The sequence below is a fragment of the Vicugna pacos genome, chromosome 6 (assembly GCF_048564905.1).
Source record: "Vicugna pacos chromosome 6, VicPac4, whole genome shotgun sequence".
Classification (NCBI taxonomy): Eukaryota; Metazoa; Chordata; class Mammalia; order Artiodactyla; family Camelidae; genus Vicugna; species Vicugna pacos.
The window spans coordinates 77,778,291-78,355,006 of NC_132992.1; the positions used below are offsets into that span (position 1 = coordinate 77,778,291).

The 576,716-nt window shown below is 35.6% G+C and overlaps 1 long non-coding RNA gene and 2 pseudogenes across 2 annotated transcripts; 1 reads left to right on the forward strand and 2 right to left on the reverse strand.

The window, feature by feature from the left end:
- Nucleotides 1-7,030: 7,030 nt before the first annotated feature.
- LOC140696987 (uncharacterized) lies at nucleotides 7,031-251,946 on the forward strand. 2 transcript variants are annotated; one of them, XR_012073782.1, is made up of 8 exons: nucleotides 7,031-7,117; nucleotides 31,579-31,687; nucleotides 65,424-65,503; nucleotides 122,137-122,239; nucleotides 178,031-178,275; nucleotides 186,799-186,896; nucleotides 249,726-249,823; nucleotides 251,637-251,946. It is a non-coding gene; the product is annotated as an uncharacterized lncRNA (long non-coding RNA). The 2 variants fall into 2 exon arrangements; XR_012073781.1 differs by lacking the exon at nucleotides 65,424-65,503.
- LOC102527662 (large ribosomal subunit protein eL20 pseudogene) lies at nucleotides 241,579-249,572 on the reverse strand (annotated as a pseudogene).
- Nucleotides 251,947-563,436: 311,490 nt separating the features above from the next.
- Nucleotides 563,437-571,396, reverse strand: LOC102527926 (tyrosine-protein kinase CSK pseudogene; annotated as a pseudogene).
- Between the last annotated feature and the right edge of the window lie 5,320 nt (nucleotides 571,397-576,716).

Below are 576,716 nucleotides of genomic sequence, written 5' to 3' on the forward strand. Positions count from 1 at the left end.
GTAATGTGGGAGGTTGGGAGTAGAGAGAGCTCCTATGTCTGCTGGGGTATGATAAGAATCAGAAAAGGCTGTAGAGATCAAAAGTCATTTGAGCTATGACTTGAAAACTGGGCAGAGTCCTGCCAGGTGGAGAAGGGGAGTGTACTAGGGTCCAGAGAACAGAACCAGCAGGATATTAAATACACATAAATATATATTTATTATATACATATTAAAGTGCACACACATTTTATATATATACAGTGAGAGAAAGAGAGATAAAAAGAGATTTACTATAGGAACTGGCTCAGGTGGTTAAGAAGCCAGAGAAGTCCCACAATTTCCTCAAATTGCTAAGTGTGGATCTCTTTATTCAGTCTATGAATCAAATGCTAATCTTTCCCAGAAACACCCTCACAGACATACCCATAAACAACATTTTCCCAGCTATTCTGGAAGTCCCTTAGGTGAGTCACATTGACACATAAAATTAACCAGGGAAGAAAAAAAATCAAGGCAAAGGGACAACACTTGCAAATCTCTGAGCCCTAAAAGATCTAGTCTATGTAAAAAGTCGTGAGAGGCTCCGAGTGGGTGCCATGAGGCAGAAGAGCCCAGGGCTTAAGAATGTGGCCCTGGTCTCTGATTCCTTGGGTTCAAATCCTGACCCCACAATTCATTATCTGCACCTCACTGGGCGAGTGATTTAACCTCTCTGTACCCCAGCCTCCTCAACTATAAAATGAAAATAACTTTCTCATAGGGTTATTGTGAGGGACCCATGAATTAATATCTGTATTGTGCTTAGAATACTGAAATGTGTCTGGTACTGAGTAACTCAGCAAGAAGTGAGCATGACATATGTTTCTGCATGATCTGCAATAGGGTGAACTACTGCCTTTTATATAAGTGGAGCATTTGGTTTCATATATGTGTGTGGGCATAGTGTAACAGAGGGAGAGAGAAGATATATAATAAATTGTGTATATTTATAGAGGGAATGCATATGTTTGGACATATATATATGTATGTGTGTGTGTGTGTGTGTGTGTGTGTGTGTGTGTGTGTAGGAGGGGTACAGGGAGAGACATAGAGAAAAGATACTGATATAATTTTGCAGACAAAACCCCTACTTATTAGATGATGGCTTTGAAACAGCTAAACTACAGAAATTCTTTAATATTTTTTAAAGATGGACTTTTTAAACTAACTGCATATTAGAAAGGGTTTTCAAGAGAGAATAAAATGGCTTTTCAGTTAACTGGATTAATTCAATTAAAACCACTAGGTAAGACCATGGCCTCAAAGGATCATAAAGATAGAATCAAATTCTAGCTCTCTGCCTCCTATCCCTCTTTCTTGCCTCCTTTCTCTGTTCCATCACAGATCCCTCCAACTCCATGCCCCACACACCAAAACTACACATATCCCATTTTGCTTGTTCATTTCATGTTCTGACAATGGAGTAGAGATGAAAGACATCCTTAGCATCTGTGTTTTGTTACTTATTGGCCTGGCTTCCTGATGCCTTAAAACTGCTCTCACTCACATCACTTTCTTTGGCCTCTCCACCATTTGTTCTACTCCTTTCCTGAGAGGTTACAATAATCAATGTATATCCCAGAGAAAGGTGTGTGTAGCTACTTACCTATTCTCTTAGAACAACATGCTATGAATGACATCACTCTGACACATAAAGAGTGGATAATAGCTTAGCATCTAACTATAGCCTCGTATATTTACTTTTTCACTTTCTTTATTCTACCTGAGCAAATTCTTAAGCCTGGACGCATCTTTTCTGATCGATGGGAGAGATCTTCTAAAATCATGCTTGTCCATGGACTCCTAGGAGTAAGACTAGCCAGGCTACATGATCTTTCCTTAATGTCAAATTTTAGTGGTTTAAGTCAGGCAGTTCCCTTAGAAACGTATCACTGAATTTAATGCTGCTGCTTCCACTCACTGGGTTGAATTCAAATCTTGCCCTAAATCTTAACAGAGTTAACCTTCAATTGGGATTGGGCAGGGTTGAGAGGATTGATTTCTTTTATCCTTTTTGGTATCTTAGTTTGAAAATCATATTTCTCTTTAAAAATTTTTTCTTGAAAGAATAGAGTTATGCAGATCACAAGGGATACCAGTGTTTTTCCACTTAGTGTTTTTCTTTTTTATTATCACTGCTTTTTCCCATTCTTTTAAATCTTATTATAATTAGTCCCCTCTGATGCTACTCTGTATCCTTCAAAAACCTGATTATCTTTTTTGTTCCTCAAAACAAGAAGGGCATTGACTGGATGGATGCTTGAACAGCTTATAATGTTGCAGTTTTCTTAGTAAGAGAACCTCATGTCTATGAATATCCACAGACAGTCTTGGTGTTTTCATTCAGACTAGGATCGAGGGGCCCATTTGCTATGCTTTTTGGTTCTTTGCCATTTTAGGCGGGTAGAGGGGAAAAGCACAAGGGCTGGAGAGACTAACAGTACCAAGATGATGCTTAGAGTTTGAAGCATTACAAACTTCACTCATGCCTGTAATTTTAAAGACGTTTTAACTTCCTTTGATGGTTTAACTCAACTCAATAAGCATTCAGTGAGAAATTAGTATACTGTCAGACACTGGGGGAAGCACAATATCTGGACAGGAAACCTCCTTTAAGGACATAAGAAGAAGGCTCCGTATATTTGAGAGAACACTCTTCAACAAAATGGGAACACACTATCAGATCTTTGGTCTGTAAGTGCTTGTACGGTCAGGAATATGGCTGATTTGAGGATTCCATTTGGTTTTTAGTGATCACACAGTCCCAGGCCTGTCATTAACACTCAGACTCCACCTGTCTCAATTTCTTTGTCTGTAAATGAAACAGTTACACTAAATTGACTCTATAATCTTTTCTTCTTTTATATAGTCCAGGATTCTTGAAATAAGAGTTATACAAAACCATAAGCCACAGAGTACCAAATCAAATGTAATATAGAGCCTTTGGAGGTGAAAGACAATTCTGTGTATGATCAGGAAATGGGGAAACAAGCAACTGCAATGACTGAAAAGTCCTGACAGAGGATGCAAAAACTGACCAGTCTTGAACTTGGGCAGAGGGTGGATGGCCAGAGAAGAAACAATGGAATTAATATATACTCTATCAAATGTATGATGTCACTGATTATAAGACACATTATTATCTTATGCATGACTAAAAGGGAAAATGGCACCAATTAAACTATAACCACGTGCTCTGTTATCTCTTTGATTTTTTAACTTTACGTTTATTTAAAAAGCTTCTTTATACTTACTTGGCTGTAAAAGAAGATAACGGGTACATGAAAAGGTGCTCAACGTCACTAATCATCAGGTAAAGGCAAATCAAGCCACAAAGAGCTATCACTTCACATCTGTTAGAATAGTTATTCTCAAAAAGACAAGAAATAACAAGTGTTGGTGAGGATGTGGAAAAAAGGGGACACTTGCAACTTGTTAGGAATATAAATTGGTATAGCCGCTATGGAAAACAATATAGACATCCCTCAAAAAATTAAAAATACAACTATGATGTGATTCAGCAATTCTACTAACTTGAAAAGATACTTGCACACCCATGTTCACTAGTGTTATTTACAATAGCCAAAATGTAAAAACAACCTATTGATGAATGAATGGATAGAGAAAAAAGAATGTGTGGGTGTGTATACTATACATATGTACATATTTTCAGCCATAAAAAAGACAACATTTGTAACAGCATGGATAGAGCTTGAGAGCATCATGTTAAGTGAAATAAGTCAGACAGAGAAAGGTAAAGTGGACAAAATGGGTGAAGGGGGTCAAAAGGTACAACTTCTAGTAATAAAATACAGAATTCCTGGGGATATAATGTACAGCATGGTGACTAGTTAACAATATTGTATTGTATATTTAAAAATTGCTAAGAGAAGACCTTAAAACTTCTTACTGTAGTGATCATTTTGCAATGTATACATATATAAAGTCATTATGTTATATATCTGAAACTAATATAACATTATATGTCAATTATATCACAATTAAAAAAAAGCCCCATTATGTTCATTTGGATATAAAAGACCACATGGACAGCTATGACCCTGTGACCAAGTTTACTTAAAAGAGTCAATGATAATTACACCCTAAATGCCACTTGGCCAACAGAAATGATAGGGTGCTATTGACTGAAAGACAGCCAATTTTTAGAGTTGTTAAAATGTGGCAAAATAAATATGCATCTAAAAAGATCAGCACTCATTTTATGGGTGAGACTATGGGATATTCAGGGGCTAGCATGGTAAATGGCTTGTGTGGATGTCTGGACATTGCTTGGAGGAAAAATCCCAAGGCCCAGAGCTGAAAAAATGGGGAGCAGGACATGTAAAAGAAGATATAACACTTAGGACTATGGCAGATCCAAAGAAATTCTGTTAAAGTGTATACATGTATGAATTAAAAAATTCTCAATGCCTTTTTTTAATCAGAGAACTTGCCAAATGTGAAACGAGCTTCTGAAAGACTCATTATAAACTAAATAACACTGCCAGTTTAATAACTGAATATCAAATGACCCAGATTTATACAAAAGTAGTGCTTAATTACATGTTATATGCTTTCATTTTAGTTCTCAGGAAGAGAAATAAAGGACTTTATTTTTTAAAATACCCTCTGGTTCACAGAGTGAAGGAAAAAAAGGACATTTCTCTCTGTTTTCTTACTGAAATAGCTCTGAGTCGTTTTGAATTTCACTTAAATCTTCCAAGTGAAGGTACTTATAAAAATCTCCTCCAGAAAATAGCCAAATGTCTGCAAGCAAAGTGAAAAAGAACAAGCCAAAAAGAGTATGGTTCCTCAGTTTGGAATAGTATTTAAGATTCTTACTTCCCACCATCTCTACCAGATAGACTACTCTTCAGTAGCGATTGGGGAGTGGATTTCATTACTAAACCTAAGGTCACAGGTGGTTTTTCACTGAAGTATAATTAGATTGTGCAGAAAGAATTAAAATGGTTTAGCAAATAAGGTCTCCTCATTCAGACTGAATAGGACAGATAGAATGCATTGCCATGTTCAGGCTACAACCAGGCAGTATTCACGCCCAGGGAGATTAATCTGGAGAGCAATCACTTGATGATCCCTGACTATGAATACTTAGTTGAAATTATTCCTCAGTCACCCTGGGATGGGAAAAGCAATCACTCATAATTAACTTTTTTGTAGGAATATTAATGCAGGGCACAGAGAAGATGGTATAAGAGAAAACCCCTCTTGTTTAGGGAAGAATTGATATGTGTGCTTGGGATGAACATGATGATCAAAAACTATTAAAGAGAAAAAGAACTTATTAAGGATGGAGAGGTCTACTTAATTGTATATTTCCATGTGTGAATTTAGGGGGTGGGGGGAATAAAAAAATACCACTGTTGGGAAATAGGTAGCAAAGTGGTGAGAAAAGCTTTTCTCGTTTTGAGAGAAATCAGTTTTCTCCAGCTAGGCTTTGAGGAAAGACACAAATAAGCACATTTGATACTGATTTGTTCCTCAAAGAAATATGATTTTTTTTTGCATTTAGGATCTACATATAGAGATAATTCTATGCCCCCAGACTGCAAAAAACTATACATATATCCCCAGTTTAGTCATGATGTGTCATTTAAACCGTTTCTGCATTACCCCAGTTAGGTACCTGTCCAGTCAAGGAATTAGAATCTTCAAAGTTACCAGCTAAAGCAGAACTCTTTTTTTTTTCCCTAGACAATGCTTTCAGAACAGATTACATAATATTGATTTATAACAATATTTTATATGCATTGTGTATATGCTTGGAATGCACGTGTGTGTTTGTATATGTGTGTAGTATAATCGTCAAGTAAATCCATCAGCAAGTGGGAGAGACCAGTTATAATTTTTGACTAGTATACCAGAAATACTTGAATATAATGATTTGCATGATTATTCATCAAGCAGGTCTTTTAAAAGACTCAGGCCACCAACTGGATTAATTAGATCATTGAATTCTAAATTTTTCCATAGATACATAAATTATACTACTGCTTAGCTGCTAGTCAGAAGCAAAGCTTAAAATAGCTATTAATTAATTAATTTTTAAAAATACATGTTGTTCTGGTAAGTACAAACCTAAATTTTTAATATTATTTTATTGTCTCCTGCCTAATTCAAACACCTTATTTCAGGTCCTTATCTAGTAAGTGATGTAAGGTAGGTTTTGGGCAACACAATCAGATTCAACGAATTTATATTCACATGAATTGCTGATAATAATTTAGCTATGCAAGAAATATGTAAAATTTAAGATGGAGTCAAATTAACCTAAAATATGTCAGGCAAAGCAATAACCACAGGTAGTTTGAAAATATTCAAGAGACACGGGTGTATTTCGAAATTGAAACTACTTTTGATTATAGTCCATTCTTTGCCTTTTTGACTAGCTGTCTTTACCTATTATTACTTTTCCCAGCTTCCCTCTTTCTCTATATACATATATTTACAGTGTTTTTTGTTTGTTTTTCATTATAAAAATACTGCATCTGTGTTCATACATCTATCTGCATGCCCATTCAATCTAACCAACTAAATAGGATTAGTCAGAAGGACGTCCTCTGCAAGGGTGAATCTCAGACTGTCATACCTTATGTAGTGAAAATTATAAATAAGCGGAAGCTACTTTCCAGTTTGCCTGATCAGACAGCCCCAGTTCATACCTGCTGTCCCAGTTTCCAGTCCAGTTTAGTATTTGCGCCTATTTTTTCATTTTAAAATGTCATTCAGTTGTGATTCAAATCATTTTCTCCCGAAAGACCTTCAAGAACTGGGTCTAGGCAGGGCCAGGGAGGTCCGCGGCAGGCTGCTCCTCCCCTCCTTGACGTCGCGCTGGCTCCCCTTTGCGCATTTATCCTATTCCTGAATCTAGCCGGTCCTCCAAATCACCATCGAGCGGCGGTAAAGCGCCTTGTCGCGCCGATGTGACGTCACGCACGTAGCTTTCCCCGCCCACCGCGACTGCGCTCCCGCTTCCGGGACCGTCTGAGCAGAGGGCGCTGTCGCCTTCACCGGAGTCCAGAGAAGCTCGATGTGGGAAGGACGCACCCGCAGTGGAGTTGGTGTCAGAATCCCGGTGGGTGAGCAGAACTGTATCGTTTCTAATAGTTGCGCTGCAGTAAGTGGTAATGAGTTTGGTCGACCTCTAGTTACATTTTTCCTCTAGCATTGTGCGTAATGCTTGCCGCGAAAACAAATTCCCTACTGGAACATATGGTAATGTATGAAAGACAAGGAGAGGAGACTCATATCGTTCTCTGAACCCTTTCCACCTACATATATGTGCCCACCTATAAATCTATCCTCCACTTCTCTTTCAGGGACCAATACAGTTCATTTGTTAATTAAACCAAGTGCCCTTGGAAACAAGTGGCTGGTGACATCAGTACTGCTCTTCTCCAGTCGCTAATGCTAGCTTTGGCTGCCAACTTTGCCTTAAACTGTGTGCACCATAACCTTTAGCTACAAGCAGGACTTTAGTCTTTGGTTACTGAAGGCAAGTTTGTGTGCCAGCCATGCTGTGAGGCCAAATAAACTGAAACTTGAATTTGGAGCAGTGAAAGGTTTATTGCAGGCCTGAGCAAGGAGGATGGGGTGGCTCATGCTGAGAAAAGCCGGAACTGCTCTAAGTGTTTCGGCAAAGCATATTTAAAAGCCAGGTAAGGGAGTGGGGTTGCAGGATACCTGATCAGCTCCTGCACAGTTTTCTGTTTGGTTGATGCCTAGGGAACAGGGCAGTCAACACTATCAACTGTAGGCACCAGAAGGTCCAGGGACTATGTGCTCTCAGTCATCAAGTAGTTCATTTCTTCCCTTTGGTGATGGTTTTAAGCATTTGAAAAACTCAGGAAATATACATGGGATACTTTTATCTGGGTACTTCAGAGAGGAGCCACAGCAGAGGATATGGGGGAGGGGAATCTGACCCTGGAAGGCCCCACAGGGTCCTGCTCGGTTAGTTTTAGTGGGAATCAGGGAAATTACAGGATAGTTTTACATTAAATATGTTTGGGAAATAGAGGTGAAACAGTAGTGCCATAGTTTGTATAGTGAATAGGTGAATGTTCCTGCTAGCTGATTTTGTCATTTATTTTAAGGTATAAATCTATAATATTTATATTTTTGTTCAGTAACTTATTTTAAGACTTTTTCCATAAATCCTTTCAACAATGCCTTTTTGAAAGAGCATATTTAGTAAAAATATATGTATTGTATTTCATTTCTCAAGGAAGTTTAGGTAAATGTGTAAATTGCACATAATGTTTGTTGATGTTTACTATCCACTATGGAGGATATGGTGAAATCACTGACAATATAAAAACTAAGACAGTAGCAGCTACATTAAAAACTAGTTGGATTCAAATTGTGTCACTACAAAAACAACATTTAAAAATCGTTATGTTAAAGATGGTATTTCATCTAGATCAAATGCTTGTTCTTCTCAATTAATTTCTCTTATTTTCAATTTCTTTAATTTTCTTATGCAATTTTAGCTGTTAAAGTGTTGGCTCCACTATTAAAGGAATTTTAAAAACAATAGATTATGTCAGTTTGATATTATTAGTATCAGATTCATCAAAGAGAAAGTCAGTGTTATTAATACCAACAATGGGTAGATATTTTTTCATTCAGTTTATTAAATCAAAGCAAAACTTTTCAATGTTCCTACTGTTGAAAGTAAAGTATATGATACTAGTATTAGTTCTAATGTAAAGTCAGTTTAAGAATTTAACACTGAAGTCATATGTATCAATTTTGTATTAATAATGCAAATATAAATTTGCTAGAATATACATTGTGATAAAAACTTTTTTTACTAAATTAATAAGCTTACATAACAGATATAAATTTGGACTTGATTGTGGTACAAGCACACTTTATAATTGAATACAAGCAAACCACAGCATTCTCCAATTTAAAGAGAAGTTGTAATTGTCAAAGTTTACATAGATAAATGATAGATAGTAAATAAATGACTTTCTTTGTAATGAAGGCAATGTGGAATACAAAATTTACTTAAGCATGACAGTCCACACTGCTTTCTACCCATCATCAACCAGAGGTTAGAAATGCCTGAGCTTTTAAAAATCAACTGACGTTTCCCTTAAAATTACTGAATATCTTTTGAAATGAGTTTTCTCAATTATAGTGGTATATTGTTCAGGATAAGTTGGAATATTTAATTAAAATAATTAACTAATGGCATGCAGAAACTTCAGATTTTCAAGCTTTTAGTAATTGCAATTAATGAAAAAAAAAAGCATATAAACCGGAAGTCATTGACAAGTACCCCTGCAAAATACATGGATAGCTAACAAATTAAGGACACACATGATATATAAGATTTAAGGCTGAAGTTCTATAAAGTCTCTAGATTATTTCAGCCTAGAGATAAAACTTTTAGTTTGACTTTCTTTTATTAATTGGATGCCTTTACATTTCATTGAAAAGGCCTGAAACTTCTAAATTTCATGAAATATATTTTTAAAAGTCACAAATAAAAACAACTGATAGAAAAAAGAAGTAGAGCAGTACCTGTAAATGCAGTTAAAGAAATATTTACACGTATTAAAATGAATAGATGCAAAGAAGCAGTAGCTGTAAAGATATTTTGACTGAAATATTCACTCATGACAGCATAAACACTGGTAAAATTTAGAATATTCTCTACTCACCAGAGTTTTATCTAAGTTTATTAGTTACGTCAGAACCTGAAGGATCATTTTCTCAATTCAAAAATATTGAATATTATGAACTATAGGAAATAATCAAAAGTTTTAAAATTATAAGTTTATTATCCACAAGATGGAACTTTGAAGGATATTACAGGCTATTTTGTGATAAAAAATAAAACTGTGTTGAAAACAGTTTTCATAAAAATACAGATAGAGCTAAGAAGCTGGTTAAATTATGTAAGTATGTAATAAAAATACATTGCTTTTACTTTTAGAAATAATTTTATTCTTGAAAATACATTTGAATAGGACTGTATATATGTAAGTGATATACAGTCAATAGAATATAAGATAAAAATAATAAATAAACCCCCAAGTATTAATTTTTTAATATTTTTTTGTACTCTAAGGTTTTTTTTAAAGTTTGAATTATAATTTATAGAAGTCTCCATGTATAAACCCCATACTAGTAACAATCAAGAATACTAACCAAATAAACAGCCCTTACTAGGATCAAAGAAGGCCTGATTACTCACATCCCCTGAATTATTGTTTTTTTGTTAGTTATATGTTTACTATAGGTATTTATTTGGTACGTCCCTAGGGAGTTTACAATGAGTTTTGCCTCCAAATGGCCCCCGTTGCCAGTAGCTCAATTTTGGGGGCCAGACTGATAGATCAGTGTTCTGCCAAATGTATACACAGACAATATATTTTGTTACCATTTTTCAAACATGCACATACAAATAACATGTATGTAGTCATTTCTCAGCTATGAATTACGTTGTATTGCTTTTACCTCTGTTTAGTTGCATATACACATTTCATTCCCAGTTCTGGATTTTGTTTGATATCTTTGAAACAAGGCGAATAGACCCTGAATTTGCACATTGCATGTGCATGTTTGAAAAAGTATGCACTCAATAGTAAATTTGGAAGAACAAAGCAAAATAAACATCTTCTTGCCCTGCTAATTCATTCATTTACCTCTTCATGTGCCAGCTAGAAACAATTTCTTTCTCCCTCTCTCCGTCCCTCCCTCTTTCTTCCTTTCTTTTTTTTTCTTTTTTTCTTTTCCTTTTTTCCCTTTCCCCCCCTTTTTCCCCTTTTTTCTTTCTTTTTTCTTTTTTTTTCTTTCTTTCTTCCTAGTAAACTTTATTTTTTAGAGCAGTTTTAGGTTCACAGCAAAACTGCACAGATAAGGAGATTCCCTGTATACTCCCTGCTCTTACACACGCACAGCCTCCCCCACTATCAACATCCACCACCAGAGTGAAAACAGCTATTTTTGATCTATGCTTTAAGATACATTTAGCCTAACTGTTAAGAGTAGAACTATTGTACTCTTTTTTGCCTTTTCCATTAAAATCTTCTTAGCTGACTTTCTCCCCACTCTCCCGTGGAGTTCAGCTAGCAAGTCCGTTTAGAGCAAAGGTTTGGTGAGCGAGGCTTATTCTAGCTTTATTCCTTGGCAGAGTGTTTACACTGCCCAAGGCACCTCAGCCTCTGCTAACTACTGATTTTAATGGATTTGGTTGGCCATTCCTAGTCCATCTGTCTGCAATAAAACAAAGATCCCTTCAACCCCTATAGGAATTTCAGAGCTATGAAAACTCAGAAAATGCCACCTGGGAGATTACCTCCCTCTTTGGCAAAGATTAAAGTGTTCTTCTGGGATTGATTTGTGCTCATCCGAGCTTTTGAATAGCTACTTTTCTCACAGCTCTGTAAAAAAGTTTCCTTTCCAGTGAAATACCCCCTCTCACAAACCCAGCAATGCTGTGATAGCAATATTCAAATACTTGAACTAGCAAACATCTTTCTAAGGAGAACTATTGTGATAGGGCCGAATTTACTCCTAAAAATCTGTGAGACAACATCCCTGCATCTCTTTTTCACTTGCTGTGAAAACTCCTGGAAGATAGAGGGGGATGTTTCATTCTGAATTACCGTGGAGACTTCCAAAGTCTTTGGGCAGATTATCCCAGGACAAAAACAGTGACAGCCTGAAAGTTTAGAAACAGGTGTAAATAGATTTCAATTCTTCTGTGAAGACTGAGACTCTGAAAAAAATTTCAGGCTCTCACTCTCTCACTTAGATCTTTAATTCTTAACCTCTTACAGCTCAATGGGGGCAAAGTTGACTCCTGGCTCCAGAGCTGAAAGCTTTCAGTTTCCAGAAAACTTGTGGATTTAAGCTTAAGGAAAACAAATGCCAAGATGCGGTAGCCTCCATGATTTATATCTCTAGTCATTATCGTTAATATTTTCCTTCTCTATTATAAATGCCTAGAAACTGTCACATGAAATCTAAGGAATGTTATTGCTCAAACAACAAAGAGAATAGAGCAACTTAATGCATTTTATCATTTTATAGGAGGCAAACTAAAGTGAATAAGTACCATGAATCATAAAAGGAACCGTATTTTTAAAAAGCCTAACAGAGAGGTGCTAATAAAAACGAAAGCTTTCCTATTTCACTCAGTCCCCTGCAGAGAAAGAAAAGGCAAGCATTGAAGCTGAGGGGCTTGGCACTCTGAGCCAGGGATCATGCACAGTTGTCTAGGCACTGTTTTCAGCCTTCCCATCTAAGGTCATGAGGGAAACATGTCTGTGTGGGACAGCTGAGACCTTCGTAACTATCTGGAGGATTATGTCAACCTGCAAGAGGATGAGTAAAAGGCACTTGGGGCTGGATATCTTGATCACCGAAGGTCTGTTGCCTTTGCTGTCAGAGCTTGTCCCCAGCCTGGTAATCTCAGTTTGCTTTGCTAGAGCAGCCATTGTCTGTGACTGTTGCCGTTAGAAACACTTGCAAGGTCCAGACAGGGATTCTCCTTCTAGCTGCTGCTCAGTGAAGGAGTAGTTGGGCATGCGTAGTTCACTGAGAGTGGCTGCAGAGAAGGCACTGGCTTCTGTCTGGAGGGAATTTCCAGTTGCCCTACCTTGGTGACACACAGGAGATGCTCTGCCCCATATGGAATGAAGCCAAGACCATCGGACTCCTCTGACTGAGGACTGTGAACTGGGATTCCTACAGAGATTTCAAAAGAACAGGGTCCAGACTTTAGTTTGAAGTCATTCAGCACTCCTTTTTCTTCAGCTGCAGATTTCCCTCAGATTCCTCTTTAAAGTTAGGGCACCTATGGGTTTGTGCTTGTAAAAGAAAAAGACACAGAGGTTTTCCTTAATGCTCTGAGTGCAGAGTTGACAGGTCAGCTCATCATATTCTGCTTATTTGAAAACATGGTATAGATTTTTTTGTTTTTAGGAAAAAAAAACCTCCATAGTAGTTCACTGAATATTTTAAATTAATGATTTTCATGAGAGAATACTCTAATTAAATAGTGAAATAAATTCATGTGTGTTGCTGCTCACCTCCAACCCAGCAGAGGTAAGAAGTAAAAGTAGACAGTTGAAAGAAGCTGAGGACGGGAAATATGTCTGAAGAGGGAAGATGTGGAATGCTGTACCTGTGATGAAACCAAAGGGAGTTCATTTGGATTTCATGTGGAAAAGATTTTCTCCTATCTTTTCCTAAGGGAGTGCAATAGAAAATATTTTCCACCAAAAATAAAACGTGGAATGTATTGAATGGGACTGTGCATTTATTTGTCTGTTGGAGGCTGGCATTGAGAAATAAAAGGGTGTATATATGAAAAAAAATTTTAGTAAGTCTTCTTCATTGGAAAAAGTGATACATTTTGGAGAAAAAATGAGGTATTCTCTGGATTAATGAGCTCAATTTCCAGCTTTAAAAATGCAGTTTCATATTTAGCCAGCAGAAGGTACACTGCACCAAGGGCTGAATTACAAACTAGTCTGGTACAGTGGGCTCATAAATCAGTTTGGGTAGTAGGTTGAGTTATGTTCTTAATCATGGAAGGATACTTTCGCTTGAAACTATTCTTTCTCATATTTCTAGTAGTCTCTCTTATTTATGGGCATGCTGGAATCTGGCCAAAGCTTTTCCCTTAGGTAAAATGACAACATCTTAATTAGGAATGTTTGGTCTATGGAACAAGTTGCCGAAGAGCGATCCCATTGTTCTAATGCACTGACATCCATCATCAGCCTGCTCCCTATGCCCCTAGGTAGAAACACAGGGCTAGAAGACATCTGAATCATTTTTTTGATTCCAGGACTGTCTAGTTATATATTGTTTAAAAAGGCAAATCATATTCTCTGGAGCTCAGCCTTATCGTCTTTCAAGTGTCTGTCCCAATTCCTAGTAGACTTGTGAAAATTAAATAAATTTAAATCAAAGAAATGACTTTCCCCGAAAGGCGTAAGATAAACAAATACCGGATAATGTTGATAGTACTCTTATCTAGAGCCAAGTGTTATAATTCTCAGGTGAGCAAAACGTGCTATATTATGATTTTAGCTATTAATTCCTTAGCAATATAATAGAAAATCTGAATTTCTTGTGTAGCTTGCAGTTTGCTCACCTGAAAAGCTGCAGAGAATACATGTCATATGCTCAAGAAATATTTGTGAATGCAAAGGAGGAGACATCACAGCAAAATAAAAACAAGCAAGAAAGCTAACTAGAATCCTGCTCTCTGAGAAAACTCAAAATACCCATGAGAGGTGCGTGGGAGAGGAAAACTTTCCCTTTGAGTATCTGAACATTACCTTGTAGCTTATAAGAAAATGAGCAAGGATCTAAGGAAGATCTCTATGTAATTTCCAACATCCCAAGTATAAAGGAACAAAATTTCTTCTTGTTTGTTATATATCTCCTAAGTATTTCTTTGGACTTTGAAGGAAACTTAAAATGATGTGTGTGTGTCTCTGTGTGTGTCTGTGTGTGTGTGCGTGCGTATGGTGTTTCATGTAGGATTGTGTATGTGTCGTCATAGATGGGATGAGTTCACAGTTCAGGACAAGTGTGAAAAAGTGCTGATCTGTATCAAGTTTTAGTGATTTCAGAAATAAGGAAAATTCCAACTTTCTGAAACACTAAACTACACATCTTATGACAAAATATTTTGTTATTATGAAAATTGGCACTTGTCAAACCTTATTCAAGAGTATTTTAATCTTCAAGCCTGCTACCCTTATCAAACCCTTTAGAAGTGCAAAGCAAGTCTTTCTTAAGAAAGACCTGAGCAAATGTGAAGACCTGCTCTGCTACATCGAGGTAAGAATGTTGAATTCTGAAAGAGCTGTCAAATCATGCCCTGAGTCACAATAAAAAATGATGCAAAGATCAGAAACATTAAGATCTGTTTTAGATTAAGAACACCAACTCCTTATTAGCAGTGTTGTCAAATCTGGTACCACTTACTGAGGTGGCAATAACTAATGAAATGCAAGTGGTATTTTGTTAAATCTAAAACATTTGAAAGTTTAAAAAAAAAGTAAAAGAGGGATGTCACTTCTGCTGTTCTTCACTGATTGCTGTTGCTCATTGTTTTCAAAGACTAAATAACTGGCCACTCTTGCCTTTCTCAGAGAATCTATTTTTCTTCTTAAAATGATAGCCTAAGTGGTCTTTATTTTTTTAACGCTTGTTATTTTGAAATAGGTTAAGACTCACAAGAAGTTGCACAAATAGTGTGGAGAATTCCTATATACTGTTCACCCAGCTTTCCCCAATGATAACATCTTACATAAACATAATACATTGTCAAAACCAGGAAATTGACATTGGTACAATTATATTAACTCAACTACAGACCTTATTCAGATTTCACTAGCTTTGCTATGCACTCCTTTTTCTCCCCCTTCTGGGAATCTTTGAGTTGCTTAAATCTCTAACTGGTTATCAATTATAATTATTATGTGATACAGAAACAAATGATTGACCAGGGTGACACTTAAAATGAGCAATGCTAAACCATAAGTCCCATCTGTTTTCACTTACTTTGGAAAGTTCCTGTCTTTAGCCTACTTAATCATTGCTACCCCCTTTCTTCTTCAAACTTCCCTCCCAGTACTAGTATTCAGATAACAGCTGCCTAAAATAAGGTTTGACATTTTTGAGTGTTTTATCTTTGATAAGCTCAAGGGGGTCATTTCCATAAATTCTACAGATGCTTTCTGACATTAATACTGACAAATTAAAGAAATGAACACAATTTGTAAATCTAAGAGCTTGTCAAGGATAGAGGACTTTTGTTTATTTCTACCTGGTGAACACCTGGGTTCAGCCTGCTAAGGAACAGTGAACACCATTGTTTGGAATAGAAAAGCCAGTCTCAAGGAGACTCCCCTACTGCTAAATGGGCACCAAGGCAGTACTTTGGTACTCTTTAGGGTAATATACTTTAAGTGTGTCATATTTAAAAAAAAAATAGAGAAAGAGAGGGAGAGATCATGGCCGTTTGTGATCATTAAATATACATGTCCTTGTGGTTGAATTGTTAAGCATCATTGCTATTCAGTATGTCATCAGAAGGCTTTAAAAAGGTTTATGTAAAGGGATAATGGGCTGTACAGATATCAGTGCATAGGTGAGAAAATCATCACTGTTGTGCACAAATGGAGGAAAAATTGACCTAGTTAACTAATATTACGTGAACTAGATCGATAGTTTATTAAACAAAAGATGGCCATGGCCATCTCTCTAATTATTTTCAATGGAAAAGCAGGAAACCAGGGCCACTTTTAATCAGCCATCAGCCCAGTGACTTAGATAAAACTTGGTAGTCCAAACAGTGAACATCTAATTTTTTTAAACTCCAGAACACTAAAGCACCTTTTTCGGAGACATATAACCTCCTCTAACTACTGCTTATGTACCCGACTAATAGAGGTGGTTTAAAAGAGATTGTAATAAATCACTCTACTTTCTCATACTACTTTCAGTTCTCAAGTTCAGACCAGACTAGCTAATAACGTATATTTTCACATCATTGTTTCTTCCATAAATGAAGGCAAATGCTCTTGGGCTCTGGCAAGCCTGGGTGGGAAATGATGGCTGGGGAGGGGCAACGTGAAGTTAGTGGACCTACAAGGTTAGGCTTGTGAGTATGGGACACTTAAGTTGTTTCAAGAGTGCATATTTGAAGGAGTTCCCAAGTAACAAAAGAGAATGAATAGCTTGGTAGAGAGATTTTTTTTTGCCTGCATTATAGTTTTATTTTTCTTTTTCCCTAAATAGTATTTATGATGGGATATGAAAGCAATCTTGTCAATCCCAGGCATCTGGGACATTGAAATAGAAGAATGGTTGGGCATCTTAACAGCGAAAGGAGATTTACAGAGCACTGTTACCCACCTGGGCCTCTCTCTGTCCACTGAGGGAACTTCAGAGTCTGCAGAGTTACAGATTAGGCCTTCTGTCACCTCACACTCCCTCTCACAGGAATTTATCCAGCTAGTTTTACTGGGCTATAGCTGTGAGGGGGTGGGATCAAGAGGTCTTTATTTCAGGCTCTATAATTCAATTGTGAAATGGAAGGTCTTGTCGAAAGTTGTCGGAAGTCTAACGATTAGCTACTGACAATCATTGTTGGCTGGCCAGCTGTGACTGTGATAGCCTTCAGCTTTGTACTTGTCAAAATTCATGTATGTAGGTTCCTTCTATGAGGATACATTTATCATTTTTAAGTCATTAAGTTAATGATAATGAACATATCAATTATGCGATACAAAAAAATCAGATACTGAAAATAAACAATTCTATATATGCCAGAGTTTGCAGTCTGAGTTTAGATAGGCAAGAAAACACGCAGAATTCAGTACAAATGATAATACAGGATGCCCTGGGAGCACACAGGCTACTGACCCCGGGGGGAGAGAAAGGAAGGGAGGGCCTTCCGGGGCTCTTGATGTTCGGATGCTCATCACATGCATGTAAAATGAAACCCACTCTCAAAGCTTTGGTCAAAATTATCTCTTTTCTCTGATCCCAGAGCAGTGGTTGTTTGTAGCTTTCATGAAGCATTTCATTATGTTATCTCTTCATGTTTATTATTCTGTCATCCTTGTTATGTGGGGAGTCCTTTGAAGGCAGAGACCTGCTCCCCAGGCCTTACCAGCTGTGAGTACAAATGGGGTCATGCGAGCAACAAATTTCAATGTCCCACCTGTGTAGTAGCAGAGACTTTGGTATGTAGCTAAAATTCTTAAATGGTGGTTTCTGAATGTTCTTGGATAGTTTTTCTGATTAAAAACTCACATCCAGTTCTCTCATGTAATCCCCTACATTTTTACCCTCTGTCAGCTCTCTACAGTGTCCTTCCAACATGGGTGGTGCCCACCTGCCAATGACACACCAGCACCAAGGGTGCTGCCTCTTTGCGTTGCCCCTGCCACAGGGGTCCTGCTCCCAGGTTTCCCTTGGCTCCTTGAGCGCTGATGCTGATCCCATCATGGCCCTTGTGTCTCTGTGTCTCAAGTGAAATAGCTCCGTATCTTTGCATCCACTCCCTTCAAGTGCTTAGCTCTTGAGGAAGGGCCTGGAGACTTCCACCATACTTTCTTCTTCCACTCCCTGCCTATTCCTCAAAATCATGACCGCTGCTGAATCCAGCCTCTTTCCTCCCAGTTCATGCAAATTGACATCTGAGGGCCACTCTATGCACGACTTTTTTAGGCACACTCCTTAGGCTCAGCCATGTCATCACTGCTCATGGTCTTCTGAATCATCTACTCCCAGTCAAAAGAAGTGTTTACTAATTGGTTCATAACCACATCCATTATGAGACAGCACCACCTAACATCAGGCAGCTGGAAAGAAAAAAAAAAAAGAACTTTTTCCTGTTCCAGAAACCAAAGCAAATATGGGTGGCATGAAGAAAAAAAAAATGTAGCCCACTGTGCCACAAGACTGACAATACGGCAGTAATATGTCTGGCAAACTGCCTTCTCCACAAATTGATTTTTCATTTCATCTTTAGATTTACTGTCACACTTCGACTGGGAGTACAGTTATGACTGAATTGAGATTCATTTATACTCATTCCTTATGCTACAATATAATAAATATTTTTATCACCAAAGTTTTCTTGCATGTATTATTATCAATCATAGAATTTGTCTCATAGTTGATTGTATGAAATCAAAAGAAGTAACATTCTTTAGAGTGCAGGGTACCTGAAGGAGGTTCACGTAAAAAATCCACATGGATGTATTAAATGCCATCAAACATGGGGACACACACACACACGCACGCGCACACACACGTGCACACACACACACACACTGGATCAGTCTCTAGTGCTTTGTAAGTGAAAGTGGTTCCAGAGCCTGGTTTAGAGTCTATCTCAAAGTTTACCTAAAATAACTTAGTTATCCTTCATTAAAAAGTTTCTATTAGCTGCTTTTTCTTAATGGCCTTTATTATTTTTTTAAATTGAAATATAGTGGGTTTACAATGTTGTATTCATTTCTAGTGTGCAGCATAATGTTTCAGTTATACATATACATATATTCCTTTTCATATTCTTTTCCATTATAGGTTACTAGAAGATATTGAATATAGTTCCCTGTGCTATACAGTAGGACCTTATTGTTTATCTATTTTATATATAGTAGTTAGTATCTGGAAATCTCCAAATCCCAATTTATCCCTCCACCCCCTCTCCCCACCTGGTAACTGTAAGTTTTTTTTCTATGTCTGAGTCTGTTTCTGTTTTGTAAATAAATTCATTTGTACCATTTTTTTTTTTTTAGATTCCACATATAGGTGATATCATATGGTATTTTCCTGTCTCTTTTTGGGTTACTTCACTTAGTTTGACAATCTCCAGTTTCATCCATGTTGCTGCAAATGGCATTATTTTATTCTTTTTTTATGACTGAGTAGTATTCATATATATACCACAACTAATTTATTAATTCATCTATCAGCAGACATTTAAGTTGCTTCCATGTCTTAGCTATTGTAAATAGTACTACAAACATTGGGGTGCATGTATCTTTCAAATTAGAGGGACCCTCCTACACTGTTGGTGGGAATGTAGTTTGGTGCAGCTATTATGGAAAACAGTATGGAGATTCCTTAAAAAACTAAAAATAGACTTACCATATGATCCAGCAGTCCCACTCCTGGGCATATATCCATAGGAAACTCTAACTCTAATCCATTAGCTGTTGATATTTGTTGGAATAAGGAACAGAATATTGGCCCCCATTTACTGAGGGACTTGGCATTTGTACATGAGGGTGTTGAATATAATGTCATAGTATAAAGATAAGGCTAATGCTTAAAGTAATATATGGGAATTCTTGTACAATATCCATGCAAGTAGATTAGTATTGATGGAGAGTGTGACGGATTAAATTAGTGATTTTTTTTCCTCAGAGTGATGACAGAAGTAAAAAAAAAAAAATACACAAGAAACGCATAATACTTCTTAAGGCCTGGGCTCAAAATTCAGCACTGTCATTCCTGCTTCATCCCTTGGCCCAACACAAGTTTAAGTGGCCAAGCTCAAAAGCAAGGGATGGAGAAATATACTCTGCCTGTGATGATGCCTTGGCAAATGTATGGAACAGGGAAGAATGAAGAATTTAGCTCAATAGATCAGTCAGTCACATCATAATTTCATGTCATGTTTCTATTTCTAGTCTGCTTTTCTGATGAACAAACATGATTAGAAAACTCAGTGTTTTATTCAAAGTTATATTTAAGAGTGATGGAAAGATGCCTACTGCAGTGACACCCCAAGTATCACATAAGGTCTGCTGATGGGCTGCATGGAGCCTCTTGAAAAATGGCAGGCACATCCACAATCTCAAGTTCTTTTTTTTTCTTTTTAAGTATTTTCTGGAATGTAACTACAACTCTATAAACTTTAATTTTGAATAATACTAAGAGAGCACATATTGGTAAGCCATCAGATGGGTTATTAAACGTTAATAAAAGTCTAAGTCTTCCAAAACAATGTGGTACATGGCTCAGGTTTTAAGTTCAGTGCTTAAAGTCTGTCATACCATATTAGCCTTGTGAAGCTCCTAACACAGGCTGCAAAGGGAAAATAGGAATCCCCACCATCTGGGGCAGGGATACGCTGATGTCAGTAATGTTTTGAACTGAAAATAATTTTAAATGGCTGCTTTCCTTACTTTTCATTTATAAATGTGCTGATACATCTTAATCATCATTAATTTTATTTGTTGTATGCTTACCATTAGTAAACTTGTTTATAGCGATAGTATTTTAGACTTTTTAAAGACTATTTTAAGGCACATAGATGTTGTGTTTAAAAATAACGATCACTTATAATTTTATTTTATTGTAATTCTCCACATGTGCACACATGCCACACACCTCCCCTTCAGAAGATAAGGTGCAAAATGGAAATTTTCATGGTAAAGTAACTTTTCTGATGGGAAGCAGAAGTGGATTGATTAGAATAGGATGCCATAGAATTGCCTGTGCAGCCTAATGGGACATGGTTTCCAAGCTGTTATTCTAGATCAAAGTACCTTATATTTTTAGGGCTAAGTTAGGGAAGGTTGTGGATGAAGTGCACCATCTGAGACTGCCTCTATTTCTCTCTACAAAGTGGCCCTAATTTGACCTCTCTAGTCTCGGGTACTGTAGGCAGCATTCCTGATTACATATTTAATATTCTAGTAACTTGGTAGTGTGTAGCATTAGAGGGTGCTATTTATGCAGTTCCTAAATTATCAGAGAATATCTAATCATTTGATCAATCGTCCAGATTTCCTAATCACACAGAGTTTGATACAAGTGGTTGAATTTTTCACTTTTGACCCAGGTGTTTTGGTGCTAATTAGTGGTAGTTGTTACTATGAATCTGATTTTTCCCAAGTGCTGTGGTATGTAGTCTAGGGAATCCCATGTCTTTCTCTTCCTTCTTTTATTTCAAGGATAGGACACCCACAAAGATTTAAAAGGGTAAAGTGAGATTTGTAAAGTTTCTTGACAAAGGCAAAGAATGATGCTAACAGTGTACAATAGCTTGGAATTTATTTACCTTTACATTTTATTACTAGATAGTACACAGTGTACTTTGAACTGACTTGGTAAAAAAATCGCTTTGAGTTTCTACCTTAATTCAAGTCTTTTAAAACTTGTGTGGCCTGGTAAGTTACAAGCATAAGATTTGCCATGTTGAAGCCTCAAGGCATCAAATCATGTATTAGTATAGTCGAGTATAATGAAAAACAAATAAACAAAAAAGCCCAGGGTTTGGAGACAGGGAGAAATTGTTCAAATGTTGGTTTAAGAATTACGTATTGTGTCATGTGGGCAAGTCACTTAGCTTTAGTAAAACGTAGCTTCTTCACAGATGACATGGGAAAAATGTCTACCTTGTAAGATGGTTGTAAATATTTATGGTGTTAGTTTAACAATGATTTGTATTCATTCCCCTTAATAAACAACTGCTTAAAATTGATTACTTTTACTTCCTTAAATTGAGAAATGATTAGATGCTGCACAGGAAGTCACCACCTCACTTCCATGAATAAAAGAATGGTGGAATTCTTGTATTAGAATGGCTCCTTCTCCATGTTTGCCCCCTGCATGGCTTTCAGATCTCAGTCTTGTAACAGTTAGTCCAGAAAATGTCATAATGATGACAGCTGGATTATACTAAAGAGAAATAAAAATATAATAGGAGAAGAGAATGAAGTTGGATATGTAAGCAGTCAGTCATAACTGGAAGGGGAAATTTTGAGGTTTCCATTGTAAAATCAGTGGAGTCTAGTAAAGACTCTCTTTTCATTCCCAGAAAATCATAAGTTAATTCTCAGCACCTTGGGGATGATTGATCACCAAAAGACTAATATTATTTCCACAAATGTGTTGAATTACCTGTAAAAACTAGTTTACAACTGGAGAGAGTTTAAACAAAAGGCTAACATAGAACTCTATCTTTTTGCAAAAGAAATACTTTAAAAATTCCTTTTATGTGAAAAAAGATGATTTGATGTTGATTTTCAACTTTAATTTCAACTTAAAATTTTAATGTTTTGCTGAGTGAGAAAATATAATACAGTGGGTCATGCGGGATAACTTATGGTGATTGTATCAGTGTTTTTGAACTTTGCTTTCTGTAATTTCACAAACAGTAAAACTAAGAGTAAAAATTATCCCACCATTATTTTAAAAGTGTGCTGAGATACTGTAGTCATTGATACAATATCAGTGTAATTGATGAAATGGATTTGAATCAACTGACAGACTTATAATGGGTTATTAATGAGTAAATGAAGTTAATCAGGTTTGGACCCAGCCTTTGTGTTCTTCATAATATTTTTCTAATTATATACACACATTCATATATGCATATGTACTCATGTACATTTATAAATACCCATAAATAGTATTTATGAAATATAAATGCATGTATTTATTATATATGCCTGTTTTCCTTCAATGATTTATTCATTCAGCTGATATATCCAGTGAGTTGTGACTTTACTTGATTTCCTAGAGTATGATTCTTGTTTCAGTTTTCCATTGCCATGTTTGTTACAACACACTCCAGAACTTACTGGTTTAAGTAACAAGCATGATTTGTTCATGATTGTTCAGTCTGAGCTCGGCTGCTGCTTTATCTTGCAGACATTTGATGATAAGAAGGGGAAACAGTACATGCATGCACACTCCCACACAAATGTTTGTTTTAGAGTGGGGTGGAGGGAGCCTGGAGACATAGCACTCAGTAATTTATAGTAATTCTGAAATTCAGCCAAGCATATAGCAGCACCCCCTACCCTCTATTCTCTTTATTCTGGAGTGGGGAGTGTAAGTTGATTGGGACCCACTTCTGTTCCACTTCACTTAAGAGTAGTTCCCTTCTTTGCTTGATTTTGAAATCTGGACCTTTGATTTTTAATGATTAAATTTCCCTAAGAAATGGTTAATGTTTGCATCTGGCTAGTTTTCTCAAGTCGGCTTCCTCACATTAGAAGTTTTGGAATCCAGAGGTTCTTTTGCATTTTGTACTGTGCCTGTACCTTTTAGACCAAACTGTTGCAATTCCTGTAAAAACTTTGAGGATCTTTTAAGATTTAAATTGAAGTTCACTTCATTAGACAAAAGCCATGCTCACAAATCTCTCTAATTAGGCCCAACTCCACTTGGACATAGAGTCAGGAAGCCCTACAACAATAAACAGCCTTTGCAGAAGCTCTTCTTTCTAGAAGAGCGTGTCTATGAGGCATGTTTTTTTTTTTTTAAACTGAAGTATAGTCAGGCTACAATGTATCAGTTTCTTGATACAGCGTGTTTTAGTCATACATATGCATGCATACATTCCTTTTCATATTCTTTTTAATTATAGGTTACTACAAGATATTGAATATAGTTCCCTGTGCTATGCATATTCAGTAGGACCTTGTTGTTTACCTACTTAATATATACGAGTTAGTATCTGCAAATCTTGGCATGCTTTTAAGGCCATTAGGAGCCCCTTTTTCTGTCTGAAATGGTCTGAGGAGCTCTGCTATAAGACCTTTTGAGGTCTTTGGAAAAGTCTTACAGTCACATCTTTGACTTGATTTTACTCCTAAGTCCACATTTGGTTTTTGTCTTGAATTTGATTTTTGCCCTGGGGCCACTTCTATTTTGAGAACCTTTTGCTGGATGCAGATGCTATGAATTAAAAGTTTTTATTTTCCAACCCAGCAAGTCCAGATTGGAAATGTTTCCTGTAGATTCTGTTCAAAAAGGAAACAGTTTCTTCAGTTTATTTCTATCTGTAATTTCTCATAAAAAAGCAAAGGCACCAGTAAACACTTGCAGAATTCTCCCTAGAAATCCGCATAGCAAAATCCTTAAGTTTATTAGGAAAATTTTCTAATTAGCATAGGTGACAGTTCCTCTAATTATTCTGTTAGTAAATAATTCAAATCTCCTTTCCTCAACCTCAAGTGAGAGTTCCTTATTGCTTTTCAAGCCTGCAATAACACTTTCCTTGGAGTTGTTTGTAAGGAGCAGAACTTAACCACCCCAAAAAATGTCTCTGGGATAAGGATTATTTTAGGCTGGCTGTTTTTTTAAAAAGAGCAGACCTGGGAAGAGCTCTAAAAGCCAAGTAGAAATCACCCTTTTTAAAGAGATGTTTACATGTCAAAGCAAAATTTTCATTTGTAAGGGTGTCTTTCTTGCTATATTGGCATACCTATTGGGGCATATTGGGACATATTGCTGGTTTGGTTCCAGACCATCACAATAAAGCAAATATCACAATAAAAAAGTAACTCACATGAATTTTTTAGTTTCCCAGTGCATATAAAGTGCATATAAAGTTGTCTTTACACAACACTGTAGTCTATTGAGTGTGCAATGGAATTATGTCTAAAAAATGTACATACTTTAATTAAAAATACTTGGTTGCTAAAAAAATTCTATCATCTGAGCCTTCAGTGAGTTATAGTTGTTTTGCTAGTAAGGGTGTTGCCTTGATGTGAATGGCTTGCTGACTGATCAGGGTGGTGGTTTCTGAAGGTTGGGGTGACTGTGGCAATTTCTTAAAATAAGACAACAATGAAATTTGCTGCATTGATTGACTCTTCCATTCATGAACAATATCTCTGTAGCACGCAATGCTGTTTGATAGCATTTTGCCTACAGTGGAAATACATATACAAATATCATGGACATAAGAATAAGCACAAGAACAATTTTATCATTTTGTCCAGTTAAAAAATATATACTAATGTTTTCAGCATCCCCAACAATAAAAATAACAGCTGGCAATGCCATTGCATTTTGAACAGGATCATTAGTACAGGCAAAATTTCATAAATAGATCACCATTATTCAGCAGTAGAGAATAGGCCTATGTCAGCCAAAATGGGTATCATTTATTTTGAGAAGATTGATTAAAAAAGGAAAAAGTGATGTATTGTTTAAAAAGTCTGCAGTGAACACTTTTTGAGAAGTTGCAATATGCTAAGCACTGTGCATGAAGGATATATTTCATTACTCCACTTTACAGATGAGATTTATGGATCATAAGAAATTAGACAAAAATCAGAGAATTACTGCCAGATCTGAATTTAATGCCTGTGCACTTAACTCCAAGGTTGCTTTTTTTCGAATTATTTGAAGAAAGGAATGAAGATATGTTACCACAAAAGGGTATCTATGTTATGAGGAATTTAGAGCATTTGTATTAGAATGTAGATTCCAAAAGAGAAAGAACCCCTGTGTGTTTATTTTTGCTTTCTCATAGCTTATTTTATTATACCTTTTACAGACAGAATGGTTGATAAGTGTTTGTGCAAGTGAGGAAGTCCCTTTGGTTTTATTTAAAAAATTCTATTACTCTATAACATTTCAAGAATTCACGTAAGGAGTGAGGCTGAAGGGAAGCAAAATTTGTCACTCCCAAATATGCCACTTTGGCATAAGGATTATTTTGAAGTAAAGGCAATCAAAACTCATAGGATTCAGGAAAAGCTCTTTAGCCTCCCCCTGAACTGCCAAAATTTACATTGGAAAGGGGGTGTATGCTAGGAAGGGAGCTATTACGAGAGATATCTTTTAACCTAAGTGTAACGTTTGCTGTCTAAACATCTCTGTGTTCCTGTGAATGGCTTTGCTCTCCTTAGTATCCTTAGTATCCTCTCCTCAACTCTGGGTGTGAGGATGTTATGTAAGTCTGACCTTTATGGGGCTCCAGTATGTACATGATTTTGTTTGCTTTTCTCCTGATAATCTTTTTTTTAATGAAAATAAGCTTTATTACGTAAGTAATAAATACATACAAAGATACAGAGTTGCATTTTCTTCCAGATGTTTGAATCAACTCACAGGAAAGGCAGAACTAAAATCTACATACAGTCTTAGGAAAAATTTTGGGGACCCTTGTTAGGTTTGGTTTGGGAGGTTGTTATTTCTTCTGTATTTATAACTTGTGCATTTTTAAAATAGACTTCAAAGCACTATTAGTCATGCAAATGCTTAAGCAATAAAGAAGTTACATTAACTTATGTCAATTTAATTGTTAGACCAGCCAAAGAATGTAAAGGAAAGAAGGAAAAAATTTTCCACCCCTACAAGGCATATTTCAAAAACGTGTACTTTTTTTTTACATTCCAGATATTTCACAATGTCTTTCTAAACACATATTAAGTTATTAAACTATTGAACTTATTTTACAAGCATTGTGTAAGGATCATAGTTCAAATGTCTTGTTCCTCGATTCTTATTAACTTGGGTAGGAATTTGTACCTGAGGTGACTGTCAGCTCCCCTGTATTTCTGGACATTTTTCTGTGCCAGTTTAATGTTTATAACATCTCTCTGTAGTAATTTTTCTTTTCACATATTGAATCACATATTATGGAAAGGGTGAAAACTGTCAGTGTATTAACTGAAATAAAGTCTGACAATTCCTAGGCCAGACCTCAGGAGTTGTCTCTATCCATACAGTTTCTCATCCCACATTCTGAAAGACTCCTCTTACCAGTTGGTCTAAAAGATATTGATAGATGCAGAATTTATGATTGTTTCATGAACCTGCTCCCAAAGCCCAAGATTACATCTAGTTGCGCACTTTTTAATCAACTTCAGCACATATTCCTTTGTCAAAAGGTTAGGCAGTAAAATAGAAATGAGCACCAGGCAGGGGGAGAGGAAGGGGAAAGGAGCAACCCAGAAAATAATAATATACTTGTGCTCAGGATAAGGGGCTCCAAAAACTTAACTTTCTCTAAGTGAGGGCCAGTAAAGAAGCTGGCTAGGATTGAATGCTGCAGCTGTGCAATAGAGAGAAGGACCCAGCTTAACCTGACCCAATGCTCATTATAATGTAATTAACATTGCAGTTTGAGCGCCCTCTTGTAGGTTTCTCTGTGTGCATCATGGGTAAGAACCTGCACAAATGGGATGGGCATACCTGAGCACAAAGAACTGTGCCATCAATCAATCAATCAATCACAAAAATGCCCCTAAGTCAGGCTATAAAAAACAGGAAAAACAAAGAAGCGGCACTCTCTCCTCTCTTGGATTGCCCGTTCCTAATTCTCAGGAGTGTATTATATTTTACTACCTTTTTACTTTATTAATAAAATCTTGTTTATATCACATTTTTTGTCTCTTGTTAAAAATTGATTTTTTTTGAATGACTAAGAACCGCGGTAACTTTTATTCTCCTCTTGCACCTCAATCCTTTGGTGGTCTTCCCTCTTAATACAATCCCTCTCTCTAGCGGTGAGATCAGACTTAGTCTGTGGCATAGACTGTGGCACCAAAATGATTTACTCTTCTGGACATGTGGCTAGATTACATTTCCCAGAATCCTTATGGGTAAGGGTGGCCATATGTAGAGTTCCAGCTAATAATGCAAAGTGAGTGGAAGGAACGTATGCCAATTCCAGGCCTGGCTTATAAATACCTCCCTGTGTGAGCTTTCTTCTGTCCTCAGATGCTGGCTAGTTGGCAACAACTGGGGAACCTAGGAAGGTGCATGATGAAGCTGGCAAAACTTCTGGCAGCTTTGGATACTAAATGACTGCAACTGCATGGAATAGGAGAACACCATGCTTGAATGCATTTAACATGAGTGAGGAATAAACCTCTATGTATTAAATATGGTGTTTTGTTTTTCTGAGGTTAAAATAAGCATTACTTTAATTTATTCAGAGTCTTAAGACAGATTTTACCAAACTAAGATTTTTTTTCCTTTAATAAAAGTTAAGGGAGATATTAATTGATAAACCCTAATTGCTAAATTAATCAGATGTACACATGAATAAATAATGAGTCCTATCCTGATTTATGTTGCTTCTCAATTTGGTTTATTATTGAAGTATTAAACATAAAATTTATAGAGATAAATAGTACATTTTGCTGGGAAACAAGCTGCTGGAAAATAAGCAGCTAGAAAACAAGCTGCACCTAAATTTCCATGAGCTAAAAATTTTATATTCACACTTGCTTGCTTAAAACGCACATGCTTGCTTTGTTTTAATGTATTACGCAGTAGATGACCTATGGCACGTATTATGCTAAAGAAAATTTGGGGTGAGCAATCCTGAGATTGACCATAAGGGCACGAAGGAGGGCAGATATTTCCTTAGGGTGAAACAATAGATGGTCCTGGAAAGCCAGATCATCCATTAACAGAACTTTGTTCTGGCATGAAAGCATGAAGTTAAGCCCAGGGGAAATATTTTCTATCTCAAGATGTCCCGGAGGCAATAACAGAATAGATTAGAAATTTTGCATACCCCAAGGAGGGTGATTGTTCCTGGAAGGGATAGGCCTGAAATTAATCAGTTAATCAGCAAGCAGAATTTAGTGCTTATTGCATGGAATATCTAAAGCCCCGTCTCTTTGATCACATTTTTTCAGAGCTGTATACTCCTAATAAATATGATGTTGACCAGGCTTTTAGGACTCTGGATACATGAGATCTTGAGTCCTCTGGTCCCATCTTTGCTCTTTACTTTGTCTCCTTGTTTCTTAAGTCTTGATTCGCCTGTCCTCAGACACGGTCTTGAACTGTGCTGAATGCAGCACATTTAATACTTCTAACTTGATCAAATAGTTTTATAATATATGTGACAAATATATAAAATAAGTATATGTTATGTTATAAATGTGAAAATGTATATAAATAGCAAATGTATTCTTTGAACTAATACATTGAGCTTCTGTGCCAGGCACTGTCCAAGGTGCTGGAAATATAACAATACTCCACTCAGAAAAAGTTATGCCTTTGTGGGCCTTACATTCTAGTGGTGAAAAAAGAAAATTATTTTAATAATCAAAGAAATATTTAGTATTATTTAAACTACTCAAGTAATTGTTTTAATATCTTTATATAGTTACATTCTTAGATCTCATTCATCATACTTATAAATTTCAGCCTACAACAAATATTCTTTAATAATGCATAATATATCTCAACTCTTAAGAACAACATTCACAGTTTAACAATTATATTTTAAATAAATCACATTTATTTACTTCCTCTAAAGCTGTATTGAGAATATATGGTATTTGTTGTGCCTTTATATACTATTGAATTAAGTTTGTTGAAGTAAATAATAATTTTCACAGATAAATTTTAAATAAAATTCTCTTATATGGAGAATGGGATGTATCTAGAAGGTTATTCAACAGATAACAAAGGAATTGACTAATTCTCTATGCCTGCCCATCTTCACACGTAACAGGTATTTGTGATTTTATCAAGATCATATATTCTAAATAAATATCATTTTGAAATGACTTCTGCAATTGTTTCTGTCTCTTGCTTTGCTGTTGAAATCTAGTATAGGCTAAAAGTCCCAACACAAGCTATGTTCTTCTTTGTGAGGTTTTCCTTACTGACCTCTTTCTTTTGAATTTTTGTTATCCACTGCTCTCACTGCTTAGCCATCAATATTTGTTTTCATTTCCAGTTATGACAAACAGTTTTGAGGCTTCTTATGCTACTAAAATTTTATCCAAGAAGCAAAATTTTAAACTTAAATATTTGGCAATAATTAGGGCAGATAAGTGCTTCATATCTCCAAATATATTAATGGAAAAAAATAAAGATTATTTGGTTAATTTAAATAATTTTAAAGGTACTTAGATATCTTGCCAAGAAATACTTTAGGAATACTAATAACTTTAGGAAGTTATCTGTACTTAAGAAGAAAGTACAATAAAAGAGTACAATATACCAGGAGACACTTTAAGGCATTCTTACCATTCTTACCATTCTTAACCATGAAAACTTCATTCTCAAGCAAAAAAAAAAAAAAAGAAAAAAAAGCAGAAGAAATTGTCAGGGAGGAAGAAAACTTCCCTCTATCCTTTATGTTCTTCTGGCTAGTCTAAGAATTAAATTAAAATGAGATTAACAAAAGAAAATCAAATTTAATTTTGTATATACTAGAATTCCATATACATGAGAGATTCAGAGACAGGAAGGTAAAATGAGATATGTACACCATCGTGAACTAAGGAATGGGTTAAGGGCCTGGAGCTTCCAAGGACTGGAGGATTATTCGCAGGATGTTAAGAAGGGCAAACAGTTGGCAATTAGATATTTGCCCTGCTGTATATATGGGGCCACTTAGATAAAAAGTTTATCTCCAGTAATAACTCTTTTCTGGGAAAAATCCCCAATTTAAATTCTTCTAGATAGTTGAGGAGGGGCTGTAGTTTTTCTTCAACCTGCAGTGTCTTGATTGCCTTTAGTTCAAAATAATCCTCATGCAAAAGTGACATATTTGGGAAGGCTCCTTCTGAACCCCTGCAAAGTCAACAGAATAAATTTTCACTAAGGGGATGAGATTTCCTGATCCTCCTTAGTGGAATTCATAGTAGGCAACCTCATTTGTTTTTCTAGTTTGTGTGGGGTTTTCTTCAGTTGATCAGAGCCAATAGGCATTTTTCAGCATGTCTTAGAGTAGATGTCTTTAACATTTCAGCTTAAAGAGAAAACATTTCTTAAGAATGTGTAAGTAAATTTTAAAAAGGCATCGTGTTCTTTATTTTATTCCCAGTTTTTAGGATCTTAATCACACAAATGTATTTATTCTCTTTTTGCATATAAATGTGAGTGCATAGTAATGCTCTGAAATATGTTAACGTCATATAGTCTTACTCCAACTTTTCACCCATCCACACAACCCTCTGAATAAGATAATCTATGTAGCTGGTTGCCTTATAGTGACTTGTATCTTCTTTCATAAAGAATCATAATTTACTAGGTTTTTTAAAAAAATATATTTTGAAATAGTCTGTGTGAAGTCTCTTATACATTACAGAGTTCTATGTAATAATGTAAATGGAAGCGATGGTATATTTCTGGTCAGTTAATTTTATTTTATTTTTTATTGAAGTATAGTCAGTTTACAATGTTGTGTCAATTTCTGGTGTATAGCACAATACTTCAGCCATACAGGAACATACATATATTCACCATGTTAATTTTAAATAACAAGTGTATTCCCTGACATCTTTCCATTTCTGCTTACAGTATGAAGAGGATGACAAAGTCCTAGAGGATAATGAAACCATGAAATGGAAAAAGCCTAGTCCCTAGAAAAGCACTTGGTGAAAAGCTGACATCTGATGAGAAATAACATGTGAGTGAAAAATTCCTTCGAGTATTTGAGCTATTACACACAGCTTGTATTATTCCTCTGACTAATATGACACTTAGAGCTCTAGTTCATTCATTTTATTGCTCCATTTCAAGTACAAATATACCAAAATTATTTATTCTTCTGTTAATATACATTTTGGGTTTCCCCCCTAATTTTTCATTCTTATGAAAAATGCTGCAATAAATAATGTCATGTACATCTCCTTGGGCACAAGGCAAGATTTTTACAAGGGTGGGTATATATATATATGTGTGTGTGTGTATAAATATATGTGTGTATATATATATACATATATATGTACATATATATGATTGGAATATTGGTTGAAACTAAATTCTACTACATCTTCAAATTTACTGAGTTTTGTCAAAGTTGATCTCCATAGTGCTTTGACATCTTAAATCCCATTGGCTGTTTTTAACTTTTTAGGGATGTTTGGACTCAGAAAAAAACCTTAATTTCTCTCTGAAGTATAGGTTTTAATTTTTATGTCTTATTATCACTAATGCTTCATTGACTGTGAAGTGGGATAAAGAGGAAACATTGATTAATAAATTATCATTCATTAGTCATTTATCCTTGCATATCATCTGCTATTCTCATCAATTCTGGAAGGTAATAAGGAGATGATAAAAAAATTTGTCTCAACAAAAAAAAGGTAAAGTCATCCAGGATGCTAAGTCAGAGATTAAACGTGGAATAGTGAACAGAGCAAATAATACAATATGGATATGCATATTCACTATATAAAATGATGATCGTATGTAATTTATCTAAATATAGAACACAGCATTGAATCATTATGCCAATCAACCACAAGTCAGTAGGGGGTCTCTTGTATTTCTAATACTCCAGAATTTTGTGTTTTTAATTACTATTTTAAGAGGAAAAGTAATAATTAATATAAGAATTTGTCAATTTAGTAGATTTATGCTACCTATGAATGGTATTCATTGAAGGAATAGGAATATATTTTTAACTTTAAAACTATAAAAAAGTCAATTTAGTAGGTCATTCTTAGCATTTTCAAAGAAGTAAATAATAAGAAAAAATAAGTATATGTAACACACATACTTGGCAAATATCACTTTATAAAACATTTATTTCAGAATTATCATAAAAGAAAAGCTCTACAGATTTGATTGTTAAGTTTAAATGTTTCTTCAGAGGAACAGATATTCAAAACTAAGTCAAGAAACAAATCAGAAAATTAGAAAACAAATTAAACATCTGTGAGAAATAATGAATGTATTGCTGTTAGTAATGTACTAATGATTTCCATAAATTGATGATAAAAAGATAAATAACTAAATAAAACTGGGCAAAGAATAAAAACAGATCATTCACAGAAAAAAGACTAGGCAAATTTAAGTTGAACAGATAGAAATATCCTAATCTCACTGATAGGTTTTAAACAATGAACAAATAACTATTTACTACTATATTTATTTCACTCAAATTAAATAATCTTTAAAGTATGTATGTTCAGGAAGAATTACGGGAAAATAGAATCCTCATAATTGCTTGAAATTGTTCAGAATATTTTTATTAGGTTACATGGGAATACTTTAAAAATGGTTACATTTTTGGAAGAAGGACTTATTTTCTTATAAGAAATACTTAGTTTCATCATATACTCTTTGTTCACTGAATCATTTTTATTATGCACAAGTATTAATTTTTGAATTTTGTAATTTGATGCTTGAGTTTTCACTTAATAGCAAAAAATGAAACATATTGGCTTAATATTGTTGCATAACAAAGTACCATAATGGCATAAAACAAAACATATTTATTGTGTAAACATTTTTTTGTAAATCAGGAGTCCAGATAAAGCTTAACTGGATCCTCTGCTCTTATTCTCACAAGGATATGATCAAGGTGGTGTTTGGGCTGTGTTTTTATAGTGAGGCTTCACTAGAGAAAAATCTGCTTCCAAGCTCCCTCAGGTTGTTGGCAGAATTAATTTTCTTGAGGTGGTAGGGCTGGGGACCCCAACTTCTTACTGTTAGTTGAAGGTCAGCCACCCCCAGCTCCTAAAGGCCACTCCCATTTCCTTGCCACATGGGTTTCTTCAACATGGTTGGTTACTTTGTCGAGTCATAAAGAAGAATCTCTAGATTGAGTTTGAGTCTTTAGACAAAGATGGCTAGCAAGTTGACATTTTATATGATATAATCACAGGGATGACATTTAGTCATCTGCCATATTTCACTGGTTAGAAGCAAGTCACAGGTCTCACCCATATTCAATGGGAGGAGAATAACACCAGAAGTAATACCAGGAGGTGGGTATTATGGAGGGGCCTAGAGTTGATCTACCACATGAAGGGAATATTTGATATTTAATAGAAGGAAATATAATCAATGGCTGGCATAATAACTATTCTAAAACAAGTCATAACTAAATACACAAAACCCCTAAACAATATACATTTCTTATATGCAATAATCTTACATATAGTAATCCAAATTAAATGTGTTATATGCTTTAGAGAAGTTATTTCTTCATTTTTCAAGATTGTCTAAAATATCTATCTACAAGATAGAGTCAAAATTTTAAGTAGGATATTCCAGATATTTGAAGACCATTCATCAGATATTCATGAAAAATTTAAATAAATTCCTAATTGCTTCCCTTTTAATCAGTCACATAACTCTTGGATACTACAGAAAGACAGATAAAGATTTTTTTTGAATTTAAGTTGTGCTGAGATATATTCCAAGTAAACAGGAGACATAACTCAGAGAGATTATGTAAATAATTAACCTTTGGAAATAACACTTGTTAAGGGAACGTCCATATCAATAAAAATAATTACCAGATTTTATCATCTTTAGCCAAAGATTACAGTGGGTAATTAAAAAAAATTTTCAAGTGTTTCCATACCATTCAGAATGTTACCTTTCCTCTGGTTCTCAGTTTTAATAGGTCAGGTCAGCAAAGGTTTTGTATGTATGTAAAAGGGGGCACAGTGATTCTTTGATTAACAAGCAGAAACAGCCCTTTCATCAGAAAAACAATATTGGGCTCTATTTGTAGAAGTTTTAAGACAATAAGCTGATTTTATAAGATGTCAGTGTTAGTCCTTAAATGATAAAAGGAATTTTCCAAAAAATATCTGACAAGGAGGAAAATGCATTCCTGTAAGAATAGAAGATTTGTCATGAGTTTATTTGTTTGTCAGTATGAGGTCTTCACAAAATGTAAAACAGGAATATTAACAGCAACTTTTTTTGGCTGAGAAGCATTCAAATGGCCCTTTAAATATCCAGTCTGTTTTAGGCACTATTGAAATTTTCTTAGCTTTCTTTATTCTTTCTCTAGTAGATTTAAAATAACCTTTATCTTCACCCACTTGAATATATGTTAAATGAGATTATGATACTTCCATTGTTAAGAAAGGTCTCCATTTTCCATGACTGAAGAATATCATAATGCTCTTTTGTTATAAGAAGGCATCCACCAAAGTTCCCTATGGGTTCCTTTTGAGATTTTGACAGTCAATTTTATATCTAAAGATTTCATACTCCTGATCTATTTTATTTTCATTGCAATTGGATATTTAGGGGAAATTATGTTTACTCTAATATCACATATTAGTTAAATGATACATTGAAGGAAGGGAGAAAAGTTACCCCTTTGTGATGTAGGTATTGATTTTGTTTTCCATTCTCATCTCCAATCTATCCTCCTCTCCACTCCAGTCTCACCACTCTCTAGTCTCACCCTTTGTTATTCTTCCTTCAGGAATGGATGCTGTATTTTGATTAAATACATAATTCTCTCTGTCAGATACCCTATATGAGATGGGATGTGTTAGATCCCCATTTCTCTGGAACCTGCTACTCCCATAACCACCTGTTCTAAATCTGGGTTTCCTGCCTAGACAGATGATTCTTACCAGGAGGCTTACATGATAATAAATGATAAGTGGAATTACATATATATATATGTATATATATATATATATATATATATATACATATATATAGACAATACAAATAGCTTCTTATCTTATAAATACCACCCCAAATAATTCATGTGTATATTTTATTGAAATATTCTAACAAGAATGACATGTTATCTGCATATTAATAAAATGGTGAATAATGATGTCAACGATAAAACTTTTTGAGTGTGCCCTGTTTGCTACATCCTGGGTGCTGGGTCTGGGTGCTTCTCACCTGATAAGAGCATGGGCTTCTGTGTGAGAGTCAAGACAACACATATTTGTCAAATACCTACTATGTACCAGAAACAGTGATTGAAGCTCTGAAATACAGGGAATAGAGAGGTGATTTTTTTGTTGTTGTTGTTGTTGTGATACACTTGTTCTCCATATTTCACTGTCTCAGCTCATGGGGCTTTTTCTGGTTTACTTGTCTTTCTGACTTCCTGATTCTTAGTTGTCTTGAATACTAATTATCTGCATGTCCTTTGGTCACCCAGATTTCTTGCTTTGTCATAATCTCTGGTGTTTTCTTCTTTTGATTCCTTTTTGTACACAGACTCAAATCCATTCTTGTCCTTCTGTGCTGACCAGTGTGTATCCTCTATGTCACTGGTACCAGCTCCTTACTTGGTCTTAACATAATGCTGGATATACTGGTTTATTAATCAATATTTACTGTTTGGGAAGGAGGAAGGAAGAGTATTCTTATTGCTTTTTTCCATGAGTTTGCAGACAAATTACATTTCCCTCTGAGAATTCCCCCAGCTTCCTTCTCCTGAGCACAGTCCAGGAGACAGATAAGCAGAGCAGTTTGCATTCCCCTGCTGAAGCCCACAGCAGATCTTTCCAGCAAGTCTTATTGACGGGATATAAAGGAAAACATTAGCTTAGAAAAGTCAATAACAGTATGTAAAACGAGCGTCAATTTTTCATTCTTTTTTTAAGGTAATGAGAGTAAATTTAGGCCAAATGTGTCCGTGCTGTCTGGTTTATTTTAGGGCAATTTAAGTAATAATTCTCTACTGTAAGGCTCATGTTCAACTTTGAAATCATCAGTTTACAATGGTGAGCTGTTACCTGCAAGTTAATTCAGATTCAATTTCAGTGGTTAAAAATACAAAGTAACCCAAACTGCCATCTTCCTGGTTCACAGATGATTCTGGGAAAATTAGAACCTAGATGGCAGGAGAAAATTTTTTCTAAAGCTAATTTAAATTAACAGATTCAATTTTGTATGTGTTATGAGCTACCTGAATTTCCAGATGGGGACTAGTAACATTTAAACAGAAATCCCACCCAGAAGTTATTCCCTGCACTGGCAGACAATCTTGGTAAAATTATCTCTTAGAAACACGTCAACACAGGTGCACTGGAATATAATCAGCATAATTTTCCATGACAGACGTAACTTTGCTAGGAATGCAAAAAGAAAAGAAAGTCATTCCTGAAGATTTCAGAGGTACTGTAATTCAAGCAGATTTATTTTGGATGAGAGCAATATTTGATAATAGTGCTATTGGATGAAATCAAATAAATGTATTACTAGACAGGACTAAAGCCAGAAATTCAATGTGTAATAAAGAACGTCAAAAAATCACTGAAGTATTTATAAATAGTACTTAATATATAGCTTTCGAAGAGCTTTTTAAGTCTCCTTTTACAACTATGTTATGGCTTGAACATAGCAACTTTTAAAAATATTAGAATTGGGTATTTCTACATTTGAAAATATTTGATTATTTTGTAATAATTGAGATAAGATTTGAGTGATGGTAATTAAGAGGGAAAAATACTATTTACATAAAATATACACCATGGTTAAGGATTACATGTGTTTTAAGACACATACATCCACTCACAAACATGATGTGGGTCTCTATATCTTAGGTTGTGCCAACTGAAAATTGGCACTTGTCATCTGCTTCTATAAGGACTGAATCATGTTGGCACTTGCCATCTCCCTTTGCTTGGATTAAATCACAAGTCGCTGACCTTCAACACTCCCTGAAAGGAGTTCAGGATGGAGGTCCGGAATGAGACGCTCTGTGCTCTCGGAGAACTGGCAGAATAGGACTTCAGATAGGTAGATATTTTCAGAAGATTTTATGAGCCCAAATTCTTCATCTCCCCGTACTAGAAAAGCACCAAAATCATTAATGATCACATCTGCTCGTTGTGACTAGCAGCAAGCCTCTGCCTAGATGGGTGCTTGACTGCGTGCACCCCCTTCACTAAAATCATATAATACTGAGTCCCTCCTGCCTCTTCAGAGCAGTTCCTCAGAGCTGTCTGAAGTGCTGTCTTCCGGCTGTAGTCCTCATTTTGCCCCAAATAAAACTTAACTCACAACCCTCATGTTGTGTGATTTTATTTCAGTTGACAGTTGTAATATAAGCTATATTTTATCTTTAAGATAAATTAGATCACATGTGAATCTGATAATCAGACTGTAGCATTGGAAAATTAAAAATAAGATTGCCATTTGAACATCCATTGTGTGCCAATTTCATATGTGTTTTCAAATCAAATTCCAAATTGATATTTAGTCAGTGACATCTTTGAAACAGCAAGTCATAATATGTAAAGCCTGCCCTTAATCTTACAAATAATTTATAATTTATTTTTCGAAGTCATTTCCTTTAAACATATTCATGCAGAATATTCTTTTTATTCTGGCTCTTCTTTGTGTATGTCAGTATCTTACTGCATGGTAGTTCAGTAGAAAAGTAATGCACCAAAAGGGCTGTATGTATATTGCTGAACTCTTTCTGACCTATACTCTCTAACTTCTAATCTCCCCGCCACCGGACACCTATGTTATCATTTCAGCTAATGGCATGTTTTGTTACTACCCTCAGGCATCTATATGGTAAACAAGCCAATAGACCACCACTCACTGCAATTCTCATGAGTGGTTTCTATCTATGAATTTCCCACAAAATCTTCTAGCATCTTTAATGCATTGGTAAAAGCATTTATAGTAGGATGGCCATCAGATGAATCATTCTTCCCAGTATTTCTGTCCTCCTGTGCTTTCTCCTTCTTGAATCTGGGTTGTCCCTTGAATTCTGAATTAAGAAAATAGATTGTTGCGATGTTTGAGGATTTCCAAGGCCAAGTCAGAAGAAGGCTTGACGTTTACAGCTGGATCCCTTTGAATTGTTCTTCTTGAGGTTATCGCTCTTGGAAACCAGCCTCTCTGCTGTGAGCAGTCAAGGCCACATGCAGGGGCCAAGTGCAAGTGCTCTGGTTAATATTTCTAGCTGAACACCCAGCTAACAGCCAATCTTCCACCAACCATGTGACTGAGCCATCCTGGACATCCAGCTCAGCCAAGCATCTGACTGTAACCATGTAAGAAATCCCACATGAAAACTGCCTGACTGAGCCAGGTCTAGCCACATATCTGTGAGAGATTAAAAATCAATTGTTTATTAAGACAGTAAGTAAAGTATCAAGGTAGTTTGTACCAAACAAATAAACACAACATCATGTAAGAAAGATAACAGTTTTAATATTTATACTATTTTAATTATCCAAAAATCTAACAAAGCAATAAACAAATAAACATGCATTTCGCTACTAACACTGAAAGTCAATTATTTTGCCTTAAAACGTTTATTCAGATAATTCAGAAAATTGTTTCAGTTCTTTCTACCAGCTCCTTTGCCAAAGAGACGATGAAATCAACAATCTCTAATAAAGGCAAAGCAAGTACAAGAAATTAAATAAATTAATAAATATTGAGAGAAGTATACTCCATGAGTTGTTATTGAATAAATTAACTATATCTATATGTAACAATGTCAGAATTGGGCAAGTAAGTAACAGTAATTTAAATTGACCATTAACCATTATTTATATCAAATAGTGTGTTTGTTTGTGTCCTTTTAGCATATTTGAGCTACTTCCCACTAAACTTAGTTGAAAGAGTACAGTTAAATGTTATTTAAATGATGTGCCTGAGTGCTCATCCTCACTACAGCTCAGTGGTATCTCGTCACAGCCCTTATGATGCTACTGTTTAAAATTTGCATGTGTGCGCACGTGCATACACACACATCCATGCCATCTACAGTTTCTGTTCTGTTTTATTACGTTTACGGCACTTACCATTTTCTAGAATTATTTTATTTATTTCCTTGCTTATTGTTGTCCCCAACACATTGGAATGTAAGTTCCATGAGAGGTGGGGTTTGGTGTCTCTTATTATCCCTAAGATAAATATCCCACTATCTTCCCTAAGGCTTGAATGCTGCTGGGACAGTCGAGGCCCTCAAAAATACTTGTTAGTACAGTAGTGAATGTCAGTACAGTAAGAAATGCTTTATGTTTGGGCCTCTATATTGCAAGCAGGAAAAAACAAAACAAAACTCTCTTACACTAAATAAATGTTTTTTCCCTCTTGCTCTGCTAATTTATTAAATCTATTTCTTTAAAATATTACTCTCTTCAGTATTTTTCCTAAAAGTTTAGTTATTTGATGGAAAAAATGCCTAGAGAAATATAGGATCTGGGTCCTGGTTGGAGGTTTCTGACATATGTTGGGCCTATGGTCAAATCAAGTGGTAGCAGTTTGCTACATTTTAGTATTTTCATCATTGTAATATGTAAAGTTATACCTGGCATTGTCCCCAGTGTTGTTCTGAACATCTAATAAAAGAGTTTATATGGGTACTTTGAAAAGTTAAAAATATGATAGAAAAGTAAGGTAAAATTATTGCTAACTTTTTAATATTATCCTTAAGTCAAACTTGAAATATGTCTTTATTACCTTTTCAATGTTTGAGGTAATTGCAGTTGGTTTTATATACATATATATACATATACTTGTGTTCATAGCTGTATGTTTTTCAAAAAGAAATAGCTCCATTTTCCAATGCACTAGCATTTGACATGACAGAACTTAAATCCATGCACATGCGAGCATGCACACAAATGAATATACATTTATACATATATATATATCATTATATATTCATAACAACATGTGAGAAAATCCAACTGACAGACTCTTAAAATATTTAAAGTTATGTATTTTTTATTTATGTTTTCAAGTCTTACTAGGTGCTTACTATGCACTGTTCTAGTTGTATGATATAACTTCCACCAACAAAACAGAAACTTACACTTTTCCTTAAGAATATATATTCTGGTTTGATTTTAAAAGTCTATGCAGGTAATGAATTATGCACACTATTTTCATTTTTATCAGCAAATAACTTAGATGCTGTTAAAAGTCTCTTCCTAGAAATGTCATATTCAGCCATCTATGTATTCATTTAACAGATTTTATTATTGTGCTACATTTTGGAAAACATACGTGACTAAGACACTGTCTGGAATTGTAAGATTCTCACAGTCGACAGGAGGTGGGTGGGGTGGAGCAGAGACAAGAACACAGGTGTTGTAATGAGTTGATATTTGTCTTCATAGACTATTCCAAGTAGCTTTGGAACAAACAATTGTGCTAACCAACAGAAAGATGACCTGTTCCTGCTGATAGATTGCTAGTATATGATTAGTATTCCTCTTATTACTTACATTTGCATAGTTAGAAACTTGTCTGAATGGTAAGACAAGGTAGCCAGCTTGTGGGGAGTCCTATCATTCCCACTGTCCTGACAAAATATAATTCAGATGGAGGTAGCCCTGACCAGAGTACCTTGCCAGCACATGCATAACTCTTTCTGCAAATGCTTTCTTTAATATATAGCCACTTTGACTTTTTTAAAAAGCTCCAGTTAAAAGTGTAAAGTGTTGTCCCCATGATCAACCTTAATATCTTGTGAGATTATCATATTCACACAGTAGAATCAGTTAAAACGCTGTAAGTTTTGGGCTCTAAAAAAGTTTATTAATAGCTTCAGAGAGAATGAGGCATGAAGAAATTTTCACGTGGTGACTGTAGTAAAATGAAAATCCATTAAAATCAGGTACTTCTATGGACACTGAACAGAGCATCAGCTGAAATCTTGGGTAGCGGAAGGGTGTAGAGGACAAATGTCTAAAAGGAAGGCTAGAACAGTGGAGAAAGATGTGGAAAGTAACTAATAGTTGCTCTATACATGTCTGTTTCCCTTTGCTCTACTTTATAGTTTTGATTGAAGTCAGCAACAAGCAAGATCAACATCTTTTATATACTTGCACTAGGAAGGGTTCATGAAAATCAATGAAGAAATCCTTGAAAAATGAATATTGCTTCATAATACTAGTAATATGGTGTAAGTCAGGACTACAGTGTCCTTGGAGTCAACATTATATACTCAGGTTCATCTTATCTTGCTGCGTTCTACATATTCATAGTCCTTTTGGTACATACTTACCACTGACAGCTCAACTCATTATAGCAATCCAAGGCAGACAGAAAACATAGTGCAAACATATATCTCAGGCCCTGCACTGTCAGTGAAGGACAAAGTAATAACATAGGGAAATTTCTTCTTGCTCAAGTTGGGTAATATTCAGCCCAATGTGTCCAATTCTGTTTTAAGTTACACATCAGGATATTAGCATTCTGAAATTTGGAATCCAAAATTAAAATAATCTTATATAACACATAAGAATGAATAGAAAGAAAAGGTCAAATGGAAGGATATAAAAGGCAAAAAGAATTATTAGTTTAAAAAGGAATCTAAAGTAATTAGTGTGGCAAAATACAAAAAATAGGAGGCTGTCACTAAGATATAACTAATAATAATAGCTAATGGAATTTAATAATAAGTTCAATTAATATATTCTTTATGGCTCACAATTAGCATATTAGCAGTTAGCTCACAAGGGGCAATAGACTCACACCAAAGTATTGTCAAACACTCAAATTGAAAATAGTATTTCTTGAGGGGAAAATGAACACACTAATAAGCAGAGAAGCAGCAGAATAGACATGGAATCCAAGCTTCCAGTATAACATGGAAAGATATGCTTACGCTTGGCAAAGCCAGACCACAAGTGCCATGGCCAGGATTCCTGTAGAAACCACATCTGTATTTTTAAGGATGCAAGCAAGAAATGGGTGTGACTCTGAAATAGTGGAAATTAACTAATCAAGGTTGTGGAGGACGTGGCCTTGTTAGAAAGGGAGGTGTTTGAAGCTCACTGAACTAACTGACCTCATTATTTCTACTGATGAAACTGAGATGAGACTTCAGATTGTGATTTGTCAATCCTCAGTACGTTTTATAAGCACTTTTACAGATGACAGTATAGATACTCTGAGGTTAAGTGACTTACCCAAAATAATATAGGTATTTAATGACAGAATTGAAGTACTAATAGAAGATGGGCCTATAATTTTGCTTTATTCATTTTTTTTTCATTTAATGAATTGGGAAGCTTTCTTTGGTATCTTCTGAAATCCTTTGAGTAAGATATGAATTTTCAGTTTCTTACGAGTTTTGTAAAATTCATATAAGGAAACAATTGGGAGTTTTTTGTTTTTTTCTTTTTTTTTCAGTTTTGGTGGACTAACAATTCAGTTTATTTGTTATTGCTTAGTTTAGGTTTTCTATTTCTTCATGAATTAATTTTCATAAGTCATTTTTTTCTAGAGAAATTTCCATTTTAATTATGTTTTCATTGGTATTATTTAAGAGTTGTTTTTATAATTAAAAAAAACTCTTCTGATCTGTATCTGTGTGCATTTTTCTTTCCTTATATGGTTTGTTTTAATCTTACTTTTTTTTCTTTTTAAAATTTCTTTTGTTTATTTTGTGGGGAAGGTAATTAGGTTTTTATTCGTTTATTTATTTTAATGAAGATACTGAGAATTGAACCCAGGACCTTGTGTATGCTAAGCATGTGCTCTACCACTGAACTGTAACTATACCCTCCCTCAGTAATCTAACTTTTTCTTGATAAACCTTCAAACAAATTTGTATCTATTTTATATATCTTCCAGTTTTGTCCTCATTATGATTTCTTTATATCTTTTTAAAAACATTTTTTATTGAGTTATAATCATTTTACAATGCTGTGTCAAATTCCAGTGTAGAGCACAATTTTTCAGTCGTACATGAACATCTATATTCATTGTCACATTTTCTTCTCTGTGAGCTACCATAAGGTCTTGTATATATTTCCCTGTGCTATACAGTATAATCCCGTCCATCTATTCTACATTTTGAAATCCCAGTCTGTCCCTTCCCAGCCCCCCGTGATTTCTTTAAATCTTAAACATACTTATAATTGCAGTTTATAACTGTTTTAAAGTTCTTTCCTGCTCAGTCCATCATCTTTGCTGTTTCTGGGTGTATTTCTATTGGCCAATTTTTCTACTAAGTTTGAGTTATATTTGCTGCTGCTTCACATGCCCAGTAATTTTTTAGTGGGTTTCTGTTGTAACAAATGATTCATGCTTGAGTGTATGGGATTTGTTATCTTCCTTTAAAAAGTGTTGGAGTTTCTTTTGGCATGGTTGATCCTTTCGAGACTTGATTTTAAGTTTCTTTGGGGGCAAAATTAAAATGCTAAGACCAGTCTAATTTTTCTGTCTAAGTTGATTCTTATGTAGTTTCTACTGAATGTCCCGAACGTTGAATGAGATTTCTACAGTCTAACTGCTTGGAATCTGGATGTGACATCTGGAAGTTACTCACTTGCAGCTCCCTGCATTTGTCATTTGCCTAGCTTCATAGAGTTTCTACTTTACATTCACATATTGGCATGAAGTCAAAAACTCAAGGGGATCCAATAAAGATTTCAGGAGTTAAGTCTCTGCCCTGCAAATTCCCTCTGCCTTAGCCTCCTTGAATCGTGTTAAATATGCCTCTTCAAATCAGTAACCCATAATTTTTCTGCTTGCCTTCCTCATTTCTAAAGCTTGGTCCAGAAATTGCCTCCAGACAGAGAGCCAAAGCAATTGTAAAGCTCACTTTGTTTCTGTTCTCTTGAGGGTCATAGTTCTGTTCTGCCTATTGTCCCAATGTTTCTTGTACTTTGACCACTTTTCTAGTCTACAGAGGTAAGGAAAGTTCTCTTTTAGTTATTCCTTCATGATTGAGAGTAGCCCTGCTTCTCACTAGTTTGATAGGTCTTGTGCATTTTTGTGGTTTAATCTTTAATGTCATGTAATTTTCAGTATGTTTTAATGTATAACTATTCAGAAGTGGGATTTTTTTAGTTTTCAACAATATATTTGTTTTTTGAAAGTTTATCCTTGTTATTGCATAGTAAATGGCTTTCTTATTGGCATTTGGTCCTAGTCCTTTTGAGATAGCATTCAAAATATGGATGAAATAATGTATTTTACTTAACTAGGTTTAAAGGTTCTATATATATTAATTAAATACATTACTATGAAATAATTTAACCTGCAAAGATTTGGGTTGTTTATTCTATCAATTTCAGATTGAGGAATATAATAGTCTTCCAATATGATTATTTGATATGTTTATTTCTCCTCTATATAAATTTTGCTCTGTAGTAAGGTACATTTAAGTTCAGAATTTTTATATCTTTCTGCTGTATTAATTGCCTTCAGGCAATTAATTTTTCCCTTTATTTTTATATTACTCCAGGCGTCTCTTTATTTTCACCCTAAATTTAAAAAAATGGAATTAAAGAGAGGCTAATACAGTTTCTCTTCCCTATTGTTTTTACATAGAAAGTCTTCATACTATTTAAAAGATGTTCATTTACTTCCTGAAAGAACTTACAACAATAACATTAACACATCACTATTCAGACTTACAGCCTTCCACTATTTACATAACAGGTGACAGCAGGTGAGCAACACAATTTCAAGATCTCCCACTCAGAAATTAGTCAGTTAAATTCTCTACTGAGAAAATGTGTACAACTTGGCTTCACTATTATTTTAGTTATATATTTGTCTCTTTTCCCCCTGCAATTTCCAGTGCTAATATTAAGAGAGTTCAAAGAAAAAGTAAAGGAATATATGAACTGAAGGGAATACTGTGGGATTTTTGCAAACTGATTGCTACATAATTTTACCTGTTATTTTTATTATCATAGCACCATAGGCAAAATTCAGTGGGAAAGCTGGAATAACAAAAGCTGAAGATAATAACTTAAAATTCTGCTTAAGATCATAGAGTAATAATAGCATTTCAGTATTTTATTTATATGTTCAACCAAAATTTGCAATTAATTCGTATTTAGAGATTTTACTAAAAATAACATTCCCATTCTAGGAAGATGATTTTATATTTTACTCTTGCTCTCAGATGTAGTTTTAAATAGAAAAAACAGTGGAAAAGCAAGTAAGACAGCCTTGCGGTATAACGGGTCAGGAGGAATAAAATTTTACCTGGGAGTATGCCATTAAAACAAAACAACTTTCAACATCTTATAGTAACTTTTGGTTAAAAAGAATATGAAAACCAATATATATGTTCCTATATGACTGAAGTATTGTGCTGTACACTAGAAAATTGACACAACATTGTAAGCTAACTATACTTCAATAAAAATATATTTAAAACAAAAATCTTACCACAGTGTTCGAAGCACAAAGTAAAAGCGTAAAGTCACGTTTAGTCATTTATTCATTCATTTAATGCAAAATATGCCTGCCCTCATGGAGCTTACATTCCAGTGGGAGTCAATACAAATAAAAATACAAGAGGGAAATAATATATGTTATATAGGGAGACATGGTATTAAAAATAAGATAGTTGCAAAGAAACACCAAATGGAGTTGAAATTTCATTTTAGTTGTCCAGAGAAGCCTCACTGAGATGTTTTAGGAATCATCTGAAAAAAGTGCTTAAATGAGCCTTCTAAATATTTGAGGGATGAACGTTTAGAAGAGCAGGTGAAAAAGCTCTGAGACAGGAAGACACCCACTGCACTCACAAAACAGCTTGGAGACCGGCGAGGCATTGTGTCAGAAAGCAATTGGGGCAAAGGAAGGGACAAATGATACAGAGCACTGTAGATTTTAATAGGAAATTTGAGTTTTCCTGTGGGTGATACAGGAACCATTGGAGGGACTTGACCAGAGAACTGACATAATCTGACTCCTTTTTAAAGGGATGTTTGGATGTTGCGTGAAGTATAGACTGTGAGGGAAAAGGTGGAAGCTGGAAAACGGGTCAAGAGTCTTGCAAAAATCCATAAGGTGGGCGCTTGGACTCTGGTGACAGTAGTAGAGAGGGTATGAAGAAATCAGATGATTTTGAAGAGTGTGTTGGCTGCATTTGCTGATACGTTGGAAGTAGTATGTGAGAGTCATAAAAGAATGAAGATTTTGAGCTGAGCAGTTAGAAATTATTTCTCTAAAAAGCTTAACCTAGATATATAATAATTCAAATAATTCAAGCCAAAAATTAATGTGTGGGGTTGGAATTACAGTAGTTATTGCCAAACCTAGTTGGACAACTGAGTCACTGGGGACTATAAAAAATACAGATTCTTGGCTCTGTTTCTAGAGGATCAGATTCATTATGTCTGAGGTAGACATATATATATATATATATGTATAAATATATATATATACACATACATATATTTAATAAAGCAACTAAGTTGACAAAAGAATAAAAGTAATATAAATGGTGTCTTATTTTGCATACCCAGATATAGAGGTATTCACTAAATTCGTGATGGGCAAACGTCTGCTTAAAGGCCAGCTATGTAGTTTGTCAAATAAAGATTTTTGGGGAACACACCCATACTTGTCTTTGTATTGTCTGTGACTGCTTTCATGCTACAGTAGCAGTTTTAAGTGAAACCATATGGCTTACACGCCTAAGATTTTTATCTGCTCCTTTTAAAAAAGCTTACTGACCTCTATCCTAAAAAATGGTAAAAGAGCTGGTGCATTTACATGGTAAAGAAATGATTTGATGGATTAGATTGAATTTTCATAACTAGAGAAGAAAATCTGAAGCTGGATAGTAGATTTTACTGTCTGATTTAGTTCAATTAAATGCAGTTCTATAAATAGCCATTGATCACTTACTTTGAGCTTGTGTTCTGTTTGTTGGTCTAATCTCATAGACAACGTGATTACCATCAAGACCTCCATGGATGTACGGCCATTTAGATTGTGCACTGAACAACTCTGGGGGCTATTTACATGGTAGATTATGATGTAATTCATATTCCTTTGTTTTGTGTAATGTGGTGCCTCTGATTGTCTTCTATTCCTCAAGTATTCCTCCCTTAATTCAGTGTCGCAGCCTCCACATTTGAAAGATAAACTTGAATTTCTGGATAATCTCTAAATGAAAACTTCTTTACCACTAATCAGGAACTTTGATGAAATATCATCCTCTGGGTCTATGATGTGTGAGAAACTTCTATCAAGATCTTTTCTCAGGACTTCCAGAATGAGCTTGCATTAAAATGACTTTGTGACCTAGAAAATTCCAGACTGTAGTGTTTTGCTTGGTCTACTTTTACATAATGGGAAAATAAACACTTTGGCAGGAAATATATCAGAAAATAGTCATTTTTCCTCAACATAATCTGACTACTTCAAGTGGTTCACCAAAACATTTTGTCTTACAGAAGAAAATTGCAAAAAGAAATAATAAAAACACTAATGAATAATCTGTGTCTCTCAAAATTATTTATGTAATGCTTGTAAATAAAACATTTTAGATGCAAACAATTCATATTCGGTTGTTGGCCAGCCAGTATCCATGCTAGATGAGTTAAGGAGAGTAGGTTTAAAGAGATAACTTGATTGAGAGTGGGCTGTACCAAAGGCTCCTTGGTTCTGTGAGCTGTGCAAACAAATAATGTGTCAAGGTCTAAAATCTTACGCATATCATGAAACCAGTTAATGCAAAGGAAAACAATTTTTTTTTAGCACAAACTCACAAACTCTGAAGAGTTTATTTACTTTCCCATTGTTTAGGCACGCACACCTGAAATACACAATATTTATAAGCACCCTACCCTTTGGATGAATGGATTTTTCATCAAAAGAATGTAAAAAGGCAAGCTAACAGCTCACCTGGAAATTCTGATTACCTTCCCGCCACTCAGGACCCCTAGAACCACAGAATGTGCCTCAGTCAAGGTTCCTGCAGGGAAAGGATTCAGGCTCAGATGGTATGAAAGACTTTTTCTGAAGGTCTCAACAAGAAAGAGGGAGGCAAGGCTCTTAAAGACTAGCAGTAGCAGAAAGCAGTGACCCCTCCTGGGCTGAAGGCCAAGAGGAAGAAATGGAAGTATCAGAGGGGTTGCCTTCAGAAGCTACACCCTGGAGGACACAGCAACTGCCATCAACTCGATGCCGAGTCACAAGGGACCCAGGGAAAGCATATTGGACCTCTCTCACTCTTTATCCCCTGAAAACTTCGTAGTGCCTCACATTTGGCAAAGCCAACCAGAGATCAGATTAAGGGACCCCTAGGAGGGTGAAGTCCAGGGCAGAAAGTGAGGAGATCAGTGGAGAAGGGATTGAGAGTGATGAGTGTGTGAAATAAATGTAGAATAATCAGCACATCACAGGGAAAAACTACTGGGGCCACACTTCTTCAGTTGAGTGTTTTCTTCTGTGTAACTTTTTATTTTGCATTTTTTTCCTGTTTTTTTTTTGTTGTTGTTCTAATATGTACGCTGTAAAATTTTGAGGGAAAGTTAATGTAGTAACACTAGAAATTCATTTAGTTTCTTATAGGGCATGCACATTTAAAAGATATCAACAAATGTGACATAACATTTACAAGTCACTATACTCTACCTACAGAACATCAGGAAGCCTGCAAAATGAAATGAAAAGTGCCTTGAGTCGAGCCTAATAAATCTTAAACTAGGAGACAGTTGAAATAGGAAGACCGGCTGAGCACTGATGTGGGAGAGAGTCCAATCCACTGGATAAATTGTCCCACGAAGAACTCATCCTTGTGAAAATATATTATCCTTAGGACAATACCGAGGCCATCGTCCAAGGCAGTTATCGGCTGTGCAAATGCCAGTAACAAAAGTGAAATACACCAGGAGACTGAAGGTGGAGAAAGAAATAGGTGATCAAATACAAAATACAGAGAGAAGGAAACGCCCGCATCCATCCTGCCAGTTATGATAGTCCTGTGATCTGCCTTAGCCGGCATCACCACACACTGTGTTCAGATATATTTAACACAGAACTTCAGAGAATTTCATCTATGTAAGTTAATACTGTATCTCGGGATAAATCAACTCAGGGGTCATAAGAGGTCTTAAAAGAAATGACAGTGGCAAAAAAAATACTGATAAAGATCAGAGGACAGAGTTTATCATAGTCTTGGAGAGGAAATCTTCTTGCCCTTTGCTTCATTTGGTGAATGGCTTTAAAAAATTACTTTATTAAAACACTTTATAAAATCTTGATTTACTTGAGTTGCTCCCATTTATATATAGTGAAATATAAGCCAATTTAATATTCTGGGTGACTCAAGCAAAAGAAACCTAAAGAAAACAATTTTGCTTTTGGTGAGAAAGGGTTGCTTCAGACAGAATCAAGAGACCTATAATTATTGACTCATCTAAATAATCTTCCTTTCATCAACACAGATAACAGTTTTAGAACATGTACTTTGGCAAAACAAGGGGATGAATAATCTCGTATTAAGTTGAAAATGGGGGTAACTCTGGATATCTTCAGTGAAAATATCCACAAAGCAAGTAGTTGGGGCTGTTTAACTGGATGTTGTATTTGTATTTGTAAAAACTTGTAAACTGGTCCCCAATATCTGATGAACATGTTTCATTTGAAGACAGTGAAAACAGACTTTTCCACCTTGAGAGATTGCTCAGTTTCCTGTCTTGGAGACACTGTCAGTGATGTGGCTTTTTAAATTCTGTAATAGTCTCAATTTTACATTCATTAGCCTCTGTATTCTAAATCATCCTTGTCATCTTTCACGGCATTTTTGTACAATAGAATAAGATGGTGGTAAAAATGGCACTATTTAACCCTGGGTCTGATCCCAATTCTGTCACTCTATGACATATCTATGTCTTGTCTATGACATCTTGTTTCACCAGTTTGTGCTTCATTTTATTTATTTGTATTTGATTTATTTGTATTTCATTGCTGGTAAGGTTCTGTGGTAATACTCTAGTAAAAATCAAAGGGTATTTTTATATAGACTGAATAATTGGTATTAAGAATAGTCAAAATTTTAAAAAATCTTTGGTTAATATTTACTTTTTAAGATAATACTAATTTTAATTTTTTTAACTAAATAACATACTCAAAAAATTTTTTAAAGTAATAAATGTTCCTTAAAGGTGATCGGTAAAGTATAAAAATATGGGGAGAAAATGAAACTTCCTCACATCTATGAATACATAGTCTGGTAGATTTAGTTTCTTTCTAGACGCACACATTCTCTTACACAGAGGAGATACATATATTAATAGAATAAAATGACGTTATTTTGGATAACACTGTCACGTGCATTTTCCAACAGTAAGACTTTTTAAAGCATGTAGATACAGAGAACAGAGTAGCGGTTAGGTACCAGAGGGGAAGGAGTGGAGGGGAAGGTGAAATGGGTAAAGGGGATCAACTGTATGGTGATGGATGGAAACAAAATTTTCAATGATGAGCATGCTGTAGGGTATACAGAAGTAGAAATATAATGGTGTACAGATGAAACATATATTATAAACCAATGTTGCCTTAACAAAAAATAAATTTAAAAAATCTGTCATGTGCAATGGTACACTTGTACAGTTTACTGTATATCAATTCCCCTCAATAAAACTGTTCAAAAATTCATAACAGAGTACATTGCAGATTTTAGGAAAATCATGTGAAGATCTAGACAAAATGGATAGTTTTCTAAGCAAATAACAGATTATCAAAATTAGCCCCCATTATAAATAGAAAGCCAAATAGACCATTTTTGTAGAAGAAATAGAAAAAACGTTACCAAGGAATGATCCCACAAAATGTACCCAGCCCGTATGGCTTTGTATCAGAATTCAGCTTTCAAAGACCAGTTAATTTCAATGCTTTATCAGTTGTTCTAGAGCGTTAAAAATGAACAGAAACTTCATCTTTTTTATGATGCAAGTAAAATCAAAACCTAAATCTGAAAAATACAGAAAAAAATTACAGACCAGTTTAACATAAATACTGAATAAAAATGTACCAAATAAAATATTAGCAAGTAGAACCCATAAAAACATTAAGAAAACACCATGACTAAGTGGAATTTATACCACGAATGCAAGGTTGGTTCAATATCAGGAAATCCTTTCATGTAATAAAAAATAATAATAAGGAAAAAGATAACATGAATTCTATAGATGCTGAAAAAGTATTTTATGGAATGCAATCCATCTTTTAAAATAGTGATTGTAATACCTATTAAGAGAATTTAGGGATATAAAGCAGAAATAAACTGAGAATTGTAAAACAATAGTCGCAAAGTTTTGAAATCTGTGATACCTATATTTAGTGAGCTACTATAAAATCCATAAGCCTCATTCTCATAGAGATTGAGCTACACTGCGAATTACTGAAGAAGAACTTGTAAAGATTCTTTCCTGTTTTAGCCTGTGGAGTTTAGAACTGCAAATAATAATAAGCAAATTACTTAAAGTATTAACTTTCATGATATTATATTATGTGTTATCTGTAAAGGAAAAATACTTCTATCACTATCTGTCTTAAAAAAAATGAACCAAATCTGGGAAATATATACTCTCTGAATGACACTTACATGGCTTTGTGTTGGAGAACACAGAGGCAGTGCCAAATTTAGGAAAAGTATCCAACAATTCAATGATCTAGTTCATTATGTTTACTGAAACTTTATAAATGTCATTTTTGTGTCCTGGGGTACTCAAAGAAGTCTATTTAGTCCATATATATAAATATATATATATATATATTTATATTTACAACAAACAGTAGATACTATTGTCTACTCTTGTTGGATGAATTTAAGATATGAGATTAGAGTGGGCATGGGAAAATAACATGCTCCAATACACAGATAATCATCTCAGAGACAGTATCACAAGTCCAGGGATGCAGGGAAACATCTTAATTTCAAAAGTCTTAGTTGCTTACATTTATAGACTCCTTTGGAAAGCAAAAAGAACTTCTGACTTTTCCTTTTCTTGACTTGAGACATTCATTGAATGTTCTTAGTAGCTAAAATGGTAATTTAAGATATCCATTCCACATATGTCTTGCCCATTTACATTACTTATATTAATTTTCCAAAATTGCGGAAACTTTGTTGTTGAGGCTTGATGTCTGCCTACACAACTTCCCACAATCTTCTCATTTATAAAAACCTCTCTGATACAGACTCGCTGATGTTTGCTAAGGTCTCACCTCTGTCTGAAGAGTTTTCCACACCCATCACATGGTCAGGATTTTTCTTTAGTGCGCATTCTCCAATGCTGAATAATGCTGGTGATTCCATGGAAAACATTTCTACATTCATGCCGTTTATAAAGTCTGTCTCCTGTGTAGATTCTCTAGTGCAGTCAGTCCTGACTCTTGGGTGCAGGCCTTCCTTCCTACTTCACATAAGGTCCCATAAGGTATCCATGCTACATGAAGGCCTCCTTTCAGTAATCACATTTATGTAGTCTCTTGCTCGTATGGATTTTCTGATGACAAATAAGACTGCTATGGCTGAAAGCTTTCCCTCATTCCTTATACAGATAGCTTTTTGCTTTGTGATGGGTTTCCCAGGGGCTTGTGCTTTAATCTGTCTCTTCAACTTCTCCAGCAGAATTGATGCCTCTTCTCCACGTTCTGGATGATGTTATCCTCCCTGGGTCTGCATCTCCCCAGGCAGAGCTCAGGACCTGCTTCAGCACCTGCTCCTTAGCCTGTATTTCTGATCTCAGCAACTGTAAGCAGAGCTCCCTGAGTCTTCTGACAGCCCTGTGAGGTCCAGGGCCCAAGTATCTATCTACTGGTAGTAACGACTTAAAAACTGAAGAAAAAAAATTAGCCAGCCTTATTCTTCTTCTCAGGCACGGCCCTCTTCTCTACCGTCAGTCACTGTTAGAGATCTTCCTGCAAGAGGTCGCCCCGCTTTCAGTCATCGCTGCCTGCTCAGTGCTCTAACAGTCCTTCTCTCAAAGCTCACTCCTGACTGTGGAACTGCCAGGCTTAGCTTTCTGAAGCTGCACATGACTGCAAAAAAGAATTTCATGTCCTCTGCCTGGAATTTAATGTCTTTTTCCCTTAAGGATTCAACTTTTTAGCCGCACTTTTCCTCTTACCATCTTCCCTGCCCCTGTATGTCCACTCATGTGTATCTTATCCTTCATTAGCAACAGATTATTTACTATTCTCTCAGCATTGCCATTATAAATTCATGCAGTCTGATCTGAAATACACATTTCCTTTGTTTGTTCCAAGTGGCAAATCCATATTTCTAAGTCAATTTAAAAAACCAGTTTCTACACAAAGATACCCCCTAGTAACGATTAATCTCTCCTTTTGGCTAGAGTCCAAATTCAGTGCAGTGTTTTTCCTTTGAAAAATCTCCTCCGTTGGTTTCTTTCAGTGTATGCATTATCTTGCCTATCTTTCCTGTCAGACTGTGAGAACCAGAAGCTTCGAGCTGATTCATCTTAGCTTCCCTCCTTAGCACCTCACAGAATGTTAGGCACATTCAGCCACTCCATAAATGCATGTTGGATTTAATTGAATTCCACTGAAACTTTAATCAATGAACACTCTGTAGGACAGTGATGATGGCACAGCGGACCACTTCCTGTCAGCAGCCAGGCCTTGAGGCACATTTTCTAGGTCACACCTGGATGATAGCAGCCCAGAGAGAAGTCAGTGAAAGGAACCACAGGGCTTTCCTAAGTGGCAGGAGCAGCAGGCAGAGGGCAAACAAGTGTCCTCTGGGTGTGCTCACTGCCCGGAGCCGCTTCTCCAGAGCCTGAGAGGGGATGGCAGGTGTAGAATTACCAGCACTTGAGTCATCGAGCATGCTGGGCTGGTGCCTGCTTTGGGACCTGGCTGCTCTGATGTTTTTCCCTCCATTCACTTAAGGCTCCTTGAAGGAGATACTCACAAACGCTAAGTGCAGTCAGCAAGTCCAAGATGAAGACTGCGCCAGCCCTTGGACACTGCCTTATGTCGACTTGATTTCTGGATTTTGAAATTTAGATTAGGTAGCCAACAGGCAATGACAAAAGTAACAGACAGTGCACAGAGAGAAACTTGTAGTTAGCAAACCACTTTTGTGTACATGGTTTCACGTAACTTTCGCCACTGCCTTGGGAGACTGACAGGGCATAGAGTTTTATGTTTTTGTAGTGTGCTTCTTAGTTGTGAAGTTTGTGGATTTTAGAGTCAAATGATCATAGATTTAAAGTTCACCTTTGCCAGTTACTAGGATGTCCCTTTGGACATATTACTGTATATCTGTGATAGTTAATGTGTCAACTTGACTGGATCAGGAGATGCCTGGATATCTGGTTAACCATTATTTGTCTGTGTGTCTGTGAGGATGATTCCAGATGAGATTAGCATCTGAATCAGCGGGCTCTGTAAAGTAGGTGGCCCTCCCCAGTGTGGGTGGGCATGGTCCCGTCCACTGAAGATCTGAATAGAACAAAAAGGTGGAGGAAGGAGGCATTCTTTTCTTTTTCTGCCTCATTGCTTGAGCTGAGATATCTCCGCTCATCTTTTCTGGCCCTTAAACTGGGATTTGCATCGTTGTCTTTCCTGGTTCTCAGGCATTAGGGCTCTACTGAATTAACACCACTTGTTTTCCTGGGTCTCCATTTTTCAGGTAACAGATCATGGGATTTCTTAGCCTCCATAATTAGTATGAGGCAGGCTCTCACAATACATTTCCTTTTGTATCCTATTAATTTGGTTTCTTTGAAGAACCCTAATACAACATCCTCAGTCTCTTTCTCTCTATCTCATTCTCTAGAAAATGGATACCAACAGCATTAGTTGTCCATAAGGATGTCTAGAGGATTAAATGACAAAAGATATTTTGTAAAGTTCACTTGGATTATTTCCAGATAGGTTGAGGGAGTTGGGGATTATTCGTGACTCTGTGGAAACTTGGGTACGTCACAGACCATTCTGACTTGCATTTTCATTATTTGCAAAATTGGGGCTGGTCCCTGCTGTCATGGCTTATGTGAAGATTAAATGATGTAATAAATTTGAAAATCTACTATCTGGTAGGAAGCTGTGCTTGCAGGATTCATTCAATAAATAACAGATTCCTTCATCTTTCAATAGGTCTCCTTTTATTTTTCATCTGTAAAATGGAGATAAATAATACCTTGCCTGTCAGTCTCATGGATTTATTTTTGAGATCAAATTAGATAATGGATATGCTTTAATAAAACTTTAAAGTGCTTAGTTTATATTAGGTTTTGATACTTCTTTGATCAGGTTTTTACTCATCTATCAATACGTCCGTTAGGGAATCTTGACGGGTTTCAAAATATGCCAAGGGTCTGGCCACTTTTTACTGTCCTCACTGCTCCCATGCTGTCCAGATCTCTGCCATCTTTCACCTGGTTGGCTGCTTCCATTGATACCTCCCACAACCTCTCATCTCTGTAGTGGGGGTGAGCCTTAGGTTTTATTGTGCATGTCCTGTCATACCTCTGTTCAAACTCCTGAAAGATTCTGCTTTTCACTCAGAGGAAGAAAGAAACTTACAGTGCAATGCTTTAAGTGATCTGGCCCCCACAATCAATGATTTCATTATATTTCTGGTTTCATTAACTATAGTTCTCCTCCTCACTCATTCCATTTTATTTATATCTGCCTTGTTGCTATTCTTTATGTCCAGCTACACTCCTGGTTTGGACCTTTTATAAGGGCTACTCCCATTACTCAGGGCTCTGTTCCTTCAGATATCAGCATGGTTAAGTCCCTCACCTCCTTAAGTCTTTACTGAAATATCACCACTTCAGTTAAGACCATCTTGACCACGTTATTTAAAATTATATCCCCATTCACTCTTGGTCCCCTTAATTCTCTACATCTTCTTCCATCATACTTATCAACTTTTACAACTTATTTATTTGAAATATTTTATTGTCTGTCTTATCCTATGGGAATATAAGTTCCACTAGAGATTTAATTTTTGTTCACTGGTGAATTCCAAGCTTCTAGAACAAGCCATTAGTAATATTTGTTGAATTGAAATGAATTGATCGAGACAGAGGTACCATTTTTTTAAATTCAATTTGCAGATTATTATTAAAGGACTCAGTGCCTTACACAGCATTATGCACACAAGGAACCATGATCAGACCATGATCACTTACATCTGCTGCATTAATTTTTGGTCCTTACAACCTCTCCCTCCTGTAGCTGGAGCTGCTGTCCACAATTGCATTGACATCTCTTGAGAGAAATATAGAAACATGGAGCCAACTTTTCAGAGTTCTAATAAAAAAATGCATTGCTCCATGGCTGAGTGCACTTAATTTTCTTATATATGAGAAGCTAATGCTTGCATCTCACATAAAAGTAAAAACCATATGCCAAGTAGTTATATATCCCTGAATGGTCCCCCAAATTGTAAGCTAGTTTGCAGTAAGGATGCTAAGTTATTGAATTCTACTGTCGGAAAAGTATTGAATATTTTTTTTTAAAGGAAACAAACACAGTAAATTCTCAATAGGAAAGTAGCCTGCTATGGTGCCGTTTTTAATACTTAAAAATCAGGCATATCTTTAGCTATACTTTGTAATTTGTATTAGTGATGATAGTGAAGGACTTCTGTCTCAAAATACATGCAGTTTTGCCATATCTGGATATTGAGTCTACCCTGAGGTGCTTAGAGTGAAAATAATATAAAATAAATGGTGCTGACAGAGAAAATTAGGAGATTCTCTTTTAGCCATGAAGCTCTTTTGTAGGGTGAAAATGTCAGAAGAAGCACATTATGAGACACTAAACTACTGAGGCTAGAAAGAACAAGACAGAGGATGAGGACATGGACACTGGAAGGTGTTAAATACAGGAATCAGTGATGGCATATGGAACCAGCTGAAGGTTTTTTTCTCATCCACATCTCATGGTGATACTTTTATACTATTTGTCCTCTCCTCTCCCCTTTGTTCTGATCCATTTTTTGTCCATTTTTGAGGTAGTGTGAGTTTGTGCTAATGTGTGCACATGTGTGTAGGGGTGGGAGTGGTGGTGGGAGTGGTGGTAATGATCAAGGTTGAAGACAGGTAAGAAGAGGAAGTAATGACAGTGGTTTATGAAATTGTGACAATATTTTTAATTAATACATCTTGATTCCCTCATCTACCTCTCCTTTTCCCTTCTTCTTCTCTTATTTCCATATTCTCAAGGCCGATCTGAATTTTCTTCTTATTGGTATGACAGTATGTCATTTCTTCCTCTCCCAAAAAGCAATAATTCTAGTGAATAATTTTCAGATATCTTTGGAGGAAGAACTTATTTTGATTTCTTATATCTTTTTGGGCCAGAATTGTTTCAGAAGAAAGATTTAGTCAGACATAATAGGAAAAGTAAACCACCATTTTTTTATCCTTTGTATCAGGTTAAAACAGATCCTTAAGCCAGTTTCAGATTTAACCATAGGCATCAGGGAAAACTGTTATCCTCAGAAGCCATAGGCCATTTAGTTGATGTGTTAAAACAATAGCAGTGGAAGAGGGGTTATAAATGCAGGTGGGTGTTACTGTTGACATTCTTTTTGGAGGGTGAAGCCCAGAGAGCTCTGGAGTTGCCTCACTGAGGCCAGCAGCACTACAGCACTGTTAGTATGACATACATGGGTCTCTACATAGACATGAACAGGAGGTGGAGGTCAGCTTTGCCATGGGACTTGTCTTACCATTGGCAAGATGCCTCTGATAATATCCATAGATAGATTGTTTTAATCATCTGAAATGAAACTTTGTTTCATGTTACTCATTTTTCTGCAGACATTTAGAGAGAAGGGGAAAAAAAAGGAAACAGGCAAGACAGGGACAAAGAACAAATACAAACATGCCCTTAGTCAAACAAGATTCCGATTAGACATTTTGATTAAAGAAGTAATAAACGGATGGTGGAATCCATCTTTTGGAGAATTCTCAAATCTATGACCAACAGTTCAAGTGACTGTAGGGCATGTATTTATGAAGCAATATAGAAAATATTGCTAAATATCATCTTTCCTAAATAGAAGGCGCAGCATTCTCATTGCCATGGCAATTTAAAAAGGGTGGAAATAGAGAAAAGAAAACTAGCTTGTGTATTAGAGGTCTTGATTACCAAGATGAGAGGCCTGAGATGAGTTACCCGAATCTCCGTGAGAAAAAACTTCTAAGAATGAGATTTGTGGGATTGTGGAAAGACATGCTGTTGAGTCGATGGCAGCTAGGTATTTTTCAACTCTTCTTGTTAAGATAATTAAACCATGTGTATTTGCAGATTAAGGTGATATAGTGCAAGTAAAATGCAGTCTTGACAAATCTATATTTCAAAACATAATTAGAGGACTGTCAATATACAGTGCAAAATGCAAAGCATGATACATTGCTCTGAATGTTTCACTCTGAAGATCTGAAAAATCTTAACAACTGAGGACAGCATTTCAAATAAGTAAGATGGAACTTCACTTAAATAGATATACAATAAAATATCTATGAAAATTTAATGGGAGCTTATTCCCTCTGAGTGCCTCATACATCACTACAAATTCTTCCCACCCAGAGAATCTGTTTTATTGAGGAGGAGGAATTCAGTTCTGTGGCTTATTTATAAATTCTGAGAAGAAAGCCAATAACAATGAAAAAAAAATCTTTAGTATTTTATTGCACTTTTTTTTTCTATATTTATGAGATTACATTACTACTAGTTCTTTAAGCCAATCAGTAACTTGTGAAGTAATGATCCAACTTTAAGAAGATCATGAAGGATTTAACCATTAGATGCCAAAACTCAATTACACCACCTGCTTTTCATATATACGTGTGTGTATACATGTGTAATAGTTTTTTTCTTCACATAGTCACAGTACATTTATGAACCATTTAATCTTAATATTAGCTCATAGAGATCATGACAGTGAGATCAAGATTAAGATAATGGCTTTGACTGTAGTTTAGACCAGTAAAATAAATCATCTTCCACAGTCACTTAAACTGCTATCTTTTCTTAGTGCATCTATACCTGTTTATACCTACTATAGCTATTGAGCATACACTCCATGCCAGGTGCTTAGTATGACTTACATGCATTATCATTAAACTGAGTCACATTTCTGTACTGAGTGTAATCTAAGTTTTTCACATAAGGAAACTGAAATCTCTGAAAATGAATACTCAATCTCTTTTAGCTAATAGTTGGCAGAACAAGATATCTAACACAAGCCTTATTATTATTATCAGTATTTTTCCTGCAAAGCCTGTACTAGACCACATTGTCTCTCATAAGTGTTGGTCATACATAAGACAGTACTAAATTTAGAATTAAGCAAAAACTATTTTTAAATCTCTTCAATAAGTAAAATGAAATTCAGAACCTATGTGTTAGATGTAGATTTCAGGAGACTGGCCAAACTCTTTAGAGAAGTCTAGGTCTGCAAGGATGTGAATTGGTGTTTCGGAGTAAAGGGCTGAGGTCTCTAGTCTAAACAGGTGAAAAAAAGAGGAAAAAAGTAAAGGGTGGGTAAAGAAAATGAGAGAAAATTTGAGCCGATGATTAATCAAGGATATCTGACTATTGGAGTCTTACCAAGAGAGAATAAAGAAATGGGAGTGAGACAACAATAAAACTGATGATTATAGGTATTTAACAGAGATAATGAGCACATAAATTATATATATATTCCCATCAAATGCCACGTCAGATGAATGGGGAAATACTTCAAGACTTCTGAATAGAATTAAGGAATGGAGGAAAGACCTAAACGTTTACAGAGAGAAAAATAATTTTATACAAAGGAATAAAAGTCACGAGCTTCACGTTTTTTGTTTGTTTGGTTTTGGTTTTTACTCTTTGTTTGCTTGCTTGTTTTTTGTTTTTATCAGCAAGAGTAGATGCTGGGAAGAAAATAAGGAAATGCCCTTAAAGTTGTAAGGACATGTAATTTTGAATTTAGGTTCTATACTAAGCTAGAAAAACAATCAAGGGTTATGACAAAGCAAATGTTTTCAGATGTGCAAAGACATAATCTTGGATTTAATACGTGTATTTTGAGTTACTACTGTGTGCCAGGGATTCTTGTAGGCACTGAAGGTAACATAGTGAATATAGGCAGACAGGGTTCCAGCTGAATACATCCTACGTTTGAGAGGTAAGAGATGGGGGGAAAAAAAGTCAACAGGAAATGGTGATGGAGAAAAGAGAAAGCAACACCTCAAGTTTTCTATCGATAAAAATATCAATACCAAAGACCTTGCCTGAAATCATGATTCCATTTATAACTGACACCAAATAAGTCAAAACTTCTCTGGCAAGTTTACAGTACCCTTGGAAGTGATTTGTGTATCTCTCTTTCTCTCTCTCCTTTTTTCTCTCTCCCTTTCCTTTGCTTCTTTTTCATGTTCAATTTCTCTGAATCTGTGACAGTTAAAAGTTCTATATAGTCTCTCTTAAATTAGCTTCTCATTTTGTGTACATTAAGCACCTGTTCTAGACTCTTTGCTACTGTTCTTTCTGAACAAGTCCTAGGGTAACAGCTGACTTTATAACTAAACCATTTTGTGTTACCATTTCTCTCCCTAAATTTAACTTTGTTACTTTAACTATGAGATTTTTCTTTAACTCATTATTTCGTTCTTAACCTAGTTTGTGGTCTATTATTCTCTTTTTAAAATTAGCCTTTTTTTAACTCCCTGTAAGTAATTCTCTCCCATCTTAGGGTCTGTTTGCTGTTTTGGGCAATGCATGCCCTTCTGTTCCCTGCTGAGATTCATAAGTGTTACTTGGCGGATGAATCCTGGCATGCCTAATCATTACTCTGAACTTTCCACTAGTCCAATTAGCAAGCAGCGGTAGTGCAGGGAGTGCTTCTCAAGCAAACCTCAGAGCCTTCCTCCTTGAGTTCTCAAATTTGCAGTGACTCACTATAATTATAGTTTTTTTTATAATTATAAATCATTTGTGTCTACGGAAGCTTTAATCATAATATTACATTATACCTCTGAGCATAGATGAGGCCAGTGCTTACTAGGGAGCACTGACCTAACTCAGTAAATATTTGCCAGAGAGTAGTTGATGGAATTCTTAATATTCCAAGGAAAGGCATCATTAATTCAATGAAGATGGAAACAACAGAGGGCTAAAACTTACCCAAAACCTTGGCAAATTATAACTTAGTAGAAAGTAATTTACTAAATGAAGAATACAACAAGAAAGGTTATCAGCTCTAATTTTCTCTTCCCTACATCACCCTGCTATCGATGTGTGAGAAGTTCTACTTCAAAAGTAACAATCCTGTGTAATGTATCCTTCTCAGATTATCCTGAGGATTGATTTTACAAGTATGGCTGACCTATTTTGTGTAGTTTAATTTCTCTGTATCAAGATGCACTCTTCACTCCTGATGCTTTTATCTGGCAGGGATACAGTGGGGTATAGTGTAAAGTCATAGGCAAGGATGTGGAGAAACCCATGTGGGCTTCCTACTGTGACATTGATAGTTGTGCATTTAACTATTGAGCAAATTGCTATTATAAATCAGCTGCAGGTACCCAATATTGGAGTAATGGTGTTTGCCTGGCAGAGTCTTTATCAAGGTTGAAGATGTGATCAAAGCTCAATGACATTGCTATGTAGTCCACAGCTGGCAGTTTATTGTTGGAAACTTGTTAGAAAACAGAGGTTCAAAGATAAAGAAGGAGGGATTTATTAAGGTTTTAGATTATTTCTATTTTACTTGACAGTAATAAAACTCTCAAAGAGTTAAAGAATTTAAGAAACTAGATTATTGTGTGTATGAAAGCAACATGGTGTTTCACTGTGTCCCATGAAAAGTTACTGCTCTAAACTTGGGACTAAACTTGTTTAAACTTTCACAGAGATGATAACAGCTATTTGATATTTGATAATTATCCATTAAGAGATATTAGGATAGATTCAGTGCAGTCCCAATCAATATCCCTTAAGTAAGTTATTTTGTGGCTATTGGTGAACTGATCTAAGGTTTACATGGGTAAGCAGAAGACCCAGGATAGCCGAAACAATATTCAAGGAGAAGAACAAAGTCGGAAGACTGGCACTATCTGACTTCAAGATTTACTATAAAGCTACAGTGATCAAGCCAGTTTGGTTTTTGTAAAAGAATAAATAGCTCAATGGAAAAAATAGAGAGCCCAGAAACAGACTCACCCAAATGTAGTCAAGTGATCTTTAACAAAGGAGCAAAAGCACTACAATGGAGCAAAGATAGCCTCTTCAATAAATAAATATCACCATGCCAAAAAAAAAAAAGTTGAAGCTAGATACAGACTTTACACCATTCACAAAAATTAACTGAAAATCTATTATATACCCAAATGTAAAGCACAAACTATTAAACTCCTAGAATATGACACAGGAGAAAACCTAGATGGCCTTGAGTATGCAGTGATTTTTTAGGTACAACACAGAAGGTGTGATCCATGAAATAGATAATAAATAGGTGGGACTTCATTAAAATGAAAAGCTTTTTCTCTGTGAAGGACAATGTCAAGGAAATGAGAAGAGAGGCCATAGAACAGGAGAAAAATTTGCAAAAGACATATCTGATAAAGGACTGTTATCCAAAATACACAATATATCTTAAAACTCAACCATTATAAAGCAACTCAATTGAAAAATGGGCCAGAGACTTTAACAGATGCCTCATCAAAAAAAATATGTAGAGGATAGATAAATATACAGAAAGATTCTCCACATCATATGTCTTTAGGAAAATGCAAATTAAAACAACAATTAAATACTACTGCATGCTTATCAATATGGCTAAAGTCTGGAACACTGACAGTAACAAATGCTGACAAGGATGTGGAGCAGCAGGAACCCTCATTCACTGTTGGTAAGAATGCAAAATGGTACGCGGATTCGGAAATCAGTTCGGCAGTTTCTTACGTAACTAGACGTTCTCTTACCATAAGATCCAGTATTCACACTCCTTGGTATTTACTCAAAGGAGCAGAAAGCTTATAACCCATCAAAAATCTACACATAAAAGTTTATAGTAGCCTTATTCATAGCTGCCAAAACTCAGAGGCAACCAAGATGTCCTTTAGTAGGTGAATGAATAAATAAATTGTGGTACATCCAGACAATGGAATATATTATTCAGTGCTAAAAATAAATGATCTATCAAGTCATGAAAGACATAGGGGAACCTTAAGTGCATATTACTATGTGAAAGAAGCCAGTCTGAAAAGGCTACACTCTATAGGCATACTTCAAAGGTATTGCAGATTTGGTTCCAGACCACTGCAATGAGCAAATCTAGCAATACAGTGAGTCACATAAAGTTTTTGTTTTTCCAGGGCATATGAAAGTTATGTTTACACTATACTATAGCCTATTACGTATGCAAAAGCATTATTTCAGAAAATTTACATACTTTAAAAAAGAAAGAAAACTTACAATGGTAACATCAAAGGTCACTGATCACAGATCACCCTAGCAAATAGAATATAATGAAAAAGTTTGAAATACTGTGAAAATTACCAAAATGTGACAGTGATACAAAGTGATCAAACACTGTTGAAAAAATGGTACTGGTAGACTTACTTGATGAAGGGTTGCCCCAAGCCTTCAGTCTGTAAAAAACTCAATATTTGTGCAGCAGAATGAAGTGCAATAAAATGAGGTATGCATGTGTAACACATTTAATTTGGTGTCCAAGTAAGTGAAAGGTGCTGAACAATGTATACATATTTTTGACATGTTATTCCAAATTTTATGTGTTTCATAAACCAGTCATGAGTTTCTTCAAGCTACATTGTTAATAATTACTTTCCAAGTTAAGTAAGGCAATATTGACACAATGTCAGAATGAATGATTATGGAGAAAAGTAAAAAACAAACAAACAAACAAAAAAAAAGAGTTAAATACTATAGTTGTCCTAAGAGATTCTGTATCTATAGAAATATTTAAAATGAGTAAGTAAATATTTTATTTTCATTTATTGAATTCATACTCATTAGTTTGTATGTGTGCATATGACTGGGCTGCTGTAATGATAAAACTGATGATCATTTGTGTGTGTACAGTGTGTGCCAGACACTGGGATCAACAGTTTACATGCCTTAACTCATTCAACCTTATGGTAACCTATGAGTTAGGTAAAATTACTATCTTCCTTATATAGATGAGAAAACTGAGACTTTATATATTCCTCCTTTCCTTCATAAGCATTCAGTTTTATCATCTAATTAGTTTTCTCCCTCTAACTGAGATGTAAGTATCATGCCTGAGAGCAGGTGCCATATTCATTTTTACTATTCATTGTATTTCTGGCACATATCACAGAGCCACAGATATAGTATATGTTCAAGACACATCTTATAAATTATTTATATATTTCATAGTTATTGTTAACAATTTTAGTTATGAATTCCCTGGAATCGATGACTTAATATTACTGTTCAAAACATAATCACCTTCTCCCAAAACCTTAAACAAAAGGTTGGTGATTTTGGAAGCTAGGTTAAGTTTTTATGGTGACCAGCTACCGTCTATTGGCTTGAACAAGTTATTTAATTAAGGAGCTCACAGCTTACTCTTATAACCCTTAATGGTTTTCACTGTGATTTTTCATATTTTGATCTATTTCATATACTGTGTCTCTGGCATTAAATCTGTGAAAAATACTTAATGCACCAAAGGACCTGTGTGATTTTGTATTGAACCTTAGAATAAACACGCATCATGCTTCCGTGAGGAGAGCCGAACAATCAGAAAGCCTGGGGAGAACAGAAGTTCATCTTGTTTACAGTGAGTCTTGCCCCCTTTCTCAGAGGTACATGGGATTATACAGTGTACTGATGACAATCCAGTGTCCTTGGACTGCTTCCAGTGCGAGGCTCAAGCAACGTTGATCTTTAGGACATATTGCCCTCAAGCCCAATTAACGGTGCCTGCAGTGCCTGTCCTCATTGTAAACCAGTTGGTCCCTGAGATTCAGAAGTGGGGCCACCATACTATGTAACTTCAGCTACCATCAATGAGTGCGAGACCAAAGTAGATCATTACAAGGAAAGAGAAAATCAGGGGCTGGGCAGGAGTGGGGTGGTGGTGGGCATGTGTCGGGGAGAAGAGGGGTAGAAAAGAAAGGCATAGATAATCACATCAGGAACCTTGATTTCCCTTCTCTAAGTATCTGTAACGTTGTATTAACCCTTTAGTGAAGAAAGGGCCAGTATGTAGAAAAGAAATCGAAGTCCCGGGAATGCCTCTTTGACACGCTGTCTTATTATCTTCAACTAGCATTTCTTAACTGTTCACCCTAGCAGCATTTTAAGTGTCCAGTATGTCCCTTACATTATAATTAACCTCAGACTTTTTAAAAGTCAGAGTGTTTGGAAGGAAAGTTAAATACTAGAGAACTTTCTAAGGTTAATTGCCAATTACAGAGAATGCGCTTAGAAAAAAAATCAAAAAGCATTCTATTTCTCATTTATGGAGCTGTTTGAACACAGCTCAGGCAGGTCAGGATCTGCTGACCTAAATTCAGGATATTCTCTGAAGACAGAACCAATGGCAGCCACCCTGCAGAGAAGAAATCAAGAGAAATGTCACATTTCAAAGGAGAAAATGAGTTGTGTCTTTCCACTCAGTTGATTGCTAGAATTTTGGCTGTGGTTAGTTGGAAGAAGCAAACTTTGCTATTGAATATATATCTAATATTCTTTGCCAATGATCCATATTCTAAATGCCTCAAATGCCTAGTCACTATTTATATTTCATGTTTTTAAATGACTTGTCTCAAACCGCTGTTAACATTTTCTTGCGTTTCTTTCTGGAAATGTTTTCTGAATATATAGGTACACATATATGAGAGCAGATAGTACACAATCATTTTCACTTTTCTTTTTGCACTTAACAAAATATAGTCCCTATAAATCTCATTCTACAAATTCAGATTTTCATGAAATGTAGCTTTATTTGTTAACATGTCTACTCATGTCTTATTTAAAACATCTATTTTGCTTTGTTGCAGAAACATAACAACATATAGAAACACATATAGAAACAGTGTATAGTTTCTGTATAAGTATAGGAATGTATAGAAACAGCATACAGAAAAGGAATTGAAGCCCTGGTAAAGTCTTGGTAAACTTAGGGACTCTTCATTGTTTCCCCTGAGGTCCCCTGTCTCAGGGACGGAGGAAGTGTTCAGCCTGAGAGGTGGGAAGGGAGTAGGCACTGGACTTTCTTCATTCTGTGTGTGCTACAATGCTGCCTGCCACATGAGACATTATCATCTCCACAGGTGACTACTAAGCCATCTCACTGCTATCTGCCAAGCCTCTTTGAGTCTGGCTCTGGGTATCTCCTAAGGGCACTGGAAGCATTTTCTGATTTTCCATGCTACTTTAGTGTGGACAGTGATCACTGATGTTATCTAAGGTGATTTTCTCTTCTTTGCTACACTTGCACTCACCAGACATTATTCCACTGATCCCTGGGCCATGCTGGGGCTCGCAAAGGTTTGCCTTTACAACATCTGCCCAGAGATGTCAGGCAGCCATTCTTCCTACCAGCTCCTTGGTCACCCCAGAGAGCATATGTGGTAATGGAATGGAGAGGCTGAAACTAATGTTTTTCCAGCTTCACCTGGGAACTAGGACTCAGATCTTGCATCTTCTTGGTTAACCCCAGCTATCTTGGGGTTTTGCTTTTCCATAACTGATGGGTAGTGTATAAGAGTAGAGGAGTGAGGATCTTTTTAACTCAAAATAATTTGCATCTCTTGTTACTCTCATTTTTGAAGGGAGAAGGAGGTTATAGGTCTTGTCATTTTAATTGACTTCTTGGTTTCTTTTGTTCTTCCTTACCTGGAATTATGAAGATAGAATGCCTTATAATCTAAATCTTGAGAAAGTGGGGGACATAAGAAATTTGGGGTGGGGAAGGTGGTGCTACATGGGTAAATATAATAAAGAACATATGTCCACAAATGTATGTTGGAGACCTTTTCAGAGATAGACTATTTCAAAGTAGTTGATGGTATTTTAATAATTGTGTATACTGTATTTCATGTATTTAATCATTTGTCTATTGAAAGACATTTATTTTTGTCAATATCAACACCATAAAAAAGCTTTGTACATTAATCTTTCCCCATATATCTAAATATATCATTCAAGTTAAACTTCTAAAAATGGAATTCCTGTATCACTAGATGAATGCATTTTACATTTTAAAAGTAATTGCTAAATGATAAGACTAACAAGAGCTTTATTTCCAGAATACACAAATAGCTCATATAACTTTGTAACAAAAAACAAAGACTCCAATCCCAAAATGGGCAAAAGAACTAAACAAGCAATTCTCCAGTGAAGACATACAAATGGCCAATAGGCACATGAATAAAGTCCTCAATATCATTATCAGAGAAATGCAAATCAAAATTACAATGAGGTATCACCTCACACCACTCAGAATGGCCATCGTTAAAAAGTCCACAAACAATAAATGGAGAGTGAAGAAGTGAAAGCAACCTAACTGTCCATAAGTAGGTGATGGCTAAAGAAAATGTGGTGTGTGTGTGTGTGTTTCACCATCACATACCAATCATCTTTTGGCAAATAATAATTTTGTATTAAAGTTGATTTATTTCTGATATCACTATCATTTGTTTAGCTTTCTATTGCTTAATATGTACTTAGTCTATCTCTTTAATCTTTTTAATTTTTTAAAATTAAAGTATACTTTATTTACAATATTGTATGTGTGCAACCAAGTGACAATGTTTTTATAGACCTTACTCCATCCAAAAATTATTATAAAATAATAGCTGTATTTCCCTGAGCTGTACAATATATCTTTATTGCTTATTTTTCTTACACATAGTAGTTTGTATCTCTCAGTCCCCTACTGCTATACTTCCCCTCCTCTCTCTCCTCTCCCCACTGGTAACCACTAGTTTGTCCTCTGTGTCTGTGAGTCTGCTTCTCTTTTGTTTTATTCACTAGTTTGTTTTATTTTTTTGGATTCCACAAATAAGTGTTATCATGCAGTGTTTGTCTTTCCCTGTCTGGCATATTTAACTAAGAATAACACCATCTAGATACATCAATGTTGTTGCAGATGACAAAATTTTATTCCTTTTTATGGGTGAATAATATTCCAACACACACACACACACACACACACACACACACACACACACACACACACACACACACACAGAGTACATATTAAGCAATAAAAACCTAGGCGAATGATAGTGATATCACAAACAAATCAACTTTAATACAAAATCATTATTGTCCAAAAGATGATTGTTGTATGATGACAGAAATTTCAACATATCAGGCAGATATAAAATTCTAAACTTGTATTATCTATCTAAACAATCTTAAATAAAAAGCCAATACTTTTTTCTCAGAATTACTAAGAAAAATTGGCAAATTGTCAAGTATAGTGGAGAATTTTATTATCTCTCAGTGATCAGAAGGAAAAATAGAAAAAATATAGTAAAGCTATTGAATATTTGAACAAGATAATTAAGAATTTTAACCTTAAACCAATGGGTCCTTCAACACCAAGCAAGTATAGATTATATATTTTACTGAACTATGCTTTGGAAACTTTACAAAAATTAACCTAGTATATAATATAGGAATTCTCAACAAATATGAAAAAATTGATATTATATGTTCTCTGCATGTAATTCATTCATTGTTAAATTTAATATAAAAATTAACAAGGAAAACACCATATGTATATGGGTATTTAGAAATCCTTTTACTTTTCAGATAATGCAGTATATTTTAAAATTCTATCATTTGATGCATTGTTGTTTTGGAATAAAGTTAGACAACTGAACAAAGGAAACAGAACAGAAAGCCCAGGAACAGACCATGCATATGTGAATTTTTGAAATATGACAAATAGGACATTTTAAATTAGTAGGGAAAGAAAAACCTATTCAACATGGGGATGAGACAACTGTTTATCCATATGATAAATAAGCAGAGAAACAGCCAAAAAGATTCTTGTGTTATCATAAATAAAAATCACTTCTAGATGAATTAAAGGCATAAATCTGAAGTGAAAATTTTATGCTTTTAGTGGAAAACAGGAAATTATCTTTATGGTCTTTTGTTAGATATGGAATTCTTACACAAGAAGAACAAGGGAAATGAATGCAAGTTAATAAATATTACTATATCAGCATTTAAAACATCAGTATGAAAAATGTTAACATAAAAAAGGGAAGGAAGATGTGGTAGACTGGGAAAAGAAACTGTCAACTTGTATAAACAAAAATGCCTTATTTTTACAATGTATTAATAACTCCTACAAATCAATAAGAAAAGAGAAACAACTACAAAAAATACATTTTAACAAAGCAGACATTATATATGAAAATAAATTTAAATGGGAATAAACACACATTGGCACATTTCAGTATCATAGATGCTCAGAATAATGTGAATTAAAACAGCCGAGTAATATCATTTCACCCATAAGACTGTCAAAAATTCAACACACACATACCAGCACCATGTAGAAGAATATTCTTTTCAGTATTATTTATGATAATAAAACATTGAAGAAAATCAATAGTAGAATGGGCATAAAACCTTTTTATGAGTGTTGATATGTATCAAAGACTGGATCAATCAATTTGGAGGACTAGTACACAAAGTGTACATATCTAAAGTTCTAAAGGTACTAGACAGTAAGTTTGTTAAGTTGTGAAATGTACATATGGTCAGTTCAGGCTTTATAGAATACTAAGATTTATACAATGTCATTTGAATCTTTAAAACTTTAAAAATGAAGTACTTATTATGTCCTTGGATTGTTTACAAGATTAATGCTTTTTCCTAATGTAGGTGATTAAGAAAAATTAATCAAATGTCCCATCAATAATTCAAGTCCTGTGGAGTTAAAAAGAATGATAGAGGCCCAATTTCCAATCAAAGCAGAGTTCTAAAAGGCTTTTTTGCTTTTCTCCTATTCATCTCACGTAACAGATAGAATTTCTGTAGGACTTGGAACACCTCTCCACACTTTTCTATCATTAAAAACATTTCATAGGTTTATCCCAGAAATTTAACCTTCAAGAGTCATCATTAGGGAGATTGTGATAATCATGTTTACCTTGCTAATGTGCCCTAATCTTTTTTGCAGCCAACTGAACATTTTATTTATGGTTCATAAAATTTCCATTTAATAATTTTTAATGATTTAAAATATAGCTTTATGTAACACTTGTGAGAGAATGTTATGATATTAAAGTATTCTGAAGATTCTGAAGTGGTTAAAAGTAGTCTGGTAAATCTATCTGTTATCCACCTCTTTATTCTCCTTCCAAGAATGCTAAGAAAAATGAATTATTTTTATAAATTTTTGTCTTAAGTAGGTTTAATGAACCAAGTATAGAATAATTGTACTTACTAGGCAATGAAATTAGAAGACTTCAAAAAAAAGAAGAATAATCCAGAGTGTAACAGAGGATGAAAGGCTGTTTTAAGTGTATAATCCTGATAACATGAAGTAGACATGTTTGGGGCTATGCTCACAGCTCAGTATCCCTCTTGGAACTAATCTTACCTTTATCTCCTTCTACAAACCATCAAGATGTACCACTGGCAAAAGTGTGTTCTCTGTGTGAGCTGACCCTTGCCTTGTTGGCCTGAGGTATCAACAGCTAACTCAGGCAGGGCCAGTCATATCAGTTCTTCAGGAATTTAGAATTAAGTCAAAAGAGACACCATGTCACATTCTCCATGTGGTACAGACTAGAAGTTACAGAGTAGCTATCTTATGGCTTTGTTTCTTAATGGAGTCTTCCAGTGAATCTCAGAGTGCTAACCTAGAAAAATAAGAGTAAAGAATTAATGCAAAGTAAAACTGAAGTGAATGTAAAGTTAATTGATGAAGTTGTACACTTGTTTTGTGTGATTTTCTACAAGAATATTTTGTTTAATGATACAAATTTATAAATCAGTAAATAAAAGCACTTTTATAACATCCGTAAGTTTGAACATTTAGATGAAATAAATTATTAGCAAAACACAACTTATAAACACAAAAATAAAAATAGATAGAAATTCTGAATATATCTAGTAAAAAGAAAACATCTAAAATAAAATCCTTTCCAAAGGTAAAAAGTCCAACACCCTGATGATTTCACCAGTGAATTCAGTCAATCATTTTTTGTAATAGAAAAGTTTTTTAATGAAAAAAACGATTCTTTAAATTCTGTAGTGCTTTGCAGTTTTCAAAAGTTTTACACAGATGATTTTATGTAATCCCCTAATAACCCTCTTTTTTTCCCCCATCTCTGTTATTACCCCTTCCCTCTTACGTCTCCCCACTGTCAACCGCTAGTTTGTTCTCTGTATCTATGAGTCTGTTACTTTTTAATTTTATTCACTAGTTTGTTGGATTTTTTAGATTCTACATATAAGTAATATAATACAGTATTTGTCTTTCTCTGTCTTATTTCACTTAGCATAATGTCCTCCATGATGTTGCAGATGTGAAGTTTCATACTTTTTTGTGGCCAAGTAGTATTCTGTTTTATACACACACACACACCGCCACACCCACACACCCACATCTTTATTCATTTGTCTCTTGATGGTCACTTAGGTTGCTTCCATACTTTAGCAATTATAAATAATGTTGATATGAACACTGGGGTGGATGTATCTTTTTGAATTATGGTTTTTGGATTTTTTTGTTTGTTGTTGTTGTTGTTTTTGTTTTTTTGATGTTTACCCAGGAGTAGAATTGCTGGATCATAAGATAGTTCTATTTTCAGTTCTTTGAGAAACCTCCATGATGTTTTCCACAGTGGCTATACCAATTTACCTTCCCACCAATAGTGTAGGAGGGTTATCTTTTCTCCATGTTCTTGCCAACATCAACATTTGTTATTTGTGTTCTTTTTGGTGATAGCCATGTATAAGGTGCTATCTCATTGTGGTTTTGATGATTACTGATGTTGAGCATGTTTTCATGTGCCTGTTGACCATCTGCATTTCCTCTTTGGAAAAATGTTTATTCAGTTCTTGTGCACATTTTAAAAACCAGGCTGTTTTTTTTATTTTGATGTTGAGTTGTGTGAGCTGTTTATATATGTTGGATATTAAGCCCTTATTGGTTATATCATTTGCAAATACTGTCTCCCATTCAGTAGGTTGTCTTTTTGTTTTGTTGATGGTTTCCTTCACTGTGCAAAAGCTTTTAAGTTTAATTAGGTCCCATTTGTTTATTTTTGCTATTGTTTCCTTTGTTTTAGGTGACAGATCCTGAAAAATTTTTTGCTGCAATTTATGTCAAAGGCTTTTTTGCCTATGTTCTCCCCTAGGAGTTTTATACTATCTGGTCTTACATTTAGGTCTTTAATACATTTTCAGTTTATTTTTGTATATGGTGTTAGAGAATGTTCTAATTTCATTCTTTTACATGTCACTCTCCAGTTTCCCGAGCACCACTATTGAAGAGACTGTCTTTAATTCAATGTATATTCTCGCCTCTTGTGTCATAGATTAATTGACCATACGTGTGTGGTTTTATTTCTGGGCTCTCTATTCTGTTCCATAGACCTATGTGTTTGTTTTGTGCCAGTACCATACTGTTTTTATTATTGTATCAAAATCAGTAAAAATTATAGTAGTCTCAAGTCAGGGAGTGTGATTCTTCCAGCTCTGTTCTTCTTTCTCAAGATTGTTTTGGCTATCAGTCATTTAAGGAAGAAATAAAGATACTCTTCAAAAATTTCTAGAGTTAAAAGAGAGAGAATAGTATTCAACATTTTATATGGCCTACCTAACCTTGATAGCAAAATAAAAATAGTATTACAGAAAAGAAAAAAAATACAGGCCAACTTCTCTTCTAAACATAGATGCAAACAAAATTAATCTATTCATAACTATGGCAGACCAAAATCAGTAATACTTAAAAAAAGAACATATTTTGTGTATTCTGTGAAGGACAGAATGAAAGTTTAACAGTCAAAAGTCAGTATCAAAAAATTAATATATTTAAAAATCATCAAAATAACAGAATGAAAAGTTATAATTGATAGTTAATCCCAACTGATTGTTTATTGATAATATAATTTATGAAATAGAATTTTATAATTTTTCAATTTTTAAAATTGAAGTATAGTTGATTTACAGTATCTTATTAGTTTGAGGTTTATAACATCTTGATCTCCATCCCAGTTAACCTTAATTTATTTCATAAATTTTAATTCCCATTTGATTAAATCAAAAATCTCTTACCAAGGAAGAAGTAGATGGAAACTTTCTCAGTCTAAAAAAAAGGTTTTACCAAAAGAACAAGAAAATAATAATGTTGAAATATCAGAGGCTTTATTTCTGAAGCCAGAATAGGATCAGAATGCCCAGTTTTATTATTTCTCTTCAGCATTGCCCTGGAAATTCTAGTCAGTGGAATATAGTAAGAAAAATAAATATATTTATTCTTAAAGATTGGAAATTAAGAAAAAGAACTGCTGCTAAGTACATGTAACATGGTTGTAAATATAAAATTTTTAAATCTATATATTATTAAAATTTTTTAATGAATTTATGAATGATAAAAACAACCATGACTTAAAAATTGATTATATTTCTGTATATCAGTAACACACAATTAGAAATGGAAAAATATTAACTGATTCCATTTTAATAGTATAGAAATACAAAATTCTTAGATAAAAATTTTCAAAAGAGCAACACCTTTCCACAGGTATTTATTAACTGTTACTGAAAAAATATTATAAGTCCTAAATAACTGAGGAATACACCATGTTCTCAGTTTGGAAAGCAAATTGAAGAAGTGTCAATCCTCCTAAAATTATTCTATGGAGTTCTTGTAATCCCAACTGAAAAATCCCAGAAGCTTTTCCTTCCTTTACAATGAGTAATTTTATGTGTCAACTTGACTAGGCCGCAAGATGCCCAGATAGCTGGTAAAACGTTATTTCTGGTTATGTACATGAGAATGTTTCTTGAAGAGATTTGCCTTTAAGTCAGTAGACTAAAGATGATCATTACCAATGTGGATAGATATCTAATACATTGAGGGCTGAATAGAACAAAAAGTTGGAGGAAGAGCAAATTTATTCTCTGCTTGAATTTGAGCATCCATCTTCCCCTGCCCTTTGATATCAACACTCCTAGTTCTCAGGCCTTCAGACTTGACTATGACTTACAACATTGGATCCCTTGGTTCTTGAACCTTTGGGTTTAGTCTGGAAATACACCACTGGTTTTCATGGGCATTTAGCTTGCAGGTGGCCGATCCTGGGACTTTTCAGTCATCAATAATTATGCGAGCCAGCCACTCATAATAAATCTCCTTCTGTATGTCCATAAATATTCTATTGGATCTGTTTCTCTGGAGAACCTTAACTATTACATTCTTCTTTGTTGGGAATTGAAAAGCTTATTCTGAAATTTAGGTAGAAGTGCAAAGGGTTCATATATTCTTAGTGATAAAGAGCAAAGATGGGAATACTTCCACTTCCACATAGAAAGTGCTTTCTAAGCTTCATACAATGGAGTACTATACAGCAATGAAAAAGAATAACTACCATTACATGCAGCTGCACGGATAAGCCCCACAAGTATAATGTGGAATGAAAAAAGCCAGGCATATTGTGTGACTATGTAGTGAAAATTTGATTGAAAAATATGTACTTTTCAATGTATGTGATTCCATTTACATTTTCATATATATATATATATATATATTTCCATTTACATAACTTTGGAAAAAAGAAAACTAATATTTGGTGTCAGACATCAGGTTCATGGTTATGTTAGGAGAGGATAGAGAGTGTAGTAACTGAGAGAGAGCATGAAGGTAGTTTCTGGAACTAGTAATGTTCCATTTCTTCAACAATATAATAGGTATGTTATTTGTGATCACTTGGTGATTTATAATTTGCCCATTTTTCCGTGTGTTTTGTTTCAATTAAGAAAATTAAAAAAGTCATATTTCCCTAGTCCCCTTTGTCTTAAAATCTTCATTCATAAGCAAAAATATGAATACCATGTAACACTGCAATAATTATGGGTGCATAGACACATTATACCCTAAATATATATAGTTTAATATATACCCTTGTTTGGGAGTCAGGATCTAAAGAGTGCTTACGCAGAAACATGACCACAAGCGAAGGGAAATGTATCCCTTATGGGCTGAGTTATGTGACTGCTTTGTCTTTGGTAGAACTCTTTTCCCTGCCAGTCTCTACAAGTGAAAAGTAGCAAAGCTGGTAGTGAAAATAGACTCTTTCATACTCAAATCCCAATGAATTTAAATAGCCTCACAGGTCATCAAATCATTAGATTTTGGGGACGTATATCAGAATCCTTTTGTCTATTATTTCTGCGTAATCAGGAATAAGAGAAGAGTTTCACCAGTCCCAGGAGGACCAGCCCCTCTAACCTCTTGATTCCTATCACACCAGCTGTAAATATTAGCCATCCAATCTATCACATCGACGTTTTCGTTAATTTATTTTTGTTGTTTTATTGTGTTTGTCTTGGGAGCATTGCTGACTGCCAGGAGACCCTGGATGTCCTGTCAGGACTTTGAGTCAAGGTTTCAGTTCTGGGAAAAGTGTGCTGATTTTACAGAAATGAGATAAAGAGGCTTACAGAGTTAAAATGAAATAATCTGTCAAGTAAATAGTTTCCCTTTACACAAGATAAACAAAGTAAAATCGAATAAAATGTGCCCCTTCTCAATTACTCAGGAGATGCAGGCATGTCCACATTTGGAACAGGTGTTTCAGAACCCTGCCATCTGTTTTTCATGTGATGCTACAAGGGAGAAAGGGACGAAAGTGGACACTGATTTATTCATGAAGTTCTAACTTTCCATCCATATACTTAAAATGAAGGAAAGCATTCTTTAATGCTTTTGCAATTAAAGAGAAAACACAAGCATTCTCAAGAGGGTTTTTTGTCTCTTTGTTTATTTGTTTTTAATATTAGGTCACAAGAAGTATATCTGAGAACTGAATCACAAGGGGAGATTAAAAATGTGTCCATATCCAAGCCTTAAACTTACCCGGTGTTTGGCAAGGATCAGGTGCTTATCCAACTAATTTTAAAAACAAAATTAAAACAGTCTCTATAAATATTACGATTTACTTTGTTGGGGATATAACAAGCAAAACTGGAATCAGTTTTAACTTAACAATCAGTGTCATGAAGAATAATGCAACATGTTGTTTCTCAGTAATGCATCATCTTACTTAAGTCTTGAAATCATCTTTGATTCTTTCTACACCTCACTTCTGAGTACTACTTTATTGTCAAATCCTATCCGTTTGGATTTCAAACATGTTTCATTTTTAATGAAGCCATCATTGTTCGAATCCTCTCATGATTATTATGAGAGCACTCTAATTTCGTACCTTTCTTTAGGGCTCTTCTTTAATCCATTACACCAGCCAGAGTAATATTTGTGATCAGGTCACTCCACACATAATAGGTAGAATTGATTTGGAAATTATTGTATTACAGACATTGAAATGTTTATTAAAAATATCATTTACTCCACAGTCACTTCAAAGTTGGTACATTTTAGTGCTACCATTTTATAAGATTATTAAAATTGGGTTTAGATTGGTTAAGTATGCTCGGACTCAGGCCATTTGGCTTCAAGGAGCATGATCTTAATTCCGCCTTGCAGTGCCTCTCCACCATCTTGCAAAAGGATGATATAACAAACTCCCATATATCCATCACGAGCTTTAAATATTATCAGATCATGGCCAATCTGATTTTATCTGTAACTCCAACCACTTTTCTTTGTTCACACTATTTTATAGCAAATACCAGACATCCTTTAATTTCATCTGAAAATATTATATATATAATATATAATGAATCTTTTTTCAACAAAAGTACAAAACCATTTTGACAAAAATTTCTAAATATCAGCAAATATTTAATTTTTATTACATCAGGATTCAAATAAAGTCCATAAATTTCAATAGGTTAACATTTGTCTTGCCTCTTTTGTTTGTAGAATCCCCTTGTGTATTACTTTTCTCTCTTCCCTAACTCTAATTTTTGATTATTTTTCAAGTATTTCTTCTGTCATCTTCTTCCATCTCCTTTAATTTCATGGCTGCAGTTATATATATATATATATATATATAATTAGATAATTTGAAGTTGTTCCATTGCTCACTGAGGCTCTTTTAATGTTACTGAATTTTTATTTTGTACCTCCTGTTAGTATGTCTTTAAGTTCATTAATACTTACTTTTGTAATACCTAATTGTTCATTAATTCCATCCATTGTGCTTTTACCTTAGACATTGTGGTTTTCATCTCTAGAATTTTTATTTGTGTAGTTATTACATCTTCTATGTTATAATAACTTACCTGTATCATAACAACTGTATAAATTCCTTGTCTGCTAATTCTAACATATGTCAGTTTTGGGTTTTAATTGATTTATTTTTCTCAATAGGGATCAAGTTTTCTTTCTTTTCATTCCTCATAATCTTTGATTAGATAACAGACATTGCAAGTTTGTTGGGTGCTGAATATTTTGGAATTACTACAGTATTTTTTTCTGAGTCACTGTTAAATTACTTATAAATAGTTTGATCCTTTCATCCTTGCTTTAAAAAATGAAATCAGAGCTGTGTTTGATCTAGGGCTAATTATTTTCCATTACTAGGCAAAATCCTTCTAAGTACTCTGCTGGCTGTGTCATTTTTGAGGTTTCCTGTCTGGCTGGTGGGGGACATGACTATTGCCCTGTGTGTATGTATCTATTAAAGGGTACAGTTCCCTTTAATCCTTTCAGAAGGTCTTCCCAGACCTTGACTATCTCCCCCACATGTATCTACCGATCAGTATTCTATTGAATACTCACATGGAATCCTCTGAAGATTTCTGGACTTATTTATGTAATGTTCTCTTCTCCAGTAGTCTATCCTCTGAACTCTTACTGCCTTGATCTCTGTCTTAATTTCCTTGGGCCACTATAACAAATTACTAAAATTTGGTGGCTTACAGTAACAGATATTTATTCTTTAGAGTTCAGTTCTGGAAGCCAGCAGTCTAAAATCAAAGTATCAGTGGTATCAGTCCCTTCTAAAGGCTCTGAGGGACAGTACATTCCACGCCTCTCTTTTAGTTTCTGGTCTTTGCCTGGCAATCTTTTGCATTCTTTGCCTTGAAGTTGTGTCACTTCAACTCTGTCCCTGTGTGTATATCATCTTCTCTCCTGTGTCTTTGTATGTCTTTTCTGCCTCTTATGAGACCAGTAAGATCTCATCTCCATCCTTACCTTACTTATCTATGTGAAGACTATATCTTCAAATAAGGTCACGTTTAGAAATTCTAGATGGACGTAAATTGTGGGGTGGCATTACTCATCCCATTATAATCTCCCTGGATTCTTAGCTCTGTCTTCTGAACTCATGGATTCTTTAGGTCTTTGCCTGGGTTCTCACATCTTACACCTCTGCCTGGTATCTCTCTCAAGATGGTAAACTGGAACAGTATTTGGGTTCACAATGTTTCCTGTTTCTTGCTGATTGCAATTCTTCATTGAGTGATTTCTAGTGTCTTGAATATTTTGTCTTATTTTTGGGGAGGAGAATGTTTTAGGTTGGAAGGTAAATATATTCCCTATTACTCCATCTTGGTCAAAACCTGAACGTTTTCTGTTTCGTTTTGGTTTGGTTTTAGATTTAATTTATTTGTGTGCACAGTAATGTGACCATGTACTTTTTTTTTTAAAGGCACCTGCATAATGTGCATTAACTAAATTCAGGTGATATTTCTTAATTTTGACTTTGTTAAAGTCAATGGATATTGAATAGTTCTTATGATATTTTAATAGACAAATATTCTGTATCAGAAGAGGTATTGACAGAGACTAAAAAAGAAGGAAAATAGAAAAAAAGAAGTTTCCTGTGTCCATAAGGCAACAACAAAGAAATGAAATGACATTGTATACGTGTACATATGTATTTAAATTTTAAAAGTTATATATATATTTAAACAAAAGCTATTAAAAAGGATTTGGTGCTGAAAGAAAAAAACCTTATAACCAGTAAAGATATCATTTAGAATTAAAGGAAAAATGGAGTTTTTCAGAGAAGCAAAAGTTAAAGGAGTTCATGATTATTAAACTGACCTTACAAGAAATATTAAAGGGATTTCTTTAAGCTGGATAGACAGAGCACTAATTAGTAGCAAGAACACATATAAAAGAATAAATCTCACTGGAAAGGTAAATATGTAGTAAATGTAGTGGATTAATAAGTTACAAAGCTAGCATGTAGGTTAAAATATTAAAATAGTTAAAGTAACTATGACTACAACAGTTAGTTAAGGGTCACACAAGATAAAAAGATGTAAAATGGGGCATCAAAAACATAAAGTATGACTATGGAGAGTAATAGTGTTGAACTTTATAATGGAATTAAAGTTTTATCAACTTAAAATAGACTGTTACAGATATAAGGTGTTATATGTAAGCCTCATGATCACCATAAAGCAAAAACCTATAAAAGATACACAAAATATAAAGAAAAAGGAATGTAAGTATAGCACTAAAGAAAATCATCAAACCATAAAGGAAAAGAATAAGAGAAGAGGAAAGAAACAAAGACAAACTACAAAAACAGCCAGAAGACAATGAACAAAATGGCAATAAATGCATGCCTATCAGTACTTACTTTAAGTATAAATGGACTAAATTTGCCATTGAAAAGGCATGGGGTAGCTGAATGGATTAAAAAAAAAGACCCATCTATATTTTGCCTGTAAGAGATTCAGTTTAGATTTAAGGACACACAAGCTGAGAGTGAAGGGATGGAAAAAGATATCCTATGCAAATGGAAAATGAGAAATCTGAAGTAGCTATACTTATATCAGACAAAATGGACTTTAAAACAAAGACTGTAATAAGAGACAAAAAAGGATGTTACATAATGATAAAGGAGTCAACTCAACAAGAAGATATAACATTTATAAATATTTATGCACCCAACTAGCAGCACCTAAATATATAAAGCAAATATAACATACTTAAAGGAAGAAAAAGGCAGCAATACAACAGTAGCGGGGGATTTTAATACCCCATTTGCATCAATGGATGTATCATTCAGACAGAAAATCAATAAAGAAACTTTGGTCTTAAATGACACATTAGACCAAATGGACTTAATAAATATTTACAGGACATTCTATCCAAACAACAGAATACACATTTTTATTAAGTGAACATGGAACATTTTTCAAGATAGGTCATATGTTAGGCCACAAAACAAATCCTGGTAAATTTAAGAGGATTGACATATCAAACATCTTTTCTAACCACAACTGGAAATTGATTATACAAAGAAAACAGGAGAATTCACAAATATGTGGAGATTAAATAAAATGCTACTTAGCAACCAGTGGGTCAAAGAAAAAAACCAAAAGAGAAATTAAAAAATACCATAAGACAAATGAAAATGGAAATGGAATATAACAAAATGTATGGTATGCAGCAAAATAAGTTCTGAGAGAAGTCTGTAGTGATAAAATGCCTACCCCAGTAAACAAGAAAAGTCTCAAGTAAACAACACAGATTTATACCTTGAGGATCTAGAAGAAGAGAACAAAGACCAAAATTAGTAGAAAGGAAGGAAATAACAAAGATTAGAACAGAAATAAATGAAATCAAGACTAAAAAGATGATATAAAAGAGTAATGAAATGAAGAGCCGTTTCTTTGGAAAGACAAAACTGGCAAACCTTTAGCTAGACTCCCAAAGGTAAAGGAGGGGACTCAAATAAGATTAAAAAAAAATTAAAGAGATGTTACAACTGATACCACAGAAATACAGAGGATCATGAGAGACTACTGTGGACACTAATGAACGCAGTAATATATGTATACTAACAAGAATACACTAATAAACATACAATAACAAATTGGACAACCTAGAAAAAGTGAATAAAGTCCTAGAAGCATGCAATCTACAAAGACTGAATCATGATGCAATAGAAAATTTGCCCAGACTGCTTACTAATAGATTGAATCAGTAATCAAAAACCTCCCAACAAACAAAAATCTAGGACCAGACAGCTTCACTGTTCCACTAAACATTCAAAGAAGGATTAATACCAATACTTCTTAAGATCTTCCGAAAAAACAGAAGAAAAGGAAACTCTTCCAAACTTATTTTAGAAGGCCAGTATTATCCTGATACCAATCAGACAAAGATGTCGCAAGCAAAGAAAATTATATGCCAATATCCCCAATGAACATAGGTGTAGAAATCTCTTAATGAAATATTAGCAAACCAAATTCAACAATACATTTAAAGAATCCTACACATCATTTCACCATTCATTGGTAAGAATAGTACTTGTCTACCCACTTTAAAATCTTATTGTGTGTCATTTATCCAATGCTGTCTCACTCTACCGTATATCTAAATTATCATGGAATTTATTATTCTATTTTGAAATCATTTGTTCATAATACTCTCTGTATTGTTGAACCCCATTCCTTAGACTAAGTTCTTTAAAAGCAGGACCTTTATGTTTTTATTTGTGTCCTCAGCACCTGAAACATTACATAAACATGTGTAAAGTCCTGAGAAAACACACTACTTCTCCAGAAATTTGTCTTGTAATTCACCAGTAATGGAACTGATTTTAACATAGCAGGGTCTGTCTCTTTAAAGTAGAATCACGGACACACCTTCAATATTTCTCATCCTCATTCTCAATATTTCTCATTTATTTGCTTTTTTAAATATTGGAAATCATAAAAAAATGTTTCTAAGATAACTTAATTACAAATGGGGAATTAAAAATAGAGAAAATCAATGACAGCACTGTTCAAGTTCATGTACAGTAGCCAAGTGTTCTCTTCTCCTCTCCTTCAGTGAAACAAAACAAAACAAAAATGACAAACACAGGAACTCCAGTTTCTAACTGCATCAAGCAGAAACACTAATGTTATACAATATTTCTTAAAAACCAGGTATGAGATGCTTCAGTTGGATCTTATGAATCAGGGAGAATTTCTGTATTAACTTAGTGGGGGACTAAACTGCAAAAGAAGTGGAAAAAAAAAGATCTTACACATGTGGCGTTATTTTCCCCCTGTATTAATAGGCATTTTGACTACAAGGGTATTAATTAATAGGTTTTGTAAAAATATGAATGCACACATCAGCAGTGATACAATTGGTCTTTGAAAATTAAGAAGTTCACCTTATTCCCCATTAGAATGGAAATCTGCATGCCATCATAACACACATAAAGCTGAATGTATAAAATCAGGTCACAGACTCTAACAGTAAACCTTTCTTTGTATAATACTTAAAGAAGATAAAATTAAGCTTTTTCACTACGGGTGAGATCAGAGTACAGTTGCACTGCTCCATTCCATTGCAGAAAACCTTTGAAGGTTCAGCCGACTTTCATAATGGCAGATTTGGTTTCCCATTAGAGTATGAGAACTAGACATCTGTGGATTTTGATAGATGGACTTGCAGAAATAAATACATATTTATTATTTACTTGATTTTCTAAGAAATATCCAAATGGAACACAACTGAATGCAACTTTGTTGATAATTCAAAACAGGGAAGGGCTAGTTGAACTATATATATGATAAGAACTTCTACCATGTCCTACACCAGCTGTATAGGGTGTGGCTAGAATCAAACCTGTAAGTTTTAATGTTCCTAAATTCAAAAGAGTTGTTTTACATTTTTCGTTTCTAAGTAGTCGGAATAGCATTTACACGTAAGGAGAATGGAATATTTTAACTTCCCAGTTCTAATCAGCTTCAGGAGAGGTCAGGAAAATGCTCCCTTTTCAGTTTGCCCCTCCTCTCCTTGAGACACTTCTTTTGATCTGATTCATAGGTCAGGGTCACTATTATTTTGAGGGACATTCTGAATCTAAATACCAGTGACATAGACCAAACTAATTTGGAACAATGTTAAAAAAAAAAAAAGTCCCTGTAACACAAATAAAAGAAAGGGCCGTAGGGCATGGAAGTGCTTTTTATTCATGCTTTTGCATAATTTTTCTGCGTAATTGGCAATTAACCTTTGTTATTCCTCAAATTTTTTACCTTCAAACTGGTTTCCTTTTTGAAGGGGGTAGGGGGACACTGATTTTTTTTTTTCCCAAGTGCTTCCATTTTTGGCCTTTTTAAACTTTGCCCAGTGAGAATAATTAGTTTTTCCACTGAAGAACTTGCATTAGGAATTCATTCATACTAATTTGTATCTAGAAGAAGCCACTTGGGTAAAAATCAATTTACTAGAAGGTATACAGGCTGCGTCATGACTTCCGCTTTAGGATATTCATTGGAAGTATTTTTAAAGAGGGACAGCTATGAGGTTGCCGGAGGTACTTTTTAGAATTGTGGATATTTAGAGAGATAGCTAGACTCTTCATCTTCTTGTCTACCTTTATTTATTTGGATATTTTGCTTCTAGTAAACTCAACACTACGTGACAAATAAGTACATCAAAGTTTTTTGAAAATCCTATAGAATTACTTTATTTCTTTGGTCTTCCCTTGGAAGCTCAGCAAATCTGGTTTAGTATATAGATATTTTAAATGAGCTTAAAAGCTTGGAGGAGTAATCTTTAGTTATCTCAATAATGCATATATGGGGTTAATCCCATTTCCAAGTGATTCTTGAAATGATTACTTAATCTGTGTTTTTGAACTGCTCTGGCAAACAGAAATACAACTTCTAGGCACATGGTAACTCAGAAACCTCTTACTAATAATACAGCTTGTTGTGTTAGGTCTTTTTTTTTTTTTCTTTTCTAGGCTTTCTCATGACTAAAGCAGTACTTCTAAACAGTCACTGCACATCAAACCACTTGATTACTAGTATTTTTTAAACACTGCCAATGCCTAGTCTGTACCCCATACCAATTAAATAAGAAATTCTGCAGATAAGGCTAGCTATTAGTATTCTTTAAAAGCTTCCCAGAAGCTCCTAATGTGGAAACAGGGTTTATAATCGTTGGAATAAAACAAATGACTTTGACATGCATATACACAATGGAAAATCACCTTATTATCTATATGTCCACTTTCAGGTAATGCTTTTATCAAAGATATCTGTAACATTTTATGAAATATATTAACTCGGTGAATCCAGGAAGACATTGGGAGAAGATAACGGTTTTTTTATGCAGCAGTTTTTTTTTTTTAATGCAGCCATAAGAGTGAAGTAAGTCAAGAATAGAGTTGGGGGCTCAGATGCCTGAGTTATGAGAATCCTTTCTCAGTGTTACCCAAATACAATGACATGATAAATAAAACTAGCTTCAGTTCAGTACGTCTAACTTGGTGGTCTCCCGCCTGCGACCCACACACTTCTGAAAGTACAGGAAGACTTTCCAACAGTTTTTAGAAAATAATTTCCCAGACTCCCAGCTTCCACATGTTCTCTTCCCTAAAGTGTGTCTTCCAGAGAATGGCTTCGGCACTCTGCTGCTTCCCCTTTCACACCTCTTCTCTTACTTTCTTAAAGGCAGTCAACATCCCAACACATCTTGAATCTTGCTTTCACAGGGCATTGACCTGGTGTATAAAATACCAAGTGTCAAAAAAAAAAAAGTGCTATTCAAGAATGCAGAGCTTCAGAGTGAGAATTCCTGGAAGTAAAGTAAGGAGAGATTATGCAAAAATAGTAACTGATTTTATACGAGAAACACTCATGGCAAGATTGTGTCTAATTATTCTTATTTATTTATCTATCCATCCATCTGTTCAATTTATATTTTAGAAGTGAAATAACTGTCATATGGAACTGTACTAACTCATTTATTTGAACTGGGGAAAAAAAAACTCATAAGGGTGTATCTCCTACAGAAAGTTTGATCTGACTGATGGCTTAACAGTGAGATCTAACTTATTGTTGGAATTATGTGGCAGTAGGCATTCTCCTTAAACTGAATTAATTAAATCAGCCCCTTCGTGTTTATGCTTAAATTATATACACAAACAATTCATGGGAAAGTACATAGTTTATTAATATTAATCTTATGTAATTGATAAAATGCCAACCTAAAGATGTGCTGAGGAATACACAGTTTTACAAAAAAATGTTTGAAGACCACTGGTCCAGCTCATGGTACCTTGGGTGACTGATTGAGATGGAATTTGGGGGTGTTAATAAAACGTATACATAAATCCACATGAGATGGACTTTTGCTAAAAGCAAGGGATTTTTTTTGTTTTTAAGCTTTGAGCTGGCTAAAAAATGCCTAGCTGATCTCCTCGGACTAGGGCAGGGAAAATTAATGAAATGCTTATCAATCAGTATAGCCTGTCTCTTCTAGTTAGTTGCATCTGCAAGGAAGGAGATACCAGAGCTCACTTTTCTGAGTGAATGCAGTTAAGAATAGGTTTGAGGCAGACTGCTGGGCAGCAGTGTTGCTTTATTGAAGCAGGTGACACTTCAGCTTCCACTGGGTACTTTGCTCCTGCTGGAATCTGCTACCTCTTGCTCAACAGTTTTGCACAGATCTTAAGTGCCTGTGCTTGGAGTTTAGCTCAGAAGTGGGGCAACTTTCTCTCTCTCCTTTATGTTAATACTATTGAAACTGTTTCTGGCTATTTGCATAATTTTAGAGAAAAAGTATTTTTCTTTTATTTACTCTTTCCCTTTCAGTAGGCTGTGGAGCTGGGCCAGGATACACATTTGAGAAATAAATACTAAGCTTTATTCAGAATCATCACTGCTCCGAGGAGTCCTTAAGAATGAGTTCTCCTGTTGTAGCTTCCTTAATCCTTCCTGCAAATTGACTAACATTAAGGCTTGGCTGCTGGAAGATTGTTAGACACAAATCTCTGAATCTCAGTGCTAGACACAAAGTATAAATGGTGAGCCCCATGACATACGTAAAGAATCTAGAATAGTTGACGGCACATAGCACAGACTCAGAAAATTGGGTTTCTTTCCTTTATCGCTTCACTGTTGTACTGCAAATTCAAAAATACTTTAGGAAAAAACTTTCAAAATGAAGTACACATATAACAGCATCCTAACAGCAAACATCAAACATGCAACAACAAACATCAAAAATATTCAACCACAACTGAATGGTTAATTTTGGTAAGACCTAACATAATTTTATCCTTTGAAGTGAGGTACACTCACATTTTTAATGATAGGAAAATACATAGGCTATAATTATGAGTCATAAATGAAATTGCTGAATGACAAACATGTTACAGTATCAAATACATGTCTAAAGAAAAGCCTAGATGGAAACATGCTTCAGTTAGTAATAAGCTTTCAGTGGTTAGTGTAATTTTGCATGGGTACTGTTAGCTACTTTGTAGTACTTGAGAATATCTTCCAAAAGGAAGGTGTATTATTTTTATATTGGAGAATGAATAATTTGATTAAACAGACATCCCAAAAGCAGCCTATTTGCCAATGTTCTCCAGAAGGAGGGATTTTCCTGATGATAAGGCCTTAGGAAATCTTTCGCTGAAATATTCACCTTTCTGCCAACTCCTCAGCTATCTTTAGGACAAGCATAGTGGATATATTATTTTAAAAGTCCTCCTTCCCTTAGTCTGTGCCTAATTTGGAAGAAGGAGCTTCTTTTCAGGCTGCTCAAAATCTTGCTTCAGCTAATAAGCTGTTTTTCTATAGGACTTTCTATTCCTTTTTTCATGATGAGTGGTCTTATTTGATTCCTTGATATCTCATTATTATTTCTAAACAAATCACTTCACTGAGGTACACAATTTTTTTGCAATCAGGGCTTGCTTACTTTAACCTTTTTTTTTTTTTTTGCAGTAATCCTCATTCAAGGACATTTGAACTATTCACTAATTATACCCTCTTGTGAAAGGCAGCTGCTTCTCATTTTGAAATCCAGCTCCTGAATCTAATAAATTCTGCCTCTTCCTCAATAAGTAATTGACAGCTATAGTTGGAGAGAGAGACGTTTCACTGATCTTGGTCAAACAGCAGATTTAAACTTGGCTGCCAAATGTGATCAATGCAGGCCTGCCTGCCGAGGTACAATCAAAGACTCATGGTAGGCTGCATGCTTTGCTGAGCCCATCCTCACTTCCCAAGTGGATGTAGGCAAGTCTCTACTTCTTTCTTCTCTTTTATCCTGCCATTTAGAAATCCATCTATTTATAATAAATCTTAAATCATTATGAATTTATCTAGGAAGTTCTCAGTGTCTGAGGTTTAGAAACAAACTAATTTCCTGCCAAGAAAACCATACTGCATAATAATGGCTTTTGGTTAACAAAACAGTTTTTGTAGTCAGCGTTCCAAAATGTTTAAACACAGTCACCAACTAAACTAACAAATGGCATCAATTTATAAATAATGTTCCATAACCAAGAATTACCATGTTTAATGAGAGATAAAAATATATATTAGTTTGTAGGTCAACTGGGTCTAAATAACATAATGTCTCAGTTGAATGAAGACATATATTTTTGAGCATTTTACAGGTTATTAGTCGAGAATGGAAGGTAGAAAGACCTTAAGTGGATTCTGCTGGGTTTTTGAAACTCAAGTTACATATCAATATGAGGGATTTACTTATGGTCTATGGAGTGGAAATTTTATGTGGCTGCCTGGGGAGAAAAGGCAGAGGAGACACAGTGAAGTGGAGTACAGTATAAATACCGTTTTTTAGCCCAACTGCAAGAAATTGAACTGATTCCTCACAGGAAGAAAGATGCTTCTGGAATAAGTGTAAGAGGTCTCCATTCTCTAGAATCCATTTAAGACTCAGAGAAAAAAGCAATATTGCTTTGAGACAGAGGTAAATGAGACAACACATTGCTTGCTGGAGAGAGCGACTCTGCTCATTTATGCATGAGATTCAGCATTACAGTGAAAGTGGAAATTAGCCCTGTAGCATTTAACAGCTATGGCATTGCAGCTTTGGTGGCACTGGAATCAGCTCTCTAGATAGGGAGACAAATAGTGTTCCCTTGGAAAGTATACTGTGCCAGCAAGAGAAAGGATACGGGCCAATGTAGTTGGCCCCAGGCGTGTGTGAGATAAGCCTGGGCTTCTCAGGAGTACCTGGTGAGGCTTCATCTTAATGGATATGTGAAAGCTTGTGGTATTTACAGAAAACCTCATTCTTAGAGATCCCTGAACTGATAGACATTAATTTTCCACAGATATCTGGTGAAAACTTGATTGTTTTCAGTCTCCACAGTCCCATAATGAATGCAGTACCATTCTCATGTTAAGCCATATGATTTATATCTCAGAGAGAACAATAAATGGCCCATTCTCACCCAGCCAGCAGATGGTTTCAAACCCAGCCCTTTAATTGTAGATCCCAAATGTTTTTACTACACATACTACATCTTTAAAGTTTTTTCTGACTGAAAAACAAAGATGCTGTATCTTCATATTTTAGGATTATTTCTAGGATTAATTCAGGTCTAGTCCTTCTTTTGTATGAGTAAGTCCTTCATTCTCCCTGACGGGATTGGTGATGATGGTTGTAAAGCAGGCAAGTAAGACATCCATACATTTTCGAGGTCAAAACAAGCAACCGATTTAAATGGAGGGAGCTGAGAAATTACATGTGCAGTTTAGCTCAAACATAAGACTCTTGCCAGTCACTCCTGTTTCCACTGGGATCATGACCCATGAGATTGGACTATCCTCTGGCTCATCATGGCACCTATGATTTTCAGGACCTGGTGCACTCCTCTGAGATTGAATCTCTAGGGAACCGCTGAAGCCAAATCTCTCACTTTCCACAAATGTGGGAATTTCACATATTATAAAAAGTAGAACACTCCCTCACACCGTACACAAAAATAAACTCAAAATGACTTAAAAACTTACAAGACAAAATACTATAAACCTCCTAGAAGAAAACATAGGTAAAACATTCTTTGACATAAATCTTAGCAGTGTTCTCCTAGAGCAGTTTACCCAGTCAATGGAAATAAAAGCAAAAATAAACAAATAGGACCTAATTAAACTTACAAGCTTTTGCACAGCAAAGGAAACTATAAGCAAACCAAAGCAACAACCTGCGGAATGGGGGAAAATAGTTGCAAATGATGCAAATGACAAAGGTTTAATTTCTAGAATATATAAACAGCTCATCCAACTTAATAACAACAACAACAAAAAATAAACAACCTAACCCCAAAATGGGCAAAAGACCTAAACAAGCAGTTCTCCAATGAAGACATACAAATGGCCAATAGGCACACGAAGAAATGCTCAGTATCGCTAATTATCAGAGAAATGCAGGTCAAAACTACAGTGAAGTATCACCTCACACCAGTCAGAATAGTCATCATTAATAAGTTCATGAAAGATAAATGCTGGGGAGGGTGTGGAGAAAAGGGAGCCCTTCTACACCGCTGGTGGGAATGCAGTTTCGTGCAGCTGTTACGGAAAACAGTATGGAGATTCCTCAAAAAACTAAAAATAGACTTACCATGTGATCCAGCAATCCCACTCCTGGGCATATATCTGGAGGGAACTCTAATTCAAAAAGATACTTGTACCGCAGTGTTCATAGCAGCACTATATACAATAGCCAAGACAGGGAAGCAACCTAAATGTCCATCAACGGATGACTGGATAAAGAAACCGTGGTATTTTATACAATGAGATACTTCAGACATAAAAAAGACTAAAATGCTATGTGCAGCAACGCGGATGGACCTAGAGATCGTCATTCTAAGTGAAGTAAGCCAGAAAGAGAAAGAAAAATACCATATGATATCACTCATATGTGGATTCTAAAATAAGAGAAAAAAAAAAAAGAGGACGCTAATGAACTCATCTACAATACAGAAACAGACTTGCAGACATAGCAAACAATTTAATGGCCACCAGGGGAAAGGGGGTGAGAAGAGATATATTTGGGAGTTTGGTATTTGCAAATGTTAACTACTATATGTATAAAAATATAAAAAAAAACAAATTTCTTCTGTATAGCACAGGGAACTATATTCAGTATCCTGTAATAACCTTTAATGAAAAAGAAGATGAAAACAAATACATGTGTATATATATATATATATATACACATGACTGGGACATTATGCTGTGCACCAGAAATTGACACGTTGTAACTGACTATACTTCAATTCAAAAAAAAAAGTACAATCATATTATTCTGAGCCAGAGCCAGAAATAATTGATCTGATTAATGTATAACCAAAGAAGCTGAGTCTGAAATATGAAGAGTTTGGCACAAAACCATGCAGCCAGCAAGAGGCAGAGTTGGCAATATATCTCAAGATCTCATCACAGCCTTCTGTATCTTCTTGTTCAGCAACATTCAACCTATTCATCTGGGCAGAGAAAAGAAATGCATTCAGGGAAATTCTTTCTGTATCCTATTAAGTCATTTGGTTAAGGAGTCTTTATTAGCAATGTCAGGGCAACTCATACCCCCAAGAGCTTCTTGACTTACAGCAGTCCTCTTTCTCTAAGATGCAAAGTCCAAGAATTGTGTCATGGTCTTCTGATTCTTTCTATACACAGAAAAGTTAGCAGTCTTAGTTATACGCTGCTTCTTCACTTTTTTGTGTGTTTGTAAACACGTAAGTGCAAGGTTGATATTTTCCTGGAGAATATTGCAAGGTTCATTTAATTGAGAAACAAGGCATTAACTGTGATGATCTCCTAGTGGCTTGATAGGGTCAGTAAAGTTCCTTGATGAGGTAAAATGATGGTTCATAGTAACCTATATTATTTGTTTTGTTTTTAGATCCTCATCAATTTGTAGGGAGAGGGGCTGTTAGAGAAATATAGTATAGTAAATGTTTGTGCTTAGCATTCCCAACATGCATTGTAACACCTTCTAGCAAAGAGTCTCAGTTTTCACTTGAGAATTCTGTCCGCTTCCACTGTTAACTCATACTGTCTAAGTGGACCTTCATCCCATGTGACATGACCTCAGTCAAGTCAGGAAGTGCATTGTATTTTCCTGGCCACAGTGATTGGCTCAGGTATGGCAGCAACATATCCTGATTCTATCAGAATGACTGGGAATTTTGTGGGCTAGTCTTGAAAACAGGACTATTTTTTGCTGCAGATATTAAATATGAGATGATGTAAGACTGGGGCTGTTATAGACATATTGTTACCAAGAAACAATAGTTTGTGTCACTGGGGAACCACCAAAGGAAGCCTGAGAATGAAGCCAGTACAGACAAGGCAGATTCATGGGAGAACCTAAGTCCTAATGGCTTTGTTTGAGACCTGAACAAAGATGCTTTGATTTTTACTTACTTGAATTAGGACTTTTTCCCCCTGATCATCAAGAGTGTGTAGTGTGTGTGGTGTATGTCCTTGTTTGAAATAAGCAGTCTTACTCATAAAATAAGGAAACTAAAATTATTACAGGTTGGATGAATGTGTACTTATCCATCAAGACAAATTTCATCATACCTGATGGTTCTTCCTCCTCTGAAAAAAGTATTTTAATTTTTGAATATTTTCGGTAAGTTGTCATTCTGAGCTAATCTCATCTTGTTCTTCCATTTCTGGTTGTCTGGTTTGGAACAGACAAATTATAATTTTTAAAAGATTTTATTTCTCAGTTTTATTAATTGTGGACCAGTTTGTTAAAGGTATCATCAGCAATTTTCAGAACATTTGAAGAAATAGTTTAATTTTTTATAAAAATTCTATAGTAATAGTAATAGTAACTTATATTTGCCAAACATTTATAAAGAATTCTCATGAGAAAACATTTGTCTTAATTCAAAGAGTAAACAACCATAAGTAGACAATTTTAGACTCTGCCAAGCTAGATATTTAGTAGGCATTGTTTATATTTATAAATTCATGGAATATATTCGGTTGAAGAGACTGTTTATAGATTCTTAGTGGAAAATCACTACTTGAGTTTTAGGAATTCTAGATGAATATAAAGGAACACAAGGGAATTTGGTACAATTCAGTTATTTTGGTACAATTCAGGCTATTTTCTATAAATGGCTATTGTGAAATCTGTGCCCATGTGGAGATTGACTGCTGCACTCATTGCCGCTTCAGTCCTGGGAACCACAGTATAATCAGAGCTCAGCCATCTTCACAAAAGGTCACGTGAAATTAACTGACTTGTTTTCCTATGTTTGAAATTGGAGTACGATGGGATTCTAAAGGAAACACGAGTTCTGTGCAACACAAACACCCTGCAGGTGGAATGTACCCAACATAATCAGTATGACTCTAAAAGAAACAGGAATCTTAAGGTAATTCTCTTGAAAAGAAAGGAAACATCTCTCCTTGCCCCTTGGAAAACTCTAGGAGCTGGACAATTTGGCACAGCCTCAGGGCTGCCCTTTCAGGTCTCCTGTTACTAGAGCTTCTTTAATTCCTTCCCCTTTTCTGTGACTCAGGTTAAACATTGATGCTTCAGCAGTTTCAGTAATTTCCAAAGCTTTTCTTAATACAAAGTACAAGAACCACAGGGATATATTACATTCTTTAGGTTGAAGCAGCAGAGTGCCGGGATCTACCCGAGACATTGAGCTGTCACCACGTTAATTGTGCAATAGAAATTTTCTGAATTTAAAAGCATGTGAAAAATTCCTTTAAAAACCTTCAAGTGTAATTACTAAGTGTTCACAGATCCAAGATAAATTAATGCCCTTGGAAATGTGAACAATCTTTATAACTTGAAATATATTTTTGTGACTAATAATAAAAATATGACTTATTCCTTATATGTACTTTCTTAATTTCTAACACAATAAATGGTCTTTGAAAACACTGAAAGGCTCCAAATGAAAAAAAAATTTGTAGTCTCATCACCTAGAGGGAAATATTTATAACGTTTTCTCGTTTATCTTCAGTCTTTTTCTTGTTGTACCTCCATGTAAGTGAGCTTCACTATGTAATGGCTTGTATGTAAGAAAACTGAACTGATACATATTGTGTGTGTTGTTTTGTATTCTATTTTTCTTATATACATGAGAAGGTCCAGGTTAATGAGTATCAGTTGATTACATGATTTTTGATAGGTACTTAATATACACACACTTAAACAATCATATATTCTTGTTACCTTTAGACATTTCCAGAATTCTCCATAATGAGGTAAACTGTATTAAGCATCATTCCTTTTTCTGATACTGAAATTCTTTTTTATAAATTTTAAATTTGAATCTTATAGCAAGTCAAGTAGAGGTCAGTGATATTGAATTCCTGTAATCCTTAGAATATTTTCATCATTGATTTGTTGATCAGTTTGCTTTTTTCTATTAGTATCTACACAGATTATTTGCCTCTCTCCTTCACTAGGCTGTAAGCTTCTAGTAGGTGAGCACTATGTGTTTTTTCAGCTGACCATCATATCAGAAGTATCTCTTACAGTGTATGGCACATTGCAACAGCTCAATACTTATTATTGAAAAAGTGAGAAAAACATAGACTAAGTTTTCTTAAACTATAAGAAATAAGATAATAAGAATGTTTCAGTGGTAAAAATGTCACGTTGAGACCTATTTTTCAGATGCTACAGTGTTTTAAATACAGTGTTGTATTTAACACAAGTCAATGATATATTACAATTCATTTTAAAGATGAAGAAATATTATCAAGCAAGTTAAGTAACTTGTTTAAGTTTACAGAGACACTAAGTGGCAGATTCATGATGCAGCATGCAGTTTGTCTGTTGCAAAGTCCATGTTCTAAATGACTGTGTGGTACTAATGGTTGCAATTGTATTAGCATACTTATTCCCAGACTGCATCAAAGTACCTTAAAAGATCTAACTGATGTTGCTCATGAAAAGTTTCTGTATGCAAATAATTTTTCCAAACAACTAATTAAATGAAGTCAGACAAGTTTTTCTCTCAGAGAACCCTGAAAGCATTTCCTACTGTGCATAGTAAACTATCATCCCTCCTGTTTCTGCACCTATACTCCTGGTTCCCCAGATCCTTCCTTTTCAAGATGTGCTGTAGTGGTGCCATTACATATCGTACTAAATCGACGTTCCTTGGGAGATGTGTTCTTGTTTCTGAAAGGCTGAAGAGTTAACAGAAATGAAATGCTATCTTTCTTTGTCTTTGTTGCATTTTTTTCTCTCTCTATATATAATCTTCTTAAAGCCTTTTTCATTAGAGCATAAGGATATATAATTTAAGACTAACTCCAGTTCTGACCACAGGTGAGGTCTGCCTCCAATCCCACTGAGAGTCTCTACCGTTTTTCATCTAGTGTGAACATACTAGGTTTGTCAAATTTATGTAATCATAACATCTACAGCCAAATGGATGGAATTAATAGAAACAGCAAGTGCTTGAATCACATCAAATCAACATATTTGGGTTTTGCTTATTATTTGTACATAAAGGGTGAACAGTGACACCTCTAGAAAACCTAGTCACAGGTGGGAATTTCCCACTGTGCCATGTGAGATCCATGAGCTTCAATGTCTTGTGCTACCCGCCCCCACAGCAGGCCTTTAGGTTGCCTCTGCACTTTCTTTATGTTTCAAGGTTGACTGTGATGAATCCTCTGGATTTTTCTCTGACACGAGCTTTTGGCAAGAAGATCCAATCAGCAGTATTGGCCCAGGAGGTTTCTTGGTAAAGAAAAATTATCCATAAATGCAAGGTGACCAGTAGGCCTAGCCAAGGCAACCAATGGACCACTGCAAGCACATACCTTGAGATTAAAAGACTATGGCCATTTATCCTTACCCTAATCCCCAAATAATGTGTGTGTGTGTGTGTGTGTGTGTGTGTGTGTGTAGGGGGGGGGGCGTATTAATAAAAGCTTTAATCAAGACATATTGAATGATTTTATATTGGATAAAGTTTAAGAGTCCTATAAAAAATAAGTTATTTGAACAAATTGCCTGTGATTGGTTTTCATATATTACTTCAAAGCCAATGAAGTGAATCCAACATGGTTCACTGCCAGTTCCTAGATCTCTGTGGTTTCACTTTAATACGCCTGCTGATCCAGAAAGCCCTGGTTAAGGCAATTCTGGGACTGAAGTCTCCTCCTCTCTGGAGGGCCTCAGTATTCTGTAAATGGACTAGGCATTTTGAGAGACTGCCTTCACCTTCCCTCAGGGGAGGGCTTCAGTTACATGGCTCCCACTGGCCCCTCTAAGCAACCGGGTAACATTTCTGTCGCTGGGAATCATATTTGTCTCTTCCCACAGACTAGCAAGATCTACACCTGATTTAACTCACATTGCAAAGTAAAAAGCCATTATGCTGGTGGTTTCAGCGTTGTGGGAAACATTGTATTGCGACACTCAGAATCTCATTTTGGGACTGAAGCACTCATTTCCACAGCCTCTGAGAGAGTTGGTGACTGCAAGCTTGCATCCAGGTCCAGAGAGTCTCCTTCTGGAGATTCTCTGAGTTTGAGAGAGCCATCTTGCCCAAGGTCACGCCCCCTTCCTAGAGTCAGGCCTCATCCAACGACTGGTTGATATGCGGATGAGGACCCAGTGTCCTCACACCAATTAGGGCAACTCTGTAGAGCCATCCAAATTCACTACTCTGACTGGTCCCCTTCTCAGAGTCTGCTTCCTAGGGAATCAAACATGCCTCAAAGACACAGGAGAAAAAGAAGACACTAGGCTGCCTTGGGTTCTACAAAACAAGCCATCTCTCAGTTAGTCAAAAAAACTTCTCTAATTTGGCCAGTGTACATGGGAAGAGACTTATGTTGGGATCTGCATCCAAATCCTCAGAGTTATGCATAGAATTTATTCACTAGTGAATGTTCACTGCACACATATTTTCCCGATAGATATCATGAGAAAAAGTAGCTGAAAAGGAGAGAATAGAGAACTTCTGGATATCATAGCAATGATGGGAAACTTTAATGTTGCCTGTAGTATGTGCAGTCACCCACACACACACACACACACTCACCATTCCAGCAAAAGGTACTATTGCAACAATTCATTCTTTCTCTCCAACGTTGTACATTCTGTCCCATCTCTCATCCTCCACGTCTCACTCCATCTGTCCTTTACAATCTGTCAGTTGTGACCCCTTTTAAGATGGTTTTGATGCTCTGCCCTGATATTCCCAAAGCATCATTACTTCATAGCCTTAACATAAGTGTGTTGTTACACCTGTTTACCGTGTCGCCTCCAGTAGACTATGGTGTTGTCAGCACATCTGTTTCTAGCACCTGATACAGTGCCTGACACTAAGCATGCGCTCTTTTGAGATCGGTTTTTTGTGAGAGTCCCATCTGCATCTCCTTTTATATCCCCTGTGGATACTGTGAATTCTGCAGGTGATGTTTACTAAGTAGCATCAGAGAGCTCTAAATATCTAAAAATGTAACACTATGCAGTGTATTCTCCAGCTAAGCTTCCCAAGTATCAGTTGCTTATTATTAAAATATTATCATGCTTTTCTATCCTGTGTTTTCAACCACATCATTGAACTCCTAATTATAAACTGCTGTTTTCTTGCTGTACCTTGTTTTTCAAAATAGACTGTAAGCTTTTTATGGGCTGGGTCAGGAACTTATACCCCAGTTTCTTCCTCAAATTGACTAGTGCCACATTAAGTCCATAGCAGAATTTTCATTTGGCAGTTGATTATTTGACCGGATGTATGTAATGGAATATCTTTAATTTTCTTTCATAAATATAAGTATCATCCAAATTGTCCATACTTTTAGAATAACTAAGAATCTTTTATTTTTGTTATTAGCAAAGGGAAAGTGGCTTTGGTATAAACATTTGTCTTAAGTTTCTAAAATCTCCATTTATTTCACCAGGATAAAATAGTCATAGGTAAAAGCTTTTTTTTAACTAAAATCTGCTTAATTATTTCTTGCAGCAAGAATATTGCTAATTGTCTTAGTTTTTATGCAAAAATCTTATTAGTAACAATTTTATTTTACAATTTACCTAGAAATCTATCTGTGAAGATTGAAATGTGAAGGCTTTAATATTCTTGCCACTTGCTTCCCTGATTATAGTAAATATCATTAGCTGTGATTTCGCATACTCAGACCTTTAAGATAATTACATGTGAGCTAGTCTGATGTTTATTTTGGTATTGTGTGTAAGGAATCAGTGTGGTGAGGAAAATGTAAACAGGTTGTAGATGGGACTTTAGACACTATACTGATATAAAAGAACAAGTGTTTTAAGAGACTCACGGTTTTCAGTTACACTTTACATATATACATACAAAAAGCCCAAGAACCTGGATGAAAGCAAAAACAGACTCTGAGCAGCCAAATGAGAAGTCACATATTTTCACATTTTTCACATATTTTCACTTTAAGACAATCATCCCAAGTCTAGTCACATAATTTAAAAAGCCCTGTTGCTTAGGGTCCCGGTCACCCAAAATAGAGGGCACCACAGTGCAATGAGTAGAAGTTACCACTAGAAGCAGCTGAAGCAACAGGAAAAAAAAATCCCAACTGGCAGGTAGATCCCAAATTGGGGGATCATAAGTAAGAAAAGGGCAGGTGTAGGTACATGAATCCAAGATGAGCCATTTAGTACTACTAGTGCGGGGAAAACAAATCTAGAAACATAACCGGTTCTTTATTTGATGAAATGCCATATATTTGCCTAATGGTAACAAACAATTACTAAGAATAGAATTTTACATTTCAAAAAGCGATTTTAGTATATACTGAGAGCTGCTGGTCAGCATCCATTCGAATTGGATATTGCTATTTCCCCACCAGTTTTTGGAAAGTCTTTAGTATTATCACTGTTTGCAATAAGCATTTTAACCTTTAAGTAAACTCTACTGCAGTTGTGACAGGTTACTTTCTGTTGCAAATAGAAACATATCACAAGCAGATTATCTTGGTCCTCAGGGTTCTTATTACTTCAACTGTCACATTGTGTGACAGGGTAAATTCTAATCCAAGAAGGGGTAGTATGTCTCGCATGTGTCATGTGATGTTTGGTAGATGTTCTCCAAAGACTTGGGCTGCCATAACATTCGGAGAATGTTTGCTAGGGAATGGCCACTCAGTCAAGGACTTTGTCCCCCTCTCCCTGCTTTCACTGTGTCCCCCTTCCCCCACTCGACTCCCCTCCTATGTCGCACCCTCATTTCTGTTACTTCCAGACTGAAGAGTAAGCAAGGATGCCTGTTCCACATCACCATACTGCCATTTCCTGCCCACATGCCTAGCTACACAGTAGAAGCACTAGTGAACACCTGAGACACAGGTAGAAAGAGTCTGGATACCTGAATCTCCATGTGGAAAACCAACTGCCACCCAGAACTGGAAGCATTTTACTACAGCATGTGAACATGTAATATGTCGTATTCTGTCAAAGCAGTTAGCTTGGAATTTATCCCATATAGTTTGGGATTTATTGCTTAAAGTAGCTGTGTTTAATACTTATTGTATTTAATTAGAGGGTACATCATTTTTCAAAATCGGCTAGTGGAATTCTTGTAAGCAATTTTCAAAGACAGGGGTACATGCCCATGCCCATGCCCATAGGAAAGTAAACAGGATTATAGATTTAAAACTCATTTGTTTAGCACCAAAAAACAGGATAGAGATAACTCGTTTATAACATTCAGTGCAGCTTCTCAACCTTCAGTATTAAGTCTGGTCTATCCTTGTCCTTGTGGATAGAATAACCAACCCAGTAGAGTCCAAACCCATGTTGCAGCCTGTTCTAGGTTTTGATTATCCTGCACAGCGTTTCCCCAGTTGCAATCACTAGAAACGTGAGAATAAGCTGTAGAACATCTTCTTCACATTAACCTTTCTTTTCCCGCAGACCTTATAAAATCAACCCTGAGTTTTCTGACTTTCACAAGTTCAATTTTTTTTTATTTGACAATTTCAGATATTGTTCCAAATCTGTCATTGTCTAGCTCTGACTTTATGAATATGTTATTAAAGTTCTCAGGCTTTTGTTCTTACCTATAAAATAAGAGAATTTGGTCCAGTTAACTCTAAGTTGTCTTCCAAATATAAGCAGTACAGAGTATGTCTTTTATGTATACAGCAAATATATAAAATATCAATATCCTTTCCCTTTGTGTCATATTGATAAAAGCCATCTAGCTCCATAGTAGGGACACTTTGTGCTCTAAGCATTCCTGGATAATTGTGTAGTTGGTTCTAATTTCGTTTTTCTTTTCTCTTTCTCTGTACTCCAACCATAACCGAAGCCATTTGTTGAAATATCACGGCATTTACATGTGCATTTCTAACAACGTCAAGTGCTGATCAAGGTTAAAAACAATATTGTAAGCCTACACACATGTTTATACGCCCCACCCTTCACAGACTCAGAGATTCATTGGGAGTGTGTACTCTTTCTCTTCTACCTTAGAGTAGAACATTTTAAGAAGGACTAAATAAAGTTATTTAACTTTCTTTGTCATAGAAAGAATAAATTATGTTAAACTTCACACAGAAAATTAAATTAACCTAACCACTGTGTTCCCCGAGCAACAAAATGCTTTTTTTTAAAAAAAAAAAAAATTGTAATTGGTTTTCAGGTAATACGTGGACCTGTTTACACAGGGCTCTCCAGAAACATGCTGCATTGGTTAAATGGCTCAAGCCAATAAAGTTGTGCTGCTGAATTCCTGAGAAAATGAAATGCTTAGTACTTAAAAATAGCGTACCAGTGTTTTCTAAGAACGGAAAGCTTTGAACTACTGAGACAAGCGCAATTAAGCTTTGTGTTTCATGTATAACTCAGCTGAAACTGAAATGAAGGAGCCACCCAAAGTAAACCATTGTTAGAGTCAAGGAATAGTGCAAGATAGTTTCAGTCAACAAGTTCTCAGTGAAAACTCAGAGCAAGGAGAGAGAGTAAATTAAAGAGAGAAGCATGAAGTGGTATGAACTGGTTGAGAATTTTCTCTTGACTATTAAAAATGCTACATTATTTGATAGCTTCTCTTACGTGGTTGATTGAAATGACATTATAACATTCTACTAGCCAGTGAAGTTTGCAGACATTAAATTTGGGAGGCATGAAGGGGGCCATCTCTTTGAGAAAACTGTGCAGATTGCTCCCATTTAAAATTGGGATTGAGCTTTGTTGAGTGGAATATGTTAATTGTGAAAAAGACAGGTAATATGCCAGCAAATTTAGAAAGTGAACATCATTGCTATTCCTTGATGATTTTTAAATCCTCATCATCCCACAGTGAGCACATAGTAAAAAATGTTATTAGCAAGTTAAACTATCAAGAGTAAACTTTACACAATGAAAAATAGACAGAAAAACATAACATGTTACGACTTATCATCTGGCGATTTCAATGTTTGCACATGTACAAGTCAATTTTTTTTATACTTCTCTTGGCTCAGCTGAAATATATAGTTTTGATTAGTGATTTTAATACTTGGAGGCAGCAGAAGGAAAGTGAGAGCTGCCTTGCAATCTCACCTCTACCTGCACTGAGATCGTGGGTCATGATAACAAAGCTAAATTTTATATTAAATAGTTGGCACATCCCAGAAACTATTCTAATCACTGTAATCATATTGTCTTAACACTCACCACAATTTTATGCAGCAATTAACTACTACTACCCACTTTAAAGATGAGAAACGTAGCCTAGAGAGATTGTCATTAGTTTCTCCAGGATAAAAACTTAACAAAAAAAAAAAATGGGGAATGCAGTAAAGAAGTGGGTATCAAATTGCCTTCATGTCATCATTCAGTGTCACTCTGACAAAAGGACTTCCACCTATATAATATTTAAATAAGTCTTCCCCCTTCTATAGTTACTTATATCCCTTTACTGTGCTCTATTTTCTTTTATTACACTTAGTATCATCTCCTGTTTAATGGTTGGCTCTTCTCACTATAAAAACATAAACTAAATGTGTGCAGCTGTCTTACTAGTTTTCTATTTTTTTTTCCCTTTGAGCCTGGAGTAGTGCATTCATAATAAGATCTCAATAAATATTTATTAAGCAAAGCAGTGTATTTTCTGGTTTACCAAGTAATCAAATAAAAGTAATCAAACTACGTAATCCATCACTATAAAATAGCAGTGTTGACCATAAATGTTAGTAATGAAGGGTTAAGAAAGGCTTGAGGAAACGTTGGGAGGTTATGGAAATGTTAACTATCTTGCTTTTGGCGATGATAAGCGTAAGTGTAGGTATGTCATCATTTATCCTTTATTGTATGTCAGTTTTTCCTCAACAACGCTGTTGTAAATAAGGGTAGAGAACATCGTAGAACAAAAGCTAGAATGAATTAATTAAGTTTACTTTAGGAAATTATCACCAAATGTTTCTTATTTTAGGTTTCTCTCATTTACCAATCAAAACATTCTAACTGACTGGCATATGGGGTCCAGTGGATAAATACCAGAGGCCCTGTAATGCTGATTAATCCAGGGACTTCTGCTTCAATATCAGCGAGCAAATGGCATTGCTCCCTATTTATTAGTAAAATATCTCACCTTACATGCTTGAATTTCATCTTATATGAAGTAGATTATACTAAAGAATATGAAGTTGAAATTGCCCTAAATTTTAACTCCTGTCCATGTTCTGAATTTTTAGGAATTCATATACATTGTGACACTAATGCTTTAATACATACATCTTAAAACAAATAGTAGCACTTTGTAATAAAAGTGTAAACAAGATCTTATATATGAATTTGCACTTGTTATTCCCTGCTGTGTTTGAACATCAAGTTTACAACCCATAATTATCATTGTCATTTATTATTGTAATTGTAGTTGTGTGCGGGATAGATAATCCCAAACAGAATAATATAAAATCCACTCATATTTGATTTTAGACCACTGTGGAAGCAAGGGAAATAAGTTTAGATTAAAAATGGAAATCTATATGAAGATAATCTGAATTTGCTGTGTGTCTAAGCTACCATAGAATTCCTAACCTAATGTTGGACTTACTGAGTTAACTAATGAAGCTTCAATGAAGGAGTCTTAGGGTATCAAAAGCATCTTTATGATTTTATTATATAGACCCAAGAACTGAAAAAAAAAGGCACAATTTTCCATATTTCTAGATTCTCTAAATATAACTTTGATATGGCTAATGAAAAGCACTCCCACAAGTCAAATCATTCAGCAAGTTTCAAATAAAGAATAAATGATAGTTGTATTTTATTTTAAATGTTTAATTATTTCATATACAATATTAGGCCCTGGGAATGCAAAATTGAGTAGTATGTGCTTCCTGCCCCAGTCGCCTGGTTGAGCATTGGTGATGATAGTATTCAAGACAGGACAATAATTTAGTGCAAATTAAATTATCTTTCTATCATGAAATATAAATTTTTATATAACTAAGGATGTTTGTGTTTATTAGGTAGGGCACTTAGCAACTGAATGCTATTTGAATTAACTAGCTTCTTAGTGTGAAATTCATGGCCCTTAGTATTTACTTATAATTGTTAGGGCAGCAGACTTTAATGTTACAGGACTCCTGTTAAAGATGAAACCCATGTTTAATTTCATTGGCATGGCAGAATAGAAGGATGACAGAAATATAATTGTTGGGTATGCTAATAGATTTTCTTACCCTTTAAAATCATTGATTAGGTAACACTTGGTTCAAAAGCAGAAACAAGAGACAGGCATACAAATGATAGGCCTTGCATACAGTAGTTACTATCTGCAAGTCTGGAACTCCCAGTTTATCCCTGCAGATACTAACTACTATATGTGAAATAGATAAACAACAAGGTCCTGCTATATAGTACAGGGAACTATATTCAGTATCTTGTAATAGTGGACGGAATAATGTAATAGCCTATAATGAAAAAGAATATGAAAAGGAATATATATGTATAACTAAATTACTATGCTGTACATCAGAAATGAACACAACATTGTAAAACGACTATACTTCAACAAAAAAAAAAATAAAATAAAATAAATGATAGGTCTTGCACCATCCTCCATCTGCTGCCCCCACCCCAACACACATACAGACGCTCTTTCTCCCTCTCCCTCTCTCTTCATGTAACCATTCATTGTTTTTGTAAACTGATCCAAACATTGTTTATGACAATATAAGCAACTAGCACACATGTATTTACTTTATACAAAAGAAATTCAGTGAACTTTGTTAAAGTTTTGTATATGAGTGATTTCTTGGCTGTGAAGAAATATTTATAGGGAAGATACGCAGTGATACCTTGCTAAATTGCCCTCTCTACATTCCGTGTGGATTTGAACCACCATCTGAAATATAGGGAGCTGATTCGTCCTAGGATGTATGGTTGAACAGAGTGTGTTTTTAAACCTGGGTCTTTGCCAGTCTCCTAGGTGAAACAGGTACCATAATGTAGTTTTAATTTGCGTTTTTTTCCTCACAATGAAAGACATGGATCTTTCTTTCATAAAGAGCCATTTGTATTTTCCTTTCTGTGAACTCCATGTTCAATAAGTTGTCACTCTGTTTCTTTTGAGTTGTTTATCTTTTTCTTATATATGTATTTTTTAGAATCACTTTATGTATCAGGGATATTCTACTATGAAATGTGTTGCATATATTTTTTGTAATATAACTTTTTCTTTTGATTTTGCTTATGGTATTACTATGCAATGTAGATCTTTCATGTTATTTATATAATTATGTGTCAGCATTTTCTTTAGTTTTCTCAATATTGAGATGTATTAAAGATATTCTTATATAAAACACATAAAGGAATATTACTATGGTGTTTTGTTGTTTACATATTATATTTTAATTTTTTACATAAACATTTTTACATATTTATGATATTTGAAGTATTATGGAATTCATCCTGATGTACCGTATAGAGCCTTGACTTCTTTTTTCAGATGGCAACTCAATTTTCCAACATCATTTAGTAAAAAGTTCTTCCATCAGCTGGTTTAACATGCAACATTTATCATAAAGTGAATTACCCTATATGTTTGTGTCCACTTGCACACCAAGGAGGAGGCATGTAACATAAATAGGTGAAATGGATTTTTCCAGCTTGCCAGAAATACCGAACAGAACCAGGAGCAGGAGGAATGGCCAGAGGGAAGGGATGGTTGGAATCATCACTTCTAGGGTTGGTCCCTAGACAGAAACTGTAACTCTTGTAACTCTACTTTTAGTACCAAGACCATCTATAACTCTCTCTCCCATGCTTTCTAAACCCATTTGTGTTCCTATCTTATTATCCTGTGAATTTCCTTTGTCCTTCAAATAAGATACCCTCTTTAGATTAATTCAGCCAGAATTGGTTTCTTTACTATGCAAAGATTAAATAACACCCTAGTTCACACAGCTGAGAAGTGTTCACACTCTATCATTAAACAACAAAACCTAAGTTTAAACTGATGGGATCATAACTTGAGGTTTTAAAGAGGTGACTTGGAAGTAAATCACTTCTTTCGGTATCTCCTACAGGAAACTGCTCTGAACCCAAGGTCTCTAATTCTGCTACAGGTCTTGCTTCAATTCCATTTTATTGAATACTCTTGAAGGACATCACTGTAACTATTTGTGTTAAGAAACTGTTGCTCAGAAATATCGTACTGAAAACCTTCCAAGCAAATTTCATCCATTTCCATTGTTGTTGGGTTCTGGTAAAATATTAAAACATTTGACTGGAGTTGGTCATCATTAGCGGTTTTAACTTTGCTTTTTTTCCTTTTTTGCCATATCTTCATCTGCCATTTCCAGCATGACCATTCAGTATGCCCAATTATTGGTACTCTACAATGAAGTCAGAGTCCCATTAATTTGCTAATGAACTGAACTGACTTTATTTTCTGCAAGCAGGTGATGCCTCAGAAGGCAGTTACCTCATTTTCAAAATGAGCCCTGATGAATTTCCTCTGCTGCAAAAATTGAAAAAAAAATCAATTAAAAATCTAATTGGCTTAATAATACCTGGTTTTAAATTACTAGTCTGGCTTGAGGCCAAGTGCTCCTGATTCCCAAGAGATCTGATTTTGTGCTTCCCTCCACATAAGACCCCTCCTGGTGCAGGTGAATGAGACCCGGGAGGAAACACGACTCCCTATTGAAGGAGCAGTTAGCAGTGGGTTCCAAGCACCGCCTCAGATCATTGGGTTTTGATGCTATAGTACAATTCAATTATGTAAATATTTTGGAAAGCCTACTAAATAAAATTGTGAGGAAATAGCTGAGTAATTTTCCCCCCAAACCTTGGCTGATTTCTCATGTGGGTAGTCAGACAAATTATCTAGATAACCATAGTCCTGTTGGCTTCTCTCAGAGAGGCCCTTTTCTCAGCCACCTAACATTTAATCACTGTCAGGTGTGTAACTGGTGAAGCAAGAAAGTTAAAAAGGACAGAACAGAAAGAAGGCCAATCATCAACCTATAGAAGTTATTTCAGTTTTACTTCTGCTACATGCATATTTGAGGATTCCTTGTGGCAATTCTTTAAGTCAACCCTTTTCCTAAAGTGCCACCTGGGGCTATGGCAGGTGATGTTTGTAGTGAAGATCAGAATTACCAGGGGCCAAGTTAAATTCTAAACAGAAATATGCTATTTACGTTTGACACTGGGGCTTAGGACCAGCTTCATCCACTTCTGAAAGCTTTCCAGGTGAGTTCTCTGCCTAGCTCTGACTGAAGAAGTACCTGTTAGCAAAGAGAACAATTTAATACTCCCTGCAATGATAACTAGAGGGCAGGTCAAATCAAAACCCAGGCATAAAGCCCTACAGAAGCCAAGTCAATCAGAGCTGACAAATTAATAATTGTTACCTTAATTCTTACAAGCCTCCATTTTCTCATTTGTAAAGTGGACAAGTAAGCTTTACTTTGGAGGATGTTTTTAAGGATTAAGTGAAACGTTTGTAAAGTGCCTAAAATTTTATCTGATGCTTAGATGTGCTTGTAGATATTTTTTCCACATAGTCTCACAATTTAACAAAAAAGGAAATAGAAAACTATGGTAAATATTTTAGCCATACTAAAATAGGTCCTGTCGTTAATATTCCTAAAATTTTAAATCTTTGACTGAGGATAGTCTTTCCATGCTAAAATTTTAAAAGACCACCAGTGCCAGCCACTTACAGAATTAAAATGTAGTAGAGCCCTCTGAAGATACACAGGTAGATGAAGGTCCAGGATAGGGGAGTGCTAATGGGATCTGACAAGTAGATTACTGACTTGTCAATCTTCTTTAAAAATAATAATACGTGTATATATTGTTGACTGGTCAGATACAACTTTTTCTGAGCAAATAGTTTACAATTTGGTTGTAAAGTAGAAATGAGTCTGCAAACTCCTGCTTTGCTTTTCTACTAAAGTTGGATTTAGAAGACATGATTTGAATTATTCAGTGCCACCAGTGTCCTCAGAGATTCACAATTGTTAAAACCTCAAGTGTCAAACAGAGTGAAAATGAGACCTCAGGCCCCATAGAAATTACAAAGATAAGTTACAAATCTGTAATGGACAGATAACAGGAAAAGAGCTGGATGAACATGTGATAGCTGGCATGTGGCAAGACAGAATCTGAAAAATGAGTTCCATCAAAATGAAAAATGTGATCCATTTTGGAGTTACCTATTTTTGCTTTGAAGATTGGATGGGGACAAATACCATCTTCTTGGTTATGTTACCATGCAGTAAATAGATACTCATCTGTAAGTTGATTCAACAATTCCTTTAGCAATGATAATGAAATGCTGCTGACTAGTAGCAAAGAATACAAGTTCTTGAATGGGAAAAAAAAAGCTGTGTTTAAAGGTGTTTCTTCACTTTCTGGCTGTTTGACATTAGGTAAACATGACTATTACTTTATTTGTTTTGGTTTTCTTACCTGTAAATTGAGGATGCCTACCTCATATGGAAACCACCCTCTTATAATGGAAACAAAATGATAGCAAAACATTTAAAGTGTTTAGTCCAGTTCCTGGTATACAGTATGAGCTCAATAAGTAATTAAATAATTGTTACAGTTTATTGAGCTTCTACTATGTAGGTGCCTTGTCTAACATCGTATATGACTTATGTAATTTAGCTTTTACATTTTTGGTTTGGTAGAAAACATGTGGTCTTCTTTTGAAGATAAGGAACACTAAGACTGAGAGAACTTACATAATTTGTCCAAATTCACCCAAAAAGTGATAGATCCTTGAACGGAACTCATAACTTTCTGAGCTTCAGATTTTAATACTAGCGTTTTTTTTTCTTTTGCCTGTGACCTTGCTACTATTCTATCCTGAATCTCTCATTTTAAAGACCTAATTGCCTTCCCCGCAACCATTATTACAAAGGATTTAAAACTGCTTTATCGAATTGTTCCCTAGAGTTTTCTACATGTTTGTCTTCTCCTACAGACACCTCACTGATTTCCCTAAAGAAAGAAAATAGGTCGTAAACTATTTACATTGCCATTTCACTGAGGACAGAACCAACAGGTGCATTATTACAGCTGCTAAATAAATAGCAAAGTAATACAGCTTAGTCTATATTTTGCTACATTTAATTCACTTTAGGATTTACATTTAGTGCATCTTTCAATCTTCAGCATTCTAGACTACCTAAATTAATGAAGAAACAATTCCAATTTAGCAAATTGAGCAACTGGCCCCAAAAGATTACTTTATTCTGAGACTTTCCAATGAAAAAATTGTTTATAAAATGTCTCACTCCCATTTGAAATTTCCTAATTTTTTTCAATAATTGACATCTAACTATCTTTATATAACCAAAACTTCTGGAAATGGAAAAAGAATCCTTGTGTCAGACAATACTTACTCTTGTGCAGGTACATTAATTTTGACTTACAGGAAGATTGCTTAATTTATGTTGTAGTTTTTCTCCCTACATTGGAGTTGATTTATATGAAGTTTTTGCAATGAAAATAGAGCCAGCAGGGCTTTTGACCCATACAACTCAGTTTCAGATTTAGGTTCCACCACTTGTGTTATGTTGTCCTTTCTCATAGAGAACTGTCAGAATGATCAGACTCTTATTTTGAAGAGAGCTAGATGCCTCGATCACCTATACTGGCAAAGAACCACAGTAGAAATACATATATCCAAACTTTGTGTATGCGTGTGTGTGTGTGTGTGTGTGTGTGTGTGTGAAAAATTCTCTTTAGTTACTTTCCAATCAATTAATCAGTAAATATTTATTTATCATATGCTGTAAACCAAGCATTGCTAAATACTATTGGAGATATAGACAGATATAAACATGGTTCTTGCAATATAAATTTACACTCAAGATACTAAAACTTGAATTAAAATATATAAAAACATAAAAAAAGTATTACGATTTTTAACTTAGGGCTATAGCATTTAGCATGATTATTTCCTGATATAGCGATACCAGCAATAACGGGTGACAATATATGTTCAGAAAAATAGAGACCGCTTTTGGCAAGGGGTTTTATGGAGAACGCCTGAGTTTTTTGCTCCCTTTCTTGGCCATAGCCACTTCTTGCTAGTGGTGGCGTGATCACTTCAGGCGCTGTTTTCCTAACAAACCTGCTTCACAAGAACTCTTCTAATCTCCCATTGTCTCATTTTTTGGTCTTTCCGTTCTTCACTGCCTCTCACCATGAATTGCATACCTTGGACCTCTTCTAGCTCTCCAGCACTGGGGCCACCACTGGTAGCTCAGCTAGTTGTGCTCTGCACACTGCCTACTCTGTACCGTGATCGTGGGCTTAGCCCAGGTGGATGCTTTCTCTGTCTCTTGCTCAAAATTACATGTTTCCCTTTGAGAATGAAATGATTCACTGTCTCTGGGTTAAACAGATCTAGGATGAGATATATGTCCCTGGTCATGTCTTAAACCATATTTTGGCCAAGAAAAACTAACTTAGCTGGTTGATCCAAGAAGTACCTGCATCTGTAAGATTAGACTGAGTTCACTAACTCTTGGTCATTTAAGAATTATGACTAACAACTTTTTCATCAAACTGCCCTTCAAGACTCTTATCCTGTTTTGCCTACCAGTGAATCTTACTCAGTCTCAACCATTTCCCCATTTTCCAAGGCATACATTAAAAATCATTCAGCTCAGATTTGAAAACCTTATAACTACCCTTCCCTAATTTTTTTCACTTTTGGGATACTAACAAGGCTCTGCCAATTTGGTGTTCTCCATTACTACAGTAGACTTAATAAACTTAGCTTTTTTGAAGAGTCAGTAGTCAATACCTTCTAAACGTGGCTTCCTTGCTAATGCTGTACCCTCTGTAGTCTGATTTGATCTCATATGGCATTATAACCAAACAATTTAAGCAGTAGAAATTCTAATGATTACATCCTAAATGGCAATATAGAAGAAAGAGAAAGAACAATGGTAGGAAATTCTGAAACTCATAAGTGACTGTACATTCTGGTTTTAGGAATGGATTCTTTAGTTTTGAGTCTGCAGTTGCAAGATTCCATAGGAACATTAACAGTATTTCTTCATTAATTTAATACTTAAATTTATTACTAAGCTATGTACCAGGCATGAATCTAAAGGTCTTACACATACTATTTTATTTTTATCTTTGCAACACATGCTTTTTTTTAAAATTTGTCTCCATATTACTAAGAAAACTAAGTTACAGAAAGATGAAGTAACTTGTCTTTAGGCACAAAGTTATTAACTGGTATAGACAGAAATGAAATTCACGTGATATCACAACAGAACTGAAACTTTATGCCAGAAGTGGTGTACTACCTTCTTGAAATATAAAAGTTCTGGTTTGTTTTAAAGTGTTGTGTTGACACATTGATTGTGACCACATTTGAAACATTCACAAGATGGGTGATTCGTCTTATATTATAAATTTAAACATAGTCTAATAGCTCTCACTGTTATCAATTGTGCATGATAATTTGTTGTATATTAATTTTATGTAAGATGCATGAGCATTTTTGTTTGAAAATCCTGAATATCTTCATATATTAACACCATTTTACATTTTGTTTTTATATTTCCATGTCAAATTTGTGTGGTTTAAGATAAAATAATACATAATATTTAAATTTAAAAACTCTTGATTATAGTGGTGACTATAGAATGCTTAGTTATTTCTGAAAACAAGGATAGATTATTTAATAAAAATTACTAGAATGGATATAGCAAAAAATTTTTTGTCACTGTGTCCACATTTCCAAGGTCACCCTCCCTGATGTTATGGTTTTAATTGTCTTTATGTTCATATTACTAGATGTGATGGATTAAGAAAATAAATCATAGTTATGCTTTAAGTTTGAGAGTATGTACAAAAGTTGCTTATATTTAGTATTACTAACTTGAAAATATATATTCAATATGGTTAACATTTAATATACAGAATTGCACCTCTGAAGTATGAATATTTTACGATATTTTTAAAATGTTTGAATAGTAATTTATATTTCAACTGACGTTAAATGTTTGGTAGGAGCAATATAATCCATTTCTGGAGCAATAACGTAACCTGTGCTCTGAAGACAATGCTCATGCTTTCTTCTCTGTATCTTTAATAATATTTTCTAACTAATTTCCTTGTCTCTAGTTCTTCTGAATTTCTCTGCTGACAAACTGATTTTCTTAAAATGTAAGAATAATCTTAAATGTGTTATTAAAATCATCCACTGACAAAAAAGTAGGATTTAAATTTTCTTGCATGACTTTCAATGTTTCTGCAACTGGACAATAACTACCTGATATTCAAATCATTCAGGATTGTTTTCTTTCTCTAAATCAACTTATTTATCTGATCCCTTTGTGCTTTGCTCCTGTTGTTCCTTTAGCCTGACATATGCTTTACTCTTCAGTCTGCTAATATCTTTTATCTTCAAGTTCTACAACATTGAAATTGGGAAGATACCTACCTAGTTAAAATTAGGTGTTTGGGCTTCCTCTGATGTTTTTATATTTCTTCATTGAGGGTGATTTTCTTTTCTGTCTTATTGACCTAGGATATTGTTTAAATGATCACTTTTTACCTTTGAAAGTAGGAAAATATTTAATCTGACATCCAAGACAGGTAACTTACCACAGTGCCTTCAAAAATTAAGTTTTTTTTTTATTGTACTGAATGATGGAATCTCATTTATTAATTTTGTCTCAGGATTTTATGTGAATAGCATGGCATATACTATTTTCTAAAGAATGTCTAATCCTAAAAGATTTTTAAATGTACTATGAAAAAAGATATTAAGACTAAAATGGATTATTTAAGTTGGATAAAACATGAGAGAAACTAAAACACAGTTTCTAAAGTAAATATAGAAGGAAAAATCATGAAATACTTTAAAATAAATATCTTAATGTGAGAAATAGAATGTGGAAAGTTTCAGAATGTATTATAATTCTAGTAAAGAAGGCCAAAAGTTAGAATACTTACTTTTAGGACAAATAAAAAAACAGTACTACTATGCTAAAGAAATAAGCATGTAGCATAGATGACATTGCAGCTAGAATATGTGCAAGTTCTAGAAAGATTTAGACAAAAGTTATGGATCATGAATTCATGAGTATTCAGAAAATTTAGAAATTAAATAAGAAAGTGTATTTTAAATAATTTTGATGATATTAAGGATATGTACAAAAGTAATGTATCACTGAAAGAAGCCATAATAATAGTATTGGTATTAGTATATAGAAATTAAATCCAAATTTCTAGTAATCAGTATCATAAATGGGGTAACTTTCAGGGACCCCAAAACAATGGCAACAGAATAAGTCCATGCTTCCCAATATTCTTCAAAAATAAAACAATATCAGAAAAACACACAGAACTACCCCCAAAAATGCTTTCAGCATAACTAGAAAACAAGAAATGTCCAAACTTTAAGTTGTCTGCACATTAAAAAAATAAATAAAAAGGAAAACCAAGTGAAAAAATAAAAAGAAAACATCAAATCCCATCAAGCAGCCTTGCACACTCTCGGAACCGCTGTTGTTGTGAACAAGGGAGTTTTTGGCAGATGGAAGGGAATGTATAAATAGGTGTCATTTTGAAATTAAATAGTTAAAAGTAAAAGAAGAAAATATGGAAATTTTAGGACACTGGAAAGAAATTTTTTAAAAGAACAAAAGAAAATGGAGTAAATGAAACTCCTCTCTCCAGTACCAATTAAAGTAACATCAGCTAAACAAACGGGACTTTCCTGTACTGACAGAAAAGAGTATTACTGACTTAAGAATCTTTTGTTGAACCTCAAGACCACAGAATGAATAGATGAAAACTAAATAACAGAAAACAAAACAAAACAAGACAAAACAAAAAAAAACCTTAAAAGAAATCAGAAAATAAGGAATGATACACATTAGCTGATAAAGTTCACCAACCCAAACTGAATTAAATTTACTCAAACTTATTTAATATACTAAAAAAGTGTTTAGGGAAATTAGAAACCTTTTTTAATTACAAATTCAAAAGTTGAAAAAACAAATTAAAAAAAATGATTTAATAAAGGTTAGTTAGAAGAAAAGAACATAATCATCTCCAATATGAAGAATAAATTATAGGACACCCAATAATAGACTAAACAGTAGAAGAGATTAAAATGAAAATTATTTAATAAGAGACACTGAAGAAAGTTAAACATGCAGCCATGAAAATAAAATGAGATAAAAAAGGAAGTGAAACAAGTCAGAGATAAAGTGGCCAAAATAGAAGGCTAATTAATTAATTATAACAACATGCATACTTAGAGGCCCTGAAAAAGAAAAACAAAACAATGAAACAGAATTGTTTTTTAAATCTGTAATCTGAGACCATTTTCCAGATAGTGGAGGTACTGAGTGAACCATACTGAAAGGGCATGTAAATGTGAAAATTTAACCAAGAGAGATCAACTCTAACAAATACGTTAATAAAGTTATTTAATTTCAACAATAAAATGAAAGTGTTCAAGCGTTCTGGGCAAAATATCTAATAACTTACAGGGACGAAGCTATTCGAATGTCACCTGTAACCAGTGAGCTCACCTAACTCCAGGATTTTGTCCTCTAAATGTCCATTCTCCATAAAAAAAAAAAAAACCGGGGCTCCTGGAGAAATGGCTGACTTTGCTGGGGAAAACAAAGTACAGAATGAGCCTGGATGATCCTGTAGTTCCAGAAAAGAAAGAACTGCTCAAAAAATAGTGGGTAAGTGTCAAAGAGACATACGAAATGCTTTTGCTTCTGGCCAGTGGAAGTATCAAGCAACTGGATTTAACTTCCTATGTTAAACAATAATAACAAAACATAATCTATGAAATAATGTTTTCAGGACATTAGACATGAGGAAATGAATGACAGTGACCCTGGATAAATGGGAAACGAGGCGAGTACTACAATTGCTCCAGCTTACTACCTTGAGATAATTTCCAGGGCATGGCTGAGGGAGAGAAACCTAGACACAGCTCACCATCCTCCTAGAGTTAAGGATATGCTGCTTACTGTCTAGGGCAGTTAAGATGGCTAGAGTTTACAGGACAGAGTATTGCTGATGGATCTGTTTGAGGGTTAGGAATTCAATGTGCCGGCAGTATACAGTGCTCCCTAGCTTTGTCTTTCTGCTGAGTTCTCCTCTGGTCTTTGCTCTTCTTCATGGTCTCACGTTCAGCCAAGGGTGTGTGGATAGCACTCCCCAGTGTATCCCAAGGGTGTGTGCAACCTTGCTCATGACCACAGTCACCCAGACCACTACAGTTACAGTTGTACGTGAGCTTTTCAAAGTACACCGTGCCTGTCTCATTCCCCAGAATTCCCTGATCAACTTTGAACTAATTTGCCAGTTTCCTGCTTTTCCCAGTCAAGATTGCAATCTGAGGTTACCTGCAGCATTGGCCTTTTCCATTCATTTTCCATTTGTATTGCTTTGGTTTCTAATACCCAGGGGCATGGAGTTTTTCTGCACCACTCTGATTTCAAACAGCTCCTTCCTACAACAAACTCTGGTTTTCAACCACTACCTTGCCAACGTGGAGGTTGGTAGGGAGGGTTAAGGGAGAGTGTGGAATAGCCATAGGCTAAAACTTTACAGACTCTCAACATTCTTAACTGCATTTCAGTCATTTGTCTCGAATAAATGCTTCTCAATTTGTTGTTTGCCTCCAGACCTGTGTTTTATAATTTCATTGCTTTGTGAAGAGGGTCATTTGTGTGTGTGTTTCTCTCTCTTATATTATGTAATTCTTTTTATCAGAGTCACTATTCTCTATTTCCAGATTGATTGGCTGAGAAGGTCACAGAGAACCTCCCTGGCTGCCATTTTCAGTCAGCATTCATAATAAAATAATGCTGGGAAAACCTGAGATTCCCTTAATTAGGAGACATCCAACCATCAAGTTATTTATAATAAAGGCTTTATGTGTACAGATTGAGAGGCATCCTATTAACCTATATAGGTGGTTGTTTTTTAAGTCCCAGCTCAGCTCCAAAAATTGTGTGTGGCATAGGCCATTCACTTTTTATCTCCAAATCTCAATTTCCTCATATAGAATAAGGGTATTTGCCCCGACCTTTTGAAAGTTTCTTTCATTTCTGTGGTCCTGTGAGAAAATAGCTAGGATATCAATTTCACAAGCAATATCTGGGGAGACTAAAATAAATGTGACTAATTACGGAACTGTCCCTAACCTAGGGAGGCAGTAAATTGAGTTGAATACTTATTGCTATATGTGAATATTAATATTGCAATCAATGTTTAATTTGAGATATATGTTGTTATACATAACTAGCCCTAGATGTCAATCACAAAGAAGGCTGTACTTGCCAAGAATCTTTTTATTCAAGATATTTTAAAAGAAGTGGGAGACTGTGTGGAAAGATCCTGGGATTATATGTTAGATGTAATGACATTGAACTGGCAGGAGCAAGGCTAATGTATCTTTTGGATGTCAAAACTCAGTGCTCCCCAGACTGAATATTATGAGCCTTGAATATCATTAAGTTGAACAATTTTCCTTCAAAATTTTTCTTAAATGAATTTAATTTTCTTAATTAAAGGGACTAAGTAGACAATCATATGATGGCAAAGAGGTCAAATTCTTTCTCCATTTTAAGAAGTATAAACCTAGTCAAATTGAATGATTTATTATAAAGGAAATTAAATTCAATTACTCATTTGAGGAAACTGCAAAGATTGTCTTTGATATCTGTAGGCACTCTTAAATACTGGCACTTGATACAGAAATTGCCCTAGCATTGGTCTCTGGACTGTGACACCGTGTGATACATGATCGTGATTTTTGTTAGATGCCCAAGACTGGAAAGAGGTCAAAGCTTCCTAAGTCAGACTCCAAGGTGGTTATGTTGAGAAATAAATAATATTTACATGTATTTATATTCTCCATTAATTCTCCAAGCACTGCTTTCCATAATAAAGAGGAAACATGTTATGGTATAAAAATGTAACATAAGCATAAAATACACAAAAGATCAATGTAAGTCGATGGATAAAGCAAACAGATAACTTAACAAGCTTTTTCAGTAGATGCAATTATTATTTGGGTTCCTAACACATATTTAGTATTGGGCAAGTTTCTACATACCGTTGATAAGAAGTAAATAATGCAATGTTAAACTATTTAAATATAATATATTATATATAATATATAATATAATATAATATATTATATATTATATATAATATAAACTATTTATAATTTTGTTCAAGTCAATTTAGGATTGTTTAGTTTGTGTTTTCTATCCATTGATTTTAGTGTGTATATTAATTATCTGAGGATTTGTTAAAATGCAATTCTAATTTAGTAGATCTGGGGTAGGTTCTCAGATGTAGCATTTCCAGCAAGCCTCCAGGTGATACTAATGCTGTTTGTTCCGCAAACCAGACTTTGAGGAACAAAAGCTAAAGAACGGCAAAGACAAAATTTCTCAAGTGGTCAGTGTTAGAATACACGAATTGATGATCATATCTGTGTGGAAATTTTCTCTCCTCCACCATATTCTTAATGAATGATTGTTTTAGTGAGACAAGAAAGGAAACAATTAGCAATAAATTAGCCTTCCATATACTTTAATTTTTTATTGCTCAATGTAAGTATGTGGCCTTTCCATCTGAAAATGCATTTTACTTTCTTATTGTATTATATATGTATTTTTTATTTTCCGAATAACTAACCTACTGTTTTATAAATAAGCATTCTTTGAAAAGGTTGAATACCAACCAGATGCAGAGGTGTTCCCTTTGCCAAAACAGGCATGAGAAATCTAACTTAGATCTAGAAATGTTGGAAGGGAAATTAAGTAAGCCAAGTTCAAAGTTATTTTTGTGCCAAAAATAAATCAATCTAGTCATTAAGAATAAATCATCAAGAAAATTTAAAAATACAGCATTTTTCTGATTTGAAATTAAAAAGCTTTAAAGATATTGGCCACATATCCCCTTTAATGTTTGTCACATTAGTTTCTTATATTAAGGTTGGCGTTTCTGTTGAGCACTACTTTGTCTTTGCTTGGACAGCTTTTTTTCTTCTACTCTTGAGAACATTTTAATAATCATCTGAATCCAGTCAGTATTGGCTTTCACCTTTAACTCCCACCTCTTCTCTTCCCTGCTTTCTGGCTTGGGCACTTGCCTACAGTGTTCTAAATCCTATATATCACCAGGCCATCCATGAACACACTCTCCTCTTAGATTTCATCTTGGTATGAAATATTAGGATAGCAGAGACACTGAAGAAAAGAAAAAAGTCAAATGAAAATCAAAACTTCATTAGAGTTAGTTGTCTCTGGGGATTGATAATCACTTCAAAATTTGTAATCATTGCAAATCACTAAAGATGTTACTCTTAAACAAGTTGATTATAAACAACAGGAAGTCATGGGGCAGCTTCCCTAATGAATGAGTTCACCTTATCTCCCAGCCAACCGCAAGTCAGAGGAGCTGTGGGCACGGCATCACTTTCCCGACTGATTTAAAGGCTGACTTTATACTTAATCCCCCCTGAAAGATTTCAGTAAGAGAAGCAGGGGGAGGGCTTCAGAATGCAAAATATCACAGTATGGAGTTGAGTAATGGGTACTGAGAGAAACAGATCTTCTTTGGGAAAAAGGTAGAGGACAATTGTTTGAAAATAAATACAGTTTTACAACATTCAATACTGACATTACTTATGTTTTCAATGGCATCCCACTAATTCAGATGCATGCAGTAAAAATGTTTGCCCTCCAATATGCAAGATGAAGGACACGTGAGGAAAATGTTAAGCCAGAGGATAAGACACTCAGGTCAGAAGGGAAGAAAACCTTATATTGGGATGGAAATTTGTTCCCGCAGGCAAAGGAACATTTTTCATTGTTTATACAGATCTAACAAGGCATTGAAATGCATGGTTATATGAAAACTTTGCTTGGTTAATAAAGTTGTAACACATACTAATAAAGGGGCATATACAGAGAGAAATTATTCTGTGAATCATCAAAAAACATAATGCTATTATATTTTTTAAATGGAAACAGAAGAGCAAGAATTGAGATTGGAGTGAGCAATTTGTGTTACTGTTTATGCAATAAATGACAAGGGTTATAAGAAAAAAAATGTAACTGATATTTCAGGCAAAAGCAATGTGCTTTCTTCCTCTAAGCCAAAAGTCCACATGGAGGTTAGGCCAATCTGACAGAATTAGGTGGTCAGCAACTGGCTTGACTCAAATGTCTGCAGGGTCATTCAGGAAACATTAACCAGTAAAGCGGCCCAAATATGGGAAGGCTTTGTTCACATATGAAAATATCTGCATGGATGTTATTCACTTCTATACTACTCATTGTCTTTTGGGAGTAGGCAGAATTCTGATTTGGTGCACAATATTCCCACCTTTGCACGTGTCCTGTATAATCTCCTCCGCTTGAGTGTGGGCAGAGCTGTGAATATGATGGATTTCATATACGTTATTAGACTACATTTTATGTCATAGTGAAGAGATTTTGCAGGTGTAATTTTGGTCCTAATTCAATTGACTTTAAATTATTCAAAACTGAGATTATCTAGGTGGGCCATTCCTAATCAGTTGAGCCCTTTGACAAGACTAGCCTCTTCTTAAACTCAGAGACATTTGAAACATGAAAGAAATTCTCCTGCTGGCTTTGAAAAAAACAAATAAGTTGTGAGAGGGTCTATAGAAGAAGTTATGTGGCAAGGACCTGTGAGCAGTATCTTGGAGCTGAGAGTGGCCCCCAACCAACAACAAACAAGCAAAATGGAACTTCTGTCCTACAACTGCAAAGGATCAAATTCTGCCAGCAAACTAAATGAGCATCATGAGAACACTGAGCCTCAGATGAGATCCTATCCCAGCCAGCATATTGATTCAGCCCTGTGAGTCCCTGAGCAAGAACCCAGCTAACACAAGCCAGACTCCTGATCTCCACAACCTATGAGATAACAAATGGGTCCTTTTTTAAGCTTCAAAATAGTACCATCATTTTGGAAGACAGTTTAGCAGTGTCTTAAAAGCTGGATGTAGTCTTATCATACAGTCTGGCAACTGTGCTCCTTCATGTTTACCTAATTATTTAGAAATTTGTGTCCGCACAAAAGCTTATATACAAATGTTCATAGCATATTTATCCATAATTGCTAAAAAGTGGAAGCAACGAACAAGTTCTTCCATGGGCGAATGAATAAACAAACTGTGGTGCATCCGTATGTGATAGACCATTATTCAACAATAAGAAGAAACAAGCCATGAAAAGATATGAAGGAAATTTAAGTGCATATTCCTTAATGAAAGAAGACAATCTGAAGTCTAAATAATGTATGAATCCAAATACATGCAATTTGGGGGAAAAATAACAGTCTAGAGATAGTAAAAAGATCAGTGGTCGTCAGGGGAGGGGAGGAGAGTTGAAGAGGTGAAGCGCGAGGGATTCTTAGGATTGTGAAACTATTCTGTGTTACTGTAATGACAGAAACATGACATTGTGCATTTGTTAAAACTTAGAAACATAGGCCTGAAGAATACAAAAAAGAACCTTAACTTAACCTCTAGATATTAGGTAATAATATTATCTAAATATTGATTCACCTGTTGTAATAAATGTTCCACACCAATGCAACATATTAATAATAGGGGAAATTTTGTACATAAGGAGGGGTTTTTGAGAACTGTAATTTCTGTACTACCTGCTCATTTTTTTCTGTATAATCTAAAACTGTTCTAAAAACAGAGTCTATTCATTTTAAATGAAAAGTAGCATCTCAAATATAACTGAATTTTGAGTACGTGGCAATCTTTCTCTAAAGAGGGTTTCGGCTACTCATCTTTGGGATTTTTGCCATACAGGAAAATGAGACCAATATCTCAAGATAGTCTTATTTCTCAGGAAAAGCAAGAAACAATGGATTTCTAAGTACAATATTCTGATTTTGAAAAGTTGGAAATAAATTCAATTAAAAGTTTTAAAAGCATTATTTTGGAGCTAGATTCAGATCCAAACCAAATAACTTCTACTTTTGATTGTAGAAAATTCACTGGTTTGTAAAATGGCAGAAAAATTAACAAATGACTGTGGCAGATTTCATTTTGTTTGGTGCTTTCTATAAGTGAAAATTCAGTAGTAAAATAAATCAACATATTGTGTGTCAGTGTCTTGTCTTACACAAGCCAATTCTCTGTAAAGTGACCACCTTTGAAACAGTGATCCAAGAGTGCTGTCTGGGTATTTTTGCGGGGAGAGGTGGGGGGGAAGGATTGTTCAAAAAATCTAATTTAGTGGTAATGAGCCTCTTCCCTGAGTGTAAGAAGTGCCCTTCCTCTCACAAGTGACAGATTATATAATTAAAAAGGATATGTCGTAACTGTGTTAGCCAAATGATGGGTATAGTACAGACTACGGAGATATTTCCTGAATGTGCTGTGGCATTTAAATCCCTCATTGTGCACCATTGCATGTGTTAAGCAATAGTACTATAGTGTGGCCTTACTCTGCTATTGTATTTTTCTGGCTACAGAACTAATAAAAGAGAAGTCCAGTTTGAATTAATGAAGAATCCAAATTTCAGACTATTTTCAAGTAAATGAAATTTTACTTCCAAGTACAAAAAGGAATTGCAAGCAGTAAAGCAAAGCAGTGCATAAGTGAGATTCTTAGCCCATTAGCTGTGGTTGACAGCTGAACATGAATCATAGGAAGCCATGCACTGACATTTGTCAGTTATAATAGATGATTCTTAAATTTTAAAAATATATGGTACTTGTTTGCACCTTAAATATGTACTTATGTAAATACAAGTAATTCTAAATTAATAAACCCCTTAACAGCAATCTTAAAAATGCTTATAATTTGATATCTAAACAAATGTTTACTGAACACTTACTGTGAAAAATAATTGGGTGAGATTTTTTGGTAATGTGACAATAAGACTTGGTACCTTTTATTAAGGAACTTACATTTTACAAAAGGGACAGGTATGTGCACAGTTATGTCAGGACAGAAGATGAGGAGGAAACATGCTTCGGGGACCCCAAAGGTGGAGGGACTCGTTCTAAAGGGAGTTGTGGGAGAAGGCTTTCTCAGGAAGAGTCAACATTTGAGATTCAGTAAAAATGGGTGGGCACCTGGGAAGTAAACACATGTAACACATGAGACGGGGAGAACACAAATAATGATACAGAGTTTGGAAAATACAGACAAAGTCTGTGTCCTAGACAGATAATGTGTCTGGTGAAGGCAAGAAGATGCAATCAGAGAGGACACTGGAATTTATGTTGTTTCAAGGTAGCCCTCTGTTATAAAATAAAGTCCAATTCTTTAGCATAAAATTATAGTGTCATTCCTGATACCTACCAGATCTTGGGCATTTAGTGTAAAAAATATATCTAGGTCTCAGTTTCAGGGATACAAGTGAACTACAGGTTACATGTTCTTATATGACCTTTATATGTCTCATCTTCCCAATTACATTATTATTTTTCTCTGTCCCTTTACAGCGGTTATCTCAAGCTTTTATTCCTTGCCATTCATTTGATTTTTCATCATGTCTAATTAGTTCTTTGTTTTTTCCAGTGTATTTAATAGCTTATTGTATGTTCAATGCATTTCTTTAGTCTGCCTTTTAAAAAAAAATCTCATTTTTTTATAAATAAATTTTTTGTACACATATTTTACTGAATTCAAATTATCACCAAATTCTAATCAAATTCTACTCTCTCAGGGAGCTCTTTTGCAGAATTTGTTTCTCTTCCTTTGGTTATGTCTTGTCAGACTAGGTTTGAAGAGTTGCCAGCTCATTTATTTTTCCTCTTGTTTTTAATGTGGGCTGCCGAGTTCAGGTTCACTGTACGTTCTGACATAGTTTGGACAATGGTTTTTGACTCCTTATCTAGCTAATCGGACTAGAACAATAAGTACATTTCATCTTTTCCAAGTTTGTGAGAAAATGCCACTCTTTTTTTATTAGATTGTTGCTGATGCAATTCCATGGTTTTTAAAATATTTTAACTTTTTTTCTCTACTTCATTGTGAATTGAAGAAAGAACTGTCTGTGAGTGAGTCAGCTTTTTTTTTTTTATCTTTCTCCAGAATCTACAAGGCCATAGAATTAAAGGGCAGTTATCAGGATAATATTTTCTAAGACAAGATCTCAAGAGAAGAGAGAACAAGCAGATACATCTTATATGTGAAGGTAAGTTAACTAAACTTAAGGGAGAGAAACAAATCTTTAAAGAACTTTAAAGAACAAGTTCTTTAAAAAGACCTTGGTATGGAGAATTTATGCAGTTTATCTGGATGTATTCTGCAGACTTTAAAAAACGATGGTAAATGACCGACTAAGTGGTCACTGTGATGATGAATCTTGATGGATTATATTTCTGCCTATGAACTGACAAGCATACATAAATAAGAAAGAAACGTTTGCTTGATAAACTACATGTGGAAAATTCAAACACATTTTATGCATGAAAGTGTATATACGCTAATAATACATAATAAACTATATGAGCATTATCTTGAGGATATGGCCTTAATTATTAAAAGAAATGACATTCATGAACTATGTAAATTGATATCCAATTAACTTACTGCAGCTATCTTATTAAATGCCAATTAAGTGTATTAACATTCTTTACAATTTCATGTATTAATACAAATTTAACTGTACTTTTATTGCCATTGTAATTTTGAGTTAATTGCATAGCTAGACAATTTGTCTTTTGCATAATTATTAAGCCTCACCCTCTGTTCTTCAAAAAAAAAAAACTGATGGCTTTATAAACTCCGAAGATAAGTCTTCAAAGTATCACTAATTTCCTGGCATTGTACAAATCTTTGTTTTAAAACAAAATGAAGATTTCACATGGTTTATAGCAGCTGGATAGTGATTTGAATTCTTTGTTTGAAATAAAATGTGAAGGGACTACATAATACACCAGAAAGATATTGTTAGGTCTTTAAAATTCTTTTCTTTTCTATTATGATTTTCGTTAATGTCTGTCTATTTATGGAAAGATTTTCTGACAACGGAGGTTTCTTAATAGAATAAGAAGTAGCCTAATAGAACACAAATATTTTAGATCCTTTTGGTGAGATATGCTTTATGTTTTCCTTTACTGAGATATGTCTTCCTTTGCTTCAACAGTCCCCTGAATATCTAGCATGGTAACAGGCATTTACCAAATTTGAAGTAGTTGAAAAGCTCATGTGCTTTGTAGTCAGATGATTTGGAGTTCAGTATCTCTCCTAGTTTCTCTTTCTTTGGTTATAGAAGTTGATGACATTTATGGCATTTAGCCAATTTGCTCATTAGTAAAATGTGGATAGTAACTACTTCTGTGTACATACATAGAAACACAATAATGTGTACGTACATGGAAACACAATACTATGAGTGATTTGCATGGAAGTCCATACTCAGTAAAAACTAGCTTTTATTCCTTTCGTATCTATATTTTTTATTTTTGAACCGATTTCATTGATTTGTATATAACCTACTGCCAAATAATTGTATGTATGATTTATGAACAGGATGGATCTCAGGGCTTCTATTAGTTTTGAAACAGAGAAGTAAAGAATTCATTCATATGAAAGACAATTTGGTTATTCAAATCTGGCTCTATATAGGACTATTGCCTTATTCCATTAGCCTTATTAAAATAAAATTGTAATGTTTAATGGTCAACTCTATATTTACACAAAGAGGACTTCGTTCAAGAGTCAATGTGTTGCTGAATCTAAATACGAATTGTTGAGAGCCGGGATGCCAGAAAATCAATCCTGATTCCGTGCTGACGTGACCGTCTTGTGGAGGCATGCAGATAGTTTGGCTGTGGCACCCTTTGCTTTTCTTCTTTAGTTTCACACAGTTCAGTGTTCTTAGCCGATGTGGCCTGTTCATCACTGCATTGTTGTGTGATATTCAGATGTAAGTTTCAAGTGGAAAGGAATAACTTTTTCTGTGGACTTTCCCATGAACTCTGCCCAGCGCCCATTCCCTCATCTTGGCCCTCACATTTCCTGCGTGTGGAAAGGCTGATAAGTGGAAGCCTCACTCCCTCCGTTTCTTCTTCTTTTCTTGCCTAAACAGTGATCACATCCCTGCTTAGAATTGCCACTTGTTTCTTTGTTCATCTGTGCCTGTTTAAGTCTTCTATAAAAGCTCCAGTAAAATCACCTATAAAGCCATGAGGTGTCAGGTACAATAATAAATGTCTGTGGAAACAAAATCACCCTAATGAAATGGAAGGAAATCTAAAATCGTTGTCCATGTGCTTCCAATTAAAAGTGTTTCCCCTAGCTTGCCATTATTTATAGCACTGTTAATGATGGAGTGCACACTGAAATAAATGTCTTTCTTGTTGGTGATTATTCATGAGGCCCATGTGCATATGAGTACCTCAAACAGAACATTCTATATGGTGCTTTGAGGCTGAAGGTCACTGGGAACTGATGTACAGGGCTGAGAAACGATTTCTCCTGTAGCTTCGCAACAGTTCAGTTGAGCTCTCGGTCTGATAAGGATGAACAGTTGTGACCACCAGAGGGAAGTTATGGAAGTCAGTTGAACCATTTGGGTGTGGCTCTGGAATATCAAAATTGCAGTTTCTACATATGGTGACCCTTTCGTCAACTAAGCAATGAAAATAAAGCTGCTGCCACTTGTCGGAAAACCGGTATTTGAGTGAAAAGTTCCCTTAGCAGCCTTAGCCCACACGGCAGGCACAAGCTTGAGCAGAAAGCGGCTCTGTTTTCTTCTCTTGGATTTGCTAGCCTACTGTCATTGTTTTATTTCTCCCCAGAGTTCTTCATTTGGACAGGAATCTTAAGGCCTTATCTCTCCCTTTTTCGTAACTGCAAAAGACACCCGTGAAAGGAGAAGGATATGATTCGTCCCGATGGTAGCTTTCATCCATTGACCCCCTTCAGGCATTTTACGTATTCATAGTTCACAAAACAGCACTGCACTGGAGGCATTTTTTACAGTGATTTTATATGTGAGCAAACTATACCTGAGAGACTAATCACTGAGTAAGCTATTATCCAAACAGACCCATTTATCCCTTGAGCTCATATTCCTTGAGCTACAGCATTCTGCTCATGAGTTGATAACCTATGAGTTCATCTTTCCACATCATCACAGATCTCATTCCTACTAACGTATATCCCAAACTCCCACAATTTTCTTACATAATTACTTTAATACCTTCTCCTGGAAGAGTCTGTAGAAGTTTAGTCACTCAAAAGCATCTCCTCCTGTGTTGTCAGGAGTATTTTGTTGTTGTTTTTACAATCTGTGTGTCCTCTAATTATCTGGTTTTGAAGGATTCTGCCTGGTAACTTAATTCTACTAGATTTGATGTGGAATGCTGTGGTGATTTAACCTAATCCTCTCTGACAGTGTGTGCAGGATATGGAGTGATGAGGTAAACAGCCACTCTCTCAAGTGCTTTGTTCTTCTGTTCCTGTATTTAAAAATGTTTCTTGAGCTGAAACTTCCATGCATTCTGCACACGTTTTTTACACATTTTCTTTTGCATTTTCCCCCATGGAGAGCACAGACGTATGTGAATAACCAGCCTTCTAAACTCTTGATATATTGAGAAACAATTATAATAATGGTGATTGTACCAGCAAGAAGTTTTAATTTAGGTAACTATTCTATTAAGTCAGTCTCTTTTATTTCGTTCAAACATCCCTGAAAACACTGTTTAAGTATCTCTCTTTTTTAAAATCAATGCTGTTCCCTTGTGGTTTCTAAAACTTGCTCAATTTATGCTTCAGGATCTATTCAAATTTTCAACATTGCCGCTCTCTCTTTTTTTTTTTTTTAGAGCTCTAAAATATTTTTTTTGCCGCTCTCTCATTTCTTATTATTTGTGAAATTTTATATAGTATTTCAAGTTGTAAAGTCCTTGAATATTTTTTGAAATTTTATTAAATAGTATTTAGTGGCATGTTTCAAATTTCCCAATAATTCTAAGTGTATCTATACTAATAAGAGGCCAGTATCTAGGGTTTCTTACACTGCAGGAACCACATAAAGTTCCTGAGTACCTTGCCACATCAGTAACAAATTCTTTACTTTTCTTCTATCAAAACTGTTATCTACTGCAAGAAACACTGCCCATCTTATGGGGTGGCTTAAAGGAATTTGCTTTGTTTAGTATAAGGCCACCTCTTCTCTTTTCTAAAAGTTGTTTCCTGGCCCCATGGAAGGATCCAATCATATCTGTCCTTTGTTTGCTATTATGGTGCCTTCCTGGATTCCAGTATTCCCACCTTTATAGACGTACAATACAGAGACAGGAAACTAAGTCCAGGAGACAAGTTTGTCAACAGAGTGAAGATGACTGGTAACATCTCCTCACCCACGTTTCCTGTAGACTAGGGAGACATTTTGTAGTTTTAATCAGAGTCTTAAGGGGGGTTGTGAACTAAAATAGGCCAAAATGATCTCTTATGCAGATATTTAGGTATGTTATGAATAGTCGCTTAATATTTAAAAGTGGAAATAATTAATTTCTCAGAAGAGAGTGTTAGAGAATATTGTCATGATTTGGCATGGTCAGATATTTCTTAAATTTCTTAAAGAGAACTATTCAAAAAAATTAAATGTTTCCTAAATTTGATGTCATTAGAATTCAGAACTTGATTTCATCAAAAGATACCATAAAGAGAAAGAAAATGAAAAGTAGGATGGTTGCAATACATACATCAGACAAAGGACTTGTATTTAAAATAAATAAAAAATCCTAGCAAAGCAAGAAGAAAAGGACAAATACTAAATACTTTAGAGAAAAAAAATAACAAAAAAGTTCAGCTCACAAAATAATTTGTTCAAATGATCAGTAAATATACTTAAAATCTGATAAAATCATTCTTTATTAGGGAAGCACAAATTAAAATCTTAATGAGATCAATGATACATCACTTAGGCTCATCATAATAGCTGAAATAAAAAATTAAATATCTGACAATGCCAAGTGCTAACTAGTATGTTGAACAAATGCAAATTTAATTACTAATGGTAATATTAATTGTTAAAAACAGCTCACAAAGTTTGTTTGCTGTACCTATTACAATAACACATGTATAGTAATATTCTATACACACACACACACACACACAGATGCTGGATTATAGTGTTTGTATATGTGCATGTGTGAATGAAAAGACATGTCCATGTTTGTGCATCAAAGGAAATGAACAAGAGCGTGTCTAGTAGCATTGTTCCCAGCAGTTTTTAAACTGAGTTAGAAGCTTCCAATGTTTATCACCAATAGATTGGATAAACTATAGTCATACAATAGATACTGTACATTAATGAAAACAACAAAGTGCTATTACTTGCAGACAGAGATGCATCACACAAACATGATTATTAAAGAAGCTACTTACAAAAGGGTACATGCTGACGATATCGATATATATTGTCATAAAACAAAAAAATTAATATGCAGTGGTGAAAGTCCCGGTAGTGGTTACGTTCCTGCAGATGGGTAATGACCATGAGAGGGAACGAGGTGGTCTGCTGGGCTGCCGGTAATGTTCTACCTCTTAATCTGGGTGAAAGTTACCTGAGTTCATCTGTATGTGTACATTTTGTGAAAATTAATCAAGCTGTACAAGAGATATTTGTGTACTTTATGTGTTAAACTTTCATAAAGTGAACAAATACCAAAAACTGGACACATAAAGACCTTATACCTAACAAGGAGGATAGGAAATTACCCAAGGAAAGACTTTTTTTTTAGTTTTATAATTGCTTTCTAGACATAGCCAGATAAATAAGACCAAAGAAAGGCTTCTATTTACAACTTGTAAATCTCATTTTAAGAAAAACAAACATATTCAAGTGGCTTATTTTGCTATGTACTTACTTACTGATTAGTGTTAAGTTTCCTTATCAGGAAATTTGTCTAATATCTTGTATAGAATTATTTAGGAGATTTAATAGAATAATACAATAAAAGTTCCTGTCACAGTGTGTGGTACATAACACTTGCATATGATAGATATTCTTGTTATAGGCACTCAGTTGATTTTGCCCAATATAAGTTTTAAAGTTATATTTTTAAATTTAAAAAAATTATATAATTTTCTTGACCTTTCCCATATTTATTACAAATTTCCTTTTAAATATATGAGGAGAAATCATTAGAAAATTATGTTTTGTTCTGTAAAGCATAATTAAAATTAATTAAAATACCATAACTTCTTTTTGTAAAATACACACATACTTCTTATCAGCAAAACAGCTATATTTTAAAATTAGTTCCTCTAAAAATGCAAACATCCTTGGATCAACCAACTGCTTAGAATAACCCAGCAATTACAGTACTGTTACCTATTTGGAACATTTTTTCTTAATGTCATGAAAACCAGTTATACTCTGTGAGCCTATTTTGTTTATACTAGTGCCCACATTTAAGAGAAAACTGAAACAATGATTCTCCTGTAGTAATATAATTCATCTGTAGTGCCTGGATGTTTTGAGAATCATTTGTGTTTTGTCAAATGGTATGGTCTTTGGACTTCAAATTTGTACCCTTTCTTAGAAGGTGGATTTTTAGGATTGCAATAACAGTAAAGATTATAATATAATGGTTATTCCTCATGTCACAGAGGAAAAACTTGAGGTCCAGAGATGCTAAGAGCTTGCTTTGGGTCACTCACTGTGGGACAGAGACAACTAGAACCTAGGTGTCCTGACTTTTGGTTCCTTTCGTTACTTTGTGCTGTCGTGCAACCACCCTGAGATTGCAATAACAAGACAAAGAATTCAAACAGTAAAATGGAAGGGATCTCTCAATAGGCTGCCTGCTTTGAAACAAACTATCAACTCACAGAGTCCCGTTCTTAGCAAGCTGTGGTCACAACGCACATTTGCAGGCTGAAATTATTATATTCCTTCCACTCTTGCTTTAGATCGTGAATTAGCCTACGGCAATGTAAATATTAGTTTTGTTAACCACGGACGTAGCCCCATCACCTCCTCTTACGAGGGCCTCTGATTGTCACAAGGTTTTGCTGGTGACAATTAGGATGATGACTTTCTTTCTGGGTGAAACTCAAAGGCACTGAAAGAGACCGTTTCATATGATTTCCCGAGCTTTGTGTTTGTGTTATTTCTCTGCTAGAGGAGGCAGAATAAATCTTCAAAATAAATACATTATGCAGTGGGCAATGAAGGGGTAAAGCCACTTTCTTCTGTAATCACAGTTCTTTCTAAAGTCATATAGTCCCTACAAATGAGATAATAAAGTAACTCCACATTGGTTCCTTCAGTTCCCTGGAGTTTAAAGTGTATTAATGGCTATTGGATTCAGAATAAATAAACTGGATGGAAAAATCATTATGCGAGTTCTATTTTCCAAATATCAATTTGGTTTCTAAGCACTCCAATAACTTACCCTTAATTTTCAGCTTGAAGCTTCTCAGAAAAAAAATAGTTGAAATTTGGGGCATCATTTATTTTCCCCTTCTTACAATAATGGGATGTGAATTCAGTGGCTGAGTTTATTGAATTTGGCATTAGAAGTTGATTCATCTTTTAAAAAAAACACATATTTTACACATCGAATTTCATCCTTTGGGGAATAGCAAACAATAAAAAATGCATTGGAAAAATTAGTTAGAATAACTGGATGAATAGACCCTTTCTTTCTTCTCTTTATTGAATTTAGTAGTATCGTGTGGACCCCAGTTCTCTCTACTAGGATTTAACATTGAGAATTACTGAGCAGAGCTGTTAAACAAAATTATATCTTTTCTGGGATAAATATTTAAATGTCCTTGTTTGCAGTTTGCATACCCTGGGACCTTTATATTTCGCAATGACAGAAATCGGAAAGGTCAGAAATATCTGGTCACAATAACAGGATACCTAGTGCATTGTTTGTGATCTGCATGCATGCAAGTGCGTGGGTCTTTGGTGTGATCTGCTGACCAAAATTCATTGTTATCACTAAGTCTCCTTTCCATAGAAATGGAAGCAATTAATTGGCAATAATGACAAAAATATAAACTGCAGCACACAACCATCACAGACCAATAATTCATACTCACAGTGCAGGGTCTTGTGAATTGGTCAAAACAGTCACGGAAGTGTAAGTTTCTAAATCCAACAAGCAGTCATTGGACTCCTACTGTACTCCTACCACTGGTGCAGCTTTCTCTTGTAGTTTATTTTCTTCCCCCAAATCTCCTCTTTTTCCACTTGGCAAATCATGAAAAATTTACTCTTTTGACTGTCTTCTGCTTTTTTTCTTTAAACTTCAGTTTATTTCAATTGGAAAAAAAATTCTGGAAGAGAAGCTGCAGAATATATATACACTTAAAGCATTTTTACTTTCTAATTGACAAACGTGGTGACTGTTTCCTTCCCTCCTTCGTCTCCACCTCTCTGCCTGCCTTCCTCCCCTTTCCTCCCTTCCCTTCCTTCTCTGAATTTTGTAATTGCCTAACTGTTGAAAAGCTAGAACTACTGAGTACCTATAACCTCCTGAAGGCAATAACATATAATATTTTGATATAGTTACTTCCCCAACTTTCTGTATATTTTGAAATGCTTGTTGAGTCTAGAAATATAAAGGTACGTAATAGTTAAGATCATAACTTATATAAATTCAGTGACATTTTCTTTTAGTAAATGTGGTTTTAGATTATATATAAATGATTTCTAGAAGCTGAATTATTTTGTCAATTCCAAAAAATGGGAATATGGATTTACTGATGTTCCAAGTGACTCCTCAGGTATTTTCCCTCGTTTTGAATCTAAGATGAGATTTATAAACCCATGTTAGTTACACAAATACATACATTAACCACTGCATATTGTTCCATAAATGTTGATTTGACTCACTTGATAATCTTGAGCTGCTAACTAAATTAAAAATGGATTTTACAGTAATTCAGGTGGAGTATCTATTTCTCCTACTGCTACCGTATCTTTTGAGGCCAGTTTCTAAGTGGTTTCTCCCTCCATCTTCTATACAAGTCCCAGCTCTGTTTTCTGAAACACAGATCTGACATAAGCCTTCCATAGATGCCTCAAGTTCTTTTCAAATTGGAGCATACAAACATTGTGTTGTTTGTTTTCACAGTTTTAAGTTTTCTCTGGCGGCTGTTTCTTGCCGTTTGGATACTTCTTAAAGAAAAAGGAAAATTACCTTTAACTTCCAGTCACATAAGGCTACTCAAGATTTCCTAACCTTGCCAGGTATTTTCACATCACCATATTTTTCTTGATTTCAGACTGATAACAACAAGAACAAAAACCTGTGCTCTCCTCTAACTTTCTGTTCCGTACCCACATACAAGTACACACTGACATACAAACTTATTTTCCTATTTCCTATGGAATGTACTCAGCCGTTCGTCAGAGCCCAGACTCTGTATGACTTCATCAGAGATGGCTGTCTTGCCCAAATGCCCAGACAGTAGGAGTAGCTCTCATCTTTGGGCATATGATATTATCTGACATTCATCACTACAGGTTTTGTGACCACCTAATTTATATGCTTTGGGAGGGCAAGAACTGTGCCTTACTTATTATTATCTATCAGGCATTTCAATAGGACTTAGAGCTTTTATTAAATGAGTGAGTAAATTATTGTGATCAATGTTCATATTTAAGACACAGAACAAAAGCCTTTTACCTCTATATGAGGCAAGAGAATTGCTCTAGATGGACAAAATAATGAAAAACATCAAACTAGACTAAGCTGAAAGAAAATAAAGGACAATTATTTGATTAATTTGGAAACAATTTAGTTTACTCATTGAAATCTGTAAGTGAGCAATAAACAGTGACTTTCTTGTATAAGGGGAAGGATCAGGGAAGTGGCGAATGTGCTGGTTACTATGAGGTTAATGAAAAATCATGACTTACAGTTAAGGGGCCATAATCCAGCTCATGTCAGAATGTATCTAAACACCCCAAATTCTGCAGGCTTTACTACTCATTCTTTTAGCAAATTACATTTTATCAACAGGCAGCATTCATTAGAGCCCAGAGACTTAATGGTGATACTAGGTATTTTTAAAAATAAATACTCACTTTAAAAAGTAAGACATTGAATTAGAATATTTGTCTCCCCAGAACTGGTACTTTTTCAGTTTTCAAAATGTTTGTGATCACTTTCTTAGAAAAAAAAAAGGTACATTTAAGCAGAAATGAATAAAACTGAACAGAAGAAAAATAGCCACAAGGTTAAAAAGTTAGGAAAAAGCTGAAGGGAAACCAACACAGCTGCCCAGAACCATGGAAAAAAAGCCTTTTGGGGATCCATAATAAATGAACACAGGTGATTAAATTTAATTCAGTAGTTGATGGTTCCCAGGGGCCAAGCCTGCCTCTCAGTATATAAAATATATAACTCTATATTGGCTTAAACCTCCGCTGCCAGGCTATGGGAAACACACTTAATTCTGCCTCTAACCATCTTTCACTTGAGAGGTAATTTATTAAAGATCTTGCCCTTCCCTTTGGGGTCCGGTTCAGATTATCTGTTTCTTTTCTATCATCATTGTATTATTTCCCCCGGAAATGGTGGTTTTTGTCAGGGTAATTTCCACGGGCAGGGGAGGAGGCAGCTTGCTTCATCATCCTTTCATTATTGTGGCCTCCTAGTGGACTAAGAAAGGCCTTTTGCATATAAGTTAAAATTACATAAAAATAAGAAATGCCATTCTTTCTTTCAACCAACATGTTTGGAGCTCCTGTTATGTGCTAGGCCATAGGTCAGAGGGCTGAATAAGATAGCAGCTGTACTTTAGGCAAGCTGACATTCCAAAGAGAAGAGTGAAGTTAAAAAAAAAAAGAGAGAGAGAGAAAAAAAAACAACTATGATATAAAAGAAGTTCTTTCTTCTCCTGCTGCCAGATTCTGAGCAACCATCCATAAGAGTGCCCAGAGACCAGTGTGTTTGTTTAGCTTCATTTTGTGTTTGTGTTCATATTTGTCTTTATACAGATTAATGGTGAGAAATGGTTAAAGGGTTTACACCACCCGGGTAGTCTGGGAACCTAAATTCAAAAGCTATAGCCAGCTACTGTCATTGAGAGATAAGGATGCTTACCATACTATTGATTTTCATGCTATGAAGAGACAGGCAGTGCTTCACCATAACATGGTCTACGGAGTCACGCCTAATTTCATGGAATTGAAAGTTTCCAAAGATGGCAGGTATTCTCCTTGCAGATAATAATTGGCTGATTGATGATTGCTCAAAACACTTGCCCATATACCTCAACACTGAATCATCTTTTTATTTTTAAGAATTAGGGTCAGAATTTCCAAACTGAATTGTGGATTTACAATTAATGTTTCACAAACAGTCATGGAAACTGCCATATATGATTGCAAATATCTGAATATAAAATGAGCTTAGTTCATCTGCATGTATCAAGATGGCTCTGCATGTTTGAAATTGCATAGATTAAATTACCCTTCCCCTTGGCTTATGGCCATTTATTTGTAGATACAACTTAAATTTCCATTGACTCTCATGCATTTTGGCAATATTATACATTCATATTAGAAAAGCAAATTTTGGCTCTGAGAACCTACAATATCAGCCTTTATCTACAGTGTCTCCATTTATACGTCAAGTATAAATTATTATTTTTAAGATGTACTTTAACAGTATAAATATCCATAGATTTTGTATACTGAAAAGTGATTATATCAAAACTTTAAAAATCATCTCAGGATGTTAATTTTAAGCATTGCTATCAAGTCATTTAATTTCTCACCCAAGGGTCTCTACAGAGCAGTAAATCACATTTTTATATTTATTCATATAATTGTCACATCAATCTAATTATTTTAGTTCAATGCTATCTAATATTCCTGTTGCATGGCTAGTTCTGTTTCATAAATTCTCATCTCTTGTTCTACCTTTGTAACAGGATAAAGGGTAGAACATAAATGTCCTTCAATACTGATTCAATATTTTATCTTAAAATTTTTTTTGTCAGCTCTTTCTCTCCTTGACACCTCTATTAATTCCATCACCCAATTTTGGATTTACAAAAAATACCAATACACTTGCTTTTGTCATAGAAAAAAAATGAGTCTCACTGTTGAGTGATGAGCGGAAAATTTTATCACCTTGCAGCGCACCCAGTGCAGAAGTGAGTTAAGGCTCTGGGGAATGAGGTCGAAAGGAAGAAAGACTTTGAACTGTCCCTGTCCCATATTAGGAAAGCAAATTCTCTGAGTGTTGCTGATTGGCTAGCAATAGCTAGGCCTATTCATAGTAAGCACTGAGCTATCTGCAGGTGGTCTGATGTACATATGATGGATATATGCTGCATATGTGAATTGTAGCATCCAGTTGCCTAAGTCGAGATTATGATGCCCAGTTAGTTATGCACTGCTGACAGGCTAGGTTGGTCTATCTTTCATATGAATTGAATAAAATCAAGTGTTTAACTGACCATGTAATTTTCCTTGTTGCTCCTAACACTTCATGTATTCATTCTATGAGCAAAGAAAGAGATTCATTACCATAATTATAAACATTTGAGAAGTGATTGATTTTAATACATAACTCTCTTAGCTCAAATGTGTAACAATCTGTTTGTAAGCTACTTGAAAACTATCTTTTTAAGTCCACAATCTTGAGAGCAGAAAAAAATGAGATGTTGCTTTAGTCCCCACCATCCCCTTTGAAATTGTGACCCTTAGAACCCTTTACTGCTCGGGCACCAGGATTTCTCAAGCTCAACACAATTGAAAATTTGGGCCAGTAATTTTCTTCTGTTATGGTTTCTGTGCATGGTAGGATATCACAGCATCCTTATTCTCTACCCGCTAGATGCTAGTAGCAATGCCTCACCCCTAGTTGTCACAATAAAAAAAAAAGCCTCCAGACATTGCCAGATGTACCCTGGGAAGCAAAATCACTTTCATTTGAGAACTACTGTGCTAGACTGGTAGAAATATCAATTCTCCATCACTATTTGATGTTCCTTCTACTTCCTGAGGGTTATAGAAAGGTCTTAGAAACTTATGAGAGTAAACCATTTGGAAAGGTAACCATAGTCTTAGGTGGCTTATCATGAAGACATTTGCATAACCCCCTTAAAGTCCAGTGACTCGCTTTTGGACCATGATGGGGACCGAGCAAGCCCTGCTGAAGCGGAGAGCCCCCATGTCTAGGATCATTCTCCCCAGTCCTGCCCTATCGCCGTTACCCTCTGACTCCTGTGCCCTCTCAGGTCTGCGCCACAATACAGTAAAGGGATCTGCTAGTTAAGGAAACAGCCAACCCGCTCATCTACGAAAATTTCTCCCTTTTCTCTCTGCTAATTTTTTCAGATCTGACCCTCCTTCTCTCTTTCCTCTTTCTGAATGGTTTGCTAGCCTAATCCTGGCAATCGTCATACATTTAAAAATGAGGGGTAAGCCCAGTTGAAAGTAAGCATCTTCCTCTTATAAAGTGCTAAAGTTCTGAAAGCAAAAATTGTAAAAAGACATTTTCAATGCTCTAGAATGGGAGGGAGAGAAAAACACAGAGAACAAAATATATGTAATCTGTAAAATTTGGAGCGGGAATAGAAATCTGTGGCTCAGAAGGAAACGTGATCCCAAGGAAGCTGAGTTTCATACACTTGAATAATGTCTTGATCTCTCTCCTTGGACACAAGCTTCTTTCTTCCATCCAGGCAGTGGGGTTTTAAGAAAGACAAGTTTCTTATACCAGCCCGTTGAGCAGGATGAAGATAGAGAATTCCTCAGTCTAGGCAGATGTTGTATTTTTAAGATGTGAAACAGATATTGAAAAGTCTGATGTTAATGACACAAGAAAGCTGCACGCTTGGTTGGATATATGCTTCGGAGCTAGCCTGCCAGGTTTCCATGTCCAGTTCTGCCTCTCATGCAACTTAGTTAATTTCTCTGTGGTTCAGTTTCCTCCATTAGGCTAATAAAACTTCTTCCTTTTTAAGGTGGTTTGACAGTTAAATAAGTTAATACATGGAAATTTTAGAAAGGCTTCTGACCTGCAATCAGTACTCTATAAGTATATGTTATTAACAATTATTTTCTTGTTAAAAAGGATTATGGCTTCTTAAAATGAGTCAGGGCATCAGAAGGGACTAGAGAAAAAGCAATCCAGGAAACATCACCCAAATGACATGGAAGAATGTCTTCGGAGACTGGAATCTATCCATGCCTCTGCCCAAACATCTCCCTGGCTCATTTAGTCAAAGCCTGGGTTATACCTGCGTCTGATCCACTGCTCTGACTGCCCATAGCCACTGCACATAGAAGCAAAATGTACCTTATTTGCCACATCAAGCTTAGCTTTACTGTGGGCTGACCTCAGATAATCCCAATATCCGCTTCTTCCTGACCTCAGCTCAACCAAATGTCGACACCAGCTGTTCCTTGGGCCTTCAGGCCAGTAGCCAGGAAGTTAGGAACAACAAATGCTCAGGACCTAGTGAGAGATGCTTTGGTGTAAAGAATCCTTTTAAACTTCATTTCACTCAGGTTTTTCAAACCCTATTTCACCAGTGAATTATTTTTGCATTTTTCATCAAGGGACTAGCAACGCCTTGTGGAATTGTGGTTCTGAGGCATAGTTAGGGACGTATGGTTCTAATGTCCCCATTCATACTGATTAATACTTGCTCTGTTCTCTGGTCATTTTTGTGAATCTATGGGTTACTCTTTTGTTAGCTTTTTGCCAGTCTGTGCTTATTATGGTTTTATCTCACCACACATTCATTAAATTGTCTCCACTGGTTCCATTGATTATAATTATGTCCAGTCTTATTCACTGCTTTTCCAGGTAAGCATCCTAACTCAGGGCAAGGCCACCTACCTGCCACACAGACACGATCTTCCTTTAGCTAATTGTGAGCATCTCCCCCTCTCGCTTGTATCTACTCCGGAGACAGAGGACGTTTGGAGATAATTAGTGCTTCCAGTATTTAATCACTTTGGCTTTAATAATGATTGACCAAGAGAGGTTCATATTAAATTACAAATAAATACTAATGTGCTTTTCTGAAGCTAATGAGCCACTTGTGTCTCAAGAGAAGAAAGTGAAAATCCTACTGGTTTTGTCGAAGTGTTCAGCACTTTCAGCATTTTATACTTATTTATGGGTCAGATAGAAATAGCTCAAATGTATTCGTTCTTGAGCTATTTCAGGATGCATGTTTTTTGGTCGCTCTCTTCTAGCCTAAGTCCATTTGACTTGGATTGGGGTCAGCCATTTGGGCATATAACCTGGACTGCCAAGTCAGAGCACCAGACCTACCTAATCACACCAGAGTGTTTGGGGATGTTACATAGAATGGGAGCCAAAGCAGTGAAACCCAGCTTTGGGGTTCTCCTGGGGACAGTTTCAACATTAATGGCCCATTTTGCCAGAGTTCCTCAATTGATATGTGTAAGTAACAGACTTCCGGCTTGAACCTATTCCATGAGAGAGCTTGCGTCAATGTGAATCCAATCTTGGGTGGAGGGCATAGCCAAAATATATAATGAGACGAGGTTTTAAAGACACAGTTTGAACCTCTGTATGAAGCCATTCCTCACAAGATCTATTGCCTGGACGGGTCCAGTTAAGTTTCCAACTGGCTTCAACTAGTTTATGTCATTTTTTTGTCACTTGCAAATAAAAGCAACTGGTTCTGCAGATTCTAATGTGCAGAGTTTATCATAAAGCCACCTCTAGAAATACAAGGAACAGAACGATGAAAACTTGTAAGAACAGAAAACTTGCAACATTTACATGTAAAAGCACCTTCTAAAAGAAAAACTTTTGTCACTTACATCTTGTCCTGTATCACGCATCATCGTATCCATGCCATAAGTTCTGATATGCAAAGATTGTCGTCTGTCTTTGAGGCCCCCTTATTGCATAAAAATTATTGTACTACAGAAGGAAAATGAGCTTTTATAAATGAATAATGACATGATTAAGTCATAGGAGTTTTTCAATTGAAATTATTATTTTGAATGAGTGTTAAAGAGGGTAATCTTCATTTAATGAACAATTGTTTTCCAAAAGTGAAACCGTTAGAATTGTATGTTTCTGAGCATTGTGTTCAAATTGAGGTTGATACATTTCTATTTGTTCCTCTTTGCATTATTTTGTCATCATCTACATATTTTATTAAATTCTTATTGTATTTTTCTAATAAAATATTACTATCAGTCCTTCTATAAAACTTCTACTGCTACCAAGCACATGACTCCACAGCCATTAAATAAATTCTGTTCCTGAAAAGGTTATTTTACTGTACTTCGTCGTCTTCTGAAGGAAAATGCCTATTATCACCCAAGTGTGCAGCACTATCTGCCTCATTATTTTAGAGTCCAGCTCGCCAACCCTCCTTGTGCACATGGGCTACTGATGTCATGCGTGTATGTTGTCTCTTCTACATAGGAATTTCTGATTATAAAGAATATGTTGACCAAACAGAAGATCTAGTTATAATGAGTCACAAAATACCGGAGAAATGTTTGGGGAAGAGTAAGGAAGTAGGCAATAACAGTGGAAATTATTATTTAGGAGATATCTTACTGAAATTATACTAAAAATGAAGAATGCAAATTAAAAAACATATCATAGAGCTATAGAAAACTAGGCAGAGCCACAAAAAGATGATAGCAAAGAGATATTCTCACAGACATACACACACATCCCTACAAGTGAACAAAAATCACATTTCATCTTGGTTTTTTAAATTTTACCCTACATGTTTATTCCTGCTCATTTTTGTACTCTTACAGAAAAATATACTGAAATAGGTATGGTAATCCAATTCCTATTTGCAATTACACACACACACACACACACACAAATTTTCTTGAAAAATAGTAAGAGAAAAGCACCTAACCATAAAGAGAGTTCAAGACAGAGGAGTGGCATTGCAGTCTTCACCCCACCATCATTGTCATCATCATCATCAATTATCATTAGTCATCTTTCTCGATGAGTATGTATATGACCACATGACAAATGTCAGATGCTCAAAGCTTCTGTATGGCAGTAAAAATGCTGCAAGGTAAATGGAGTACAGAAGCATTTTTCAATTAATTAACTTTAGCTAATATTATCCCCAAAGAAAATATGACAATGAACATCATGGGCTTGGGCTTTGTCAGACATTAAGAAGGCATCACTTGTGGAGTCTCTCTGATAATGTTGTTTTATCAGATTCACACTCATATACATAATAATTATCCAATAGTTACATGCATAAGGTTTCTCCCTTTCTAATAATCAAATGCATATAAAAAGCATTACAATAATATTTTTTCTTAGTCTGCAAAGATCAAGCAAACTGATAGCAGTGTTGAAGAGGTTTGATGGAAATACAGCCTTATATACTATTGGTAGAAGAATGAATGTCTGCTTTTGTACTCCTTTTTATGGACAGCAACCTGGAATTTTTATCAGTTTTAAAATAGGAATACTTACTGATAAAGCCATTTAACTTCTAAAAACAGACAAGAATATAATGTGTATTTGCAAGAAATTTATTGCAGCATTGTTTAAAATTACAAAAAAGGGAAATAAAATAATTTCTGTTACTAAATTCAAAGAATATCATCATATGCTCACAATATTTGACTCCTCAGAAGGACTGACACTGTTCGATTTACAACCTTGAAAGTCTGGCTCTAATTGTGTGCTGTTATCCCTTCCCCTTTGGCTATTGCTTCTGCCTCCTTTCCAGGATTATCTTTATCCAGTTGAGAGGCTCTGGTGCCAGACTCTTCCACTCTCTAGACACATGACCTTGGGGAAAACACTCTTGCTCCTCTGCAGACTCAGTTTGGTTATTGCTAAAATGCACAGCAGTGTACACAGTGTCTGCCTTAATAAATATAAGCTACATTATTATGTTAATGTCAAAATTGTTGAAATTGTCCAACACTTTACTTCTTAGAAGATGTTGTAATGTCTGTGGATACAGTTTCGGTAATGGATCCATTTTAAATGAAGAGGTCACAGACTGTGGTAGTGCAGTTCCCCAGGCCTCGGATGCCATCCCTAGGTCTGACGGGGGAAACAGGGAGGAGCATGTACCAGACCCAGAAGGAGGGAAGGGGAGTGGGAAGCCCAGTAAGTGTTGTAACTTCTAGGTGAGTGATCCAGCCAGATCATAATGGCAGGAAATGGAAAATGAATATTCTGACCTCACTTTCTTCCCTCCCATCTCTTACTGGTGCTCCCCTTTGGTTAAATCCAAGTCAGAACCAGAGGCCAGGAGAATCCCCTTCTGAAATCTATACAGATCGGCTTCTAGGAGCACAAGGCAAGGAGAGAGAGGGCAGAGATTGGATCTAGAAAGAACGATGGAAGATTCTCAACCCAACCCCTTTGTAGCTCTACTTGTTGGTACCCTTTCTGAAATATCCTATTTGAATGAGTAAATGAAGAAGCACACTTCCCGTGGATATTTAAAAAAAAAAATCAACGCTACATCCTTTATCCTTTGTTCAATCTGACAAAGGAATTATTGCAGAAGCTTCTCAATTAGACTTCTGCTTTTCTGTACATACTCCAGTTTCATTCCTTTCTCCTCTCTCTCCTGTCCTCTCCCCTCTCCTCCCTTCCCCTCCTACCTCCCCTCCTCCCTAAAGGAGGAAATTTTCAAAATGCAAATCAAATTTTGACACTTCGTTACCTAATAACTTCCCTTTTATGTTAATTTTCTATTTCTGTGTAATTACCAGAAATGTAATGACAAAACAATGCACACTTATTACCTCACAGTCCTATGAGTCAGTAGTCCCGGTGGACTCAGCTGGGTTCGCTGCTCAGTGTCTCACAAGGTCAAAATCAAGATGTCGTCTAGCTGGCATCTTATCTGGTGATTCTGGGAAACAGTTCACTTCCAAGCTCATTCCTGTTATGGGCAGAATTCAGTGTCTTGAATTCTCAAGCCTCATCTCACTTCATGTTCTGTGTTTTCTATGTGTACAGGCCACATGTGTCCCTCTCAGGATCTCTACTGGGTCTCTGTCCCTCACACAGCAGTTCTGTAGGGCAGCCTTTTGTAATGCCTCTCTATTCTCCAGTGCCCCAGCCAACAACCACCCATCCCCACGCAGTTCACAGTCAGCTGTGCTTTGGGGTATGTATTTGTGTTTGCACATAGGAAATGGTTTAGAAGAATATACTCTAAGATAATAGAGCTTATCTGTGCGGTGGATTTGTTGATAATTTTCAGTTGTTAGTACAAAGTTTCTACATGTCTGTTCTGTTTTGTAAGTATAAATTACGTTTATAATCAGTTAAATGCTCATTTTATTTTAAAGTATTTAACAAAAACCCTACATATACTAAATGCCTCAAAAATACTGTTAACATTTGTGAATCAGCAATAGTTAGATGTATGATATGACTTTAATATTATTATTTATATATATCTAGCTACCAGCAAGTTCAATGATACGCATATAGTAAAATTAATAGGTTAATGTTGATTAAACCATCAGAATGCCAGTCATTCTAATACTAGAGGTTTTTCTTTCCCCTACAATCTTAACTACAAGAACATGCCTTTGATTTTAAACTTCTGTTTTCATAATGCAGATAAGTAGACAGTGATCTTCAGTAAGCTCAACTCTAGTATCTTAGAACTTTTTTAAAACATAAACAAGTTGATGTTTTTGGAGTTTCATTGAGCTTTATACCATGGTTTTATGTAACCATGTAGGCTTATTATAGATAATATGAGTATTAGTTGACACAGAGAGTTTCAAAATTAAATAAAATTTGTAGAGATACAGTCATATCACATTAGATTTAACAGTTTTCTGACCATTAAAAATGTTTCCTTCATGTTCCCAAATATTATAAAGATAGATACCTTTTTTCTTTGTGTAATTATATAATAGACAGAAAGTTCCTATAGATCTTCCTGAAAGGATTAGAGAAAAGAATGGGGGTGAGGAGAAAGCTATAATTTTAGTTTTTCATTTCTTTGTCAGTCTTATTACATATCCGTAATAGAAAACTGCAGCAGAAGCAAAATACAGTTCAATTGCTGAATCTAATGAGAAAGAGCTAATGGTGAAAAAAATAGAAATCTTAAATACACAGTGAAATTTGATGTATTCCTGACATCTCTGACATGTGCTTATTTATAGAATCGGAATGAAGTTTGAAAAATGTTTAAATTTGAAAGGACACTAAATTTTTACTACTTTATATTATGTCCCTGTATAACGCTCTCTACCCCAACCCTCCCCAACACACTCTCTTTCTCTCTCTCTCTTTTGTACACAGACACACACACACACAGATACACACACACACACACACACACACACAAACTACAGGATAACTTTCCTTAATGTCTTGTACTCAGATTTCTATTAAGAACGTTTATCTGGGGTCTCCAGTGTGCTAGATAATGGGCTGCTTCCCAGATACGCCGTGGTGATTGATCCCAATGCACATAAAGTTTATAAACTCACGCTCAGCACTTGCATATACGTAGTCTTATTTACGCATCATAGCAGCCCTGTCAGATAGGTGTACTTCCTGTTCCATGGATGACTAGTTCAAGGTGACTTCAACAATTCAGTGGCAGTGGTCTTCCAACTCAAATATTTCTAGGGGTACAACAAGTTTCAAGGTTCTCTTGTTTCCTTTGATTTATCTACCATCTCATGTAATTAACTTAAAGAGAAAACCATTTTCAAAACCTAAAGTTTGTTGTGTTGGTTCAGTTCTTTAAATTCTTTGTATAGAAAATATTTTATCTATATGTCAAAACATGCATTTGCTTTTTTCATTCATTTGTTCATTCACTTATTTACTCTACTTTTATTAAGCACTTACCCAGGACAGATTTTATAGCAAGATAAAAGACATCATAAGTTGCTAAACTTTAGATGCTTACTGTACAGAAAGTAGAGAAGTAAATGAAATATGCATAACCCCGATGTCAGTCACTGCCACCCTGCTCTTAAAATCTAAATCAAGATAGACTCTGTTTAAACCTTATAATGGAAAATTGCTGTATTTTACTTTATTTTATTTTATTGGCCATAAAGCATTGATAATCATTATTTAGACAATAGTATCTCAATTTCTTCTCAGAATTCATCCTTTGCCAGTTGTTTCAACATGTTTCAACATGACTCTATCTCTGGTTCCAGCTATGAGTACACAACTCAAGTCTGGCCAATCAGAACATTTTATTTCTGTATGTATTGTCTGGTTCAAGGATAATAAAAATGTAATTCAACTAAAACCAAAGCAGTTCAATGAAACTTCTCTAAAGCTGTTGTAAGAGAATGGATAAGCTTTCCTGCTCAATTTAAATGTGAAAAAATGCAACAAAAGGAGATGCCCTGGCCATTTTGCAACCCGGAGGACGGGAAGTTCTGGGGAAATGGGAAGAGAAATCAGGCCCTGGTGATATTGTTTGCAGCCCTAATTTTAGCTGTGCTGCGATCAGGACTGCACATGACTTTTTAATTATCCCCTTAATCCAGCCTTTGCTTTTCTTTTTTTCCTCTATAATTTCCTTTATGTTAACCCTTCACCCCATCAAACCACTTTCATAACTAAGCTTTAGGTAGTGGATGTTCAGTGGAGTTTGGGCTGTAACTGAGAAGTGATATATATATTATGGCACCGTAGAGCAATTCGTTTAAAATTTCACAGATTTCATGTTTTAAAAAAAATTCTGTGTTCGATATGGCCTACAGCCATGTCGCATGTCTTCTCTTTCCTCTTGTTCAACAACGCTCATCTCTACTTTTTCCTACCCAAATTTTAATCCAGGCAGAGTTGCCAGAGAAATACAGGACGCCAAGTCAAATCTGACTTTTAAATAAACAACCAATAATTTCTTTTGGTTAAATTATGTCTAAGTTATTGTGTGGGACATAATTGTGTTAATTATATTTATTTATTTGAAATTCAGATTTAATTTAGAACCCTGTAGTTTTATTCCTTTAATAGGGCAGCTCTAATTCTAGGGCCTTTTGTTTTCATCCAGCTCTTCCTCTGAGAGCCTCCCTTGTCAAAGTACTTTTCCAAATTCTTGTTTTTCTCTTTTATAGAATGAAATAAATATTAAAATACCCCATTTAATTACAGAAGTAAGGCTTTTGCATTGCATGTATGTTAATTTTGTATTTCCCTTTGTTTTCAGGTACACAAAAAACTTCTTGTGAAGTGGGGAAGTAGGCGAAGCATCCATCTAATTTCCTTTTTTCTATTTTTCCACTTCGCTGGACTCCTTACCCTCTTCTCTTCCCCAGCTCACCCAACACCCCAACATACAACACACACTGTAACTCTTTCATTCAGCCAGTGCGTCCAGTGCTTTTCCAACCTCTCTCTCCTTTGATCTATCAAAAATTGTTCTCAGAGACAAGAAGTTGTTAAACTCTCTTCAATCAAAATGGGGCCCATTTCCATTCTTACACCTGAAATTTCTCGAAAAGACATTCATATCTTATAATATGAATGACTTTTCCCCAAACCTGAGGATTGTTATCTGCTATTTTTCATTGGTCCAGAAGTCTGAACATTTTCTTTCAGGCTAGTTTGGATTGATGGTGGAGCAATCAACGACTTTTATCACCTTTGCCTTTTCTAGTGGTAGAATTTGCTGGCCTCCTTTTTCTGATACCTCACACATAGAAAACTTACTTACCTATACATCTTTTGTGCTCGCTTCTAAATCTCATCCTCCTCTGCAATCAGCTTAAAAAACAAATAAGCAATCAAAAACACACACAAACATTTTCTGACCCATCGTCTCTCAAGTATTTCATTTTTTTTTTGTTTGTTTGTTTTGGGTTCTTATTCTGTGACTGTCTGCAAGTTAAGCTTTTAGCTGAGAATTAGATCCAGCATATTCCACCTGTATACTGAGGAGTGCTCTGTGAGATATTAATGAAAGTTCTCAGAAAGCAATGTTTGCAATCTCTCCCACAGCGCAATTCAGGGAACAGCATTTCACTTAAAGAGAGTGGCTTTCATGCCTCACACTTGTCTAACGCCTTTCTTTTGATGTCCTTGGAGAGATTTACAGGTTTCTTTCTTAACAGCTAAATATCCCTAAGAGCCAGGTAGAATACAGATACTAAAGACTGATACCTGTCTTAAAGAAAGGCTTTCGAATTTTTAAGAGAGACACTCATTCAGTAAGTCTTTATATGATCATACATTTTTAGGTGAATAGATGTGTCTGGAAAATGTGTGACAATTGCAGGGGCTTAGCTAACTTGTGTTTCCTGTGGACATTTTTTCCATAAGCTTTTAAAACATTTCCCCCTGCCTAAATCTCAAATCTGTTGGGTTAAGCTTGTTTTAAGGCTTTTACATTTTGTTCCTTTCTGGTGACTTAAGACTGGAAGTGGATCTGGCAGCATAACAATAACTCATCCTTTGGCGTGGGCTCGCCAATAAAATGGCCACTGAGTGTGCACAGGGTTATAATCCTCTCCTGGAGACTTCATGGAGGATGGTTCTCTGTGTCAGAAACGAGACAGTTTGTTCTAAAAATGAGGTACTATCATCTCTGTGGACTTTGGGTGATCTGTTATTATTAAAGGCCAGATTATCTGGATTCCTTTTGAATATTCTAGGAGCTCAAAAGTGGATGTCTCTGGGGTTTGTGAATGTAAAGAGGAGGTTTGTGGCATCAGGTAGTTAAGCCTGATTCTAGGAAGCAACTTTGATTGACAATATTTTCATGATTCTTAGCAATATATGTATATACACATACACACACATATGTATACATATATATATAGCCTAGTTTCAATGTGGTTTCTAGTGTTATAATTGTTTCTTCTTTATTTATTTATTTATTTATTTATTTATTTTTATTGAAGTATATAGTCCATTACAATGTGTCAATTTCTGGTATATAGCATAATGTTTCAGTCATACATATACATACATATATTTGTTTTCATACTCTTTTTCATTATAGATTACTGCAAGATATTGAATACAGCTCCCTGTGCTATACAAAAGAAATTTTAACCTATTTTATATACAGTAGTCAGTATTTGCATCTCACACTCCCAATTTATCCCTTCTACCCCCTTTCCCACTGGTTACCATAAGTTTGTTTACCATGTGAGTCTGTCTCTTTTTTTTATTTTTATTTTTTTTAAGATTCCACATATGAGTGATATCATGGCATTTTTCTCTCTTTCTGGCTTACTTCACTTAGAATGACAATCTCCAGATCCATCCTTGCTGCTGCAAATGGCATTATTTTATTATTTTTTATGACTGAGTAGTATTCCATTGTGTAAGTATACTACAACTTCTTTATCCGGTCATCTGTCGATGGACATTTAGGTTGTTTTCACGTCTTGGCTGTTGTATATAGTGCTGCTATGAACATTGGGATGCATGTATCTTTTCAAATTATAGTTCTCTCCAGCTATATGGCCAGAAGTGGGATTGCTGGATCATATGGTAAGTCTATGTTTAGTTTTTTGAGGAATCTCCATACAGTTTTCCATAATGGCTGCACCAAACTGCATTCCCACCAACAGTGTAGGAGGGTTTTTCTTTTCTCCACGCCTTTTCCAGCAGTTATTGTTTGTGGACTTTTTAATGATGGCCATTCTGACCGGTGTGAGGTAATAAAACCTCATTGTAGTTTTGATTTGCCTTTCTCTGATAATTAGCGACATTAAGTATTTTTTCATGTGCATATGTGCCGTTTGTATGTCTTCATTGGAGAATTGCTTGTTTAGATCTTCTGCCTATTTTGGACTAGGTTGCTTTTGTTTTTGTTGTTGTTATTATTAAGTTATATGAATTGTTTATATATTCTGGAAATTAAACCTTTGCAAAAACCAGTCGCATCATTTGCAAATATTTTCTCTCATTCTGTAGGTTGTTGCTTTATTTTGCTTGTAATTTCCTTTGCTGTGCAAAAGCTTATAAATTTAATTAGTTCCCATTTGTTTATTTTTGCTTTTATTTCCATTGCCTGGATAGACTGCCCTTGGAGAACATTGCTAAGATTGTTGTTTGTTTTAAAGCCTTTTCACACCTGGTTAAATTGATACGTAAATACCAATACCAGTCATCTGAGATTTAATTTTGTAAAAACATCCTATATTATCCCAAAGTAGGCAAGACTGACTGTCAAAGAATGTAGCATATAGAACCCTCTTTCTTCCCCTCTTCTACCCAATTCACACTTCTTTGCCAATTTTAAAAGCCACAAGATTTTATATACTTCCACTTACCAAAAACTACTCTTTGAACAGCATTCTAGGAACATACTTAATTAATGTCATGGTCATTTATTAAGCATCTACTATGTGAGAGTTGTAGGGGAAAATATGTCTTGTATTTGAAAGAAGAAAACTTAAAAGATTGTATTTTCTGTGACAACTTGCACTTCAGTAGACCCAAAGACCTAATTTGGTTTACGTCAAAGCAACAGTGTTCAAGTTGCTGCATCTTAGGCATTGACACACCATGTAGAAAAGTGTTTTGTGTGACAAGGACTCTCTTTGCTGATAACTGAGGAATCATGAGTGGTAGATTGGAAACGAGTCTACAGATGCACTAGGGCAGCATTAGGATGCACTCGTGTGAGGTCAGCCCAGGGAAGCTCCACTTGTACCCACATCTCTGTACTTGTCCAAACCCAGATGAAGAGGTACACAGTTTTCCCACATTCTTTTTTGTCCACCCATCCTCAGAGAAATGCCCATGTTTTGATAATATTAATCACTACCCATTCTCTCCTCATGGTTTAAGCTCCAATTAGATCATCTCCCTAGTTATCATTGAAAGAGATTAAATAAAAATAAAATAAATTTTATTTGAACACTTATCAGAACAAAATTTTATAGAAATTATTTCCTTCCTTTTTGACTTATTCATATGTTCAACAAATATTTGTTAACTTTGTACCATGTCAGGTGCCAGGCACTCCTCTAAGGCCTGAGACTAGGAAGAAGACAAAGTCCCTGCCTCTTGGTAGAATCTTTCTTCAGGAGGAGTCAGACAATAAAGAAGGATTTACACAGATTTTACTTTTGCAATATAATAGATACAATAAGAAAAATAAATCAAGTTTATAATTTTAGTGATCATGTATCTATTAAGGATACCTTACTTTAGGCTCTGTTCCACACCCAAAGGCTAAGAATGGTCTATTTAAATCTTCCATGTCTAGCATATGTACTAGAACCTATAGGCATCCAACTAATACCTTATGAAATAAATTTCATGAGTTTGCAAGAAAGGAAAAGGGTTATTTTGCCTCATTGGTTGAGGGATGGCTTCTTTTATCAAGTACAGAGCACTTGTATATTCATTTATTAAGTCATTCATAAAAAATTTTAAAGACTCAGTGTTTAGGAAAGGAGTGGTCAACTGTTTCAGATGCTACTGAGGGAGCTAAAGATTGAAAAGGATCCATGAGATATGACATTTTAGGGGTTTAAGGTGATCCTTACAAGAATAAATTCAGTGGTTTTGTGGAGACCAGAACCATGTTGGAATGAAACATGTTTTAGGGAACAATAGGAGATCATCTCATATTCAGCAGATGGATAAAAACACAGAGAGTGAAACAAAACCAAATACTGAAGAGGATGTAGAGACACTAAAATTTCCTTACCCTGATATCAGGGGTATAAATTGGTGCATAATTTCAGACTATGTAATATAGTTCAGGCCATGCACATATTTCAAATCCCGGTATTCCACATCAAGAGTATAAGCCCTAGAAATTTTTTTAAGATGTACACAAGGAAAATATATAAATATTTCTTGGAGAACCATTAGTATAAAATGTTAACAAAAATACATCTTGAAATATGCTATTTAGCAAAAAATAAGTTGCAGAGTTGTATCATTTATATAGAATTTTAAAATATACATAATAGACACATACATAGTAACAGGGTACAAACAGGCATACATGCAGTAGCATCAGTCTTAGAATAGTTTCTACCAGAGTGAATAAAGAGATAGGATTATAGGAGAACAAGAGACTTCACTGTATGTGAAATGTTCTATTTCTAAAAAAAGAAGAAAGGAAGGATGGAAAGAAGGAAGGAGGGGGAGGGAAGTAGGGAAAGGCAGAAAGAAAAGAAGAAAAAAAAGAAGAAAAAGAGAAGTGACATTGATAAAATGTTAAGATCTGTTAAAACTAGTTAGTTGAGTACATGAGTTGAAGATAAATATATACGTACACACGTCATTCTATTACATACATTCAAATATATGTCATTCTAATATATATATATAGTATCTTTTATACATATGTGCTATTCTGTTATTCTCTAACTTTACTGTATATTTGAAATATTTTATCACAAAAAGAATGGCGATAAAAAATCAGACACAACATGTATAGATAGTAACTTCTAGGCCCCTTGGACTTGGGGCCCAGTGACTGATTGACCAGAGAAGATGATGAGGAAGATAGAGCAGTAAAGCAGCAAGACTCCAGCATCAAAATGTAGGGGATTAGTCCTCTGGAGTGGGTTTGTGGGAAAGTATCTCCGCCTTCTCCTGGTCATGAGGTACGTAAACTGTAGGAAGAAAATGTGGTCTGCTCCATGAGGAAATGCTATTTTCAGGGGATGGCTGTTTCAGGTAAAGCAAAGATGTAGATCAAGCATTTAGAGAAGGTACTGAGGACATGGGATAGGTGACATGTGGATAATTAACATATTTTCTGAGAATTTAGCCATTGTAATCGTTCAAGGCAGATTTGTTCGCAAAACACATTTGGCAGGAAAAACTGCCTGAGAAAATGGGCGAAAGGCAAAGCAAAGCAAAACAGCAAACCAAATACACACCAGGTCAGGACGGTTATTTTTTTTATAACATAATTTTGAATATTAGAATTGAAATAAAGGATAGGAAATGTTCTTAGAAAACTATAGACCCAGTCAGCAGAGAGCAGGACCAGCTCTCTTTAGCACGCATCTGGTCACTGTTATCGGACCACTAGGTGTGACCCTTACAGTCTTTGTCCTCGTTTCTCCTATTGGAAGAGGAAAACACACCATGTAAAGTTCAATTTAAGTAAAAGCTGAAACAACCTACATGAATATCAAATGCATAGCACTTTCCCATGACTAAAATTTGAACATGAAACAACACATATGCAGACAGTAAGCAAAATAATATGGCTGCTAGTCTGGGCATTTTGATCATTAAAAGTAGTCTGTTTGACTGAACTGTTTTGATAGGATTTGATACTTTGGTAGCCTTAGCTATTTGATCATAATTCTTTAATTCCTAAGCTCAGTTGTGCCTCTAGGAAAGTCTACTCTCCAAATATTCACAAGCAGATACTAATGGAAATCTATGTGTCCTGGAGAGCCACTGGCCTAGATGTCCACAGTGTCTCATGAACTGGAATTACTGTAATTATTTCACAAATTAAGTGGAGATAATAGTAACATGTTACTTGCTATAATGTATTGACTGCTATGCTAAACACGCATTATCTTATTGAATCCTTATAAACTTACCAGTTATATACAATTCTTCCAATTCATAAAGGAGGCAAAAAATAGATAAGAGCACATTCCCGAAATGGCAGAGCTAGTAAGACTCTGAGTTGGGAATTGAACACATGTCTTTCTAACGCTAAACCCAAGCTCAATGCTATTCTACATTTATTTTTTCAGTCTCTGAAGCAAGATGAGTAAAGGAAAACTATTTAACATTTTATACAAATAGTTAAGTAAAATTCCTGGGAACAATTTTTACTGACCATTGCAACAATCAGAGGCAAAGTTATTGACATTGCTAGATATGTTGATGAAATTCCTGATAGCTCTGCAAGGCAAATGAGAATACATAATCTTAAAAGGAAGTGCCGTCCCTGGCTCAACTTTCTTCTTTACAATTGATTTTGACATTGTTTTTATAAGTATGCCTTGTTCTGTAAGTACTGCAGCCATCATTGGCTGAAAGTAATACAAATATGACTGGACCTCTGATTAGAAGATGGTAATATTCCCAAAATTAAGGGAACTTTTCCAGAGGGGCCAACCAGCTATGAAGACAGTCTCTCAATGGACATAGTTAAAAGCCAATTAAAAACAGTAAGCGAAATTTAAAATAAGCCACTATCTCTATGCATATGAATTGGCAGTTGATGAGGTGATTTGTTTCTTCCCAATTTGTGTAATGTGATAATGCCAGCACAGTCGTGGCATGACTAAAAGAAATCGGATGGCACACCTACTTAGCTCCCCTACAAACCCACTGCAAGGTTTTCGTAGGGCTTAATTTTCACATAACACTGCTTAACATGTAATGTACGCCATGCTCTTTATTTAGGCCCTGGCAGGTAGAGTCTGTGTTGAGAAGGCAGAAGAGTTAAAAGCATGACAGAAGGTGTTACTAGGCATATCTAAATTCATGCCTTATACACAAAGTCCGCAGAATGCTCAAATTAGAAAACAAACAAACAAAAAAACTCATCTAGCAAGAAAGAACATTATAACCATGCCCAGATACTTCACGTGTGAGAACCTGGAGAAAGAAGACAATTTTATTCAAAGTAACAGAGTGCAAAAATAAGCTCAAGAGCTTGAGTTCCTGATAACAGACCTCCCCTAAGTAGATTCCAGGTGTCAGTCACTGTAACTCAGTCACGGCTGAAGGCAATGAATCTCTTAAAAAGAGTGAGTCCTGAACAATCCTTTATACCTGAAAACAGACACACAATAGATCCTTTATAACAGCAGTAGCAGTTAGAGTGGTTGTAACATTAGTAATAGTAATGACATGCATCCATGATGCTTTTAGTTGGAAAGTGTGTATGTCAGATGCAAAAATATTATCTTTAATAACTGAAATCTTCTGGGATTAGACAGGGATACTCAAAAATGCATGAGTCTGTAGCCTGGGGATTTACTATTGATTATGCTTTTTAATCTTCTCTGGCCCATGTTCTTCAGAGTATTCTATCTGTGCCTAAAATTTAGACCCTAGAGTGTTATAAATGTTGTGAAGGGAGTACTTTATTTGATTTGGGAAAAATAGAAAGCATTGCTCTTCTTTTGATTTGTAAGCATTAATTTTTACTGCTTAGTTGGGAGAATGATTCAGTTTTTGGGTTGATTTATCTATTTTATGGGCTGCTATAATGGGGGATGTGTTTTCTGGTTGGAGATATCTTTATAGTGAGTTAACCTTCTTCTAAAGTGTATGCTGAGATACTGTTCTAGTCTTGAACTAGTATCTGAGTCCATAAATTTGCTCAATGAGATAACAGTAAAGGGAGGGCAATGAAGTGGCAAAATATAGCAAAAACTATGCCTAAATAAAAATAATATTTTGGCATAAACTTCAATTGTTTACCAATTTTGTAGTTCTATATTTGCCTGATGATTAATTTCCCAAGGACATGAATGTTCTGTTAAGGATAGTATTTGTGCCCCCCCTGAAATCCCAGTGTTGAAGCCATAACCATCAATATTATGGTATTTGGAGACGGGGCTTTTGAGAGGTAATATGGGTTACATGAGGTCATGAGGATGGAGACCTCAGGACAGGATTAGTACCTCACATTGTATATTAGTGCCATCTGCAAGTTCGGAAGCTCTCACCAGAACCCAGCCATGTTGGCACCCTGATCTCAGGCTTTCAGCCTCTAGAATTTTGAGAAAATAAATTTTTATTTTTAAGCCACCCAGTATATGGCCATTTTTTATGACAGCTCAGGCAGACTAAGGTATGTCCTTAAGTGGATAAAAAGAGTTAACTAGTAAACAACATGGTCACATTTGTGGCTAGCAGAGCATCTCAACTGAGTTTACTTGTTGGTGGCTCCTTAGAGTTTATCTGTTGCCACCAAAACCTCACCATCCCCTCACCCTGACTGCTTCCCCATACCACAGCTGAGGTTTCTGGTTTCCGAAAATCTTTTTTTCGAGTCTCAGAGGTTTTGGCCTTCATAAATTTAAGTAACCTTCATAGTGAGGTAATTAAGATGTGCTTTTGTAGATTCAGCATAAAAAGTTTATGTAATCAGAGGAACTACTCACATTGTAGCCATCATAAAACTGTATGCATTGCCTAGTAAATATTATAGAGTATATCTGACTGTTGAATACTCACCCTGAAAATCTGGACTGTAAACGTGTGCCTACTACTTTGAAATATACCTCTGAGCCTCTGCTAATGGCTTCTAAGAACACATCTCAACTAAATAAAGGAAGATATCACAGCACACAATCCATAAGGAATCTTAGCTGCTGGATGAATTCAGTAATTTGTCCTTAAGAAGGAAAAATAAGATCCAGTTGCCAAAGTCGAAAAGTGGCCATTTAAGTAACAAGATGTGAGCAAAAAAACCTATATAAATAAGGATGAAAGTTGAAGATAGTTTCTTTTAAAAAGTTAAGAAAGAAGAGCTATTTCTGAATGCGTGTGTCTGATGTAAATGTATCCTTACTAAGGACATTTCAAAGAGCAGTCATAGTGAGGTACTTTACCTGAGCCCCCATCACTTCCTAATAGTAGAATTTGTAGGCACTTGAGGAATTTATGATCAAAATAGTAATGAATTTGAATTGGACTCAAAGTGAAGGATCACAAAGTCATTATCCACTAGTAAATGTAAAATGGTGTTTCTACTAAGAATCAGAACAACAGAGCAACTCAATTTTAATAATGAGTATTGAAAAACATGTTTATTATAATAAAATCAAATAGTACAGTTACTGGAATAAAATTGATTTTAAACATTAATTTCATTCTAGCCTAATCTGTGGTCAGAGAGTAGCCAATATAATTTTATTTAAGCAGAGAGAAACTGATCTAAGGCATAATCAATAATGTTGACTTTGTGAACAATAATAGAACACGTTGAAAAATAATACTTGGATGATTGTTACAAAACAGTAATTTTAATAAGATATATTTAGCCAGTGGTGTTATCGATGGTATTATCAATAGCAGTTGTGTAGCTGTTGGATAATTTTATTTCTGTTCCATCTTATAAAGAACAGAAGAAGGCATTTCTTATTGGAGTATTTATTTAAATATGATCCATTTCTTTTGACATTACAGGGAATTGGATTGCCTTTTTGAAAAATAGGATTAACAAATGAATCATTTAATAATCATTTATCGTTTATGTATAAAACATTAAATAATTAACTGAACTTGAGATGACTTCTTTACAAATAAAATTGACATTAAAATTGATGAATGGCTGCAATAGGAAATGTGTACCTTATTTATGAAATCTTACAAAGGACAAGAAGAGTATGAAGTATATTTGAAATTATTATGTTAATTATTTAGTGAAAGTTGACATAGGATACTGTGTTATCAGTACAGTGTAAGACAGCCAATTCCTTGGGATTTCTTTACAGTAGGTAATCTATGCATGACAAGCGTAAATGGACAATAACTGTTATTAGCTGCATGAACACTCACCAAGGTGATAATCAACTCCTGTAGTTACGGTTTTACAGTCATTTGCATACTAGACTCATCTTGATATAAAAATTATAGATGAAACAGGCTGAATTTAGTGTATTTCCTTAAACTTGATTGTTTTGGGATGATCTTTAAGATTTTGTCCAAGCATATTTTATGTAACCTCCACAATAAGTCTATCATTTCTTAAGATAGTTTACTTGATGTCATAGATTTCATGGATAGTAATTCCTTTCTATAGTAATTTAGTCTAATGAGTTTTAATATCCTCTGCAGTTATATGTTAGGATTAAGACAAAATTGGCCCTTTAATTTTTACATTTTGTGATGATATCTGTTTTCTACATATATGTTATCAGCAGTAAATAATTTATTTTGGTTCTTCAGGGACAAAATAAGACATTTAACCCACATATATAATTTCCTTCTCTGTGATTCCAAAGAAAAAGTTCTCAAGGATGACATACAGAGCAGAATAAAATAACTAGAAATTATTATAAAAAGGATAAACGATGACATGCTCGTTTTATCTTGTAGTTTATTTTAATCTATTTTATATTTTAATTTATAAATTTATAAGTATGATATATTTATTTGTAATATCTGTATATTTTAATTCTAAAATTGTTTAACTTGAAAAATAAGTATTTTTGAACATGAAAATTGAAACTTTACTTGGTCAAAATAATTTGTATTGCACACCACTTTAGGGAGGAGATAGTATAATTTCTTAGTTTCACAAATAGAAAAACTTAGCTTCTTAGTCACTGTTCATCTTTTTAATATTTTTGTAAACATTGCCCATTCTGGAAAATATAAACCCACTAATCAGTGGGAAAATCACTTTTCCGGTAAAAAGTGCTGGAAATTCAGCCTGCAGTGAAAACGGCACAAAATGTTTAAGCTGTAAAAGTTAAGATGCTACAGCCAGAGGGGTATTTAAGTTATAGAGAAAGATGTCCATGTTGACCCAATAGGAAATCATTTTTAGTGCACATATACTATCCTATGTATTTAATCAAGCAGAAAGTAAACTCCCAGACACAGAGTGAAACACAAGTGGTATGCAAATACAAGCTATTATAGCATAAGAAATTAGAGGTGGGTGTTTAATAGCGAACACTGGGAGAAGAATCCCCTTTATATAGGACATGTTTTTAAAAATGTATTTAAAAATTGGAAATCTGGGCATCAGGTTCAAGATGGTAGAGTGACACAGACAAATGGCTTTTTTTGCTCCCAACTGAAATCACAGCAAATATATATTAAATAGAATATATCCAATGTTATGCACAGAATGAACAGTAGAAACCACTAGCAGAATAGGAATAGAATTTCAATAAATGACAACCTACTGAATAGAGAAAATCACAGCCCAGAAAATGTTTGGAAATTTTCTTCACTGTCCAAAAAAGTCCTGCTAAGCTTCAAACCTATGTTCTTGTGTTGCCAGGGGTGGAGAACAGCTATATACATCATTCAACATTATTATAAATAAAATATATTATAAAGAATGTACTCATTAGCTGTTGAGTTGATTATGATTTCCAGGAAACAGCTGGGTTAGTCGACTCTCCTCAGTGCACTTGTAGATCTGCCTAATGGTTACAGTCTTTTTTGGCCTAAGCTAAACATGTACTCATATCATAAAGATACTGAAATGATTAGGGCTGGAATTTTCTTTTCTTTTCTTTTCCTTTTTTTTTTTGGTCTAAGAAGACACAAAAACCTTCATGCCTACATTTTTTTCCACAAATCTGAAAGTGAGGACTGATGGCATTGAAACAAAATCTCTACCATAATCAACCAAATTCCTCAAAATTGTATTGGACAAATATTTGAGAACACCAATAAAACAAGGGTAAAGGGCGATGATAAACAATAGGATAACCAATCATAGTGACCAAAAGTTATCAAGCAACTAGAAGATACTTTTTTAAAAAACTCTAATAAATATCCTAAGAGAGATTCAAACTGATGTTTTATTCTACTAAAGAAGCACTCTGCCATGAAAGGTGATAAAATAAAACAGTACGTTTTGGGGAATTAAAACTACATGTGTAAATAAAAAATTCATTTAAGGGTTAAATAAGATATGGTTCAGAAATAGTCCAAATTATATTTTACAAATTAAAGGAATTTTCTTTTCCAAGCATGGTGGAATAATGGGAAGAGATTTGATGCTGAGCAAAAAGACCTGAGACATGGAAGCTGAGTGATTCCTAGCTCACACAGGGTATCAAGGCATTAAATTCTAGGCAGTCCAAGTGAAAAGTCCTCACTGATCACTCAGAGCATTTAGCAGAGACCCTAGAAGGGTGACACCTTAGTAGTGGGGTTCAGCTATGTTCTGCTAGATCTGCTGTAAGGTATGCAAGATCTGGCCAACAAAGCTTAAAAGTAAACTTCAAAAGGAAAAAAATTGAACCACAAGTTTTGTGGACTGAATGTTTGGGTTCCCTCAAAATTGATATGCTGAAGTCTAATCCCCAGTGTGATAGTATTTCGTTGTGGATCCTTTGGGAGGCCATTCTATCATGAGGATGGAACCTTCATGAATGAAATTAGTGCCCTTATTAGAAGAGATGAGAGAGCTAACTGGCGTGCTTTCCACCATGTGAAGATACAGCAAGAAGACAGCCATCTGCAAGCAGGAGGAGCGCTCTCTTCAGACACTGACACCTTGATCTTGGACTTCCCAGCTTTTGGAATTGTGAGAAATGAATGTACATTGTTGATAAGCCACTAGATTTATGGTATTTTGTTTTAGCAGTTCAAACTGACTAAGAAAAAAATAACAAACTATCAAAAAAAAGTTCAATTTTCTTTAAAGAGACAGAAGAATATTCAGCACCTAACAACATAAAGTTCACAATGTTGAACGTCCAGTAAAACAAGGGGAAAGTCAATTGTTAAAACCAGTTCCAAAAATGACTGGCTGATAGCATAAATAGACAGGATATTGAAACTGTTATTACCACATTCACATATTTAAAGGAAAAGATGAACAACTAGTGAAGTAAAAGTTAAAAAACTAAAAGAACTTCTAGACATGAAAATTTAAATATTATTTAAAAATTAATTGGATGAGATTAGTAACAGATTAGGCAGTGCAATAGAGTGGGAAACTTGAAGACATAGCAATATATATTAGCTGATGAGAAGCACAGGGAAAATTTTAAAAATGAAGATATTTATGAGCCAATATAAAGCATTTTAACATATCTGAAATAGGAGTTGCCAGAGGTGAAGACTTAGGAAATATACATACATACATACCTATGTATACATTTGTAAAAATTAAGACACTGTTTTCTGAACTTTGATGAAAACAATAAACCCACATATCTAAGAAGCTTAAAGAAGGCAAGTAGACAAAAACAAACAAAAACCCTGTAAGACAGTTTCTAATTAAACTCCTAATAACCAACAAGGAAAAATATTAAAGATAAAATAAAATCTTAAAAAAATCCAAAGAAAGCAGGGAAAAGAACATAAAATAATAAATTGAACGGAAAATTATTGATTGATGTGAACATAAAATTCTGGCTTTTTTTTTTTTTAACTTGGACGTTTCCCAGGAACTGGCTGGAGCTTGGATAGCAGAGCCTCTGTTCTTGAGGGACTTGAAATACACTAAAATACTGGGTTTAATTTAAGGCTCTGGGGTTTAAAATAAAGTGTGAGACTCTTAGAGTGAGGGAGCTTCTCAGCATGAGCCAAATTTAGTAATAATTTAGAAAGGATGAACCACAAAGGGTTCCAAAGCTTTGTGTAAATAAGCAAACATGATCTCTGATACTTATTCTAACTTCTTTATTTTGGAAATTTCCCAAGAACAGCCTCTTCTGGGAGACTACTAGCATTTACTAACTCAGTGGTGGTGAGAAAAATCATGAGCATCTGATTGCCATGTGACCTGCTTAGCTATTAGCCCAAATTGTCATCACCACAAAGTTTTCCAGTGTTTTCAGTTCACGGTAACTCAGGTTTCAAGTTTGTTGAAAATAATTCAAGTCTTCTTTGTAAATTTATTTTCTACTAATATGATGTGTCTTAAACTATTTTCCTTTTTACTGTGCCTGCTTTCTCAGTAGGAACTGTTCTGTGAGACTTCCAACAAAATCATTTTTTAATCACATTTGTAATGCCTTTCTGGAGTTGGGGAATAGCAGACATTGAACAGATTGACTTCAAGGTGAAGGGGAAAACCAAGGCTCTGCTTCCCTTATAGCAACCACGGGGTACATTCCTTCCATAATGATATTTTCAGATTTTCTGCACTTATAAGTAATACTGGCTCACACCAGGCATTCGCACTGGGGTAGTCTTTCTCCAACCGATGGAGCACATTCTTCTCCACGTGGTATTCAATAATCCAGCACTTAATTATTTATTTCTACTAGTAAATTATAACTCAGATTTAATAGTGTCTGTGAGTAAAAAAAAAAAAAAGTCGAGCTTCAATTAGTCCCTTCATAAAGGATAACTTTGGTAGTATAAATAATATGTAACATTTGTGTTAGATGCATGATATAAACAACAGTTTAAGGAATGAACTCATTTTATATGCTAGCTTAAATTAAGAAATATGAGAGTGAGATATAGGTAGATAAAAAGATAGATAGATGGATAGATAGAGTATAAACATGAAACTGAACTGGCAAGTTTTGACTCTGTGAAATGTAACGTATCATGAAAGACGAACTAAGTAAAAGCAAACTCAAAATTTTAACTCTTGTTAAAAAAAATTCATTGACACTGAGACTTTACTGACATTACTATATTCTGATATCTGTGAAAGAGAACTAATGGTTTTGGAAGACTGACTCTACCTTGGACATGGTGAGAAAGGAAGGGGTTGAGAGGCAGATTAGATCAAAGGAGGAGGATTGGAAGTTCTGGAAACACTGACTCTTAGGAAATCAAGAACCTCAGTGAGGAGACAAACTCTAAAGTCCATGACGTGGGGAGTAAATTATATTCATGGTTGTTATTATTTTTTTACAACATTCTGATACTAAAAATTTGAAGAGTATTGAGGTTCATAAATGAGCAATTACTTGAAGTTTACAGCAAAGGAAAATGCAGTCCTGTTACCTAAATTTATGAATGAGGAAATTCCAAAAGTTATAATTCTAGACATACATTAGAGTAAAAAGAATTTTTTAAATTAAGAAATGTTAACAGAACTAGTAAAGGGGAATACAGGCAGTATATAGACAGAACTGATACTTCTGGTTTAATTTTTTTAATAGTGTTTTGAATAAATGGCATAATTGCTCTATCTCCTTTTGTACTTAAAGGCAGTAATATATGGGGGAAAATTAAATACTTTACCTTGTCTCTTTCAGTGTTTTATAAACTCCTTGTGATCAGAGATCATTTGATATGAATTTGATTACTTTCATCGTAGGCCAAGCAGGTACTATCTTCTGTCTTGTGGGATATGGGTTGTCATATAGGCGGTTAAGAAATGATAAACCAAACAGTAAGTGATAGTTTCTAACCTCTTCATAGGACTCACACAGTAGTGGCAAAAAACAAACAAACAAACAAACAAACAAACATAAACTAGCCATAACACAATGCAGGATCAAATACCTACTAATAGATGTACTTGTTCATCTTTAAAATGTGCTAAGGCAATACCGATACAGGACCCGTGAATTCTGAAATGAAGCAGTGGGTAGGGACAGGGGAGGTTTTACCAACAGGTGTGAGGGAACTTACGTACATACAGGCATGAGCTCTGAGGTTCTCACACAGTAAGGGCTCAAGTCAATTCCTGCAGCCTTGGGATAGCTCTTGGAGCTACCTCTTCTCCTAGGCAGCTGTCAGTCTCTTTTGGTTCTTACCTTACGCATTTCTAAGGGGTCGCTGAGTAGAGAAAGCTAATGCTTAAGTTCAAGTAGGGTGTTCTTCATTAGCTGGACTTTGGAATAGGAGACAGCGAAAGAGCTGAAGTCACGTACTTCAAACCAATTCCTTAAATCATGTGGGCACAAAATATTCCAGAGATCATAGCAGTTCAAACTACACACAGCAGTAACTCACCGAGTCAGGTTTTTAATTACCTCAGAAACTTGAATCAACATTGAGTGCTATCAAAAGCAAAATGAATGTACATTAATCAAAGAATATTTTAGTCACATGACATCTTTCATCCCGGGCAAGTTCACAACCCCTGAGTCTGTTTCTCATCACACCTAAACTGAGGAAACAGGATAGCAAGTAGCTTTGAAGAGATTTAATGGAAGAAGGCTGGTATTTAATTTAGACAGATCTACACAATAGTTGCAGAAAGCAAGCACTTTCTCTTATTGGATCTCATTTCTAGAAGTGCTGTATTATTTTATCCCCAGTGATGAAAAAGTGGACAATAGCTCATTTATATGTTCATTGATATCCTGGGCTAAAAATAAGTCTTGATAGGAACTTCTAATACCCACCTAAGAGGGGACTCACTTTTGGAAAGTGTGATAGTTTTTATAATGAAAAATGTATGAATATGTTTATTATTATAGAATAATTGGTTTATTCATATCCCTGGCAAATGGGAAAGCAAGCACACAGAACTATGTTTCACCTTTGGTATTGATATTTTAGACTAAACAGACCAGAACCTTTTCCTGCTCTTCAAGGATATTGGTAAAATATCCTTTTCCTCTTCCTGTCCCTTTGGAAAAGTGGACCAAGGAAGAACCGAAGCCATAACAGAAAAATGGTGATTTCCTGAAGCATCAATTTTCTATCAATAACTATTATAAAATAAACTTCTTACATGAAAATAGCAATTTTCCCTGGACCCTGGTACTCTTGAAGATTTATTCTAATAAGCCTTCTGCAAATAATGAATTATTTTCCTTTAAAGAATCAGATTCAGAGGAGTTTCTGAAATACGTTCATCACTTTTATATGTTGGGAGCTATTTTTAAGATTTCATTATAAAAAAGACATCTACTAAATAAGTTTTAAGATTATTTTATTAAAAGAAAGATGTATGTGACTTTGGAAAAAAGAAAGGATAAATTAATTTGACATTTATAGATAAAATGAGATTTGAAATAAATTGTGTGCTTAATAAATTATCTCCAGGATAAATAACCTACTCTTTTTTACCTTTTATCATTCTGAGTGAGACTTTGTTTGAACCTATTGTTTCTTGTCTAAAAACAGGGTAAAAACTATGATTCTATAGTAAATTCAGGAACCAAACAGAAGATTTATTTATTCATTCTGAAATATTTAAGGGACTTTAACTCTGATCTAGGCTTCATCCTATGCCAGGATTGGCTCTGTATCTGGTTTCTAGTGGATCTCTGGCTATAGAGAGAGGTGTGAATACAAATGCAGTGGTGACATTCTCTGGCCAGTCACTCAGGCACAATGAAATGTAAGTTTCTGATTTGAAGTCAAACTCAATTGATTTTTATTTCAGATCCTTGTTCAGATCCTTGTAGAAGTGGTACCTTCGCAGTGCTAACTTGCCTTTCCCCACCAGGCAGCAGCTTTACCTGAGCTTCTGTCTCGTTTTGGTAACTCACACACTGCCAAAGTACTGGGGAGTGGGCAGGTCCATCAGTTACCCGATGTTTTATCCATCCATACAGGCAATTTAAGAAACATCTATTCCTTATACTGTGAGAATTTTTCCACATAGGTTTTATTGAATTGTCCCTTTTTGCTGTTCCCGAAGGCTCATTTGACAAAGCAGCTTTCTCTACTCACTATGTGTCCCTCTTGGGTGCATTCAAGGTTCAGTTTATGATACTCAAAAACCAGAAAACCTGCTATTAATTAAGGTTAAAGGTTAAAGGGCAGGGCCAGGGAATAAAAGTAAGTAACAGGTGAAGTAAGTAGCAATTGGCTAATGAATTTTATTATCCGGATACAAGGAATTGCAATCAAGTGAGGCAAGAGCTAAAAAACAAAACAGCACAAGAGTGACATGAAAACGAAAAATCAGCATTCATGGGGGCAGAGGAGTCTTCCTAGAGGCGAACTAAATGCCTGTTCATGTCAACTTATTCCGTGACTCCTGGTCTGGCTTTATTCCTCTTGGTTTGATGTCCCTGCATCCTACGTGCTTGCCCAGAAGAGAAGTTTGTCCTTAAGAGGAAGTTTTACTAAGCTTATTAGTCTGCCCAATATAGGAAGTCTGAAATATTACCATATCTTCTTGAAAAATATTCTCAGCAATTATTGTATTGCTGTGGCAATGTGTAGCTAGAAGGACTGGGCTTTGGAGTCAGGCATGAAAGGTGAGTTGAAATCTTAAATAACTGTTGTTCAGTAACTGAAGAATCTAACATAAGTTAATTAATTTTCCTGAGATAAAACTTTCTCACCTATAAAATTTGGATAAGAATAAAAAATGGTAAGGTAGTTGTTAGGACTCTATATAAAAAACTGACTACCTTGCCTAATACAGTACTAAAAAAATTGCAGTTTAATATTATGGATAGTAATGATGCTATGAAAAATACCTCCCCCCCATCAGAAGATACTCCATGAATGTGAACCACATCGGGTATTATAAATTTTTAAAGAAACCACAATCAATCAAATGATTTTATGGGCTCATATAATCATAAAATTGGAGAGTATCCAAATATCTCACCTTAGAAGTAATTCTAATAATTAATAGGCTTTTTTTCCCCCATACCTCAGAGTAATCCAAAATTTTAAGTGCAGAATGAATTAACTATTTTTCACTTTTGGAAAGTTGACATTTAGCCTTTTAGCTGAATGATCAGTAAAAATGTAATTATGTTGAATTTAGAGGAAAAAATAGTTTCCTGTTTCTGGATTATAACATTGTTAAGCAGTTCTACTCAGAAATTTTTAAATCATAGATAGACTAGGTATTTAATAAAAAATACAAAATTAATTTGTCAATATTGTACATAAAATTTTTGTTGCTTCTTTTCTCTAAGTAGTCTAATTTATGAAACAGACAAAAATGCCAGTATTTTTTATTTTATGTATGTTAAATTCTATAATTATCTCGATCAGTTCCTAGTGTAAAACTTAAACACCATGACCTTATTATAGATGGCTGTAATTAATCTCAAATTAAACACTTTATAATGGATAGGGCCATAGAACACCACCTTAGAAGAAGAGAATAATCTAAAGGGCTCTAATTATTCACATTGTAACCTCAGGCTGATAGGTAGAAAAAGACTGAGAAATCTTCTAGTTTGACTCTGTTTTTTTTTTTAATATTCCAACCATTGATGATTTTTAAAAAATGAGTCCAGACACCAGAAGTAGCAATTGTAAATAAATAAATAAGATAAAAATATTGAAAATAAAGGGCTATGAAGAAATTCAATTCAAAGCCCTGTACTCAAGATGGAAGAGAGCCATACTCATACACCACAATTCATTCTCTAATCATGGTCTTGTTATAAGGGAACTATTTTTTGTGTTTTATTTTATTGGTGAGTTTGCATTTCTTTTAGCATTTTTACTGATGTTAATCCTGCAGGGAGGAAAGCAAGATGAAAGCCTTCTAAAAAGAGGTGGGTGAGTTCAATGTATGGAAAATGTTTTCCAGAATGAAGAAACTGTGTAAAGTTTGCCCCTCAGTCCCAGTGGACTGTGGTAAGGAAAAGTGGTATAGGTTAAGGAAACAACTATGAGGCACGTTTCTCTAGATTTCACTTCTCTGGGCTCAAACTGAAGAAGAGTGTTGTGTAGGTACATTATTCATCAGGAAAACTATCATATGATCCAGCAATTCTACTTCTGGGTATTTATCTAAAGAAAATGAAAACACTAACTTGAAAAGATAGATGTACCCCATGTTTATTGCAGCATTATTTACAATAGCCAAGATATGGAAACAACATAAGTGTCCATCTGTGTTTCATTGATAAAGAACATGTGAGGTGTACACACACACACACACAGGAACATCATTCAGCCATAAAAAAGAATGAAATCTTGTCATTTGCAAAAACCATGGATGGACCATAATGGCATTATTCTAAGTGAAGTAAGTCAGACAGAGAAAGAGAAATACCATATGATCTCAATTACATATGGAATCTAAAAAACAAGGAAAACAAAAAAACTATTTCATAGATACAGAGAATGGATTGATGGTTGCCAGATGGCAGGGGTGGATGTAGGCAAAATGGTATTGGGGGTCAAAAGGTAAAAATTCTAGTTTATAAAATAAGTAGATCATGGGCATGTAATGTACAGCATGATAACTATAGTTAAAATACTGTATTGAGTCTTCATCACAAGAAAAAAAGATTCTGTAACTGTGTGTGGTGATGGATGTTAACTGGACTTATTGTGGTGATTATTTCACAATATATGGAAATATTAAATCATCATGTTGTGTCTTTAGTATATTAATATAATGTTATATGTCATTTATACCTCAATAAAAAAGAAGAGTGTATGTGCTATATATATTGTATATAAATCATGAGAAAGTTTGATCTGACGTCGATTTTCCACTCTGAAGAGAATTCCAGTCTAGAGAAGACTTCCTGGCAACCTGGGGTCACAGAGAGTGCCAGGCATGGTTGAGCAGAGACAGCCTGCCCTTCTTGCCCCATCCCTGATTCCTATGTATCATGAAAGGAGATCGCAAGATCCACATTTCCTGTGGGGAAAGTATAAAGTAACTGACTTATTGAAGAGTTGCCAGAATGAGTGTTCACATATAGGCAGAGTGCGTATTTGTCCTAGAGCTATAGAATGAGCCATCAAGTCTTGAAACTTAATGAGAATCGTAGTCAGATCTTGGAGTAATACAGTGCCAAAGACAGCTGAGTTAAATCAGTCAGCTAGGGCAGATGGTCAACTTACTGTGTTGTGCGCCATGCTGAGAGAACAGACTCCAAGTTGAATCCTACCAGGAGCAAAGACCAGTGTAGATACCAGCAAAGAACCTGGAGAGAAACCCTGGACAGTATCATTTAATTACACGTAAGGATCAGAAGAGTCAGGAGTCCCATTGAAGAGCTGACTGGCTCACTTAAGGACCAGGTGCAGATCAAGACCCTTCTTCCACCCTATACTCTCTGCCCTCCAAAGACTTATACTTTCTCTTGTAACAGGAATTCATCTTGGGGAGGAAAATGGGAAAAGGAAAATAGTCCCATTAAAGACCTTGTGTCTGAAGTGATTACATACTTATTCAAATGATACTATGCAATCAGAGAAGTCTGATACACCATTAATTGACTCTTTTAAATAGCATTTCATCCTGTCCCCTCCTGCAGCTCAGAAGATTAAATTACTGGGGGTAAAGATGCCATGTTTTACTAATCTGAGTTTTGTGAGTAAATTTGCTATTCAGCTAAATTGTAATGTTTGTTTTCCAATTTAAATGTAGGCTTTGTAAGAACAGACAGTGCATCTTTTTGAATTGCATTTGTACAGGCCTGTAGCACAATATTATTTTGGCTATTTCCCTATATGTTTATGTATCCAATAAATACTGAATTGGGAATAACATATTTTAATGGTCAAGATTGCTACTGAGTACACAGATGGCTTAAATATTTTAATATTTAACTAAGAAAATAAGAAAATACATGTGAAAATGTAAAAATAGAGTAAAAAATTACAATAACAAGAAAACAAGAAAATCAGCAAATGCAGAAACCACAGACTCCACAATTTTTTCCCTTAATAAACTTTATCAATTTTTTTCTACAATATTATAGAAACATTCTGAAAATTTCAGTAAAGATAATTAGATATTTTTTGAAAATAGATTACTAAATTTATCATTACAATTAGAGCAAATTAAAATTATGAATAGACTTATTTATTTCTTTTGTCTTTTTGCCCTGTACTTTGAAGACTTCACAGGACAACAATTAACTAATGAATTAATTTATCCAATAGTTTTTAGACATCTACTGTGAGCCTAGAAGGCTGTTGGGTCAGTCATTAATACCAAATCACAAGGTTGAAAAGAATTCAAACCTATCATATGAAGGGCTGGCACTCTGGAGGGGAAACAAGGCATGCTAGTGAATAATTAAAGCAATGTGGGAAGATAATATGAAGACCCATACAGAGAAGCTCAATGGAACAGACAGGCGAAAGCCCTTGACTTGCAGTGTCAGGGAAATTTTTAGGAAGAAATATGAGTTTGAACTTCAAAGGCAAATCAAATTCCTCTTGCACCAACTTCAGAGCACCTGAATGTACAAAGCATGTATTAACAGATCTGAAAGGAAAAATAGACAGCAAGACGAGTCCTTCTTCAACCATACCAAAAAATAGAAGGTAACACTTTCAAACTCATTTTACAAGGCCAGCATCACCCTGATGATACCAAAGCCAGACGAGGATACTACAAGAAAAGAAAACACAAGCCAATATACCTGGTGATCATAGACGAAAAATTCTCAACAAAATATTAACAAACTAAGTTCAACAGTACATTAAAAAAGTACATTCTCTAACACAAAAAAAAGGTAAAACGTGAAGTGATGAATGTGTTAACTCGATTGTGGGAATCCTTTGACAATGTCTGTGTATATCTAATCATCATGTTGTACACTTTAAATATGTTACAATTTTACTTGTCAGTATACCTCGATAAAACTCAAAAATTAAGTTCCTCATGAAAATTATGGTAGGAAAGACACACCAGGAAGAAGCCTAGTTTGAACAAAAAGAAAAATTTTAAGAATATTTTAAATATTTTAAATAAAATTCTTTAGAGTTCATCTTCTAAATGAGCCAGTTATTCATGATGTATAATTGTTTTCCAAAACATTCCTAAATTATACTTTCATCTTTGTGTTTTCTTTTTTCATGACTGATAAATTGGATTTGACATTCTTCAAATCAGTTACAGTTTTGTATGGTTTAGTTTTCTTGGTCAAATGACATTATAATCTATTTACTATTATAATCAATTTTCTGGCTGAATGATGAAAACTTAAAAAATATAAACTAGTCTTTTCCAGTAGTAAAAGCCTATGTTTTCAATGAGACCATGCTATTTGCAATTGTTTTTCAGTTATATTTTGGAAAGTCAACTAATGTTTCATCCTTTCATTTTTTTTCACGTCTGCTCCAGGCAGATTTTCTTCTCACCAAATTCCCCAGAGTCATCTTTATTAATAATTGTGGTGTCTACATGTTGCCAAGCCTGATGACCCAGTGACCAAATCTATCATAATACTTGATGTTTCTCCAGCAGTTAATCATGCTATCTTTCTTCAAATACTTTTTTTTTTTTAATTTGAGTTTTAGGTCACTATACTCAGCTCTCTTTCTATCTCACTGACCACTATGTTAGTCTTCTTTGCAGGAATCCTCCTTCTTTTTGGAATCTTTAAATGTTGCAATGCTTAAGGGCTTAGACCTTGAACATCTTTTTGTCCCTTTATAGTCATTTTCCCTGGGATGTGTAGTGTTAAAAACATCAAAAATGTCTAAATTTAACCCCGTGCTTGAACTTCCATATTTACCTATCTAAACCTCTCCTTGATATGACCATTTAGATCTAGCAGGCATCTTAATCTTACTATGGCTTTAGCTCAACATTTGATTATTGCACTCAGACCTATTCTTTTCCAGGTATTTTCAATTTTATAAAATGATGCTGCATTGAAATATATCCCAAGTCTATTTTAATCACTTTCACTGCTGTTATGCAACCAACCTAGCAACCACAGTCTCTTGCCTTGATTGTGCTTGTCTCCTAATTTGTCTCACTTCTGCTATTTTTGTTCCTACCCATGGTATATTCTTTCATACAGTAGTCACTGTGACTATTTTAATATACAAGTCTTACTTACAAGTCTCTTAAATTATTCCAATTCCTTTCGATGAACTACTCTCCTCTAGATGGTCTGGTTCCTGCTTCACTCAAATACCATCCCTTATTTTTTTTTTTTCCTTTTGCCCATTATAGTTTAAACACTTGACTTTTTATTTTGTTTTTCTGTTTCTCAAACATGCTAAGCATGTTTCCAGCTCTTCTTAAAAACCTCTTTCCCTGGATAAAAAGAAGTCTTACCTTCTTCCCTCTTGTCTGCCTCTGCACAAATAGTAACTTCTTCCCTTTTCCACTTGTTCTGAAATAGTCACGCCTATTTATTCTCCATTTGTGCAAGGATACTATTTACCTGTCAGTACATGACATTATCTTATTTATATACTCACTTTTGACTTTTTATTTTTTTTATCATGTCTTCCTTACTAAAATATAAAGTCTAAGAAGGAAAAAGACCAAATCCAAATCACATATTCAGTCTAGCTCCCATGTATCTAGAATGACTATATAAGTATTGTCCACTTTAGCAAGAAAGATTACTAGAAAATGTATTGCCCCAAGATAGGATGGCCACTGTAAAGAAAAACTTAGCGAGATAAGATGGACCAATAGAAATTTTAAGACTTTAGATTTAAAACAAATGTTAGTTACTGTTTTCCTGGAACACTGAGGAGTATTTTATAAGTGTTAACTTCTGTGCTAAATACAAGTATCTGAAGAAGTTTCCACATTCAAGCAGCTTTCAAGGACTATTATGCTTAGCATGAATGAACTGCCATAGAATATGTTTATCATGTTACTAGTAAAGGAATCTTCAATATTACCCTGAAAATATTACTCAAAATTAAATACCTGATGGGTGTTAAGTTCCATGTATACAGAATTCACCTGGAGAAACATGAAAATATCTGGTTAGCACTGTCTGTGAAATTGACCTTAGAGAGAGTAACAAGATAGTTTCTAAACAACATTATCAATTAAAATGAGGAATTAGGCAAATTAAATGAAATCCTGTATGTTTTAAAGTTCCAGGAAGCAGAAACAAACAAAGATTTCTTATACGATCTGACTTAAATATGCAAAGATAATCAGACTTCTTTTCCTATAATTTCCTGAGAAGAGTATCTGCAAATTTCATTCATTCTGCAAAAGTTAGCACTGTTGATTCTTTATCAGTGACACTATTTGAAACTCTGGACTTTACATGTCCTCATTCACTGTCAGACCTAGGATCACAGCTCTTACTATGTAAAGACCTAAAACAGTGTTGCAGCTTGATTCCTTGACTTCACATATTAATGTGCAAAAAGACTAGCATATTCCAAAATTTATACATGCACTTGAGGTCATCTTAATTACCACTCATCTTTTTTTTCTGCCTAATTACAAGGTTATCATATCCACAAAGAAATAAATCTTTAAGTTAACTAGCTCATCAAGGAGGTTTTGACATGCCAAAAACCATATTATGGCTACAGCGAAATACCTGAATAAATCTCTTGAAAAAAAATCTTTCTTCTTTTCTTTCACATGTGTTTCATCTTTTCTAGATGATTCAAGACTAAATAAAGCCTGTCTTTTATGTAATCTAATTAAATACAGTATGGGGTAAACTCGGCAGAAATTCTCTGATGAAGAAATTCTCAGATGCTCAGTTAGGAGATTGCATTTCTAAAATGTACAACTGTCCTGTAGAAATGCAGAGCTTGCATAGGACTAGTAGTGGAATCCTCTGACCACCTTCTGCTAACTGATATAAAATATGGAAATCCTAGCATCTAGATGTTAGCAAGGGCCTTAGGAGTACTCTAGGCTGAAACCATGGAGTGCTATGTGAGTATAGATAGCAGTTTTATAACATCTGCCTTTGATCAGTAGTGGCTGATAAAATGCAAGTCTACAGTTCATTTTAACTGTTTCCAGGTTTTTAAAAATAAAATATTTATTCTGAATATAATATGCCATTATAAATGTATTCAGATATAGGACATTTTCATTTTCATTTAATGAGGAATTCATTTCTGAGCTGATGTGCCTTTTATTTGTGGAAGCTCATCAAGGGATTGCTCATTTCCTTGTATAATGCAGTTTACTTTGCACAACCAGGCAGCTTTCACTGGCTGATTACACTAATTTCTTTTTCCTAGCTACCCTTGGAAGTCTTTGATACTGTAGAATCATACCGACTGTTGCCATAGGGGAAACTTTTGTGAATCTCTGATATAAAATGTTCTATTTTGAATAAAAAGGATTCCCCAGAAGTGGATTTTAAATCCCTTTTAGACATTTTCTGCTGGCTGTTAACTCTGTATTCATTATTATGTCCATGACTGTTATGTGTGATATACTTCAATAGAAGTTTTATGGATGATTTTTAATATCTGCACCTTCATAGATTAACACACTTTCCTGATTATTAGATCTGCATTTTCATGGTTTGCTTGCTAGTGTTTTATATTGGTTTGTACTGATTCACTTAAATTCATGCCCCAGTTTACTCTTTTTTTTTAACAATTATGAATTGTAACCTGATATGCAAAACACACCATGTCTGTTGTTGGGCATCTGGCAATGGATAAAGTATGTCTGACCCTGTACCTTTTATTTCTACTGTACATGAGACTAAACACTAAAAAATGATCAATTTAATTGACTATTTAAATATAAGTATTATAAAAATGATAAAGAGGCAATTCCATTTTATAATTTCTTTTGTAAATAATGACATACATTGCTTGTCATGGTCAAAGAAGACTACTATAGTTCACTGAGAAGAGTAGAATTAATATTACTGATCTCTAAAAATTGGTCGTTTAAGGGTAGGGCTTTGCTGCAAATAAATGAGTTGGCCTCAGGTGAAGAAAAACAGTATCTATACTGTAGTAAACATGATATGGAGAACATTTTGTGCAGTGATTTTTCACTTCAGTGGATTTTTTGGATCAATTAAAGGTAGCATAATAAATTATGAGACACTTAGCTCCTTAAGATTGAAACCACAATAAAATGATTAACTAGATTCTAACATTATTGGCTACCAGCTTTAGGTTGAAGTTGATGGAAGTTTAATGCACACTAAACTAATTTCATTTTGTCAGTTTTTGTTTGTTTATATGTTTTCATCATTTTCCATACTTTTATTTTCCTCAGTACAACTGTAATCTCTGTCAGCATTCCAGTGAATATTGGATGCTTCTTATTTTAATTTATTCTGTAAATGACATATAAAAAGAACATATTTTCTGGTACTATCAGAAAGTTCAATCAATGAAGAAATTGTATTAATTTTTAATAACTGTGGGCATATTTAGTCTTTGGCAAGATTTACCTAGTTGCTTAGGTGGAAAATTTTAAATGTAAAAAAATGAAATGTAAAAAGAATCTTGTTTTAATGATATTCACCATTTTAAAAATATCAACATTCTAATTTGAACCTGTGTAAACATAACTTAAGTGAATCTTTTTAACAGAATTTTTCTTTAAGACATTAAAATGTGCCAACTATCCACCAATGAGTAAGTACAGAAAAACCGACAGATGCCCAGGAACCCCTGTCTACCTTCCACCATTCAGTTCTGTTGCAAATACACACAGTAGATAACTGGCTTCAGCAGTTGTGGTTTGTGGTGCCTTCTGTTGCTGAACGCTCTTCATTCAGACTTGGGGATACAGCAGATAAAGAATAATTTGTTATCCTTTTTTTTTTTGCATGCATTTTTAGCCTTGAACTAGAACAATAATTGTAATATCTCAACTGATTTATTAAAATGGGTTTTGTTAAAATGAGAACTAATCCATTGAGCAATAAAAAGGGTCGAGGTAAGACAAATGAATTTCATATGTAAATGACTTTAACCAGCTGAATTGAAATATGTTTGAATTATCTTTCACTTGTAGTTATTGTGTTACCAGTAAATTGGATTCATAAACTTTTATGCAAAAAGAGATTTTATAAGAAATAATGCTTCCTACGTGTTATACTATTATTTATATGATTATAAGCAGACATCACCATCATTGCTACTCTTTAATAGAGAACAAACTTCAGCCGAATTTTATAAATGTAAAAACATACAATTTTAAGTATTGATTATTATTTAGGCAGTTATTTAGGATGGAAGATTTTAGAGGAATGTGTGAGATGTCTACTATCTGTGATCTCTGACAAGTCACTATATCTCAATAAGCCTCAAGGTCATGTCTGTAAATAGGGATAGTAACATTGTCCCTGCAGCTTCCTTAAGGATTAAGAGACATAATATATGGATAACAGTGAGTAAGGCATCTCACCTTCAGTAAGTACTCAGTAAATAGATGTTATTTTCCAAAACAGCAAGAAAAATTGCTTAGATGAGGAATGGCTACTTTAGTTAAATTTGCCATGTAGTCTACAATTTTACAATTCTTTAATGCTTTCATTTATAAAGCTTGAATATTCTATTATCCAGCAGGATTGAAGAAATAGGAGGTAAAAGATATGATGTATAGCCATAGCACATATGTAACTATTTATGAAATAATTAGAAAAGAATGAAACAGAATAAAAAGTGTTCCAGGGGAACACTTCTGATATAGAAAATCTAAGACACAGATGAAGTTAAAACAAAAACAAAAACAAGAAACAAACAAAAAACAGTTCTACAAATGCACATTTGACCTAGTGAAAAAGCAAGCGAAATAAAAGTCGTAAGGTTGTAAGAAACGAAGACAGAAAAACTGTCCATGGGACACCCATGAGGCTTTCTCATGTTATCTGTCAATCTCTGGTGGAACAGACCTCGTTTTCAATGAGTTAACAATGGAAATAAGAGAAAAAGGCTTGGATCTGAGCCAGATGAAAGTTGAGATTGTGATTTTTTTTTTCTATAAAGCTGGAAACCCTAAAAACCTCTTACTACAGTGGGTACCCTAGGAAAAACATGCCTTGAGAATTACATCTACTGGGAATTACTGTCAACATGGAACTTTGGAAACTGTGTTCATACCAGTTTTAGAGCTCAAAAACATCTGAGCAAAATACCTTCTTTGACGTACTCCTGAATGTTACTGCCAGTAGACACTTAGCAGGAAAATCACAGATATTCTCTATAGGCCATGGTTTAAACACAGATATTAAAAAATCCTCATGCAAAAAGTTCTAAAAAACATGAGTTCACAAAGAGGACTCAGAAAATTTACAAAGAAACAAGCCACAGGGAGCCAGAGTAATCAGAAACAAGCAGCAGAATCAGACCTACGTGAACTACAGACATTTGAATGTCCAGATAGAGACTCTTAAGTGAGTCTGTTTAGTATGCTTAAAGAACATTTTAAGAATCATATATAATATACAATATTGCTATGAGCTAAATTGTGCCCTTCTAAAATTCATATTTTGATGCCCTAACCCCTGGTCCCTCAGAGTGTGACTCTATTTGGAAACAGGGCCTGTAAAGAGGTAATTAAGTTAAAATGTGGCCATGGGGTGGGTCCTGATCCACTCTGAATGTGTCCTTAGAAGAAGAGAAAACTTGGACCCACAAAGAGACATCAGGGATGCAGGCACACAGAGAAAATACCATGTGAGAACACAGCAAGTAGGTGGCCGTCTGCAAACTAAGAACAGAGGCCTCAAAAGAAACCATATTGGCCAGGCTTCTTGCACTTCCGTCTTGCAGTACTATGAGAAAATAAATTTTTGTTTAAACCATCCAGTTTGTGCTATTTTGTTATGACAGTCCTAGCAAAATAATATGCTATAAAAATGAGCAGACATATTCAAAAAATAAATAGATGTTCAGTAAGAAAGCACATTACTTGAAACCAGATACTTAGTTGACATTAGCAGATGAATTAACCAAAACACTCTTGAAGAGGAAGAATGAGGAGCACCAATTTGCCTTATCTCAAGACTTATCTGACAGCCTTACTAATTCAGACAAAGTGGAATGCCTGCAAGCATAGACAAATGGACTGCAGTAGTGGTATACAGAGTTATGACCCCGGAGTAGGATAGCCACTCATCCTAGTCTTCTGAGCGCAGTTTAGTTTACACCAGTTTTCTTGATGTCTCACTTAGTTTAGCATAATTAGCACCCCTCAAAACTCTGCCTTTGAATCAATATCATATCACCTGATCTCCACACTGTGGATCTTTGAGGAAAGGGCAAACTAGTTAAAAAGTGTTACTGGCAAAACCAGTTCACCCTAAAAGAAAAATGAAATTAGATGCCTGTTCACACCAAATTACAAATTCAGTTGGTACAAGCCTTGTGAAAATAGTTTAGCATTGCATACAGAGGGCTGAAACGGAGCAAATGATCCTGCACCCGAGCATTGCGCGCTCTCTCAAGCTAGAGAAGGACTGTCTTTCTCTAATGGTCTGTTGGAAAGCACACTGTATTCTAATTGACCTGTCAAGTGGGGGACATCTTTTGCAATTCGACCTTCCTAGAAAAGCACTTTTTTTTTTTGAACTCTCACAGAAGGTCCTAATATGCTAGCACTGGCCCTGCCTGTCTGGACTTTAGTTCTAAGTAGTTATTATGTGAGATCACTTTAATTTTTGATGATACAATTCTCATTATTGACTCACATTTTATTCACTGTTGTCTAGAGTCCTAAATCATTTTCATGTGTGCTGTTACCTAACCATTATCTCCATCTCGTGTGAATACTCCTGACTCGTCTTGTAGGCCAAAGTGCGTGCTCTTAGGAGGATGATATTGTACAAAAAATAAAGTGGGAAATTCTGAAGTCATAACTGCATTCAAAGCCTGAATTGTGACTTTGAGAGAGGTGCTCAATCTTTTGGAACTTTGACTTCCAAATCTATAAAACCTGGAGAATAATAATACTCCATAGGACCGTGGTGATAATTAAATGAGATAACTCAGGTAAAAAGCATTCAGTACAGTTTCTCACACATAATAGCACTTAATGAATGCTGATTCTTGGAGTTATATTATTTACTTTTATTAAATTTAATTTATTACAATCTTTTCTTAACTTCCATCCTCAAATGTAGTGGGTTTTTTTTTTAATTTTGCCATCTATAATTATATTACCTATGCATTCATGAATTTAAAGGAGTTTCAATGACATTGTCCTAATAATTGCACCAAATTATCTAATAGTAAGAGGTCAAAAACCAAACAGTGCTCATGGCATCTCACAGCATTCTATATCCTTGGTAAATATCTATCAATTTGCATTGGAGGTAGTTATTTGACAAATAACTATTATATTTATTTTACTTGAATTTAGTGTATATTTTAATCACTATATCCCATGATTATTATATTGCTATTACCCTATCCAAAAACAGCTGAAAAAAGGTTTAAGAAAAACTTTGTATTGAATTAAAAAAAAACAGAGAAGAAGAAACTCTAAGCACCATAGTAGAAAAACAATATAAAATACAGTATAAATGTCATGTGGCATTGATACTAAAAATGCTTATATCTTGAATATAATGTTAAATCAAGATTACATCTGGTAACCTAGTACTTAAAGACATTGTTTCTCCTACGTCTACATTTTTCAATGTGTTCATTTGAAGCTCCAGAGAAAACCTGAATTTTCTCTTCTTCACATTGGCAATTAGAAAATATAGAAGGTATTCGATTAATAAAACATTCTTTATTTTTAAAATATTCAACTATAAATCTGCATACATGTGTAAGAACAATGTTTGAAGGGATATGCCTCTGGCATAATTTACTTCTTCAAAGAGCCCCTGAGATCTGAACAATGGGCTAAACCCTTGTCGCCTGCCTCTGCGTGCTACAATTATGTTCAACTTTGTCTGAAAGTAACAAATACACAGAAAAAAAAAAAGTTCCATAACACACAGAGTGAGTAAATTTGTTAACTCTATAGACTGGATTCAAATTCTGTCAGTCTTTCAAAAATTAGAGAAATATAGAAATGCTGAAGCCAAATTGGGGTAACTTATAGGAACATATCAAAATTCTCTAAGCAAAATGAAGTACTTCAAAACGAAACTCCAAGGTTGCTAATGCAGATTGGTCAACAAGTTTCTCCCTAGTGAAGAATTTAGAAAAACTATTTACCTTTATAGGATGTTGTTGGTTCCTTTTAAAGTAAGCAAGGTTAAGGGGAAACCAAGCAATTTGCCAGTTTCAAAACTGATTGTTTCTGTTGAGTCTTATTGTGGTAAAAGTCTAAACTATGGAGGCAAAGATATGAGATCAAACCAAAACTATTTGCTGTAGAAAGCTGGATTGTTAAAAGTTGATCTTTTTTTTTTTTAAATTGATCTTCTAAACATAACCAGATCAGTTACTGCTTCCCGTTATTTTTTTCCTTATATAATAGACATGTTTCTAAAAACAGTATACCCTTTATGTTAAAAATAATTTTAGAAATAGAATATAAAATTGTTTATAATATTATCATCTAATAAGATGATTTTTATTTGTTCACATTTCTCTTATAGTCTACCAATGTGAAAATGTATTTTCTATAGTCAAAATGATACTAAAAATATTATTTGATGTGCTAAAATTTTAATCTAATGGTCTTTCATGTAATTTCCTAATAATGTTAGCTGCCACATCTTATTTTATCACATATTATTATATTATGACATATTTTGCTGTATATATATATATATAATATAATAATCTGTTGCGATGAAAGATAATTATAAAAGAAAGACATTACCTTATTTTTATATATTTAACGTAGAATCATTTGTTTTGCTAGTTTAGGCACTGAAACAGTAAATAAATTTTTGGAGAAAAATACTTTTCTTCTATTACATTTTCCTCTTTAGGATTATTAGTATAAATGTCACCTTTTGGGCTCTTCATATATTTTTTCCAAAGGAAAAATGCCAAAATTAAAAACTTCTGGAAAGTGAGCACTTAATAATGTGCAAGGGACTGGGGCTACAACACTCATCAGTTCAGATGAGGTTCTCCTTCCCATGGTGTTTACATTCTAGTACTGGAGACAGACCATAAATTATAAAATTTAAAAATGTGTGTTATTGTTTCAGATAATAAAAAGATCTATGAAGGCAATTAAACAAACTAATGGAATAAAGTGAGGGGGTGGAATGGAATTTGAGAGGGGGTAAGAATAGCAAATTTAGCTGCGGAAGGCCATGGAGGGTCTTTCTGAGTGAGATGTGAATAATGGGAAGGAGGCAAAGAGGTCCCAGGGAGAGCACCCCCAAGGAGAGAGAAGACAAGAACAAGAGAGAGAGCTCCCTTATTCAAGGACTAGAAAGGCCAGCCAGGGTGAAATAGGATAAGAGATTAGAGAGATCATAAAGGTCTAGAACACGGAAGGCGTTGTTACTCATGTAAAAGTCATTAACAGGATTTAACAGGGAAGCGACGTGATCGTAATGTGCCTTCTCTAAAGCTCATTCTGGCTATCATGTGGGCAATGGGTGTTTGCAGGTAAGGAAAAACAGAGAGCCCAGAATGAAGCCATCACAGCATTCCTGTGAGAGAGAATGGTGATCTGTACTAGGACATGGAGAGTAGACATAAAGAGAAGCGGATGGATTAGGGTTACACTCTGCAGATAAAGTCGGCAGGGCTCAGTGATAAACTATAACTGACGCATGAAAGAAAGAGAAGATGCTAAAGTAGTAGGAGTCAGCTTGGTCAGTCTCAAGAACTCAAGGGTATTTCACCAATCACTAAGAAATTATCCTTGTTAATTAAAAAGAAAGAAAGAAAAAAAAAACTTAAAACAAACAAAAAAGACAACATTTTGCCAATCAGTTTCTTCTCATACTTCTTATACTTCGTACTTTAATTTTTTTCAGAAAAGCAAGAAACAAAATGTGTATTTTTAAGAATCATCTACTGCCTCGAGGCAGCAGTAAGGAACAACTTTAATTATTCTACTGTGTGGTGGAAAGCAACATTGAAACCTGCCTAAATCCTCTTACAATACCTTTAAAGACCTATTGATTATGATTCAAACTCACTCAAGGTGATGGAGCGGTGCCCCTCAATACCGCTTCTGCCTTATGTCGACAATTTGAGATGTTGTCAGCCATTTCAAAAGGTAAGAATTTAGAACTTTTATTAGACTCCCTCAGAAAAAGATATACTTAACACTGTGTGTGTTTGTGTGTGCGTGTATACATGCACATATACATGTGTTTGCGTAACACATACATAAGTATATGGATACACATAATATGAACCTTTTCAACTTTAATTTGTTTGAAGTTCACTACATCACTTGGAGATGAAGAGTCATGGAGAGTGGAAGTATGACTACAAGAGATAAGAATTTACTCAAACATTTTCAGAGGAAATTCATTAAAAATGGGCTTGTTTAGTTACCCTGAGTTTATTATCTAGGCGCCTCACTGCCCCATAAGTGCTGTCCATCATCCAGTCCAGGTCCCAAGGAAGAAAGGTAAGAGGCAAAATTAGGAAAATATAGATATTCTCTATGAACTTAGTGGGTTTTACTACAAAATTTAGCTTAATCTTCTATCGGATTAAGATTATCTGATATTATAAAGGCTCTTTTTTGGTTATGGATTGATCTATATACTATATGAACAGCAATCTCGGTATTTTTATCTTAAGCTTATACTCTCATCTTGGACCTTTAGCTTTGGTTTGCATGTCCACACTGAAGAAATTACTCATACTTCTCCTATACTGTTGTAATTGATGCCATTATTAAAGCATGATCCATCAGAGACATTCAGGTGTCTCTTTCAGAAGAAAAGAAGTAATAAGGAATCATTGCAGTTATATTATTCCATTAATATCAATGTTAGAAAAAGCAATGAGCCAGGCTAATAGGAACTTGACTTTAAAAAATATCTTTCTCAGTAATCAAGAGAAGCATTCAGATCTTCATAATCCATCAGAAATCAATAATTAAAATTACCCATTTCCAAATAGCCCCAAATACTGGCCTTTTATTTGGAAAGATCATCTTTTTCTCCCCACCTTCTTTCCTCAGAAGGAACAATAATTTGATGCTTATGTTCTGTTCAAATCACTTATTCAGTTTTTAATGGAATGCTTTGATGTTCCAAATAAAGCTCATTATACTGTGGATCAAAGAGGACAATGCCTTTCACCAAAGGAGTACAGTACACCAATTAGCATTTCAGCTACGGGGAGTTACACATATATTTTTCCCCTCAGTGAGTCCTATTGGTACTTGCAGTGTGCCCAGAATACATGATACAACTAAGTAGGTATGTTTCTAGTGATAGGTGAATAGACCTGAGAAAGGTAAAAATGTGCCGAGCACAAAAAGTGTTAAAATTTTATCATTATCATAAAAATGCTTTGTATCATTAATAAGAACACAAATAACTATTATTAAATAGCTACTTTATTCCACAAGGTCTTCCTCTTGAAAGTATATCATAGACTAAGTTAAAATGTTAAAATCGTTGAACGAATTATAGAGGGAACTATTCTGTTCCTTTCATAAATGGGACTGGAAATCTTAAGTCTAAATGATTTGATTTCATCTTAGGAAAGGAGCACAGCTGTTATGCTTGACTTGAGGTTGTCTAAAGAGAGCACCTGCTGGATGCTGTCGGGAGTGCCTCAGTAACCTTCCCTCTGTAGGAAGATTCTGACCATGTTTGCTTGTTGGAACTGTGTGCACAATTTACAGAGCCGAATGCCACTCCCTAAGCACTGGGAGTTGGCTTCAGCCTCCCAGGCTTTTCAGTTGAGTTCTGATGGAAGTTTCCTTCTCGTGAATATATGATCTGCCTCGATGTCCAAGTCATGACTGTGAGTCTTAACTTCAGTTCTAATGTCCTCTGGGAGACATAATTCTTTGGGATACTAGAAGAATGTTTAAAATTGATTCTTGCCCACATTCTCCTATGTTGTCTCTTAAAGGGGCTGCACTGCTTCCCCCCAAATTCCATCTGATACTCCAATGATGACTACATGGCACACCCCCAGTTCCTTTCTTAGATAAGTTGTACACGTTATTGCTGCTTGAAAACTTCTGCTGGATTCATGGAAACTGATCTGTTGTGTGATATAGCTCTCAAAATGATTTGCATATGATTCCTTCTTATACTTTAAAAAGAGGCAGAGAACTTGGGTGAGATTTCTGTGTGCATGTTTTAGAGTCGTAGCGTATTAGTTACTATAAAACAGATTACCATAGCATTTACTTGCTTAAAATAATAAATATTTATTGTGTCACGTTTTCTGTGGGTCAGAAATTCCAGGGTAGATTTGTTGCATGATTCTGGCGCAGGTTTTCTTACAACATTGCAATCAACTGGTTGGCCTGGGCTGCCGTCATCTGAAGGCTTGACTGAGACCAGGTGACTTGCTTCCAAAATGGTCCTCTGACACGGCTGTTGGCAGGAAGCCTCAGTTCCTTGCTGGCTGTTGGCAGGAGGGTTCAGTTCTTTGCCACGTGAACCTTTCATCAGAGCTGCCTGAGGGCCCTCGGGACATGGCACGGACTGTGCCCAGAGCCAGTGATGTAAGGAAGGGAACAGGAAAAGGCAATGTCTTTTATGGTCTGGTCTCAGAAGTCCCACCCGCAGTCAGCTCCACCATGTTCTATTTATTAGAAACGAGCCACTGAGTGTAGTTTCTGTTCCAGGTGAAGGGAATCAGGCTCCACTTTAGAGGACAGGAATATTGGATAATTTGTGGACCTATTTCAGAAGCACTGCATGATAGAAAGAGCTGGCTTTCCTCTGGAACTGAGTTGTGTAAGATCCTTGTAACCTCGAAAAGCTCCTTCTCTCTCTGCCTGAGTATTCAAAGTAGAACATTTACACACCACGACAGGAAATTTAAATGCATGAGACTTATAAATGTTTGAATTTAATAGAATCAGTGCACAATATTCAGTAGAGAAATAAAGTCGAGTACATAACGGTCTATTTTGTACTATTTCCGGCACCAATAATACGTAGTTTAAGAGGCACTTATCTTAGTGTTGAAGGCGGAAATTTAAATATGTACAGCGTCCTCCCAAGTTGGGAGACCTTAGGCACGTTACATAATCATTTTGCATGTCAGTTGCTTCATTTACTTAAATGAATTCTCACAATAACTCTGTGAGGTGTATAATATTAGCCTCATTTTGTAGAAGACAAAATTGAAGCTCAGCATTATTGCAACTAGAAAGTGGCAGAGTCAATATTACAATGCAAGTTTTGTTGATTGATGCCAAAAATGCTTTTCTCTCTCCTGTACCTTCTGGGGAAGAGAGAAAATTTACAAATTATTCAGTGATGTAGTATATAGGATGGTGTTTATTAGTATTTTATTTTTAATAAAGTTAGCATCCATACAAAATAATAGAGTCTCATAAATACAGGATATCCTGTTGAGAAAGAATAATTATATGCTTATATTAATGAACAGAATTTTAAATATCAGCGGTTTCTAAAGATGTTCTTTAACTTAAAACTTTCAGTTAGAGTAAGCAGTCAAACAAAGCCCATTACAATTATCCAACCCTGTGTATCACCTTGCTCCATGATTTCTCATCAAAGGCTGAAGCGGTATCGAGGGTCGTGATTCATACCTTAGTTCTAGTGACGCTCCCCAAGCAAATGCCAGATGAGCGATGCTCTTGGATAGCTTATATCTGCCTTCTTTCTTCAAAACCCAGAGTCATCAAGTATCTTGATTATGCTATAGACAGAAAAAGGAACGTAGGAAAGGTCACCTTTATATACAGATGCCCTGTATTTGCTCACTATGTACTGCTTTGGACCAAGTATTGAATACTACAGTTGAATAGCCTTAAATGAAGCTATTCAAATCAAGATATATTCTTAAAACTTAGATGGACACTTGATAATTTAAAAACCATTAATTCTGCTTTGAACACTGCAGGTGTACCCCAAAAGTTGAATGTATTGAATATTTTAGTTGCTAAATTTTCTTCAACTTTTATGCATCTAGATTGGAAGTCTCAGTTATAGAATTAAACGTTGTCACTGGAAGGGCATTGGCCAAATAAAGCATAAAGATAGATGCTATTACCATGAATGCTGGCCTGTTTCCTCCAGGCTGCAGTGAGCTTATTTTGAAGTTTAACAAGTTACAGAACTATTGAGTATTTAATCTGACTGTAATTTATCACATGACAACATATTGAGGCTGAAAAAAGTGATCAATTTTAAAGTTCTCCCTTAATATGTAAGAAGGAGGTTGTACACCGGGCAAGTATGAATCAAAAGGTAATAAATGCCCTAGAAGATTTTAACAAGTGTAAATTGCTATATAAATATTAAATAAATTACACAATATTTTTAGGTTCTGAAACATCGAATCACTTTGCGAAGGACTAAATGTCAAATAAATAATGCATGTTTATACATATTTCTTCTATGGACCATTATTACAACTCTAGCAACACTGTTTGCTTTTAAAATTTTATATCCAGTGCATATTCGCTTTTGGAACTTACAACAGACAGCCTGATTTTGTTTCAAGCACCAACCTTCACTTCTCCAGGGAACAGTTTGAAGCTTGAAGCTTCTGTAGTAACTGGTCACTTCCCTGCTTGGAGATACTGCTAAAGGAGTTGAGGGCCTTCCTGGAGGGTGAGGGTCTGGGAAAATAGCACCCCTCAATATTTGTGTGTAGAAGGAATTTGGTTGAACTGAAGTTCAAAGGCAGCCTTAGAGATTAAAAATTCATATACTGACAATCTCTGTCCTGAGGGGGATATGTGGAAAGAAATGTGGAAGGAGGAAGATTGTCTTAGTAGGAAAGAGATTTTAGGCTGATAACGATACAAAGATTATACCAGTAGTAGTTATTATTATCATTATCACTGAAATTTTGCATATTTACATTGTGACAAGTCTTAGAATAAATTATTTTATTTTTAAACCTCACCCTCAGTGAGGTAGGTTTCTTCCCTCATGTTTATAGATGAGGAATTTGTCACTCAGAGCAGTGACACGGGGACATCACTGACTGACTACAATCACGTAGCAGGTGACTAGCAGGGGCTTTATGGTAACTCCCCACCCTCTCTCCTGAATGCTGGCCTGTGCCATGGCTTTTGAAACAGCCTGCCTTTCTGAATATTTTCAATGCCATAGATCTTGAGTGTCTTCCCCTGGTGCGCCCCCTGGAGTACACAGGAGGTTACTTCACTTACAGAGTCGCTGATGGGCACAGGGTGGCTGTTGGTCACTCAAGATACACTGGGATTATTTTTCTTTGCACCACTCTGGCTGAGCAAGCAATATGTTGCTACATTTCCAGGCTCGGATGTAGAGAGAGAGTGTTTGTTTCAGCTCGATCTGAGTGAACAACAGGGATAGGACCAGGTCTCTGCTAGTGTTGAGAATGAATGGACCTCAGAGAGCAGGGGCTTCAGAATGAGAAATGTCTTGAGAAAATGACCTGTTATCAGGAATGTGACTTTTTAGCAGGCACGAGGAAAGAATTCAGACTGGAAGCTAAAATGAATATCATGAAGGGAGAACGCGCATTTTCAAAATTTGTCAAAGGAAAATCATCAGAGATGTTCCTGAGGATGCACTAAAGGACTGGCTAGGATTTATACTCGAATTATCTAAGCCCCTAAGAAGACTAGCAAAACAAGACAGATCTGAGCAGGAAACCAAGTCAAGGTCTACTTGATTATTAAAGCTTCAGTCCACAGAGGACATTTCTGATGAATAGAAATTATTTGAAGAGTCAATAAGGAATCATTTAAGTGGCCAGTTTCTAGAATTAGAGCATAGAGTCAAATTGCTTTGCTGCCCAGAAGCCCATATTCTGCATTTGGCAGCCTTGTTATAGAATTGAGCAAGAGGAAGTTCTTTATCCCCAGCTGGAGACTAGAAAGGGACTAAGTGATTTAGCTTTAGTGTAACAGGCGTCAGAGAGAGGCAGTTATGTCATTAAACATCTTGATGATAAATGAACTCAATTTCTTATTTTGGCATTCAGTAATCTGCAGATGCAAGCTCTTTGTCAATAATACCTCTGAAATTTATGAACATTGTTTATAATTTTTATTACTAAATGGTCGTTTAGATGTTTGAATTTAAAGCCCTATTGGTAAATTTCACATGTAAAATCAAAAATAAAATGATTATTTCTATTATAAATCCTTTATTGTCAGGTTTTTGTCTTGCATTCTAAAACATAGTGTTTTTTTTTATATCTTGGCCTATTCTATCTCCATAACTAAATAATTAGTAATGTGAATTAGTAAAGTATGATAATGTTAATAGAATGACAATAGCTCTCATTTGAGGATTTGATGAGAATGACAATAGCTATCATTTGAGGATTTGATGAATGTGATGAAAAGTGCCTCATATGATGCCATACCTAAGCCCCACAACAGTCTGTCTGGACAGTTGGCTTTATTAGTCCCTGGAGAGACTCAGTAAACTTGTCCATGGTTGTAGGTGAGAAGAAAGCATACTAAGATGCAAACCTAGGCTGTGTGACTCAAAAGGCTCAGTCTTAACTGCTCGCAATATTACAAAATATAGATACATATCCTACCAATATAAAGTTCCTCATTGTCTTCTATTTCATTATGCAATAGTATGGAAAAAGTGAAGTGTTCCCTGGAGTTAGAGGGAAGACACTTCTGATTGCCAAGCTGTCTTGTCCTACCTACTCACAAAGACAATCTAAACTTTAGTTAAAATATTCCCATTATCTCAGATAAAAAAAGAGGTAATCCATGGGTTTTTAACTCACTGTTTTTCATTTTGACATTTTGAATAAAAATGTCTTGCATTTTTTAAATTTCTATTTTTCTTTTTACTTGCAATTATGTTGAGTCTGCTCATAGGGTCTATCAAGATAATCTCCCATCTAAAGGTCCTTAACTTAATTTCTGCAAAGTTCCTTTGCCATATAAAATAACATATTCACAGGTTCTGGGGATTAGAATGTGTTCATCTTGCAATGAAGTGGGGAGGTAAGCATTATTCAGCCTACCCTGATCTACTGTGAATTTAATCTTACTCTAGCTATGCTTCGTGGATTTCACAAGTACTGATGTTTAAAGTTTGTTCATTTTCCTGCTATAGCCTCTGTTGGCCCTTCCAGCTACAACACTACTGTGAATGAGTGATAGGATTTATTATGACAGGAATTCTTTGGTAAAAGGTCAACACTAATCCTGCAAACCATTGTGTTACCTCAATTCATTGTTAACAGTCAGAATATGCCCATGAAATGAGACATTTGAGCCTTCATGCTTTCTCTCCTTAGAAGTTAATCACTTCAGTAGTTTGATAACTCCTCTCCATATTCCAAAGTCATACAAAAGTTTATGTTAACTAAACCAGGCAGCAAATTAGTAGGTGAAAGTGATCATTAATTTTAATTAACATACAAATGGCCAATAGGCACATGAGAAAATGCTCAATATCACTAATTATCAGAGAAATGCAAATCAAAACTACAATGAGGTATCACCTCACACCAGTCAGAATGGTCATCATTCAAAAGTCCACAAATAATAAATGCTGGAAAGGGTGTGGAGAAAAGGGAGCCCTCCTGCACTGCTGGTTGGAATGTAGTTTGGTGCAGCCATTATGGAAAACAGCATGGGGATTCCTCAATAAACTAAAAATAGACTTATCATATGATCCAGCAGTCCCACTCCTGAGCATATATCTGGAGGGAACTCTACTTTGAAAAGACACGTGAACCCCAATGTTCATAGCAGCACTATTTACAATAGCCAAGATATGGAAACAACCGAAATGTCCAGTGACAGATGACTGGATAAAGAAGTTGTAGTATATTTATACAATGGAATACTACTCAGCCATGAAAAAGAATAAAATTATTCCATTTGCAGCAACATGATAGGCCTGGATACATTATTTTAAGTGAAGTAAGCCAGAAAGAGAAAAGAAAATACCATATGATATCACTCATATATGGAATCTGAATAAAAAAAAAGACACAAATGAACTTATTTACAAAACAGAAACAGACACACAGATATATAAAAAATAAGCTTATGGTTACCAGGGAGGAAAGGGGGCAGGAAGGGATAAATTGGAAGTTTGAGATTTGCAGATACTAACTACTATATATAAAATAGATATACAAGTTTCTTCTGTATAGCACAAGGGAACTATATTCAATATCTTGTAGTAAACTACAATGAAAAAGCATATGAAAACAAATACATGTATGTATATGTGTGGCTGAAACATTATGCTGTGTACCAGAAATTGACACAACATTGTTAACTGACTATACTTCCATTAAGAAAAGAGAATAAAAAAAAACAACTTAGGATATGCATTACATTCCGTAACAAAATGTCTTTGAATACATATATTTCATGTACAGATTTTATTTCTAGAGAAGCATTAGTACCATTTGCTTTTCACTGTTTTTAATGCTCTTCATTTGCTGCACTTATGTATATACAAGTCTAGCATATGAGAAGTATAGATGTTTGTACTATTTTGGGGAGTGTTTGGCTATTTAATAGAGATGTTTTAACACAGAGAACACTTGTTGATTACATTTAGAGTTATGTTTTCTTAAAACAATATGAAATAATATATTTATAAGTGTGTCCTGTGGGAATTTGTTGTTACAGGTTGCCTACATGCATAAAGCTGTATGAAAGATATTGCGAGAAGAGGGTCTTCAAAAGTAAGTGGAAGCTTGTCACACGCATCCTTCTCTCCTTAAAAAGTAAGTTCCTCAGTGAGGGGGAGGATGAAGCAAAACTGGGATTACACAGACTACACTGAATTAGAGCATTGCAGTAACATTTAAAGTTACCTCTAAGTGTGTGTTAATGATAGAGCTTTCCTTACCTGAGGACACCATTATAGGATAGCAGGAAAGTCAAGTGTCCTTAAACCCCATCCAATCAGCATATTTGATGGTAGACTATACTTTGCCGAGAATAGAGTCATTCAGTTTGACTTATTTTCAAGGCACTAAAAGCCCAAGGAGGAACAAAATGCAGAGTGGTAAAACAAGACAAAACTTGTTTTATCAAAATGGGTCATAATTTTAAGTCAGAGTAAGGAATATCAAAACATAGATAAAGTCATTACTGAAGCTATATTTGTGGATAGTTTTTCCATTAAAGTGATCTGCACAGTTCTCAAGTTTAAGAGTCACTGATCTATGCAGTCAGAAGAGCAGAGAGTGGTCGGGGGATGGCAGGTGGTCCTGTCATCTTGATAGACTAGTAGAACTAAATTCCATGACTTCTCCCTTCTACGTTTTAAAGCAACATGGACTGCTGTCGCCGTGTGACCTGTACAATACCATATGCCAGCCTGTGGCAATCCCTGCGACACTGTGTGTGTGTGGTCCGATTTAGCTGTGCTTAGTCCGTTGTCTTGCTGCATTTGGACATGAGCTGTGTGAAATGGATAATTGCTACAATTCTTCACACAACTCAGATGGGAAGCTCCTCTCAATAAATCCTTTGGTAACAAAGAAGGGGTTATTTTATGCCTGAGTTGACTGCCTGAATGTAAACTGACTGAACAATTTGGGTTTTCCAGGAGATTCCTAATTTCCTGCAAGATTTTATTCAACAATTCAAAAGACTAATGGTGTGAATCTACATGCTAGGTGGGCCCTAAGATCTGGTGACACCAAGTTGAATACAGCATGGCCCTTACACGTGATAAGTCTATATTCTGATTGGGAGAATAAATATTTTTAATAAAGGTGATTTGCTAATTGTGTAATGAATAATGGCTTGATTTTATAAGATTACATTTATAAGATTTAATAAGATTAAATATTAAATACAATTTGTAAGATCTTATAAATATTTCACACGGAATAAATTTTTCAACCATATGTCCCAATTTGTGTTCAAAAAACAATTTTATCATACCAATCTTAAAATGGGTATGTACTTTTTAGGAAAAAAATAATCAGTGCACTTAAGTGTTGGTTTCTTTAATTCCCAGCATAAATCTCTTTGTTTTTTGTTTTGTTTTGTTTTCAAACTACTGTGATTGACTTTTGAATACTCTCATGGTCCCTCTAGTATCATTAATACCTTTCTTAGTTCCAGAAACTAATTATATAGAAGGAATTAAAAAAAAATTTAGCCCAAATTATACAGTGGACTTTGGAGAAGGATATGTAATAATCCAAATCACAGATAATTGTTCAAAAAAATCTACATTTCATTCTGTCTGTGTTGCTTCAGCTTCAAAGCCTGGAAAGGAACCAAATTTTGATCCAGTCCAAATAAAGTTTTGCCAAACTCTAACCAGTTGGGAAAGCCAAGCTTCCACATTTGTTTTTCTTGGGTCCTGTATAAATGTTTTCAAATTATGTTATTACTCATTGCTAATGAGCTAATTTTTCATTAGTACAGCTCCCCTTTCTTAATATAACACTTATTCAGATATTATCCTGCTCAATTTTATTTTCCGAAGGCAGTTACTAACACACCATATAATTAAATAGATCCTAGTTTATTATTCTTAATAGGTTTACATGTGCAGCTTTTTAACTGCTGGGTTCTTGACTATTTCTAGGGAAGTTAGCAGAAAGTTAAGAGTTTGACTGTTATAGCTATTTTCATGTCTTGGGTATAAAGAGACTATTTTGGAAATGACTTGAGATTTTGTTGAGATTTTGGCACAAGGTACTTAATGGAATCATATATGATTTCAATAATTCCTTCCCAAATTAGAAGGACATTTCTTCCTCCATCCAGGTCTCTTACCTTAAATTCAATTTGGTTACAGATTTTTTTATGTTATTCATTTTGCCTCTCTCTCTCTATCAGAAGCATGATGAATATATTTAGGTAAGTCTTGGTTTTTGAATTTTGGGACATAGTTATACAGATTTTGTAACTAACTTCCTTTAAGACAGTTTCTTGCTAAAGAATATTGAAAACATGTATTTCTTAATGTAAGATTTTTCAATTACACCCAACTTTCACTTGAATTGTTATGATACCTGGGTGTTACAGAAATAATTCAGTTCACCAGCTAACATTATGAAAGTCACTTAAGTTCCTAGAGAAGTTATTAACACTATGTAGGTTAAAAATATGATTTAAGTTTAAAATATCCCAAATTATTTCAAAATGCATTCCCTATTTTCAGGGTCTGGTATATAATAGTATCTGATAAATGCCTGTTTAATGAATGAGTATGTGTGGCAGAACCACTGAATACAAGAGATAAAGGTGTTAAGGATTAACCATCACTACATTCAGAATGTGAACCCAGAAAGCAACTTCCTCTTTTGTGGGCATTTTCCCCCTTCTCTGCTTAAAATGAACCTGTACCTATTAGATGACAGTTTCTCTCCATGCCTGCAAAGTGGGAGAGTATGAAGATTTCAAGAGCGGTTACTAGTATTACTTGCTCTGCCATGTGGAAAATAGTCTTCTGTGATTCAGTCACTTCACTCATCAAATTCCTAGCTTTGATTCCCTTGGACACTTGAAGGAATGGGATATAGGATATCCACACCTGGGAAAGGGCAGAGCAGTGTAACAGACAGAGCTTCTCTTTCATTCCTCCAGGATATCTGTCCACTGGTAGACAGTTTCTAGGTACAGGGGAAAGGGATAACAGTAAACAAACAAACAAACAGCTACTTAAGGAAGTGTCTGCAAAAAGGCAGACAGGAAAAGAGGATTCTAGGGGAGTGGCCATGACTCAAGACTGTTACCAGTCAAAAAGGAAGGACATTGGAAGTTACACATACAATATAACCAGGAAAACAAGGAAAGGATAAGATATTTCTGATGCTAAAAATGTTGCTCCACGAAGACCAAATAGGGTCCCAGGATTTATTCCTGTCATAGGAGATACTATGTTTTGTTGTCAGAAAGTTTCTCTTCTTTTATTTCTTTATTATCATCATCATCATCATTATTATTGTCCTAGGAGCTAAATTTTATTAAATTTCTATATGACAGGCACTGTGCTTAATTAATTTAATATATTCATACATGGCATCCTCAGAATGACTCTCTACATTATACTGTTATCCAAACATTACATATATATACACAAATAATGCAGATACATGCATATATTTGTTTTAAATTACTCAGTTATATAACACAGCCATAATAACAACAGCCCAAATTTGGCCCTAGGTATATCCAAATCTATCCAAAGTTTGTCTTAACTAATACAAAAATTGGGAGTAAACTGAATCTTCCATCAGAAACTTTTATTATATTAATAATGTCGACTTATATTTCCTTAAACTAGCTGTTCCAAAATACAGTCTATAATGAAAACAAAACAAAACAAAAAGATACAAAAAGATTATTCAAATAAGCTTAGAAAAACCTGCATAAATATATTTCTTTTGGAGATTTATAATGCATTTTTATATACTAATGGTTATGAGAAATTTTGTAGTAAACTAGTTTCACATTCTTTAATCCTTTTGTTGTGGTTATGTGGTCTTCCAACCTCTTGTGCCAAGTTCTGTAGTAAACAAACTTTTTAAATCTTCTTCAGTTTCTTTGTTAAGTCCAAATAGCCTTTAAACCTCTTGTGCCAAGTAACATCACAGACAAATTTCTTGGGAAACTCTTTAGGAATTTTACAGTAGTACCTAACACAATTTCCAGACATAGTTTTCAAAACATGTTTATTGACTCAGTGAATGAATGAATAGTTCAGTTTTAGGAAATTATGGAAAAGCAATAGCTTTCCAGGAGAAAGCAAAAGTAAGTGTCTCTCTCTCTCACTTCCTCTCTTGCTTATGTTTTCTGGCCATAGTTTTCATAGTTCGCTTCAGTTCTAGTCCTCTTCTACAAACGTGTGTTGATGGATTACCTTGGACAGCCTCACTTTCTTGACCCTCATGAGTAGTCCTATAAAAATGGACTCCACATGGGGATTGTAATTTGACACTCATTAGAATAGGAAATGAAAAAAAAGGTAAAGCCTAGTAAGAAACTTGAAATTGTTCTAGCAAAATAAATCAAATGAGTGGAGTAGCCTTCTTTCCTTGATGCACCATATGGAGGGGAGGACCCTGTCATCACCTAAGTGCCTTGTCAGAGCACAGGAGCCTGGCTCTGGGCCATTCCACCATGAACTACTTACAAATGGTGTAATTAAAATTCATGAACAAAGTGTTGCACTGCCTCCATATCCTGAAGCAATCAAAACTAAAATTTACTTTCTTATCACACCTTCTAGTAAAGCTGATTTTAAAGAAGCATTCCATTGAGAGTTATAAAGAGTGACTACTAAAGAGATAGACTTGAGTTAATTTATGGTAGGGTAACTTTTTTCTGATGGATTTTTTTTAATTGAAATGTTTGTCTTAATAACATGGTTAATATTTTCTACAATTAAGAAGCTCATGTCTTTAAGACACTCAGCCCAAATGCTATTTGTCCATTCTGATGCATTAAGAGGGCAGAAGACAGCTTTCCACCTCTCCACTTTCAGTTAGGTTCTATTCAGAACCAAAACAAAGCAAAACAAAATAAAATTCTGTGGTACAGAACAGATAAAGGATAGTTCTATGATCTATTTTAAGGAACAAAATGATTCTTGCTCAGTTTGTAAGCTAACTATTAAAATTTTGCATTCAAAATTACTTCTCTCTAGTAAACATTCAGAAACTTTAATACAGTTCTTATATTTAGATAAGATCTTGTATGCACTTAATATTTAATAATATAGCTTTACTGATTACAAGACAAGGGGAACTAATTATGTTATTTGAAATTCCTGAGTCCCTACAAATAATTTCTAAAAATATTGCCTCACCTCCTCACCATCCAACTGAGATCTGTACTGAATTTTTTTCTTTTAATTTTTTCATATAATTGTACATTTAACAGATTATATAAACCATTGCTCTTTTAAAAATAAAAAAAATCAAACATCTATATACTTTCAACATAGCTTTACCAGAAATTTCCAGGTGCCAAAGGTAACAGACCTTAGTCCCCTGACTTTCCCGCCATTGCACACTTTTTCTATATCCTCAACATTATCTAGTTGGGTGTACTTTTGACATTTATAGATCAGAACTATACTTGATACACTTATTCTAAGACCTCTTTTATTTCAGTTTTACATATGAACTATTCACTCAAGTCACCATGTAGTACTCCAATGCCAATCAATTGGTTTTCTTTGGTTTTTCACTATTACAAATAGTACTGTCATACACATTTTTGTAAACATCTTCTGGTACACATGTGCAAGCATTTCTCTAGGGAGTACACCTGGAAGTGGAATTGTCCAGATATTGGTTATGGATATCTTCAGATGTGCTAATAATTCCAGATTTTCTTCCAAAGTGTTTGTAACAATTTGCACACAAACGAGAATGTTTTAAGTTTTGCCTATAACTTTTATGTTTTTATTTCCTCCTGGAATGAGTTACTTTGTAGAGGGTAAGGTAAGAATCCAGTTTTGTATACTTCTCGTGAATAACAAATTGTTTCAAAATCACTTACTGATAATTCTTTACTCTTCCCACTGATTTGAAAACTTAATGCTATGATACATCAAGTTTAGTTACGTGACTGCTCCTGTTCTAGGCTCTTAATCCTGTCTGATTTTTCTTTTAGTTTATCTATGCACATATACTATCAGTTACTTATTGAGATATAATTTGCATAGCATGCAGTTCATTCATACAGAGTATAAAAGCCAGTGATTTTTAGCTTATTCATAGGATCATGAAACCATTGCCGTGATCTATGAAATTATTAATTTACTTTGTGTAAATTTCCCTTTTGCCTGCATTTCATATCAACGGAATCATAATATGTGGTCTTTTATGACAGGCTTCTTGCACTTAGGATAGGGTATTCAAGGTTGATCCATGTGTTAGCATTCATTTTATTGCTGAATAATAATAATGTGCATGTATTGCCTTTTATTTATTCATTCATCAATTGGTAGACATTTGTGTTGTTTCTCTTTCTGGTGACCCTGAATAATTCTGCAGTGAACATTCATTTACAAGTTTTTGTGTGGACATTTATCTTGGATACATAACTAGGAATTGAATTCCTAAGTCACAGGGCAATTCTATGTTTAACTTTTTAAAGAATCTCCAAACTGTGTTTCCAAAATGACTGTTCTGCTTTGCTCACCAGCAGGGTATGATGGTACTGTTTTCTCTAATTACTGTAATTTCATGATGTACTTTGTTTTTCTGGCAGCAAAATCCTCCCAGATTGTTCTTCTTTAGAATTACCTTGGCAATTCTTGAAATTTTGCTGTTAAACCTAAGTTTTAGAATTAGCTTTACAGGTCCCACTAGAATTCTCACAGACATTTTGACTAGAATTGGGTTAGAGGTTATTTTGGTAGGAGGAACATCATTATCATATTAAATTTTCAAATTCTTAAAGATACTGTATCTCTTAGGGTGTTTGTTCTTTAGTTACCATAGAGTTCTACAGATGTTTCAGTGGTTAATTTGTGTCTATTGTGGGATTCATTCCTAATGCATTTTACTATATTTTATTTAAGTGATTTATTTTTAAATTATGTTTGTATATTTGACAAATCTACAAACAGTACTTATATTGTACCAGGCACTGTTCTAAGTGGCGAACCAACATATGAATATGCGTGTGTGTGTGTGTGTGTGTGTGGTGCATGGTGTCCCATCTATGGATTTCACTTGGGATCGTATTCAGTCTTTTCACTGGTGCTATTTTCCGTGTTAATCTTGATGACTTTAAAATAGGTACTAAGAAAACTGTGGCTCAGGAAAGGGAACATAGTTGATCAAAGCGAGCAAATGGGAGAGATGAGACTGACACAAATGACTCCGACTAAAGAACTCACTCCTATTATTTCAGTTTAAAGTTATCGTATTTGTACTTCCAAGTATTACTCTGTTACTTTGACGCTAAAATAAACTCCTCGTATGCTTTGCTTTTCATGCCTTTTTGAGGATGAAGGTCATTTTCTTGGGGATGTGTATTTTCGTTTTCACCCAAAGTCATTTTGATGCCTACTTACTACAATTAACCATCCTTGTTAATATGACATTGGTTAATGTCATGGGGTACAAACTTATGGAGATTGGAACATTGAGTACTCCTGAGTATTTTATATCACATGCTTAGAGATTTAAATGATTGATTTTGATTTTTTAAATACATCTGGTTTAGGAAAAAGAAAAAAATACCCAAAAAAAAGGTACAATAAAGAAAAAGACAAAACAATAGAAAATACAAAACACATCTGTATTTGTTTCCTGAGGCTGTCATAACAAATTATCTAAAATTTAGTGGTTAAAAACAAAAGAAATGTATTCTTTTACAGTTATGAGGCCAAACATCCAAAATCAGCAGGGCTGTGCTCGTGTAAGGGGCACTAGGAGAGAATCTGTTTCTTGCTTCTCATAGCTTCTGGTGGCTGCCACCAGTCTTGAGTGTGACAGTTAATTTTATGTCACCTTGACTGGGCCATGATGTCCAGATGTGGTCAAACATTTTTCCAGATGTTTCAGTGAGAGTGTTTCTGGATGAGAGTTACACTTAGAGAGATGGACTTGAGTAAAACAGTTGCTCTCAGTAAGGTGAGTGGCCCTTATCCAATCACGTTGAGGGCTTGAGTAGAATTTCCCTTGAGTCAGAGGAAATTCTGCCTGCGGACTTTATCTGTAATACAGGATTTTTTTCGTTCTCCAGCCTCCCCCGTTAGATTTTGGATGTGCCCAGCCTCTACAAGCACAACAGCCAATTCCTTAAAATAAATCTCTTTCTATATACACATCCTGTTGGTTCCGTTTCTCTAGAGAGTGCTAATACACTGGGCCATGGCCTCACCCCTACAATCTCAGCCTCCCTCTTCCTAATACTTTCTCCCCTGTGTCTGGTCTCCCTCTGCCTCTCTCTTATAACGATGTTTGTGATGGCCTTTAGGGTCTACCCAGATATCCCAGGGTAATCTCTTCATCTCAGTATTCTTAATTTAATTTTATCTGCCAAGATCCTTGTTCTGAATAAGGCAGTACTTACACATTCCTGAGATTAGGGCTTGATATCTTTGGTTGGCTACTGTTAAGTGTTCTGTAAGTATTAAGCAATGGAAGCCTATACTATAAAAAAGTTTAAAGGCCAACATTTTGAAAGGTCAGACTACTGTCTGTTGCTAGGACTCACTACAGGTTTTGGACTTAACTTTGTCAGATTCTTTTTTGTTTTTGTTTTTGTTTTTCTGAATAGTTACTATCTTCCAGGTACAGGGTATATGTTCTTTTGTTTTTTCTCAGAACAAGTTAAGTCATAGTAGAAGAATCATACTTTCTGATTTTTACAAAGTAGTTCATTCAGGCGGCTGGGCATAGTGGAAGATGCCTTGGATGGGAAAACAAAGACTTGCATGCTAGGCTGACTGTACACTAGCCAGCCGTGTGATTTTGGGTAAGTCATTCACTTGACCTCATTATCCTCTATAAAATGTGTCGATTTGCTTGTATAGTCTTTGTGGTACTTTATCATTCTAAACTTTTATGAACTTGTGTCTATAACCCTCTCTCTTTTATGGTGATGTCTCTTGATGGCAGAATAGCTGATCCAGCTGTTTCTTGTTATCCATCTCACCTACAACCCAGGTTGTCTGAGTGAATTACTGGAATATTCTAAAAATGACTCAACAATTTGACATTTTAAAGGGGACAAATCATTTTGAAATACAACCAACATATGTTAAACAATTGTAACCCATTTAACATAACACTTTGTGTCGAACTGAAACAGTATATGTCTTAGGTCATTATTAAAGTATCAAACCACAGATGATAAATTCTTCACGCTGGATGTATTATAATTTGCAAGTAAAATAATCAGATTGTGTATTAACAATATGACAAAAGTTTAGTTTTTTTTTTCTTATCAGCTGTTGTACACAAAAGTAAGTTTTCAAAAAGACATACATAAATATCATGAATCTTTTCAAAATTTCTACAGTTAGCCATATCTGTTGCCTAATTTGCATGATGAGAATTTAGAAGTCAAATGCTGTTCTTTATTTTACACAAGTGTCAGGTGCAAACAGCCAGTCATTAAACGATGTTGATGGTAAGAGTATGGATGATGACTACAGTGCTGAAAACTAGGAAGTTAACATTATTTTGTGATGATGTTAAAATTATCCAGATTTTAATAGTCTTAATGATGTGTCTGAAATTGTAGTGGTGCGTTGATAAAGGATAATCCCTCAGAGCTATTTTAAGTGTTTGCTTTTGAGGCCACCCAAAAACTAATTCAGAAAACTTGACGAAATACTTGAAGTTTTCATGAACAGCATTTCAAGAAGAGATTCTGAGGGCATAGGATATAGCTTTATCTTATTCAAATATCCCTTGAATGTTTCCTTAGTATGTACTGTTGTTTTCAATAGGTGGCAGTCAGGTTATGAAGAATTGAGTTTAAAAATCAGTAATGATAAAATAACTTTTGTTTTTAGGAAAACATTTTAAATGTATCTTGTACTGTTTTTCCACACCGTACACTTTTGTTTGTTCTTATTTTGAGTACTGATGACCTGCAAGTGTGTTTGCCGCTCATGCTTCTTAAGGGTGGTCTCTACCAGAATACGTGAGATTCAGTTGCTTAGTGTAGATGTTTTAGATGGGCACATTGTCAGTATAATCAAACCAGTTTATGAAGATCTAGAATATGTGAACGACAGGAATGTACATGTGAGGAAAGGAGATCAAACTTTCAAAATAGTCTGTAAAGTAAGAGAGATCTGTGTTTTCCTTGACTCCTTTCAGAAAGTCAGTAATGTGTGATGTTTACGAGTGGAAGTGAGGAAGGCTTCAGATAATCTCAGCATTGCAGCTGATGCCAAGTGGAGCTGAGAGGACCTCTCTTTGCCAAAGCCTGCTAAAATGCAGATTAATTAATAAAATAATTGTTGCTATTGTTTTAAGCCACATATTTTGTGATAATTTCTTATATAGCCTTAGTAATTGGAATAGTAGGCAACACAGATAAATTGTAAATTTAAAAGTGCTTACAAAAATATAAGGGAATGTGATGGTTAATTTTATGTGTCAACTTGACTGGGTTCAAGGATGGTCAGATAGCAAAATGCTATTTGTGGGTGTGTCTGCGGAAGTGTTTCTGGAAGAGATTAGTATTTAGGACTGAATAAAGATCTATCACACCAGTGCAGGAGGGCATCATGCATCCCATCAAGGGCTTGAACAGAACAAAAAGGCAGAGGAAGGCGAACTTACTCTCTTGGCTTGAGCTGGGACGTTGACCTTCTTTTGCCTTTGAGCATCAGTGTTCCTGGTTCTTGAGCCTTCAGACTCAGACTGCACTTGCATCATTGACTTCCTTGCTTCTCAGGACTTTGACTTTGGACTGGAGTTAGACCTCAGCTCCCCTGGTTCTCTGGCCTTCAGACTTGGGTCTCCAGCTCGCAGACGGCCAGTCATGGGACTTCTTGGCCTCCGTAACTGTGTGAGCCAGTTCCTAAAATAGTTCTCCTTTTAAAAATCCTCTGTATATCCCGTTGGTTCTGTTTCTCTGGAGAACCCTGACTAATACAGGGAGTAATGCATAAGTCTACCCAGGCCTAGGTAATGACGGGTTTTAAAGAAAGATGTGAAAACTGGTGGGCACCTGCACTTAAATCAGCAGGAGAGAGCTCAAGTTTGGGACTCTGGCATCTCTAGTTTTAAATTTTAGCTCCATTCTTACCTTAACAGGTAATTGTGTGTACATTGTCTTTCTTTGCTTTGCTTGAATTTCCTTGGGCAAGGGGTCTGGCATAGAAATAGAAAATACCTCCTAGAATTGATGAGGATAGAAACAGGTAATAGAACAGAGTAAAGCCTTGATAAATGCCAGCTATTATTCTAATTCACTCACTGCAAATGTTTAGCAAGTGTGCTCTATGTTTCAGGTACTTCAGGTGGCCATGAAATACACTGGCAGGCGTAGCCCCTGCCCTGTGGACCTTAGGCTGTCCGCACAAAGACCTGTTGTTCTGCTTGGTTGTTTGTGTCAATTCTAGCCTGGTATTAGCTTATATTATTTGGGTTTTTTTTCTAATTATCTAAATCTTGTTTAACCTTCCCCTTGTTACCTTCTTCCTATGTCCCCTTAACGATAATGATCTGTTCAGAAGGCAGGTCTGAGTGTATATTTTAAGTCTTTAGCCACTCCCCTCCCATAAACTTCAGTAAACATCTATGTATAACTCTTTCTGATCTTGTTTCTACAAGATCCTTTCATTCTTTTTTCCATTCATGCATTTAGGAAACATTGCTGAGCTTCTATCAAACATTGTGGCACTGTGGACATGCTGGGAATCATTGCTGAGCAAGACAGCATAGCTCCTGCCTTCATGGCACTTACACTCTATCAGGGACAACTGAAGGATAATAATTCTCTTATGATTAAAATGATCTGGGAGGACAAAAATCAGTGTTTCTGGGGAAAAGATGTTCATTTTGAGATTCAAGGATCAGTACACGTTACATGTCGTTGTCGTCTGCTAATATTAACCTGCCTTGGTCCCTTCAGTCTGCTATAACAAAATTCTCCAGACAAGGGGGAATTACCCTAGAAATTTATTTATAACCAACAGAAATTTATTTCTCACAGTTCTGGAAGCTGGAAGTCCAAGATCAGTGTGTCAACGTGGTTGTGTGAGCACCCTCTCCCTGGTGCAGAGCCAGCACCTGCTCACTGTGCCCTCACATGCTGGCAAAGGCTGCCTGTCTCTCTGGAGCCTCTTACATAAGGCATAAATCTCATTCATAAGTGTTCCACCCTGATGACCTAAGTATCTCCCAAAGGTCCCACCTACTAATATCAAGATTCCAACATACGAATTTTGGAGGAACACAAACATTCAGACCATAGTATAACTATCTTATCAACTTCTCCCCAGCAAGGCCAGAGAGCTTGCAGCATTGAGCTAACTCAAGACCCTGAGTTACTTCATGGCTCACTCTTCTCCTTGTAATTCAGCCTCTCTCTATTTTATTCTGACCAATGTCTACTCTTTCGATTCTGCATTCACCTTGGGCAGCTAACTTCAGATGTCTTCTACTTGACCTTGCACACATTACAGTAATAAGCACATCACATATTACCACATGGGCTGGGATGAGTCACATTTATCTCTCCATTATTCCATTGTCTGTTCCTGAAGGATAGGCTCTTTGTTTTAAATTTCTTTGTGTTCTCGGTACTGTCTCTGGAACGCAGTATGTTCTCATTAGAAGTTTTTTTTTTTTAAGTGAATAAATGCTTAATTCTCCACAGTTAAATTTAATGCTGAATAGCAAATTGAGTTTGTCTTTCTCATAAATTATTCACTTACTCAAGTTCCCTATAGAATGGAACAATTATAGAGAAACACTTGACGACATCCTTTATAACACAGAACTACATTAACTCATATACTCAGAGGCAGTAATTTATAATCTGTTTTCTTTTCATATGAAATATGGTGAAAGTAACCTTCTAAAGCAAAATAATGTCAAACATTTGGTTTTGGAATGAAACATGTATAAAGGAAATTGACTATCTGGAAAAACTGGTATTTCACTGATTGTGCTGCCTTTTCTGAGGGGACTGGGAGCGGGGAAAGGAAATCATTTTTCCTTAATATGGTCTTGTCAGGATTTTCTGTAAGTGTTATGCATGTTTTATCAGTTTAAGATGGCAGGGGAGTGGGGAGTGGGGAAGGGAAGGTCAAAATCACAAAATCTGCTACAATTTGATTTGCAGCTATTTTTTTTAAATTTGCCAACTGTTCACATTTTTCTATGAACTTTTTTATAAAAGAAAAATACAGTTTTTCACAGCTGTCATTGGATAATTTGATTTATTAGTGCCGCTGAATAATAAGCAACCAGATTCACACTGAGCATTCTACTGCAATTAGTATTTTAGTGAAAATGGCTTGTGTCTGGGTCTCTGACACCCCACTGCCTACTGACATGTCCATTTCAAGATATTCAGGGTTGGCTGTGATTTGCTCTTTTCCAAGGGTATTTTTTTTAAAGACTTTACTTCTTTAGAGCAGTTTTGGATCCACAGAAAAAATTGACAGGATGGTACAGAATTTCCTGTATACTTCCTGCCCCTGCATATGCACAGCCTCCCCATTTATCCCCCATCTGAATGGTACATTTATTACAATTGATGAGCCTACATTGACACATCATTACCATCCAAATACATTAGGTTCACTCTTGGTGTTGTACATTCTATGGGTTTGCACAAATGTATAATTACATGTATCCATTATTATGACATCATACAGAGTAGTTTCACTGCCTTAAAAATCCTCTGTGCTCCATCTGTTCATCCCTCCCCCATAACTCTGGGAACCTCTGATCTTTTTACTATCTTCTTAATTTCACTTTTTTGAGAATGTCATGTAGCTGGAATCATACATAGAATATATAGCCTTTCCAAGTTGGCTTTTCTCACTTAGTAATAAACACTTAAGTTTCCTCCATGTATTTTCATAGCTTAGTAGCTCATTTGCTTTTAGCGCTGAATAATATTTCATTAGATGTAGCATAGTTTATTTATCCATTCATCTACTGAAGAACATCCTGGTTGCTTCCAGGTTTTGAGAGTTATGAATAAACCTGGTATAAATATCCATATGATGGATTTTGTGTAGATGCAAGTTTTCAGCTCCTTTGATATCAAAGAGCATAGTTGCAGGCTCATAAGGTAAGAGTATATCTAGAAACCCCAAAACTGTCTTCAAAATTGGCTGCATAATACATAAAAATACATTTTTGCACTCTCCCAACAATGAATGAGAGTGCTTCTTGCTTCACATCCTTACCATGATTTCGTGTTGTCAGTGTTCAGGATTTTGGCCATTTTTATCAATGTGTAGTGGTATTTCACTGCTATTTTACTTCACATGTCCCCAGTAAAATGAAAATGAAATTGTACACTGGCTGTAAAATTCATAATGGAAATAATATAATAATTACAAAAGATTATTTTAATACAGAAACAGTTGGGGGTTTGAATTAATGCTTGTCAACCTAAATGATCAAGTTGACAATAGATACGTGCATGAATCACCCTCATCCCTTTTTTAACCTGAGGAAACTTACACCTGAAGAAGTTATTTAACTTGACCCATGATTATAGTTATTAAGGTGACAAAACCGAGATTTGAAACTCTTTCTGACTCTAGATCTTGATCATTGAAACCGTTAACCTCTGTCCCATATAGAATCTTCAAGGACAGTGGTTATTTCCATTTTTTACTTTATACAATCAACGTCTAATTTAGAGTTTGGCATACTTATGTAGAGAAAAGCTCAGTAAACTCTTATTGAGCTAAATCACATTTTAAAATGTGAAAAGAAAAAATGCATTTCTTTCTTTCCAATTCTTATATTTTTTGCTCTTATTGTTTTTTTTCCCTATTATATATTTAAACTTCAGTAAAATTTTGAATAATCCTGAAGCATTAAGTGTAAATCCTTGCTTTGTGGATTACTCTTAAGGCAATGCTTCTAATACTCCATCTCTAAGTAGGAAATTTGCTATATGTTTTTGCTGGAAGTCTTTTATTGGTGTAAGAAAGTTACCTTTAATAAATATTTTATAGGAATTGTGTTTGTTTCAGTCATAAATGAGTGCTAAATCATAAAACAGGTCTCTGTATCTATTAAAATGACTCTGTAGCTATTAGTTTTCTCTTAAGTGTGTTAATACCATTAAGTCCATTGATATATTACCTAACATTTAACAAACTTTGCATCATTGGTATAGTTCTAAGTGGAATGGGAGCAGATTCTGCTCTTTGGCAGTCTCAGCTAAGTAATTGCAGAGAATTGACCTCCATTCATCCCCCCTTTCAAATGTTCCTTCCCCCTCCAGTACCCTTGGGAAAACTTGAGTGTGGAAGATGTGCTCCCTAACACCTGGGGCCTTTCCCTGCACAAGCATTGCTGCTCTCCTTCAGCATTCAGATCCCACCACTGACATCCTTGGTGTGGTTTCAGAGCCATTTTAGCCCCAGTGGACTGTCAGGGCTATGCTGGCTTTCTACTGTCCCTGGTGCCTGCACACTCAGGGCTTCCTCTCCCCATATTCCTTGGTCCCAGGCACCCAATGACCCTTTACAACATTACATTTCATTTACCGTTGTCACTTGCCTGCACCATCAGGGCTTTTCCTCCCTTGATGCTCTTTATGGGCCAGTCAGGATGCCCACAGCCGCCAAACAATGCTTCCTAATCCTCTCAAACAAGGTCTTGACTGTTCTCCATTGATAGAGAAATAGCTTCCCCTTCTCTGTGCTTTGGTCTTTGGATGGAACGCCACCCAGAAAACATCTTAGATTCCCAAGAATTAAAGGTCTTTTACCGGTTCCCTCTCTGTAGGATATGTAAAACTCTTCAGGGCCTCTGGGTCATTGGTGGGTTCAAGGAATTTCCTCAAACATCATGTACTCTTGTTTAGTCTTATTTATGGATTGTCCCCTCTACCCTGCCTCTCTGTGATTTGCTTCTGTCACTCAGCTTTACCCACACAAGACGTGTATTAATACTAAGTGTGTAAAGAGTACATGATCTTTCCAAGGGGGTCTGCTTGTCTATATGAATTTTTGTATACCAGTAAGTGCTTCCTGGAAGAGGAAAAGGAAAGAGTTATCTAAGTTAACTTGCCAGGCATATGTGAATTGATATTCTACTCAGTTAGGGTGTATATCAGTGAGGTGTGAGTGTGTGTGTGAGAGAGAGAGAAAGAGACGAAATGCATGGCAGCATACAACACGATCTAGTATATATGTGTGTGTATATATAAATATTTTAATGTTAATTCTCTAAGTCATAAGTCCTCAAATGGAGATGATTTTTACCTGCCCTTCCGCTACCAAGGGGATATTTAGCAATTATTTGGAGACATTTTTAAATCCGTGACTAGAAGAGGGTGCTGTATCAGCAGGTGGAGGCCTCTAGCAGGCAGAGTAAGAGATACTGTTGAACATCCTCTGAAACACAGGCTTGTCCCCTCTTCCCAGGTCAAAGTACCATCCAGTCCAAAATGCCAATCACAGCAAGGCTGAACACTTATTCTGAGTGAGCTGCAGGTTTTCTCACACATCTTTAGAGTTTTGTAATCCTCAAATATATACTGAGCATTAGCAACATACTAAAATGTACACGTGGCTCCTTCTCTGATGGAGTTAATTGTCTGGAATGAGACGGAGCCCTCAGTCACTCAGTGGGGTTTAGAATAATGGGGCTGCAATGCAGTGGGATACAGTATTCACTGGAAAAATGGAGGAAATATTCAAGAGTCCTAAACAAGTTAAAGAGCACTTTTTCATTTGTTCTTTAAATCATTATTTTATAGCAAAACCTCATTAAGGCAGTGTTGTTTTATCCTAAATAGCATGATTCAAAGAAAATTGTACTCCTTAGCCAACTAAATGTAACACTGTTAGATAATAAATAGATGTGATAAGCCAAACCAGCTCCCCTCCCCATTCATCCTCCTTCTGCTCTTACACCATCTTATGCATTTGTCCTTAAAGTTTGGAATGAGTTTTTAGTCTTAATTCAGAGGAAATAAACACATTTTGGTTTTAGTTTGGAAAATATACTTCTTGTAAATCTAAGTTATAAGATTTTTCTGTTATTCATTTTTTCTCGTTTATGTTCAGGGAAATTCTCTGTCTCTGTCTCTCTGTCTCTCTGTCTCTCTTACAATGACATTAACATCTTTTTACATTGACAATAAATAACAGGCATCTGCAGGGATGAAGATACACTGATATGTTTTCAAACTTCTTGACTTTTCTCCTAGTATTTGATCTGCATAATGTGCACTTTCTGCTATGATCCAATTAATCTCAAACACGATACCAGGCATGTTGACTGTTTGGTTTTAATTTAGTAGGTTGTAACTAGTGGTATTTTCTCCTTCAGTACTGCTCTGCACCCATAAATTATTTGGTAGCAATTATCCTTTAAAATGCATCCAAATGCTTTGCGCTTGCTTCTTGAATTCCAAGTAAGCCTTCGGTTAAGAGACTCCTAAGAACTTATTCTAATGTTCTTTTTGTCCCTTCCTCTAACAGAAAGCTCTGTGGATGAATTTTTGTTTTTGGCTTTGCAGTGCATGTAATTTGAGGAGTGCTACAAGCTGGTCTCACCAAAAAGAACTCCATCTGTGTACAGTTCCATACCTTCATCCTTTGCAAATTAAAAATGTATATTTATGGTCTTAAAATTCAAAACTCCCTGATAACATTTAGTTTATCAGGTAAGCTAATCCATTGAAATTTAAAAGAATCAAAATTGAGGATTGTTGGAAACCTGGTTAGGTGCTGTAAGTCTTTGATGTGTGGGCCATAGACAATACTGTTTATATAAATGGATGAACCTATAAAAAAGTCAATGGGATGAAATAGGAAGAATGAAAGGGAGTTTCATCAACAGTCTTGTCTTTGAATCTTCAGTGTGTCTCATAAATTGCATTGCTGTAGCTCCCTCACCTCTCTGATCATGAAGGTCCTTCCTTGCAAAAGGGGTGATATTCTTACCTTGAAGGGTTGTCAGTTTTGTGCTGATGAAAAGTAAAGTAATAATAATTTTGCTACAACTTTTCTGAGCTCGTTACTTGCACTATCTCATTTAATTCTCACAAGCTATTAATATATACAAGAAATGAAACTACAGAGAGATTAGGTAATTTGCCTCTCGTCTGCACAGCCATTAAGAGGTAGCGTAGAGCAAATCCAAGCAGTGTGGGTCAGAGCCTGTGTTTACAACTACCGGATGTATAACAGACATTAAGTAAATGTTACACACAATTACTGAGAGAAAGTAGCATATATATTTAAGTTATGTGTTTAAAATTTATAGTGGGAAGATTATTTAGTATAACCTCACAGCCTGAAATACTGCAGTCAACTTAATTTCTTCTTTTTTTTTTCCTTGCACGTTATGGCCAAATATACTAGAAAATCCTGGCCTAGGTGCCCCATCCACTGCAACTGCTATTAACTATAGAAGTAAGTTGATAGTTAAACCTGTGTTAGAATGGATGACTAAAGTGAGTCTTGTGCCAGTGTTCCTCTGAGCACTGGCTTCAGCATTGGTTCCCAAACTAAATTTGCTTTCCCTAACTATCCGAATCAGTTGTGTGAATGGCACCATATCTTCACAATAATAGCACAACTTTGCTCTTGATTTTAATTAGCTAAGCATAAAGTAGCTGGCATGGCAATCAAACAGATGGAAAATTGATACCACACTGGCCCAACTGTTAAAGACCATCACGCAGAGATTACTCCTGTTTTCCCCTCTCCTCTTGAAAATAAAAATATTTCTTCATGAAATGCTCAGCGGACCTCGTTGATCTTCTCTGATTTCAAGTAGTGCATGAACAATAGCACTGAGGCAAGCCTGTAGTGGTCTATATAACACCTGCTCACAAGCTTGGTAACACAACATGCCTGTCATCTCAAGAAATTTCAGAGTTGTGTGTTTTCACATAGCTAATGAGCCTTGTAATATTTCTGTAAATAGTGTAATTGAAAAATGGTAAATTAAAAAAAAATTACCATAAAAGGCATCATTGGATGGTGCAGAATAAGTCTATACACAGTATTCCAAGGAGCCTTACTGGATGGAACTCATTAAGTTTGTAAATCTACCAAGAACCAGGCTCTGGCCCTCATATTTGTAATGTCAGTAATTTTATATTTTAGCACTGAAGTTTATTGTACAGGGAAGAATTAAACTAATCAATATCACATGGGTAATATGGTGATTTATTAATGTACAGTGAAAGACCTACAGGAAACTGTAGACTCTAATACAGGGGTCGGCAAATTTTTCCATAAAGGCTCAGATAGCTAGTAAATGTTTTAGGGTTTGTGATTCCAGTCATCTCTGTTGCAGTTCCTCAACCCTGCTCTTGTAGTAGGGAAGTAGGCATAAGCAATACATAAAGCAATGATCCAAGCTGAGTTTCTATACAGTTTATTTATGGACACAGAAATTTGAATGCTATGTAATTTTCACATGGTGTGAAATATAATTCTTATTTTGTTTCTGTTTTCCAACCATTTAAAAAGGTAAAAATGATTCTTAGCTCATGGACTATATAAAAAAAAGAAGTAGGCCTTCCTTAGTCAGCTGACCCCTTCTCTAATGTAAGTCAACCAATTCACCTACTAATGTGGTGACTACAGAATTTACTGTTTAAAACGGGACACTTTAGAGTGACAGGATGCTCTAAAATAAAATCATATGTGCTTTGAAATATGTTATTAATTACTGTTTTTCAGTAATGCTGTTTTATTACAGTAATACTGCTTGTGTTACTGTTTATATAGTATTACAAACCGTTTCATTGTAGTCGTACTATGATAGAGCTACACCTTTCTCCAGTACAACATTATTTCCAGAACAAATGGAAAGGTGACAAAATAAATAACAAATAAACAAACATTATCTTTCTTTTGATTGGCTGGCAAGTAAAATATAATTTATGTTGAGTAAATATTCTTGGTGTGTAGTCCTGATGTCGTAACTCTGAAGTGGAAGCTACTATTATGTTCAGTTTATCAGCTAGGAAACCAAGATGCAGAGAGTCTAAATAGCTTTTCACATAGCTAGTAGGTGGCACAGCAGGATTTGGACCTAGCCATCTGACTCCAGGGCTTGTGTTCAATGACATCAGTATCGTGTTGTTTCTATGTCACCACTGGGACTATTACCTTTAGGATCTCATATGTTTATGTCATAAGTTTAATGACATCAGCTTGTTTGTCTCTGTGTCACTGCTGGAACAGCTACCTTCAGGCTCTCCTGGCCAGTTACTCATGCCTTCCTTCACTCATGCTTGCTCAGTTGCCTCCTCGAGCTCACTAGGGCTGCTCTTGTCCCAGGTCCTTTCACACATTGTACCCTCAGCCTGGAGACTCTCCACTGAGATATTTGCAGGGCTCACTCTCTCACCTTCTTCAGACCTTGCTCAAATCACCAATCTTCTATGAGCACTTTCCTGGTTAGGTTAAAACAGATTCTTCCCCCAAACTACCTGTTCCTTTTCCCTGCTTAGTTTTTCTCCATAGTATTCACCATCATCTACCATATTACATACATTTTACATACATGTTGTTTATTGTTTGACAACCACCATTAGAAGGAAAGCCTCATGAAAGCAGAAAATGCTGTCTATTTTGTTGACTGCTGTATCTCTAGCATCTTGAATGATGGGTGGCAAATGGTAATCTGCAATAAATGTTCATTGAGTGAATAACTTCCAGTTACCCCTCCTAAGGGGACAGGATTACTGGTTGTCAAACACTCCTCTCTGTTGGCCACTACTTGAAGAAACACTGTCAATGTTTGCCATTATTTTACTTTTGTGGACAACCCAGTCTGATTTTTTTTTTTACTGCTGCCATCATTTACCAAGTATCTTATACAGTTGTTAAGCATTTACATGTTTTCTCAAATAATTCCAACTCCTCTTGTAAAATAATTATTATAATACCCATTTTACAGAAAAAACAAGAACAAAAACAAAAACCTCAGGTGATGAGACTGTAAAGTAACTTACTTAAAGCCACTTGGCTAGTAGGTGCTAGAATTGATCTATTCAGTCTAGCCACAGTCAAACTTTATAGGTCTATGAGGTATTTTTAAATTTCTAAGTGACTTCACATTGAGAGTGTATCAATTCAATATTTTTTTCTGCAAATAATGGCAAACTCAACTCCAACTGGTTTAAATAATAAAAGTTATTTATTGTTCCATGTAATTAAAAATTATAGGTACCCGTTCAGGGTTTATTCCTCAGGTTTATGATGTCTTCTGGAATATAGCTATATTTCTCTGCAGTTCTCTGGCTCGGTCCTATTCTGCGTCTACTGTATCCCCAGCTGGCTTTTCTTATGGTCAAAAGATTGGCACCACTATATCCCTAGTGTTGTCTATTCCATCTTTACAGATTTTTTCCCCCTTTACTTCTCCACTAAATTTCAGGTCTTCCCTCTGATTGAAATGCTTGAGAATCAATAGTCTGATTGACTAAAAAAATCAAGACTTACCTATCAAACTGGAAATGAAGTTGTTTATCCATATTATCCAGTGATGGCATGTGGCGTACATATTGTGCAGGCAACCACGATATCCAATATGTAATATAGTTTGAGTATAGTTTGTGCCTCATATTTTCTATGCTTTATCTGAAAATCTTGCCTGGGAGCCATACGTATAATGACAATATGATAGACGGTGGAAGAGACCTCTTTCATAAACACTACTATATTAAGAATTACCTTTAAACTTTATTAATAGTCAACGAAAGTAGAAGAATGGGGACTTACAAGGACATAAAAGAGAAAACAAGTGAAGAAAGAGGCAAGGGAAGAGACATACCTAGCTTTTTAGAAGAGAGGCAACAGGAAAGAAGAAGCAAGCCTCAACAGAAGACATAAAAATATTTAAGACAAATCTTGATTTGGTGATAGTTTTATTTAGATGCCTATCTCAGGGAGATGTTATCTGTTACTTGGTGATGAAACACAGCGTAAAATGTTTAACACAAAAGAAACAGGGCATTCTAATTTTCATCAAAGGAACCAAACTAAAAACTTGTCGCTGCATAATATTAGGAGTGACACCATAACTGAGGTGCCCTCCACAACTGGAACGGTATCTGTTGAGCATAACGCTTCAGTTTATTCAGATAAATAATCCATGAAATCTCAGAAACAGAGTGTTTTTCAAATGACAACTGAAAGGTAACTGACAGCCCTAGAGATGGAATCCCTCCATTAGTTGACAGAAAAGTGATCTCGTATATGTTGTTCTAACAACAATATTGTCTCAAGCAGTTGACGCGGCACTGAGCTTAGTGATTTACATTAAATGACAGAAAATATTTTTTCTTATTCTGGCTGTTTATAATCTAGGAGGACTCTGAAATATACACATATATATTCTCATTCACAGCCTGCCAGAATAAGCGAGGAAACTTGAGCGGTGTGTGTGGGTGGGTGAGTGGGTGAGTGGGTGGATGCGTACAGTGTTTAATTTGGCAATTTCAGTGTTTGGCAATTTGAGTTATAATTTTAAAAGTGTGGCAAATTTGCTTAAAAAAATCTGATCTCTGATTTTGCTTGAAAAAAATTAAAAGATCTGAGAACAGTGGGTCCACCTGCACACATGATAATTGGTAGAAGCTGAACTGTGGCTCTCTTTAAATGAGTATCTTTTCTCCCATTTGCCATTTTACACTATGTATGGAATCCCAGTTTTATTAATTCACTGCCCCCTATGTAGCCATCATGTCCTATTGCAAAGCAAAGATAAGTAGCACCCAGTAATTATTAAAGGCAGCACGACAGCTTTTATTCAGACGAATGCAATAGGGGAGAGAGATTCCAGTATAAACTGAGTCCAGCTCCAACTAAGACAAAGGTGCCCGATGTGTTTAAAGGCAGAACAGAGATGGAACAATAGGGAGCTTTGGGTAAGTGGGAAAGCCGGAGCAAAAAGGAGCTAGGGAGACTATGGGGAAATGGAAAATCACAGAAGGGAAATGAATGGAAAATCCCTGAAAATGGTTAGGCATTGTGAATTGAGATAAGGTATGTCTCATGGTTTGTCAGTATTGTGTTTTCTCTAGCAAGGACTCGGCACAGGGTCATCAGTCTCCTTTAGTGGCACAGCCTAGTACAAGTAGAAGCTGGGTTACAATGTGGACAAGTCCCTTAGTTCAGTGTTCTGGCGTGATTGTTAATTTTACATGTCAACTTGACTGTGTAAAAGTACGCCCAGAAAGCTAGTAAAACATGATTTCTGGGTGTGTCTGTAAGGATCTTTTGAGAAGAGATTAGCATTTGAATTGGTGAGCTGAGTAAAGCAGATGGCCCTGCCCACTGTGGGTGGATATCATCCAATCTGTTGAGGGCCCAAATAGAACAAAAAGGCAGAAGAAGGGCAAATTCACGCTCTCCTTGCTTGTGCTGAGACATTCATCTTCTCCCTTCGGTCAGTGGCACTCCCAGTCCTCGAGCTTTCCAACTCAGATTAGGATTGACATCATACCTGATTCCTTAGACTCAGATTGGAACTATATACCACTGGCTTTCCTGGGTCTCCAGCTTGCCGATGGCAGACTGTGGGACTTCTTGGCCTCCATAACTGCGTGAGCCCACTCCTAGAATAAATCTCCTCTTCCATATACCTGTATATTTGTATCTTGTTGGTTTTGTTTCTTGGAGAACCCTGACTAATACATCCGACAAGTCTTTTTTGCCACATGGGTGTTCGCAGTTCACACTTATAACTCAACTCCCGCATTAAAATTGAGACACAAAGCAGTTGAGCAACATGGAGGCAAGGAGAGGAAGGGAAGCAGGGGAAGGGCAGCCCAGTCTGCAAATCTTCTGTATGAAGTGTCCGTATCCACTGCGGGGAAAGGGGTGTTAGCAGGAGGTACTTGAAACCACAGGATAAACATGGCCCATTGCTCTTAATAATTTTACTGAATAAACTGATCATTCTGAACACATCTGAAATACCTCAGAGTCCACACGTCCCATGGCAGCACAGGGTTTATCTGTTCTGCTCATTGTTGTTACTGTAGACTCTACCATCATGTCAGATTCGCATTGTTTCGCCTCCTTCTCCTCCTCCTCCTCTCTTCCTGTCACTCTGCTTCTTCATTCTTCTTCATCATTTCTTTTTTTTCTTCTTTGAATCTTAAAGTAGATTATATAAAAAGATATTCAGGAAATTGACAGTAAAGATTTCAGTCTCTCTATACAAAATAGATGAACAACAAGGACCTACTGTATAGCACAGGAAATTATATTAAATTTCTTATAAGCTATAATAGAAAAGACTGAGACTTTTATATATATATATACATATATATATAAAAAAGTGAACTGCTTTGCTATACATGGGAAACTGACATTATAAATCAACTAAATTTCAATAAAAAATAAAATTAAAAAAATTAAAAATAAATAAAAAGATTTCAGTTTGTATTTCTGCACTATTAAGAATATAAATCTTTTCAAGTCCCTATATTCAGCAATAGATTTTATGGAGACAGACACAGAGCAAGACAGAGAGAGAGGGAGATTGACTTGAAAAAGAGAGATCCTGGAGCCAAAATAGTTCAAAAGATGATAATTCCTGTGTGTAAATTACCATTTTGAGATTTTCTGCGTGGGCTCAATCTTTTGTTTCACTTTGCTTTTTGAAAAAAGTATTTATGATCTAATTTTAATGTAGAGAAATTCAATAATTAAAAAGAACAGTGCTGAATGTTAACACATGAAAGTCAAGGTGTCAAATAGTCATTTGGGAACATTAAAAAATTGGGTTTAGGTTAAATCACTCTCTATAAGGTGTTTGGTGTAGGCTTTATAATTTATTCAGAGTTTTCTGGTCTCCCAAATTTAGCTTGAAAACATGCCGGAAGGGATATAATTTTTCCCCATAACTTTCTGCTCCCATTTGGAATGCAGATTTTTTCAGAGTAACATCTTACATGGTTTGATACCTCTTTCACTTCCGCCTACCGAACTGCAGAGAATACGAACCCCTGTCACTAATATTTGCTAACTTTTTCTAATGTTTGCGATGAAGTGGATTTCAAGTGGACCAGTGCAAAATAGCAGGAGCATAGGGGTGGCTGTCTGAATTTCCGTTTCTTGAGTTTGCTTGCTGATCCTCCAATTTTATTACTTCTCTTCCTTCTTCATGGAGCAGCTGGTTGAGTGACAGGCCTGCATCAGATGTGCATCTCGTAACTTACAAGCTGTCACTTCCCTTTTCTAAGCAGAACCTTTGGTTAGGGACGATGAAACAAATCCCTCAGAGGTTTGATTATTTTTTTTTTATTTCAAAATATTTATGGGAGTGAAGGGTTCCCATAGTTACAGCTATTGTTATCAATTTTTTTTTCTTTAATGCCAGTTTTCCTGTGGTAAAGTGTTTATTTCTTGGGATGATAGTCAAGAGGTCAGTATCACAGTCTGTCACTATGCAGTAAACTTAGCCTATTCTTTATTAAAAAGCAGAAAGAGATTCCTTTCCTGGCTATTGAATTGTTTTAAGAAAGCACTGTACATTTTTCAGCTCTTCCTGGTTGGATAACCTCTTTCCTCTCCAGCTACCCAGTGCCTAGCGACCCCAATCAAAAGAGACGTTCACTGGTATAAGAGCAGCATTTATTAAGACTATTGCTTTTAATGAGATAGATAAAAAAGATCATGATTACTTGAAGAGAGAAATTTACTTTTACTTCAAATTTAGGAAAAAGAAATCTCAGGCAATTAGTTACTAATGATAAAGCCTTACTGAGCACTAAACATCTGTCAGTTACCAGGCTAAGGTTGGAAGACCTGTAAATAAATGTATCTCATCTTCTATCCTCAAGGAGTTAAGAAGTAGAGGAAACAAACATTTAAACACTGACTAAAAAACTGTACATGCAATAAAAAGTGTCTAGACAAAGATTAATAGGAATACATATGAGAAGGAATCTAGTTCTTTTTTAGGGCTGTGTTGAGAAAAATCTGAGGCAAAAAAAGGTAGTAAATGGGTTGAGCCTTGAAGTGTATGTAGGAGTTCACTAGACCCACCAGAGACAAAGAGGAAAAAATGAAAGAGAGGAGATGGTGACATGTCGGGTTGTTGTCCTCGTAGCATGGCCCATGGCACAGGCAAGCATAATGTGAAACAGCATGGGTTTGTCACGCCAGGGTACAGACAGAAGAGTTGAGACATGAGATTAGAAGGGCTAATTTTCCCGGGGGGCATGTCCTAAAGGGCCGGGCAGAGCATAAGCAGATTCTTGATCAACGTATAACCTAGGGAAAGGACAAGAAGGCGTCCCATGCTGTATAGGGAGAAGACATTTCTCTCTTTTCAGAATAAAAGACCCAGGAGGCTAGATTTGAACAGAGACCTTACTGAAGACAGTGGAGAAAAGAAGCTCAGAAGGTGGCAAATGCAGTAATTAAGGAGCAACAGCTTCATCTGTTGGGGAGTGGGAGGGGTCAGTGGCAGGCATTAAAGGGGAGGAAGGACATATGCAAAGCCCACTTGTGAGAAGAGTGTGATGGCTCGCAGGCTTCCGCAGAAGTAGGCCAGTGTCTGGGAACAAGTTACCAGTTCAAAGCGAAAGTGATAAAGACTGCGATGAGGATGGTGTCAGGGAAAGTGAGGTCACACAGCGGCCCTGAGAAACGCCCTGGCACATCGAGTGTCGCTTCCTATTCTCCAGCTCCTCGCCTAAGCCTCGCTGCCCGCTCTGCGCTGGGAGGGCGAGACCAGGCTGGTCCTCAGACATGGCCTGCAATTATTTGCATCACCCTGTCTGCCGTTCCTTTTTCCAGCGCAGATTTCCACCAGCTCTTCTGTTTCGAAGAGTGAAATAGAAGCGACCAGGAGGAACAGCTTGTTCAACCTACGGTCGCTATGAAGGAGATGGTAAACATTTCCACGTTTGCTTACTTTGGCTGTGGGGACTCTTCCTCCGTTTCACCTGCTCCTTGCCTGGAGCATCAAGTCAGGAGAGAGCAGATGACTGGAGCTGCAAAGCCTCTGATTTGCCACCAGAGGCATTAAACGCAGGCCCTTGTTTCATGAAATTCTGCCCCAGAAAAATAGAATCCTTCTGCGTGGCCTCAGCTTTCTCTGCTCCACTCGGATGCAGTTCTAAGGAGGAGAAAACAGCAGGGGGTGAAGGGGAGAAGCAGGCCTGATATTCTGTGCACCGTGGGGGACAATACTGCTGAATAATTCACTGATAATGCAAACAGGCTCCAACTGGCAGACAATTCCCTTTCATCCAAATGATTTATCTGAAAATTAAAAAGTCAAACTGAAATCAAAATAGCAGTATTAATTTACAGAACTCAGAGTGTGAATTAGAGGAAAACATTTAATATGTATACCAGGAGAGCATTATGGGAATGGGACTAAAATAGTACGATTTTAAACTTTTTTTTAAATCTGTGGGCAACTATCATTTACATTCAGTTCAGCCTGGAAATTAGATTGCAATGATACATAGATGCTATTAAGGTGTAGATAGTGGGGCTATATTCTGATCCCCAAGAGCCGCTAATTGAATTGTTTCTATGATAATGGATAAATGTTGAATTGCTCTGTGCAGAAACTAAAAAAAAAATATTTCCTGTGATCCATTTTATACTCAAGCCATAGGCAAAGCCAACTAATGACATTCAGCATTTATTCAGTCTAAGTCCCCATTCTAAAGGTAACATTTCAACCACTTCTCTAAACGATGATAAATATGTGAAGCCAAGATATCCTAAGGATGGAATTATTTTATCAAAGTTAATTCCTCCACAGAATCACGACCTTAAAGTTTTCCATCAAAGGTGAGTGGCCAAAGTAGAATTGAATTATGTTACCGAGGCAAGAGAAGGAAAAGAGAAGATAATGTGTGGAAGATTTGAAGCCATATCTAATAGGTTTTTTTTTTTCTTTGCAACACAGTTGGTTTATCTGTTTTCCAGTAATCAGCTAGAAAGTTGTGTGTGAGAGAGAAAGCTCACACACATAGGCTGCATGCAGAACATACCATAAAATCATTTAAGATTTTTTTAAATTAAGATAATTAGAGTTTCTTAAAGTCTAGTTGCCCACCTGGTTTACCATGGAGCTGAGAATAATAAGTAAATGGTAATGCAAATTTATATGATATGTGTGTAGCAGTGAAGTAAATTTAAATGGGCTCAAGGTTTCATTTGAGTGCCCGTATGAAAATTCAGTAGCTTTCCTGAAGCCTTTCCCATCTTTTCTGAATGCAAATTTGGCTCTAGAATTCTCATGCGAAGCAGGCTCCCAAGTGATATTCTTGGCACTTAACACATCTAACACCTAATAGAATCCAAAAGTGAGATGGCACATGAAAATGAGAAAGTATAGTAAAACTGGTTCAAATAATGGGCACGTAAATGAAAATTATGAAAGTTGAGCCTTATGCTGAAATTGAGGGTTGGGGAAGTACTTGTCTATTTTATAGAAAAGATTATGATTTTTATAACTAAAACCATTCTCCTTTCTTCTTCTCTTTGTATCTCTCATCATCACAGAAAATCAGCAAATTCTATTGCCCTGAAGGGGTTACGTATAGACCCGCCTGTATCATTGATCTTTGTTCATATGCACAGTGAGGTTTGAGCAGCCTTGAAACGGCCTGTTCTGTCTGCTTCCCCCAGTCACCTGCTTCTTCACTCTGAGCCCTTCTCCTGTACTTTGCTCACATGTCACTTTCACAGTTCAGCCAATCATCATCCCCATCCATTGGCCAGAAGGCGTGGCCTGCTTTATTTTTCCACAATCATTATCTAGTATGTATTTCTTCACTCATAATTTTGCATTTTTTCTTTGATATCTCCCTCCCCAAAGATAATCTCTACAAGGAATGGTATTTAGAATTGTTTCTTGCACGTAGTAGATATTAAATAAATACCTTGTTACATGAACTACTTTTCTAAGGAAGAACTGACCCCTGGAAGTTTTCGTAGTCTTTGTTAACGATTAGCAAAAATGTCAGCTCTAGCTGCTAATGAACCTGGGAATTAACTACAGCAACATAAGTCAGGAGGGAGTGATAAAAAGTTGAATTTTCTAACTTTGTGAAGTCTCTAATTTTAAAGGAAAAAAAACAAGGCAAAGTGTGTAATTCATTATAATCTAAAATTTGAGGGACCCTACAGAATTCTATTGCATCAGTTACAGGTTAACTATCTTCATTTTGATGGGAACTATTTTAGCGATAAATTTCAAGGCCTTGCATAAGAAACCGACAGAAATGAAATCATAAGTATTGTTTTTAATTTTGAATCTATGACTTTGAAAAAAACAGGGAGATTTGGAAAGAAACAGTGTGGATAGTGTCCTCTTTATGAGTTACATCTGTGGACTATGATTTTGATTCACAAGGACAAAGCATTCCTGACCAGGTAAAAGTGATTACAGCATTTTCAAGTTGTTAATGGCCAGGGAATACTAGCATTAATATGACAAGGCATAGCATATTTTCTCTCTCTTCCTCAAAACACACATAGGCACGCGCGCGTGCATACACACACACACACACACACACACACAAGCCCATGGATGAGCACTCAAAATGGTAAAAACATAGATGGGTAAAAACATAGATGAATAAAAACTGAAAGATGAAATGTTAATTTAAAAGATTTTTTAAAACATTTTCATCGTTATCTAGATATGATAAGAAGGAGGTTTAATTCCCGTTGTTTCACTCATTCAGTAAATGTAAGTGTCCCCTTTGTCTACTGCCAGGCCATATCTTAAATGCTGTAGGTAAAAAATGCACATGACAAACACAGCCTCTGCCCTCGTGACACTGACATTCCTGTGAGAAGCAGTAGGGTCGAATGGATTGCATTAGGACTGATGTATAAAATTATGGGGAAGAATCATTTAGCTTAACTGGGGAATGTGATCTTCAGAAATAAAATCTATTTCTCATGAAGTACTGAGTTCTTTATTCCTGGGAATATCTGAGTGGAATCTCATCAGTGACTTTAAAGGGGTTCTCTAGAAAAGCTTAACGGATCAGAGGGAGGACATGTTAGACAACTCCGAAGGTCATTTCCAGCTCATAAATCCTCTGATTCAGTATTCAAGGGGCTCAGTATTCACAATAGGAGTATTTAGTTATATTAAGTGTATTATAAAGCTTTGGGAGAAATTTACAGTCAAATTAATTGCCTCACACCTAGAAACTCTGCAGCACAGTCTCGCTTCTATTATTATAACAGAATGGATAATATAATCTGCACATTGGAAGTTCTGGGTTTCAGTTGGCTTTGCAGCAGTTTAGTCAGTAACCTGCAATTTTTTAACGTAACTGTAATTGCCCAAAAAATCAGCAAGAAAGTTTTTCACTGGTTTCATAAAAATATTGGAATTGAGTGGTTTGTGGAAATCATCCGAGACTATGGCTTTGGAAGTATTATGCTTAACTATTAGTCGTAATTCAGAATTTTTATTGGAGCCTTTTTGATACGATCTCTGATTTACACTGTGCTTGTGAATCCACTTAATTGAGGCTCCTGACAAATGACACCCTGCTTTATTTGTGACAATCGCCGGAGGGATAGTCTGCACAATGCATTTTGATAGCTCTTAATAACTGACAAATGTGGTGCTGAGTTGAGTTTACATATCACACCTGGCGCAGCAACCCACACAGCTGTTAACAGGTGTGAACACTTGTTTACCTGTGGTACTGGCGTTTGCTCATTTGAGTCAGCTTCCCAGGTTTTCTGCTGCTGCTAAATGAGTCAGACTTATCCCCATAGCAGTGTTCACGTGCTTTCCAGCACTGCTGAGTTAAGAAGAAAGTAGTATGATTGAAGTGTCCTTCTTGCAGTTCATCTCGGTTTGACCTTCCCAAGATTGGGAGCTTGGTTTCCTGGGCACATACCTGTTTGCTCTGGGGTTTCTGCCAAAGAAGAGAGTCTGCCATCCCAGCAGTGCATTTACAATGATCAGACGTTGCTGGAGGGAGATATTCATGAATTGGAAAACTGCCTGAATTCATCCAGGAAGAACGTTCAGAGAATGGAAACAAAGGGGACTTTTTTCCTGGGAGCATTTTTGAGCATGCTATGGTTTAGACTCTTCTGGCAAGGTTCAAAATCAATAGTCTCTCCCTGGGTAAGTCTTTTCTTTGCAACCGCCCTACCTCTACACCCTGGAGGATCAGGATTTCATGTTGGTTATAAGTTAAACTTAACCTAAGCTTTTAGGGAAAAAATATACTCAAAGTGCTTTTGATACTAATTCCTGTAGCTGTGCTAAAATGTTGTAGGCATTGAGACGATTTGACAGTATTTGGGTTCTCTTTGACAACCGACACAGCCAGTATATGCTTCTCTTCTATTGCTAAAGAGGTTTTCCAAGGCTTGAATGTGACTTGTAGTTGGTAAAGATTTCAGTGTACAAAGATGGAATGCTGATACTAAACTGATCTGTCCTCATTTGCAGGGAGGATCCACAATGGGCTCAAATGGAATTAGGTTTGTGAAGTTGAGAGGGATGAAGGGGTCAGGGGAGCAGAGTGCAACCTGTTCATTAAGGCATAATTGAGGAGCAAGGAGCAGGGCAGAGTGAAAACACGTGGCTGAGGACACACACCCTGCACATGACAATCTTCTGTACATTACATTTAATCATATAGGTTTCACTAAGGCCAAAGAATGTTTCCCCATCAAGCAAAAAAATATATAAAATAATTTTATCCATATGACTAAGGATAATTGTTATGAACAATTGAATCAGATGATGATTTGGCAAACTGGAGATGTCTTCTATTGCAAAAAAAAAAAAAAACATAAAAAGTTGGCTACATGAAGAGGGAGACCCTGATAGGGAACCAGATTTTCTTAACCAAATTATATCAAGGCTAATTCTTTCTGAGGAATGTTTACTAATCCTTTATGCAGTGTTATTTTCCAGTGTTATTAGACCACCATAGATGATTAAGAGGATCAAATGTTAGAACTGATTTTTTAAAAGAACAGTCATTTGCTTTTGTTCTGAAGCCAAATTTAGCATCCTTTCATGTTCTTTATAATTAGTTTCTTGGCTCAGATTATAGCATCCTCTCCCCTGAATGTGTCAGATGCTGGTGTCACTGTGAAAGAGACAGGCAGGCCTCCGCTTGAACAAACTATACTTGGTGATGGCAGGCTTCTAGGAAAGAAGCCACATTGTAGGTTGACTCTATTAATTGCAAAATTCCTTACAAAGTTATTTCTCCTTTGTCTCTCAGTTAATGTTGGAGTTACGGTATAAACCAGTCTCACTTATTACATTGTCAACAGAGCACCCTGTTTTTTTCTTAAATTGACTACATTTTCGGTGAGTAGTTGAGCAATGTCTGACACCCCAGTGTGGCTTTTCCAGGTACTAATTAATCCTTGTTGGAACGCAACTTAGAAAGATCCCAGGGGTGTTGGTTTAGATTCTGTTTAGCACCTGAAAATTAGATTGGTTTGTAGAAATATAGAACTTTCAAGCCACAGAACACCTGTATATTGCACAGTATGTGCATTTGTTGTGTTGATTTGCCAATATATATCTTTCTGAATCTTCCACTGAATTTTTTCCCTTGTTATCGAAGGAAGAATAATGGTAGAATTTAAGCATATTTCTCTAGTTTAATCTAGAATTTAGGAACCAAAATATAGAATACACCTGAATACATAAAAGAAAACCTTTGATGTTAAAGAAAATTTTACATATGTATGTACATATACATGTATGTGTGTATGTGTGTGTGTGTGTGTGTGTGTGTATATATATATATATATATATATATATATTATGTTTCCTCTGGTTTCAAAAGAGAAAGATCATTTATATTAAAGTAAAATGCAGAGTTGGATAAGGTTTTACCCACTAAGAGAATAAGAAGGGTGAGTCCCTATGGCACTTACCTTTCCATAAGAGTTCACTCAGTTTAACTTCAGTCACTAACGCTGCGCTTGCCTCTTCTTACTTCTGTTTAAACATCAACCTAATTATTCTTACCAACTTCTTTTTAAATCATCTGATGAAGCCAAGATTTCAGCAAAACTCTCATCTTGTTATCACCTAATATGGGTTCCCATCCTTCAAGATTCTATTTATCATACTTCTTGCTTCCTGGGGACAGATCGCTGACTGTTCTGGACCCAGACACAAAGAGTGCGAGGAAGCCCATTGAGTTTCGGTGTGCATCTGCTCCCTCCAGTTCTAGATCAATTTCCAGCTGAGGAAAAGATCTCATCTGCATTGTACTGGGAATAAAGAAAATTAATAAATCGTCTCTTGAGCTGAGATGGCTGGCCCCTAAAAATGAGGGAAGTAAATTTATTAGAGAACTTTTTCATTACGGCACTACTTCAATCATAAAATAAGCATAAAGGAATTATGCAGATGTGTCAAAATAATATCATGCATGCAAGCATTCAGTCAATTCCAGGTCCCTCTGAAGAGAACATGAGATCGGACTCATAGGAAGAAAACATAAAGAAAGACATTTAGAATTAATGTATAGAAGCTAGACTGATTACCCGATTTATGGCCGCATTAAGTAAGCACAATCCTAGCCAACTTTAAATTAGATCATTCTTAAGGGAGGACTTAGCTGAACTGTCTGATAGAACATGAACAAACAATTTGGAAAATATGTATTTTATCTGTAAACATTACTCATTTATTAAGAGATTACTACATATCAGACAAAATTCTAATCATTTATGTGTATTATCCTAATTTTATTTACTTAATAACCTTGTAAGAGAGATCCTATTATTATTCCCATTTTACAGATCAAGAAACTTAATTACAAAAAGGTTAGTCAGTTTGTCCCAGATTACGAAGCTGTTAAGAGCACATGTTTTTAATATTAAAGATTTTCAGAATATCAAGCCTAGGACATATTTTAGACTTTATTTTTCCACATTACTCAAACTTCTACAAATTACACAAAACTGAGCCTCACATGTTAATGACTTGCCCATGGTCAAATAAGACTCTGCCTTCCGGCTCCTAGCTCAAAGTGACATCTTCCCAACTTGACTTTACTAATTTACCTGTCCACCTGGGTCAATGTTGTGATATTTCACAGTTTGGATTATCCCTTATTGAGACACATACATTCTCTCTCCTCCCAAAGTCAAGTTTATAATGGTATTTTCTATGGATATTTTTAGAAAAGATAATTCTATGACTAATAATCTTTTCTTCCAATTTGAGCAAATGAACCTCATTATGTGAATGAGTCACAGTTTGCAAGGACTAACACTGCTTGAAACTCTAACTCCTGTTTCTCTTGAAATTTTCATGCAAAAGAATTAAGACCTTAAATGACCGCTCTGTATTAGCCTGGCCCTTCTCCTCACTTCACCCATAAAATCTCCAGCATTTGAACCTTTCTCTTCCAAATGTCTGCAGGTTTCAGACAGGCCTGCCTTAGTAATGGCTTACAATCAGATACAATAAATTAAATATTACTAACTGATGAATAAAAAGGCCCAGGATATCAGTATTATCTTTTGCCCACTTGAAGTTAAAATTTCAGTAACACTTTTCCTCTTAGACTAAATGGAAGGAAAAAATGCTTGAGCAAGTATTCTCCAAAGTTAATATGAGTAGTATTTTACTGCATCCTTATTATTTCCCTTTTACTTAATCCTTCCACTAAGAAATCTCAGAGCTTTCAAATAAATTTTATGTTTGATGTATGATGTCATCTACTGATGATTATGAGAAATATGTATCTTTCTTAACATCATATATACTTATTCAGAACTAATGAAATCAATTACTTACTAATTTAATAACTAAATGATTCATTTTTTTTCTTTCTCACAGGATACTGTATTAGTCAGGAAGGGTTGGATTTTGCTGATGTAACAAATTAACCCCCAAATCTCATTATATTCTTACCACAAATCTAAAGCATGTTTTGGGAGTGGAGAGTGGCTCTGTTCCATACAGACACTCAGGAACTTGGGCTGATGGGAAGTTTACCATCTAGGCTACCACCAGCATGTGGCTTCTAGAATTGCTACAGCAGGAGAAGAGAAAATGAGGGAAATGCTCACCCACTGTAAATGAGCTCAGGCTGAAAGCAACGTACAGTACTTCTACTCACAGCCCATTGGCTAGAGTGACTCACGTGGTCTCAAGATACCTACGAGGAAGACTGAAGGGTAGGGAGAAGTATATGAGCTATTTAGCACACAGCAGAGTCATTTCCATTGGTGATTCCACTGGTAATGGCCAAAGTATGGACTTTGCAGCCTGACCTATTTAGTTAGAGTGTTATCAGAGCTCTGCTGTTTACCTACCTGGGTAAATTTCATAACCCACATGTCTCATACTCAAAAATGAATAATCATTTTATGTACTTCATAGGGCTTCTGTGATCTTTAATGGAATGATGCACATAGGGTGGTTATTGCAGAATCTGTCACAGAATAAGAGCTCAGTAATATTAATTAATTAAAAAAGTCACTTGACAAGTATTTATGACCAACCACTAGGGAGTTAAGGACTTGGGGAGGAAAACAAAGGAAACATGGCACCTGCCTTCTTGGAAATCTTGGTATATGAGAGAAGAAAGACATTTCTAGAGATTTAAAACTTGTATTTGAGTACTCATTTTGCTCCAGTAACATCTGAAGTTTTCCTATCAGAAGAACAAGAAGAAAATGTGAGCCTGCTTCAAAGGGAGAAAATAACAAACCAAAACAAAAGCTCCTTAAGCAGATTTAAGAGAACAACAGGCTCTGAAATGAGGATTCTCATTCTCAGAAAAAAATCATAAGTAAATTTCATAAAATTGAAGATATGAAAGGTTCCCCCCTTTCTGTAACAGAAATAGGTTTATGTGGGGAATGTGAGTGTCAGGTGGTATTCATGGGTACACTTTATAACAAAGAGCTATCTCATTTGTAGAATTGTCAAATATGTTTATCTCACATGCTAATAAATTGCATAGTAATTCATAATAAAATTTAGTACCTTTAGAGATCTGGTTATAATCATGGGGTGTGTTTTTCTCATTATATTTCAAGGCTGATCTGTTGACCCTGAGCTAAACACCCCATCCTAAAAAAGTTAACCAAAACAAGAACATAATAATAATGAGCAAAAATACAGTGAAAGAAAGAACAAGAGCTCTGAAACTGATGTTTTCGAAGGCTATAGATTGAGTTATATCAACTTTATAATTAGCCTTTAGAAGAAAATCCAGGTCAAAATTTAGTTCGATTAACCTCTTGAGTGTCTCATTAATCAAAACTTGCTTAAAGTGATTTTCTTAATTCTCAGCACAATGTGATGTGAAATACTCTATGTTTATAAATCTCCACTGTTTGCTATAATGGTGTTATAGCAGATTTTTGTTTGTTTCTGCCTTCATTTCTATTTATGTGGTTGGTTGTGGTTTTGTTTATCTCTTTGCTTTATCTTTCAAAATGTTTATGAGGAAAGAGTCACCTGCCCACTTCATGGTGTATACCTTTCCGTTTACTAGTCCACTGCTTTAGGAAATATGAGATACATACAAAAAGTGAAGTTAGTTTAAATGTAAAATGTGTAAGTCATGGCAGACAAGCAGCTCAGAGATTTTATCAATGCTATTACAGTCACTGACAGATTTGAGAAAGGAAAAAAAAAAAATCAGATCTGGGCAGTTGGAATCTGCCCACCATTCTCCCCTAACATATATTCAGTTAGATATGACTGAAACAGTAATTGCAGAACTTTCTCAATCTGTCCATCACTTTACTCAACAGTAGCCACAAGGATAAAAATGACACATCTATAGGTCATGATAATTTTAAAGGAAAATGTGTTACGGTGCATTGTGGGTAAAATATGCAAATTATCAAGACAGCAGAGATAATTAAATTTTCTCAAATCAGAATAAAATGACCTTCTTTGATTGAACCCCCTTTTCGGTGGAGACACAAATTCACTGAACTCATTGTCATAAGAGCATGCCTTGTAATAAAGTCAAGCTTGACAGATGTGGAGATTAAGAAACCTGAGGATTTATAATAAGAAAAAAATGAACAAATAAATTGAGGCAAAGAAGATGCTAGATTCATGATATATGCCACCTTTTCCTCTATATTACTACAGTTGTTTTGGTAATTCATTGATGCTGTTAATTAAATCTAGCACAGTATAAAAGTAAGCAAAATTGGTCCGAAGAAACAATAATGCTTATTAACCAGAGGTGGACGTGTGATAATATGTACACTTTTAATGAAAATAGATGAGCATTTTTTTTTATTTGCAATTTACATTTTCACTGTGAACTGACACCTAGCAAAATGTCTGGAAATTCAGAAGGACTCAATTAATAGTTGTAGAATCAATGACTAATTAAAAAAATAAAAATGAATTATTATTATATATTGATTTTATTTCTCATTCCAGACTCAATGTAAACATGTATGCAGTATTAGTACCAACTAGTGCCATCCAAATTCGTATTTTTCTTTAAACTAGATAGATTTGTCAGTAAATAATTGTGCTTGGATGGATCTTTAAAGATTTGAAATCTTACTTGGTCACATGTGCATACTAAATATTTTAAAGTCAGTCATCTGCATACCTTGTCTGTTGTACTGATTTCTCTTGAAGTTATACCTAGAGGTGGTATGTGTGTTTGTGTGTCTGTGTGTGTGTGCATTCACATGCTTATATGAATGCATCATTTTCCTGACTGGACGTCTTTTGACTTGACAAACCTTGTTTTGTCAGCTGGGCAATCCAACCTGAACTGTAATCAGTTAATTAATTTAGCTTTTAATGTTAGCAATATGACTATGAAATGAGCTTTGGGTTATAAATCAGTGTTCAGAATTACCAATTAGAGGATCTGTGACTAGGAGACATGGCCCTTGTTTTTCTTGTCAAAAATAAGGACGGCATCTATATTTACCCTCAGTACTATCCACAGCTATTCTGAGATGCAAAGACACTTTAGGCTCGAAAGGGTTGTAAGATATATGAGAAATTCTCTATATTAGCCATTAAGATTTCATTGAGCTTATCTGAAAAACAATTCTACTGGACCTAAGAAAATGTCTAGTTCTATATCCAGTGCTTTGCCAGTGAAGATATAGAGGAAAGGCACTGTAATGGCTGCAGTACAGAGAGGAGGGTCTTCCTCTGTCCCCCACATTTGGTGAATAGCCGCGACTTGCCAAACCTCTTTTTCCTTTTGGCCACCTCTTCCCAAAAGTATATATTCTAGGTAACTCTTCCTAAATTTAAAAAAGGAAATTCTAGGGGAGAAAAAACCCTCAAAACTCAATAATGCAAATTAAATGTCAAGACAAACCAAGAAATGACCAGGAGACGAGTCTGCTTACTATTGTTTTGTTTGTTTGTTTTGTACACACTTTCATTTCCTTTTCTACAGATACTATGGCTTTGAAGCTGTGGTCCTGAGTAGTTTATCTCTATGTGCACTGTGCGCTCCCACTTTATTTTAGCCTCAAAGAGCTCACTTTTCTCTAGACTCAGTCCTCAGCCCCTTGGCCAGGAGTTAACACTAAATTTCATAGTCGGTAGAATTCCAGTTTAGCTGGAAATCCCTTGACATGGTACACAGACATCATTAGAATTAGCCTTTTCCTAGTTTTCCAACGTAACAACGTGCTAAATACCTCCTCCCTGTACATCTTTAGTATGTTCCTCACTTTCTCATGGACATGCCCTTCTCTTAGGCTAGTTTCTTTTTCCTTCTCCAGACTCCATCATATGATGCTTAGTTAACATTTCTTATTGAAACTGCATTTCATTTTTGTCCTGCTCTCCTTTTAATTCACTCTAATGTACCCACTTTGCCCCAATCATATTTTATCCTAATTTCCTGTCCCTTTCTACTGATCTGTGTTGCAAATTCCCAACTATTTCCTGCCTGAGTGCAGCCTAATTTAATTCAGTTCTGTCTGATTTGATTTTGAGCTTCAGTGTATTCTTTTGATGAAGTTTATGACATTGTATTATAAAGAAAAGGAACTACCTAATGTGCGAATTAGTACAAAGAAACTAATTCCATTTCTTTCTTTTTAAGGTGTTAACACACAGCTAGTCCTGGATAGTATTTTTATAAAGGTATTTTAATGAGTGTAAATTAGATACCTATTTTTACCTTTGATATTGGTAATTTAAAAATACATATAATTTCTTGAGGGCAAAGACCACATATTATCTTTATAGCCTCAATAATGTAAATTAATTAGATGATCAGACAATTCTTATATTCCATCTTTAACATATCTTGGATAATTGGATCTATCTTCTTTGCTTAGCTGAGTCATGATGATTTTATAAACTTATCAATCTTGATAAACAATGGATTCTACCTAATCAATTCCATTATTTATGCATTCTCTTATGCCAGGCATTTTTCTAAGCTCTTGTATAAAAATGATCAGTTGTTTACCATTTTCCTGTTCTGTTTGACTTCTACATTCCCCACCTAACCTTACCATGTGACTAACTTACAGCAATTAGAATGTTGTTGAAAGTGATAGACCCATTGCTAAGACCCTGCCCTTAAAAGTCTCCAGTTCAGTTCTCCATATTACTCTTTCTCCTCATTTTTATCGGTGATATTCAGAATAAGGGGTGAACCTTAAGACCTGAGTGATGGCAGAATCATTAAATGGAAGGGACCTGGATCCCCGGATGACTGTATAGAGCAGATTCACCCCACTTCCCTACCTGCATTGGACTATACTGTGAATGAGAAGTAAACCTGTCCTGTGTTAAGCCACTGAGATGTCTGGGTGATTTGTAAGAGCAGTCGGTTACTCTAAACACAGCACTTAACTATATTAAACCGTTTAACTATCACAGCAAGACTATGAGGGAGGATTAGATTTCGGGAAAGCTGAGGAATCCTGAGGGGACTTGAGTGGACTAACGTTAAATAGAAGCAAGTGAAGCATCCACACTGTAGAGGGACTGGTATCTCCTTCCGCATTTCTGGACTATGCCATTTATGAATCACAGAAGGCGTGACCAAAAAAAGTTGAAACTCTATAAAGTAGCCCTGTAGTGGGGAAAGAGTCCCAGGTTTGCCGTCAGAAAGACCTCGGGTTAAACATGGACTCTCTTACTTCTTAATCCTGTGATTTTTTGAGAGTTACTTAATCTCTCTCATTTGTAAAAGCATAACAACTTTGACCCATAAAGACTGTTGTATTAAAGAAAAAATTTTATATACACACCTGCACCTTGCGCAACACAGGTTTGAACTATGTGCAGGTACCCTCGAGCGTAGATCTTTTTCAGTAGTAAACACTGCATCACTGCATCATCCATGGTTGGTTGAATGGGCCGATACAGAGGGCTGACTCTAAGTTACACTCGGATTTTTAACTTTGAGGGGGGTCAGCACACCTAAACCCTGCATTGTTCAAGGGTAAACTGTACATGAAAAAAATGTCTCACGCCACCTGTCACATGGAAACACCCAACAAATGATCTTAGCTTTAAAGTGCTAGGTGTTAAGATACCTTAGGATGAAAATACTGGCTGAACATTAATGGTGAACTGAGGTCAGGCTATGCATTCTTTTTGAGAGACTAATGTGGGTAAAATTGTGCCCTCCTCCCCATTCATATGTTGAAGTACTTACTAACTCCCAGTACCTCTGACTGTGACCTTATTTGAAGAGAGGTATACATTACAAATGCAATATGTTATATAAATTGTCTGTACTTTATATTAATACTTTGCAAGTCTTTACTATCTTAATTCTTTTGTTCAACCATTACATTTATAAGCCCCATTCATACCACTGCATGTGTTTGTAGATTGCTCATTCCCAGTGCTGTATGATACTCCCCTACACATGTATATCGTATTTGATTGATCTGTTTCACTCTTGATGGAGATTTAGGTAGTCTCCTCCTTGGAGTTTTTTAAAAGTAATAATGCTGCTATAAACATTCTAGTCCACTATTTGTGGAAACATATGTGAACATTTCTGAAGGCAGGCTGGACTTTCCATAATTTTAATTCTTCTAGATAATTCAAAGGAATTTCCAAATATGGAAAATAAAATAAAATCTATCTTGACTACATATTTTCCCTATATCTATGCCTCATTCCTCTACCCCCATTATCAGAAGATATCTTAGAGAAAGTTATTTATACCCTTTTATTTTTTTCTTGAATCCTCTTCTAGCTTAAACAAAGGATTGGGTTGTCAAATTGAACTTACACAGGTTTTTCACTATGTCAAGCATCATATAATAATTTCAAGGATACAAGCAGTCAAGTAACACAGGTGAAGCAGAATGTCTCCCTATGTTCTTCGTTGTAACATTAGTTGTTCTCCCTGGCCCCAAAGAAGTGGTCTCTAATTGAAATAGACAGTTATCTCACACAACAGGAAAGATTTAGGTAATGAAACGTTTCCATTCTATACTCAGATAGTGACTGAGCTTACATAATATTTTCCAGGAACCCAGGCCTCATAAATCTGTAAATCAATGATACTTGACTAGAATAATTCAATGGATAAGGACTCTCCTTCAATACCATAGGTTTATTTGCTATGAGGCTCTTAACGAATGTGATATAAGGAACAAAAACTGGAGTCACCTGTGTTTATTCTTCCCTGGAAATGTTACCTAGATGAAGGCAGACGAACCAACCACAAGCCAGCTACTCAGTATCTCTCTTTCCATACTGCAAGGAGGTATTTATCCACATCTGTTTATTAAGGCCATCAATGACATCCATATTTTTTTTTTAAGTTCAGTGGTCAGTTCTCAGTCCTTCTCCCACTTATTCAACAGCCGTTGACATAGATGATCCTCTAATTTACTCTGCTCACTTGGCTTCCACAGCCACATTTGTCTTTCTCTCACTGGCCATTCCTTTTTCTACTTTATGATTCCTTCTTATGTGTCGGCTGCCTTAAAATGAGAGTACACCAGAAGGCATCATCTTTGGAAATCTCTTTGGAAGATTCCCTTTTAATCTCACACAATCTCATGACTTTAAATCCCATCTATATGATGAAGACTCCAAATTTACATCTTTCTTCTGGTAAAATTTATAAATACTATTGTATATTAATTAATTAATATTGTATACTTAAAGTGTATAACATGATGATCCAACATGCATACACATTCTGAGATTACATTGTTCTTTCCCTGGATCTCCAGACTCATATATCCAGCTGCCTTTCTTGTCATCTCTCTTTGTACCTCAGTGACCGATGGAAGTTTAATATGTCCAAAACTGAATTTCTCTTCCTATTTTCAAATGGTCTCCTCTCATTGTCTTCGCCATCTGAAAAGATGACAACTCGGTTCTTCCAGCAACTCAGGCTAAAACTATGGTGCTTCCTTTGTCTTCTTTCCTTCCCTTACACCCACACTCAGTCAGTCATCCTGTCCTCTTTAATCTATCATCAGCCTTTATAGAGACTCAGACTACTTCTCCCATCTCCACTTTCAAAAGTAGACTTAACTTAAAAATAATAAAACTTAAACTTCATGGCCCCTCCTTTGTGCAGGACCTTTCTGTCCATCTGGGGATTCAGCAGACAGTAATCCAGCCGTGTGCTAGAAGCATAGAGTGCAGACTGCACTATAATACACTCCAGAGGTGGACCTGAGACTAGGAATAAGGGGCAACATGTTGGCAGCACTACCTCTATAATTACCAAATCCAGAGCAACCTCTGCTTCTGGTTGACCTTGCTATCACTCATACCCAGGGGAAGGATCTGACAGCACCATGGTTCTTTTATCTGCTGGATGACCACTCTGACCCAGGCTTATCCAGCCCTAAGAGACTAGCCCTGTGGTAGCAAAGGTGGTTGGAAGTAAGGAACCCCAGGAGGCAGAGATTAAGCCCGGATGAATGAGTGTTTGGGACAGTGGTTTTCTCCAGGGGTTGAGGGCAGGAGATTAAATAGGGCTGGAACTTCAGAGGGCTTCCATCCATGAGCAGGCACAGCCTCAGCATGAACCACAGAGGAAGCTGTGAAATTGAAAGCTATTATTTACACTGTCAAAAATGAAAGACAAATTTTGTTCTAATTTTTGATTTTTCAGTGAGAGAATGATCTTTCTGGTCTCTCTACCATAAAATTGTTACATGAAGAGGTGATCAAGGAAAATGCTTTTAGACATGTAGAGAAAAAGCATCATAGAAGTATATCAAGCAGCTAATAATAATAATGATGATGATGATTTATAAATTCTAAGACTTTGAAGATGCCTGTGTTATTTATCAGCTTTTAAACATTTGTAACGTCTTATTGTGTGAGAGGGCCCCACAACACCCACATCTACTCCTAGGCATTGCTGACACCTTATTCCAGATGTCCATCAACCTCTAAACTGGATCAACTCAGGAGCCTCTGAGCCTCCCCGATTCGCCCCCTCTCCAGTTAATTCACAAAACAGCAGTCAGAGTGCTTGTTTTACACTGCAGTCCAGGCCATGGCCCTCTTCTGCTTGAAAACTGCCAACCACTTCCTGTCTCTCAGAGTCAAGGCCAAAGTCCTTCCAACTGGCCTAAGTCGTGTCCCATTTAACTCTCTGATGTTGTCTGCCCTCTCTCTCCTCTTGCTCCTTCCACTTCACTCAGGTTGGTCTCTTTTCTGCTCTGAGAATGAGACACTTTCCCGCCCTGAGAACTTGTTACGTGAATCCCTCTTCCTGGGAGACTCTCCCTAGTATCTCCCTCCATTCAGCCTCCCCTGGTCTCTCTAGGCTGCTTGTAAACAGCAGTGTCCCAGGGAGAACTCCCTGATCATCCTATTTAGAGTTGAGTCTTCACCTTACATAGGGACAGCTTCGCCTTCTCTGCTCTGTTTTTCTGCACACCAGTATCATCTTCGAAAACACTCTAAAGTCAACTTACTTATTTCTTCGTTGTTCTTCTCCTCTCATTGCTCCATAAAGGCAGGGATTTTTATCTGCTATGTTTACTACTATTCTCTCTTCCAGTATCTAGGCAATGCCTGGCACATAGTTGGCCCTCAGTAAGTGTTTTATTCATTCATGAATGAATAAATGATTGAATGAATAATTTATGTTTCCTGTATTCTTGCAGCTCACAATTTAGAGACAGAAATATCTCTCCAATTATTGTGTTGGTCCTAAGTGTAATAGTCATTAAAGATTTGTGACTGGGTGAGTAACATCATGACACCTTTGTTTATAGAAGATGGTTATAGAGAAGTTACTGAAGATGACATGTTTGGAGTCAGACTAGAGACAAGCAGACCAATTATTTAGGAATAATGCAATAATGGTTTGCACTAAGATAACAGAAATGGATGCTACAGTGCTTGGCACTGCAAATTGATCCTGAAAATTTAATGAATGATTTTCTGGGTTTTTTTTTTTCTGTCTTTTCTGTTTTTAATCCAGACATTTGACTTTGTGTAGGCAAATCCTAAATTTAAAACTGAATAACCAAAGGGTATCTGATGACACCCAAATAATTTAAAACTAGCATTGGTGGGGTGACAGGCCTTCAGGATTTTTCTTCCAGATATGAAAAATTTAATAAATAAATACCAGTTTGTTACCAAAATTTTAACCTTTGAGGAATACCTACGGAGAACACCACCTTAGCATTCATCATTAAAGCACACCCATCAATTCCATCTATTGTAAAACAGCAGAGCATCTTATTACATGGGGAAGAAAAGAGGGGCAGTAGGAACAGTATTATATTTCTTTATCCTTGGTTCCTAATGTTTGTGGGCATCCCCTCCCCTCAAACTGAAGACAGCAAATTGCTCTTCACAGATAAAATCACACAAGAAGCCAGAGAAAAGGGGAAACAGATGGAGAGGGAGAAGGAGGGGGTGGAAAGAAACGGAAGGGAAACAAGCTGACACCTGTTTTCCAGCACAATGATCATTAAAGTTATCGCATGTTATGCCAGAAGCTTTATTTTAAATACCCTGTCTGCTACCTTCTGGGTTAAATAAATAGTTTTGAATATGCATCTCATTCAAATTACTTTCCATCACAGTCAGTGACTGCAGTTAAAGTTACAGTACTAAGAATCTGTGAGTTCTTCCAGAAAAACAGTGAAGAAGTTTTCCTTTTAAGAATGCTATCCCCATCTTGTTAATCCTGGAACATCCCTTGTTCCTGCATATAAAGTCGTTATATTTGGTACTTTAATAAATGCTCCCTGATAGGGCAAATTGTTAGTATTCCAAAACCAACGTCATCATCAGCATCCATCGTGATCATCATCACCATCTTTACATAAGGAAGCGAAGCATTGGTTAGGATAGACAATAATTTGATAGAGTAGCACTGGTACCAAGAAGATTTGTCACCATGAGACTAGAGATTAATCTTCAAATGGAAATTGCTGGATATATAAGCCATACTTACATCAACTAAAATTTTTAAACAAACAAACAAATTAGTGTATTGTGCTGATTCAGCTATTTCTAGAAATATGTATCAGTCCTGGTAATTACAAAGTCCATTTATATATAGCAAGGGTTTTTTTGCAATTAGTTTGTATTGATTAGTAAATATTCATATGCTTTGCTGTTATTACAGTAGCTGTTATATGAATGTAATAATTGTTGCTGAGCACTGCAGTCAGATTCTATTTTCTCTTGACATTTGTATGTTTGTTGCAATAAACATACTGATGATCTGGAAATGTTAAGTTCTTACTGTGCTAACACTTGTTTCTAAACTAAATAGTTTGTTGCTATAATCGGTAGCTATAGAATTTATTATAGATTCTTAGTATAACTGTTCATTTTTAGGATATTGATAAATGTACATTTAATTTAAAAAAGCATATTCTCAGGTGAAAATGAACAATACTGTAAGAGTATGTTACTATGATATAAAGACCTGTAGTCAACCCCATTCCTATTTCTTATTAACTGTACAAATTTACTTAATTGAGTTAACACCAGTGTCCTCACATACATAATGGGAATAATGTTTTGGTAATTACATAATTACTATCCACCCACCCCCTCCTGTGTAAAGAAAACAATTATAAAATCTGGACATAATACCAAAAACAGTACACTGGCCAGTGATCAGCAGCAGACAGACGCTGGTGGGGAGCACCTGCACTGGGAGAAGGAGAGTCATATAAACAGAATTCCTGTGATTTCGGACTGGGGCCAAGGATACTTAGCATGGTAGGAGCAGAATGTGCGCTGGTGGTGGTAGACTAACTGAGGTATTTTGACCTAGAAGATGAGAAAAGTGAAGCCAGGGAAGCTATGGCTACTGAGAGAGCAGGGTATTCCTGGAAGGTGATCATACACTCTATCATGGACCCCTGAACCTCACATACCTGGTGCACACTCAGAGCATCTGAACTAAAGACAAAAGACTGGGTCTGAGATGGGCTTCCACCCAGGAAACAGAGTTTAGACTTGAAGTCTATCTAATAATGGCCTGTTAAAGCAGGAGAAGCAATACTCGTCAGAGAAAATAACAGATTCTTCACAGAGTGCAGTTAGAAATTACCGAATATGTAAGAGAAATCAGGAAAATGGAACGCTTTTCAAGAGAAAACTGACTCTGAAATGACCTAGATGTTGGAACTAGTAAACAAGAGTTTTAAAGTGGCTATTACAGTTCACCTCGAAGAAGTAAAGCAGGTATACTCACATTAATGAAAAATACAGGCAGTCTCAGCAGAGTATAGTGGCAATATAATATAAAAGAAATAAGTGGAAATTCTACAACCATAAAAGACATACATGAAATTAAAATTTTACTGAGTGGATTTAACAACTGAATGGAAATGGTAGATAAAAGATTTCAGTGAACTTGAAGATAAAATTTTTAAAAATTATCTAATGTGAAGAAAAGAAAAATAAAGATTGTAAAAAAAGAACTAATGGAGCTTCAAAGACCTTTTAGTTATATCAAATAGTTTAACATGCATGTCTTTGGAGTCCTAGAAGGAAAGGAGAAATAGAATGAACCAAAAGAAAAATGAAGAATTAATAGTTGAGGATTTCCTAAATTTGATCAAAGACAGAAATTTCCACATACATTTAAAAAAGGCAGAAAAACACCAAAAAAGTTGTGCCTCATCACATCACAGCAAAACTGTTGAAAGTTCCTCTCCCCAACCCCGCCCAAAAAGGCCAAATCTTGAAGTCAGCAAGAGAAGTGGCACATTACATAAAGTGCATAAATGGGATTGATGATTTGATTAATAACTGGCTTCTCATCAGAAATATGTATATTAATAAATATGTATACATAACCACTGCGTCATAAATAATGAGGAACATAAACCTACATGGTTGCAAGTTTTGCATACTTTACATGAAATGGTACATGTAATCCCTGGTGCAAACAGTAAAATGCATAAGAGAAGCAGAGCTAAATGTTAACAGGGAGATTAAAATGATATTCTAAAGAAAATGTCAAATAATTTTAAAAAGGCAGAAAAAGAGTAACAAAAATGGGGAGACAGAAAAAAAGTAGTAAAAGAGTAGGGCTGCTCCCAAACATTTACATTAAACATTCACAGGCAAAAGCTGCAATTAAAATGTAGGAATTGTCAGTATGCAGTAGAGAACAAAAAACAAGATCTGAAAACATGCTTTCTATAAGAAAACCACTTTACAGGTGGGCCAGGGTGGCAGAGTAGGAAGGCCCTGTGCTCACAACTTCCCACAGGCACATAAAAATTGAACCTATTTACAGAGCAATTTTCTATGAGAATGACCTGAAGACAAGTGGAAAAGATTTTCCACAACTAAAGATATAAAGAAGGAATCACAGTGAATTGACTAGGAGGGGTGGAGATGTGGTATAGTCAAGACTAACACCCCCGGGAAAGCAGCTCACAAACAGAAGGAAAATTGCAGAGATATTCCTCAAAGAGCAAGGGGTTCATGGCCCATATCAGGCTCCCCAGCCTGGGGATCCTGTAACTAGGAAGATAAACTCTGGGAACATCTGGCTTTGAAGGCCAGAAGAGCTTACATATGGGAGAGGCTGTAAGAAACAGAGACTCTGCTCTTAGAGGGCGCACACAAAATCTCACACACTGCATGTCCCAGCATGGGGGAGTAATGTGGAAGAGCCTGGGTCAGACCCACTTGCTGATTTGGACAGCCTCCCAAAGAGGCAGGAAGCAACTGGGACTCTCCCAGTGACATAGACACTGGCAGTAGCCATTTGGGGGAGCTCATTCTACCATGAAGACTCTGGTGCTGGCAGGCAGCATTCTGGAGTCCTCTCCCTAGCTTATTAGCACCAGGGCCTTACCTGACACCAGCCCTGGGATCCCCCTGGCCACACAGTCAATGGTACCAGGACCCAGCTCTATGCACCAGAAGACCAGCAGCCACCACATGAGTCAAGGTTCTGCATCCAGCTGGGTGAAGATCAGCCCCACCTACCAGTGTACCCATAGTAGTCAGCCTGGCCACAAGAGGAGGGCCCATGTAACCCACATTGGGGGCACCCCTATAACATATAGCTCTGGTGACCAGAATGAAATATACTCCTGGGCCCCATAGGATGTCTCCTACATAAGGCCACTTTCCCCAGATCACAAAACATAACCAGCCTACCTAATACATAGAAATAAAAACAAAGAATTAAACAAAATGAGGAGACAGAGGATTATGTTCCAAATGAAGGAAAAAGACAAAACCCCAGAAGAAAATTAAGTGAAGTGGAGATAAATAGTCTACTTGATAAATAGTTCAAGGTAATGATCATAAAGATGCTCAACAAACTCAAGAGAAGAATGGATGAACACAGTGGGAAATTTAACAAAGAGAAGACATAAACAAGGACCAAACAGAGCTGAAAAATATAATACCTGAAATAATAAAAACACCAGAAGGACTCAACAGTAGGCTAGACGTTACAGAGGAGAAAATCCGTCAACTGGAATACAGAGTAGTGGAAATCACCCAAACTGAACAGAAGAGAGGAAAATAATAATTTAAAAAAAGAGGATAATGTAAGAGACCTCTGGGACAACACCAGAGAACACAGACTGGGTAAGGGCACAGAGAGAAGGGAACTGAGTGGGAAGCCTTTATTGTGTTTTTCTGGGAGGGAGTAGGCCAGGCAGGCTAAGTAGGCCAAGCAGGATTAGAATTGGCTAGTTTGAATAATTTCAGAGGGCTCAGGGAAACTGTGGTATCTCCTAGTTGTTTGCTATCAGGCCCTGGGGTGATAAGGGCAGAGGAATAGTGGCCTGGAGTCTGTCTAATAAAGGAGGCTGTTGGGTAGTGGGCTCAGGATTGTTTAGTCTGCACTTGAAAAGCTTGCTCAGAGGCAAGTCATTGGCTCTCTCTAGAATCTGCTAACACTGGCAGAGGCAGTCCCTCCCAGGTCAGTGAGGTTCTGGATGTCAAAGCATCAAATTCAGAATCTAGCAAACATGATTAGTGTATATTGTTTATATAAAATCCTAAAGAACTTAAAAAAAAACCCTACTAGAATTAATACATTAATTTAATAAGATTATAGAGTAAAAGTGCAAGGTACAAAAACCAGTTGTGTGTGTGTGAACAAGAAGCAAGTAGAACATTAAATAAAACTGCAATTTCACTTAAAATAGCAAAATATATATAAGAAATACTTTAATAAATGGTATACAAGATATTGAAAATTTAGTGGATTACAAAGGGAAACTAAAGAAGACCTTAACAAATGGAGAGATGTACAGTGTTTATGAATCGATACATCCCGTGTTATTAACACTGCAATTCTCCTCAAATTGATATATAGATGCAGTGTAATCTAAGTCAAAATTGTAACAGACTTGCATTTTCAAGAAATTCACATGTTGATTCTAAAATAACTGTCTAATGACATAGGTCTAAAAAGCCAAAACAATTTTAAAAAGGGAAAATATAAAAAAACATACTACCTGATTTCAAGGTTTGCTGTGAAACTATAGTAAGTCAGATTGTGTAGTGTTAGCATACAGATAGACATCTAGCTCATGTGAGCAGAATACAGTAGACCTACTTACATAGAGATAATTGATTTTCAATTAAATCCCCAAGTAATTAAATGAGAAGACATAGTCCTTTCAACAAATGATGCTAGAACAATTGAAAATCAATAAGAATTTTTAAAAAGACAAAGAAGCTCTCTACTTTTACCTAACACCATACATAATTAGAAACTGCAAAAGTACACTTACTGAAGTATTTCAGTGGTTGCATGGGACGAGGAGCCCTAGGAGAAGGCTGACTACAGAGGGACTCAAGGGAAGTTTTTAGGGTGATGGAAATTTTCTGTATCTTGATGATATTGGTATTATTCAAAAAATTTCATCCAAATTTTACACTTTAAATGAGTAAACATTATTGTATATGAATTATATCTCAATAAAGATGGATAAAAATGGAAATAATCATGTCTTAGAATACTTCTACAATTCACAAATTAAATAATGCACATAAAAGTCCTTAAATTATAAATTACAAGTTCAAGGTGCTCTTATTACTATATCAAAATATTGACTCCTTAATTAGGGAGAAGTATCATCACATAAATTGAATGCATTCTTTGTCATGTAGTTTACATACATTATCATATATTCTTGAAATGTCCATTGATTATTATACCATTTCTTACAAACAAATTTACACAGTATAAAAGATAGTGAAAAATCAAATGGGCAGTAAACTGCAGAACTAGAATTGAAACATGTCTTTTTACTGTGAAGCTAAAAATCTTTTCTACTTTGTTGTTGTGCCTTTTGTATTCAAAGTTTATCAGTTAGCTTGAACAAAATTTATACAAGTTTAGGCATTAAAGTTTTCATTTAGGTTTAAATTTATGCCATAATAATTGAAAGCTAATCTGATAAAGAGCGGTTTCTGTATCTTCTATAAATTTTTGTGGTTTTTAATAGTTCACTCAATAATACATAAAATGATACAAAACAATTTCCTTCTTGAATTTAGAACAGAAATAGACTTGATGATCAGAAAAACATGTTTTTAATTTTAATCTGGGAATTAAATAATGCTTATGGGGAGGATTTTGCCATTTAAAGCATATATGTAGCTATATCTTTAATATATTTTAAATGTTATCATTGTCATTTTACCCCATGTGTTTTCTATTTTTAACTTGGCTGACAGGAAATTTAAAACAAAGGTTAACATTCAGTTTTAACAACTCTTTAGTCCTAATTTAATGACACACAATTCATCCACATTACCTAATTACGTACACATTTAATATTTGTCTTATATGTGATTTAACATTTTATGCCAATGCCAATACTTTTGAGGCAGTGAACTACAAACAATAGTAAAGTGAAAAAGAAAGTTAAAAAAAGTTTATAAAAAAAAGGTTCGTGTGTTTTTAGCTATTAAGTTTTGCTCTTAAAAATCAGCATTCATGCTTCACCCTGTGTACACTAGAAACTGACACAACATTGTAAACTGACTATACTTCAATTTAAAAATAAATCAGCATTCATTTTTTAGGTCAGTATCCCAAATCAGGCATCTGGCCGCAACTGCTTGTCATAAGATCTATTAAAATGAAAATGCCTATTAGGAATAACAGTAATCGTTGAGAGTCTCTTCTGATACTGTATAGCAAAACAATGTACTTGTCTACACACATACAACCTTCCCCACGAACACTTGTGCAAACAATTTCAACCAAGTGAATCGTTGAAATCTTATTCATTCTATGTATTTAATTCAACTACTTAACATATGTATATTATATAAGAAGCACACAAATCAAATTTCATGAAATGTAAAAAGAAGAGGCATATAGGTACTAGCTATGGTCATGCTGTGACTTACTGACATTAGTTTCTAAGTAAAATATTTAGAGAAATGCGTGGAATTCTTCCCTATTTTATAGTTTTGAAATAAAAGTATAAAATTAAATATTGCGATACTAGAATAACTTCCTGAGCAGAAATTTAATATATATTTCATCTACACATGATCATATACATGGAGATTATTGCTAATTTCATTGATACTATGGGTCATTTTCCCAAAGAATCAGCCAGTATGTATTCATTTGTATGGCATTGGTAAACTCATACACTAGATACTCTGATTAAAAGAGAATATATGTACACACATAGCTGATTTGGATTATGTATTTATTATCAAGTAGTTGAGTAGAACTAATTCTTGACTATCTTCTGTTCTACGCATTGTCTTTCTTTTTGTTTGTTTGTTTTGAATTTTTGTTTGTTTTTTATTGAAGTATAGTCAGTTACAATGTGTTAGTTTCTGGTGTAGAGCATAATGCCCCAGTCATGTGTCCCACACATATATTTGTTTTCATATTATTTTTCATTAAAAGTTATTACAAGATATTGAATATAGTTCCCTGTGCTATACAGAAGAAATTTGTTTTTTAAGCTGTTTTTATATATAGTGGTTAATATTTGCAAATCCCAAACTCTTTAATTTAAATATTCTCATATCATACTCATGGGCCTAGCTAGAATTTCAAACATTATTTTTCAGATTTCAAAGCAAACATTTTGAGAACAAATAAAATATTTTTCTCTAAAATTGCACTGAGACGAATTTGATATTTTCCTGGTTATACAGAATTGCAATTATGCACCATAGAATCATCATTAACACTTGTCATTTCAGTGATGAAAACCAAAGTGAGGAAAAATAGAGTGTTCCCAGTAAAAAAACAGCCAAACAAATCAGTTTTCACCTCTGCTCTGATGGAAATGTACTTATTGGTACTGACATCATTTGAGTGTTCTCAGGTCAAGCTCATGGATTTCTGGGGTGACCAATAGCATGAAGTTGTGCAGTGCACTCTGCGTGTGGGTAATCATGACGTCATGAACCTCTCTGGAGAGATTACGGGTTGATGATGTATTTGGTCTTCTCTTGTGTGGCTTGCCATGGTATGTTCCCAGTCTGCTCAGGGAAATCTGTTATCACTGTAGAAGCTAATAATTCATGCCATAACCTATACCCTTTTGTGTAGAAATTATTGTTTGATGTGAAATTCGCTCGACAGTTTTCAGGTTGGCCATCTGACTGGTGATTGTTTACAGCGCTGAACGTGGAGTGCTGCTGACATGGTCTGAATGTGTTCCTGAAAAACTGATGTTGAATCCTAACCCCTAAAGGTGGTGTTATTAGGAGGTGGGGCCTTTGGGACATTCTTAACTCATGAGGGTGTTACCCTCACAGATGGAATTGGTGCCTTTGTAAAAGGGACTCCAGAGTCACTCCTCCCCTTTCTGCCGTGTGAGGACACAGCTAGAAGTCTATGACCTAGAAGAGGGCGCCCACCCAACCATGCTTGCACCCTGGTATTGGACTCTGAGCCCCCAGAACTGTGGGAGAGAAGTTTCTGTTTTTCATAAGCACCCAATCTGTGACATTTTGTTAGCGCAACTCAAATGAACAACAGTTGTTATCTTGACCAGTTTGAACTGATGGAAAGATGAACCTAGAATCTTCAAGTGCGACCATAAAGATGCGAGTGTTGAAAAGTTACCTTTCTGTCTCCGGGCTCTGGGCCTGAGGGTCAACAGGAGAATAAAAAGGTTTTACCTTCTCTCTAAAACTCCTGAACACATTTGCCTCTTTTCAGAATCCGAGGGTGTGAGGCTGAGATAGGCCAGGCCTCTTGGACGAATATCCTAATCCTACCCCTGAGCCGGACTCATTACAAGGGGTCTGTTGTTGAGAGTTCAAGTGAGGCTGGGAAAGAGAGCTGTTGCCAAGCCCTGCTCTCTAGGAAGCCCAACTAAGACCATGGGAAAACAAAACCATTTCCAAGGATCACAGGCTTTGAATTAAGGGAACCCAAAGAAAAACAGAGAGTGGTGTGAAAGTTATGAACTGAGATGGCTCCACTGGCTTCATCTGGGTAGCGTGAGCTGGTCCAACTGGCACATTCCACACACGCCGGCCAAACACCTTCTTCCCCATTAAGAAGTGCGGCCATCCAGGGTTCTAACACAGTTGGCTTTTTCAGCTATGTGTTAACCACTCTTTACCAGCAAAGTAGGAAGGCAGAGGAAAACTTTGAAGGTGAGAAATTCTCCAATGATGTTAACTTTTAAAACACGATTAATGACACTCATTTGAAGTCAACCTGTTTTTTACTTATTGATGTTTCTGTGGTCCTGACCCTACAGATTTCAGTCGCTCTGTAAACACATTCCTCTAGATTTGGCCTCAGAATCCCTGGGGGCTAGAAACTGCTCGATGGAATTTCTAATTAAAAAAAAAAAGAAAGAGTTCCCAGCAATTTAACCCCAAGTTCCCTCGTCAAACATTTACCCTCACACTCCCTCTTATAAGTGTCCCTGTTGTCTCTTATTCATATTGACAACTCCTACTTGACAGCACCCATGAAAGAACTGACAGCCTTCCTCCAAAAGCAACACCGTTCATACTGAAGCTGCTTCAACGCCTTGAAATTTACCTTTCAGACTGAAAGGTTTCATACATGGTGATTAATACAATTCACAAAGGATCTATTTATAAGAGGATTCCTTGTGCACTTGGGTGATAGTTGCTAAAGTAATTTTCTTTTGCTTTGGGTCAAGGTTGAAGAGAATTTTGACTTCATAGAATCTCACGTATTTATACAGGTGTGGGGCCCACGTCTATTTTACACACACACATTTCTTGGCCTCTCTGTGGGTTCATTTTGTGTCTTCTTCTCTGTCTTTGCCTGTATCCCTCTCTTAAATCCTCACTCTCTCTTTATTAAGAAAGTAAGTTATTTTAATGTTGGTGAAAGTTCTGAGCAGCACACATTGGAAACTACTTTACAATTACAATTCTCAGTAAATTTTCTTTTCCTTTTTTTTTTTTTTTTTGGTTTCCCCAAAGAGTTTATTTGGGCAGAAGGGGAACAGGAAGGCCCTGCATCTAAAAGAAGGTGTTGGGCCTCTTGGTGGTGAAGTGTGGCTTGTGCTGGCGCCGCAGGACCCGGTGGGGCAGCGGGAACTGGATCTTGGAGTCGTGGAACTGCTTGACCGCTGGTCGGCGGCACTTGCTGGCCGCGATCTCCTCCAGCTTCATGATCCGGGTGGGGTGGGCCCGGGCGCGGTGCCAGGCGCCCAGGTCTCGGTAGCACTGAGTGACGCTGCCTGCTGTGTCAGGTCCCGGTACTGCCGGTTCATGTTGTGGGTGCCGCTGCGGGAGTCAGAGCGCAGCCAGATGCCCAAGTTCTTCACCCGCAGGGGAGATTTCTCGAACACCTGTCCACAGTAGACCATCTCCCCGGACGACTTCATTTTTTTCAGCTGAGACACGAAGTACCAGAATCGGGACTTGGCAACAACGTGATTAGGTGCAAAGATGCGCATGCGATAGAGAGGCGGTGAGCGGCATTTGGGGGTGGGCGGGCAGCGCCCCACCACCTTGTACTCTCGCAGCGTGCCCGAAGCCTTCTGAGCGCCCTATCCGCACCCGCCGCCACCCACGAAAAGGCTCAGTAAATTTTCTGATCCGAGAGTCCTCTTGCCAAGGTGACTGGTGTTAAAATGGCTTTATTACGTCTATTGACAAGTTGATCCATCAAGGCATTTTGGGGCTGATGTAGAATGTCTCACAGGTAACTAATAAGAGAAAGTAAAAATGATATCTTTCAATGTCATCTTTATAATTTGGTTTTGATGCTTACACAGAGCCAGAGGAATTTTATACCCAAATCACAATTCTCTGCATGGTGGAATTCTCTTATTTTTTTTTCTGTCTCTGATTTCCAGTAATAAATATACTCATTATATTCTTAAGAGAATAGAATACTTGGAGAACTGCTCAATAAATGAAATATTACTGTTTACGTATAGTTTGAATTCACTCTAGGAAACTACGTCACTGATCGTTTTGTTGGAAACAATCAGATGTATTTTTATTTCCATTTTTGTTAACTTAGAAAATAAAACTTCATGTAGACAAAACTCAAAAAAGAGCAGCTCCCTTTGTTCCCTACCAAGATATTTCCTTCATATCCAAGGTGGAGGGAAATATCCTTTCTGTAGCCTGCTGGTGAGCTGATGCACTAAAATAGGGAGTAAAGAAGCCATGAGGTGCCATAGTATGTGCGGGCTTTAAAAGTAAGTTAAAAGCATTCTAATTATTCCTGAGGGGTAGTGAAACTTTAAGAAGAGATATTATAGCCATAAAACTAAGGAAGGCCTAATTTTATACTAATAGTTCACTCTTTAGATGGGTCTGATTTTTCCTTGGTTTCTTTCTACTGCTGTTAAAATAATTCCTGTTGCCACCTGTTCTTTCTGCTGTAGGCCTTTTAGACATTGAACACATAAAGAAGTCTGTGCCAGTTAGGAGCTGCTGTGCACAGGCTATTTTATTAACAGAGAATCCCAGTTGCAATGTGTGTCTTTTATTCTGTTTAAGTATTATTGCAAATTACAGTAATGAGGATTGACCTTTTGTAAATTTCAGGTACGTACTAAGTGTTAATTTTCCCCAATAAGTCGTAAGTTGTTTTCTTGACTTAGAAGGAGATTCTAAAGCTTAGTCATTACAATTGTAGGGGAACCAAATTTGCCATCCCAAAATGTCTCTTGGGCATGGGGACTGATTTGAGCTGAAACCAATCCAGGCTCAAAAGACTTAAGAAGAAACCTTGACCTTCCCGCTAACTGCCTGAAGGATGTACGTAAGAAATGTGTTCCAGGAAGGGAGTCATCACCACAGATAGTGAGAGCATGAACTAGGTAGGGGGGCCCGAGCGAAGTCTAAGATTCCTCTCTGCGTCTTGTCTCTGCGTGGCCCAGCAAACGTGTGTTTACCAAACATTTGCTTTTCCATCTCCAAGTCAATTGCCTTCTTCCCCTTCGAGGTCCCAAACCACTACCCACTCCTTTGTCTTCAGCTGGAAATGATATTTAAGGAGAGGGTTTCAGCCATTTTGGTGAGTTACTCAGCTTTCCTGCGTCTCTCCCATGTGTACATAATAGTAAACTTTTGTTTGATTTTCTCCTGTTAATCTGTCTCATGTCAATTTAATCTTTAGATCAACCAGAAAACCTAGAAGGGTAGAAGAAAATTTTTTCCTCCCCAACACAATTTAAGAAGTGACTTATGCCTAAATAGTCTCTCAGTCATAGGTAAAGGATTCTCAAATAGAAGATTGTAATTATGTTTTTTTCATTTTCTTTGGATAGAGGTCTAAATCTTTGGGATTATTGATTACCAACGATAAAAGGACCTTGATAAGATTTTTTTTTAAATGCAGCTGAATGGGCCCTGATTTCTTAAATACACGAAGCAAGTAGAAATGTTTAAACTTCCTCAGTGGATATAGCCTAATAAAATCAGCAAAGCTTTAAGAGAGAACTAATTTATGAATTAACCAGCCATATATATTCTAGGAAAAGAATTTTCTTGACCTTTTGTGTTTGGTATTTTGTATATTTCTGGATCAATTTGAACAGATTTGGCTTTATGTTTCTCTCACCCTAATCTTCCTTCCCAGAATAATCCAAACAGGAAAAAAAAAATGTCCTTGATACCTTATATGACTCTGGCTTTTTTAAGTGGAAATTTATCTGTAGCAGCTGAGGGATAAAAAATGGTGGACCACTGGTGAATTTTAACTATTCTTTGTATATTTTGAAATGCAACTAATAAATATAATAAATAGCTTAAAGAAAGAGGGTAAACCCCTTAGTTTTTTTTTAATTGATGTGTAGCAATGTATCTCAGTATAATCTATTTCTATATATTGTTTCCATTATTATATATTATTTCCATATTGTTTCCACATTCCATTATTATTATATTTTGTGTCCATTCTATTATTAGGCAATATGAGGAATTTTCACTTGATTATTTTATATATGTATGTATTATTCAGTTTGGATAATCTTTAGTTTCTGGGGATTCTTACAAATGTAGAACAGAAATAGCAGATTTCAAAATGCCATAATTTTGAAAGATTGTCATCGTATTTGATGCCAAACATCATGACATAAATTGGGAAACAGTGTATTTGCAGGCTTACCTGGACCCAGGGTAGGCAAGGAGTTTGAGAACCAATAACCTATTTGTTCCAAAACTATTTTTATTCAAGGGAAATCCACCCAACCTGATAGAATTAGTATGCTCTGTACCTAGAGAATCCCCAGATCCAAGAAAGAGTTCTGGATCCACGAAGTTGAACACCCACTAAACTAATGTGCATTCCAAACAGTTCCAAATATTAAACAGAAAGGTGTAGACTGGCTTTGAATCTATAGACATATGTTTGGATTCCGGTCCATCGGCTTAATCTTGCTAAGCCATGTTTTTCTTCATGCATAAAATGATGATAATTAACACCCCATAAAACTGAAGTAAAACATAAATGAAGTAATGATTTGAAAATATTTTGCAAAGTGCCTGACAATTGGTAATGCTCATATAAAAAGGGAATCCTTTTCATTTCCTTCTCCTTCTTGAACATGTGTAGAGAAACTACTATGTACAGAACTCTCTATAAAATATATAAAAATTTTATAAATTATTTATGAACTAAAGGGTGAAATACAAGAATATGAAAAATACAAATTGTGTTTTGTATTCAGAGGAGTTCTCTAATTGAGATAGTACAGAGTATGAATATATTGAAATAATAGAACATAGGTTGGGGCTAGTATCCCATGAAAAGTGTTAAATGCTAGATTAAGGAGTTTAGATCAAATTTTTTTAGGTGATAGAAGCACTAAATGCTTCTGAGCAAAAGAAGGGAGCAGTCAAAACTCATTCCAACTGACTGCATTGCATACTACTAGCAGACTAGCTACTATATTGTATCTATATTATGTGTGTATACTGTACTGTAGCAGACTGGATGGGAGACCTGAACTAAAGAAATGGGGGAAAATAAAAGTCAGGGTGCAAGTATGGGAAGAATTTCAATGACATAATCAGTAGAGTTTATAGAGTGATTGCATGGAAGGTGATGGAGTTTAAAATTATTCTGAAATGACCAAATATGTGGAAGTGGGAAACAGGCTGGCTTTGCAAGGTTGATGATAAATTCTGATTCTGACATAATGACTGGTTGGGGTTCAAGAATAATATTGAAATGGAAGTACTTAGTGGCCAATAGGAAAAGCAACAGTAAAGCTGGCAAATAAGATGGAAAATAGAGACAGAAGACTGACAGCCATCAAAGTATGCGGTAAATTGTATTCTGTAATTGCCAGGGAGGATCCCCACTGAGAACAGGGTTGGCCTCAAAACTTGCTTTACTGATGATGAAATGTGAGAAGGAGTAATGTGCCATTTCTGGGAGGTCCTCTGAGAGCCATGGTCAGCTTGGTCACAGTCTCTTGCTTCTCTACACTAGCTGGCGATACTCCCTCTGACTCCTCCAGCGCAGACATTTACACTGAAGAGCGCCCCCTACCTTCTCCTCCCCCCACCTTTATCCCCCCCAACCACCACAAGGACTACTGCTGCAGACTCTCTCTTATAGAGCAGGTTTTGTGAGGGAAATAAACTTTTGTTGTTACAGACCATGATCATTTTGGCTGGTTTATTTCCATAGTACAACTTGGTATATTTTGACTGATACAAAAAAAGTAACCAAAGAACTTGGGGTTGATCCTTCTCCTTTTTGAAGTTAGGCAGGGTATGTATTTTTTAAAAAATATGATTGTAGAATGTTAGCACTATATGAGATCTTAGAAACAATTTAATATAATCCCCTTGATTAATAGATAAGGAAATTAAGAAACAGGAATGAAGAGTTTTGCCTGGAGAAACATTTTCAACAATGCCAGAGGGTTTCTAAAAATGAGAGCGCTTCAGGTGCAAATTTAATTACTTTTCCATTAAATTGCACTCATTTTGTCTGCTATAGATCAGCATCGATTGCAAATTGCATGAAATCCAGAGTGATGATACAATGAATAACGCAGATACCATCTTTACCTGCCAGTTAATTATTTTCAAAAAATATCCATTGACCACCTACACTGTCCCAGGCATTTTATGTATATTACCTCCACTGAGTTATCTAAGAGCCCTTCAAGCTAAGTCTGATACTCTCATGCTGAGGAAACTGAAGGCAGAGATTTCAAGTAGGATTGGTAAGGGTCAGAAGGAAAATGAGATTGAAATATGGATGATCTGTTGAGATTCAGGCTCCATGGATATTTAACTAAAACAGACACACTATACAAACAGAAGCTGCTCCTATTTCTTTATCCATACAAACATTTGATCTATGTTGAGCAGTAAGTGGGAGACCTGGAAAGAACATAATAGTAAGAAAATGAAAAATTAAAATATAAAGGTAAAACCTGTCATTTAAAGGTCATTGGTGGAAAAACTAGACAGTCATCAGTTATCTATCAGCTACTATATTTCTGATGCTCTTCCCCAACTGCTCTGAAACGTATTTATTCCCATTTCAGACATCTGAAAATGGAAGCTTTCAACTCAATTCCATATTTCACTCCACTGTGGAATCTTGGGCTGTTTGCCATTTGAACACAATTCAACAGTTGGTTGAACTTCAAAAGGCGAGGGTGGGGAAAGGCTGTCTGGATTTCAAGTGGAAGGTATGCTGAGAAACAGCGTTAAGACAGGAAAGATAAGCAGAATACTTGTGATGAAAAGCTTCCAGCGCCAGGCTGAAGGGTTTATCCTTAATTCATCAGGCACGACCAAGGCATGGAGGGCTTTAGAACTCTATCAAGTCTAGGCATAAGGAAGATTGATCTGGCGGGGGCAGACATTGGATCTGGCGTTGGTAGATTTGTTGGATCCAGGAGGAACTGGACATGGAGAGATGAATCAGAGGGTTATTTCAATATTTTAAGAAGTAGTAGTAGTAGTAAAGATAATAATAGTAATAATAGTAATAATAGTAATAATAGTAATAATAATAATAATAATAATAATAATAATAATAATAATACTCATATTAAAGTGCTGGCAGTGAAGCTAGAAAAAAGTGAACAAGCACTTTCCATAACAGGCATTAATGCACCTGAGATAAAATTTGAACCGCAGTGTAGCTAAATATATGCTATCACTATGTGCATTTTAATGTTGTTCTACATCCAATGGCTGAATATAATCAGTCTGAAAATAGTAAGGGAAGTATTCATTTGTTTCCTGTAATCACATAACTGCGATATGTAAAGGTATGCCAAACACATGGGTAGTTAAATTATCTTTTGCCAGAACCTGCCAAACACGTTGAAAAAGTTGCAAAACACGTTTGGAAGCACCATGTGGGTGCTGTTGGAAGTCCATGTATATTTATTATCAAGCCAATAGCTGCTATGACACATAAGTCACACCAGTGTGTGTTTTAAAGTTTGATCACCCTACCACCGATTCCCTTTCACACCACACAGTTTTAATGGAGAACAAATTTTGCCTAGAGGTCCCTTCTCAGTTCATCTACATGACAACTAGCATCCATCAGTGTCCTGCTCCTCGTGCACCAATGCTGATGACTGCACTGTTTGTGATCTGGGAAGTCTGGGGGAGAAAAGGGGTCAAATATTTATTAGTTTCTGAAGGTGTCCATAAACAAATTTTCTACAGTTATACTCAAAACCTTTTTTTTTCCTCTCCTAACATGTTTCTGCTTCTTCAGTAGAGATTTAATAAATCATTATCTTTCCCTTATTTCCCTTTATTCAACATTTGCTTCTTCGGTCGGCTTCAGAGCCACGCTCTGCTAGAACTCTCTGTAGAACTCTCTGTGCCACATGTGAACTGGCTGCTCCACAGACACACACCTTGGATCCCCTTCCCCCCTCCCTCCCCCCCCCCCCCCCGTACTGCAGTTTTATTCCCCTTTTAATCATGGAGTTGAAAGTGAAGAGACAACAGTTGGGGTTTTATTATGCCAGTTCCAAGATGTTTTCATAAGAGACCACGTGGAAAACAGGGGGGTGCAGAAAGGAGGCATGTGGAGAGGGGAGCACAAATATTTCTGGACTTCAAAGCGAAGGGAAAAGGATAAATAAGTCATTCTGTAGCCAGCAACTCCATATATTTATTACCTTTTAAAAAATGGCCGGAGGTACTGAAATATAAATGGAAGGAACTATTTGGAAGTCTGACACTTTTCCTCCCCCTCTGAACGATACGAAAATGCACTTACTCTGAGAACAGTGCACTCTTTTCTTTTAATCTTTTTTATTTCAGTTAAACAAGAAAAACATGTTTGCTTTAACAAATTCAAACAATGTATAAGTGTGTATAGTAAAAAGCGTAAGTCCTTCTCGGCCTTCTTTGCCCTTCACTGTTCTCTGTTTCTCATTCTTGGAGAATTTTTTTCTGTGCATAGAAATATGAGCCTTACATGTTCAACAACAATTTTGTTCTGGTCTTTTAGGCAAATTGGGATCAGAGTCTTCATTTCCTTCCGTATAATAGCTTGCTATTTTATTTAACAATATGCAGTGGGTGTTTTTCTAAGTCAGAATCAAATTCAGTTCTTTTAATGGCAGCACAGTTTCCCATTTGTGTGTAATTCCTCTCTCTCTCTTAATTACTTTTCTTCTTTTTCTAACACTAGCAATGTTGCCGTGAGCTTACTTATGCATATATTTGTATATATGTGTTCAAATATTTTGGTGAAAAGATTCGTATATGTTATTTGACACTTTGAACATATTTTTTCCTCCTCATATAATGAATGATACTGATTTACAAACATACATATACACTGACACATCTCTTGCCTGTGTCTGCATGATCTCTAGAGACCAGAGAGGATATTTAGATAAATATTTGGAAATTTCATAACCACCAGAGTGCTAAATGTCATTAAGGATCATTCTCACTAAGGAAATTTTCTGTAGGTTGTCCTACCTCCATCTCCTTAGCTCTGAATATTCACTAAAATATCCAAATATTCTGCCCGCATTTTGTAGCCACACCCATAATCTTGTTTGCTTTGTGGTCCCTTACCTTCCTTTATGTGGCATTCATCCACATGCTAGTGATGCTATTTTTTCTCTTTTCTTCCAGCGACTTTTAGTATCAGCCTTGGTCTGCAGTAAAGCACAAAGCTGTAGTGGAAATGACAGTTCCCCTAGAAGCCATCTAAGTACCTTCCTGCGCTCCGGGTTTGTTTATTCTTTTTAGAAGCTCAGAGAACACAAAACATGGGCTACATCTGACAAGATGCTGGGTTGAAATCATTTTTTTAGCAGATATCAAGCTGTGCAGATTTGCAGCCAGGAGACTGATCTGGGACAATGGAAGGGAGAATGGGACAGTACTGCAGCATTTAATACTTCTTTGTAATGTCATTGATTTTTTTTTTTAAGGAAACACTTTGTGATATAGCAGAGGTTATTGTCATCTTTGGTTTAAAAAAAAAGCCACAGGGTTGAAGTGTCATTAGCTTTATGGAAAGATAATCAGTTACTTCAGTAGTTAAGGGTAGAAAGTTTATTTGTGCCTGTAGTTATGGAATGACTTAGACATGAGTATAAAAATTAGAAAAATAAAGGAAAATGCATCTTTACTGAGTTACTGTAAAAGATATTCTGGAGCCAGTGTAGCTGCATAGAAAGGAATTATGTTTCCAGAACTGTTGTGAGAATTAGGGAAGCCAAAGTCCATAAAACCACCTTTAGGAAAGAAACATTTATTTCTAAAAATAAGAATACTTGTGATTTATATTATATGTTTATTTGGGGGACTTATTTAAACAGACAAGAGTCCCCAGTTTCTGTACATGTAATAGTCCAGAAAATGTAATTGGTAGTACATAGGTTATGAGCACAGGCCAAGGCTGTTTGCTTCTCAGCAAATAGAAGGATGAATACATTTATGCTGAATAGCAGTCACAGGAAAGAACTAACAATTGAATAAAACACATTGTCTCAATATACAAGAGATAAACTATTACAAATTAAAGACTGCATTCATTTCAGTTGATTGGCACCAACTGAAAAAAATCAATTTGAGGGGCTCATTTGGTGCTTCGTGCTCTTCTGCATCATCTGTATTATTTGATTTATCCCCTGTAGCACTCATCCAGAGAGGGCAGGCAGAGGTAGAAAGGCATTATTTATACAGCCTACCTAAATGAGTTTGAGGCTATAATCATTTTAAACTATTTAAATTTTATTAGTCTGGGAATTCTAAAATTCAGGAGTGAAATAAGACATTGTGTATAGTTTAATATTTAATAGTAACAAAGAGGGACAGAAAAAAAAGGAAAGATATTTTTTTCTTCTCCTCACATTTACATAATCTCTCTATATCCCTAATGAACTAGGGTAAGATCCATTGTACTCCTCTCTGACTCAAAGGTATTATAAACTAGATGACTAGGAGAGTTGCCTTTAATATTGAAATTACACCAGTTTAAATACAATACTGCCTTTAACTTTTTCAGCAACGTGAATTTCTCCATGAAAGGGTCAATTAACCTAAAATACTTGAGCATCTGGAAGAATGCTCTTCTATTTAGAATTTGCCTACCAGACAAGTCATTAAGTATTATTTCAAGAAAACTCGAGCTATATATATTCAAGATAGGAAGTCCAAAGCAAACTGATTCAAAAAAGCCATTTGGCTAAAGTGAAATTTTATCCAATTAAATTCACACTGTAAATATATTGGCAAATTATTTAGACTCCTCAATAGCTTTGGGACTGTTGCCAACATAACTAAGATGGAAGGAAATCCTGCTTTTTAAAAGTGACAACTTCTTCCACTACAGAATTTAGACATCAGGTTTCTGGAATGCCTTATTGTGCTCTTGATCCAGGGCTAATGGAGCTTAAGTGATTCCCTCTTTAAATCTGGGGATACTTTTTAACACAAAGGCACTTATTTCTCTTAAGTCAACTAGTTTAGGTTTGCTTAAGAGTATAGGTCTTTAGTAAAAACCAAACATCAATTTAGTTTTGGATTTTTTTCCAGGGCCACTACTCACCCATTTGGCACTGTTGTGTGAATCGGTGCTCGCTGGAGGGGATGCAGCCTGGGCCAGCACCCCTCACCTCCACTTTGCCCCCGCACCTGGGCACCATTTGGCAGCCACAATCTGGTCAACTCAGCGTGATAACCCTGCATCTTCAAATAATCTCTAATTGAATAGTTGTCACATTATTTCCTCTACATTCTTTGAAACTTTTCTCCTGCTCTCAAGACTTAAACTATATCCAGCTCACCCTGATTCTTTGCCAAGAATTTTGCTTTATATTTTAATGAAATAAACTATTTAAATGTATCTGATTTATATTTCTTTGGCCTCTATTTACTCCAAATGAATCTCCATCTTCTTCTTGTCTCTGAGAAAGAAGTTTCCCTCTTCCCATCTGGGATTAGCCTGTTCATCAGTTTCCCCACCAGCGCAGGGGCATATCCACCCCCGTCTTCCCCTCTCAGTTTTGCATGTTCAAGTTTGCTGTCTGTATTGAATCCTTAATTTCAGTTGGCATGTGCTCTCAAACCTCCATTATCAAATCCACATGTCTTTACTTCTGCAGTTCCTTCCACCAAGAAAGACCTTCACCATTTATGTATATTCCTGAATCTTTCCTTCTTTTGAAGACCAGTGATAATGCTACATCCTTCAAAGAACTTTCCCCTAAAGAAATACTCCTTCTTTTCAAGGCCCCACTGAATTCCATCTAAGTATTCCTTGTGGCAGTCACTATTACGTGGCCTTGAAAAATTATTGTATGTGTGTATGTTTCGTCTTGCAAAAGAAAATTGAGCATCTTGATGACTAAACTCCCGTGTGCTTCAACTTTGATAACCTAACACAAAAAAGCAGAATGCCACGCATACATTTGGCACTTAATATATTTTATAAGGGTTTTGTGGAAGGAATTTTCTATTTAATTGTATAATGCTTTTTCTCTCTTTTTAGTATTTTAATTTCTTTAATGATTTTATTAGACTCTTTTTTAAAGCAGTTTTAGTTTCAGAGCAAAACTGAGCACAATGTATAAAGATATCCTATATAACCCCTGCTCCAACACAGCCATAACCTCCCCCATTATGAACATCCCCCCGACAGTGTGGTACATTTGTTACAATTTATGAACCCACACTGACACATCATAATCATCCAAAGTTCACAGTTTAACTTAGGGTCCTCTCTTGGTGTTACACATCTGTGAGTTTGGACAAATGTATGTATAACATGTATTCGTTATTGTAGTATTCAGAATACTTTCAGTGCCTTAAAGTTAATCTGTTCTCTGCCAATTCACCCCTCCCTCTCTTCTCAGCCCTGGCTACCTCTGATCTTTTTACTGTCTCCGTAGTTTTGCCTCTTCCACAGTGTCATACAGTAATCAGCCTTCTCAGAATGGCTCCTTTAATGTAGAAATATTCATTTAAAGTTCTTCCCTGTCTTTTCATGGTTTGATAGCTTACTTCATTTTGGCATTGAATAATATTCCATTGACTGCATGTACCATAGTTTATTTCTCCACTCACTTACTGAAGGATATCTTAGTTGCTTCCAGGTTTTGGCAATTATGAATAAAGGTGCTATAAACTTCCAGGTACAGGTTTTTGTGTGGACGTGTTTTCTGCTCATTTGTGCAAATATCAAGGAGCATGATTGGTGAATCATATGGTGAGAGCATGTTTAGTTTTTAAGAACTGCCAGACTGTCTTTCAAAGTGACTGTAGCGTGGGGCATTCTCACCGGCAACATTTGAGAGTTCCTGTTGCTCCACATCCTCACCAGCATTTGGTATTGATTGTCATTGCTTTGGATTTCAGACATTCTGTTACGTGTGTAGTGATATTACATTGCTTTAATTTGAAGTTCCCTCGTGAGATATAATTTTGAACATGTTTTTATATGCTTCTGTGTCATCTTCTTTGGTAAGTGGTCTGCTCAGGACTCTGGCTCATTTTTTAATCAGGTTGTTCGTTTTCTCACTGTTGAGCTTTAAGTGTTCTTTGTATGTTTTGGATAATGAGGTATATGTCTTTTTTGATGAGATATCTCCTTTTTTTGAGGTATATCTTTTGCAAATATTTCCTCCCACTTTGTCACTTGTCTTCTCATTCTTCTTGAGATCAACTTTCACAGAGCAGCAGTCTTTAATTCTAGTGAAGTACAGCTTACTGATTATTTCTTTTAGGGATCATGCCTTTGGTGTTGTATCTAAAAAGTCATCACCACACTCAAGGCCACTGAGAAACTCCTCTATGTTATCTTTTAGGAGTTTTATAGTTTTGCACTTTTGCATTTAGGTCTATGATTGATTTAAATTATTTTTTCAGCATATTTTTTGAAAAATTTTTAGAGGTTGATCTAGGCTTTATCTTATATATCTTAGCTTTGCCTTCCTTTTTATAAGATAATTTTGCTAGATACAGGATTCTTGGTAGATTTTTTCCTTCATTATTTTAAATGTGTTATCCCATTTGGCTCTTGCTTTTTTTACTGAATTTTTATAGATTTTCAAGAATAGATTCATATGTTGTTTTCTCTCAGGATCATTTCCAGAGGCTTTAATTTTTCCTGCTGTTATTATTTTTTTTTAAATAATTTTCACCACTTTTAGTCAGAAGAGGGTCAGCAAATGGAGAGACAGGGAGAGAGAGATCAGAAAGGAGAGCAAAAACAAGAATTTTCTTAAGATGTCTCTCTAATTTCAGTTCTCTTTACCAAGCTACATATTTGGATGTAGGAAATGAACAAAAAATATTTTCAAATATTTAAGTCAATTTGCAATTCTTTATCTTGGTAAGACAGCGATAACCCTGAATTGAGAATAAGACCACATTAGCTTTATTGCTAGCTGGCCCTGTTAATTTGGACAAATCTCTTAATACTTACTTGCTTCCTTATGCACAAAATTACATTAATTAAATCTGAATTACATGCCATACAGAGCTGTTACAGAACTAAAAGAATAATGTAAACATAATATATAAATGCGGATTGACACACATGTCTTGTATTGAAGTAGAATTTATAAAAAGAAGAAATGTACCTGCATGGTTTCCACATGTATTTACTGAGCAGCCATTATTTTAGGCAGACAGGCTTCAGTGGTAAAAAAAAAAAAAAAAAAAAAAAAGAAACCCAAATCTCCTAGAATTTATTTTCAATTAGTAGAGATAGAAAATAAATAAATAAATATATAAATGCAATTTAATTATACATTTACATGAAAAAATATTCTATTTAATTCCATGTCAGACTTTATTTTAAGCTGAAATGAGAATAAAAATTCAAATTAACACAGTTCTATAATAATAATATCTTCACCTTGGAGAAATGTATACAGGAAGGGGTGTTTTCTTAGAAATACATATCTGAATATTATACTATTTGGGGGTTCGTAGTTTAATTAACCACTTTTATTTATGTTGTTCTGATGCAATAATGTGTTGTCTTATACATAATTCCAGCCTATCTACAATTCATAAAATGTATTAGGTTCCAACAATGCTAAGACCTTCCTTGGCACAAGTGAAATGATTTCAGAGCCTGCCTGGAGAAAGTCTTGCCCCCTTATGCCTGATGAGATGTTAAAACACCTCTCATAGCAGACACTCGGATAGAATGATGTCAGTGTAAAATGACAGATGGCAGCCTTTACCTGTAAGAAGGTTTTGATAAAAGAGAAGACGGAAGGAAGCTTAGAGATGATGCACATTTGTATAGTCAGAGCAATAGGATGAATCCAATGAAGAGGTAAGGAGGCAGTAATGGTAGTCTCTGCGTATGTTTATACATAATATCCTGGAGGTAAATATTTATTCAGTAAAGAAATATTGAGCTCTTACTCTGTGTCCCTCACTCTACTTGGGCTGATAATTCAAGACGAATCGGGCATGGGTTATGCCTGCAAGTTTCCTACAGTCAATTACAGAGAGGCCATCATGGAAATCCTCCTGTATTCCATGCTGCTCTAGTGTCTTCACAGCACTGTCCCCAAAGGGAAGAAGCTAATTGCTAGCAGGTGGATAGGAAAGGCTACAAAAAGTAAGCAAGTTGAGCTGATTTTGAAAGAGGAGATGTTCACCTGAAAGATATGATGGGATGTGGAGTGATGACGGTGGTCGGGGGTGTACAAAAAGTTTTCCAGACACACAGCAGGATTAAGGATTTTGAACACATACGCACAAGTACTTGCCTGAAAGGAGAATTTACGAAGCACTTTTACTCTTAAGTTTGCAAGATTGCATGAGAACATATTTTTATTATGCTGCTCTACAAAATACTGCAATTATTCTTCTGTAGTATCTGATTGTTTTATTTTTTTCAATCTACACATATGGAAGAGAGAACTGTAATTTTATATACAGGTATGTCAAATAAGCTTTGAAGAAGTTCTTTAAAAAGTGTTTTAAAAATTCAGAGTGAAAATTTACACACCTTTTAGCACTATTAATATTATCCAACGAATTATGGGAAAATAACACTATTTAGCCAAGAGTTTGGAAATTACTTGAAAATGCATTTCCCCAATCTTAGGATGTTTTGCATTAGATAACACTAAAATATTATTGAAAGCTGTCATAGGTTAGCATTAGAGAACAGATGCCCAGAATATAAATTCTAACACCCAGGAATCTCTTTGGTCTTCAAAAAGACAGAAGAACACACAAAAAAGATGTAAAAGTTTTACAGCATCTGGAGAATATTTTATAACTATTCTTTGGACCACTATTACACAAACTCCAACATATGCTCCAGAAAATCTTGTCTATAGGTTTTTGAAATACATAAAAAACCTTGACAGGACTTGATTCTCACTATTATAAATAGAGAAATACCCTTGCCCACTTAACATGCAGTTGCTATTTAAAGCCAGCTGGTTCAGCAAAGATGGAGGAGTCCTGTATGCACCAGGGATCTGTCAGCAAATAGGTGGGTGTTTAGTTCTGAGTAAAGTCTGCCAAGCTTGCAAAATATCCCTCTATGAAATTATGAGTGAATACTTGTCAGACTTTAGTCTGTGTCTTTTCCTAGATAATATTTTTTAAAAAGTAATCTTCCATATGTAAGAAATTGGCTCTGAAAGAAAGTTTATTCTCTATTCACCATTTGCTCACCTACCAGAAAGGCATGCCTTTCTCCATTAAGAAAAAAATTCAGCCACACAAATTAAGTGCAGCCCACTTGCCAGTTCCAAAGGTATAAGTGTGGGCTATGAGCAGCGCAGGAAGGAACCGTGGAAAATAAAAGGACTCTGGAGGCTCACGCCCAAAGAAGTTTTCAATCACACTTTAAAATTAAGTGTCTCAAATCAGGATTTAATTTACAGTTTAAGATTTAATAACACAGTCATTGCATGTTAATTAAACAGCAATGGATCATTTACCAACGTGTTTAATGAGGTGTAACAACTATTGCATATAAAACATACCGACATTATTATTACATTGCCATTAAACTTCAATAAATCTGTTTGAATAATTATTGGTATTTAAGTACTATAAAGTCGCTAACATAACTAGGCATACCTATTTATATTCAATAAAACAGGAATTTTATTGTAGGAATAATTAAATTCCCAGGACCACATTCCTACCCTTGGATGACAAAAAAGTTCCTATTGGAAACAGTGGGAGTCTCAGCTCCAGGAAGATGAAGAATTCAGGAGAGGAGAATTCAGCCCACACAGAAAGAACCATCCTCATCATTAGTTGCAGAGTCTCACCTTTCTTTAGGGACCAAGCTCACCTTTAATTTAATTAATACGTAGAATTGGGAGAGCATTCCCTCCATTATTCTTTTGACTGGAGGATCATAAATCCCTACACCACCTCCCTTGTGCTCACACAGTGTAAACTGGAGAGCCCCGTCTAAGACGGTGACTCACCCAAAGGTGCAGAAAAGCAGTAATTTGTATGCTGGGAGGCTTTGGTGAGCTAGCAAGGAGCAGAGGGCTCTGCTGACAGAAATAAACGTGGGTCGTGGCCCCTGTTTGGCCTGTGTGTTGCCAGTCTGCCCGCAAGATGAGGAAGGCGTGATGCCATCAAGAACTGATCTGCTCTGAAGAATGAAGTGAAATGTGCTGTCAGATGCAATCTCAAAAGGCCTGTGGGTGAAGAGAGCAAAGGCGGGATTTAGCTAGACTGGGAATATGGAGCTCCATGTGATGGGATAATCTATAGTCCCCATGACTTGAAAAATTCATATCCTTAATGTCTAATTTTTGGCTGATAGTTTATAAATGTAGCACCTTCCCCATTTATCCAGAATTTTTATTACATTTTGCCAGAGAGTTAGTAGATCAGTGTGGTATCTAGTTTGAAGGTGACATTTTATAGAAAGCCAGATAGTATGTACTGGAGATAAAGGCAGGGTTAGGAATTCAGCTGAAGCTGGAAACTGGAGCTAAATGCTTTAAGGGTACGCATGGACACCCAAAGAGCACCATCAGTGGTGGTTTGGGTGCCCCTGCCCTTTCATGTAAATTTTAAGATGGCCTTGTGAAGCCTGAAGATTTGTGGAACCCTGGCAGCTGACACTTGATATACAAATAGGCAACGCACATATTTGTCATTTCAGTAGAGATCAACAAGGGTGAGATACAAATTGTCATCAAGTTGGAGAAGTATGTATTACACAAATAAAATGATAGAGAAGGAGGGGAAAAAAAGGCCAGAGTCAGTAAAGACTAGTGGTTGCCAGTGGTTACAGGGGAGGTTGAGCTGAATAAGTGGAGCACAGAGGATTGTTAGGGCAGTGGAACTGCTCTGTGTGATCCTGTCACGGTGGATGCATGTCGTTATACATCTGTCCAAACCCACAGAATGTACATCACCAAGAACAACCCCTAATGTAAACTGTGGACCTCAAGTGACAGTGATGTGTCAATGTAGGTTCACCAATTGTAATAAATGTACCACTCTTGCTAGGGCCTGTTGATAGCATGGGAGGCTATGCGTATGTGGGGGAGGTGGGAAATGGGACATATCTGTACTCGCCACTCAGTTTTGCTGTGAACCTAAAACTGCTCTAAAAAATGTGCTCTATTTACATAAAAAGATCAGTGTCTACTGAAGTGCTAATTATGTGCAGCAAAAGTTTCATGGAGAGGAAATTTGAAAAGTGGGAATATCAGTGAAGAATGGGGAGGCTTTATAGAGTAGAGAGTTGAATTATGCCCTAAAGAGCAGAAATTGAGTAAGGAGAGGTGAATAGACCTAGACCAGGGACTTCAAGACAGAAAAAGAGAGAAAATGTAAGATGGTGTGTGAAAACATGTCTTAGCGTAGTATAAATCACACCAGTTAGAAAATGAGATTGTTTTGTAAACAGATAAAAATTCCAAGTGTTTTTATTAGGGTAGATACAATGGGGTCATGATTAAATGTCTTGTCATTGAGCAAACCGGGTTTAGATTTGCTCCCAAAAGGAACACCAGGCAGCTGATGAGTTCTGAGACAAGAAATGCCATGTCAGCAAATGACCTCCTGTCTCTCTCATTGTTCTTTTTCAAAGGGTGGGTAATAATTCATGAAGACTCCAACAGTAATTTGAGTAAATTATTATATCATCTTCACTTCCTTGTTAAGGCTCATTAGTTTCTGCAAACAGATCAGTGTACAACTTACCTCCAACTTGCTGATGCGGATTCCTTCTCACAGAATGCCCTTGCTACTTCGCAGACTTTGTGATAACCTGCTCATCATTCAGAAGCAGCTGTGTGCGGCCTTCTTCAGGAAACCTTTGATGATTCAGGGGTCCTGGGTAGACTCGTTAGACCGGGGAGCTGCCTCTCCTTTAAGTTTCCTATAAACCTACACTAACTGTTCCCATGACGCCTGCAAATGTGGTTACATGCCGCGATTTATAGTCTTCTTCCGGTTCGGCCGAAGACTTTGATAACAGATACATTTCACTCATCTGCTATTACATTTTTATTTAAATTTTCCCAGCTTTATTGAGATATAATTAACTTAAGATTGTGTAAGGGGTTTTTTTGTTTTGTTTTGTTTTGCGGGGGGCGGTAATTAGGTTTGTTTATTTATTTATTTATTTATTTATTTATTTAATGGAGGTGCTGGGGATTGAACCCAGGACCTTATGCATGCTGAGCCCAAGCTCTACCAGTAAGCTATACCCTCCCCCTAGGTTGTGTAAGTTTAAGGTATACAAGGTGTTGATTTAATATGCTTACATTTTGCAAAATGATGACTACTGTAGTGTTTAGTAATGCATCATGCCCACACAAGTACCTTTTCTGTGATTAGAACATTTAAGGTCTATTCTCTTAGCAACGTTTAAGTATATAATACATACTATTAACTATAGTCACCATGCTTTACATTAGATCTCGGGACTTTTATAACTAGAAGTTTGTACTCTTTCACCAACCTTTCCCCATCTTCCTGACCTCCAGCCTTTGTGAGCACTGTTCTACTCTCTGTTTCTATCAGTTTGCCTTTTTTAGATTCCATATATGCATGATATAGTGTGATATTTGTCTTTCTGTGTCTGACTTGTTTCACTTAGCATAATGCCCTCAAGGTCCATCCATATTGTTGTAAATGACAAGATGTCCTTCTTTCTCATGGCTCAATAATATTTTGTGTATATGTAAATAATATCATATACATCCACACTAAATTTCCATTACATACACACACACACACACACACACACAGATATACATATATCTCACATAACCTTTATCCATTCCTCTATTAATGGACCCTTATGTTGTTTCCATATCTTGGCTGTTGTGAATAACACTGCAGTAAACATGGGAGTGCAGGTATCACCTCACACATTTTAGGATGACTGCCATCAAATGACAAGAGATATGGCAAGTGTTGGCAAGGATGTGGAGACAAGGGAACTCTTTTGCACTGTTAGAGGGAATATACATTGGTATAGTCGCTGTGGAAAACAGTCTGGAGGCTCCTCAAAATATTAATAGTAGAACTCCCATGTGATCCAGCAGTCTCACTTCTGGGTATATAACCAAAAGAAGTGAAAACAGTATTTATTAATATATTTTAATCTTTTAATCTTTTTAATTAGACCTTCAGATGCACGGATGTTGGTTAATCATAATCTTGACATCCTTTCATCATCTTGTTCACCTTCCAGTTCTGAGTCTTAACAGAGAGCTGGAATATAAACCACAGAGGGTGTATTCCATGAATTTAAGCTCTCTGGGCGAATGCAAACCCTGTCAAGCAGAATTTCAAGATAACCTCCATGACCTTTGCTCCCTGGTGTTACTCCCATATTGATTTTAATTTTTATGCCAAGGGGAATTATTCTAGTGGACCTAATCTAGTCACATGAGTCTATTACCAGAGGAGCTTTCTCCCACTGATGGCAAAAGAGGAAGCCAGGGAGATTTCAAGAGTGAGATGGACACAGACACTCTGCTTCTGGTTTGAAGATGGAGAAAGTCTCATGGAAAGGAATATGGGTGGTCTCTAGGAGAAGAGAGTAGTCCACTGCCAGCAGCCCACAGTGCACTGGGGATCTCAACTTATAGCTACAAGGAAATAGATTCTCTCAAAACCCTGAATGAGCTTAAAAGTGAATTCTTCTCTGGAGCCTTTCAATCAGAGCCTGGCCTAGAGGGTGTCTCAATTTGGCTGTGTAAGAAGCTGATCAGAGACCCCAGCCAATCCCACACAGTATTCTGACTTACCAAACTGTGAGAGACTGTGTGAGTGTTGTTTTGAAGCTTCTATGTCTGTGATAATTTGTTACACAGCAATAGAAAATGAACATGCACAAAAAACCACTTTTTCCCTTTCCTTTTACAACAATACCACAAGTAATGTACTATGGGCACACTATTAATAAATTGATATAAATAAATAAGACAGCTATTATTATGGCCTATGAAGAACTGAGTTTTCCGTGATTGCAGGAATTAACTTCTGATTTATGGAAAGTGTCAGATTTTAAAAGGTAGTTGTATTCTTGCTTCAAGAATGATATTAGCAGAGAGTGATTTTATCCTGGTTCAGGCTGGACTACATCTATCCTTCTGAGATAGGAGATCCTTCTTTCTTAACAGGGAATAAAATTTTTAGCACTGACATGTGCCTGACTGGAGGAACAAATAAAGACAGAGGATCTTATGTAGCAGATATCAGAAGTCAGATCAGGTGTACATTACCAAAAATCAGGGCACCAAACTATGAAAGTAACAGACACAGGCTGGCAGAAATTAGGTGATCAAAGCTTAAGAGTTTATAGGAACTAAAATGAAGGATGTTAAAGGAGAACATTTCCTATCCTCCAGAAAGTTTAAGAAAAATCTTTGATCCATCTTTCCCAGACATCCCCAAAAGGCAAGCATTGAGCTTGCATTAAACTCAAAGTTTTCTTTAAGCCTAGTTAGGCAAGGAATTGAAAAAGGAGCTGCTAAGAGTTTGGGGTTTCAGGAATCATAGCGGTGTCTATCATAAGTGAATAGAGAAGAAAAAAAACAGAGAAATGGTAAAGATGGGATTTATGACAGGAGAGAAGTATGACAAAGATGGATATTCAGATTGTACAGAGTAAATTCCTTATCTAGTTTGAAGAGACATGGACCACCATCCACAAAGGGTGAGATGCGTAAAGCCATCAAACATCCGAAGTACCAGAAGTACTGTTTGGGAGAGCTATGCTGTCTACCTCAGACAGGTCAGCCAGAGATATTTTTGGATAATATAGAGCCTTGAAATGAAAGCAAACCTCAGAGGAGGGAAATACTCCTTTGGTCACAAAATGCCTGTATTGTTTTTTCACACATACATGGTGGGGGCGGGAGAGAAGAGGAGGGCGGGGAGGAGGAGAAGGAGAGAGACAGGGGGAGGGAGAGGGAAAGAGAAACAAACCATGCTAATTAGAGCAGTAATAGACTTTCATCGTGTGAGAAGTTTGTTTTCTTTGGAAGAAAATGAATACTTGCTGCATAGAGGTGTTAACACAGGAGGAAAAGAGCCTTGGTTATGGTTGGTAGATAAAATGAACTGCATTTCGAGCTGTCATTCCCTATTTCACAGGACCGGAATCCAACGTGTAGCCCCTTGGCTTAGACAAAGCCCTATTAACATCAGGCTAAAGCAAAGACAGCTAAACGTAAAAACTATACAAAGTACAAGGATGTAAAGACCCCTTTCTTATGAGGGGGTGAACTGCCGTTTCATGAAGGAGGAGGATGAGGACATCAAATCAGAGAGTGGGTGGGAGCATTGCTTTACTGAAGAATTATGAGAGAATTCAAATGTCATTAGGATTGTGGCTCGTATATGCTCTGAACAGAGTTACTCTGCTCTAAACACATTTGGTGGCAGGTAGCATTTACAAAGAGAAAGCTGAGCAACTAAAACCAGGCTCAAAAAGATTTCTACTTCCCAGGACAAAAACAAAACAAAACAAACAAAAAAACAAAACAAAGAGATGAACAGAGCTGCAGGGAGTGGCAGCTAGGAGTTCAGCTCCTGAAGAATGACAGGAATGAAAATTGCTAAAAGGAGGTGGAGAGTAGCCACCATTAAGCTAGAGAGGAACTCTGGGGGAATTAGAAAAAGTTCTCCCCGTAGGTATAAGTTTGGTTGGAGGATGGGGTTTGGTAGTCTTTTACGAGGTGAAAAAAATTATTTTCTCTAGGTAGCTACAGGGCTTGAAGGTTTTGTTCCATTCCCCAAATATGTGACCATTAAAGGTGTTCATGGTGGACTGACTGGGGGAAAAATGCACTGTAACACCTGTCTCGGGGTTCAGGTTTATGTGGGGACACAGACAGGATTAAAGAGGAGAAGAACAGAGACACAACTTGTTAATCAGGACCTGAGCAAAGCTGCCTGCTGCCTCTGGACTGGCCCGTCCCCATGTCCAATGTCCGCTTGGGGACAGGAACCACAACCTGTTATTATGACAGTTCTACACAGAGGACCCAGGGGTAGGGCTCAGACAACCACCAATGTCCTAGACAAGGAGCAGTAAGCCAGAGGAAGACAGATAATCGACAATGAAACTAATAAGCCTTCTATAAAATATGTTGGCAAATTTAATAAATTACTGGCTTAAAAAAAGAAAAGAAAGACTATTATGTGTGGCTTAAAATAAAGGTGAATTTCAACATCAAGCCAAAAGGCCACAACTGTGGAGGAGGAGTGACCAATAGATAGTTAATGCTGGCCAAGTTCCTAGTGGGTTGAAAATTTAACGTCAGCCAGTAGAAAAGTTGGAAATGTAGTTTGAAGTTTCTCTACAAGCAGAGTTAAAGGAAGGGGGAAAATAGAAAAACTTGTGAATTCAGGCATTGACTAAGTGAAGGATGGAAATGATGGGAAGGTAGTGAATCATAAGGATTGTTATTTCAGTCAGATTCATGAGTGTTTTGCTGTGCTAAAATGTGACCTCCAAACCCTGGTAGCTTGAGACGTTAAAGGTGGGTTTTTTCTCCCACTATGTATCTGCCATGGGCTGAGCTTGGATTGTCTCCATGTAATCGTCACTCTGGGACTCAGGGTGATGGAAGAGCTTCTATCTTCTATCGAGTCTTGCAACAGAGAAAGAAGAGATCGTGGCCAATCACACTGTGGTCCGCAGTGCTTCTGCTCAGAGATCATGGCTATTACTTTTACTCAGATTTCACTGGGGAAACCAAGGCATTCGGTGAGACTGATGCTAATCTTGAAGGAAGGTGCACCAAGGGGAGGAACACTGCAAGAAGAGGTAGCAGTGATTTAAAAATTGTTACACTGGTCAAGAGAAAACACACCATATTACAAGGTAAATGAGTCAAAGTATAGCAACAAGCACAATAAAAGTAACCAGATGAAAATCTAGTCAAAAATAGGATTTTAAAATCTTGTTAAAAATCATGGAACTATAGCCACTTAAAAAAAAAATCCTAAGACAAAAGGAGGCAGAAAGTCTAATCAAATAACACATATCAAGAAATTACCAAATGAAAGCTGCTGTAGTAGAAGCAATAACAGGTAAAAAATAATTTATCAGTAATTTTTAATAGAAATAAAGTCACTAAAGAAAATACTTATGAACAATACATAAAAATCACCAACTTCTTAAAATAGCACCCAAAGTAATAAAATACCTAGGAATAAATCTAACCAAGAAGGTGAAAGAATTATACACAGAAAACTTAAACCATTGATGATGGAAATTAAAGAAGACTTTAAAACATGGAAAGATACCCCATGCTCTTGGATTGGAAGAATCAATATTGTTAAAATGGTCACACTGCCCAAGGCAATCTACAGATTTAATGCAATCCCTATCAAATTACCCAGAACATATTTCACAGAACTAGAACAGACCATAATAAAATTTATATGGAACCATCAAAGACCTAGAATCGCCAAAGCATTACTGAAGAAGAAGAAAGAGGCTGGAGGAATAACTCTCCCAGACTTCAAAAAATACTATAGAGCTACAGTCATCAAGACAGCATGGTTTTGGTACAAAAACAGACATATAGACCAATGGAACAGAATAGAGAGCCCAGAAATGAACCAACAAACTTTTGGTCAACTCATCTTTGACAAAGGAGGCAAGAATATACAATGGAGTAAAGACAGTCTCTTCAGCAAATGGTGTTGGGAAAACTGGACAGCAGCATGTAAAGCAATGAAGCTACAACACTCCCTTACACCATACACAAAAATAAACTCAAAATGGATCAAAGACTTAAACATAAGACAAGATACAATAAACCTCCTAGAAGAAAATATAGGCAAAACATTATCTGACATACATCTCAAAAATGTTCTCCTAGAACAGTCGACTCAAGCAATAGAAATAAAAGCAAGAATAAACAAATGGGACCTAATGATACTGACAAGCTTCTGCACAGCAAAGGAAACCATAAGTAAAACAAAATGACAACCTACAGAATGGGGGAAAATTTTTGCAAATGAAACCATCAAAGGCTTGATCTCCAGAATATATAAGCAGTTCATATGACTTAATAAGAAGCAACCAAACAACCAAATCCAAAAATGGGCAGAAGACCTAAACAAGCAATTCTCCAAGGAAGACATACAAATGATCAAAAGGCACATGAAAAAATGCTGCATATCACTAATTATCAGAGAAATGCAAATCAAAACTACAGTGAGGTATCACCTCACACCAGTCAGAATGGCCATCATTCAAAAATCCACAAATGACAAATGTTGGAGAGGCTGTGGAGAAAAGGGGAACCCTCCTACACTGCTTGTGGGAATGCAGTTTGATGCAGCTACTGTGGAAAACAGTATGGAGATTCCTCAAAAGACTAGGAATGGACTTAGTGTATGACCCAGGAATCCCGCTCCTGGGCATATATCCAGAAGGAACCCTACTTCAGGATGACACCTGCACCCCAATGTTCATAGCAGCACTATTTACAATAGCCAAGACATGGAGACAGCCTAAATGTACATCAACGGATGACTGGATAAAGAAGAAGTGGTATATTTATACAATGGAATACTACTCAGCCATAAAAACTGACAACATAATGCCATTTGCAGCAACATGTCTGCTCCTGGAGAATGTCATTCTAAGTGAAGTAAGCCAGGAAGAGAAAGAAAAATACCATATGAGACTGCTTATATGTGGAATCTAAAAAATAAAACATAAACAAAAACAAACAAACAAAGCATAAATACAAAACAGAAACAGGCTCATAGACATAGAATACAAACTTGTGGTTGCCAAGGGGGCAGAGGGTGGGAAGGGATAGATGGGATTTCAAAATTGTAGAATAGATAAACAAGATTATACTGTATAGCACAGGGAAATATATACAAGCTCTTATGGTAGCTCACAGAGAAAAAAATGTGACAATGAATATATATATGTTCATGTATAACTGAAAAATTGTACTCTACACTGGAATTTGACACAACATTGTAAAATGATTATAAATCAATAAAAATTGTTAAAAAAACCCACCAACTTCTGCACCTAAAAGCAGAGCTTCAAAAATATAAGTTAAAAAAAAGTCAAAGCAATAAGTGGAAACCAACAGAATTTGCAAACGTAGATTTCAGTCTCTCTCAGAAGCTGATGATTGCACCAAAATTAAAAACATTTGCTTACATACATGTAGATAAACATCTACATAGATTTAAATAATCCTCCACCTAACCAATTAGATTATTCAGTCAAAGATACATTGAAATTTATAAACATTGGCCTCAAACTAAACCAAAGTGAAAATCCAAATAAATTTCAAAGAACATTATAACAATATAATATCATCTTGAACCTCAGTATGATTAAATCGAGGAACAAATGTTAAAAATTTGTAAATCTATCTATAAATAAATATATAAATTAAATATATTAGAATTAGTTGTAAATAACAATGGTTGCATAGCAAAAGAAAAAAAGATGAGTAAAGTGATCTTTGGGGCAAATGTTTGAAGAGAAAATTTACAGGAAAAGACAAAGTTTTAAAAAATGAGATCTCTTTTCACATGCATTCATTCGTCTAAGAGCCCTATAATTCCAGGAATTAGAGTCCTGGGGCAAGGGAGCCCTCGTCCGTGGATAATGGGACTGTAACTTAGCATCACCCCCAATACCCCACAATCTGGATATAAAGCCCTGAGAACCTCTTACACAGTCACCCAGCCAGACGTCTGAAATAATGTTCTCTTCAGGATTATCTGAAATAATAAAAAAGTCACAAAGAAAACAGAATGCCTTCTAACTGAGGAATTTAGAAATATTATGAAATGCTCTTGAAGTATTTATGCTAATCAGCAATTGAAATTAATGAACTAGAGCTACATGAATCGAGTGTAGAAAATTATGGAACCATGTGCAGTGAAAATACGCACATTGTGGAATAATAAGCACTACAGTGTGGGAACATCTATAAAAATGACTAAATTATGCAAGCAGGATTGTTGATTGTACATACGCATTCATGGATTAAAACACAACAAATTAATAGCAGTTACATTTTTCAAGACTAGGGGAGGGGATGTGTTTAGGGAATTATACTGAGATGGCTACAACTATACACAGAAATTTTGTTTCCTAAAAAGTTAAAGAAAATAAAAATATTTTAAGCAAATACAAGAACATATTAAGGTTATTAACCTGGTTGGAGGGCACATGGTGGGTTCTCATCTTAGTCTCTTGGATTTTCTGTAGGAGTAAAGTATCTCATGGTTAAGATGAAGAAAAATGACTAAAGGCATACTGGAAGATGAAGAGAAGGGTAAACTCGGAGTCCGTGGCCCTGGTGCCCCTTATGCGTTCTGACCAAGTGATCACAACTGCCTGTCCTCTGTCCTCTGTCATGGCTGAATCAAACTTGAGTCACACTTCTCTCCTCCACACAGGCCCCCAGGTTTCTCCCTTTCCCCCAGTCTGAGTAAACACTAAAGTGCAGACATCTCTGAGCCCTTCACAGCTCATCATGAGAACTGGCAGCCCACAGCGAGAAACATCTATCTGTCCGCTCACCCAACTCATTTGCCCTGTTTCTCCTTTAAATTCCTGCTAGCCCTGCTTACTCTTCCCTATAAAAGCCATTTTCTTTTTGATTTTGAGATACCTGCAGATCCTGAGATTGGAGAGTTCCCTCTATTGCTCTAGTCTTTGAATGAATTCTGTACTTATCTAAATCTGGCTTTGTTTTTATTTGACATTTTTAAGGGAACCAGGAAATTGGGTATGGTCGCAAGCCCTGGTACATGGACTTGGCCTTGCTTTAGGACACTTACTACTTAAATGATCATTCAGGTTACTTTTATGGAAGCAAAGTGCAGTCATTTTTAAAAACCGTGTGAATAGATTACAGACATAAAAAGCTATTTTTTTTCTTCATTGTTTCTTCCAAGATAAGACGACCATACATTCTGGTGTGTCTGGGACAGTTACACTACAATACTTTACACCTCTGGTGGATCAGTTAACACTTGTTAATTAATTGTAGCCACCTCTCACTCTTACTTTCAAAGAGGCCCTAGTTTTGATGACAAATTATGCAGTCAACTTAAAGGTGTTTAGATGTTTAGATCTGAGCAGATTCTACAACCTACAAAATAATTTTCAAGGTAAAAAATTTTAAAAAAAGACCAAAAAAAAAAAAAAAAACCAAAGTCAAGCTTGCTGGGAGGGTATAGCTCAGTGGTAGAATGTGTACTTAGCATGCTCAAGGTCTTGGATTCAATTCCCAGTACCTCCATTAAAGCAAACAAATAAACAAACAAACAAACAGATAAATTACCCTCCCCCACATACAACAAACAAAACAAATAAACAACAACAACAAAAAAAAAAACTCAGGCTTATAGAGGACAAATTGGTGGTTGCCGGAGAGAGGTAGTGGTTTGGTAAAATGGATGAAGCGAGTCAAAAGGTACAGACTTCCAGTTATAAACTTAATAAGTCCTGGGGATGTAACACACAGCGTGGTGACTATAGTTAATAATACTGTATTGCCTGTTTGAAAGCTGGTAAGGGAGTAGATCTTAAAAGTTCTGATCATAAGAGATGATGAGAAAAATTTTAACTACGTTGGTAACGGATGTTAACTAGACTTACTGTGGCAGCCACTTTGCAATATACACAAATATCAAGTCATTATGTTGTACCTCTGAAACTAATGCAACGTTATACGTCAACTATGCCACAATAAAGAATAAAAGCAAGTAAATATAAACATTAGAGCAGAAGACAGCTCTAATACAGTGCCTACCTCCTCTCCTGCCTTCAGCTGTAGCTTGGAAGTTCCCCCTGGGTAAAGGCTAGGGTGCTCTCTCTCACTTCCCCTCCCTTTTATTTCTGCTGTGTTGGAGTGAGAAAGAAGAGGGAAAACTGGCCAAGGTCAAGTACTAGTCTGGACGCGTTTGTCGTCTGCTTTTGGCCGTGGTTGTTTCTTCGGGTGAGACTTACCTGGCATGGAAGTCTAGTCCAGCTCCCTTGTCAGCCCCTAGGGTGTGTTCTTCACGGATTCTCTGCTTGGACAGGACAGTGCCTCACCGAGACACAGTTTCTTGAAGTGAGAAATGCCTTCTGGCTAGAGATCTTTAAATGGCGGTTGAGGGGGAGGGGTAGCAGAACAGTTTAATCACCTCCGAATAATTCTTGAAGAGGTTTTCAGGTCCCCAGGTACCACTCTCTGTAGTTTGGAGGATACTGGAAACTTGTCTGCCTTCCTATTTCACTTCAGGGAAACAGGTGCTGTCCACCTGAACATCCTGATACCAGCCATGACTGGGTGTCAGACAGAGACAGAGAAGCTGGTTCAGGACCACCTGCTAGATCCTGCAGCCATCATGGTGTTGAGGATTGCCTGGCACAGCCTCTGTGGCCGACCAGGTGGTGGAACTGACCGATCAACTGCTAGTCTAGCAAAGAGGAGGCTCTGACTCTGCTCCTGTCCCGATATGGAGGAATAGCTTCTCTTTTAGAAGAGGAAGAAGGGCCCATGCAGAGCTTAAAAATGTAAACTCAAAAATCTGTCTAGATGTTAATTAAAAGCAAGTTTTAGTTTGCCCGCCTTTTTGGTTTTTTAAAAATGCTTTTATGACTCTTTACTAGTGTAAATGGAAGAGAGCTGACTGTTTCTTCAGTTTCTCAGATAAGCACACATCTGAATAAAATGAATAGTTATTTGGTTAGCTATTTGGACAGGAAATGCCCACTTGTTTTATTGGGTAAATGACTTGGGAGAATACATGGTAATCTTTACTATCCTACCAGCTAGCCAGAAAAAGTCACCCTTAACAACTGGTGATCTCTGCTGTGTTTGGAGTCAGCTGTGGGAAAAATACATTGGACAAAGGTAGTGCGTTCCTGTTATCTCTGTCCACTGACTCTTCTTGGTGGGTTCTGATTCTTAAGGGCCAAAGAGAAATGACTGGAGGGTACTGGCATCTTACTTGGTAGTTTAACTTTCTTTCTAAAATTACAAAAAGAACAAAATAGTGCAATAAAAGCATAGATTTAATATCCTTAGATATATAGAAAGTGTGTGACTACCCCAGCTGATAAGTACGATTATTGATCCTGTTGATAATTTGTTTTTAAACTAGAATCTATTGACTAATCATTGTTTTAATACTCATCTTTAATAAAAATATATCAATTAATGATAGTCATTTTAATAAATACATATATAATTTATACACATATATATGTATATATACATGAAATTTGGGGGAAACTGACCATAAACATACCATATAAGAACCTAAACACTCTGCAGAGATGTATCATGCTTATTGTTTGCTAAAAGATTAAATCATCATCTTAAATTTCACTGCTCAATTATATATCCACTATAAAGAGTAATAATGTCAATGACATTTTCTGACCCTGGTAAAAATGTGTATTTGAATAAATGAAAATATTTCTTAACATCAAAAGAGGTTTTGAAATATATATGTTTTAATGCTATCTTACATTCTCTGATGGGAAATTACATTCTATATTTTTCCATAATAAAAGTAAAATTTAAATGATCATAACCAATATTAAACATATATACTCATGCATTTATAGATTCATGTTTACTGTATATGCAAATGAATACAGGAATAACTCGAGTGCATTTAAAAGTGCACTTTTATAGAGGTGAGGGTAAGCTCAGTGGTAGAGTGCGTGCCCCGCATGCACAAAGTCCTGGGTTCAATCCCCAAGACCTCCATTAAAAATAAATACATAAACTTCATTACCCCCCAAAAAAAGAGAAAAATGTATTTTTATAGAAAATCTTAACACTGCTCCTTGAGTTTAAATGAAGGACCTTCTTTTGAGAATGGTGCACCTTGTGGACTTTCAGGAAAAAAATCATTCCCAACACTATACAACGCGATACTTAGGACAGTAGCGATAACGGAGAGCAGATGCAGAAATTCTGTGCGGAAGAAGCGGGAGGGAGCGCATGTTCAGTCTTCTCATTTGTGTGATAAATAGCTGTTTGAACTGTCTTTTTTGGACAGTGCTTTAGATTGTTGTAAACTAAGGGCAGATGGAAGTAAATGTCTGGATTTCTTCCATTTCCCCAAGCACAGCATAGACCGTTGGAAGGCTAGTGCCCCCCGCATCTCCTCCGGACGCTGCAATCACCCAGGCGAAGATTAGTATTCAGCACGTGTTCCGCCGCGGCGGCGGCTGCAGTGCCTACACTTAGAAATGCCTGGGTTTATCCTCATTTATTAATTACTTAATCGATAAGCTCTGTACATGGTGACCATGATTATCGCAGAAGGTCACGGGAATAAAGGAGAGTGAGGTCCCCGGGCGATGAGGCCCGGGCACACGTCCATTCATCATGACAAGACGGTATTTTTTATTTCTGCCTTGAATTTCAAATTAACAGTCAGCTGAAAAGACTCTGTTGAAGAATGAATCCGTAATAAAGGGATTTACTTCTCTTCCCTGGCCGCTGTTTCTTTGCTGCCATTGATATTGATTAATGGGATATGCATACCTTAAGGGAACCCTGCTGCTCTGAGTGTCTTCTCCCTGGTGTGTGTCAGGATCATGTTAATGCCTTGCATTTCTCAACACTTAGGAGTCAATCAAGTGTTTTAGAAACTGTGTTTTATGTAGAGGAAAGTCAAGAAAGCAGAGTGAAAAACAATGCATCTGTGTGTTCCCACTTGTGGAAAAAGAATTCGAGGTGCACTGTTTTTCACTCTGCTGTCTGATTTTCCCTATATAGAACACAAACTGAAATGCTTGATTCTTTTTAAATGTTGACAAATGCAGGATAGATAGATTAGATTAGATAGATAGATAGATAGATAGATAGATAGATAGATGGATTTGGATTATATTGCTTATATTCTCAAAGGTTACACAAGGATCATTCATTATCATCATTACAAGTTTGTGCTGTTTTATTTGGTTCATTTTTAGATAGCTTTTTTGATGTATAATTTACATATACTAAAATGTATGAATTTCAGGGCACAATTTTATGAATGTTGTCAGTCTACCAAAATCTGAGTGTGGGATCAAACCTCCAAAATCATGACATAGAGCTGAACTATTCAATACAGTAGCAACCAGATACATGTGGTGATTGAGCATTGGAAATACTAGTTTAACACAAAGAACAACATTGTAGATGTATTGAATAACGTAAAATATACGCTGTAATCAAAGTTAATAATACTTTTTTCTTTTACTTTTTGAAGTATGCCTACTAGAATTTTTAAAATCACTATGTGACTTGTATTTTATTTCCCCTCACAAAGCATAGTATGGAACATTTTCATCAACACCAAAGTTTCCTCACATTGCTTTTCATTGACTCCTCCTACCCCATCCTCAGTCCCTGACAACCACAAATTTATTCACCGTATCTAGTTTTGACTTTTCTCATATGATTATTTGCAATTTATATCTCTTGTAGTCTAAACGGTGTATTTTAATCCATTTTTAGAATTGCAAGATTCTTTATCATTCTTTATTTAGCAAATATTTTCTACCATTCTATGACTTGTCTGTTTTCTCTTAAAGAGTCAACATTTTGATTTTCATGAATTTTAATCTATCTTTTTGTTAAATTTGTGGCTTATCATTTTATCATTCTAAGAAAACAAATATATTTTCTATGATTTCATTAAGAACTTTTATACTCTGTGCTTTTACAATTAAGACTTCACACATTATTGAAAACTCAATTGATCAAATATATGTAGGTCACTTTTGATTTTCTCTTGATTACCATGGTTTATAGTTAAAGTCAGGTATTTAAAGTCTTCCAATTTTATTCGTATTTTCAAAACTAATTTGGCTAGTACAGTGATCTACATTTCCATATAATTTTAGCATAAGCTGGTAAGTTTTGATGGAAGTTCTTACTAGAATCTGCACTGAGTTTCTAGATCAGTGGTGAGAACTAACATTTTAACAATGTGCAGTGCAACTATCCCTGCCATCTAAACTCAGAACATTTCCTCCCACCAAAAAAAAAAAAAAATCCTGTACTCGTCGCCAGTCATCCAATTCCTTTAATGGTAACCCACAACAGTCACTAATTTACTTTATGTCTCCACGGATTCGCATATTCTAGACTTTTTTTTTATACCTGGAGGCTTGGCATATTATTTAAAAAGTTCATCCATGTGGATGCATAAATGACTATCTTATTATTGTTTCAGTTGACTAATTAATGTTCCATTGCATGGATGTACCACATTTTATTTATCCATCAATCAATTGATGGACATTTGGATGGTTTCATAATTTTGGTTCTGATGTATAATGCTGATATGAACCTTCACATACAACTTTTTGTGTAGACATGTATGTTTAACTCTTAAGTATATGCTTGTCAGTAGACTTGTTGGGTCACATGGTTACTCAATCTTTAACTTTCTGAGGAGCTGCCAACCTGATTTCCAAAGTAGCTGTGCCATTTTGTAGCCCCCTCCCCCCAGCTATGTCTGATAGTTCTGATTTCTCTAAGTCCTCCCTACATTTGTTGTTGTTTGTCATTTATTATAACCATTTTAGTGAAGGCAAAATAATATTTCATTGTGATTTTGATTCTTATTTGACTAATGAGTAATGATATTGAGAATCTTTTCATGGACCTGTGGGCCGTTAATTTTTTTCCCAGTGTTGTTATAGTTTTAACAAAGGAATGGCATTTAGAAGGACCTTCCTCCATCAACACTTCTCATTGCACCTTAGCATTATTTTCTAGTTTTCAGCATATAGGTCTTCATTTTTTTTAACTTATTTTTAAGCATTTTATAATTTTGATGCTGTATTTTAATTCTATTATATTTGACACTATAATAAATTGTTTCTAATTCCAGTTTCCAATTGTGCATTACTGCTACATAGAAAATACATTATGCTTTTGTGTATGAATCTTATATCCTGTGACCTAAATTATATCCTGTGATCTAAATTTATTTACTAATTTTAGAAGGATTTTTATAGATAGGCTTTTAAAACTCACTATCATATCATCTGCAGAGAATAGCAGTTTTGCTTTATCTTTTAAAATCCATATGATTTTTATTTCTTTTTCTTGCCTCATTTTATTGTCCAGGACCTCCACTTGTAATAGTGAATTAAGTGGACATATTTCCTGTTCCAAATATTAGGGGAAAAGAATTCAGTCTTACCACTAAGTCTGATGTCAGCTCTATATTTTTTAAAGATGTCTTTGATAGGTTGAGGAAGTTACTTCCTCTTCCAAGTTTTCTGAGAGTTTTATTAGAAATGTGTGTCCAATTTAGTTAAATGCACTTTTTCTTTTTGCATCTTTTGAGATGATTATGAAGGTTTGCTGATTGATTTTGTTTTCCTGGATATGTGTTGTATATTCTAGGTTCTTTGTAGGTCTGAGTACTTTTGAATGGATCCAGATGTTGTCAATTTGAACTAGATGGATGTTGGATTTTGTCATAGAACTTTAAATATTATAATCTTTAATTTGGACACAGTGAAGGGACTTGGAATTAGTTTGATATTTTTGAATTTTTTTAAATAAACCTTTTCCAGGATGGGTCCAGAGAAACTCGTATTTACTAAAGTGATGCCCTGTGTCTTACGTGTTCTCTCTACTCTGCTTCCTAGCCCAGTGTGAACCCTGGAAATTGTTCTTCCTACCATTTTCCAATGATTCTTTCCCCAGTTTCAGGTAGTTGAATTTCACACATGCAACTGATCAATATTCGCCATAGCTTTAAGGATCTCCCTCTCTCTCTTTCTCTCTCCATTCAACTTTCTCTTCTCTGATGCTCTGCTCTGCAAATTCTAGCTGTTCTTGGGCTCTCTGACCTTTGATCTTTTCCCCTCCACTCAGAAAGTTTGTGGTGTTCTGTTTAGTCTCCCATTCCACTCTTTGGTCTAGAAAATGGAGTCTAAGCAATAAACTGGGGAAATTGTTATGTTCACTTTGATATTTTTCCCTTTCTCAGAGGTCACAGTCATACATCATGTCTGTCCATATCTGAAAACTGTCATTTATATGTTTTGCTATTTTATAATATATGAGTGTAAATCTAGTCCCTGTCTTCCGTAGCCAAGTGGGATAAATGTCTTTGATTGTGCTTTTAACCATCTTTTTCTAAATGATGTGACTCAGATTTACTTTGTGGTTATGAAATTCCTGTACCCTAAAAAGATTAGCAGTAATATTTACCCCAAATTCCCAAGTTGATTTTAAATTATGTCTGACTTTCAAGAACTGTGTAACATGTCATCTAAAGTAAAGGTATTGGAGCAAAAAGTGGGTTGAAAATGAGGGTTATGTTAGCCAAGGAAAACTGGATGCTAAATTTCTTGAAAGCTTTGATGACATTGCTGAAGAAGTCAGAAACTAAAAATAGAAGTTTAGCTGATGATTTAGGAAAAGAAATTGAGAAGGCTGAATGAAAACACTTAAACAGAAATTCAGGAAAAATTAATAAAAGGATTAACAGGGATAAATAACCTAGTTCAAGAAATATGTTTAAAATTGTTGCTTTTATTCTGCACAGCAAAGGAAACCATAAGTAAAACAAAATGACAACCTATGGAATGGGAGAAAATTTTTGCAAATGAAACTGACAAAGGCTTGATCTCCAGAATATATAAGTAGCTTATATGACTTAATAAGAAAAAAAAACCCAATCCAAAAATGGGCAGAAGACCTAAACAATCAATTCTCCAAGGAAGACATACAAATGATCAAAAGGCACATGAAAAAAATGCTCAATATCACTAATTATCAGAGAAATGCAAATCAAAACTATGATGAGATATCACCTCACACCAGCCAGAATGGCCATCATTCAAAAGTTCACAAATGACAAATGCTGGAGATGCTGTGGAGAAAAGTGAACCCTCCTACACTGCTGGTGGGAATGCAGTTTGGTGCAGCCACTGTGGAAAACAGTATGGAGATTCCTCAAAAGACTAGGAATGGACTTAGTGTATGACCCAGGAATCCTGCTCCTGGGCATATATCCAGAAGGAACCCTACTTCAAAAAGACACCTGCAACCCAGTGTTCGTAGAAGCACTGTTTACAATAGCCAAGACATGGAAATAGCCTAAATGTCCATCAACAGATGACTGGATAAAGAAGAGGTGGTATATTGATACAATGGAATACTATTCAGCCACAAAAACCGACAATACAATGCCATTTGCAGCAACATGGATGATCCTAGAGAATGTCATTCTAAGTGAAGTAAGCCAGAAAGAGAAAGAAAAATACCATATGAGACCGCTCATATGTGGAATCTAAAAAAAAAAAAAAAAAGAATACAAATACAAAACAGAAACAGACTCATAGACATAGAATACAAACTTGTGGTTGCCAAGGGGGCAGGGGGTGGGAAGGGACAGACTGGGATTTCAAAATTTGTAGATACTGACAGGCATATGCAGAATAGATAAACAAGATTATACTGTATAGCACAGGGAAATATAAAGAAGGTCTTGTGGTAGCTCACAGTGAAAAAAAAAAGTGACAATGAATATATGTATGTTCATGTATAACTGAAAAATTGTGCTCTACACTGGAATTTGACACAACATTGTAAAATGACTATAACTCAATAAAAATGTTAAAAAATAATAAATAAATAAAATTGTTGCCTTTAAATATTGCAGAAACTTCAACAGTTAAAACTTTTGAAATGTATCCATTTAGAAATATAAAGATGATGCATAACTCTGTAAAAATGCAAATGAATAAATGAAGTAGTTACTATATCCCGTCTTGGTGGAATTGTGTTTATCTGGATTGAACCTTTAATATACACCTGTCAATGCAAATAGGAGACTAGCGTTAACTATAAATATTTAAATGGTATCTGCTTTCCGAGACAGAGTGAACAATTTACATTGCAGCGTTATGGACATTCCTTATTTAGGAAGTGCAAGGTGAAGATGAAAGGGTGTGTTTCAGAAGGAAAGCAAATTCACCTCCTATGGCAACGTCTGCTGCTGTCCTGTGATGTGTTGTATGCGGATGTCTTCTACAGTTGCTGGTATTCCCTGTTGTTGAAGCATGGACACATTTCTTTATTTCCTCATCTCATCACGCATTTCATCTCCAAGTTTTCACCGTGCTTTAATTACTTATTGGAAAAGAGTCAATACCATAGGAAGCTGATTTCACAGTTTTAGGAAAATAAAGTAGAAAATAAAGTACTCTGCACTACACAGCAGGACAATTTGAGATTTTTAGATTTCTATTTCTTCCGAAATTGCACCATTCAATGCAGAAAAGTAGCTTAAGTACAAGGCTTAATGCTATCAATGCAAGAAGCACTTAGCAAATACTTGTTGAGTTGAATATTCGACTAGAGGCAATGGTATACAGTGAATTAGGTTCAGGGTTAGACGACAGTTTGATTCCAACTGCAATTGTAAGTGGATGGGGGACTTGAAAAGTTAACTTGTCTGCACCATAGTGGTTTTTTGCTTTTATTTATGTTTTGTTTCCAGTATAAAGAAACTGACTTGAATCACCTCTAAGATTTTATTTACATCATTGTAGGAATTCAAGAATCGGCACCTTTTACGTGTCTAAACATTTTTATGTGTCAGCAGGCATCCCTTTAAACAGGACAAGTCTCTTGCCTGAGCCACACCTACAAAGACTACTTCTCTTAGAAATTTTTGGAAGTCTTTGAAGGTTATTTCTTTGCAATCCACAGTTTTCCCCCCTTGCCCGTTCCGACTCTCCATGCTGAGGTGCCAACGCTGTTGTGTGTTTGACCTAAAATTCACCGGTGATATTTCCATTAGTTGACTGAGCTACCGCTTTCAGGTCTCCTGAGTCTAGTGCTCCTAGCAGCCCAGGAAATTTTTAGTGAGGCATTTATTTTAGTATTTCTCTGTTAGGGGAGGTCATCGAGAGGACATGATCACCTGTTGACCCTCAGGCTGGACCCGGGCAATCTGAGATCCTTGCCCGCTCCCCTGCCTTTGGAATGTACCTTCCACTTTCCTTCCCTGACCTAGAAGCTGCGTCAGAAACACAGCCTTGAGGAAGCGATGTTGAGACCATCTGAACAGAATACATTACCGACCCAGGTAAGGCCTCTATGTAAACTTTTAAGATTCTTGCAGGAGGATGTAGAGATCTACCGGTCTTGCATCCACCCAAGACCAGCCTCCTTTGTATAAAGTTCCCTTGCTTATTAAACCTGCCGCCTGCCAGTCTGGAGTGACCTGCCACTCTCTTTGGTCTCCCTTTGCCCTGTGTGTATGAGGGCCAGTTTGCAAACCAACAGTCTCACTTTTGCTAATTTCTTTTAGTATTTCTTTCTTTCTCTTTTTAAGTTGAAGTACAGTCAGTTTAGAATGTTGTGTTTATTTCTACTGTGCAGCATAATGGTTCAGTCATACATATACATACAGATATTCATTTTTATATTCTTTTTCATTTTAGGTTACCACAAGATATTGAATATAGTTCCCTGTGCTATGCAGTGTAAAGTTGTTGTTATCTATTATGTATTTAGTGCTTAGTATCTGCAAATCTTTTAGTATTTCTGAGATAAAATTTTCTTCCCCATAGGACTCATAAATATTTGCTGAGACAATCAGAATGACAAAACCACTCCCAGAATCATCTTCTGCCATATTAGAGGACTCCTCAGATCCTCATACTTAAATAACCATGAAGGGTCTGCTTTGCTAGCTTCCCAGACCTGCCCATGAGTCTGTATCCCCGGGTGAGCAGAACTCAGACTCAAGTCAGATACTGTGCTAAAGGGATGCTCAGAGCAGACCGGGCCTTCACATTTGGTGAAATATAACTTCCAAATAATTTTCAAAGTGCATGGAGATTTGACAAGATGGGTGATAACTTAATTAGCAACAACTGAACTATTTTCATTCTCTGAGTCACATCAGGTATGACCTTTCAGTTTACAGCTTTGCACTGGCCTTTTCAACTGCAGAAGCTTATATATTATGTGATCTTTAGCAGCTTTGAAGACAGGCACTCTCAGAGGAATGAGGAGGGGTGGAAGTAGCAGGTGCTTTGTTATTCATGGCGGTAGACTTGCTACAAATCACAGAGCTAGTGGCATGGCGTGAAAATCTAAATGACCGAAACCTGCCCTGTTCTAAATAATATATGCAAATTCACATTATCAGCTTTAAAGTTCTATAAAATGGTTGTTTTTAAAATGATAATTGTTTTTTACTGCTAAAATAAAAGCCCGTAATCAAAAGTGCCAGATGTCGCATAAACTCTTCAAAGATGATCTCCCTGATTTTGATTAATGTATAGAAGTTTACATTGACCAAGGACATATGAGGGAATTGTCCGACAGAGTGCTGACTTGAGATATTTACAAAATTTTTAGTATTTATTTATGTATTTAAAGTTTATTAATTTTTTTTCACCTAATCTCCAAACTCTATTTCTGTGTTAATTATATTCTTTTAAGTATTTGGCTGGGTGAAATTTTTACATGACTATTTTAGTCCCGTTGGAAAAGGAGTCAAATGTTCTTATTTTCATCTTTGGGAAAATTAATTAATATCCAAAAATATAATTATTGTGCTTTATGTTGCAAGGACATTATGTTCAAAGAGAAACGGAGATTTTAGTTTGTAAATTTAACTCTATAAGACTGTAAAGGACATCATATTATTTGTAAAGTAAACTTAACAGTCACCCTTTTCTAGTCCCTTAACAAATGTCTACAAAAGCAGATTTAAAAAAAAGACTTTCTTGGTAATTACTATACATCTAAGTAAATGTAGAGAAACAATTAGCACAGAAAGCGCCTTCCTTTGTATAGAGTTTATTTTTCTCTTAGAAAATGGACAATTCACCTATTGTTGGAATGAAAATCCTCTGCTTGTTAAACATCATAATACCAACAGCGCTTCCAAATCTGTGGAAAAGGAGCAACAAGACTTCTTTGTGGTGCTCAGCAAACAACAGGCATGTTTGGTATGCGATATGGAGAAAATATATGTGAGGATGACTTTGCTTTATGATTGTGGGAAACAAGTTTTCAGATAAACATTCTGTAATAGAAACACAAATGAGACAAGTGTGTTTACATTAAATTAATTATTAAAGAAAAAGAAGAAAAATTCAGGGTTGCTGCATTTAAAAAAGTTATATATAGCTATATATTATATGAAAATTATACATACATACATGCACACATACACACACACACACACACACACACACATATATATACATACCCTAACTAAATAATTCAGAATAAGTGATTAAGAAAGAACATGCTTTGGTATAGGATAAGAAGTCCTAAATTATCCCATTTGGCTGTCTACAGTGATTGAATTACCTTGAAATTAAAAATGAAAAAGGAGGTTGTATGTTTAGTACCCCATGTATACTTAAAGTTCAAGTAAGGTAGAATGGAGATATTTTCAAATCCAATTCTAAATAGATTAAAAATAGACAGATTTGCTGAATTGAGGTTCAGAATTGCTAGAATTATTAAAAACAAAAAGCACTATGGGTCCTTTAAAATCTAAAACATACTGATTCACCTGTACACTTTTGCTTTTAATTTGCAAAACCGTATTTTTGAAGGAAATTTAATCTTCTAATTTCTCACTTATTTCCACTGACATCATTAAGATGTTTATTTTGCAAAGTTAATTTGAATTTTAAGAACCCTTTTGAACAGTCTAATTTGAGGTTCTTTGAATAATGTATTATTTTTTTAAACCACTTTCCTAAGAGCAGTATATTGTGTTCTTGCCAAGCACAAGTGACCTTGAACATAAAAACAATTCCACATTTAGTTGGAAGAATTCAACTACAGATACTTTTTAAGTCACTTTTAAAGCTCGTAAAATATTTTCTGCAGCCTAGAAACATCACTGTTGATGGTGAGGAAACACAAGATTTTCAGCCAGGTGGTGGAATCCAGTACCGCAGCGTTACCGATAAACAATGTTCATAGTCGTTAAAAAGAATCAAGACAACACTTCATATTTGATTATATGGAGCATTTTTGCTTTGACCATCTCACATTTTAAGATGCTATTCTTCAAGCTCAAAATAGTACGTGATTTTCTTCTGTCTGGTCTCCACACTGTCTTCAAGGCCTCCCTCAAGTATAGCATTTAACATCTTAACTTCCTTGACTTATTCAGCATTCTTGTCAATGAAATCTTATCATAATGGCATTCAGTAAACCTCAGTTTAACAACCGGGTATTTTTTGGTGGTGTACTTTTGTCTTCTCGTGAAGAGTGTAATTTCTTCAGGGAAAGGGGTTCTTAACTTCTACCATGCCTAATAGCCAGGCTGCTTTGATTCATCTGATGTTGGCATCATACCTTGATTGGAAATTGCTACTGAATCCAAATATAAGGATAAAACAGCTAAGTGACTTTAGGAAGTCTTGGTGATATAAAGAAGGGTCGAAGTTTCCACCTGGCCCTGAAGTTGTGAACTAATTATGCCAAATAAATAGCTTGCACAACATTACAAGGAAGCCAGACTGTGTATGTGCTGCTTGTTGTTTCCTTGGAAGACCAGGGTTCTAGCCCTGGTTCAGCCTCTACGCACGTGGCCTTGACCGAGACACTTCATCGTTGTTGGGTTGCAGTTGTTTCAATTATAAAATAAGGAAATTGGTCTGGATTTGTGGTTTTCTTTTTTTTTTTTAATTTTTTAAGGGCAAAGTTTCATTATTTTTTAGGGGAATACATGGATTTAGGAAATACAGGATTCTTCCCTTAAATCAGGCAGGGGCAAACAAAAGAGGTGGGTTCTGGCTGTGCTGCCCAGGCTGGAGAGCAGTGGCTGCTCACAGGGGCGGCCCTACCACTGATCAGCATGGGAGTTTCAACCTGCTCCGTCTCCATCCTGGGCTGGTTCATTTTGCGAGTGAAAAATATTGCCTGCCGTATCAGTAAACAAAGTACATTGCGGACATCAGCCATCAGCCACTGCTGCCACCACCCCTGACGGTGAGCCCGAGGGAACTCAGGATGAAGACGATCAGGTGCGTGCTGCCAAGCCCTCAGCCCCTGCGTGGACCCTCAACAGTGCCACCTGCGGAGACTCAGGATGGGAAACTGGCCCCAGAAAGCTAAGGTGCCTTTGGGGAATGATTTCAATGAACCCAGACACGTGCATCTTCCCATAGAAAGAAAAGCACTAAATTCCTCAACTTGAGATATCTGGGTTTGTTTTTTTTTTAAATTAACAGTAATCATTTGATGTTCTGACTACCTGGTTGTTTGTGGGGGGTTTTTTAATTGAAATATAGTCAGTTACAATGTGTCAGTTTCTGGTGTTGAGCATAATGTCCCTGTCATGACTACCTGGTCTTGGTTGTAAAAACTCTCATATATCCTGGCCCCTCCTCTGCCTCTTCGGAGCAGTCTCTCAGGGTGATCTGAGAGGCTGTATCCTCAGGCTTAGGTCCTCAGAAATGTCTGCCAAATGAAATGTGACTCTCAACTTTTAGGTTGTGCATTTTTTTTCCATCGACACCTCCTTAGGCAACCTGGTGGTCCCCAGCTCCCAGGAGGTCGCCACACTGATGCCTAACTGATCTGCGTAAAACACCGCAGCCCAGAACTCCTGGCTCAAGGGGCCTTCCTGCCTCAGCCTCCTGTGTAGCAGGGGCTGCAGATGCTGAGGCTAGATTTCTGGTTTCCAAGCTTCCTGACTAAGTGGCCCGGGAAAGAGTCTGAGGTCGTTCTGGAGCTGGAAGGGGAAGCTAAACTGTAGGACAATAAGGACAGTAAGGATAAATCCATCTTTCACTGGAAACATTGCATTTTCCCGTTCTTATTCTTTCAGAGAGGAAATGTTATTTCAAAGCTAAAAGCAAGTTTACAAATGATTGAAACATTATTTGAAAAGCTCTTACTTCAAGATCAGTGAATCTAATTTTTTATCTTTAGTCCCAGGGAATTTGCTTCTAGAAATGTCCGTGTGGTTTTACTCTCTGCTGTTCTTCCAAGCCTCCATGGTTCTCTACAAATAATCCTCTGATTTTGTACATCAGAACCAGGAGGAGGAAAGCTCACATAAGCCCTGCAATGAAATGTGTCTCTTTATTAAAAAAAAAACAAAAACCCAAAACCAAAGTAAATCAAGTGCTTATTCCTTAACATTTTTTTCAAATCTATTTTTAAACTTTTTATTGCTTTGCTGACAAACTCCTTTAATTAGGCTTATTTCTGCCCAGTAGTGAATTTACCAGTCTCTCTATACTCCATTGAATGATTTTGCTTCCCGTTAAGGTACTTAGGGATCAAGCAGTAAATCTGCAGTTGAAAGGGGATCGGTTTTCCATAGCTATTTCTCTGTTACAAACTTCCATTGCCTTTAGTGGTGTGGGTCTAAATTTGAGACACAAGAGAACGTTTGTACTTTTCACTCTTAAACTGAACTTTAAAAATTTTGACCACAACCTAAATAAGTACTAAGTTAGTCCATGCTACATAAACTTACATTCCACAACCAAAAGAAACAAGAGTGAATCCTCTGAGCCTCTGTGTAGTTAAATATCCATTTGACAACTCACAGACTTCTCCCTGTACTGAAAAATGCATATGACATTTTCCAGGGCTGTCACCGTACACTTTCAACAGTAGATTCACTGATGAAGACAACTGCTACAAAGGTGATGCAGAAATCCTTCTATATCTCTTATTTTCTTTTTATCAGAACCTGCCACATCTGGTGATACGTTGATTCAGATGGCTATATATTACACACACGCTCTCACACATACACTCACACATGCCCACGTGCACACGCACACACACAGATATCTACCAGTGTTATTCTTTCCATTGCAAACTCGTTTGTAGCAGTAAAATCACTGACATTAAGCGTGGGAACTATTAATAGCACTGACAATTGTATCATAATAAATTAAGTTTATAGTCTTGAAAATAGCTTTTTATTAAACCTGATGAGCATCAATGTAACTACATGTTTGAAAGGACACATAAATCCAGTCAAGGGTGTTAGGGTGGGAAGGGGACAGGAAGAGAAGCTGATGGAAATTACCTTGACCTAAAAAAGATGTGCAAGATAACACGGTAGGTGGATTTGGGGGTCTCTAACGAGTGAAGTAAAGTTGGTAATGAATTAGCCACAGATTTTGACAATCCATGAAGAATGCAGAATACTGCTGTTACTGAAAGTCCTAAAGGTAGATGAGATGCAGTGTCAGGGACTCGCTGGAGAGGACCGAGCTGCAGCAACACCATTGTCTGAAGAACATCATGTAATGTAATGTTGGACTCTAGACTGACTTCGAACAGTTTTTAGAATAATCTCTCCTACTAATTACTTCTCTAAATGTAGACAAGCCTAGAGGAGTCCTTGTGGATAAAAAGGAATTAAACTTGGTTCCAGAAGGCAATAAACATGAGCAAGAAGACATTTAAAGAACGTTAAGAGGACATTCAGTATGATATAAGGGAGTTGCTTTCTAATGGAATCATACAAAAATAAAACGTGTTGCATTGTTCGGTAGTGAGGTTCCCCAGAAAGCAATCCCAAACAAGCAGAATGGCCTTTTACTGGCGATGCTGTAGCGTCCGGGCAATTGGTGCAGAAGCTGTTTTACCCCTAGGGTTCTCTGGGAAACAGAGCCAATCCAAATGCTTAACATCATCCCTCCCGGAGCTTCAGTTTCCTGATTTGTAAAAAATCAAACCTGATCCTCACTGGATCTCTAAGATCCTTTTCGGCTCCGCAGTTATGTAACTGTGATGTCATTGCTCAGTTTCTGTTGGGCCTGATACCCTTGTTTCTCCAGATAGATAAAGAGTTGTTGCCTCATCGGTCTAAGACCAATAGTGCTATGGATTCAAATTGATTCTGAACAGTACTTTGCTATAGCACACAGAGTGTGAATTTTTCTTTTCAAATGTGGGATTTACAGTCAGTTTTGTGAAGTCAAAGATAGGGTGACATATGATAACTGCCACAAAGAAATAACTTGGGCCAGTGAAGCAGTCTCTATGCACACACACACACACACGTGTGCACACACACATATGCACCCACACATCTAGTTTGGATGCAAATAACAAAGCTCTGTAACACATTTTGTCATTTAGGTACAAGCTATGAGTTGAGGCTGACGGAAGAGCCCCCAGAGAATAGTAATAATAGCAACAATAAGAGTTGTTAATAACAGCAAAGTAGGACCACTAATACATGAATAGTTAGTATTATTTTTATAGGGAAAAATCCTCACATAGCATTTACTATATTCTGGGAACTGACCGTACACTTTACACATGCCAACTCATTTTGATGCTCATGATAACTCTGTGCTATAGGCACAATTGTTATTTATATCCTTTTTAGAACGAATAACATAAATACATAGAGAATAGCCTGCATTGTATTTTATTAATATGATAGGCCCTTTTAAAACATTTTACATGCTCCATACTCCATTCAACCTCCAGAGCAACCCTGATAGGTAGATAACGCACTTTCAACTCTATGATTGAGGAAACTGAGGCTTGAATAATTTGAGTAACTTACCCAAGTACAATGAATGGCTAGATAAAGCAAAAGAAAAGTATTTTCACAAGATCTATTTAACTCCATAGTCAGAGTTCTTAACCATTTTACTTGCAACGTTTCAAGGCTGTTCCTTTTCAGTAGGTATGGTAAGTCACTATCTGGCCATGGGAGAAGGTAACATTCAGGGCTTAGGAAGAATACTTTACGGTGTTCATAACAGCTCAAGCTTCTTCAGATGCCAATGAAACCACTTCACTTTCTAAGGTAAGGTTCACGTTTGACCCGAGGTTGACGATCCATCGTTAAACTGAGGTATTAGGTTGACTCCACATGAAATTGCTGACATATGATCATTTCTGACCCATAAAAACAGCGATTTTGTAATTTAATTTAAGACACGGTCCTTCCAGCAAACTTTGAGCAATACTTTACAAACTCAATTAAATATTCATTGTTGATTGATTGACAAAGAAGAAGCCCGCTGGCAGCTAATTTGTAATATACACTTTGATTGTATTAGGATTTAGATCTCGTTGGCATTATTACATTTAATGATTCATGATTTTAAAGCCAGACTTTGCCTATGCATTTACTATTTTTACATGAATGGTTCCAAACTATCAGATGCCAGGGGCTTCAGAATTTAATACTTTTGCTTCCTTGTACTACCAGTCTCTACATACTTAATATTCCTGTTTTCCTTCAGTCAAGGAAGTAAACCCCACATATCAACAAGCAGAAGAAATGTGACAACCGCCTGGTGCAGTACCAATCCATGCTTTATACTACAAGTCCCCACGAGGAATGCCCTTATCATGCATTGCCTCACACCCTCATGCTGTTTGCTAAGCTGCTCTCAGCTACAAACACTCCCTTCTACACTCAACTCTGCAGTGTGTGGACTGAGGTTGTGCAAATTAAATTTCTTTCTTATAGATTGGTTACTTTTTAGCTTCTGCTAGTAGGGCAACTGGAGAGCAGTTGGATGTAGAGAGGGGGACATTTCTGGTTTATGATTTGCTGGTGCTGTAAGGATCATCACAGCAGGAGCTGTAATCCAGCAGCAACAACCAGTACTGGTTTCTAGAAATTGGTTCCAGTTTCCAGTTCCTCCCACCCGTCCCAGAACCAGACTTGTGGAGCTCAGAGGACCTGACACCAGTCGTAGTGTTCGCCCCTCCTCAGAGATCTGAGTCCACCTTCAGGAGGTCCTTCCTCTTACCTTTCAAGTTCTAAATACTCCAAACTGTCCCCTTTACCCTCAGCACTAGAGGGTTTCTTATCATTACTACCCCTGTGCTCCCTCAAAGTTCTCTTTGCTTTTCAGTGTCTCTAGAAGCAATTTGCTGCGTGATGCTCTGTCTTTTGAAATAACTAGTGTGATTTCTGTTTTCCTGCCTGATACTTCCCCAGTGTTCTGACTGAGGTTACTAAGTTGCTTTTTTCTAGCATGGAGTAGTTTGTCCAAGTCCTAGTATGAAATAGGAGAGTGGTACCTGAGTTGAAATTATGTGTACTATACAGAAATAAATGTTGGCAAATGGTTGGTAAACATTTGACGATTCCAGTATTTAGTATCGGTTTTGAATCACAAATTAGAAAAGACAAGAAACCAAACTAATTTTGATTAAAATACTAATTAAAGGCTCACTCCACCATCAATTGTGAAAAGCTAACTTCTTTAATTCAGGAAGAACTTCAAGGCTGATTTAACAGATCATTTTATGGATAGAGGATACTTTTTGTTTGCATGAAATTGTATGTTCTATAAATCCACACTTGCATTTGATTTGTTTAGTTACGTTTCACTTTTTAAAGCATAAGCATCAGAAAGTACTCTGGCTGGTGAACCTGGTCACTAGTAATAGCAAACTATGTGTGTAATCTGTTTATTTCTTAAAATTAAAATTTCTCAACTTAAAGAAGGATAATTTTTCCTGTATTATAGTGAATATTTCTTCTTGAAAAAAATCACTTTTATCATTTCCTACCCCCTTTAAACTGTTTCTTCTATACGTTGGGGATTGTAGCCCTTTTTTTGCAGAGAGGCATGTAATTGGATGAGATATTCTTTGACATTTTCCCCTGAGATTTGTGTTTCTTTGAAGTGGGTATCTCACACAGTCTGTTGAAAAAAAAAAAAGTTGGAAACAGTCTGGATTTTTAAGACAAAAAAGAAACTTTTTACTTTTCAAAAAAATAACTTTTTACGACTCTTTAAGGGAGGTCTTTAGGTTGGTGTTTGAAACATTTAATGGTGGTGGCGGAGGAAGGGGAACCAAGAGCAACCACATCATTTTTTTTTCTCAGCTTTTTGTTTTTGTTTTTGTTTTTGTTTTTGTTTTTGTTTTTGAGAAGCCAGAGTTTATTTCTACTTAAACAATACTCAAGGAATGTTACAGTTATTCATGGAAGTCCAGATCTTTTTATGTACTTTTTTTTTTTCCTTTTTGGTACTTTAAAACTGTCAGAAGTCGAAGCATTGTTTGTGTCAATGCTCTTTCCCATTCATCTTTCCGGTACCGGGCCACACAGGGAGACCCTTTCCTTCCAAAATGCTGAGTTTACTTTTAGAGACAGTGACAGCCTAACCAGTCCCTTGGATGCTGTGCTTAAAAAACTGGTCACTACCCACTGACCTAAAACCCGCTTTCTCATTAGATTCTTCTTCCTAAGCTGTGCTCAGTAGCAGCTTGTTCAGCTCAGGTACAGGGATTCTGTGTTATCAGAAAGCTAACGTTTCACGCACACTCACCGTTTTTAGTCTCATCGCTTCCATTTTGGGTATTTGGTCTGTTTCTCTCCTCTGATACTGATGTTGAAAGAGCTTTATTTGGGTGTTGTTTATTTCAAGCTTGCAGGTTTTCTGGATCCACGTGTGAATTTATTATTGCCATTCCCCTGTGTACATTTATTCAACGCATCCTTACGGATAAGACGTTAAAACAGGGTAAGGGAATGTGGCTGCAGCTACCTGTCTCCACCCCTCTGTTCTCTCGACTCCCACCCCCTACTCTCCTGATACACACGAACTATTAGCAGTTACTGGAACAATCCTTCTCCTTTTCCTTTACTTCTTTGCAAATACCACTGCTTCTTCCTGGAATATCACACAACTCATCTCTTCCGTCCATCAAAACACCGCCCACCCAGTGGTGAAGAATCAGCTCAGGTATCTGCTTTTCCAGTAAACATCTTATGAGTCCTGTGGGTCCCATAGCACTCTGAGTTTTCCTCTCTCATCAATCTTACTTCAATCTGTTGCAAATGATCTTTATGGCATTCTTCAGCTTAATAATTGAAATTTAACGAAGAGTAGATGTTATATACAGATAGAGAGAGAGATACACTTTATAAACACAATTTTACAAAGGACCTACCAACCATAACAAGAAAGAAAATCTTCTCAAAACTTTGCCTTTAGTTATGTGTTCTTGCCTCTCACATCTCCCCAGCTCACTTCTCATAGGTAATCACTCACTGAAATTTGGTTTTGAATTTATCGTTTCATGTTTAAAATGACTTGGTCACATGTGCATGTATTCTAAAGATATTTTTGGTCTTCCTTGAAAATGATATTACAAACATTTACATACATACATATAAAGCATATGCATACCCATACAGTATATTGTGTGTATATATGTGTGCATATATGTGTATATATATATGTTCTTCTGAAACTTTCTTCCTTATTCAACATTCTTGAGACTGGCATTTTTACATGTAGCTCTGAAACATTAACTTCTATGACTAAATATGATTCTATTGTGTAAATGCACTAATATTTATGTAGCTATTTTTCTGATTTCCTCCTCGAAAATGTCATTACCATATGTTTTCCAGAGTTCCAGTTGTCACGTTCACAATGAGGTTAGACTAGGTCATATGCCTACTTTTTTTTCCCCCTGGAAGCATTCCTTTAGTAGGAGAGAAGTGAATTATAGGCCATTTGATTTAACTCTGTCACCTCACATGCTCAATGGGCATTTTCAGTATTATTACTATTATTATCATCATCATTATTATTATTAATAGGTTACAGTGTTTTAATTAACAAAAAGACCTCCCTTCTTCTAGACTGAGGGAGGCCCAGATCTTGAGAGCTTTGTCAATGAAAAAAATAAGAGCTTTTGTGGAATCCTTTGACAAGTATCAGGTGTAAATAACTCCAAAAGCAAATGTATCATTTCTTTAAAATTACATTTGATTCTTGGTCTCTACCCTGACTGGATGGCAACACTCTCTAATCTTAGGCATCATTAGATTATCCTTCTCTTTGTGGTTTCTGCCGATGTCTTATGCGATGGGACCAGAAGAAACCTTTGAGGGGCTCCTCTGATCTTCAGTCCATGCAGCTGCTGTTGAAATGTCCATTGTCTAACCCTGTATAAGCCCCAGAAATTCGTGTGGACCCTAGAAATCTGTTGAGCCCTCCAGTAAGTCATGGGTGTCTGGAATAGAGGCAGTCACGCTCAGCAAACGTTTTTATCTGTGACTTCACTTTCTGCCTTAAGTGAGGCCATAAGCTGGTTCTAACCAAAGGGCAGTGAGCAAAATGGAAATGTGTCACTTTGGAGATAAAGCATGGGCACGAAGGTGTTAACCCTCATTGTGGTCCTTTCCTCTGCCTCAATAAACAGGAAGCGTTGTGTTGAGACAGAGGACCCGCCAGTGGCTTGAGTTTCTGGGTCATAAACATTTGTTGTGACAGACAATTGATACTGCAGAATTGTTTATTACTGCAGCTTATCCTGGCCTAATACACCTACTGTATTATGTCTTTTTATGGCTATAAGCCTATTTCTCTGGGGTCCAATGATCTTCTGCTATCAGTTAGAAATTGCTTCTTAAATTTTTATCACTTTCCTGGACCTCTAATAGGAAATCTGTCATTAAACTCTACTCCTTCTGGACTCCATACTCTGAAACACTAGTCAGACTTGGATATATTCAGTTCTTAGTATCTCTCCAAGCCAATCATGTCTCTCCCATCCCCTAAGACTCCAAACATAATCTTCATTTGCCTTTGCCTTTCAAAAAATGCCTTCTCCCAACTTCCCTTACATTTAAGGAACACACAGGCCCTAACTTTTCATTGAATCATGAAGCAGGAGGTAAAAATGGTTAGGGTGTTTTGAGTCAAAAGACTGAAAACTTTTTCTCCCAAAACCTTTGGATAGCATTAAAGTGTCATTCTTTCTGATTCCTTTATAGCAGTAAAAGTAAAGCATGAATTTGTACCTCAGTAAATCCCAAGGCCATATACCTAGAGTTCTTCGTGACCTGACCATGAATTTTGACATCTCACAGATCATATTTGGCTTATAAACATGAAGCTTGATTGCATAAAAGGACAGTGCACAGACTTAAAAGGGATTCTCTTGCTCTATGAAACATCCTGTATGACTCCCACATCAAGTTTTTGAAGACCAGGCATTCTTGCTCAGGGTGTACAATGTATCTGTGACCCTAGCTTCTAACCAGTAGAATTTTTATCTGTTCTCATGCTTTCTCTTCCTTCCCTTCTGTTCAACTTCTTTCCTTCACAGGTCTCTTTTTATTTGTATTTTTTTTCCCGCCTACATATGACTTACCTTTTGTCTCTGTTTCTGCAAACAATGAATGCCTTCATTGTATAAAGCTAGTTTCTAAAACATATAGTTTCTCTCATCACCCCCAGGAAAATTTGCCTATACTTACTTATTTAAGAGTTTTTTTTTTTTGCATTTTAATGGCCAGAAACCTCCAAAATAATTTTCTTTACCTCTCTATAATTTAAAAAATATAGAATTTTTATTTTGTGATAATTTTCAACCCTCCTGGGTGACAGTGAGTGATAGTCTTTGCTATCAGCAGTCTGATGTACGTTGTATGGACAAGGAGATTATCTTTCTTGGAGTCTCTCCAATTATTCTTCTCCCCTCAATTTGTTTCCCACTTTAAGCTGGACTCTCTCTGACTGCGGTGTTACTGCCCAAAGGCATTTGGTATCCTTACAGTCGGGCCAGGGTAATAGCAGAACTGTACATTAAAGAGCCTTTTTACTCAGATCTCCATTTTTGAAATTCCTACTCACCTTAAGAACCCTATTTGGTATTCACTTGTCTATCTTTTTAGTAAACAAGTCAATTCTAAACAATCATGCAAAGGAATTTGGATTAATTTTTTACTCTTTTCACTACTTTTCCATAAATTTTTATAATTTATAAGGTAATTACTATGTCAAAATGCCAATAATTAACAACAACAAATTTGCTATTGTTCATGTAAAGAATTTCTTATTTGGTATATATTTCAGTGTCTATCAAATAGGATCACGTATGGGACTGCTGGACTAAAATTGACTTCCAGGAGTAAAAGAGATGTTAACCATATTGGTTTTGTGATTGAAGACGGAGATCTAGAACATCCTGTGGTAATTAGATGTTAGATATTAGAATAAGATATAATTCAAACGTATATGGAAAAATTTGTTCACTTCCACATAATCGTGTTTCATTTTTGAAGAATTGGTTTCGTTGGGGGAGTGTATGCAGTTTGTACAAAACAAGCTTCTGTTCAGGAGTGATGTGCTGTGTTGAATTTTGCTGACTCAGTAAGCATTGCTTTTTCTACTCAGGTACAGTAAATCACTTAAACCTATTTAGATGAGCATCATTGTCTGGTGCCAACGTTTGGAATAAAAAATACTCAAGGCATTATTTTTCTACTCACTTTCTCTCTTCTGTTCCTAAATTCAGTTCTCTTCATTCTTCTGATTTGCCAAAATGCGCCGTATTCCACCTACCCTCTTTTCCACATTTGAAGTTTCTTCGTACACACGTAATATTTAGATTATATAGATTTTCCTTTTGTGATATATTTGTCTGCACCCAAGAAACAATGTCTTAGCATTGCTAGACCAGATCCCATGGGACAGTGGTTGTGTTACTATGTTCACTGCCACGTCCCTAGACCCAGAATAGTTCTTGGCAGAAAACACGATTGTAATATGTGTTTTTGACAGACACATGCAGTTTTGTCAATTTTAAGTCACTTGAAAGTCTTTCCTACACATCCCCCTAAACGTCTAACTGCGGTCTTAAAGCAAATGCAGACCACTCTTGATTCACATTGGTTTCATGTAGCTCCTCCCATTGTAAATCTCACTTCTGAGCTGCTCAGCGTTTGTGACAATACCCAAAAAGTGAGGTGTATGATGGATGCGGTGGTTTTCTTAATACTGTTACCTGAATCTTTCCACTTTCCAAATTCTAGAATCATGGTAGGATTATACTCCTATCTTGTCCCTTTGTGACTTCATGAGACCTTGTTCAGGCTTTAAATAGGTTAATTTGAATCTTCTATGCACTCTGCAAAAATGCCAGTTCTTATGACCGTTATAAATGCTGGCCCCAATCTTACATTTCCTTTGCTCGTTTACAGCTACCTGTTTATATACACTTTTCAGGAAACAAATGCATATTTGTTAAAACTCAGACATCTTTAAAACTGTTTTGAATTTTCCCCACCCTGAAACATGTTTCTCCCTCATTGGGTGACAGTCTCTGTTGTTGGAATGAGAGCTGTATCTCTGCTTTGGAGATGAGGCACAATCTTGTCTGGCTAACTGCAAATCCATCACCCCATACTCATAGGAACCCGTGTAAACAAAGAGTATAAATTTCAACATGTCCCTGCAAACAAACACTTGTACCACCTTCTGATTTTAGAAGATGAACAAGGGAGTTTTTCTTAGATGAGATAGCAAAATCATTTTATTTTGTACTATAGAATTAATTTAGAGTTCTGATCAACATGATTCTTCTTCAAGCAACCTTTACATTATTTTAAATATATACACATCGGACCTTAAATTCCTCAGTGCCGAGCACATGCTGTCTGACAGCCACTGAATCTGGCTTCAGAGACCTTCTGAATTTTATGACCATTTTTTGTCAGAGTAATATTTTTTTTTAAATCACAGGGGAGTTCTGACAGGTCCATTTGAAGACTCTTCATGTTTTTTCAATCAGCAAATTAGACAATGGAATATAGGCATTGTCCTACTTTTCACCAAGAAAGTATATGGACCAGATTTGTAAAATGCATCTGTAATGGGAAGAAGATGGGAAGAGGGAGAGAAAGACTTTAAGTCACAGCAACCAACTCCATTGGTCAATATTCCCTTAAAATGCTTCATGTGCTTTTATTTCTTGTCTCTTAAACTGTGATTACAAATTCTTGAAACAGAAAATATGTCTTCTGATGCCTGTGCCCCCTCATTTTATGGAATAGTAGGGTTCAGATAAAATACAGGACTCTCGATTCAATTTAAATTTCAGAAAGATAATGAATATGTTTTTTAGTATAAGTATGTTACATGAAATATTTGGGACATACTTATGCTAAAAAGTACTCCAGTGTTTATTTAAAATTCAAATTTAATTGGATTCTCTATATCTGTACTTGCTAAATCCAGCAACCTTATATAGCAGATGACAGACTCAAAACCTAACTCTTCTACCATTAACAGAAGATCTGGAGCTGGAAGTAGACACAGAGTTTTCTAATTCCCTGTGCAGAGATCTTTTCTCCACATTAGGCCTGTCTGTCATGACAGACACACAGGATCATGGCATCAGCCCTGGAGGAAAGCTGCCTGGCTGAGCTCCTGGCTGCGTTACTTACTAGCTGTTGGATTTGAGACGACTTACTTATCCTTTCTGTTCTTTGGCTTTCTCATCAATGTCATGGGAACTAAAATAACATCATTAGGATATGCAAGACAAAGTGCTGAAGCTGGCAATGATGATTATTTCACAGAAATAGAAATTATAAGCAGTACTTATTTTCTTCTTTGTGTTCCAAGTCACTTCTGGGTCTGATGAAATCTAAAAAGCCCTCCAAATAAAATTATATACTCACAAATTGTTTTCTTAACCATTTCAGGAAACTCTCTGAAGCCCAAGTTCCATGATGATGGAATGAATCTAGTATCAGTTTTACATACATTTTGGAACACTTTCTATTCGAAAGATACTTTGCTAAAGGAGATAGTCGTAAATGCTCTTTTACCGAAGTGGAGCTATCATTTCTTAACCTTGAGATCCCCAGTAATTCTTTCGCATAAAGGCTGAGGTGGTAAACTTGAGCTGAGTTGATGGCATGTTGCTGACTGATGTGTTCTCTAGGGGGCTTCAAATTCACTTACAGCATTTTGTTAGTTGGGCACATGTTTAATTTTCTTGGCACTGTATTCAGTGATCTGTAGCCTTGAACTTAAATAGCGAATTTTTCAGAGACACTTCATCATGTGCTTTATACAGCAAGAGACAAACGACAAGAGAGAAACTCTTCAGAAAGTGTTCTTAGAGTTTAATTACATAACCCAGGATGACTTTTTATTATGTATTATCCAAGTACACTTTGTCTTATCAAATACTAGTATTTTATATTCTAAACTAGAAACAATCTATTTTATTTTATCATTCTTTTCATCCTACCACTACCACTGGGGGTAAAAAGAAATGAAGGATATCTGAGCAAATATAAATTGCACATTTATTTGCAACCAATGCTACATACTTGAATGCCACACTGAAGTACACAAATTAAAATATAAGTCTTTGTCCTTAAGATGGTCAGAGTCATTAACTAAAGGCCAGATCCATTCTATAAAGACTGTCAAGTCTAACAATATTCTAGATGATAGAGAGCCAACCAGCTGGATGTCTTGTGTAAGAGGAACTTCCCTCCAGTTAGCAATAAAACAGCAAAGGAGCTCCACCTATGCTCAGGGTTTAATTAAATCATGTGAGAGGGCTCTCGTCCTCAGATACTATTATCAGATAACATTATCGAACACAGCAAGGTTAAGTAATTTGTCCAAGGTCACAAGCTGGTAAGTTGCTGAGCAGAACTGACACATAGTCCAACAAACTCTGCGGCACGGTGCTTGGTGTTGTTCCTGATGCTGCTGAAACTTGGCGTTTACTCAACACACATGCAAATGGAGCCAGGAGTTTTACCATCTGCTTTTTATTAGTCAGCTTTATTGAGGTATAATTGATAAAGCTATAATATGTTTAAGATGTACAATGTGATGGTTTGATAAATGTATACGCTGGGAAAGGATTCCCACCATCAAGTCAACACATTTATCACATCACGTATTCACCCTCTTTTTTTTTTTCGGTGAGAAGACTTAAGTTCTACTCTCATAGTAAGTTTCAAGTGTACCATACAGTGTCATCAACTATACTCACCATATTATACATTAGATCCTCATAACTTACTCAGCTTATAAATGAAATGTTGTACCCTTTTACCAGCTTCTCTCTATCCCCCCAACCCCTGCCCCAGCAGCACATGGGAGACAACACTCTACTTTCTGTTTCTATGAGTTCCCCTTTTTAAAAATAACATATACCATTGATATCATGTAGTATGTGTCTTTTTCTGTTTGGCTCATTTTACTTAGGATAATGCCTTCCAGTTTCATCCATGTTGTCCCAAATGGCATGTGTGTGTGTGTGTATGTATATATATATATATATATACATACACACACACACATAATATCACACTTCTTTAGTTCATTCATCCATCAATGGATGCTTAATGTTGTTTGCACACTTTGGCTATTGTGCATAAAGCTGCAGTAAACATGGGACTACAGCTTCCTCTTCAAGATACTGATTTCATTTCCTTTGGATACATCAAGTCTAACAATATTCTAGATGAGGGAGGGTGTACCAGAAGTGGGTTTTCAAGATCACTGGTAGTTCTATTTTTATCTTCTTGAAAACTTCATACTGTTTCCCATAATGACTGGACCAGTTTAAAGTCCCGTCAGCAAAGTGCATGTGCTCCCTTTTCTCCGCATTCCTGGCCAGCACTTGCTGTCTCTCATCTTTTTGATAGTAGCATCCTAACTGGTGTGAGGTATCTCACTGTGGCTTTGATCTGCATTTCTGTGATAATTAGTGATACTGAGCACCTTTTCATGTATCTGTTGACCATTTGTGTGTCTTCTTTGGAAAATTGTCTCGAGGTGTTTTGCCCATTCTTAATTGGCTTATTTGTTATTTTTATATTAAATTGTATGATTTCCTTTTATATTTTGGTTAGTAACCCCTCATTAGATATTGTGGTTTGCAAATATTCTCTCCCATTTCATAGACTGCCTTTTCATTTTAATGATGGTTTCTTTTGCTGCATCTAAACACTTTAATTTGAAGTACAGCTGACCCTTGAATAATGCAGAGGTTAGGGGCACAACCCTACGTGCAGTCAAAAATCCACATATAACTTATGACTGGCCGGCTCCACCTGTAGTTCCTCTATATCCTCCATTCAGCATCTTCAGATTCAACCAACCACGGATCATGCAGTATTTACTACTGAAAAAAATCCACATAAGTGAACTCAGGGTGTTCAAACCCATTGTTGTTCAAGAGTCAAAGGTAGTCCCAGTTATTTGTTGTTGTTTTTGTTGCCTTTTCTTTTAATGTCAAATTCAAAAAATCATTGCTAAGACCAAAGTCAAAAAGCTGTCCCCCTGCCCCCAGGAGTTTCACAGTTTCAAAACCTACATTCAAGTTTTTAACCTACTGAGTTAATTTTTGTGTATGTATGGTGTAAGATCCAGTTTCCTTCTTTTGTATGTAGCTATCCAGTTTCCCCAGAACCATTTATCTATATATAATATTGTACTATATGCTGTATTATATATTATACTATTATTATTATACTATTACTTTTATATTATAATTATACTATTATTATTATAATATATTCTTATATATTATATTATATATTGTTCCATAATGTATATTATATATATTATAGTATCCTTTCCCCAGGTATATTATTGACACCTTTGTCAACAATTAGTTGGCCACGTATGCATTGTTTATTTCTATGCTCTCCATTCTGTCCCATGAATCATTTCTTTTAAAAATACCAGTACTGTACTATTTTTGTTATTATAGCTTTGTAATATATTTTGAAATCTAGAAGTGTGGTGTCCCCAGCTTTGTTATTCTTTCTCAATATTGCTTTGGCTATTTAGGGTCTTTTGTGGTCGCATATGAAAGTTAGGATTGTATTTTGTCTTTCTGTGGAAAATGTTATTGGACTTTTTAAAGGGGCTGCATGGAATCTGTAGATCGCTTTGGGTAGTGTAAACATATTAACAATATTAATTCTTCCAATCCATGAACATGAAATACCTTTCCATTTATTTGTGTCATCTTCAATTTCTTTCATCAATTTCTTGTAGCTTTCAATGTAGTTTTCAAGTCTCCCATCTCCTTGGTTAAACTTACTTCTAAGTATTTTATTTTTCATGCTGTTGTGAATGGAATTGTTCTCTTAATTTCTCTTTCCAATGGTTTGTTAATAGTGTATAAAAAAACTAATTTCTTTATTAATTTTGTATCCTGCAACTTTACTGTATTCATTAATTAGTTCTAAGTTTTTTGGTGGAGACTTTTGGGTTTTCTGTAAATAATATGGCATCTGCAAACAGAGACAATTTTACTTCTTCTTTTCCAGTATGGATGCTTTTTATTTCTTTTCCTTGCTTAATTGCTCTGATAGGACTTCCAGTATTATGTTGAAGAAAAGTGACAAGAGAGGGCCTCCTTGGGTGGTTCCTGATCCTAGAAGAAAAGATTATAGCTTTTCACCATTGAGTATGATACTTGCTGTGGGCTTGTCATATATGACCTTTATTATGTTGAAGTATGTTCCTTCCATATCCACTGTGTTAATAGTTTTTGTCATGAAAGGATGTTGAGTTTTGTGAATGCTTTTTCTGCATCTATTGAGAAGATAGTAATTTTTGTTCTTTAATGTTTTCATATGGGGTATCACACTGATTGATTTGTGAATGTTGAACCATCTTTGCATCCCTGTGATAAATCTCACTTGATCATGGTGTATGATTCTTTTAATGTTCTGTTGAATGTGCTTTCAACCCCTCGAAAGGGGTTCACAGGAGGGTTCCCTCTCACAAGCTCCTGGATGCCTGCCAAGCCTTTGTGATTGTCCAAACTGCTGTCTTTGTTCTTAGCAGCATGCAGTAGTTAAGCATGTGTCAAGACCCACCAGTGTCCCAAAGAGAAGTACCTAGAGGCAGGTTGATTAGAGGCAATACTCTCAGGCAGCAGCTGAGAAAGTATGTAGAAACTGGGAGATAGGCATTTTTACCTGCTCCCTGGGCAACAAGCCTTGGTGTATAGCCATGGAGGTGCTTCTGCACCTGTTTAAAAACTACTTCTTTCATTTAAAAGCCCACCAATGATAAATGCTGGAAAGAGTGTGGAGAAAAGGGGACCCTCCTAAGCTGTTGGTAGGAATGTAGTTTGGTGCAGCCATTGTGGGAAACAGCATGGAGATTACTCAAAAAGCTAAAAATAGACTTACCATATGATCCAGAAATCCCACTCCTGGGTGTATATCCAGAGGAAACTTTAATTTGAAAAGATACGTGCACCCCAATGTTCATAGCAGCACTATTTACAATAGCTAAGACATGGAAACAACCTAAATGTCCATTGACAGGTGACTGGATAAAGAAGCTGTAGTATATTTATACAGTGGAATGCTACTCAGCCATAAAAAAGAATAAAATAATGCCATTTGCAGCCACATGAATGAAACTGGAGAATGGCATTCTAAGTGAAGTAAGCCAGAAAGAAAAAGAAAAATACCATATGATATCACTTATATGTATAATAAAAAAAGACAAATGAACTAATTCACAAAACAGAAACACACTCACAGACATAGAAAATAAATTTATGGTTATCAGAGGGGAAAAGGGGAGGAAAGTGATAAATTGGGAGTTTGAGATTTGCAGATACTAACTACTATATATAAAATAGATAAACAACAAATTTCTACTGTATAGCACAAGGAACTATATTCAATATCTTGCAGTAACCTATAATGAAAAAGAATATAAAAATGACTATCTTATGTATATATATGATTGCACTATTATGCTGTACACCAGAAATTGACACATTATAAACTGACTATACTTCAATTAAAAAAACAAACTTCTTCCTTCACTATATTCCTGTGGGACTCTGAATGTAAGCCCCACTTACAATCAGAGCTAAGTGAAGTGATTTGGGGCCAGTCCCTCAGATGGCAGCTGTGAAATTAGGAAACTAGATTAGATCAACAAGCTCCTTCCAGGGAGACCCTGGAAACTTGATTTTATCCTTGAAGTGAACCAGAGGGAGAAGATGGGTGAAGCATCCCCTGGTATCCCAGGGCTCCAGGGAGGAAAACAGTCAGCATCTCCATGCATGTTAATTAGGAGCTGGACCCTCAGGCTGCAACTCAAAATGCACGCAGTTAAGCTCCTTCTGAGGAATGACTAACAAATGGGTTTTTCTGCCTCCTCTGCTCTGAACCCTGAGGGCATAGCCACAGCAAGTAGGTTAAGAATTGCCTCTTTGTTCTCTATAGTCCTGTGGGACTCAAGAATGTAAGCCCCAGTGGCTTTCAGCCCTAGGTGTTTTGGGGACCCATCCTTGGGATGGGAGCCTTGAAATTTGCAGTGGTGGGTGTGCTGTACAAATCCTTTACTCCTTGGTGAGAAGCTGGGAATTGGGGGTCCCCTCCTGGTTGTGTAATGCTGTGTCGAGGATGGAGTTTATGGCCAGAGTGTGCGTCAGTCTGTTACACATTTTGATGTGGGCATGTGCTCTGCCACCTGCTACATTGTAGTTACTCGGCTAGCTTCTGGGTCTTTCTCAGAAGGAATTGTTCCGTGTGTAGTGTATGGTGCATCCACAGGAGAGGAAAATTCAAGAGCCTGGTATATTACATCTTGATAAACAAAAAATAAAATCCCAAACTTTGCCATCTGCTCTCAAACGAGGCTTTAATTCATCTTCACAATATGATGTAGTGAATACCCTTGTCATGTCCATTTCAAGAATGAGAAGTCTGAGATTTAGAAACCCTCAAGTAGCTTGTTCAGACAAAGGTTAGCAAGGGATGAATCTAGCATTTGTGGTGCCATGTTCTACCAATTCTAAGGTGCCCTTTTTTTTTTTCCATTTTGCATCTCTGAAATCAGGATTCATTTCATGATCACTTTTAGTCAGACAGCAAAGGGATCACTTGTCATTGCCTGTCAGTGATTAAACCTGGTCATAGCCATTCTCAATGTCATCCCTTCAACTGAGTTATGTACCTTGTTAAACTACAGATGTTGAGGGTAATTGCCATCTAAAATGTCTTCAGACATTGCATTATTCTACAGTTCAGCACTAAAACTAAAAGTTACAGTTTAGGCATTTTTTTTTCCTTTCAGTGTGGTACATAAAATAATGATGTATTTTACAGTTTAGATTGAACAAAATCAGATAGGTAGGTTTATATTAAAATCTCCAAAATCGGCATAATAATATCGTTCTGGGTTTTTTTTTCCCGAAATGCTGATATGTGCTACTGCGTAAATGCCACAGAAGTGTACCTGCAATTATATTATAAAAAGAAAGATACATACTTAAAAACAAAACAAAAGTGCTACATAAATAATTTGGTGTTGTTAAGCATGCAGACCCTTAATAAATGAATACAATATTTTCTCATTCAAGATAGTCAAGGAGAAACTGGATCAGCCAGTAAGTGGATTTTCGGAATATGCAAAGTCCATGCCTTCATGTATTTCAACTCTTTCTTTGTGTGAGCATAAAAAATTTCAGAAAAAGAAAAAAAAGATGTGTACTGAGAAGTGTGTTCCTTCTTCTAATAGACCAAGTTACTCAGACTTATGTCCAGCTTTTTAAGGAGCATAACTTGACCTTAGAAATTAAACTAAGTAGTTAAAATCCTGGTGTTATTTTAGGCAGATTCTCAGGGACAAAAACATACACAAACGCCTCAGAAAGATTTCACATGTGGTAAATAACTGCAGATTAGCAAATCAAATGTTGTTTTCCACTAGCTTCTCTGCCTAGCAAATTTCTTTTACAACCTCTCTCATTCTCATATCGCTCTAATGATATCTGTCCACTATTGATAATTAATCTAGATAATGACATCCCTGAATATGATGCCACATCTCTGGACACTGAAGTGTGTCCAACATGCCATTAAAATCTCATTAAAACTTTATTTACCAGCCTCAAATTAAAAATAAACATTGGTTGTACATTGGAGAGAATAATGATCACCATGACCTTGGAACGTTCGTTCTCAAAAACCTAAGGACTGAAGTAATGGTGAGCTAAGACCGGAATATTTGGCAAAGGAAATCTAACTAGTAACCTTGGCAAAAGAGCCGGAATATATGTAATTCCTTATTTATCTTTAGCAAATACAGTTTAGGATGTTCCCTAAATAAAATACACTATCAGAAGAAAAGTTTTCTGAATTGTATTTTGTTTTTTTAAGAAGCCATGAATATTAATAACTTAATATAAAATTTATTACATACCAAAGGGACTTTTACGCACTTTTAGCCTCCTATCTTAACTTTGGGTGTTCTAATTTTGGTGGGAAGTCCTGGATTAAGTCTAGGTTGAATTTAAAGTAAATAGTTGCCATCTGGCAAACTACTGAAATAAGATCCCAGATGTTTTCATTTTTTTGGAAGCTAAAGAAATTTTGTAACAGAATTCCAGTTCTGTCTAATACGGGAGTTTATCTTCATCCTAGTGAGTTAAAAAAAAAAAAAACTACTAGTGTGAGCTAGTGAGTGTCTATTTGCAGGGGGCCCAACCTACTTCTATGAGAGAATTGTTCCTAAGGTAAGAAATAGCTAGCTGTCATTAATTTAATGTAGATACCAAGCCTTGATGCTCAAAAAGAACAGAGAGTGTTTCTGAGCATAGCTCAATGGCTATTACTGAAATATTTTCTTTTCCTGTCTTTGAAGCTACGTAACTAAGTCCTTGAGGAAAATAACTTCAGGTAACCACACTTGCACTGTGTGGTTAAGCCGGGGAATGCATTCCAAGCCACTCTTTCATCTTTTGTGACTCAAGAGATCAAATTACAGCGTAAAAGGAAAGATGGACTCTTCCTAGCTCTGCCATGAAATGTCACGCAGCTTTGATGACATGAGTACTCAGTGGATCCCGTGGAAAAGCTGAAAAAGATACTATACAGTGCAGCCAGTAAACAGAGCAATAGATGCACCTGCTATGACAATCAAAGGTGGCACCTCCCAACCCCAAAACCCACCCAGGGAACTACTGACCATTTGGGGCATCAAGAGGGACCGTGGTGTACAAGAAAAGAGCCCTGAGGAATGATGTTAGTGCCTGACTGGTAAAGCACCACAAAATGTTCACAGCAGCACTATTTACAATAGCTAAGACATGGAAACATCCTAAATGTCAATTGACAGGTGACTGGATAAAGAAGCTGTGGTATATTTATACAATGGAATGCTACTCGGCCATAAAAAAGAATAAAATAATGCCATTTGCAGCCACATGAATGAAACTGGAGAATGGCATTCTAAGTGAAGTAAGCCAGAAAGAGAAAGAAAAATACCATATGATATCACTTATATGTGGAATCTAAAAAAAAGATATAGATGAACTTATTTATAAAAAGAAGCAGACTCACAGACATAGAAAACAAACTTAATGGTAACCAGGGTTGGGGAGGGGAAGGGGTTGGAAGGGATAAATTGGGAGTTCAAGATTTGCAGATACTAATATATATAAAATAGATAAACAACAAGTTTATACTGTTTAGCACAGGGAACCATAGTCAATATCTTGTAGTAACTCCTGGTGAAAAAGAATATGAAAATGAATATGAATATATGGAGAATATGATAATGAAAAATGAATATATGTATATTCCTATATGACTGAAATATTATGCCGTACACCAAAAATTGGAACATTGTAAACTGATTATACTTCAATAAAAAAACTGTACATATACCTAAAGCACAGCCTGGGAATTCAAAGAAATGCTTGGAAGAAGGCAGAACTTAGCTGGGGCTAGCTGTGGTCAGCAGATACAGATGATCACTGTAAGCCAATGACATTATGACACATATTAATGAGCCCTTATGTTATACATGGACTAGTGACATTTGAGTTATTAAATAATCACACGCCTTTCCTCTTCACAGTGCCCTAATGACAATATCATGTTACCCCCAGATGTTATGCTGGAGTTCAGTCAAGATACTCTTAGAACACTGTTAAGAAAAGGGTTGGTTCAGGTGCAGGATGAACTGCCTCAGATGGATGTCTTTTGTGTCATGTAGGTACATGGTTAGGACTCATAGTCCTGTCTTTTTTGGTAGATTCTAAATATCAGAGTCAGAATGAAAGTGGAGCTGAGAAGGCGAGCCTGAGTTCGGTTAAAAAAAAAATGTAGAACTTAATCTGTGATGTTCTTCAAAATGCTCTATGTGCCAGGTTGTGGTTTATCAGCGTAACTCCCAGGCAGTCCAGAAGTTCTCAAAGATAGAAAATACTCATAGTGTAAACACTTTTCAGCCTAGGTTGCATCTTAAAGCTGTCAAGAACAAGGAGATGAAATATAAGATTTACACACTGTCTGCTAAAAGTTAAGTCAGAATGTGGTTTTCTTCCACACCAATGACAAATTCTCCAATTTTCCAACAAACAATGAGGTATCCAATAATTCAATTAAATCCTGACACTGTCTGGAGTTATCCCAGATCCCACAGATTGAAGGCTCAGTCTCACAAGACTGCCCTGACTTGCGACATCGGTTGCAAGTCCCAGGGGCCATCTACACTTTTGATACATCAACTATATTCAGGAGTCCCCATAGCCACTCCTCAGTTTTGATAACCTGCTAGAATGGCTCAGAGAAAACCACTCTACTCAGGAAATCGTGTTAGTTAACCAGTTTATTTTAAAGGATACAACTCAGGGACACATGAATGTAAAGAATGCATAGGACAAGATGTGGGGCAGGGGTTGGTGTGCTGCCTTCTCAGCACATCACTGTGGCCAACCTGGAAGCTCCTTGAGCCCCAACATTTAGAATTTTTTATGGAGGTTTCATTAACGTGGGCATGATTGATTAAACTGTTGGCCATTGATAACTGACCTTGATCTCCAGTCCTTTCTCCTTCCCTGGAGGTCTGGAGGTGAGGCTAGAAGTCCCAGCTCTCCAATCAAGGCGTGGATTTTCTGGTTACCTGCCCCATCCTGAAGCTATCCAGCTCCCATCCCTCACCCTCCCAACAGTTACCTCATTAGCATGAAAGCAACAGTAAATTCCCTGGGTGTTAGGCGCTCCATGCCATATTAATTTTTTATTACACTACAGAGGGGAAGGATAATGTCTCACTATAAAATACTGCGTAGAGGGGAGGAATACATTATAACATCCAGATAGTCTCTCTGAAGGCAGTGAGGAACTATCCACTAGCACCCGGTATATAATAGACACAGACTTTAAAACTTTGCCAAGTTTATTTTTAACTTTTGTTCCTCTTACGTGATTATGAGTAAAAACCAAAGAGAATAAATATTCTGAACACTGAAAATATATCTTTCTGGACAAAGAGAAAGAGGAAAGAAGGGAAGGCACTTCATCCAAAATTAGACTTATGGTAAAAAAAAAAAATACAGAAAGCAGAACCTATGGTTACCATTTCAAAAGAAGCAGCAGCAGGCAGAGTTCTGAGGCTGTAACAAGAACGCCAAGGGGATTACATAAAGCCGCATATATAAGGGGAGTGGAGAAAAGTCATCTTTCCAAAAGAAAAACCTATGTGGGTTCCTCTCGTGATTTACTGCTCATCTGGTCTTGCATGGTCAAACCAGCAGTATTCAAACATTATAAAAGCTGGCTTTTGTGTAACGGGCTCAACTGTCAATTTAACCAACTAAACTTAGATTCAAATGTTTTAACAAAAATGTTAGAGTAACTTCTGACATTTTTGACCATCAAAACATCAGACAAGCCAAGCATACAGAATAACCCCAGATTAAATATGTGACACAAAATCAACAGCAAAGTAAAGGGGATCTCAACAAAGCAGAGATCTATAACCTTGCACCACATTTCTTCTGTGTAACTTCTAAAATACAAAGTTTGAAAAAATATACATTTTGTTTCCTTTTAATATTATTTTTTAAAAAGTCATGTTTACACTATGGGACACTTTCTAAAAACTATTAAATAGAAATTCTTGGAAATTTTTACCAATTGAATCATTAGATTAACACTGGTAATAGCAAGTCATAATTGTAAAAGAATTTTTAAAAACTAGGTTACAAAATAACTATAAAAGAGGCTGAAATACAATTTATTATCAAACAATAAAAATTAAATTTACTAGATTAATATGGGCTTTTGGAATTTATTTAAGAAGTGGGAATAGTAAAATATAAAATATTTTTATTAATCAGATATTAGAGTTCAAAATGTAGTTATTTTTGACTTAAATGTATGTTTATAATCCCTTAAAGTCTAGATATGTCAGTGATTTCTACTTTCTTATCCATCTCCCCCAAACTTTCACTTTGCTGAAGGAAGACGGTAGATAAGTGTAAATGTTTTAATACATTCTTCTAAAATGCTCCCTGCATAATTCATTTTTATTCTCAGGGTCTGTTGGACCAATTTAAAATGCCAGATGAAATTTCTTAATGCCTCAGTGATTCACAGTTGTACAATTAAATCACACAAAAATAGGATAAAATAATAAAAAAGGAAACACCCATAATGAAGAGCTTTAACTTTTTAAATACCCAACATATTGGTTCCAGAAAGAATTCCAGGTTGGGTGAAAGGATATTTGTTTGACAATCTCCTTATAAATAATAAACCTCAAAATAATGTTACCCGTTCTTACAGCATCTGTGTGTAATGCCATGCATCTCTCTGCCAGTAAGTTAAGAATTTCAGAGAAACGACCTATTAGTTCTGTATGCATGTATATTTGCATCGTGAAAACAGAAAAGGTAACCAACATTTGATTCCACTTTAGCTTTGATTTCCTTATTCAAATTGCTACTTTTTTCGGGGGTTGGGGGGTGCAGTTGATATAAAAATTGGACATTTTCTGGCACAAACTCTTTTCTCTCCAAACACTACTATAATATTCCCTTGTTCCTCTGAAAATCCCTTAGCTTAGTAAGGCTCAAGGAATTTATAGTCCAAGGAAAATAAGCATATGATTAAGTCACAGGCCTCCCCAATCTAACCAGACAGAAGTAGGCTGAGCCTCGGCATGAGTGGTGAAGAGAGGGCCTCTGCCTTAAGCTCTTCTCTCTTTACCATCGGTTTTGGGAAATACATGTAATATGAAAATTTGAGAATCCAGGTCAAGATGATGCTATCAGTAATGATCAAGTCAGTTGAAGGAATTTAGAAACTGTGAGATGCAAGAAACACACTTCAATATAGCTTTGCTGCAAAATTCTCAGCTTTTCAGGGCTTTAGGGGATAAAGAGAATATAGAATGGGAAAAAGGAAATGAAAAGTCACCACTTAACAGCAGGAAGTAAGGAAAATTATTTGGAATATATTTTGATACACTTGACGATAACGGAGCGTGTAAATTGAATTGAGTTCAAAGCTGAGCTGAGTGATAAAGCTCAAAAAGCCACTGCATTTTATTTATCTTTGCCTCTTATAATCTAAACTAAAAATACTATACATGTGTATAGAAAACAAGATGTTCAAAGATGTTTCAGAATAATTACCTATTTTTGTCTCCATAAATGTCTTGCAGAATTGTGGAGATTTTAGTGATTACCATTTTGCAGATGAGAAAACAGTGGAAATAAATTGATCAAGATCTTTGGAAATCACATGACGAGCTGTGACAGAGCTGGAACTCAAATGCAGTTTTTCTGAATCTCAGATCCAGACTCCTCTCGCTGTAATGCACTAGATGTAATGCATTGCACATTGTTACTTTTCAAAAAGAAATCAGAGAAAAGTAAAAATCTTTTCAATGTCTTTCGAGAATATTTTGTTCAACTTGTCCCACGCTACGAATGAGTAGGTATACAACCTTGGCCAAGGTCCTTTTCCATGGTTTTGGAGTCCCAGGCCCAAGTGCACTTTTGAAAATGTTTTTGCATGGAAGACTGAAGGTTTTCTTTTTTCTTGCATCTATTAGGAGAATAAATATATTTATACATATGGATATATATGAAACTGAAATGAGATAGTGTAAATGCATGGCACATATTAGGCAGTGACTATTTGAAAGCAATTATAATGGGTAATCACTTTCCATTTCACAAATGAAAGGATGCCCTATGCTTTCTGATAACTTCTTTTCTAGAGTCAAATATAATTCCTGTGTTGGAATGGCTGAAGTGTTGCCTCCAACTCTGTGACACAGTGACACCTAAATTCCTTGTTAGAATACTATGGTAAAAATCAGTGTTTGCTTTGTTGTGTATTATTTTTCAAAGAGAGAAGATGTGCACAGGAACACAGATGCAACACACCACTAACTGTTTGGGAAACTATGACAGACAGACAAGTCCCAGAGGGCGCCTGGCTGCAGAGCACCCCCAGCCCGGAGAGGATGTTTTTAGGCTAGACGTCCCTACGGAAGCAGCACAGAAGCACTTCGCACAGAGATTTCCCACGTGTCTGTAGCACTCTCACCTTTCATAATGAAGGGAAGGCGAGGGGTAGCTGGTGCTTACGTAGCAATGGCACCTGCTGGTCCAAGAAAGGGTCAGGTTAGAAAGGAAGGCCCCCCGAGCCCAATTGATCTAATGGTTATTCCCTGAGTTAACTCAGATCTACTTAGACTGCTCTTTGCTCAGTTCCAGAAAATACAGAAGAAATGAGTCTCTGGGGACATCTTTATTTGTCTCTCCACGAATGGTTAGCTTCTAGGGCAATTTTGCTTCACATTTTTCTTATTAAAAGGAACGTGTCTGCTATGAAGACAGAGAACAAAGCCCATAATCTTAACCAGTCCAACATACTTTGGTGTGCTGTTACACCATCTCGTGGGGGCCCGGGTTTTGGGGTGATGGAAGATCTGATTTGGAATATTTGCCAATTTCCATGGTAGAAACCACTGCTATTATTGCTGATTTCAAGCTACTGACATGATGTCACTGGATGTGGCATTGAAAAGAGCCACACACACAGAACTCTTGCCAGCTGGGAGGAGCCAGCCTCACCACACCATTGGAGGGAACATGTAATATGTCGCCAAGACTGGTACAATTTTTGTAGTTAAAGGGGTACTGTTAATATTTAAAGAGGGATGACAGATGTAAATCAGGACAGGTCCAAACAAGTGGGGACATATAAAAGCTGCAACCCTAATAGAACACAAGTATCTGGAAGACAATCAAGGAACCTTCCTGACATAACCCACACCTTCAAAATTCTTCAGGTTTGGTTGGAATGGGAACTGTAAGAGTTCAATGAAGTTTTGTAAATTACTTTTCTTCCTGGATTTTGAATGTAGAGTGAAGTTTCATAGGATAAAAGAAACTTCCCACCAACCCCTCCCCAACCTCCCAACTCCCAAACTTCCCTTGAAGAGACATTGCTTTAATTTTGATACTTATTTTCACTGGAACTGTCCAGACTCAGTCATTTTTGCCGTCTCTGGTTGTTCAATTTGGCTTTGTTTCAAAGTGTGAGGTCCCCTATAAATTTCCAATACTACTGAACAATTTCTCCTTTTTCTCTTTCCTTGTATGTTATAATGACTAGAATTGGTTCTGTTGCTTGTTACCCTCAACACAGTGGGATTGTTGGGATGAAATAAAATGAAAAAGAAAAAGAGTTTCTGTGTCTTCAGACACACTCTGGACCACAGATAAGACTGCTGGAAATGCAAATCCAAGCAATCCCACCGAAATTCCAAGCACTCCTGGGAGGGACGGTGTGGTTAGAAAATTCTGTAAAGAAAATTTAAGAACATATTTGTGTAAATTGTCTTAAGCAAGCAAAAACAAATGTTCTTTATGGGGACAATTTTACAAATCAGGATTAGGTCAAGTATTTGAAGACATTTGTCCAGAGGTACAAAACCAGATGAAAGAGACAAGCTTCCAATTCAGTTTCCGTTCGTTGCTCTTTCTCCTGGGCTCGCTTGTATTCACTTGATCGCACTTTTCAAAGGTGTCGAAGTTGGATTTCTAGGTGATAATGTCAAGCAAATTTATTCAGCATATATATCTCATAGGACCAAAAATCAAACCTACTTATTTTTAGTTTAGTTTACCTCTTTGTTTAGAAATCCACTTTTCTGAGAATACATGAAAGGAAATTCTGTAACCTTTGTTTTTTCAACGATATGCCACAAAAATTCAATATAAGTGTATTTAAGAGAAAAACTTTCCTAGACATTCAACCATTTATTCAACAATTATTTATTAATCTTTAATTTTTTTGGCTAGACGCTATCCTAAGAACTTATATTTATGAATGCATTTTGAGACTAGATTATGGCAGGAAATGCTGGCCCTTCCTCAACAGTGCAGGAAAGTGGTTGATCTCTCATCTCCATTGTGTAATTTCTTCTAGAACACTTTCTGGAGGTCTCCTTGAATCAGGCAGATGAGAACAAACAAGTCGTCATCGGTACACCTAGCTCCTCCTCAGATGCTCTCTCTTTGCTCAGATGATGTGCACGAGTGGAGGAGAAAGCACATTCCTCACTCCTCTGTTCTTCATGGAAATCGCCTTCCCCCCATCCTCCAGGCATCTGGTGCCTCTACTGTGCTGAGGGAGAGAGGCTTACCCGGTTATGAATACCGCTTGATGAAACTTCCTGGAATGGGCTGAATTAGTCTAATGAAAGTCCTGAGCACAAGAAATTGAGGATTTTTCTCTTTTCCCTCTTTTGGGTGAGAGGCAGCAACCCAGTGACTGCAGGCTGTGTTCACTCCACAAAATCAAAATTTATCACAAGTGGGCTTTCCCAAGGCCTTGAAGGGGGTAAGACTTGGGAAATTTGGAAATCTGTTTTGCTCTCCAATAAGCTACATCTCTTACTAGCTTTCCGATAATAGAGGTGCTACTTTCTCTACTTGCTGCTTCCTTTGTCTTATTTCTAAAGTTCAGAATTCCAGTAGGGAACTTGATTATTTTTCCACATACTAAGAATGATCATTTTCAATCATGGAGTTGTTGGATAAAGTTATAAGTATGCAGTACATACTGTTGGGTTTTACAAGCAGCCAAAATGTCCCTATTTGACTACATTAGTTGCTGTGCGGAATTGTATCCTTTTGCCTTGGCAGTGTTTGGGTTGCTGTGTTTGGAAGACTCAGTATGAAAGTCTAACCTCTAACTCACAACGTTCTGCTGACCTTTTCAGACACACAAATCACAGTGAAAGACTGGCCTCATGCATTGCACAGAAAGGGTAAGAAGAAAGCAGGGAATCAGCAATATTATCTCATAAAGAAAATGCATTGAAAATAAATTAGTTGGATTCCTTCTATTATTTTTAATATATTTCTTCTAAATTAAAGTTGAAATTGTCAATGAAGCCTTAGCATAGCTGCTAAAAATGAGGGAGACAATAATTGAAGAAACCAAAGAATCTGATGACCTCTGTTACTTAAGTCCATACAAATCAAAAATAATCCATAGCAATTTGCTGTTTATTTGCTTCCTCTGTGATCATTAGTTTTCAGAGATTACAAGTGCAAAACACCCTTTCAGATGTAGGAAGCATTTAAAATATAGGGCTAGAGTCCACGTTCAAAATGAAATCTGAAAATGAATAGGTTCTTGACTTACATTTTTTTAACTTTCCTTTTTACGACTGTATGCAAACAGGTTCCTTCACATGGCCCCAGTGAATAGAACTGAAATTTCAAAGCTTTCTGATGCCAAAAGTTAATTGTATACTTTTATGCTATTTTACTGTGTTAAAAGGCAAATATTTTCTTTGCTTTTTCTTCTTAATAATATTAATATTACATTTTATTATTATAAATATAGTTAACATGTCTTTAGATTCTTTATAAGAATTTTCAAAGCACAGGAAAGTGTAAATGTTATCATTATAATTTTACTGAGCTTCTTCTAAAATCTTTACATATGTGATTTCAGTTTTACTCAGAAGGAAGACCTTCACTGTTGGTATAATTTATCCAAAAAACAGAAGCTTCATCTACGTGATTCATTCACATCAGGAGTTGTTTTATAACGCAACAGGTCCAGAGAACTGATTCAGCGTGGCAGCACCCTGGACACCACACCCAACCATCACATCAGAATCACGAAAAGGCTTCTTCACGATCTTGGATGTGGTCCACCATCAGGCAGAAATCTAGTCCGGCTAGTGGAAGCACTAACTCACACTCTTCCTGTTTCTTCATTCCTATTTTACCTCTAACTTGCCAAAAAGAGCTTTAAATTTAACATAGAGCCTGATCGCTTTCCCAACAAATGATGATTAAAGAAAGAATAAATAGGATATTGAACTCTTGATTGATATGATGTATTTTCATCAATATTGTCCATTATAAGAGGAAAAGTAAGTCAGAAAGAAACTCAGAAGTCAAGTCTGTAAAAACAAGAGAGTGTCTCATTGGAGGTTAGAAGCATTACAATACATGAGAGAAACCAAACACACTTCATATATTTCATGTATTCACAGTGACAAACATTGAAGTTTGCCTTTATTGACATATAAAGGTTATTGTAGGCTGTTATGACACATTATTTCTTGCTGTCTCTTTTTTTTTCTTAAGGACTTTCCTAAGACAATGTGATGTAAATTGCTACTAGCATAAAACACTTTTCCAGCAATAGATAAAAGCAGAATTTTGGCTGCAAGAAGCAGATATTTCAACGCCTGCTTCAGGCAGAATACATTGAATTCTATGCCCTCTGTTGTTATTTGAGTCATGCTGTTCCTGTTGTTTCTCTTCGGGGAGCTAAAATACTAATATCTTAATTTTCAGACATCAATATTAGTTTAATGACTGAGACATAATTGTAAAACTTGCTAACAAGGCCCAGACTGAAAACGTCTTTAATAAAATAGCAAAATCAGCAACTCAAAGCTTAAAGGAATTGCGAACTTTACCAGAACATAAATCATCAACTCTCTCTAGAATCAAAGTCAATAAAGAGAAGGAGATCTTTTTTTTCCCCTACATCAGTTGATTTGCAATAGGCTTAAGGCCCAAGTCTGCCATATGCAAAATATTACCATGCAATAAAATAACATTTTAAGAAGCTATATTTTGTTAATTAAAAAAACTGTCAATAAATAATACCATGCTAGCTTTTAAGCTAATTTCTACAAGTCTAAAGAGAAATAATTCAGTATTGTAGATCTCCAGGGCACTCTTTAAAGGAATCAGACAATACATCCCATGTAAGAGGTGCTACAGGTGAGGTGGGACAGCTCAGGCGGGTGTTGAGAATGGGGTGAAGTGAGGTCAGAGGAAACTTCCATGGGCGGTTAATGTCTAAATGGTCAAAGAGGAGTCACGCCCATGATGTTACTGAGAGCCACAGCTACAGAGGCTCAGGACAGAGAGGGGACCTGGTGGACTCTGGGAGCTTCAAAAGCTCCTGTCTGGTTTGAATATGGACATAAGGAAGAGAGACAGGTGAAGGTCTGTCATCAAGTATGGCGTGTACCGTATTAAAGAGATCAAATTTTTCTAAAAGCTACTGGGGGCTAACCAAGAAAAGCTTTCATGTAGGAAACTGATATATTCTGATGGGTGGTCCACTCTGGCAACAGTATCAACCGCAGATTGGGGGTGGGGACCTGGAGGTGTGACAGATGTGACATTAATTTTGGTGACAAATGATAAGGTTCCCCATTGACGCAAACATGAAAGGTCAGTAGTGGTAGATTTTTTCTATTTAGTGCAATTCAGCTTCCCAACTATGCATATGAATGTTTTTACAGGCAATAAACTGAATATCAAGTAGATATGATGTGGACAATACAGATCAATAGTACATGCATTTACAAAATAATATTCTTCTTAGTCCAAGGATCGAATACCATTTTTGCCGAAACCTATTTCTATGGAGAAAAAAAAAAGTAGCATTCATTGGTCCACAGCTACCAAACAGCTGTGTGATTAATTCTGTAGATTTTGCCTTCTTTAACTCTGACCCCAAAAGCTATGAGTAGGGGCTCTTATTCCTCTTATAATGATGAAGAAACTGAGATAGATAATGTGTGACTGTCCAAGGCTTCATAGCAGGCCCGGGAATGAAAACCGCATCAGTCTGACTTCAGGGACTATGGTCTTAATCTCTATGAAATATACCGCTTCCCCTAATTCATGTATTTGGAATTCTCTGCACACTGTTACAGTAAATTCTATTCTGAAGCTGAAATCAAGTTCAGCAGGTACAGCATCCATCAACCAGGTGATCTGATGCTGGCTTGTGAAAAGGTTTTAGGTAATGGATACAGACTTGGCTGCAGGTAACAGGCCTGCACATTTGTACCTTAATGACCGAGGAGGGCTGATGCGCGGCTATGGTGACAATCATGGCTCCAAGGGAAGGGGACAGGAGTGAGGACAGACTGCTGTGAGGGCAGAGCGGAGGTGGGAAGCACTAATGCCATCAATATTAATGCTGGTCACAATGTGAGCTCAGAGCCAGAGAGGCTGGTGGAGTAGGCACCCCTGAGAGCCTAACAGCCACGTCGGATCATCAAAGGGCAGATGTTAAATGTGATGCAGAGGAAAAGTGCGAGGAAGTGCTGACAAGTGCACGGCTGAAGGAATAGGCAGGCACACATGGTGGGAATTGTCAGACACAAGTGTCATCTCGGAAAAAAGCGGAGGACTGGGGGGAGGGGACTCACTTATTCCTCAAAAATCCACCATTTTAGCTTTTAGCCCAAGCCAGGGGCAAGCAACACAAAGTGACAAATATTTAAACATATTCACCAGTCCCCATAATTAAAGATCAAAACAAGTGGTTTCTCCCGAAGGAAATCTTACTGCACAACGATAGGTGTAATTTTCTCCAAAAAGCTCTTTGCTTGAGGGAAAAATAGAGTGAACAAAAAATATTCAGGGCTGCCATGATTTCTTTTGTTTGTCTCCATGTATCCGTAGGTGGCTTTTCCGGTGTGTGCCGGTCCTCACCTCCTTTGAGCATCTGTATTTTGTCGCTAAGGCACGTTGATGAGGCGAGCAGGAATTTCTCCCCGGTGCTGCTGAAGTAGTCATTGTTCATCTGTGAATTGTAGACTCACAGCACTTCAACCAGTTTACCAATTAACACAAAAGATCCCTATTTGAAAGGATGCAGAACAGGATGCAAGCATGTGCCTGAAAACATAAAACTGTATGTGACTTTGACCTTCTCCATCACCTCCAGTGGAGTGAAGTATTTCCCACTGCAGCAAACATCACTACTCAGTCATGCCGTGGACCTAGAACAAATCATCCTTCCAGGCAAAGAAATGTCTTCAGACGTCAGATGCAGAGTGGTAGCTGCTCGTGCATGTCTACCCGAGGCAGGTCGTTTTAGAAGCAAAAGTGAAATGACCATCGCAGTTATTCACAATCTGATAGCCACAAGCTGAATTACCCTCCATGTTGGAGGAGTGATATTGTGACTACAAATAAAAAGTTAGGCTGGCTTGGCTTCTAGTGATGTTTAGCGTTAGAATAACTGTGCTTACTTTGTACGGCTGGATAAATATTGCATTTACTTGAATTAAGAAGAGAGGAGATGTGTGAGGCAGAGAAGTGAAAAAAAGAACAAATATAAGACGATGAAACACAGAAGGTTGAAAAAAAGGCATTAAATTGAGAGGTACAGACATGGCTCTTTCATACATAGTATGTTTGTCGATAAAACAAGGAAGGGGATGGAAGCAGGGGAAGGAAGAATAAGACTTCCGCCGCCATAAAGCCTAGTACCTCAGTCTGCCGTGTCAAGCTCTGTTCTCTATGTAAACCTCATAAGGACCTAATTTAGTTAGATTGATTACCTCACATCAAGATGATCTGTATCTCCACTTAGACTAGCGACTGGCATTTTATAAGACGTTAACAAATATTTGTTGAGTGGAAGACTGCATGGAGCCTGGAAGCTGGTCTTTCCAGCCCCGTGTTTACGTTTTCGCTTCCACTTTCACATCTTAAGCTGCCCTTTTTGAATCTTGTACAAACGAGTCAAGAGCCCTTTTAAAATTCTCGTTTCTTTGTAGACTCTGTTTGGACAATTTTAGCCCCAAATAATTTATCTTATGAAATCACAAGGCTTATTTTTGGTTCTATTGACATAACTGGTTTTATACTGTGATATTTTATGGAGTTATTGTGTGGTGTATATATTTAGTTTTGTGTGTGTGTGTGTGTGTGTGCATTTCTATACGATACCATGGTAAGTTTCTTGAGGGTTGGGAGCCCAAAGGTGCACATTTTCCATCTCTCTCATTCCCAGCATAATGTTATATCATGATGTGAGTTCAATAGTCATTGAAGGGCTCATTCCACAATCATTGAGGAAATGGGAGAATTATGGGAAAACAGCTGAATGAAGCCAAGTCCTAGACTCTTTCACCTACAACTTCAGGAAACGAGAAAAAGTAATTGTTGAGTAATTTTCGCTTCAAATTCAGTTAGAATAGGAGAGACTGACAATAATTTAAATACAGATTTGCTCAGCAAAGCATTTGCAATGGTGCTTCTCTATAGTAAGAGAGAAGCTTTTACAAAATTGGTACTATAAACAGGTAAATTAAACAATAACGCAAAACTTCCAAGAATTATTTTCATTCAAAGCTTCATAATCTGCAAAAGAATGATGAAAACAATCTCATAGATTGCTTTTCCTTTATTATTTGATATGTTCATTTCACCTGGCAAAATACATACATTAAATTTTCTACTCACCAGAATACATTTAAAAGACTGGCTGTTTATAAACGAGCAAGGACAAAGACGGGGGAAAGAAAGAACAGCAAAGGTATCTATCTGTCGATGCCATCTTGAAAGACAGAAAAACGATGGCTACAATAAAACAGAGAGAACTGGAATGTAAATACTCATGGAGAGGGATAATTATAAGAAACTAGCTGAGTCACCTTGGGGGACAGAGGAGACTCTCAGGGGTTGGACAGCCCACTGAAGAAGGTGGAGATTCACTCAGATGATGCAACTTGGCTTAAACTGTGTGGACCAGTTTGATTTCTGTTCTCATCGTTGACCCACTGGCAGTTTAAGCCAGGTTTGAAATTTTTAATAGGATATTGATAGCCGTGATCAAGAAGAAAAATGATCTGAGAGATATATAGAAAGCACAGAACATACAAAATCAAGAAAATTATTATTAAAAATGAGGAGAGAAATAAAATGAAGGGTCACATATTCAGATCAATAGTGAAGAGCATCATAATAAAAACTATATATATTGACTCAAACAAAGAAAGTAATTATATAGTGAAGGTGGAAAAGGAAAAAATTGGCACTACAAAGAATATAAGAAATCCAAAGTCCTCAAATATAAAGGCAAAATATAAAAAAAAAACTACTTAAAATTTTAAATGATATGACACCATAGTATGCTCATATTATTTAGACATAATGGAGTTGATAGAAGCAAAATATGCTAACGTGCTGTAAAATTATTTCTTCTGGGGAGTAAGAGACTTGAGGACTGATTCTTTTCCCTAAGGCATGTAGTTTACTTTTTAAAAAATCGATCTAATAATTTGATAAATAAATGTAATCATAAATACATTTCATGGTAAAATCATGAAAACATTCTTCTTTATACATTAACATTCTCATGTTCCCTAAGTACAAATATTTACTTCATCAAACTAACTTACCAGAACATATGATATATTGGACACACACAATCAATCTCTAAACTATACCAAAATTACAATAAAGGCTTTCTTAAAGGTGATAAAATGAGGGCAAAGAAAACAAGAGGAACAAAGAAGACATTAAAAAAGAAGTAAAGAAAGCTTGAAGTGAATAAATATCCACGAAAGGAAGCATCTAAGCTGTTGGTAGAAGTCAATGAGCAACTCAATTAATCTAGATGTGGATGGAATTCAGGGCTTTTGAAAGAAGTGAGATTGAAACAAGAGGGTTGTTAAAAAATATTGAAGCGAGGATCAATAACAAAAAAGAAAAAGAGACAGAGACAGAAAATGTAAAGGAAAAGGAATGACCTGTAGAGGGAAGTAGCAAACATTGGAACAGATGCACAGACAGGGATAGAAGTTAAACTTCACTGATTGTGCTTTGTTTTGTAGATTTGACTTTGCCTCATGTAGGTAATTATAAAACAAAACCAATTTTAATATAAATTGAGGACTGATTCTTTATTAAAAATAAAGAGGCTAATTAAACAAATCAATCTAAGTGTGTTTCAAGTGAGATATAACTACAGAAGAGAGAAATTATTTTAAGTTATATTTGACAGTACATCACTGATAGAATACATGCTAAGTAAACAAAGTAAATTAAAAAAAAAACTTCAAACCTCCTTTAGTAATGAAATTATTTTGGTATTGTTACTGATTCTGTGACTATATTGAGTGAGTATCATTTGTTACCCAGATTTTCAGAATGGGAGAAAGGAGTTTAAGATGTAAAAATGAATGAAATTAAGTAACAATCTCGTAGTCCTGAATATGAATAGGAAACATCACTGTGAAATTTATGACCAATCCAGTGGCAGTGAACACCGTAGTTCTCAGATTATGGCTTCTCTGTACCAGTGGTTCTAACTGGGCACAATTTGAATACACAGTGGGGCATTTAACAATGTCTGGAGATATTTTTGGCTGTCATAAGTGTATGCGAGTGACACTACTGGCATTGAGTGAGTGGAAGAAAGAAATGCTGCTTAAACATCCCACAATGCAAAGCCTGCTGACAACAAAGAGTCATCCAGATCCAAATGCCAATATTTCTAGGTTGAGAAATGCTGCTGTATGTCATACTCTACTGAAAACTCCTTACATAAATGGCTGGTACCTGATATGGGAAAATAATTGTACAAGATGAATCTAATATACTTTGTCTTACTTGAAAGTAAAAGAGTTACCAAGGTCCTGTCAAAAAAGCTGAGAAGTCAATTGAAAAAATAATTACTCTTTGCTAATGATGAGGCAATTGTGAATATAAATCAGAATTGTGATTAGAATAAATTGAAACACATCAAATATATATAATGGTATGCTTTCATAATAAAATTAAACAACAGCAACAAAGGACCAAAAACACCCTCTTAGCTTAACCTAGGAGGAAGTCTGGGAGTCAACTGATTATTTTGAAAATGGATAAGTATAGGAGAAGAACAAAATTTCATCCTTCATTTCTTATACAAATTGTACCTCAGTGTCAGCAAATAGTTGATGATGGGAAGATTTTTTAATCAAAATATTATACCTACATAATGAAAAAACCATAGCTAGAATATCACAGAGAAGAAGATAAAATATCAAATTTTACCGTAGGGATTTAGTCATAAACATCCAAGCTATTGGAAACTACAGGATAGGGACAAATAAAACAATTTCATCATCAAATAAGCTGATAGAAAAAAGAAGATGGAATACATTGAGAATATAAGATTCTTAATGAAAATATCAATATAGACCTTATTCGGATCATAATTCAGACACACATACACACCCACACGCACACACACAATATGGGAAGTGAGTCCCTGACTATAAAGACTAATGCAAATTCTAGGCCGTTGTGTTTGGTGTTCCCAATACCACCCCAGACATCACGATTTGTCAGAGGGATTCATGAGACTCAGAAAAGTTGTTATACTCACAATTATGAGTCATTACAACGAAAAGAGACCGGTTAAAACTACAAGAGGGAAAAGACTCAGGGAGGCAAATCCTGGAGGAAGAAAGAAACACACTTTGAGGTGTCCTCTCCCACTGGAATCACGGCCATACTTAATTCTCCCAGCAGAGACGTGTGACCGCACGTGTGAGGTATTGTCAGCAAGGGGAGTGTCCCTGAGCCTTGGGGTCCAGGGTTTTTATTGGGGGTCAGTTGTGTAGACACGTAGTGTCTGTGTTACTAACCTTAGCTATTCAGACTCCGTCCTCCCAGCACAAAAACAGATCCCATCCTTAGGGTAAACTATCTGATCAGACTGACCCTGCATGGCACACAAAATCACTTCTTTAAGAATATACCAAGGGCTCAGAGTTCACCTCCTACGAGCAGGCAAAGAGCCAGTCTTGAAGACAGACGTTCTTGAGATTGTGCATGGTTTGAACAACCCAGGCCTGATGAGTTAATCTTTGCCTGCACGTAATGGTGCAGGTCCTGTTATTTTGGTTCTGTTAACAAAGAACCTTGCTCTTTTAGACTTCACATCAAAATGTTTGAAAATGAAATGTTACGATGTCTGAGATTTTCATCTATATTATGTGATGGAGGGGAGAAAATATATTGAACTATTGATGAAATAAGATTGATTGTGAGTCAGTAATGGCTGAAGTCGTATATTGAGGGGTTCCTATGTTAGTCTGTCTACTATAGATTTTCAGTTTTTTAAATAATTATTTTAAAATAGACATAAAAGCAGTTAACTCTACAGGATTCCTCATAGTATGGCTGGGTGCTTCTCCCTTTCTCAAATTAAATAGAAGATGGGTGGTTTAACCTCTGATAGGACAGAGTAGTGGGACCAGAACTGGGAAGCAGCACATGAGGATGAAGGGACCACACTGAAACAAAAACATTTCTGAAAGCCAGTACTTTACATTTAGCATTAAAATCCAATACCTAATTAATGAGCATTAGTGAGAATAAATAAACAAGAAAGTAAATTATCAAGTATAACAATTCAAGAAAAATTTCCAGATTTGAAAGATGGGTGGCATAAATTGCCTCCAAAATCGCCAAGTGTGAAACTATTTTTAGTGGGTTTCTCTGTGAAATAGAGCAAATTGCTTTTCTCATTAAAGAGAATATGGCAGCTTGGCAACAATTAGACCCCCAAGAAACTTCATCAAGGTGGTAAGCCTCTGAGTTTCTGTAGGGAGATTCCGCTTTGATATTTCTTCCATGGGATTTAGTATTCATTGATAATTCTCCGTTGACTAGATTACCATAACAGTTGAGAAATAATGATAGTCTAATGCCTTCTTGCCTCCTATATTTATTAGTTAGCATTTTACTTAAGGCAGAATTCCATTCTTCTCCATATTTTATTAATTTATTTAAATTATTTATGCAAGTGTGGACTATATTATTAATTAATTACTATCAATATTTGTTTCAATATTCAAATTGTCCCAGATTGGGTGAGTCCCTTCAAGATGCTTCCTTTATTGTTTTGAGATCTCATCATTCTGTGAACACTCTTTCAACACAAGGCATTTTAAGTTCATCGTGAACTTTTCCTGCCCCAGTCCTGAGATCAGCCATTACTCTAAGGAGCTCTGATTCCTTTTTGTGGAAAATATTATTTAAAAACCAAGATCAATGTTATTTCTTCTATATCCTTGTAATGGCCAGATAAGATAAATGTAGGCATGGTGCACACACATGCACACACACACTCAATTATTTCCACACATACATACACACATATCTACCTAGTTTTCTAGTTAATCTATCATCTGTTAAAAACCTAGATTCTGTCCATACTTCCTAATCCAGTCTAACATTTTGAGGTTTCTGTCTTCCCGTATTTCTACATCCCTTCGTCAACAATAAGGAATCTTCCACTTACTGCCCTCAGTATGTTCACCAGTCTTCTCCTAAATATCTCCGGACAAGGTGGGCTGCTTTAGCCCATACCCATAGGCCCTGTCCATGTAAATTTTTTTCTTGACTGAAGTCACTGGACAAGCTGGCTGAGTTTTCTGGATTCATCCTAGCCCTCTAATGCCGCCAATCAGGATAGCCACTCTGACAGAGAATCAGAAGGGCAATCACTTAGAAGAAAGGTATATGAATTCATTTATTAGACTTCTATGTTTAATATCAGCCAGATGCTATAGAGTGAGTATCAAAACTGATACACTTTTTAAATTTTTCCCCTTTTTTGGGGGGAGGGGAGTAATTATGTTTATTGATTTATTGATTTTTAAATTTTTTTAATGGAGGCAGTGGGGATTGAACCCAGGACCTCGTGCGTGCTAGGTATTCACTCTACCACTGAGCTGTACTCTTTCCCCAAAACTGAAATACTTTGATCCACAATTTAGATTATATCCTAGTGGGGTTTTTTTTCCCCTAAAACATAAAAGTTAGAAAAAGATTCTGAATGACAAATAATCAATTCTTTTCCATGCAGCTTTCCTACAAATAGTTAAGTAATATATAGTTTGAATTGCACAAGTTCAGCTGGATGTTGACAGCACAGTAGAAGCCAAGAAGACAGAAGTAACCTGAGTTATTCTGGGGGGTAAAGACTCTTGTCTTCTTTTTCTGTTGTTTACAACGACTCATCTTTAGACTTTGTTTTCCCTCAGCATTTGTTCTCTGAGACAGCACTATCATTACACACCCCTCCCCAAAAAATTTTACAGTGGACTTCAAAGTAGTAGCTCTTACCGCTCTATCAGGTCTCATTTTGTTGCACCTAGAATACGGCCTTTTAACTGACCATTTCAAAGCTTTTACGGAACAAATCACCTTTGCTCATTTCCACTGTCACCTTCATTGAAGCTTCATTTTATTCATCCCCTCCCCAAACTCATAAAATGCCATGCTGTCGATGGACATGCACTTCAATTTCCAAAGAGGTAAATGCAAGGTTTACCTAGTTACCAATTCAGGGTTGACCTTTAAAATTTAAACATAACAAGAAGAACTTTCTAATTCTATAGGAAAGGGCAGTTTAAAATATCTTCAACAAAGTTCTCAAATACAGACGTTTCTCTCCCTAAAACTTCATTTGCCCCCCCCACTTCCTTGCCTTTCTCAATGAAATATACGCTTAGCTTGAAAAGCACATATAAAATAAATATCTTTTGGCTTCAAAAAGAAATTAAAAGCAGCAGAGCATGTTATCATGGTCTTAAGGCTTTGTCTAGACTTAAAAAATAGATGTTGTGAAGCAGATTATTTTTATGTCTATGATTTGAACCAAGCTCATGGGAGTGGATTTTCTCAGATTTTATACATTCTTCTTTCTGAGGTGTCATCTACTCGGTAGCACAAAATGCAGAATTATTCAAGATAAACAATCTGGTATTTGGTAATGATGACAGAGTGAAGTGGTTGTGCAGACCCTCCTGTAAATAATAATTCTAAGTACTAAATTAGTTGTGAAAACCGATTATTTAAAAGAACTAGAAAGTGTCCAAAAGAGAAGAGTTTACTCTTGAAAAGCTACATGTAGGTGAAAAACCACGAAAGTCAGAATATTACAGCAATATTTTCAAATCACGAAGAAAAGAACTGTTGACTGAGAATTCTATATCTGGCAAATTTCAGATAAACAAAAACTGAGAATATCTGGAAGCAGCAGAAAGGCTCTCCAAGAAATGCTAAAAGTGGAGTGTGACACCAGAAGGCAACTTGGATTTCGGAAGAGTGATGAGCCCTAGAAATGGCAAATAAGTGGATAAACACAGTATTTTGTTAGTCAAATGTTTACCATTTCTTTTCTTAGTTTCCTTTAAAGAACATTATCTGTCGACAAGAAAATTAATAGATGCTGTTGAGAAATTAATAACAACATATATGATCATAGTGACACAAAGTACAGAGTAGTGTGGGAAATGGAAAGATGGGGCTCTAGAGTTTCTTTCTTTACTAGAAGTAAGTCAAAATCAACTCTGAGTAGATTGGGCTATGTTAAAGATACATATTTTAATTCCTAGACCCTTAAAGTATATACTTCAATTCCAATTCTTAAAAATAATGCAAACAAATATAGCTAGAATGCAAAAATAGGAAATAAAATGGAATACCAAAGAAATATCTGATTAACAGAAAATTAGGCAGGAGCAGCAACCTGGATGGACCTAGAGATGATCATACTAAGTGAAGTAAGTCAGACAGAGGAAGACAAATATCATATAATATCACTTATCCGTAGAATCTAAAAAATGAGACAGATGAACTTACTTACAAAACAGAAACAGACTCACAGGCATAGAAAACAAACCTACGGTTAACTAGGGGAAGGGAGGTCGGGAGGGATAAATTAGGAGCTTGGGATTAACAAATACACACTGCTGTATACCAAATAGATAAACAGCAAGGACTGACTTACAGCACAGGGAACTATATTCAATATCTTGTAATAGCTTATAGTGAAAAAGTATATATATATATATATTTATGTAAAACTGAATCACTAGGCTGTACACAAGAAACTAACACAACGTTGTATATCTACTATACTTCAATTTAAAAAAGGAAGAAAATAAGGCAGGAAAAAAGGAACAGAAAAATAAGAAAAGTGAAAGAAAATAGCAAAGAGCAAAATGGCATATCAAACCATATTTCTATTAAACATAAATAAAGTCACCTGTTGTGACTTTGCTAAATTAAGATTTGTTAAGAGGAGCCCAGGGTGCCAGATGATGAGCTGAAACTCAACAAGAGACCACAAGAGAAACTGAAATAGAGACGTTTATCATTCACGGGTCCTGCAGGGTGTACGGGTCCTGCCTCGAGGGGCCACACAGGGAGGGCAAAGTGGAGGGCAGAAGAGAAAGGGGCAGGACCAGGGGCACATGTCTTTATTAGCGTCCGTGGGTGAAATGCTTTTGGGTTCTCAGGCCTGAACTGGATAGGTCAATTTAATCCGAAAGAACAGGGGTTTTGGTCAGCCCCCCAAGGGTCTTATTTAAGCAGCACGTAGGCACAAGGCACTGGGAAGCAGGAGAGACTGTTCATCGCTAGGGCTTTTGGGGAAGTCCTAGCAGGAACTCACATTTGCTTCTGACTCCATGGTTAATATCTGGAGCATGTGTTTTTTGGGGGGCTAGTGTCAGTTTAAGGTGCAATACCATGGAGTAGCTTCGCTAAACTCTTGACAACACTCAGTCAAAATGCAGTGATTTTTAGACCATTTACAAAAGTTTATGTAGTCTAAAAGAGACATGCTTTAAATACAAAACCCAAATAGACTGAAAGTAACAGCATGAAAAAAAAAAGATATGCTGTGTAGGCAGTAAGCTGAAGAGAGTTGGAGGTGTCATATTTGTATCAGTAAAAAACAGGCTGCAAGAGAAGGAAGGAGAATTACTAAAAACAAACAGGAACACTTAATAGTGATGAAAGTATCAATAAATAGAAAAATATAGCGTAAAACATATATGTGTCTAATAACACATTCAGAACTGAAAGGGGGAATCAGTGTGAATGGAACTTTCTAAGTATTTCCTACATAAAACTAGCCAAAGTAATAGTAGTAATAAAGATGTAGAAGATTGAAATGACATTATTAAGTACCTTTTAATCCGCTGACATTTACAAAAAGATTACATATCCAAACTGCAGAATGCACATCTGTTAGAATATGTGTGAAAAGAAAGTACTGAATTCAATTATTTAAGCTACCTTTATAGGCAGCATAAAAAATAGAGAAAATTTAATATTAAATAAATGGACGGATACATATAGATTATAAAAATAGAATAAAACAGAAATAAAAAATAAAATGCAATTCTTTAGAAGGATCAAAAAAGGCCACCACAGACACAAAAATGCTCACCATCCTGTCACAAGGAAAAGACCCTTTCAGCCAGAATGAGACACTTCTATATGCCCATTAAAATGGCTAACATGAAAATTACTTGTAATGCCAGGTGTTAGAGGGAAAATGGAAAAACTGAAATTCTCATACACTGATGAACATCAAAAATATTTCACTGTTTGAAAGAAGTCAGACACACAAGAGCACATGCCATACGATTCCCATTGCATGGCATTTAAAACAATGTAAACTTTTATAGTGACAGAAAGCCAACCGGCGATTGCCTGGAGACTGGGAGAAGAGAGAGGGATTAACTACAATGTGCTTGAGGAAACGTCTGGGGTGATAAAAATGTTCTGGATTGTGACTGTGGCTGGAGTTCGTGGTTGTGTATGTCCATCTAACTCATTGCATTCTGCACATTAAATGGTGCAGTGTATTGTATGTCACTTACACCTCAATGCAGTTTGTTTCAGAAATAAATGGAAAACAAGGTAAATAAAAAGATTAAACCATTGGTCATGAGAAGACTGGATCATTTCTTCTAGAGTCAAGTCACTGCAAGGGAGATTTGTGTTGTTGAGAGGAAGGTATTTAAGGAAAAGAGAAGAAAGGATCGATTATTGAATGGCTTGGGACAGGAAATTTACCAATGTACTCAATTTCCACAATGGTATTCTAACAAGGATGTGCTCGCCACCTTAAATCTGAGAACACTGTTCAATAACACATTATACTAGATCACAGAAGAGTAAATGGTAGGTCACTCAGATCTTAAAAATAGTGCTCTTTGTTACATCTCAGCCCTCTTTGTTGCCTGCTGCTCACAAAATAGCTTGTGAAAATATTATGAAAATGGCTTTTAAAGACCTTCTTTGTTTTTATCAGTAAACAGCCGAGAGTAACACAAATGGGTGATAGACTTTAGAAAGCAAAGAGAGTGGATTTATTTATTTTAATTCCATATTAAAATCTGTTGCTGTTGCTAGCAATGTTGTGCTGGTCAAGGTTTAAACAACCAGTTTGGTAGAAAGGGAACAAGAAAAACCTGAGCTTGGAGCGTTTGATGATTTGCATGGTGTGAATATTCCCAGCATGATGATTTCAAGCTACAATGCAAATGCCAAGTTGGGAAGAAATGTGAACAATCGGTTCTTCCCCCTACCCTACTCTCCCACCCACCCCTACCTCCTGCTGGTGCAAAGCAGCTCCAATGCATCACTGCTTTTAGCCTGCATAATAAACAGGATGGATGGAGATTTGTTAAGTTTATTTTCCTTCGCAACTTTTTCATTAATAGCGAATATCTTTGGCAGGTGTTAAGTTGAGTTTCATGCACTCATTAATAGAATTGAAACTCATTAGCAGATTTGCATTACTTACAAGAAGGACATTTCCTGATAACAAGGTGATCTAGTGCATCAACAAATCAGGTGACTTCATTCTCCAAACACATCTCTTTATGTGATGGTACGTTTATAAAAGGAACTTCAGGCCTTCCTTGATTCATTTTTTTCCCAGCTCATTTTCTGTCCTTCAGAAATCCTGATCAGCTTTGCTAAGAACACACATCTCACCCCTTCTCACCTTCTCGTGGTGAGAAGGGGTGAGATGTGTGTTCTTAGCAAAGCTGATCAGGATTCATTCCTGATTCCACATTCACTTTGGCACAATTCGAGCATTGCACCAGCCCCCTGACCTGCCTCTCGTCCACTCTCACCCTCCCGTGGTCTAGTCTAAATTAAGTTGTCAGCATGATGTGTCTAACAACTCAGTGTGTTTTTTTTATTGAAGTATCAATAAAATTAGTATCAACTGACTTAAAATACTCATGAGTTTCAAGTATGCAACATAGTGATTCACCATTTTTATAGATCATACTCCATTTAGAGTTGCTACAAAATAATGAGTTTATCTCCCTGCGCTGTACAGTATATCCTTGCTGCTTATCTACTTTTTATATAGTAGTTTGAAGCTCTTAATCTTATTGTTATCTGAACCCTGCTTAGCTCAAATCCCTTTTGTGATTCTGCATCACATTCACGGTGAAGGGCAAGGTCTTCATGAAGCCCTACAACAGGGGACCACAGGGTAGGCACCCCTGTCTCCTCTCTAGCTCCATCTCCTGTTACTCATCCCCCTCACGCATGGCTCTTCTAATGCCCCTGACACTCTCTGCCTTAGGCTGCTTTCTTGGTCTGCAACTCTCTCCTAGATTCCCATAGAGTTGCCACCTTCATTTCCTCCATGTCTTTGCTCAAATTGCCTTCGGAGTGAGGTCTTTCCCTCTGCTTTCTTTAAAATTGCCCACCACCTCTCTCTTCCTCCAGCCTTGCCCTCTGCCCAACCTCTCCTCCTTTCCTGCTTTATTTTCCCCACAATACTTATAGCCTTCTAATCACTATTAAATTTACCCATTTATTGTGTCAACTGTGCCCTAATTCCTCACTGCAGTGGTATACAGTATCTTGTCAATTGTAGATGCTCAATACTATTTTTAAACATAAGAGTGAATTGTAATGTTAGTAATACATTCACCATGCATTTAGGGAAACATCTGATTATAGTCTTTGTCTTGTTTCCCATTAGAGAATTGCCTTTGTGTCTAAGAAAAAAATTTCCTGAAGCAAAACATTAAGTAAAATTTTATTTCATTTTATTAAATAAAAGCAGTTCGGCCCAGAAGAAAAAGATATGCCCAAATCTCTATTGCTGGAAATGGAGCAGAAAAAGAATGACAAAACTCTGAGTTAACTACCATAGGATTTTGCGCACGCTATAAATAGTTATTAAGACCTCATATACAGTGTGAGTGGGGCTCTCAGGGGCCCTGCTATTGGGTGGAGTCCTGATGAAAATGGATTTCTTTAGAACGAGTGATAATTCTTTGTAAATACAGCTACGTGAATAGTCTTACAAGTCAGGGTTCATCCAGAGAACCAGTAGGAGATTATATATTTAGAGACTTATTGCAAGGTATTATACAATTGTGGGGTCTGGCTAGAGAAGTCTGAAATCTGTTGGGCAAGCTGAATGGAAGGGCTGCTTGAAGCTACAGTTTACAGGTAGAATTTCTTCTCCTAGGAAATCTCATTTCTGCTCTCAAAGACTTTCAACTGATTGCATTGTGTCCACCCAGCTTGTTAGGATAATCTCCTTCACTTAACGTCAGCAGATTATGAACATGAATTACATCTACAAACTACGTTCACAGCAACACCTCCATTAGTGTTTGGTTGCTTAACTGGGGACCGTAGCCTAACCAAGTTGAAGCATAAAACCATCCCAAGTACGGACTGAGCTTTCAGTCTCTCTCTTTCTCTTGCTCTCTTTCTGCCTGCGGTATCCTTTTTCATGCCCTCACATTCAATGCCACATTTTTGGAATTATGTCTTTATTTTACTGGGAAATATACTGTCAGTTTCTTTGGCCCGTTAAAAATTCATGCCATCTGTATCAAAACTCAGTACAAATATGCAGCATCCTGCAATCAATTCTGTAAAGTCAATTGTGTTGAGTGATACAGGACTTCAGTTCTCTGTCCCTCACTTTCTAATCCGTTACTTGTTACTCATGGATGTACTGCAGAATCATTCAGAGAGCTATAGTAACATAATCGTGTATCAGACCCCTAAAACTGAAACTTCAGAATTGGCGCTGAGGAATGCACAATTTTAAATAAAATACTTCCCCCAGATGATTCAGATACACAGTCAGTGCTGAGAACCGTGTTATAAATTGCACGGGTGTTCATTTGTGCTCTTTCCTAAATACAGCTAAATAAAAGATTTTAAAAAGTTTTCTCCTTTCCTTCTTAATTATTTTCCTTTTTTCATTTTTAGTAAAGGTGAAGATAGAGTGCTTTTCAGAGCAATCCTTTGCTTGGAATTCAACCTGAAAATAGATTTTTTTTTAAAGAAGAGTCAACATGAAACTGTATGTGAGGTATCAGTAAGCACACAGCCTGACCTTCCATAAAAGCCCAGGGAAGGTCGGTCTTCAATATTATCTGTACTGTGTTAAAATTACACTCCCCCACAGCTGCCAATCTATATCACATTTTCCCAAGAGGGACTATATCCAAAGGAAGAAGGTTTCAACTTTATTAAGTAGTGAGGACTTCTAGCCCCATTGAACTGAACCACATGGGGATGAATCTGTTTTTCTTAGAATTTTCTATTAGTCAAGCTTCTCCAGAGAAACTGAATATATGTGTGTGTGTGTGTGTGTATCCATATATACATGAGGAGATTTATTATAGGAATTGTCTCACGTGGTTATGGAGTCCAGGAAGTCCCACAGTCTGCTGTCTGCAAACTGGAGACCCAGAAAAAGGCCTCTTCTAAAGTTTTAACCCAAGACTGAAGGCCAGAGAGCCAGGGGAGCTATGGTGTGATTATCAGTCCAAGAACCAAAGAGCTGCTGGCGTCTAGAGTCAAAAGGCCTGAGAACCAGGACCTCTGATGTCTGAGGGTGAAAAAGTTGGACGTCTCAGCTCAAGAAGAGAGAGGAAGTTCATCCTTCAGGCCCCGCGTAGACTGGGTGAAGCCCACCTAAACTGGTGGGGGTGGCTGTCTTTACTCAGCGTACTGAGACAAATGCTAAACTCTTTAAGAAATACCCCCCCAGACAGACCCAGAAATAATGTTGTACCAGCCCTCTGGGTACCCTTTCGGCCAGTCAAGTTGACATGTAAAATTAACCATCACAATTGTCAATCCTGATGTTTCCACAAATGTGTAATTGGTCTATCAGGGGCAAGAGCTGACCTTTTCACAGGAGCAACCACAGATGAGAGCAGGAAAGGTCAGTGTGGCAGCAGCATCATGATGTGCATTAGCAAAGCAACTGGATCACTCCCAGGGTCTTTCTTTTATCTTGATGTTGGAAATATGTTTACTTCCATTTATACCTGTGGTTTAAACATATATATGGTCTCACCTTAGATTTTCTTTATTCTTAGGTAAAGAAATAACCCCCCACACTACAGTGTTTTGAAGTAGCATTTGTCACAAGCAAGTGATATTTATATGCAAAACAATTCAGGAAAAGCGCATGAAACTCTTTGCTGGGGAAATGCAGTGAAGTTAACGACTAGCTGTTAATTAGCGCTCCCAGGACCCACCCGGTTACAATAGCCAAGGGTAGTCTTTCCAGGAATAGTTAGTTTCAAGCATTAATTGCTATTATAAATTGTTTTCTCCAGTTCCAAAAGGACCATTGTTTACTACAGTAACAGAAGATAATCACAACTTAGCCAATTGGCTAAGTGCTTTAATAATTTCAGAGATTTAGACTTTACATGCTAATTTATTGAAGATTTTTGAGTAGTTTTCCAATAGACATCAGTGACTAAAAGAGATGTTATCTCTACATTTGTTGAGAAATCAAGTCTTAATTTACTACTAGAAAGTGCTACAGAAGGCACATTTTTGTTCATATGGAAGGGATGATGATGATGATGATGACGAAGATTATGAGGATAATGGAAACGGCCACTTGCAGGGAAGTGGAAACTGTTCAAATGGAACCCATCATTTTGGTGCTGGTCTCATTTATTAGCATGTAAATTTATTTTGATGGAGACTATATAATATTAGCTTTTTAATAATTTAAATATTTAGGATAAAAAGACCAGCAACTCCTGTTGACCAATTTCATTGTAAAATAGAGCTACAGAAGTGTATTCATTTTGAGTGGTTGAAGGTGCTGGCTTTGCCAAAGGAAAGTCAAGAAGGAATGAAGGAAGGAATGAAAAAGGAATGAAAAAAAAAAAAAAAGAAGAAATCAAAGTAACAGGATGAATTTATTTTACTCCTCAAAAAGACCAGTTCTGAGTTGAAAATTGTTCTTAATCTGCCCAAATTTTCTTTTTAAAATGTACTTATTATACCATTGATGAGGTCAAGCCGTATCCTCCTGTCACTGGTAGGTCTAAGAAATCTGTGGTGAGGAACTTTCTTATTTACCTGAAGCCTCTTTATTGTGTGTGTGTGTGTGTGTGTGTGTGATGGGAAAAGCTGAGAGTAAGACAGAGAATTCACTTGGGGCAGACATCATGAGGAAGGTGTAGTCAGCCTTGGATAAGGAATAATTGCTAAGAATCTATGAGGCAAGAGTTCAAAGAAGAGTTTTGCCCGGGAAACTCAGAAGGAAGGCATTCTTGAGAGTTATTCTTTGTGAAATGCCTTCATTGACAAGTTGAACTTGAACTTGATGAGCCATGGAATATGAACAACTAGCCTGCTCAACTTACAAAGTTGAATTGTTTCAGCAGAATGGCTTGGGTATGGTTGGGGATGTCTGCCATCAATAATACATTGCCATGTGTAAGGAGGTTATCTCTCCTGAAAAACTAGAAACCATCCCACTAATGTCCAAATGAAAATATTTAAACACACCGTTATCTCCAACATTATTTATCTCCAATAAATTCTGTCATCATCTCCTTATCTCTAAAGTCCCAATGAGATATATCTTATATTAAACAAATACCAAGCATTTCTATATAAAGGAAGATGTACTGTCTTTCAATTCAGTTGTCACATTATGTTTTTACTCCTTCAAATAAAATTAATCTAATTTCATTCAGGCAATCACTTTAAAGTTAAACAAAACTGGCCATCCCATAGGAATAAGACACTTCTTTATGGATAGAAACAGAAATCAGGAAATTTTCTAGTTATAATTTTTCCCAATCATCTTTAGGGAACCCCCCCTATTTTTTTAATCTAGTTTTTATCAATTAGACTTTCTAGAACTATGTCCTTGCAAAATTACCTCAAAATATAGATTAATAATAATATACCAAGAAAAAATAGACCACAAACATGGATGGATGTAATGGAAATTTTGCAAGGAGCTCAAAATTAGCTTTTTTTAAGTAGTAAAATCTGTATTTTATACAAATTAATTATTTCAATGCAATTTCAATAGAAAGCACTTACTTTTTAAGACTGATAGTTGAAGTAGGTGAGACTGTTTTTGGTAAAATAAAACAGGAAAAGGACTTGGATTTACATAGTGATGTGAAACATGTCATGTATTTAAATAACTGCTTCAGGTGTTAGCTAGTGCATGCACTGTGCCCTGCAGCAATTTCCTAATAAGAGAAAAATCTGGAGGGTAACTCACTACACTTGCAGAGGAATGAGATACCACCAGATATCAGTGATGACTGGACATTAAAGGGAAAAGCTATGACCCTTGTTGTGACCCTAGATTCAATATGAATCCAAGTGACATGTTTTAATGTCTTGCATTACACAGTACATGAAAAATGAGTATTGATACCAAGACGTGGAAGTAAAACTACGAACCAGTTCCTCCCATTAAAACAGAGATTAATACAAGCAAGTGAAGAACATTCAGATGCTTGGAACTTTTAATTTTCACGGGATATTAATTTTCATAACACAATTCAAAACCTTTTAAAAAGTAAATTAGATTTTATTCAACCTAGACTTTTGCATTTGAATACATTTCATAAAAGTTGTCAAGGTGGTTCTTCCTCTTAGAAGTATTTGCATTATATTCTAAAGAAATAAAGTTTCAGCTTTAGATCTTAGATGGTAATATTTCATTCATTTAAATAGACGGACTTTTGAGTTAAACCTCCATTTAAGTCAATAAATTAGGGAGTTTCACGGACTGTTACCTCAAAGAATATAATGTGTCTTTGAAAGATACATATATATATATGGACATATATATGGATGTATATATAGGAGAAAGAGGGGTGAGGTGGAGAGAACTCACGTGCAAATGAGCCTGGGTACCCAGAGAAGGCAGAAAAGAGAACTGTCCAAGACGTTGACTTAGAGCATCAGTGTTATTTCTTCTTGATGAAGGCAACTGTTGGAAGTTTGGGATTTTGGAAGTGCAGTATCAGAGGAAAATGAACTGAAGTTCCTTCTTTTTAAGAGTCATTGCCATATGGGTCATGTCTGTGGTTATGGTTCCAATTCTAATGCTACCATCAGATGGAAGATACAGGCGGCGTTGGTGACAGCCTGGTGACATTCTTTGGATACCGTTGTAATTGTGGTCCTTCTTCATCCTTCCTTGTAAAGTGAACCCACTGTTGGTCCTTAGTGGGTCCATTTCTTTTTACTTCAGGGCTTTTGTTGAATATAGGTTGCTGTTACCATGGTATCACAGGCACTAAGCTACTTAGTCATAATAAAGTCCTTCTGAATTTTAATGGGTACATTATTCTGTGACTCTACTAATAATTTATTCATTTACTTATTCAACAAGAACTTAGTGCCTCTTCCATGTCAGCAGTTACCCAGACACTGGAGCAGTTTCTCCGTTACCTTGAGACACATGAATGTTAATAAGAATTAAAACAAGGCAGAGCTTAATCATAATGAAATGTCACACATGCTAAAGCAATGAGCTAATAATGAATTATATACAGTTACATAGGCAAATACATTAATATAATAGGATAAATGTGCAGTGTCTTATAATAGTGAGGTTACATATAACTTACAGTTTCTTAAAAATATAACAAATAAAAGTACAGGGAGAAAAAACAAACGTCTTGACCACCACCACCCTTAAGATGCTGTCCCATTTCTCTGTTCTTCTTCACAGCAAAACTCTTCCAAAATACTGTCAGTATTTCTGGTAACCCTCTCCCTTGTCCCATTCTTGACTTTGGATTTTTTTTTTAACTGAATTCCACCAAAAGAGTTCACATGAAGATTTATCTTGTCAAAGTCTATCTATATTTTAAAAATATATAAACTAGAAGACAAAGATGTAAAACACTGCTGGATCTTTATTGTTTGTGTTTTGATTTATAATTGGTATTTAAATAATTGTTCATCATATATTCTTTTGCTAAGGGTATATCTCATTATTGGACAGATTTAATTTAATTTCATTGTTTCATTTCCTAAAACCAAGATCTTTTACCTGCTGCCTTGCCATTCTCATCCTAAGTTCGGATGAATTTGTTAGGCTGTTAAAACTTGGCACATTTTAGGCAACATTTTGCTTCTGTTAAATGATGATATCGTTGTACTGAAAATGATATCTTTGCTTAATAAATTAAAAGTAAACAAAATAAACTAGTTATGCTGAATGGTGTTGCAGGAACTGCAAAGGGGTGAGAAATTATTTTAGATATCTTCTTTCTAGTCTTATTAAAAAACAACAACAAAAAAGAAAACAAAAGTTAATTTATGTCCAGTGGGGGTGGGAGGACCTTGTCACTTAACAGTAAAAAATCTATAAAAATTGTCGGAGCCAGCCGACAATCGATCAGGTCCAGAAACCTGTGCTGCAGGACTGAGAAAAGAAAGACAAGACTAGAAGGTGGGGTTGAGAGGGTCTCACTCTAGCCCGCAAGACGCTAAGTCAAGAGTGGACCTCGAGTTTATTTCAGGCAGTTAATTTATACAAATTCAAGTGACTACCTTGTGCATTCTTGCACGTAGGCACAGGTATTGTTTTATGGTTTAAACACAGTGTGTACTAAACTCACTAACTTGTGCATAGTTCTATAGATCAATGTTGTTTATAATACTCATAAACTAGGGTATATGTTCCCACATACCAAGATCACTAACTAAGGTTGTTGTTTCTCTAAGCTAACATCGTGACTCGTGTACTATTAACTCAGGTGATTGTTCTTCAAGCTAAGATCACTAACTTGTGTGCCGATTGTATCTCTCCTTCCAAAGGTCCTTAGTGACTTAATAGCTCACGATGCTCCTCAGGCTCTAATGCACCTGGTGCATTCTTCAAAGGGGTGGCGGGACAGAGATTGTCTTTGTTAGAATCAACCTCAGAGCCTGACGCCCTGCACTGTGGGAGTTTAGGCCCAACCTCTGTGCTCGGCAGTCCTCAGGTTATGAGTGGCCCCCCGCAAAAAATGACTTTTATTTTCCAATCCAATACCAAAAAATTATACTAAAAACAGATTTGTAGAAACATCACAATTCTGCCTTGAGAGTAAAAAAACATATAAAATACCTGAGAATCTTTAAGAAAGATTACATTTTCTTTGATCTTTTGTTAAAGTAATTTTTAATGGGATGAAAGATAGAAAACTAGAGTAAGGAAACACTTTGTTTTATTGTGCTTTGCAGATATTGGGGTTTTTTTTAATTAATTAATTTATTTATTTATTTATTTATTTTTTACAAATTGAAGGTTTGTTGCAACCCTTTTTTGAGCAAGTCTATTTGTACATTTTTCCAACATAATTTGCTCAGTTTGTGTCTTAGTGTCAAATTTTGGTAATTCTCACAATGTTTCAATTTGTTTATTAGTATTGTATTTATTATGGTGATCAGTGATCTTCGATGTTACTACTGTAATCGTTTTGGGATGCCGCAAACTGTGCCCACGTAAGATTACAAACTCAATCAATAAATGTGTGTTTTCTGAGTGTGCTACCAACTGGCCATTCCCCTGTCCCTGTCCCTCTCCTCAGGCCTCCCTAGTCCCTGGGACACAACGATATTAAAACTTGGCTAATTAACAATTCTACAGTGTCCTCTAAGTGTTCAAGTATAAAGAAGGATCTTAAGTCTCCCACTTTGAATCAATAGCTAGAAATGGTCAAGCTCAGTGAGGAAAGTGTGTGGAAAGTCAACACAGGCTGAAAGCTAGGTCTTTTGCATCTGATAGCCAGGGTGTGGATGCAAAGGAAAAATTCTTAAAGGAAATTGTAAGTACTGCTCTAGTGGACACAAGAATGATAAGAAATTTAAATAGTCTTATTGCTGATGTAGAGAAAATTCTAGTGGTCTGGATAGAAGATCATAGGAGCCACAACTTTCCCATAAGCCAAAGCCTAATCTGGAGCAGTACCCTAACTCTCTTCAGTTCTGTGAAGGCTGAGAGAGGGGAGGAAGCTGCCGAAGGAATACCTGAAGCTAGCAGAGGCGGGTTCATGGGGTTTAAGGGAAGAAGCCATCTCCATAACACAAAAGCTTTAAGTGAAGCAGCAAGTGCCAGTTTAAAAGTTGCAGCAAGTTATCCAGAAGATCTAGCGAAAATAATTAATGAAGGTGATTACACTAAACAACAGATTTTCAATATAGATGAAACAGCCTTATATTGGAAGAAGATGTCATCTAGGACTTTCATAGCTAGAGAGGAGAAGTCAATACATGGCTTCAGAACTTCAAAGAAAAGGCTGACTCTCCTGCTAGGAGCTAGTGCAGCTGATGACTTTAAGTTGAAGCCAGTGCTCATTTACGATTTTGAAAATCCTAGGGTACTTAAGAATTTTGCTCAATCTACTTTGCCTGTGCTCTACAAATGGAAAAACAAAGCCTGGATGACAGCATATACATTTACAACATGGTTGACTGAATATTTTAAGGCCACTGTTGAGACCTACTGCTCAGAAAAAAAAAAAATTGCTTTGCAAATATTACAGCTCATTAACAATGCACCTGGTCACCCAAGAGCTCTGATGGAGATGTAGGAGATTAATGTTGTTTTCATGCCCTGTTAACACAGCATTCATTCTGCAGCCCATCAATCAATGAGCAATTTCAACCTTCAAGTCTTACTATTTAATAAATATATTTCTTAAGGTTATAACTACCACAGATAGTGGTTCCTCTGAAGAACCTGAGCAAAGTAAATTGAAAGCCTTCTTGGAAGGATTCACCATTCAAGATGCCATTAAGAACATTTCTAATTCATGGGAAGAGGTCAAAATGGCAACATTAACAGGATGGATGAAGTTAATTCTAACACTCGCGGATAACTTTGAGGGATTCAAGACCGCAGTGGAGGAAGTAACTGCAGGTATAGTAGAAACAGGAAGCAACTAGAATTAGATGTGAGTCTAAAGATGTGACTGAATTGCTGCAATCTCACGATAGAACTTTAACAGGTAAAGAGCCACTTCATATGGGTGAGCAAAGAGAGTGGTTTCTTGAGATGAAATCTACTCCCTGTAAAAAAATCTGTGAAGACTGTTGGATTTAGAATATTACATAAACTTCATTGATAAAACAGCAGCAGAGTTTGAGAAGATTGATTCTAGTTTTGAAAGAAGTTCTACTGTGGGCAAAATGCTATTAAACAGCATTGCAAGCTACAGGGAAATCATTTCTGAAAAGAAAAGACAATCAATGTGATAAGTTTCATTGTTTTATTTTAAGAAATTGCCACAGCCACCCCAACCCTCAGCATCTCCACCCTGATCAGTCAGCAGCCATTCACATCAAGGAAAGACTCTTCACCAGCAAAAAGGTTACAACTTGCTGCAGGCTCAGATGATGATTAGCATTTTTTAGCAATACAATTTTTAAAATTTTCCTTTTTGCTTTTTAAGATGTAATGCTAATGGACACTTAACAGAATACAGTATAGTGAAATATAACTTTTTTTATGCACAAGGAAAGCAAAAAAATTGTGTGACTTGCTTTATTGTGGCATTTGGTTTCATGTGGTGGTCTGGAATGGAATCTTTACCACCTCTGAGGTATGTCTGTATTCACAAAGATGGTAAAAACTCCTGCCAGATATGAGTCAGAGTTAAATAGAATAAAATATTTGGCAAAACTTAATACAGTGCACTGTGTCTTTTAGCCTGAAAAATCAAGCCTTGACAACCAGTTAGCTGTGTGGGCATGCCTGTCCACACCTATGTTTCAGCTATGAAATATGTGGAGAAGTTTGAATTAGAATTTGAAAAAAATTATCTAATTGTATAGGTACTCAGTATGTACTTGAGTAACTCTAAAATACTTAAATTGGTGATACTCTGTCTATTTTTTGTATTTTGGGAGCTAAGAAGCTAGCCTGGCTATGGATTTTGGTGAGGGAGAAGAGTTTACTTATTAGTGTTGAATTTGGTAGAATCACTCATATAGAACTTTATTTCAGAGTAGTAATTTGGTTGTCAAAATGAATTCTCTCTCCTAATTTTATTATTTTGAACTATTATTAAATATATAATACCATGAACATTTTTGTGTCATATTTTCAGTATATTTTTGGGCTAAGTTCCTTTATTTTTCCCCTTAAGGAGGTTGTGAGATATGTGTGTTTGGGGGTGTGTATATATATATATATATATATATATATATATATATATATATACACATATATGAAATAGTAAATTATTATATATGTAATAGTACATTTATACATGCATAAATATGTATAAACATGTATACATTTATATATAAAAATGCATATATATGTATTCAAATTAGTAAATGGAATTCAGGTTACTGAATTAGGTTTTATCTCACCAGTTAAGAGACCACCAAGTAATAAAATCATATGTGAAATCTCTGATAGAAAGAAGTTAAATCTTTTTTTTTCTCAAGTCAGAACCACAATAGCCTGAGAAATGAGTTCTTTTCATGAGATTTAGTAGCTAAGTAGTTAAAGCAAGAGCCAATAATGTGAGCCAAAGCATCTCTTTTTTTCAGGCTATAAAATGGTCTTTTAACATTAACACACTAATAAGTCGGGGTGTTTGCTTCCCTTTGGATACATTAGAAAAAACAGACAAGGTCCTTTCCTCTCCACATGCCTGTTATAAGACTCCAGGGAGAGAACCATTGTGAGAATTCAGACAGAGACAGTCAATTGCCTTATTTGCAGATTTCTTTTCCTATCCATTAATACATTTCAGAGAGTCTTCCTAGAGGACCGCCAGCCATTTGCACACTTTAAATGAGGCGTTCAGCGGCCCCCTGTTTTGCTATCCTTATTAACTAAGACGGGGAGCATTTCAGGGGATGTTAGTGCTGCTCCTAGAAACACAGGTAACTTCAATTTCTACAGTCCTTCCTGCTCTCTCACTATCCCCCTTGTTGCAGCTTTGGGGACTTTGTTCCAATTGGCAGTGGTACCCGGTCATCTTGCTTCATGCTTTGATGTCTGAGCAGCACTTACATGGCTAATAGCTGCTTTGAGGGACTACAGCCACATGCGACAGATATTATGCTGATTGAAACATATGACCCAGCTCATCTAATCTTCGGGCAAGTCTATGAAGTAGGTGCTGTTATTACCGCATTTCAGAGATGGGAAACTGAAGCCTAGAATATTATGTAACTTACCAGAAGTAGCAGAGTTTGTGCTAGACATAAGGTTTGAACAAATGACGTCTGATTCTGGAACTGGCTCTTATGGCTTACCAGTTAGTTAGAAAAAAATACTGAGTCTTTAGTCATCTGCATCAGAGCCTAGGAAATAGGAACGGATAAGGATGAAATGTCACACACCCAGCCGAGAAGAGTGGCATAAGAAGCTATAAAGTTAGAATGACTTGCATAAATTAAAGGCATGTCAGGGGTGAGATTCTGTGCTGTTTATGGCTTTATAGTATGATTCAAGTCCCACAGAAGCTGGAAAATAAATTCCAGCTACCCAACAAGTTCATTTTTTTCTCTTTTTTTGCTTATTTAGTGTATCAAAATCCCCAAGTATTCCTGGCCAGAGTCTGGAAGAGTTTTCAAAGGATATTTGCTTTGACAGACTCAGAATCTCAAAGTCCCCAAGTGAATCTAACATTGCTAGTAGTAAAAATAGCTATTTGTAAATGATGAGTAACTGTGTATCACCGACAGGCAGATCTTTCTAAGTATTGTTTCCTTTCTGTTGAACTTATTTTATGAAAACACACACACACACACACACACACACACACACACACGTCACTGCACACATGACACTGTTGAAGTATGCATTTTTCTTTAAAAAAGAATACCAGGGGTGGATGAAAATTGTGGTTGGAATGTTCACATTCTAATATCTACAGCAAGGAAGTCTATAGTGCAGATCAGCACATTTTCCCCTTGCTCATGTCCCCAAAGAAGCATAGCTGAAAAATACCTTAGTGATACATGCTTTTAGCGTTAGAAAACCAACCGACAGTCTTTGAAAACATTGTATTTAATGATAAATGCCTTCACAGCCTAGAAGGTGACAGTGCACTTTCTTTTGATTCTGAAAATCTACACATACACACACACACTCAGAAAAAAAAAACCCCAAAAATCTTCTGCGTTTGACGTGCTACACCTACAATCCAACACTAGAGGGCAGTGCAGCTATTGTCATTCCGACCTGCCAGGTTTTGATCACATTTCCTGATGCTATTATAGAGTATAGAAAGCATACATTAATTTAAAATAAACTGCACGCATTTGTTTTAAAAGCACTCAGCTTGTACCTGATCGTTAATAGATGTGAACTGCTTGGGGCCCTGATGCACACAGAGTAGTGAACATAATGAATCTGGCAGATTTTTTAAAGCAAGTGGGAGGGTAGACAAATATGAACTAAAGTTTTTCATTTGCCTTAATACCTTAAGGGGAAAAAAATCAGAAATAATGAAGAACCATTACGAGCAAGCTGGTAGGTATAAGTATTCTTTTACATTTAAATGAAAATAGCGCACAAGAGAAGAAAAGATGTGATTCAAATAGTTTCAAGCGTCTCATCTGAAATGCAAAAGAGCGATTTGTATTTATGTTAACTTCGGTGGATGCCTCTGGTTTGTTTGGTCCTTCTTAAAGATTCGTTTCTATTTACCTGGGCAATGGGCATTTGGAATTTGAGATGGAGGCTGTACGAAAACTTCTTCAATGTGAAGCATAGAAGGTTTGATACTAACAGGAAAAAAAGAGCGTGGTGACTTGAACCCCCCCTCAGGAAGGAGAAAGGGACAAAGTGGAACCAAGCAATACCTTAGGACGTTATTCCCTTTCACTGGTAAAACTTAAAAGAATAAACTTATAAACACAAGTCACCAGAAATAAAAACATCCTTTCCTTCTATTTCCTGCAGTGACAAGAGATATATATTCTAGATTGTAGACAGAGCTGCCTTGGAGATAAATTGTCTGATTTCAGCATCTCAGCAGTGGATAATAGATTCCCCTCAGAACCACATAATTAAAAAATGACATTTCTGCTACTTTGTGCCAACTCAGTACTGCTGCTGCCCCTGGCTTCCGGTCCTGAGAGCCCTGCAACGTACAACCAAACAAATTTTGCATTATTCAGTGGGACAATGTAAGGTCGTGTTAACAAAAAAATTCCTTCTGGGGGGACCAGAGGACTTGATTACATTCTTCTCTGGAAATTTCTCTTTCTGCTTTCATTCTCTCTTTTTTAAGGAAAAAATCCTGCCAACAAGAAAAGGATATGAATGATGGGATTAGGACATCCACGAACTACAAGCTGCAAGATGAAAGGAAGCACGTGTGACTAACAGAATAAATTAAGAGCCTAATTTTAGCACTTTTTTTTTTCTGCAAACGGGAATTCAGAATCAGCCAAAGAGGAGGCCAAATGCTATGAGAAAATATATAAATCAAAGTGCTTATCAGGTCCATATCCTTAGCTGTCCTTTGGATGAGAGGGTTAATCCGTATATGGATTCTCCCCCGCCCCCGGGAGCTTCCTGAAAGGCAATTGCCTGCAGTCTGAACACCTGCTCTTCATGGGCCTCTCTGTTCACTGTACATCTCTAAAAAAGTGTGTATGCTCGACAAGCCTCCAATTAACAGGTACTAAAGTGTAAATCGATTTCCAAATGTCACATAGCTGGTAATTAGCGAAACCAAGACTAACAATGGATCTCCTGATTCCTATTTGAAGTGTTTAAATAACAGCCAATATTCTGCAGGTGTCTTTACTTCAATTAATAAAAGCCCACCTAAGAATATTCTTTTCTTAAGACAATACAAGACTCCTCAAATACATATTATGCAATGAATCTACATGTTAGCTTTTGAACCACAAATCTGAGAGTTTTTTGAGACTTCAAGCCAGGGTGTCAATCCTAGGATCACAATTTATCGTCCTGTGATTCTGAGGATTTCACTACACCTTTCATGGATGCATTGTACTCATAAGTAAAAGCGAGTATGGTTACCTGGGCTGGACTGCCTTTCTCTCAGACTTATAAAGAACATGGAAGATGTTGTGTCTACTGCCAACTGCTAGAAAAAAAGTACTGGAAGTGATTATAGACGTTGATCAATGTATAATGCCTATAATAATAATAATAATAATAATAATAATAATAATAATACCATAGAATGGAAGAATACATAGAATAGTACCATGGCAGTCTTGGGGTTGAGAATAAATTTTTTAGAATACTAATTTCCTAGGGCCACATCTGACATGCACTTATAAATTGCCCACAGAGTTATGTGAATTGGTGTTGGTCATAAATCATATCCTTATATTTCTGTAAAATTTGCATAATTATTAAAAATCATGAATATTCATACTTATTTACAGTGACTTTGAATCATATGCACAGCAGTTTATATATTGATGGCTCAGATAAAATGGCCTAATTGTCTTTCATTCCATTATTATAACATGAAAATACTTATGCCCAAGATTATTCATTTAAGCAGTGTTAGTAATTATAAAATAATGGATACAACCTAAATACATACATAGAAGAGTACATAAGTTAAATATAATTATGCACAGAATTGAGTACAGTGTAACTGTACAAATGGAGACAGATTTCTATGAACAAATCTGGACTAATTCAATAAACTCTTGTTAAACAATAAAGCAAAGTACAATAAAGTATTTATGATATATGTCATATAAGAAAGGTAGGAATATAACAAGTTATAGATGCATGTTCTTATTTGTGAAGAAGAAGCACAATGGCAGGGAGAAGGCTAAACAAGATGAAAAGAATGGGGGGAAGAAATGGAGTAGTTCAGATGGACAGGCAGTGACATTTTCTGAAGTATACTTTTAGGATAGCTCAGAAACTACAGTCATGGTAAGATTTCCACGCACCAAAAATACAGATGGAAAAATTAGAATCGACCAGGATGTGAGGGAAACCTAACATGGAATTCAGGCAGTAGCTAATGAACCTAATTACATTATTGTTGGGTAACATAACCACACTAAAGAAGTTAATGGGAGTATAGTCATGTTATTTTTTTGTTTTTGATAATGTACTATGGTTATGTAAATGTTAATTTTAGGGGAAGTTGAGTAAATAACATATTAAATAAAACTGTTATTTTGCAACTTTTTTATAAGTCTTAAAGTATTTTTTAAGTTAAAAAAACAAAAACAAAAAATATTCCATGGACACTGGCACTTCATTATTTAGTGCTACAGATAATATAATACTTAATGGGGAAAAGCTAAAAGCTTTTCTTCTAAGATCAGGACCAAGCCAGGGTGTCCACTTTTGTCATTTTTTTTTCAACATAGCATTGGAAGTCCTAGACACAATAATTAGACAAGAAAAAGAGATTAAAAAAATTCCAGTTAAAATGAAAGAAGTAAAACCATCACTATTTGCAGATGACAGAATTCTATATACATAAAACCCTAAAAATTACACACACACACACAAACTATTGGAAGTAATAAAAAATTCAGTAAAGCTGTTGGATAAAAAATTAATATATAAAAATCCATAGCATTTCTATACACTCATAATGATCTACCAAAAAGAGAAATTAAGAAAACGATCTCATTTAAACTTTCATTAAAAAGAATGAAATGCCTAGGAATAAATCTAGCTGGGGAAGTGAAACATCTGTACTCTGAAAACTATACAAAATTGATGAAACAAATTGGACACATATAAATGGAAAGATATACCATGCTCACAGGTAGAAATAATTTATATTGTTAAAATATCCATACTACCTAAGGCAATCTGTTCAATGCAATCCCTATCAAAACACCGAAGACATTTTTCACAGAGCTAGAACAAATAATCTCAAACTTTGTATGAAATCACAAAAGATCCCAAAGCAATCTTGAGAAAGAAAAATAAAGCTGGAGATATCATACACCCTGATTCTAAACGATACTGCAAAGCTATAGTAATCAAAACCACGTAGTACTGGCATAAAAACAAATAGCTCAAGGAACAGGACAGAGAGCCCAGAAACAGACCCATGCTTATGAGGTCAATTAATCCTTAGCAAAGGAGGCAAGAATAAACAATGGGGAAAAGACAGTTTCTTCAATAAATGGTGGTGGGAAAACAGGACAGCAACATTAAAAGAATCAAACTTGACTACATCCTCATACCATATGAAAAATAAACTCAAAATAGATTAAAGACTGAAATGTAAGACCTAAAATCATAAATCTCCTAGAAGAAAATATAGGCAGTACAGTCTTTGACATTGATCTTAGCAATATTTTCTTGGATCTGTCTCCTCAGGCAAGGGGAACAAAAGCAAAAATAAACAAATGGAACTGTATCAAACTAAAAAGTTTTTGCACAGTGAAGGAAACCATTAACAAAATGAACAAGCAGTCTATTGAATGGGAGAAGATATTTGCAAATAATTTTTCAAGAAGGGGTTAATATCCAAACTATATAAAGAAATCACACACACAAAAAAAAAAAAAAAAAACAAAAAGCAAATCAATCTGATTAAAAAATGGGCAGAGGACCTGAATAGACTTTTCTCCAAAGAAGACATACAAATAGCCAACAGACATATGAAAAGATGTTCAGCATCATTAATTATCAGGGAAATGCAAATCAAAACCAGAATGAGATGTCACCTCACACCTGGTAGAACGGCTATGATTAAAAAGATAAGAGGTTACAAATGCTCGTGAGGATATGGAGAAAAGGGAATCCTTGTGCCCTGATGGTGGAACTGTAAACTGGAGCAGCCACTATGGAAAACAATATGGAGGTTCCTAAAAAAAATTAGAAGTAGAACTACCATACAATCCAGCTCTTCGGCTGCTAGGAATTTACTCGAAGAAACCAAAGTCACTAATTTGAAAAGATATATACACCCCTATGTTCATTGCAGGATTAGTTACAATAGCCAAGATATGGAAGCAACCTAAATATCCATCAATAGATGAATGGATGAAAAAAATGGAACATTATCAACCATAGAAAAGACTGAAATGTTTCCATTTGCATAATCTAGAGAGTATTATGCTAAGTGAAATGTCAGGCAGAGACAGACAAATACTATATGACTTCACTTATATGTAGAGTCTAAAAAGCAAGCCAAAGGAACAAGTAAAATAAAACAGAAACAGATTTAGATAGAGAACAAGCTGGTGGTTGCCAGCGAGGAGAGGGTAGAGGGACGATCAAAATATATGAAAGGTCTTAAGAGACACAAACTTCCGAATATAAAACATCAAAGTCATGGAGATGTAATATACAGCAAAGGAATATAATAAATACCCTAATAATTTTGTATGATGATAGTTACTAGATTTATATTGGTGATCATTTCACAATGTATGTGATTATCAAATCACTGTGTTATATCCTTTAAACTAACATAATATCATATGTCATTTATACTCAATTAAATTAATAGATTAGTGAATTAAATAACAAAAAAACTGACAAAAGGAAAAAATAGAAAAAAACCTTAAAGTTGAAAGTGAATTTTTAACACGTTTGGAAAAACATTCTAATTTCTAGTAATGATAATGATTTTATAATTTAATTACTTATTACAAGCCAGTGAAGTGGGATGTAAGCCTTACCCCAACTTTACGAGATAGACAGCAGTGTTCTCTCCATTTCAAGGAGGGGTCGAATAGCAATTAAAGGGTTAAATTATTTGCCTAAACGCAAAGTCCAAATTTTTTTCCTATGTTCTAAAAGAAGCTTTTATTTACTGAGTACCTAATGAGATTGTCATTTTGCATACTATATACATTATCACTGTAAAAATAACTCATATCCTTATTTAAACATTAGAAAACTGCATTCACAGAGGCTAGGTAATAATCACAAGTAACTTAAATGAGCATATTTTTGGTTCTACTTCTGTTCTTTATAATCGTCACTGCTAACTTCACCTGAGATCAACGTGGCTGATTCAAAAATCCATATTCTTTTCTAGAGATTATATTGAATCTCTAGCTAAAAGAGGTTAATAGAAATTTTAGTTTGTCGTGTGTTTTTTATTAAAATGTAAACACAAACAATATATATCTGTATAGCCACGATTAAATGACAAATATATGTTTTTAATTCTGTAGATAGAACCAGACAGTAATATTTTCAATAAAATTGAACACTACACACACACACTTACACACACACACACACACAAACTCACAACTGATCCATGACAACTAAACAAACGTAGATACCCAAAACTTTTATTCTTCATTTCTTTGTCTATAAATTCCTCTCCACGTCTTATTTAGTGTATGCTTCTCTAGGGAGAAGCAACGTGATGGCCATAATCCCATTGCTAATTTATGTAACAGAACTAAGCCTGAGCCTTGACCTCTGCTCAGTTTGGAGGGTCAGACTTTTCTGGTCTTTTCCAGTGCACTTGTGGGCCTGGCGGCCAAAAATTTATTTGTGTGAAGAACTGAAGAAGGGACTCTCCGAAGGACAAAGAGGAGTAGACAGAGAATCTTAGACAAGAGTCAGTTAGTAGTGTGGAAGAGGATTTGGAATAGAGCAGTGGGTTTGATTTTCCCTAGATGTACCCCTGAAGGGAGGGGACCATTTGGGACCACGTTTGTGAGGTCTGTGAGGATTAAGAGGAGGAAACAACGTTAGGAAAAAATTACAAAGTTGCTTTCACTGTGACGTGCAAAATAACAGAAAAAGGAGCAAGTCCCCTCTCTCAGCACCTGCCAACCACACAAGGTCCTTGTTCTCCTGAGGCTCAGAGCACACCAGGAATGTAGATATATTTATTTCCAGAGTTCTGGGAGCGCCTGTGCCTGGTGGAAGGTCTTCAATGCAAGTGCCAAAGACGGCAGTGTAGACTCCTTCACAAAATGAGGACTGCGGAGGCCTTTCTAAGAAATACGACCCAAGGTCATCCAAGAAGAGAGGAAGGGAGGAAGTGGCAATATGAGACAGAGGCAATGCAACTTCCTGTGTAGCGGAGACACCACTTCTGGAGGCTCTTCAGAAAAAAATTGAGTGAAGTTGTATAGAAGTGTTTTTTGGTGAGAATTTTTTGTTACTTGTGGGGAGAAATCCAACAGAATAATTTTATTATACTTAATTCATTCATCTTCATTGTAGCCTTGGAAAACAAGTGATACCAAACATTGAGCTGCCATTCTTTTATTTAGAAAGAAAAAAAATTCCTAAAAGTATTTAAAGCAATTAAAACATATTCCTTCAGTGAGTTAAGGTGCACTAACTAAACTTCAATTCAAAGCATCTAATGGCTTGAACCAAAAGTAAGTTCAAAGAACAGTTCTAAGAGGGGCATAGTCTGGCCATGGAGGTCTCCTCCACGTCATCACCCAGGGCCTGGATCTGAAGGAGGCTCTGTAATCTTCTATGTGCAGGTTCCCAAACTGCCCTGGAGGTTGCCGCCTTTCTGATAGCCAAAGGGATAAAGAGAATGGGCTTGTTGCTCATGGGAGGACTTTATAGTTCAAGCCTGTAAGTAGCACATACCTCTTCAGCCTGCCTTCCACGGTTCAGAAAACACTTCATTGCTGGAGAGCGAGCCAGTGTCATGGGTGAGCCTAAGAAGAAAAGGATACAGGTTTTGGCAAATAGCCAGTAGTCTCTGCCACACTCAACAGGCATTCTTTAAACTAGTTTGGTTTTTTTTTAATATACTCTACTGTTAATGTTTTTTAACATGTTCTACTATGAGGGATGGGCCCTTAATACAGAGCCTGCAAGTAATAAGTATTCAATAAATCCTTGCTGAATCAATAAATGAGTCACATCCTCCAAAATAAGCTCAATTTTTTAGTGACTCGTAAATGCTTAAATGAAAGTTAACCATTGCATTTCATTATGTAGAGAGATGATTTAGCTAGAACTTACTTCATTAGACCAGTCAGTAAATTTATTCAGTGTACATTTATAGAAAATCTATGATTTGCCACTGTCCTAGGCATAGAGAATACAGCAGTGAAAGAGATGATTCAATTTTCTAGTCTAACAGAGAATACATTCTAGTGGTGAAGGCAGCCAGTAAACAAATGAGCAGTGACATATATCCATTAATTCAATGTATTATAATTTACATTGAAATGAATGCAATTAATTTCACTACACTAATGAATTTAATTCGTTTTTTGAAATGTTTGAGGCACTTTCCTAGGTGCTAGAAATATGAATGAATATAAAATTATTTTCCTTTCGAGAGTTCATATTCTAGTGGAAAGATGGACTATATTATTAACAAACTAATTAAGTTAGCAATATATTAGGGGCCATTAATAGTCTGGTGGGGAGAATGGAGCAGGGAGAAACTAGAAAACCCATTTCCCAAGCTGGGCTCATGGACAATAATGGTGGTGGAGTCTCTGAGTGTAGGAGAGTTACAGAAAGCAGGATGTGGACCAGGCTATGGCTGGGGGATTCCTGTGCAACAGCCAAGCTAGGGTTCTCCACGACTCAGCTCAAACCAGATTGGATAATCATATCTTAAGCATTATGACATGATTTGATGTAGAAATGAGTCTTGAGTCCTCAACTAGAGTGACAGCATAAAGGATATCTTGTTTAAGGAATGGTGTTAAGAGAGACAAAAGATGAAGGGGCCTGTAGAGTTTTATTTTTCAGAAGAAGAGAGTGTTTAGAGGCTGATATAACTGATTGGATTGGGGCAGCATCCAGGAGTTGCCACTCTGCCCCTAGGTGAATGTCCATCTATGACAAGTGGCTACCTGAAGACCACACAAGGTATGGGTGGGGAAGTCTGTATTCTTGGGATGGTGACCCAGGTAATAATGTCCATCCTCCTTTTCTCTTAGGTGAGGTGAGATAGACTTCAAAGAAATAGCTGCATTATAGAGAAACCAGCACTTATGGGAAGTGCATGCGGGAGAACCTGGGAGCTTCCCAGACTTTGGCCCAGTTACCTTTCTTTCCCAGTTAGCCATCAGTCTACCAGGGTTGAGAATGCAGAGATAAGGCCAACTAAGTGCACTGCTGACATTTTTGAACTGAGCACAAGTGTCACAAAACTACCCTCATTTTCAGGGCGATAGTAGCAGCCTATGGATCTATGCCCTTTTCCACATGCCTCCATGATGCCAACCACTTCACACCCATTTTACAGAAGTACTGGGTGAGACGGTCCTCCATGGGTTCCTTGAATTCCTACTTGTCTCTCCAGGTACGTCAAGAATGTCAGGCCTTCAATGCTCTCTAGCTGGGCCATTTCTCAGGGTTGTGTTTGTAGAGCACAATCTTGAAAGATGATGTAATATTCACATCAGGGACAGAGAGCAAGTTTGCCTATGGTTTGCTGTAAATAGTGGATTATGCAGAGTCAGAGTTCCTTGGCAGCAATGAAAGTTCGCTGCGTGTGTAGCATCTATCTGGCCCTTTTCACATCATGGCACTTGGGGGCAAGGAAAACAACACAAATATATTGATGTCATACTGTTTGTGGTGTTACAAATAAAAAAGCCCTTTGTCTCTGACCCTAGAGTTTTGTGTCTTCTGACAGCAATTATGAAGTAGTGCAGGCTAATTTATTAGCTTAGAAAATGGGGTGAAATCAAATCCCGGACCCCACAGGAAGTCTGCAGATGGAGTTCACATTTGGGCAAAGTGTGTTTGAGATGTTTAATTAAACATCTAAGTCGAGGTGTCTAGTGCCTATCGGGATACACAATTCTGAATTTCACAGAAGAGGTCTGGGGCTATGGGTAACTTTAGGAAGTCATCAAGATATATATGGCTTTTAAAGCTTTGGGCTGAATGAGTTCATCAGGGAGTAAATATAGTTAGATAAGAGTAATTAGAACTGAGACCTGAGACACTTCAATGTCGATAAACTAACAGGTGCCAATAAGTGTGATGGAGTGTTAAGTGTTATTTTATTACCGTGTCAAGAAAACAACACTGACTTCTGAGAAAGAAGAGAAGAATATGCACTCTGGAGCATGACAGGCCTACCTTTCCATCTCATCTCATGCTTATTACTTTAGAAATATTGGATGTCTTTATTTCTTGAGCACACAGTTTTTCCTACCGCATGTCCTTGCCTCGTTCACATTTCTGGGCTTGGAATGCTCTTCTCATCTAACTTTTGATAACTCACTCCTTCTGACCTGTTAGACATCTGCTAAGATGTCATCTCTTCAGTGAGGGCTATTCCAACCACCTCAAACCTACTTATGTTTTATCACAATATCCATTCACTTCCTTCATGGAATGTATCACGTCTTATATATTTACTTATATGTTAACAATGTATATTATTTTATACATGTTTATACATTTACTTGTACACTAGCCCTGTCACACATCATACTTCTTGAGGGCATGGATGTCAATGGTCTTATTCTCTGCTACGTTCCCAACATCTGGTCTGGAATCTGGAATTTGGAAATAGCTCAGTAAGTATTTAGAGAATGAACCCAAGTCTGTTGCATGCATTTGGGCTTCTTAATTTATCTGAGCTTCCACTCACTCCTCTGTAGAATTTTATCAGTTTTATAGTTGTTGTGACGATTAATTAACCTTGTTTATCTATGCTGTCTGAAACATTAGTAGGCCCTCAGTAAATGAAAAATTAAATGCTTAGTATTGGAGGACCAGATAGGAAAAATACACTGGAAAATATCATTTACTCAAAGGTAGAATTCTTTCTGCTCAGGAAGAGAAACAAATGGGTTAGACTCGTCTATGAGTGAGTAAAGAGCACAGATAGAAAAAAGGCTAATATTGAAGATTGAAACTTCAAAGGCTGGAGATTGGAAAACATCCAAAATGAAGCTAAAGAAACTACTACCAAAATGAGTAAAGATCTAAGCAACAAAATAAAAAGAACATTGTACAAGAAGTGTCCATAAATCTAAGGAGTATTTCTGGTTCAGAGGGAGCAAGGGGAGAAGACAGGCAGTGAGGGATGACAAAGATTCTCCTTCGACAGAAGCGGCTGAACAGTCCTAAAATCAAAGATAATACTTTCTCTTCAGGATAATAAAAGAGAGAAATGGAGAAGAGATGCAGAAAACACAGGTACAGCTTCCAGATGAAGTGTTAGGCATTGATTTTGAAATCTATCAGTCTTGGGTCTAAATAACTGACTACAAATTAAACATTACGTGACCTTGACTGAACTGTCAGAAAACTATAACGTATAAGAAAGAAGTCAAAGTGCCATAGTTACTATTTTAGGAGAGTCATCTTTAAAAATATATAGTAATATGGTCAGCTTTTTTTCCTGAAATAGTGCTTAGGATGTAATTATATTAACATACATAAATATGGGCTTTGTGTATATGTGTATATGCATAAATATATAATTTAAGGAATAAAATAAGAAATATAAACCCAAAGACTATTTCTAAAAGAATAACAAGGTTCATGTACACATATTAAACACAAAGTAAATATTTAGGTCTACTTGTTATAATTCTTGGTAACATTTTGCTTATTACAAACTATTCTTTGCATGAATGCTATATATAGATATAGATATATATCCAGAGCCCCCTTGAGGACAAGAGTGCCTGGCTCAAGCTGAAATTCTGGGATCTTGAATTGGGCTTTACAGTGAGCAAGAATCGGTCCTCAAATGACAGAGTATAAAAGAGAAGTTTATTGGAAAAATTGTATCATGGATTAAAACTTATATATCATAGGAGGTTTCAGAACCAAGGGTCTCGGTCGAGGGGTAGAATCCAGGCGAAAAGAAGCACAGTGGAAATGGTGTGAGAGGAAAGAGAATGAAATCAAGAAGGTAGAGCCTAAAAAATAGTTTTTAGCCATCAAAGGATTACACGGTCAGTTCTGGATAAGGAGGGAGTTGTTACGAGTGACGTGGTGGCTGAGGAAATAACTATGGATACTTGGCAATGACTTCAGTTGCCAAGTTTGCTTTGACCTATGCTATGGGTTTGTGTCCTCAGAAAACGTATATATTGAAACTTTAATACCCCATGTGATGGTATATGGCGATAGAGTTTTGGGGAAGTCAGGTGATGAGGGTGGGACCTCATGACAAGATCAGTTCCCTTATAAGAAGAGACAAGAGGGAACGCACATCCTCTCTCCTTTCTCCTCATTATGCAAAGACACAAGACGGTGACCACCTGCAGACCAGGAGTAGGGCTCTCACCAGGAACCAAATCAACCAGCACCTTGATCTCGGACTTCCCAGTCTCCCAAACCAGGAGAAATTAATTTCTGTTGTTCAAACCATCCAGTCTATGGTATTTTGCTATAGCGACCTGAGCTGATACAGGCAGCTTGCTACTCCAATGAAAGAAGGTGAAGATCTTTTAAGCAGATGCTTCAGATTAGTGTAATCTGAAGGAACTCATTCTCAAGTAATATCAGGTCCCTAAGATTCCTAGCATCAGCTCCCTCAGGCTACTGGCCTTGTAGGCATCAAAGAATAACTTTTGATATGTGTCTCATTTGAAAGGAAAACTGTTGTGCCACACTGACATTCTTCCTCCCATTTCCAGATAATAACTTGCTAGTAATAGCGTTGTGAGATTTGCAATAGAATTCTGAGACAGCTTCAGTAGAGATTTAATAAAACCCTGGTGCTGACCTACATCACTCACATGCTGTTTCTTACAATAATAAGGTCCCAGATCAGGGGTTGCTAAACTTTGACCAGTAAAGCAAATTTTCAATATAAAGTTTTATTGGATTTTAAATGCAACCTTTCCCATTCTTTTCTTTATAATCTTTGGCTGTTTTGGAGATGTTGATGTATTATCATTGGATACATTTTCCACTGTGGGAACCCAGTGTTCAGTTGCACCACATGTGATGGGACAGCCTCAAAAAAAAGCTTCTATAAGATTTCCTTTCCAAACTTCATGATGCCGCTTCCTGCATCTCACAAATAAACACATACATACATACTTTCTCAATTTATCTGGGATGTTTTCAGATATTTGAAGAAAAACCAACATACTACTCACAGGCACAAGGTTAGTAATTTTGCCTTCTGAAGTCTCGGCTTTAGTAGATTCTGATTGTTTGAAGAATCTTCTAGAAACTACGATGTTGTTTTCACACAGAGACACAGAGAATTCTTTGGTTCGTCATCACTATTCTTCATCCAAAATGTGGAAATAGTTTTTTGTTCCCCCATCACTAGTTGTCCTCCATGCTTGCATTCCATCTTCTTCTCCAGCTATTCACCTCTTTGAAACATTATGATCGCAAACTCCTCATCCCCTGCAGGATAAAGTCTAAATTGCTTAATTAGGCATTAAGGGCTTTGCATTGTGTGACCCTAATTCATCTGTCCTGGTTTGTCCTTCACCACCTTTGTATACTCACACTTTGCTCTTGCCACGCATCATGGAAACTCCCTCACGCCTCCAAGATTTTGCACCTTCTGTTCTTTATGCTCCAAGGAACTTGTGCATCTCCATATATACAGTGCTATTCATCATTCATTTCTTTAATCCCTCCCATTCATCAAGTATTTATTGACCACCTGCTCTGTTTCTGGTTCTATGAAAAGCCTGGTGGGGGGGATCAATAGATATGCATGGTCTCAAGGAATTAATAATCCATGGGAGACGTCAACCATATAAACATTTAATTGCAATGCAGTATCATAATTATTGTTAAGAAAAACATACATTTTTTGAAAGCAAAAGAAACATACATGTTATAATATTTTTGTAAGAAATAGCCTTATTCAGAATGCAAAAAGGGCCTGGATCCCATCAAAAGTGGCACAGAGATAACTGACATTACTCAGAGTTGTCCACATCCATCAGTCTGATTCTCTTTGAATTCCTACAATTATTTCCTATCCTACATTTATAGCTAACTAATAGATGCAATCTGAATATTCGCTAGCACCTCACAAATTGGTAGCTTCATATATGAACTCATCATTATATCCGCCATACATAGGTTTTTTGGGTAAGGGTTTTTTTTTTTTTCCTGAATTTCCTATGTGTAAAGTCACAAGCATCTTCTGAGTCTTGTAAACATACACACATACACAGACACATGTGTGCTCGTGCAACTTAACATTTCACGTAACTCTGAGAACCTAGGCTAGTCTGTTATCTTCATTCACACATTTCTATTATTTTCACAATGTTGATCACCATAGGATTAGGTACCACATAAAAATAATAATTTAAATTTAATCTCTACCCCTCTCTATCCTACAAGACCACAGCTGTTTGTAGCTACGTGAAGAATGATCCAGTGTACTAGTACATAACCTAGTCTCTGGTAAAGAGTAAATATCCAATAAATCATTATTTGATGAGTAAAAAGACATTGATTTTCATGTCTAATGATCTTCTTAGATTTGTTGAAATTATTTCAATACCAACCTTGCATTGATACATTTTGCCCTGATTTTTGTAAATTTAAATCACTAGTCTTCCACTTCTGACCTATTTGATACAGAGAAGTCAAATTACATCAGTTGAACTACTGTTCAAATTTACTTTACTAACTCAAAAATGTGCAATAATTTCACATTAACAAAAGAATAATATCTAATCTTTTTAAACTAGTAATCAAATCCTTAAATATTTTTTTTTCCTGGAATCTATACAGCATTTTCCAACTGGCCTTAAAGTTAGGTGTGTATGTATAACTGAGTGCTGTAAATGGGAAATGAAACCATATCAATGTGCCTTACTTCCAGGACTTGTCTATGAGCAACTTCAACACACGATTCTCCACAACCTTCCCTTGTCTCTTGGCTGGATGTCAAAAGGCAGGACAATTTTCGAAACTTTATATTAAAGATGGCATCAGTCTATATGATTGAATGGGTCGAGCAGACAAACTCCCTACACATTCAACACATCTATCAGTTATATTTTACATGATCAGAAGTACATTTCTATTTGGTAAAGTCCTTGAGATGTTAAGGTTTACTAATTACATCGTGTAGTATTGCTTAGCTCATATACATTTACTTAATGTTAATAATCTTTTGAAAGTTTCCTCAAGTCAAAGTGATTTTTACCATTTTCTCTTTACACACATAAAAGACATACCTGGTACTATGTGTAAGGCACATCTAACAGAAGCGAGGCCTTATAGAACTAACGTCACGTTATCCCTGGCTGAAGTCACAAGAGCTAATAGTAAATCATGGCTGCAACTGAGTCAAATCCATTCTTTCTCCCAAACTGGGACAGAGAATAACTGAATTCAAGGTGAACGGGGATGGAGGCACCGTTTGAGACAGTCATAATGGATCAAGTATCAGAATAGCAGAGAACACCTATGTCTCTTCAGAGGGAATCAATTAAAAAATAACACACAGAGAATCAGAGATGAGCACTCGTTTTCCCTTAGATAGACAGTTATATTGGGGTGTCAGTCTAGTTCAGTGCAAAGCCCTCTTTCTAAGCTTCTACTCTTCCAATGAAGAAGAAAGAGGTAAAAAATAATCAACGCTGAGGAGCAGTGGTGAGGTGCTGCAGTAAGATGTCCCAGAGACTGACAGGCGTTCTAGTTTGGGAAAGTGGTGATAAGGATGTAGGGGAGGAAAAAAAATTTTCCTTCCACTCTTCTGAATTTTTATATGAGACCCCTGAAATGAAAGACAGATTAACGAGAGAAAAACAAACAGAAGTTTATTAACATGTATGTCTCATGTATACGTGGGAGATAGCCAGGGGAAATGAGTAACTCCCTGAGGTGGCTTAGTATTCAGAATTAAAAACCATCTTAATAGGGCAAGGAAGAAGGGGATTATAGATCTCTTGGGGGGCAGAAAATGATTTTTAGGAGCAATGAAGAAGAGATGGCCTCAGATGCCCTTAGAAGAATGGGTGAGAGGTACGGTAGTTTGCGAGTGTGTCTGGATGTGGTGTCAAATTCTAGTATCTTCTGTGATGAGTCAATCTTCTGTGGTTGATGAAACTTCCAGGGCAGGGATTTATAACAATTGAGTTCCTTTTGAAGGATCTGCCTTTAGGAGTTCAGAGAAAACCCCTCTTTACATTTGCTGTTTTTCAAGTGCCTACAACTCAAAATAATTAATATTCCCAGGCAACATAGCCTATTCTGCTACCCTACAGGGACATGCTCAGATGGCCGAGAGGTGTGGCCACACAGAATATCAGTGATTTAGGATAGTGTTTAGTGTGACTTACCTTGGATGCTACGTCCTGGAAGGAATTAAAATGACAAAGGAATTTGAGGAGAGAAACCCAGGTGATACACACCACAGGCAGAATTGGAGAAACACGGTCTGCGCTCAACCTACTGTCTCATCACCAAACACTGTCGATGAGCTGAAAGCAATTTTTGTTATAAACTTGATTAAAACATATTAAGTAGGAAAATGTGTTTCTGCCCAATATGTCAATACTTAATGCCACCTGCTCCTTCCTTCTCAAGAAATCTCATGCTTAATAATTGGAAAGAGGCTCATATTAATAAGAGGAATCAAGCAATCTCAGAGATGGTGGACTTTCCTATTCAGAGCTATTTCAACATTACCATCTGGAATCCCACTCTTGGCTTTTGTTTTATTTCTGCTTCATTATGTCCAGGCTTTGAGAAGCTTATATCCCCTCGACAGATTGCAGCCAAACCCAACTTCAATTTAGGACTGTAGCACATTCATGCTGGCTCCATGCTCTTTTCCTTTTAAACAATTTCTCCATACCTTTTGGAGGGGACTATTGCTTTTTTTCTTCTTCTTCTTCTTTTTTTTAAAGAGGGAAGTAAATTCCTGAAACCCTGAGTCTAATTGCTGGTTGTAAAGTAACTATGGCTTGCTTCTCTTTCCACAGCTAGAGGGACTGGCCAAATGCATCATGCAGCCAGCCAGGAGAGGGCTTGGGCAGTGGGAAGATGGGTTGTACCTGACCCCAAAGTTGCAGGAACCCAGCCACGGCCATACAGCTTTTGGACCAAGCAAACATCAGTACAGAGAGGCTTTTCTGCTGAGATGGCATTCTTGCAAACCAAATGGGCTCAGGTTCCCTTGAAAGTAATGGGGTCATTGAGAAGCCAGAAAAATAAAGGCTTTTAATGGAGTAAAAGTTACAAATGCTGTATGGCATATGGAATAAATTGTGAAGAAGTAATCATGAGACTTGAGGCCATAGATTTAATAAGACTCCATTTGCACCACACATACAAACAGAATTAGAAATAAACCCTGTATGATGGCTTGGGCAAAGAAGCCCAAGAACACCTATGATATATATACTTTTATTTATTTGGGTTTTTTTAAAGGAAAAATAAATGGTATTCTATGCACTTACGTCAACTCTTGCAAACAAATGCATGTCATAAAATAAGCATAATGCTTGAGGGATAATTTTTAAGATTTTCTTCTTCCTCTCTTTTAAACAATTCACCTATCATATGATACTATATTTAGAAGTTTTGCTTTATCATCAAGAAAACTCATGCCTTCATAACTCAATATAATTTTTTGTATCTTTTTCCAGCATTGGAGCTGAGGAGAGCTAACAACATCTGAGAGCTGAAATTTTTCTCTGTGAATTTAATTTAATTTTATGTTTCACTCAGCATGGTGCATATATAGAATGATCCATTTAGCTTTCGGCTTCTCAAATATTTTCTCCATATTCTTGCGTTTGGGTATCTTAAACTATGGGAAAAGGCTTAAGTGTAATACTACTTGAGCTTCTTTTCAATGCAGAAAAGTAATGGTGGTGGGGTGTCCCCTATTAACCGCCAACTTAGGAACGAAATAGCAGCTTTAAATCTGAATTTGCTGATATGTTCAATTTTCCATTTATACAAAATAAAATGGAATTTAATATAAAACTGATTACTCGAAGAATACCTTTGAAAGCTCCATAGTTCATGCTCCAAGCCGTAAAAACTAATGCAGTTTGAAATTAAATTATTTTACTCTCCATTGGTGGCAATTATATTAATGACTGAAACAAACAGTTTTTGTTATTGTTAGTGTGAAGGGTTTACCCATTCTCCTTTTCCAACTCTGAATCACGTTATTTCAGGATTTGAGTCATATTTTTAAAAAAATTCAAATAAGATTTTGCACATGAAATTCATATATATTTTATACTTTTACATTATAGAGACATTAGTGAACTTCTGTGTATATACTTTCCTTTTAAGCTGCCCCTGTGCTTACTCTAATCACATTGCCCTGGGCTCTTTTCCAGGACTAACCACTATCCTGAATATTATGTTTATAATTGTTTCCTATTTTATAAATTATAATTTTACTACACTTGTATGTAGTCTTAACCAACACATCACATAATTACTTTTATTTTAAAAGTTCATAGAAGTGTTGTCATATTGTAGGTAGTGGTCTGTAATCGGCTTGACTTGCCCACCGTTTTGTTATGACCCATTCAGTTTTTTGCGTATAGTTGTGGCTTGTTTATTTTCACTGCTGTGTACATTGCTTTGGGTGACTATGCTGTAATTTATTTATCCGTTGTCTTGATGATTAACATTTGTGCTGTTTTCAGCTTTGTTTGATCTTGGTACTAAGATATATTGTATTTTACATGTCTCTTGGTTCCAAACTTTTCTGATAGTGACCCATAACTAGAAAAATTTCACCATATGGCCAGGAAAATGTTGTGAAGAACTGTGCAGAGTGTGGGATACTCCCCTCCTCGCAAGCTAATAAACTTGCCTGTTACTATTTCATGGATACTGACTGAAGACATGAAATCTTCAAGTCAGAGACAAAAGACCTCATGACTCGCAGCAGAGTAGCAGCCAGAGCCTCACATTGGCTAGCATCAGTTTCCCACGCCCCCAAGTCCCACAGGTGCAACATACAGGGCTCCGGATGGACGCCTGAATGTGCTGTGAGCTCTGTTAAGGACAGAAATGCTGGGTCTGGTCAATCTTCTGCTTATAGAGCAAGTCTGCATTTTGTCTGGGGAGAGACATTACCTCATCCCTCAAAGCTGTTCACTGCAAACACAGCCGTGAATTCTGGGCAAAGTACCTGGGCAAAGAGTTGGCAGAGCTTCATACTCTTGGCATCCCCAGCAGGAATGTGCGAGTCAGCCCGGGCTCATGGTGGATTGCCTCTCCCAACAAACACGTGCATAACCGACCCCCTTATTCCTAACACATTAGGTGAATATTGTTTTTTTTTTTTCTTTACTATTCTATTTCATTTTCAAAAATCTGTGTATGACCCAACAAAATGATGGCACAACCTAATACTTAGCAACCCTCAATAAAATAAATAAATAAATAAAAATCAATATATTAAGTCATATATCTGAGATTGTAATTGCTGAATTATATTCAGCCCTAAAATATAATGTGAGCTGTTTTATAAAATAATTTGTCACTTTTTATCACTCTTTTTTTCATAAGCAATGTATGACTATTCTCCTGGTATGTATCTTCATCATCACTTGGTTTTGTTAGACGTTTTATGTTTTTATAAGCTAAAGATGCAAAATTATATCTGATTTTTTGTACTTTGCATGTGAATTATTATTCAGTAATGATAAATATTAATGATTAATAAGCTTTGTCTTAGATGTGTAGGTCATTTGTGTTTCCTTTTCTGCCAAACACCCAGTCACGACTTCAGCCCATTTTTAAACTGAGATATTTGTTCCTTTTAAATTGATACATGAATTATTTACATTTGTCAGTGTTGCACTGTGCCAATATCTTCTCACTGTTTGGGGTTCAATTTTTCAGTCAATTTCTCGTGGTTTTTATAAATGGCATTTCTATTAATGTTTTCATGTTTTCAATTTTGAATTTATATTTGTAATTTTTGTCATGTATAAGAAATCATTCTAGACCATTAATCATAAAGACATTCTCCTAAATTTCCTTCAAAACATTTAAATGCCTCTAGTATCTAATTCTCAATATATCTATACTGATAAAATCATCGAACTGAACCAAATACCTAAGAAAAACTGTCACGGAAGAAGAGAGAAGCATATAGAGAATAATTATAAAACATTATTGAGCGGGCATCAATGTGACCTAAATAAACAGATAAATAAATGTTCATGCAATAAAAGACTTAGTGTGGAAAGAAGACAATTATCTCCAAATTCATCTCAAGTTCCAAGATAAATCCCAACGGGAACTTTTTTGACAATTACAAACTTTATGAATATGAAGTTTAATATGAATTAAAATTCACATAAACATTCAAAGGGCCAAAAATAGCCAATGCAATCTTGAAGAAAGTGACTATAATAGGACTAGGACTCCCAGGTATCAAAACTGATTTGAAAGCTACTGTAATTAAAGGAGCGTGTTACTGGTGCACAAAAATCACCCGAGAGAATTAGAGTTTAGAAACAGGCCCAGACATATTTAGATACTTGATTAATGATAACAGTGACACAACAGAAAGGTGAGAAAATGAGTCATTTCAGTAAATTGCTTTTCATCAACTGGACATAAAAAAGAAGATTTTGATCTACTCACAGTATAAACAATAATTATTTCAGGTGGACTTTAGATTCTAATGTAAAATTAAAATAAATTTTTCAGAGAATAAGGTGGAGAGTATCTCCATTGCAGTAGGGTGTACAAAGATTAAACAAGATGCAAAAAATTCTCTAATTGTTAAAAAAAATTGACAAGTATTATATGGGAATCAAGAAACTGTGTTTATCAATTTACTCTACACCTTGAAGGGAAGTGAAAAGGCCAGCCATGGAGTGGGACGCTAGCAATACATACGACTGAGAAACATTTGTTTCCAGAATATATAAAAAATAATTCCAATACAGTAGTAAAGAAAGGAAAGAAAACTCAATGAAAAAAATGGCCAAAAGACTTGAACAGGAACTTCATAAATGAGGATATTCAAATGGACTTGATACTTATTACTCATCCAGGAATTTCAAATTGAAACTATAATAACGAATACAACTAGAGAGGCAATAAATAAGAGGATGTCTGTGAAAATATGGGGCATTTTCTTCAGCATTTTGTGCCATGTGAGTGGATAGCTTTTCTCATTCCCCAAAGAGTCTTTGTAGCATATAATATCCTGATCATAACTGGAATGATCGATGATAAATTTATAATCTATGAATGAGTTCAGCAAATGCACAACTACCATATTTGTGGTTAAAAAAGTAGTTCTTTGACCTTCAGAACCCATCTTCGGAAATACCATTCTCCAATATGCAATTTTTATGTTTTGTTCTATATTTACCACTTACCTCTTTATACATTCACATTTTTTTTAATTTAGGTGTTACTTTATCCATGCTACACTTATTGAGACATTGTAGATTTATTTAAATACACTCAACAAAAGTTGGCAATTTGAGCAGGCAAAATAAAATCCACAAGTACAGTTCTGTTCTGTTTTGTTTTGTTTTTTAGTTCTCGGATTTAAATATTTCTCATATTGCTCTGTACCCAAGTATCTCTAAAAGTCGGGAAGACAGAAAATAAAACATGAAATCCATGGTTGTCTGGTAAAGAGAGTTTATTTCTTTATGGGACTTCTTTGCAAGAATGAACAACTTAAGAAAACATTAAGAAACCAATGATTATATGATCCATGACAGTTATTCAGAAAATATGTGGATGATGCATTTCTGAGCTGAAAAAAAGGACCAGAAGTTCAACAGAATTTGAATGGAAAAAAAAAAAATGAAACGTCTGCAAAATTCAAGTCTGTTTTTTTTTTTCTTTATACAGGGCCCATTTTGTTAATTTGCATAAACTGCCCTGTGAGGATATGTAAGTAGGAGATCTCTGTCCTAAAGTCTTTTTTTTTCCCCCTAAGGAATTCTTTCTCTTCATTATGGATGGGCTGAGTCTATTCTTAGAAGAGTTCAAATTTATTCTCCTGATGGAATCATCAAATCTGCCTCCCTTTTCCACATTTCTTGGGGATGATTTTTCATCTCTATGACTGGTATGATTTCAAACCCAGACTTGCATCTTGACATTTTTATGAATCCTCTTCAAATTACATTAGTTCATAAAATCCTGTTATTTCTGTGTATTTTTCTTGCTTCTAGAATATATATCTACTGGTGTAACTCATCACACTCTCATAGGCATTTTCTATTATATTTGTGTAAATGTCAAATCAATGTAACTGATTTGCTTTTTATTTGTCTTACATCACCTACAGACCTTGCGTAAGACTGAAGCCAATAACTATATGTTGAACATAATCTCAAAATGATGTCACTGACACTAACTTCCAACTTAACTTAATTTTTCTCCCACAATGGCTCGATCATTATTAGGTTCCTCAGTGGACTCTGAATCCCAGTGATACCTGCCCTGTTCCAGTATTCTTGTGGCTGGTTTAAAATCATCCTATGCTTTTGGAGATGTTATTTATCAAAGTTTCCTCTTAACATCTTCAATGTTGAAGATCTGATATTAGTGGAGTTGTAGAAGTGGAATTATTAGGGTGTCCTTAAAGTCCTTTTCCATAAATTAATGATTTATTGGGGCAATGAAAAGAAGGAACAAGTTTGCCTGCTCAGTATTGCCCGTCACTTTTGATGAATGTGATTCACCTTTCTATAAGAAGTCCAATTTAGCACTGGGGCCATTTCTTGAATTTTATAGAGAAGGAAATTGTAAAATACCTTAGAAATGTGGCCGTGGAAGAAACAAACTGGGGCTGAAAGGTTCAAAGTCTGAACAACATTGGGTGAAACATAAAGTCAATAATGTTCAATGTCAAGGTAGCCACAGGATAAAATTTGGCTTTTTCTTTTTGTAGCAACATTTGCTTGGTGTTGACTACATGGTAGCAACACTTTACTTCACTATGTCTTTTATGTTCAGATTAAACTGTAGCTTCTGTGGAATGACCTTCGGTGGTGTGCTGGGCTGGCTTGCAACATTTTCTGAGTGCACTGTGTACATTTCTTCCTGACTCCATCTTGAGTGACATTGTGTTGACAGCTTGAAATTGGTCACACTGAGGGCATTTGCACCATGAAAATTGGTACACCCTGTACACGTCGGAACTTCCCCCTTTCCAGGGACCCTGGGCTAAGCATTTATCAGCACAACACTACACTACCACCTTCACAAGGGTGAACTGCAGAAGCCTCTCAAACTTTCACCAAAGCATCCATGATTACTTTGTCAGTATGATATTCTGGTCATCTGTAAACACACAAGTGCTTTCACCTTCACAACTTTGCTTGGCTATTACCAACTAGTGACTAAATGAAATGAAATACACCAGAAAGATTAATTGGTGCACATTTATTCTCAGGTAATATAAGATATATTTAAATATAATTCCTCTTTTACAAAGTAGACTTCCCATCAACTACAGAAGAAATGAAATATGGGGACTTGGGGTTTAATTTTAGTTTCATTTCTTATGTTTATAATGAAAGTGATCTTGAAGAAATTATGCAGTTTCTCTGAGCTTCAGATAAATCATCAGTAGTTCGTTTATCAGGAAACAGAATTGATCACATCTGCATTTTAGGATTATTGTGGCTGCATGTTGTCCAAATGACAATAAATATATGCACATAACTACAGACACATCAAAGAAAATACCTGAATTCATGGAGAACCTAGTCCTCATCCCTTTGCATTGTTGCAATGTTTAGGATGTTAGTTCCTTAAACCTTGTCTCTGTCCATCCTCTTGGAACCATATTGAACAAAATGCCCCCTTTCTGGAATCTCAGCTATGCCACAAGGTTGTTTAAGTATTTGTGTGAATCTGGGAATAATGCTTCATTGACACAAGCCTTGGTCATTTCATCTGTAAAATAAGAATAACAAAACTTACATAACTTTAATCAAAATTAAATAAAATAATGCTTTTAACATATATCCCAGAGATGTTTCCCTGTAGGTACTTGACAACGATTGTTTGCTTTGTTATTATTAAAATTATTATTATCGTTATTGTTACTACCGCCACTTTCCTTACCATTAATTTCTGATATGTCTTGGGTGCATATGTCTCTCAAAAAATATGAATAGAAGGTCATGGAATGGTCTGTCTCCCTTTCACAAAGGAGATATTTAATCAAGGGGTGCAGGCTGCCTGTCAGAGGGAGCCAACTTGACACTGACACTGTCCCGAATCTGTATCACCACGTGTTTGAGTGACACTGGGACACCCCGTCCTCTCAACTTCACCTTTCGTTTCCAAAAAACCTCAGGGAACAACTGCTAAGGTGTCTTCCTTGACTGAGTATGAAGACTTGGGTCTTGCAAAGGTGAAATACAGTGTGACTTGCTTGAGGCTGTTGGGGAAAAGCAGAGTCCACCTGTGGTGGAGATGGTGACTTGCCCGTCCCCAGGGCATTCACATTTATCCTTCACCTCAGGATCTTTCTGAGGGGCTGGAGTAACAAGATGGGTAGTGAAGGCTGACTTATAGTTTGAGGAATTTGGTACCAGGGACATTTGTGTGGGAAGGGAGAGGGCCTAAAGCTCCTTCCCTCCGCCATCTGCATCCTCTGGTCCCTCCGGGGGGCTCACTCCCCACAGCTTGTCCTATTTTCCTCTTGTGACGACCACCGCATCTTCTTTCCTCCTCACCTCTCTCCTTTTCCACAACGCCTAAAGCCCTGCAGAGTTCCCAAAGTTTTAAAGTTTCTTTCTTTCCGAAAGTTCCAAAATGTTCTCCCAGTATGTGCCAAGATCATACCAGGCGCATCCCAATGTTATCTCCTAATAGCCCTGTATCACAGGAATTCTGGTCTCCATTTTTTTTTTTTAATGAGGGTAGGTGATCTGACTCACTCATGACCACCAGCTTTTCAATGGTACCAGAGGGATTTTTTTTTTATAGAGATTGATTTGTTTAAGAGCACCTGCTTTTTCCACTACAGTTCATTAGCCCCAAAGGTAAGACTGGATAAAAATGAGAGGATTCAGGCAACAATTCTAAATAACTCAGTGGACCCTCTAAAGGGTTGTAATTAAAGTTTCTCTATTCTGAAAACTCTCTGTGAAATAAGAAAAAAGCTTACCTCAGACAGCTGGAGATGAAGAAAGGTGTCCTGAGAGAGAAAAATCCAGACAACTGAGACTCTTGGGAAAGACAGGGTCTGGCAGAAGTTGGATGGAGAATGGGTGAGAAGAAAATTGTTCCTAACCGGAAAAGAAAGAAAAAAAAATGTCATTGTGAGGTTTGGAGCATTATTCTCTCTTTGCTGGTGGAAGGAACTTTATTCTCATCTGGCAAGCAAGAATTGTTCATTCTGAGGGAGAAGGCTGGTCTTTTAATCTCCCATTCCCTACTTAAAGTTAGGGTGTTGACTGAGTCCCCAATCCAGATGCTATGACAGAGGAGTGGATCTGAAGCCATTTTGTATTAACGGCTGTAAGACTGGCTTAAGAAATTTTTTTTTTAATTAGAAATTCCCTTTTCTAATTGTATTTTGTGGGTCCTAATCGTCTTTAGCAGTAATGCTAGCTCCACTCCCGGGACGGGGCTCTTTGTGAAGAAAGGAACTGAATGCTTCATTAGTTTTGAGGTTGTTTTTCTTTAAAACTGATGATAATGCTATAGATCTTCAGTCCTCTTTATTCCTCCTTTTTACTGCAGCGTTCAGTTTGACTCTACTTGTTGTTAAAGTGACTGCAGTATATTTGGGAAGAGACTAATTCGTTTAAATGTGTACCCAGTTAATCTGTTGCCTGATTTGCCCTGGTTTGCTCTGCAGACCTGAGATCCAGGAAAAGAGCCTAAGAGACTTTGCAGGGGAAAAGACGTGCAGCACGTTTTCTGAACACACTTATTCTCAGCTCCCCCCGTGATTCGTCCATCCTGATTTCTGACCTGAAGGGATTCGAATTGAATTTCGTCTTTGATCTAGCGCAAAGTGAATTTTTATAAAGCGAGTGTCGTTTCTCATGGGAACCTAAATGCGATCAGCACCTTGGTTGAGCATTTCTAAAAGGAGAGAAAGCACGCAATAGGGCTTCCTCCTCTACATCCCACAGTCAGATCTGGTTTTGAATCCTCTTACAAACGCAGCACTGGGCAAGTCGCACATCCTAGCTAAATGACAGGCTTCTCATCTGGAAAATGGTGATAATATTAGTCCTCACAATCATCCACAGTAATCCTCACAATAATGCTAAGTGTAAATAAATGAAGCTATGAATTTGGACAGTGATTATGCAAATCTTAGAACTTAGTGCAATACTTTGCACAAAATATTAAATAAATATGGTCTTCTTGTCATTTTCCTTCCTCACTCACCTCCTCCTGCATTTCCTTCTCTTTTCCTTTTCCTATTTTTGTCTCTAGTAAACCCCATGCTCATCACCTGGATGTACTGAATTTTTTAACGAAGGATGGGAGAACACAAAGAATTGAACTGAATTTATACTTTTACTGTTGCTAATACTAATTGAGCTACGAGTCCAGGACTCAGACTTTTCTACTTCAGGCTTTTTCTACAGCTAAGGAACTATTCTCCCTGTCCTCAGACAGCGACAATGGCACTTCTCTAAGTTTGTGAAATAGATTCAAGTAGACTTCTTTGGCAAAAAAGAAAAAAAAAACCCTCAGCTCTTAAAATCCACTCTTTGAACAAAAGGAGATACAACCTGAGGCAACTGCTTTTTTAACCGCGTTAAACTCTCTGAGAGATACCTGGGTATCAGCAAGGATTAACAAGCACGGCTGTAATGCCTGAAAGGAGACTGGGGTACCTTATACACGAAACAGAAGATGTAAAATATTTACTTTGGTTGAGATGAAGCTAATGCTTATCCTATATATTATTACTGGAATAGAAACAGTGATTCTGTTCCAGGAGCAACAGAAGGGACAAAATTCGGACTGTATAATATCATGCTTGCTTTTCTCTTTTGGGGAGAAAGTTGACAATTAGAGGCTTAGATTCTGAACCTCATGGGTTTATGCTTAGAGACACAGAGGCTGGCGTATAAAATGCGCTTCTTCCTGGCTTCCCCCCGCCCCCGCGCCAGTGCACACTGATGTGTTCTCTAGATAATCTCTTTCTCTGCATTGTGCTTTGTCTTAACAGAATCAGTATATTTTGCCTAATGAAAAAAGTCTACACTTTTCCATGGCATACATCTATTATATTAAATGTTTCAGCTATTAATAATCCTTGTTACTTAGCAAAGAATATTCTTTCTGGTTATCTTTTGCCATTGTGCAGAACATATTTCTGCCCATCCTTTTCATAGTCAGAAAGGAGAAACATACTTTCTATAACTCTTATTCCATGAGGACTCCTCTTTTTATGTTATTCATGCGTGAACACTTCCCTAACCCATTTTGGTGTACAGGAATCAATGCAAATGCCACCTAACTCAAGTGACTTAACATTGACTCCTGCAGTGTCTACCTTGCTCAACCACCCAGCAGTGAACTTAAGTCTGGCAGACATTTTTAATAAAGGAAAAAAACACTTCTTAGCCACTCCTAGTCCTTTAAGCAAAGCCTGAGGAAGGTTAATTTACCTCAACTAGCTTTTCTATTTAAAAAAAAAAAAAGGAAAAAGAAAAAAAATCCTGACACAATAAGGTTCAATGTTGGAAGAGGGAAGTCCCTTCTCCAGTCCTGTAAACTCCATGTCCCATTGTCAAGACACTTGCCACTCCCGAGTCACTTCCTACTCTATCTTATGAAAATACATTTGTCAATAAATTAGAACAAAAAATAGCAAGCTTTCTTAGCAATTTCTGATAAAGCCAGTTTTACGTGAAGAGTCTAAACATTAAATGTACAGATTGTTTAGCATCTTTTTATACACAGTTGCTCCAATCTCTAAAGCTCATCTATGGAATTTCTGCAGGTATACAGACATTAGAAAAGAGCTCCCGATGTAGGGGAAAGTAATGGAGAACAGACAAGGCTGTGAAGACTCGCAGGGCAAACGTTCAAGGCAGCAGGAAGCTCTGCAACACTTGGCATTGGTGTTGCTTTCTCTTGGAAGTACCTGGTGATACCTGGAGACGTAGCTGGAAGACCGAGTAATTGCACAGAACTTCTGAAAGTTTGGGCAACTCAGGATGGGGATGGTTAGAGAAAACAAATGGAGTCTAAGGCTTCCCATGTTGGGCAATGGATCCCGGCAAAACTCAGGGGTAAATGTATGGCCACAATCTCAGTGGCATGTATCAGGAGGAAACAAATGGATTTAAAATGTTCTATGGTCTTGTATTTTTCAGAAAGAGACAAACGTTCTAAACTATATTAGATTTCATAGGTCCAAATTCATCTTGCAATCTCAAGAGTAAGCACTAAAAGAGAGTACAGTACAGACCTTCTCAATTTATGATGAGGTTATGTCCCAAGAAACCCATCACAAATTTAAAATATTGTAGGTCAAGATCGCACTTAATGCACCTAACCTACCGAGCATCATAGCTTAGCCTAGTCTCCCTTGAATGTGCTCAGAACAATTACTTTAGCTTACAATTGGGCAAACTCATCTAACACAAAGTCTATTTTATGATATGGTGTTGACTATCTCATGTAAATTATTGAATACTGTACTGAAAGTGAAAAGCAGCATTGTCATATGGGTACGTAACAGTTCTAAGTGTATTGGTTGTTCACCCCGTGACCTGGCTGTGGCTGACCCGGAGCTGTGGCTTGCTGTCCCTGCCCAGCATCATGAGAGTCTCATGCTGTAAATCACTTACCTGGAAAAGACCAAAACTCATAATCTGAAGTATGGTTTTTACTGAATGTGCATTGCTTTCATACCATCAGAAAATAGAAAAATCTAAGTGGAAGCATCAGAAGTAGGTGTCCATCTGTGAAATCACTGAATTGCTACAGGAAAAGAAGAAAACGTTTTAAGTAAAAAATAATCAATTAAATACATAAAGGAAAGAAAAAAGAAATACGCAAAAAGGAAAGCAAATAGTGAGAAAGAAGATGCACATTTACATGAGTATTTTAATTAATATAAAAATGTAAGTAAGTTATGACATTAAAAGGCAATCTGGTTAAGCTAGGGAAAAAAAAACTAAAATCAAACCAATAAATCAAAACACATCTAAAATAGAAGATTAGGGAGAAATCAAAAGTGAGAAGATTTAAAGGTATATAACATGTAAATACTAAACAAAGAAAGGTCAAAGAATCACTACCTTAGTATTAAAATGTATTTTTAAAATGCAAACAGTATTGCCAGAAATAAAAGAGAGCTCCAGATGATTAAATATTTAAGTAACCTGGGAAACTATTCCAAACGTATGCACATGTGAATGTAGCTTGGAACATGAAAAAGCAAATATTGACAGAAATAAAAGAGCCGTACGTACCTGTGATCACAATGGGATGACTCTTCAGTAAACAAAATAAACAACTAAAAATAGTTAATAGTTCTATGGAAGATTTAAAGAATAATAAACATTTGTAAATAAACTAATGTGGCCTAAGTTACACTTATGGAATACTGTACTAAAAAATGGTAGACTCTATATACATTCTTTTTAAAAAATGATAAAATGTTTGTTAAAATTGACCATATGCTAAGCCATAGAACGATTCCTACAACTTTCAAAGAAGTGAAATATTCAACAGTCAATGAGCTGTTCTTTCATCACAGCGCACTTACTAAAGCAATCAATAATACAGAAGGTAACGAGAAAATTACTATGTTTGCAAATGACATATACCTGCAGATAATCCATGTCTCCACAGAGAAATCTGTTGAGGCGGCTTTATAATCTTTCCCAGTTCCTTCTTGCTTCTAGCTCTGCCTTTCATGTCAGTCCTAATAAAGGCACCCCCAGATATTCATACATTGGTAGTAAGTCAAGAATTTGAGCAGGATTTACATGAACACTTTGAAGCTCCGACTTTGTGCACCTCCCTTCTTCTACGTTTTTCTCCCTGACTTCCCAGCTGCTCTCATGCAGCACTTTGGCTTCCATCACAGAGTGAACTGCATCGTTCTGCTCATCTGGCCTCTTGAGTTTAAGAGCGCGGACCACGAAATGCCACGGTTTCCCCAGGGCAGTTTCCATCTTTCAACTGTAAACTCCCCTCCAGATTCTGCACACTTTACTTTTGATTACTCCCTAGTGCCTTTAAATACATTATTTCACACACATACACCAAAAAAATGCCTTGATTATGCAATGGTTATTCATGGGGCATTAGCTCCACAAAGCTACTCTGCCTTACCAGAAGTCATCTGTTTTTAGTTGTATAATTTAGATTTTCAAATGATAAGTCCATCAATTTTTGTATTATGTAACTGAAGTTTCCATATTTCAAACCATAAAGAAACTTTGGTTTGTTTCTCTGGTTTGAGTTTTGCAGGGATGATTTTGGCCCTTCATGCTCTGTGTGATCCATGAATTCATATCTTTTCCTACTCCAAACTTGTCAGAAAGATTTGCTCTTTTATATGGCCTAACTTAATTGTCTGTTCTGTGGCACAGAGAACTAGATTTGTTTAATTATCTTGGTGCTCTAATAGACTGCCAGTATTAAGGACTGACTTATTCATATTTTTGGCATTTCAAAGGAAAAGTAAAAGGTAAAGTATATCTGATTGTTTTTATTGAAAGACTATTGTTTGAAACCAAATTGACTCTAAATCCTGTTTGCCTTTAAGATTATAAGAAAGAAGACAGAGGAGGCAACGATAGGTATGTTAGGTCAATATATAATTCTATGTTTTGTCAAGAATTTGTCATAGCCACTGAATTCCTGCCAGCTTGCAAGTGTCAGAAATCCAGTAAAAGCAAAATGAAAACCACTAGATCAATAAAATAATATCTAGTAAGATTTTATTGGACATATAAGAACATTTCGCAAATTAGGAGCTGTCAATTCAAAACTGTTACAAAGTTCAGGGACGTGATGCTATAGGTTGGTTTATAAAGTGGAAATTGAGAAGCTGTTCAACCTTAACCATGATTGGCTAAAATTACAATGGGAATTTCCAGATTGCAAGGGATTGGTTAAGAGTGATTATCTTATACCATTTTAGGAAGATGAATTTCTTTTATGATATTCAGAGGCATTAACAAAAAAAATCTAAATTAAGCTTTGTGTGTGTTCATGAAATAAGTTAGATTTAGTTTTGTTTACGTGCTTAAATCATTTTGTGTGCTTGGGGAATTTTTAGGTCTGATCATCATTTGGCATTTAATAATAACACAGTAATAATGCAGTATTAAATTAGACTAATCATTTTTTAAACACTGTTGATTCTGTTTCAGTTGGATTACAGAGAGTATCCATCAGATAAGGTAATACAGGATTTCATGAAATTTTTGTCAGTAAGTATGGGAAATGGACCATAAATTCCAATGAAAGTGGTATTATTTTATATAAATCTATAATTCAAAAGAAAAAACCCAAGCATTCCCTACTTTTTTGTATTTCGATTTATGGGAATGATGATGGTGGCATTTTCGTCAGAGCCCTTGTAAATGGTGAATGGCAGCAAGAAAGAAAGTTTAATGCAGACTAGTTATTTTCAATTGTGACTATGGGATTTTAATATTTTCATTATTAATGAAAAATTATGTTTTATAGATTTATGTTCATTTAGAAAGTTTACCAGCTTAAAAGAATTTGACTATTGGTTTCACTACAGAATAACTGAATACAAGCTAATAGACATAGCTTTAGATCAAATGTTTGAACCCTCCCACCCTCAAATTCATATGCTGAAATCATAATACTCAATGTGATGGTATTTGAGGGTGTGGCCTTTGGAAAGTGATTAGGTCAGGAGGGTGGAGCTCTCATGAATGGGATTACTGTTTTTTAGAGGCTTCACAGGATTCCTTTGTCCTCTTCCACTATGTGAAGACATTGTAAGAAGATGGCAGTCTATGAACCAGGAAGCCGGCTCTCACCAGACATTAAATCTGCTGGCACTTTGAATTTGGGCTTCCCAAACTTTGGAACTATAAAAAATAAATTTCTGTTTTTCTGTTGTTTACAAGTCATCCAATCTATAGTATTGTTTAGACCATATACAGAAAGGCAAAACAGTATATTAATTTAAATCAGAGAATTAGAATATGGAAGACCATTATCCCATGCTTTAAAAAATAAACATTCTTTGCTCTTGAAACATGGTCAGAATCATGTCAGTAATTGTATCTGTCCTAGTTCCAGTTAGTCAGTCTTTCTGATTGCTGTGTGCTCTGATGTGAATCAACAAGTTTGTGAAGTGTTTGATCTTTATGATAATGACTATTTTGTCAATTACTGTCAAGCTAGGTTTTTGTTTTTTGCCTCTGGATGAGTGTTCCCTTTGAGACTGGACAGGGATGCAAATGAAGAACTAGGCAGAAAAGGAGAGATGATTTAAAAAGACAGCTGGGATCCCCAGAAGTGAGTTTGAAAATATAATTCTATTTTTGTTCCTGTTTTCTATTTCCTACCTAGAGATTGATCTGTGGTAGTTATGGGAACGGGTCATTGAGTGTGTCTTTTGACAAGGCACTCCAAACTCCTCTGTGAGGATTTCTGTGCAAGATATTTTCAATGAAATATCTACTACTGGTAGAATTATTAAGTGTGGATAGAAAGAAACTATGATAGCAGACATATTGGCATTTATCTGTTTAATTTTTTTTAGCTTTTCCAACTGCTACAACTGTTATTTGAATAATCATAAAAAGTAAGTAGCAGAAATCTCTAAACATAGAATTTAACCTAAGAAAGCCAAATAGCCAATAATTTCTCTATCCAAATTATCATGCAAAACTAGCCACATTCTTCATAGAGGATCATACAAATGTAAAGATGAAAATAGGACCTGCAAAAAGGAACCACCTGCATGGCAGAGTAAAAGGTCAAGGGAGGAAATTTTTCCAGCAAGGAAATGATATTTTTTCTTTTTCTTTCTAGGATAGTTGGAACAAATGTACTAGGATCTGGACTTCTCAAGAATGCTTTATTTACTTTTGTATACTTGGTGCCAAGTTCAAACACCTGCCTTATAAATGATAATTAACACCAATATTGTGAATGAGATCATAGTACCTATTTCACATGTTTGCTGTGAGGAGTAAATGTGTTATTTTTTGCAGACTTTTCCCATGTGTATTCCCTGGACCACATATAAATATCAAAATCAAAAATCACAAATTTAAATCCAGATTTAGTGAAATAGAATTTTAGATTGGGTGTAAAGTTTGTTCCTGGCAATAAAAAAATTTGATAATTTGTACAAGTTATTTTTAGGCACACTAAACGTTAGCTATAAGGTGGATAGCTTATCAGTTCAATTGATTATCAGTTCAATTGATCAGCTTAATATTAAAATATATATTGAATGCTTTATGTGTTCAAGATATTAACAGATATTATGAAATTTACAAAAAGTAAGAGAAGCCCTCAGCCCACTAGGAATTTATAATATAACTGGAAATGTGAGAAATATGAATATATTTTTAAATTAAATACTGTATAAAACTAACAGGACAGATAGAAGAGCAGGCATAATTTTCCAAATTGGGTTCAATGACATTAATTATTACAGGATTAAAATGAAATAAGGTGTCTTCCAAACTGCCTTGGCCAAGGATGTCTTCTAAAAACGGGCAACATTTGGATGGACTTTTTGTATTCATTACTTAAAACAGTGCACTATTAAAGCTAACAAATGTTTTTAATGCTGATTCTCATAACTTGCCTATTAATGATCCATTTGGCCTAAATTTCTTCTAGATTTCAGTTAATCAAAGCTGTTTATGCTTATGGGAGTGAAGATTGAGTGCCTTTTATAATTTTTACCCAACATGCACTTTAATACTCATAAATGGGGAAACCTCTGAAATTTACTGATTCACTTGCCTCGAAAGGAAACTATATCAATTTGGGAAGATGCATTTGCCTAACAGATTTCCCTGGGAGACTTTTTTTGGTTGGCAACACATGAATTTGAAAGTTGAAGGCATTATTCAACTCTTTAAGTCAACGCGAAGAGTTTTCTGCTATCAAAGAAGACAAAATTAATTTTGGTTTGTATTTTAATTTGAATTAACTTCATAACCACTCAAGTGCCATTATTCCTCATCTTTCCTTCAACTCTTTCGAGTGATTGCATTTCTTTTAGCATAAACTCTGCATTACATTTAATTCTGTAATCTCAGTGGAAGCAAGCAACGTCTTTTCATTAGGCACCTCTCACTGCTCCCGTCAAATTCTCCACAGAGATCAAGTCATATAATCATAACAAAAACTAATCAGCCTCCACTTGTGAGGAAGAAAATGTGTCAGGGAAAGTAAACAGAAGCAGTAAATCAGGAGACAATTGAGAAGGAAAACAGAGCACTGAGGTTACTAAATAATCCAGAAAGAGGTAAGATTGGAGGTACTCACAGAATTAACTTTTGCCACTTTCTATGATCACATTCTTTACTGCCTCGATGCTTGGAATACATTCTGCCTTCTAATTAGAGTGAGAAGAGTACATTTTTCTTCCATTTCTCTAAACAAAATTTAAAGGAAAAGTAATCATTATTCTGCCTTCTCATTCTGTCCTCAGTAATGAATGCCCTAGGAGAGGGAAGACGGAGATTTTGTTTGCCTGCATCTATTCTTTTTTTCTCTTCCTTTTCAAATTTACCTTTTAACAAGTTTCTTTTATTAAATTAATGATGGGTCTTATTATAGCTATTTAGTATCGTCAAAGGAGTTTTTTTTTAAATTATATTCAATCTTGTTAAGGCAATTTAAGGCCATTATCTTAAAAAAAAATTTGAGAGGGTGTATTATTAATTGTCCTATTATAGTTGTAATTAAAGACTTATTATTTAAGCTTATTGCCATTTTCTTTATATCATGCTAATTTATAGGCTTTGAAAATTATCTGGCTCTTTATTGCATTGCAAGGATTAAAAAAAGCTAAATTATAGTTAATTTAATTGTCAATTTTTCCCTTAAAGGGCTTTTCATCAAACAAGAAACATTTGTTTTTATATTATCTGAGATATTATTATTATTCACACTTTTCTTTTCTCAATAAAAATAAAGCCAAGTTATAAATTAGCATGGTAGAAAAATTACAAAATATCTCTTGAAAGACAAAAATCATCAGGTCATTTATTAAATTATCGACTATATAGCACCAAGATCATGGGGCAAAAGTTTTTGTGATATTGCTGCCCAGTTAGTTATTCAGACACAGCATTCCTACCCTGTAATTATAGGTTTTGTTTTTAAACCATTGGCTAAGGGAAGGTTTACAAGTGTGAGACTGGGTGGCTTAATGTACCCCATTACTTTTACTAGAGGAGAGTGGCAGAAAAGTTTATAGGGAATTTTTATCTTGAGCAAAAGTTTATAGAGAATTTTTATCATAAAATAGATATATTTTATGATGAGAGGACATAGGTTGAAATTTATTACTGCTAATTAACTGACTGAACACTTCGAGTCATTCAACCATTTTTTTCACATGTAGAGTAACATGACTCCTGTAACTGATATCAAAAGGCAAATGTATGTGAATATAATCTCATACAGTTCTCATCTCTTGCAATATAATATTTCTATGTAAGGGATTTTTATTATTTAAATATGTATTTCAATTTTCTTTTAAGAATCAAGTTAGGTTAGACTTGCCATCGTCCTGGACGATTTCAAAATTTGTACTGATAACTCAAAATTCTGTAAAGTTTCAAAGTCTGGTAAAAAGTACACCCCAAAAAAGAGAAGTATAGACCAATCACACTTATAAATATTTTGTAAACAATTTAAACTATATACTAGGTAATAAACTACAACAGCATACGACAATAGAATATCAAGGATTAAGTCCTTACCAAAGAGATTTTATTTTAGGGATAAAATGGCATTTTATTACTAAGGTGTTTATGAATGCAATCTAGCCTATTAATAGAATTTAGAAAAAAAATAATTGTCTCCATAGAGTCAGAGTAGATGTAGAAAAAGCATCATACAAAAAGCAACATTAACATTAATTTATGTTAAAGCTTCAGTAACATAGCAGCTCTTAGAATACTATTTACAGTAGCCAAGACCTGGAAGCAAGCTAAATATTCATCAACAGATGAATGGATATATACAATGGAATACTACTCGGTCATAGAAAGGAATACAATAATTCCATTTGCTTTTTGTGTAATGCAGTGATATTTTGTTCCATTATTTTTGTAAAATAAATTATGGGAAAGTAAAACAATCATAACTTTTTAATCTATTATGTAATTTTTAAACATTCCTCCAAATACATGCTATAGAGAAATTATAGGGCATTTTGGATGCGTTATAAAAAGGAATATGATCATGCCATTTGCAGCAGCATGGATGAAACTGGCGATCATCATACTAATTGAAGTAAGCCAAAGAGAGAAAGAAACATGCCATATGATATCACTTATATGTGGAATCTTAAAAAAATGTCACAAATGAACTAATTTACAAAACAGAAACAGACTCACAGACATAGAATACAAACTTATGGTTACCAGAGAGGAAATGGGGTGGGAAGGGACACATTGGGAGTTTGAGATTTGCAGACAGTAACTACTATACGTAAAATAAACAACAGAGTATTACTGTATAGTACAAATAGCACAAGGAACTATATTAAATACCTTGTAATAGCCTATACTGAAAATAAATATGAAAAAAGATATATATATTTAAGTGAATAACTATGCTCTACCGGAGAAATTAACACATTGTAAATCAACTCTCTCTCTCTCTCTCTCTCCCTCTCTCTCTCTCTCTCTCTCTCTCTCTATATATATATATATACTTCAATAAAAAATTTAAAAAGTAACTGTTAGATAATATCACACACACAGGCATATACATAAACAAAAATACAAAAACATCCACACAAATTCAAGGGCAGAAGCTTGCTTATTCAATGGAAATACTAGAAGCTTCTCTACTACAATTCAGCAAGGTAGGGATAGCCACCATCTCCAGGAACATTTAATGGTCTCTAGGAACTATTAGCTAATATAATTAGACAATAGGAAATGATTAAAATTGTATGAAGTGGAAACACTAAAGGTATCTCTACTTTCAAATGATATAATTATACATTAAGCAATTCCAAAAGAATCAATTTAAAAACTATTAGAAACAGACAAATAATTTATTAAAGTAGCAGGCAGTATACTGCTGGAGGCAGCTGGGACTGGTTTTAATGCAGATTGTTAAAAGTTCAGGGATTTTGAAAGCCAGTGTATAAACTATTGGAAGTTTAAAATTGACTAAATAGAAGTATTTCTCTTACAGAAATTAGCAAACTAGTAAAAGCTGCAAATCAGCATACCATTTGTAGCAGGCAATAAAGTCAATATACAAAATCAATAGCATTTCTATGTATAAATAAGGGGTTAACATCCTACAACTCAACAACAAAAAACAACTTGATTAAAAAAATGGGTATTCTTGAATAGACAGTACTTGGGTATTCTTGAAAGCAGTACTCCAATGAAAATATACTAATGACCAATAAGCATATGAAAAGGTACTCAACTTCACTAATCATTACAGAAATGAAAATCAAAAGTGAAATGAGGTACCACTTCACACCCATCAGGATTATCAAAAAGAAAGAAACATAAATATTGGGAAGCACACCAGCAATCTATTCAGAGTAAGAAAGAGTGGGCATGTGAGAAATGTATGTTGTTTTCTTTTTGACTCAAAGAAGATATTAGCATTGCTTGATTATGGCTTAAAATGAAGTATAAAGAGCAGAAGTTTCTCATGCCATGGAGAAATAATTTAAAAAACATACATAGTTTTAAAATGAGTTGGGGCAGATGGGATCAAAGCACTGGTAGGTTAAATTTATCCTTGACAATGAGATGCATTTCTTCCTCTAAGATGGGAGAAAAAGAGGTAACAATTTTATACAGATCTACAAAAATGATAGGAAAGAGGAGACTGGAATAATTTAATGATATTGCACAGGTTGAAAATACCTCATATCTAATATATTGCTGTACTGGTTTACAGTATTGATTCTGTGTTTTGAATCCTTTGTGTTTTTTCACTCAATCCTTGCCCTATTTTGGTGCTTCAGTATAATGTTTCCAAATGAGGGGAAGATTTGGAACCCTTGTATTCTTTATTATAATGGTGTATGAATCAGTTGAGCTGACCGAAGTAAGGCATTTGAATACTACCAATAGATTTAATAAACAGAAGTATTAGTTTACTATACCCATTTACACTGGACTTCAGATATTCAATCTGATGAAAATATATATTAATTTGCCTTGTAGATGCAAGGGGCAATTTTCATCATGTTTCATAGAAGAATTAGGACTTTTTTATTCCTATCTCAGCCAGTTGTCATTTCCTTATGGAAATTTTTCATGACCATATTATTTTATCAAAGCTCCACACTAAATGCTTTAAGAGTTCGATATTTGCAGATATTTGCAGATACTATATATAATACAACTAAACAACAAGTTCCATAATGTCTAGTTCCATAATACTATTCCTCAAAATATCACAGAAAAGTCTCATTAATAAAATAGCATTACCATAATCGGTTATTGTCTTTGAGACTATGAGTATTTTGCCATACTCAGCACTGAATCTAAGGATTCACTAAACTTCTTGAATATTTTTTAAAGTTTGAAAACATTATAGTTTACTGTTTTTGCTGTGAAAGGTCAATGGGCTTTGATACATGCGTCATTTATGTGTCTGCAATGACAATATCACACAGAATAGTTTATCATCCTGAAATAATTCCTTGTGTTTCCTCTCTTCAACCCTCCCCATTCTGCCCAAACCTCAGGAAATCACTGATCTACCTTTTCCAGTATGTCACATAATTAGAATCATACAATAGGTGGTCCTTTTAAACTGACTTCTTTCGCTTGGTAACATATATTTAAATTTCCTTCATGTCTTTTCATGGATTAATAACTAATTTATTTTAATTGTATAATGGTATATCATTGCATGGATATACCACAGTTTATTAACCCATTGACTTATTGAAGGGCATTTTGATTGTTTCTTGTTCTTGATGATTGTAAAACTACTATACACATCTGGCTGTGGGGTTTTGTGTGGACATATGTTTTTAAAGTGAGGTAAGTAGAGAGGAGTATTGCTGGATTATGTGGAAAAACTATATTTACTTTTTAAAGAAACTGCCAAAGTAACTGCCAGGATGGCTGTGCTATTTATTTTGCATATTTGTCAGCAACGAATGAGAATTCCTGTTGCTCCACATCTTTGCCAGCAACTGGTGTTGCCAATTATTTAAGGGACCAACTACCCTCACTGTTCTAATTGTAGTACAGTAATTAATTACCTGAGACCTACTGGCCCATTCCAGTTCTTAATTTTGTTTTTTCACATTAAGCTTACATGTTCTCCTGAACCACCTTGGAAAGAATTGTTATTTTTCCTGGAGAGTTTTCAGCAGATTTATTTGTTATTTTACCAGCCATCTATTTCTCTGGGTTGTTCTCAATTGTAATGGCCCATTGCTTCTTTATTTCCTTATTTGCTGATGTTGTTATTGTTTCATCCTTCTTTTCACACTCTCTGTCATCTAAATGAGAACTCTGGAAGAAGGAAAAGGTGATTCTTCTGCTCTGTACACATCCCAGAACCAGTAATACTCATCTTTTTAAATGTCTATTTACAGGGATATTTTTGTGTAAACTTAAATATTTTTTAGAAATTTACTAAGGCTTTCCTTGTAGTTTAACAATCCTACAATATTTTCCTTTTTATAAGAAAGTTATTTCAACTTTCAACTGCATAAAGTACAGATTCTTCTTATCTTATAAAAGTGATTCTTAATATATTACTTGCATCTAATGTAACCCTGATATGAAAACGGGCAATGACACTATATGAAAAGAAAATTAAAGACCAATGTCAATTATAAGAGTAGATGTAGATATTCTAAGTGAACTATAAACAGGTTAATTGAAAAGTTAAAAATAACTTTCTAAAAATTCTTCCTCCTGAGATTTGCAGATGAGAGCTCTATTAGGATAACTAAACACATTAATGAAATAAAGAAAAAAAAGAAATAATATTTTTAAGAAGATGCAGATAGTGAATTTGGTAAGTTTCCAATCATTCACACTAAAGTTTTAAAGCATGTTAGGAGAAATAAACTTCCCTAAACAAGTAAAGTGTACCCACCAAATACCTACACCAAACCTATTTAATGTTATTTATTTAGAAATAGTTTCTTTATATGTCAGAATAAATGATAGCATATTTAATAGCCACTACTATTCATCATTATATTGGAGTTTGAAATTTCTTCTCCAGAAAGCATTAAGCCCAGACATTCAGATTAAAAAAAAAAAAGTAAAGAAAAAAGTGTCCATTATTTATTGAAGATACATGGCGAATTTTGCAAATACAAGATAATTAATGGACAAATGTGTATAAATAATAAGAGTTCAGCCAGTATGCTTGGTATAACAATAATATGTAAAATAAATAGAAATAATATACTTTTTAATACATAATTCATTTTTGATTAATAGATCATAAAATTATACATATCTTTAAAATAGTACTGTAAATAATTATTGTATCAAAGAAGAAACTTGAATAGAAATGTCCAAGACTGGAGATATACATCAAACACTACAGCTGTATGTATATCAATGTTTTAATCTATACTGACAGATTTGTAAGTCTGTATTAAGGCTCATCTAGGTAAGGAGTACAGGCAACACAGAAAGTGCATAGGAGAAAGTGATGAGCAATCGATTAATTAGGGACTGAAAAATTCAACTCTGCTCTTTAAAAGAGACTGAGAGAGAGAGTAGTAATGTAAGAAGAAAATCAGGAATATGTTGTAGGAATATGTAGTATATGTAGGAATATTTCAAGAATTGTGTGGTCAACTCTGATAAATTTTGCTGTAAAGTTGAGTGAATCAAGGGCAGACAGTTGACTATTGGATTTGGCAAGGTGCCCGCCATAATTAACCTTAAAGAGAGCCTTTTCAACATGGCAATGGGCTGACTACCTCTGTGAATTACCTGTATGACAGTGTATTCTTTTCTATATTTGGCTGCATTGAAGTCGAGAGGCTGGACCCAGTATTGTTTAATATCGGAAGTAGAAAGTGTCTGGTTAGGGAGATATTGACCATTTTGTCAGCTTATATATGACTTTCTTTCTTTGATACACAAAATAAACTTATTCCAACATTATGTTGTTTGAATTAAAGACAACACCGTGTTTCATCAAATATGAGATGCTGCCAATCACAAGATGCACCATTAACCATAGCCAATGAAATTATAGCAATGCCATCAATTGTAAGGCATACCAGTTACAGAGATGTTAGGATGTAGAGCCAATTGTGTCTTTGAATTGATGAAGTATTATAAATCTCCTCTTAAATAAGTTGAGATATTACTTTTGCATTAAGCAAATTCACAAAGAAATCAATCAGTAAACAAAGAAATAGTTCCAGGCCAATGATGGATTCCTTAGCATCCAGGCAATAAATATAAGAATATTACCTAATAGCAAATACAGATTCAGTAAAGAGAATATAGAAAAGAAAAAGCTATTCTGTGCTAACGTGTAACTGTATTTGAATCTCACACTGTGTCTATCTTGCTTGCTTTAGTGTCTTCTTGTGGTTGATGCACAGCATTTATTTTTTAAATTAATTAATGTTGTATTATGTAGATTAATGAAACATTGGTGAAGTTTTGAAATAGTAGGGTTGTTTGAAATTTTGATTTCCAGGTCACTGGAAGATCCCTAATCTGAGAAAAATAAAAAGATAAATATTTATAAATATTTATAAATATTTAAAAATTTATAAATTGCTAAGAATGAGCTTTATGGTAACTTGGTAGCAAAAATATTAACATGATACTCATGTGTGCTAGAAGTGGTTTTCTCTTTTTTTTTTAGGCCAAGTCAGTAATGTTTTAAAGTGGTGAACAATTTTCTTTCTCTTTCTTTCTCTTTGTCTCTGTCAGTCTTCTTCCGGACTGTGCATGGGACTATGATGAGATTTATCTGAAGATATAACAAATTCAATTTAAAAAGAATGTTAACTAGGGTGGGCCTCAGATAACCATGGGTCTCTGATATGGATGGGAGCTCCTTTTATAAGCAATGGATTTAGAGAGCATAGGCAGAAACTACATTTCATTACTTCTTTGAAGGATATTTTAAATGCTAACATTATTTTTATCCATTCCTTTAATACACAGCGTAGTTGTCCCTCAGGTTTTAAGTAACTTTGTGACTGGGGCCGCTGTATTTCTAGTCATTACCTGATTAGTCTTTAATAGAATGAAAGTTGCCAATGGCAAGTCATTCTAATATAACATTTTGAGGAAATACTATGTGAAAAATCTGCATATTAAAGCACGAAAAGTCTTTGAAATTCAGCATTAGGTCTTTCTACTTACAGAATCTTTCAAGGTAAGAAAACACAATATATTTAAGTGGATTTATACATAGTGGTATAAGGTGACGTACCTCATGCAGACTGATACAAAATTTATTGAACGCATGGCCTAGTTACCGGAAAGAATTGCCCTCTAGATTATTTACGCAGGATGAAATGAAGGCTGTGCTAATACTCACACAGCAGCAGGCCTATTTCATTTATATGTACAGAAATGTTTTAAAAACTTTGAAAGAACACATATTTATCATATTCTCTTATCTAGTTAGATTTTGGAGTAGAAAAAAATTAAAAGATAATTAGGTAGTCATAAGGAACAGGAAATATGTTTACGATTTATAGCTTTTCTGTAGAACAAGTAAATAAGCTAGTAAGAATGTATTTGGAAAGAGAATCAATGATCTGGAAGAAATTTTCTAAGAGAAATTTGGCTGGTTAAGAAAAATACACATAAAATCTGTCTAATATAGAAAAAGAGGAATCATTATCGAGAAAGAAAATCCATAGTGGATGGCATTTCAAAAAGAAGCAAATATAACTGAATTAAAAATAGTATGTAGGACCTCAAAGAGGCCTACTTAAGTAAAGAGTGGGTAAAATGAACCAAATGAACTTGAAATGTTTAAAAAATGGTACATTATATCTAATGGTAAAAATTTACCCCTAAAATTTGATAGAAGAAAGAACGACTGTACTTTTTGAACAGTGTCTATATGCGTACATGTATTTGTGTGTGTGTATGTGTGTACGTGTAGAAAATCCTAATTGCTATTATCTGACTACTATAGCTATTGCAGTAAAATTGAGGTTGATTTCAATACAGATTTAAAATTATTGCCAAGAAATAGTGTGATTAGTGGTTTCCAATATTTAGCTCTCTAGGATATGTGATTCTGATGGAAGAGAGTTCTATAAACTTCTGAAATGACAGTAAAATAAATCATGACAAACATAGTAAAACTGGTTGATGACATGGACATTAATACAAATTTGAATATGAAAATCTATTTATCTAGGAATACACCTAAAACAAAAATTGAGAAGTGGATGAGTGTGAAAGAGGTAAGATCAGAAAATACGGATGAAACCCAAGAATAGGATTTAACAGTTTATGAGCGATTTTAAACAGTAATATAACCAAGTTTACATTTTCAGAAGGTCCTCATGAGGCCAAGTAGCAAGTTCCCCTCTGGTCCCCAGAGCTGCATGCTCTAGGGGTGCCCTTCTGTTGTGGTGGGCCGGCTACTGCAGGTGTCTTAGTAGGCAGGGGTGGCCCTTGGACCTTTGGCTGCAGGGTCATGTCCCCTGTGGTGGCTGGGGACCCACTGGAAGGTGAGACTGGGTCCCTGCACAGTTGTCTTCATGGCCAGGGAGACTTGGGGCTGGTACAAGCCACGGGTAGGCAGGGCCAGATCCCTGGCGTTGACAGGCTAGAGCAAGGATTCCAAAATGGTGCTTGCTGGTGCCAAAGCTGTCACAGTGGGACAAGCTCTCCTAAATGGCTGCTGCCAGCATCTCTATCCCCAGGGGTCTCCATCCCCAGGAAGCTCTCCAAGATCAGCTAGTGGGTCTGACCCAGGCTCCTTTTAAACTGCTGCCTTTGTGTTGAGACTCGTATGAAACTTTGCACACACACTTTAAGAGCAGATTCTGTGTTTCCTTTAGCCCTCTGGCTCTCCGAACATAAGACCCATAAGATGTTCTGATGGCTTGTCTTTCTGGTGCATGACCCCTAGGTTGGAGATTCTGATGTGGGGCCCAGAACCCCTGCTCCTCGGGAAGAACTTCTACGATGGTGATATTCTACCTGTTTGTAGGTCACCAACCTGTGGGCGTGGATCCTGACTTTATCGCACCATTGCCCCTCCTACCCATTTTGTTGTGGTTCTTCTTTACATCTTTAGTTGTGGAAAATCTTTTTGGCTTATTTTCAGGTCATTCTCATAGATAGTCGCTCTGAAAGAGTTGCACTTTTCATGTGTTCATGGCAGGAGGTGAGTTCAGTGTCTTCCTATCCTGCTGTCTTAGCCCATCTTCTTGGGAAGTATTTTATATGGTCATAAAAAATGCATTTCTTGTTCAATGATTTTTGCGTATATATGCTAAATATTTTAGGGGGAAATGCTATCTACCTAGGCTTTTAAGATGAATTTATAAAAATGATTTATGTGTAATGCAATGATTTTTTGATACATTATTTTTGGAAAATAAATCATGGCAAAGTGAAACAATCATAACTTTTTTTTCTTTTTAATCTATTATATAATTTTTAAAACTCTGCTTTCCTCCAAATACATGCTATAAAGAAATTATAGTCCATTTTGGATGTGTTACATTTTTGGTTTTGAAGTTCATCACCATTTTCTGAAGCTTAAGAAGGGATATTTTAAATTGACAAAGTGAGTCTAAGTGGTTTGAAAAGCTTTATAGAGAAAGATAATATTCCTAAAATGTCACTTTGTCTAGTTGACAGAATTTAATGAGAAATTTTCCATCTTAAGACTCAGACACGCGTTTTCAATCAGACCATTATCTTTTTCTGCAATAATCCGTCTTCTAGACTTAAATTAGGGCAAATATGAGAGGCTGACCACCGGGGAAACTGAAAAGAAAACTCACTCTCTTTTTTCAATATCACCATAAGTATTCTGAAATATGTATGTTCAGAAACTTGCCTCTGCTTTGTTACAAAGCTAATCAATGATATTTAGGTAGATTTTCCTCTCTCTCTCTGAGTGTGACAAATGCAAGTACAATTTTAGTATTTTCATTTAATATAGTGTTTATAGCACAGATTTGATTAAACTCACCTGTCCTTATTTACACTCAAATAAAATGTTATTTACGTATTGTCTAAAAGTACACGCAAACTTTTACTTTTGGAATGGGACAACTTGGGCTTGATTCTCAGCTCTGTTATTCAAGCTTATGAATTTGAGAGCTTTCCTTAACCTTTCTGAGTTTCAGTCCTACCATCTGTGAATTAGTGTCATAGTACTATCACATAATCCTGTTTTTACAATTAATGTAATAATATTTGTGACATACCCTAAGGATTAGTTTCATATAAGCCATTACTTACCCCCTTTTTTTTCTCCTTTCCTCTTCTATAGAGCCTGAAAAATCAAGTCACTTACCTTCCCAGATTCTTTTGCATCTCGGTGGACGTGTTACAAATTCCGGCTAGTCACATGGAAGGCAGAGTCCCTGGAGAAAGCTTCTGGTGATATATCTTTTATGAAAGAGGCTCAGATGGCATGTCCCTTGGGATTTTTGCCCGTCTTTCTGCCCAGAATGTAGAAAAAATGCCTGGAGGTGAAAGAATCCTCTTGCAATGAGGAGGATGAAAGCCATGTACCACACACAGTGGAGCTCAAAGATGAAAACAAACAAACAAACAAAAAATCTCTTGATCAGCATCCTTGAGCCTTTGAACTTACCCTGAGTTACTATCTCTAGAATTCTTCTATGGTGAAATGAAGTATTTGCTTGTTTAAGACACTGTTAGTTTTTAGCTTTTTGTTTGTTTTTGCTTGTGGGGAACATTTTTGTTTTTACAATGTGCAAAGGGTCTAAGAAGTCTGTTAAAATCATTTGTTATTAATATATTTAATCTTCTCCCTACCACTTTACTGACTCTGATAGCACAGGAGAAGAAAACAAATCCAAACTAATGAAAATTAGAAAATCTTCAGACTGTGCAGTTTGATTTTGATAGGGAATAGCTTGTTACTTTGAACAGCAGAATTGAAGAGTAGCAGAGCATCTCAGGGTCCCTTTTTAATATTCTTGTGTAGGCAGAATACCTCTGTCCTACACATCACAACAATCAATCAAATTTCCTATCTCACTGATAAGTTGTGTGTATTTTAGTAAGGAGATGAGACACGCATTTTACAGTTTCTAGCTTCTACTGAAATTTCATCAAATTCTTCATGAAACAGCTCAACGTTTGTCTCCCTTTTTGGCTCATTCATCTCTCAAATTATTCAGAGACACAGCCCCTTTGAAAAATCACCTTCAGTGCTAAGCCACTCAGCTCTTACTCCCATCCTGCCAAATAGAAGTTATCATCTTCTGCTTCACAGCCATGTCCACGGTGAGAGGGGGGAGGTGTAGAGGGTGACCCTCAGTCTATTTTATAACAACTGCAATGAAATGAAAATGAACTAAATAGGAACTATTTGAAATGTTCATTATTTTATAAAATTAGGCATTTTAAAGGACATAACAGGAAAAAAAAAAAACCAGTTACTTATAGTAACTCATTGTTGAACCTAATAGAACTGTTCCACAGTGGACTGTGTTTTGTTGCCAAAAAAAGCAATGCAATGTTACTACATCAAATATGCTCATTGGTGTAGAACTTAGCAACAAAAGATAAAGGGAGTGAAATAAAACTACCTAAGCTTGTGCTTCCTTTTAATTACAAGCACTTGGGTACTTGGGAAATAAAGAGGTTTTAAAACCCAGATGTTTCAAAACTCAAAGGTAAAGCTACACTATGTTATGTAAATGAACAAGGTTATTGACAGCTATAGCTCCACTGCCTATTTGGAGACTTAATTTTAGTAAGATATCTACCCTCTATAACCAAAATTTTAAAAAAAATTTTGGATACAGTCAGGTCATTCGAATGAAATGCATCTTTGTTTCACTCTCTTTGTGCCTTGGACTTAAATCTTTATTTATTTATTTATATTCCACCTCTTCAATCTTCAAGCATAAAGTATAATATTATAGGTCTGCTCATTGACAAGAGGGTCGTGAATCAAAGCGGGCTGTCTCATTCACTTAGAGAAGGCTGAACTTCCTATTCTGTGCCACCAACCACGATTGATATCCATGCTTTTTCCTTGGGAGAGGCTTTTGTTGAAACTTGGCAGGGAAAGCAGGCTGCAAACAAAGATGGGCTTCTCTGTGCGTTAGTGGCAATTTAACTTCTCGTGCATCTTAACATATAAGCAAATCCTACTGAAAGGCAAAGGCTATTGTAGGGGGTTTCTAGTTTCTACAATGTGCTATATTAACCCATATACATGTGCCTCTGTTTTGGTGCACACATTTATAAAACAATATTTCCATCATGAATCTTCATCTTTATCTTCTTCCTGTGAGACATGGGCTACCAAACTAAGAATTAGTTTGCTCTTTATCTCTCAGAAAATTTCTAAAAGATAGGAATGACTGAAGACAAAAACAATTTATTTTTCCAAAGAATTTTTAGTGAGAAAAAATAATTTTTTTTGCTTCCTTAAAATATGTCAGGCACAGATTTGGTGCATTACCTACATTATCTCATTTAATCCTAAAAGTAATTCTGTAAAGTTAGATGAACACATCGTTTTTAGATGATAAAACTGAAGCTGAGTGGAATTAGATCATATTCCCCAGGGTCAATGGCTGGCTGTCAAATTACAAAGCTGGAATCCAAACAAATTTATCCTGAAATTTCTTTCATCCAGTATGTGCGTTGAGGGGAGGGAATGGGGTTTGATGGTTAATTTTCCTTTCTGAGCTGTGGAAATTCTGCAGATACAAAGAATACTGGCCCACAAAACTGAGAAACCAGAACAGGATGAAGAAATGTCAGTATTCAACATGAAGGGATGATGACATTTGAGAAACCAGCAGGGTAATGTGGACAGATACAGACTTGTGATGTTAGGGAAGTCCCCTGAGACAAAATTCTGCACAGGGAGAATGAAGTAAAGAGGATAATACAGAATTGACTGGGTTCATTTAACTCAAAATTGACTGTTTATTATTTCTCCCATTAGTTAAAATAATGCTGAGATATACAGATTAAATTTCATCAGTATATAAGCTAAGTTATATATTACTTGTACACATAATTTTCAAGAAATGCTATACACATTAGAAAATTATTATCTTACTATGTAGTTGTCTTGGGATCCTTTTGTTTTGTCATTGATACATTTTATTTCCAATATTTCCTTGCATGTAGCAAAGATTCAGGAAAGAGTGATAAGTCAATGAAATAAATTTTGCTAATTTCTGCAAAACACAGATTAATCACTTCTTTTAAAATATTCTCATTATGTTAGGTAGAATCATGCACTGAGTCTTCTAAAGATGTCTGTTAGGTTCTAATCCCTGTGCCATGTGAAATGTTCTTTTACATGGCAGAATGGATTCTGCAGAGGTGATTAAGTTAAGGATTTGCGATGGGAAGATCATCATGTATTTTGTAGTCATGAAGATTCTTACAAGAGAGAGTCAGGGACAGCCAGACTCAGGGAAGTCTGTAAGTGTGGAGTGTGGGTTCTGGCCGGCAGAAGTCCCACCGAGACAGAATGAATTACTCAAGACTCTGTGGAAAAGGGAGTGGGGAGCCAACTCCCCGAGCCTCTCAAATCTCCCATCTTTATTGAGCACAGTCAAAGCAGGAATTGAGGGAAGGACAGGGTGGGATCACAGTGAGCACAAAGGCTTTGTTTGTTGTTGGTGTTTGGCTCAAGGTCAGAAGACGCTTTTTGGTGAATCATGTTCAGTTGAGCCTTTCAGCTTATCAGGGCGAATGCCTGAGAATCAGCTGCTTAACAACTTGGACTCAGGCGGCTGTGCCCGTCTTAGGTTGCCCCCTCAGGGGATCTTACCCGTCATTGGCTAACCAGCCCTCTCCCCTCTGAGTCTGCAGCTTTTTATAAGTTGTTTACCGTTCCAGCCCAAGGCTGTTCTGGGGATAGAAGACTAACAGCAGGCACACCCAGGGTCATTGCTAAAACCTCAAGGCAGTTACTAAGCACATCTTCTTTAAGGAGATCCGTGGCTGGGATCTGTTACAATTTGTTAACGCACTCATGGGCTCCCACAGTGAGAACAGGAGCAGAGTTAGGAATGTTACAGCCACAAGCCAGGTGATGCAGGCAGACTCTCAAAGCTGGAAAAGACAGGGAACAGATTCTCCTTTAGAGCTTCCAGTAGGAAGGTAGCTCTGCTGACACCTTGACTTTAGCCCTGTAAGACTCATTTCACACTTAGGACTTCTAGAGCTATGAAATAATGAATCTGTGACATTTTAAGCCTGTGGTAATTTGTTACATCAGAAATAGAAATGTCGACATTCATCTGTTTCTGTAAAAACGACTTCTAGAAGACTGATAATCAGAACTTAGAGAAGTCCAAGTCCATATCTCTTTTCAGAAAATGCTGTTGTCATGGGATCACTTGCTGGTGATGTAGAAGCATCTAAAGGCAAGTATCTGGTTTAATCTGAAGATGTATGAATGGGAGTTAACTGACACAGAAGACGTAAGAGTTACCCAAGCTAAAGGGGTGTTGTAGAGGAATGAGCAAGAAGAGGGAGGTACTTCTGTCAAAGGGAAAATGTGTTTGTGAACAGCTCATGTTGGTTAAGAGCCTGGAGAAGTTCAGAACTGAAAGAACTCATATACGGCTGGAATCTTGAAAGTAATGTGGAAAGTAGTGTTAAGAAGACACTGGTGAGCTGGAAAGAGTGTGGAACTCAATCATTTTAAGTTGGGCAATCGAGGATTTTTGCCTTTATTTTAGGAGCACTTGGAAGCCATCAATGGATTTTACTGCCCAGGACTAGAGTAGTTTGAACTTGTGTTTTAATTAAACTAATCTATTTTATGACATTTCCTCGACATTGTCCATTCAAATATTATGATTTTCTTCACCCCAATGTTAAAAGCATCCACAACAAATAAGTGGCGAGGGTCACCATAGTTTTAGGATATCAGCCTCTTATGCATCCGTAATAATGTAAACACTACAGATGACTGCGATGTTTTATGCAATGGAATACCATAATTAAACGCCCATATTTCTGGGTCCTGAGTAGGCAGTTTAGATAATTAATGAAAGTCAGTTAGTTGTTCACATCATCTTAATCAATAAAGTTAGATGGCCTGAATATTTCTTCCTGCCCTTTTGCCCAGCCCTAATGAAAAGGGAGACGAAAAGAAAAATCAGTGTGATTAAAAACAAATCTTCTATAAGTGAACTTTAAAATTAATGTGCCCCTTGTGATAGTCATGGTCTGAGTTCTATTCCCAATTAAGTGCAATCTAAAAATGAATTAAAAATGACATTTGTAAATGGATGGAAAAGAAATCATATATAACAGTGATTTGAATTTAAAGACTCAATGATATTAGCTCTTTATAAAAGTCTGAGGGTAAGAATGAATTGGTCCATAAAACTTCTCATGTCAGTGTTTCCCAGAGACAGATGAGGCCTTACTAATTTTCACTTATTTGAATGGAACTGCTCTAAGTTTGATAAAGGGTATTTTTTAAGAGGGGTACAGGATGACATATATATTATTTCATATAATCTTTATCAGTCATGATAAAAATTTAAAGTGGGAAGAAACACATCCAAAATGGATTTTAGAAAGGATAAGGAAAATTTCTTGTGGTAGCTTTAGTTATAATCAAGGTAAAGAGTATACCGTGTATTTCTAAACAGATTTAAATGCATTTTTTTAAATTAGGATGGACCCAGATCTTTTTGTGTATTATCATAAATCTCTTTCTAATAGATGAATAACTCAGGCTGAAGCAGTAGAACTCAGTTAAAGTCTCTCTTAGAGAGTCATGATGTTTCCTCTATGCTGACAACAGAGAAGTTTTTCTCTACTCAAAGTATGTTCTTTCATTTTTTTAATCAGAATCATTAAATTCACATAGAAATACTTTAAGTACAATGAATAAGTCATACAAAATTAAGGTCACCATATTCAGTCTTGGAGCTTTTAACATTAGATTCTGAGACAAGAATATCAAAATTCTTCCAGATTGTCCTCCACTCATTGACTTCAATATACCCCCTTTCTTCCCATTTAAACAATTATTTGTTTCCTTCTTCACATTCCATTTCTAAAATAAAACCTTGAGCTTATGGCATTATGTTATTCTCAAAAAAGACTTTAAAAGAGAGATTGAGTACAATGGCTGTGGTCCATGAAGACATTATAATTTCTGGATTTATTTTATTATAAATTTCAGGTTTAATTCATGGTCTTCTATTCTGGGAACATGTGTATTTTTTTTTAACTCCAACCCTTTTATGCTTAAGGTCTTAAGGTGGTTTGCGATACCTGAAACCAACAGTTGCCCTAGAGAAAAAGCTAATATTTACCTACGAGAAACTTAGGATATAAATGATCTGTGTTTATAATGTCAAACCTCTAAACTGGTTAAAACACTTCTGAATAAAAGAATGTAATTACTGAATTTCTATCATTAAGTTTAATACTTTAGATGATTATTTATATTCCAACTGAAAAAGACCCCTCATGATGACTTTCTTCATTATCTGCAGACATTTTCCTTAGCATCATTAGGAGGTTAAATGACATATATATGTTCCTCTTCCTTTTCATATTTTCCAGTATCTTCTATTAGAGAAGTGATAATAAGGCCATAGACTGCATTTGGTTGTCTAAAATCTTTTCATGAAACAATCAGGGATAACTTGATTTAATCTAATTCTAAACTTAATAAAACACGATGTATGCAACAAACCATTTGTTCCATGATAGGAAACTACCCATGAATGAAAACAATTGCACTAAATTTTCTAGACAATCTACAAGGATTCCAAACCCAAGAAATTATTTTAAAAATCCACCTGAGTTCTATGTGTGAGTATATATCATATATTAATTTAATTATAGTCATACTATGTATGTATACAATATTAAATATTAATATATGTTATAAATACCATCTTTCCATTTTTGTAAGCAAAAAATATAATCAAACTTGGTTGGTGCTGAAAATTGAAAACTAAACAAAGGTTTAAATAATTTAATGTTGAGGTTACTCTGTCCTTTGAAATGCTCTATTTTGAGCTGGATAACTTAGAAATGAGGTTTTCTTGTTTGTTTCCTTATATAGTCATGAAGGGTAAAGATTAGTGCTGGCCTCTCACATTCCATTCTTCTCTTAGGGACAAATTGGAATTGGGGAAACGAACTTCATCACACATAAGCAGAATTTTAGGCATTTAAAATTGTGGCACCAGCAGTTTAGAAATATGAATTAGGTTATTTATTTATTGTAAGCAAAAATTGAGGAAAACAGGACTTTATCATCTCCATTTGCAGCTGAGGGAGACTAATACTGACAGATGTTTACAATCAATGTCAGACGATTGTTTAAAGACCTAGTCTTGCTTCTGGTTATCAGGATTAACAGTTGGCAAGGAAAGCAGGAATTCAGACTGGGGTGGGTGAGGACAAACTGGAACCCACCAAATTCTCAGTGGAGATACAATGATTACCTTTCAGGATGTCATGGCAACTGCTTTATTTTGCCTTTCAAATCTCCTACAGCTTTATTTTGACAGACTCTAACCTGGAATCACACAGGAAAGGGCATTCTGTGAAATTCAGTGCCTAGTGTAACCAAGTCAACAAAAGTACAGTTCAGCATCTTGCTCAACATTGAAGCAAATTGTCTGATGTGGAGTTCTAGGAGGTGAGCAGCCCAAATGAAAAAATGCACAAGGAGTTGCCATACTGCCGGACAGACTTCAGCCAGGGACACCACGGGGTTAACAACACTTTATTGCCACAGGGAGGCACGCCGATGATGCACCTGTCCTGCTTTTATCTGTTTTCTGTCAGCACATGCGCAGTCTGAGTTTCTTTGTTCATTAGGCTTACAAAATATCTCTAGCACATGCGTACTTCTATTTCCTTTGTTCTAAATCTTATATAACTGATGCACGCGTGGAGCAATTATTTACTGCATGCTATAAACATGCTCTGATCGTGGCCTTGGGTCCCACGGCCTTAACTCATCTCAAGACCAGCTCACACAAATATATTGACCAATTTGTCAAATCATTTTTTGTTCTGTTTGAAGCCATTTTTAACTGAGGTATAATTGACGTGTAACCTCATATTAGGTTCAGTTGTATACCATAATGATTTGATGTTTATGTGTATGGTGAAATGATCACCATAAGAAATCTAGTTAAAAAGAAAGTATGTTCTACGTATGCAGAGAGTAACACTAAATAGAATCTTTAGTACCCTAAGTATTCTCAAGTAAATCCGTGTAACTATGAGCAAATGTTTTCCTAGGAGGCATACTAGGACACTGTTTTAGGACTATTAATAGCATGTTAAGGATAAAAGAGGGTTTCTACACTCAGTTGTTTGGGAAATGCAGTGATAGCAAGGTTTAAACAAATATTTTTAAATGCTGAAAGAATTTAATATTTCAGTGTTTATTTTAATTCAGTAAGAAAGGAAAATAGGAAATAGTGTGAAGAATTTTGTTAAATTATTTGTCCATATAACTCTTTCTCCCACTCCCTCCACCACTTTGGTGACATCACTAAGAACAAAGAAGGAAGTGTTTCTATAGACTGAAAAATCTCATACAAATTTTCACCTACAGATCTTACTCTTTGTGTTTAAAAGGTAAATTCTTTCTTTTACATGAAGGATGAAGATGATTGATGGCTTTTTACCATACACAATTATCTGACAATTTTGGATTGCTTAGAAAGTAAAGAATGGATAGCTTAATGCAAACAAACCAAACATTAAGGGTCATTTTGAGTTAATCAGCAATTCTCAAAGTTTTATAAGGTGTCTGCAGAGTGGAATTCATCCTTTGTCCTTGATTCATGATATTCCTATGACTTTGCTCTGGGGAAGAGTTGGCAGAATCATGCTGCAGTCAATCATAAAACTATCATTAAATGTCCATATTAATGACCAGCTTCTAATCACGCTGTGGATCAATTTAATCAAAGATAGAGACGTGCTTTGAGAAAAAATTACTCATGGAGTTGGTTTTGAGTGAAAAGTTACACTTTTGTTCATAAAGTTAAATTTTAATTTTATCTCATATTTTTATTTTAACACTAGACAACTCACATTTCACAGTCTGAAAAGACATTTAGCACTGACACGTTTTCCTAATATATTATTTAAATAGCAAGTCAGTATGAGGACTGCAACGTCTTAAAAACTCTATTATGTAATAACCCAAATGCAGTGTGAATGAGAGCTCAAAAGGGGCACCATGAAGAGACATATAAGTAAGGTCAATGTTTTAAAGCAGTTTAGGGACTTTCTATGCATAGATCAAAATTAGAGTTTATAAAATTAACACTGTGAAAATATTGCAAGAATGCTTGGAAAAGAAAGATTAAAACAAACATATGAACAAAATTTATATTGGTAACATTTTCCCAATGCTTTTATATTTGAAATAGAATTGATTATTCACTCCAGATCTCCAATGACATGGTTTAAATTTTATCAGGTCTTCCCCAATCTGCATAGCTTTATCTGCCCCTTCTTTTGATTAAAGAGTGCCATTAAAAATAAAATGAACTTGTTGAATATCAAAATAAATATATAAGTATATATATAAAACAATCTATTTTTATAATATTTGCAAATAATAGTACTCAATATAATATTATATAAACACTTGTATATGCTATAAGTAACATATTTGAATTACTTTGGATATAATAAAGGGCTTTGAGATTGAGATAAAGTGATATTTCCTACACTTTTAGAGCCTTGATTTACATTTATTCTCTGATATTTCTGAATATATTCAGATTGATTGTTGATATGCATTTTTTTTGTTTATTTGTGTGGACTATTTATAAAGTCTGTATCATTTGTCACATGCAGCCACTGAAATCTTTGCCCATTTATCTTAGTGGTTAGTATTTGATTGGACATAAATATCCTAGTATATCTTGAGTCTTGCTGAGGGCAGATGAGGCAGTTTGCAGCTCTGCCTTAGCTCCCTTTTTGTTCATGCAGACTCTCAAAGTCAGCCAAGGATGAGAGATTAGGTCCTTCTAATGGACTTTCTGGGCACGTACACCATCATGCATGTGTGTATGGTCTTCTAAATTTTCAGAAACATATTAGAGCTTCTCAAAGTCCACTCTGGACACTCTTTCCCCAATTTGTCCTTTTAAGATTTTTGGTGAGTCTCTTCTCATCCCAAACTGGTGTTGCTACTTCAGACTTCCATGATATTAAACCACTGCCAGTGATTAGTTCAGAAAAAATGCCTTAGATATGAGTCTTTTTCCTGAGGGTTTGCACTGAGTAATGTCAGTACAGACAACCCTGAGAAGAGTGACATGTCAAATAGTGACTTTTCCCAGGACATGGGACTTTTGAGGTGCTCCAGTCCTTCTCTGTTCCCTGGAATGACTGCTAAGCAGCTAGCCTGCTGGTTTTTATAGATACTGTGACTACAAGGCTGTTATTTTTCAGGGACACCAAAAACATGTCAAGAGGAAAATGGAAAGATTTGTGGCAAGGTAAAAATGCCACAAGACTTGCTCTTTTCACTGAGATTTAGCCATTTTTCTTGAATAAACTGTTCTTGGATTATTATAAATTTTTGGTTATTTTCCACAGCTTTTAAAAGGTTGATATGAAAAATTTTGGTCAATGTTCTCAACACTTTGGTGGAGAAGCAGATTTTTGGATTTCCTTAATATTTTGTTTGACATCTGAATCTTATATTTGATACCTCTATTGTTTAAATCATATATAATAACTAATTACTTCAGTGATCTTTACCATCTCTTCAGTGGTATCAACTTACTCTGGAAAATAAGCTATGGTAGACGGTATTGCTCTTTACTATATATATATAGTTATAAATTTATATATATGTGTATATGTTAAGTCTTTCCCTGCAGGTTGAATACATAACTCTGTAGAACTCAATTATAGTCATATGACTTATTGAGATTAATGAGATGTGAACTGAAGAATGCTTATCACTTCTTGGCAGAAATTTAAGGGCAAATATATACTTTTTCACACCCTCATTTTTCTATCATATTTCTAGATATAATCTAGATCTCTGAGTAAAGATGTTGGAGAACAATCTGTAGCTTCCATCAATGGACTTACCATAAACCACTGACATTTGATGTTTGTTACTGCAGCATAACATAGCTCATTCAAATTTATATATTGGCCTAACCACACATATATACATTAAACAAATACCTGCCATTTGTTTTATGACAAATCTCCATATCCTCTATGATTCACAGGGGTTTTTTGTGCATTGAAAACAAAAACAAAAACTACATTGCTTCTATATGGTGAGTCAGTGAGTTGTAACTGACAGCGTATCTAAGATGCTAAAATATCCTGTACATCTCAAAAAGTGATAAACGGAGATCCTAGAGGCTTTTTTTTCCTGTTTATTTCTAGGGAAAATGGGTTTTGCTTACATATTTGAAACAGAGTGGGAGTAACAGGTATGCACAGAGCACTTGATGGGAGATTAAAACTTCTTAACTCTGCATTTTATTTTTCTCATTAAAAATAATAGTAATGATTCTCCTAGGTTCCATTTAGGGTTGTTTTAAGAAAGCATAGGTGAAAACAGTTAATAAAAACAGTTTTAGCACTATCGTATTGTAAAGCAATGATGTGATGACGCAGATCTGTGTAAATCTTCAAACGCTTATCTTCAAATATCTACCCTGTTCTCATAGGGAACCTTAGACTAGGCATGATCACAGAATAACAAGATATTCTTTGAGAAATCAATGTGCGATCTCACCTTGCCCAGTCCCTTTATCATACAGACAAAGAGTCTGATGTTATGGAAATTTAAATGACTTTCCAAAGGCAACCCAACTGGCAAATCCCTCATCTAGATGGAACCAGGGCCTTCTGCATCCTTGGCAAGCTCTAGTCTACATTTAAGAAAAAAAATTGATTATATATAATATTAGATATTATATCTCATGTATACATATACACATAATATCATATTTTTATATCCTTATAAACACACAGAGTAGAGTCCAAAGCCAGATAATGATAGGATAAGCCTGGAAGAAAGAGCAGAATAAGTCTCAGATTAGAGAAGAAATGAATATCTATGTAATGTTAACTCTTCAAAATAAGCCATTATAGTAGTAAAACAGAGCTTTGATTTTTGCGTGAGAATTTATGTTTGGAAGTTGTTTCAAGGGTGATGTGTTTTCCTTTAAGTTGATTAAAAAAATGACTGCTTTTTTTTCTTACATAAACCTCTCTTCTTTGCATTTAACAGCTGTGTGTTGAAGGTAGGAAGATCTGTGTCACTGCCCTCAGTTAAGGGTAACTTCATTTTAACTTTACTTAATTAAAAATGTAAGAAAATGACATCTTGGAGTTATACCAAGACTTATTCCATAAGTTTTTGTCATGAGCACTAGGTGACCACCATTCAGGACCAGCTGCCCTAGATACTTCTTGGACAGGACGCGTTGAATCTACCCACCCACTCTAGCATTTAGCTACTGTAATTACAGGGGTGTCCTCTGGAGCTACCTAACCACGTGGACAAGTAGCCTTATGATGATGTGGAAAAAGTATCTGAAGAGTGCCAACACCCATCAGCCGATCACCCCCACCCCTGCTTTTCCACTACTGGTAAAACACAACACATGAGTTTGTCCTGCCCTGTTTTTGAACACATCCTGAGAATTAGACAATTCTGTCACACTCTTTTCCCTTCTTAATGTTGTTTTAATTTAGTATCTTCCGGAAAACTGCTAGGGTTGTCAGAGAGGGGAAATCCTATGTGAATGTTTGACTCTGGTTCAGTTTTCCTCAGGGGATTTCCTGTGGCTGAGAACCATGGGTGAGTTTTACGATGCAGGCTCTGCTCACAAACCAATCATTGTCCCTGGGAGAATACTGAAGAGGCAGACACTCACACTAAAGAGAAAACCCTAGGGATTCTGGCCACTTGTCTCTCCTTTAAGCACATAACCAGTGTATCAGAGGAGCCTTTGAAATAACACACATGGATTTCGCTTCTCTGGTTATGTCCCTGTTTCACCAGAACATTAGGCTGAAATCTGCCTCTGACATTTCCTGGGGTTGCATTTCAACTGCTGGCAGATTCTTTGATTCTTTATGCAGCGTCCTTTGGAGACCTTGTAAAGCTAGATCAGAAACACCCATGTGGCAACACATTTAAGCTGTCTTATTAGAAACAACTTTGCAGGCAGCTTTGCCATCATCTGTTGCAGAAGCTGGGGTAGGAAACCTATTTGCAAACACAGTGTGCTACAAACGCCAATCAATGTGATCTTTCCCAACTTGAAGTGTTGCCTCATAAACAGTCTCAAAACACCTAAATCTGCCCGGAGGTCCTCCACTGTGACCTCCTGTGAATGTCTGTTTGGAACCTGGACCACAAATTTGTAAAATTTTTGGAGATATGAATGTGTTAAAGGCTTGAAAGCTGACAGTGCACTTTATTCTCAGTAGAAGGGTTCTCTCTCCTTGGTGAAACCTATGTAAATGGATTTTCTAATAAATTCTTTCAAGCCAGCTGCTTTTTGTTTCAGTTGCAGGAATTTAATTCATTTGTTTGTAATTGCTGTTACATGCAATGCTCTACCTTCTGAAAAGATAAATGCCAGGTGTATTTTTAAAACCTCCTTAAATAAATTATGTTGCTTAACTAAATAGACCTTTTTAAAATGCACAGTGCCGCTTCAAAGACCAAGTAATTGAATGGTAAGTGGTCTCCTGTAATTCCATTCATAGTGTATGTAGCGATGGTGTTAAAGAGGCAGCAACCTGCCATTGGTATTGTAAAGTGCCTGAAGAGGCTATTGTCCAATGTTTTGAGTGAAATTATTGCTTTGATTTGTAAATGAACAGGTAAATACCAAGAAATTAACAGCTATGCCAGTTGGAGCTCTAAAAATGGAATTCAGAAAGATTTGCGGAACGCTGGAACTGTAGTCTTTATGCAAGGAATGCAGAAATCAATTTTCAAAATGTTTTCCGCGTGTTGCCAGGGGAAAAAGAAATTGACATTTCAGTAATGCAATGAACATTGACAGATCAAGTGTCTAGGAACTCTTTCCCTGTTATTATCTAGCGTATCATCCTGTTATTCCCCTACATAATTCTTTCTTCAACATTCAATTATATTTGTTGAGTTCTGGTATCTTCTAGATACTGTTTTAGTAACTTGGGTTTTATCAGTAGGGAAAAAGCAAAGTAGCATAGAACTATGAAGCTTACATTTTATTTTAACAGTAAATAAGAACTGTAGTAAAGAAATCAATTTTATGGTATAGAAGTATAGAAGGCAATTGTTTGTATAGCCAAAGAAAACAAAACAGCAATGTTAGGAGAAAAGGAGTGGATAGAAGGATGGGAGGAAACTTCTTCATTAAAATCAGGCTTCTTTGAAAACACTTACAGGGGGTAATGAGGTTGAACATTGTTTTAATCTCAGGAAAAGCTTTCCAGGTACAGGAAAATGAGTATCACTGTTCTCATGCTCCTGGGAACATGCCTAATGTATCGGAGCAAGAGCAAGAGGTGTGGCTGAATAGCTGGCTGGGACGCTAGGGGAGACAGAGGATACATTCTAGCAGATGAGAGCAGAATTTAATATAATAGCAGTAAAGAGACCACGTAGAACCTTGTAGGTTATTGTAAAAAAAACTCTGGCTTTCACTTTGAATGAAGTTGAGAGCTATTGTAAAGTTTTGAGCAGAGAATCTGACTTTCTTGTTTAAAAGATAATTCTGGCTTGGAGGGAGGGAGAGACCAATTAGGAGTCTATTTTAGTTGTCAATTTGAGAAAAGATGGGGACTTAGACCAAGAGGTAGCTTTGGAAGATGTGGTAAGAAGTGCTCAGCTTCCAGATAAATCTTGGGTGTCAATCCAACAAAATTCTTGACAGATTAGATTAGGGTGTGAGCACTTAAGAATGACCAAAAAGCATCTACATAGATGGAATTGTCATGGACCAAGGTGTACAAAACTGAGGATCCAGCAAATTTGGCAAGGTCGGAAGCTCAAGAGATTTCTTTTGGAAATTCTAAGTAGAGATATTTATTAGGATTTTGCTTGGAGATAACTAGTGGCATTTATAAGGATCTGCATTTCAGGAGCAAGTTGTGGGTTGGAGATATATAATTAGAAATGTAGATGGAATTTAAATCACGACATTATGTGAATGTGAATATAGATAAAATAGAGAAGATAAAGGAATAGAAGAAAAAGAAAGGGGAGGGGAGAAGGGAGAGGAGAGGAAGGAAAGAAAGGAAGAAGAAAACTAAGGATTGAGTCCTCAGTGATCAACATTAAGTGGTCCAAGAGAAGATTAGGAACTCAACAAAAGAGACTGGGTGGCCAATGAGAAAAGAAAAAAAAGAAAAAAAGAAAAACAAATACCCTGGGAACTGAGTGAAAAGACTGATAAAATTTGTCAAATACAAAGACAACTGAAGCAATGTATTGACTAATAATTGATCATTGGATTTTACATGGAGTTTATTGGTAATTTGACAAAAGCAGTTTCAGTGGTGTGCTGGTGGCAAAAGTTTGGAGTGGGCTTAAGTGAGAATTGCTAGATGCTTTTTATCTTCACCTACACTTAGCAAAGCAGAAGAGCATAAAAACACAACAATGTAGGGAAAAGTGGAGGGGAATTCTAGGGGAAAAAATATCCTTGAACAGGTAAGAGTGGGTGGTATCTTTGCTCAACAGAAGATACTGGCTTGCATTATGGATCACACAGAGTTAACCGATGGCAAGTCAAACTGTCATGATACAGAGGCTGTTATATAGGAAAGTATGATGATGGAAATGCCAGCTTCATCTTTTGACTGCTTCAGTGAAGTCAGAAATAGGACCATTCACTGAAAGTAAGGATGAGAAGGAGGTTTGGGGTTTAGGAGAGAGAAGAACATAGGGAATTGTCTTTTAGAATCTCTTTCTAAGGGTATGGTCTAAGAAAAAGCAGTATCAACATTGGGAGTTTGTTAAAAATGCAGAATTTCAGGTTCCTCCACAAGCTCACTGAATCAAAATCTGGACTTTACTGAGATTCCCAGATGATTCGTGTGCACCTTAAAGTTTAAGGGAAACAAACAAAAAGATACCTTTTCTAGGAGAGTTAGGATAGCAAAACGATTATAGGAATGCGTTCTGAGTGACTGGTAGTACTAAGGAAGCCTGGAGGTGGAGGTCTATGGTAATCAACATAGGAGCCACTAATTGTGCTTTTGTGTTTTCCCCAATTGTGACCTACCATGGATGGATGGACTGCTCAAAGAGTTAGATTTTAACTAGCTGTGTTTTTGTCAGTGGAAAATAACAAAACATGAGGGGACAAAGGAGACAAGAAGAAGATTTTAATGTCTGGCCATGGTGTTTAAGTTAGATAAGCATGCAAAAGAGGACATTAAGGAGGTGAGGTGCAGTGAAAAGAAAATTAGATCAATGGATTATAGATTATGGTGACTTACAGGACTTTTAGACACAGGACCTTAGAGGGCTTGTGATGGAAAAATAAGAAATGGTTTGTCAGAGAATGGTTTGCAGGAAAGAGATCATAGTATCAGAAATTAGGTAATTTAAATTGTAGATGATAGGGTCCTTGAAGGACATGATAAACAATATTTGTATGTATATATGTAAATATGTAAATATGTATGTATTATATCAGTTAACTTTTACTGTGTAACTAAGTACCTCAAAATTAATTTAGTAGATTAAGAAAACAGTATCTGCTTACTTCATGATTCTGTGGGTTGGCTGGATGATTCTTCTGGACTGGGCTTACTTACAGCAGGAGGAACCCTGCTGGGCTTTCTTAGGTGTCTGTGGTCTTGTGAAGAATCAGCTGGTAAATGGATGATCTAGGTGGCTTCACACGTAGCTCTAGAAATTAGCAGGCTGTCAGCCAAGGCATTAGGAGTGCCTTGCCTCATCCTTTAGCCGACTAGCCTGGACTTTTTTTTTACATATCAGTACTAGAGCTTCAAAAACAAGAGTGCACAATGCACAAATATTTCCCAAGTCTCTACTTGCATTATGGTTGCTAATGATTCATTGGCCAAAACGAGTCACATAGCCCGCCTACATTAAAGGGATGTTGAACCAGGCTCTATCTTCAGATGGAAAGGGACAAATTTGTGACCATTTGAAAAATCAATCACATGTATTTATTTTCTGTCTTCTCTGTTACACTCTAACTTCCAGGAAGGCACGAACTAAGTCTATCATGTTCATTTACTAAATCTCTAGTACTTATTATGGCATTTGAAACACAGTGTGCATTAACAATATAGATGCCTATTTGTAAGAACCTCAACAAATCCAAAACAAAGTCATCCGCTTCTCCAATAAACCATCAACAGTTTCAAACTTCCTTATTTTTAATGAGATAAACATCAATTTCCCAATTCTTTAGCCCAAAACTTTGCTGTCACTCTTAGGCATCCTTATTATCTCTTCTCTGTTGCCTTATCAGATCCAGTCCCCCATTTGTTCTATTTATTCAGTTACTCTCGGTTGTTCCTTTCTCAGCTTCCATTAGCTTTGTTCTCTCATCATGAGAACCTTCTAGGTCACATGATCTCTTGAACAGATAAGTTCTAGCTTGACTTTCTGCTCCTAGATCTCATCCCGTTGTTCAACTGCCTTCCCACCAAAGTCTGGAATTAATCTTTCAAAAGCATGCTACTGATTACTTCTCTTCTCTGCTCAATGATCTTCAATACTTTGCTCTTCTTTAACAACTTGTCAGCTGAACATTGAAAGGTCAGGAGTCCATGGAATTAATCAGCTTTTACAGCCTTACTCTCAAGCTTTCATACTGGACTTACAACCCTTTTCCTCAGCACCCGAATTATTTTTATGTTGCTCTTGTTCTTTATCCACTAGCAAGTCAAACTTTAATTTTAAAAAGAAGTATTTCCCATACTCTGAGTTTCTTACCGGTCATAATCCAACTCACTAAACGTTACTCTATTCAATGACACTTCCTTCAAAAAACTTATCTAAAACACCCCAACCCACAACAAAGAAAATTCTGCTTTTGCTATTGAAACTTCAGAACACTTTTTATCTCTTTTATGTCTTGTTTTAAAATTGTTCACTCTTCTGTCTGTCCCTCGAGGGTTTAACCTGTTTCATTGCTGAGAGTGTTTCCTATTAGTATATTCACAGCATACACAACATAATGTCTTATGCGTAACCTGTACACCGTAAATACTTACGAAACAGTAGGAGGCAATGTAGATTAATAAAATGAACTGGAATTACTCTCTCATGCCACTTGGATTTGCTCACTGACTTCCTCCCACGGTGCATCTATTTCCAGAGACTAAAAAGTAAATCGTACACCCTACAAATGCAAATTAATTCAATGCTAAGGGAAGTGTTGTTAATATAAAAGAATACAGTAGAACTACATTTCTCTGTTAGAATTTATACATTTTATTGCCAGGATGAGGATAAGGGAATCTTGATTCTTACTCATGTATCACCGAGAACCCAGAACTAAGGAAATGCTGTTAAAAGATATGTTCATAGTTAATCAAATATAGTAACAGTTGCTCTTATGTAGTTAAGTAAAAGAAAAAAAAAGTTTCTAAACAATACTGAATTAAATAGCACAATCATTTTTGTTTGTAAGCCATATATGCAGTGAAACTTTTCCATTCTTTCTTGACACTGCATTTACTCACATCAGTTGAAATATCTTGAAGTCCATGTTTTGCTTTAAATGTATAATATTAATTTTCAGAGTTTTCTTGTACTCTCAATAAGCTGATGTTCTATCATCCAGTGGCACTCAAGAAAATTGCCCTAAAAAATTCTTTCTGAAAGGATGTATGCTATTGAGTGTTTCACTGGAATTAAGAAAGAAATCTAGAAACAAAAGTTTTTTTTACTAAAATAGGTTAGGAAAAACTGTGTTCAGATTATTTGAATACAAAATTTCATAGAGCTCTGGCTTGCTGATTTATTTAATAAATATTATAGAAAAGGGTACGCATATAATAGTTCTCAGAATTCTAATACCATGGAACAATTATAATTTTCCTCTTTCTATGCAGTTACATGGATCTACTAATGTGAGGAACACATCTTGGAAAATAAATATTGATACTATGGACTACATTATATGTTTCCGTGTGCTGTGTTTGCCAGTGGGTTTACTATTTACTAATTCTATTGGACATTTGTTATTTCATAGTTTCTTGCATTCATTCTTCTGGCCCCTGGGGTAGTAGGTCCTCAATAGACTTTCAAGGATCTCTCTCATTAAGCACAGAATTGATGGGAAGGAGGATTCCATTCTATACCCATGGAGCAGATATAATGACCCAATCTGTGCTGTTTGTACTTCCTTCTTTAGAATTTTGAATCTTTAGTGGAGAGACAGAAAAACAAAGAGCCAGCTCATTGCAGGACTGACAATACTGTTGATGAGTGTGGCAGGGTGAATACACACCCTCCTGCCCCCACCCCAAACAAAAGATATCCATGTCCTAATCCCCAGAACCAGTGGAAAGGTTAACCAGGTGGGCTCCAAGAAATCTCAAGTATCTTTAAAGGTGGAAGAAGAAGGATGAAGTGGTAAACCAGAGGAGTGAGAGTGTGAAAAGGAATTCACTGTTGCTGGCTTCAAAGATGGAGCAAGAGGTCTAAGCCTCTTGAAGTTGAAAATGTAAGGGAATGAATTTTTCCCTGGAGCCTCAGAAAGGAATGGAGCTGGGCTGACCTGTGGATTTTAGCTCAGTGAGACCCATTACAGACTTCCAAAACTACAGAACTATAAGATAATATACTAGTATTGTTTTAAGTCATCATGTTTATACCAATTTGTTACAGCAGCCAGCCACAGAAAAACCAATACAATAAACCAACCTTGATCCTTGAAATCAACATGGGTCTTATCCATTCCATAATAGTTCTTCAACTTCCTCTTATATTACATAATTCTTCCTAAAACATTTTAATAAATTTTATTTTTGCTAAATGTATGCAGAGTCCATTTCCGAGTCTTGGTAAAAAATATAATTTAAGATGTTTAGCCATGTATTTTGGTCATTTTTTGTCCTTATTAAATAATTATCAGTGCATTCTAGAAAATATCTTCATTTATTCCATATATAGAAATGGAATATATAAATGGAATATATAAATGAAATCTAATGCAATCTTATGAATTATTTGCTGTTCAATAGATGTATGCTAATCCTGATTAATTGGATTCATTGAAAAATATTACAAAAATAATTCACAGAGAAATATGTACTGTGGATATTTTACTAGAAAAGAAAAGAATAGTGTAAAATTAGTAGTAAAGCATTCCATTCCTTCTGAAGCTTTGTTTAGATGTACGCCTACAGTTAAATAAGTCTAATGTAGCAGTTACACAATTTTCATTTTTATCTTTTACTTAAGAATTTTGTGTATTAACATAGTATCTTCATTACTTTTATTTTTTTCTGTCAGCAATATTTCACTAAGCTATGTTACAATTTATGCATTGTTAGGGTTTACACTATTCTCATTTTTTAGAAAATAATAAATGCCCTAGTTTCCCTTATAATAAATTCTCATGAGTTGTAGTCTTTTGTCCAAGGTAATTAATTTTATTATATTTATTTATACTTATAGTATTCCCAGAAGCTTGTAGAAATAAACACTGGCTTTAACTATATGTGAATGTAAAAATATTACGCTACAATCTTGCAGAATTTTATATCATTACCTTTTATTTGTTCCTGTTTTTTTCTCTTTAAGCAAATTCACAGGAAAACTAGATAATTCATTCCTCTCTGCTGACTTTTGTCTACATAGTTGCTATTGAGAAGTCAGCTGTTGGTTAAATTTGTGCGCATCACCTGTGTATGTGTGTGTGTGTTTTCCAGACGCTTCACACATAATTTATTTGTCATTAGTGTTCTGTGGTTTAACTATGCTGTGCCTAGGTGTGGCTTTATCATCTTTATCCTTATTGGAATTACAATTAAGAATATTATTTTTACTGATTTGCTTAGGTGGCTAAGTCTGAGAATTAGTGTTTCTCAAAAATTCTGGAAATTTCTTTGTTAATAGTTCTTTAAATATTGTTTCTTTATTGTTTTTATTTTTTGAACTCTGATTTCATGTACATTATTCTATTCTCTTGAGTATTCATGCCTCTTTAGCTCCTATCCTACTTTGATCTTCTCTTATGTCCTGAAATCTGTCACATTCTTTACATCTAACTCCAATTTCATTAATCTTTTTACTATAATTAAAAATTTTTCTGTTTTCTAATCTGTTGCTTACGTATCTTTTGATAATTTTGATGATTACATATACATATAAGTGTATGTGCATGTGTGTGCAAATATATTTATATTTCCACTTTAAGACTTCATAATCAAATTTATTTTATTTTTTATTTTAAAATCTACATATTTTATTTTATATTTAGATATTCACACCTTTCTTATTTTTGTAAACATATTCATCTTATTACTTTATATCCATGTTTGAAAATTAAAATAGAAGCATTTTAAAATCAAATTCCGTATCAATTTTATTTTATTGGCTGTAAATCATGTTGCTTCATTTCCTCAGCTGATTTGTGACTTTTGACAATGGAAATATGGTGAACATAGGTTAAAGTTGAGTTACTCTGGACAGACTATCATTTGACTGTCTGGAGGCACTACAAATATAGGATCCTTTTAAATTAAGTTATTTGGTTAAAATTATTCAAACAAAGCAGGTTGCTTAAATTTAGTTTACAAATCTGCATGAGAGACAGATTGTTAAAAAAGAGAGAGAAGAGACTTTAAAAAACTATCCTTTACTTTTAGACAAAGTTACATATACTGCTAAATATATGTTTTTATATTCCCCAATAATATTTGAAATGGAGAATGTCATGCTTTGAGAAATTTGATTGTTTTCTAGAAAAGTGAGTTTATTATAATATCACATAATATTTTCCAGTAATAATGCATCAGAGGTGATTGTTCAGAACCTATAGGGACTAGTTTAATAACAAAAGGAAGGCTGGAGAGACATGGTTAACAAAGAATAGATGCAGTGTAATAGTGAGAGGCACAGCTCAGTTATCACCATGCTTTCCTCGACCTTGTATATTATAGGCATGGTATTGGTATATTTCCAAATTTTATGGAGGTTCTAGAATTCTGGATTTTGAAATATTAGGAGCACATTACAAATAAATAACAGCATTTTATAAGCAAAAAGGGTGGTGTAAAGACCTCTGAAAATTTAACCCTCCTTTAAAACAATGATTATGGTTTCAACATACAACTTTTTGGGGAACAGAGGTCAATCCAGAAAAGATGTCATAGAGCCTTTAAGGAGCTCTGACGTGTTCCTGGGAATCTAGAATGCCATTCACATTTGTGGACCTGTGTAGATGCCCAGGAAAGACCTGGGAAGGCCCTAATGTCTCACTTACAAGTGATCTTGAAACTCTGCACAAGCAGGGATTAAAGGCCAGGGAAGAGTGGTAAAAGGCCTTTCTGAGTGTTGAAAGCATGCTATGACATGTATGCAGACACCTCATCAAAGATGGAGAGATTTACTGATTTCAGGAATTTAAAGAAATCTTTCTCTAACCACTAAGCTAACCAAGCAGACACCTCAGTAGCCACACATGACAAGGAATACCTACTCTAAATAATTAGTCCTGAGAAGTTAGTAAAAACAACAACTACAATAAGCAGTGACAAAAGCAAACCCTAGGGATGGGGAAGGAAAAATAGTAACTGTCTCTGAGGAGGTCATGTTGAAATTACTAGACAAAGAGTTTAATCAACTATTTTAAATAAGTTTAAAGAGCTAAAGGGAAACATGTCTGAAAAACTAAAAGAAAGTATCAAAAATATAATAATTAAAATGAAAAATTCACTACAGTGATCAACAGTACATTTGAGTGCGCAGAAGAAAGAAGTAGACTAGAAGACATGACAGAGAATATCAATAAAATCAAACTGTGTTTCTTTGTAAAGATCAACAAAATCGGCCAACTGTATCTAGACTGATCAAGAAAAAAATCAGAAAATATTCAAATGGTTAAAATTAAAAAATGCAAGAGGGGCTATTACTACATGTCATATAAATTTAAAAAAAAATTAGGCGAGAACTATGAACAATTATATACCAACAAATTAGCTTTATTAAAAAGGACAAATACCTAGAAAGACACAAACTAGCACACTGACTCAAGAAAAAAATAGAAATCTGAGCAGATTCATAACAAGTAAAGATGTTACAATTAGTGATTTATGAAAACAAAAACAAAAACAAAATTTTCCACAAAAAAGGCTCTGGAAGAGATAACTTTATTTGTGAATTCTGTTAGACATTTAAAGAAGAACTTGCATCAACTTGTCACAGACTATTGAAAAATAGAAAAGGAGAGAATAATTCTTTAGTCATCCTAAGAGGCTAGTATTAACCATGATACCAAAACATGGCAGACATTAGGATAAAAGAAGCTACAGAACAAAGTCACTTATGAGTATAGATGCAAAACTTTTTGACAAAAAAACTAGCAAATTGAATCCAGCTCCATATTAAAAGGATTATAGACTGTGCCTAAATGGGATTTATTCCAGAAATATAAGTTGGTACAATGTATCATTAAAGTTAAAATAAACAATAAAAAACAATAACTGAAGACACTTGACCATCTCAATAGATGCAGAAAACTCATTTGACAAAACCAACATCCTTTTATCAAAAAAACACTCAGCAAAGTAAGAACAGAAGTTAAATTCTGCTACGTGATAAAGGGCACCAGTGATAAACCCACAGCTAACATTATACTCAGTGATGAAAAACTGAAAACTTTCTCCCTAAGATCAAAAATAACACAAGGATGTATACTCTTGTTATTTTTATTCAGCATTGTATTGGTGATTCTAGCCAAGGCAATTAGGGAGGAAAACAAAATAAAAGGCATCCAGATGGGAAAGGAAGTAGTAAATTATCTCTTTTCACAGATGTTATAGAGAAAATCCTGAGGAACACACACACACACACACACACAGAGCTGATAAATGAGTACGGTTAGATTCCAGGCTATAAGATCAATATATTCAAAGACGCATGGATTTATACATTCATAATGAACAAAGTGGAATTAAGAAAACAACTTGAATTGAAATATCACCAAAGATAGAGTGCTTAGGAATAAATTTATCCAAAGTGCAAGATGCATGCAATAAAATATACAGAAAATTGTTAAAATAAATTAAAGAGCATCTAAATAAATAAAGACATCTGTGTTCACTGAAGACAATTCAGTTAAGATGGAAATAATCTCCATATTGATGTATAGATTCAACATAATCCCCATCAAAATGCCAATGGCTTTTATAAAAAATAGACAAATTTATTCTAAAATTCATTTGGATTAGTAAGTTTCCCAGAATAGCCAAAAAAATCTTGAAAAAGAAGAACAAATACAGAGGACTCAAAATACTCTATTTCAAAATTTACCACAAAGCCTTAGTAATTAAGACATGTGTTGGCATAAGTATGGGCACACAGAACAATAGAGTTGAATTGGGAATCTAGAAATAAACACGTATTTATCAACATTTTATTTTAGAAAAGAGTGCCAAGAACATTCAAAGGAGAAAGGAAAGTCTTCAACAAATGGTGCTAAAATTATTAGAAATCCTTATGTAAAAGAATAAATTTGGATCCCTATTTCATGCAGTATGTACAAATTAACTCAAAATGAAATAGTTAAAAATAGCATAATATGCATCAAAGAAAATATAGGTGTAAATCTTTGTAACTTTGGAATAGTCAATGGTTTCTTAGATGCGACACTCAAAGTACAAGAGAAAATAGAAAAACTAGATAAATTGACTTCATCAAAGTGCCAAACTTTTGTGTATCAAAGGACACTATCTGGAAAGTGAAATGACAAACTACAGGACATGAAAATGTATATAAAAATTATATATCTGTAGATAAACAAGATTACACTGTATAGCACAAAATGTTATGATAAATCACAGAGAAAAAAATGTGACAATGAGTGTGTATATGTCCATGAATGACTGAAAAATTGTGCTGAACACTGGAATTTGACACAACATTGTAAAATGATTATAAATCAATAAAAAATGTTAAAAAATTATATATCTGATAAACATTTGGTATCTGGGATGCATAAGAATTGTTAGAATTCAACTGTGAAAAGACAAAATGACTCCATTTAAAAATGGACAAAAAGTATTTGAATAGACATGTCTCCAAAAATATATGTGGGTGGTCCACTGGCACATAAAGAGCTTCTTGAAATCATTAACCAGTAAGGAAACTCAAATCAAAATCACAACAAGGTAACACTTCAAATCTACTAAGATAACTATGATCAGTAAACAGAAGGTAAACATTGTTGGTAAGTGTGGAGAAATTGGAACCCTTATATATTGCTGGCAGAAATATAAAATGGTGCAACCTTTGTTAAAAACAATTAGTAACTACTAAATAGTTAATCACAGAGTTACCACACAGATGGCATTCTCTCAATCACCACAAGTAGAGCACCATGGTAGATCTTACTGGGAGTAAATCAGTCAAAAACATGAATATTGTCTTCCAACTAAGTGTAACACAGTTTGTAAAAGAAACTGTCTACATAGCAAGGTAATATGATCTGGCTTTACTAACGCTATAATCCAAGCATAGCCTTGTAGAAGTGTGTCTTTCAGTGTTACAGGGGATTACAGTTCTTGGGGGGGTGTGTACTATCTCACTTCATTGAAATTGTTTCTGAGCTACTATTTTTTTTTTCAAATTGGATCAACCATATGAATTGTATAAACATAGTCTATCTCATTAAGTACATCAATATTGCATTACATATGTTCTATTATTCGTTTGGAAGAGTAAGCACTTAAGACACAGAAATGCCAAGAAACAATTCCAGTTTGTCAGATCTGTTAACAGCGAAACCATGATTTTAACTTGACTGCATAGGATTCCAAAGTTTCTGGTAATCGTACTGTGCTCCAAGTTCTAAAATAATATTGAGATGATTCTTGAAATAATTGGGTGATAACCATTTTAATTTATATTTCCTCTTAAAAATATTGTGTTGGGATTTATGGAAACTCAGTTATATCCTCAAATTCTGGGTGCCTCCAATTTTTTATCTATTTTTAAATTAGAAAGTAAATAAATGCCTTTTCTAGACTCATTTTGAAGATTTCATAAGATAAGTGAACTCTTAGTGAAGCATAAAGAACACTGATGTGGGTTTTTTTTTGTCTTGACCATCAAGAATACCACACAGACTGAAAATCCTCAGACTAAAAAGAACAACCAGTAAATTTTAGGCCCCCAGCATCCTGTAAGATAAAATCCATCTCTGTATAAATCGTTATCACATAGTCTTGTTATACACTTGAAGTAATATCACTTTTAAAAAATGTTATGCCAACTTGTGATTGAGCAATGACTGCACAAAGCCAGCTTAGTCAGTGGCTATTTTTGGTCCCTGAAATGGCCTTTCTGATCTTTAGAGCAGAACTCTTGCCTGGAGCTGTCTTTAATAATATATTAAGTAACAATGTATGAACATAGCAGAAGCACATTAGTATTTTTTTCAATAGGTGGCTTTTCTTGCATCTTTAAAATATCACAAGTAAGTCTGGAATTATCCAGCATCTTGCTGTTTCTATAGCTGGACAACTTGGATCTTATTCATAAGCCTGCTGAACTGTTCCTTTTTCAGAAATGTATGTATCATCCAAAAATTTTCTGATCTTGCTTTTAACGTTTGGGGTTTGCTGAATCAAAACAGCTAAATTTGATACAATTTCAGTGTTGTTTCCTTCAAGAATGAACTCATCTTAAAAACAAACATACAAATAAAACCCAAGAATTAACTCATTTCTTTGGTCTTGAGATACTGAACAGGCAACTCTTGCTTCATCCAAACACTGAAGATGTGATTTTGCCCAAGAAATTCTGGATTTCAACAAAAAAACCTATTCTTCTGAATGAAATTGGTGGGGAAGTAGGCAGACACAGACCTCATCTTATAACAGATTGAAACCCTGGATCATGTCCTGTATGTGACTACAGGTAGTGCAGACAGAAGCCATTTCCTTTCTATTTCCCCACCGGTTGTAATCCACAGCCACCTCTTTTTCTTTCCAAGGAGACTGTGATTGAAACCCTTCCACAGGGTGCCTCTGGAGCCCTTCACAATAACTATGTCCCTTCAGAGTCATCATGACTTTATCTGGAACGTGGATAATCAATGCTGCAAACAGTCTTCAGCTGTTGTGGCAGTAGATGTGGCAAAGAATCTTTTGTTACTTTTTAACTGCCTTGAATTCCATATACTTATGTACCTTCACTCATGTCCTTGTCAAAGAAATGTAATTTACTTAAATGCAGAATTTCTTGTTATTTTGCTGTGTGTCCTCTCATGTAGAATACATTTTGTTACCTAATTTTCAAGTGGCAGTGTCTCAATAGCTAATATTTTCAAACTCTCTTAATCTTAGACTTGTAAGAGTTTCTTAAGCTGTTATAAATAGAAATATATGTATAAAATATATATATATATAAAATCTGAAATTTAAATCTAAAGCAACCATAGCCCTGTGGGTAGAGGCATGGTTAAAAACGGATGGCATGGAAAATAAATTAAGTAGCATCATGGACTTGTTCAAATTTAACAGAGGCCATGTTCAAGAAGGATCTTTTGTTTTTCTTAAGTCGCTCAATACACTAGGTGTTATTCACTAAAATCTCAGTTAGATGTACATGCTGAGTACTGTGGGGCTGCCCAGATCAAATGTGTGTAGGCTGATCAATGAGCAACCATCAACAAGTAATCAAAGTTGAAATATATTCCACTTACAGTTTCTTGTTTCCAGTACTCTAAGAGGTAACTGTAATCGTTATTCCCTTTAGCTCTGCCACTTGGAAGACTGACAGAGCAATAGAACTTCAGGGGGATGTGTTCTTCTCATTGGGTGAGCTGATGAGTAGGTACCTAGGGGTTTACAACTGAGGAAATCTGATCTATCCTGTACCAATGATACACACAGATATTCAAAAGTTATGATGTTGGCCTCTCTGAAGAATGTCAACAAGCTTGCAGCTGGTCACTCAGATTCAAAAGGCATCATTGAAAGGGGTTCCTATTCCCCAAAGCCTTCATCCTCATTCAAACCAAGGTATAGAATTACTTGGTTATTAGTATTTAAAATGGACACAATGACTGTGGTGAACAGATGATGATTTCCCATCTTCTCATACCCAGGAATTTGTGTCACCTTTTCTTGAGTGGAGGGTGGGACAGTGGGTTGCTGCTATCCAATAGAATATGGCAAAGGCAATGGAAGGTCACACTTTTGGTTAGGTTATATTATACACCAAAGGTGAAGGGAAGTTTTCTCCCTGAGTATTTTGTATTCTATAAGACTCTATCTCAGCATATGCTGTCTCACTGGTTTTGAAGAAACAAATATCCATGTTGTGAACTTCGTACTGAGAGAGTCATATGGTAAGGAACGCAAGGCAGCGTAGAAGATTTGACAGCTACAAAAATGTAGAGATTTCAGTCCTATACTGGCAAGAGGTTGACTTTTGCCAACAACCTGAGGGACCTCGGTTCCAGTTCTCAGCTTGAGCATCTAGATGAACACGTGGCCCAGCTAACACCTTGGTTGCAGCTTTGTGAGACTCTAAGGAGAGGAGTTAGATAAATTGTGCCTGAACCCCTGACCCATGGAAAACATGAAAAAATAAATGTGTGTTGTTTTAAGCCTCTAGACTTTTGGTAATATTTTTATGCTTTATCACATTGAACAGACATACAATAACAAAGGAATAATTCCCACCTATATAGTTGATGACAAATATTTTTGATAAAATATTACTGTCAGGTCATTAGCAAATATTTATGACTGGTAAATTTGCTCTATGAAAGTTCTCTTTAAAATGAGTTATGTATTTAATGGAGAGAGCCTGCATTGCATAATGTTTAAGAACATGAGTTCTGCATTCCTAGGATCAAATCCCAGTTCCTCTACTTTCTAACTGCATTATCTTGAGTAATTCATGCAAGATGTCTGAACTTCAGTTGTCTCATCTGAAAAATGGATAACAATTGCATATATCTCATAGACTTGCTATGAAGATTGAAAGAGTAAAAGCATGTCATTTGTATGTTAAATTATACATATGTTAAATTATTGAAATAAACATTTTGGTTTTATCCAGTATTGTAAATAGATATTGTAAATGTGTGTATGTGTTATTTTTGCCAAAATAGTTAATCTTCAAAAGTGAAATGGATAGCTCTACCCATTGTACCTAGAGTTAAGGTCAGGAATAGTACTGGCTGTGAAAAATAACAACAAATTTGCAGATGCCCCAAATTGATAGAAAGTGAATTCAAGGACAGAGCAAAAAAAAAAAAAAAAAGTTAAGAAATAGTCACAGATTCATAGCAGATAACTGTGGCAGATTACAGAAGTCAGAGAAAGATCAAGTAGAACTTTGCTTTCAGAGAAAATTTGTTGCCTGTGAATAAAACAAAGTCCCATTCTGTTAAAGAATAGAAACTTTACTTAATAAGGATATGTAGGCAATACAGAGGAGGACTAGTAAAGAAATCATTATGCTAGTGGTAAATTTTAGGGGGATTCTCTAAGGCTAAAGTCATAAAGCACACTAAGGAAGGAATGACAAAAAGTGGCTCATCCAGGCACATATTTCACAAAAGTAGGACAGAGACCATACACGCTTGTTCCTGGCTGGAGAATTACTTTTAACTTCCAAGTGATGTCACATCAGGGGTGTAAACTAAACTTAGTGATATTTTGTGTTTCTAGTTTTTTATATATACTTCAAATAAATAGTGAATCTCTATATATATGTCCATCCAAGAGATAATCTGATTCTGGCAAATATGTTTTATTGGATTCTCAGTCAACTAATGCAATTTATCCCTGAGATCATGTTGTTCAATGGATGAGCCCATGGTTAATTTTCCTTAGACTTCTCTCGTAGGTAAAAGCATTTTTATTCAAGGTCCTTGCAACCAAAGTGAGGCAACATACTTGAAAAAAGTAAAGTGCCCTTGATTTAAGTGGATATTGAGTTTAGACACCTTTTCAGTAAGTTTAGATTTAATTGCCTTTTCAATGATTACATTCAATAGGCAAAATGATTGAAAAATCAAGATTCTTTGAATCAAATTCTCTTTGTCATTTGAGTGTAGAGATAGCTTTTTAGTTTTCTATTACAAAGATTAAACAGTTGTAAAATAATCAACTTTAGACTAATAAAATCTTCTGATGAAAAACAAAAGTAAACTTTAATTTATTTAATGAGGGGCAAAGTCAAATGATGAGCAGAAAAGGGGGTGCTAGTGATTTTAAACAAGTTCTAGATTTTGAAATTTTCCAAGTCTACTTTATACTGTCGTAATAAATCACAAAAATATAACTAACCATTCTCAGTAAACATGACCTTTTTTAAAGGATTTGTAAATATCACTCTATTTTTCTCTGCCACTCTTCTCTAATTTAGAAAGATAAATAGAATGTAAATATTGCTCAGATGTTGAATCAGCTAGTCATTAGTATTTAAAGTCCCAGTGGTTTTTCCCCTTAAATAGCCAAAGTTCTTTAATAATTTTAGTTATCTATCAAATCAATACTTCCAAATATAGTAACATTATATTTGTTTTTTAAATGTATAAAATGAGATTTTTGTTTTGAATGTTAAATGTATCTATATTTAAAACACGATATATATTATTGGCTTAATTTTCTATATGAGCCCTCAGAGATAATTTTTTGAACTATAGAATGATAAGCAAAATTGTATATATGTATGTGTACATAGTTTTAAATGTTTCTGTTCTCATTTCTCTTTTCTGTGTTTATATTTACCCTGATAAAGAATTTTATCTCAATTGATGCTATTATTCCAATCCGAAATGTGAGCAATTCATGAAATAGATGCCATTATGACACAATACTAAATAGTAGTTGCAAAAAATGAAGTACATTTCCAGATAAGCATTTCTCATAACTTTATAGACATAGATACATAGACTGATAAGACAATAGATTTGCAGCTAGCTTAATAGTGGTAGACAGATGGACAGATACCCAATGGTAGTAAACTATTTTTGTGTTCTGTAAATTGTCATACAATTAAAGAATGATACAGCTCTGAAAATAATTTCAAAGAGAAGTGACAAAATCTTTTGGGGGAGAAAAAAAGGCTTTACTAGTGGGATAAATGTGTAAACTGTGAAGGGAATGGTTAGATTGTACAAACATTTGTTGACCATTCATTATATGTCAGTATTTCTTTTAGGGAATTGTATTAGACATTGGGGATTTTGCTACTTGTATGTTTAGAAGCATAACTTCTTATATGTTTCTTTAGAAGCAGTCTCATTAATTTACAGATGTATTGAACAGTAGGTAGATTAAGAATGCTAAATCTAATTCATTTATTCATTTATTTATTCCAGAAATCCCATCAATTGCTGACATTTTGCTGTTCACTGAGTGAGTAAGAAAAATGTTTCTTGTCCCATGGGGCTGAAAATCTAACGAAAAATAGTCTTCTTAACTTGTAAACACGTATTCATTTATTTATTCATTTAACAGATACTTGTAAGAAGGAGAGAAACTTTTAATGCTGACATATCATAAATGACATGAAAATATTTACAACATGGTCACTCAGGACCAATCTTCACATTTGAAATAAGAATTTAGGTGCTTGTGCTGATATACGTATATGGATGGATGGATGGATTGATAGATAGATAGACAGGTAGGTAGACAGACAGATAGATAGATAGATATTAATTTTTTTTTTACTATTCTTGAAGATCTTCATTTTCTGAGGTACATTTATGGCATTGTGTCCACAATGAAATGATGCTTCAATAACAGGTAAGGGGATATTAATTGAGGGAAATAATATCAGGTTGTTGCTCATCTATTTTATATGAAGACAAAGTAGAGGGTAATGTTCAATCTATGTGTTTTGCTGTATTTACCATGAAAATAGATTATACCCTAGGAAAAATGAGATAGAAAATGGATATTAGATTGTTCAAATTCAATTTGAGAGGACAAAAGATGATTCACTTGCGGTGCGGCATTAGCATACACTCCAGACCATGGGTTGGTGTTCCCTGAAACACACCAAAAATAATGAAAAATCAATGAGCTTTGGTAGATGTTAGCAAACATAAGCTAATAAAAATAATATAATACATTAAGTTTCCTGAATTTTTAGAGGAAATTAATTTTGGTTTAAGTAAGCCATCTCTATGGAAAGCAGTTATTTTGTCCATCAATCTCTTCCTTCATTCAGCAAACGTTATATAAGGAGAAATTTTTGAGTGTATCAAATAAGTCTCAACATGGCCAATTATTTAATTTTTAGTTTAATAGGTATCTTTTTAACATTCAAGTGACTGATTTTTAGAAAACTGATTGAATACATATCTCACCATATAATGAGTTCATTGTAAATGCATTAGATATTGTGTTTATACTACTTATTGAGGAATTATTTTATTGAGAAAATAATATTAGTAATAATAGCATTGTTGTACGTATCAGTAACTGTCATTCTTTTTCTTGCCATTTCATCTGACTGGTTTAAAAAATTTAACTTTTGTATATAAGTTCATATATATGTTTGTACAGTCAGTTATTTTTAAAACACATGTGTTTATACAGTTATTTATTAAAAAATATACAGGCAAATGTAGATATGTAAATTATTATATCTGTATTTCTATAATTGTTTCTTTATTCACATTCTTATGTAAGTAGCATATTTGTTTGTGTGTCACTGCAGAAATGACACAAACTGGCAATTATAAAACCAATTTTATTTAAAATCATGATGGTTTTATTTGCATTGATTACAAGGTGTCTGGAACAATTGCTAACAAGAACAAATCCATAGAAGATGTGAGAATATCAATATGCTTTTAAGTCACAAATAATGAAGATGTATATCTAAGGTAATTTGAGTTTCTGAAAATTATTCCTTGGCTCTCAGAGTGAATGGAGCTACAGTAAAATCAGTTTTGGTTGATTAGATAGAAATGACAATATCAAGTGGAAAGAGTAGATAGTAAGTTGTAAGCTTCATTTTCAATACACACTGTACTTTACAATGATATAAATATGCTGTATTTTGCAATTATATGTATTATGGAAGTCATGGTAATTTTTCCTGCATTGTTTTTTCTTTACTAAACTGCCACATAGCTGAGTTGTCAATATGATATTTTTGGAGTAAGTAAAATGGAACCTTAAGAAAATGCTTAGATATCTCAAACAACAACAAAATGAAAAATTCTTAGCTAATTAAAGACGGGGGGAGAGGTATGAAGACTGATGTGTTCAGAATCAGGGACTCAGTTTGATGTCCTTATTTCCTGACTCAGTGATTAGCAACCACAGGCAATGACATTCATGCGCAGAAACAGACTAAGACAGCTGATGTTATATTATCCTCCAATTACGGTAGTATCTCTTGATTTTAAAATACCTTGTTAAAAAGTATATAGCAACCATTTTAGTTATTAATTCCCTGTTATTTCTTACCCCTGATTTGATTGTAATGAATATGTTTAAAGTTGATACTTATGTAGTTGTAAGGGTTAATATTTTTAAAAAGTTAACTTTTAACAAACTCTTCTGACATACTCTTAATTTGAGAATATATTGAAATATAATACTCAGATATATAAACCATATATTTGCACAATTCCACCCATCTATAAAACTGACATTTACAGTTCAGAACTTTCTCAAGGAGTAATTAGGTTAAGTTATTTTACAGTTTTACCAGAACTCGAATTCATCTTCTAGAAACATAATTTTTAAATGTCTTGTAAAAATTCATATTAAATTGCCATCAGGAAATCACTTTGGACTATTACAAACTCTGCTCTCATCTAAATTACCCTTACCTGTCTTATTTTTTTGTTAAAAGATCCTATTAGTGTAAAATCCTTTATAGGAAACTAGACATGAATTAAAAATTGTTTTCTTTATTCTGTATTTGAAACTTTTTACAGGTGATATAATTTCCTGCAAACTGAGTTTTAAATCAGATTACCTTAAGGGAAAGTGCTGAATGTACATAGGGCGCTGTCTCTGTTTAGACATTTACTGAATCCATTATAAGGGGGTGCTGGAAATGGGCAGTGAAGAATAGGTTTAATTTAAGAGTGTCGGTTTAGAACAAGTCTGTCTGAGATACTATATATACAATATACATAAAGAAATTTTGTATTTGCAATATTATAGGAGAAAAAATTCTGTGCTCAAACTTTCTGTGATGAATTGAAAGTAAGTGGGGAATGAGAAAGAGTAACATTTATTAAACCCTGCTATGAACCCGATAATGGAGGGGGGAGGATGAAATCTATAAGCTATATTGTATCACTTTTTCTTAGTGGGCTTTCATTGAATTTTTTTTTTCTTTCAAAGATTGATTTATTTAAAATTATTTATATGTAAGTATCTTACTAAAGAGCATACTAAGTATGTTACTAGTATAAACTACTAAGAAAAGTGCCTTTTCTCACACAGTTCTATTATGTTGGTAGCTAAAAGTTTTGCTTGAATTAGCTAAATTATCTTTGTTCAGCTGGTAATGATTACATCTGAAATTTAAAGAGAATTTGTTATATTTTATTCATAATATTCTTTGCTATGCAAACTGTCAGATGTTGAAGATCTACAAACACTCTTTGTTCCCTATTTTTATGTACATAATGTACTACCTGTGACCAGGAGTAATCTTAAGATATAGATGAATCTTTTGATTGTTTTTCTGAGGATCAGCAGTTCATGACATTGTGACAATGTAAAACTCTGTCTTGAAGAAGCATTATTTAGTAAATACGTTCACACTCCCAAATTCCCCCTCCTTATGTCAAGACATTCAATTCTTTGGGAATGATTATGGCAGCTGAAACTTCCTGGCAGGTCCTTCAAGATGCTCTCAGGCTATAAACAAGAGGACCTATACTGAGATCCTTACGATAATGACAATTTCAGTTCTTTGTAAGTTTCAGGAATATTTTCAAATTAAATTTCTTCTTCCATGGTGAATGTTCAAGAATTTAGTTCTGAGTAAAGTCGGATTGAAAGCTACTGATAACTTTAGTTGAATAAGAACATCCTCCTCTCTGGGATCTCAAGCATGAAATGAGCGCTTTATCCAACAATAACAACTATTAGCACAGTAAACCCATGTGCCATGACCAAGGCTGTCTGTAGATACGTGAACAGACAAATTCTGGTTGTTGTTCGCTAGTTATGTTACCCTATATATTTCCTATCCTGCTTTAATTTCCAGGAGACATTTAGCAAATTAAAAGCCAGACTGCTGACAATACTTCTTTCTCATGTACTTTTTTGATCATCCAATTGTGTTTGTATTTTAATTTTCTGTTTTGCTTTATATTTGTTTGTTAGGCCACCTCAAATCCTTTTGGATGTGGATTTATTTATTGTAAATTATTAATTTATGATCTCTGAAACACTCAAGGTAATAGTACACTAAATGTTGAAAGAAAATAAGGCCTACTGAGAAGAGCTCTTTTCCCCGCATCTTTAAAAATGGACATATTAATCACTGTAAGAATGAAAGTCATAAGGGAGGAAAGAGTGGTTTAGAAACTGAGATGGGAGATGACAGGAAATCATTAGAAAAATCAATATGTTTAAATGATGAAAGATCAAAGCATTATACTTCTAAGAAATGTACAAATATCAAGCATGGTAGTTTAGTTTTCAAAAAAGCAGTATTATTCTACTCTAGGGGAAAACAGGGGATCAGGGCATAAAACATGATAATAGGGAAACTAAAATAAGATTGAGTGTTTTGCAGAGAGTGGAAATGATGCTGAGTTCCAGGAAAGAAAAAAATGGTGATGAATTACAACATTGCATTTGAAAGTTTTGCTGATAGCTGTGTGTTATAAAATCTATATATGTGTTTATATATATGTGGTATATGTTTATATATGTGCTTATACAGAAGAAAGAGAGTTGAAAAGATCTAATTATTAGGTTGTGAGTCTACAAACAAACTTGCTATTTTTTAAAATAAAGTTTAACATATATATATTAATTCCAATTCCAGCAATTCCAACTGCAGGCACTTACACAAGAGAAATTAACAAGAGATTTCCAAAGAGAGTTTTGTACAGTAATCTTTATAATGGCTTAATTATAATAATCTTAAAGTAAAAGCAACTCAACTATCCAACAACACAAAAATAGATAAGCAAATTGTGGTATTTATTAGTAATTAAAATTTATTAATTTTGTACACTTTAAATTTGTGCATTTTACTGTATGTAAAATTTGCCTAAAACACCATAAACAAAGATTAAATTCTAATTAATAATATGAATCCTGAGACATTTTAGAGTAAGATGTACAGTTGTCTGAAACTTAATAAGACACATTGATAGGGGGCTAGAGAGAAAGATGTGTGTACTGTACACAATAGAAGAAATATGACAAAATGTTAATAATTATATAATTTAAGTGATTAGAACATGTCTATTCACTGTACAATTTTATATATGTTTAAAAGATTAATGATAAAATGTTGAGTATAAATTAAAAGAAAATACTACAAAAGGAATGATCTTTTATGCTTACCTCTGTATTTATATCTATATCCATATGCATCCAACACATATAGCAGCAGGAAGGAATCTTACTAAATGAAAGAAACTGGACCAAAAAGTATATACTTTATGATACCAGCATTAGGAAGCTCAAGAATGGGCAAAATTGATACGTGATAACAGAGATCAGAAAATTGTTGTCTGTAGATGGTGGTGATGGCCTGAAAGAAGCAATAAGGACATTTTGAGGTGCTGGATATGCTCTATATCTTAATTGGGGTGGTGGTTACATGAGTGTATACATGACTAAAATCCATCACTGGTAAAATTAAGATTTTATCCAAGAGAAAAAAAGCAAAATAAAAATATATTAAGATTTTTTAAATGCTCAGATGACTCATCTGCAATGTAATTTTAATAAAGGAAACACTAAAGAATGTTCTTTATTAGAATAACTGCATAATTGCAGGTAGCTGCAGAATGAGGGGCAACATAAAAAGTAAGTATGTAGGCAAATCTAGATATAAAACCATTTTAGTTGTTACACTGTGTTTAAAATGTGTATCAAGTAAAATTAAATGATTAAGGTAGCCCACAGGAAAGGGATAGAAATATTGAGTTAGACTTCTCTAAGGTTACTGAGTCTTGGGAAAATTGCAAATGTACTAACTCATGTAAGTTTTATACATCAAAATTTTATATTGCAATCTTTGTAAGAACTATGACAATAATGATAAAACATATGAAACTAGCAAGTTATAAGGAAAGATTGTTTTACAAGTAAATAAACACAAAAAAAAAGATATAAAGTAGTAAAAACAATAATAAATAGGTGCTTAAATATTTAGAGTTCAAGTGCTTGGTTGTGTGCAACTTTCTTTGAAACACCTAAGAAATAAAATGAACTGATGACTAGAATGATAAGTAGAAAAATGTATAAATATGTAATAAGATAAATGTAGCAAAATGAGAGAAAGTTAGATGCTTCATGTAAGCCCAAATATGTCATTAATTACATAAAAATATTTTAAACAAATTATTAAAAGGCAAATATTGCCAGACTAGGTTTGAAAGAAAATAGACCAAAAAAAATTCTGCTTACAACTTGCTTTAAACCTGAAGACACAGGAGAAAAATAAAGAAAGCAAAGGAACTGAAACAGTGTTAACCAAAAGAAAATTCATGTGACTATACAATTATCAGACAAACAGAATTTAAGGAACACTACTAAGATGAAGAGATGTATGTCAAAGTGATATAAGGACAGTTGACCAACATACGTAAAATTTTAAATGTATATGCACCTAATAACATAGTGTCAGAATATATAAAGTAAAATATGCAGAAATCAAAATGGGAAATAGTCAAATTCACAATGTTATTGGAAGATTTTAATCTATTTCTCTTAGTCACTGACAGAATAAGCAAACAATAAGTTTGTAAGGATAAAAAAAGTCCATTATGAATGACAATTATGGTCAAATTTTTTATATATAAAACATAGTACCAACTAAAGCATACTAATTCTTTTTAAGGGCACATGGAATATTTACAAAAAACAAAAACATACTAGGAAATGAATCAAGAGTATATTACCTTCTTAACGTGAAGTAAGATAGATGACAATAAAATAAAATTAGAAAATATCAAATATTTGTAAATCAAGTAGAATATTTCTATATCACCAAGGACTTAAAATGTACAAAATGAAAATTATAGACTATTTTGAATTCAGCAAAACTTGAAAACATGGCATTTATAAATTTATGAAGCAAGAATATCTGTATAACTTGGAGACGGTCAGCCCTTCTTTCAGTTGGTGGCTTTAATTCTTGTTTCCAACTCCTGATTTGTTATATTGGCCAACATCTTGTCACAAAACGGCTAATCTGGAACTCTGGTTATCTATTTTGTCCTTTTTCTCTCCCATTCCACCCTCTGCTCTAAAAATCATCTTTCCCTATTGCTTACAACAAAATACAATGCATCAATCATAGCTAATAATCCATAGATACTCATACTCATAGAAACTCATTGTATCCATTTTCCTACTGTGAAAGTTGGAACAATATTGGTTCAAAGATACACATAAGAAGTTAGATGATCCAGAATATGTATGTGAGCTCCATTATTGTCATCATCACCGTCATCATAGCAAACACTTTCATGGTTCTGCCCATAAACTAGGCTGAATTCTGAATGCTCAATTAATCCTTAGAACAAGCCTATTAGGTAGGCACTATTATATACCCCATTTATACATGAGGATACTCAGGTGGCAAATGTTAAGTGACTTTCTCTGGTAACAGAGCTAATAAACATGGACTTAATTTGAACCAACGTAGCCTAGCTTAAAAGTACTCTCTTAGCCATTGTGCTGTACTGTTTCTTATAAATACAGAACACACAAATATATCCAAAAATAGGCTTTTTTTTCATCAACTGTCACCTAACCTATTATTTGCAGTTAGTTAATCTGATGTATCCTAATTTTAGAGTTTGTTAATCAAAAAAAATCTTTGACTTTATTGCACTAGTTTTTTTTAATTAGATAAAGATAATCTGCAATGTGATTAAATCTTTGCTGCCTAGCTGTATGCTTTTTACCCTTTAATCATATGGTAGTATGCAAGTACTTCAAGCCAGGAGACATTATGTTTAGCAATTTTGCCAGAGCATAGCCTTTCAAGGAAAATGCCTGCATTCAAATATCAGTTTAGTATTTGAACCAATTGGATGACTTCCTAGTTGTACAGATCAGGCAAGTTACACAAACTTCCATAACCCCAGTGTTCCCATGTGTAGAGTTAAGATGATAACCCTATTTCATAGGAAAGTATTAAAATAGTGCAGGTAAAACACATAAAAGTCTTTGCATGCTGGTTGAAAGAGAGAGGGATACAGAAACAGAGAAAGAGAAAGACAATGATAAAGAGAGAGTTGTTAAAAGATATACTGAAGCATATTAAAATTTTAAGAGTTTATCTGAGGTCCCCAACTTGATGGTTTCCAAGCCAAGCTCTCAGGACAAAAGAAGACAAGCAAGAGGGCAATTGCTGTCCCTGGGACAGAACGTCTTAACAATCAAGGTGTACCCAAAAGCAAATTCCCAAGTCAAAATTCAAAGATTTAATTCTTACAAATGTTTTCTGATTGTCAATCTGAATTTGGAAAGGAAGGGATAATGTGAAATTTTACCTTTCTCCCTTGACCAGGCACTGCAGATAAATATGTGGGAGCACTTTGACTTTGCTAAGAATTTACACCTTTTGCCAGCTTCTGCTAGTTTTCCCAGGATTCTGTCTCCAGGCTCTGGAGAGAGTATGGTATCCCTGTGGGTCTCATCCTGGTCACCAGGAACTGCTGAGGAAGAAAAAGAATTTTCCTTCTACCTTTATGGAGAGTGCTTGGCTGAGATCTGTTTTTCTCTAGAGTATAAACTTATCTAGATTAAAATTTCTCTATCATGACCACTGTAATTCGAGAATTATCTTTGATAAGTTTATCCAACTTGTTCAGCCTTAAAACAAAATTGCATTTACCTACAGTCTCACACTGGATCCAGTCCAATTTAAGATGGATCCCGTTCGGTTTCTAAGTCAGACTCCATCTTATTTGGACCAGTCCAGGTTTTCAGTTGGATCACGTCTAACTCTGCCTGGTTTCTGGACCCAGTCTGGAAAAAGAAATGCTCAAATAAAGTCTGAAAGCTCATAATGCAAAACCTTCAGAGCTAGGATCTGAGAGACACTTACCCACCACTTCCAGAGGCAGAGAGAAAGCATCAAGGCCAAGGGCTCAGTATGAACCTATGTTTGGTTGCCTATTGCTCCTGGGGACCATCAGGGGTATCCTTCAGTTTCCTTTTCTGACACCCAAACTGTTAAAAGCTAAACTGAAGGATGTTAACATTTTAAAGAATATATTTAAGCAAAAACCGATTCAAAGAGGGCAGCATCCAGTCTAGCAGATAGAAAGGAGCTCTGAAGAGCTGTACAAAATGAAAGACTTTCATTTATAGGCAGAAGGAAGCAGGAACAAGGAACATATTCTAGGCAAAAGAGTGGGTTGGTTATTGGTTATTGGTTATTATTCCTTTAGGGGATGTCAGGGGTCTATCAGGCAGATTACCTAGCTAGTACTAACCAGGCAATTCCTGATCGGTTTAAGATTCTACTTCTAGGAGAACCAAAACTATACTTAAGTCTTGGTTTGGTGATTCCATTTTGGGTTTATCATAAGTGACTCTACTTTGGGCTTGTTGTTTCATGTTTTTAACAGAGTAAACAATCAAAAATATAAATAAATGAGAAGAATTTCATTATTATACTGTTGGACACTGTGCTAAGTGGTATGAAAGAGAAGAAAGTATGGTCTGACCTTCAATAAACCTCCATTCTAGTTGAGCCTTGAGGCCTAAGAAATTTGAAATAACAAATATATAAACCATAATTTATAATTAAGCACTGATTATTCAGAAGGGTAGTCTAAAATTTGAATATATATGGCTTATAAGTCTCTCAGTAACCTGACCTTTATCTATTCCTACATCTTTAGTCCACAGACTTAAGGCTGTAAGTTCTTTCTACTAAAAATATTTTACCGGTCCCCATCTGGTCTTCTTGGTAAATCCATAACTTTCTGTTGAGTTCTAACTTAAATGTCACCTTATTTTACATTTGTTCACAATTTTGATCTGTTATTTCTTTGGGCCACTACATTAATAGACTTTTGTTTTATTCATTATCACTCTGAATTTGCAGATGACACTCTGCAGTTGAAATTCTTATGTTTGAATCATTGCTCTAATAGTTACTAGAAAAAATGACCATGGCCAAGTTTGCTAAACTCTTTATGCATTGATTAACTCATCTATAAAATGATATCTAAATTTCTACCAAAATCTTAGTGTCAGTATGAAGTATATTGATTAGGACTAAGGTAAAAAACAGTAACAGTAAAAATTGTTGAGTCTTTACTAGATCTCAGGTGCCATTTTAAACTTTTGCATATATTCATTAATGCAAATGCAATATCATTTGTGTTATTTTTTTCCACATATCACAGTTGAGAAATCTAATGTCCAGAGGATTTGTAAAGTAAAATTATGCAGCAGGACATGATTTCAAGCAAGATAGTGTTGCTATAGAATCTATAACCTTAGCCTCTAAAAAATTCTGATTTGTTAAATATGATATAAAATACACAGGGAGATATGTAAAATAAAGTAAGAATCATAGCAGATATTTTAACTCTTTATAATGCATTTTCAGAGAATTAACTTAAAGGTAACATATTGTTGTTTCCTTCTTTGGGTTTTCATAAATGAGAAAATGCTGCCTTCCATTTAAAAAACCAACATTTATTTCTAATTCTATTCTGAACTCATGAAATTGCGTTATGTTTCACCACTTAGAAGGTAGATACACTCTTACATAAGTTTGAACATGATCAGGCTTGAAAAATCAAATCTTCTGATTTCTTAATAGGCATCACAGGATGGTTTATAAATTCAATCTATTGTAATCAGTTCACTGAGGAAAATTGTGCTGTTTAATATTATCTAACCTGAACTAAGAGGTTCATCAAAAAGGCTGTTTTGCAAATCAACTATGCTATGTTTTACATAATCACGTAAATTGCTGTTGTGTCTACCCATTCTATGCAGTGAATGATATTTAAAGTAATTCTGCACCTGATGTCAATATTTAAATTATAAGGGCATTTATCAGTTGTTTTATGGTAGATGTCAAATAAAATTTATCAAGCATATTTAGAAACCACATATATACTAAACCATTTAGTCTCATCTTAAGGTAAAGTTAATTCCATAGGACATGAGAAAGAATAAATGAGCACAGAGCACCCTGGAGCACAGAGACTGATGTGAGAAGACACTGATTTACTTTCTCAGATAATTTGATTAGATAATTGGTGCTTAGGATGTCAAACAAATCAGTGCTACTGAACTCTCTGCCACTTAATGAAAACATATAAGCCAGACCAGAGTTTAACACCACTTCAGTGAGGTCAAATATATTTGTGTACATAATACTGGGAGAGTATATATTTATATACTGTATATATTAAATGGGTCTACATGCTCTTGTGAAGTATGTAGACCATCACTTAAGTGACTTTAATGTCTCTCTAATTTTTAAATTCCTTATCAGAGAGACATTTCTATTTGTTTAATTGATCACCCAATATTTAATTACAGAAACAATTTTATGAATGCCTACAGCACAGATTTTCGCTGCCCAAACACAGTTTTCTTTCCATCCATGTAATTGCCCAAATGAACCCACTGAGCATAATATACCAAAGCCATGTATGATTGTGCTAACCTTTGAAGAGCTGGCATAGAGAATTATACATAGAGAAAAAAATGGGTAAAGTCTCTAAATGGGAAAGGACTTGGAGCAATGAAATAAAAAGAAAAGAATCTCATGTTTGTAGGTATTTGGTGGTATTGGTGAACCAGAAGCTGTTTGATAGAAGACGAGGTCAGAAAAATCACTGTGAAGAGTTGAGATTGATCCTGTTGACCATGGTAAGGAATTCGACTTCATTTTTAAAAGAGAAGTTATCTGAAGGCTTTAAAAAGTGAGGGTAGACTACCATGATTTAGGATTTAAAAATCTAAATCTGGCTTCTGTGAGATTACATTTTAGAAATTGGAGAAAGCATTAGTAGCTATTACAGCAGAAAAGGCTGAAGGCTGGTTGCTTGGACCAGGCTACAAGGAGAATAGTTAGAAAAGGAGAAACATTTCAAAAATATTTTGGAATGATGAACAATAGAACTTCTGATGGATTCGATGTTAATGGTGAGGAAGAAAAGAAGAAATTAATGATAATGGGTCTGAGTCTTGGTCAACTGGTTAGGTTGTTGACCCAATTACTAGAATGAGAAAGTCTTCAGGAAAAAAGGATCTTGGTCAGAGCTAGGGGCTAGGGATATGTTTTAGATAAATGTGTGAGATGCTTCTTAAACATAGATATGCAAGTCTCTCCATCTTGATGGATTCTATGAGACCCTTTTCACTACCCTGGTCTTGGGATGGATCTGTATATGGTTTTTCCTCTCACCTTGGAATTTTTTAAACAGCTTTAGAAATTCACCTCCATCAATCTTAACTTCCTTGTCTGCAACAATTTCTAATCCAAGTCACTTGCCAAGTGTTCACAAAAAGATGAATGCTTTTTCAGTTTTCCAAAAATTCTAGTACATTCTAGTAGGTTTAGTATAACATTCCTAAGTCTAATATAACACTTTAAAATATTTTAGTTATTTACACTGTTTTAAACTCAATTTCCTTCCAACCTTCCCATACAACTTCTTAAACCAGCAAACCAACTCTGATTTATTCTATTCTGATAATACACTGTGTTGGCCTTACCTATATGAAGCATGTAGTTATTTTCAATAAAAACTTTAACAATGACGTAATTATATACTTGTCTAATTATTTCATGTGAGTAAATGCTATAGCTGTATATTTATTTAAATTATGTAATTATAGGAATAGAATTATATATTCTTTGCATCCTCTATAAAATTGAGCCTCTGGTTGGTAAATAATAGGTACTCAATATTTATTAAATTGAACCTCCACTCCACAAAGACAGACAATTATCCAATGGAGAGAGACATCTTTTGAAGTAAATATTTGGACAAGCTTTTGCATATTACTTATACTTCTACCTGATGAATTTCTTATTTATTTTATCTCTACATTCTATTGTTCTAGTTGTCATTCTATTGTTTTGTTGTTAAAGTTGTCAGGAGAGTTTTATCTTTAGAATATAGTTGTACAGTTTAAAGATCTACTTGATTTTAATTTTCATGAATTCTTTTAGAAAAATTTAGCCAAATAAATAAAATATGCTATTATTTATTTTCCATTTCTTAAGTGAAATAATGGGGAAATAGGAAAAATACAGTATAGAGCCTGTTCTATGAGACGATTCTTGCGTATTTGTGAATGGTTGTACATTTTTTGGTTAATTCCTTAGAAAGCGATTTTCTAGAAGGCAGGATTTGGGTTAGTAGGTCACTGACTGCTAAGAGAACGAAAAAATCAACACCAAAACAGATTTTTCAGACTATGAACTTAAAATGAGTCCTGATAATTTACAGACAGCCTTACTGACAAGTAGGAAAATTACATACCATGAAATCTCATTAATTTTCACTTAAAGCCTAGAAGTTTATGTTAACATAGTTAAAAAAAAGATATAAGGACCAATAATATGTATAATTCATTTATTTTTTGAAACAGACATCAATTTACAGGTATTAAGTTTTCACATGTCTATTTTGTACGGTTGATTAATAGGTGAAGGATAAAACAATATATGTTTTAATTTTTCCCGCAGAGCAGCTGTTTATAATCCCTGCCTTATTTTGTCCATAGCTGTAAACTAACCAAAGCATAATGATAACTTTTAAATAGTTTATAATTAAATAAATAGATTATTAAACTTTGTATTTATCAGAATTAGTATATAATTTTTAATGAAAATAATTTGGTACAACAGGGTTAACTTCAAACTTGAATGTACTTGCTTTTGTCTATCTTCAGCATTTTCCCCAATTTCTGGCAGAAAAGGTACCATGTGTGCTTACTCTCCACTTTTCTCCCCATGGAAATTTAAAACTTTTTAATTTTTAATTTAAATTTTTTTCCAGAAAAAAGCAATATGACTACTAATGGAGATAATATCTTAAAATGTGAAATTAATTGCATACTGTACTCAGAAATTCTTCTCATTTTTTTCCTCTAAATTTCTATTTTCCAAGAATACATTGTGTTTCTTTGTTTTGTAATACTGTAGTTAAGTCATTCTCTCTCCCTCTGTCTTTCTCTCTCATACACATACATACATACACACACACACAAACACACACACACACACATACACACACGACACATCCTCTATCCAGAAAGGAAGTATTTAAATTTTCCCTGAAATTAGAGTAGGTTGTCTTTCCTAAAATTGATGTTTGTGGACTTTGCATTCATGCTACATTTAGACAGAATGCAAAAAACCTTGCCTTCTTAAATTTGTCTATAACTTGAATTTGTACATTTCTAATCTTTGTATTTTTATCCACTTACAGAAGAATTGCTAGTTACCAGATTTATCTAACTTACTTTCTTTTTCTAAAGTTACACTGAACCATATCATAATGGGTTCATATAACAGGATCCATGAAAAAAGTCTCAAAGTATGATGTGCTGTCTGCTTCAATATGAACAATTTGGTTGAAGAGAAAGCTCAGAATTCAGTAAACAGCTACAGCAGGATAAAATCTTCCTGAACTTGGAAATAATGTACTGTCTGAGTAGTCGTTCTATGGGTGAGGGAACAATTACTTGGCATACATGGGAATTCTTGAAAGCAGAAGAATCAGCTGATGATAAGTCAAGGGTCTCAGCTGGAACTTCTGTACGTTTTAAGAGAGTCTAATAGAAGATCCCCAAGAGGATCCTCTTTACATGTATTTCCAAGAGAAATTACTCAAAGATCATAGAGAAACTTGACAGACAAGATTCAGAGTTCTTCCACAACATAAGAAATCTAGACGTCTCAGTTGCTGTAAAGACCATTTAGTAGTTAAGAGTGATATTCTGCAGAAGGCACAGTAGTAAAATCATGATGACCTTACAGACCCTCTTATTAACTTTCAGTGTGACAAAATCAGTTAGCATTATTGCTTTTTAACTTCTTTGTTCTTAAAATTGTTTCGGTCTAGCCATGCCACCTATGCATTGGGTTATTCTGAGGAGCAAGTTACATTAATTTACATAGCAGTATTTTTTTAAAGTATGGTGCCATTGTGTGTATGTTTTTCGCTGATTATTTTCATTAGCATTAAAAAATAAAGGCTATGAGCTGTGAGGTGGAAGGAGAGTGACAAAACAAGAGGGCAAACAAAGAATAAAGCCACAAAATATGGCCTGTTCAGGACGGTCATGAAGGGAACATAACAGGAAGAATGGGAGAGAAGACTTTGAATGTCAGTTCAGAGTGGACTTTGAACATCAGGCAGAGTTGCTCTCCTCACATTTTAAATCATGTGTAGTAAGAAACTCTACATCTATTTATGGAAATCTTTCATGAGCAACCTAATTCAAAATTTTGAAACTTTAAAATGTATTTCTATTTGCTTAAAAATGTAAGTTTTGTGTATTATTGACAAAGTTCAGGAGACTTTCCCTAGTTGGGCTGATAAACTTTGTTTAAATGCTTCAGTGTCTTGTAGTTTCTCATGATTATTTTCATGCAATTGTGGTGAGGGTAGCCAGTGTTTGGAGTGCAATCCGTTTCAGTGCAGCAAAGCAAAGCTGATTGATCTTTAATGCAAAGAAACCTATAAGCTTGCCTCATTAGTCACATATTTGAATTAAATGAGCTTTATTTATCTAACATAATTGCCCTGTCATCTACATTTTAGATTGAAGTATAGCCAACTTTATACAATTATTTCATGCAATAAATTCCTATATCAAAGTAATTCATTGTAAAGGTGATTATACACATTTCATTTTTAAATGATTTCCGCATCCAAAACATTTAGAAAATCTGCACTACATGGAACACAGCTTGAAAGATCTAAATACCTTTTGTAAAAAGAGAATCTTATTTTAACAAATGTAAGAATTATAATAGTAAATAACAATAATGTAAATATCTCAAGTAGTTTAAATTTTATCTTTTAAAGTCAATATACTCAGTTGCAGAAGCAAAGAATTTAGTAAATACTTCTGTAAGCGCACTAATGCATCTGACATGTGTGTTAGTCCAGTTACAGGTTGTGGCATTAAACACATATTCCAATGAGTAGAAGCTATTATGTAGTAAAATTTTGAAATAAGTAGAATATAGTAAAGGTAACATAAATGCAATGCTGAAACAGAACATTCACATTTATTAATATATATTAACTGAAGGGATAATAAAAATAAGCTGCCATGTCACTGACAGTGTACTAGGGTCTTCACCTGCAAATGATACACATCATTTAGGAAGGAGTTGATCTCTACACTTTACAGATAAGCAGTCCCATGAAGGGCAAGTATTCTAGTAACACATAAACTATAACATGTGGCTATTGGTATGCATACAGAAACATGATAATGACATCTTTTTTTTACTATTTTAGGAAAAGTGACTCTCAAATTGCAGATGGTTTTGGCTTGGGGAAGCAAACCAAAAGCCACGTGCATCTGGGGCTGACTCTTTTCATCTGATCACCACCAGAATTCTGCATTTTCTGTATCGCATATTTAACATCACTTAATGTTTCAGTTGTAAAGAAAGAATGCACTACCTGTATTATGTTAGGTGACTAATTTCTATTTCCTCACCTGATGTTATTCTATTTCCTCACCTCACGATGTTAATCTGAAGGGTACTGTGATGAGTAAATGATTTAACATAAAACAAGTGCTCTAAAAGCAACTAATTTTTATAATAGATTATTATTCCTTATCATTTACTATTACATTGCACTCTGATAACATAATCACTATATTTATATAATGTATTTACACTTCTATTCTAAAAATGAGTGAACCATTCATCTTCATGTTTCAACTAATTTTCAATTTGATTAATTGATACATAAAATTCCTATTTTCACCTGAAATGCTTAGTTTTGTAAAATGTCTAGTGCACAGATTATTAAAGGGAGTGCAGAGTGTTTCTGAAATGTGTGACTAAAACGGGATTATTATAAAATAGGTGGATATATATATCACATCTTGATTTTTTTAGTTACTTTATAACAGCGTCAAGTCTGACAAGACTATTTCTTTCATCCAATTTTTTACTTTCAACAGTTGAAGAATGAGAAAAACACTAGAGTATTTTGATTAAGCCATTCCTATAAAAGGATGCATTTAGTTCTGTTTAAGTTCAGAGGAAACAAAATGCACTCATAACTTCATGCATTGTGCAACAGAGGATAATTATTTCTCATATCAAATTCTAATAAATGTATGTTTATGCTTAAAGGACATCAGGGATATACATTTTAAAAAAATCCTAAGAATTTAGAACCAAAACCTTCGTTTATTCAGTAAGTTTCCTGTGACTACTGCTCAAGGCAGGCTGGACAGCACAACGGGCTCTCAGGGCCCTGGGGCAGCGTGCTAGTCCTCATGCTGCTCGGTGAACCAACACAGACACAGAATTACAAACGTTATGAGCAGCAGGTGTTACACAGAAACAGTGTGGCTATGAGAAGCATGAGAGGAGAGACTGAATGGATTGTGGTTTCGTAAATAAAGGCCAACATGAAAACACACTGGTCATCCTTCCCGGGTACAGTGAAGAATTGCTAGGATGATCAGTTTGGGCTGTTTGGCTAACTGGGCATCTTAGTCCGTTCAGGCTGCTGTAACCAAATGCCACAGACAGGATGGCTCATACAACACAGAAACTCACTTCTCACACGTTCTGGAGGTGGGGATGCTCCAGATCAAGGTGCCGGCAGATTCCATGTTGCGGCTGGTGAGGACCTACTCCCTGGCTCATGGATGGGGCCTTCTCGCTGCGTCCTCACGTAGTGGAAGACAAGGGACCATCTGGGGGGGTCTCTGTACAAGGCACTGATTCCATTCATGAGGGTTCATCCTCAGGACTTCAGCACCTTCTAAAGGTCCCACCTTTAGCCTCACCTCCTAATATCATCCCGTTTGGGGTCAGGATATCAACACACACGTTTTTTGAGGGTAGGAACACAGACATTCAGACCGCAGTCCTGGTTTTGGATAACTCTCCTCAAAGTTTCTCAACCTTGGCACTACTAAAATTTTGGGCCAGATAGTCGTTTGTTGTGGGGGCTGTGTGAGATGTTTAGCAGCACTGCTGGACTCTACCCACCAGATGCCTGTGCTGCGTGGTGGGAACAATCACAAATGTCTGCAGACATTGTCAGACTTGCTTTTGGGGACAAAATCCTCTCCTTCCCCCAACATGCACATCTACTGAGATTTACTGCTTTGAAATAACAAATCATAAGTTACTAAAACCAATATGATTTAATCTGCTCACCTGCGAAGAGGCTGCTGCTCCCATTGGTCCAGCAGTTTGATCCTGTCAGGTTTGGGGGCTCAAAGATGCTGTTGCATTTTCTCATTCTTATAGGATGACTACTTTGACATCATGCATTGTGTCCACATCGAAGGAAAGAAGAAAGGAAGAGTGAGACAAGATGCAGTCGCGTCTGTCTCTTTTTATCGGAAAAGTCAGTGTTTTCCCTCTCCTCACACCAGACTTGTGTTCATCTCTTGTGGGTGAGAAGTGGGTCTCAGAGTCATTCCCAGTAGCTGGAGAAACTGAGTAAGTGTCTTTTCCATGTCTCTACGGTGGACGGAGGACGAGAAGAAGGGCTTTAGGAGTGGATATAGTGCGAACAAGCCAGCAGTGCTGGCTATGGCCTCTGAACATTAGAGACAAAGCAAAATAAAAATCCTTTGTAAGCTATAAAGTGTGATAAGAGTAGCACGTACTATTCATTTATAATGTTCAGAACTTGTATTGTTATTATTTGATTATAATTGTGATTTAATGTTGAACTTGTTTCCAGATTTCTACCAATTTTTATTTACTCCATTTTTATCAACTTCTCTTAAAAATGCATTTCTATATCTGTGTATGTCCACCTGTGGCTGGTACCGTTTAACCACATCTACCCAGATGGGATGTAGTCTTCTGAAATCAGAATCTTCACCACCATTGTCCCTTCTTATTTTTACCACCTATTCCATGCTTAACCATTGACTTTACAGGGATTTACATTTTTCCCCCATTGCCAAGATATTAAGCACTTAAATAGCAAAATTTTCTTCTCATCTATTGCAGTTTATGACCTATCACATAGTAAAGAATCAATATTATCTATGAAGTAAATGCATACATGGAAAAGTCACAGGAAAAAGTATGCTCAATGGATACTCTTGGAATCTTCTTTGAAGATTTGAAGGTGCATATATTCTATTTTTAAAGAAGAACACAGCATCACTGTGTTGAATAGTAATGGTATCATCTCATAAAATCAAAAGCTCTTCCTATAGCATCAAAGCATAAAACAAGACCAAATGCAGACCAAAGAGACAAGCAAACAAAATTACATGTGGATAGAAAATGTTCTGTGATCCATTAGTGCCTTCCTGATTAAAGGCAAAATGGAGAACTAGAAATATGCAAACATCCTTCTCCCCAGAAGGAAGCATTCTGTCGGATAAAGCAACCACTTAGAATGGATGTAAAAGATTAATGCTTCCACCAGCCTTCACCACTCAGCCTCCTTCCCCACTCTTTATGAAGCAATAGGTTAAAAAAAAAAAAACAGCAATAAACCAATCAAAGGGACTCTGTGAGATGTAATAAAAACATTCCTGAATTCCTGATTCTTTTTTTTTTTGAGGAAAGACAAAGGTTCCCTTTCAGGTGTGTAGACCTGGGTGTCCCACTATTACATTTGTCTTATAAACTCTGGGGCTGGTTTGAGAGCAGGAACAGTCTCTGCTGGAATCAAGGTGTTGACAGGGAAATATTTTGTAGAAATGATTCTTCACCTGGGAGATTTCCTTCGGCTGCCTCTCTTCTCCCAGGGGGAAATGCCATGAGACCACGTACATGGAAATAAAAGAAGACAAGAAAAAAAATTTTTCTTGAGGCATTTTTATTTTGGGTCCTGTGATGTGCTTGAAATATACTAGGAACACGCATGCCCAGCTTCCCTGTGCAGCCTCTGGCCTGCAGACTTCTGAGCAAAAGGCATCGGAGCACAAGGGAAGCTTCTCAGTAGCCTCAGACACCCCCTCCTCCAAGGTAGAGTCTCAGGAGAAAAAGGATGACAGCCCACCTATATATTTCGGTATACGTGGGTGCAGAACCTTCTCAAAATGCAAGTCTCTGACTAGAAAAACATCTGACATTCATAAATTTAACATCAAAGGAGAAATAACCCTGGACATTGGTTTTCAACCCATTAGTTCTGGTCTGACCCACAGGACAGACAAAACATATACCCAGTACAACAGCCGAAGTCATGTCAATATCCAGCGAGAGTCATAGGATTAGAAGTCATCTCAAATCCATCTTTATTTAAGAGAAGATGCATAATTTGGAATTTTAGTAACGAATGACATACAATTTACCACACTGTTACCTGACACATCAGTGGGTCATGAGACCTGGGTGAGAAATGCAGATATAGAACATGACAGCAACTCTTGGTACATAGTATAGTACAAACCCCATAGAATTGTTTATTCTTTCCCATCATTATCTTGTCTATTTTTTGGCACCTTGTTTTTCATATGAATTTGAGGAATGCCTTGTTGAGTTCCAAGAAAAATAATGTGTTTTTATCATTGCAATTTTATTGAATTTATAGATTAATTTGGGTAGAAATGGCAGCTTTACAACTCACTGTCATAGTATATCTCTTCATTTATTTACATCTCTTTTTATGCCCTTCAATAATGTTTTATAAATTTTTGCCAAGAATTTACAGTTTTGTTTTGTGTTTTTCTAGTAACATTATGCACTTCTTGCTATTGGAAATAGGATTTTTTTAAATTTACATTTTCTAATTTGTATCTCCTGGTATATGGGAATCCAGGGTTTTTATGTGAATCATGAGCTAAAGTGCTTGTAAAATTTTTTTTAAATTATTGAATTTTACTTTAAACTATCTAGGATTTTATATAGGTGGTCATTATAAATGAAGTTATTATTGAATAATTAATAAGATTATTTAAATAAAATTGTTATCCTCTTCCAGCCACATTTTTTTTCCTTCCTTTTAATACATGTTGCCAATGTTAAATCTTCAATAAAAGAATGGATTAGCCATTAATTCATCAATCATACTATAATGGATGTACAGAAGTCATAGAAAAATGCAGATTTTCCATGCTATGAGTATGCTGCATGCAAAATTGAACTTCAGTTAGATTTTATTTTTGAAATTGTCATCCTTTCTCTGTCCTCAAGTCAACTCTCTTAATTCTATTTCAGGCAATCAAGTTGCTAGTGGGATATTTTTATTACTGCTAATCTCTGTTCTCTCTGAAAATCTTGCCTTTCTTCAAATCTGACCTACTCTTTGTCCCCCAGCTCAAATCCCACCTACTCTCACAAACTTTTCTAATGTCCTCAGACCAAGGTTCTTGTTCTCTTTTGAATTTCCATAGCAATCAATAAAATAAGAAAATGAAAAAAGTTAAGATACCAAACTAAAATCTTCAGAACGAAAATGTGAGGAATGTTGGGGAAAATATAATGGTGTGTGACAAGGGAAGAGAAAAGAAAGATGGGTGTGGACATAGAGAAGGAAAAGTAATAAAGCCGACTAAAGGAATGTGGCTAAGGGGTCAAAATGGCCCCAGGTAAAACACATCAAAACTGACTTATTACATGTGAGATAGTTTACGTGTGGTTTTTGTGTGTATTGAGCTCTGTTCCCTCTGTGGCAGGACATTAGAATTCCTTCCTTTTCATGTGAACTGTGGTGTGTTTCACTGCTGTCATAAATTAGATTCACTACCTTGTGTTTCTGGCAAGGCTTTGTGACCACCGTAAATTCTATTTCAAATCCCCCCAAAACCCTACAGCTTGGTGGCCTCGATATTTATACATACGTATATATAAAAAGCCATACATATGTGTATACGTATACATATGAATTATATATACATATACATTTATAGACATATTTATGTCTATGCACATATATGCAAAGGCATTTCTGATATAAGGGTAATTGATTTGGAAGATATTTCTGGAAATATGTCAACTCCACTAACTTTTATTTTGAAACTTTTAACAAGAGATTACGCTCAATCATATTAAATAGATTCTGGAGAAATATGTATTTTTTTCATCCTGATGGAAACAGGTTATTTTAGTTATGTTTTAAAGAATATAGTTTAAAAATATTCAGAGGGTTAAATGTGAACCCTCAAATAAAGGAAAATCATGACTAAGTGATGAATCTAATAAAAGAGAAGCCAGAATTTCTCTCATTCCTTCATCCTCTTACTTGTTAAGCCAAACCCTGTTGTTTGATTTGTGCTCCGACTTCATTTCTGTCCTTATTTAAGTGAAACCTTACGACACAAATGCAATTTGAATTTCATCTGCAAACCAAAGCCACCAGAGGAGAAAAAAGTGGTCTGTCACATTCCCGACAGCTCTGATTTAAGGGTCTACTGGCTCGTACTTTTTTTTTTCTTCCTTTATTTTAATTTCCTGGCTAGAAACTGGCATTTTCCCACTTACTTCATTCCCCCTTTGTTATATTGGCACATTTAATACATAAAACAGTAGCCACAGCTTTAAGACATTCATTTTCATTTAATGCTAAATCTTTAAGAGTAGAGATATTAAGTTCCAAATTTGCTGATAAATGATATATTTTAATTCTGAAAGCTAGGAAAACTTTAGAATAATTTCTCAAATTTCGTAAGTATATTCTTTATTTGAAAAAATATGAAAAATCTCAAGGTCGAGCTCAATTTCCTTTTTTCCGCCTTTTCTTTTTTTCCTTATTCGATTCCACAGCACTGTAAGAAATTCCTTCTCACATCTTAGCCTTTTAAGTTTAAGATGCAGAATTTGCGCACTAATGCAAATAATGCAGTTTAGAACCCTGTTTTTTCCCTAATTTCCTGGGGAAAGTTAGTTTACATTTATATTCCTTTGCGAGCTAGTAGACGTGGATGCTTCTCTAGAGGAGACAACATGCCTTGTCCCATATTCTAAAAGGTAAAGTTTCCAAATTGCCTTTTAAAAATTTTTTTTAAAAGTTCAGCTGTGCTACAATTTTCAACTTCTTCCCTGACAAGTCCTCTGCTGACAGCAAGGCCATTCATGGAAGGGATCTTAGGTAGTAACCATGCATTACAAAAACTCTCTAATTTTGAGATATAAATAGACTGGTTGATGTTCCTTAGCCCCTGGGTGCCAGTTTCAGCAATTCCTACAGTACAGTTTTTACAAAGGACAACATCTGTCACTTTTTAGTTTTTTTAGAGGAGTTTGAGAGTCATAGCAAAATTAAGAGAAAAGTACAGAGACGGCCACTGTCCCCCCCACCCCCACGATGCATGCTCTCTCCAGTTATCAGCATTCCCTTTCAGAGTGGTACCTTTGTTACAATAGATGAACCTACGCTGACACATCCTAGTCACCCAATGTCCACAGTTTACGTGAGTTCACTAAGCTTTCTATATTCTATGAGTTTGGACAAATGTATAATGACATCTGTCCATCACTATAGTATCATACAGAGAGTATTTTTATTGCATTAAAATCTTTCATACTATGTCTATTCACCCTTCCCCTTCCCCCAACCCTGGCAACCACTATTTTTTTTTTAAACTGCCTTCTTAATTTTGCCTTTGCCAGAATGTCGTAGGGTCAGAATCATACAGCACGTGCCTTTTCAGATTGGCTTTTCTCACTTAGTAATACTTGCACATTTAAAGCTCCTCCACATCTTTCCATGACTTGATAGCTCATTTCTTTTTAGTGCTGAGCATTCCATTGTCTGGATGTGCCACCATTAATTTATCCTTTCACCGACTGAAGGACCTCTCAATTGCTTCCAAATTCTGGAAATTATGGATAAAATTGACATAAACGTCAGTGTGCAGGTTTTGGTACAGGCACAAGTTTTTGACTCCTTTGGGTAAATACCAAGGAGGGCAAATGTTGGATCATGTGATAAGAGTATGTTTAGTTTTATAAGAAACCACCAAACAGTCATCCAAATATATCAATCATTTTAAAACAATGATTTTTTTCTTAGTAGTCAATAGCTTTTATTCTTTATTTTTCCACAATAGTGTAGTGAGTATCTGGAAGTCATTCCCGCACTGGAACAGGGAGCAATACTTTGTGTACAGAAGTGACTATGAATCACACAAATATTTTCCACTAAACTCAAACTAAATGTATCCCCACCTTATATAATGTTTGTTTTTCTGTTTTTATTCTCCTACAACTTTAGCAACATGTACAATGTTTCGTTATGTTGAATGACCATTTGAACTTTCTTTTTCTGTGTGCAAATGCTTTTCTTTTTTAAAGAGTTCTTTATGCTAATGATACCCATATCTTTTCATGCTGTGGCAAATATTCTCTAATTATTCAAGGCTTACTCATATAACTGATTTTATTTGTCATCTGGGCCATAGTGAGCAAACTGTTTGGTCAAACACCAGGCTAGATGTTACTATGACAGTCATTTTGAGATGTGATTAAAAGAAGAGTTAATTACAATACATACTTGGACTAATGCACTTTTTTTCAGCCGTGCAGTGTCTTGGGTTTTTACAAATCACATTTGCACACTCATTAATTCTATTGAACTTCAGGACTATTCTGTAAGCTAGACTGGATGGCTTCTCTCTTTTTACAGATACAGAAACATCTCAGAGAGGAGAAATTAAGTTAGAGTCACACAGCAAATAGATATTAGAACTAGCATTTTCCATAATTTACTTGGTGTAAAAAAGTTATTACAAATTGCTTAATTCTTAAGTAATATTTCCCATAGATTATTTATGAGTCAAATAATTATCTGTACTCTGCTATGTCTGTAGGGCTCCACGTGGTGTATAAAAAGTGGTTTAAGGTTCTGGCTTCATAACTGCCTGTAGATCTTTAATATATAAGCATATAGAATGGCACAGTCTGGAGTTCTAAGCTGCTAAATAAAAATCAAAGGCAATACTTTATAATGTAGTTGCACCACAATTCATTTTCCCTCCAAAAAAAGAAATAACATCATTGGGAGAAGACTGGAATGCTGGAATGGGAGAAAAAAGTTACCAATCCAATTTAAAATAGCAGAATAAAGGCTGTCTTGCAGTGAAGATAACAAAGTCATGCTTCCACTAAAATTTATTAAGCGTCTTGAGAATTAATAATGAGGGCAGTGTTAAAAATTGACATATAAAAATTTTGCAATAATAATTTGCATGGAAATACTGATTTCATGAGTCTTTTTTATTGTATTGAATGGTTTCTTACATACATAATAAATCTGGTATTCGAGTTTGGATTCAAGTCTCAATATTTATTTTCCCTTTCCCCTAATTAAATGTCATGTCTACTTGAGGCAAGACATAATTACCAGTGATTTCTATTAAATGTCTTCATCATAATGTTGAATAAAAAAGCGATACTTTGAATCTTTCTGCACTAACACAGCACCTACACACTGCTTTTTTACAAGTCTTAATTTTGAGTTGCAGTGTATAATATTTCGCATATTTAACCACAAATTACTTAATGTTTTCTGGGTGCTTATCTGGAAATGTCTTTCTTTTGTTTAGCGAGAAAAAGAAAGTTCAATATGATCCAATTTATTTGCAGAGTTACTGAATCATGTTTTCTTTGGACACATTATCTATGCTCCAATTAAACAGGCAATGGTTTGTACATTGAGTGCTTGATCACTTTCGAATTGTCAATTGGGATGTGAATATTCTATGCCTATGCCTCTTTTTTGCATCTTTTCTAAATTCACAAAATAATTTCAATGAATTTTTAACATAAGGAATTATAAGTTTAGTGGAATACCTTCACAGCTTATAACTGAACTTAACTCTATCAGTGAAAAGGAAGTACTTACTACTTGGGAGATATAATTTTCCAGTCACTTAGTAAATGACCTTCTCCATTGAGCTCACCATCCATGCACTCATCAAATATTTCTGAAATAACCATTAAGTGTTTATAAGTCACAGTGAATGTTATAGATTTAAAAAAAAAAACTTAAGGTACAATTAGATTTGGCACAATTGTGAAAAGATCTGCTGAAATGAAGGTTGGAAGAACTAAAGGATCAGAGAAGGAGATGCTAACAAGTCAATTAGAGAAACCAGACTCCTTCAGGCACCGAAGTGGGAGGAGGAAAGTCATGGGGAAGTCTATGGGAAACTGTGGGCCTTCCTTCTGTAGCTACCACTTCTAAAGTCTACGGTTAATCCCCTGGGGATGGTCCTAGGTTTGCTGTGTTCAACTGGGCTAGCAGTTAGAAATAAGAGCTAGATCAGGAGCAGAGGAGACTGATGACAGATAGAAACTTGCCAGGCATCTTTAAATTTGATCATCACCACATTTGACTAGGATGATTTTGCAAGTAATGGTGGCTGCTTCACTCTGCCTCTTAAACTTGCCTTAGATTCCACTGTTGACTAATTCTGACCCCAAACCATTATGAACTTCCTCCATTAAAATTGTTTTATGTGTGAGATAAAAATGATCATCTTCAACGAGTTTAATAGTTTGTTGTTTTTACTCATACCTTATTTTAGATTAGGTTCTCCAGAAGCAATTTCTAAAAACAAGATTTGAAAGTGATTTGTTAAGAAGTGTTCACAGGAAAACCTGGAAAGGAAGTAGGAAAAAAGAACCAGGAAAGGAAAGAGGTCAAGGAGGTATGTGATATCACACAAAATCCTGCGATGGCTCAACCTTGGAGGGGAGCTTTGAGAAAGTATAGGTCATATGTCCAGGTGGTCCTGATTAAGGGCAAAGGAGCTGGGGTATTTATAGCTCCACCTCAATCAGATATTTGTTAAGGAATTCTTGTGGAAGGAATGTAATATAACAGATTTTCCACATTTATATAAACCCAGGAAATATGTACTCTGAAAATTTGAGGCCAGTGTTCTAACAAAGAGAGACACGGTTGTTCCCACTGGTACTGAAGGCACAGAGGGACTCAGCGTGCATGAAAATGGCAACAGAACCCATGGAGAAATGGACAGAACATCTTCTACATGAATGACCCTAGCCCCAAATAACACATCCACTGGTATCTTAAGTAATCTAAGGTACCTACATAAAGACAAAGATGAAGTAGTAACAAAAGGGAAAGAAAAAGTATTTTTCATTAAAAGTTATTACACATTCTTTCTGATTCCCATCATATTCTTGAATGTGTCTATAAAAAAGAAAAAGAAGTAGAGAACAGTGGCCTGGATGAGAGCAGAAAAGTTACCTGCAAATGAACTGAACAGACTTCAGCAGTTCAAGTGAGGAAGTGTACACCCTACTTTACCAGTTGTATCATCTGCAGCCTCCACATACTCTTAGAGCTGCCATTATGATCCCAGAGCAGTGGCTATTTTTGGGTCTCTGAGCACCTGAATATACACACATCTTCACATAATTCAATTTGATAGTTCATCTTCACACAAGTCAATCTGATAATTTGATCAGTTATCACCAGTCCTTGAGGAAAAAGGAAAAAGAAGTCTAAAAGGGATCCTTGACAGTTCCCATTTGCCATTCATTAACAGCATAGTAATTTTGTTGATTGACCGCGATTATTATAAAAGATAACATTCTGCTAATACAGGACACTGCATTCAAAACCAGACAAAAACTCAACATACTAATTAGATTAAATGTGAAAGTGGAATTGGATACTCTTATGAAGCATATTTTAGCTTTTAAGGACTGACTTTATAATTGCTGCTTTCATCTAAGTAATTTGTTCTGTCAAATCTCTTAAAAAGTGTAAAATTTCTAGATACAATCAAAAATGGTTTTTCTAGTGGTGATGGACCGAGGCTTTACTAACACTATACATCATTTACTTATAAAGAGAAATTGCTACATCAAAGCACATTTTGCCTTAAGCAGGACTGCCCTAGAAGATGAAATATATAAATACATATTAATTTTGATAATTGTCTATAACGATATCTCTGTTATATCTATGTATAAATATAAGATGGATTATCTCATATATTTAAAATATTTCATTGGTAAATATTTTAAAAGGTATATATGAGAAGGTCTCTCTAAAAGATGACATTTTACTCATCAGCAAATGTGATCTATGCTCAATATCTAAGTACAGTTCCTACAGGTACGAAGTTTATTTACAGAAAGCGTAGTTGTATGGCCTTTGTCCAAGCAGACTTATGTATGTACATGTGAGGATAAACAGCCAAAATTTATTTATACACGTTGGAAAAATCTATGTCTCAGTCTGTTTGAGCCGATATAACAGAATGCAGCAGAATGAATGGCTGATAAACAGCAGAAACTTACTTTTCATGGTTCTAGAGGCTGAGAAATCCAAGGTCAAGGTGCTGGCAGATTCAGTGTCAGGTGAGGGCTGGCTTACTTGTTCATAGATTGCCATCTCTCGCTGTGTGCTCCTAAGACAAAGGGCCACTCCCTGGGCTCTCTTGCACTAATCCCATTCAACAGGGCTCCGTGCTCATGACCTAACCACCTCCCAGAGGACCCCCCTTCAAATGCCATCACACTGGCGATTAAGTTCCAACATATGAATGTTGAGGTGACTCATTCAGTCTCTAACAACATATAAGTATGTATTACGTGCTGTATTATTTCCCTTTAATGACACACAATTTAAGAAGTTTCAAGTTTGTTAGATTAATGTAATTTACCTTGAAGCAGTTAAGTTCTTTATTGAGATTTTAAAAACGAACTTGTAGAAAAAGTCATATATCCAGATATCTAAGGATTTATAACATGTTAGGAAATCCAATGGCAAAATTAAGATTATATATCAAGGTATTCATGTTATAAATGTCAAATACTTGGATGTTGTGAAACAGTCAGAAAACCAACACAAATTAACTTATTTCATTGTTATTTAGGGAGAGAGCTAATTTACTTTTTTCAGAAGGTCTACATAGAATACGGGTTGGCATTCATTCTTTACATATATTCTTTCATTTAATGTTCATCAGAATATTGCTCTTTACTCACTATAGATATTACAAATAGGATACAAAGTTTCAAGTTACTGTTTCTTCATGTTGGAGGCACAGTTTGAAATTATTTTAATCAGACTCCAAGTTTGGGATATTTTCCAACAAAAAAAATATTGATAACTCATTAATCCATTCCTTCCTCTCTCCTTCCCTCCCTTTGCTCCTTCCTTCAACAAATGTTTATTGAATGCTTATGATGTGCCAGGCATTGTTCTGGGTAATGGCTAAAAAGACAATAACAACAACAAAGATAGTTGCACCTCCTTTCACAAAAAGAGGTCAGCTTTAATGGAGGAAACAGATGGCCATTTAAAGATCAAGAAAAACTATTGTTCTAAAGTGCAGTGTGTACCTGGTTATGTCAAATTAGCACAGAACAGAAAGACATGCCCTATTCCCTGAAGACATGAAAAGCATCCCTATGGAAACGTGATGAACGAGGGGAATGGTGTATGGTTGGGCGTGGTGACAATCCAGGCAGACGAATTAGAAAATGCAGGGCCCCCGAGGCAGCCACAGCAAGGCACACTTGAAAACTGAGTGTCAGTGTGGAGATCACAAGGGAATGGGTGATGGGAGATGCAGTGGGGAAGAGCAGCGAGGATCCTCTAACGCCGGCTTTAAATGACATACTATGAATTTTTGCCTTTATCTTATGAAAAATGAAGTACTTTAAGTGGTTCAGGCTAAAGGAGAGAGTTTGATTTTTAAATTGCTGCTTTTTACATGCCCTTGAGATATCCAAATAGAGGTATAGACTTGTCAGCTAGATAGATTATTTTGGAGATCTTAAAAGAGGTATAGGATGAAACTTTCACAAAGAGTTAATAATATTGATGTATGTGACCAGAAATACATTTAATGTACACATATCAAAAAATGGGTTTGGTAAGTATACCTGTTGTGTGCCAAGAGACATAACTGTGAGGACTTGAGAGAAACAAACCAAGGAAAACACTTTCCTCACAGATGAATCAACAATTTTATATAGTTCTTAATGTCTGAGCCAAGAATTTGAGCCAAGATCACAGAATTTAACGGGTTGTTAGTAATATATTTCTAATATGTCAGTCTTCTATCTTACAAGATGTGTTGTTCAGCACTGAAAATAATATGAAGAGGAATATATGTATGTTCTTATAAAAAAAATCAACTAAACACAAAAGAAGACAGTAATATAAAAAATGAAGGCCAAAAAAGTTATAAGGCATATAGAGAACAAATAGCAGAATGACAGAAGTCCCTCCATATCAGTAGTTACTTTAAATGTAAATAGTTTAAACTCTTTAATCAAAAGGCAGAGATTGGCAGAATAGATTAAAAAAAAACAAAACAATAAAAACATGATTCAGCTGTATGCTGTGTACAAGACAAGAGAGTTACAGTTAAATGAATATAGAGCTTCAGTTTTGAAGATGAAAAGAGTTCTGGAGATGGATGTTGGTGATGGTATGTATGTGTTTAATACCACTGAAATGATCACTTAAAATGGTTAAGATAGTAAATTTTATGTTATGTGTATTTTACCACAACAAAAAAAATTGGGGAAAAAAGAAATATAGTACTGATGTGTAATACTGCAAAATGGACAAAAAAAAAAAAAAAGAAAGAAAAGTAATGTTTGGAACATGCTTCACAGCACAGTAGTCTGTATGGTGATAGTTTAAAATCCATATGTTTATTTTACTATAATAACATTGTTAGTTAATATATAAATATATATCAGAGATCTATCTATATATTTATTTATCTAGCTATTTAATATCTATATGTAGAGTTTCATACATGGACATATATATTCTACAAAATATATATTTTGGAAAATATGCTTTTTAAAAGAAAAACCTAGTTCCATATACAGCGTCTAAGTATTCAAAATTGCCTAAAGATGTGCTTTCACTTGATGAGTACGACCAGAGATGTCAAAATAATTGCAATTTATTTATCCTATTAATATCATGTATGTTAAGTCACATTGTCAATTTAGTAAAATGTGTTGTCAGAGAATTCCATTTCTAGGATATTATAGATGATAATAGGCTAATGCTTCTGCTGAATCTACAGTAAGAAAGCTGGATAATATATATATATATTAATACATATATATATATACATTTAAAGTAATCAGAGATCTCTGGATGAACTACCTTCTAGAAAGGGTAGAAATATTACAAGGTGAGCTAAACAGCACTGACCATTTTGCATTTATGAGGCATCTGGGATTTTAGGTCCAGGTAGGGAGCTGCTACTTGAAATTGCTGCTTCCCTGATACCTTCATGCTTCTGATTTACTTTTTGAGTTACCTGGTTAACAGCTTTATATCTAGTTAGCAAATTCTTTATATTAATTTCTCTCTGTTGGAAAAACTGGTGTGATTTCCATCTCCTAACTGGACTTTCACTAGGACAAGTGGAAATTTAATACATTGCATTTAAAATTAGGAATAGCGTAGAGTGAGGAGAGTCCTGGTAGCTTTCTGCAGATTCGCATATGCCCTACTGAGAACATTAGACTTCGGTCAAATTAACCACACCAAATAATTAGCATATATTTGCTCTTAAATTTTCTTCTACAAATATTAAGCTGAACGTTAAGATTGTCACTCATTTCAAAGGCTGTTGTAGAAGTGATGCATTTTCAGGTGTGTTTGAGAGAATTGTGCAGTGTTGTCAATAGCTGGCCCATTTTGTGGTGTTCTGGGTGTGAGGGAAATAAAGAAGGAAAATTTATAAGGAAGAAAGGCAGAAAAAAGCAATTCTAAAATTTAGATGAATGTATTAAATTAACATGTATATACCTTTTGAATCACATTCAAAGTAATACTATAACCATTTTAATGATTACACATTTCAATAATATTTACTGGTCAATAATGTGATATACAATCAAAACAATATTCTGATACAGCAGGCTTCAGGAATGTGAATTTAATGTTTTTTTTTTAAGATTGCAGAATATAGATACAGAAAATAGGAAAATATGAAGAATTTTCATTATATTCTATTTGCCTTTCCTTAGAAATAGTTTATGTAGGTTTTCCAAAAGCATATTTTTAAATCGTATATTATTGACTTAATTTTTTTCTGTATATCCAATCTTTACAACTAAGAATGATTGCTGGATTTCTTCTCAATATTTAAAGTAGTCAAAGTTATCTGTCACCTTTCCATTTTCTCCAAAAAATAATAAAAATTGTATTAAAGCAGCAGAAACCTACGAAGTAGAAATAAAATACGTTTAGCTGTGAAGACAGAGCACAGCAGCCAATTTTGGCATCCAAGTCACTGAGCTTTTCAACATATGTTCCAACAACTCATGACTTGTTACTTACAGAACAATTCACTTCACTCTCCCCATCATAAAAATGAAAACATATAAATCATTCATCATTCCAGATTTTCAGACATAAACCTGGAAACATCTGTGGCTTTTTGGTTCACTGTGCAATATTCCGACTAGTCATTCAGTGACTTTTTTTTTTTTCTTTCAGTCCTGGAATCTGTTTTCATAAGAACTACTACCTGTTACCAACCTGAATATTTTGACAGAGTTTTCAGTTACTTTTTTAGTTTTCCCTTGATAAGTTTTACTTTTTCCTCAGGACTTCTTAGCTAATGACAGCTATGACCTAACTGCAGTGAAAGCACCGGTGTGATATTTGAGGCTGTCACATCTGGCAGAGAAAAGGCTCCGCCACCAAAAATATGAACTATTTCATCACTGAAGAAAATGCAAGTTCTGCTATTGTAAACCGTGCTAATGATATAAGATGATCTTAGTTTCAGTTTAGTTTTGTTTTTAATTTCTTAGTGATGGTGGTATTCACTGTTGACTGTCCCAAAGTCAGTGAGTAAATATATGCACAGAAAATTTTTGCATAATAAGAATAAAGTAGAGAATCTTATGATGGAAGTATTGGATGCAGGAAGAAGATGCTATTAAAAAGGGTAAAAATCCTTTTAGTAGCATTTCCTTTTAAAAAAAGACAGTCTTAAAGTTGGAATCTTAATGTGTTGAAGATAATATGCTACCATATGGTCTCAATTGGTTTTAAGGGTCCTGTTTTAATCAGCTATGTATTTTAAAAGAGCAAATCTGTATTAAACAGATAATGCCTTTAGATTTTCTCCATTATTTCTTCTCTCAAAGTCTTAGTGATAAATCTGGTTGTCTTTCTTAATGAGGCATCCTGCAGCTTCAAATTTTAGTAAAGATTATCTAGCAAAAAAAAAAAAAAGAGGAGGTAATCACAGGCCAGTATTTTTGTTTTTATTTGTCTTTTGTTTCCTGAGTCTCAAGTAGAAGCAAATTTTCCCCCAAAATGCAAACCGGAAAGAATAATCTTCCAGAAAGCCTTGATGAATATTTTACTGTTTCACTCATACATTCAGTCCTTCAACAAACAAAACAGTTTAAAAAAAACACATGATAAGAGCTGAATTTAAAGGATGAAATCTTCCCTCCCTAAAGGAACTTACATTCCTAAAAAGAGATGTGGCATGCAGTTGGCCGATAAATTATTATATGCATTAAAAGAGGTGCAGCCACTATGGAAAACAATATGGAGTTTCCTTAAAAAACTAAAAATAGACTTACCGTATGATACAGCAATCCCACTTTTGGGCATATATCTGGAGGAAAGTATAATTTGAAAAGATACAGCACCCCAACGTTCATAGGAGCACTGTTTACAACAGCCAAGACATGGAAGCAACCTAAATGTCCACTGAGAGATGAATGGATAAAAAAGATACATACAATTTGAATAGAAATGCATTTCCAAGGGATCGGTGGCAGCGTCTGGAGACTTGATGGGAAAGGAGTGAGAACGGTGGCCTGAAAGCCATCTAAGTGACTATAGCAACCTTCTCAGGTAAAAATAATTTATGCTGATGTATGAGTTAGGGTCAGAAATACGGGAATTATACTATGTGTTTCAATAGAGAGAGTTTAAGATAAGGCTGTCATTAAAACATACTGGGGACAGAAAAGGCTAAAAAAAAAAAAAGAGGAACATTATTGAGATAATGCAGAGGTAGTTCTTGTGGGAAGCAGCATATCTCTCCACCGCTGCCTCCCTCGCTAGGAAGATGAAGATAGTAGGATCTAGAAGCTCTGAGGAGGGCTTCCTCCGAACTGAGACAGACCTCTCTAAAGAGGGGAGCTGCCTCCCTGGTGCCGGTACCTCAGGAGCTCGGAGGAGGGGTCCTCCAGAGTCCGGACTCCGGAGAGGGGGGCTTCACAGATGGTGAAGTACCTCTGACGGGTCGCAACGAGGCTGGTTCTAGGGCTACCTAAGCAGAACATACTGCCTCTCTTTCTATTGCTTAACATATGTATTTTGCCCCTGTTACATGTCAGGCACTATTAGCTCACCAATAGTGGGCTATTTCATTCATTAAAGTAACTTCTTCCTTTGTTTTCTCTCCTTCCTTCTCTCCTTTCTTCTTTTCTTCCCTCCCTTCTTTTCTCTTTCGTTCTCTCTTTTCTTTCTCTCTTTCTCTTTCTTTCTCTCTTTCTTTTTTCCCTTCCTTTCTTTCTTTCTTTCTTTCTTTCTTTCTTTCTTTCTTTCTTTCTTTCTTTCTTTCTTTCTTTCTTTCTTTCTTTCTTCTTCTTATCTTTCCTTCCTTCCTTTCCTTTCTTTCTTTCACTCTTTCTTTCCTTCCATCTTTCATTCTTTTTCTTTCTTTTCCTGTCTGTCTCTCTTCTCCCTCCCTCTCTTCCTGTCTTTTCTGTCTTTCCCTTTTTTGTTTTTTACTTTTCAGTCTTCTTATTTTATCACCTCTTTGGTTGCAAAAAAAACCTATGTTAAACAATTAAAATGGAGAACCCTGTCTGTGAACTAGTAATTAATTTTACAAGAGAAATTTCAGACACTTTCCATACTTTTCAACATTCGATCCTCATGGTCACCTGTGAGTCAGGTATTGTTGCCTGTTTCATTAGCTGACCACTTGAAATATTGAGAGTTTAAGCATTTTTTTTCTAAGCTCAGGTAACTGATAAACAGTTAAATACAGATCTATGTAGACTCCAGACATTTATATTTCTATATTAATAAAGCTTTTTCTCATACCAAGTAGTATTTTAGAGCAAGCCAATTCTTTTGAAGACTAATCTAGCATCACTGGTCCTGTTATAACATTGACCATTAGTTTAAGCTAAATGTTAGGGTTGACTTTGCTCTTTTATCAAGAAGCAAAGCCTGAAAAAGTGTTCCATGGAGCATGAGGGAGGGACAGGGTTATGAAAAAGAGGAAGAAGGAAGGGCAACTGAAGATATGTTTTCTGAATTGACCACTGGCAATGTCAAACTTTACTTGAACCCAGCAGTCGTGGTAAATAGCAATGGTAAGAAACCTCCTCCAACTTTGTGTTTTGAGAAAGGGCTCACTACAAAGGGCAATTCTTACCCATATGATTTATATTAGATTTCTGATGACTCTTTTGTTTGTCCATGATAAGGTCAGATATAGACCCTTCAAATTACCATTCTTTGTCTCATAAATAATTAGCTGAACTGTTTGTCCCCAATCACTGTTCTGGTTAAAATGTCTACTAGCTTGAACAGACAGCAGCTGGGCTTCTCTTTTTCCCCCAAAGCCCCTGAAATTTGGCTCACTCTTGAGCATTGGAAACAACCTCTTCTTAACGGTTGCTCCCGAGAACCAACTGATCTCAAGGAAAAACATTCTCTGATGAACTCTGATCATCCCACTGGCTCAGCCTACTCCCCTACATCCAGTTCTTTCTAGCTGGTCCTTAGGAGGGGTTTTATTTGACACCATATTCAGGAGATACTCATGTTCTATCCTATGGGACCTTCTGAAAAGTCAAATGATATGCTTCCCAAAAATCTCCTCCGGGGAATTGAAAGCAAGGGGAGTGTTTACTGAGCGCTTCATCTCCCCTTGTTTAAAAGTGGTGTCATCGATGTTAATTCCCTCACATTTCCCAGTTACACATTGAAAAGGGTTGTGAATTCACCTCACCACCCTCTTCACATGCGTGCATGCATGCACACACACACACACGCAGAGTTTTAGGGTTTAAGTGGGAGTCTGATGGGGGCTACACCTCTATAATTTATAAAACTTAAGATGGTAGTGTTAATCTTATAAATCTCCTGGAAGACATGGTTTTTGGTTTATTATCTTGCTAATGGGCTGGAGGAATCCGTTTTAGGGTCCTCTACTTGATTTTTTCTGCCAAAAATGTCTTACTCCACAGTTCAGAGAATCAATCAAATGTTTCTTCCAACGACTAAGAATACTTACATCAGTTGCGTACTCGGGTACTGGAAAATAACCGCAGGGTTAGTCCATGAACTCATTAGACCCGGCGTATGATGGACTTGAGCCAAGTCTGTTTATCACTTATACTCCTTAAATCCTCCTTCCATCTAGAAAACCATGCTGTCATTTTCAGTTTCTCAGTATCAATGTCAATTCAAACAATATATCCAATAGTGTTCAAAGAGTTTAGGTGTTTCGCTTCCATTCAGTACATTGCGAAGGCTTTTCTCCAGCAGGTCAGCGTCCCCACAGGTCAGTGGGCTCTGAGGCAGGGAAATTTGCATTTAAAGACTGATCCAGGAGTTCCTATTTTTCGCCAAGATCATTGATGTCAACTTCCTGCTCACTGGCTCTCATTTCTTTTTTCTTAGTTGTTCAATAGCTTTCCATATCTTTATCATTCTTCAAAACATCAGGATCTATTAATCATATTCACAGTTCACAGCAGGTTATAGCGATCTAATTACCATTTGGCCCCTGTGATCCATTACAGTCATTAATCCACCTTGTTCCCACCTACGGAGTGCAGCCACCTGGTCTCTGTCATTCCACAGTCTACCATCTCCCGTTCAGAGTAGGGAGCCCAGTCAATAGGTGTGTCTCCTGCATTTAACCTTGGCACAAAGAAGGGGGCCTTCACCAAGCATTTAAAGATGCCAGCTCCCCCTTCCCCATACATTTCTGACTGCTTTAACAAAGGGACTATTCTGTTTCCTTCCAAGGGAGTCATTTTTATTTTCTTGAGCCTTTTGTCTTCTCCCTCAGTACTCTATTAAGCCATCTCCACTTAAGTTACTGTAGGGTAGTGTTTCTTAAACTTAAATATGATACAAATTATTGGGGTCTTGGTAAAATACAGATTCTGATTCAGTATCTCTGATGGGACTTAAAAGTTTAGTTTCTAATCTACTCCCAGGTGATAACTCACACTATCAGTCTGAAGATGAGGCTTTGAGTAACACTGCTATTGATAGTTGTTAAGTCCAAACTGCAGAAAGCCATCTCATCAAGGACAGTTTCCAAGTGCTGTTAGGTCAGTAAATCTCTCCTGTACGTGGACCCATTGGAAATACCTATAAGACCCATTCCACATTTTTCCTTGTTTCCTTCAAGTACCTATTGGTGGTCCTATAATTTCTTCAGTATGTGAACAATTTCCTTCCAGAGCTGAGACCATATTTTCCTGCTGGACTGTGCTGTGCTCTGGTCCCTTGAAACAGGAGTGAAGGACAAAAAAGAGTCAAATAGAGAAAGAAAAGCCAACTGGTGCTCCATCCTTTATTTTAAACTTACCTGAACTTTTGAAGTGCATCTGTGTAAAGGCTGAGGGACTTTCTGTGGGTGACCCAGAGGAGCCCTGGGGTGCGAAGTAAGGAGCTGTCACATTGCACAAAGCTTGCACAAAACTGGTCACCGCAGTTCTGGCTAATGCAAGAGGTGGAGCTAAAAGTATTTGAAATGGCACAAAAGAGCTGTCTGTTATATCTTCCATCTATCTTTCTAAACCCACCCCCCTGTTTGTGTTCTTCCCTCCCCATTCTTTCTTTTAGTCGTTGCCATCTGCCAGCAATAGCCACGTGATTACCAGATATAGCTTCCTAAGGCATTTTACTTTCTTTCTCTCTCTCTTTTTTTCCCTAACAACAGGCCAGTCTATTCCAGTCTTTCCACTCTGAAAACAAATTCTTAAGCTAGTCCTGCTGCTATTGGAAACACAAACCTGCATTCAAGTCTAGTACTACTTTTCACTCCTTAGACTTGAATGTTTTATTTTGTTTCCTCACCTGGGAAGTAAGGATAATAAAAGTAAAATTTTAAAGTGCAGAAATTCAGTTGTGATAATACTTGCAAAAATGTTCTGGAAACAAGAGAGCCCTAAACAAAATTTAGTCTGTGGTTTTATACACTGATTAATTCACAGTACATAAGAGAAAAGACCAAGGAAGTGCTTAAAATGTGTATTCCTTTCAGAATTATTCGTGTTTAGAAGGAGAACAGTATAGCTGAAATGAATAATTGCTTAAAGTTAGAATTTCTAACATTCCAATGTGATAGGTATTTTCATGATGCTGGGGAGACGGTTCTCAAAATCTTCTTATCCAGGTTACTTGTCTCATCTTCTTTTGACACTTGTTCTTCTGTTTTTTAAGATAACTTCTGAGTATCACCACATACATAAAACTGTCCTTTTTCGTAGCGCTCACGTGGTGCCTGTCACCCCACTAGCTTCGTTAGACACCTTCCCGTATTTACTCTTCACAACAAACTTGAGAGGCATTATTATGGTTCGATTTTACATATGACACTAGTCTTTCAAGTCTTAAAATACGTCCTAGTGAAAACAGAGTTAGCAAGTGGCACAGCCAGCGCTTGAATCCAGGTTTGTGTGAAAAGGCTTCTCAGCTTTTTATTCCACAGTTTTGACGTCCCTGATGGGCATCATGACCACACCTCCTGAATTGCACTGGCCAATCCCAGCCCATGTCTGTTATTCTGATCTGATTAGCAGTTTATTTCACTCCCCTAAGTACCCCAGCTTTAATGATACATTGTTTGGTTACCTTATTGTTCAGACTGTTTTGTCTTGTTTTTAAATAAAGTTTATCTGTATATCAAAATCTTCATATTTTTCAATCTGTGTATGTTTTAAAATAATAATACGGTTTCATTCTCTAAATCTTACACTACACTTGACGTGAGCTGCTCCTCAGCTTCTTAAACTCACTCGTGCACGTATCATACCATGAAAATACTTGGCACAAAATGATTGGTATAACTGATATCCTAAAATAGCCTAAAATATTTCAACCTTGATTTGGTGCTAAAAAAAAAGAAAAACCCAAATAAACAGACAAAAACACTAATGAATATCTCTTACATTTCTATTACTAATACATACGTCTTACATTTCTCCAACATTTTCTTCATAAGTTTGTACAAACATTCAGAGATTATAGTTCAAAGTCTGTTTTTTTTCTTCAAGGCTGAAAATTTCCGATATAGACTCGTTAAGAAAAATCTTTTAATTCCTTACCAAAGCGTTCAGTAAGATATGATGGATGGTCCTACATTTGAACTCAAGGTTTGCTCTTATCTTGGGAAGAATTCAAGAGTTTGTATGATGTGTTCAAAAACGGACTGTTTAGTAATGGCTTATTTGTGCAGCCAAGATGGTTACAGCAGGACCATTTTGGGACTTTTGAATCATTTTGATGATTTTTCTGATAGGAGAAAAAAATTAAGAGACTTCATTTTCTCCCCTGTCATTTGGAAATGGATCATATGTCCAGTAAATACTAGCTTACTGCTGTTGATTCCAAACACATGTAGTATCACAAGTTACAGCTCAGAGTCTCAGGCAAGAGCTGTTGGTTTCTATGTTGCATTAGTTGGTAACTGTGACTTTGATTAAAGTGAAGAAGAGACCGTACTAAGAAATTAATATTTAGTGGGTATTCCTATGGTACACAAATTGCCAACATTTTTACTTTGATGATGAAACTAATAGTATAGATTTCTTACATGTTCACTGATAAATGTAGTATTATAAACATTTATTTATAAAAGCTCTATGAAGTAGGTTGATTATATATATTCAAATATACTGCTTACTTAATATATATCTGTGCCATTTTAACTTGGTATAATGTATATTGGAAAGTTTCAACTGGAAGACTTGTTTTCTGTGTTTATTCACCCGTAGAGTGACTGTTTATAGCTACCCAGAGAGTGTAAAATGGAGGATAGTAGAGAGTAGATATATTTTATAAAAATATATGGAAATCTATAGAATTATTCTCCATCAAAATATTCCTATTAATTTTGGCTTTCTTTCTCATAATTTCTAATTTCAAAAATGTTTCCATTGATGTGATGGTATTTCTGTCTTATGACTTTAAGGATAAAAAAATCTTAGTTAAAATAAATCATCAAAAACACTTTTTTTTTTTCCAATGGATGTTGTGATGACATGGAATGGTCATGGGTTAGAGTTCAGAAAAGCTGACTGTTGGCTTTTACTCTTTCATTACTACTTATTGAGAGTCTAAGAATTGCTACTTGTAGACAATCTAAGAATCTGGGGCTCAGTTTCATCACCCTTGTAAAAGCAGATGAAGTTATTCTAGATTCTTGGTAATGAACTTTCTTGTCCTAAAATTTAAATTCTCTTCTCCATATCTTTACCTTGGAAAATGGGGCGAATCTGATTGTAGCTGATGGTTCACTCCTGACATATTTCTTGTAAGATCGTACTGCAAGATCCAAGACTTCTGAAATGAATGTTCCCACTCTCTCCAAGCTTTAAGAATGATTTAACATCTAATCTATACTCTAAAAGCCACATTTATTTAGAATCAATCTTAATTTTACAACCTTTGCTCATAATTGGTGTCATAAGGATAAATTATATGTAGTAGATTTATAAACCTCAAGTTACTTCTTGCAAACAGTGACTATCACGATTCAGTTAATTAAAATGAAAACCTAAATGGAATTGTCATTGGTGTAGACAGAATAATGGTCTTCTAAAGATGTCTACAACTAATCTCAAGAATCTGTTAATGTATTATGTTCTACTTTGGAACTGGGGGATTAAGGTTGCAGATGGAATTAGGTTTGTTAATCAGATGACTTAAAACAGGGAGATTATCCTGGATTATCTGGGTGGTTACAATGTGATCACAAGGTTCTTAAGTGTGTTAGAGGGAGGCAGAAGAGTCAATGTTAAGTATGAGAAAAATTTGAAATCAACTGCTGGTTTTGAAGATGGAAGGGAACCATGAACCAAGGAAGGTGGGCAGCCTCTAGTAACTGGAAAAGTCAGGGGAAGAGATTATCCTCTTGAGTCTACAGACTGGAACATAGTCTGGGCGACATGTTGATCTTAGCCTAGTGAGATCCATTGAGATCTCTAACCTACAAAACTATAAGATAAAAATTTGTGCTGTTTTAAGTCAATAAATGTGTGGTAAATTGTTACAGCAGCCATATGAAACTGTTACAATTATTAACAGGAAGCTAGTGTAGTTGTTAGTGAAGAGCAACTTTGGTAGATAGTTGACTGTATACTTTATTATACTGATTTTCAAGTGATTTTCCAATCTTATAAAAAGATAACTCGTGTTTCATTATACAATATTGTGTATGCAATAGAATGAAAATCATGATGACTTCAGGAATGTGGAAACTATAGATACAAACAGAAAAAGAAAGCAGAATAGTGTGTGTTATTATTGCAACCCCATAAAATACAGACGTAGGTAGTGAAGATCTGGAATATAACATGAAATACAGATGGTATGATGCTATAATCAGCTTGTAAATATTATGTATTTTTATTTTTCAATCACACTGGTATTGTTGATGATTGTAACACTGATGTAGAAATAAATAAGTGGGTCCGTCGGGGAGCTGAGCACCCACACTCACCCAATATCAATGCGGCAGGATTAGTTGGGGTCACCTGGACTAGTCAACACTCCGCTGTCCCTTTGCCTGGTGTCAGCTTGGTCCAGCAGGGAGCTGATCTTTCACCCAATCCAATATCAACAAGATGGAGGGAGGTGGCCCAGGGTGAACATGGTTGGCCTCCACATTTCCCTTCCATTCCACTCTGTCTTACTCCAATGGGACCAAGAAACAGGTTGAGCTTCCACTTCAGTCCAGCAACAGCGAAATAATGAGAACTTGCTCTTCACTTACTCTCTCTGGGTGTTTGAGCCCCAGTGGAAAGCTGAGGTTATATCTCAACCTGAATGCAAGGGAGAGTTGCCAGTTGGTGCCCTGGTTTCTCTGTGAAGGTGTCAGCATTGCTGAGGGGGAGGAGGACTCTCACCACATCTGTCTGCACTGAGGCAGTGTGAGTCAGTGCTCTACTTCTTAAGGGATAGGGGTGGGACTGGTGGGCACAGCAGGAAGCGTAGGCTCTCCTGGTCCTTACACTACCTTCTCCACAGGGAAACATCCTGCTTTAAAAAAAAAAAAATAGAATCTGGAGTCTTATACTATCATCTTAAAATATTCAGAGTATAATTGCAGGAACATTTATTGTATCAAGAACCAGGAAAATCACAGAAGATATCAACAGACACCTATAGCAAGGCCAATTAAATGTTAGAATTATCTGCCAAGGATTTTAAAACAGCCTCATAAAAATGCTTCAACAAGCAACTTAAGTTCTCTTAAACAAATACAAAATAGAAGACCTCAGCAAAGAAGTAACATTTACTTTAAACAACAACCAAATAAAACATATATAACTGAAAAACAAATCGCAAAAACAAATAAAGAAATAAAGCTCACCGATGGGACAGAGGATTAAATTAATGAACTTGAAGACACATCAATCGAATGTGTGCAATTTGAATATCTGAGAAAAATAGCCTGAAAAAAAATCAACTGAGTCTCATGGACAAGTAGAACAATAGTAAAAGAGGTCACAGTCTTATGTTTGTCTGGGAGAGAGGAGAGAGAGTAGAACTGAAAAAATATTCAATGAAATAATGGCTGAAAAATTCCCAAATTTGCCAAAACACAAACCCTGCAGATTCAAGTCGCTGAGTAAATGCTGAGTAGGATAAAACCAAGGTAACCCAAGCCAAGATGCATCGAAGTTAAACTCCTGGAACTAAAGACAAAGAGAAACTCTTAAAAGCAGCCAGAGAGAAAAAATGAAGAAATACCAGTTCAAAGGGCAGCCGATTTCATATCTGAAACCTTGGAGATCAGAAGGAAATGCCTCCACATTTTTGAAGTACTGAAGGAAAAGTGTGGTCGACCATCATTTCTTTGTCTGGAAATAATATCCTTGGAGAATGAGAGGGAAATAAAGGTATTTTCAGATTAAGTATTGTGTTGCGATTATTTCCATCACACAAGAAAGAAAGATCATACTACGTTTTACCATTTGGTTTTAACTTGTTAAGGAGCAATTCTGGCAAAATGAAGAAAATGGTCCTGAATTACTGCTGCTGGTGGTTGTTAAAAACATTTTTGATGAACATATTTATATACATAAAATTTAACCTTTTACTTTTTGGTCCATTAAACCAGCTCCTCTCAATTCCTCCCCATCTCAGTGAATGGGACTTGCAGCCTTCTGTTTGCTCATGCCCAAATGATTTCTCTCCTTCACATCCAATAGGTAAATCTAGCAGCTTTACCTTTAAAACCACCTCTTCCCATCACTTCTCCTGCCACTTGAGTCTAAGCCATCATCATTTCATACCAGCTTTCCCAATATTCTTACCTAATATGTCTCAAGGATACCAAGATAACAACTTCTTTCATGTGCAGTGAGGTGTGAAGGAATTAGAGAAACTGGGAACAATTTCTGGCACTGAACAGCCTCTTCTTCTCCTAGTGCACCACACAGACATCCTTAATTTCTATGTAGGTTTCCTGGAGTAGGAAAGATTGGGGACAATTGGGTTTAGACTATTGCAATAACCTGTAACAGTTTCCCTGTTGTATCCTCTGCCTTCCTTTAGTGTATTTTACACAGAGGAAATAAGTGACTTTTAAAAAATGTAAGTCAGGTAATATTTACAAGTACTCAGACACTCCAAAGGCTTACCATCTGTGATGGCAACACAAAATTTGGTTCGGATGTAAGTGTTCATGGGGCCACACACAGCAAGAAAATCTGAAAAAGTTGATTACTCATACAAAGAGATTTTTCTGGGAAGAGCAGTACCACTCCTAAGGAAGTCTGAAAAGTCTTGAAAGAGCAGGAAAAAGACAGGCTGGGAGTTTTTATTATGGTTTGGCTGTAGAGAACAGGTGATGGTTTCTGTGCGCTTGTGCAGATCAGGGCTTGTGCAGTCTGAGTCTCCAGCTGGAACCGAAGGACGGAGCACGGGGTGTTCTTATCAGCTTGCCCAGATGCCAGGCAGAAGGAGAAGAGAGGGCTGAGGCTTAAAAGCTCTCAGCAGTCAAACAGCAAAAGCATGGAGTCAGACTCTTCATTATACCCAGTAACTGGAAGCATGTCCCAATCTTTACCACACAGACTACTCTGCAGAGCCTGGCTCCCTGCTACATCTCAGAGCTACCTTCACCACCCACCGCTCTCCCCCAATCTGCTACACTCAGAGTGAACTCCTATTTCTCCAGAATCCAAGCAAACTTCCAGCACTTAGAATTGTGCTTGATAAAGTACTTGTTGAGTGAAGGAACACGTTATTTCCAACAAAGTTTAATGTTCATTCTAGTTGTCTTTCTCCACAACAGAAAGATTCTTATGTAATTTCACTATTTACGAAAATTGTGTCTATGACTTTCCATATTAATGGCCTCTAGAAACTTATTTCAACACTTTATTGAGTAAAACTTAGTTATGATTCTAGTTTCTAGCTTACATTGATATTTAATTAAAAGAGGTAACATATTTGACCAGTTTCAAAACACTCATTTATTTTTGGCTCTGAATTTCTTTTTAAAATTCAGTTAGTTTTTGCTTAAGTAGGTTTTTATTAGCTCTTCAGACATGTTTGTCCAGACAGGAAAAAAAAAAAACCTCTTAATGTATATGTACCATTTTACAAAATTCCCACATTTTTGTAGTATTTTGTAGTATTTTTATGACAATAATTTTCTATGAACACTTTGAAAGGATGCTTCTTATCTTTTGCCACTGTTGTTTCTGGTGAGAAGAGGGCTTGCTTAATTATTGCTCACTTGCAAGTAATCCATCTCGTCCCTCTGTCTAATGTTTCATTAAGAGAAGAATGTTGTAGATTTATTTGTTTATTTGCTTTTAATCCATGTCTTCTTTGAGTTAGTTGTTGGCTGTTTGCTTGTTGTAAAGGTTAATTTTGTTTACCACGGTCTATTACCATGCCATTCTATCTCAAGTTTTCAGTTGCTCCCTGCTGGAGTTCTAAATCCAGAACCAGGTCTTAAATTAGTAGGTTACAGCTCCTGGACATTGGTGTTATTTGGAACATGGCAGATCAGTCCATGAGACAGCAAATACTCTAGAGCAGGAGCTGCCTCTCAGGCTCTGTCTTTCTCCCTTGCCTCTCTGGTTATGGAACTTTATATGCACTGTGGATCCAGAAAGAAGCAATAGCTTTTTAACCTTTTTCTATTCCCAAGTTTTATGCAGTGCGCATGGCTCTGGGCAGCATCTTTACTTTCACAGAGTACTTTTTATTTCTTGCTCCATCACCGTCTAATTCACGTCCTGTTTGGTGGGATTCCACATCTAGGCTCCAAGAGATCTGCAGACTCTGCTCACTCGTTTTGTTATTTTTCCAAGTAGTTATCCCTTGGAACACAGTGCAATGATCCCTTCTTTATTAAACAGCTTTTAAAGTATGACAGAATTATAACAGCACGTATAACCAACTTACACACCGGTAAATCATCCCAAAGAGAATGTATTCACATGACCACTAACCCAATGAAGATAGAGTACTCTTAGCATTCTGGAAGTTCCCTGCCCTTTCTTTTCTAGTGACTAAACATTCTTTCTTCCCCAAAACTATCCTGACTTCTTCCAATTTAGATGGTAAAGAGGACTATGGCTTTTCGATTCTATCTCTTTACATCTTTTTTATCAACGCTCTGACTTTGCAGCAGAGTTGAGAGGGGACTTAGAGTAGGAACAATGATCATACCTCTCTAGGAAGGAAATCAATTGAGAATTTTTCTTAAACAATGCTTGCCTCTGGGGCCCTCTACTGGAAGGTTCTCTCCCAAGGCCCAGCCCTTACATGTCAGTGCTTCCACTTGTCTGAAAGACGTGGTACCCTGGAACCAGTCTTTGATTACAGCACCAGTACGCATGGCAGTAACTGTTTTTGTGCTTATATGGACTGAAAATATTAGACTTAAGAACATTTCTATCAACGTGAATGACAATGACGTAACTGGCTATTAAGTGCTCATCCATGCTTTCAACTTCTACTGTAAAACTTCCTTTGGCCTCATTTTCAGAGATAACCTAGGATTAGGGAGACGGATTTGAATCTTAAGTGTGTTTCTCCAGTTAGTCCTGTCAGTCTAAACTGATGCCATTTCTGTCTTCCAGGTTACTATTAAAGTAAGTGACTGGGGACATTGCACATGTGTCTGTGTGTTTCTTAAATGAAATCTAAAACTGGTAAAAATTATTTTGATTTGACTTTTTTTTTTCCTATGTAAACCCTAAATGGGGCTCATGAGAAGTGTCAGGTGAACTTGGCCCACGTTTCCAGGAGAACTCACTCCTTCCCAAAGGATATAAAGAAAAGATTTATGACTCCAGGTGAAAAGCATAAGAAAGCTGGTGACTGTAGATGACTTTAGCTTTGGGTTTCTGGTTCATTGGGAGTCTAAAATGAAACTTGGCGATCGCAGGGGGCATGCCTCTAGAAAGGAGAAGAAAGCCCTTACAGAATCTACACAAAACGGGCCTCAGTCTGTGGCTGCCTCTTCACATGTACTGTGTCTCCAAAGACCACAGAGTTAACATGTAGAAAGTAGGCTGCATTTTCATCTTGAACTTTAGTGTTGTCAGTGACGTTTTATGAATAGTTTGGAAATTCCCAGCTTCCTCAATTAAAACAAATCTCGATCACATTTTGCTTTACTCACAAGTGTGACTGAAACATTACCCTGAAATGGACTCGGTCCATGTTGCAATATGCTCTCCAGGATTCGGAACAGGAAATCAAGTTATGTCTGTCTGTATATCTCACACCACGTACATAATTCATTAAGGAATTAGAGTTCTGAGTTTTTGGAGTGTTTTTTCCCTGCTATGGAATTTTTAATATGTAGCCTGAATCAGAGTGTCTGTTTGTGATTTAAAAGCCCCCAAATTGAAGACTTTTGCAGGTGCATGTTGGCATGTGGGTGGGATCTGGACCATGGACGAGCTTGCATTTCAGCACCAAAGTAGAAAATGGGCATGGAATGAATCCTCTCTTGCCCCATTAACAACTGGCCTCATAGGCAACATCTGGAGTTCACATAGGTATTTTATGACTAAAATAGCAGAAGTCACACCACCACTGGCCATAGTCTCCAACACTAAGTAAGAACCACAACATAGTCATTGAAAGAACAGCCTTCTCATTGATTAAAAAGGCTTAAGTAGGTGTCTTTTCTAATTTATGAGGAATTATGCAAAACTGCCTTTCACATGCTCTGGCTCCACCTTCTAGTTCTAATGTAGTGCATCATAGTGCTTGGTTGTCTCCTGTTAACACAGGGAAAGAGAAACGAGCAATACTTACAAGAAACATCCTCTTTTCATTGGTCCCTGATTCTGCTAGCCCTGCTGTAGGGGTCTCATAACACATGAGCAAACCAGCAGAATTGAAGGATGGACAAGATACAGGTTTTCAGCTCCACTGAACTGAAGGCAGTGGACATATTATGAAATTGGCTTTAAGATGATATTTAGCACTGAGGAGTTTCCTACGTCAGTTTTTCTTAAAAGAACAAGAGCCCCCTTTTCCTCTGTTGTTCAGATCCACTGAGTTGGGTGAGATACAGCACCTGGAGAGTATGGAGAAATAGCTGACATTTTCAGAACAAAATTAAACAGAAGGAGGCTCCCACATGCTTGGAAAACTCAATTTTGCTGAAAGAAGAGATTCATTTATTTGGAGGGAGAAATTAGAAAGTGTTTTCTCAGCCCCCTGAGAGCGTGCCAAGCATAAATACTACTCAGGAGAACTTCATCACCATGATGTTAGGGTTCCTATATATGGAATGCTTTAAGAAACAGTTTCCTACTTCAACAGAGATCAGATGTCTCTGAACCAAAAGGAAAGGACACATGAGAAAAGAGCTTTGGGGATTCTGACTCCAGGGCAATCAAGTTTCAATTAGTAAATAAGAGTCACTCTTTTCTTATTTAGAAAGGCAAAGCCTTCATTTCTTTGACGATTCTTAATTTTTCAGTTCAAATGTTAGGCTTCAGATACAGAAAAATGAGCATGATTTTTGGTATCATTCATCTCATTGAGTTAACAATCTGGTGAAGGGGGCCAATAAGCAGACATTAGGATGCACTTAATGAGTTAAACACTCATGGTGCTCTGAGAAGAGAGGTCAGGAGAGGCTTCTCTGAAGAGGTGATAAGTAAAATGATGTTGGAATGGTGATAATGGAAGAATGCAGTGTTAGTTTCTCAAAAAGCAGAGATAGAAATCTCAGGGCAGGTCAGTGTGTGTTAAGGTCCTGGGGCAGGCAAGGGTGGGGTTGGTTCAAGACATTGAAAACTACTGGAGTTAGAGCTTAGTAAGGAAAAGAAAAAGAAGTAGGAAGTGAGACTGGACAGGTAAGGGATGGGAGATAGATGTTCTTTCCTTTCTAGTAGTTGGAATTTGCAACATGAAAGATATAAGAAATAAAGGGTCTGTTGAATTCAACATGTATCAAGCAACTCTAAAGACCTCGAAGTCTGAATAATTGTCACCTGAGTAGATAGTGAGAGGGTAGCTGTTTCCTTAGGAATGAATACAGCATAGAAGACCATTCTAGCAGCACTTAACTGTACTTCACATTTGTATAGAAGTTTTGAATTAACAAATGTTTTTCACAAGAGTTCTTTTTCCTTTTCTACAAAGTGGGGAGAATTCAGATTTATGATCAGTTTATCAAAGGAGATATTATTAATCCTTGAATACACAGAAAAAGAATGCCAATTAATAGCAATTGTATATTAGACAATTTTATTTAAAAACTTCCCATGATAGATGTTGACCTGATTTTGAAACACCACAAAATCTAGATGGGGGTTAAAGAATTGTTTTCCCCTGGTATTGTCTAAATCAATGCATAAAATGGAATTCCATTTTTTATGAAGTTTAGGAACCGGCAAAACTAATAGCGGATGCCTCTGGCAGAGAGGGATTGATTGGAAAAGGGGAATAAAGGAGTTTTCTGGGGTGACAGAAATGTTCTACATCCAGAAAAAATAAATAAAAACATTGTGGTTGAGTCCCCAGAAGATTTTAATGCATGATGAGATTTGAAGAACACAGTTCTGAGGAGAGCACCTTGTTCAAGCTGGTGACTTGGCATTATAGAAACAAAGGAAACAAAACAACACAGTCACTAATTGTGGGGCTCAGAAAGAGTTAAAACCTGTCGTGCACCCAATTTAAAGTTCATAACTTTAACTGGGAAAATGTTAAAAAGGCATATTCCTAGTTTCCAACCCCTGTGATCCTGACTGTAGCGTGAGGGTTGCTGAAGAAGCTGCCTTTCACGCACGCATTGCAGTGACTGTGAGGTGGAAAAGATACTGACTTCTGCTGTAGTTTGACCTTTACTGTAGTTGAAATGAAGCCTTACATGAAACTGTAAGCCTTAAGAAGTACTGGATGCTCTGCTGATATGAAAAATACTGGGAATTTAGAAACTAAGATGTGTATTTTATTGATTAAAATGTGTTTGCTTTGTCCGTGTATTGGTTTATTTACATTTATCCCCTGTTATTTGAAGAGTTGTGAGAACTACAAGATGCTTTAAACAAAGACAGCTCACAGAGTAGTTGAAGAATTTTGCTGTGTCTTAACATGACACTTGGAATAATTACCAGAAATAAAGAATAATATGTCTGAAATATCCATTAGAAACCTGTTAATATTGGGAATATGACTTAAGTTATTTAAAACTTTTCACAACAGCATGGAAAATTATTATTTATTTTTATATCTGATCAATACATTTCCAATTTATTCCTAAATCTTTTTCTAGAACTACCTAATTAAAATAAATCATTTCTAATATTTGACAGTGATATATCCCATAGATAGCCCACTATTTAACAACAATATAGTATTTATTCACTCGACTAAAACTATAAATCAGGAGGAAACAGTTCAATAATCTCGAATCCATTTTTGGATCAGAAGTTTTTCAGACTGCAATTCTTTGTGCATGTGTGCCTCTAAGTTCATTTGTCTCCGTTCTATCTCACTGACTTTCATTCAGAAAGTTTCCAAACACTTACGCTTCATTAATTACTCATTTCAGAGCCACAAGAAGTTCGGATGTTCAATTCTGAACAACTAATAGAGACAGGAAAGAAAGAAGTCATACAAGACGTGTTTAAAACGCTTTTAAATGTAGGTCACAAAACAAATTTGTTCCTTCAGTGTAAACCTGGGAGTGCTTCATCTGTAGGCTTTTGTGGTCTCTGCTCTTCTGAAATAGCAGGAAATGTTTTAACAATTAGAGTGAGCAAATTGTAAAGGGAAATATGGTAGTGAGTTACCAGCCGAGTCCTTAAATAAAACATTCCTTTCCTAATGTAGTCCTGATGCTACTCCGTCTCCTATTAGTTGGGGCCACTGCATTGCCATAGGCAAGAATCAAATATACAGTAGTTTGATAATGGTAATACATCCAGCGACAGTACAAAAACACAATTATGGTAGAAGCAAAGAAGTCATAAACTGCATTTACCTTTAGGCATCTTTTCGGTTCCCTTTGAACAAATTAAAACCCAGACTAATCTCAGCGATGTGTGCTTGTCTCATTTGCATTCTTTCACAGTTCTAACTTTCTAAAATCAGAAATTATTTTTACTTATTGTACCAAGCTTGGGAAAAGAAATGGTGGTCCATGAGCTATATCCATTTATCCTTAATTATAAAGAAAAACAAGGATACGTATTTGAAAATAAAAACGCTCAATGAGTAGAAAGAAAGGAGGTTCAAGGGAACATATCCTTTAACATTTTTAGTCAAATAATAGAAATATTTTAAAATTAGTTTTTATATTTTGATGTCAGGATGAATTAACTCTTCAAAGCTTCATCCCTTCCAGACATTAAGAATTTGTTTTCCAGTGTTATCCCCCTAAATCCCTCATGTATGTATGTATGTATGTGTGTATATATATATATGTGTGTGTGTGTGTGTGTGTGTGTGTATATATATATAATCTCTAGTCATATATGGTGTTGCATGAACAAGCCAATAAACTTAGTTTCAAGTTCAGTTAACTTCATCAAAATATTAGAAGCATTTTGAAAGAAAATATATAATCTCCTTTTGAAAGTTATTCTATGTGGGACTCTCGTATGGTAGATTTCATTAAGAGTGCTGTTAATCCTAGGCTAAATTTGATGTGTGGTTTTGGCTAATGATTAGGATCACAAATGATATAGAACTACATTCCTGTTGAATCAAGTGCAATAAGCAATAAAAGGGGCTAAAAAGCAACTCCTTAATTATATATGTGTATATAATTTTTTATAAAATTATATATATGTGTATGTGTGTGTGTGTGTGTGTATAAATGTGTGAGTATACAGAAAGATTTAAATTTACCAGTAAACTTGAACTCAAATATGCTCTATGGTAATATCTCATTATGGAGTATTTGTTAAAAATCTGGACCCCAGGGTCAAACTTCATTGGTTCAAAATTGTTCTCCATCATTTACTCTTTGACTTCTAGCAAGTGTTTATATTACTAAGGCTAAATATTATAATAAAAAAAAACTAGGATAATAACATGATCCCTGCTTCTGGGTTGTATGAAGCTGGTATGAGAAAACTCACCTAAGGCACTTAACCCAGCATTTGCCTTCCTGCTGCAGACGGTTAACGTTCAACTACTGAAGAGCAAATAGTTACGTGTTTTGCGTTATCTAGTTTACCTCACTCTACCTCTGCCTTCATTTTTAATTATTGTTCGAATTTGGACATGTTCAGAAGAATTTTGAAAGAAGAGAAAGGAAATGCAATTATAACCAATTAGTTTCCCTACTTAATGCCCGGATTTGGTGAGACATTGAGTAATATTAAATCAGTTAAACCTCTTAGAAGGTCGGGAAGTTTGGTGATGTCTTATGTCTTTGAGTTTCTCGTGTTATCTTTAGGTTGCCTGTTGTTCTGTATATGCTGGCACAGGGTATAAGTCTGTGGATTGTTTTTCAGCATTTCATGCAGACTTACTTGCTAAACCTGCAGAAACTTAAAGGGGTTCTTCCGTCGTATAGCTCTTTGAACCCATTTTTAATTATTTAAATTCAATTCTGATGAAACTTACAGTTCAATTTCTTTCTTTCTCAAGGATATTTTTCTTGCCGGGCTGCTTTTCTTCTTCACACTGTTACCTTTATTAATCAGTAGCATAAATTAAGTCCTTAGATTTATCCTTTATTGCTAGTTATAAATCTGTCTTCTGTATTTTAATTTCCACCTTTTGCCTCTTTGAATCCATCCTACTTAGCACCATTCCAGGCATATATTTGGCAGAAAATAAATGTTTGTTACTGATAATAGATATGTGACTGTAGAAATATTTGTGTGACGATAACTCAAATTTTAGTCTAAGCAGTAAGTTTTGATGATGTCTCAACTACAGCACTCAAAACACTAATAAATTTTGAAGACTTTATTTACGAGGGCTTTCTGAATATGTATTATACAAATGATTTGATTTGGAGGAGGATATGTACCTGTTTGTTCTATCTCTAAAGGCATTACTTTGGGCCATTTACTTAAAACAAACAGCTGTATTCATTAGCAAATAGTCAGTTTATCCAGAATTAAGGGTGCATTTAAAATAGAGTCAAAGAAAGGAAACAGATAAAGAGTGCATTAGAAGTTGAACAAATCTGACTGGGAGATCTGAACTCACTCTGCATGTGGAATCCATCAAGTGGACTTTAGTGGCACTTGCGAACTTCCCTTTTCTGTAACTGTTCCTCATTAAACTCAGAGGGATGGGGGATAACTTTCTTCAGTAATTTATGACATTTGTGTCTATTTGCAACAGTTGTAAAAATACAGTATAACCAGGAAACATCATAAAACACTCATAAACTCCTCTAAAGGCAGCCAAAGAGCTAAACTTTCCACAGCAGTTAATGATACAACTGTGAGTGAATTATCCCTCAGTAGAGGCTGTGTGAAATCTGTGAACTATGTAATGCATTTTAGCAAATATTTAAGGCATAAAAATACAAACACAATCAGTTTTGTATAAAAGAAAGCTTATATAAAAGAAAATTCTCCAATAATTCTGTCAACCTCACGGACGAATTATTATGGGAGAAAGAGCTGTGTCACTATAAAATATCTCACCTTATCACAATATTTTAAACTATAATGTTCTCTGAGAGGCTATAATTTACTTACTGCTTAAAAATCAATGAATTCAGTTTATTATCAGTGGAAGGTGAATTGTTTTCCATATGGAAAATGCAGACTAATATTCTACAAATGGACAATTCTATATGAAATTGCAAACACAGGAAATATACATTTATAAAATTACTGATCATGGGTATATGCATATATGACCTTAGTTGAATTTTATTGTGAATGCCATATATTTTACAACTTCTAAAATAAAATCAGAAGGATTTTGGTGCTTTGAGAGCTCGCATTTCATAGGGCCTTGCACTAGTCCATGTGCAAAGAATTCCAAAGTAATGTTGGCAAAGAATTTTTGTAACTCATGGATAGTATTGGCCGAATCATATTTCTTTTCTATTGCCTGAATCCCTGATATGTCTTTGTATTTATTGGAATATGTGAGACCTTTCCTGCACAAACCACACAAGATATGCCTTAGAGTCACCTTGCCATCATCAGAATGATCTTTTCCCCCAAGAAACTACACTGTTGAGAAGATTAAGAAGAGGTGAAGTTGTCATAGTTATGCTACTAGTTTGACTCTTTCTTGGCCTGAAAATTAAAAATTAGGTCACATTCTAGGTTAACTTGGCCTCAGCCACACAATCCTCTCTGCTAATATTAGCTGGATCTCTTATGGATGCTGATTTCTGGAATTCAAAGATTGTTGAAGCACGGAGAAGAAACTCTTTCGGCACAAAGAGGCTGTCTTGTTCCAGTTTGAAAAAAAAATGGTGACAATAACTTGGATGAGTTACTAGCCAGACTACATTTATTCTGAAAGTTTTCCTTCCCAAAAGATTCAGAAAAAGGAAATATCAGAGAGAAGCATACGCACATCGTCACCACTACCTGGCAGTTTGCTAAACGTGGTAAAAGTAGTTTGATGGGTCTCCTAGTGATAGGACACAAGAAAAAACAGACACCCTAAGGACAACGGCTCTTGTGTAGAGTTATGGACAATAAATACATTTAGTTCACCTGTATCATCTCCACAACTTCCTATGTCCAACAAACCTTTAGTCTCTGAGCACACACCTCAACTATCATTGAAGATTTGAAGATCCAAATTGTCAAGTCAAAGGGTACAAAGAATTTTTTTTTTTTAATGAAAAGAGAAAAAAGAGGAAGAAGACTAGTGGAGATTCAAATTTCTCGGAAGTAATCGAGCAAACCATCAAACAAACAAAAAGTGAGACAAAGAAGATAATGCCAGTTTTCCTTACTTCCCTAGTTTGGAAGAACTGAATGTAGAGATCACATCTCTTTCCGTGATTACTTTATCACAAATACCCATCTTAACGCTAAAAATACAAGCATACACCTCTATCCATGCATGTGTGTTTAAAGTAAAACTGTTTAAGTGGATTGCATTTTAAAATATGCTTGTTTTTGAAAAAAAATGACAAATAGCAAACTCTAATTGAAAACTAGGATGGACACAGTCCAAAAGTACTCTGTCAATTCCATTTCTTTGTTCAGGCACCAGCAATATAGAATATTGACATTACAGAATGCAAACACATTCACGACACTTACATCATTATGTCACATGCTGTTAATTACCTAGCATGCTGTGAAATCTGCTAACCTGCCATAAAATGCACACTTTAAAAAAATTGGAAATGTTTCAACGTATTGCCTTTATTTCTAAAAATGACGTGAAATTGATGTTTTCAAGACATGGCTAAACATTCATGAAACTAGTCACAGAGGAACATCATAATAGTGTATATGCTTACTAGCATCCATTTAATAATGTTCTACTTGGGTAAGTGGTGTACCTGTAAATTGATTGCAATCTGAGAGCTCTTCTGTCATGGATTGAGAGAGTTCTCTACACTGATTAATCAAAAATACGTTAAACAACCTTTCAAAGTCAAAGAAACAATGAAAAGTTCATCACTAGTGAGATTTGTGTCCTGGATTTTGCTAGTAATAGCTTACATGTCACTCTCCATCCCTTCATTAAGATTATAAATCCCAGGTGAAAATGTGAGAGTAATGGCCAGGTTATTTTGTTAGCTATGAAGGTGTATTTTTTGATTATTCAAGTCAGTTCTCCAGTTTGTAGCTCTTATTCTCTATTATTTGGCACATGAGCGTTCAAGGAAATAGTTTTAATAGATTTTGTGTTTGCAGTAGCCTGATATTCAAAGCAGGCTTGATATGACCAGAATACTACATTCATTCCTGTTGTCTTTCTAGTTTTCGTTTTCCTGAGCTACCACAGAAATTGCACAGTAAGGGTGATATCTGATGACATCCTGCTTAATGAATGAGTTCTCACCCAAGTCCTCAATCTCATTCTCATCCCCACTCCTTCTGTCTTGTTACTTCATGAAAAACCTCAATGTTTGTTCTTACTCCAGTTCAAATAGCATCTCTTCTAACTTTCTTAGGCAAAATAATCTCTCTTAGATTTTCTTGTAGCAATTTGTACATAATTGCTAAAGCATTATTCACACTGTATTGTAAGGTTAGGTTTTTTTCTATGAGTAACCCAAGGGTACCCAATGGAATGGATAGCCTCCTACTCATCTGAGTTTTTCTTTTGAATCTGTGCAATCTTATATAAGAAAGTACTAAATAAATGCTTGTTTAGTCTTCTGTTTTGGGTGTCACAGTCATTTCTTTCCCCAACCACTATTTACTTAAGTCTTCTGTAATAAACATGCGACTCATCATATGAAACGATTGGTTTAAAGAACATTTTGTATGCAGTGGAGCAGTGCAAATGAGGCATTCAAAGTTTGGGGCACAGCCTTCATATTTTTCAGAAGGCTAGTACATTTCAGGTAATGGTCCAAATGATGTGTGAGCCAGTCCACTACATGGTACCTTTTCTGAATTTTTCTTTTATAATTACATCTAACTGGGAGTAGTGAGTGATAATGTAAAGGACTAGGAGATTACATGACCGTATTTTGGTGGAAAAAACAAGAATTTCCTTTTGGGAAAGGAATACTTAAAGGAGAGATTAGCTTTATTGCCAGCAGCCTAATTGCCAACCACTGACCCCGGTTGAATGAGAATCTCCATTACTAAGGCATTCATCCTACAACAATGAGTAGGTAAAACAAACAAAAAACCAAACCGTTTCAACTTTCAAACTAATTGAAGAGGAAACTTTGTGATATGAATTTGAATGATAATTTACTATTTTAAGTAAATTCAAGATATATTTATTTGTCAAAAGTTATTATTCTCAATGAACTGGTCCTTAATAAAAGAAAATGGGTTAATTATCAGGCAGAATGAACACTTTTAAAAAATTTACTGTACTAAGCAGTATCATATTGCTTCTATAAAATGACCTATATTTTGCTTAAATCATATCTCTTAACTGTAATTGCAAAACAATGAGACAGATATTTTTGTGTCCTTTTTATAACTTGGGCATGGAGACATAAGTAGTATAATTCTGCAGAAATGTAAGAAATCAAGGATTATTGTAATCCTTAACTCTGCCATTTCATAAATTACAATGGTATTTTAAGCAAAATCTGGGGTTCACAGTAAACTGATTATAAGAATGCTTTTTATTTTTGAAGTCTAAACTGAGTGAATAAACTGGAATGCTTTGTATAGGAGTTGATATTCATCATTCCCATACATGAAGTGGGGTTCGTGTTCTTTCTAAAGTTTAATTAAGTATATTGATGGAGAAGCCAAGTGACAATAATGGTAGAAAATTAACTCAGTCAGAAAATCAGTATTTAGAGAATTTTATTTTGTAGAATAAAAAGATGATTGAAAAAGTAACAAGGAATGTTAAAAGGGGTATATTTTATACTGATTCTTCATTAACAAATGAAAGAAAGGCAGAGCAACAAATTTCAAACTAAATTAAATCATATTAAATTAATTTTAAACTAAAATAAATCATATTTATATAAGATTAATATAACAAAGGTCCCTGGGTCATAGATACATACTGAAGGCCCTTTTGCTTTTCGCGAGATTAAAAGTCATTCTAAGGTCACTCGCTACTGCATGGGAAGATAGAGCCCATTTGTTGGGGTCAGTGCTGCCCAGGTAGTTAATTTTAAAATCAGGATGTAGTGGATGGCAGACAGGGCCAAGTCAGACAGATCTGGTTGCCACTTACTACCTGAATAAACTCTTAAAAGACAAACATGAGCATGCGTCACTAGTTTAATTGTAAAATGGGAACAATAATTATTAAAAGGGGCTTCATTAAAGAAAATAAATGAAATAAACTTAAACCAGATATGCAAAATGACCCATTTCAGATTTTTATAAACCGTTAATTCTCTTCCTCTTCCCCTCAGTTGTTTCCTGAGACATGAAAATATAATAGTTTAAATTGATTTAGGGACTTTTGTTTCTATCCATGATAGACTCATAAGACCAAAATTCTCTTTGGGAACAGCTAGAAAAGTGAAATAATGTGTCAGAAATATCTTGTAAAACATCTTGAGGCAGTCAGGGCATTTGAGGCCAAAACCGTGGAGAGAAGAAAACGTGAAGAGATGAATTCATATTCTTTAACTTAATTTTTTTCTCATTAGAGCATTTTTGGTCCTTGGTATGGGGCCAACATTTGAGAATCGAGGAAGAAGGTAAGAATCCTGCAGAATTTTCCTCTGTGCTGTGGGCTTGGCTTACACAAAATGGAAATGTCGGAGTGCCCAGGTGAACGTGACATGAGTGGCCATGATTCTGGGGAGAAGAGAACGACAATGAAGTATGTGAAATATTGACCTCTTCTTCTCCTGAGGCATTTAGTGAATTCTTAATCTTCACAGGCAAGAGGCTAAGAGGGCCACCAAAAAAATCATGGAAAACCCAGTCAAGTTTGCTAGTGTCTCATGGTGCAGACTAGCCGATTTGGAATTCAGAGCCTCCCGAGAAGTAAAGGGGCTTAATATACTTTCTAATCATCAACTGAGAAGTCTTGTGGGTTTCACCTCAGCACTTATACACAGATAAACAAAGCATTACACTTAATGCATCCAGACTCAAACTCAGCACTTCTTTGAATTAATGTAATTTTTTTTCCATTCCAATTATGGAAAAGCAAACTTCCAAAGGCAGATAGAGTTAGTATCACTGAGAGGTTCTTGACTTTTCCATACATAGAATTTGGCATTCATCAAGAATAATCAGGCATATTAAGAGAGAGAATGAGAGAGAGCAAGAGGAGAAAAAAATAAAATAAATGTTTTTACACAGCTTTGCAATTATAAAACACACATTTTAAAAAGTGGGAGAGGATAGATGCTTGTTTGAAAAAAAAAAACAGTTAAACCTTGCTTTGCTGATTTATCATTAAAGATTTTATTCTTTAAACACATTGTGTCTTTAGATAATCTTTTTAAGATTGACCTGGTCTAATAAGTCATCCCTCCATACTGAAATAATAAGCATTGCATATGGCATATCCACTCCTATGGTGACCAATAATTATTTTGAAATTATTTTTTCCCAGTTAATAATGATATTATGTAAAGTTTACAAAAGTCTGAGTAGTTACATTTATACACAATATAACTGATCAAATCCTACTAGATTAAATCTAAGAAAATTATCATTGTACATTCCAAGAAGTAATTGCTTAATGAAACATAGCATGTTTGTGTTATCTTTTATTGTTTTCCTCTGTTACATATTGGTAGATGTATGACATCCCAATAACCATAATTTTTTGAGATTTTACCTACCTCCTAGGGGAGAGAGCTTGTTAAATATAACATACACTTGGTTTTATAAACTTGAACGTTAGATATATTACCAATACTTCTGTGGCGAATAAATGTTCTACTGATCAAATGTAAAAATTCACAGCTGCTGCTCTATGGCCCTCAGCTTTCTCATATTTTCCCCATCATTGCTAAGTATAATTGCTTGCACATTACTTTTAATATAAAATTAGCCAGATACAGTGAAGTAAGATTTAACAATGATGGTTGGATTTATAAGCCCTTCAGGAGCCAGGGAGCTCTACGACATTCACGTTGTCAAAGTCGTCTAAATGTGGATCCTGGAAATGACTGCAGGACATGCGGCAAGTTGATGACAGATCTGGACAACCATGGCATTTTACATGTCTATAACGTTTTATGATTTTCAAGGCGTTTTCCTCGAACTATCTCCTCATATCCTTATGATAACTCTGGGAAATAAACAGTACAAGCATTATTTATCTTCTCTCTTTTTATGAAAGAGTAATTTTGGGGATAGAGTATCTACAATATTTAACCAAATCTCAGACTTAGCAAGAGAATTAACCAGTAGAAAATCATAATTTGCTTGGGAATAGCCAGTATTTCTTCAAATATTTTTCAGATACCACTATGGGCCAAACATTATTTTAGGGAGACTGCAGAGACCCAGACTAAATGTCTGCTCTTCTATAGCTTTATGTTTTAATGAGGAAGGTATACAGTAAACAGATTCAGAATAGACTTGTGTATTAATTTTTCTTATAGTAATATAGGCTATAAAAAATAAAGTACAGTAATGGAGTGAGTGGTGACAATAGCAGAGCTGATAAAATGTTTAGGAACACACTGATAAGATAATAATAACATAAAGAGCTAAATGGTGAGAACAAACCGATATAGGAAAGTGTGGGAAGAGCTTTCTCGGTAGAATGAACAGTGTTTGTACAGGGGGAGGGGACATTTGACATATTTTAGACAATGGCCTCAGACAACTGAAATAGCGAGAAAGCAGAAAAGATGAGGGGAGAAAGTCAGTTGACAGATGATTCAGATGAGATGCTTGGATTTTATTATCCTGTGTGTTTGCAAGTCAGCAAAGGAGTTTAGCAGGTAACAATCTCTTAAAGAGGTGTTTTTGATTGCTGTGCCACTTTTTTTCCTGCTAAAACAGAATTTTTATATTATTTTATAAGCTAAAACGTAATTTAAAAATATATCTTTTCAAGGAACAGTAAGGTTCTTAGAATCAGTTCTACATTCAAATCTTGGCTGTACTTTTGTGTGCCATGCAATGCTCTGGATTCCAGTTTCTTCGTCAGGAACGTGGATAAATATCTTACATGGAGTATCTCAGTATAACACATGAATTTATAACACATGTAACAGTCATCAGTATTTTTTCAGTGAAGTACCATTATCAGTTTAGAACAGTCTGTTAAATTAGGTTTTATTGGTTAAATATAGGCTTTGCCACAGAATAATATATAATTTTTAACTTTTCTGAATTCTTATATTTTAGGTAATTATTTTCAAATATAGATAAGCTTATCCTTTACATTTTGTTCTTTAAATTTTAAAGGAAATGGGAAGTCTTGTGCTGTAGAAAGCGTAAAATTATACCAGGCTGCAATAGCAAACAGGTGCATCTCTGAAAAGGAAAGATAGAACCCATATGAATAATGCAAATTCTCCAAGAGAAAATGCTGCATGTGTTTATTTAGATTATCAGTAGATTTGGTTATGAACTTAGACATATCTGGATTTTTCAAAGATTTTTAATAAAGAGCTAGTGAGAGAGATCAGTGGGAGCTGGCATTTATAAAAGATTATAGAAGATAATGGAAAAAGTTCTAAACGTAAAACTAGGTTTTTCACCATTTTTAAATGTCAATGAGTATTCCGAATCATATCCCAAAGCTCTGTAAAGATATTGTTTCACTTCCCAAAGTTTTCCTCTCTTATGAAAAATGTAAAAATAACTTTCTTGGAAAAGAAAAGATCCTTCTACAAAATCAACAGCAGCAAAGACAAACACCTTGATAGACACATAGCATTATCACTTGGCTTAGAAGTTTTATAGACAAGCATTGATTTACATTGGAAGGCAAAGAGAAACAATTTTTATGAGTGCAAGTATATATGAGCCCAGAGGAGCTAAAGTCCATGGTGAGAAACATTAGTCAAAGGAAAAAAAAAAATCCTGTGCTGTGTACAAAACAAGATAACTTCATTGTATATAACATATTTTACGTAAACTGCGTTGCATAAATGTTTTACACTGTTAAACTATGTAAGACCCTGACTAGTGCATGTGTATTTTGTGATATAAATTATAAAAGTATGTAAATATATTGCATTGTGACTAAGTTAAAGACTCAATCACAAAGTCAAGCAGTGAGGAAGAAGGAAAATAAGAATTATAGGCAGAAGTAGGAAATACAGGGTGGATATTTTATATAGTATCTACAGTCAGAGAAAGAATGTCCTGGTGTAAAGATAGAATCGGAGAAATGTCCAAATATAGCAGACTGTGGATAGAAAAGAGGACTGAAAAAAAAAATCGTAATAAAACAGCAAATAATAGTACAAGATAGTCAACTGTACTTTGCAGTTCTTATGTTTGCTCAAACTTCAGCACAGCCCCTCAGCTTCAAATTCATTGCAATGACAAAGATCAAAAGAGAAAAATCTCAGCAATTATATCTACAGCTCTAGCCCTGTTTTTAAAGGGCTTAATCTCTGTGAATAGATTATGCCCACCCAGATAATGTCCCTATTTGAAGGATAATTTATTAGTAACTCCAACTACAAATGGAAAAACCTCTTTTGTCATGTACCAAGATAATGACGGTAATAATGATGAGGGACAAAGTTTATGGGGCCTCCTAGAATTCTGCTTACCATATTTTTCCTACTCTTGCCTCTCCCCTACAGAATTTAGTATTTACACAGAAGTCAAAATTATAATTTTAAAATAAAAAGCATATGCACCATTTTTCTACTTTGAACTCTCTGGATCCTCTTTCAATTTACCGTTTCTGAGCTCAAAAAACGTATTTTTTTTTTCTCCAGTTACTAAAATCCTAATCAGATAAACTTAGGTTTGTAGCTAGTATACTTTGTGTACTTTGGCAACAATTTCTCTGAGTTTAGGTTTGATTATCTATAAAAATTTATTTGCCATATGGTTATTTGGGGACATAAATGAGATAATACGTATCAATAGTGCTTTACAAATGACTTATTATACACATTAAATAAATCACCCAATCATTCTGTTCCCATCTTTGCTTATCTACCTGGGAGAAATCTGCCTATTTGTTCTATCTTTTGTCCAAATGGCTGTCTAGAATGAACTGTCTAAACAGTATATACGATATAGGGAAAAGGCTGGTATTCATTGCAGTAAACACAAAGTGATACTGTCTGAAGCACTGGTCTAAGCCCTGTGAAAAGCACAAAGACAACATAAATGTTAGACTGTGTCCTTCAGGAGTTTGGACTCTGGTGGTAATGGATGAAATTAGAAACGCCATGAAATAGAATTGACATCTCTGGTATAAACGGAACCACAGTCTAGTTTCAGGCAATGGGTATGTCTGTCTCCAAAAGGCGTCTTCTCAGATTTGGCCATTTATTTAATTTTGATTTGTGGTAGGAAAGCTTGTCTGAAATGAGATTTATTAGAGATGTAATAGAATAAGCTAGGTAGTATGAATATGCCCTACTGTTTTCCCCAAAGAAAAATGTTACATGAGCTTAAACCACCATTATAGATAGTCATTGGAAAGCAATGATTCTAATTAATGAAATATGTTTCTCATAATTGCTATTTAGTTAAATGAGACTATCATGACACACTACGTTAGATACTCATTATTTAAAACATATGTTTTAAGACTGAGCAATTATAAAACAAGCTATTCACCTCAAACTTAAATAGATTCATAATAACTCACTTGTACATAATTAACAGACAATAATTACTTTAGTAAGCCTATATTATAAGGTCAAGCTAATACAAATTAGGAACAAAACTTGCTGTGTTCAACTTCCCAGCTGTTATTTATATTTTCAGATTTTTCTCATTGAATTTAACATAAAATAGGACAAACTCACTTGTGATCGACACATTTGAATGAGTACAAGAACTAAACTTGTTCACAACAGTAGCTCTTAAAAGAGATTCTAAACAGAAACATGTGGTACAGAAAGTTAGTCTTTGAATGTTTACTTCTTTTGGTTCCCTCTGTTCATCCTTGAACTTAAGTAGTAAAAATGTTAGCAAAGTCAGTTCTTAAGCATAATTATTTGGAAGGTAAACTTTGATCACGATCTCACTTTGGTCTTTATGGTTTGTGTTCATCCAATAAGTGACAAACAGACTTGTTACTATCCACTCCCCCTTCTGATCCTGAACTTTATCGTGAAATCATGTGCCATGTTTTCAAGAATGTGGTATTTCTACAATGGTTAAATTCTTTGAAGCTCTCAGAGGACGATTACAATGCTCAGCAGATTGCTTTTGTAATACTGTGCAGTATAATTGAAAGAGAACCATCATTCTCTATCAGCTCAGGCTATTATGGACCCCACTTGGTGCTCCCCTAGTGTCTTAGTTTAGCCCTGGGCTAGAAATGATCATGATATTATGATTGTGTCATTACTGGTTTATATTACCTACCAAAGTGTAAGTACAAGAACCATATCTATTTACATATACAATTTTAGTGCCTTAAAATGCATTGTTGGAGTTTCATCAGGTACAGAGTGAATATTTATTGAATGAATCACTGAATGAAGCATACAGTCTTCTCATTTGGAAAAAAAAGAAACATAGCAAATAATTTTAACTAGTTTGTCTCAGTTTCATCATCTATAAAAAAAGGTAGTTAAATTAATAAACTTTAGCTTAATGGCTTAATGTACCTAGAATAATATTATTTAATCAAGTCACAAAACTATGAATTTTCTAACTTTAAGTTTGACATTCATTTACTCATATTTATTTTTTAAATAAATTTATGTATTTAAAAATTTATATTTTATATATTCTTTTGGGAGTTTTTTTTTTAGGGGGAGGTAATTAAGCTTATTTATTTATGTTTTAAATGGAGGTACTGAGGACTGAACCCAAGACCTCATGTGTGCTAAGCACATACTCTACCACTGAGCTATACCCTCTCCCTACTGATATTTCTAATGCCCTCGTATTCTGGACTTTCTTATATTATTTCACGTACTCGAAAGATGGCATCTGGATATTCATGATTGGAAGAGATTGACCTTGGGTAGAATTTTAGGATTAGCAAAACTAAAATTATCCAGGGTATTTTCATAAGGAAATTATTAGACAGATCAAGAATTTCTATTGTTTTAAAAGAAAGATTTGTAAAAAAAAAATTTAGAATTTTTTTCTATGTTGCTCATCAGGGTTGACAAATATAAAAAGGATACAATAATTCAGTGGATAAGTCTTCCTAGAAATAAAGATCACATTTGGTGGGAGTAACCTTTTTTGTACATTCTTTGGAACCTGAATAAAATATGGGGAAGAAATTAATCTGATATATAAATTACTATTGCTATATTGTTGACAGGAATGTACAAAATAGCAAGATAATACCTTGGTCCCTATCATTATACTCAGACCTAAATAGCTCTTCACTTGTCTGCCTCCAGAATTCTCTCCAATCAAACTAATGCTCAGTACTGGAATTATACCAATTTTAGAAGTTACCTTCTTGAGAAATCTCAGTTGCTCCCATTACTCAACTGAGTCAAATCTCCTGGGATTTTTGACAACTTTTGTACCTAATGCTTTTCAAAAAAACCAAGTTCATTTCCTACAGTATTCTAGCACACACCATTTACTTACATTTGAGTGAGTCTAATTACAGTTATCTTGCTTGATTCTGCACTCAAGACTTCACTTATACTATTTATTTCCTTATTCTAAATATTCTGTTCTTCCTTCTACGTACTTAACCCTCATCTAGTCAATGATAGCCTATTCAACTTCCACTCTTCATTTAAATAATTCTTCTGTCTGTATCAGTTGAATTTTTTCTTCTGAAAAATTATATTCAGATCCAAATGATTGACACGTAATAGTTCTCAACGTGTTGGGAAAACTTCCTGAGGACATGGATCACGCCTTACAATTTTTGTGTCTCTCCCATTTCTTCCAGATATTCATGAAATACTTTCTAATGATTGACAATTAACAGAATTAATAATAACCTCATTAAAAATCAATCACTATTAGTATTGGTAATTGACTGGAAATGGGAAAGATTCTTGTATAGACTAGTGTTTATTAAAGCTAAAATCTCTACTTATGGGGCAAGGAAAAAATATATCTAGTCATTCCATCGCTACATCAGCGATATTAATAGAGAACACGTAAAGGAGATTTTTGTTCTAAAAATACATTTTTATCATTCTAAATTCTCGTGAGCCTTATGGTTTTTCCCAAAGAAATTTAAAATATATTTCTTCATGTAAGCTTACTTTTTAATAGATTCAGCGAATGATGCCTTTATGAACGTATACATAGACCCACAGACACACATACATACACAAAGAGCAATTAAAAGAAAAAAAAAATCCAAAAGATGTTTGGGGGTTTGTTTTCCACTTGAGGAAAATGGAAAAATCAAAATTTTAAGTAGATATATAATTATGCCATCAGTATCTTCATTATTACCACAATAATTATCAGAGCTAATATTTTTATTGTGGGATCACTATATGCCAGAGTCCTTATTGTGTTACACATATACCGTCGTTTTTAATTTAATTTTCCTTTCTATGAGGGAAACAATATTATTATATTTTTTAATACATAAAAAATAAAAAAGTGAGAAAAGTTCAGCTTTCTGTTCACAGTCACACAGCCCAGAAAGGGATACATATGGATTCAAACTAAAACACAGTTGTAAATGATAGCTATTCTCATTACTGTTGTTATCATAAACACTATTTCTGAAGTTCCCAGAGGCACCACTTGGAGGCGAGACTTAACTCTGTTTATATAGTTCATGAACACATCTGCCATGTTTGTTGATATGATGCATAAAATGAGACTAAATACCTTGAAAATTCACACTATCAGTAATTATCACCTGTGTTGGGAAGTGTCGACTGAAATCAATGCGCAGCCTGAAAGTTGAGGGTTCTGTTTTATTTGGCGGGAGGACTCGAGCCGGGATGACAGCCTCTCAGATGGCTCTGAGGCACTGCTCCTAAGAGGTAGGGGAGGAGCCAGGATACACAAGAGCTTTACAACAAAGGCCAGGTAGTCGGAGCATTAAAAGATTACTTGTTAACTAAGGAAAACCAGGCATCTCAAGTCAAAGAACTTAGCGCTTTTCTATCTATGGGAGGAAGCAAACATTCGGGCTCATCGAATTCTTTCCTTTGACAAGCTTCCAGCTATCTAGGGCCAGCATCCTGTCCTTTCTTATTCTGAGTCCCCTCAGGGTGCACCATTGTGAGAGGCTGCAGGGGCTGGGCTGCGGGCTTGTCTTCACTGGTGGGTGGCGGCAGCCGCTGATGACTTGATGGTTTCAGCATTCTTTGTTTACTGATATGGTTTGCAGTACTTTTCATTCACAGAACCATATTACAATAAAATTGTTCTCTTTAAGAAAAAACTATCCCTAATTGTTGATTTGATTGAGTTTGAAAATCTTTTATTTATTTTTTTTTTGAGTTGCACTTAATTTTAGATCATTTTTCAAAAATGTTTTTCGGTGGACTGCTAATCATTTACCATTTCATGAACACTGATCATGTGTTTGCTCTGCAGCGATCATCGGTAATCAGTCACACGTCCTTCAGGGAGGAACGCATCCCTTTCTTCTGTCAACCATAACTTTCCCACAGGGAACTGTGTTGTTTTTGCTTGACTCCCCTTTCCCGGATTTAAATTTTTGGGGGGGCACCTGATCATAGGTAAGTCAGTCAATCCCTTCCCTGGAGCACTGAAACTAAACAGGTAAATACAGACAGGTGTCAAAGCATTAAAGAGGTTGGTCTGCAGAAAGAGGAAAAAAACCAAAAACAGTCTGGCATAGGGAATCAGGAGAAGGAAATTTCTGATGTCATCCAATAAACCCTTAGCACATTGTTCTCTTAGGCTGAAGTGACCTCTTTGCCTTCACGCGCCTTCACTGTTGACCTCTGCCTCATACTCTGTGATACCTCTCATTATTCTAGTTGCATAAATTCTATAAAGATCTTCTTTTCCTTATTTTTAGCTTTATTTTTGTTTTAATCCAACTGAAATGATTTATTTTTGCCTGAAATAGTCCTGATTTTTTTCATGCTCAAATGAAGGGCTATATTTTATGCTATTCAAGCCCAGGTATCAAATGCTTAATAAAAGTTTATTAAATTGAATGTTATCAAATTGTTTGAATTTAAGACTATGAGACAAACTAGGGTTGAAGGAGCCAAGGGAGCAGAAGACCTAATAGTTTTCTTTGATTTATAACTTTCTTTTATTTCCAAAATAACCTTAACAGAAAAGCAAATTACAAGCTTGTACAGAAAGACACTTGACTATTTTTACTGGATTGCATTGCTAGAGCTCAGCAGTAAAAAAGGAGCTTTTCAATCTATTAGGAAAAAAAAAATAGGAAAAGAACTGTTTGAACCTGAGCAGTTATACAAAACAGAAATTGGCTTGGCCAGTCCTCTCAAATCCTGTTGCTTTTATTGGAAATGGTTTCTTTTTCAGTAAGTGCTTTTTACAGTTGCTTTGCCTGGACCTACAACTATAGACCTCATGGTTAAGAAAATGGTTGTACAGAGACACTGCCAGGGACTTTTTCATCGGAAGGAATGAGGGGAGGAAAACACGGGTACTGAGTAGTGGGATTGTTTATACAAAAATCCACACGCCCTGTTTTATGCTGTTCGTGGTTGAAAGCTTTTCTCCATAAGAAAATCCATCCATTCTAAGCCTAGTATCTTTCCTTCTTTTTTTACAATCTGACTGCTGGCGGGGGGAAAAAAAAAGACAGAAAAAAAGAAAGAAAGAGACAAACCCAGAATCTTGGCTCATTTTCAGACATATTCTGGTGAGCTACTCAATGAACTCGTTTGAATGGTAACCCACCCCTGAACCACAAACGGCAATTCAGGAACTGATCATTTTGAATTATTCATGAAACAGTCAACCTTGACATTCTGAACATTGTGTTTGAGAATAAGAGAACGGAACAAGAGACCTGCAACGGTCATTATTAGGAAGCAATAGCTGCTATTCAGATGATGACTAGCACCCAGAAGGAGTAATCAAGTCTAAAATAGAGCTGCTTTACATTTGAAAGGGTTTCATACAAACGTCTGGGAAATATAACTATTTCAGGTAGTATTTATTTTCCATCCTCCTCCATTTATTGGATATTTTACAGTAGATTTTCTTATCACATTACATTCCAGGCAGACCTTTGGGTTGTAGTCAAAGACCTATTTTAGAAGCTATATATTGAGCGAGGGATGTGTAAATCAATTAACTCCTAATTGTACTACATGTACAGAGATTTGTGAATGTCTTTTTCTCTCTCTATACTTTATGCATAGGGTTTCAAATAAAGGGGGGAAATGAGAGAGGGGTGTTATATGAAGGAGAGCAGCATTCTTAGCAAGAACTCTCCAAACTGCTGAGTTCGAGACATTTCAGCAAATTACTCAGGACATCTGGACTGAGCAGCGTACAGATCTCAGTAACATTGGATTGTGTGATATATAATCTTAATGATTGTGGCTTGAATTAAGCACACACACACAGTTTCTTACTCACAAATCTCAAGGTCCCCCAGTAATTTACTCAAATAACTCTTTCAGTGTTAGGTGACTTTTGGTTAGATGCCAGGTTGTATCAAATAAGATACTCCAGGGGCTGAAGTGTTAAGTTCGCTATGTAAAAAGATTCAGAGATTATGGTCAAATTTAGGTACTCAAGCAAATCTCCTACATTTCCACTGTTGTCTGAAAAACGAAAAGCTTAATTCCTTGAGACAGTTCTGGTGCCGGTTTAATTCAGTTTTAGAATGTGTTAAAGAAAAAATAAAACAGCATAAAAATCTATGCTTTAGGATTTAACGGTTTTATACTAGAATACCTTATGCAAAATGGTATACATGAACATTGTCAGAGATACATTAATTATTACCATAATACTCGTATTTGTCATGAGCCATGATAACATGGATTAACTTAATGCTCTTTTCAGCCATCACTTTTACTAATACTCACATCCAGCTCAGGGCTCCAACTCCAAAGCAGGACTTAGAAAAATTTCAAGGGGCCAGCATCACTTAGAAGACATGTATGATTCTCTGTCAATAAGACTAATTTTCCTTGAGTTTATAATCTGGGGTTTTATTGAGACACATATACTAAGATTGGAAGTACTTTAAGCAACTGTTGATCATTCATTTCTACTTTAGTTAAAGCGAATCCCAGATTTTTCACTAAAGATAAATGTTTATAGGAGAAACAATGGAGATGTCTTAATGAGAGAAGATCAGGAAATTTCAATGAGAGAAAAAGGTCAAGGAAGAGATTAAGAGAGGATTAGGAAAATGTTCTAAATCATAATTATTTCTTCCTGGAGACCACACAAAAGTGCTTATAAATCGACTGGGTTTGCTTTTCTTTCTATTTAATTTGAAACAGTCGTTATATAATGGTAAAAACAAATGAGGAAGAACATCTCATTTAAAAAGAGATGCATAAGAATATGTTACTCTCCTACGTGTAGGAGTTGGAAACGTAATCCTTTATTATTGGACGTAGCCTGATATGAAAGACCCTGGACGTCTTTCTTCACAGAGCTCGTCTTCCACCATTTTTTCTCATCTATTTTCCAGTTGCACTTCCTATCTGTCCTTCAAGTATTTTAGGATTATTCTCATTTATGGGCCTTTGCAGTTGCTTGGCGGTCTGCTTAAAAAACTATAACTCCTTCGTTAAGGTATCAATCCCATCATTTTTCAGTATTTATATATCAAGTCAAATGTCATCTCCTGGGAGACCTCTTTTTCTGATGACTCTAGTTAAAAAACAACCCCAATTTCCTGTCTCCAATTGATTTATTTCCTGTTTTTAGAAATTGTATCACTGCGTTGAAATTAATCACATAAGAATGAAAACCCAATGAAAGCACTGTTAAAGATAAACTGAAGCGATTTACATTGCTAAGAGTTTATTCGGGCAACATCCATTTAAATGGGGCAGTGGGGACCCTAAACTGGAATTGGATGAGTGTTTCGCCCTCACTAACTAGGGCGAAAGTCTTTTATAGAAAAGAGATGGAAGCAAAAAATGCCTTTATTTGGTTGGCTATAGCTTAGGTGGTTGTCTTATTTTGTAAAGCCTAGTTGGCTGTTTGTGATTGGTTGTCCTTAGGTTTTGATGTGTTAACCTGGAGGCATTTCAGACTTGGGTTTTGGTTTACTTACAAAGGCTAAGACCCTCCTTGCCTAATTAATTTAAAACATTAACTTTTCCTTGCCCATTAGTACATTTCTAGTATCTCAGAAGTATGAAGTATGTCAGACTTATATCATGGACTCAGTAAATGTTTGATAATGGACAGATGATTGTATTCAAATCCATGACTCTATGATTAGATACTGGTAATGTTTGTAAGTGTTTCTGGTTAGCATTCATTGTTCACCTTGTCTATTGAATAATCATTCATTCTAAAACTTTTTGCCTACAGCTAACTTAGTGCCATAAGCAGGACTACATGCTCTATGCCATGGAGAGCCACAGAAAGATTTAAATTAAGAAATGAAAGTTATGAATATGTATATATGTATACATATGTGTGCATGTACATGTGTGTAAAAGCATTTATGTGTGTGCTTCTTAGTACGTAAGTTTTGAATAACTGTGTTGTTGATGGTGCTGAAATCAATTAAATGGATCCAGGTGGTTGATAAGGAAAAGGTACATAAGAGTTTAGTGTTTGAGAAGTTGAGCTGAGGTCCTAAGGAGCATTCATGCAGAGATGCCCACCAGACAGTTGGTTACAGTGGTTTGAAGTTCAGGAAAACTGCCTTATGAGAGGTTATATATTTGGGAGTAATTGTTTGAAATCATGAGAGTATAAGAAACAAAAAGGAGCTCTCAAAGGAAACAGAAGGAAAGTCAAGAGAGAGATTAGGAAAACTGTGTGAGGGTAGTTTAAAGAAAGAGGACTTGTTTGACAGTGTCAAATGTATAGTAAAAGTCAAGTCTGCTGAAGAATGAAAAATTATTAGAAAGTATAATCATGCTATTTTCGGTTGCTACAAAATCAACAATTTATTATGGAACATACTAATGTGAGGCATTTTACAGAATACTGCTTTCCCAGATTCTTGGAGAAAAAAATGCTTCTATGCTTTTATTATTTCCATAGCAGACACGTTAACTTAGGGTATTTTGTAATTATTCTGGAGTAGAATCTATCTCAGATATGACAATTTTCTGCTTGGGACATGATGAAGAACAGACTAAGGCTGTGACTGTCAAGATCTTCCAAGAAACACAACCCAATAACCACCCAGTAGGATGCTGATTCCTTCTCCTGTGATGTGCACCATTGCATTACACGCAGCAATTTCATTTGACCATCTCTACAAGAGAAAGACCTTCAGTATTTATTCCTAAAGGGCAAATGATTCCATATGCCACCATTTGCTTCACACGCTTATAGGTCTACTATCTTTCCCACTGCATTGTCCACTCGAAGCAAATAATACTCTCCTATAAATCTTATCCCAGCATTAAAAAAGTTGAGTCAATATACCACATCTTCTTTATCCAGTCACCTGTTGATGGACATATACAATGGAATACTACTCAGCCATAAAAACCGACAACATAATGCCATTTGCAGCAACATGGATGCTCCTGGAGAATGTCATTCTAAGTGAAGTAAGCCAGAAAGAGAAAGAAAAATACCATATGAGATCGCTCATATGTGGAATCTAAAAAACAAAAACAAACAAACAAACAAAAACAAAGCATAAATACAGGACAGAAATAGACTCATGGACAGAGAATACAGACTTGTGGTTACTGGGGGGGGGCGGGGTAGAGGGTGGGAAGGGATAGACTGGGATTTCAAAATTGTAGAATAGATAAACAAGATTACACTGTATAGCACAGGGAAATATACACAAAATGTTATGATAAATCACAGAGAAAGAAATGTGACAATGAGTGTGTATATGTCCATGAGTGACTGAAAAATTGTGCTGAACACTGGAATTTGACACAACACTGTAAAATGATTATGAATCAATAAAAAATGTAAAAAAAAAAGAAAAGAAATCTAAAAAAAAAAAATAAAAGTTCCCAATCCAGAGAACCATTAAAAAAAATAAATAAATAAATAGTATCTTTGATCTCAAAAAAAAAAAAAAAGTTGAGTCAGAATTGCTTTGAAATAGGACAAAGTAAACTCAACACATACAAGACGATTAAAATAATGAGTAGAGGGCAATACTAGAAAATCAAAATTAAGAAAATTACAAGCTCAGTCTCTAAAACTGTATATAAAAAGTCCCTGAAAATTAACGTCTATTTTTCCTTGACCTTGCTGTTTCATCTTTGTTTTCTATATCCATGACTGTGATTGCTATTCCCACATTTCCTGTTTCACAAAAGCCAAAAAAAAGTCCAACCTTTCGTTCACCATCAAAATATAACCGTCACCAAGTCCTGTTGCTACTACCTCCTTAATAATCCTGACATCAGTGACTTTTCTCAGTTTCTGAAGACTGCATTTTAGTGGAATTTGGTCCCTTCTGTATATAGATTACAGTAACTTTCTGCTATCTATCTATCCCCTTTGCTCTCAGTGGTTCTAAAATGAATCCATAATTCACACTGCTTTGAAAAGGATCTTTTTAAAATGCAAAATCTGATCCCATTTCTTCCCTGCTTAGCATCGTGCAATGACTCCCCAGGGAATTCAGTGTAAAATTCAAACTCCTTACCTGCATAGTGGTACCCTTTCTAATCTGCAGCTTGCATGTTTTCTGACCTCATATCCTAATCTTTACATAAAGCCCTCCCACGGTGTGACTGATTTTAGACCTTTCTTCTTTCTCATATAAGCATTTAAAGTTATGTATTTTCTTCTAAGTCACACAAACTAGATATGCTGAATTTTATTATTTAGATAAAATAATTCATAATTCCTTTGTGAGTTCTGCAGATTATCTAAAACTATTTTGTTTAATTTCTAAATATTTGTGTTTTCCTATTTTTTGATTTCTAATTTAATTCTACTGATATTAGAAAACATGCTTTATGTGATTCCAATTCTTAGAAATTTATTAAAAAAATTTTATGGGGCTACATATAGTTTATCTTGGTGATGCACTATGTGCCCTTGCAAAAAATGTGTAAACTAAGTTTTGCATGTATTGCTCTATAAATGTCAATTAGGTTATGTTCAGATCACCTTTGTCTTTACTGATTTTTTTTTGTCTAGTTCTATCAATTGCTGAATGAAACATGTTAAAATTTTAAGCAATGCTTGTGAAATTGTTTCTGTCTTCTTTCACTTTTGTCCATCTTTGTTTCATGATTGTAAAGCTCTGTTGTCAAGTGAATATAGATTTCTGATTGCTTTATGTTTCTGACTCTTTTATCAGTGGTAAATGTCCATTTTAAAACTGATAATTCTTTTGCCCCAAGTCTGTTTTATCTGATATTGATGTAACCATTTTAGCCTTCTAACACATAGCTTACATATCTATATTTTTATCCATTTATTTTCAACCTATGTTTTTAAATATACAATGCATCTCATACATAGCATAGAGTTGATTTTCAATCAATTCTGATATTTTTTGATCTTTTAATTGGAATGTTTAGTTTTTCAATTTTAATTTAACTGGATTTAGGTTTGACATTTTTTGTTTTCTCTTTGTCCCTTTTTTGTTCTTTTTTTCATTTCTTGCCTTCTTTTGTGTAATTTAGATTTGTTTTTTAGCATTTCATTTTAATTTATGCATTAGATTGTTAATTTTTGCATTTTTTAGTGGTTGATTTCTCTGGGAATAACACATCCTGAATATTTCAGTATACTTAGAATTAATATTTTATCAGTTCATGTAAAATGCAGAAAATTTATAATCATTTATATCCCTTGACTTTTATGGTATTGTGTTATATGTATTACATGTACATACATTATAACAACTAGAACTTACTATTTTTTGTGAAATAGTCATATATATTTTAAAATTGAGAAAGAAAAATAATATTTTACATTTATTTTTATATTTACCATTTTGGATGTTCATTCATTCCTGAAGATACTTTTCTATATCATACTGTGTCCCTTCTGTCTGAAGAATATCTTTCAACATCCTTACAGTGGGGATCTGCAGATGACTCATTTAATTTTTTTTTCTCTGAAATTGTCACACTATTATTCTTGAAAGATAACTATGTAGATATGAAATTCTAGGTGGGCAATGTTTTTCCTTCTGTTCTTCAAATATGTCATTTTGCTATTTTCTGGTTTCTACAATTTCTGATTAGCAGTTTTTGGTCATTCTAATTATTTTCCCTCTGAATGTAAGTTGTCAATCTTCTCTGGCTGCTTTCAGAATTTTCTCTTTATCTCTGGTTTTCAGCAAGTGACTATCAAATAACAACTGATGCTTTCCTCATATTTATCTTTTTGAATTTGACTGATTTTATGAATCTGTAAATGTATGTCATTTCACCAAAAACTGGGAAATTGTCAGACCAATATTTCTTCAAGTATTTTTCCTGGTAATATATCTATCAACTCTGTGGGATTCTAACCCTACACACATTAAGAAATTTTTATTTTTGTTATCTCATTTTCCCTGAAGTTCTGTTTATTTTTTTCCATTATTTTCCTCTCTTTTTTTTCAGATTAGATACATTCTGTTAATTTGTCTTCCTGTTAATGATTCTTTTATCAAAAATTCTCTCCTTTCTAAGACCATCCTGGGCATTTTTTTATGTCAGATACTGTATTTTTCACTTCTAAAGTTTCCATTTGGTTCTTTTCATTGTTTCTATTTCTCTTTTGACATCTTCTATATTTTTTTTACTTATTTTAAGTTTATGTTCCTCTTTTTTCATAAAGTATAGTTATATTATCTGCTTTAAAGTCTTAGACAAAGTGTTCTAACACCTGGGTCATCTCAGTGCTGGTTTCTGTTGATTGGTTTTTTTTTTTTCCTTGAGAATAGATCGTATATCCCAAGTTCTTCATATGCTTAATACTTCTGAATTGCATTCTAGAACTGTAAATATTACATTGTGAGACTCCAGATTCTGCCATATTCCTCCAGAGTTGTTATCTTTATTAGCAGGTAATTAACACTGAAGCATTTCACAAACCCCTTCCCTGGAGCAGTGGCTGTGTCCACGTCATTTTTCTCTCTTTAGAGAGGTTGTTGGCAGTCTGTCCCTCCCTTGTGTGTTTCTGACTTCAGGTCAGAGATTTGAGAAGAGGGTAAACATAGAAGTTGAGGTTTGCCTTCTCTGACCCTGTACCCTCCAGGATAAACTCCCTACTTTCCAAAGATGGTGGTTGCCTTGAAGTCTGATGTCTGTTACTACAGGCCAGAGGACTTTGTGTTTTCTTTCTAAATTTCAGCCTTTCACTGGGGAGATGACTGTGTTTCTTCTGCCTTTCAGCTGAAAGCCCCAAGCATGAGTAACTCAGTCTGAGCTCTTCTCTTTTTCCAGGACTCAACTCTCCATCAGAAAACTCTCTTGCTTTCGTGTATACCTCAGAGTGCCTGGGTAGTTTTCCTGTTTGTTTTGATTTGTGTTTGATTGATGTTTATTTGCTTATTTATGATTTAGAGATTGTAGGAATGCTTTTGAATATATCAGAAATAGAACCCAGATTCTCAGCTTGTGTTTTGTCATATGGTTTAGCAACAAGAAAAACAAACCTCAGGCTGGAGTTACAGACACAGATTCCACCAAGATCACCAGTTGATACTAAATTAGGTGTGATAATTTTCAGACGCTCCTGGCATCAAATAAGATTCTACTTTCAATTATGAACCGAAGTTCTTATTTCTGAATTTCTAATCAAATACAGCTACTAAAATACATAAAAAAGTGAAGTCTTTTCCCTGAGGTCATCATAAAGTACATAATCTTCTTTCACATATGTAGATATATTTATGTAAAAAGCAACTCTAGTTAGTTATTTGCAACCTCATAGGGTGTCCCACCAAGGCATTTGCTTTTGTTTACCTTGCATAAAGATCACTTCTTTATCATATGTATCATTTTTATTCATGAAATGTGATCTATTTGGTGAAAAATAGTGCCAGAATATATGGCCTCAATATATAATTTGGTAACTGTTGGGGGGAAAGGAGAGGTATAGTGGATTGAAAATGTGGATCCTGTGAATACCATCATTAGACTGTAAGTTTATTGTATGGAAAAATTGCATCTTCACTAGTTTTATATTTCTAGCACCTAGTTCCATGGCTTGTATATACTGTGTGTTTGGTAGATTTTGAGAAAATGACATCAAATAAAAAAACAATTTTGTTCATTCAATAATCATTTCTTGATGGCTGTTGTTGGAGGAAGAGTATGACATTCATAGTCTGAAACACTTTATTTGATCCTAGGCTTTGGAATTTAATAACTACAATCAGGTGAGTCAATCTTTTTGACTCTAAGTGACTTATTCTACAAAATGGCAATTACGTGGGCTAAAGCACCAACTAGTGCAAAGTCATCCTCGATAATGTAGATGAAATTGTCTTTGAAATAGTAAACTGCTAAAAAAAATGCGAGGCATAATATCTCTGTATAACGCAGTATGCTAGACAGTGTAGTAAACATAAAATAGCCCGGATGAAGTTCATTGCAACGAACAAGTTGCAGTTTACACAAATGAATCTGTGAGTCTATAAATATATCTTTTTAATCACCATGTGTAAGATTTATGTGTCCACAATAAATGGTCTCTGATTAAGGATCCAAGCGATTCAGCTACGAGATGGTATCTACAAACTTTAGAATGCAAATTTACAATGCCTTGTTTTCGCCTTCCAGAACTGTATGCTTTCCTTTCTTGTTTATTTCAAGGATGTTAAATACCATTATGTATATTTACGTATTGTGTTTATTTATCATTGATGTATCAATTCCTTTATTATTTGTGCATTTATAAATATTATTTTTAAGGTGGTAGGTGGCATGCTGTTTGTACAAAGGAGGTGACAGTGTGGTGACAAATTTCCTGTTTTGAATATCAGGCAATCTGATGTTCCCCTTTGATTCTCCCTCTCCCTTTGTACTTCCATACATAATCAGAGCTAAGATCCACGTGGGGATCTTTAAGAAAAGAGAACTGCGATTCCTGTTTTAAAGTAATAAACGCTATTGTTCTGATGCTCAGTGAAATTAAACAATTTAGAGATTGGAGCTTAGAGCTTAACTCTGAAAATGCTTTCTCTGTGACTCGTACTTCTTTCCCATTTAAAGACTTAGTTGAAGGCCTTTATTTCAATAAACGAAACACTAGATAGTACTAACTACATTATTAAATATAGCAGTAGAGTTGGTGCATATGTTGAATTAAAGTGGATTCTATTCTGACAATTTTTGTGTAGTCAACGCATTATCACCACAGAATTAACTTGCCTCCTTTTCTTAACGAGGGCTTGAGGGAGAAAAACTGTAATTTTGGTTGGCTCCCCACCAACAAGATACCATAGTACTAAGATTTGAAATCCAGTCACAGGTTGCTGTCTAAGGTGTTTTGGCTTCTTAGTTTCCTATGTTTTCTGGAAATGGCTGGGATCTTAGTGCTAAGGATTATTTCTATTTTTCATGTTTAAGAAAAGGTCCACCAATTTCATCATGACATTTATATCATCCAATAGACATCTCGTTGCTAAAGTAAATTTATACATAATATGTCTCAGCTTTCGGGTTCTTGGATTTTAATTAGAGGATGAAACATAAATCAGAATTTTAAGCCACAGTAGTTAATAGAGCTGTCCACTTGCTTTCTGTTAGACTAACAGTACCAATCACAATATTTAAACATAAATGCGCCAATTTCTAGTTTGCGCTTAGGAAATACTTTGCAAAAGTGTTCTCCTTTATTTTGTATTGATAAAAGGAGGGAGATTTAGCTTTTGTTATTCTGCATCACAATGTTTGTTTCAGTGACAGTGCCCCACTAAAAATAAATTCAATCTCTCTTGCCTGTCTTGCTTCCTCCTTTATTCCTTTCATATTTAATATGTGGTGTGGTAAGCAAAGCAAATAAACATGACTTGTGGTATGTATGTTTTTATCCACTTTACTTTTAAGGATTTAAAAATTTTGTGTGGCATTTACAATACATTTAACCATTCACAAATACATGAAAACTTGCTTGCATGTAGTAGTTTCTAAATTTAATCACATGTTTTTGGAAAACCAGAGAAAATGTGGAACACCTGCTTCTATAACAGCCTGTTAATGTTTCCAGTTATATTCTTAGGCAGCTACAGAGCCACCAAATGTAGTAGTGTACAAAGAAACACAATATATTTAGAAATAGCCATAAGACAAATAAAACACCCAACCAGATAGAAAAATGTGAATCATTTATCTCATGGATATTTTTGGTCTGTTGTCGTAAAGAAAACCACACCCCATTCCAACGTTGAACTCCAAAGAATAGCTTTTCAACATCAGAAGAAAAACTGGAAAACAAATTATGGATAAGAAATAAGGGAATCTTGGAAGCTGCAAAATTAAGCACAGTAATTTCAGATAATTGACAAGTCAATACGTAATATTCTTTCAAAATATTTTGGAAATTTGGCTAAAATATCTACCTTGATGGTATGATTTTGGAAAATAGTTGTTTGGTCTGTGATGGGTACGCTTACATTTTGCAGCTGCAGTTTCGTTGGGGATCTTGAGATCACTTACAAATGTGCAAAAGAATTTGAGAATTTTGCCCTCAGTCCTCTTACTCTTTTAAACCTTCTCTCATTTCACTGAATAATATGATTAACATAATTGGAAACAATGCATATTTATTGGTTTAAATTTTGGTATAATTTTTTATTCTACCAATAACTATGTTTTGAATTTTCTAATTTTTCTTTTTTTTTGTTTTGAAGTTATATCAGTTTAAATAGAAAAGTTAGGGTAGAGACAATAGGTTGTTTATTTTGAAATTTTCAGCATATAGTACTTGGAATGTAGAAGTATTAGTTAAATTTTACAAAAAAACTGTTTTCCAGATTATGACTTTGTCCCTCTGTCATAAAGTTAAAAAAAAAATTGTTACTAAATAGAGAAAGATAGTCCAATGTCACTCATTGCTATGTAGCGTTCAATGTTCAATATTTACTAAAGAAGGTATAGAATTTAGCAAAGTGTAAATGGAAAAATCTTTGAATTATTCAACAAGTAAGATGTTATTTAAAAAGATGGGGAATCTGTGACTGAAACATATTGATTATTTTACAAAAGTGTGTTATCACTTATGATGTACAAATTCTCCAAAGCTAAACTATTGGGTCATAAATCCATATCTGAGCATTTTGAATTCAAGTCACTGATGGGAGGAAAAGTGGAGATGTGCCACTATCAATGAAATGGTACTGGTGTGTCACAGGCTGAGTGATTTTAGCGTGAGTCATGGTAGAGTGCAGTGTGGCAGATGATGATGGAATGATTTCTTTGAGACATCAGTTTTTACTTAAATCCACTTAAAGAATATTTTCATAGCTCATTAATTAATAGAATAGAATAAAACATTTTATAATCGCATTCCCTATTAGTTTTTGCCTTTTAAGAATAAATTTCATTGAAAATATATGTTAGAAGGTAATTACGTTAAAGCTTTGAATATAAGAGTGTGTGCATGTGTGGAAAAATGTAAATTTCTTCTATCCAGCGCAAATCAATCATTTCTTTATGATAAATATTGCTCGTATGCTTTTGGTGTGAAAATGAATGTGTCATTCTTGATTTGGTGCTATGATGTATTAATCTCCTGTGGGTAATAGTCTACCCACTGTATAAAAGTGTGTTTCACAGTACATCAAAAATTGCAATCAAAGCTCTTTCTCCCACCATTTGTTTTCTAGAAAGAAAAACACAAAACTAAAGTGCTTCATGGGCACCTGCTCTCCATGGGAAAGCAGGGTTAAGGTCTTCTATTTGGTTCATATTTAAGCTCGTATCTTGCAATGGTAAAGACTAGAGGAGTAAGAATATTTGTTTAAGAGTTTCCTGATTTAGCCTGATGATACAAATGTGTAGACATATCTATGACTTTTGTATCTAGAGAATCAAATCTTAATTAAGAAATGGTTGATCAAAATACTCAGACTTTAACGCATTATTAAAATGGAATTGACATAACTTTATGATAAAGTAACATAAGACCCATAAAAAATATAGATTTGAATGAAATAAAGAAAGAAAGAACTTTTCCCTAACTTTTCTCCTTTCTATTAAATATCCCAATAGATTAATTTTAAATTACTTTTCTATGATTAAATGATAAACAAATGTTTAAAATCTAATGACACTTTTAAAGACTGGTCACAACTATAAAAATATATAATATTGCCATATACAAAATATTTTCATATAGATGGTTATAATTTGTTCTCTCTGAGAGCTATTCTGTAAGAAGTAATATTACTCCATTTTATAGGAAAAGCACCTGATACTGAAAGTAAAGCTGCCTTCTTGTAGCTAGAAAATGCTAGGAAGCCAGATTATAAATCCAGGCTTGTCCGCAGAAACAAACGCTGCTCATTACCAGTAGTTTTAATAGCCCCTGATGATTCCTCTTGATTATCTGCAATGTAGCATCTGATTCATTAACAGAATATAAATCTGGTCTTTCATTTCAGGTAGCAAAGTAATTTATAATCTACCATTATCTCAATGTCTGAAAGAGGTACCAAAAAAATGCATGTTGAGTCATTAGCATGACTTCACAACCAGGCAATTGTATTAATGTTCAGGAACCAGAAACCCAAAGGCTGCTTTCTGCTTTGTGCATCTGTTTTCAATTATGATGTTATCTGGAGCTCTAGTTCAAGTCAGTGCTCTGACCTTTTAAAAATGTTTTAAACAACGCTGTAGTTACAGCCGTCTTCTTCAGTTACTTCTTCCTGAAGTAATTTTGTTCTTATTGTTGCATACAGTTGCAATTCTTGAAGAATCTAAAACCTTGTTATGCAGTCGGACTGGATTAATGAGAAACAAGTGACCTTTCACTGTTTTCAGATAGGATAACTCATGATTGCAGCAATTAGAACAAGAAGAGCATTCTTGAACTAACTGCTGTATTTGACCAAAATAAACAGACATTTTATTAAGTATATGTTGATTTTCTGGTCTGCCTACAAGTTCAACTACAATATTGTGACACACCCATTGATCAGTTCAATACAGTATGGAGCACACTGTAAGAAAATGGGCTATTTAACCTGCTTCAGATTTCAGTGAGACGCATAGAAGACTCATGTTACATTTGGTGATGATAGGAATTTATTATGAGCATATATACGGTAATGTAGAAGCACAGGACACTCAATATCCAAACATTCTGGTCTCGAAGTGATAGAACTCTATTCAGGGTATCAAAATGTCAAATGAAAGCTTTATTATAAGCCAGCTACTATGCAAGGTATTTTATGTACATTATACATTAATCCCCTTGATAATTCAGAGCAGATATTATCGCACCCATTTTATATATGACAACATTTGTATATGACAACACTCAGGTTTAGGAGATAGAATAATTCTCTCTCCATCACACAGATAGTAGGTGTCAGGGCTAGAATTTGAACTTGAGCTTTGATAGAAATCAATTGTGGGATAGGGGTTGATAAAGCCAAACAAAATAATACTGTTACACTGATGCTCTTTCTGTGCACCCCATCCTCCAATCAACTCTATGCCGTTTTCTTGACTTTTACTTTCTCGCAAGGAAAGATGGGTGATATTTGCGTGTGAATTAAATGTTCCAAGAATATCAGAAAGGTATTAAAAGGAGGAATTTCCTGCTGCATCAACAAAGTCAAAAGATGTTTTGGAATGGATATGCAGTTTGGATTCTGAAATCTATCCCTGCCCAAATGTATAATCTTAACTCACCTTCTCAGCCCTCCCTTTTCCCGGTGTTTTAATGTCCTTAATCTCCTCACACTCAGTGTAGTGTGACCTCCTAAATGATGGGGCCATTCTATTGAATCTCATGTACTTAATTTCTAGCATTATAGACACTCTATAAATACTCACTAAACAAATAGGTAAAGAAGGAATTGAATGTAAGACTGTGGATTATGCTAAATAATTAGAAATAATTTTAAAACTTCAAGATTCTAGCATTCACTGAGATGGTACTGGCACTGGGATTAAGTTATTTATAGTATTTTGTTATGGATTTGTGTACTCCCCACCACAGAACAAAATGACCAAATACTGACACAGATTTTATTACACTTGACATTTATGTATTGAAAAAAATACTTGATAGCTACTAATTGTATTGTAGAATGATATACTCCAGGTAATTCACAGTTCACAAAGTCAATTACCAATTGGCAAGCTTTTAGAATCTCCCAAGACGATTACCTCACTATCTTTTAGAGTATTTTATGGTTTACAACTTAAAAAAATTATACTTCTTATCAGAGTAATTCAGAATTGATTAAACCCTATTACCCTTCTTATAAAGTGCTTTCCATGATTTAAAAAAATATAAACTATGGAGGAGGTATTTTAGTTCATGTTTGCAATTGAAACTCCTTATAGAATTTTGTTTTGAATAAAATTTGTATCAAGCACTAGAGAAGAATGCTTTTTGTTTGCTGTTAACTTATTTTATATAAAGTTTTCTTGTAGAACTAAAACAATCATATGGCTAAAAAAAATTTAGGGGGGTGATCCATTATCAAGTGGCATGTATTTCTTATCAGCCAGTGTTGAAAATTTCTTAGTAGTTTGTATACTATTAGGATTTGAGTTCAAAGGTTATGTCTTGATCATCAGTTTATCTAGAATACTTTTATAAGGTTAGTCAGTCTTTAATATAAATAATTCTTTACTTATTGTTTGTGTTTGGCACATCTTCTCTAATTTTATAATAAAATATTGGAGCCAAATGAATTGTTCTGGTGTTACCATAGAAAATTTAGCCCCTGTCTCAAGAAAAATTTACACATACAGACAAAATTACATACTTTCAAGTTCATATGTACTCTGAAGCTTATCCATAGACTTCAGGTTAATTATTTTCAAATAAATAATTAAAATGAAGTTGCTTATGAGTGCATATCTGTCACTGTACTGTGTGAAGGGAATTCAGAATAAATATGAAGCTTGATCCCTGCCTTGGAGGAACTCATTACAAGAATTCCATATACAAAGTTTATACAAATAAAAATATTCAGAGAGAAATATTCAAGATCAATAATACATGTGCAGTAAATATTTGTTGAGTGAATAATAAAACAATCAGTCAAGAAGAAGGAACAAAGAGCGATGAAGACAAATGATAAAAATAATCCTTTATAGAAAAAAAGAACACATTCCCAATAGTAAAAGATTCTCAACATCAGCCGTAATTAAAGAAATAAAAATATTTCAGAAAGAATTATTATTTATTTCCTATCATTTGGCAAGGGTTAAAAAGATTTATATAATATATTCACAGGAAAATAAAAGAAAAATTTTGTGTTGTATTGAAATCAGAAGTTCATTCACCCTACCTCTTCCCCTTCTCCTATTCCTTCCCCCAACCCCAACCCTTATGAACTATTTATCCCTAAAGTTTGAGGTGAGACAGAACAAGTCAGATGTCCAAATGGGGGTGACAGTGAGAAGTGCTTTGGCCCAGTGAGAAGTGACAACCCAAGTAGGGCAATGAGGGCATCTCTACTGAAGAGTCAGTGATGACAGACTTTCACTTGGTTCAAAGCCCAAGGGGAGATGAGGAAGGCATCTTCATGGAGAAGGAGGGCAGTAAACATACTAGGAATGATGGAGTTAGCTAAATAAATTAAAATTAAAAAAGAAAGAAAAATAGCAAAAAAATGTTGTGGTTGGACTGGAATCACTTGTATTGGTATGAATTTGTAGATTTCAATATACAGAGATGTAGAAATAAATAAAGGTGGATAGATACAGAAATATGCATAGTGTAGAAGACTTCAATAGAAATAGATAAAAACATATAAACAAGCATTTATAACTTAGCTCCGTACTTTGAGAAGGCCAGGAAGCAGTGATATCTCAACAGCAATGGTAACACCAAGCCCCATACTTTGGCCTCTGTGGACCAATCTCCACTAAAGGGAATTATGGTTCTTGGAGAAACGGCTGATTCCAAGGTAGTGAGAGGAAAATAAGACAAGAGCCTAGAACCTGTTGGGACAAAAAGCAGGGAAGGGCTGGAAAAAATGGGGCCACTCTTAAGGGCAGACCAGGAAGATTGAAGGGCTCCCACTTACAAAATACAGGACAATTTGAACATAAAAGTAAGTGTTACAGACTACAATCTACTCAATAGGATAAGAAACTTAGAACCCAAATGATAATAAATAAATAAATAAATAAGTTTAATGAGGAATGGGATATTTAAATAAGTTCAAATAACCTCCTTTACAGAAGGCAAAGTACAAAAGGGGGTTAAAAAAGGGAGCTATGGTAGGGAAGCTTGGTAGAACACATATTAAATAATCAAAATGAACCTCGAAGTTGTGGTGTATTTATACAGTGGAATAATACTACTCAGTCACAAAAAAATAATAAAATAATGCCATTTTATTATTTGGCATGGATTATTTGGTCCAACATGGATGGACCTGGAGATTGTCATTCTAAATGAAGTCAGCCAGAAAGAAAGAAAAATACTGTATGATATCATTTATATGTGGGACCTCAAAAAAAAAAAGACAAATGAACTTATTTACAAAACAGAAACAGACTCACAGACATAGAAAATGAAGTTATGGTTACCAGGGGGGAAAGGAGGTGGAAAGGGATAAATTGGGAGCCCGAGATTTGCAGATACAAATATATATGTAAAATAGATAAACAACAATATAGCACAAGGAACTATATTCAATACCTTGTAATAACTTATGGTGAAAAAGAACATGAATATATATATATATATTCATGTATGACTGAAGCTGTACATCAGAAACTGACACAACATTGTAAACTGACTATACTTCAATAAATATATACAAATACAAAAAAAGTGAACCTCATCAATAGTCAGATAAATCAAAAATGTTCACCAACTGAGAGGACTCAGTGAGAAAAACACATGAACTTCGTAACATTCCTGCCAAAGGCACACGACCTGAATCTAATCATGAGAAGACCTCAGACAAATCAAACTGAAGGATTTTCTACCCTCTACCAACGAGCTATTTTCAGAAATGTCAAGGTCATGAAAATCAAGGGAAGACTAAGGAGTTATTTTAGGTTGGAGGAGACTAAAGAGAAATAAGAAACAAATGCAAAACGTAATTCTGATCTGGATGGTTTTGTTGTAAAAAGGACATGAAAAGGACATTTGGAAAAATTGATAGAGGGTCTGAGAATCAGATGGTAGTGGTGTATCAGCAATGCTATTTCTGTTTTTAGGTCGTGCTATATTTGTGTTGGAGAATGTCCTTGATTGTAGAAAACATACACTAAAATATGTGGAAGTGGCGGGTATCAAATAAGTAACCTCCTCTCAGATAGTTTGGGAAAACAAAATTCTTTGTCATGTTCTTGCTTTTTTTCTATAAGTTTGAGATTGCTTCAAAATTTTTAAAAATGTTTATACACTTAAACTTTTAGTAATTTCACAGGGATTAATTTATACCAAAGAAGTACTTTCACTAGTGTTTAAAAATTACACACACACACACACACACACACACACATATGCACGCAGATCTTCCCCTGTACCCCCAGAGGCTTTTGGCCACTGAGGAAAGGTGAAAAGACAAAAACCCAATTCCTCTGTGGGAGGGGCAGTAAACAATCTTGAGTGCAGACCTTTAGGAAATTTAAGAGCTGATGCACTGATTTTGATTGTGGTAGTTGTTACGTGACCCTATGCATTTGTCAAAATTCATAGAACTAAATACTAAAAACAATGAATCAGGCAAGTAGTAACTACCTTAGGTGAGGGGGACAGTGACAAGGACAAGTGGCAAATACTATTCTCTATTATTATATATCTAAATAAACATTACACTAGAATGGAATATTAATAATTGATTGTCAATAATATCATAATAGTAATGTTAATAATAATAATGCCAATAATATAATTGAAATGTCAATAATATCATAATAGTAACGTTAATATTTATGTTTAACAGTCACCCAAAGAATGTTAATTAATGACAAATATTTAAATTTCTAGGAAGATCTGTAATAATTTATTGAAGAGACAGTATTATGAAAATGCTTCATCAATACAACTAAGAATGGCTGCAAATGCTATGCCTACATCTGTCATCACTTGCGTGTAATAAACATCATTTTAATGAAACGACACTAGTGGTTCAAGAGAATTAAAACCCATTAGGTGAAGATTATTGGTAATGCCTAAGGGTAAGGGGGAGCATACTGGGTTGTATATTCAACACTTTAACCACAACTGTAGCTTGTCTTTGTTTGCTGTTAACTAGTCTATTCCAGTAGGACCCAATGCTACTTGGGGGAGGGAGGAATGAAAACATGGTAACAGGAATAAAAGGAGAGGTAAATGATTCTATCAATAGAGTGTTAATAGAATATGTTGAGGAAAATACACATGCTACATGCACTTTATTAATTTAAAGCCATTAATAACTAATACTGCTAATAGAAAGGGAAGGATGCTGTAGAAGCCAGTGAGTCTATCAGACAGATGTTAGTGCAGAACAATAATCATTGGGTCTACTCTTTGAAGATCTCAGTATAATTTTAATAGTGCCTATGAAATTCTGACATCCAGTCTCACTCTCCACCTACAGCTTTTCCTCCGTATCATATATGAATGACCAAATTGAAATCTGAGACCTTTTAACATTTGTGCCATCAAAGCAACTCTTTTTCCCAATTCACATGGAAACATTTCACTATTTCCCCTCTCCTAGGAGAATAAAAAATTCTTTCGGTGCTCAATATTCAAGGCAAAAAAATAAGGTATTTCCTACATGTTGTTTGTTTTCAATTTACACTTCTCCATCACCTCGGCATATCCGTGGATCTGTAAAACTGTTACTTTTCAGCCATCTGGGAGAGAGTGTGAGTTCCTCTTGTAAAGTTGTTGCTCTCAAAAAAAGCTCTTCCTGTAAAAAATATACCGTTAGAGATGGCAATATAAAAGAATGTTAGATAACTACATTTCTTCAAGTTGTACCAAAAAATTCCTTAGATGAGCTGCTGACTTGGGTATATGCTAAAGGCTATACTGAAATGAATTTGTCCATTCACTTTCAAGTAGTCCTCTACCTTCTTAGGATAGATGTTGCTTTGCACCCGTGAGGTTAGCTAAACACTAAAAGATCTTTCACAGTAACATATTTCAGACTACTTGTCCGCTGTATTCTGCACACTAAATCACTATTCTACTTTCAGTGCATTTAGTCAGGAAATTAAATCAACAAATTAATATTAGTAGACCATCACAAAGATGAAATTTCCTTTGTTTTTAAGTAACTTTTCATTCGAAACAATATTTATTATACTGTATTACATTATATTTATTTCTATATTTGCCTATTTGCTCTGAGATCTATTAGTAATAATACTGAGAGAATTCCTTGTCAGCAACTTTTCTGTAAGTTTCAGATTGTTTCAGAACCATGTCATCTGTCAGTAGCACTCCATCTTAACTTCTGTTGATTTTTACATCAGTCTTGTCACATATAATTTTATTTTTATTATATTTTATCATTTAAAACGTTTTTGCCTCTCAGCTTCTAATGCTTCTTTGTCAATGCTGACAACTTGGGGATAGCTAACCAGTATGAGACACCCAACCCCTTACTATTTCCACTGTCAATATAAGATGATATTTATGCATTTTTAATGACTAATGCTATTAAAGAATGTACCTAATTCCTGATCTGTGCACATATTTTCATCAGGCTGAAATCTCTAGATAGTCCAAGGCTCATAATACTGACTAGATAAGCTTTTGGCCCTGTATCCTCTGGGAACAATACAAAACAAACAAAATCCAGACTTCTGAAGACATTCAAGAACCACCAAAACAGCTTCAATTTGTGGGACTAAGATCGTTGAAAGAATGTAGGGTAAGACAATGAGATCAATCTGACATTTTCTATAGCTTTTTCCTGAAAACATTTGATGATTCACAGAGATTGACATTCAGTCTTAGCAGAAAGTAGCAACCTAGAACATTTGTTAATGTCATGGGCCTGAAAAGACCAAAATTGGAACTGAGATGCCAAGACTCAGGGAAAAGGGGAACAGCAGGAATGTGGACATAAAATTTCACAGGATTTCCTCATAAAATGTTTGCTAAATCCTAAGATTCCCAGAGGTAAGAAGCTGAGAAGTCAAGCAGAAAGAGCTTACTAATTGCTGAAGCACTAAGCAGAAATGTATAGCAGTCTCATGGTGCTGGACGTTAAAAAATTGAAATTCAAGTCTGGTCCAAACTTAGGGACCCTAGTTCAGACCCAGACTTTCAGCTGAGACTCCTGAAGGGTTATATCATTTAATATGTGTTAACTGGAAATACGACAAAGCTCAGTGATCTGTCCCTACCCTAACCTAGAAGAAACTATAGAAAAGTGTCACTCATTCGGAACCACTACAACTTTTCATCCATCATTTCTATCAAATTCATACACAGTGTGCCAAGAAAAAATTTAATCAACAAAGCCAAGAGAAGAAATAGCCAGTAACAATATACATACAAGTAGTCAACATGTTGTATTTTTCAGACACAGACTTTAAAATAGCTATGATTAATGTGCATAATGTGGTTTATTTGTCTGATTGAAAATTGTATTTGGAATGGGCAGGGATGGGCGAATTCACATACGTTGATTGCCTACAAGGTGTGAAACCCTGTTCAGTGATTTTTCTTATGCTGTAAAGTTGTATCTTCACATTAATCTTCTAAGGGTTATTATTATCATTTGTTCTCATTTCTTTTTAAAGGGAATTCAGGGTCAGAAGGAATATATATATATATATATATATATATATGTATATACACACACACACACATATACACACACACACGCACACAAACACAATCATGTATCTTTAAAAATATACAATATATTCAACTCAACCTAAAAGAAGGACAATAATTATTTTACAGAAATTTCTGAAGTTAGAAATTGACAGGGTACCCAAAGACTCGTTGAGAGAGTAGATGAAGTTAATAAACGACAAGGAAATGAATCAGGCACAGCCGAATCAATGGAGTAAAATATATATTTTTGAGCATTTACTTATGGGACTTAAGGGCCAACCAAAATGGATTAGTTTAATTTTAACTGTGGGAAAATCAAAGTCTATGTCAAAGAGATTCCCTTTATTTCTTACCACGCCTGTCCCTGCCCTCCGCAGTGTCATCAGGCAAAAGAGAACGAGGTCTTACTGAGATCTGTCTTTATTAGCCCATTAAAGTGTAAAAGTGAACTATGATCCTGGGGTTAAAAGAAAAAAAAAAGTTGAGAACTAATGTTATATGTTACTAAAGAAGTGCGAGAAACAATGTTCTTGATAACAACAATGCAATAGAATTACCGACAATATCAATATAGGTGAAGAATTCTTAAAGAAATTTATTCACTGTTCATAAGGGGGAAAATGTAATTGGAATGTTTAGTCCAGGTAATATGATGAATTCGCAGCATAAGGAGTTGATTTAAGTTGGTGCCTATAAAACTGGAAAACTAAAGTCATCTTTCTGTATTCTTTTACCATCTGCTATGAAATTGCATCAGTCTTTTTCAGGAAAAAAGCCAGCACAGATAAATCTACATTCACTGGGAAAAGAGTTTGTGTTTACGACAGTGCCCAGCATGCTTCCATTGCTTAATAAATGTCAAATCTGATGGATAATATTCATTTAGATGTTACACGGCTGCTTTTTTATCTCCCATTGCAAAACTTTGACTTATAGACAGAGCTGTTAAATGTCCTTATTCTAATCTAATTTCACAATACCTAATTATGGTAGCTCACCCTTTTCAGCTAAAGGGTCTTAGGGCTAGGGATCCATCATTCATTTTTTCATTTATATGTACATGTATTCAACAAACATTCATTGGGACCTCTTAGGAGACGGACGTGAAGATGCATGAGATACCATCGCTATCTTCAGCAATATTCAAATCTAGTAGAATAAACAAATACAAAAGTAATTAACTATAAACTAATGCATTAACTGTTACTTTGGGGCACACATTTTGCACATTTATCTATGTTCCATCTGCCTTAATAATGATTTTTTCTTTCTTATTAACTTTAGAATTTTTTCTCATGCTGAATTTTTATCTTGTAATTTGCAGCTCTCTATGAATCGTATCAAGATCCTTTTTTTGGAAACAAGCTTGGTGATGTTAAATAAAAATTGGATTAATAAATGAATAAATAATTATGATTATGTTTCATATGTAATAATAGCTAGTAATTTGCTGTGAATGAGAAAAGGGGGGATTCATTCTGTACATTTTAACTGAGCAAGGCTGCACGAAAGGAATATTTTTAAATTATATTCAACGATGAGTACAATTCCAAGTTAAAGAAAATGAATAACTAAAATAAATATTACCAATTCTTTACTTATTAACCTTCATTTATTTCAACAACATTGATTTATATTCTCATTTTACTGTTTAGCATGATTTCTTAGAAATAACTAATTGATTTAAAACATACTGCTTTTTGGTCTGTCTTCTAATGTTTATGTTCAGCACAAATACTATTAAACAGTAAAATGCCCTCAAGGAAGGAGAAAGAGGAAAATAATGTTTATAAAATTGGCTATGGAAGTTTTACCAAGTATTCAGTTTTCTTTCATCTTGATTACTGTGGAGAAATAGTGTTATTTAAGTCGCAAGAAAATAAAAGTTTTGTTAATTTTTCATAGGATTTTTTTTTTTTTTGGTCTTCTCTGCCAACAAAGCAAAAGTGAGTTTTATGGTGTTCGCTTTCTCTCATTCAATTTATTCTCTCTCTGAAGGACACATGGAGAACTGTGATTATAAAACACTAATATTATCAGCTCAGTTATTGAGAAGCCTCCATTGATTTTTTATTGCAAGTAGAGGAAAAAAAAAAAAAGAGAGAGAGATTGAAAAAGTTATCAGTATTGGCTCTGAGGCCCTATAAGATCTGGCTTCTGGAACCCATGTCCCTTGCACGCTGGATTCCCCTTGCACGCTGGATTCCCGTCATGTTTTTGGTTCCTTGAAAACACAATGCTCTTTCCCATGTCAGAGACAAGGGATTGCCTTTGAATGGAAGGCTTTACTCACACAACTAGCTCTTAATACCTAACTGCACCCCAGTTTACTTATCTGTAAAATAGGGACGACTATATTCCCTCTTGTAAAAGGTTATAAAGAGAAGGTCGTTAATTCAGGAAAAACACTTAGGGCTGCACCTGGCTCACAGCAAATGCTCAGCAAATCTTGGCTATTAGTGTCATGCATTCATTAGTCTCAGTTTTAATGTCAATGTTCCTTAAAAACATTCTCTGGCCCTCCCTAAATGAAAATATATCACTTTTTCACAGTTTCCCAAGTTGGTACATTTATAATTGTTATATAATTTTAGCCTTAGACTGGAACTGTGGTTCTGTCATTTATTAATCTATCCCCAATACATAGCACTATGCACTTATTGAATAATTCTGTACTACTCGATGGATACCTGCATGAATTAAAAAAATGTGTTTTTTTTTACTCTTGTATTATTAAGAAAATATATTTCATTGGTACTTTGATCCACTTAAGACATGCAGAAAATTTAGTTGAAGGTCAGTTTTATAGACAGGCTCTATAATATTATTCCATAAATAACTTCAACATCCAAAATTTGGGGGGAAAAAAGCACCTAAAATAATTTTTCTTACTGTTTCAACTGTGATTTGTTGTTCTTCTCTGCTTCTATCATAATATGCTTATGTTATACCACCAATTCATTTACTTTAGACCATCATGGATTTCTTCTTATGTATAGTTGAAATCAGATCTGAAAATACTTATGAAGTAAGTCCTTCACAAGAAAGACTAAAATCGATGATTATGTTATGAAACTACTAGAAAAGTGTCAGAGGAAATAGAGTCAAGATTTTTACATATTTTGTACTTTCTACCAAGTACTTACTTTTTATAAAGTATTTCAGATGCTTAAGAGAGAACTGATAGACACAAGACTATGTTAAAGAAAGGAGAGCTGAAATACACCTGGGATATGGCAGTGAGGACATTTTTTTCTTTGATATAACAAGAAACTTCTCCGTGTAAGTAGGACTAGAATATGACTAACTACGGTAATAGGAATACAGTGTGAACATTTTAGAAGAGATTTGTCTGTGTCATAAAAAAGGTAAAGTAGCAAAAAAAAAAAGCATTTAATTTAAGGTGCCCTATAATGTGAAAATCAGCATTATGTATAAAGAGTTTGGAAATATCCTGGGGCCTCTAAAATTTCATATCTTTAAAAAATGATAGAGTAAGAGAGTGTGACTTAAACTTCAGTCTGGTTTAGCAAATAATTTAATGATAAGAAAGTAAGAAAGTACCAAATGATGGGATGGGTGCCTTTTGTCTCAAGGAAGGACCATTAATAGCAATTGGCAGATGGTGTCTGTGCTCACATGATGTACGTTAAAAGATTTAGCACCCCACGAACCAATGAGAAGATTACTCAGCACCCCAGCTGTTTCTGACTTCTGGCTCTCTGCTTGTATGTAAAACATCAGAATATGCTTATTTCACCAATATTAAGCAGGTTTCTCTGGATTGGTGGGGTTTCTTAGTTACATTTTCTCTTCCAGGAAAACATTGGCTACATTCATTTTACCTTTCTTTTTTCAAGTGATTTTAGAATAAATTCAAAATGGAGTCTAATTTATTTTATTTATCTATCATAATCATGTGCTTTAAAACCAACAGATGCTAATATGCAAGCATGAAATGTTTGAGTGAAAATTGCAAAGTTGGGAGAAAAAGAAAAACAGGCAATCAAATGATCGAGTGTAGTTCCTAGTTTTGATGATCGAAGAGAAACAAAGTACAGATATAATAAATGAAGGTTGTTTTTATTCTTATGATTATATATTTAGAAAATGTTGAAGCCGGATGGTATTTTGCAAAATGATTAGAGAGCTAGGATAATTTTTAAGTAAAATAAATACTCTTTTTAAATTAAAAAAAATTTAAAAACCTTATCTCAAGTCTTTTCAAACTAAAATAAGAAAATGCAGCCTATGAATATATAGTAAAAAAGCTACATTTAAATTTAGCCCACTATTATGTCTAAATATTAAGATGAATAGGAAGGAAAGAGAGTAAAAGAAGAAATATAAACTTGCTAATATATATTGAAGCTAATCTTGATAGGGGGTAATTGGGTATGTGTTATCTTATTCAGTGAAGAGAATGACTAGGTTAAATATATTTATAGTAGGTAAATTCCACATATACTCTAATCCTTCTCAAGCATCTGTGAAAAACTTATCTACAGACATATTCTTGTGCTCTTAAATTGTCACTACACTGTCCTATGTAGTGATGTGTTTGAATTGCTTCCCTAGTCCATTGCCTTAGCACCCTGTGTCTCTGCATAGTAACAAGAAACTAATCAGAGGAAATAATTTGCAGAAAAGAATTTGGAAAGTACTATAGTACCCTTCTAATAAAACAAAATATCTTTTTTTTAAATGGACTGGAACTTTACAAAAACTTCCAAGGCATGGATAATGCAGAACTAATATAAATTAAACAAATATTTGCTGAAATCTTGGAAAGTGAGAGATGAAGAGATATGGTTTTAGTATTTACGAAGAATAAGCTTTCTTTGGACCTTTAATGATGACTAAAATATCCACAGGAAGATCATTCAAGACAGAAACAAACTTGGTAAATAAAAATCTCAGACAAGAAAATATGGGAATTCTACGAGAAACATAATTAACTTGATAATGAAAGAACCTAATTTACCTGGGGAGGGTGTTATATTTCAAGGAAGAAGCTTCTTGGTAAGATGGCTGAAGCCAGAACTGATATCAACTTAACAATTATTTACTGAATGCTGAATTCAAAGATGAAAAGACATAGTTTTAGTGTTCATGGAAGAAATACTAGATGGCAGTAACTGCTGGATAATTATCAAGCCTACTTCCACTTTAGACATAAATGTAGACCACGTTAGCTGAATGTAATGCAGGCAATTGGCTGAGTTCCAGTCATTTGTTTGGAGGTAGAGGAGTTCAGTGTTACCAAGACAAATGCATGAAACAACTCTCCACAAGGGTTCCTTGTTGATCTTTCCCTTTCTTTCTGTGATGACTTGGAAGCCATGGAATAAAGTTGGTAGAGCCAAAAGATGAAAATAACTTGGGTCCCTGATCACGTCTTGAAATAAATCTGATTTATGAATATTGTTTTAAGCCACTGAGATCTTGACAGTTTGTCTGTTGCATCAGTTAGATTGCCTTACGGAACATAATGCAGCCATGTATGACAGTCATTGCCATTTGAAAGACTGCGTCAGTCAAGGTGAGAATGTAAACAGACAGTGTAGCCTTAGACTAAAGCTAGATTTAGGACAGGTAAAGAGGGTAAAAAAGAGTCGAAAGGGAAGAATAACAATCTGATCAAATAAACTTTCCTGGAATCGCAGTGTTAAGGACAACTGATACACAGGCTTCAAGCTGTATCTTACTGTATTTTACAGTAAACAGATCTGTAATCAACATCCATTTGCCGTTCAGCTTTTACAGAGTGATTGAGGATCGGCTGGGAGACATTGAACCCATCAATTGCTCTCAAGCTGAAAACATTTAATTTACAGATTTAACTTAGAAATAAAGCATATATTTCATTATCTTTTGAAATACTGTGACCAATAAACATTGGCAGAGGCAGAGTGTTTACAGTAAAGACTTTTAGGAACAATAATACTTATTCTTTCTGTTTGTAAAGACTTCAGAGCTCTAAAAGCCTTCTCATATATTTCATTTGAATCTTTCTAAAGATAAAGTGAATATTCCAATGATCTGTTATGTAACTACTCTCCCTGCCAAATTAGTGCTTAAAGCAAAAAAAAAAATAAAAGATTTATTGAATTCACACATCTAGAATATGGGTCAGGCTCAATGGCAACAGTTAAACTCAGCTTTTTAGCAGGAGTGGCTAGAAAAAATTCAATGGCTGGAATCACAGTGAGGATCACTCTTTCAATACATGGCAGTTGATGCTGGATGACAGCTGACACAGCTGAACAGGGCTGTCATCTGAAACAGCTACAAAATTTTTCTATGTGAATATTTGACTTCCCCATAGAATGGTTGCAAGGATCCAAGAGCAAGAATCCCAACAGAGACAGCTATGTGGAATCTCTATTGCCTTGAATGCCTGGTCTCGGCAGTCACATGCCATCTCTTCCACTTTTACTGTCCAGATAGTCTCCAATGTCCGCCCAGGCTCAGAAAGAGAGGATAGAAAGTCCACCTCTTGAGAGAATGGGAAGGGTCTGGAAGAGCATGTGGATGAAAAATGTTGTTACAGCCATTTTTTGGAAAGTAACAGCTGCAATTTCAAGATAGGCATTATCACTCTCATTTTTAAACAAGGAAATTGAGGTTGATTATGTAAGTGATTAACCCAATGCCAAACAGAAATCAGAAAGCTGAAGCTTAAATAAAATCTCTTTACTCTTTCTATTATCGATTCCTGATTGCAATGGCAATTACATCTGTATAAACATCTAGAACCAAATACATTCCTGGTGTATCAGTCATATACAGCATTAGCTCAAAGGTAATAAATACAAAATGAAAATTAAAAAAAATAAAAAAAATTAGTGAGAAATTAAGTAAATAATTTTACTTGTAGTAAAAAATTTACTTGTAGTATAATTAGTTGATAGTCATATTTCATGCATTGTCTTAGGGAAATCATATGGTACAGCCAAATATACAGCTGGGTTCACATTAGAATGAAGTATGTTATTGTTGCAATTCCTGTGAATATGTAAATTTTAGATTTCTAAATATGACTTTTTTCCAGATCAACAGACAGTGGATACTCACATTTAAGACAACTTCAAATGAAACATTTTAACTTGACTCTCAACACTGCCACTCCTCCAGCATTTTCTTCATAAGTGAGATCATTTCCCCCATCCATCTGGTCTGGTCCTCCTGTGCGGACTGCTCCTGTTCATTTTCCTTCTCTCCTGACCACTCCTACTCCTCTGCATACATTTATTTAATTCAGCCAAAATTTGGCTTACTTAACCTCCTAAATATTGCTTACATTTTCTAATACTTCTCCATTCTTCCTGCAATTCTCAAAAATAAACGCACCTTTCATTGCGTACCTGGAATATTCCAATTGTTTCCTTCTTGTCTCCTGTCGTAGTTTCTTTTCATTGCCTTCTCCAAACTACTGCCAATGTGATAGTGATCTTCTTGAAATGCAGATATGACTCTTCCATTTTTGCAAGTATCACAGAGAAGAGGAAGGCTGGCATACTTGCAATTGTAAAGCAATTACAATCACGCCATCAGCTCCACAGGGATGGCAGCTCCATGAGTTCTTACCTTGTACCAAGCATTGACCCAGAAACTCATTCCAAATGAGGCTATTCTTATCCTAGTTTTACACATATTGGTATTTATTGAGGATCACTAATTTGCCCAAGATAATTAATAATACAGATTCAAGGAAAACCTCAACTTCCAAATTCACATTTTTCCATTTCTACCAAAGCATTATGTGTTTAAGCCACAATAAATCTTTTTATATCCTTAAGAATCAGGCCTTTCACATGTTGTTTCTCTATCTGGGGTGTCAGATAGAGCATTCAGTGGAAAATCCCTACTGTTTTTCAATAACTGGATAGAACAACACCTCCCTATGGGAGGTGTTCCCAAGATGAAAAAAAAATAATTAAAACCATTTCTAATAAGAGTTATACCATTTGATAATTTATTAGATTCTCAGAACTCATAAATTTTAAAGTTGCTTATTTAATACTCTTTGACATAAAGATGATTATTATCCTTAAGTGTATACCCATGAATGCTAAGAGGCAGAGTCTGAGTTGACCAAAATCACAAAGCTAGATTACTTAGTGTTGCCTTTGATTCCAGCTATGTTTTTGTAACTTGCATGATTTTTGTGAAGGTTAATGAGCTAGTCTATGTGAAAGAATGTATCAGAGTGACAAATAACACACGTTCCATACATATTCATTTTTTCTAATATGCTGTATTGGATGGATAGATGATAGATGATTTAGGTAGACAGATAAGTAGACAGATAGGTAGATAGATGTGTTCCTGCTAAATTATGAATCTTATACCATCTATAGAGATTTTCTATTTTTAATTCTATATCAGTATCTATATATAACATTTAGTACAGAATCTGGGACATAGAATACTTTTTTCTTCCAAACATGTTTGTTAAAATATGTCTCTTGTTCCTCTAAAGCAGTTTTAACGTTCTGCAAAAATTTGAAAAGAAACATAGTATCTTCTTGATTTTTATATATTTTGTTCAAAATTATGAGTATGTGTTGGAGATTTTTTCAAGATACTTTCACTAATCAGGCACTGATTTTAATAAGCAACATCAAAATAAATATGTTGAATTTATAACAGCTATCAGGATGCCATGCATAGTATTTCTACAAAAGACTAACTTCATTGAGTAAATGAATGTATCAGTTAAATAAAAGAAACCTTTCATAATAGATTCTGAGTGCCAGACAACTCAGTAGTTGTATGATTAAAATTCTCAGGGTCAGCAAGCAAATACTTTTTTTAGACTTAGGACAAGGGCGTTGGAAGGGATTGAGTATTCACGCAGCATATGATGGATAAGAGCAGGTATGAAGACATCCATATGAGAGAGATTTATATCACAAAATCCTCCATAATGTTGAGAGCGGCTCCGAGGCTGCTCCTCTTTTCTTCCCACTCTCACTACCAACAGGGGGAAAAAAAAGTAATGTTTTACCTCAGGCTCCCAAAATAACTAACTTTAGAAGTATTTTTTTCTATTTTAAATTATTTAAGACACCTTTTACCTTTTTTTCCGGTTTGCAAACAGAAGAAGGCAGTAACCATTTTTTGCAATGTTTCCTTTTATACAATTTCAAAGCTTCAGGTCTTACAGGAAGGAGAGCTGAATCTGCCAGCATAAATTCAAGCCCCCCTCCCCGCCCCCTCCTTATTCCAGTGTAATTCCTATTGCTGGCAATACATACAGCCTTTAAGATGTGGTGACTTAATGTATGCACCAGGTGTTCCTAAATTCAAATTATACCTGGATAACAGTGTTCCTTGACTATAGTAATGAGTCTACTTACCAACCCAAAGACCAGGGTAGTGGGGCTTCCCACTGGATCCTGTAGAGCCTTGTTCTTGACTTTTAATGATGTGCAGCACATTTTGCAAACATGTTTTTAAAAGGTTTTTTTTTAACATTTGTTTTTCTTATCAGATGATAGCACTCATCAGAAGAGGAACATTTTTAATCAACTTTTGGTAGATGACCAATATTCAGCATCCTGCTTTGAAAATACTTGGTAATCACAATTTTGTTGAAAGAATATTTTCATGAATGGATGGATGAATGGTTGATGCAGTGTTTTTTCTAGTTCTATCCATGTGGTTATCTTATGCTTCCAAGTAAGTAATATTTGCAGAAAAGGGTTATTTCTAGAGGTAGCATATTGTAGTATGCAAGATCATGGATTGTGGATCCACATTACCTGGATTCATAGCCCATTTCTACCTTGAAAAACTTACTTATTTGTGCATCAGCTTTCTCACCTATATAATAGGAGTTTTGTAAGTATCAGGTGTAAAAAATACCTGCAGTACATAGAACCGTGTCTTGTAAGTAGAATGCAATGGACAAACATTTTCCATTGTTATAGGAGTGTCTCATGCCATCATTAAAGGAGATAGGTTAGCTATAGTCTCATTGACAAATCAGATTCTCGCCAGAAGAAAGAAAATTATAAACCTTATCCCAGAGGGGCATTGGTAATGTGGAAAATAGCAAAATTCACTAGATTGTGTAGCAAATAAATATTTGGTATATACAGAAGGAATTGATACATATGATACTGTAATTCGAATTTTACATCTGAAAACAACAGAAAGACAAAAGAAAACTTTTTTTAAGAAAGTTAACATGGTTGGGTTAAGTCACCTCTCCTAATGCTCAAAAATATGACTTAGAAGAAGCAAATCTGAAATATTGACACAAATGGTAATAAGAAGAAACATGAAAATTTGACACTCAAATTTGTGAAATGACTGTACATTTAAGAGTTACAGGTTATGTTAAAGTTGACAAGTACTGACATATGATAAACTTTCAATGATTTTCAATGAAATGAGCAAAATACACTTATCCTTGAAGTTCAAAAGTGCAAAAACACTTTTTAGCACTGGCATTTCATTCAAGGAGGTATGGGGGAAGGCCTGAAATTAAAAGGCAACATTAAGTAAGTGCTTCTTTGGCAACTTCCAGCTTCACAGGCCAAACCACAAGTTTCTCTGCTTTCACCAGACATGCCCCCACCCAGAGGCAAAGACTCTCCTCTCAGCTTGCTCCCCTATCCACTGGACCAGGTACTGAAGCTCACTTCCCTGCCAGTCTGCAGAATTATTCAAACAACCCAATCATATCCTCTCGTGGAAACTGGGAGTCATCCAACCTCTTGTTACTGCAAAGCCTGCCTCCCGGAGCCCTTGCACGGTCACTCTGTCCCCAAGTGCCATATCCAGTGCCCTTGAATGATGTACAGTGCTCTTCTCCCTCAGGCTGTGAGCTCATATGACTGAGTAACTGCTACCAGTCTCATCTGTCCAGTGGCAGGTGCCTGTGTTTAGGCATCTCTGGAAGCCTAGGGTGGGACTTAATGCCTCACCAATGCATGAAGAGGAGGCGAATAAAACAGAAACATATTTTTGAATGTGTTTCATTGTTTCATTCACTAATTTAATGTTGCTATTATTATTATAAAAAGTGGAACCCTCCTCTTACTCCATAATTTTCTTCATTCATTAATCAGTGAGGGTTTTTTCTCCCCAGATTTTTGCTATTACCAAATAATGAAGAAACAAACACCCGTATGCACTGTGTTAGTTTTCTATTACTGTCTGTCAAATGATCGCAGACTTAGTAGCTTCAAACAGCTCCGACTAATGCATACACAGTCCTGGAGGTCAGAATCCACTGCATGGCTGGATTCCCTGCTCAGGGTCTCACCAGGCTGAAAGCAACACGGTGGCTAGGAAATCAACACGGAGGCTAGGCACTGTTCTCGCCTGAAGTCCGGGTCCTCTCTCAAGGTTGCTGGTTGTTGACAGAGTTTATTCTGTTCAATCAGTACCAAGATCCTTATTTATATGCCAGCTGCCGCTGGGGGACCCTCTCTCCTAGAGACCTCCCTCAGTTCCTTGCCATGAGACTCCCACAGGCAGTTCACAGTTTGATACTTGCCTTCTTCCAGGCCAGCCAAAACATGGCTCTCAGACTTAACTTTCTGCCCATCCAGAAAAATCTCTCTGCTTATAAAGGAATCCTGTGATTACATTAGGCCCATCCAGAATATCCCCCTGCCTTAAGGTCAACTGTATTAGTCAGGGTTCTCCACGTATATGACTTATTATAGTGTAGGCTCGCATGATTATGCAACTTCTTGGCAGGCTTCATTCTGTTCATGAGCAAAATGGGGATATTGATATCTGCTCTGACTTTTTTCAGAGTTGTTTTGAAGTTCTAACACACTGTAGTTTTTAAACACATTCTGTACTGTACTTAGCACACTGTAAAAATGCTACTGCTTATGAAAGTATTACTTACTTAGTGGTAACCCTTAAGTTATATTCTGTTGTAAGCACTTCAGAGAAATGTTTGCATTTCATCTTCACCCTATCCTATTGCAGCCATTTTACATATGAGGAAACTGGGCCACAAATGGATTCAAAATTTAAAACCAGCCATGCTAACTCCAGAGGCCACGTGACAAACAGCTTTTCAATTTACCATAATGTAAAGTTCGTATTTGAATTCACTTTTGTCGTATTTTTCTAATGTCTTTTTCAATTCTCATTCACAGCCCATTCTCTAACAAGTATCACACTAAAATTTTGATTTTTGACTCTAATCCCTTAAAAATTTACCACTTATTTTTTTCTTAGCTGAAATCTTGCTCTTTGGTTTTCATCAAACTCTGTTTTCTCCTTGATCTTTTCTGTTTTTACATGATGCTTTTTCTTTCTGCTCTCCTATGTGTATCTGCAGGAAAAAAAAATGTGATGAGAGCTATGCTTTTTTTGCTTATGTGGTTTTTTTGTTTGTTCGTTTGTTTTTGGAAACATTATTTTATGTGGAAAGTGCCACAGATATCATGCTCTTATAAGGAAAAATAAAGCAGAACACACATTTAATGCTTTAAACTACTGGCTCCCAATTCCTAACATATCAAAGCATTTAATAGCATGTGAGACACATCCTTAGATGTCGAGCAAGTAAATTATGAGAAATGCTGAGTCTTTATCCTCAGTGAATAAAAATTGTATTCAGCTTTGGGTTTTAGTTGTGTTTGGGCTCCATTTAATTTGCTTTTGATAGATTTATTGGAAGAAAGGGGAATATTTGACTATTTTAGTGACCCAGTTGTAATTTGGAATTTGTTTTCTTTATTTTAACATGAATGGGAATTTTAAATAATTATCAGACTGCTGGCATGAACCATGTATTGTTATTTCTGAAATTGAACAGAAATGATGGTGCTGAAAGTCTTTTTAAATTTGTCTACTGGTTTCCATCCTCAAGGGTACACCTGATTGAAAACGCCTCTGTAACATTTCCTTGTACCACTTGTGCAATTCATAGTTTTGAAATCGAAATGGCTAAAGAAACTGCCTAGTTACCTAAGTAGTTTCAGGAAAGCAGTGCAAGATTAAACAAAAAAATGGAATTCCAATTAAGAATTGACTATTTTGGATATATTGCAGGGAAATTTGGGGTATGGGAAGACATTAAATGCATGTGTTTTTTTTCTTTTTGAATTCTCTTCCAATGGTAGTAAAATTGACCAAGTAGCGTACAGTATTTCTATATGGTATAATATGAAATATTAGCTGGTCATGGGTATAAGAATTTGAATTATAATTTGTTTTACAGTGATTATGAGACTGGGACAGAAAGATGTACTTAGAATTATTTATTATGCACTTCTATTAAGTAATGTTTATCATTGTGAAAAACTCTCTTGACAAGAGAACTGAGTTTTCTCTCTCCTTCTTTCTGTTTCCTAATCCCTTTCCGTGACTTTCTGCTTAAGCTTCCACAGAGACACAAAATACAAAACGTTCTCTAGTACTTCTAGGTTTTCACAAAATATAGTTTCTTATAATCAAGGAACCTTGATATTTGAAAAAAATTGAGATCCATGACAAAAAATATTAGAACAGAAATAGGTTTCCTGATGAAGTCACAAGACTGTATGACTTCTTTTATCAAAGCATAATTATGAAAGCATGTTTAAAAACTTCAGAAAACTTTTAAAATGAAAAGCTCCATGTCATTTTGGTTTAAAAAATGAGAGTATGGATCATGAATTACAATCAAATATTTGTTTTCTTCTCATATGAGATAATTTGGGAAAGGAAAATTCACAAGTCCCAAGAATTGTAAAAGATTATGTGACAAGATAATACTAGCTTTTAATAGTTTAGAATCTCTGTAGGTTTAATTTCATGGTGACAATTTTGAATTTCTAAGGAAATCACCATAAGCTTTTCTCATAGTTTCAATGCTGTTGTCAAACCAAGTATCATTCATGGAAAGGCAGTATATTCTGGTCTAATTATATCTTACATATATGAAAAGCCAACTGAAATATTTAAGTGAATTTTATTTTTTCCAAAATTATTGAGGTATAATAGTCAAATACAATTGTATACAGTGTTTAACATCCACTTACATTGTGTATTGTGAAGTGATTGCCACAAGCAAGCTAATTAACGTATCTGCCATCTCACATAGAATTTTTTTTTTTTTTGGTATCTGATGAGAACACTTAAGATCTACTCTCTTAGCAAATCTTAAGTATAAAAATCTGAATAGTAATTTTTCCAAAGCACATTAACAAATGGCCACTAGCCATGTGAAAAGATGCTCAACATCACAAGTCATCAGGGAAGTGCAAACCGATACCACAATGAGACATTACCTCATACCTGCTAGGACTGTTATTTTCAAAAAGACAGGTATAAAAATGCTAGTGAGAATATGGAGAGAGGGGGACCTTTACATACTGCTGGTGAGAATGTAAATTAATACAGCCATTATGGGAAAAAATGTTTCTCAAAAAATTAGAAATAGAACTATTCTATCATCCAGCAATCCCACTTCTGGGTACATACTCTAAGGAAATGAAAACAGGATCTCAAAGAGGTGTCTGAATCTCCATGTTCACTGCAGCATTGTTCACAATAGCCAAGATATGGAGACAACCTAAGGTCTATTGATGGATGAATAGATAAAGAAAATGTTTTATATATATATATATATATACACACACACACACACACATACATATACACACACAATATTTAATAAATATTCAAATATTATTAAACCATAAGAAGAAAGGAAATCCTGCCATCTGCAACAACAAAACTGGATGAACCTGGAGAACATTATGCTAAAAGAAGCCAGGCAAAGGCATGTACTATATAATCTCACTTATACATAGAACCTAAAAAAATTTTAAACTTACAGAAGCAAGAATAAAATGGTGGTTGCCACGGGCTGAGGGGTAGGGGAAATGTGAAGATGCTGGTCAAAAGGTACAAACTTTCAGTTAGAAGATGAATGAGTCCTGGAGATCTAATGTACAACATGATGACTATAGTAACTAATATATGTTTTATACTCAAAATATTTAGTTTTAGATGAAAATTGCATACATAAATGATTTCCAGGAATAGCTTTATTTAAAAGATATTTTCAAACAACGATATTTTATGAAGCAATTTATTTGTGCAATGATTCATCTATGATTCATTGATTCATAGACTCAACCAACAGTAGCACCATCTGTGATCCAGGTGCTGTGCATTGTGGGACTTAGAGATAAAAGAACCACTTCTCTCCTCCAGAGATTTATTGTTTTATTGGGTTTGATGGGGAAGTCACTATTTACATTATTACTTTGATATATGTGACTTATATAGCTGAACTATTGATACTACATACAAATTCGTAAATATGATTTCCATAATAAAAACAAATTTTTAATACTCAAGTTACTTTTAAATAGGTAATAGACCTACTTTCTCTCTCTTAGCAACCACACATAGTGCAAGCAACATTTTTTTCAATTTTAATGTAATTGGTTAATTTTTATCCTGTATAGAATATTTTCCATATTCAAATTCATTATTTTGAGGTGGGATCCATACTCTTCACTATATTTTGTAAAAGGTCTACGGCACAAGAACTGCTGAGAACTCCTGATAGAATGTGAATCAGGAGAAAAGGTAAAACCCTTCAGAAGGTAATAATATAGTAGTTATCACCTAACTGGGGTTTTGCTTTCTTCCATTTCAGTTACAACTGGCAGGTAACTGTCCTTCTTAAAATATTAAATGGAAAGATTCCAGAAATTAAGAATTCATAAGTTTTAAATTGTACACCATTCTGCATAGCATGATGGCATGAGAGTTCATGCCCAAGATCCCCAACTATTGACATCAGCTGCTCCTGATATTCAGCCGTTGACATTGTCATGTTTAGATCATCCAGGATCACCAGAAGCAGATGATCCCCCTTCTGACATAATGTCAGAAGGACAGGTGTCGTAGCCCAGTGCTTCATCACCATGCCTATACAAAATCACCTAATGTCATCTCATCACAGAAGTATTTCAAGATCTTACATCATCACAAGAAGGGTGAGTATTGAACAATAAGATGTTTTGAAAGAGAAACAAAGCATGTGTTCACATTTTTTTTTACAGTGCATTGCTGTCATTTTTCTATTTTATTAGTAGTTATTGTTGTTGATCTCTTACTTGACCTGATTGATAAATTCAACCTTACAATAGGTAAGGATGTATAGGAAAAACATAGAATATATAGGGTTTGATCCTACTGGTGGTTTCACGTTTCTGGAGGTCTTGGACCTTATACTGTGAAGGTAAGTGGGGACTACTGTATGTCAAAGAAAGAACAGTTCTGTGTCAGGCAAAGAAAGTTGTGCAGAAGGACCATTTTAGGCAACAGCGTTATTCTAAGCATACATGGCTGAAATATCAAGAAGTTCAAACTACAGTCTACTAGGGTGATTTCTTATCCTTCTTCAACATGTTCACTACTACCATTAAATCATTAATATGTCACATCAAATTTCACCGTGAAATATTGTCATGTGCTTATTCTTTTCTTATTTTAATTTGGGCTTCATCAAGGGAACACATTTAAGAAAAACGATCTCTGTAATATTGATCTTTTTCACCTTTAATAAGTCTTTGTCTAGTATTTTTAGGATGAATTTTATACTCTTTAAAAATTGACAAATTTTCTTCATGCACCTCTATGTCAATTGCTAGATTAACTGATGGGTATTTCAATTTCTATTTCTTTGTTGCTACGGTAATTCTAAAAGTTTTCTTGATTTAGAACTTAATTTTCTAATTGTTAATGCTCGTGTATAACCATGTTAGTTGAACATTGTTTTTATCTTCTGATGAAACTGCTGTATTGTTATTTGAAGCATTTTAAGAGTTTTAAAAAATCTCATCAATATAAATAGTTATTTTTGTGTGTGCTTGTTCCTTTCTAACTTTCATATATGCGTATTTTTCTCTTTTTCTTCATTTCTCTTCTCTCTCTTTTGTTTCTTTTCTTAATATGCATTGATTGGGGCTCCAATGTAATATTAAGTAGAAGGAGTGATAGTAGATATATTAATTTTCTTTGAAGTTAAAGAAAAAAATTTTATAGTATATTTTTATAGAGATTTTTTTGACTTGATGAAGAGGCTCTTCTATTACAAGTTCTCTAAGAGTTGATATAAAATTAATGAGCATTTATCAAAGTCCTTTTCTAAAACTATTAAGATTATAATATGGTTTTTCTCTTTCTCCTTTATTCTTTTAATCCAGTAGGTTAACTGAATAATTTTTATGCTAATTTTTTTTTATTTCCAAGGAAAATTCTCTCTAATAAAGATCTGTTTCAATATGTTCATAAGAGGTACAGTTACCACATTGGTAGAAAGTGGTGGTAATGCACTTTGAGATTTTTATAAGGAAAAAAAAAACACTTTTGGAAACTTTTTAAAAAGATGAGATTAAAAATATCACAGTTGTTGAATAAAAGCAATCAGACATGTATGGTTATAACATCCAATCTTTCTGGCCCAGCAACTTTGTTTACTTTAGTTAGTCTCAAGGACATGGAAGAGAACTTGGGGTAGCCAGTAAGCTAGATTTCCTTTAGTATCTTTCTATCACGTCAGCTCTCTGATGAGAGTTTACAAGAATGAAACTTTTGTCCGGTGTCTCTTTAACTTATGTTAATCTCCTCCCTTTCACTTATGGGGTGATGTACCAGCTTCAGTAGCTTTTTTCCGTGAGGCTATTTTCCAACATTTGGGTAAATTGTTGGTGCAGTGGAATTAAAATTTAATACATATAAATTGGTAATGTGTGTGCACTTCGTACACAGAGTGAGTGCTCCGTATGTGGTATGTTATATACATATTTTTTAACAGTTGAAATGAAAGTTTCTTTTCTTTTTTTTTTAGCTTTGTTTTTCCATGTTTACATTTTTTATTAACTTATAATCATTTTACAATGTTGTGTCAAATTCCAATGTTCAGCACAATTTTTCAGTTATACATGAACATATATATATTCATTGTCACATTTTTTTTCTCTGTGAGCTACCATAAGGTCTTGTGTATATTTCCCTGTGCTATACAGTATCATCTTGTTTATCTATTCTACAATTTTGAAATCCCGTCTATTCCTTCCCACCCTCTGCCCCCTTGGCAACCACAAGTTTGTATTCTATGTCTATGAGTCTGTTTCTGTTTTGTATTTATGCTTTGTCTGTTTGTTTTTGTTTATGTTTTTTTTTTTAGATTCCACATATAAGCAGTCTCATATGGTATTTTTCTTTCTCTTTCTGGCTTACTTCACTTAGAATGACATTCTCCAGGAGCACACATGTTGCTGCAAATGGTGTTATGTTGTCAGTTTTTATGGCTGAGTAGTATTCCATTGTATAAATATACCACTCCTTCTTTATCCAGTCATCCGTTGATGTACATTTAGGCTGTCTCCATGTCTTGGCTATTGTAAATAGTGCTGCTATGAACATTGGGGTGCAGGTGTCATCCTGAAGTAGGGTTCCTTCTGGATATATGCCCAGGAGCAGGATTCCTGGGTCATACACTAAGTCCATTCCTAGTCTTTTGAGGAATCTCCATACTGTTTTCCACAGTAGCTGCACCAAACTGCATTCCCACAAGCAGTGTAGGAGGGTTCCCCTTTTCTCCACAGCCTCTCCAACATTTGTCATTTGTGGATTTTTGAATGATGGCCATTCTGACTGGTGTGAGGTGATACCTCACTGTAGTTTCGATTTGCATTTCTCTGATAATTAGTGATATGGAGCGTTTTTTCATGTGCCTTTTGATCATTTGTATGTCTTCCTTGGAGAATTGCTTGTTTAGGTCTTCTGCCCTTTTATGGATTGGGTTGTTTGGTTGTTTCTTATTAAGTCGTATGAGCTGCTTATATATTCTGGAGATCAAGCCTTTGTCAGTTTCATTTGCAAAAATTTTTTCCCATTCCATAGGTTGTCTTTTTGTTTTACTTATGGTTTCCTTTGTTGTGTAGAAGCTTGTCAGTTTCATTAGGTCCCATTTGTTTATTCTTGCTTTTAGTTCTATTGCTTGAGTAGACTGTTCTAGGAGAACATTTTTGAGATGTATGCCAGATAATGTGCCTATATTTTCTTCTGGGAGGTTTATTATATCTTGTCTTATGTGTAAGTCTTCAATCCATTTTGAGTTGATTTTTGTGTATGGTGTAAGGGAGTGTTCTAGCTTCATTGCTTTACATGCTGCTGTCCAGTTTTCCCAACACCATTTGCTGAGAAGACTGTCTTTATTCCATTATATATTCTTGCCTCCTTTGTTGAAAATTAGTTGACCAGAAGTTTGTGGGTTCATTTCTGGGCTCTCTATTCTGTTCCATTGGTCTATATGTCTGTTTTGGTACCAATACCATGCTGTCTTGATGACTGTAGCTCTATAGTATTGTCTGAAGTCTGGGAGAGTTATTCCTCCAGCCTCTTTCTTTCTCTTCAGTAATGCTTTAGCAATTCTAGGTCTTTGATGGTTCCATATAAATTTTACTATGATTTGTTCTAGTTCTGTGAAATATATCCTGGGTAATTTGATAGGGATTGTATTAAATCTGTAGATTGCCTTGGTCAGTGTGACCATTTTAACAATATTGATTCTTCCAATCCAAGAGCCTAGAATATCTTTCCATTTTTTAAAGTCTTCTTTAATTTCCTTCATCAGTGGTTTATAGTTTTCTGTGTATAATTCTTTCACCTCCTCGGTTAGATTTATTCCCAGCTATTTTATTACTTTGGGTGCTATTTTAAAGGGGATTGTTTCTTTCTTTTTCTGTTGATTCAACGTTATTGTAAATAAATGCAACTGATTTTTGAATGTTAATCTTGTAACCTGCTTCCTTGCTGAATTCTTCGATCAGCTCTAGTAGTTTTTGTGTGGACCTTTTAGGGTTTTCTATATAACATGTGATCAGCATATAGTGACACTTTTACCTCTTCTTTTCCAATTTGGATCCCTATTTCTCTCTCCTGCCTGATTGCTGTGGCTAGGACTTCCAGAACTATGTTGAATAGGAGTGGTGATAGTAGGCATCCTTGTCTTGTCCCAGATTTTAGTGGGAAGCTTTTGAGTTTCTCACCCTTGAGTACTGTGCTGGCTGTAAGTTTGTCATATATAGCTTTTATTATGTTGAGATATGTTCCCTCTATACCCACTTTGGTGAGAGTTTTTATCATAAATGGGTGTTGAATTTTATACAATGCTTTTTTCTGCATCTATTGAGATGATCATGTGGTTTTTGTCCTTTCTCTTGTTGATGTGATGTGTTACATTGATTGATTTGTGTATGTTGAACCACCCTTGTGTCCCTGGGATGAACCCCACTTGGTCATGATATATAATCTTTTTTATGTGTGGTTGGATTCTATTTGCTAATATTTTGGTGAGGATTTTGGCATCTATGTCAATCAGTGATATTGGACCATTATTCTTTTTTGGTAGTGTTTTTGCCTGATTTTGGTATCAGGGTGATGGTGGCTTCATAGAATGAGTCTGGGAGTATTCCCTCCTTTTCAATCTTCTGGAAGAGTTTGAGAAGGACTGGTATGAGTTCTTCTCTGTATGCTTGGTAGAATTCCTCAGTGAAGCCATCCGGTCCTGGACTTTTATTTGTAGGGAGGTTTTTTATTGCTATTTTGATTTCATTTCTAGTGATCGGTTTGTTCAAGTGGTCAGTTTCTTCTTGATTCAGTCTTGGCTAACTGTATGTTTCCAGAAACTTGTCCATCTCCTCTAGGTTATCCAGTTTGGTTCCATATAGTTTTTCATAATATTCTCATATGATATTCTGTATTTCTATTTTATTTGTTGTAATTTCTCCATTTTCCTTTCTTATTTTGCTGATTTGTGCTCTTTTTTCTTATTTGTGAGTTTGGCCATAGGTTTGTCAATTTTATTTACTTTTTCAAAAAATCAGCTTTTGGTTTGACTGATTTTTTCTATGGTTTTTTAAATCTCTATTTTATTTATTTCCTCCCTGATCTTTATAATTTCCTTCCTTCTGCTGCCTTTGGGGTTTTTTGTTCTTCTTTTTCTAGTTCTTTTAGTTGGTGGGTTAAATTGTTTATATTTGAGATTGTTCTTCTTTTTTGAGGAAGGCCTATATCACTGTAAACTTCCCTCTTAGTACTGAATGTGACTTTTCTAAAAGAGGAACTAGGGATTTCCTTCTTCCCTGACAGTATGGTTTTTAATTGTCCTTGAAGATATTTTGTTTTATACATTCACATTGCACTTCTCAGATTGCTGTATCCAAGTTTAGCATATGACAATGTTTTTTGACTTGTCATGGATGATTTCCTGAAAAGTTCCTTTTTACCAGATTCTCTGGGAGTGAACACATCTTTCAGTTCCTGTAACAGATAAACTTCTATTGACCCTCCTGAAATTGCAAGATCTCAATTCCAGATTGCTTATATCCCAATGGACCCACAATCATGTTTTTTGTTTGTTTGTTTATTTGTTTTTTATCATAATGTTGTTTGAAATCTAGTTCCAATCCTTAAGGTCTCTAACCAGGATGCAAATTCCTACAAACACCATTAGCTTGAATTTACTATCCTGACTTTAATATCTTTGTTTCTAACACTTGGATAATTACTTTTCTTTCAAACTTTAATACTCTTTTTATTTGCTGATACATTTTATTGAGCATTTCTGTGTGTTTGTAACAGCTTAATTCACACATTTTTCTGAAGTAGTTACAAATTTCTTTATTACTCATTCCTCACATCCAGTTCCAAATTCCGTATGCATCTTAAATCCATTCACATTTCTCCACATGAATACAGATCATAAAATCTAATTCAGCAGTACCTCCTGCTTGGCCAAATATAATAGTAATCTATCTGGAGTATAAGAACTGGATTTGGTTTCTTCCTACCCAGAATTAGCCAATCTGCAAAGTTTAGAGCCAACCATCAAGTTTATAGGGCACACAATTCCTCAGAAGGCCACTTTCCTTTTTAATATCAATTGCCAGTTGGAGGAATTCCTCCAGATTATTCTCAGAGTCTATAATTTGCTAGAAGAATTCACAAAAATCAGTGAAATCTATTATATTCATGGTTATGGTTTATTACAAGGAATGGATAAAAATGAATGTCAGCCAGATAAAGAAATGCACAGGACAAAGACTTAGAGGGTTTCAAATACAAAGCTTCGGTTCCTCGGAACATAGTACCTTCTTGATGTCAACGTATGACATACCCATGGAGTATTGTTGACAAGGTCAAGCTTTCAAGAGCCTTGATGTTTAGTTTTTCTATTGGATTTCCATTATGTATGCATGATTGACTTGTTGATCTCAGCTTCCAGGTTAACTGATATCTTGTGACCAAAAGCCCCAATCTTAGATCAATTGTGGCCAGGCCCTGACCCAAACAAAGATAATTCTATCATAAATAACACAGATTACTTCCAAAAAGCCAAGGGCAATGGTCTGACATCTCTTTGGGTGAGGCCAACTTCATGATGACACACCTCTGAATTCTTTCTCTAAATTGGTTTCGGAGTGAAATGTTTAAATACTTTTGTAGCTTCTAATTACTGACAATTTCTTATTTCAGTTTTAACTTCTTTGAATTAATAGTCATAATTGTTTCCGTTCTGTTTATAACAATCCCAATATATCCAGGCAGATGGGCTGTTTCTGTTCATGTTTTAATCTGTTGATTCTCATTCATTGTGTCTTATATTCAACTCCCTTTCTTTCCTACTTTTTAATAGAAAAGTTAATCATAAATACAAAGCCTAGGAAAAAGATATATCCAATGAGAAGATTTTTGTTTAGTTCCTCTGAGAAATTTAAATACAGCCAGTGGAAGACTTTCTTAATGTAATTACAACCAATATTATGAGAAGCCAAGCTTCAAGTTTACTGAAGGGCTATTTTGTCTCCCTTTGTCTCTTATCATTTGGGTTTTGGCCTTGGATTAACAGCTGGACTGGAAGTTGTTTAATGCACACTTGACTTTGATTTGTCTCCTTGTTCTGTGCTTCCTTCAAAGCCAATTTAGTTCTGAAGCTTTCTTCTTCTTAGCAAGTGACTTCAGGGCAAAAGAAGTCCTGAGAATTAGTGGTATTTTCCTGAGTTCTAGCCTGAGCTGCTAGATTTGTCCTTGCTATGCCTCAGTAACTTGTTAAATATTTTTGTGCTTTTTAAAATGATTGTAAACATATTTTGTTCAGATGCTTTAGCTGGCTTCAGAAAGACTATTTGTTCTGAATTACCTATTTTACAATTATCATTTACCATTGTTTTTCTGACATTTTTTTCATGATTTTATTACCTCTTCCACTATAATCAACCTTATCTCGGATGTACTACATATTTTAAAGAAGATAGCAATGAAGAGGGCATTTATTTATCATACTGAAATGTTTATGTTGTAGGGTAAATGGAAATTATTGACAGGCTCTCAGGAGAAGATCAAGGCATAAGAGTCAAAACTTGAAAATTTTGCCAGTTTTCTTCTTGTGGAGATGATCCTTCCATTGGATGCCACGGTGAGTCACGACTTTTAGTGTGGTAAAAAAAGACAATGTTAAGTCATCGGAAACTCCACCACATTCTTTTTCTACTGATATCCAGGAGTCACAATTAATTTCTGTCTTTTCCATATCCCAACCTATAATCTTAAAATTTTTAGGGGAAGGCCTGAAAGGTTATTTTTTCTGACAAAAACATTTAAAAACGTATAGCAAACCTAATAAATGTTGATGTTAGAAACGTGAATCACAAGATTATGTGTTTTTGAAATACTTTTACCTATTAAAACGTGCTGACTCTGAGTTTTGAGTACACTGTAGATTATGAATATATATAAAGAAATTAATGTAAATATAAGGTGATTGGAAATAGAACCCATATTTCCCAAAGCCTAGGTTCATTGTACAATTGTACAATTGTACAAAGGTATGCTTGCATTCATTTATGTCTAAATTCCCACAATAATATTGATTCCATTAGGAAGCAGTTATGGTGGCAATATAAAATTGATTTAGTTTAATATTACCAATATGATGTAATTTCATAATTAGAATTGGAAAAGTTGAAGGGAGCAGAGGAGTATCACTAAAGACAGAATCTGATATTTTACAAGTTTGTAATAAATTTCCAGTCCCTGATTTTAAAATTTTCAAAAGCTAAGGGTGATCTGGGACTTTAATATAGATGTAATCTGTCAACCCTTCAATCATCCCTCATACCCACAAGCTTTTCTTCAGAATTTCAAGACCTTTTCTGATTAACCTGCTGAGTGGAGAGCTAAAGTTCAAGCAGTCTACATTTTGAGGTTATTTGCTCTTGAAGACACCCTTAGCAAACTGTTCTTGTGATAATTTCTCCATCTTGACAGAATTTGGGGGGCCAAGACTGGTATAGTGTTTTTGAAAATCCAAGTTGTTGAATTTTTATGTACCAAAGGGAAAAGATACTTACAGTATCTTAAAAATGTGTAATCCTGAAGACCCATAGAGACAAATAAAAGGTAGAAAATGAAAAGCCTGCAGGTTATATGAACCTCCAAACTATATAGCTATCTTTGCCAAATCCCTAGTTGCAAGTTGGAAAAGGAGAAGAATTCTGTATCATTTCTGCTTAACTTTCATAATTTACTCTGTGCAATATCAGGACTTCACAAATACAACATATTTTAACACATTCTCTTTTTTAGTAATGCAATTCAGCTCTGGAAGAAATTTTAACACTTCAGGAGAACATAAAATGAGCAAAGTGACAAAATATATATTGCTTTATCTTTCACCTTCTCTCACCTCATGCAACTTATGCCTTAGTAATAGTTCTGTTTCCTCATGCTACACAGATTTGAAATTGCATGAAAGGTTTAGTTCATTTGGATGTTATTTTTAACATGAAAGCATACCAGAGAGTGGATAAGGCTTTAATGTAAAGGTTGTGACACTGACTGTGTTGAATGGGCACTTGAAAACAAAGGATGTGAAATCTAAGGCAGGCGTTCAATATGAAAAGAGGACAGTAAAGAACAGTATGGGTAGATACCAGGAGATCTGACAGAAAAAGAAGAGCAAGAAGGAGAAAACAAAACTTACCTGCTTCTTCCCTCTTTCTTGACCTGCCATAGGTCTCTTAGAAACTGTCGGTAAATGATTTGACTTTCCTATGATTCACTCAAACCTAAAGAGTCAATCAGTCAATCATCGTTCTAGAGTTACTTATGGGTCCTAGAAACTTTAGCAACCTTTCTACGTCTAAGTATTCTTTACTCTTCCTTCAAAATAGAGTGCCGTCTATCTGTATAATTTTTGAGAAAATTGTTTAACATCCCTAAACCTTAGCTATAAAGTGGGCTTAATAATATTATATATCCCAAAGAGTTATTATAAAGATTAAATGAGATAATTTAAAGTACCTGAACATGGCTATACTAAGAGCTTGATAAATGTTAGCCATCATTATCATTACTTTTACTTTCATCAACATTGTGTTTGCCAAAAGGTTAAATATAATATGACCATGTATTTAAATGTTTGAGTAAAAAATAAGATATCAATATGTCTATGTAGATATAGTCTAAATGCCATCTTAATACAGTGTGAATGACTTTTAGTTGGGATGAGTGAGAAATTTGGAAGGAGAAGAACTTAGTTAAGGGTTACAAGGGATGATGAAAAGGAAAGAGTATAAATGAAGGCATTAAAGATATAATTTTCCTATTTTATAACTGAGCTCCACTTGGTCTTGCCACCCACAGAAAGACTCTGGAATGTTCTATTAGCTGTCACTCTAGCAAAATGTTAAATGGAAGTAGTTCAAGGCAAGGAAAATGAAGACAAATTTTTCAAAGCTTTCAGAATTCAATATTCGTATCCAAACTTTTCAAAAGCTTTAGTTATAAAGTCTGTGTTGGTTGTCACATTCCAGTTTCTTTCATAGGGGTGCCTGAAAGAACAATAGAGAACTGTGAAAATCACAATATTTTGAAAAGGAAATGGATTGAATGAATAAAAAAAAAACATATTTGGGAGGCAAAGTATTGGTAATACAGAACAATTACAATGAAATGTATTATTAATTTCAAAATAGTTTCTTAAGGGGAAAAAATCTCCCTTGGAGATATGGGAAGCTACTTTGAAAAGCTTGGTTCTAAAAATAAAGAAAAATAAGTGACTATCTGAGCAAAAAAATCTTTAACATCCTGTCACATAATGAGAAGAATTGACTGAGTAATATACAACCAATTAAGGAGATACAAGAAATGAAAAATTCATTGACATATACGAGATGACAATCATAAAGTTATCCCATCACAAATTTAGGGTAGTTATATGCAAGAATAATTGGTAATCTATAAGACTGGTTGGGATTTATCATCTGTCAGTCAGAATACTGACATGAAGTTCTTAAGAAAACTTAATAAAAACTTGAGGGGGAAAAGGAGTATTGAATTTTCTGACAAATAAGTGATGATTTATATTGTTTTAAGACTCTCCAGTTCAGTATAAAATGATTGTGCTCAAGAAATATAAGAAGGAAGACTTGAAAAATTCAAGTATTATCTATATTATATAGAATATTCAAAGTTTTTATGTTGAATTTTTTTAAATGAGAGACTCCTCCACTTTCCTCTTTATTTGCTCATTGTAAAAACAAATTCTTTACACCTTTGAACACCTATATCATGGCTTAGCTCTTTATACCAGTCAACCTTTAAAAGTGTGTGTGCTATCACTTCTAAAATCAGTATTAATGCCCAACCTAGAGGATTGTAATGGGAATTAAATGTCATAATGTGTTTTAAAAGACTTCTTAAATAGTATATTTTTTTCCAGCACTTATTTCCCAATCTTTTCTTTTAGAACTCTTATAGAATTATGTACAGAATAATTTTATTTTCATATTATTTTATATGTGCAAGTTGCTTGATAAATCTTATGTCATCTAGGGTTCGATTTTTGTCTTTTAACACCTATGACAAAGGGAAGCCTCCTTAGCTTGTTGTTACATTGATTTTGTGAAGGAATTCTGGTGTTGTTTTTACTCATAGTGTCCATTCAGCAGATTATCGAAAATTTTATCGAGTGCTGTTGGGAACAAAGAATATAAAGAACTTGGAAATAAGACTAAAAGTTAGATGGTGAATCTTTTCAAGGTCCTAAGGGGCCAAACTTGTGTAAGGTTGACTAAGAGGATACCTGTTGCCCTAATTACTCTTTATTATTGATTAAAACTATGAGACTTAGTAAAATTCCACTTTAACTTGTAGATTTTTAGCTATAATGATGCTGGTATTTTTTTGTCCATTAGAAAAGACAACTACAAAGTTTAAACTTGATTGCCTTGTTAAGACAGCCAGTTTTGTAAGATAATCAGTATCCTGGTTTTGTAACTCACACGACTGTATTCTGATGTTAATTCATGAATTGCCTACAACTGTATAGATCTTTAAACACTCTTTGAATCAGCCTTAATGTTTTATATTTAACTTATTAAATAACAGACCTATATTCTCTTCATTTGTAAGAGAGGCATCTGTGTTTAATGTTTTGAAGATTATATTTTAACACTGGGCTGTGGGCCAAATGTTGGACTAGGTGCAGATTTTCAGGTTTCTTTTGTCCTTTTGCCCAGGGCTACAGGTGGCAATAGAAAATATTCTAAATTCCAAGGCAGAAAAATATATTTCTTTGCTCAAAGAGGGTGGAAATGATAAAACTTGAATGAAGAAAACATAATTTTGGTTAAATAAATTGTAAGGACTGTTAAAAGCAATTTGTAAGGCTGCTGAAATTTTAGTAGAAACATTGAAACAGGACCTAATAGATTATGGAAAAGGAACTTGGTAAAAATATTTATGTGTGCACCAAGGTGTCTCATTTAGTTAATATCAGAAAGCGACAAATTAGTTTTGCCCAAAGGAATTCTGTATGCTACTTTAAGTGTGAAACAACAAAACAAAACAAAACTGCACAAACACTTAAAAGTTTTGTTTGCATTTTACTTTTCTTAAATAAAAAACGAATTCAAAAGAGGCTGGAAGATCTCCTCAGATCCAACACGTACTTCCTTACTCGCTTGTATCAGTAAGTCGTGATTACGGTAGTCTGGGTTCCACAAATTGAAAGACCAGATCCTCTTTTCTAAGCCATGCTGCTTTCCTGGGGTGGGGCTGTGAGGAACTTACGTAGTAGAGAATAACCTTTGTTTTCTTGGAGGTTTACAGGGACACCATGACCTGGCCCACGGGGACGGCTGCAAGAACACAGAATGCCTGCAGCAAGAAGATTGCAACAATCAACCACACCCCCTCTCTTATTTTTCCTCCCACTCCCTTAATTTTTTTTTTTAAAAAGGAGTCTCTATTCTGACTAGAGCCTGATGGTTCTCCAAGACCTTAGTCTGCCATCCTCTCGGTCTGCCGGCTTTCCGAATGAAGTCGCTATTCCTTGCCCCAGCACCTCGGCTCCCAACTTATTGGCCTGTGGTGTGGCGAGCAGAATGAGTTTGGACTTGGCAACACCTATATTAGCATGCCCGTTGAATGCAGAAGGCTGAGTAGAAGAGCAACTGTAACAAACATTTTGATTTTAATCGTCTCCCTAATTTAGGGTTCTGGTTGAGATTAAAAGGAGAGATAAAATGTGCATAGTCATACAGAAAGAAGCAGTTCCAACATCCTCGGCTAATGTATTCCTCTTTTTAATAGATTGCATTCATTAATTATAAATGGACCCATAACCTAAAGCAACCTGAGCATCTGGAGAAAAGTCTTGGCAATAGAAGCACGTTGTGCCCCCACACAGAAAACAGTAAGCACAGTTTTCTGAAAAAAGAATTCTTTACTTCAGAACAGTGAGTTATTCTCTGGGAGTCAGTGAAATGAATGGAACATGTTGCAAGCCAGTATCACTCAATGTGAAAAACTATGACTAAAATCATACTAGAAGCAAAACCATGAAGCTTTTCAGCATTTCTACAAATATTCTCTTTTAATATTATTTACACAAGTAGCGAGGAAAGCTTAACTAATTAAAGTGTATGCCATTGCTTCTGTCCCAGGTTCTCTCTCTAGTTTCTCATATTATTTTTAAAAAATGTGTATGTACAGATTAAATATCAAGCCTTTTCTCTGATTTTAAAGGGGATAAAAGAATCTGGTAATAACCCATTTGCATGGATTAAAGCATAGCAGAATTTATTTTATGTATAAAATATTATGCCACTGAAGGAGGATTAATTAAACGGCTGCACCTAGGCTAACAGATTGCTTATTCTTATGCTTGCCCTTAAAAGGGTCAACTGACCTGACTGACCTGTTGCTACTCACAGTTCCAGGCCCATTGTTAAAACTAAAGCTATTGATCTGACTGATTCAACTTTATTCCAGTAATTGAAAGTAATAATCAAGCTTGATCTCTGAGTCCTTCTCCAAGGAGAAGTTCACAGGACTGTAACCTTACAAAATAGCCTGACTTACCAAGGAGACCACACCTTGAGTGCTACTGAGATGGAGAGATCTAACTGCCCGCCTCTATAGAATTGGCCGCCTGGAGGCATCATGATGCCATTCTAAGTCTTCTGTTGAGAAAATGATTCTGATGCTTCTTATCAATGCTTTATTGTTTGAGCTATAGCTGTGTAACCACCCCACCCCATCCCCAAGGTGGGTTCACAGAGTTGAAGGCACCACCTGCTGTGAGCCCCTTTGCCTGGCAAAGCAATAAAATTGCCTCTTTTCTTCTAAGCTCCAAGACTGCCTCTGGGTTATTTGGCTCATCACGCATGGGGGCCGATCTTTCAGCAACACCACCTTGAATTAGTTTTCACGAGAATTACTTTTCACATTTATTTCCACCTTTAAAAAAGAAAACATTTATAATTTACCTGTATTTTTTTAAACCAGAGAATTCTAGTACTAAACAGAAGCCATTCTCTCTGGTTAATATCAGTATTTTGCCTCCTAATGAGACAGGAAGGGGGCAGGGCAGCCATTCAAGGAATAACATGGCAATTAACATCAGAATGGCAAAAGATTCAACATCCCTCAGCAGTTCTTGAGGCACAAGATGGTGGGAGATTTGAATTCCAGTAGACCTCGAGCTTCGTTATAAGCCCATTGTAATATATTAACGTGGTGAATAACATGCCCACAGGCACCATGGCTGTCCCAAGGCTAGCCACAAAAGGTCAAAGAGTGGGAAATGGCCAACTTCCTGGGAGTCCCAGCCCCTTCCCCAGACTAGTTAGATCGGTCCTTCCACTTATTAGCATATGAAGCCACTGAGCCCATAAAAACTGGCAACACAGCACCTCATGGCTGCCAACCTCTTTTTCAATCCCTCCTCCTTGGAGAAAGCCCGCACTCTGTCTATGGAGTGTGTACCTACTTTTACCTGAGCACCCAATTCCCACACCTCTTTCCTTGCCTTTCTTTTGCCTTACACTCTATGCAGTATGTATCTCTCTAAGTAAGTCTACCTTTACTCAACTGTGGCTCGCTCTTGAATTCTTTCCTGCATGAAGCCAAGGACCCAACCTTGACGGGGCACATCCCAGGGGCTCAACAGACGCCTGGGACAAGGCCCTCCTCATGTCCTACATCCATTTTTCCTGCATCACTATAATTAAACAAATGATTTACAGTCACATTACAAGTTTATTGAGAGTTATCTTTATTTGTAAAAGTTATTTAAAATCAAAAGTTAACTAATTTTCTGATGTGATTTAGCTATTAAACTCCCTGAAGGCAAATGACTAAAGCAGTTGATTTCTCAATGTCTCTTTCAAAGACTTGGTAATGCTATCTTTTAAGTCAGCCACTGCAACACAACACAGATGCTCATCTTTATCTTTATCAGGTTAAAACTTAGTTGGATAGCTTACAGAGGATTCAGTGTCTTCCCAGGAGGGTATCCAACAAAACACTCCCGCAATATGTTACCTTGTTCACACTCCACTCAGCTCTTTTCTTCTTCCATCTCAGTTTAAATATCTTTCTGTTTCAACTGCAAATATATAATTAGCTCTTTTAAACTGTGTTTAACATAAAAGACAGCCAATCACATCTGTAAAATTATGGTCATAGAAAATAAATTCTTTGAGATCTCCATTGATTAGGAAATTTAATCAAAACAGTTTTATTGGATCTCTATTTTGGATCTAAGTTAAATATTATGATTTATATCTAAAGCTATCATTTAATTTGGAGGAATAAGGAAAAGGTTATTGACTAAGGTTTCAAATAATTATTTTACTGATAAACAATAAAAAATTGTTTGTTCTGAGATGTCAGAGGAGGAAAATAAAGAGTTATGATAATTATTTAGCAATTATAAATCTACTGAGGCCAATACTACAAGTACATTAGAAAAGTAATTTGTTGGAACAATAGATAATAACTCAACATTCATTTATTTGTTCCCTCATTCAACAAAGAATTAAGTACATACAATATTCATTTGTAGATTTATTAAATATGCTCTGAATGAGTACAAAGTAGTAGACAGTGCTTGCTGCTGAAAAAACAGAGGATTACTTACAAAGCTGACAGACAGGCAGAAAAACAGATGATTACACAGGTGACTATAGAGAAACGTAAAAATTTTCATGATAAAATTGCATCATGAGAGCATGGGACTGGAATGGGGGGCTCTTAACACAGTGATAAGGTCAGGAAAGTCCTCCATTGTGAGGCAATTCCTACTCTCATGTTTAAGAACATGTAGAATGACTCTAGGAAAAGAGAAGAGGTACATGTATTCTAGATACAGAAAACAATAAGTGAAATTATGCAGAAACTTAGGGCTTTTATTTTCGTTTCCTCGCTAGTACAGTGAACAGTTAGCATAAGCTAGCAAGAAGGGGCTAGAGATAAATTCAAGACCAGATTGTTAACAAATCTTGTAGGTCATATTTATGTATTCATACTTTATCTTATATCATCGTAGGGGGCTATCCGGGGGAAAGATGTTCCTATTCATAACAGAAATGTCTCTCCTAAAATTGTGAAGAATGAATTCAGTGGGAACCAGAATAGAGGTGAAAACCAATTAGAAGGTTATTGCAGCAGGATGTGAAAGAAATAAGAGTGAAAGGAAAATGGATAGAATGGGAAGGGGAGATTTGAGATACAATTAAATGCAGACCTGACAGGACTTGGTTATTCACTGTGGATAATAAAGAAGAAGGAGTTGAGGATTATGGTCAGATTTCTGAGTCTGATAACTGAGAGAATGGTTGTATTATTTATTGAAAATGCAAGCAGGTTCAGTAGGATTAATGGAAAATAAGTTCAGTATTATAGGTGTCGAGTCTGAGTATTTATAGAATATCCCTTTGAAATGAGCAAAAAGCAAATGAATATATTGCTGTGCATTTTACAGAAAAATTTGAGCAAGACAGTGATTTTGGAGACAGCAGTCTATAGTATTGGTAATTTAAGCTATGGTAGGTAGTGAATTAACTTGACTGAATGGTGAGAAGAGAATTTAGGACAGAAGCCTGAAGAATGTAATAATTTAATTATAAGTAAGAGAGAATGAGAGAGTATAAAGTGAAAAAAAGAACATACATAGTGTAGTTTCATGAAAATGAAAAAAAGTGTAAAGGGAAGTTCCTAAAAGTGTCAGATGTGACCACAGTGAGACAATGTAAGAATGGGAGCTGTCCATGGTGAAGGTGAATAGTGGCAGTGCTAAGAGGAGTTAGTTGATGGATGACGTCTAAATCAAAATTGCGGTCAATTTAGTAAAGAGTAGGAAGTTGAGGAAGCAAAAACAATAATATAAACAATGCACTTTTAAAATGATTTGTCTATGAAAAGTGGAAAATTGCACTGTGGTATCTCAAAGCACTTCACCACATCAAAACAGGGCTATATTCAGGTATGTATGTGTGAGTGTATGTATATGTGTACTTACGTACTTACTTATTTTTTTTTTTTACTGGAAATGAGGAAAAATGTGTGCATTTTGGTTGTGAAAAATTAAGTAGAGAGTTTTGAATACACAAGTCAGCTGGGATAGTTGATAATAAAATATATTGATAAGAAGATAGAAAAAAATATATTCAGATAGGAGGTAATTAGAAGCAATACTACCCCATATCTGTTGTGGGTATACACCAAGGAGAATTCAGCAGGATAAAGACAATCAAATGTGTGTTTAGACACACCATTCTGGCCTCACATTGAATGTGAATTGCAGAGGGGCCAACCTTGAGGCAAGGAAGCCAGGTAAGGGTGTAATGCAAAATTTCAATCAACAAATGATCAAGACATAAACAGAATTGGTCATTAAAGAAGTAGGGATGAGGGAGATAACATGGAAGTTTTTGAGGAAGTAAGTGGAGTCTTGGGACTTAGTTTCTGACTAGATATTGTGAGTGATAAGATGATAGAGGTGAAGCATTGGAACACATACAGAAAGTTCTACAATTTTCCAAATTTTATGATTAGACAATTAGAAAACAAGTATTTATTGAGTGCTAACTCTGTACTATATACTATGAAGAGCTGGGGGTCAGAGTTAAGCAGAGAGATAATACTCAAAAACTTTGTAGTGTCTAGTTAAGTGTCTTAGAGGTATGAACAGTGAGTGTGAAAACTTTTAGAAACAGTGCTGTAACCTGGAGCTAGTAATAAGCACAAGAAAGATAATTTTAAGAGAAATAGAAGAAAGAGAAAACTATGTGTATAAGGCTACCTGCTAAGAATATTGATCTTTGGTGGAGGAACAAGCCAACCTATGGCAAACACACAAGAGGGAAACAAGAGTTTCAAGAGGTGGAGAGAAGGAATCTCTTAATCTTACTTTCTCACTTCCTTTTTTTTTTTTTTTTTTGGTTAATGTTCTCCCATAGTCTGTATACTTCACCAGAAGCTAGAGATCTTGTTGACACTTACTGACAGTTCATATATCTCAACTTTCTTGGGCATTATTAGGGTCATGAAGAGTGAAGAGTGGGTCAGGAATGTGGGTAACAGAAGATGTCCAGCAGAAACTATTCAATATTGGAGATATTAAGCTCGAGATAATTCACTTAAAAGGAACTCTCTATTATATTTTCATATATTGGAATCTGGAAGTCAGCCAAGGCATTTGAGCTAGAAACTATACCTTGTATATTGATGGTTTCTAGGAGATAGCTTTACAGATAACAATTGCCACTATTTATTGAATATTTACTGCATTACAGCATTTGATATAACCTCAGATATTTATATATTTATATAACATCTCTATTACATAAACTATGCATTTTTCACATGAAGGAATTAATTTAAAAGAATTGCTTATAATTTATGCAAATAAGTGGCATAACTAGGTCTATGATCTCACTTAATCCCTTCAATACATGTTGGCTGATATTTTAATTATATCAAATTAAAAATGCAGTTATTCAAAGAGAATCCCAACAGGATGAGTTTTTTCTTTCTTTTTAACTAAAATATCTTGAGAGTTTGGTATGTAACAAAAATTTTATAAGTATTTCTTAAATGAATTAAATGAATTGGCCAAGGGCTTACATTAAGCGATCAGTGGGGCCAGAATGCTACATCACACCCTTCTTCTTTATGTTATTCCTAACTACCAATCCATGAAGCCAATTCTTTAAAAATAAAGATTTTTAAGCAGATATTAATTACAGTGAAGAAATATAATGTGAAAATAATTAAATTATCTAAGCAGTCAGAGAAAATGACCCATCACACACATTGAGGGCGGAGGAAAGTAAGCACTTAAATTGTGGATGCAGCAATGTCTTTATGAATACAGCAAATGGTCATTGTGCTAGAGATAGGGTCCCTGGCTGAATTCTCTGAAAACAGGTGGGGTTGACATTATAGAGAATTTTGTCCTTAAAGTCAAGAGACTGTGATCTGAAAATAAGTCAGAAAGAACAAAAACAAAAAGTTACACTGGCATTTTCTCTCTCTAGTGATCTTAAATGACATAAGTTTGTCTTATCTCTTTGACAACTCATATTTCGTTAATAATGTGAGAAAACTTGTATCAACTATGATAGCTAAATTTTCCTTTGTTGACTTTTAAATGTTAAAAATTAAGCTCTGAAATTTGTCAGGATCTAGCAAATAGCATGTTCTCTCTAAATTTGGGGTTTTTTTTAAATTGTAAAATGTGGTTAGTGGTCAAGTATTATTATGTAATAACGTGTGCTTATCTGTAAGATTTGCCTGAAATATAGCTGGTGGTCCTTTTGATGACATATATTTATATGGTCTAGAAATTATTTGCAAATGTTCCTTTGACCAATTTACCTAAAATGGTACTTCTTGGCTTGGTCTATCTGCCCATCTCTGTCTCTGCCTTATTTTATTCTCTGGAGAATGTTCCTTATTTGGGATTTCTATATTATGTGTTTAATTATTTGTTCACTGTTGGTCTTCCAACTAGAATGCACAATTTTTAAAGGGTAGGAATTCGGCCCCCTTTTTACCAGCTTCTGTGTGCTCATTAAATGCTTGATGAAAACATAAATGAAAGTTTGAAATCCGTCACTAATATTCATGAGACCAGTTTATGTCATTATTACTAGTTATGACCTAAGCTAAGATCTTAGAGCATCAAGATTGAAAAGTGAGTTAGAGATTTTAGTCAAAATTCACTTCTACTGGATAGGAATTCATTGTCTAGATCTTTAAAATTTACCGCTCCCCTCACCCTCCCCTCCCCGGTTGCAAATGAGATCATTCAAATACTACAAACAGGGGACTTACTGTCTGATGCTTTGAGGCACATTTAGTGTGGACTGGGTACATGGTCCCACCCAGTACTATTAATGCTCCTTGTGGTTTCAGGAGGCAACAAAGCATCAAGTCTATTGACTAGTGTTCGTAGTGTAGTGTTGGCTATGTTGCATGTGACTGGGAAATTTTGCCTGAACAAATGAACCCTGTTTCTTTGTGATCATCAAATTATGAAGATACAGTGAATAGCGAGCCATTACTTGAGAACTCATTATATACCAGGCACACATGGGTTTTGATGTGGATTATATATTTCACACTCACAGTAGCCTTACTAGAGTGAAAACATTATCTACATTTATAAAATAGGAAGGTAGTTTTGAGAGGTTAATCAACAACTCACTTTGTAAAACTATTTGGCAGTATCTAGTAAAATTAAACACAGAACGTATCTCTTGATCCAGAAATTAAGTCTTAAGCATATATTAAATAATTATGTGCAATTATATATACATATATAATGTTCATATATAAATATTCACAACATCACTGTTAGTAATAGCCCCCAAATGGAAGCAATCAAATGTTAATTATTAGTAGAATAGAAAAGTGTCTTGTGATTTATTCATACAATGGGATAGCTATATAGCAATGAGAATAAATTAATTGCAACTACACACAACAACAAAGATGACTCTCGTGAGAGTATATGTTGAGCAAAAGAAACCAGACACAAACATACATATTATGAGTCCATTCATGTAAAATGCAACACAGGCAAACGTAATCTATATTGTTAAAAGTTAGCATAGTACTTACCATGGGAGGTGTAGTGACTGAGCAGGGTTATAGGCAGAGTAGAGAGATTCTAGATACTTATCTGCTGGAATGTACTATGTTAACTTGATTAAACTATGTAATTTTATTTCTGTCCCTTTTCAAAATAGTTCCAAGTTCAGGTGAAACAAAAGAGAAAGTTGAACATCAGTAAGTCACCGCTATTCTTCGTCACCACTGTTAGATGTGGGGATGAACGGACACACTGCTGCCCTGCAGGTCCTAGACTATCTTTTCTGTTACCTACTCTACCGTCAGCTCGTGTTCTAACCGCCAGCCCTTATGACCAGCAGAGAGTCTAGGCCCCCTACCAGGTAGTGGGATAGAAGCCACCTGGTGGTCACTGCACTGAAGCAAAGATTTCATAAACATCTTTACAAGATCCTCATTCACAATCTCACCTTGGCCGCAAAAGGTGTTGGAACTGTTTTTGTTTGTGTTTCTGGTAAACTCCAGGCTGTGTCTTTCTCACTAGCGCCTCAGCCAGGCTGCCTAGTTTCCCTCTGTGATCCTCGGACTTTTCATTCCGGATCTTCATTTTCCCAGTTCCTCCCACGTGTCTATAAAGTATGACTTCACAATAAGTTCTTTATTCACATACTTCTCATAATGAGTCGATTTTGAGTGAAACTTGACTGATTTATGGGTAACTTTCCATTTTTCATCAGGGTATTTGTTACATGGATGTGGTCCCTTTTGGAAAAATTAGGCCTTACATTTATGAGTTTTGCACATCTTCAGTTATATTTTATGATTTAGTTAAATGTTTACTTAATAAACTGCTTCCAGGAATGAGAGAAACGTTCAAACCATATTGGATCAAATTCTATTTTATTCTGACAACAGATACATAAGAACTATGTGTTCTTCCACAGGAATAACACTATTTACATTTTTATCTGAGACATCCATGAATCATTTATCAAAATTTTAAAAATAAGAAATCATTGTATAGTATTGTTTACAATGGTTTTCTCAAACTTCATTAAATGCCTTCTGCAATGCTACACGTAGTTTTCCTTCAATTCGAAAATGTGTTTTACTTGAAAGAGCTAAATGGTTTAAAAACTCAAGTACTTTCCTGGTTTATCATCTGAATGATAAAATTGAGCTGATTAGTGGACATCTGATACAATTAAGAACCCATGACTCTTTGCCCAGCAACGTACTAATCACCAAGGAATTCTAAGGACAAAGCAAGGTGTATTTTTTGAATAATAGTTATTGACAAAGGGAAAAATCAGAATGGACATTTATTCTATAGACACAGCATAAGCTGAATAACATCCTGCAGGGGAATCCAGTTTCTAATCCTTCTAAAGTGTGATTGTTACTTTATATAGCAGGAAGGACTATGCAGATGTGATCTTAAAGTAGCTTGAAATGGGGAGAGTTTCTTGCATTATCAGGGTGGACCCTAAATGCAATCTCAAGTATTCTTGTAAGAGAGAAGCAGGGAAAAATTTGACAGAAAGAAGAGGAAGTTGGTGATGTGGTATCGGGTCCATGAGCCAATGAAATGAGGTCCGTCTACAGAAGCTGGAAAAGGCAGGAAAGGAAATGAATTCTCACCTAGACTTTTCCAAGAGACCACAACCTTTCCAAAACCTTGATTTGGGCCCAATGAAACCCATTCCAGATTCCTGACCTTCAGTATAATAAAAGAATAAATTTATATTGTTTTAAGTCACACAGTTTGTGGGAATTTGTTAAAGCAGCCATAGGAGACTAATGCAACAGGGTTGAGGAAGGGCTGTAAGGAGTTAAATCAGGACATGCATGAAGAATAAGTGGGCTTGTAAACAGAGAGAAACAGAAGGCTGAAGAAACCCAAACAGAAGTAGCAATAGAGTAGTTTGCATTCTTCTAACTCCTAACTCCTAGTGTCTCAGAATGGGATTACATTTGGAGAGAGGATCTTTAAAGCAGCAATTACGGTGAAATGAGGTCGTTAGATTGGGCCTAACCCAACGTGACTTGGGTCCTTATAAGAGGCGATTAGGACACACGTGTGAGCACACAGCAGGAAGGCAGCAGCCAGCTTCAAGCCAGCAAGCGAGGACTCAGAAGAAGACAACTCTGCTCATGCTCTGTTCTTGAACATCCAGCCTCCAGAATTGTGCCAAACTAAATCTCTGTCACTTAGCCACCCAGTCTGCTACTTAGTTATGGCAAAGACCTCTAAAAAACGAATACACTGTCCAAACTGTAAAACTCCAAATCACCTTTAGTGAAAATGGCAAACTGTGTGTGCTTATCTGATACAGGCACTCAGGATGCAATTACAAATCTGATATTTAATATGAAATACAGAAAAACAATCTCTTTCTTAGCATTTAAAAAAATTACACATCTGTTCTAGAGTTTCTTATAATCTAAATTTCTGTACCACTGATTCTCAGACTATAAGCCATGGACCAGGTGACTGAAAATCAAATACAGTAAATGCATGAATTCATTTGTATAGCAAATAATGACTCTAGACTAAATGCATAATTTCTGTATGCACCATATTTCAAACTTTCAAATGTATGTAAATAATATTCTGATTTCAAGATACAAAATCATTTATAAGTATTTCTGAATGATTGTAGTGTTGTATCACTAATTAATGAATTCTAAGAAAAAGTTATCATGGAAGAGTTCCACCTGTTTTTTGTGTTGTAAAAAATAATCATACTGCATGTGCAGAATCTGCATAAGGAGATCACCTTCAATTTTAAATAAAGCTGGGGAGAGTATGTCTTTTTCTTTGGAAAAATGGCATAATATATGATCTAGACTCATGGAAGGAAGTGGTGTCTTCCACATTAACGATTTTTAAATCTTTATTTTCACATGATGAAAAAAGAAGCTGAGACATTTATTATTTCTCATAGTCAAGGACTTAATTATTACTTAATGAGCTAATATCTGGGTCATTCAGTCTAGCAAAGGCAAGGTAGGATAATTGTTTGTGACCTCTGAAGTTGGCTTAAATGGGTTCAAATTCCAGCTTCCCAATTCACTAGCTGTGTGATATTGAGAAAATGAAGTCAATGTCTATATCTCAATTTTCAAACCTACAGAATGTGAATGATGAGTCTCCTTCATAGAGATACTGTGAAAATTAAAGGAGAAAAAGCACTCAGAGCACTTGGCAAAGGGTCTACTAAAAAGACACTGAACAAAGTTTCGCCTATCGCATTTCTTCTAGCGTTAAGCTAATTTTTCTTTTATAAGCTCTTTACTGCATTCACTTACCCAGTCAACTTCCATTCTGGATGCGGAAGAAACATAGTGTGATTGTGAGAATGTTCTTGAAACTTAGTAAGAAAAATTTCAAAGCTCCCCAGCAGGAAGCAAAACAACTTAAACTCTGCTAATTTCCCTGAAACTAAGTAATTGGATTTACAGCTACAGGATATCTTCCTTTACTGATGCACTTCAATGACTCCTGTGAAATCCTTAATTTTTTTCACTGAATCCAAAGCCTTTCAGGACATCAAAACACAACAGCTGGAAAGCATTTTGGCATTGGCTCCAAAATATCTGTTTGTACATTTATTCCAACAATGCTTTGTGATCATTTTCTTTTTGAAAACACAATTGGTAAATATCAAAGAGAATTAATGTGTGTAAAACCTCTTATAAAAATCACTGATCTTTTCCATCTTTTAATAAGACATAACACCGTTGGAAGAAAAATGTCACCAGGTTAACAATTTAATTCACATAAGGACATACACGATTGTATATTGCAAAGGAGACTTAGCTTGCTGTAATCATCAGTGAAATCAGTGTAGAATGATAATGGATATCAGCTCTTTAAAACCTACCAGGCAAATGATTACCCAATCCATCAGACAAAGAACATTTTTTATTAATTCTCACTCAACATTCAGCAGGATACTTTATACGACTTAATAATCAGTTACTTATTAACATATTTATAATTATTTTCTTCCATTTACACCAGCATATTTTATCTTATTTGATTGTTTCTGCCTTTCCCTAGCTCCATCAAAATATTTTGGAATGAAAAACTTTACTTTTTTTATGGTCTTCTGACATTTCCAATTACCAAGTATTCTCATTTGTGAGAACAATGGCTGGTAAATTCATAAAACAAGACAGAAGCTCATAAATTGAGTAAGATATTTATAGAACATTATTTCATCTGTGTATTGCAGAACATTTGTGCGTATAACTAAAAATCTGCTGAGTACAAAGACAAGTGATACATCTTTGGAAGAAAACAATGCAAACTCTCAGTGTACTAAGCATTCTTTTCTTGTTTTCTCTTTCTTGTTCTTTGGTTAACTCTTTTATAAGGAGGAAACTATAACAGCAATGGAGGTGTTAAGAAAAATTATTCAAAACTTGAAAATAAGGCCAAAGGAAACCTCCATGTTTCTTGGCCCACAAAAAGATAATGTAATTTTCTAGGGAGGATTTGTTTTTATTGTTTGACTTGTTGTTTCTTATTTATTAGGGATCCTAAATTCTGTGAAGTTATTTGTTAATCTTAAAATGTAAATTATTTTATTTTTTGTTGGTAGCAAATGTACCCAATAGATTATGGTTTTCTTGTCATTTAGGACCTTAATCCATTAGTGTATTTCAGCATTTTTAAAGGGCCTGCTGACTTTTTTTTTAATTGAAATATAGTTAGTTTACCGTGTTGTATCAATTTCTGGTGTACAGCATAATGCTTTAGTCATACGTATACATACATATATTCGTTTTCATATTCTTCTTCATTATAGGTTACAACAAGATATTGAATATAGTTCCCTGTGCTACACAGTAGGAACTTGTTTATCTATTTTATGTATATTAGTATCTGCAAATCTTAAACTCCTAACGTATCCCTTTCCACCTCCTTTCCCCCTGGTAACCATAAGTTTATTTTCTATGTCTGTGAGTATGCTTCTGTTTTGCAAATAAGTTCATTTGCCTTTTGTTTTAGATTCTACATGTAAGTGATATCATATGGTATTTTTCTTTCTCTTTCTGGCTTACTTAACTTAGAATGACAATCTCCATGTCCATCCATGTTGTTTCAAATGGCATTATTTTATTATTTGTTATGGCTAAGTAGTATTTCATTGTATAAATATATCACAACTTCTTATTTATACTCACTCTTTAGTTCTGTCTCTTTATCATTCTTCTATTTCCTCATTAAAGAGTTGTTTTTGACATATGTTCACTTTATATTGGGAAGCATGTTATTAAGGCTTTGAAAATTATACTTTTATTATTCTTATTTTTATAATGAATACTTTGACTTTAAATCTCAAATTATAATTAGACTTTTTAAATTACAATTTATGAAGAAGAGCAATAATCATTTGTAAAGCCAGGTAGTTCCTATCAACAAGGTAAAAAAAGCAATGAAAAGAGAGAAAGAGCCACTTATATCAAAGGAATCCACTGGATTTAAGGTATGCCATGCTTGTTTGCAACTGTACATTTGCAAAGCACCAAGCATCCTGACCTCTTTCTATAATAGCTCCATTAACTCAGCGAACTTCATCTATATCCCTTCTTGAGACTTTTCAGATATTTCTAATTTCATCTATTTTTTTCTCTCTTAAAAGAAAGCTACTGTTACTAACTCCTTGGCATAAAGTCACTTTCTAATCCTTCCTCAGGTGGTAAGTAAGTGGTGTAGATTTGGAAAGGGCATAAAGAGGGAAAAGAGAGGACAAACTCCTATCAAGAGTTGGTGGGATTGGCTAGTCTGAGGAATGTCTCACAGGAGTGGGGTGAGGGGGTAAGCATATCATTGAAGAACATCTGGGGAGGTGATTGGGAAGGTGACAAAGATCATCATCAATGGCTCACAGTCCAACCTGGAGACCTCTCGCTTTCCAATTTCATGTATCACATGGAGGTTTGCTGGATTAAGGAAGTGGCAGCCTGACCACGAAAGAGCATTTGTATCTGAAAACTCTCTCTGCGTTAGTTGATGTTGCTCCTCCGGCTTTGTTAGAGCCCTGGGTCCGGTTTCAGGTACTACTTTTGGGGAAAGGAGCCTATGGACACACCTAAGCGGAAGAAAATGAGTCCAGGAAAAAAAATGCTTTAAAAGATTTTAACGGTTTGGATTTTGTTTTGTTTTGTCTTTGTTTGTTGTTGGTTTGTTTTTTGTTTGGGGCTTATTAGAGCAAAATGTGAGAAATAATTTAGTTACACTCAGTAAGTAAATAGTAAAGTTATTTTGAACAATAAGGTCGTTTTCCTTGCATCAACAATCACTAGCTTACCTTGAAAAAGGAATTTTTATAAATTCATGTCATTCGGATTTGGAATGGCATTTGACACTGGAAGGCAATCTCACCTCACATTTCTTCAAAGAAAGATAGATTCAGAATGTAGTGACTCATCAAAGGCCACACAATTGGTAAGGAGATGGAGAAGGGGCAGTATACTACAGATATAGGAGCACTGTACTGAATTGGAAGAAACCTGAACTCCAGAGCTCATTTTGCCTTCAAAATTCTGTATCTCAAATGTCAACAACGACATCAAGACAACTGCTTCAACTCTATGTATTCAGTGAAGGCAGATCTGGCCTAATTTTTGTCTCTCAATCTTGGTACCGAATATTTTCAAATTCAACAATTCTAACAGACACAGAACAAAGCATTTCCAAGGACCATAACTGTGATTGGTTTTATTTGATGCCTTTGGAATAAACTGTGAATATATTCATCATGTTTATGTGTCCCATAGCTCTTGGTTGGAGGTTCAGTTGAGGTGTACATTAGTAACTAAAATTAATTTCCCTATTCTACTCTGTGACAGCAATTTTGAAGTACTGTAAATTTCAAGACATGTTCATCAACTAAAAGTAATTACTAATAAGTGGCAGCAAATACTTTATTTTGTGCCTTTAATTAGTAATTGCAAAGCAATGTATTTCCCAGAGTGTCAGATGATAAAAACAAATAGTTCAAATCATTTTAAGATTGATTTTTTATTTTTTGTTTCCAATGAAAATTATGAATAAGAATTGAAAAATTATAGTGTGTGATACAACGAAATAGATGTTTCTAGGAATGATGTCATTTTAATTGAAAATAAGGAAACTCAACTTGCATTCAATTTCACCAAGCCCCACGATACTACCACATCTCTCAAAAGATTTCAACATCTTTATGCTTTAATATTGTATTTCATTTTTTTTAAATCCAAGTAATCAGAATCTTGTTTTGAAAACAATCCATTTATTACTTGGTATGTGGCTATTTATTACCTCTCAGTTATGTTTTGCAGTCATGCAATAGAAATGGCAGTAAACAGATCATTTCTCTAGCAATCTGGGGATGAATTATGAAGCTATTGAAAGTGGAGTGGCAGAATGAACAATTAATGGTTTCCAAAAGTATGTTAGCAAATCTGTGCTAGAAATGGAGGCTTATCTAAAATTCTGTTTGATATATTTGTATTTTGTGTGTGTGTGTGTGTGTGTTTTCCCAAGGACATTCACCAAACAAACATAAAGACACTGGAGGTGTGGAAAAAGGTTTAAATGGGCCAATTTTCTTATTTTTCATATATAAGTGTTAATAATTGAATTTGATTTGAAACATCAAGAATGAGAAGCTTAGTTATGGAAGTAATTGTTGAACAGTAACAGAATTCACAACACTGTAGTAACTGGAGAGGGCAGGGGAGAGGGGAGGAGGAGGAGGAGGTGCTAAGGATACACACAAAAAATCAAGCCTGTATCATGACTTCTAATGACAGAGACTTGATGCTGATTCTTGACTCTGCCCTTGAAGAAATTACTTTACCTATTTGGTCCTCAATCTCTCATTTATGAACTGAAAATAAGTTACAGAATGTTTGACCCTTCAATAATAGACTATTTGTATAATTTTACCTCATTTTTTAAATTCTATAGCTCAGTGATTTATTAAAAAGTATAATAGGAAGAATACAGAACTTAGTTTTTTTTTAATTGAGGTGATATTTACATAGCATTAATATCCAGAGGTCATGTTTTCATGAAATGCAGTTCATTTACAAGAGGGTTGACTTTTTTTAAAAAAAAAATTAATACTTTGTTTTTTAGAGATATTTTAGATTTAGAAATCTTTAGCAAAAGTATAGGGTTCCCATTTACCAACCCATCCTCATATTTTCCTTTATTATAAATATCTCGCACTAATGTGGTACATTACAGTTGATGAACCAATATTGACACGTTACTGTTAACAAAATCTGTAGTTTACATTAGGGTAAACTCTTAGTGTTATACATTCTGTGAGTTCTAAAAAATGTATATAGCATGTATCCATCATTATAGTAACATAAAGAATAGTTTCACCACCCTAAAAACACCCTGTGTCCTGCCTACTAACCCTTTCCCCAGCCCTCCAACCACTGGCAGCCACAGATCGTTTTATTATCTCCATAATTTTGCCTTTTCCAGAATATCATATAGTTAGAATAACATAGTAACAACCTTTCCAGATTGGTTTCCTTAACTTAGCAATATGCATTTAAAGTTCTTCCTTGTCTTTTCACAGCTTGATAACTCCTCTTTATCCCTGGATAATAATAATATAGATTTATCAGTTTGTTTATCCATGACCATTGAAGGACATTTGGGTTGCTTATCAGTTTTGGCTGTTATGAATAAAATAGTTATAGCATTTGCGTGCAGGTTTTTGGGTTGACTTAAGTTTTCAAATCATTTGGGTAAGTCTAAGCACAATTGCTGACAACCTTTTAAACTGAGTATACTCTCAATGTTATGCAGCCACCACATCTATCCAGTTCCAACATATTTTCATCATCTGAAAATAAAACCCTGTACCTCTTAAGCAATCACTCCCCATTCTCTTCTTCCGCCAGCTCCTGAAAGGTAGTATAATACCTTTATCAGATGAATGACGTGCAATATTCTCTCCCATTCTGTAAGTTATTTCCCTTTCTTGGTAATGTCCTTTGATGCACAAAATTTTTAATTTCAATAAAGTCTAATTTATCTAATTTTTATTTTATTGACTGTGCTTTTAGTGTCATATTAAGATACCATTCCAAATCCAAGATCACAAAAATCTACACCTGTATTTTTGTCTAAGAATGTTATGGGTTTAACTGTTATATTTAAATTTATGATCCATTTTGAGTTAATTCTTTGCATGAGTGAAATGGGATTCCAACTTTCTTCTTTTGTATGTGAATATTCAGTTGTCCTACTATGATTTGTGGAAAAGACTATTTTCTTTTTTTCTTTTTCATAATATTTATCTAGTACTTCTCAAATGATAAGAATATAATTCTTTACATATATCTTACATGTTGTAGTTTCCACTAATTTTTATAAATGTTTAATTTTTAGATGCTAATTTTGCTGAAAATTTTTCAAACTAGTATCTTCCATTTTCTAACTATGAAGCCCAGCCACATTGAGATGGATTTTAGCAGAGTTTTAATGTGAGATAGTATGTATGTCTATGTGTGCAGTTCAAACGCTTCGGAGTTACTCTGTGTAGATATCAAACTTAACTCATGTCAAGACTGAGTGTGGTAGAGTTGTTTGTTTGTTTTGCTTACATCCCTAGGTGCAATAGAATTAGGAAAATGTAAGGTTGTGTGATGAGATTACGTCTGGTGCAGCTGCACCCACAGAAACTCCCCCAAACCCAAGAATCTGCACGTTATCATTTGTTTGATTTCAACAAATGGTAGCAAAATCTACTCAGAGTGAAATCCTAGTAATCATCCCCAGAAACCCGAAGATGAGTGGTGTCAGTCCCAGTCTTCCTTTACCTGATGACTTTCCAGTACTGCTGATTACACTGCTGACATTTCTTCATTAAACAATTATCATGATGAACCAGAATATAAAATTCAGTAACTTAATTTCAGACGAAACTGTATTAAATGAGGAAGTCCCTTTTTATAAGTAGTCTTGAAATTCTTGTCTCTTAGATTCAAGCATGATATTTTTCTTTTATTTATCATATTGACCACTTAAAGAACTAGCTTCAGTGTTTATGTGGCAGGAGGCATCTCCTACCCAGCAAACACATCTATACATTTTGATCCATGACTATCACTTCTAGAAACATCCTTAAAAAGTAACTGGACAAGTGCATAAAGATACATATGGTTTTCTTCAATGTATTGCTTATATGAGTGAAAAACTGAAAATGACATGAATATATAATAGTAATAGATGGTTAAGAAATTTAAAGGAAAAAATAACATGTAACAATTACAAATGACGACAAATATCTTTGCTTAACATGCGTTACTGACTACGATATATTGTTATGTAAATAAAGGAGTTTACAGACAATATGTAGAAGGGAACTATATTTGCAAAGTATTTCACAGGTATATAATACATGTTTTTGATAAAGTTATAGAGATACATATTTATTTTCTTCTTGTTTGTGGGTTATGGTAATTTGAATTATTATATTCCTTTCAGGCCATACTTTTTTTCTATTTATAGGTAATAAAGTGTACATTGAAAAGAATGTAGCTAACAATACTTTTTTTCCCTCTAGAGTGCTATGAATAGGCCAGTGTTCATTGTGCAATATAATAGAGTTACCACAACTGGACACTTTCAAGAGGCATGTTGGTAGTATATCACAGCTAAGGATAAAAAACAAAATACAAAAACATAAAGAAATTCAGGCAAAGATGACTTAAAGACACAATTTTAGCTTAGACAGAATGCCAGGACAATGACTACCACACTGAGTGATGTCTAGTGATGCAAAAGGCCACAAGTCACCAGAAACCTGTACATGGTAATAAAGAGATGCATTCCTAAGGAGTTTCTATCAGGCATTTAATTTTTCATCCAAATTTTCTGCCTGCACTTAGCCATAGGGGCAGAAATTAGCCTGCTGGTAATTGTACTTGTAATGGGTTTCCTAAGTAATAATTATGTTACTTTTTCCCATAAAATGAAGGGACTTTTTTCCAATTGTATGTGCAAGAACCTCATTATGAGGTCCACTATTTTCAGCCTCAATTTGACAAGTGCAAAAGATTTGAGGGTCAAAATGATGAATGTGTAAAGGGCAAACTCTAAGAATGTATTCATTCCAGATATCCATTGCTGCTGCATTATAAACTATCCAAACTTAGAAGACTTAGAACTTTAAACAACAACTATTTACTAAATATTAGAATTACGTGGCTCAGGAATCTCCCAGAAATCAGCTGTCTAATCCTTCTGCCCCACATGACATTGACAGTGGTTGCTTGGTTTTATCTAGTTTGTGAATGGACCTGGCCATGCTTTACTTGCATATCTGTCACCTTGATGGAGTTATCATTTTGGAAGTATCAATAATAGAAACTTAGAAATTGAGGAGAATGTAAAAAGCTGTCTAGTCAAGTAACCTAATTTTTATAGTTGATTTAGTTGTAAAGTCCAGAAAAAAGCACTAACATGGTACATTCTATGGAGTATTTCAGAGTATTGAAGCTTTCATCAGAAATTGTAACTCTTCCCAACTCCACCAGTCACCTTAAATTTCCTAATGTATTTGTAATTTTGAAAGTAGCTTTCATTTGTGTCCTCAAAAGAAAGAAAAGAAGTTTATCAATACCTGTGAAAACCATTTCTTTAGAAAGGCTATTTTCCAAGGACTCATACACTGATCCACCTTTTGTAATACATCCTGAAAACATTTTGGTTGAAAATGCTAAATAAATAAATCATCAATTATGAATTGCACATTAAGATATAAAGTACATTCAGAAGTAATTTGAACCAGACATGGCAAATCTAGACAATTTTCCTTAAGAAAAGACAATGAAATTTGGCTTGAAAAGGAAAAATTATAGCCTGTCAACTGAAGTTGTTGAAAACCAAAATCATTTAACCAAGACAGAGAGATCTTTCCATAATAAACAAAGCATGACAATGCTTTGTTTTTATAGCTCAGTAAAAACCCAAATCCACCAGGGAATAAAACAGGACCTGAAAACTGGTTTAGAGTTTCAATTTTGCAGTGTTATTTCTGTAAATAATTTATAGCTCCAATATTTACATATCTGCATGTTTTTATGTTATAACTTGAAAGTATAAGAGATACTGTCTCTCAATTTTCTCAGCACATCATTCCCAGGCTCTTCCTGGACTAGCATTTTATCTTTGCCCCAAAGCAGTGATCCTAGCCTAACCACCTGGGGCCACACAATTTACCTTCAATAACTTTGGGGAGTATTGTAAAATCTTTGCTCAATCTGGACCATCAGTCCAAAAGGAAATTATATCTGTTTGCTTGTAAGAGCCTTGCTTCTTCTTAAAAGATCATCTTAAAAATCTCTCTCCCTGCAGACTTCCCTTAAGCACCCTCCTTTACTAGAATTCCTGCTTTCTTTGTATACCAACATTACCATTTAGCAGATGCTTCAGCAGGCCTTGAACTCATAGAGGGTGAGGCAGTCACCTTCATCTTGTAACCAAATAGGGTACTTAGCACTGTGTATTTCTCATCATAGATTCTCAATAAGTACCTACTGAGGAGGATACAAAAGAAGACAGGAACAGAAAAGGAGGAAGAAAAAGAAAGTGTAAACACAAAATGAAAAATGAAAAACAGACTCTAAAAACAAGATATAAGGGAAAATTAAAACTAGTATCAGAAATAGCTTATGTTATGTGCAGGACTGGGCAGCTATGAAGTCTTCAGACTATGATTACTGGCAGGACAGGCGCCATGCTGTTTTGCTCAGTGTCTTCTCCCGAGTTCCTGGAAGATGACAGTTTAAGGAAGTTGAGAAGTCCCAAATCTGCAGTTGGCAAGCTGGAGACTCACAAGAGCTGATGGCTTAGTTCCAGTACAAGCCAGCAGGCTTTAGACCTAAGGAGAGCCAATGTTTTAGTCTGCGTCTGAAGACAGAAAACATCTAATGTCTCAGCTCAAGCTGTCAGGGAGGTGGAGTTTTCTTTTACTCTCAGGAGTGTCAGCCTTTACGTTCTATTCAGGCCTTCAGCTTATTGGATGAGTGCTACCGTATTACGGAGGGCAATTGTCTTTATTCGGTCTACCGAATCAGATGTTAATTTCCAAAAACACCCTCACAGAACACCCAGATTAATGTTTTTCCAAATATCTGGGCACTCCATGGTCCAGTCAAATTAACACATAAAATTAACAATTACCAGAACACCTCTTGTCAACTATCCAGCCACATGCATCTCCTTAAACCACGCCTAATCTCCAAATGAAGATAATAACAAGGCTATAATTCTGCCTAACATGATACAGCTATTCCGCATGCAACTGAAAATGCCTCAGGAGAAGAAAAAGTCCTTGAGTGATGTTTACACTTCTCTTTAATATCCTGTAGCTTAACTACTATGACATAAAGTTAATATATCTTCTGTGTTGAGGGAATGAGAGAAAATAAAAAAGGATATTACATTTACATACACATACACACCCACACAGAATGCAGAGGAAGTACTCGTGACCATTACAGTCCTCCTGTCTATGGTTTGTCATGTGATTATAGCTGGCATTTATAACCACCTTCTCTGACACCCGACACCAATGATATGTTCCCTTTACCTTCATCAGGCACCTCAGCTGACCATAGTTCTTTCCCTTGTTGTGACTCAAATCTTAATTCCTTAAGAATCTTGGCCATTCGTACTCCTGTCTTGATTGAGTTGTTGAAGTTTTATATTGACTTTAATGACAGGGCATGGTACTATGAAGAAACACTCTAATGGATTCTGTATTCCAGATATACTCATCCTATTGCAGACTAGTAGACCAACTTGCCCTTGGAAGTCAGAAACAATCATCTCATCTAGTAACTAACTTATTTCCCTGTTGATTCAGAGGCATTTGGGGCCCAAAGTGGCTAGGAGGCAATCTTAACTTCCTGTTTAATGGAATTACCGTTACAACACCTGGCAGAAGTACTCTGCGTGTGTAGGGAAGGCAAATCCTTATCGAGAGTAATCACAAAATGCTGACCCTTCCATGATGGCAGATGTCCTGTGTAATCAACCTGCCATGTGAGTTGATAACTCCAGGGGATGGTGCCAAATTGAGGACGCAGTGTTGGCCACTACAACTGGCAGATTGGCTATTCAGCAGTGGACGTAGCCAAGTCAGCCTTGATGAGGCGAAGACCATGGGCTGAGCTCTTGCATCATCTCCATGGCCCACTACCATTGTCACTTTGTTCATTGCCTATTGGGTGACGACATGAGTGACTGGGTAACAAGGCTGACAGTATCTACAGAATGGTTCATCCAATCTAATTTACCTGAATATTAAAATCCTCCTCTGCTGAGGTCACTGTTAAGTGACCATTCAAATAGGACACAAATATCTTCACATTTTTTGCCCATTCAGAGAGGTCTACCCACATATTTTTCTCCAAATTACCTTATCACTAGTTTTCTAGTGCTACGTTGCTTCTGAGATCCTGACCATCCAGCCAAACCATCTCATAGCCCATGAATCATTATTTAATCACACAGTTGGCCATTTCTTCTTCCAAGCAAAGTGAACAATTAGGGACACTGATGGAAATTTTGCCCACTAGGAGGACTTTTCTTCTCCACCCTCCTTCAGGGATATCCCAAAAAGGAGCTGTCGTGCTACAATTGTCCACTTCTGGGTGGTTCCTGTGTAAGGTACAGAGCTATCTATAAAACAGTCCTGAGCCTTCTCTTCTTTGACAGGTGACCATAGGAAACTCCCCAAAGAAGCTATAGTACTGGGAGAGAAAGGCAGTGTAGCAGGAGGAAGAACTATGGGCATTTGGGCTACTTTTTCATGTAACTTCCCTCTGCCTTCAGGACCTGCTCAGGCCTGATTACATATATACCTCTACCATTTGATGTTGAAGTGCTGCTGTGCATGCCCGATATTATGGCCTGGAGATAACACCCAGTTCAGGATGGACAGCTCAGATCTCATGGTAACCTGGTGACACATAGTTAAGCATTCAGTCTCTACTAAGGCAGGCAAAGAGCTGTTTCTCATGTTTATACAATGGAATACTACTCAGCCATAACAAAGAATAAAGTAATGCCATTTGCAGCAACATGGATGAAACTGGAGAACATCATTCTAAGTGAAAGAAGCCAGAAAGATAAAGAAAAATATCATATGATATCACTAATATGTGGAATATAAAAAATAAAGAAAAAGAGACACAATAAACTTACTTACAAAACAGAAACAGACTCACAGACATAGAAAACAAACTTTTGGTTACCAGGGAGGAAAGAAAATGGGAAAGGATAAATTGGCAGTTTGAGATTTGCAGATGCTAACTACTATATATATAAAATAGGTAAACAACAAGTATCTTCTGTATAACACTGGGAACAGTATTTAATATCCTGTAGAAACTTATAATGGAAAAAGAATATGAAAAGGGATATATGTGTGTATATGTATGACTGAAACATTATGCTGTACACCAGAAATTGGCACAACATTGTAAACTGACCATATCTTAATAAAAAAAAGTTTAAAAAATAAAAAATAAAAAAGGCAGTAGTTATGTGCAGAAAATGACAGTTCTCCAAAATCCTAACTACTCATACTTAAAATTCACATCCAGAAGCCTTCCCAAGGCTCTGAACAGCATCTTTATCTGCCACTGTCATTTTGAGCACCACTAGATCTGCTGGATCATGTGATTCAAGAGACAAGCAGCTTGAGCAGAGCCTTCGCTTGTTCTGGCACCCACTTACAAATGGCAGCTTTTCAGGTTATTTAGTAAATGGGCTAGAGTAACACCTCAGATGAGAAATATGTTGTCTTCTAAATCTAGAGGAGCTCTACCTTCACTTAGAAGGATGATCTCCAGGTTCATCCGTGTTGCTGCTGGGGGCTATGCATCTTTTTTGCTTGTAGGAAGGGGACAATGCAACTACTTATTCTTCACCTTAGAAGGGATATTTTGACATGCCTGACTGATCTTGAATGAGGTAGAAAGCCTCTGAATTTTAGTCAGATTTATTTCCCACCCTCTTATATACAAACATCTTACCAATATGTCTAGAGTAGTTGCTACTTCTCACTCACTAATCCAATCTGCACGATGCTATCAACATAGTGGACTAGTGTGATATCTTGTAAGAAAGGTGACCAAGGTTTCTGTGAAATAAATTGTGACACAGGGCTGGAAGTCTGTACACCCCTGAGACGGAGCAGTGAAAGTGTATTGTTGGTCTTTCCAGGGGAAAGCAGACCGTGTTCGGTAGTCCTCATTGACAGGAATGGAGAAAAAGGTATTTTCCAGATCAATAGCTGCGTACTAAGTACCAGAGGATCTGTTAATTCACTCAAGCAATAAAATCACATCTGGTAATGGCAGCTGCAATTGCAGACAGCACCTGGTTAAGTTTGTGATAATCCACTGCCACTCTTCAATACCTATCTGTCTTCATCACAGACCAAAGAGAACAGTTGAGTGAGGATATGGTGAAGTCTCTACTCCTGCATCTTCCAAGTCCTTCGTGGTGGCAATAATTTCTAGTCACCCCAGGGATGTGATATTGTTTTTGATTTACAATTCTCCTAGGCAGAGTCACTTCTAGTGGCTTCCATTTGCCTTTTCTTACCATAGTAGTCTTCATTCTCCAGGCCATAGACTCAATGCTGTGGCTGCTGAGCGTGTCTATTCCAATAACACATTCCAGAACTGGATAAATAACCACAGGCCATACTCATGGACCCACTGAACCCACTGTGAGATAACCCGTGCTACAACTCCGTTTTGCATGATCTTCATAAGCCCCCGGCTTTGGTCGGTGAACCAGGATGCCATTTTGGGTTCCTAGAATTAGCGTCAGTTCAGAGCCAGTATCCTGTAATCCTCCCACATTCTGATTATATCCTTTCCCTTAATGCACCATTACACTAGTGAAAACTGAATGTCCCTTTGGGGAATGACAGGAGAACAATTGACAGCACAAATCTGGGGCAGTATTTCAGGGTTCTTCCTCAAGGGGACCTGGCCTCCCCCTCATTCAAGTGATTCTGGGTGTATAAACTGGCTCAAGTCTGGAAATAGATGGAGGCACCATGACTCTGTTTTTATGACTCAGATCGGAATTTTTTTCTTCTTGGCTTAGAACTTCTGCTTACATAGATCAAGTATGATTTAGTAGGCTTCCTATGTGTCTCACTTCTACAAATATCGAGATCAACTGACCAGTGCTATAGATCTGCATGAGTCGGACCGTTCTGATTGTTGCATTGGCTCTGCTGCCCATTATGCTAAACCAAGCCCGCCTTGCCTTTGGTGGCTGAGTGTCTCCAGTTGACTCCTGCTCCCCCCAAATCCAATTATTCCTATTGCATTCACATTTCTCATTTCAGTGACTATTTTCCCCACTGCAAGTTCTGGCCTGTAGCGAGGAGTGGTCACAGAGATCTTCCAGAATGCCAGGACTCCCTCACAAACTTACTTCTCCCAGTGGTGTGAGGTATGTTTCCTGGACCCTCTCAGTTAGGTGGGGTGAGTCTGAAATGACAACTCCTCTCCAACCTTTCAATCTCCCTATTCCTTTGAATCCCTTACACTGCATTAAACCAAAACAGGCCTGGAATTTCCAGCTCACTTGCTATGGGCCACCTTTTGGGCTGTGTTTTAGGTAAACAAACAACATTTGGAGCATTTTCCAACTCCTAGCACTACAACATTAAATACAGAATCTCTGTCTAGTGAGCCCCTATTAATAACCTTGGCTTGCTTCAGCTTTATGTCTCTTCCACCATTATGGTCCTGTTTTATTCATTTAGAAGTAAACTTTGCTCTATGAATGTTATTGCTCCTCATTTTACCAAAACTTGGACCTGGGATATCAAAGGCACTTAGCAGATATTTATTGATAGAGAAATTAATAAATGAATGTTTTATGAATCTGTTTAGAATTTTAAACAGAGGTACTATTATATTTGAGTTGAGTTATTGTTTCTATTACTAGAATCAGAACTGAAGGTGAGGGTAAAAACAGAAGGCTGTGACTAAGAGTTATTAACTCAAGCAAGGTAGATGTTTGAGAAACAGTTAACTCAGCCAGATCAGACTGGTGGCTGGTTCTTGGGCCTTTTCTAGTGGGGTGTGCTGATTTAAGACTTGGAGTAAATAACAGCAAGCTTGAGAAAGGTCAAAATTTAACAGCTGGCTGCGTGGTCTCAAGGTAAGAGTAAGATCAGGGCCTAGACTGACCCTGTGATTAGCCTCTAGTCTAGAGAATACGAAGGCAGATACAGCAGGAAAAAGGAATATAGGAACAGAGAACAGAATTTAGTGCAGCTCATCTCTGTAGCCTAGGAACCCAAACTTTCTAGCTTACAGTGTGTCATTCAGAGGAAGGATAAAGAAAACGTAAAGTCACTTACTTCTTTGTAAATTCATTTTTCAAATTTATTAAGCTTTTTGTAAGTAATCAGATCCGGTATAGAACAGAAAGTTACTAATCTACCTAACTTTGATTCCCAAAGCCAATTCACTGTCTTTACTTTAGGTCACTTAAACACAAAGAAGCTATGGGCAGAGGAAAATAGCTAATATTTTTACTTTATTCACATTATGCTTCTCATGTATCACTAAACTGGCAGTCCAAGAAAGCCTGGAAGCCAAAGCTCAAATGCATCTTGCATTCTAGAATTTGGCTTCAGATTTTCCAGAGCAAGAGCAAAAACCCTATGTGTGTAGGGTTTAAATGAGTGCACCTGTGCATGCACACAGGCATATAAATGTAGGTGAAGACCCAGGACTCTCTTTGCATTTTAATAGCTTATTTTTGGAATAATAAAAAGAGGCACTTTTGCCCAAGATAAAAAGAAAAAGTGGTGGGGCCCCAGCGGCTCTTTCCTCAAGACACATTTCTCTTTAGGATGAAGTCTAGAAAATGAATGGGGACAACCATGGCCTATGTGCTGATCTGCTCCAGTTTGTAACTTTATTGATCTTTGACTGCAGGTAATTACTTGAAAATGTGTTAACAGGCACAAACGGTGACAGGAAAGAGAAGGAACAATGTTTATCATGTGGTCCAGAGTCCACAGACATCACAGCTTCAACTGAGAGAAAAACCCCCAAGACAGCCCACAATTCTTTAGTGGAAAAGAACAGAGATTTTTTAAGGCCAATTTTTTCAACCTCAACACTATTGGCCTTTTGAAACAGATAATTCTTTGTTGTGAGGACATTCCTGTGCATGATAAGATGTTCAGGCATCCCTGGTCTACCCATTAGACACCAATAATAGGTCCCCCCCCACCCCCAAGTCTTGGTAAGCATACATTTCTCTGGATTGGCAAAATACCCAGAAGATCAGAATCATTCTCCCTTCCCTAACAACTGCTTAAGTGTTTTAAGAGAAGAGGAAACAAAAGCAAAGTTATCCCTCTGTATCTGCAAATGTGGAACCCACAGTGATGGAGGGCTTACTGTACTGTGCCACTTCATGTAAGGGGCATGGGCATCCTTGGATTTTGACATCCAGGAGAGCCCTGGAACCAATCGCCAATGGCTACCAAGGGAACTCAAGAAAGTCATAAGGATGGTCTACAACCTCAAATAAATTAAATGCATTTTCCATGTAAAATACAGAGGATTAGAAGAAGATACAGCAATGTAGTCTGTCATAAAGCTAAAATTAGTCATTCATTCTTTTATTTATTTATTTTTTACCAGCATTTACTTGATAGTGCCTAGATGCCAAGCCCATGCAAGGATCTGGAGAGCTTAGTCTGACAGGACAGAACAAGAAACGGGACAATTTTAAAGCAACGTATGCACAGGGTATTACAGCACCTCTGTGTGGATGAGGCTAACCAGTCTGAAAAGAAACATCTTTCTATGAAATCTCTTGAAATATTTTCTCCTCAGCATGGTGAACTTTTGCTAGTAAACCACTAATACTCTCTTCTCCTCACAGCAAACCACCTTTTTTATGATTTTTTTTTAGTGTCATGTTGGAGTTTAAAAACAAGATTTGTTTTATTCCTTGACATGAGCAGCACGAGGCCTCATGTGGTAGCAGCTTGAGCCTCTGGGAACGCTCTCTCAGTGAGAGCGGCAGCAGGGGACCAACTGGCTTTTAAATAATCACATTTGCAAGTGGCCAGCAGGCTGGAATGTGGTAACAGCCAGCAGACACTTCACATGGGTTTTCTCAGCCAAGTCTGGGAAGCTTCTGTCATACACCATTGTGAAGTGAACAATCAAAGTGGGTCTCGGGGGAGGGTCCTTTCCCGCTGCCACCAGGCCTGCTTACTAGATTGGGTTAAAGAGAAGGAAGAAACCCTATGGATTTAGAAGAGAATAAAGTGTGATTTGGGGGACAGATTGCAAAATTCCCAGACATTTCTCAAAAAAAGATGCATTTTTACTATCCTACCTCCATCTCTATATATTTACCTAGTCCTTTTCTTGCAGTATGCTTAAGAAAGTTCATTTAAAGGGGATGGTGGGGCAAAATTCTGACTCAGCTTTTTGTAGAACGCATTTTATCTCTTCTTTATAGACTACGGCTGGGGTGGGGGACTTGAGTCTGTGTTAAATTCTCATAATACGTTTTGTTACTTATGGGATGAATTCTGTGCTTTAAAATATAAAAATGATGATATGAAAACAATATTTACTTGTTTTTAATCTTATTTGTTTCCCTGAATTCCAGATGTTAGGGAGTGCCTCTAAATTAGAATATCTCAGAGTGTTAAGTTGAATAAGATAAGTGAAAGTTAAACATGTTAAACTGAAGATTTATTAGATAAAGGAATAGTTTACTTAGATTAAAATAAGTCATCCATTGTATGAAGCCAGACATGGTTTGGCAAGGACTGTACATGGTTTAGTGGACAGTGGGATAGCCCTGGAAAAAAAAGGCTAACCAAGGCCGTCAGAGTCAACAGGCACTTCTATTCCAAAAAATGCATGCTACTGCAGCAATTTACAATTGTTACTTTCAAAGAAGAAGAGCTTCTTATATAGGACTGCTTCAGAAACTATAATCATTATTAAAAAAAAAAGTGTAGACCAATGTGAAGAAAAATGTTTACTTCTGAAGTATAAAGTAGAGCTTAGAAATGTCTTAGCTCATTTTTTAAAATGATGTTTTCACCTCTGCTTCTAGTAAAATAAATTTTATTTTAGTGGAAATAAAATGGCGTAAATGTAATTTACTTTTCTGACATTTATGTGTTTGTTTTCTTTCCCCATTTAACTTTACAGGAACCATAAAACTGAATTAGTTGGAACACCACTCCTGTGTTTAAAAATGTTTTCTGTGTAATTGGTGTGTATTTTACTGATATGAGATCACCATTAGTAATAATATTAGTAGACATAGGCCATTATTTGTTGTTAAATGATATCCCATTAACAATATATAATCGGACAATTATGATATTGGTAATGGAATAAATTTTATAAAACTGTGATTATGCTTCTCAGAAGAATACTCAGAAGAATCCTCATAAATCATGTCTAAAGAAGATATAGATTGACTAGAGCTTCTCAAGCAAAGTTTGCATTTGTTTTTATTGAAAGTGTATCAAACGAATATTTAATATTTTTGTTAATGGTATATCTAATTGGTTTAATTACATTTAAATGTAAAAAATGACTTTTTAGAACAACAGTATCTTAACTTATCACTTTTCAAAATACTTTGAATAATTACTGCATCTGATCTTCAAGACAATGAAGTAGGCAGAATCCACAATGATAGTTCTTTTCACAGATGAGGAAAATTAATATCCAGGTGATGGCTCTCTCAGAGTGCGTACAGGTCTGAGCTGCAGCAAGATCCAACAGTTGTACAGTTAACAATCTAGGAATTGTTGGCTGGCCAGGTAATGATAGTCACATATATGAATATTTATAAAAAGTTTAAAAAAATGGTATGTTGTATGTGATAGATGCTATGTATCACAAACCAAAGAAAGAAAAAAAGCTATGGATAACAACTTTCAGAGGAAAATTACTCTTTACATTTAGTTGAATCTAATCTCTTATACTCTTTAAAAGTATTAATTGAAAGCCTACACTATCTTGTCCAATTAAAAGAATTAAAATATGCAAATCGAACAACAAATTGGTATTGAGAAAGTATGGAATCTTTCTAGACAGTGGACATTATTGAAAGATAAGCTTGGTCTACTTTGTTCTATAGAACATCTCTACTAAAGCTTATAAACCTCCGCCCCACATCACCCCACACACAACAAGCACAGGAGAAAAATAATTATATTTGTTTAACAGAAATCTGATGAGTCATTTTGATTGTGGAAGATTGGCTGTCAATGCACAACTGGAGTGAAATAGAGCAGAAAAAGCAAGAGCTAAATTGCTCTATAAAATAAAGTGGAAAACAATTAGAGATTTTGATAAAGAGAAATGTGAAGGAGGAAGGGAGGAATTTTGGAAGAATTTTGACTAACATAGGAACATCAAGTGGGAGGTAAATAAAGTTTATGTAAAAAAAATCTTCCAGTTTTTCATCAGATATTGAATACATAACATGTGCTAAGCACAACTGTCAACACTGAGAAAGCAAACTGAATAAAACGTACAGTGTCCCTTATAATCTACTGATGATAAATTCCCCATGTTGATCACAGGTCTCCTTTGTACAGAGGTGTCTGAAAAGTGGTCAGACTTCTCTCCCTCTTGACAGTGTTTTTTCTTTCTCAGAATCTCTGCTGTTTTGTACTTGTCTGTTGCAAACAGTATTGAAGATTAATTAAAACGAGTCTTCAGTAATACTTAACACTTATTATTTGTGTGAGTGGTATTTTGGGGAAAAAAGCCCAGAAAGTGCACTAGACTGTAGTTGTAGATTTTACAGGGAAGTAAGAAAGGAAGAGAGAGAAGAGGTCAAATTAAAATTCAATCAAAGGTCTAGTTTAAGTAGAGAATCATAGCAAAGGTGATCATAAGACTATAAGCCCTGAATAGTCACTGCAATTTTGGGAAAAGCAGTGGAATTCTGTCAACAATTAAAATAGAATATGAATACTTTTGTAAAAAGAGCAGAGTGACTTTGGATGATATCTGAGTTCATATACTTCAGAGGGTTGCAGGCAAATGTATTTAAATAAACCAGCATAGTGCTTAGCTTTGCACGTCACTAAAAAGGCAATGTCTCCTCTACTTGTGTCAATTCAAATGATGCATAATGGGCCACAATAATGATGAAAACCTAGAAGTAGTAGTCCTAATGCCCCAAAGTGCATGTATTTGAATATTTACTTGTAAGTAATTATGCTGCAATGATGCAGTTACAACATAAGTGTTTGCAAGAGTATCTGGAAAAAAAAAAAGAAAAGTTCATATGAGAGTTTTGGAGAAAAGGCTATAAGTTTACATTTGTATTAAATATTTTTTATTGTATAGTCTCATAACTGTGAGTTTTGAGAGTATACAAAATTAAAGCTTTCATAAGCACCAATGAAGACAAATGCCTATGAACATGTCTGGGTATTCTTACACAGACTTTTATATCTAACTGCAGTGTGACTGGACAGGCTTGCTGAGAATAATGATAGTCCCAGAACTGACAAATGGCAAGTTTTAAAATATTTTCAAAGATGCTTAATTTGGTAATCAAGCTTTGCATGAAGGCATCCCTTTTTTTAGATTTTAAGTTTGCAAGGTATATAGAATTTGCTATGTAAATTATGATGTGAATTATGTCCTAAGAAAATTCCCAGTGTTAATGTATAAATCTAAGACACATACACACACAATGTAAAATAAATCTAATGTATAAAAACTAGAAAATCCAGATATACTGAATAGGTGAGTACTTTTGTATACAACACTTGTCTTGTGATTTTGGGTATAGGGTTTTGTCTAGAGGATTAAAGCAATCTAAAACAGAAAACCTAAAATCAGAATAAAGTAGATTACAGAAGGCTAAAAGGAGATTCTTTATTTTGGGGGGGAGGGTCTTTGTATATATGTACTTGAGAGATAGTAGGAAATAATATGAAAGCAGAGCATGAATCCAGCACAATATTTGCAAAAATTGAAACATAGTCCTTCCTAAGATTATATAGATTATACTATTTAATGGAAAAGGGAGTTATGTTCAGTTTCTCCAAGTGAGCCAGTGTTAGAGTCAAAATTGAAATAAAAAAATCTAAGGAAGTAATTTCTTTAAATTCCAATGAGTATAGAAATTTACATTTTTGTGTTTTCTGTTTAGATGTAAACTTTTATATTATGTTTGTATTTTATACATTTTGATTAAGAATTTGAGGGCATACCATCAGATATTTATTGACTGTCAAAGAAAAAATGATCAAATATATCCTGACAGATGAAATTTGGCAGCTGAAACTAGTTTACATAACAAGAAATACCTCAGTTGTATTTTCTTTCCAAGGACTTTCAAAATGATTTCTATATGCTTGCATTTTTAGATTTGAATGTTAAGATGATTTCTAAGGGTAATTAGATCTTCAAGTAGCCATAAGAAAGCTGTCCTGTGTAATATTAGACTTAAGAGCATTCTAAGAGTTTCTCCCAAGTGCTATTAAAATATAATATTGTGCACTGTTAATATATTTCCCAGTCAATTATGTATTATCTTAAATGGAAAATTAACTTCAAAATGGTGTGAGCAAAGATTTACTTTAAATACTAGGTGTCTTCCAGGTCATTGTGTTTCAGACCTGGGGGCACTGTTCAAATTGTCATCTTCAGATATTGTCTTTTCTGGAGTTGGGTAGTTCATAGTCTCATGGATACATGCAAGCTCATACATAAGGGTAATATAATCAGGTTTTAAATACAAATATGGGAACTTGTGAATAATGGTGAATAATAAAAATTACCCAAATATGAAAGAGCAGGTTTAGTATTTGATAGAACCTACATTAATAACTCAATAAAAATCATCTAGTCAATCCTCTGAATAGCTAATGATGAGAAAAATATCTAGCACATGATAAACACTTGAAATATATCCATTGGGAAAAAAGAATCCTATATTTGGAGCAGGATACTGAAATTTGGGAGCTTAAATAATTTATCTATGGGATTCAAGACCATTTCTTTCTGATTCCAAATTCAGATCTTGTAACCATAGAGAATTTTAGTTAGTAGAGCTCCGATTTCAAATACTAAACAACCTATGGATTGAACAGGTTGTCCTTTCTTCTAGATCTGAGCATTCCTGATTTAATAGATGGATAATTCTATTCATGATTAGTCCAGATTTGCCTTAGTTGGACTAGTTTACTAAAAGTTTTACTTGTGTAGTTCATGCTAAATGTGGTACAATTGATGGATATTTGCAAACTATATCTAAATATTGTAACTGTCTTTTAAAATATTTATTAAACAATACTCTCAGAACCAAACTATTAATTTTTCAGACATTTTATAGATAAATAGACACTTTAAGAAATAAGAATGGGAGGACTAACTAAATTCTTATTTTGCTTGATGCAAAAATAAATGAATAAATAAATGCAGGTCTAAGTTTTGGCCGTCAAGATTTAAATATCCTCTGAAACTCAGTAAGGTTAGTTTTCATTTTTACAATATACTTATTACAAATTGTGTTTGCAAGTCACCAAGACTACCCCCAAGAAAAATGATTTGTTAAAAGGACCCAAAGAACTTAGGAATTTGTATATCTACAGGTATTACAAAAATAGCAAGGCCTTGTGGGTTGTTTACCTGACTGGCAGCTTGCCCATGCCCTGTGTGCTGGAGGCCTCCTGGTGAGGCTCAAGTCATTGACTTTGGCTGTGTTGTCCTCAGACACCAGCAGAGTGAGGGCAGCCAGGTCCCTGTGCATAAAGTGCTTGCCCTCTAGGCATTCCATGGCCTCTAAGATGTCTAAGAGACAATATCTGTACAATACCTACCAATTCTGTTAGTGCAGATAATCCAACATGCTCCCTGTGGCCATGTACTCAGTGAAATGTAGAGCCCACCTTTCTTCTTCACCATCACACCCAGAATCTGCACCTGGTTGCTGGGCCTAAGGTGTGTCATGACAGTGGCTTCAGTCAGGAAGGCTTGGGAAGTGGTGCCATTCTTAATGCACTTGACAGCAACGTTCTTCCATTTATAAATGCCCAGCATCACGTCTCCAGAATCCCCCTCTCAGTGGTCTGCAGCATCTTCAGGTCCAGCACACAGCTGAACTGAAGAACTCACCCTGAGCTGGCACTTTGTTGCTCTATGACCTTTGGCTTCATGAGACAAATACAGAGTCCATCTTTGTCTGAAGTGTAGTGCTCCACCAGCTACATGAGGATTTCAAAGTACACCTCTTTGCTGACGCTGAGCTTGTGGGCGTGGCACATAATGCAGTAGTGCTCCACCTTGCCCTCACAGCGTGCAGTCCCTGGGGTAGTTGGTGTCCCCCCTCAGCACAGCACCAGAAACAAGTCTGTCTCCAGCGCACAGACAAGTGCCCTCAGCCAAGGAGGCCAGCAGGTGCTGTCCGTGGTGCTGATGCTGGATGCTGCTGTTGCTGCCTTTCCGGGGGCTCCACCTCCCTCGGTGACGGCCTGCAAGTCAGTGATGGGGTCCTGCTGGCCTTCTCCCCTTTATCGTCTCTCTGGTGGTGCCCCTGTTGGTTTTGTTGTCTTTTTAGTTGTTTTCTGATGATCCTTTTCTGAGGGCTGAGATATCACTGACATTTCATACTAGTATTTTCTTTTTCTCTTTTATATTCTGTTTGTTGTGTTTATTTGGTATAAGAATTGAATCCAAGATTCCTCTGGGTCCTTATGTGTTAACTACCAAGGCCTGACTGGGACTGTCTCCTGGCTTCAGCCCACTCTGGGAAGGCTGTCCCTTAGAAGAAACCTTCCTCTTCTGTGTTCATCATAAGGCTGGCAACTGGGGAAGAGTGCCAGTCACACTCCTGTGTCTGTGATATTTGGAGCGAAGAGAAAATATGATGGAATAGATTCCTGAGGGATGGAGAAAGCTTAATAAATTGCTGGTTTCTCCCCCAAATATTTTATATATAATATTCCATTTACATATTTTTCTATCAGACACATTTCCACTATGGAAATATATATTTGAAGATGTATTTTATATATAACAAGAGATATATATGATATATAACAAAACACAAAATCTGTGTAGGAAATTGAATTGAATTTCTTTGAGTATTTTGAAGTAAAAGATGAATAAAACTTATGTAAATATTTTAAAAGTTACCAAGTGAAATCTATACTTGGTTTTTAGATATCTTGAGAATGTAATTTATGCCTCATAATTATGTTCTAATACAGGTCTAATTCACCTATAGACAGGGAATTGAGATTTAAACTAATTCTTATAGAATTATTAAAACCTCCTTTCTTAAATTTGGTCATTAGGAGAAGTTAAACTTTTATGCAAAAACTGCTGAGATTTAAATGAGATGGTTTAAAATTTATTAATTAAGTAAAAGGGTTTCATTAATTGATTCAGTAAAATTTTACTGACCATTTACTATAGGCCAAGCTTAATGCTTGGTTAGGAGAATAAAATATGTACAAAAGATAATCCCTGACTTCAGCAAGCTAATAGTAAACTCAAGAAGGTACACAGGTTCCCAGGAAATCTTGGTTGAATATGATGAGTCCTGGGGATACAAACAAGTCATTTCAAATGTAGTTCAAAGAAGAGGCATTAAAATCAGCAAGTTTTTTTTTTCAGTTTTATTGAGGTATCAGTGAAAAACTTTGTATATATTTAAGGTGTTCAATGTGGTAATTTTATATTTGTATATATTGTGAAATAATTACCACAATCAAGCTAATTAACACATCCATCACTGAATAGTTACCTTGTGTGTGTGTGTGCTGAGAACACTTGAGTTGTACTCGCTTAGTAAATTTCACATATACAATACAGTAATATTAATTATAGCCACCATGCTATACTTTAGATCCCTAGAACTTATTCATCTTATAACTGAGAATTTGAACCCTTTGACGAAGTTATTTTAAGTGGCCATTTTAATCTGTGGTATATATTCTATTTTGTATGGAGATTTAAAAATATATATTTTATATCTACTTCGTATCTGTTCACATTCAAAATTATCACATAACACTTTTTCCCTAGAATTGTATCAGAAAGAAAAAGGATAAGTCAAAATTATGCATGAATCAGCCTGGTATGGCAAAGTAGACCTCCTTCTCTTACAGCTCCCCAAGCTAAGAAGTGATGAGCTGGGATGAAAATTTCAGATAGGTGTATTGTCAGAAGAATTTCTCATTCGTTTCTTTAGCTGCAAACGCTCATTTTTTCCCAAATCCTTTTTATCTGCCATTTAGCAAGAATCCAATTACTGAGCATGAGCTTACTGCTTCATAAATAACATCCTCTTAGCTTTCCAATCACACTATTCCAGTTCTGTATTTTGTCAGCAAAAGTCCTGTTTTTAAAAATAATACTTCGGCCATCTGCTTACCCATATGCGCTACACATCACTGAATGTTAGTTTCTCTGCAAGTTTTATAGATGGAACCACAAACCTTGAATGTGTTTTCTCTCATAATCAGCATTTTACGACCACATTAAATTGATCACAGGTAAACTGTTTCATTTTGGTGTGTTATTTTGATTGTAATCAAACTGCTTGCTGGAAAGTGATTTTGTAGCCAATATATTTCAGTTATAAAGGGTTTTCTTTCCTCTTTTATAGCAAATACATTATTTTAAAGGTCATGCTTGTCAGACCTATAAACCAAATCCCTGACTTGCAATGTAAGGCATGCCAGGGAGGATCTATCAGTGTTTACACTGCGGTGAAGAATGTTATCTTAGCAGGCTTCATCAATTGCAATGACTGATGATGTCATTTGCAATCTCTACAATTGTCTCCTCCCAAATGAAAGGAAAAATTGCTTGGTCAGGGATTTTGTTTTCGCTTTTCTTAAGGCATAGATATATATACATACATATATACACACACACACATATGTGCTATATATATTTTTTATGCCCTTTTCCTGAAAATAATAAACCATAGATATATGCATGGTTTGATCTGAAGTGATCATATCTCTTCAACTGAGAAAATGTTCTATTTCCAGATGAATTAGGGGAATTTTAAATCCCTTGGGAACCAGACAAACTTTAGACTTCAGTGCTCTTGTGACACATTCATGAGGAATAAAACTTTTCAAATTTTGTTTTTTAATACTCTATGTTTTTATGGTTAAAATGTAAGTTGAGTAATTGCACATGAAGTATGCAACAAAATAGTTGCAATCCACAATTTTGATGCATTTTCACTACCATTCATTTATATATAATAAGTAAATTCCTTTGTTTCATGTTTTGACCCATAAGTGTATGGTTAGCAGTTTGCAAGACTGATTTTTTTCTTTTCTTTCCAAAGCTTTGCTTCTTTGTTGCTTTCTTTTTCCTGAGGATTTATTTAAGGTTTATTTTCACAAAGTTAGGAACTGTACAATGAGTGTACTTCTCCACTGGATTTATTATTACCTAAAGATAGAGTTCCAGTCAATATGGCAGAATGGTAGGACCACGAGCTTGCCTCTCCTTGAGACAACAATGAAACCACAACTGAATGCTAAATAACCATTGAGAAAAGACTAGAACCTAGCAAAAAAGATCTTCTGCAACTGGAAACAAAAAGAGGGAACCACAGCAGGATGGTAGGAGGGGTGTGCTCATGATATAATTGGGTCCCTTACCACTCCGGGTAGGCGACCCATAAGCTGAAGATTTGTCAAGTTGCAGAGGCCCTCCCACAGAAGTGAGAGCTCTAAGCTCCACGTCAGGCTCCCCAGCTCGGGTCCCAACATTGGGAAGAGAAGGAGACCCCAGGACATCTGGTTTTGAAGGCCAGGTCTTGGCTCCAGGAGCCCCACAGGACTAGGGGAAACATAGACTCCATTCACTTGAGAAGCATACATGGAAACTCACATGTGTCAGGTCCAGGGGCAGAGGCAGTGATTTCATAGGAACCTGGGCCAGACCTGCCTGCTGGATTTGGAGGTTCTCCCTTGGATGTAGGGGATGGCTGCAGTTCACTCAGGAGACATAAAAACTGGTGGCAGACATTCCAGGAGTGTTAATCTACATGAGCTTTCTTGGAGGCTGACATCTTGATTGGATCTTTAACGCCAAGACCTAACCCCACCCGACAGCCTGAAGGGAAGCCTCAGACCAAACAACATACAGGGTGGGATCACAGACACACCCATCAGCAGACTTCCTAAGCCACAAAGGCCTCTAGACACAGCCCTACCCACCAGAGGTCCAGGACCAAGCTTCACCTAGCAGTGGGCAGGCACCGGCTCCTCCTGCCAGGAAACCTGCACAAGCCCCTAGTCCAGCCTCATCCATCAGAGGCAGATACTAGAAATAAGAAAACAATAATCTCAACACATAGAAAGACAGATATGAGGCGGCAAAGGAGTACGACCCAGGCCAAGGCACAAGACAAAACCCCAGAAGAAGAAATAAGTGACGAGGAGACAGATGGCTTATCTGAGAAGTAGTTTAAAGTAACGATGGCCAAGATGTTCAGAGAACTCAAGAGGAGTACAGAGGCACAGAGTGAAGCTTTTTTAGCAAAGAGTTGGAAACTATAAAGAATACCCCAACAGAGTTGACGAATATTATTACTTAAAGATACCCTAGACTTAATTTCGTTCCCCCTTACCTAATGTAGATAGGTAAGAAAAGTTTCCAATTTTCCAGGTTTCATTAAAAAGAAAAACTTTGTGGCACAATTTTGCTTCAGTGCTAAATGCCCAAGATTTCTTCTTTCATGTTAAAATTGTCCTCTGTGAATTCTTTATTGTCATTCCTGGTCATTGATACAATTGACATGGCACCTTCTACCTCCCTTTCTGTTTTTCATGATTACGATTATTAGTCACACTGCCTGAAAACAAGAACGGAGCAACTGAGTAAGTCTACTCTTGAGAGTAATTATTATAAGATTATAATTTACTTATTCTTGAACATCTTTTCACAAGTAAATTAACAAATGGTTCTTATTATGTATAAGCTCTCTCAAATATGAATTTAAAAGGACAGCCTAATGGGAAGGCTTATATAACTTAACTTTGGTTATATTAGCTCCTGAGAGTTCTTAATAAATCTAACCATAGTTAAATTGTAATACAATTAAGGACTCTTAGATGCTGAATATATTCTGGGGCTACATATAGGGAAACGGAGGACAACTATTATAATGAGATTTTTTCAAAAGTTATAATGCTAGCTAAAGACAGTGAAATGACTCTAATTCAGGATTTCTGACTTCCATTTATCATTCTTTTCACTAACACTAGCTTCAATATTTTTTGCTTAAATCTATCACAGACGCACTATACTATGCATTTTGCAAACGTCTTACTTAATCCTAAAGACAAAATGGTAGCTGAAGCACCGACTAGTCTATTCTTAATTTTCACATAGGAAATTGCGTTTGGAGAAGTTGATAGATATCTTTTCTAAATTCATATCATAAGAGAGTAACATAAATAGCACTAGAATCCATTGCCAGATTCTCGAAAAGCACGTTTGTGTGTGTGTGTGTGTGTGAGTGGATATATTTACAGTCTGTCCTATTACATGCCCAAAGGCATGTAATTAAGAACCACATAATTAAAAAGTCAGTTTGTGGTGATGAGGTTTAGGCTTACAGAAAAGACTTACGGAAGTCTGGGTTTATTCTAATTAAGTGAACTACCAGGGTGCTAAATGAAATTCTGTGCTTGGCAAACTCTCTTTCCTTTTATACAGAGTTACGTTTGTGGATGAAATATTCTGAGGATGAATGTTAAAAGCCCTTGTGACACCTAGACCCTCTCCAGAATTATTTTCTGAAAACATTCAGCAGTTTGGCAGCTGCTTTGCAACCTGGGAATGCATTTTAATTGGCATCACATAACTTTATGACTGAGAGATTTATTTCTCTCTCCACAAATTTCCTCCCCTCTTTTAGCCTATTAGTTGAAATGTTTGAGTTAATATTACAGGCATTTCCCACTGTAAACTCTTCAGGGCCATGGTGCAATGACATGCCCAGTTTTCCTCCAGGGGGAAAAAAAAAGTGAAAAATCAAATTCTGCCAAAAAATGTTCTGTTAATTTTTAAATGTCATTTCCCCTTTCAGCCTGTTTTGTTTTGATCTCTGGCTATTGTTATTCACTTAATACAATTCAATAAAGTTGAGAATTTATTTTGATAGCCAATCTTGTCAATGTTAGCATATCAATAACATTTTCATAAAAGTAATATCTTTTGTACTACAGTTCACTGGATTTTTCTCAATAGCTCAGAAAGTTTGATGGTGTCAGCGAATTGTAAGTAAGCAGTTTTGCTTATTTCCCAGAAAGAGTAGATCACGTAATTAGCAATGTGCATGTGTTTTCTTTTTAAGGTGAAGCATCTCTTCAGTTGCTCCCTGAATTTATCTTTGATAAAGTACAAATATGAACCAGAAGTGTATGACTAAGAACCTCGGCTTTGAAGTTAGATGTATCTGCATTTGGATTTCAGCTCCGTTTCTGGCTTTATGCCTTTGGACAAATTACTTAGCCTCTTTTAGGTTTAGTTCCTTCATCAACAGGTTTAGGATAAGAATATTAACAGTGACTGAAGAAACATAAGTGAAAAACTTGGCATAGTGCTTGACAGGCACATATTACACAGTAAATTAACAGTAGTTAATTATTGCAATATAATAACATAATAAAAGAGATAATAATATTGTAAACCATGAATGGATAAGAAATAAATTTTAAGGAAATTCCCACTTTGAATGATATAAGAAAAGAATCATAGATTTGTGGTATCTTGGGCTATTATGTAATCTTTAAAGAAACATTTTAAGACCAGTTGTAGTTAATTCTTAGCTTCAGATAACAATGTTATTTTAAATCTTTAAAATACATAGTTATTTTGTGAATACAAAATAAAAAGCATTATATTTATCTCATTATATTTTGTTAACAATTTGAATGCATTTTTAGTAAGTCATTGGATACCTAAGTAAATTTGAAGACAAAAAAAAATCAAGGCACTTCTTTTTGTGAACTGGTATATTAGAGCAGAAGCATAATAAAGTAAAACCTATTGGAAATGCACTAAATCTTGAGTGTTTAATTATAGAACCCTATGGTTCTTAAAATCAAGTTAACTATAAAACTGTTTTTCCCTCTTTGATTATATTTCAAGTATTCCTACCCATTGTATCAACTGGTCAGAATTTAATCATTTGATAGATTATGACAATTCTAACTATTATACAAGATTTTGGAGAGTGAAGAGGCTGAACTAAATGTATATGAACCCTAGGAAATTCCTGGTTGTTATATTCTCTTGCTTTCTAACAAATCTTTGATAAAAGACAAACTGTATAAAACAGAAAATATTATATTAAATGAAAAATACACTCGTATTCAGAGCTTGTGTCTCATTGGGTTTGATTTATTAACATAGTTATTTTAAAATTATATCTATGTAACTCATATGCATATATGTATTATAAGTAAATTATACATAGTATGTGAATATACATATATGTATATATGTGGGTGTGTATATTCACACATACACCAAAATACGCACATATGGAATACAAATACATTGACCACAACTGTATATTATATTACAACTATTAACTGAAAAAATAGCAATTTTACTCTGTAGAGTTATTTTAATTTTTTAACAAAACACTGATTTTTAAAAAACGAATTAGCAACTTTAGTCTGTATTGTATTATGGCAAAAGACACTAAAAAATATT